General features: G+C 38.4%; 6 protein-coding genes across 13 annotated transcripts; 3 read left to right on the forward strand and 3 right to left on the reverse strand.

Annotated features, from left to right (window-relative positions):
• Positions 1–69,356: 69,356 nt before the first annotated feature.
• On the reverse strand, positions 69,357–169,280 carry PDS5B (PDS5 cohesin associated factor B). Of its 5 annotated transcripts, none has more exons than XM_030952965.1 (35): positions 169,114–169,280; positions 149,016–149,141; positions 145,424–145,627; positions 140,812–140,898; positions 140,616–140,713; positions 139,426–139,552; positions 132,706–132,786; positions 130,808–130,948; positions 123,022–123,137; positions 121,195–121,289; positions 118,767–118,912; positions 117,707–117,858; positions 115,885–115,998; positions 114,297–114,378; positions 111,084–111,132; positions 109,437–109,576; positions 109,246–109,361; positions 108,178–108,283; positions 106,380–106,540; positions 105,631–105,754; positions 104,714–104,872; positions 103,865–103,933; positions 99,004–99,140; positions 94,365–94,488; positions 88,637–88,841; positions 84,390–84,504; positions 83,906–84,038; positions 82,991–83,110; positions 82,602–82,664; positions 80,245–80,390; positions 78,031–78,130; positions 74,244–74,686; positions 74,051–74,152; positions 71,066–71,207; positions 69,357–70,240 (listed from the first exon to the last, which is right to left on the reverse strand). In XM_030952965.1, the coding sequence occupies exons 2-35, from the start codon at positions 149,121–149,123 to the stop codon at positions 70,205–70,207; spliced, it is 4,341 nt and encodes a 1,446-aa protein (XP_030808825.1). In that variant the 5' UTR covers positions 149,124–149,141; positions 169,114–169,280; the 3' UTR covers positions 69,357–70,204. The 5 variants fall into 5 exon arrangements, with proteins under 5 accessions (XP_030808825.1, XP_030808815.1, XP_030808840.1 ...); XM_030952955.1 differs by having other exon boundaries at positions 78,025–78,130; positions 169,114–169,219; XM_030952980.1 differs by lacking the exon at positions 74,051–74,152 and having other exon boundaries at positions 169,114–169,219.
• A 9,605-nt stretch (positions 169,281–178,885) lies between these two features.
• N4BP2L2 (NEDD4 binding protein 2 like 2) lies at positions 178,886–214,141 on the forward strand. The gene is made up of 11 exons (XM_030947115.1): positions 178,886–179,003; positions 180,206–180,290; positions 181,439–182,865; positions 190,076–190,200; positions 190,613–190,701; positions 191,058–191,134; positions 194,434–194,577; positions 207,580–209,351; positions 211,727–211,812; positions 212,405–212,450; positions 213,987–214,141. The coding sequence occupies exons 2-11, from the start codon at positions 180,288–180,290 to the stop codon at positions 214,139–214,141; spliced, it is 3,924 nt and encodes a 1,307-aa protein (XP_030802975.1). The 5' UTR covers positions 178,886–179,003; positions 180,206–180,287.
• A 7,093-nt stretch (positions 214,142–221,234) lies between these two features.
• Positions 221,235–233,894, forward strand: N4BP2L1 (NEDD4 binding protein 2 like 1). Its single transcript, XM_030954488.1, is given in 6 exon segments — positions 221,235–221,361; positions 221,364–221,505; positions 228,503–228,627; positions 229,378–229,466; positions 229,947–230,023; positions 231,814–233,894. Coding segments are annotated over 6 exon segments (783 nt in total). The 3' UTR covers positions 232,037–233,894.
• On the reverse strand, positions 233,182–267,330 carry BRCA2 (BRCA2 DNA repair associated). 4 transcript variants are annotated; one of them, XM_030954457.1, is made up of 28 exons: positions 267,183–267,330; positions 266,650–266,710; positions 266,207–266,310; positions 265,340–265,588; positions 263,331–263,436; positions 262,501–262,553; positions 262,352–262,392; positions 262,142–262,253; positions 260,524–260,579; positions 259,489–259,603; positions 255,623–256,801; positions 250,195–254,967; positions 249,381–249,473; positions 248,392–248,461; positions 247,619–248,040; positions 246,445–246,635; positions 245,687–245,874; positions 245,177–245,347; positions 244,515–244,866; positions 243,659–243,814; positions 241,505–241,649; positions 238,615–238,733; positions 237,362–237,563; positions 236,981–237,147; positions 236,757–236,892; positions 235,860–236,116; positions 235,268–235,411; positions 233,182–233,972 (listed from the first exon to the last, which is right to left on the reverse strand). In XM_030954457.1, coding segments are annotated over exons 2-28 (10,149 nt in total). In that variant the 5' UTR covers positions 266,652–266,710; positions 267,183–267,330; the 3' UTR covers positions 233,182–233,426. The 4 variants fall into 4 exon arrangements, with proteins under 4 accessions (XP_030810317.1, XP_030810308.1, XP_030810326.1 ...); XM_030954448.1 differs by having other exon boundaries at positions 238,615–238,736; XM_030954466.1 differs by lacking the exon at positions 266,650–266,710 and having other exon boundaries at positions 238,615–238,736.
• Positions 267,331–267,611: 281 nt separating this feature from the next.
• ZAR1L (zygote arrest 1 like) lies at positions 267,612–271,115 on the forward strand. The gene is given in 8 exon segments (XM_030947128.1): positions 267,612–267,694; positions 269,112–269,222; positions 269,309–269,603; positions 269,605–269,703; positions 269,706–269,879; positions 270,291–270,383; positions 270,524–270,598; positions 270,972–271,115. Coding segments are annotated over 8 exon segments (1,074 nt in total).
• An 849-nt stretch (positions 271,116–271,964) lies between these two features.
• FRY (FRY microtubule binding protein) lies at positions 271,965–431,324 on the reverse strand. The gene is given in 63 exon segments (XM_030954500.1): positions 271,965–273,426; positions 273,981–274,174; positions 275,649–275,759; positions 279,341–279,358; positions 284,189–284,272; positions 284,728–284,826; positions 286,325–286,474; positions 290,684–290,873; positions 291,736–291,899; positions 295,320–295,481; positions 295,989–296,189; positions 302,262–302,432; positions 303,493–303,567; positions 304,373–304,534; positions 305,230–305,409; positions 306,176–306,316; positions 311,480–311,650; positions 311,740–311,837; positions 313,404–313,808; positions 313,811–314,004; positions 315,691–315,785; positions 316,705–316,892; positions 317,734–317,855; positions 318,438–318,636; positions 320,589–320,774; positions 323,977–324,080; positions 324,643–324,793; positions 327,977–328,059; positions 330,392–330,482; positions 331,249–331,417; positions 334,711–334,857; positions 335,236–335,492; positions 337,215–337,386; positions 337,686–337,785; positions 339,796–339,950; positions 341,157–341,267; positions 342,095–342,255; positions 343,337–343,509; positions 343,712–343,803; positions 346,399–346,456; positions 346,648–346,772; positions 347,530–347,719; positions 348,073–348,332; positions 349,878–349,964; positions 350,844–351,026; positions 352,118–352,373; positions 356,470–356,577; positions 360,749–360,881; positions 361,926–362,097; positions 363,888–363,974; positions 364,916–365,024; positions 365,481–365,584; positions 368,742–368,843; positions 371,298–371,396; positions 371,492–371,584; positions 373,911–374,079; positions 375,639–375,719; positions 375,834–375,913; positions 376,287–376,377; positions 378,261–378,400; positions 385,260–385,313; positions 401,023–401,222; positions 430,561–431,324. Coding segments are annotated over 63 exon segments (9,036 nt in total). The 5' UTR covers positions 430,631–431,324; the 3' UTR covers positions 271,965–273,167.
• Between the last annotated feature and the right edge of the window lie 145,392 nt (positions 431,325–576,716).

Below are 576,716 nucleotides of genomic sequence, written 5' to 3' on the forward strand. Positions count from 1 at the left end.
TATTAACCTCTTCAGCCCAGGGTCACTGAGACTGCAGGGCAGGTTTGCTGTCCATCCTTGTCTGGTTCTTGCTGCACCCTCCACTCCCACCCAAGCTATGCTCAGGGCAGTTGCCCCCATGCCTGAGCTTCACAGCTTGCAGCAGAGGACCCAGATGCAGGAGGTGAGGGAAATGTGAAAAAGGCACAGCAGGCTCAATTTACCTGGATCAGCTTCACACAGCAGCACACATGGGCATGCAAGATAAGCAGTGCAGACCACAGCATTGAAATCATGTTGGCAGCACTAATACAAATAGACTGCCTATCGCCCACACAGACAGCACCATTTGAGGGCAATGCCAATGCTTGCACATTTGAAAGAAATGTGAAACTGCCCTAGTTTCAAGCAAATTCTTTTAGGACAGGTAAGTCAACTTCTCATCAGGCAGGGGCTGCCTGATTTGTTACTCATTTAGGTGACATTTATATTCCAATAATGGTCAGAAAGCCTGACCAGAACTAAGACTAAAATTGTGCAAGCAAAGTCTGGAAGGGTGCCAGCTTAGTTAATGGTTACTCCTGCCCTTCAAAACTTTTATTAATCTTTTTCTTTTTTTTTTTCTTTCTTTTTTTTTTTTCTGGAAGGCAGCAATTCTATTCTTAGCAACATCCCTATTCTATGCATGGTTCCTCACCATGCCACCTGGAATTAATATTTACCTTATTCTTAGCTTCGGTTAAGATGAGCGTCTTCTGGCCAAGTGACCCAAGAGGACCCCAAACATAAAACATTCACTTTTGTTTCTCAGCTTTTCCCTGAAACATAGACATAAAGCCAAAGGGGGCTCTGTGAAATCCACAAGCTAAGAGAGGTGAGTGCCCCCAAGCTGGTCTCAGTCCGCCACAGAAAACTAGCACTTCTGTCATCCTGATACTCAGGATGGCACAGAGGAAAGCAGAGATAGACAGCTGGAGATTTCTGGGCAAGTTAAAGCTATTTTAGCTTTCCTACCAAATAATTCACATTTTCAAAAGATTTCAAGCCAATTGATGGCTCTACATTGGAGTCACAGGGAGAGACTGAGACAGTTAATGGCTTAATCATTGTTAAGATCACCAAAAGTCTTTTGTCCACAGTAGCAAACTGCAAAGAAACAGCTGCTCATCTGCTGAAGCCCACCCCTTTCTGAATATGTCTCCTAATTTGGATGGCAAAAGAAGCTTGAGATAAGGTGGTGCTACTGTCCAAGTATCCCAGGTCAAAGGAGAGGAATGTATCCACAAGTGCAAGGGGTTGAACTGCTAACATTTGATCACCTGCAGTACCCACCTAGGTGCTGTAAGAGACTGGTACTCATGGACCAGAACAGAAGTTTTGTGGACCCTTTCCCTCCACCACTTGATGGATACAGTCTGCAACCACTGAGATCAGAAGAGGAGCAACAGGGCGTCACTGAAATCTACAGAGTGGTGACACCTTTTTCTACTTAATGAAAAGTACTTAATGAAGTGGTGACACCTTTTTCTACTTTCTTCCTTCCCCCCCACCCCCCCGCAGCTTTATCTCCCCCTCATTTACTGTTAAATAAAATCTGTATTATTGACTTGGGCCTATGGTGTCATTTGCACCTTAATTCAGACAGAGGTATCTCTTTAATAATGGATCATAATGGTCACTGCTGTGAGTGACAAGACATTTCTGCAAGAGGACACCCAAAAGGCAGAGTACCACCTGAGTCAGCCACACACTCCAAAAGGTACATGGCCTTGGTTCTTGTATGAAGAGGGGAAATACTCACACAAGAAAAATATCTTCCAAATTTTGAGAAGGGGTGGCTTGGAAGAGGGACCAAGTGGATCACAGGAGTAACATATAATGTGAATGTCACCTTGGGAATCTTCTATAGACCTTCCAGCCAGGACAATGACACCCATGAATTATTCTTTGAGGAACCAAGGAACACTGCCAAGTCAACTGCCCTTGTCCTAATGGGGGACTTATACTTGGCAGAAACTAACTGGCAGCATCACATAGCTGGTACAGCCCAGGCCAGAAGATTCCTAAAATACCTGGATAGCAACTTTATGGAACAGGTCCTAAGGGAAACTAACTCAGAAAGATGTCCTCCTTTATCTGCTTTTCAACAGACTGGATCTCCTGAATGAAGTGGAGATTGGTGGCCGTTTTGGCCACAGTGATCACAAAGCAATGGAATTTAGGTTGGATACTGGAAAAAGGTTCTTCACCCAAAGGCTGATGAGGCACTGGAACAGGGTCCCCAGGGAAGTGGTCACAGCACCAGCCTGACAGAGCTCAATAAGAGTTTGGATGCTCCTTTCAGGTATATGGTGTGACTTGGGGTGTCCTGTGCAGGATCAGGAGTTGGACTCAATGATCCTTGGGGGTTGCTCCCAACTCAGCTCATTCTGTGCTTCTGTGATTCTACATTCAGCTACCTGCAACTTCTGGTTCACTAGTTCCTTTTCAGTTTCAGTCTGTAACATATGAAAACATAGATATTTCTACCTAATAAACCACGACCCAAACTAAAAATACCTTTGTAATATGAAAAGTGAATTGACACAGTGGATGACTGTCACTTCCTAGTGTAAGTGAGGAGAGAAGGGCACAAAACCTAACATGATAAAAATGATAGTATTTTTATTTTCACTTAGCTGTAACTCACATTTGGAGCAACTGAGTGCATTGCCTCCTGAGATATCTGGGGTGAGAAAAATTATGACAAACTGAAGAGATTTAATAGCAACCAAAAACCAGTGAATATAAAAGCATTAAACAGATTCTTACAGTTAATTACTAGTGATCAGGGCAGAAAAATACTTGCACTTCTAAGAAACCAGTAAACACATGAAAAAGAATTCATAATGTTGTCAGATCACATTTAGTTGCTTAGTGACAATTTTATATGACCTGATGTATCACTAAGCAACATACTGCCATTCATCAAAATAAATGTTCCCCATTTTCATGAGTATATATCTTCCTCACACACAACTGTAAATGTGCATACATAAACATGACACAAACATTTTTGTATCAGACGAAAAACAGGACATCTTTTTTTTTCTCTCTGTTTTAAATGAGAAGGACAAATAAAATTGACATCAAGGTTGGTAGCATGTGCCCATGAATCAGTACAAAGGAGTTAATGGCTACAGGGACAGCAAAAATATAGCAAGCTGACATTTAAGAGAGAGCTGTCTTTGTAATTAAACTGCTGATGTGCAAACCTACAACAGAAAAAGTGATCACAGTAATAAGCCCTAAACAAAGACTGAGAATCAGAACAAACACGTCAATACCTACAAGCAGGGAGTACATTAGAAGCGATTGTCACTGCCAGTAATCAGTGCCTGAAAATGCTGAAGTTGTCAAAGGGGCTTTGCTTTTGGTGGCTGGGGTTGCTTATCTGTCTGTTCAGAGCACTCCTGTGTAACAACTTTCCACACTCTAGATGTAGGCAGCTGAACAGACTTAAAGAAAGATAAATTAGTACAAATGTCAGCTAAAATAGCTGAATACCAAAGAAGGAGTCTCAGCTGTGTTTATAAGGGGTTTGAGCTTGGCCCAAAGTCTCTCTGTCTCTAAGGAGATTGGACAGAATATCTGCATTGCTGGAAAGTACCCACTGTGTATAGCAATCTGTGCCCAAAGGGCATGGAGTTATTTATCCTACTTGCTTGAATCATGGTATTAAGAATGATATATGAATTCAAGGTCAAAGTAGCCCACTGCTGCCAGACCATTTTTTTTTACTCCTCTGTTAAAAACCTCTTCTTTATCAGTGTGGTAGATGATTTTAAAACATCATCTCCATGATTTTGCACATTTTAAGTCTCACTCTGTCGAAACGTGTGATGCCTCAGGTTTTAGCTTTTATCTTTTTTAGATTCTGTACTGCTTTAGTGTGTAGTTCTGAGCTTTGTACTAGGGGATAGTATAGTAAGCTCTCGTCACAGAGTAGGGAGGCAAAACAATTCCTTCTCTAGCTGGGGACCAAGGACAAATGATTCAAATCTCAGGCCCAAGAGTATGAACAATGGCGGAATGAAGACATAAAACAAGAAGGATGGGACTTCATAGGCTAAAGCTATAACTGGACAATTAACTCCAATATGCTAACGGACCACAATTTATAAATGTGAGACACCTAGCGACCAGTTGTCAATTTTGTGACCATTTTGGGTTCATCTCGGGTGTAGCCGTGGCTGGTCTCTTGTACTGCCCCAGGTGTACCCATTAAGGCCATCTAATAAATATCTACTTTATTTTTTAACTCCATCTAGCATCTGTTCTAGGTCAGCCTAGAACAAGGCATCACCTCTCCATAACTTTTCACATCAGTTCTCTAAAGAGAGCTCTGGGAAAACACATTAAGAAATAACAGGAGCCTTCGACCTTGTTTTCAAAAGCAGAAGCACCGTCACTACATCTCCCCCCATCCTGGAAATGTGAAGAGTTAACTTCACTGGGGCGTGGGTAAAACCAGCTGTACTCAGTCTGCTCAACTCTGGCCAGTGCTGTCTCTTTTTGCCACCTCCTTTGCTGTTTGGAGAGGTACATCTCTAAGATCATTTTAGGATAAGCTGGTGTTGGAGGTTAGAACAAACCAAGACAGCTGGAACCCCAAAATCTGCAGTTCTGACCACCAAGAAGCTCTGCATAGGAAGAGCCTAAAGCCCCCAATTTAACAAGCACAATGGTGCATATGTAGACCATACTTTGTGCTGCTATCCAAAAAGCAATCAAATATCCTCTCAGCCACCTCTAGAGCTGAATGTGCCTTGTCATTCCTCATGGGAGGCAAAGAGGTTGGCCAGAAAATGCCATGTAGTTGACATGAAAATAAGAGTTTTAAACTAAAGTGTCCTTCATTGCAGTCTCTCCAGCTAATTTTGATCAGGTTGGTGTGAATGACAGAGGAAACCTACTATTATTTTTTCTCCTGACAGTACAAGGGTTCTAAAAATTACATGCCTCTAATCCCTCATTAGCTGGTGTTTTAAATTCCCAGGCTGTGTGCTCAAGGAGAAAGTGACAAGAGAAGAGTCATAATCCCTGTGGCAAGAGCTGTCACCAAACACCTGCTGGGTGATAAATCCACTAGGTTTTTCAACTAGTCTTTTTTTTTGTGCTTAAACTTCAGGGATGCACTCAAAATACATAAAAATAAATGAAAATGACACACAATCTAAAATTCATGGCATGTAGCATGACCTGTTTATACCAGCTGATATGTGATGAGTTCAGTCTTTACAAGACCCTTCACGTCATAGACTAGAAAAAGCGTAGACTGACAAGCTATATATATTCCTAAATTGTTTTTCCATAATTTTCTCAGAAAATGTAGCTTGCAGCACTGCAGCTGGCTTGGAAACTGATCTTCCCCTGTAATGGCCACTAAGATTAAGCTCTGTATGCAGATTTCCAACACATTAAAATGAAACTAATAAACCAGGCATCACATTGAATAACACTCTCAAATTATTTGAGTTCAATATTCAACAGAACCAACTTGAGCTAACAATAGGCAGGCCAATTGCAAATGATTGCATTTTGCAAATGAACAAGGACAGATAAAAAGCAAAGATAACATCATCAAAAACATTTTAGCTGATAATCACTATGTGGTTTGCAGTATTTCATATTGTAGTGCATTTGTCACACATTTCGTAAAAGCCATGATGCCATAAGCAACGTGACACTTACCAGCTGTGCACCTTGTCAGCATGCAAACACAGTGTGGTATAATCCCAGGCTCATGCTGGAAGAAACACTTTGAATCAAAATCCTCTCAATTCAGAGAGAAATTGGTAAGCAGCTTGTGTAAGGTTTTAAGGTATAAGCACAGTAGAGCTGAGGTTGGAAGGAACCTCTGGAGGTCATCCAATCCAACCGCCTTGCTCAAGCAGAGCCACCTGGAGCCAGTTGCCCAGGATCAAATGTGAACAGTAGGCATGCTTCAGTGGAGAACACAAAACATTGCATTCCCAAACATACATTTACCTACCATACAGATACAGGTCAAGTAGTGATGGGGTCAGCTTTCTCAGGCTATGCTATCATCTGCTTTTGACCTTGCTTGTGAGCAGCCAGCCCTTGGGGGAGCAGGGAAAGTTAACCACCTGTATGGGCTGTTGTGCTCCTTCTTCCTTTACATGACAACAAAGATATCAGATATCAGTGACTTCTTTTTTCTTGATAAAAATCACGATCTTATCATCAGGCACTGAGCAATGCAAGTTTTCCCATGGACTACTATCCCACCCACATATCCCCCACCCTTGTTACTGACAGCTTGGATTGGAAACCCCAAACTCAGGGATTTTCAAGGTCAAAGAGGATTTTGCAGCCACTGTGCAAGATGTGGATAACAAATAGATTCAAGCCTTTACACTTCACATGCTACAATTTGAAATATTTTACAGTTATGATAGATGAAGCTTTGCTAACTGGTGCATCATGCCTGTAGAAATCAATGGCAACACCTAATAGTTATAGAGTACCTAGTGTCACAGGGTCTTTAAGCTCTCTAAAAAGCAAAACACAGAAACATAATAGCATTACTAGTGCTCAGGAATAATTTCAGTTTACCCTATGGAGAGTTTTCCTGTCCTCAAATTACTCAGTTATCCCTCTGTAAAAAAATATATAGCTTTATGAATATTACAAATAAACATTTTCATTTCTGCTGTTTCACAGGGTCTCACATCTCCAAGTAGCATGAGGAAACAACACAGACAGATCTGGAAATCTGTTGATACTGACTGCTGTCAATAGGGTAGGCACAACTCTCTGACAAAAAGACAACCAAGTTTCAAGGCATCTCTCCTTGCAGCTTCTAGACTCCTGAAGAATTAATCACAAAAGAAAAACAAGAGTCTCTAGTGAATCGTGTTGTGTGGAAGGCTTACTGCTATATGGTCCATGAATAGTGAATGCATTGGCAAGGAAAAATGTACACTGCCAGTGAGACAGTGCCTGAGAATTTTCCAGCAGGATTACTCCAGCACAAAAATACTATAGATGGTACGAAAATTTTAGTATAGGAAAGGCTCTGAGGGAGATACACACACCCATATATAAAATATATTATATCATTATGGTATTATTGCATTATTAGATTATTCTATATACATTAACACTGTCCATGAGCCATTACATTGAAATCAGAATATTCATGAGGTAGAGTGTTACTGAGTAATTTCCATTCGTAAGTACAGAATGCATAGCAGGGAAATGCATTGAATATATCAACAAGAGCAGTGAGCTACACTAATGCAACTTGGTTTTACCAAATAAACGTCAAAGAGCCAAATATAATGTTGCTCATGAAGCAGTTTTCTCTCCTGGGCTGAATATGTGTCTTTGCTCGAATAGTAGCCTCTGGAGTCCACAGAAATGCTTTGGTGGTTGTCCCACTGAATAGATGACCTTTTTTCAGACTAAAGAGAACTAACAGATGCGCTGATATCAAGTCTAAAGTCACAGATTTGAATGAAAGCTGTAGTTTCCCACAGCTGATAGTTTATTACAATAATTTTGGCTACACAACCAGAAACAGAGCCTTCTTCACAGGTCACTGGAAAATGAGGCTCCTCACAAACCTTTTTCACTCCACTGAGTAAAATGACCACTAAAAAGATGGACTAGGATTCATCTATGCCATGATTATGTCTGAGACAGTCACCCTGTGCTCAGTTTGAAGTCAGTTCTGAGGGACAGGCACTTTCAGAGGATGATTCAGCTGATGTGATTTATGTACCTGCCTCAGGGTGATATTCATTGTGTTCTGCTGTCTGGAGGATGCTTACTTCTATCTTTTGATTCTAAAGCCACTGGCTAAGGTCTATTGCAAGCCTGTTAGGGTAGTAAATACTGTGGTGACCAGCAATGATTGACAGCACGGCTTGCATTTTGTGAAGAGTTACCCCAGTGGCACACTGCAGATTCCCAAAGAACCTTAGTGCTATGCAAAACCTCACATCTGGGCAAGACCAAAATAGTCAGACCCTCTCCCAGCGGGAAAGAAAAGTGTCTCCCATATACCCAAAGTACACTGACAAACAATGTTAATTGATTTGCAGAAAGGTTAAACAGGATATTCTTCCTCAGTAACACCACAGCAGAGGACAAAGGCCAGATCTTTTTGACAAAAAATGTGCCTCTCTAGAAGAAAATGCAAGTTGCTTTACCCAATCCAGAATGATCATCAGCAAATACAAAATGTGAAACCACTAATTAATTACACCACAGTCACTGTGCTGGAGGGATGTAAGGATTAGTGCAGAGCAAGAGCTGGACTTGACTCAGCAATGTCCTTTCTGTAGTGAAAAAGACATCATCATACTCAATTATAAAAACAGAACTGCAGCTTGAAGATGCAGAAGGTCATGGGCACTGTGATTCAGGAGGAGGTGAACAGGCAGAGCACTACGAATCATTACAGGTCTATAAATCATGTCATATAAAGAAAAACGGAATGCAGTGGGATTGCTTAGCCTAAAGAGAAGGCTGAGAGAAATAGAATAAAGCTCTCAAGTATGTAAATGGGTGCTGCAAAGTAAAAAAGAACAATCATTCATCCACAACTGCATTGGGCTGGACAAATTAAAACAAATGGATTTGACTCCCAAAATAAAAAATCCAAGGAACAGCTGAGGGGAAACTATGTAGCAATAAGAATGGTAAAATAGTAAAATACAGGGAAGACTCTAACACCAGAGATTTTTGTATGTCAGACCCAGGCATGGCACCAGCATAGAAGGTCGGAAGAAATAATCACCTGCCTCACAGCTCCTTTACAGGCTTCCCCAGCACTTGGATCCTTGGTCTCAATCACACACTATCAGCATTAAGTAACAGCCTCATCCAGGGCATTTGTTAGATGGCAGCATGGAAAGGGACAGCTTTTCTGAGGAACAGAGATTGTTGTGGGATGTTCATAATATAACAAAAAACTTAGTACATGCATCCTGTGAAAGCACTACCAGCATCACACTGTCCTCTTCCCAGGACTCTGGATTCTGCTGCACTCTGAGCTGCTCCCCCTGCAGACCTCAGGTGACCACTTACTTTGCTATTGGTGAGACTTTCTTTTCAGCTTTTGACTAGTGTAGAAGGATTCAGAGAAATAACCTCCAAAGACACAATGTGTGTAGCGACAGATACTGCAGGTCTGAAGTAATCAGTTCAGAAATAGCTTGCATTACATAAAAAAGGGGAAAAGTTCCACAAAAAGTAACATAAAAATAAACACATTACAAACAGATAGAAAAACACCTCTCAATGGCATTATTTGACACCTCTCCCTTAAAGCGTGGAAGTGCCTTTGAAGTTCAACATTAACTGCATACATTATCACATAGTAAAGGAATGAATAAATAAATGTTTGGGCTTTAAAAAAAAAACAAGCTGGAGATGCATCTCTAGCTGAGAATGTCATTAGTCAGCAACTTCACATCCTCAGCCTCTCCACAACCAGAGCTGCAGGTCAGGGAAGAGAAAATCTTGAGAGCCATCTCCCTCACTAACCACAGCCTGAGAAATTGTCCTTGCCCATTGCAAACAACCTTGTCAACTGTAAGGACCCCAGTAGGGGAAAATGTGCTGGAAAAGCACATGGAAAATTTTTAACTGTTTTGGTAACTCACACTAGCACCTGGAACTAAACAGAGACTAGTCAAGCGCTCTATGAATAACCATGTCTTTAACGGGCCATAAATCAGAGTCTGAAAGACAGGCCTCTGTCTTGAACCCTAGGCTGACACTGTAACCAGTTATCCCCAGCTCCATTTCCTATTCCAGCATGTCTGGACTAGTAGCTTTGCCAGATGGACAATTTCTCTTTCATTTGTTTGGCCCTTTCTTCACCATCAGAAGTGTAAAAATGTGGGCTACCTGTCCTTGCTAAGAGAAAATAAACATGTACTTGCAAATTGCTGTTGCTTTGCACAGAAAAGATGATGAAGGCATTTCTGATGAAGACAGCAGCATTTCTCTAGTTCAGGATGGAGGATTTTACCAATCTTCCATTTTTCAAGCTATGTAATATTTTGACAATCTTTCAAAAAAAAATCTACTCTGATTTTTCTGAGCAAGGTGCCAGGAAGATTGGGTTTGATTTTCATTTAATTTTTTCTTATGTAACCAGTTAAACCCCACACACCATACTTTTATTTAATGCTCCCTTGACATTGGTGTCAATGATTGTGCAAGGTTTAAAGGAGTAGGAGACCTGCTGTAAGCTGTAGTGTTTGACACTAGCCTATTCCCCCAGACTGAGGCAAAATTAACTAATATACTGTTCTTTGACCAAAAAAACACCAAAAAACATAAAAACAAACAAACAAACAAACAAAAACACCAAAACAAAACAAAACCGAAAAAAAAAAACCCAAAGCAAACCAAACCAAAACAACAACAACATAAAAAAAGGCTTAGGAATCTCCTACCCCTTCCCACCTCTGTGCTGCAACTCACTTTCCTCAATACAGCATGGCGTCTGTGGGACCACACTGTAACCACGAAAAGACAGGGGTTAGGGATAAGTCTGCCTGGCAGAAAGTTGCTTCTATTTTTTAATCTGGAGCATTTTCACTGTGGGCTTGATGCACATCCACAGGCCCCTACAGCAGTACAATGGAGCACCTGGCCAGTCCTTCCTGCACAGTCCTTCCTGCAGGTACCAACCACTCTGACCCAAACCCCACCACAGCCCCAGGCACCTGCCCACTCTCCTATCTCAGCTTGGCCAATTCTGAAACAAAGCAGGAAAGCCAAAATTATGTGGAATTGACTAAGCTTTAATTTCTAGGGAAATTTGAAGCCAATCCAGTGAATTATTCAGCATCTTCTATATCAGTAATTTACCACAAGAATAAAAAACCAGAAGCCTGAGAAGCAGAGCTCTGTTGGCTGCAGTGCAAGAGTCATGGCCATCCTGAGTCTCAGGAAGTGCTGAAGAGTATTATCACAAGGGGTTTGAGCTGATGAAACTCCAGGAGCAAACACAGAGACAGAGATGGTTTGGGGCACTGTTATGGTCTTCCTCTCCTGATGCCAACATGAGAACAGAAGCACAAGAGCACATTTGAGGGCAGCCTTAAGCAGTGCCAGCTGCCAGTACAAGGCAGGCAAAGAGGCAGTGTGCTGCAGCCAGGCAGTGTTACACTCCTCATCTTGTCCCTCCTTCCCTTGGGTCTGGGTTGCACCCCTGTCTGAGAGGTCACAAAGGCACCCCATTACTGACTGCTCATGGAACAGAGGAGGAGGAAAGCCCCTGCTCCAGTGCAAGCACCTTGCCTCTTCCCAGCACTACCAATTCCCCAGGCAGCAGAGAGAGGCATATATTTTCTAACTCCAAATGGCATCATCCACCAGCATTTCACACTTACAAGGAATTTTCTCCTGGGTTCTAATTCACAATTTATTTAAAATAAATATATTTTCTCTCTAGAAAATGCGAATGTTTATCAAGATGTACAATTAAAAGTCTTGAATTGTAACAACTGAGGCAATTTCAGAATAATTGATAAAAAGATCTGAAAGCTCCTATCATTTTTCCCTACCATGTCCATCCTGGAACCTGCAGATCAGGCCCCACCTCCCTCAAGCACTGTCAGACTCTTTTTCCCCTGCATTTTGTTCAATTTCATCTTGCTAAACTTGTGTTCCCTGTGGTGTGGCAACACAGACCATGAAAGCACTTCTACATCCCAGAGAATTAAGCTAACCTCTCAAGCAGTGATCTCCACACAGGAATCCAGAGGAAAAAACCCACACCAAAGACCAGACATGAGGCTGAAGTAGAGATTTTTCACCTGTCAGTATGATGGCTGTACCTCTGCTGGCTCCGCAACACAGGGCTGCTCACCTCTGGGTTACTTCACCACTTCATCGTGGCATAGCATACAGCAGGGGATATATTTCTACTATTGCAAAACCAGAACCACTGAGTTACGAAACTGAGACAAGAAAACCATTTAATAGCCTGCCTGATTTTAATGGTGAATCCAAATGCTTAACCAATTATATCCTGGGGTGCATCAGGACCTTGCCAGATATTCCGGGCACGTGATTGTCCTACTCCATTCTGCAGTAGTTGAACCCATCACCAGAAATACTCCAGACTTTCACATCAGTTTGTGCAGAGCCACAGGGGCTCCTTCTGGTTTGTGGATTTATGGCGTGGGATGCCAGTAAGTGATGACTATGGTTCATTCTTGCAAGGTGCTTCAGGTCCTAAATTCCAAAGGAATTCAAAGGATACTGAATGGCTTCTGCTGCTTGCAGGATGCTGCCTTTAACATAAGGCTTTTCAGTCACGTGTCCTGAAGTTAAATAAAGGAAAAATGAAGTAAAAAATTCCAAAAATAATTTTTAACTGGTGTCTGTAATACAGTCTAATAAAATATCCAGTACACTTTCTCTTGGAAATACTATGCAAGTTATACATATGCATCATACAATGTATGTAATTCATACTGAATATTTATATGTTTGTCTGTTTATGTACATATGTTTGTCTGCTTATGTACATACATCTAAAAAGCCCAAAAGTGAGAAAAATGGTCTGCTTCATAATACTGTGAATGTCCTAAAAATTGCAACAACAACAAAAAGGTATATATAGAATGTGCCTAAAGAAAACACAAACTTCAGTAGAACAAGTCCCAGCAAACCCAGCATCTTTGTAAGAAAATAACTGCCATCAAGACTGAACTAAATCCATGAGAAAAATAAACTGCTTCCTCTAAACATCATCACAACTATCACTGACAAGATGCATACTGCTGCAAAAGTCATGGAAGACAAAATCTAAAAAATATTCCAAATTTAGTAAGAGATACTAAGAATATCTAAATTTAAAAAAAAGACATCAAACAACTGCAGACTCTCCATTAGTAACCTACGAACTGGCTGCATCTACTACTGAGAGAGAATACAATTTTTCCTCAAAAATCCTTCTTGACACATGCTGTTTCCATCTTAGTTTCATTGTGAGTTAGATGTTATATTTTATTCTTTGAAAAAAAAGCTTTGTGTCTTGCACCCTCCATAGATACTTCAGCAAGATTCTTCTTGTACCAAACCACAAAAGACTAGAATATGTGTCCAAGAATTTACAATAATTTGAAGACTTGTAGGCTTTAGACAAAGAATACATGGTATTATCACAAACTAATGGCAAGGTGATTTGGAAGTCCTCCCTATTTCTGTGGCTAGGGGGATTCCTAACAACACAGGAATGCAATTTCCACCACCAGTGGAAGAGACATTTCTGAGTGGAAAGTATGCCATACTTGCAATGTCCTGTTTTCTAGTGCCTTCCTCACGAGGCATCTGCTACTAGATCACAGCATGGATTTGCACTACGCTGACCTTGGTTCCTGTCCAACCTGTCAGCTCTTGGACTCTGGTAGCTCTTTGTTCACCTCCTGGCCCTGTGCAACTGCTGCTTTCAGCTGTATTGTGTGGGAAAGTGCATTTCTTTCTGAAAAATTAGCCAGACCTTCATGCTTAATCTGTTGTAATGTCAGCAGCCCCTCCAGGATGGTAAGGAAATTATCTGAATGTAACAGCTAGTGATGCCGCAAGATCAAGCGCTATAAAACATATATTTCTAGAAACATATTACTTTCAAGTGCAGAACATTCAGGCACACCTTAATAGTTTTCCCTTATGTGAAGTGCATGGTCTGAGACTAGGATTCTTTTTTTCCCTGATTGATGCTTTCTTATATGTCTTGCAAGGTCTTGTGCTGCTGCTAGCTATGAAAGCAGTGACTTGAAAGCTGCACAGGAAAAAAAGGAAAGCTTCATTTCCTTTTGTTGCTGAGGCACACTTTGATGTGCATTTGTTTTGTTGGGTGCTTTGGATTTGCTAATAAATCTGGGTGAGCTGGCATTCTCTGTCTCAGTTTGCTTCTTACCTTTTTGTCTTTCAGTTTTTAATATCATGCTAAGCTGATTTACTGTAAAGACATGAACAAACAGGTATGTACGTGCTGATAAAGAACAGACATTTATCCTATGCTAACAGCTCTTCCTCAGATGTTGTGCCCATATGCATGCAAGAACAGAATGCTTGGAAGAAGAGCATCTCATGATGCCCACACCTGAAACACTGGTTGCATATCCAGAGGTCAGGGTGATGGAAGGCTGCTTAAACATGTGTCCTTTTTTCTTGGATGAAACCACTTTTCAACTTAAACATCCTCATGAGGGCATCTTTTACTATACCATGATTTTCAGAACCATTTGGATGGAGTTTTCTTACCTGCCACTAAACTGTAAAAGTATTGGTTGAACAGACATCTTTAAAAGATTAATATATATAAATCAAACTTTGCATCACAGATAGTAGTGTACTCACTTCTAAATGTATAGATAAGTAGTTCATGTTTCATCCACTTTCAGAAGAGCATGAACTATGATGCATGACACCTCTCTTCATTTCTGGGATGTGCTTTCTCTATTGACCTAGGTTGAGCCTACCTAGATATCTCAGTTAAGTCTTTTAAGTTAGAGAAAATGAAACTGGAGTTTTATCTGTCTAGACAGTATAGAAGGATACCCTGACCTCAGATCTAATTGTCTTCAGCTCTTTTTACCAAAGAGGCACTCACTAAAAAGGTAGTGTCTGTGGAGAAATAGTACAGAAATCACAAAGCAAAGGGTACAGTTGGGATGAAGGCTGTTTAAGACTGTGCTTAACATCAATTTAACATATTGTTTATTTCAGTATCTCTTTTTAAATAAGTTAACAAAAGCCTTTATGCATACAAATGAAATTGTGTGATTGAAAGACTAGCCTCAGAAACAACACATAGCAGATTTCTGCAATGTATGAACTCCTATTTCCATAAGAAAACTAATTATTCTGCTGTTGAATTTAAGGATGAAGGTCTATAGAAGTGTCACAATCTTGGTAAGCTTATTGATACCAAGATTGCTATTCTTCAAAGATCAAACAGTGCACCTTCTTCTAAGACAAGTCGGGTGACAGAGGCTCATATATTCCCCTCAACCCCAGCATAGCATATAAACCTCTTCCTCTGTCTTCCTACAGAATTGGCGCTTTTTTACTTTTTTTTTTTTTTTTTTGGTTGGGTTCCACGCCCCTCCCTGCCACAAAAAAAAAAAAATCACTGAATCATCCCACAAGTTTTTGGCTTCCTAGTAATTCACCATAGTAAATTATTCTTCACTTAACAGATTAAGTCATAAATTTGGAGGTATATGGGAATTGTTGATTCTCATTTTAAGGATATATCCTCAACATTTGGAATATAGTATGAAATAAATTTAAATGGTATTTAGCTACTTAATTCTCTTCCTCACTACCCCTTTATAATAACTTGAAATTTTATATAAATTTAATTTTTTTAAATGTCAACCGAGAAGTCTTTGCATAACTTATTATCTTTCACAGTTTGAAAACCAATTTCATATCCCTTCAATGACTTTGTAAAGGTGACATGCCTCAACATTTCTATGTATTTGTGTTAACAAAATAAGATAGAATTCCTGATGATTCTAAAACTCCTTTGGTAGACAAGGAAAAGAGCAATTAAAAAGTTTGATGCTCGTTGCAGAGGGTTGGACTAGATGACATTTAAAGGTCCCTTCCAACACAGGACAGTCTGTTCTACAATTCTATGATGCTATGATGCAAAACTTTCAAGGTAAAATGATGAGTTGCTCACTGAGATGTTTTCATGATGCGAGAAAAGCAGTTGGGTGAAAGTAAATATTAATTATCTTTCTCCAGGTTCATTGTTGCCTTTAAAATAGACATACAATGGATGATTTCTCTTTCAACTGTTTAGTAACAAGCCATGAAAAGCATTTTGACATTTAATTGTTTGAGGAATCATGGACCACAAAAGGAAACACACATTTTTCAGTGAACCCTTTAATTGCTTTCTTGGTTGAAAAAAGTAACTAATCTATTTTGTCAGTAACTCCAGTTTGCACTGTATTATTTTAACTGTGGATGAATCTAAAAAACAGTACTTTTTAATTTTCTGTCATGACCAAGTGATAGCTTGAAGACTTACACATATCCAGAGATATCTGGTGTTCTACAATACAGGTCTCTTGCTTCTGCACCAGTCATAATGTTGTTTCTAGCAGCAAAATATAAATACAATCCCAAATATATCTCAATGGTTTAATTCTTAAAAGTAAAATTATTTTTATAATCTGCATTTATAGAATCATAGGATGGTTTGGGTTGGAAGGGACCTTAGAGATCATCCAGTTCCAACCCTGCTGCCATTGGCAGGGAACCTTACACTAAACCAGTTTAGTCAGAGCCCCATCCAACCTGCACTTGAACATCTCCAGGGATGAGGGGTTCACAACCTCTCTGGGCAACCTGTTCCAGTGCCTCACCATCCTTATAGAAAATAATTTCTTCCTTACATCTAATCTACACCTACCCTCCTTCAGCTGAAGGCCATTCCCCTTTGTCCTATCACTACATGCCCTTGTGAAAAGTCCCTCTCTAACATTTGGAAGGCTTCTATAGGGTAAACCTGAAGCCTTCTCTTCTCCAGGTTGAACAGCCCAGACAGTCTCAGTCTATCTTCAAAGGATAGGTGCTTCAATCCTGTGACCAATGCAGTTTCCCTCCTCTGGACTCATTCCAACAGGTCAACGCCTTCTATTGTTGGGGGACACAAATCTGGATACAGCAATCCAGGAGAGGCCTCACAGAGTAGAAGGGGAGAATTGCCTTCCTTGACCTGCTGGCCACAGTGCTTTTGATGGAGCCCAGCACACAGTCAGCTTTTTGGGGCCGTGAGTGCACACTGCCAGCCCATGTCCAGCTTTTAATTCACAAACACTTCCAAGTCTTTCTCCCCAGTGCTAACCTTGATCCATTCTTCACCCAGCATGTAATTTTGCTTGGGATTACCCTGACCCAGGTGTAGGACTTTGTGCACTTGGCTTTGTTGAGCTTCATGAGGTTCACACAAGCCCATCTCTGGCCTTCTCCAACAATGAGAGGATCCTCATTCTCATACTCCCTGCTATGCAACTTGGATGCTGTGTCTGGAATGCTCACTGGTGAGGCAATAAAGTCATGAGTACCTCAACCTTTGCTATGTTGTGGGTAACTAGGTCTCCCACACCCTTTCTGAGGACTCACAGTTTCAATACTTTTTCTTTTATTGCTGATGAATATTATCCTTATACTCATCCAAATTTACTTCTCCCAGTACTCTGCCTTTGCTTACCAGATCCCTGGCTGTTTAGACAATTTCTCTGTATTCCTCTCAGGCTAACTTTCCCCTGATTTCACCCTCTGTAAGCTACCTCTTTGTAGGGATGCATTGCACTTGAGCCTGATGGAAACTACCCTTGAAAATAATCCAGATCTCTTGGGCCCCTCTTCTCTCCAGGACTCTATCCTATGGCACTGTACCAAGGAGACCCTCAAAGAGACCAAAGTCGTCTTTCATGAAGTCCAGGGTAGTGTTTACAAAATGTTTTTGATCTGGCAGTCCTCCTGTCTTTACTGATTAATGCAAAATCATATTATCATTTATATCTTAAATTGCAAAGCATGGGTTTAGATGCAAGGGGATAGCTTTCCTTTTTGATAGGATTTAATTACAGACCACAATCACAGACCATGCAAAAATATAATTCAAGGGATCAAACATACAAGAACAATAGCTGGACACGAAGTTAGATGATGATCACTTTGACAGCTCTATCCTGCTGTATGTTGAGTGAACAAGCCCCAAGTGTTGTGTCCCACACTGCTATTATTTACTCCCAAGTGATATACATGATGCATCTTCCTCAGCTAAAAAAAGTTAGAGTACTCTGATAGTACTTTTGCTGTAATTTTCACTGTAATTCTTTCAGGTAGACTTTCGTTCTCCTGTAAATTCATCCCACTGTATAATTTTGTGTTTCACAGGCAATAGAACATATATCCATATACAGCCAGAGAAATTTAGGATGCATTATTTGTGCATATCTCACATAAATCACAATGTTTGAGATAAAGTATGTGCAACTTTATTTTAAACAGGATTGCTGTGACGATAATAGCCTTCAGCAAACATAACTCAGAATTCTCTCCAGAGGAACAGCTTGCACTACTTCTCTCAACCATTCCAAAATCTTCATCCTTTTCTGACCAGGCTATTTAATCTTCACACTGCAGACTTCCAGCAAAGTCACAGTGAGTCCCTCACATTCAGCTTGTGAGTTTCTTCCCCTCAGAAACCCCCAGAACTGCAACTCTGTTCTGGCCTGTATGGTAAGCTCCAAGGGAAAACTGCTATCAGTGCATTTCTACCACAGGACTCAGAAGATTTTCCCCTGCAATAGTTTAATGTTCAAAGTGCTCCTCCTGTAAGTACCAACCAGACCATGAAAGTTCACTATTCTTCTTTTTCAAAGTTGCTAAATTTGCATGGAAATCTCCACAGGGCACTGGTGAGGGGTCTACCTGGGAACAATCAGGCCCATTCAGAAAAGGATAATATGCTATTTTACTTAAAAAAACCTTTTCTGTACCTCTAATCCATCTTGCAATAAACTATATAACACTCATGTGCAGCAAGTATTTGCTTGTGCAGCAAGTATTTGCTGGCTACAAAAACCACTCCCATAAGTGGGTTTTTTGTTCTGAATGCAATATACTTTTAGCTATTCATGATTTATATAACATGAATATATGTCTAATAGTCAAACCAGAAACACAAAACCATGTTTATGACTCTTCCTACTTCTGTGAAATTCAATGAAGTCTAAGGACAGCTTATGGAGAGGAAAAAAATTTATATTTTTCTCTTGTTTTTCTTATGACCACAGATCTCTCTAGCCCAAAAACAAGACTTAATCAATATATTATCAGGGCTGTGAAAAGGTTGAGTTGAGTCAATCTGCCTTTTACTTACGCAAAAGATGAAGCGATGACTCATTAAAAAAAGAGAGAAGTAATCACTCTCAGGGACACTTGAAAGAATAAGGAACAGGTTTAAACTAAGGAATATGTAGTCATCCAAGAACTCTGCACATGTTCTACACAGCTCTTACTAAACATCATGTGGGGGAATGCATCAGTCCAGCTGACATTTAGAGAGTGATTCACAAAGAATAGCTCTTCCTTGGGGAGGCTGGTCTCAGGATCACAGCCACATGCCAGTGCTCCATTCTGGGAGAGTTCATAGACATAGTCTTCTACTTTTATGAACTGTATTCTTCATTAGTCTTCTGTTTCAGGACAGCAGGGTCTCAGAGGTAAATTTTGCCTTTGTCCACTTTGTACATTTTGTCTGCCTGAAGCATATATTCTGGGAAATGGGTGCATGTGCTTAGTCTTTGAAATAGGAGCCATCCTTTTCTGGAGTACTTAGATTTTTCATTTATTTCCTTGCTATTAATTTTTAGTGATTAGTTTAATAGCCCTAGTTTAGATTTTACCATAGATACACAGCAGTCAAAACAGACAGGACAATGAAGACAAAGTGGCCTCACTGTGTTTTCTGGAAAAGGGGAGTCCTAATGAGGTTATGAAGGAATTTATTGTCTCTATTTCTGTCATGATTTAGCCACTGTCTGGACCTTTAAACAGGACGGTACTGGATCTGTTTTGAGCTACTTAGCAGTAGAGGCTCAGAGACTTGATTGTTTGCTAAGCACTAGTCCTGAAAGTCCTCCATACCTGTGGACAAGAGGCGTCCCCACTCCAACCAAATGGCTTAAAACATAGACTCAGGGCTTCAGCTGGTACAAAAAAACATTATTTATATATATATATATATGTATTATGGTTTTAACCAAGTTTACAAAACATTACATTGAGGTCCTACAAGAGCACAAAAGATGACATCTAGGCTTTCCATTATTTACCAGCAGTTGTGGCTAACCAGAAAAATCCCAGTAGACTGGACGTTAGCCTAGGTGACACCCCTCTACAAGAAGGATCAGAATGAAGATTTGGAGGACTACAGGTTTTTCAACATGACTGCAGTGCTGGGGAAAGTAATGGAGCGGATAACCTTGAGTACCGTCATGCAACATGTACAGGACAACCAGGGGTCAGCACAGCCAGCATGAGTTTTTGAAAGTCAGATCCTGCTTGACCAACTTCATCTCATTCTGTGACATGTTGACCCACCTAGTCGATGAGGGAAAGGCTGTGGATGTCCTCTGCCTGGACTTCAGAAGAGCTTTTGAAACCATTTCCCATATTGTTCTCATGGAGTGTGTCCAGAGGGCAATGGAGCTGGGGAAGGGTTTGGAGCAAAGGTCATGAGAAGCAACTGAGGGAGTGGGGTTGTTTAGCTTTAGAGAGACCTTATCACTCTCTACAGCTTTCTGAAAGAAGGTTGCCATGAGGTGGGGGTCAGCCTCTTCTCCCAGGTAACAAGAAACTGGACAAGAGGAAATGGCCTCAAGTTGCACCAGGGCAAGTTTAGACTGGATAGTGGGAAAAATTTCATCACCAAAAGGATGTTCATACATTGGAGGCAGGCTGCCTAGGGAAGTGGGGCAATCAGCATGCCTGGAGGTATTTAAAATATGTGCAGATGTGGTACTGAGGCACATGGTTTAGTGGTGGACTTGGCAATGCTGGGATAATGCTTAGACTTGATAATCTTAAAGGTCTTTTCCAACCTAAACAATCCTACGATTCTATGAAAACAGCCATAATAATTAGTTTCAGAGGGAATTGCAAATAGCAGTGACCTTTCTGCATTCAGAGTGCTGTCTTCATGCACAGATCTAAGAGGACAAACAGATCAAATTCAAGTGCCTAAGTCTGAGCAAAATCCCAGCAGGATTTGGCACAGCCCTGCACAGCTGCCAGCTGGAGATGCCTCACTGCTGGGAGTAGGGAGGCAGATACTGTGATGGGACCACAGGAGGGGTCTGCAGGATACAGCAACCATGGGAACACATGGTAGCTTCAGGAGCTCACCCTGAGCCACAGCCATCCCAACATTTATAATACCCAACACCTGTAGCACTAGCTGGGGAAAAGGATTTTTTAAAATACTCATTTAATTGCAAGGAAGAAATTATAGTAATGCAGATGGTCTGTAAAAATCTTAGAAACACAGTAAATTGGTATTAACTATCATAATGAGTTAAGAAATGTACAAAAGTATCCAGATGTTGAGTGAACACTGCACTTTGTCAAAATTTATTCCACTTGTTTAAAAATTCAAAGCCAAAATGAAATTACATGAATCAAATAGGAAAAACCCTCATCTCTTAAGCAAGACACGTATCGCAGCAAAAGTGCTGGTTTAATTGGGGGAGACTGGAAACTGCCTGAAAAATAAAACAGTGTAATTTTACAGGAAGAACGGTGTAAACTACTGCACAGATTTTCTCATATCCAGTGAGTGCTGAGAGGAACTCAAAGAGGCAAAAATCTATCTACATATCAGTATTCAGTTAACATGCTTTTTTACTGTAAATGGGGGCTGCCTTTTTCACTGGCAGCATTGTCATGGCAGAGACTTCACAACTGAATTTTCACAAGCTGGTAGACTACACAATGCCTTGGCATGCATACAGGTTCTTCCAGAGAAAGCATGGAGCTATCCCAACATCCTGCTGTGATTGCAGGGATGGGCCTTTCTCACCTCTACATACCTGTTACAGTTAGGGGAGAGTGAGAAAGAAAATTTGATAAAGAATTCTTTTCCTTTAACAAAATCAATCTGATTTTTTTCACATTTAAGTGATTTTTTTTTAAATATACACACACCCACAAGCCAGCTGCTAGGAGACGAGCTAAGAGACAAGAAGGAATGTGCTTCACACAGGCTTACAGCAGCTGTGGTTCTGCTGGTTTTGAGAGGAAAAATGCACAACTGGGTCATTTTTACCGACGTGTAAGCCTGCAAGTTTCCCTTTTAAAATAGAAAGCAATCAAAATGTGGCCCTTAAAGTTTCAGATGTCCTGAAGCCCACACAAGGTAAATGAAGCCCCAAGGTAAATGAAAAGGAAATAATCCTTCCAATTTGATGGTCAGATTTTACACCTCAATACTCACCAACATGCTTTAATTAACTCTTCCTGAGTCACATAGAAAGAGCAATTCTGGTGAATGTGTGAATATACCAAATACAGAGGCCCTGCACTCTGTGTGAATATACCAAATACAGAGGGTCACTTACACAAACTGGCAGGCACTGAAAGCAAGTCAGTTGGAGCATCTCTTTTTGCCCCTTCATTCCCTGTAGAACATCATGGAGCTTCTAAACTGGAAAGAGGTCACTTCCTCCGGCACTGGTCCTGCCCTTCGAGCACAGTACTAGCATGGCTTGTCCCAGAAATGTTTTGGATACTGGAATTATCAAGGGTATTCAACGAGTACATGATTTATTTTTTTTTTTAATTATGAAGAAGGGAGAGAGATTGTCAGTCTAACCAACCACAAGGATATTCATGGTGACATTGCCCCATCTCTCATCCTGAGAGATCCTGTGTGAGCTGTACCACACTGTCTGAGGACACTTCTTACAGGACAGCTGCACCTCATAGAGCCCTGTTCAACAGTCATGCAAGTGCAATTGCAGTAGAGTTTGATTTTAGGAGTAAATGGCCAGCATTACACAGAAAGCTTGAGGCAATATGGCAGCAGCTCTCTAGCCACAGAGAGAAACAACTTTCCCAGGCATTGTCCCAGAGAAAAGTCTGTGAGAAGATCAGAGAAAAGAACGAGAAACAATTCTTATCTTCACTTGCTACACCTGTTGTTTTAAACATGTAGAAGGTGTTATAGAGATTTGTTTACCAAAGAGAAGCTTCTTAATTAACCAATAGTAATAGTATTTAAATTAGTATACCAGTTAAGTCCAGATGTATCGTAACTGTCTATAAAAGCAATAAAATTCTTAATAAAGATATATAGTATAATAAAGAGATTAATCAACCTTCTGTGAATCATGAAATCAATGCTAATTATTAGCTGGCCAGGGGCCCGATGTTGCAACAACAAGGCAACACCCACGCTGAATTAAGATGGTATCTTCTCTTCTGCACCAGCTGCAGTGACCAGAGCTGAGAGCTGGCAGGAAGAGACTCAAAGAATTGCAGAGCACTTTCAACCACCTAAACACCAAGTGATAAGTATCAGGAACATGTTTATCTACAGCTACCTTATGGAGAAAAACAGAAGGTTTTGACAAACTCCTTGAGGCAACCTGGTAGGGAGGATGAACAAGGAGACAAAGGACGGGGACCTGTGTGAGAGAGACCTGGGGAACACAGGCCAAGATTCCAAGAACTTCTACCTACCACTGTCAATCTCTAGTGCAGCTTGGTTTTAGGTCTGTTTGAGAGTCCAAACCCACAGGCCACGGCTGGCTCCTTGTCTGTGCATGACTTGTGTCATGCATGTTAGAGGCAGTTTCTCAGCTGGCAAAATAAAGCTTACCTGCCAGTATGGGTTTGACTGTATTGTCCTTAAAGCACCATCAAAGCAGATGTGTTAAAGGGCAAAATACAAAGTCTGAAGCACTGTGAATTGTGCAAGTAGAGCAAAGAGCACTGAAGGGGAGCTAAAGACTCTGTTGAACCTGCAATTGACCTGAGGCCATCGGAGAAATGTTCCCTCTTTGAGACAGCTGGATCTTGAGCATCACCGTCACAACCCAGTAGCTGGGCTCAAGGAAAATGAGTTTGACAAGGTAACATTTCCCCTCTAATGTAGCTCTAATCCTGATGCTGGTGATGCTTTTGGTGTTGTGTTTGAACAGGGAAGTTTAGAGGCCAAAAGCAACTTTAGATTATGTTTTCCAGCAGTCCATGCTGGCAGCTTATACTGTCCATTGCACATCCTCATCCATTTCCATTACCCACCTGGGGCAACCAGGTTCACTCATTGCCCCAAGACTGTACACCTCTCAGACTTAATCAAAACTGGTGAATTAGAGTGCATATCCCTTAAAGCTCTCAAACCATCCTGCTCTCTGAACCCCTGTCCTCTTTTCTCCAGAACTCTTCACCTTTTTGAGCCACCCTCTCATGCCAAAGAGGACTCCACAAGCTCTTCTCTTTTAACAAATCAAGTAGTCATTGGCACAGGTTGATATAAGTGGTGTCCTTGCAGAGCAGAGGGGAAGTTAGTTCACTCAGTTGCCACAGCACTCCCCCTGCCCCCCCAACCCCTGGATGTAGCATCTCCAGAGTTTCTTCTTATTTTTATGAAACTTGGAAAGAGTAAGTTCTTCTTCTCCACCTCTCCTCCCATTCTCACTCCTATACAGCGGTGTTTAACCTCTCTCCTTCACAGCACAATCAAGCTCACTGGCTGACATAAGTCTGGTAAAGGGTTACCAAATTGGTCAGGGGACTGGAGCTGAGCACATGCAAGAGGAGGCTGAGAGCTGGGTTTGTTCAGCCTTAAGAGGCTCAACAGAGGAAACAGCCTGAATCATCTCAGGGACAGATGGCGATGGGAAGAGAAGCAATGGACCCAATGAAAATCCAAATTAAACAAATTCCTTCTCTGTAGAAATGTAAAACTTGATTAGAGAAGGTCCAGTATCACCTGATTCTGCTGGATTTATGTTGAGTGAAGGTTGAACTAGATGACCCATTTCTGATTTAAACTATTCTGTGATTTTATTATTTCATCTACCACATCAAAACTGTACCTTGCCAGACTCCATTGGGAATGAGCCTAATATGGAGCAGCAGCAGAACAGGCAATGGGAGATGTAGATGCATTGTAATTGCATTTGCACTGCTGTCAGCACTGGAGCATATCTATACTAAATATGATAAAACAGCAATATAAAGTCCAATTTTTGAGGTTGTGAGGAATCATCAACCATATGAATGGATTTTACTCATCATTGTGGTTCTTGATGTTTTACACAGTTGGGAAAGCATGAGCCTTTAGTAAAGGCCAAGGAAAACTCATCCCTGTCCTGTAACAGTGTCCCAGTAAAGACATCATCTCTCAATAACACTACAATTTGCATTCTCTGGGGCTGTCCTTAAGGTTGACCACAACATTACTGGTGTTTTTTAGCATTTCAGGTTATTAAGACAATAAAAATTTTATAAGTCATACTTTGAAATGCACTGCTTGCTTGTAATTTGTTTACTACCTTTCTATGGCTCATGGTAAGTTTAGAAACTGGATTGGTAAGGTTATTTATGGTTAAAAAAGCCTTCAGGAGTTATACTGATAGTAAAAGAAACCAAACAATATTACTTTTAATCTTAAAAAGCTTTCTATGATTTTTTGATATAAAAAGCCTCTCAAAGAATTGACTGAAAAAATCCACCACAGTGAGATGTTAATGAACATACCATGAAAAGGCTCCAAACGTAAAAAAACTGACACTGGTTTTCTGCATTAATAACCTCAGTTATCTAAATGCAAGATGTTTACTTTCAAGAAAGCTGTACAGTGCCCTGTACACATGGAAGACATTTTTTAATCTGGCACAAGGGAGACCTCAGTAGGTGGAACAGAGTGGGATCCAGGAGAGAAGCAGGCAGTGGTATAGCAGCTGTTTTCAGCCTAATGGGGCACAAGGGCGTGAAAAAGGCACCTGTACCAGGTTGGAAAGCAGAGATCATCTCCAGAGAGGCATTTACTCCTACCTGCTTGGGGTGACACCTGGCTCTGGGAATAGATGCCATTTGTGCATCTTTGGATGCAGTAACCATCATCTGCAATGGACACAAAAAACACAGTCACTTTGTTGTACTGAGCACTGTTGGCAGCACTCAGCTTGTGGAGACTGGCACAAGCCCTTGGTGCTCTGGTTCAGCTGCCTGGGCTTCAGCCCTGCCTCTGTGGGCAGAGCACCACAGCAGCTGCTGCAGATCCTTGGGAGGAGCTGCAAATCCTGCTCTTGTTGGTGACTCTTGTACAACCACATATATCTAAGACAAAACAGGGTTATAGGTTGGTCACCAACACCTATTTATGTCCTTCGCCGCATGGGGTGGTGGTAGGAAAATAGAGAGATGCACAAATTATTTTTAACCCATCCACTGATTTTTTTTTGTGCATGGTGCATTGCTTATTTCCTTTATGAATCACAGCCTGCCCCAGAGACTGATAATTTACCTTTGATTTTTAGGAAAGGGAACCAAGTGAAAATGGCACTGAGCAGAGAACAACAGGCTGTTCATTGAGAGAAAGAGAGGGAACTTAGGAAGAAGACATCTTAATCTTGTAGTGAACACTTTTAAAAAGGAGAAAATAATGTATATTAGCAGGAATAAATTCCACTTATTTCCTCATAATTTCATTAGGAGCTGGCATTTTTACAGGATAAATGTCTTGGGTAGATCCCTATAACACTTCCTTTAATTTGCTTGCATTACATTTCTATTGCTCTGGGTTTCTCATCAACAGACACAGAGTGCTCAGGAAGCAAGACAACACAAAATAATGATTTAGCAGCAACTAATTTGTGTACATACAAATAGAATCATTCCATCAGCTTTAAATTATGAAAAAGAGGTTAGTTAAAAGCTTAGTGAATTAGCTAATAGCTAGCGCTACATGAGTAAGAAAAGCAGAAAAGTTTCTTACATCTAACTTTGTCCCAAACATTCCATCGAACAAAGGCATTTTCTTAATGATTAAAAAGCAAAATTAATGATCCATGTTATTGAGGCAATATAAGCTTCTCAACAGAGACTGTTAATACCTTCCCTGAGTTGCTGGACCCACAGTCTCTCACAGCGCTTGCCAAGCACCAACTGCCACAGGTCCCCTACCACAAATCCATCACACCCTCTGGGAAAAGAACTGCTGCCTCCCACAGTCCTGAACACAATCCTGCTAATGATGTGGGACGCAGAGATGGTGGCTGGGTATGCGGGAAGCCTGCAGGGCAGTTTTGGGAGACCTGGGCAGAGTCCAGCAGGACAAGGGGCTGGCACAGGCACATAGCAGACAGCCCCTGGGGAAAGTACTTGCCATCCCAGTCCTTGGTGCAACAGGCTCCTTCCACAGCTCCCAGTGAGACAAGGCACAGTGCCTAGGATGTTCCTGAGACGCAGTGCTGCCCAGCAGAGAAAGCAAGAGCACTGGCTCTGCCGAGGGCTAATCCTTCACTGTTCTTTCAACAAGGCATTTATTGCCTCCGGAATATGGTTAATTTTGTGAAACTCTTTGAGGCCCTTTGAAAAAAGGGGGTCTGTGAGAACTAGATACTCAGCAATTTCAATCCTATTTAGAAGGGAACAAATCAAGCCCCCCTTCCAGATTCCTCCGGTCAAGGTGTGCCTTGAATACTGATGTGCAGCTTCTCATGCTGGTTTGCTCAAAGGCTTGAGTAAGTGAACAGCGACAGAACAAGGAAGCGCTTTACTCATGAGAGAGAATATGGTGACAAAGTATCATCCTCATGACAGCAGGAGTGTGGCGGCCTTTTAATCTCACTGGCTTTCCCTGAAATGCTGTTGCCTTCTTTTACCTGCAGGCACTTGGCACAGTGAGGAAAAGCATCACGCGGAAGAAAAACACTTGGAATGATATTGCATCTATTCTTCTCACTGAGCTACAAGGACTACATGATCTAGCTGTCCCTGCTAATTTCAGGGGGTTTGGACGAGATGACCTTTAAAGGTCCCTTCCAACCCAAACTATGCCATGATTCTATTTATACAGATTATGACCTTTTCCTAGCACTATTTGCTGCAGTAAAACAGATGGTGCACAGTTTCATTCTGATCCAGCACTTTGACCCATCTTTTTGACATGCCAGAAAAAGAGACTAAAGTGTGGTTCTGAATACGCTAAGAGTTTGAGGCATTGCCACCCTCAGAAAATAAAAGAAAGAGCATTTCCATAAGGATGCATCTTTCAGGTCCCTGTAAGTACAATCAACAAGGGACAATTTTGAAATCCCATTTTTTGAAAATATTCTTTTTCTCCTTTAACTAATTCTTCTGTACAAGTTGGTAATTTGACTGCAAGTGATTTCCAGGATAAACAAAAAATATAATGTGAGAAGCAGCTGAGAAGATATCATTGAATCCCACTGTATTTCTGCTGAAGTCCTATGACTTCTTAGGCACTTTCACATTTATGGCATACTATATTTCCGAGTTCCCCATTACACTTGGTATTCCAAGATCTCTTTGCACAATATACACAGAATAAATGGCAAAAGATTTCTGAGAAAAAGAAATATAATTCAATAATTGTTCAAAAATTGCTGTAACTACAAGATATAAAGATAGATGTGGACAAATATTCAGGACTGTTAGGAGTGAGAGCTAAAATTGGAAGCAAAATTTTTGCTTAAATTTTCCCACATTAGCACTTCCATCCTCCCTACAATACACAAAAGACAGAGGAGGTTCCTAGTGAGACAGTATTGAAGCAACAAATTGCTGCTCTGACATGGTCAAAATAAAATAATATAAAACTATATCTGGCTTCTCTAATTACTGGAATGGAAATTGCTAAGTTCTGAGTGCAGTCTAGAGACTGGTAAAGTGTCCTGCCTACAAACTGTAATTTTGTTGAAAGCACTGTGTTCTTTGGGTAAATCTGCTAGATGAACTTCCTATTTTGGATGACATAGGAAAACCTTTTTTTGCTTTCCCAACAGAATAAAACATGAACAAAGATATAAATGGCCTCTGAGGCACACACCGCCTTAAACTCTAAAAAAGTGGTGTTACCACTACTTGAGAAATTAATTTCACATTTTCAAACAGAGATGTATCTGCCTCTGTATGGACACATTAAATGAGAAATTTATTTTAGAATCAGCTCCATAACTCCACTAACAATTTCAAGGCATGTTGCAAATGTAATTATCTGCAATAGCAAGACTATTTAAGACATGTAACTGCAAATTAGGTTCTCTTCTGGTTCATCATTACAAGAGACTGACAAAGATTAAAATATGACTTGATTTTTATCTACTTTTGCTATTTTTTCACCTGATTTTTCTTGGAAACTATTAATAGGACAGATAATAAAAAGAAAATGTTTTGTTCGCCTCTTCAGTAATAGCCATTGCTAATTTCCATTACAAGTTGTTTTCCTCAGGCTTTAGAAAAAAAGAATCGCAATGACAATAAGCAATTTATTTCTGTGAACAGAAAAACCTTGACTTTATGGCTAATAATAGACAAGTAAATATTTTCCTTTAGCAAGGAAAAATTGAAACATGTCAAAACAATATTAGAGTGAAATCTGACTGTTAACACTGATGAAGAGTGGAGAGTTTTTCCATAATAGAATAGCATCAAATTCTCCAGACATGGGAAAAATGCTGAAGTTGTTGACAGCCACTTGTATACATAGTAAATTAATAAAAGATGTCTTGGCATTAAATATTAATCCAAAACCAGAAAATTAAGGCAAGCATCTTGAAAGCAAGTCAGTAGTGGCTGATGTCTGAGATCATGCACCTGAGATCACAGAGGAAAAGCAGATCTTCTGTTAAAGCATTGTGAAGCAGGAGGACTATGACATAGTTGCCATCATGAAAATGTGGCGGCATGAACTTGTACAACTGGAGTGCTGCAATGGATGGGTAGATCTTTAATCAGACCTGTCTTTTCCTCTGCACATCGCAGGCACAGGCAGCCCTCTCTGCTCTATGTCTCTCATCGTTTGAGAGTTCAATGACACAGACACAGAGGCATCCACTGCCCATGCTCCTATCCCCAGCCTCTCCAGCTCCCACAGGCCAGAGCATGCATGGATTACAAGCAATAGTAGAAGATGAGACAGCTAAAAGTGCTGGAGGGAGCAATTACATCCTACACAATTTAAAGGTAGTTCACTGGTTTGGCTTTTCTTAATATTTGAAGAAAGAGGTGACACCATTTCTCACATCACTTTCTGATGTGTAAGACCTATTCTCTAGTGCATGGTGTGAGGCAAAATAAAGAGGAAAAGCCCAGGTGATGCACAGCCAGCACAGGAACACTGAGATACAATGCCACACAAGAGGATATGCAATATTCAGAGCAGTAATCGAGGCTGTGGATGAGCTGTATCCAGGCCCCTTAGAGAACTATTGTTTACTCTGTACACCCCAGAGCCCATTATGCCAGGCAACAGAAGAAGGATAACCATTACCTTTATTGCTAGAATTGCACGGTAGAAAAATGTCATTAATAAGAGTGAGAGTTTTACCTGTCCATTTCTCCCTGCTGCCTTTCTGTGACTTCTCCACGCCTACTGAAGTTGTCCTCACGCACATACACTGAGCCAACGTGGGAACAAAGCTTATTTTAAACAAAGAGAAAACTGTTACGTATCAAACTTTGAAAAGCTATGCAAGAAAAACTGGAGACACAACCTTACTTTTGCTGGTGGCTTCACCACTGACTTTTTTCTAACTCTCAGCCTATATACTGCTTATGTGTGAGGTTCTATAGTGACATCTGGTTTTAATACAGGGCTTTCCACCACTAAAATTCTTGCTGGTATTGCCAATTCTGTTTTAAAACACAGAGACTGAAGCCTATCTCTGTCCCAGTTATCTGCTTCATTCCTTTCTTGGAGGTTCCCATCCTGCTGCATAGTTTAGCTGCTGCAGGGTGGACAGCATGTATTCCAGCCCCACAGCTGCCTGGGCACCAGCACAGTTTCTGAAACAGCTCCTGTCACATGTAATTTCATTTTACAGACTGGCAGTTTAGATCAGTGCCAATTGTCTCAGTACCTGTGAACTACGGCTGTTGAACAGCTGCTAGACAAGTAGCAGCGGGGAGAATCAGAAGGGATGGGATGGGCTGCCAGGGACAGAATCCACTACAGACATCTCTGCTTAGGATCTCTGTGGGCTAGCTGTCAAGCAGGAATCATGAGGAGCATTGGTCAACAGAGAGCAGCAAATGCTTCACTCAGGTGGATATTGCCAGGAGCCTCACCTCTAGTCACATCTGTGCATGTGGTGGCCCAGAACTGGCCATCAGTCTTCCCAGCAAGGCTATAAGACTGAAAGACTTCCAGTGAGAACAAAAAGAGAGACACAGTCTCTTGTAACAAGCACTGGTTCAAAAGCAGGCTAACATGGTCAACTCAGCTTTCAATTTGAGTATTAGCAATAGCAGTAAGTAGACAGTGACTGTGCTTTAATTATAAGAAAAGCCCAGTAAGTTCTTCTCTCTTTAAATATATCTCCCTACACCACAAACAGCTTTACTTTAACAGAAAGCACATTGGATCCTCAGTGGAAACACAGCAGAGCTTGGACTGTGGGAACACAGCTGCTAAGCAACCTTACCAACATCCTGTCTATTCCTGCAAAGTAGCTGCGAATAATTACTCCTCCATGTAACCCTTGCCTTTCTGTCACAGCTCTTCCACAGCTGTATACTCTGGGAACTGCAAATGGGCCCAAACCAAACGCCCAGAGATAAAATTATTCTCATATTTAAGGAAATCTGGCAGGAAATCCAAGCAGGTGTCTGCTCTCCCTCACTACAACTGGATGATGTGGAGCCCTAAATATAAACAATCAAAACTTTCAAGGCTGTTTTTCTGTTTCAGATTCTGTGGTTCAAGCCAGTCTATACTTGTTTTCTCACTCTGATCTCTACTGACAACAGCAACTTTAAAAACCAACCCATAAACCAAACAATTTTACCAGTCTTTACAAAATACTTTCAAAATATTGATGGAAATGAAGCCATTTACTGCATTCATTGACTATTCTGTCCACTTTTCCTGAATGTTGAGCTAGTGCTACTTTGTAGGAAGAGGAGATTTTATTTCACAACTGAATGAAAGAAACACAACCAACACAATGTTTGGGGGAAAAGAATGAATCACTGCCTTCTTGGCACATCTCCATGTTAACAAAAGAAATGAGCATTGCCCAACTTTACCTTGTTGTCTGGGAGGCTGCCCAGAGATTTACTTCCAAAGGATCCTGGTCTATTTAAACTCCCCAGATTAGGGACTGCACAAATTTTAAAAACCAGAGTTAAACAGAAAGACTAAAGACTGCTGACCATGCTTCAGAAGTACTCAGAAAGCTGTTTGCTTTGGATAGTAAATTTTCAGCACTACAATATTAGCACATAGTAAAGTTACATCCCTGAGAATGCAAAATTTAATCTGTCACTGGGATATTGCATTTGTAATAAATATATCGCCATATTATTGGACTATATAACTAATAGTTATACTATATAACAGTTATAATATATTAATAATATTACGTTACAAAGATTGAAATATCTAATATTGGAGGAATAAATATTTATAAATAAATAAGTGTCTAGAACTGAATCTCCTGTGGCATTATGAGGTAGTTGGGAGATACATTTACTCTGCAGAGTTTTACCCATAGGAAATATTATTCCAGATCTTAGAAATTACAATCTCAAGACAATGATTTTCCATCTTTTCTAAGTATGTTGGTCTGAAAATGTTCCATATATTGCAGTTTAGCCTAGTAGTAACAACTTTGATTGTCCTCCACACATGTCACAGAGCCATTAGAAAGCATCAGCAGAATCCAGAAGCCTAAGTACACATTGAAAACCTCTTTTTCCAAACAGTAAACATCAAAGCATATCTCAGTAAACATCAAAACAGTAAACATCAAAAATATCTCTTGCCTAGGCAACAAGGCAACTGCCTTTGGGAAAGAGAAATAGTCTTGAGACTGAAGAACAGGAACTTTTTGAGAATGAGACACTCTGCTTTCTGACTGCAGGCAGGTCATTTAACTCCTCTCTTATCCTGCATCTGTCCAAGGTCAGCAAGCGGCCTTCGTGCCAAAGCCTTGAGCCATCAACGCAGGATAGAGGAGATTTTTAAAATAAAGAAAAAACACTTGTACTTGGATAGGGCCATGATATTTTACCTTCACCAAAAACTTCTTATCCTTGTTTCTCTTTCTCCCCCACTAGAAATATGGGATATCTCATACATAAAAGCACCACAACCTGATGCCTATAGGCTCAGGAGCACACCCAGAGCAAGGAGGAACAAAAGCACTGCACACACAACAAAAGGAAATCACTGCATTTTCTCCCTCACAACTTACATACGTGTCCCTGCTCCATCAAAAAACATGCACTTATTAAAGACCACCAGCTTGTTAATCTCAGGAATGCCTCAGTCTGTTCAAGAACTGAGAACCAGCTTACATAGAATCATAGATGCATTTAGGGTTGGAGAAGGCCTCTAAGATCATTGAATCCAACAATTAACTCTCTGAATAATTTTAATATTAAAACAATAAACCCATCTTTTTTCCACTTAAGAAGCTAAAAAGCTCTATAACTACTATAGCTTTGGTCTTAGAGCAAGTTTTTTATGTTTTTAATTCTCTCAGGAAAAGGCACATGAATGATATGTTTGTACTACTTGTTCAATTTTCAACGCAGTTTACAAAAATCAATTCATACATGCACTATGCTGCAAGACAGGAAACTACCTGTTTCATCCCATCACTGACATCCAAAAATCAGTACTAGCCAGGTGTTATCTCATCTACGTGCATCTAGGAGGGCTGTGTTACTCTAACAAAACTGATTTTAATAGTCTATTTAAATGTGTCTAATTTTTCCATGTAGAAAAGACACCTCTCCAACTATCTGTCTATATGTACATGGCCATCCAGTAATGAGGAAATGAAATGCATTTTCTTCCTGAACAATGCCACCCCCCCACACAATTCCAGGTGAAGCATGGAGTTGCAGAGAATTCACTGAGTCATTTGGTAACTCTTAAAGCTGAGGGATACAAAGAGCTTGAAATTAATGAAAACACAACTGTTTACCCTAAACAGAACACTCACCTTCTGGGGAGGCAAATGCTCCAAAGTAACCATGTCCACTAGGAGCTTGGCAGCTTTATGCTATGTGAAACTGTCACTCTTTTCTCGTCTTTCTCAAACTTCTTCCTAGCTACTTGCACACAAGCCATGGGGAAGCCCCTGAGATATTCTTGTTGCCTATACATGAAATGTTGAGGTCCACTTAGTCAGACTCTGAGGACATTGTTCCAGCAGTCTTGCTAAATATTTTAATTGGCATGTGTGCACTAAGGCTTTGGCAGTAATCATCAGGGTTGCTTTGAAATTTTGTGTTGCATAAAACTTTTGTTGTGACCTTCATTTGCAATAATCTTAGCATTCAAAAAAAAAAGAATGTTAATGAAAATAGGTTTATGAGGGATTAACATAGCAACAAATATAAAAATGCTGTGTAGTTTAAAAAAAATTACTAAATACTTTTCTTATGACTACTTGAATTAGAATATTTAGTCTAAATTATTTATACTGACCTTCTGAGCAAATCTAGTTCTTAAATTTAAGCTGCACTACTAAATTTAATAGCAACATTATTAACCCAGTGCTTGAAGATGCATGCCTCATATGGCAATACTCTGCTGTTTTAATGATACATTCACTTAGCACATGAAATTTGGGAGTTTTTGTACTAGAGGTGTTACGGTTTTTGGTCCCTTCCTCTTTTTCCATTCCCTTCGTAAGTAATTCCTGGGCCAGGAAGAAGGCACAAAGAAAATCAGCTGTAAGGACATGAGTCATGGCAGAGCAACCCTGTCCCTTTTCTTCTAGGGACAAGGTTCATCCTGCAGGATATTGATTGAGTCACTTTGTTGTGTACTACAGAAATGCTCTGTATGTTGATGTACTGTGGAGGGGATGGGCATTTAGGTAATGGTTTTAGAGTTCTTATCAAATCCATTATTTTGCAATCCACAGTTGTGGAAAACAAAAGTTCTAAGGATTCATAGGAACATTCCAGCTGCATGTGTTGCAGCATACACCACAGCATATGTCCCAGTTGAGACAGCCACTATACACAGAGCATAACCATACAATTTCAGAAAGCTTCAACCCATACAGAATAACACTATACCATATCAGAAGGCTTCAGGTGTCTGCCCATACAGAGGAACTCCACACCACTTCAGAAGGCTGCAAGCATCTACCCATCTTGTTCTTTAGCCCAACCTTTTATAACCTCATGTTAATGCACAGCACCTGTGTGCCCTTTCCTGATTGGTCAGTGCACCTCAGTACGTCATGGCTCATCACCTCCAATGCTGCTCACCTGCCCTGCACAGCTGCAGCCCATTGGGGATGAGGTTCAGCCACAACCCCACTCCCAATTACCACAACCTGTGTACCTACATGCATGCTGTGCAAATGTAAACTTCACCTCTCAGCCTTTACTAGCTATCATCCCATTAGCAAAAGTGTCCATTTAGATCTCATTTTGTTGAGTCTTTTAAACATCTGTCTTTGTGATGTTCAAGCTTTGGTATGGTCCATGTTTGAAGACTGACTCTTACCTCTCCTATTTAAGTTAACTCACTTTGGGTTTTATGATTAAAGGTTAGACCACATGGTGAGGTAGGTGGTAGGGAGAACAACAGGAGGACACTTTTATTTGAAAATAGACTGACTGGTGTAGGAAGTTTATCTTAGGAAAGGATAAACCAGACACAATAAACAGATATGACCCAGTCATGCATCTGTAGTGCTTGCTTTAGGAAGTTCAGCAGTCCCAGCTGATGTATTAGAGAGACATATTAATGCCTTTTCTAGTCTTTCTGGCTGGATGGCCAGATAATTCAGTTATAACAGTACTTGTAAAACTAAACTCAATACAAGTAGTGGTTATTTCAACCCTTTTATTCCCTCCCAGGAGTGCCAAGCAAAGGGAAGAAAATTAAAGGACTGAAAAAGCAAAGCAGCTCTTCTCAAGGCAGGCATACTTTAGAAATACATCCTTAAAAACTTCTTAACAAAATGCCAGAGAGTAAGAGACACAACCAGGTCAAATAGCCGGGGGAAATGTTTGTTTCCACAGTGTATTCTGCAAGCATATTCAAAGTCCCCTGAGACAGAAAAATATCAGGTATTCTCCTTCTAACCCTGCACCACAGAGCAACAGATAGGTTGCTGGTTCTGGCACCTTTCAATGGAAATTCAAAACACTGCAATTTTCCTGTTTACATTACAAAGTTAATTGTAAAATTTATACAGACTGAATGCTAACAGAACAGTTTGCTATGTTTTATAATATCATGCATTTTAATCAAATGATCACCTGCCTATACATTTTCTGCTACTTTTGCTACAATGCCTTGATTTATATCTCTAGGAACTATTTGCCTGCTCTAGATCACAATAACACCAAAAAAACCCCAATTATTTGTGACCATTTTAATATTGCTTACAGTGTTTTTGCTTTCATTAGGTTTGCTAATGTAAACAACTGAAGTAAACCAATTACTCCAAAAGGGATTGTTGCCTTGTTGCACAGATTTTGAGAGTAGTAAAGACAAAGGATGGAAGCAAGAGTTCAGAGTACTCCAAATGAGGGGATGCAATGTTAAAATGCCCGACATTGCTAATAACACAGGGTCTTTACCCAGTTGTGCATTTCAGCTTTGTACAGGGAGGTGCACCTTCCACTGTCCACTTACTTCTAACACTTCAATAAACTATCCCATATTATCACATTCTCCCAGGACAGAGATCCACACTCACAAACTATGGAGTATCTTCTGGAGTCTATTTACAACAGGTAATGTAGCATGACTTAGGGATTTTGTCAGGGGAACATCCTGTCTCTGGACTCATGATGCTTAGGAGGGCTGGCATTAGTCTTGCTGACAAATCTGAAATGGAGTGCAAACCTCCCAGAGGAGGTGCCAGGGGAAGACATGTGCTATCAGTGAAACTGTGCAGGATACAGGCCTTCCTCCGAGATCATCACCCCAAAAGTGGAATGCCAGTTTTACAGCCAGTAAGCTGGGGAGCAGTATTTCATTATGTGGTATTCTGCAGAGAAAATTAGCGAGTAATACACAAATATAAAGAAGGTTTTCCTTTCAAACTTTGACTTAAATATGTCAATGACAGTGACTGAAACTCTGTTTCCTGACTGACCTGAAATTTAACATCAGACTAAACTCTGATCTGCTCTGCCAGATGTGTCAGGATAACATACGGCTCTGCATTGTGCGGGCTAACCCAAGTGAAAACAGGAGGTGGACTAGAGCATTACAAAGCCATGGTGCTATAACAAATACTTTTTAAAATACTTTTTAAGCCATTTACTGGGGTTTAGGCGGTATGTAACTCTGTCACAGAGTTAACTATTAAAAAGGCAACAGTTTTAGGCACTGCCCTGCAATACAAAGCTATAAAACAGGTGAACTTGCCATCTGGAGTGGTATGAGCTGAATACACAGGCACTTGCTGCATTTAAAATGACAGCCCAATCCACAGGAGGAATTACGAGGAGAACAAAACAGACAACTGCTCTTTTGATCACTGCTATGAATTTCCTGGTTCTGTGTGCCCGTGTTTGCCTACTGCCAGGTAAGTGCTGGGTGTGCAGTGTGACGGTTAAAAGGCTGGTGCTATTTTTAGCTGTGTACACACTGCCAGGCAGCAGAAATGTAGGGCAATTCACACCAGCACAGCACAGGCAATTCTTGCCTGAGAGCATGCAGCCCTCTAACTGCTGCTTGAACAGAGAGAGCCACAATCCTGGTCAAGTCCTGGTTTATAACATCTCCATATCAAAATCCAGTGCAAATATATATGCCCTCCAACATAAGCGGCCAAGTGGAATAAAAGTTTTTGTCTGTGGCTCTGTTTAAGCAGGCAAAGGGGTGAAACAGGGACATCATGTGACTCTCAGGGCAGCCTCCCTGCTTTTATGACCTGAAAAACTTAGTTCTGTCCAACCTGTTTTAAATTCTGCATTGGCACTGGCTCTAGGTTCATGCAGAATGCAGAGGCACTCTCAGAAGGCAGGTCAACATCCACCTCAGCCTCCTTGCCTGTGGCCCAGCAGCCAGGCTGAGGGCTCAAGGACACAGGCTCACCAAGGCAACCTGAACAGGGCCCTGAGCCAGCTCTAGAACACTCTGGGCAACAGGCTAACTAAAGGCATTCAATTTATTGACCGTCCATAATACAGGGTCTTTGTACACTTTTCCTTCCCATAAGGATGTTATTGGGCACTGTTGTCATCTCCAGAGACCTCTGGCCTTCTAATAAGTTTTTCCAGTATTTAGGCACAGAGGTTCCAAGGTGCAATGGAGCTGTCATTCTACATGGAGTGGCACGTAGGAGAGTCAGCAGTATTTTTTCTAGGGGTTTTGGGCAATGAAGCAGCTTTTGCTGCTGGGAGAAGAGAAGAAACACAGGTGCAACCACAAGCTGGTCCTTGGAGGTGCCAGATGAGTTTCATGTCAGTGCAGAAGATGGCCTAGAAGGAGGGTAAGCATGATAGCACCAGGAGAGGGAGCTGAGCCCTGCAAAGACAAGGCAATGTTAAAAGAACCATCCGTGCACACTTTGTGTACCTCAACAGGCAAAGAAAGAATTGTTGTTTGGGGTAGAGCTAAAAACAATGTGATGCAGACAGCAAAACAAAAACATCATTAAGGCTGAATATTAGGAAACACCTGAAATGATGAGTAAGTGGCACAGTTAAAAATAAAACAAACAAACAAAAAATCTGTGCCTGGCCTGCTATTTTACCATACTACAAATTCTGATTTAACTGCAGAAATATATGTTAAGTTGAATGGAGTTCCCACAGAGTTATTAACAGAAAGGCTCAGGCTGAGAGAGGTGATGGCTTAGCTACCTCTCAGTAACTGTCTGCAGATTATTTAATGTCTGTAATGTGCTTTAAAGAAGAAAACCACTGAGTGCTTAGAAAATTAGAACAAAAAAAAAATCCCCAACAGTGGCATCTATTAAATTACAAAATAACCTCTCCAGGGAAGCCTCAGAAGTATTGTCACTAAATAAATTTAAAAGTGAACAGCTTGAAATGTGTTTACTATAGGAAAGAGACCTGCATTTTCCCCAAGGAAAAGAGATGAAATGTCCTAAGGCTTCAATAGTCTTTTATCTCCAATTTTTTATTGCTCTTCCCTGATGCACAGGGGAGAGAGATGATTATTTAAAATCTTTTTTTCCCCTCTGGAGCTGTCTGGTGAAATGTGCTGACAGGTACTATCCATCGACCGTGTATTCCAGGTAATTCACAAGGCAGGCAAGCACAGAGGCCCACATTCCTTCACAAAAAGCAAGAGCATTCTGGAGGAGGAGGCAGCTTCTCTTTGAGACCAAGACAAGCTGCCAGCCTTTGCCATTTTCAAGGCAGATCAGAAAAAATGTTACCCACACACACACAGACAGATGCACACAGCAAGAAACAAGCAACAGTTTAGTCAATCCTAGGCTGTCATGGGATGCTCAAAACAAACAGAAGAGGCAGCCTTCTCTTTTTCCTTATGGTCCTACTGCATCTGGCCCATAAAGAAAGAGAAACTCTCTTCCTATCACTGACAAGAACCAGGACAGAAGCTGTTTATATTCCCAATATAAAGGCAGAAGGAGGGGCAGGGATAGGAGAAAGGGAAATGGGAATTTAAAGAGCAAAGTCAGCTTGTGGAAGAAGGGATTCAGACAATGCCACAGCAATAAGAAGCTCAGTTGTTTTGGCTCTGATTTCCCATTATCTCAAAGCTACATTCCTGTCTGGGATGGTTATGGATTGCAGTCCCCATGCTGTGGGCACCTCACCTCACAGTTGTATCTGTATGGAGTGGGCTAGAGGCTCCAATGAGGTTTATTGTAGCCTGCAGGTAAGGGCTGCCTTGAGTGCCCTGTGAGCCCTGAGAGGCACTGTCAAGTTTGGAGCAGGATTCCCAAGTCACAGAGCAGTCACCGTTATGGTGAGTACCAATTACTGGAGGAAGGCCCTTCGATCTTGTGAGGTGAGGCTGAAGTGTGGGCAGCCCTTTGAGGAGATTCAACCCCTGTCCTCCAACAGAACTGTTCTGTGGCTCAGCAAGAATGAGAGGTGACATAGTGGCAGACACTGTCTGAGGGAGGGAGCTAGGATCCAACACAGGAGATGCCATCAAGGGCAGCAGGGAAGATAAAATGCAAATTTTTTTTTATCTTGTACACAGCTTTAATACTTCTATTAAGTTATATTTTCTATCATTACTTGATCACCTGTAGGTTTTTGTAACAAATGGGAAGTACAGCAAAAAATCCAGAAACAATTTAATGCTCTTGCTAAGATAAGCAGAGTATATAAAAGTTTTTTTCAAGAGTACACACATGGATCCTCAGCATAATAGGTTAATACAAAGTTGCCTCTTGTAATCTCTGCTTAGCAGTAAAGGGTTCATATTTTTTCCTCTGCATAAAGCAAGATGTCAGATGTTGTACAGATAATCTTCAGACATGAAGATGTTTGCAGGCCACATAAACCTTCAGGGCAGCAGGACAGAGAAATATAAATTGAAACTCCTCAAATGATGTCCTCATTTCCAGCTACACTCTGTAGGCCAGCACACGGGAGCCAGGTAAGAGTTTATAAACTCAGTTTCCAAAGGCAATCAGACAAGTAGTTCAGAGGCAGGCAGGAACAAAAGACACAGGTCACTTCATGCAAGGGACGTTGGTACAACCAGCCACTACAGAGCTCCTAATAAAATTTTGCCATGCAGCATCAGCAGTACCTAATGAGGATGGATGGCCACTGTCTCACCTTGTTTTTTAATCTTCATGGGCTTTTAAGGTAATTTACCCAATCCCAGAATTTGCAAACAAGTCATATGCTGTTGGTAAATCCAAATCTCCCATCACTGCTTGTCCTACTTTCTGGGCCAAAGTCTCAGTACTGCAGTACAAACTTGCAAACCAAGTATCATAATTCAGGGAAGAAATCTGAGCTGCAGCTCAAAACCCAAGATGCTTACAAGGGGAATATTTGATGTGGAGAAAAAAAAACCTCATATTACAGGATCTTTACAAGTTTGACATCAGACATCAATCCAGAACTCTATTTCTCAAAGTACTCGGGTACTCAAACTGCTTATTTCACAGTGTAACTGTGCAGGATACAGGCTGTATCTTAATGGAAAATTACTTGATAGCCAACAGCTGCGCTATGAGAATCAGAACCAAAGTTTAATTTTGAGATATCTTTACATTGAGAGAAATTTGTCATTAAAATTCATCAAGTGAAAATTTCACTATCAGCAAATTTGACTGATGTACTAGAAAATTTTTCAAAAAGTATATTTAAACTAAACTAGAAAATCAGGATATATTCTAATAAAACCACCAGATTGTTGTAAATGGCATACAATGTTTTTTTAATTAGAGGCTTGTTTTATGATAAGGTATGTTAATATTCATATTTGCTCAGGGAAAATAAAGTCACAGTACATGTGCCAAACCTCATTACAAAAGCATATGATTCGAATCTCATTCTAAAATAGATTTCTAATTTTTCTTTAAAAAAATTATTTCATATTTTTCTAAAATATTTCTAATTCTAAAAATAACAACAAATCTTGTTTTATTGCAAGTTTCTTGTAGCATATCCATGTGACAAGGCAAACCAAAACACAACACACTTTGAATAAAGCCTCATGAAATAACTGAATGAAATACTTACTGTATGAAATGGATGAATCACTAACAAACAACTTCTCAGCTTTTTTCTTAATAACCAGTGATCCATTCACTTTCCTTTCCTTCAAAAACACATGGTGTAAACAACTTTCCCAAATCTTATTGATGTACTGATAGCAAACATCCTGAGTAAAAGATTCATATTTGACTGAAACAGCTAAATCATAGGGATGCCTTTTCAGAATTTTATCACATTGTTTCACTTCCTACAGTTCAAATAAGCATTTTATTTTCTTATAAATTAATGGCTAAAGAAAACACATAGCATTGACTTTAGGGAATTTCTGAGCTATTTCATCCCCACAGCTTTTTGCTTAGATCTCTCAATGTGTGATGATCACATTTTAGGAAGGCATTTGGACGTACTTTGTTCAAAAGTCCTGGCATGGCCAAAAAGACACAACTTAGGAGCAAAGCCAACTGTTACTGTCACTGAATTTTTAACTTGCAATCTTTAACTTGATTTCTTTAACTTGCAATCACACAATATTAATCTTGATCTGTTTATTTCAGAAAAAAAAAAAAAGAGAATACTATTAAGTCTCAATAAACAAAAACTGGAACACAAATCTCATAGTACCTATATGCCTTCTCCACTTTACACTCACTTGCCACTGCCCACCTTGATCCTAAGGTGGCTGGCCTCTCACCATATATAAGATTTGTATATACACTGGATCCTTTCTGTTTCTTACTCCTAAAAGCAGTTTCACCCACTTGTCAGGTCTGCCTTTATTTAACCATTACTCATCGACCATTTATGTGTTGTTTATAGCTCTGGGGGCTCAAGTATCACCCCATGCACTCTACTGACATCTCAGATCTACTCTGCAGTGCATCCAGTAGCTTTCCTTTTGAGACCTGTGCCATGATACCACCTTTATAGTCCTCTACTCCACATTATTTTGCTAGGGCCCTGCATTCTTCATTCCACAAAAAATAACTGCTTGTTAATCTCAGCTAAATTAAAATTATGGTTAAATCACACAAAGCTAAGCAAAAGCAGAACTAATTGTGTAATAGTCACCTGGTTACAGCTGGAAATTTCTGCTCCAGCTAAACAATGTAAAGCAAAATCCCAGACAGGCCAAGACAAGCCCAGACAAAGCCATAAGTCCTAAGGCCTTACAGAGCTCCTGCAGACCCTCTGGGCTGTTACAAACAACAGCAATGTGTGTTACCACGAGTACAGTAAATAGTGAGCTACAAGGCTACACAGAGTTTGGGTGCATGGGAGCCTACAAATGTAGTTCATCCTTGAAAAGCTCAATCACATAGTCACAGTGCCTCACAGTCAGAGAAGGGAACTTGGGTCAACTTTGCAGTCACTTCCATCTCACATGGAAATAACTGACTTCTCCTAACCAACAACGGTATCTATCCTGACCCAGCTAACTGGAGACTCTACCGTTTCCTTCCTACCTTGATGAAAGCCAGTCTGCTTTAGAGAAGGGAAAATCTGTAAGATTTCTTTTGCTGGTTGCTGGCTTTTCCATGTACTTAAGCCCAGGCAAGAGCATACAGGGAAATGTTTCTCTCTCTGCCTGGATGAGCAGGACCTGGCTTAATACTGGGCCATAAATGGGACCATAGACCTAGGAGTCAGTTTAATTGGGTTCTATTCCCAGTTTTTCAGCAGTTCCTCACATGACCTTGGGGAAGTCACTGGTAATTTGTTTCTCCTGCTAAATTGAGGCAGTATTGTCCCTTAAGCCATTATGCCAAAGCAGTTCAACAGCTATAGACAAAATATGCCATTTAAATGTACACTACTATTTTATAATCCACAAAACTCACCTCCAAGCCAATTTTGTCATTTCTGACACAGACCCTTTTAACTTGCACTGAAATGCTGCATCAGGCCTGAATGCCAGATCCCAGTGAACAGTCACCTGAAGCAAGCACTGCATATATGGCTGGATGAGCTGCAAGAAGGAAGCTGCCCTACCTTCTTTGATCCCATTTTCAACTGAAATTCAATCATACTCTGGAAGTGAGCACTGGGATGCTGTGCTTTTTATCAGCATTCTTCTGGGAGAAACCTAGGAAAAAAAAAAAATGAACCAGGAAAAAAACTTATAATACTTCATGCTGTAGCTCTTTTATTTCTCTTCATTTGGTCCTGACCTTGCCAGCTTCAAGTCAGCTTCAAAAAGCTCCTGCTGTGCAGCTCCCTATGACACGCTTAGAGCAACTCCTGTGCCTCAGAAACACGTGCTATTTGTGCTCACTTCACTTATTCTTCCTTTTAGACCAGGCTGAATAGAACTTGGGAGCCAACAAAAATTCAGCTTTGTTTAACTGAAGGTTCAAGGTCACAAACACGTTAAATTTAATGGACTTCCAGGGAGGATTTTCTTAAACCTTTGACTGCCCCTATGCTGACTGATCCCAGCTCCCAATCACACTGTCATTTTATTTTGCCCTAAAACAAAAATGCAGAGATGCCTATATTCACAATTAATCCTCACTGCTCCCTATGGCAAAAACTGTCAAAAGATGCTTAAGTTATCTACCTACTGATATTTGAAAAGCAACTCCTCATTAGGCCTGCAAGTGCAAGTGAAGTCTTGGAGTTACCACAGGGAACAAAACACAACCAGAAAAAAAAAAAAAAACACCTCACAAATTTTTTTTAACATGGTCAGCCTCCCTGCCAGGCTAGTGGAGAGTTATGAACACCGCTCTAAGCACTGAGATACTACCCCGTCCTGTTTTCTGCAATGTACCTCGGTGCTTTATGCTGCTGATGTGCATCCTTCAGGTTGCAGGCAATGTTAAATGTTCATGAACTTTCATTAATTATAAAATTCACAACAACTGCACATTAATTATTTTGTATCTCAGATTTTTACTGATCTTTGCAAAAGGTTGTATACCTTTAGCAATTCTTTACTATACCATTTATGAGAGATTATGTCAACATGTGATTGCTTCTCTTAGTGATTATTCTAGAAGCAGAAATTACTGAGGAGTGTAGTTGTTACATGTGTGGTTTGCATTATAGCTGTATACTAAGAGTTATCTTAATGAAATTATCACCTAAATACTCTGATGCTATTTATCTTCTCCCTCTTCACAATAATTCTTCAACTTATCTTCTGTTTTTAGGGCATTTGTCATCTCAAATTGCTCAAGTTAACAAGTTTAACTTAGGTGCTCCCATAAGGGTCTACCAACTCAGCACAGAGACACTAAAAGCACAAAAAGCCCAAACTGCAACTTTCATTTATTTTGCCCCAAACCAAACAATTCTTGAGGGCTGCTCTCAAATGGAAACAGTGCCATGTGATTCAGATTCTCTCATGTGTTTTTCTTTACTAGAATTTACAGCTTTTTTTTTCAAGGAGTACTTCCACTCCTTTGCTTATGGCAGTTTATGAAGCCAAGCCTGCACAGAGAGAGGGTATTTAATGTTACAGCACAGAGGTTACTCAGCCCATGTAGCCATGTACTCTTATGTGCCTGTTCAGCACTGCACATTTCTAGCACTCTCTCCAGTTTATTTCTAAGTACTCCTACTCAAAGGTCTTCTATAATTAGGCCAAATGCAATCAATTCATAGAGCACCATTGTTTTTCCATGTTTCAAAGGAGTTGTTCAGGGCTGTTACTTACTCTGAATTGATTGAGCATGGGGATTACTTTATCTCCAGGGGAAATGATGATCAGCATTTCCCACCCAGTTCCAGAGCTGTCTTTAACAATTTATCTTAATAACATCTTTGCGTTTTGAGTCAGAAGGAAAGAGATCAAAGCAGAGAACACGGCGGGCATACTCTCAGGATTAAAATTGGCCAGAGGCAATCAGCAGAACAAGTAAACAGCTCTTCAGCAGTCTGAAGAAAAGCCTCATCTAACATGAACATTGTTGTGCCCCTGCAAGCTCTCGCCCAGTTAGCCCTGCTGGCTTGGAAGGTCACATCTGCTGCTCATGTTATTTCTTGGTATCATCCCATCCCTATTGCCCTTTTTCACCCTTGAACTTCATTAATGAATAGCATTACATCAACTCTTTTGGTTCCATAACAAGATAGCAAAGACCTGTATTCCTTAAGGAAATGGGCTGATCTTACAATTACACCATGCTTCACTTTAAAACCCTGAGCCCTGGTGTGCTGAGGAGAACTCCTATGTGTGTCTGAGGTGTAGAGCTCAACCTCCTCAGGATATGATTTGGGGCTTAAAGGGTCAGTGTATTTCAGTGTTTCAACACGATCCCATTTCACTTTGGCAGGAATAGCACACAGAAGGTAGAGGAGCCTGTGTTCTATTTGATACTTGATACATATCACTCGGTACCTTGCCACTCCGATGATCCTTCCTCTGTGTTCTCATCTCTCTGAGAAATGAAATTTCTTTGCCCTAAGTTGGCTTCACATCACATCTTGAACAGAACAACCTAATCAGAAGGAAAATGAGAGAGATTGTACTCCTTGTCTTTCTGCATGGAAGCCTAAAACATAACTCCTACTTCTTTTCTTGACTTTTATACTGAGAAGATAGACTCGATACAAAGGAGCCATCCAAAGTGCTCATTTTAGCTTCCACAGGAGCTTGATTTTTAAAGTGGACTTTATTCCTAGTGAGTTCAGGAGCCACTGCAATCTAGTTTAAAAGTGATAATGATTTTTTTTTTTTTTTTTTTTTTTTAATCAATGGGCATTAGGCCTATCCTGTGCTCTCATCTTGCTCAAAGCCAGAGGTGGACAGAAGCAGCTGATTCTCAAATTTAATTGAGAATCAATGCATACAAATACGAGGTCATGTGTCTGGGACCAGCAGAGACACATTTGCTGTGGAAAAAGGAGTCCAATTCTGCTGAGAAGCACCTCTGAGAGGACATAGGAAGTTCCAGCAAAGCAGTGCCATGGAGCACCGCTGTTACCTATGCAAGAGCACACTGAACACTGTATGTTCAGTGTACACTGAACACTGTATTGTTCACAGCCTCATCACCACTGAACTCAGTATTTGGTGGTGATGAGGCTGTTGCTGACACACTTGAGCCCAGACCCCAGCTTTAAAGTATTGGAGATGTGGGAAATGCATTTGCAGTTTGTGACTGCTGTCAGGTTTGCCAGTCCTCTCATCTCTCCTCTCTTACCCAAGCCTTCTACACAGTGTGGGTGTCTTCTCTGCTGACAGTCATCCTGTGATGCAGCCCTGTACAAGAGAACAGAAGACTCCAGACATCTTTTAAGAGAAAGATGACATTGGGCAGGTGCAGATGTTCTTCTGTTAAATGTTTGTCTGAAAGGCAGAGACCAATTCAACCAGGCCCTTCATAGCTGCTGCTGAGAAAAGAAGAGGAAAGTCGGCCCTAGCCCAAAAGAAATGGGCAATCCTGTCTGCACAGGACTCCCTGGTGAGTGCCGTGCCCCAGAGCTCTGCTGTGGCACATACCTGGATAGAGATAAGCTAAGCTTTACCTGGGAGGCTTTAAATTATAAACTAATCTTCCTCCTGGATCACAGGCTTACTAAAGACTAGAATTTGAGGGGTACTTCATGAAAAGCCTGTTGCAGTGCTGGAAGGCAGCTCACAGAGCACAGGTGTTGGGATGAGGAATGCAGCCCCATGCCATGTACAGGCCTGGGGGCAGCTCCTTTCCAACACCACCTGCCGTCATGGGTGAGCCCAGCACTGACTCTAATGCTTCCTTTATAAAAAATGGGGGGACAAAAAGATATTTTCATTTTTCTTTTATGTAGTACTGCTTGGGAAAAGCTAACTTCTGACCCTAGAGATTTATTCCGCATTCACTTCCATCTTTCTTAAATTCATTGGCAAAATAGGCCAGAAAGGTAGAAAACTAATATAAAAATATTGCCTTCTCCAGAATACTTCTGACAGCTGAAGAAGCAACCAATGTCTGGCCATTGTTTTTTAACCAGCTAAACATCTAGCCATTGTTGGGGTTTATTTTCAACCAGCTAAAACGCCTGTCAGATTTATCACTATGTGCAGGGTTCTGCCAGCCACTGGGCTCTTTGGAGACACCACCAGGCTGACTAGAGCTTCTACAGAACTAGATGATCAGCCCTAATTACGATTTTCTAGGACAAAGTAGCTTTAATCTCCATGCAAAGCATTTGTCAACCCTATTTAACCAGGGAGGAAATTGGGCAGACGAAGTCACGGTAATTAGCTCTTCTCTCTCCCCTTGATATCCTGTTCAAGGGAGTAATTACATAATATGAAAACCATTAGCAACCTTCTCAAGCCATGCCACTGGCACAAATAGAGAAATTGTGCCCTGCTCATGTACTTCATATGGGTGATTTCACTCCTTCGTGTGTCTCACTTCCTGGCAACACTCAGACTGTGGGAGGTACATTAACTTTCAGCTACATCACCAAAATTGAGAAAAAAAACCCCTGCAAACACATAAACGTCCATGTTTACATCTTTCATCATTCCAAAGAGCAGCATTACGTTTTGCTCTGTAGGTCATGGACCATAAGGTGCCTTTCCTAGACATTGGACCATTTTTATGGCTCTTCCTTGGTATCTCAACAACTTCCTTGATATCTCAACAACTTCCTTGATATCTCAACACTGAGGAACATTGTCTTACCAGTGTGTATACAATGGAAGGGTGACTTCCTTGCCAAAATCAGGGAGTGTATTTCTGTGGTGTAAAGCTGAAACTGAGGTTTCAGTCGCAGTGGGAAGGACAATCTGAAGAATGGACAAGCTCTTTCCAAGCCCTGGTTGGGCTGCTCATTTTCTGAAGCATAGTTGCTCATAACATTTTCTTGGGAAACACTGTACTTAATAGGTTTTCTTTCTAGTGTGAAAAGCAGCTCTTGGAAAGTCATATAACTTCTGACATTTTTTCCCCTATGGTATTAAGAGAAAAGAGGAGAAAAAAAAAAAGAGGAGAAAAATATAAAGCCAGTAAACAGGAGGAAAAAAAATAATGAAAAAGGCTTCTACTTTGAAGAGCAACTAGAAGCAATTTACAGCAACAGCTTTTGGGTTTTGATTTATTTTTTTCACGGAAATCATGTGCTTGGATGTTATAATGACAAATAGAGACGTGATATTGTGTATAACTATAATGGGTAACATTTTTGTAGTATAAACTAATTTACCTGCAAATTCCCCTTTGTGTGTGTGTGTATGTGTGTATATATAAATTCTCATTCAAGGTTATGTTTTTCCAATCAGTTGTGAGCATGTTATTTGTCTGAGGAAACACAATGGAAACAAACATCACTCACTCTACAGTACCCCTCCCCTTAACGTTATTAAGGACAGCAGAACAGCTCTAAAAAACAGAGCCATTAACTCTAATGCAATGTGCCAGGTACTGGGTGGTTCGGCAGCTCCAGAGGGGATTTTTAGTCCGAGTTACCCCGCCCGGCGAGGCGCGGCAGCGGGCGGGCCCGGCTCCCTCAGGGCCCGGCGGCCGCGGCCCCTCCCCCGCGCGCGCGGCGGAGCCGCTGGCGCCACCTGCCGGCCGCGCGCGCCGCCCCTCACGGCCCGTCTCGGGCCGAGCCGTGCTCAGGGCCGGCGCCGCGCCCCCGCTTCCTCTTTTCCCTTTCCCTTGAGAATAAAAACAGCGCAGCGGCCTGCAGCCACACGGAGCTGCCGCCTCCCTGGCCAGCGTCGTCGTTGTCTCCTCGGCACCGGCGATGTCCGCTGCGGCCAGCAGCCCCCTGAAAGCAGCCCCAGCAAAGCGCTGTTTTCAGCCACAGAGCAATCCGAGCTGCTTTTATCCAGAGATTTGCTGTTTTACCTCGAATGCACCTTAATCACGTGAAGTTGTCCGTCCATACCCTCAATCCACAGCTTACACTTCTTTCTGGGATTTCCCCCTTTCTCTTCTCCTGACGCTAGTGCTGTGCCCTTTGTCTGCATTCCCCTCACGCAGTGTCCTCACCTTGCCTAAAATCCTGCTGCTCTTCAGGAACCTTCAGCAGCACCAAACCTGCTCTAGACTAACATTAGGCTCTTGAACATTTACCTGACAAAAAAATGCTAAAATGTCCATTTCTAGGAGGTTTTTCATTCAAATTCTGCTTAATTTCCATCCCTATATAGGTCTTTGAATACATTTAGCAGATCCCTTGATCATTTGTAAACATGGGAGGAAAAAACTCAGCTCCAACAAACATTTCTTTAACTAGAGGTCTAGCTAATGGCTGTCCCCACACGCCTTCCCTCTCCTGTCACCTCAGATTACACCAGAAACCCTCATCCGCTACTGCGCGTTTCCCAGTGCCCCATCTCAGAGCACAGAAATGTAAATAATAAATTCCCACTGGAGGTCTCACCCAAGAGAGTAATGGAGCCCCGGTGACAAGTTACTTGTTACAGAACAAAACTGGAGGTGTTGGGTGTTGAACAAAAGAGACAGCGCACACACGTGTTGGGAGATCTAGCACGTTATAGCCCAGGAGATGTGCACACAGGGCATGATCCCTGCAGGGCTCACCTTTGCCAGGGAGCTCTGGCAGGCCATACCCTTCCAGAAAGCAAGAGAGTCTTGGGCTAGGCTGTGGGCCTGGATCTTTTCCCTTCACTTACCTCATGAGTACTGTGAGGTTTCTGCTTATTGCTGAGAGGAATAGGCTAGCTGAAACACCAAAATATATGGCTGGAAAAGTTGGGGCTGTTCAGCCTGCAGAAGAGAAAGTTGCAAGGAGACCTCACAGCAACCTTCCAGTACCTGAAGGGTCCTATAGGGAAGCTGGAGAGGGACTCATCATCAGGAGCTGTAGTGACAGGACAAGGAGTAACGGATACAAACTGAAAGAGGGGAAATTTAAGATAGATATTAGGAAGACTTTTTTTTACTGTGGTGAGACACTGGAACTGGTTGCCCAGAGAAGCTGTGAATGCCCCAACCCTGGCAGTGTTTGAGGCCAGGTTGGCTAAGGCCTTGAGCAACCTGCTGAATTGAGAAGTGTCCCTGCCTATGGCAGGGGCGTTGGAATGGAATGATCTTTAAGGTCCCTTCCAAGCCTTAGAATTCTATAATTCTGTGATTTAAATTTGCATCTATTTGTTTTCATTCCCTCTCTGGATGAAATTACATTTTCACTGGATAATTTTCTTCTATCTATGTGGGCACTAGAACTGTATTTGTGACCTGGAAACATGATTTTTCATCTGGAAATCCAGGCTAGTGTAACAGGGATTTCACTAAAATGAGTACTGTGAGTTTTACATCATCCGTGCTGCCTGAAAGATTAACTATATTGTTCATTCAGGGAGACAGAAAAATACACTAGAATATAACCTAAAGAATAGATGGTTACAACCCAGTATTTCCTTTTCCTCACAGCCCTTCCAGACCCTGCTGTCTCCATGAGCAGACAGTATTATGTCCAAACCTGCTTTCAGAGCCTGAATTCATAGATAATAGATGCACACAAGTTTGTAAAAAATACACCATTAAAAAAAAAAAAGGTGCTTACAAAGAATGTACCCTGATTTTCTTACTGCAAACAGTATACTAAAATGAAAAAAAAAATTGCCTACTAACTTTTCCTGGTGTTAGCCTACTAACCATGGTGTCAGCTATGCCCACAGCCGTGGGCTTTACACAGAGCTAACAGCAAATTATAATTTAGCATGAGATAAATAAGTTCACAGTAGACTTACTGTGGTTACCTGCTGCTACCCTGGTCTCATTAAAACTGACCACTCAAATTTACCTTGGCTCAGGAGGATCTGATTGCTGAGGCCTTTTCTAAAGAAAGAAGAGGGACAAATACAAGATCTACCATTTTGACTGTTCTGCTGCTGCTAAAAGCAGCAAAGAAATTTCTATGTCAATGCTATTTAATTCTACTTGTCAGTAGTATATGTATGAGAAAAGAACAAAGATTCTCATTCAGTCAGAAATTAAAATGTGGAGAGGAAGAAGAAGAAAAAAAACCCTGATCTCTATACCAGTAGCAATCCCTTTTCTTGGAAAAAAAGAAATAGAAGATGTGGACAGGAAAGAAAGGGGAAGTTTCAGGTTCTGCGTAGTTATATGCTTTTCTAACACTGCATTTCCATGCCAGGCAAAGAAGATAAAAAGCCACTAGATTTATATTCTTGGCTGGTCTTTACATTGGTCTGAAGGACTATTTGGCTATACTAACAATGATTTAGAGACAACAACTACGAAGAAGAGTTCAAAGGTGTCCAATTACAATCTAATTCTGCTCTGCTTAAATTAAATATGGAAAGGAATTAGTCCAGCACCTTGCCAAACTCTTTGCTAAGGTAGATCCAGGGGTAGATTCTCGTCCTTCACAAAGGCAACAGACATACATCATTAAAACAGTGCCAGCAATGTGCACAGCAAACAGAGGCTGAATTTGAAGCCTAGTAGCAAAATGGGGGGAGGGGAGGAAAAGGAAGAAATAACTTTATTCCCTTGTTGTTTTGTCATGCAGAAATACAATTTCTAGAGCTCCTTGGTTATCAAGGCTTCCCTGAGCACATCAAAAGATCTTTGTTGACTGCATTTACTGGGTAAGAGGCAGACCAGCGCTGCTGCTCTGCCTGCTACTGAGGACTGAAACAGCCGGTCCGAGCAACGTGGAGCTAGTTCAGAAAGCAGCGTCAGCCTTAACACACAGGACAAACAGTGACACGTTCAGCCCGCTGGAAGACAACCCACATGGCTGTCATGTAAGCTTCAGTGGGTGCTTTGCCAGCAAGGCAAAGGAAACTTTGAACAATTGGAGAGATGCTAAAAGGAAATGTCTGCACTTCTGAATAGCTGCACGCTGGGAATATCACTTCTGGCACACTGGGAATATCACCTCTTTCATGCTGCCCTGCTTTTTCCCAGCTCCCTCTTGTCATGCAAGACAGGATCTATACTGGATCAGTCAGGGTGACTAACAGGAACAGAACAAGGAACAGAAAAGGACATGGACAATGTCCACGGACAATGGATAATGAAGGATCTCTTTTAGAAGCTATGATATGAGGCAGTGAGGTCATGGGCTCATTTTGGAGAGCAGAGAGAGAAGGAAAAGTCCTGGAAAGCAGGGAACCAGAGTCATTGCTATTTACTGAAGATGAAGATTATCTTTTCGGAGAGAGAAGACAAGCATGTCCTCAAGCAGCTATCTTGTCTGGGAAATGACACTGATCATTTTCAAGTTTATTTAACTTACAAAGAGACTGTGAAAAAACACAGAGTATCAGAACAAATTTAAACCATCTGTTTGATCATCTTGCAAACTGTAAACATTGTCTTTGAGAAAATAATCTTTCTTCAGCATAACAATGTACATGGATGGATTTGACTAAAATCTGGATAAAAAAGGAACTTCCAATAAGTCAAATTGAAATTACCCAGAGCACAAGTCAATATTTAAATTATTTTAAGTAATCCTTCTTCTTTCATCAGCTTCTTACAGGAGTATCTAGAAATTTTTGCTCCCTTCAGCTTTCTTCCACACCTCCCTGGGCCCTTATTCTATCGACCAGCATTCAAATTATTTGCCACACTGTTTATCTATTTAAAGCCATTATATGCACATACCCTAACTGGCCCTGTAGTTCCTTTTTTTCCTATACATTCTATAGCATCTACATCTATTCTTTACTGAAAATATACAAGTTTTAAATTACTGCACTGCAATCCAAATTATTATCAGATGATTGGATATTTTTGTCTTGTCTGCATATTGTGCTTTTAAACTGTTTATTATGATCCATAATGCACAGCTCAGAGAAAATGCCTGCCTATAAAGCAGAGGCACCGAACCTGCTTTCTTCTCCTAACTCAAAGCCCCTTATCAGCAATGTCACTGGATTAAAATAACAAAGAGAGCAGTTCCTGTTAACGCCCACTGGCCACACTGATAATTCAGCCTTAGCCTTTTCAAACAGCCTATTTGTTGCTCACAACAATAATATTAATTTCCTAGATTAAAAAAATGATCCAATACATGTACAGCATCAACATGAATATAAAACAACACTTTGGAAACAGCATTAAATCTAATTCATGTTGACAGTCTTGGATTTATGGACACAGAGGTTCAAAGCAGTAGCAGAAACTGCTTTCAGAATGTGCTCATTTATACCCACACATCACACATCAGACCATGCTAATTAAAATATATAAATCTTGAGAAGCAGATAATTTTCAGTGCAGTTACAGCACGGATGGGTCAACTTGGCAGAGACCAGCTGGGGTCTGCAGGCCAGACCCAGGCTGCAGGGGAATGTATCTGCCTGGCCCAGAACCCCTTTCCCCCAGAAGAGATGGGGAACACCTGCTCAGGCAGCGAGTGCAGAGCGATCACCCCAGCACCTCTGCCTGTGCCTGTCCAGAGCCCGACCCAAAGGGGCTCTTGTTCAGGCGAGGAAGGGGTAAGGGGTAGACAAGTCCTCCTGCACCTCTCCCTTGCTTGGGAGTGACCTGCTGCTGCCATCTCAGGACAGCAGCTGTGAGTGGGACACCCCAGGCTGGCCTGCAGCTCCCCAAATCAGGGTACCATGACATGGCTTCTGGGATCCCTCTCACTATATGCCACAGGGTATCCCAGTGTGAGGGTCTGATTCAACCTTAGAGAAACTACCAAAACATTTTGAGCCATTATGACTCTGTCTTTCTGTCACTGATCACAGCATGAAGTTTCCCAGTCTCTCGAAGTCTGATGTGCACATCTGTACCAATGTAAGCAAGAAAAAAGCCAGGATGACATAATCTTTCCTATCTTTCCTAACAGAATCATGGACACGTTCAGGCATTGTTCACAGCAATGTGAAATCTGTGTGTGGGAAGGTTGGCACCTTTTTCATTGCTGATCACATTCAGCTGCTTCCTAAGTCATTCAGGCCTGTTTCTGAAGAACCTTTAGAAATATATATTTACTCAAGAAAACATAAAATTAAGGATATGAAGCTCATTCACATTAAGTACCAACACAACATGGAACAGAGAGAAAGAAGTGTAAACAGATGACGGGCTAAGTGAAACACAAGTTAAAGAATCAAATGTTGCAGGGCTGACCATAAATTTTGAAGAAGCCAACCACAAAAAAACAAGCAATTTGTAAGCACTGGGGATCTCCTGCTAACAGAGTGTCACTACCAGTGAGGTCTTTCCTCTTCAAGTGTTACAAGCCCACACAGTTGGGGTTTTTTGACTGTTTAGTAGCAGACTAACAGAGTATTATGGTCATTCTATATGTGCTGCTAACTAATTATCAGCTACTAAGTTCATCAAATACTATACTGGTCATACAACTGAGAAACGACACCCTTTCCTTAAGTATGAAACAGACCACTGTTCCAGTGAATTACAAATTGATCTTGAATAGTTTTCTCATCCTGCTGTAAACAACAAAAAAAAAAACTGTCTTACTGATTTTGGTGTGTGTAAAGGGTTGGATTGCAAAACTGGTAATTTTTTAATAGCAGAAAAAAATAGAAGCAGTTACCTACAGAAATTCCAGGCTGATAGTCAAGTGGCAAATGCAGCTGTCATGACAGACATTTCTCAAGGCCTAAGTAAACTTTGACATGCAACATTTTATAAAAATTTGCATGTAAGCAAGGTAATAGAGCCACTGAGAAATTTGGGAGTATTTAATGGGTTGAAGGAGGTTAACGAGAATACATGTTAAGGGGAAACTGAACAATTTCAGATGAAGAAATTCTGTCCTGGGTTTGGATAATTAAGTATTGTCTCACCTACAGCTTCTGTCACACTGGGGCCAGTGCGGTGTTCATGACTCTAAGCAAGAGGTCTCAGCTCCCTGAGACAAAGAGCAAACAGCATTTAAAGGAAACAAAGGTTTAAGTAAGTACTGTCCCCTCACCTCATGTTTTCTGCCATTTAAACTTTATTTGGGTAAGGTAAAGGATTGCAGTCCCTGCTGGAAGAATTAAATTTCCCCCATAGCTAGGGAATTTTCTAGATACACTCCACTGACTGTTACCCTTCCTGAGAAAAGCTTTGACATTTTAGTAAATGCTTTAATTAAAACAGCAGTTCAGTGCTCAAAGAAGAAAACTCTGTGGTAGAAATTATAAGAAGAAATGAAGAACCATCACTATACCAAAACTGGGGATGGTGCCAGTCTCCTCATGTAAGAAAGAAACAACAGAACTGGGAAAGTTCAATTATCCTTGCTATCATTTTTTAAATGAAAGACATGGAATGGCTTCCTTATACTCTTCGAGAAACCCCAAACCAGAGCTAACTGAAGCAGTGTCATGAATGACATTAATTAAGAGTGAGCATCATTGAGAATGGTCAAGGGCTGACCATTCAGCATCCTCTGCCACCAGAACTAGGCAAGGAAAGCAGCAGGAACTGGATTCAGAAACACATCATCAGAAGCAGTTCACGCAGTAGCTGCTTGTGCCAGGGAGCACCCTGCATGTGTAGGTTTTGTGGGCTGAAAGGGAAGCTGGACTTGGAAGAGAGATCCATTGAAAGTTATTAAACAGTTAAACCACAACTAGCTCAGGAAATCCTCTGGACTGAAAATAGCTCACAGCAACAGTGATGTCTGGGGGAGTCACTGTATATTTTTATCCTGTTCTTATTCTCCCTTAGATACCCATTTCTGGCCACTCCTGGAGGCAGTCTGTTTCTTTTGTACAGTACAGTTCCCAGGACAGCCACTTTTCCATTCCTTGATCTCAGCCTCTCTCCCCAACGAATTCCAGTCCAGTCATGAACTCCTCTGCTTGACGTGGTTTTGGCTATTCACATCACACACACGGGCATCTCCCACATCCTAAAAGAAACCAGCCATCCTTGCAGGAAGGAAAATTAAAATCCTTGCCAGTAACTATAACATACAGAACACAAGAAAAGGCCCATTGGGTTTGTTTTGGCTTGTTTTTTTCTTCAGTAGATAAGTTCTATGAGGAAGGGACACGCAGACTTATCCCTGAGGAATATCACATTAATGGAAACAGTCCTGGTTACAGAACTGTGTCTGCTTAATAAAATACCCTGTTTACCCATTAATAACACTTGGGAGTCACTAGTGCTATAGGAGAAAACTGGGTGACAAAACAAACCATGTGTTAAATAAAACCTTTTTGCAATAAGGTGGAAGCTGTTCCATTACCCTTTTCTCTCCAGTTCTTGCTGGCAGAACAGCTCTGCAATCAGGCTCTTTAACTTGTCCAGTTCAGGAGGATAAAAAGGAGAGAAGGGAATGCATTGTGTCTGTTCAAGATTTAGGGGCTAAAATTTTGTCTTTCTAGGATAGAAAGGTCAAGGTCCAACCTGCTCTCTCTGCTATAAACAGCCAGGTGCATTGCAGTAGCCAAAACACTGCCATCCCCATTAAAAGAGGAAAAATATGGCAGATGAGGCATGGCCAAGCTACAGATATCCATAGTCTTTAGTCCTCATACAGTGAGATAAATCATCCAGAGTGTCTTCCTTCAACTGCAGCAATAACACTCAGCTCCTGATGTAATTATTCAGGGCTTTGCTCCCATGCCTGGTATTTTCATTGCAGTTACATGGAAAGCAGAGTGTAATACAAACCCACAGCTGGAGGCAGCAAGGAACCTCTGGAGGCTTAAGTACCCCCAGGGACCAGGCTTCAGTTGTCTGAAGTTGTCCACTTCTTGAGAAGGAAGTCTGTATCAGACACTCACAACAATGTCACCCCTTGGCCTGCCTGCTAATCCTGACCCATAAACCTTCAGCTGGCTCCTCCTCCATCCCACAGAGAGCTCAAGGCACCCACACTGCACTCATGTACAGGGCAGCTCCCCCTCTTCATCCTCCTGTTCCAACCTCCTTGAAGAGTTTTGATCCATCCATGGTGGCACTCCAGTCACGTGAGCTACCTCACTAGACCTCTGTGTTCTGAACTGGATCACAGCCCTGCAACTGCATGCAGATCTTCAGTTTCTGCTGTTTGCTCATCATGCTGTATGTCTCAGTGTATCAGCACTTTCGAGAGGCATGCAGTGTTTCAGTTTCCCAGAAAAGGCCACAGAATTTTCCCCATAAAGCTCTGCTTTTCTCAAAATTGGCCCTTTTCAGCCCCTTCTTTTCCCCAATTCTGTTTGTTTGATAACCTAATGAACCTGACAACTTGATGGTAGGTCACTCTTAGTCTCCAAGGTACACTGTTGGTATCCACAAGGAAAAGCACAATCCAAGACCACAGTAGGCCTCTCTAGATAGCAGATTGAGTCAGCAGATAGCTGACAGATCAGTCTCCCATTGCTGGCATTATTTGCTTCCTCCCAGGGCTACCTCCTGAGGTACAGAGATGCACTGGAGGGAGTCTCCAGCCTCTGGTTTGCTGCTGGAATGAATCCCTTCCCTGGGAGCAGATCTGCAGGGGGAGCAGGAGCCGTGCTTCCAGGCCCAGGAAGACACCAGCCTTTGCCATAGTGGGAGTCCTGCTTTCCCACCCAACAGACTGCCTGTACCTCAGGACAGAGGAGCCTTTGGGCGTGTGAGGTCCTGGAGAAGATCTGGTGAATCTTTCTTGCCATCACTGATGATGCACAACCACTTTCATCCTCCCACAGCTCTGCTAATTGTCAACATGGCCCCTCCTAGGTACAAAAGGCCATGTCCCTGGCCCTGATGAGAGGTCCCCAGCATTCCTCAGCCCCAGCCCTGTGGAGCTGGACTCACGCTGAGGCTGCTGATGTCACAGGCCACTGACCCAATGCTTCTGGAGTCTGTGCTCTGTGGCACATCCTCACCATGGCAGGGCATGTGTCTGCTGCTCACAGCGAGGTCCCTGCCTCTGTCCTGCACTGACTGCTGCTATGGGAAGCCATGTTCTCCACCAGGAAGTGCTTCTGGAGGGCTGCCCCTACCTACTGCAAGGGCCTGTGCCTGCATCAGCTGGGAGTCAGCTGAACAGTAGCCCAGAGCCCCTTTCTTCAGGAACAGGCCAGACGCGTTCAAGGTTGCAGCATTCTCACATGCAGCACAGCAGCAGCACACTGATGCTCCTCAAATGTCTCTGAGAGTCCTCTGTCAATCCTAGGAGAAACTTTCAGAACACCCTCAAGATTCCAAAGCATGGTCCAGAAACTGCTGCACAAACTGCTGCACCTGTTCGCTGCCCCAACAGATATGCAATTCCTCAAATCTGTCTCTAGCAACCCAAGTCCGTCTTCAGTGCTGGCAGTCGTTCACTGAGGAATATTCATCTTACCATACCAAAGAATTTAAAATTCTTCAAACAAGCCTGACTATGCTGAAGTAGTTCCTTACTTATCCAGATCAAAAGTCCACCACAGTATCTTAAGATTTGAAAGTACTCAGTGGATTAGGAGAGCCATGAATTAAGCCCATGGCCATACAGGCCCTTGACTTCATGACTTGTAATAATGACAATAATACATACTGTATTAGCATAACAATGCATATGTTCCTGATAATGGTAACTAGAAATCAGCTAGAAGTAAAAATCTGATTTCAAGCTGCCTGCATATTTTGATCTCACATCTAAAAAATTGAGAATAACCAATCTATTCATTTTGTATTTGTTATCTTCTAAGCTATGTTAACACTCACCAGCAGTGATGCTAAATGGCAGGTGGAATATAGTAGAGTGACCTAAATTTGTCAAGTCAGGGAAACTTGTCCTATTTCATAATTCCCACTTCAAAAGCTATGCTGTTACAGGAAAGGGGTCATACAATAATTCAGGCTGAAAGAGACCTCAGAAGGTCTGTAGGCCAAAATCTAGTTCAAAGTAGGGTCAGGCGTGAGGTGAGGCCAAGTTGCTCAGAGCTTTGCAGAGCTGGTTCTTAAAAATCTACATGAGAGCCTATATTCTCCTTGGGCAACCTGATCCCATGTCTTACTGAGCCCATTCTGGTCAGTTTGTCTTTATAAGCTTCTCCTTGCAACCAGCCTTACACCCAGGTTCTGTCTGACTCTGTCTCCCTTCTTCCCACCACGTGTTGCTGTGAAAAGCCTGGGCCCATCATCTCGGTACCTTCTGTGCCAGTGTCAGCAGGCTGCTCTTCTTTGCTCTCCTTCCAGAGCTATGTCTGTGCTCTGGGCCTGACCATTGTGGCAGCTCTCCACCAAACTCACAGGAATTTATCAGGTTCTCAGGGTGCCAGACTTGAGCACAGTATCCAGATGTGGTCTAATAACTAACTACTGGGTAGAGGGGATAATCACCACCTGCTAATCGCCCACTCATTTCGCTCGTATTTATACATCCTACTGTGATGTGTTAAAACCAACTCCCCCAGCTGATTTTCAACAGATCTGCTGCCCAAACTAGTCAGTCCACAGCCTTGCATCGTGGTCAAAGGCTCTTCCTGTGCAGGGGCTTATTCATAGTGGGGCTTATTTCTCATGGGTTCTTATTCAACTTCATGAGGTGGTCCCATTTCCCCAGGATTCTAGGTGTCTGTATGCCAGCATGCTGACTGCCCCCTTCCACGTCCTGTCATCTGGGAACCTGATAAGTGAGCACTCTGCCATCTCCTCCAGGTCACTGATAGAGGCATTAAACACAGCTCATCCCAGGACAGCTCCCAGACAGTTCTTACCAGCCTTGAGCCAGAGTAATCCTTGAACCACTGCTGTCTGAGTCCACTCATACCTCCTAAGCCAAGAACTGGGCTATCTACAGGTGTAAGAGAACAAAAACCCCCCATGTTTTAGTCTGAGCAGCCAGAATATTCATTCCCTGTCTCATCTAATTCAAAAATGGCCTGGATTGAGACGCTTTATGGATTACCACCTGGACCAGCCCAGGATGGAGTTGAGCTTGCAGCTTCTTACCATCCCAGGAATTACATCTTCGTCCACTATTGCATATTTAAATCTTTGACTGGCAAAATAATTTTGACCAATGCCTGTTCTGTATCTGTAACTGCATGTTCCTCCCCTGACCTCTTGCTCCACCTCAGCAGGAAATCATCCAACCCTGCATCCTGACTGGGCAAAGGGCTCCCTTGGATACAAGCTCACTAAGTTGAGAGAATTGATACCCTATTGCCAGAATCTAGACCCATTACCCATTTTCTTTCAGTAACACAAATTTATACTGTTTGCCTTCAGCAGAGAAAGTGTTGTGTGACTTGGTCATCACATGACTGTCCATGCAGTGTTCAATGAACTTACTCCTCTTTGCAGAGGACTGAAATACTTTCGATTTTTTATTTACAGAGACTCTCTCAGTAAGTCACCCAAACACTACCAATATCAAGTTCACTGCATTACTTAAAAAGATCATGTGAATCTCCTCTTTTTTTTTTTCTGTGATATTCTCATAGGGTTTGAAAAGTATATTTACTCCCTTACTCCATTGCATCATTTTTCATTTATGAGTTTTCCTCTTGCAGAGCTCTGGCTCTCAGCCACAGCAGATCTGTGCAAACAGGTACATGTTCCAGTGATGGGGGGGGATGAACCTTTGTTTTCAGGGCCTGTTTTTTATCACTGCTGTTCATCAAAGCCTTGTGGGCCCAGGAACATACAAAAATAGCAAAAAGCACCTGCTGATGACAAAGCAGGCAGAACTTAAGAAAAAAACTGATTAAAACTCCAAAAGATAAACTTGGTTTTCCTTAATTGTATTTGTGTCATTAGACATGACTAACACAAAGGAACAGTATAGAAGTAGAAGGAACATGGCAGAAACATCAAAAGAAACAGAAAGGTATAAAAGATACAAAAATCCCAAATAGATAACAGAGTATGTGCCGATTATTTTATTTTTTTAGTGCATGGCACTTTCCTTCTGAGGAGTTTTCCATGGCTACTGCCAATGTTTCATTGATCTCAGAGGCTGCCTGTTGTGTGAGCAACAGTGAACTCCACTCTCCCATGAGGACTTCTCCCTAGTTTGGTAGCTCTGCCCCTCGTAGTCACTATTTCCACAGCATTCTATACCATATGAGGAAAAGTAAGAACCAGGGTTCAAATAAGAAAAACAACATACTATGCTTAAGTCTTGAAACCTTGTTTTCAAACCTTTTTCAGCACATTAAGAATGTTAATGTGTAAGAGGAAAAATAAAGAGGCACAACTCAACAGGCACTGGAGTTCTTACAAATAAACATTGCCACAGCTGTGCACAGAAGCCAAGACCATGGAACACCTGGGTTTTTCAGCACATACTCCCAATCTGACCTTTCTTACAAATGCACACATAACAAAACTGTTGCATTTAGGTTTCTGCTCTGTAGAAAATTATAATATCAGATGTTTCAGAAGACTAACAGCAAGACTGGCAGAAAGGAAGCAAATACACACATCAGCTACTTTAATAACAACGGTTCCTACATGGTTGTATTTCTCTCTGGCACGTGGGAGAGTTCCCCTTGTCATACACAATGCTGCCATGTTCTGGAGTCTCACTCCTCTCATACTCAGCATTTCAGCACCCCTCAGCTGCAGGAATGTGTCGGCAGCAGATATTAAATGACAGAAAACCCAAGTCGAATGCTCGTGTCTCTCAAAGCTCACTCACTGTGCATACACTAACTAACTAATGCTTTCCTCAAATGAATTGGCCTGCACTCCCATGAAAATGTTACACCCCTTTTAGTGCAGCTGGTAGTTTAGCAGTAGTTGGCTAGTGCCTAGCACAGGACAAGGTTCTCAAAAATCCCACTATGCTGTGTCATGTCAGGGGGCCAGATGACCCCTAAGAGCTCACAGGATGGAATTTGTATGGTGAAATCCAGATTTGCAAGAGCATGGATGAGGCTGCATGCAGGTGTACAGGGAATAACCAGAATACAGTAGATCCTCAATGTTCCAGAAGTCACCTGAGTCCAGGCAGAAGCCACTCTGACCACTCTGACCTCTTAAAAGTATCTCCCAGAAGGCCTGGACACAGACTGCTAGCCTGTTGTACAGTCACTGGCTAGAAATAGCAGAACACCTGGACAGAATGCCTGCAGGGGAAGTGAACAGTTGAAGATGTCCAAAGGTCTGAATTTATGTGGTTAAAAAACCCAAAACAACAAAACATTGAAACGCCTTTTGATATCAAGACCATGACAGACAAATTACACATAAAAGCAAGAGGCTCACAAGAAAACGATTTAAAGATTTGAAGTAATTTCCTGGCAGAGATGAAACTCCCACTCCTTTTAAAATTAACACAACAGAGGAATGGAAAAATGTGGCTGAAAGACTAGAGAAAAGATTGTGAGGTTTAGTATCTCCCTACATCTAGCAGAGGTAATGGCTATCAGGAACATCACATTAACAGGAACATGGAATCAAGACATTCAAACAGGAGATCCACTGTGAGAAGCCCTCCAGCTGTCTCAGTGGAGGGCCCAGAAATTTTAACTGAGGAACACTTAGGCAATTTTTACCTTTATAACAAAATGGGACAATCCAGCTACTTAAACAACTATTTAGAAGTCCTCCTAAGTCTTGAAGTTAGATAGGATGGTGGTCCTAAGCAGGGACATATACAGTATTAAGGACTTGTTTTTCTTGCATAAACAGAAAACAACACAAAACAAAACAATGTTCCAAATTCAATATCAAATAGTAGCACAGAAACTAAGATGACAAAGTCACAAGTTTTGAACATATTAATGAATTAAGCATGGATTTAAAGTGCTCTCATGTTACATCAAATATTTTACTTGAAATAAATATGATAGCACTAAATGACAGCAATTCTGTGTCATGGCCATCTCTCACTTCCTTATTTTGTTTAAATGCGAAAGTTGAAAACAGGTAAAGGATGCTGACCAGATATTAAATAACAGTTATAGAAAGATAAACAATAAAAGTAACTGAACAGCTTCAGATGAAAACAAAATTAATTTTTAGATCCTTACAGTGAATAAATACGATCCCACAGAGAATGACTGTAATATCCCATAGCCCACAGTCACACACTTGTCAAGACAGCACCCAAGTATATAATCATTAAATGTTGCTGAAGTGATACATATTTCCTGAGTAACTTTTCCTGTTCTTTCCATGACTACAAAAAATGGTTTGGCAAAACTTGATCTTCTCTACTGCAATAGTCTTCATTTTCTTTCACAGTCCTACCAAAGACTTGCTTCTTCCCTTGTACCAGGAGCAAGAAAGAGTGAATCTCTCTGTATTATTCCTCCTTTTAACTTTGAAAACAAAGTGGATTTGGAAACACATAGCTGGCTACTTTTTTTTTTATGTTTCAGGGGAAACATTTCACTGGATAACACAGGCCAGATTTTGGAAGACACCTTCCTAATTTTGTTGAAGTACTATTACCTATAACCTTGGAAGGAGCTTGGTTCACCAGATGTTGGGAAAATGACGTAACAAAATGTAGCAGCATTTCAACTACTACTAATTCTCTTGTGAATTGCCAAACCTGTCCAAACCTTTTTCAATACACTCTGCAGTCCAAGGGCTGCTTTTGCTTTACAGCTCAAAGCCTGTGAAACATGCAGCACAACAGCTGCATTTAGAAACAAAGATTATCTCGAGCTGGAAAGAAACCATAAGGATCATCAGCTCAAACTCCCTGCTTCTCACAGGACTACCTAAAAATAAGCTTAATGACCAAGAATGTCACCCATACACTCCTGAACTCTGTCGGGCTTGTTGCTGTGACTGCTTTCCTGAGGAGGCCATTCAGTGACCAAGTATCCACTCAGCAAAGAGCCCGTGTCACAAACAGAAAGATTCAGAAACCTGCCGAGCTGGGGCTCACTGAAGGGAATGAAAAGCAGCAGTGACTGGGCATAGGACTCACACTGTCCTGTAGAAGAGGACATCCATACGTGAAGGAAGGGGAGAATCATCCCAGGCTGCTAACAAAGTACTGATATTAGTAAGGAAGAGCAGATAGTCAGGGTTTCACAAAATGCTGCTGAGAAAAAAGGTCACATTGAAAGATTAAATGTGAGGCGCTGTTGGATACATCATTCCAATGCTTAAACGCTGCTATCTGCAATGTGGACCTGTGCAGGCTGCTGCTATTAGGCAGCTTTGAAAGCTCTTGTTTCCCAATGGCTTATACCTTGACCTCTTCTGCCCCAGTTTTAGTTTAGCACACAAATGAATGCTGCCCTACTTCCTACCTATGGAGGTTAGAATCCTCTTTTGCCAAACGATTCCAAATTCCTTATTAATGACATTTGCCCTCAGCAGTAGCCATTGCCCTCTTTCCACAAACACTCCTGGTATTAGTCTCAATTCTATGCATGTTCTTACACATTTTCCTCCAAATCAGAGAAAGCAACATAGCTTCAGTTCTCCTCTCTTAAATAAATAATGATAATAGCATGATCACCAACTTAGTTTTCCCCATCTCAGCTTTCATCTTGAGTAGAACACTCCTATCATAGATCATCTCGTATCAAAAGACTGCACTCCTACCTCATTTATGTGCTGATTCCCTACTCTGTACTGATCTCTCCAGCACTTTTCAAATCAATAATCCCCAATACCCCACTTATTACTTAACCACACACTTGGCTCCACTGCTGTTTTTTCATCACCAAAACCATAGAGATTATAGCAGAAGATAATTAAACCATCATTTATTAATCTTTTGAAATGGTCATTGAAGGATGAGAGTAAATGCCTTTTGGGGAAAACACAAAGGCAGTTTCTACTGCCTTTCAGTGTCTTGCAGGTCAAAGACTCCAGAAAAATGGCGATGCACATCACGCTCATGTAACATGTTACTGCGTCTATAGGTATGGCTATAAAAAATACCCAACAAAAGCCAACCCCCAAAAACCTCTTTGCTTAAAATGAACACCTTATTATCTTATTAAACAAGGATTAAAAACTCTTCTTCAAAATATCTTTAGTTTACAAGAACTTGATTTTGCTAAATAGAAATATACTACAAAGAACACAGGAACCTGCAAGTTTAAAGTATATCTACCAAAAAAGCCAGCTGTTACAAACCAGACTATTTCAAGGTGCTGTGATCAAGAAGAAAGCTGTTTTACATTATCAGCTTGTCTTCCCAACATAGTAAAGAAAAAGCTTTTTAGGATACACTGTAACAGCAACTGAAGTTACCACTATTGATATTGCTACTAAGTTCTCATGTTCTCTTACACTGCATGTCATAACTTGTGCAATTGTCTTCTACCTATAGAAAAATAATGAAAAACAACAATACTGGCACAGTATTACAGAATATATGATCTGAAGCCATCAGCTCACTGAATCTGTTCAGAACCACTAACAAATCTGTGACCTGAAATTTCTTTTTTAATAACAAAATTACTTCCAAGTAAGCAGGGACAGTGTTCAGCACCACTGCTTTGATTTGCAAAATACTGCATTTCTTTGTGTCTACATATGTGAGGTAGGATACAAGTATGGGAAACACAGCTAGCCAAGTCAAACACCTTATGTTATCCATCCTTCAAAGAACCTGTAATTCCAACACACTGCATCATTACTGATATACCTATTTGCAGGGGTAGAAATCTGTATTTAGAGGCTTTCTTTCTTCTTACGTCGATATGATGCTGCTGTTTCAAAAAGAGTATACAATATAGATCTTCATTACAGAAATGAAAGTGCTACTAAAAACCACATCATGGCTGTACTGAGGTACTAAAAAAATGCAAGCATGAAATGTTTTCCTACTGTACACACTGTACAAGACCATGTTTATCCTGCCCACACAAATACAGAGGCACTTGGGGGCCACTGAAGAGACTGGATCTTTTAGACAGCAGAATCTGATGAATTTTAAAGCAAATTGGGTGGAAGTTTTTTGTCTGTATTTCTTTACCAATTGCCAACATTCAGCTTCTTACTTTTCCATGATCAAAAAAATAGCAGAAGCTGTATTGTACGCAATGAGGGCATCCTGAGGATGTGGGGCAAACCTACTGACACGTCAGGAAGTTTGCTTGTCTGTGGAAAAGAAATCATTTCAGCCAGTTTTAGGATATTACACCTAAGTTAGTAAACATCTTTTGTAAAGGTAACATCCAACAAAGATGCAAAGACTGGAATGGCAACCTGTGAGCGCAACAGGAAAAAAGAATGCATGCAGATTCTTCTACTCCTCCTGATGGATGACTGGTCTTGGTCAAGTGAATTTTATCATTTTGGTCATTACATAACCATCAGAGCAGCAGTATGGCCATCTAGAACTCATCTTAGTCATGTGTGTTTGCAGACATGAGGCCTTGATCAAAACACAGTGGCATACCTGAATGTGTCTCTTTAAAAAAGTATTCGTAAAATATGTACTGCGCCTGCTTGGATGAGGCAGAGATGTACCCATCTCTACATATATTTATATCTATATTCTAATATATATATTCAAACACAGGCAAGTCTGTAAAATTATTCCATCCACAAACTCAGAATTTTGCTTATTGCTGGTGTCCTGTTTTAAGATCTTCGTATCCTCTGTGTGCACAACTGTGAGAATATTCAAACAACATTCTTGATTTGTACTTGTATTTGCACAGGATGACTGCATTTAAGAATTAACTCCACAGACTGACAGGGATAAGTATGAATGATAAGTAAACTTGCAGGATCCAAAACCTACTGTGTGTATTCACAAAAGCAGACTTGGATAATCTGTCAAAACCTACACACGCAAAAAAAAGCAGCAAAACTGCACACACCCCTCTCATGTTTGGTGGTGCCTTTTCTAGAGTATCAGATGACAAATGCTATGCCAGAATAATGTATTTAGGATTCAAGACTTAAGTTTTTTGCAAGTTACTCACAAACTGAGCATATTCATTTTTGGTGAAAATGTCTTTAATATTAGTATATTTTTGTAAACTAATATTTTTGTTCACAGAGATCCAAATGTCAAAACAGCAAGTGTCAAAATATTTGAAAAGGGTTCAATTTTGCTAGAAAATAAAGTCAATTGGCAGAGTCAAGTATAGTTAATACAGAATCCTGATTATCTGAGGTGAAACAAGTATAGTCACATTAGAACCTTCAAACACTTTCATGTTTCCTTCCTATTAGTGGGTCAGCTAGCCCTAAATATTCATTATCTCAGTCTGTGACAGGTAAAAAACCACCATGCTTCTGGAATCAGTGAATTATTTTTAAACACTAGTATAAAGATTAAAATCCCTGTTTGGATTTTGCACATGAACTACAGATCACTGAAAGTTTCCTGTTGCACTGCAGCAAAAAAAGGAAATGTAACAAAATATTTATTTGCTGCACCATACAGCAAGATACTTTGGTAATCTCACAAAAATGTCATACTGGAACTTGTTACAGTGAGTTCAATTTGATCTTTTAATGTAATACAGTACATTTTTATAAACTTAACATTATCATTGCAGAAGAGCATGCTAACTGAATGTTAGCAATTTATCTTTTATACATAATTATAATCTACTGTAGCTATGTACGCAGATCTCAAAATGTTAGTACATAAAATATTCATTTTCTTTATATGAGATGAGAATGAACTTAGAAGAGGTTTGAATACAAGAATGACATATTTGCTGTGCCTATTTCTCAAGAAATAATGATTTACACATTATTACCCAAGAAATCAACATTTAAATTGCAAAATTATAGTTTAAATTTACAATAAACATTATGATCAGTAATGGTGCATCAATATTCCATGAAGTTTAACCTAACCATGTTTATGCACATAAAGCCTCAAGAGTCTGCAGCGGTTTCAGCATTACTTTTTCATATTTTTGTATAAAATTGACTTAAAGGTACATCTTCCATAAATGTTTTCAGTGCAATTCTGTCAAAGAGGAAAATACAAAGCTAGCTTTCAATCATTTTATACCATAAAAAACCCTCAACAACTTGCATTTGCACTGCTGAAGCATAAGTAAGCCAGTCCGTTGTGCCAACTATTTCAAAGTCAATTCAAATCAACCATAACTGCCTTTCTAGTCAGCATTTCCCCCGTATCTATAGGTATAAATGTTGAAAAGCTGAACACTGGAAGAGGGGAAAAATTAAGATGAGGCAGAATAATCTAATTGTTTATAATATTTTTTCCTAGTGGTACCAAAAAAATGAATAATGAAAGAATTCTAAGGGTTGCTTGTTTTATTAGTGATTTTACAGTTTGGAAATCGGTGAATTTCTGGTTTAGTATTATCCTTTCCTATAATCTTTACAGGCAACCTTGCAACAATAACTTATTTATTGATGGATTATGTGAAAATGCTCCATTATTCAATGAAATAAAATTTTCTAAGGTTAGAAATTTATTTTTCATGTGTTGTCAACTGTGGGGAACCAGAGGGAGAACAGCACCTGAAATTATGATGTGTGCTTGGCTAAGCAGAGTATAGTAACTGATATATTTTGGTTCAAAGACAGTTTGTAAACTGTTAAACTGTATACAGGATACTGCTCTATGTATTTTGTTTCTTTTGTTGTTTTTTTTTTTTTTACAGATTATAACAAAAAAAAAACCCAAAAAACAAACCCCCCCCAAAAAAAACCCACAAAAAAACCAAAAAAACCCCAAAAAACATAAACCAACCTCTCTCTATTGTAGCAAAATAAAAATGGAGCTTCATTCAAATCTTGAATACCTTGACCGTAATAACTGACAGCTGGTTATTCAACAAAAAACTTAGCTCTTCATACCAAAAAAATTTGGCTCAAAAAACAAAAACAAAACAGAAAGGTACAATAAACTCTCAATAAAAGGATCTCTCATGAGGCAACCTACCATATACTACTGCTAGATACGAGTTTCAAAAAAAACATTACATCCCATTTTCAGCACATTTTTCATAAACATGCAACTTCACTATAAAATACAAAACACTTGGCTCTCAAGAACAGCTTTATAAAGACACACTGCATCAATAAAATTTCTCTTTGTGATTAACTTTACATTGTAATAAGAACTGTATTTTCACTAATGTTTATATATCAGATTTCATATTATAATGTAGTAATAATTTGCTCTTTGTGAACATCATGTTCAGAAGGAAATATCTATACACATTAACATACTAGACTATTAAAAACTCAGTTACAGAATTTTATTGATACAGTAGATTAATAAAAACTGATAGGGGATGATAAAATGGGTAGGGTATTCAGTACATTATTTAATAACACACTTTTAAAATTAAAGTATTTTAAATCCTTTTTTGAATTTTCAATGCCACTACAAGTCCAGAAAAGTCTGGCATCAATACTGAGGTGTAAAACAAAACTTCTTTCAAAATCTGCATCTCTTGCATTATTCTATCCAATATTGTTCAACTGTAAAAGAAAGTAATTTAGCACCTCTGATGATAGGTAGGTGCCTGAAGGTAAACACTAGGTTATATTCATGAAGGAAACAAAGACTGTTTTTTCTTCTTCTTCTTCTCCTTGACAAATAGTGGCAAAAGAATGTGGCACTATTTGTTCAACTGACTTGTTTTTCACAGTTAAATGTCAACAAGAGTACAAATACGAACACTGACAGATATTGCTTGAGATCAATTTTCAACAAACTCTGTTCTTTTTTTAAATCAATCGATCCAATAAACAGTGGGGTACTGTCAGTTTAAAGCCGCAGATAAAAGCTATACAAGCACTTTATAAGTCAGAAACATTAAAAAAAGAACTATTTACAGTTTTCTTCTTTAGTTCATATGTCTACAAAGCCAGCGCACATTACACTTCACAAAAATCCACAGTTAATGATATCAACATGTGTGTGGCTAAAGCTTGTGACCTAGGGACTGCAAATGCAGGGGCAGTAAAATAGGTTTTGTCTTCTCTTCAGCAACCCCATTTGTGCACTAACAGCTTCATTCAGTCTCAAGCTTTATATTAAAAGCATTCTTCAAAGCTTTCACCTGGAAGGTTGGTAACTACATGCTCACTCATCGTCTTTCCCTTTTGGAAGTTCTGCGACGGACCTATTTGGAGAAAAGATATTTTAAACGTTTTTTACAGAAAAATTTTGAAAAATTCAAGAACAAATACATTTCATAATGGAAAAAATGCTCAGGCTCACTCAATAATGTTTGAGTATCCATATGCAGTGTCATTCATTACTCATTTTGTCACAAGTACAAGTCTCAGTCAATGATCAACTTCATTTACTGAGCCTGCATCCTTAATGGAATTCACAACAATGCCGTTTCCTTTCTCAGGGTTTTCATACCCTCAAATGCTCCAACCATCAGATTTATCCAAAAGTGTGAAGGCATTCTCAGTTTTAGTGTGACTACTAACATTGTCAATGTATTTGTATGAAATAAAGATAAAAGTGAACTCATTTTAACATATGCTGGTAAGAGGAAGAGATCAGTTTAGGATTCTGTTCCAAAACTCCACGCTTATTTTCCAGTACTATTCATTCTGTGTGTCTGTTTTGTATAAAGAAGCTTTATTCATTATTAAAATCTAGATGAGAAGAATTGCAGGAGTTACCTGGAAAATAATTCCCATTAGATGTTACACAATTCTGGCATACAGATAGGAAAGGCTACACAGGACAGAAACTTCAAGATACTTGATAAAAAATTATATTTTCTAAGAAATGCAGCTTCTCTAGGGACACTACAGTGCAGCTCCACTACACAACAGTGGCAGATGAAAACCACCCCATTCATTTTAAAGGAGGATGGTTAAGTTCTAAAAACAAGAAGTCAGTCTAAGAAGAGAGGCTATTGTCTGATCATCAATACACAGAGAACCCCACGAAGACTCACAAAGAAAAGCTCAGGCATTTCTCTTACATTGATTGTGGAAACTTCCTCTTCTTCCATTACTTCTTCCTGGGGAATATCATCACTGACAGGTGAACCACTCTGAAACACATCCATCTCTTCACTGGACTCATTCTCTTTACTGGCTGCTTGTTTGGAACGCCCTGCACGGCTACAATGAGAAGAAAAATAAAGATTAGCTTCACAGCACCCGTACATATGCAGTATGTATGTATAATCTGTATAACAGCGCAAACACAAAACCAGCAGCCTTACCATTTCATGTTATATAATGCTGCTGTCTTCTACACCTGTCTAGTTCATCCATGCACAGAACTGAAGTGAAACTAGGAGGTTGGACAACATCATTTGAAAACAAAATTGTTCCATAATAGAGGCCCAGGAGCACAAAGTTGAACAATTTTGCCTCTACAGACGTGGCAGATTTTTCTCTTCAGTGCCATGACACAGGCCAAAATAGGTTGACACAACACTAACCAGTGGATAGGAAAAGCCAAACAGCCAGAGACTGAATATTGTTTGTTAGTTTTCTCTCTATTCAATTTCATGAACAGATGTACACTACTTCTCCAAGACTTCTTACACAACAAATCTGAATAACTGCATCTATGTTTCTTCAGACCTAGAAGAACCCATATTGCTACCCATGAAATTAACACCTAAAATGCAAATCCTCCAAGCTATCTTAGGGCTAACCAGTGTAACAATACCTTAATCAGGATAATCAAGAACAATCAGTCAACAATATCTTAAATTGTCTATGTTGGCTATGGGATTTGTGCCACAAGCAGAAAGCACCCATTTGCTTAAAATGAGAATTAGCCAATACTCCTTGCCTTTAAAAAAAGTCAACTATAAATGTATCCAAAACTCCACAGTTGCACCCACAATGCAGTAGAACAATTCAGAATCAAATCGCTGAATCATCCCATTTACTGCAGGCGCAGCCTTGGTGCACCCAAAGTTGGTGACGTTTTGGCTGAAATGAAACCAGAAACTCAGTTCCAGGCACACAACAGACAGACTTCAATCTCCAGTGGGGGCACAGATCCAAAACAACCATACTCTGATGCCATCACATCATGAAAGTGGTAGGAATTTTCAATCCTGAGAACCACTAAAATTCAGACAAAATAAAATCTCTCAATTACATAGCAATTAAAGTATTTCCAAACCAACCAACTTGCCATCCCTTAACACAAATTAGCCCAACTCAAGTCCTCCAAGACTGGTAGAAGCAACAGAATTGAAAAGGAAGCAGACACAAAAATAAGTCTGTTCACGTGTGCCAATTGGTAACCCAATTTGCTATCAGAAATAGGTTATACACTACCACCCACAGGATACATTATCACCTCATACATAAAATCCCAAATTCTTATGCCAAATCCACTCCCAAGGAGCACAGAAAGCTTTAAGCATTTGGTATAAATATATTTATCTTGCAGAACACAATGCTGGCTCAGTCTATCAACTTCCTTCCGTGAAAACTGATGTAGATGAGGGAGAAAGGTTTGACTACAATGCACTTTGAAGACTGAGAAATGGCTACTGTCTCACCTTTTTCTTGCAGATTTGGAAAAAGAACAGTCAAAATATGGGTGGTCTGATAAAACAAACAAACACAACCCACTTTTTATTTTTTAAATGAAATCTAGAATAGATCCAACAACTTTGAACCCTGACAGCTGACAGGAACAATGTACATACACGTGAATGAGAGCTATGCTTGTTACTGATTGTGGGTAGTGATATAGTTTACTGTCAGCTTAAAATGGAGTAAATAAACATACCAACTTCACAGAGAAGAGTTATGCCTTTTACTAAATATTGAAATGTTTGACAAACGCCACATAGCACATCACCCAACAATAACTTGTTGGTTTGTCTTCCCTGCATGGCAGTAGCAGTTTCCAGCTCTTGTTCTACTGCACGTGTAGTAGCGACTTCTGGAGTAAGCAGCCAGTGTTGGTCCTGTGTTTCTGGTTACAGAGTAAAGGAGAAGCACAGGTCTGACCTGAGGCAGGGAAACTGGAAAGGTCAGGATGTGTTGCATGCAATATGCCAGATCATGTGATCCAGAGTGAGCCCAGAATTTGAAATGTGGGTACAAGCTTGTTCAGGCAAGGTTCTCCTGTAGGGAAGATCCCTGGTATAAGACAAGTCAGTACACTACACTGCCAGAGGAAGAGCAATGTGATGCTAAGCCCATAAGCCAGAAAGACAACAGAGACATACAACAGCGTCAGACAGTAGATGTCCCCAAGTAGTGTCCCGAGGAATTTATATCAGGTTTTAGAAAAGTAAATATTCTCCATGAGCTGCAGTTTGAGACAAGTGGTCAAATAACCCCTTGTGCACCTCTGCTTACATATTATTATCTGTATATGTACAGAAAAGTACAGATACCTGTATTTTCCTATAGCAGGCACAAAAAAATGAAGCTAGCCAATGACAAGTTTACCTTCATTTGGGAACTTAATGCACTTCAGAATTTTCAGAAGCTACTACCCCTCACTGATCACAACACATCTTTTCCGCATGAAAATTATTTAAGTGGATAGTAAGAAGGCCACAAATTAGAAAGTGAACATTAATTTAAGGAGAATCAGAATAAACTTAATTCTCCACAATTCTGTTTCACCATAGTAACAATTTGATTCTTCCCTGCTATCTGAAACAAACAAGGCCACTTTCCTCTCCCTTAAGTCCTAATAATGCCCTATCTTCAAGGCCTCTGTATGCTTTGACTTTTCTCCTGAAAAAGCAAAGCTACACACATGCTACCTGAGCACATTAAAATTACTTACAGCCTCCTGCTCTGTTGTGAGATGCCCTAGGAGAAGCAGCTAAGGAAAACATTTTAGAAATAACAATAGCAATTTATTCTCTTAACTGTCAACTACAGCATTCTGAAGTATTTTCAGTAAAGGTTTGCTTGGGGGCACAGAGGCATTACTTAATTTTCACTAAACACAGATTTAGAGGACTTACACTTTTTTTTGCTGTGCTGGTGGTGTTTGTGATGACCTTCCTCGTCTTTTCTGTGGCGTAGACTGTGCTGATTCAACTGTACTAGTTTCAGATGGTTCTGCTCTGTTTTGAGGAAGACCCAAATTGCAAAGCATCAAATTATAACTAATGTCCAAAGACAAAAAACACACAGCTTATAAGAAGATGGACTTACCTCTGCTGTGTTCTTTTTGACGTCCTATTTTGCCTGCCTTTTGGTTTTTGTTCAATGTTTTCAGTTTGCCTTTCTTCCTCCTCCTCCTCCTCTTCCACTGCAGCTGCTGGTGGTTGTTTTTTTTTGCTCCTTTTTGATGCCTTTGCCACTGGTTCTTCCTTTGGTGTTGCCCCATTATTTGTTCTGGTAGGGCGTCCTCTTCTCCCTTTCTTTGGTGGACTATTCTGTTCATCTTCACTTTCTATCACATCTTCTTTTAGCCTTTTTTCCTCTTGCCATTGTGTTTCATCAGCTTCTGATACAACTGCAGGTCTCTTCCTTCCCCGTTGACTACCTCTAAGCTTCTGCTCTTGACCCACTTTATTCAGGTCATCTATGCTTAGCTTTTCTTCTGAATCTGTGATAGTGGCTTTCTTCCTTCCTCTAGGCTTCTCCATCTCTGACTGAAAAGGCAAGATTGCACCATTAAATTAAAAAATTAAGCTGCCATATTAAACAGTCACATGTAGAAGCTTCCTCCAACAAGACAGTCTTAAAATTACACAAGTTGTCTCAGATTGTTTACCATATTCATTTCAAAAACATTTGCAAAAATATAAACACACACCTACATATAAAATACCCGACAATGGGGAAAGATTATTTGAAAGGTGAGTAGTTAAAACCCTGAAGTGTGTAAGGCCTTCCTCATTTGTAGTCTCTGTTGTGTCCAACACAGTAGGACAGAACATCCATAACCGCATTTCTATCTAACAGGAAAACAGAAAGAGAAGATGGGAATTGCCAGCTTGTGCCTTCAGCTCTTGTTGTGAGCTGCAGGGTGCTTATGCCTGACTCCTGTGCTGGCACTGGCAAGGCACTAGTACAGTGGGCAAACTGACTTTACAACCGTAGAAGGAAGCACAGGAATTAGTGTTAGCTGCCAAATCACTATTGTCAGAGCTGTACCAACATTTGCTCTGAGCAATAAACAACCCACCCAAGCCTTAAAATAAACAGTTTGGGTCAGAAGGGGCCTCTGAAGATCATCTCATTCCAACCTGCCATCTCAACCATCCTGCCGTGGGCAGGGACGCCTTTACTAGACCAGGTTGTTCAAAGCCCCATCCAACCTGGCCCTGAACATTTCCAATGATGGGCCATCCACAACTCATCTGGGCAACCTGTTCCAATGTCCCACCACCCTCACTGTAAACAATCCCTTTCTTATGTCCAATCTAAACCTCACCTCTTTCAGTTTAAGACTTGTCTTTGTCCCATTACTACAGGACAAGTCAAAAGTATTTCTCCATCTTTCTTACATGCCCCTGTCATATTGGAAGGTCACAATAAGGTCTTCCCAGAGCCTTCTCTGCTTCAAGCTGAACAATCCCAAGTCTCCCAGCCTTTCCTCTTAGCAGAGGTGTTCCAGCCCTCTGATCATTCTTGTGGCATTTCTCTGGACCTGCTCTAACAGCTCCATGTCTGTCTTCCAATGGGGACCTAGAGCTGGACACAGCACTCCAGATGAGGGTCCCAAGAGACATCGAGAATCCCCTCCTTGCCCCCACTGGCCACTCTCCTTTTGATCAGCCCAGGACATGGTTGGCTTTCTGGGCTGTGAGCACACGTGGCTGGCTCATGTCTCATTTCTCATACACAAGTGACCCTGAGAGTCCTTCTCTGCAGGGCTGCTCTCAATCCCTTCATCCCTCAGCCCGTATGGATACTGAGAATTGCCTGAAGCCAGGTGCAGGACCTTACACTTGGAGCTCTTGAACCTCCTGATGTTCCCCTGGGCCCAATCCTCAAACCTGTCAAGGTTCCACTGGATGGCAGCCCTTCCCTCTACATATCAACAAAGGTAGAACGCCTTCTGAATCATAAGGTTTGAAAATATATTAATAGAAACTATTCTTTTTTCTCTCCACGCTCTAGTTCTCTAAAGAGCACAGTAAAGAGCCATAAACAGTGATTTCAATAATCAGCTACTATATTGCCCCAACCAACCCTCAGAAAAATAAAAGCAGAAAACATTACCTATCCACCATTTCATGGGTGACTTTTTCATTTCACATAATGAAATTATCCAAAAGTCCAAATATTTACACTATTTCTGTTTCATACCAATGTTTGTTTCATAGTAACACTACTGTATTTCAACACATTTATTAGTATTTGCCACATTGAAATTTCATCTACATAATCAGAGATACATCATTTAAAACCTAAATGAAGATTTTTTTCCCTGTACATCTGCCTTGTCACATAAGATACAGGTCGGCTTACATATTCATTCATGTCTCCATTTTAACCAAAAACTTTTTTCAAGAAAAGCAGGAAGAAAATCTAGGAAGAATATGAGGGTAAAAAGGAAAAAAAATAACCCTAGAAGAAAATAAGAAAAATGTTTGAACAATGATGACATCTCCTGTCAGCTAATTTCTTCAGTGACATTCTCATTACTCCCCACTTTATTTGCTTTTGCAGATGCACATCTATCACTGCAACTCCTCTGAGCCAGTAAGTAACTGCTGCCAATTTTCAAAGTAAAGTTTGTCCCTGGGGCTAAACAGTGTCTCACAGCCTTAGAACTAAGGTGTTAATCTGTTAATCTAAGGTGTTAATCTAGACAAATATCCTGAAGAGCAATACCTTTAGAACATCAACCTTCTGCTACCCAATGAAAATCCTGCTTCTCAGGTAATCCTTGCTCTAATCTGCTCCCCATCTCCAAAAACCCAAAAATTAGTTCTGAATCCATGATCTTGAGCAACTCACTTACAGATTTGAAGTGGAATGATGCTCTCAAAAGTATCCAAGACACTGACCTATATTTGCTTTATCACTGACCTTTCTCAATAGTTACCAGATCAAACTAATGCTTCTAAACATGGACTGCATGCAGGAGCTGTCTGGACTCTCAGACTTTAGGGTTTACAGAAGAGTTTTGGGGTTTTTTTTGACAAGAGATTCCAGATTTTTCTTATTTAGTTATAAACTGATTTGCTTTTCCCATAGTATATGATAGTTATGTATACTTCAAGACAAACAAAAGTACAGGAATTTTTACTTAACAGTAACTTATGTCCCAAGCAACCCAGAAAAATGCACCAGAATGACATAATGAGAGAGAAGAGAAATGTCAGAGACAGTAAAAAGAAATAAAGCAGCAGTGACATCAGATACAGGACATCTTTAATGCAGCCTAGAAAATCCAATTCTAGCAAATCTGATCTTATTACTTTCTCATGCATATCCCAAATACTACAAAATTTACAGACTGTCAACTGCTATTAAGGCACAAAGAAGTGAAACTTACTAGTGGTAAGGGAAATTCTTATTATTTTATTTGACCTGCTTTTAGAATTACAATACAATTATAATTTTCTTCAGTGGTTTATTTTCCTGTACTCTGATACCGGTATAAATACTGCTTAAGGTAATACTTAGCCTGCTTACAACTTCTTTTACATATTAAAGTACTACATCTGAGTGAGATGTTTTACATCCTCATTAGGAACCTTTCTTATTAATGAAATATATATATATATATATATATAAAGCCAAAGCCTCTGTAAGCTCAGGGACATGATTTCATGGTGGACTTTACTCTTCTGAGTTAACGGCTGGACTTGATGACCTTTAAAGGTCTTTTGCAACCTATATGATTCTATGAGAAACAGAACTTTTTTTCATATCCAACTCTAAACACATTTTCCAGTAGTTTAAAATATAAGCTCAGTTTCAACATATTTTTTAAATTATCTCAAATATCAACACATTAATCTTAACAGCTCACCCTTACAAGATCAGAGTCGTCCCTTTTGTCAGTTTTCTTTCCTGGTAAGGGTGAAGCCAGTGTGAATTCTTCATTTTCACTGTGGTCCATTTCAGTACTGTCAAGCCTAGGATGAATAAACATGTATTTCCCTTATTATTATAATACATTGGCCAATCATTAAAAAAAAAAAAACCAATTTTCATTTAAAAGATCTATTAATAAACCAAGAACAATTTGGCAGAAGTAACCTTTTGCTGTGGGTACTACTATAGATATCAAGTATCACAAGCCACACCATCTAAGTCTCAAGACAAATGTCTGGATCAAAACCACATTCAATTTTCATTTTTTCACCGGGAAAGATAAGCAGCCCTTTTAAACAGAAGAGTGTGAGTTGCAAGAGTAAATCTGTGTTTGCATACAATTGCCTACACTTTCCTATAGCCATCGAAGATTCTCACAGACAGACCAGCCAAAGAACACACATCTTCCTGTGGTGAGGTTTAGGCAATAAAACAGCAGTTCAAATTTCCCTCTGCTTTTTGCAGCAGTAATTTCATTTTTATTTCAGTTTCTGCAAATGTAAGCATGGACAATAATGCCTCCTGCATATGTAAAACACTGAGACCCACAGATAAAAGGTAATGCACAGAAGCCAATACACAAGTCATTTCATTTCATCTGCAGAAGCAAGATTTTTAAATCTTACCAGTGCACGTTTTTTAATGAAAAGAAATATGCTGCATGTGGAAATGAAAAGTGGTATTCAAATACACAAACTCAACTCCCTGGCCTGGGCACTGCATAGTGAGTGAAAGACGTTCTCTCACTCCTACAGGTGTACAATCTGTATTAACTGGGATGTAATGGGAAGCTCAGGTTTTATACATCCTCTCAAAAGATGCAAATCTGTCTGTACATATTCAGACATACTAAACTGGAAATATCATGCATCCTGAATCCTTCCCATCTCTTTTTGTCTTTGGCATCTCCACCCAAAACACTAATCCCTTAAACTTAAGTGAATTGAGAGATCATGAAGATGACAGAACATGTTATGCTGTGAGTGCAGCATTTTTTAAAATTTGATCTCAGATTTGTTTTGCTGGATATAGAGAAGAATCTGGAGTCCTAGAACCTGTCATTAGCCAGTAATACAGTGCAGCATGTGAACCTGCATGACTTGTATGAAATAAGCCTTTCTGCAGACTTTCCAATGGAGAAATATTTATTGTAAAACACTGCACTACATTTAAAATTAATATTATATATTTAATAGTCACAGAAGTACCAAATGAGAAGTCTTAAATTCAAACATAACATTTCCTAAGTCTTGAAAGAATGTGAAACAGTAGAAAGAATACAAATAGCGGAGGCTATACAATCTCTCACTGCCCATGAAAAAAAAAACAAACCAGTGACAATATAACTTTCAGTTAAAAGAAAAAAATGAATGTAAGAAACATAAACTGATGAATAACCTACAAAACTGACACAAAATAAGCCATAATTTTAAAGACAGATAACTAGAAGATGACTTATGTAGCATTACAATGCACTCACTTCTCCATCACAAAACTATCCTAAAATCCAAAAATATTCGTCTGCAAAGTCCAGTAAAGTGCAGGACTTGTGGAGGAAGTCATGCAGGACCACTACAATGGTCTACCAGTTCTCCCTGGGTGGGATGTATTTGTAGCATTACAGCCAGGTTCCCAGGGACTGCAGCTGTGTGTACACACACATACCTGTGTACATACATACGTGGGGGGGGCACACAGCTATCTACCTAAAACACACCCCAAAAAACCCCAATTCTGCCCTCAAAAAATTAAAACATATGAGGCTTTCCTTTTCTCCTTCAGCCAATTCTGGATGTAATTTTGTAATTTGATTCTGGGGTTTGGGGGTTTTTTGTTTTGTTTTTGTGGGGATTTTTTGTTTGGTTTTTTTTTGTTTTGTGATGTTTTGGAGTTTTTTTTGTTTGGTTTTTGTTTGTTTGTTTGTTTTTGGTGGGGTTTTGTTTGGTTGGTTTTTGTTGTTTTTGTTTTTTTAAGAAAATTTATTTCTGGAGTTAGAAAGCCATACTCATGGCTTCAGTTATACCAATGTGGTATGTAAGTTTACTTCAATGTAAGATAAAAGAATTCTGTCTTTTACTTAGAAAACATTATAGAAGTATTCAAAGTTTCCATTACAAATATTTGAAATATCAAAGATCCTTTGTTGTCTACCAACCTCCCTTTGATCCTTCCTGGAGAGCTTGGATTTGAACTGCTGCTGGCATTGCTTACAGTTTCCATTCGTGAAGATTTGGATTGAGACTGCTTGCCTGCTGACGAAAGAGGCTTATTAACTGCTCCAAGAACATTGGCTGCTTTGGGCTGAAACCAAAAATATATTTCCTTTATTTTAAGCTACACGTTCAGATATTGTTAACATGTACTATGCTTAAAATAGTCACAGATTTCACTTTCTGCAATCATTATGTTAATTTTAACACAAAGTGATAAACATTTTCATATGAAGGCTACAACAGACACCAGAAGGAAGCTGAGGGAGCTGCAATCAAATAAGTAGCTGCCATCAAAGCTGGTATTCTTCTCTCTAGCCTTAGATTCTGTCCTCCTCTCATTGGTAGTGCTGTGTGCTCACTGGACCATGCAGTCAGGCACTGCATCACTCTGTGTGCCATTTGCTTTCTGCTGATTTATCTACCTGAACCAGCTCCCTATCTGCATCAGAAAAGCACCTGGCGCAGCAAAGCAGAAATAGCAGCACAAGGGCCCTTTCAGCAAAGGAGACATTGCTGGCAACCACATTAGTCTCAACTGGGTATAAATGAGAATCTCAAAAGCCAACTACCATGGAGAAAATTCTGATATTTCTTGCACAGATTTAAAAATGTTAGGCTTTTATTAATTCAGGATCAGGTTATTAATTTAACTGGATTATCTTTCAGACTTGCCAAATGCCTCCAGCTCATACTAACTTTTGAGAGAGCTGAAAGAGTTCAATTATTCCTAAAGAGAATGCCAAACACCCATGTACAAAAATTTTGAGTTAAAGACCATTCCCTGCATCTCTCATTATCCATCTTCTCCTTCAATATTAGATTCTAACTATGTCTGCAGTTAGTGACAGCTACAAAAAGTTCAACATGCATATCATATCAGCCTTGGGTGTTTCTTTTTTCAGAGCTAGAGACCATGGAGGTTCTGGTTATACTTTTATAGCCAGAGGGAATTTTACAGTTAGAAAGATTCATTCTGCACTGAGCACAAAAAAAAAAGAAATAGCATATGCTTTCCAAAAATAAACCTTGGAGAACTAAATCCAGCTTAACAATTTACTTTTATTAGTTTAGAACTAAATGTTAATCAGTGTATGCTGAAAGAGCTCAAAAGCAAAGAGCATTTCAAATTCACACTGAACTGGACTTCCTGCTGAGGAGGGACTAAGAGGGCATGCACAAAGAGCTCTTCCCTTCCACAGAATCTACACTCAAGGCCTTCCTGCCCTCAGTGCTATCTGTTTATATCCACTCCACTAACATTCACCCAAGCCAGTCTTCCACTCACAAAAAGAAGACTACCCAGACCAACTTTCATTTCATGCTCCTCTTGTGATAGTGAAGAAACTGAAAATTTTTGTGGTCAAATACACCTCTCCTGTTTGTTACAAAGTGTCAAAACAACACAAGAAGAGCTAGAGTACTCAGTGCTAGAAATTTAGAATAATATAAAAGTTAACTTAGGATTCAAAAGAATTTCAATGATGATCTATTCTAATCCATAAATGTTGACTTTCAATTTCTCAAAGAGAAATCTGCTTCTTTCCTAGCTTGCACTCCTCCCTTATTATTAAGTTACTATCTGACAGCTAATGCTTCATTAGCAGAGTTGAGGGTAATGAAGATTTCTTTCTTTCACAAGGTAACAAATTAATGTTCTTTGTCATCTAGAACAGGATGCATTAATCCAGATGAAAACCACAGTTTGTCACTTCCTTTACCAGATATTAATTTTATCCTAAAGAGTACCTGGGTTTAGTTTTAGTGAAGAAAGAACACTGCCATTCAATAGAATGCATATTCTGAAGGAACAAATTAACAGAACTATAGATCAGTCAGCTATCTTGTAAGATACTGTAAAATGGTATTCAGCTTTGCCAAAGATTAATGATGTGATTTTTAAAATTATTTGTTAGAGTTTTCCATAGCTGCCACTTTGTATGCAACACTGTAGTCTTCTGCAGTCTAAAAAGGTTAACCATTTTGTCAACTTGACAAATATTATGGGTTATATTGGGGTGGTTTTGGATCCTCTCCTTCTAAAGGCAACAGGCTTTGCCTATTGTTGCCACCACCCAGTATAGACAGCAGCTGTTTTCCTTTTACCCGTCTCCTTCTCTATACCTAGAAACAATCGGTTCTCTTAAACATAGCGTTTAATTAGTTCCATGCTAGTGTTCTTCAAAAAACAAAACAACCAAAAAACCCACAAAGAAAGCAAACAAAACTGTCACTCCAAAAAAAAAGACAAACCAGAACACAAACACGGCACAAAACCTCAACGCCCCCCTACCATACCTACCTTTCCAGGGGTGAAAAAAGACTTCATTTCCGGAGGAAGATAATTTTTGGTGTTACTGAAATTCTGTAAAAAAAGGAGGTGGGGCCAATTACAGCAATAATCAGCAAACAAGAGGTAAACATTCTGGAGATTGCACTGAAAGACTTAATTTAGATCATTGATGCTTTTGAATTTTTAAACTAGAACAGTAATATGGGAGCAGGGGGGAACAGAAATTGGTGTGTACACATATATATATTTATGAAAATATACACACATACATTTTCAACTACAATGTAAGAGGGAGAAGTCTGGAGTTACAAGAAATATTTAAGAAAAACAACTGTGAATTACAACCAGCAAATATTTAAACAGGCTTATCTCAAGAAAAATTAAATGCCAAAGTGTACCTTGTCAGGTTGAGTAAAATATCTGGCTGGAAGTACAGGGTCTTTAGGGGATTCCAAACTGTATGTTGTACTCTTTGACATAATGATATTCATTGCCACATCACAGACTGTATATAGTTTCTGTAAATAATAAAATTTAAAAACCAGTTCATTGAAAATCTTGACAAAAGCCAGGGTATCTTTCATGCACAGGACCACAAGAAATCACAGTTCAAAAGCAATCATATTAAATATTTAACACTAGCCTGGATCCTAAACAGTGTCTCTCAGGATACTGAAATACAGATGGTAAAAGCAAAAACATTGTGAGTCTAACAGTTGAAGACTGATGGTTTTCATGGTCTTTCTGCACTCAAAAGTAATGCTTGCCATAGTTTCTAAGACAAAATTAATCAAATGAGCACACACATCCCAACCACCCACTACCCAAAACACATTTCTGTGGAAAAAGCAGAAAAGGGACAAAACTGGACATGATGTGATGCTAAAACCACAAAAAAAAGGGTTTGATACATGCACTACACAATACCAGTGATTTCGAATGTATTTTTGTTCCTCTATTAAATTTACACTTTCACTGTAGAAATGAAATAATAAAAAGCACTTTAGTGGATGATTTAAACAGTAAATTTTATAGTTTGTATCTATTTAAAGTTAGTGTTTAGTAATCTTACTGAGACAGAAACAGAAGAACTGAAAACTATTATGACTCCCTTGCAAATGTGCAAGAATTACTGAAGCACAGGAAAATAACTGCTATCTAAACTAAAATAAATATAATCATTACAGTAAGTATCTTTTCATACTTACAATTCTATTGAAAGACATTTTGAAGTTAGTGTATAAGCAAAAAGCAACTCCTTCACATTAGCAGGCCAGAATTAAATGCAATTTCCAATAAAAAGTATCACCTACTTCATTCATTTTTTGATCATCCGGTCCTTGAGCATCCTTAGTCTGTTTGATATTTTCTACCATTTTTCTGATAAAGGCATGACTGTTGTTTTCATTTTTAGCCATTAATATTTCCAGTATGAACCACAGACACCTACAGGAGAAATACAGTATCCCACATGAACCAAAGTACAAAAGAAATTCCTTTATAAAGCACATTTGAGAACATGATTAAGTCCAGCTTTTACTAGTATTATGAATTTGAACCAGTCTAACTCTGAGAAAACAGTTCTTTTGGCAAAAGGAAATGAAGATGAGCAGAAGGTGAAGGGTTTCTCTATAAAATATCACAAAGCGCTAAAAAAGCACCAATACTATTTCTCTCAATACTTTACACAAGTAACTGGCATCATTATGCACACTGGACTGTGTAACAGGGTGCAACAACGAATTAAAATCCCACTTAGCATAACGTTAGAAATAACACTATTAAATGTGGTCTTACTCTTTAATGTCCTTGAGTTGTTCGATGTCCTGGACTTTGACATAATCTGGGTCATGAGCTAGAAGATGGATAGTATAAGGAACAACATACTCGGGTAGAAGTGACAACAGTTTCTCTGAAAAGCAGAAGAAAGATGCATTAAAAAACTACATACCAAGAAGTATGCTTTTCTACCAAAGAGGAGAGGGCAAATCTTGAGGTCAGCATGCATTAAGGTACAAACACATGTGAGCCTATCATTTCTCTATGATGTTTCATTTCATGGCTGATGTGCACATGTTTCAGGTGTGCAACAATTAAGATTTTAAGTATCTCTAACTCAGGGCTGCTTGTTTTCTAGCTACCTTGAGATATACAGCTCCAGTTACCTCCTACTCCCAATCCTTTCCTCAGTTCAAAGCCTGTATTCTGAAGGACTTTGAAAAGCAGACATGAGGATGGATCACAAAATCCATGTTGACTGCAAGATGTGAGACCAGCACAACTACAGGATAAGCTGTGACTATTTCTTTGGACACTGAAGTGTGCAGCCTTGCCGTCAAGAGAACAAAGGTTTTCTGCAGGGATTTTGCAGTCAAATTGACACAATGTCTGTTTCCAGAGGAGTGAGAGGTCACATGAAAGCTGTAACAAAGTAGTAGTGCACTGAGTTTGAAAGGCTCAATCCCATCTAAACAGAGCAGCACAACTCTACTGTGACATTTAAAGCATTCAAAGTATTTTCTAGCATTCTGAGACTTTTGGAATCCTAAGCAGGACCGCAAGGAAGTCTTTCCTCCATCATGACAGTCTGAAGGCCTATCTCCCTTGGGGATTCAAAAAGGAAGGGTTGCTGCCAATGGCCTTCTCAGAGTTATGATCACAAAATACATGTTATGTAAGGTAACAAACTCCCTGACCCAACCAACACCATGCAGCGTGAACTGCAGCACCTCAGAGATCATCTCCCAAGGAGCATGGCCAACAGATGGACAAGTTGTACACCAAAAGTAAAAAAAAAACATTTTTCAGCAAACATCCGCACTGCTGACTTTAGCCTGATGCCTCAGTGAAGCCAGAGAACACACAGCACACCTAAGTTACTAAACCTGCACCCTGTGCAACAGGCAAGACAATGGTCAAAAGAAGGCATCCTGCTATTCCATGTATATTGCTATGGCACAAGCATCTGATCTTTAGTGCTCATGGCAAATGCAATATCATAGTATTGACATGACTTGAATGTACATGTGAAGCGAAGAGGGAAATTCCCAGCTCAGTTTTTGAAAAGTCACATTTTGTGATAGTAAGTGCATGACCAAGTCTGGAAAATCTTCTTTCAGTAAACTTTTGCCTATACCATATTCAGTTATGAATAAGTCCAAACATCTGTAAATCATTATATGCACTAATATTATTTGGAAACTAGTTAAAAATACATTAGAACACTAACAGTTTTACCTCTATTATATGTATTCATATGACATGTGCTTGACAAATATTGTGCACATCAAACAAAATACACCATTATTGCAGATTTTACAAAACTAACAAAGTAACTGCCATGCATACGTCAAGTCTTAACCTATACCCTTCTTAGAGATCTGTATAAATAGGAGTAATGCACAGTCTACATAAGATATATATAATCTATAAAATCACCCAATGTCTTCCTATTTCAAGCCATATTTATGTAATTGAAATCCAGCATACTTTAAAAAGCAGTTTTCAGTGTGTTTCAATTGACACTGCACTATTAACTTTAAAAACATCCTTTTTCTTTTCAAGCACTGTCCTGCATTTTAGCCAGCAGCTGTTCACATTACTAAACAAAAAAAAAAAAAAAAAGATAGCAGGGAAGCAAAAGAATATAATTAAAACTTCAGAACACTAGCAAAATTGGCTTGCCTGAGATATGCCCCAGACAAACCAAACCACTATTATTTGTACTAATTAGCAACTTCAATAGAATGCTAATCAAGAGCTCATAAACTCAGTTTTTCAGTAACTTCCTGCCTTGGACAATTTCTCATATAATTATAACAATAATTCCAACTGGGTCTGGAAAATAAAATGAACTAGTTCCAGACAAAACAGGGAAAGAAAAAGTATTGATACATATTATATTTAACCCTGTCATGACAAAAAACAGTAGGAAAAAAAAATAGAACTTTTATCTAATGAAAGAAGACCCTAGCTGAAAGGTAGGGTGCCTTTCCTACCAGCACACAAAACTACAACGTGCCAAAACCCTTCACAAGAGTCCTTTATGAACTTTTAGGAAGAACACTCGTTTAAAAAAAATTAATCTTTACTCTTGTAGTTCTTCTGCTTACTGACTTTCAAGTAAAAGCCCATCATGGGAACATAAAAATTCCTATGCAAGACACGTCTCTACCCAGATGAAACTAGTAAAAGATACACAATCAAAATAAGTCTCTTCTTGAGTGGCTTCCACTCCGAATAGAATTTAGAGAATTTAAGAGGGCTGAGAATAATTTCTGCCAGCCTATAAAAGGCCAGCCTGGAAGAAAGAGGTGTTTTACTGTCGGGTACCAGTCCTTAGAAAGTTTTCCTCAGGCAGGGGGGAAACAGAAATTTACCATATTTTCAACAAAAGCTGAAATCCCCCCAAAATATCCAAGAGATATCCTCCTCACCTGTATGAAGTTTTTGAGACAAAACGTATCACAAAAGCACACATTTATAGATTCAGACAAATAGGTGGAATAAGGAACGATGCAGATTTCCAGAGGAGGTACTGCCGTCATTACCACCCTGAGTTACCGCATTGTCAGCACAGAGAGTGGCAGAGGGAGACACACATTTAAATATTGTGTTATATCCAGAAATGAGCACTGGCTGAACTGCTGCAATATGGATATTTTAGGATACAAACAGTTCAAGATATTTTATTTGCTGAAAGCTCAGACTGGTAAATCTGAATGGCACGAAGTTAAGATTGTAATTCTCAAAAAATCCTGCAATCTATATTTAATCCAGACTCCCCATTCATTATAACATATGTCGAATCAAAGGCATCATGCAATTATTTCAGCAAGAAAATAATTTATCAGGTGCACTTTGAGGTCCTACAGGATAAAGAAAATCACACACACCTAGGTTCCTCAATTTCTTCCAGAGATTTTTGATAGTAACTTTGCAGCATCTGTTTCAAACACATGATAATTCTTATGCTTTCTGTCTACATACGTAAAAAGAGATTTCAACTTTCAAGAGTAATAGTCTTAAAATTACTTAGAGGTGTTTGTTCTATTTATTTTTTATCTTTTACATGTTATTGAGTGGGAGAAAAGTACCACTTTTTTCTTTAACTCTAATTAATGATACATAAAAGGATCTGTCTGTAGACTTACTCTCTGATCAGTCTAAGGGGACTGTGAAAGACTGACTGATATAACTAATATAAAGTGATTCATAAACATAGAAGGAAGTCAGTTATCTGACAGCATCTCTGAGATGAGATTCACAAAACAGGTCTGGTTTAGGCTAAAAGGATGGAAAAATCCCCTTCACTTCACAAAAGTCAAACCATCAGTAATCTTTCAAAGAAATAAAACTTTCAAAACCTCTCATTCAAAAATGCTATAGCTCTTCATAAAGGCCTACTTTTTCCTATGACCCTGTACCAGCATTGCAATACTGTATGTCTGTAGCTTTAAGTCAAAAAGACTGACTTAATAAAAGAAAAATAGCTGACATGAGTCCATAATAACTTCCAAAGCATTCTCACGATCAACCACTGGCACTGAGAAGAAAGCATTGCATCAACTCATCCTGAAGTGCCAACAAATATAGCCCTTTGCAGGAATAACACAAGATGCTATTCAATACAGCAGTGCAAGGACAGTCTATTTAGTACAGCATTTATGTATTCAAGTTACTTATTAGTAATTGCTGAAGTAAAATTAATCATTGTCACTTCACTTAGAACATTATTAACATTATTAAGTTCAAATAGCACACATAATTGCCTTGGAAAATTACTTCACTTCCAATATATTTAGGCATAAGCATTTGCACATTTTTAACAGAACCCAAAGACCTCAGCAGTGACCTGTTAAAAAAAATCAAAATAAAACCTGGACAAAAGAAAACCTGAAACTTTCAGTTTTCATCAGATACCTCTAAATCAAATCTACAGTCATTCTGTGTATAAAAACAGACAACTACCAATGTTTTCAGTCTACTCACATTTATATTTGAACTACAACACCTGTAGCAAAAAGTGACTTCTATTCTCTTACCACTAACTGCTGCATGTTGCTTCAGATATTCCCTTCTGACATTTATGTTCTTCACAAGGCACTGCCTAGCATGAGCTCTTCTCTCTTTCACAGGATCTTTTGCACACAGTGCACAAATAGCCATATATTCTAGTGGCAGCCGTAGTCTAGAAAGGCCTTTGTGAAGTTTCTGAGCAAATATTTGTCTCACTTGGTAACATTCATCCTATTAAAAAAAAAAAAAAAAAGGCAAAACCAAAAAAGATAACTGTAAACTTTTATTAAAGCAATATAAACTGAAAAACAAAGCACGAAAGCTCAGGTAAATATGCTAAAACCAATTAGACCTTGAAGCCACTGAAACATAGGAATTGCAAGAATTTTTTTAAATACCAAGTCAGAGCAATTTCATTGAATTAATCAGCTGAAGCTTCCTTTAAGCTCAAAAGCAGAGCTAAGGTTCAAAAATTGTGCAGGAAGATATCATACTCAGGACTCAAGGCCTAATTTAGCATAGCAGTAAGGCATGGAGTTACTGAAATTGTTCACAGTTGAGTCACTTGCTTTGTAGAGTCAATGTCAAAGATCTGCACAAAAACATTTTATCCACCAGTAACCACCACCATGTCAATTTTGCTGCTATAATTTCACACATTTTCATCAAGACATTAATATTAAAAACTGAATAAAATTCAACAGAATTACCAGACAAGGTGAAACACCAAAGAGAGTTCCAAGCATTTCCATTATACTGTGGAAACCTATGCACTACAATTGACCATGGAAGAGAATTATCTGTGTTTAACAGCTGCCAAACAACACGAAGTAAAACAATATGAAGGCAGCAAATGTAGTTCTACAGCTTATTAAGCAATGTGTTCCCAAAAAAGGCATGAAGTTTAAATTTTTTTTTGTATGAAAATAACCTAAATATACTATTTAAGACATGACAAACCATTTCCTAACACAGGACAAGGAAGCTTAACAGAAACACGTGTAGAAAAGACTTTGAAGAAAACATACAGAAAAGCTTAAGGTAAACAAGATCACCAAAATAGCTTGGCACATTTAACCTGCCAAAAAAAGGTCAAGAGGAAAGATTTATATCTAAATACAAAGAAAAAATGTTAACAGAAGTAAGCAGCTATTTTAGTCAAATGGCAGCTTTGAAGTCAGAAAGGATTGAAGAGGGTTTTCAGTTATCAGTCAACTGGAAGTGCAGAGCCAAAACCTAGGCACTGGAAACACTGGCTCTGCTAGATTTGCAAATGGCATCTAAAGAGATCACATATAAAAAAAAAAATCTTCCCTCTGCCTCCACCAAAAATGAAATTGAGAAGAAACTTTTTTCAACCAAGCCCCATTTTCTCCTTCCTGTGCTTCAAGCAATATTCCCTCTCTGTGGACTGAAGCCCTGAAACACCTGCTGCAGCCAGAGTTGAAGTAATCCAAGCCCACAAACCCAAACCATGAGACCTGCTCATCATCTCTTTTCTCCTTACAGCAAATCCACTCCTACAGGAGGCTAAGACAGAGCCCTCCTTTCCCTCCCCAGTATCACCTAAGTCTAAAGCCTTTAGGAAGCTCAGAAGAGATGGATGTCTAATTGCTGTCCCAGCAGGGAAACATCTTTGTCTCTGAGGACAAGGGAGGTACAGTTGGTTGCTACTGATGGTATTGTGTGGCCAACTGGAATGACTACAATTCCTTTATCTTTTAATATTGGGAATAACCTTAAATTTGACTCAGTTCTTACACTAAGAAGAAGGAGACAAAACTTAACCAATGTATGCTATTTTTAACAGCATACACAAACTCCATAAATTAAGTTTTATATACCTACACCTCTGAATTTAATGCAAATTCATCAGAAGTTCACCATTTAAAAGCATTAAAAAATACATATTTGCAAAACATCATGTACCACTCAGACACAGCTCTGATTCCTCAATTACACCACCTTGAGTTAACAAAGAAAACTGAAAAAGCTTTGGGATTGTTTTAAACAAATGAAACTTATGCAATCCACAAGACTTATTCTAAATACAATTAAATTGTATTTTCAACAGCAAAGCTTATCAGATCTTAAATCTGATCTTAAACCTTGTTGAACACTGAAGTACTATCCTCAGTTACTTTTCACTGTCTCTCAATATGAAGCTCTGTTGACATCAAAATTTGTTCTGGAGATCACAGAAGTCAGCTGCTGGTAAGCTTGTAAGATTGGCCAAACTTAATATGCAACTTATTTTACAATTACTAAAACCACATGCATTTCATCATAATGCCCCTGTTTACCAGTGCCACTTTCACACAGCAATTAGTGACAAAATTTAATTATGTGTTGTGCACTCCAGCCATTATACATTACAAAAAGGCAGCATCAGACAGAAAAAAAAAGTGCCAGCACAGAACCTCAGCAGAACCTGTGCAACCATCACAAGCCTTAAAAAGTAAGATTTTTCCTGTTGTTTAATCTGTTTTCTGATCTGCCCACTTAGAGAATCTTTGCTGTGAATTAAATAACACAAAACTAGAGTTGGCCTTGATGTCACCTGATTTGTGGCTCGACTTGAAAGTGTTAATAATAAAAAAACTTTCAAAGTATTCAGTATCTACCATCAAGAAATGGATTCTAATACTAACCACTCTAAGCATTAACATATATGTATGCATATGTGCACATGCTGAATCTCCAAAAAAAAAAAAAAACCAGTATCCCTTTTAAGTGAAAAAATCATTAAAGCTATTACAGCTACTCTGCATCTGAGCATCTCCACTGAGAAAAGTGAGAAAGGAAATTGGAGAAGGCCTGAAAAACACCTAGAAAAGTTATTTGTAAGTATTCAAAATCCATTAAGAGCTGCAGTGAAAATGAAAGGCAGAATTCCTGACCTGACAGAGCCTACAATCTAAATTCTAAAAAACAACCTACGAAGTCACAAAAGGCAAAGAAATAACAATAAATGAAGAAGGAAACGTGACAGAAATGATACTACAAAGGAACAGATTCTCCTGGAAGCAATGACAAAGCATATGGATATCCACAGGGAGGGGATTGCAGACACCCAACATGGCTTTACAAAGCACAAATCATGCTTGACTGGTGTAACCTTTTACAATGAAGTGAATGTGCAAATGGCTAAGGGATGAGCAACTGATGTCACCCACCTGGATTTCTATAAGGGCTTTGACACAGTTATACACAACATTGTTGTCTCTGAATTGGAGCAATATGGGTTTCAGAGATGGACTACTCAACTGATAAGAAACTGGCTGGATAGCCATGTCCAAAGGATTGCAGTCAAAAAAAAAAATCAATGTCCAAATGGAGATCAGTTGAGAACAACCCTCAGCAAGCCTGTGGATAACACCAAGCAAAGTGGTGCAGTTTGGAGGGAGGGCTGGCACTGGAGGGAAGAGCTGCCATCCAGAAGAACCTTATTAGGCTTAAGGATGGGCCCAGGGGAACATCAGGAGGTTCAAGAGTCCCAAGCGCAAGGTCCTGCACCTGGCTCCAGGCAATTCTCAGTATCCATACAGGCTGAGGGACAAAAGGATTGAGAGCAGCCCTGCAGAGGACTGGGGTCACTTGTGGATGAAAAACTGGAGATGAGCTCACAGCCCAGAAAGCCAACCATGACCTGGGCTGCATCAGAAGGAGAGTGGCCAGCAGGGTCAGAAAGGGAATTCTCAACATCTACTCTGCTCTCATGGGACCCCCATCTAGAGTGCTGTGTCCTGCTCTGGAGCAATGGTTTTAAACTGAAAAAGGTGAGGTTTAGATTGGACATATGGAAAAGATTTTTTTACCATGAGGGTGGCAGGACACTGGAACAGGTTGCCCAGAGAACTTGTGGACACCCCATCATTCAGGGAGATGTTCAGGGCCAGGCTGGATGGGGCTTTGAGCAACCTGTTCTAGTGGAGCATGTCCCTGACCACAGCAAGGGAGCTTAATGGGATGATCTTTATGGGTTCATTCCAGTCCAAAGTATGCTATAATGCTACAGTAAAATGTGATACTAACTGGTTTATAAATGTTGAGAACCCTATTATGTTCTAATTTGAATTTTATCTCTCAAAATTCCCTTTTGAAAATTCAGGGAAGGTAAGCATTAGACACAAAAAAGGTGACGACACATCTGTTAGAATATCCACAAACAGTTAAGACTGTTATAGCCAGAAGATAAGTGATAGAAGTGAGAGATGGAGGAGGGCAAAGGGCCTGCACTTTAACATACTGAAAAGAGTATCAAAATAACGAAGCAAAATTCTAAGAGGAGCTACAAGGTTTATTTGCAATAAAGATTTGCCACAGGAGGAAAATGACTGAAGGAATGAACAGATTTTGATCACTGGGTTCACAAGAAAACAGAACATGCAAACACTACATTGGCAAGGCTAGTCTGGCATGACATTATCCAGTTTGAGTATCCTTTCCGGAGCAGAGACAGAACTTATTTGTCATTACACCGAGTGCCTATTTTTGTCTCAACTAATTTTGTTCTGAACTGTAAAATCTTTATAACTCATATTGAGACAAGACTAACATTTCTGTTCAGTTTTGGAATAGGAAAGCTGAAAAGTATCAGACTTTGTTTGGGTGTAAAGACCTTCAGTTATTACCACTGAATTCCTCCTTTAGTTTTGCTAGATTTCATCTGCTTAAGTAGTTTAAAGCTTTGTTCCATTTCCCTTGTTTTTCATAGCATTTGGGAACTGACTAAGAGCTCCTTTTCATAGAAACAGAGAAGCTTAAAATTCACATAAACATAGTTAAAACAATATACAAGCCTAATAGGGACTGTCTTACTCTGGTAAAGGAATGATTTTTCTAGCCTAACAGTAACCAACTCCAAGCAACTTTAGAAACTAAAAAAGATACTCTGTATGAAAGTAAACAATATCCACACAGGAGCCATTCTCCATATTTTCTAACATTACATGCCAATTTAAAGTCTTCCAACATTCAAAATGGTTTGCAGATTTTAAAGCTTTAGCTGGACACAGGAATTAAAATCTAAAATGGCGTATTATTATTGCTGCAGAAATCTTCTGGACAAGATTCCTTGCAGAGGATTTCTTGACTTCTGGAAAGCCAGGAGAATACCAGCAGCTACACAAATAACACCAACAGAAGTCCCTTCATGACCACCTTACTCTTGGGGTATGTACAACTTGCCATGCCTACAACCCAGAAATAGAGAGGGTCCCTATATCTCTACTTACCATTTGAAGTTTTTTCCTTACTATGGGCTCACAGGCAGAAGCTAAGGATGAAAATTCCAGCATCTGCTAAGGAATATATCCCTATTTCTTCTAATATTTGAAGGATGCTAACTATTTTTACAGACCTCTGCATTCCAAATATATTCTACCCAAGTATTGAGAAACCAAGATCACTGTTTCACCACAGTTCAATATACTTCGCATCATCTCATTTTTACTTCTAGTAATGTTATAATGCAGCTGGGTTATTACTTAAATACATACTGCATATCTTAGTTTATTAGTATTCTAACATTTGACTACTCTAAGTCAGTATTTCCCCAATGGACAGTCCAGTACTACAGATCTAATTTTCATCCACAAAGTTTTCAGGATTATGAAATGGAGAAATAATTTCATGCCAAGGCTGAATATTTTGCACAAAACCAGATTTGCAGAAATATACATAACATACAGAACAAACAACTATATACTCATACATCTGCTGATAACCCACAACTCCAATAAATTTCCTCACATTTATGGCTAGTGCACACAGCTGGTATTGTTCTAAGGTGATGATTTCATGGTAACAAGGTTCTTGTGCCAACTTCACAATAGCATTCCCTGCAGCCAGCCTCAAGCGAGACATGTCAGGTTTACTGAAAAACAAGCACATGGATTGTGAAGGTTAATTAGTAAAAAAAAATATGTCATTATTTGACTCAGCTAAATCTAATAAGTTTGCATCACTGAACAACAAGTACTTCAAAGGAAAGAAGTTTCTGTGAACTGAGCCACCCCTATGCTAGCAGAAGCAATTTCAAACCCAAAGTAATTTTCATGGCAACACATTTTATAGCCTATTCCCACTTACCATTACCTGGTCCCAACCTGGCAATAAAAATTTTCCATCAAACCTCCTAAAAGTTACACACAGATGTGAAACAATTCTAGCTTTGCATTGAGTGAGGACAGTCCATACTGCCCCTCAGAGACCACATCTAGCAGTAAGATACTTCTGTTCAGCTTGCTGCTCCCCCCTCAGCAGGAGAGTCCTGCCAAAGAAGTAACCAGTCCATTTCTAGTTCCCAGAGTTGCCAAGCTTTCCTAGCTCAAAATTCAGGCTTCAGGCAAAAATCAATTAAGATTAATTAGACACTGTAATACATGACCAAGTGAATTCTATTTTAAGAGAATAGCAAAATGTCTTTTGAATGCAACCACTGAAAATGTTGTATATCAGATGTGTGGCAAATTTTCTACAGCACAGAACTATGACATTCTAAGCTCCAAAAGGTTTTTAATTTTTCTCTTGGTGAGCATTAGTTTAAGAAAAAATGCAAATGGTATTTCAAGAAAATCTCAATTCAAGTTCATATCTAATATCAGTACTTTCAGCAACTGTTAGCATCCTCTGATACTGAAATAGTCCTATTTTATGCTTAGTATACACTAAAATCAAAATCCCACTACAAAAACATGCAAGATTAGACCTAGCTGTTCTACCTAACCACAAATAGAAAAGTTGTACAATCTTGAGTTCTTTTTAATTTTATAAGTCATAAGTTTTATGACTTATAAAATTAAAAAGAAAGACTTGGAAAGGACAGTTGAGACACTATCAATAAAATTCGATATTAAAAAAAATACAAGACTGGTGAATTTAACATGATAAAATCTCAAAGAAGTCAGTTGTTGATTTAAAAGCAATTCAAGAAAGTCATCAATCCTACTACTTCAAAGTGCGAAGGATGAACAAGAGAAGGGATTTGTTGTCCAAATGGGACCTTGCCTTCACCTGACACTCCAGGCTGAACAGTGCTTTGAAGTAAAAAAAAAAACCAAAAAATTCCCTTACAGTGTCACTGAAGGGTAGAGTTGTGTAGACTTCAAGAGGCATAGGGGCAGAGTCACTTTTAGGGCTGATGTGGGCAATAACACCAAGAAGATTACAACATGACTGATGGCCTCAACAGCATCAAAGGCTCCTGAGCCCTGCCACTTTCACTTAATTCAATTATGTTTAGCAAATTATTAAACACTGTCTAAAAGACAAGTTCAAGCCATGAACACTAAAACTGACTCACACAGAATGACCTCATATCAAGTACAGTCTAAAAGGTTATGTTCTGTACTGAATGGACAGTTTTACTCTCTTCAAAGCCTACTCCAAGTCAGAAGGAGCAGTATCAGGTTTGCACAGAAGGGACACAGTAAGCATTGCCAGAAAGAAGATATCCTTATTGCACTCAGTGGGTGAGGAACAAAGGTCAGGAAGTGTCAGCAAGTTCCCTGCAGAACTAACAGGCCTGAAACATCATGTCCTCTGCTTCAGGTTTTGAGAGTAATTGTTAATGTAGGCAGTATGGCTCACACAGAGACAACAGACTAGTCCTTCTACCCATTTGGAGCTTTTTTGAAAAGCAATACTGAGAATTGCAAATAATTATTACATGTCCTGTCAACAGGGCTCTTGCCTCATTCAGCAGTGGATGCACATTCTCCCTAGTCTTCCTTTTGTCACTTATTTACTTAGAGAAGCTCTTCTGGTTGCCTTTGTCACTTCTCACTAGATTTCATCCCAGTTGGGATTTGGCTTTCCTATCTGTATCTCAGATGGTGCTCCCTGTATTCCTGCCAGATTACCCATCTCTACTTCCTCCTTCTGCTTACCTCATACCATAGAATAGTTGGGGCCAGAAGGGATTGTTAAAGCTCATCTAGTCCAACCCCCTGCAATGAGCAGTACTTGCAGGCCTGTCCAACTTGACCTTGAATGTTTCTAGGGATGGGGCAGCTATTACCTCCCTGAGCATCATGTTTCAGTGTTTCATCACCCTTACCACAAAAAAAAATTCTTCTATCTACAGGCTCCTTTAAGTACTGAGAGGTCACAATAAGACCCTTCTTATTGTGGTCACCCCAGGTCACCCCAGACCCTTCTCTTCTCCAGGCTGAACAACTCCAAATCACTCAGCCTTTCCTCATAGAAGTGCTCCAGCCCTCTGATTGTTTTTGAGACCCTTCTCTGAACACACTCCAGCAGGTCCATGTGTTTCCTGTGCTGAGAGCCCCAGAGCGGGATACAGTACTTTGTGTAGGGTCTCACCCTCAGAGTGAGGTAAAGAGGCAGAATCAACCCCCTTGACCTGCTAGCCGTGCTTCTTTTGATGCAGCCCAGGACACAGCTGGTTTTCTGGGATGTAAGCGCACATTGTTGGCTCATGTCCACCCTTTCACCTACCAGTGTCCCCAAGTACTACTCTGCAGGGCTGCTCTCAATCCCTCTTTTTGTGTTCGAATTTTGCCAGGAGCACCTTGCTCATCCAGGTACAGTTTCCTGAAGTATCCATCTGCTTTTCTGCTGTGATCACTCTTGAGTACTGAGGGATGATTTTTGAATACTAGGTAATTAGCTTTCTAAGGCCCCTCTTCCCTCCAGCCCTTATCCAATGGAACCCTACAAGCACATTCTTGTAGAGTCCCAAGACGGTTCTCCTGAATCCCAGTCCAGTCTTGCCTCCTAGCCTCCTCCTTGCCCTCAGGATTTTGAACTTCACCATTTTAGGGTCATTATAGCCAAGGCTGCCTTCAACTTTCACATCCCCAGTAAACCCCTCCTTGCTGGCATGTATGAGGTCCAGTAGAGAGCCTCTCCTCATCAGGTCGTCTACCAGTTGTGTCAAAAAGTTGTCATTGATGCTGCCCTGGATTGTTATGCACTGCCCTTGCAGCAGATATCAGAGAGGCTGAATTTCCTCATGAGGGCCAAACACTGCACACATTATGTTGTTTTCAGCTGTTTCAAGGCCTCATCCACTTCTTCCTGGTCAGGGGTCCCACAGCAGACACTCACCATGATGTTACACAGAGCAATCTGCTCGTCAGTCTTAGCCCATAAGCTCTCCACTGGCTCATCTTCCATTCCCAGGCAGAGCTCCAGGCTCTGGGGTTGAAGGGTTACCTCCACAGCCACATCACATGTCACTGCAGCTTTCTCCCTACCCTGAAAGGATCTCTCCCTAGCCCTCCATTAACTTGATTTTAAAATGGAGAACAGATCACATCATTACATAAAGTTTCTACTTTATATAATTACTTTTTGAGTAGAAAAGGAGTGGGAAAATTAAATTTCTGAAACATGCACAGTAAGGAATCATCACTCCAAGCATGAAAACACACAGGATCTACAGAACTGATCTATTCTCCAACTACTGCATAAGCCAACCATGTGCTCCAAGTAGCTGTGCTGAAAAGCTAAATTACTGCCACTCAACTCCCTGGCAGCTGCCATGAATGGTCACATTACAGAACTTAAAACTATAAAACAATTGTTTACAAAGAACTTTAGGACAGACTACACAGTTGCTACAAATATAATATACTAGACAGCTCTCAGGTTTGCAATTTTGCACACACAATATGGTTCTATCTACATAACTACTGTATAACATTAACTCTACCTGAAAATCAGAACCTTTTTAAACATACTGGCACAACCTACCCATGGCTTTAATGGCTTTTGTAGACATAAATTTTCAATGTTTAGCAAGCAATAGCAGCTGACAACTTGCCACTTTTCCTACCACAGAGGATTAAGAAGACACCCAGAAAAACAAGTGGTCTAACAGTCACCTAAAAGGTAAATTATTTATTGAGATTTAATCCTGTTTACACATTTCCTTCTTGCTTTCACTTTTAGAGACCTCAAGATAGATTAGCCTGTCTCCAAGCAGAAGTGCCTTGTGTACTAAGTATTTCCACCTAGTTTATACAACACACTATTATTCTTTATTAGAAAGCCCACCTATTGGCATTTGGCATACACAGCAATTGGTACACCAGGAACAGCAAGCTGCATAAAAAATTAAAACAAATTTTCAGTGGGAAAGAGGAAGTTGCACAGTTTATTCCTGCAATATGAGTAATAGCCTATTGAAGGGATAAATAAAAGCAAGAATATAAAACCTAAAATTCAGCTGTGTGTACAGTGTTACAAAACCTGAGACTCAGCAAACTTATGTAGAAACCAGCCAAGCTTACTATCACATCTTATGAAATGAAATGTATAAATTGTTAAGCAGTCTAGCAGAGTAGTTTACAAACTACTTCAATTAAAACTCTCCCCTCACCCCATCATCACAGACATGAAAACATCACCATCTGGTACATACCTTATTTTCCCCTGCTCTGTTAAGTCTCCATCACTGTGTAATATTGTTGTTAGCAGTCTCAGAGTAGAAGTACCTGACTTGCTGTGGTTGTTCTTCATTCCTAGCAACCATCGAACCATCATCTTGATGGCCTGAATCTGAAAAAAAAAATTGATACCAAAAATTCAAATCCTATTATAAGCCTCATTTTTAAAATAATCTTTATCTTTAAATTAATCAATCACATGGTATTTTTTCCCAAGTGCTTTTTGCTGCTACAAACATAAGTCTGTCAGGACTGCAAAACATCATTTAAATACTGAAAAAGAACCAGACATACTCTCACTAGACAGCAACTTTTCACTGAAAGTCTCAAGTATGTATTACAGCAAATAAAAATTATACATTTAGTTAAAGTTTGAGCTGCTTCTTCTATAAGCAATCACATATTTTGTCCTTTGAAAACATTTTCTTAATTGAGCTTACATCCATTAAATACTGTGAAATAGGATAAACAGTTAGTTTATACTTACTAAGAAAATGTTACTGGATCAAAAAGCAGAACACATTTTCACCTCTATATATTCCCATAATTCACAGAATATTCTGTGTTGGAAGGGACCCACAAGAACCAACAAGTCCAGTGAATGACCCATACGGTGACTGAACCCACGACCTTGGTGTTTAATTCCTGTGCCCTATACATTCTCTATTTACCTATGCCATACTTGAGTTAAATTTAAGAAATATACTTGAAAAAACATTTAACAGACATCTTGACTATTAGCAATCTGTACTACAACAACTTACCCTGGTAAAGAATGCTTTTTTCACAGCTATTTAAAGAAAAGCCTCAAAGTCAGGAAGGGATAACTTGGTTTTGCCAATGGAAACACCAAGTGTTTTGAGGAAAGCTTCTGCCAGTATGCAGAATCCAGCAACTATCATGAAACACTGAATAATTTCACATTTCTTTAGTGAAAATAAAACATTAATTTGGAGATTTAGTTTGTTTTAGCATTTGAATTCCTTTATCCTTTCATTTTCCTTTCATATGACAGCAGAGATAACAAAGAAAAAAAATTAATATCTTCTTACAGCATAATGAAAATGCTCATCTAAATCACATAGATATCCTTTGGGGGGAAAAAAAGGAAACAAAAAAAAAACCAAAAACCACCACCCAAAAAAGCCCCAAAACCAAAACAAAATACGGAACTTTGAAGATCAAAACCCAAAAGCTTTAGAAAACTTACACTTTTCGTACATGGTAACTTCAAATATTCTCATTAGTGGGAAAAGCAACTCTAGTAACTTTTATACAAACATTCATAATATCAACAAATTTAATTTATCATAGCATAAATGATCTGCTCCTTGCAATGAACTGACCAAAATGGTCTCGTCAGATCTCAGTTCTAGGACTATCACTTCCATGTGAGTTTAGTTTTTAGGACTGTAGTCCACTTGCTCCACCTTATTGGGTAACACCAGTGAGCTGTAGGATGTCTGTCACTCCAGAACTCAAAATGCAAATGGAGTCTGAGGAGCAGAATTTGTCTTGTCCTCATTTTCAAAGGGTCTTCCACTGGAACAGCTCTAAGTATCCACTAGAAGCTTTTAATAACATCAAACCCAATATAATAATTGTAATATAACAATAATGGCATCAGATCTTTTCACAGCTCACAAATTCAGTTTCTTCACATCATAACCAGGACCTGTAACTGTTAGTGCCTCCCATTTGTTGGGAGGATGGAAATATGAGAGCTCTCTTTCATCTTCAAATAAATGACACATTCAGCCAGAGAACAGACACAGCTACCTTGTCCCTTGACCAATTTCAATTTCAATCTTTGCTTCTAGTAATTCCCTCCATAATGTCTTTTCCCCAATTTTATTATCCAAACCTATTCTAGTTTTCTTTCTATGTAGTCAAGTCCTAGTCCCGCCTCCTTCAGAATTTTTGTCTGACCCCACTAGTTTCCCTATTTCTTTGCTGATATTAATGATGGCATGGTGACATTCCAGCAACCATGCAGAATTAAGCATTCCCATGAAAGTAGTATAGGGCATGAGAATTCCCCCAGTCACTACTACAGATTACCCAAAGACTAAGTTAAACATGACATGAGCGTGGACTGCTGTCATGTTTTAAATTCTCCCTTTGCAACCAAACTGTGTAGCTATTAAAGGATAATTCCAGTTGGAAGGAGTGTTAGGATGTCTACAGTTCAATCCCCGGTTCAAAGGAAGGTCAGCTATGAAATCACACCACATTGCTCTCAGTTTTAGGCACTGTGGTGTCAAAAGCCCTCCAAGAATGAAGACTGCACATGCTCTCTTGGCAACCTGCAACTTCTTGCTACCTGTTGCATTGTCAGACTGTTCTCAGGCCTTTCCTTATATTCAGTCTGAAGTTCTTGTTTCAATTAATGTTCCATGAGCCTAGAATTCTCCTCTGAGATGAAAAATTATTTTTACACAACATGAAAAGATAAGAAAGCAAAAATGAGACAGAGCCATATCAAACACAACACAGTCTTCCTACTACATCACCATTATGGCAGCAGCTGGCTAAAACTTTAAAACAGTTTTTTAAAATTAAAAACTTTATATTCCAGTGATATAGAAGGAAAAAAGAAATGTCACTGCTACTACCCAAGTCTCAATCCCTGCATGGTGCACAGTACTCATTACAGGTCACTGCCAAGAGAGAATTGCTTTAGAACTCAAGTGTCCAGTATAGGAATTCCAGTCTAACTCTTATAATCATTAATCCAATTCATAGTTAATACTGTTTCAATTCACAGTTCTTGCTTCAATTCGTGTTCCACGAGTCTAGAATTCTCCGCTGAGATGAAAAATTATTTTACACAACATGAAAAGATAAGAAAGCAAAAATGAGACAGAGCCATATCAAACACAACACTGTCTTCCTACTACATCACCATTATGGCAGCAGCTGGCTAAGGTTTCTACTGCCTGAGGTTTCAGAGGCACAAAGGCTGCAAGTTTGTGCAGTAGTGAAAAATGAAACAAAGCCCACTTCAAGCATAGTTAGAGAAAGAGTACTAAAAACCTTATATTGCAGTGATATGGAAGGAAACAAGATATATCACTGCTACTACACAAGTCTCAACCCCCTGCATGGTGCACAGTACTCACCGCAGTTCACTGCCAAGAGAGACAACTCCTTTAGAACTCAACTGCCTGGCATAGGAATTCCAGTCTAACTCATATAATCATTAATCCAATTCATAGTTAATACTGTACTGAAACATTTCTCTGCAGAGAGCCTTTCACAGAAGGTTTAGCACCCAAAACTAAGGTTATCCTCTGTCAGTCTACATCTGCTGGCTGGACAATACTAAAATGTAGTTTTCAGCAGTCCTTCCCACTTTCATACTCCAACTTGCCAGTTTTTAAATCCCCACTAGATATATAATAATGCTACAAAAGGAAAAAGAGGCTTGAAAAACCAGAGTGAAGAAAAGTACACGATCAAGAGAGAAATCATTTATAAACTAATGGCAATGTCTGGAGTATACATTAAGCTCTGCAGTAGTAATAAAGGATAATTAAATTTGCAAATCAATTTTCACAATAGCCTGTTTTCACCTGCAAATAAACTCTTACAGTTTTCAGGCTTGGCTTCAACTGCAAATTGCCTTAAGAATTTCTGCAGGTTAATTCCCTTCCAAACAGCCAAATGTATGAGAAGTTTTATCAATATAAAAGTACGTTTTAGAGACTTATTACAGCTTCACAAATAGTTTATAATAATTAAGAAAAACAATTAATATTTACTTCAAGTTACATGTATAATCACTCAAGTGAAATCATCTCTATTTAAAATTAGCACATCATTAAATTAAAACAAAGGTGCATTCTTTGAACAATTTTTGGAGTATATTGTGTAACTATGGAGTTGCACAAACATGAAAAATATCCTTTGTGGAGTCAAAAAACTAAAAGCAACAAATCAACTTCAATAAAAGCCAAGCCTTTCCAGCAATGTGTTCTGTACCAAACTGCAAACCAAAGTACTCACTAACCTAGCAGAAAAGAAGGTCTGCTAGGAACTGTTTAACAATTTTGAGAGAAGGCAAATAACTTTTTAAAACAAGAGCCACTCTACTCAGAAGACATTAGAAACTAAACAACTGATATAATATAGAGCATACTATAAAAGACAAGCAATTCATTCTGAAAGAAGTGAAAGCAAAAATCTATCCCTGTTCTGAAGGGCATTTAAAAACCAAATACAGATATAGAATATATTTTCCACATCGTGAGTCTATTTCTAATTCACTGAAAAATTGACTGACAGTATCTCTTACATAGTACAGAAAATGTAATACACTTACTCCAAAATAAGAAAAAGCTTGAGATGACATTTTAAAGTAAAGTAGCAAAACAAACCCCCCACTATTTTAAAGTTACTTTTATCCTAAATCCAGGTTTTTCTCGAATACACACTGCAAACATAGAAAAATAAATAATGTAACAGATTTATTCATTTGAAGAAACTGACAAATCCAAACCCCATTTTTCTTCTTCCAAAACAACACTGAAAGTTTCTTGGAATGGCATAAAAATTCAACAGAAAAAGGAAAGGCTTTTAACAAAATTTCCATAGTATTTAACTCCTACACTGAAGAAACGGGGAAAAAATAATTTTACTTTAAGTAATCCAGCTATCCTCAAAGTCAAATGTCAGAAAACAAAACTACACCTATAAAGAGCTTATATAAAAACTTAATGATGCGTATGTGTAAATTTATGCATAAAATTATAATTTAAAATATGCTCCCAAGAGCAAATTGTTATTTAGTATTATAAACAAAGCAGACAGGAAAACATAGTAAATGCCACTCACTTTAACAAGGGTTTCAGGAGACACTTCTTCATCTGGGACCCAAAGTTTTGTTGTCTTTTTTCCTGGAAGCTAAGCAAAACGTTACATTTGTTACAGTATTGTTACTCTTCAGTGAAACTTGTAACCTCCTCTTTCTGTTTGCTTCTAGAAAGGATACAACAGCACTCTCTGGTCAGCTCTATGCCTCCTTTACCTTACAGAAGTAACCACTGCAGAAGTGAGATACCTCACTATCCAAGCATCAGCAAATTCAAGATTAATAAAGGCACTGGTTGTTGCTGTTACCTGAAAACTATTCCTTTAGTGCATAATAGCCATTGCCATGAAAATAACAGTTTTTCCATATCCAGTAGACTGGAACCTCACACACATTTTACTGTTTTAGACAGTGTATCTTTCCCTAAGCAATTTCAAGCAATGCACAAGTTCATTTTTTGACTTCATAATCACTTTAGAATCAATACAAAATTGTTCAAAAAATTTAAATTCAGTCTTCCATTTAAATAGCGTATTTTAATTTCAAATGTAATATACTTCCTAAAAATTACAACTCACTCAAGATAAGAAACAGAATGAAATCGTAACAATTTTCCCCTTTTTAACGAAGGCCAAATCACAAATGATGTAATGCTGTGCTATGCAGGTCATCACTTTTGTAAGATTCCCAAATCAGCAGAACTCTCCTTTCCTGTACCATGGGTTTTGAAGAGAGTCAAACTACATGAGGAAATCAAAAGACAACTATATACAAAAAGCAGAACCAGCATGTCAAATATTTTCCCAAGCACTTGCTGAGTACGATACTGCAGAAAAAGCATACTCTTCATATAAAGTTTTAAAAATACTCACCCTATCATTCATTAGCAAATCTTTAACAATAAAAGTAGCAACCAAAGATTTCAAAGGGGCAGCAAATTGGTCAGGTGCAAGCATGGCTATATGGCCAATAGTAACCAACGGCGTAATGAGGTGCTCAAAATTGCTTGGATCCAGACTTTTATGCAGTGGCTAAGAAAAAAAGACAACAAATTCAACTATTACTGATATAATCTGTGTCTTACTGAAGGGGTGAGAATGACTTGTCCATATCTATTTCAGAAATACAATTTCAAAAGAACTATTGATTATTTAATTCTAAAGATACATTCACTAACCCATCAAGTCTTTCTCAAGTCAGAGGAAAGGTCAAGATGACAGACAAAATATTTATCACCTCTGGGTAGTTCAAAAAGTGACAGCTCAAGCATGACCATTTAGGAAACAATGGATTTAAAAGCCTACTTTCTTGTAGGAGAACAAGATCTCAAGCTAGCAATTCCAATAATGGACTATGATCCAGCCTTCAAGATAAGAGGCTGAGGGCCACTAATTAAAAAGTACGTTTGCAGTTACAGTTATAAAATTCATTTAGTCTGTACCACAATTCAGTTTTCCTTAATTTCTGCAACCATTTAAATACTTTTGACCATTTTCAACAGGGGTAAGAAGTACCATATGGTTCCTCTTTCTATAAATAGTTCATGGTTCTAGTACACAGCCTAACACTTGGTTTTACTCTACCAGCTCCTAAAACACACAACCTAAAACATGATGAATCATGAGATACAAGAACACCCTCTACTATCACTCTCCAGGCCAAAATCATGTAAGAACAAAAGGAAAGGGGAAAAACATTTCCTAAATCTGCTACAACTTGCAACTACATCCCTTAGTTTACATATGCAATAAAAAAGATCAGTAAAAGTAACTTAAATCTTTAATATTACCTCAAATATCTGTGCAAACTGCGTTTCTTTGCTGGAAAATATTGCATGGATGCAGTGAATAGCATACTTGGCTTGACGAGGGGGTCCCTTTTTAGCTTTATGGTGCAACACTGGAAGCAAAGCACTAAACAGTTGTGTAACAAAACAAATAGACAAACAGACCAAGAGATAAGTAATTTCACAAATTGAAAATTTTCCAAAACATCAAACTAACAAAGAAGTACAGATATACATATAAAAATCACAACACCTCTGCAAAAAGCACTAGTTGCTTTTGTTTGGGTAATTTCTTCCAAAAAAAGAAGAAAAAAAAATTATTACATAACTCTCAAGCAAAAAAAAATCCTAGGTTTTGTTGGTATTATGTGGTAAAATAGGCATTGATATCTGCACAGGTACTAAATGTTCTTTTGGAAATCTTTTGGCCTACATATCACCATTAAATTGCAAGGAATGTTTTTACACTGCATATATATATATAACCTAGGAAAGAATAAGTAATTCTGAAGGGCGACAATATAAATTATAGTGGTATCAGGGACATATCAGCTGTCACTACTTTGGGTATATTCATTTCACTTCCATTCTTCAAAAAGTACTACAATTTAGTTTTTCAAAATGTCTTTTTGGAAGTAATACTTTCTTCCAAAAGAATGCAGGATAATGCTACAGCAGATGAAAGGAAGAGTGAGAACTTCCAAAATCCAGTAGAGTAAAGGTCACTGCTCAGAGTAAGATACACAACTTACGATCGTATGTGAGGAAAGTCTTCTTCAATTTTACTTCCTGTATTTTTGAAAATTTGTAATGCAGCTTCTGCCACTTTTTCATCATCCATTTTCAAGCAAGCAAGGAGAGATTCAAAAGTTTCAGCTGAATGAAATGAGATAGGGTGCGTAAACGAAAGTACCTGCCAAAATATGATGAAAGCCATGTTAACATTTTTTAAAGGTCCACTTATACTAGGACACTTCATCAAGAGTCATTTTCCACTGCCATACTGGAACATTTATAATACTCTCCCTGGTTTTGATTCATGATCCACATTTCTCTTCTTTTATTTAGTAGCTCCTAAAGTTCTGTCTTTATACATGACCTCATTAGATTTAATTTATTTCCCCATCTCAGTTTCTTCTCCTACTATTCTGACCATGTACTTCTCAGTGACTACATCTACATTAGCAAGTACTGGGTTACAGCAGGAGCAGGTCTTAAGAGAAACGCAACTGATGCTAAGGAAGCAATATTCATATTTCAGGAGTTTTACTTCAGAGTATTTTTAGAATTACTAAATCCACTTTCGGCAACGCAACACAACATGCGCTTCTGAAGCCCATCTCAATTTTGTTCCCCTGAAAGGAATCCAGCTTATTTGCCTCCAGACTTCATGTTTGTTTCCTCAAGGGAAGAACTGATTCTGCTCTGAAGTGAAATTCCTATCTCTAAAATAGCAACACAGACATACTCAATAGGGCCTCTACTCCCTCAAGTTTTCCAGATTAACTTATCAGATTCTGTACCTCTCCTTCAGATTCTTGGACTTGGTTGCTTTCAGGTATGACAGGCTTCCCATGTTAAAAAAAATGAAATGAAGAAACCCTCAATTGATCCTCCCTGAAATTTGGTCTTCCCTTCATTTTTAAGTGGCTGTTGATTATTAGCCTTGTTCCACATAATATTCTGACTCATGGCAGAGAAACAATCCTCAAAATCTAGAAATTTCTTTATATGCAGTTTTCTATTTTAACTAAGTTACCTTCCTTCCCACTACATTGCATGGCATTTCCAATGCTGGACTCCTATATTTGTCCTCTCTGTATTATTCTGATGATGTATACACCTCTTTGTTTAGGGCAGTCTTACTCCTCTTCCTTAAATGTGTCATGCCAGTTCATACAAATACGTAAATACTGACTTGGAAGCCTTCATTCAAGCATATACTCCGTCACAAAATGATCTTTCTTACTCAGATGCATTCTTGTGCTACTAGGTATCTGCACTTTTATCTAAATGTTCACACCTGGATAAAGAGATTCACCCTTTCAGGTGAATCTACTCCATCCTTAGTTCACCTAAAATACTCTGAAAACGTCAGTATGGGAGTCCTTTAGATTTTTAGGCCTCTGAAATCAACTCCCACCTGGACTACTTGACAGTCTTTGCTATGTTAGCTCAGTCTCAAGATTACTCATAGCTGAAATAGGTAAAACCCCAACTTCGATGGAACACAGAGGAACCACAGTGCTGCACTGATGTACAACAGCACCATGTCTACAAATTGCTGAATTCATGCTCTAATAACCAAAACTCCACTGCTGCTGTCTCACACGCAACTACTTTTGGCTTACAGAAAAGTTTCTAAACCATTTAAAAAATAACCTTACTGATGTGCCAAGATGAGCATAAAGCACAAAAAACCAAACCAGTTTCTTCCAGGTAGGCACCACATGCTTTTGACTAAAAGCAGTAAGTGCTAATTAAAAATTTATTTTAATTAAGTTGTTTGCCAAGTTTTCCATGCTCACTGGCCACCAGGACTATACTTGCCTTGAGCAATTCAAGACCTGCTCTGATTGCCTGGTCAGTAGGTACACCCTCATCTTCATCATCAGCTGTTCCATCTATAGACTTGTTCACTTGCTTGATAAGGGCACTGAAGAGGAAAACAAAACATGGCCTTGTAGTTACTGCAATTCCACCATGTAGGATTACATCTTAAACTTGTGAAAACAATCTCATTGAAGCAACTTATTTAAAACATAAGCCTACTATAAACCAAATATGTCAACTACACACATAATCTGGTTGCCCTCATCTCCTATCCAAATCAAAGCCTCCGAAGCATTACACTAAAAATATTTATCCATCATGAATTAAGAACTATATACAAATTACTTGGGAAAGATGACCAAAATAAGAAAACAATTTGAGCACTACAAGCAACAAACTCATTAAAAACTATGCTGAGGTTACAACCCACTACAGACTCTTAATAATTAATGGAAAATAACTGTTTATAATAGTTAGTCTCTAACCGAGGGGAGAAATAATAACCATTTAACAATTCTGCTTAGAGCTGATGACAAATTTATAAGACCTATTTTTCTTGACAGTAAGGCTTATGTCAAATACTGCTGTTAGTTAAATAATCATTTCAGCAAAAATAATTTCAGCAATCCCCCCCATAACTTCATTGGCTCACTCTTCTTGAAGTCTTGCTGCCTCATCATCATAACCTTTACTTACTCAGTTACATTACTGTTTATGTCACTATGAGCTAATATTCTGGGTGGAAAGTTTCAGCTCAATACTCTGGACAGAAATTTGTTTTAAAATAAGTCAGCTGGTCACAAACCATACTTCGTCTGTCACCAACACATCCACTTTTATTGACAGGTCATCCCAACTATGCTGAATGACAATGCAATTGTTTCTGTGACTACATTATGGACAAGGACAGAAAAACCCCTACACAAAGTGAAACAGAAGAAAATGCTGCAGGTCATCAAGCCTTAAGCCACATCCACCCAGCCTATTACTGCTTCTGCTTAAAGACAAAGAAACCTCAGTTTCAAACTCTGTGATCTATGGCTGACAACACACACAAAAAAATACCTGATGGATTCAGTATCAATGTGCACAGGAGCAATTCTCTCAAGAAGAAACTTTATCATTTCCAGGAAAGGATTTGTTGGTTGCTTTGGATTGCCCAGCTTCTTTGTTATTTCTCTCTGAAATACAAGTTGTGATTAAATTTCTAATCAATTCTATTCCAAAAATATTCACACTTTAAGAATAATTCTTACCACACATCCTTCAGCCTGTTTGCAAGAACACGTTGGGCTAACAAGCATTTCTAACTGACTTCTTATTTTTTCATCATCTTCTAGAACTTGTGTGAACTTTTTCATGAAATCTTGAGCTTTCCCTGGATCAGGAAGGTTTCCTTTAAATAAAAAAAAAAAGAATCACTATTTATGAATTGTAAATTGCAGAAGTTTGGAACATCATACAAACCACACAAAACCCAACCCAAACAAACCAAAAGAAAAACCACAAAAAACCCAAAACACAAAACACCTCAAAATAAGCAGACATATCTACAAGGACACAAATTTCTACACATTTCCTCTGGCTAATTGCTTTCCTCACCCTTCTCTCATTTTTCAGCAAGTCTAGTTGCTCTTGCTAATAATATTACTAACAGCTGAAGCTGACCTCATACTGTAAATCCTGAACTCCACAACAAAATATACTCTGTATACAGATCACCCAATGCAACAAGTGTGAAAAACATCAAAATGAGTATTTTTGCTAAATTACCCCTTAACTAAACATAAGCTTTACAACAAACATTCAAAAATAAAAAAGAGCATTTAAAATGCATTAAGGAAACATAAGCTTTACAACAGCTTAAAACATCCCAAAAATAAAAAGGCATTTAAAATGCATTTTTTCAACAACATCCTCATTTTATATTTCTGTTTTATATTATAGCAAGGCAATTTATTAGCAAAGGACTAGTCTACTATTTACGATGCTTCATATTTTTTGGTCCAGACAGTGTTAAGAAAAGCTGGTACAGAATGCGGTGTAGCACTAGAGAATGGTTAGTTCAAAAGAAGTTTCTACTGTGATTTTGTTTTGCTGTATCAATTTTTTAAAAAAATAAACCAAGAACTAAAAGTATGAGAAAAAATACAAACTGATGAAAAATAAATTAGTATTATAACCAATGAAGCAGCACAGCTCATTTTTTCCCTCTGTATTTTTTCAAAAATGTGCAGTCTTATGTATTATATTTTTTGCCAGAACAGATGGCATTTTTTTAAAAAAAGGTGGATTTGAAAACAAATTTTCAGAATTGTAAAGCAAGTTTTTCTTCATGCTAGTTTTAATGCTATTGACATTGTGGGCCTGGTGAACAAAAAGTGTTGCTTTTGGGTTGGTGGGTATTTCTTTGTCAATAGTTCAGTTTACACAGAAGTTCTTCAGTTTTTGAAGTGCTTTCTAGTGAAATCCAAACTCTCTTGCATTCCAATGACATTTACAATACTAAAACCTCAGAAGAGAGGTAAGTTAGTACGTAACTTAGTAGTTTAGTTAACATCTATGCATATATACTCTATAATACATGTTAAAATAGATATTAACACCCTAGATCATCTAGACCTTGAATTAGTCCACAATGCAGCCAAAATGCAATGTGATAGGCTTCATGACTGATGTCTCCTTACAGTAAGAGAGTAAATTCTGCTTAGAGTTGCCTTCATTCTTAAAAGCATATTGTTGCATCACATTTATCATGATTTGCTTTAGATTTTATCTGCTGCAAAACATTTTATCTGCTGCAAAACATTTTTTATAAACTTACCCCAAATTATTTTTAAAGCAAGAAAGCAATATAGTCCTACTGTAATTTTTAGACACTGTAAATACTTTTACTGACTTACTTGTTATAACCATCACTTTTGAGAATATAGCTTTACTGCTGGCATCTGTCTGCAAGTCACAAAAGAAAAATGGATTAAGTAAAAATTTTACATTATTTATTTACATTTGAATATTGAATAAGGAAGATTCCAGACAGCATTAACAAGTCAGCATCCATTCTGCTAACACATCAGTGTGTTAGAAATTAAAAACCACCACTGCAGATTCAATGTAGACACAGGAAGTAAAAGGTAGATCATCACAACAGATCAATCACATAAAATACTTTTATTACTTTTCAATCTACCATATAGCTTATGAACAGCATGAATGGGCTATTTCTGCAGTGTGTAGTCTCAGAAAAATACCATCATTTTCAGGGCTCCTAGCTGTCACAGCTGAATTCACATGTTCAGACAAAAAATTTATAAATGACAGAAATCAGATATAATATACAGGATTCAAGTAATGCTGTCAACAGACACAAACTTCCCATATTTAATCTCTTGTGACTCAGGGGAAAACAAAAACTACTGTGGAGTTTCTTTCATCCTGATTGTTCTGGTCTCCTAACACTACCCAAGTCTTCAAGTACTGGCTAAAGCTCCCATCAAAAAACATTGAGCAAACTACTAAAAATTCAGCCAGAAGTCAAATAACCTGAGGCAGAAGTATTAACTTGCAGGAGTATAACTCTATTGAATTTTGACAGATTAAAGAAGTTTAAGAAACATTTCAGAAAATTTGCTGTGGCACTTGATCTACATAATCTTCTTGCATTAATCTGCAGCAAATGAAGATTACTCCAATAGACACAAAACAGCATTCACCCACTTTTCTACATATGAACAGGGAAGGTTATGTATTTTATTTCACTGTACACCACTGCTGAAGGAGAAAACAAGAGGAGTTGTGATTTATGCTTTCACTCTTCAGAAAAGTAACTTGTCTTAAAGGTAAGTTTGATGTCCCTTCTCTCAAGTCAGGAGAAATTATGACCAACAGCAATAAAAATTTCCTTAACATATTTCCAGCCTCCTCAATAGTGCTTTGTCTGAGAAGGCCTTGAAGAGGAAATAAGGAGGATGCTCACAGAGTTTCAGTAAATGACAGAAAGGTAGACTGGGAAGTTCAAAGACTTAGAGTTACAGAATAATGTAGGTTGGCAATAACAACTTTAGGTCACACAGTTGAACTGCCTACTCAAAGCAGGATCAGGTTTTGCTTCAGGCAAACTCCTAGTTGCATTTTAAATATTTACAAGGATGAAGATTTTGCAGTATCTCTGGGCTACCTGTTCCCATATTTGATCACCCTTACAGCAATTTTTTTTTCTTACTACCTAATCAAAGTTTCTTTGTGGTAACATCTGTACGCTATTTCTTGTCCTATTCTCATTTATCGCTGAGAGCTCTCACATTGCCTACACTCGGCACAGGGATAACAACCACAGGAGAACAAATCGACAACTAAGCTATAATGATTACAAGAAGAAATTAGAAGTCAAAAAGCACACAAAAACTCCTTTTCTAAAAGGTTACTATTTGATCTCAGTTTTGCTTCCTGAAAGAAATAAATGTTTACATAGCCCTGAATTGCTAATGAATATTTGTCTCAAGATTAGTACTTGGACTGTATGTGATAGTCAGAGGTGCCATTGCAGGCAGCAAAACAATTTTGCATCAGGGAATTTCACTTAATTTAGTATGTCAATTTACACAAAGTTTTATTTATTTATTCTAGTATTGAGAAATAAAAGCAAACGAACACTTCAAAGAACAGCGTTCGGCTGCCCCTCAGACACCCCTCTTCCCTGTTCTGCTCTATCACAAGCCATCTAAATTCACCCATGTAGTCTTGTTATTCAAGAGAATACCTAAGTGCAGAGAACTAGCATTTAAGAGCAAAAAATAGGATAAAATCCAGATGGACAAACGCAAACATGTCGAAAGCATGCACTGTGTCTTGAATGCAATGCTTATGCTGGCATCAAAACTTTCCTGGTAAATATCCGTATTTGATATTTTACAACTGAAAAAGAACTTCTACAAGTTCTGAAAACAAAAGGAAAAGTTGAAATTTCACTTTCAACTGAAAACTAGAAAATATCATGGAACTAACCCAGGTATTAAATGCATCAATGTGTTTAACCTACACCAAAGAACATTAAACAGTATATGAAAAGCATTTCAAAACAGTCACCAAAATATAACGAAGTATTGTTGTGCTAGCCTTTACTGCACTTAGAATTTAATACATTACAGCATGTTTTCAATGCACTAAGTCAAAATTATTTATTTCACTGCAGTATCTTTTTATTAGCAAGACACTAGCATTTCTAATCAGATATTTTAGATATTCCAACCACACAGCTACCCACTCTTCCTGGTTCAGGCAATTCCAGCAAATGGATAATCATTAAATTTATCTCAGTACAAATCTAGACACACACTGAAAATAAAAATCACACACAGAGGCACATAGAAATTTGAGCATGGCAACATTTTCTACTCTATATTATTTCTGTTAAAAAAGCATCAGATCAAACTTCTAGCATTAAAGCCAAGTTTTAATTATATTTCAAAGCAAATCAAGAATATAGTTTTATAATTCCCCTACCCAAACATGAGTATGAACATAGATGTAACTAAAACAAACGGAAATTCACTTTTAATGCTCAATAAATTCTCATTTTTCCCTTCCGAGCAAAATCTGTAAACAAAAAAATTAAATTGTAGTCTTGCATCTCCAGTACAATATTTAAGAAATTTCTGAGAGGGAAGAGGAATGAATAACCTATTGGGACAAAAATATTCCAATTTCTTCAAAGTTACTAATCACATGTAAGATAACAATTTAAGAGAGTTTATATAGGTACTTATTCTTAATTACTTGATTTGGCAGTCAAAAATAATATGCTGGTTTCACCCTGTTTCAAGAGCCAGAATAGTCCTGGCAAGATGGAACTCAAATACTAAAACAAAGTATTTTAGTATTAAATGACCGGCAAAACATTTTAGAAATTTCTATAATACCCTCTTCAATTTTACAAACACTTTGTATACACATTTCCTTCAGCAAATGTAGTCTAATGGAGTATCAGTTGACTTTCACAGTATTTTCTATCTGCTATTACAAATAAGCTTGAGATAGCAAAAAAAAAAGGGAATTAAAAAACAGTACATTAATTAAAACTGCATATTCACTGGGGAATAAAGATAAGTTGAACTCACTTTGGGTTGTTTTATAAGGTCAACTAAATCCTTTACTTGATGTCGTAGCAGATTTTGACATTTCCACATTTCATTCAATGCTCTAAAAATAGAAAAAAATTAAAAGAATTGTCAAAATTATCTGTCCAAGGAGTAACACAACTGGCCAAAATGAGTCTTTACAGTCTTTTCAATTTTAGACTCAGAAATGTACTTCTCACCTGAACTTTCACTGAGTGACCAAAGGCTAAATATTTCCTAGTAGGATAACATGGAAAATGTACTTGCTCATATTAGACTGAAACAAAGTTTCATTTCAGATGCTTAAGTACACTGCCTTTCAAAGAAGGAGGAAGTAACTAAACTCTGGTCCATTAAGAACCCATTTGTACAAGCCTGAAATGACTCTTCTAAAAACATACCAAGAAGTAGGTTAAAGCAGATGTTTAAGATTTTTATCACCAAAACAATGTTTTTCTTGCAGACAGGAAGTAGCTACTAGATGAATAAATTGTGAAAACTGGACATGATTAAGCTTATAAGAGATGCATGAAAGATACTCAGCAGAATAGAAAATGAACACACTTTCCAGGAATAGTAAACCGTATAAATAGAAGTCACAGCCACATTTACAAAACTTACAGAATCCACAAGTAAAAAAATCATTTCTATATAAATAACTGAACAAGCTATGTCTTTAAAATGAGTACAAGAACTGTAGAATTCAGAAGTTACTTGTTGCCTGAAATAACAAGTAACTTTAAAGGATCCATTATGCATTTTCATTTAGCATACACTAAAAATTACTAGAACAGTAAGGTTTTATTTTTAGTATACTATTAATAATTTTAGTTTGCTATAACTGCCATATCTTTGAACAGGCAATACAAGAAATTAAGGGGATTCAAACATCAGTTTTTGTAGCATTGGATCTTTGGGATCCAATACTACAAAAGGCTTTGGGATCTTTTAAGGCATTCATTCATATCCAAAGCCTTTTCTAGTCTCTTTCACAGGAAAAAAAGACCCTCTAGTTGATTTTCAAGTGACTGAGTACTACTTCATGAAAAGCAAAGTAAAACTATCTAAAATCAATCCAACTGTGAACATTACAGCAGTTTAACAGCTATTAGTCAAATTCACGTGCATGTACACATTTTAAGCTGGAGGAGGCACATAACACAATAATAACAAAGCAGGAAAGACAAACACTTAAGTTCTTCTCAAGACAACTTGGCTGCTGCAACAAGTAGCTTATCAATTAAGAAGTTGCCAGGTAAGATTTAGGGCTGATCTACCATACCTGTGTTATCTCTTTGCAGACATGAAAGGACTGACATGCCCTCAAGCTTCTTTCCAGATCTTTTAACACTATGTTTTTTAGCTGTTTATGGTTGAAATGTACTGCATCTTGTTAGAAAACATCCTGTAAGTTTAGGGGTTTTTCAAAATCTCACTTGAAAAATAGATGCTATTTCTACATTCTGTTTTCTAATAGTTTATAAACTATTTCTATCCACTGACTTAGGCTACTGATAACAATTCAGAGCTACTTTACAATACCATCTTATTAAAAACTATTTTGCAAGCAGTAAAAAGCAGCACATACTTGACAGCATTTGAATCCAGTGTTGCATAAAGGTAATACAAACACTTCATCCGTTCGTTTGTTTCCAAGTTATGAGGGACCATATACTGAGCAAAGATGCGTTCAACAAGTAACCTGAAAGACAGGATTAAGACATTTAAGCTGTGCAGGAAGAACACAGCCTGGAATTGTTGAAACATCAATTCAAAAATTCTCAGCCCTATCTAGACATCAGTTATAGCAAAAAACAAATTGAGATATTCAAAAACCTAAAGCTCAAGTTATTTGACATAATTCAGCATAAATTAAACAGAAATTTTTCATTATATAAAACACAATGTTAATGCTGGCATTAAGAGATTTAACAGATCTCCTAAAATTATCAAAGTCAGATGTATTAATCTAGAAGAAATCAAACCATTCAAGAAAGATACTAATTACCAACCCAATAAGATGTTATCATTTAATTTCATTACAAGTCAGTATTGGGATAAATTCATGAACTGACCCAAATTAATTGCCCTAAAATAATACTGCTACTACTAATAATAATGCTTAAAAAAAAGAAATATCATGTTGATTATATCACACAAAATCATGAAGCCCAGAAGGAGAATTCAGATACCAATTAGAAGGAGTTGACTTCCTTCCACCCTTATCTGGCCCCTTTCCCACAGGCTGAGTTTATCCCATGACTTTTGCTTCTGCAATATAAATGCAGGTATATTCCCAAGGGAGTTATTAAAAGCTTCTGTGTAACATGAAGCTCCTTATTTGAAAAAAAAGAGGAGAGAGAGGTTTGGGCCTGACAGTTACCTAGAAAAGACTGAGAAGAAAATAAAAAAAGAGAAACCAAACCCACATGCTACTCCTAAATACCAAGAAGTCCAAGACTGAGGTCCAATACTGAGATCAGTATGAATAGAATGGAGCAAATCATTAAAAACAATCATGTATATTTATGCTGGAAAAGAAAACAATACTCCTTATACACATTTGGAGCAGGTGATCAAAACCCAAATCCAGCTAGTTTAAAAAGTTTAAGAAACATATCCACAGGTAAGACTGGATTTAACGATCCAGTCAGTCCATTTCCACAGCACCATGAAATAACTACTTCTTTTGAAGGTAACTTTTTGAGGTTTTACATTTTTGGAAAGACTTGTATGGGTTTGCAACACCATTAGTATCCAAACACACTGTGAAGGCTCATTTCCAAAGCCAACCCAATGACCTTGATTAGTCAAGGCAGACTTGTCCCCAAACATGTTACCCATGTGCAACCATCTCTTGTTCAATACCAACAACTGTATACAAGGATACAGCTGGTGTGACAGAGGCACTGCTTTCACCACAAGTCCAGGAGAAGGCCCTAATTCACAGCTTCTCTGCTACAGAAACCTAAATTTCTGCAGTGTGATATAGCTTGCCCATTGTCACTACATATGCTATCTTTAAAACATACAGGAACAACATGCAAATCTAAACCAACATTGTTCAAGCAGGTTTACTTCCTAAATTTTAACATAAAAATTAACACATTATTGATATTTAAATAAAGATCCCCTCTACTGAAGCAGCGGCAAAGTACACCTAAGACTTGTGAAATATTCCGACCTCTCACATCCTTTAGAACCACTTTTGGCCTTAAAATAAGAAATAATAAAGGAGAAGACAACAACACAGGTCAACATTTGGCTGCAGCTATAAAATCAAAATCAAAACATACAGGATTATCAAGATTCTTCCTTCTCATCAGCACTGGAACACAAAGGAAAAACAGATCTTCATAACAAGTTATAACACTTTGACGCTATATCGCCAGCTTTTACAATTAACTTACCGGTCATCAATACTGTTTTGATAATATATATGCAGAAGTTTATCTTTGATCCATGATATCTGTTTTGCAGCTTCCTTTCCTGCTTCTGATTGCAATGAATATTTCTTGTATATCTGTGCCAGTCCCATCATAGCTTCCTTCCTCACTCTCCACTTGACAAAAAGAAATAGCAGCCAGTTTAGCAGTTCAAAACTCAAAACTGAAAAGACTGTAGAGTCTTCTGTTAGGTATTTCCTAATCTACACCAAAATAACATAATTTAATTCACAAAAAAGTTGAACTGAGTTCTTAATGAAACAGTTTCTCATCAGGATGTATGTTGCATCACATTTATTACACTAAACCTGTCAACACCAGTAACTATCATAGAAGTATGCCTCTTGAATTTGGAATTATTACTGATTTAAGCCAACACCCTTTCTCACACTCCATACTCACTATCTGCATTTCTGTTATGGCTGAAACAAGAAAAAGCATGTCACCAAATGAAAAAAAATTAGGCATTAATTTTTAAAGTTCACCATCATCAAACATGTTTACTGTGCTTTAAATTAAGTAGCGAACCTCATAAATTTTACCAAATAATGCAATATATCTAAACTAAAATTCAAGACTATTCAAATTTGAAAGCTACTACCCTGATTTGCAGTCTTTCAATGATCTAATTAAAAGCAGGTAATTTACAATACATGCAATACATTCTGAAATCTGCTTGAAAAATTTTTTAAGAAAAATGCTAGAATGCTTTACAAAGGTTTTCTTTGACTCAAAAGTTTTACTGGACTAGACAACTGGAACAACATTGTTGTGTCACAGCCAATTTAATTATTTAAATCATATCATCTTAAATAAAATACAGCACAATGAAACATGTAGAATTTTAGTCATGGGAAGAAGGTACCTCACTAAATAGATTTCATCAAGGTTTTTTGCTTTATATTGGTTTTCATTTGTAATTTAAAATCAGTATAGCATTTTCTAGAAGTGCTGATTTTAAAGAAGGTGAGTATTACAGCTTAGAAGTATAAAACAGCTATTATCAATGCTAATTATGTCTTACCCGCTTGTCCAGTGTCCTTTCTCTGACGAAATTTAGCAGGTGATCATTGACAAGCAAGAGATCTTTTTTAGCAGCAGTAACTATGGATACTATAACATCATGCCGTATGGCCTCCTCAGGATCATGAGACCTTACTTTCAGATATTCTGGGGGGAAAACATGAGTAAATGTAAGTATACAACTTCAGCTACTTTCCCCACTAGACAGACACAGAACAATTATTTTATTCTGTTTGAAGCATCAGCAGTAAGAAACCAATAATTTTTTCTAAGACCAACTGGAATGTCAGTAAAACTTCATATTTGCTTAGAATATTAAAGATGTATATTACTGGCATTATTGAAATAAGAATTATGTTGCTAGTATTTTTTTAATATTATTTCTTATAGTAGTTACACTATGTATACATTAGCAACTATCATAACCAAGCAGGACTGGAGCTGTAGAGTAGAACAGACAGTGCTTGAGAACTTGCTAACCACACCATATACATTTTAAAGTCTTACATCTGGCTAGAAGCTACTCTCTTCTTGCAGACTCCACGCCCTTTGGCTCCTAGAGCACATTAGTTGCACACCTGCTCACAACTTCTGTATTATCCACAAGGAATCTAGGTTCACCTGCTCCAGGAATACTCAACAGTATGAGCCATGTAAGCATTGTAAGCAGGGACAAATCAAGAGATACTTCAAACTATAATGCTTATTTAGACACATAGTTTATCCATCTTAAACAATTTTTCTAGATTATTCTGGTACACTGCTACTCATTCACTAACACCAATAATCTTACACTATCAACACCTAACTGCTTTTACATGTCAAATTTGTTAGCTACCTATCGTCAATTTAAAAAGCTGACAAATAAAATGGCAAAGTCCATTTATCTTTTTAGCTATATTTTAGGCTATTTTAGAAGCACGAAAGGGTAGGAACACTCTAACAAAAGTTAAGATCGCAGTTCACTGCATACATCAGTGCAACGCTGAGAACTTTAAGAAACTTTGCAAACTCAAACTTTATTTTGAATGAAAGAACCAGAGGTTACTATTCTGTCATGACTATTCAATGACCAGTGAAAATTTTCAAGTCTCATCTGAAACACTGGCCATTAACATTACCAGTAATCAGCCCAAGTGTCAAAAGAATGTATTTCAAAATAATGCTTTGCAGTTATGAAGACTATGAAATTTTAAATCCAAATAAGCCTTTTTTAAAAAACCTATTGTTTCACAGGAACATGAACTAAAACAAATGAAAAACTCTGCCATTACACAAAACAATTCTCGTCTCCAATACCAGTGAGCCACAGAAATTTTTAAACTATTTTGCTTTGATAAGCACTGTGTTGAGAGAGAGGAGGGGCAAGCAAAATTATATTTCCCAGAGGATACCATTAGAGGGGGCACAAAGTCTTTCTGCAATGTAAAAATAAAATAAATTGAAAATACAATTCTGATAATTAAAAATGAAAATATTTTCACCGTTCTATTAAGGAAAGACACAGAACTTTTGGGTTTTTTAAACTGGCTTAATTCAGAATCACAAAATATTCTGAGTTGGGAAGGGATCCACAAGGGTCATCAAGTCCAACCCTTAGGGTCCATATGGGGATCAAACCTATGACCATGGTGTTCCATGCTCCAACTAACTGAGCTAATCTCTGGATAACGCTGTAACTACAGGGTGACTCCAGCCTGTCTCTATTTGTGTCCAATTTGACAAATATTCAGCAAGCAGAAGAGCAATCCCATGCACTTGACAGTCCTTTTAACTCCCTCCTTAGACCAACTAGGCAAAGATATTGACTCAAAAAAACTACATGCAGGAGTCTGATGATCAGGGGAAGATACAGTCTACAAAGCAAACCAACCAATTCTCATTAATTACACATTTTTTTATTAAGACATGGGAAGCAGCAAATACTAAAGGCTTCCATTGATGCCAGTTGCCTTCTTCCTACAGAGCTCCTGAATTCCAGGCTGTGTTTGATCTGAAGGAGGTGGAACTGTGAAGTTGTGGTCAGTTATAAGGACTGTTATGTTTTAGACAGTGACTGTATAAGACTTAAACATTTCAGCTTTGTGGAACTTAAGTCTCCCCTATGCACCCTAATTAATAAACACCAAGAACATTAGGTTAGGCAGGCTGTCTTTACCTGATCCCATGCTTAACTTCAGCAGCAGTTGGGAATGCAATGGGAATGCTACTGTATGAGAGGGAGAGAGATCTCCCTAGAGGAAGCATTCTTTGTGTACAATCCCCTCAGCCTGAGAAGCAACACTGAAGGCAGGGACTTTGACTTAGAACTCCACAATCAATTAGGTTCTGCACAAAATCTGACAGAATTACTTGGGATTACAGCTGGCCTTTTTGACTCTTCCAGAAGTCTTAAAAATGGTATTTTAATGTTATAATGAAACTGATACCTGTTAAGTCCTTTGCCAGATCGGGGTGATTCATAAGGCAGTGACTTGCAAATTTGACACACTCAAGGCGAATAGGTACGTGGATATCATTAAACCTAGTTAGAAACAAGACAAGGCATTACAACAAAAATTCCACTTCTACCAAAGCAATCTGTTAATTTCTACACAATATCAAATACTTCTGAAAATGCTTTTTATGCTTCCCATGCATGGTTACATGCATACAGCATCTCCAGCTTCACAGTATTAAGTACACTGTCTTAGCTTTAAAAAAAATTCTTATATTCATTTGTTGATTCATGTTCTGAACATGAAAAGAATTATCGTCTCCTGGTACACATTAAAAACTCCCAGGCAGACAAAAATTACTAGAAAGATGTATGATATATTTTAATTCCTTTTCTGTAATGCTACACCTAATTAACCACAAGAAATGTATCAGAAACTCAAAATTTTATAAGACTGTGACATTCATCCCCTCCTTGTACTGCATGACAGACAACAAACAAATGCACATTTAGTCTGCTGCAAATTTCTTCTGAGATGGATCATTTAATTGGATTTCCTTTTGGAAGACTGAACTCAATTTAATGCTTGAAAACTAGTATTTTCACATTTTTAATTATTATATAAGTCATTTTATAATAAAACTGTTGATGGAATTAGTTAGATGCAATTAGAAGACAACTCTTCCAAAATTAAATGCATTTTCAAGCTATCCTCAAAATCCTTGGTATGAAACAACTTAAAAATGTAATTTTAGCAACACTGTTGCTTTTGAAATATTTGTTCATCAAAATAGGTATCTTAAATAGATTTTAAGGAATACCTGCTTTAGTAAAAGCTAGTCATGTTTTCAAAAATCAAGAGATTTTTATGAATGCTTCCTTCAATAACACAACTATTATAGCTTTGTGAAAATCTTTAGAATATTATAACTTGGTGAAAATCTTTAGAAGTAGTAAATGCATATATGTGATCCATAACTAGCAGAAAACAGTTATTGTGAACAAACTACACATAATCACACTGTAACACAATGAAGCATTTTCCTTTGGGCCCAATCAGATGTGGTATTTTTGATGACATTTCATGTTTTCAATAGCTAAATATTTTCATGCAAAATACCTTGCTTCAATTAAGTTTCTTCTATTCTTAAAACTAGCATTTCTTTGAGAACTCTGCTTTTGATGATTGAATGCTACATCATAAACGATGGCATTTGCAATAGCTTTTAGAATGTATCCTCTTTTACTCAAATCAAAAATATTTTCTTTATAGTAGCCAAACTTGAGTTTCTCATAATTATAAGCTCAGCTGTATTTTCTATCTCAAACTGGCAGAATATTTCAAAAAACAGAAAACTAAGTATGTTTGCAGCATCATAAATACCACCTATTTTTTAAGGTACTCCTACCATTAAAAAAAATTGAAACTCATACACAAAGACTGTACATAAAAGCCTCAAAAGCAGTTTTAGTATCATCTAATACTAAAAACATCCTTTGATGCTGTTTTAAACTTAATCCATCATTGAATAGCTTCACTTGTGAAGAAATTAAAGTATTCATTTTTCTTGACAATGGCAACAAAGCTAGTTGAAAAAAAAGAGCATTTAAGGTGATGATTTGTAAATGTTCACTCTGCAGAATGACAGATGTGGAAGATATGTGTAAAATCGCTTTAGCATTATCTGCCAGATCTCAGATAAAGCAGCAGGAGGGAATTCAGGCTTAGATGTGTCACTTTAAAAAAAAAACAAATCAAATGCATTTGACTTCATTGAATATACTTCCTCCCTAGACAGGAAACTAAACCAGAATATACCTCCCCAGGTAGCACTGCCAAAGTGGTTTGTTTTGAGATGCCAACTCAGAATCCTTTGCCCCAAACATTTTTGCTAGAAGTTTTACAACCTGCAGACGTTCTTCGTTGTCATTGCTCTGGAAAATGAACAGATTTTTCTTAAAGTTAAAATAAAAACTAGCCCAAAAAACAGAGTTCTGTTTTGTACAGTTTTTATATCAACACACATATTTCTAGAAATTTCACAATACAGATTAATAAACTACTCTTATATACAAATTTCTACCTCGAGGCAAAGATACTTCCTTATTTTTTGAGAAGACAAAATAATAAAGACTGAAAATGAAGAACAATGTTGAAACAAAAAATGCTGTGAACGAAGCCTGGTGAAAAATACATCTTTTTAACACTTACTTACAGTTTACTGATTGTTAGGAAATCTGATATGTGCCTGTACAAGTTCAGACACAACACAAAACTTATAGAAGTCAGTCTAAGCTTGTGTGGTTTACAGTTCTATAGAACAGCGCTTAATTGCTTAATTAAAAATATTCGTCAAAAATAGCAGTTTCCAGGATACAAGTCTCTAGAGAACATCAAATTAAGTATCCAAGATCTGAGATCCACAGGATGTGGTCCTGTATTTGAGCCTATATTCAAAACTGCTGAGGTACAACAGATAGTTTTATATTGAAAATGAGCACTAACAGTGATAGTGGAAATATACTGGAGAAGGCCTTGTTTTATCTTTTGCGTTACCTTCTTTAATTCAACACACAGAATGTGAACCACAATGCATACTTCAGAAATGTATGTTACCATTTGTGCAATTAGCGTGTATTTACTGTTCGTCATATTTTTTTTTCCTTTGCTTATTAAAGAAAAGGGAAAAAACTCAATTTGTGCAACAATTCCTTGAAAATGGGCAGTTAAAATTAATTTACATTAGTTAGGCCAGACTATTGCTTAGGTGATATTACTAATCCCTTATTATTTCCAGTTTTTTTTCTGGTAAAAGTTAAGAACTGTGTAAAGTACTGGGGTTTTTTCCTAGCATCTCTGAATGCTTATTAGTTCAGCATCCCCTTTTGAACATGAACAAGAAATAAGAGCACAATATAGCTGTTGGAATTCTTTTATACGACACCACAGTTTTAGAGACAAACTACTCCTCCTGACTCAATACCATAAAAGGGCTGAAACATTTGCCAGCATGTCCTTAATTCAAAACCCTAAGAACAGTAAAAGCATTTGTAAAATCCTTAAAGTAACAGAGCAAGGGAAGTGAAGGACGCAGTAATTTCTAACAGTGATGTATTACTACATTACAAAAGACTAATTCTTTTGAATACACTTTAGTATTAAGTATTCAAAGCACCAACAGCAAATCCATTAATATGCTTTTTTGCATTTGACTAATTTTTTACCAATTAACATTTACATTGACATTACTGTCACCACCTTCTCTAAATCTGCAATAAAAAAATAGTTTTTTCTTAATGAGTTTTAGCCCATTATACTACAAATACATATTCTGTGGGGCATGATTAAGAAATTGTAATTTCTTTTTTTGGGCAACATTAGTCCAGCCTTCATGACTTACATCCTATCCTCTCTTGCTTAAACAAAACGCTAAAATATTAAGCATCTCTGAATTTTTTTAGGGAACCAACACAGACTCAGAGCAAGACACTCCAGAATGTGGAAGAAGGAGCCAGGTGGAAGAGCTGGAAGCACACTAAACATTCAACTACTTAATTATACAGCTAGAAATATAGAGAAAAAAAATGACAACCAAACAGAACAAAACAAACGCACAAAACAACAAAACCCTAAAATATCCTTAATTAATTAGTTGCAGAAGAAGCTTTTGCTGTATCAGCCACTAATCCAATTATAAGACAACCCACTTGTGTTTCTAGTCCTGTTGTAGAAACAAGAAGTACTTGTGATTATGGACCTTGGTAAAGAATTATTTGGTCCTTTCTGAATTTTTTACCCTGATGTTGGCTTCCCTGAAACACGGTTATATACTCTCCAAAGGGTAACAAAAATAAACCTGTACTTCTTTTTGAATGAATACATTACTGCTACAGCATCTCTCCTTTATTCTACTTTAATCTCCACTCTTTTTTTGAGGATGAAAAAAAGGGCATCAAACTCCAAAAAAATCTCAATCTTTCTCCATTCTATGAGACACTCTGAAGAGTCACATCTTTCACCTCTTAAGTAAATCCAGCACTCTAATAGTGTTCCATCATGACTTGTCAATACAAATTGGCACCAAACATGGATATTTTCAGTTCCCCATACATGGTCCCAGCACACAGGCAGCTGCTCTTTGGCCTAGACATTTGAGTCTGTCAGTAAGAGCAGCTGAAGCCAGTCAGATTGTTACCACAACTGAGTCCAAAAGAATAGGCAGCACTCAGGACCTGGAGAGATTTGGGAATAAGAAGTGGACACGTAACCTGAAACTTTTGAAAATTTTAATTACCATATCCAGGAAGAAAGGCAGCCGTAAAACAAGAAGTCAGCCTTTTATTGATTTTATTCATTACATCATATTGGTTTAGTAAAACAGTAAGATAAAAGCCTAAACCCCACGACAATTATTTCCAAAACAGTCTATTCATGACCTTTCCATTCTCTGAACATTTAAATGTTATTTGCTTTCTGTAACAGAAATTCCTAAAATTCAAGTATGAAGTTCGAAAAAAGTTCCTTTCCTTCAGTTTCTTCTACAAGCTGACCTATACGATAATACATACTTAGCTCTTTCCCAAACCCATAGTGCTTCCGTGTCAGTACTAGATCTCTAAACACATCACCTTAAAATGCCAAGATCAGGCACAAATGATTGACCCTCATAGAAGAGGTTAAATTAAATTAATATAGTGCTCCTTCTCCTGTTAATTCCCCAGACTCCTTTCCATAATCAGGCAAAAAGCAAATTACTAGTAAGATGCAACCATGATTTCACAACAGTTCTCACAGAGCTTAACAGCAGAGTTCTGCCACCTGAGAACACAGGAGCTTTTTATTTACATAAATCTATAGCGCTAGGGCAGGTTGACCCCAGCCAAAAGCCAAACACTCACCCAAGTCCCTTCTCTCCAACAGACAGAGGAAGGGAAGGAAGGTTAAAAGACCCATACATCAAGTGAACAAGAGTTCAGTAGGTAAAGAAAAAGCTATGTGTACAAACAGAGCAAAAAGAGGAATTCATTCACTACCTATCACTGGCAGGGAGATCTCCTGGCAGTTCCTGGGAAGCAGGGTCTCACACAGGGCTCACTTGGGAAGACAAACAGCATGAACACTAATCCTTTCCTCCTCCTTCCCCTGGCCTTTTATTGCTGAGCACACGTCCCCTTTCAACCTTCTGCTCTACTCAGCCTACCTGGGGGGAGGAGGAATGGCACAGGGAGAAAGCCTTTACCTGTGCCTTCACTGTTGTACCAAAATGGCAAGGTGTTTGAACACTAGGTGGCCACATCGTTTACATCTCAAATAGTGAGTAGGTTCAACAGTATCAGAGACACCTAAACATTCTCACAAGTTTCATATTAAGAGTTTTTAACCTCTCTACACATGGTCAAAAATTTACTTGGTCTCTGATGAAAAAGTCCCTGGATTTTACCCCTACTGAAAGAGAAAGTCTACAACCCTAAACCCATGAAGATAAACCAGAAGGCTTCCTGATAGAAAGAGTACAAAAAATTTCATGGAGATGAAGAGCAAGAGATTTGGATCCTGCCAGGTAATGAGTCACAAACTCAAAGATTTTTGTTTAAATCCTCAAACTCCCATCAAGGCACAAATCAACTGGAAGGCAGAGGAGATGGCTCAATGAAGCTCACCTGATGGTTAGGGGAAAACCATCATCACTTCATTTTCAAAGCATGCCACAAAGCCATAGGATCATAGAGTCATAAAGGTTGAAAAACTAAAATCTTTAAGATCCTTGAGCCCAACAGTTAATCAAGCACCATCATGTTTATGAACAAATCATTACAGCCACTTCCCTTCTCAAAACTTCCAGAGATAGTGATTCCACCAATAGGCTTCCCTAAGAAGCCTATTCCAATTCTTGACAAGTCTTTAAGTGAAGAAATTTTTCCTAATACCAAATCTAAGTTTCCCATAGTGCAACTCGAGGCCATTTTCTCCGATTCTGTCACTTATTACCTGGTAGAAGAGACCAACACCCCCCCCCCCCCACTTTGCTACAACCTCCTTTCTGGTTGTTGTAGAGTAAGTGAGAGGATCCTCTCTTTTGTCAAGGATCCTCCTTTTGTCAAGCTTAATGTTTAGAAGCAAAGAAATAAGATATTACATAGAAAGTCTGTTTCATGTACAGAATATGCAACTAGAGATAACATTGCTGATACCAGGAGAAATCCATTCAAATTCATGCAGGACTAGACAGTTTTACACCTGAAACCAAGCTTGCACTTCAGCTTGCAAGTGAGCCAGGATACTTGATATCTTTCTCAGGTAAGTCTGCCATGAGTGTACTTCATCTGGCCAAAATTTGTTTTCACTTACTGCTTTTGAAGCCAACTAAAAAGAAATGCATATTTTCAAAAATATAGAGAAAATTATTCAATTTGTCTTTGTAAAAATACTATGTCCCCTTCTGTGTGTTCAGTGCATGCAAGATGAGATCATTCTGGCACATCTCCACAACTCAGTTGTTCAGACAATCACAGCTTTCCTTCAACACTAGACACAAGAGGAAAGTTTTTCACCATTAGATCAATCAGCCATTGGAATAATCTCCTCAGGGAAATGGTAGATTCCCTGATATAGGACATTTTAAGATCCAGCTAGACAGAGTGCTGGGCCATTTTGTCTAGACTGTGCTTTTGCCAAGAAAATTTTATCCAGATGATCCTTGAGGTTCCTTTCAACCTGGTATTATATGATTCTATGATCATCTGCTAAGGAATAATACAAATCTTCTAAGCAGCAAAGCAGCAATATGAGATCTTGGAAAACACTAAACGTCCCACTACCTCTTAAGCACTACTGGAATATCTGCCTTCTGTAACCACAACTCTGTATTCAAGAGCCATATCAGATAATTTCATAGAACAAAAACTGGATGTTCCAGTGACACTATATATTTCATCTAAATATGCTGTACAAACCTTAACTTAAATACCTAGTAGTCCATGGTAAGCGAGCTCAGAAGGACAAGGCACCTTAACTGGGCATACAGAGACACAGTACTATGTGCCAAATCCAGAAAAGACAAAATCACTGAGTCCAGCTCTGAATGATATGCAGGACTCACTGAAGCTCTTGGCTATTGTATCATTAATTTTAATTGACCTTTATTGAAAAAGACAACTCCCCTCTCCCAGTTTTCAGTATGGACTGTCATGCACGTTTTTTCCTTTACCAGCCACTTAAACCAAGGTTTCATCAAACTTAACAGGGTTACTGCTGTCTAGCTTCTTTTCATTTGAAGCAATAAAAAACTGGCTGTCTTCAACCATAATCGCTCTGAGTTTCATTGAAATCACACTTTATTCTCAACACACTAATGAGCTATTTACCTGGAACTGAATTTTAAAAAATTTTGACACTAGCTGCTGCTGTTCAGAATAAAGCTAAAGCTATTGTTGGAGTGGAAAGTATTTAATCATCACTGTCAGGTTTGCATGTAGAATGAACTTGTGCTGATCTCAGAAAAAACACAGGTTGACCATATTTCAGAGCACTTATCTTCAAAATACTCTTCTCACCACAGAAAGATTTTAAAGACCCCTCAACTCATTTATAACCATAAAATTATTTGGGTTGAAGGAACTTTTACGGACATCCTTCAACCACCCTGATGTGGGCAGGAACACCTTCCACTAGACCAGGTTGCTCAAAGCACCACCCAGCACAGCCTTAAACAGTTCCAGAGGTGAAGCACCCACAAGTTCTCTGGGAAACTGGTTCCAGCATTTCAAACTTTAAACCAGGGGTATCCTATTCCAAAGAGAGGTGCTTTTTTTCTTCTTTAAAACATGGGTCATTTGACAGCCAATGGGAAAAAATAGGCATGTATTATTTTTTCTGGTAGCCTGAAGTATCAAAACACACACATGGAGTAACAAATGATTACAGTGCTTTTGGATAGCTACAAACTATACTAAGTTCAAGAAGCCAACAAGGAATAAGAGTGGTAAGAATGTGGCTATCAGAACCTACATATCTCCTGGAAACATTGTTAAACTTGATCTTGTAGACATCAAACATAAACCACTTACCCTTTAAGGGTTCAAACCACAGTGAGAAAACTGCACTAAGGATGAAGGAGACAGAAAGCAACAAAATACATGTACATCATCTGAAAAGAGCACACTAAACAAAGAATAGAAATGCAAACATGAAAAAAATGTGTTGTAAATTAAGAAGTTCAAAGAAAACATGGAAATGCTTAGGGCTGAAATCAGCTAGCTGAAGAAAGAGACAAGAATTTTTTCCGGCCTGGGTAAAGAGGGAACAAAACAAAACAAATAAATAAAAAGTTGACATTGGCTACTAGACTGATTCCAATAAAATAAGATTCAAGAATTACATCAGTATTGAAAATCATGAAACATGAGTCAATGAAGGAGTAGGACGACAATTGAAGAACATGCAGATTTTACTGGACTTACAGATGGGAAAGGTACTGCAATTATATATTATGGCAGCAGATAAGATCAAATATCCTGAATAACACCTTCAGCTGCAGAAGTACTATTTTTATTGAAGTGAGAATGATAATTGTTTGCTGTCTGTAGGAACAGGAATTAAAGGCTGAAAAAAGGTCTACTTTGAAAACACAGACAGCAAGCAGTAGATTGAACCCTATTTCTCTCAGAAATGTGAACAGAATGACAAAGGCATTAAAAAACCCCCTCATCCAGCAAGTGTAGCATGCCTGCCTAGAAACATTAGGGCAAAGTAATTGGCATGAACAAGCCACTGTGATAATATATATTACCATAAGAAGAGGGCAAAAATGCTACAAACCTAAAATCTGTCCTCTGTGATAAATACATTCACAAACTTACAAGAGGCCCATTGCACATCAGCCCCTCAAGCTTAGTAACAGATCACATACAAACAGAGTAATACTAATCTAATCATCACAGTCCTCACAGAGACACTGTGGAATGACACATAGAATAAAAGTAGTGCAAAATGAAGGGAGAACCAACTCATGTGTTATATCACATTTGTCCAAGTGATGGAGACACTTTGAAAAGGAAGTCAAAAAGAAAAATACCCATTAAAATAGAGCTAGCACCAGCTGTTCTCCAGACACATGAAACAAGCCTGAAAAATCATACGACATTGCAGCAATTGCTACAAGACATACTGATGCATTCCAGCTGTCTTCTTTCATCTGTCACAGAACTACAATTTGGACAAAATTATTAGTATATATATTTGAAATATGAGGTCTTTCACAATAAATAATAAGTAAACCTGGAAATAAAACAGGTCAAGCCCTCAAGTCATCCAAAAAAATGGAGTTATTGCTTGAAATATACAAGCCCTAACTATCTAGCAACCAAATCCCAAATATACACACACACACACACACTCTGCAGGTTAATACACTTCAATTTAAATTACATTTCTGAGGAGCTGTATGGGTTTTCCTCTAAACAATGCAGAGAAGATAATTTTTACATATAGTTATTAGTTCTATTTGCCAAATAATTTGAAGAACTTGTCAGTTACGGAAAAAACCAAAACAATAATGGTCAAAGCATACATGTTTCAAATATATAGAAAGGGTGGAAGTGTTTACCTTAAGTTTGAATTCGAGCTGTGGCAGTACAGAAAGCAAGAGGTGACTGTCAATATTGTATAACTCCAAAATCAAATCAAATACATGCTCTGACAGGTCACTAATTGATGTTTTACCAAGCATGAGGACTTGATTGAAGAACTGGGAAACAAAACAGATTACAAATCAAGAATGAGAGTATACACACACTCTTCTAAATCCTATGCTAAATCCTAAAACATTAAGCCACTTTTAACCTTACATTAACTTCACTTCTAAAAGAAAAAGGATGGAATGTGGCACACACAGATCAGAATTCCATAACAGAAGTCTTAAAATATCATTGTCTTGTATCAAGTATTATACGTAAAGGAAAACACATTAAACAAGATGTTCGCCCCAGCAGGCCTAAAAATAATTCAGGAAACACAACTTTAAAGGAATTTCAGTGCATCATATATTTTTATAGTGGGACTATAGTCAGAGTTATTCCACTATCGAAAACCATAATTTCAAAAGTGTTCTAACATTTAAAGCAAGGCTGAAACAACTGGCTAATTACTACACTACACAGCTGACACATTAAAGAGTTGAAAGTAAAAGCACAGGAGTTGATAACTGATTGTTCCAGAATTTGTATTTACAAGCAACATAATGCAACTGTAAAGCAAATATTTCTTCTTGGTAAATTTGAGGGAAACTTCATACTTCCCACGAAAGAAAATATTTCCACACTATTTTCAACTACATCCTCCCTGATAGGTAAAAGGCAACTAAAGAGGAATATATATATTATGTGCATTTTACTGTAAGTTAAAGACTGTCTTGAAGAACTGTTTTGCTTTTCAGGATACAGAGTTGCCTGAATGTATATAATCCTGGTTAGGAAACTAACTGATACTGTGTTTTTAATGTACCTCAAGAAAGAAAATTTTCAAACCCACAAAATAACTCTCATGAGAAAGAAAGGACTCCACGAGCGTTTTTTCTATGAAGGAAGATTCTTACTGTACAGATTTCCTGAAAGCTCAGAAAACGGCACCCAGTTTGCAATCTAACCTTACAGATGAAGAAAATTAAAAACACATTACCATGCACCAACATCTTCCCAAACACTAGGTTTGGAGTAAGAGTTTTTATTGAGGATTTTTAAAAATCTTAGGAAGCGCTCACTTTCTAAATGTTGCAAGTCTGAAAGTAACAGAAAGCATTTAAGGTTTTCCAGTGTTTTCAAGCTGCTGAAGTTTTGGATAGATGCAGTAAGACTTGCTAAATCCTCAACTGCTTAAAAAATAACAGAGTTATTCTTTTTCCTATTGTGCAGCTCAAGTTAGAGCATACTCCTCTCTAATCTTTACTTCCCCTCATCCATCTTCTATTAGTGTCCATGATGTCTACATTCAACTCTGCTACAACCCTCAATTCACTCAGTTTTCTTCTTTACTATCTATTCTTAGACTGCTTCCTCTTCTACTGCTGTGATAACAGCACTAAAATTCTGCTCTATCTTCAATTCTCTTGACTCTAAATTGTCTTATCTCCTTACTAAAAGACAAATTTTGCTTACCATGTGCTTATGTATTTTTATCAGAACAATATATATAAATACACTTGGTATTCCAGTCACTCTAAGGATTGAATTACAAGGTCTTCCAAGACAGCTGGAAGTAAATTCTCCATTGCATTTCCAAAATCTCAAGTATCAAGTACTTAATAGTTTATATATGGTAAATAATTAGACTCAAAAGGACAGGTTATGCAGTGCTTCATTAATACAATCATTCTCTCAAAGAAAAATGACAACCTGTAAAAAGTTCTTGTTCAGCCCTTTTCATTTTTTCATGCAATTCATTCTTTTTATAACACTGCTCAGTTACAGAAAGTATTGATTTCCACGTTTGTTTGCAGTCCTCACTTACATTAGTAATGTATGGTTCAATTGCTTGAGCCGTCCTCTTTAGTAAAGCCTTTGCCAAATCATAGGCTTGCTTGTTTAAATTCTGGGGGAAAAACAAACAAACAAAAAACTCAGAAGAGTTACAAGCACATGCATTTATCTGAAAACAAACCCAAGAATTTAAAGCCATCATGTACTGATAAATGCATTACAGAAATAGCCCATTCTTTTTATATTTTTAGTAATAAAAATAATATAGTAAAAGCAAAGCTATTCCAAACAAAGATTTGTAGTGTTCACGGATATTACTGAGAAAAATAAAAAAAACTCCAGGCAGATGAGGACTTACTTTTCAGTTGCACATCTAAAACTGTTGCTCAATGAACTCAGTGCCTGCATTTTACTGCTCCTCCTTATCAGTTTCCCCGAAAACCAGTAAAGTGATACAAAGCAACACAAAGGCATTTAGAGTCACCACAGAAGTGAGACTCTGAACAGGAGCACAGAAAATGCAATTCTGCCCTTGCATCAAGCAGCCACCTGTGAATCACCACCACAGCCTCTCCACTACACCATGCAAAGATAGTGTGTCGTCTGAGACAGCAAAGAAAAAAACCCCTAGAATTTCAGTTTATGGGAAAATAAAAACTAAACTAATACAAGAAATTTAAAAAACATAACCCCTCTTCAACATTCCTATCCTTCCATTTGTCTAAATGGGTTATTGCTCTATCATTGTTTTCTCCCTTTCCCTGCACACATTCTCCACGCTCTAGTTGTTACGTCCTTTCTCCAATTTCTATATAACAATTAATTTTCAAAAATTTTCTGGAGAAAATGCAACTCAGCCCTTATGATTAACACACAGAAGAATGAAGAAAAAAGTCTTCAATACACAAGAATATGCAGTATTTTAATTGCTAAAAAAAACTCTAGAAAAATAGTTTCTACAATTTTTATTCGTCTTTGCAATTTAAGAAAACCCAGTATATTCAGTTTATAATTCAACACTAAAAGAGGAGCAGTTTGTGGTTGCTTTTTAAAAATATTTCTCACCATAAAACAAAGAAAATTTCTTGTAGTACAATGAAAAGTAAACACAAGGTGTCATGCTACAACCCAGGGTATTCCTTTACTTGGGTATGCTGAATGAAAGAGGGGATTTGCAAAGATACAGAGAGATGAGTCTGAAATTTAAACAACTCTATAGAACTATAGGCTTCTAAACAGCAGTGGGAACAGATTAACATTTTCTGATAATATAAAACAAAAAAGTCTTTGACTTGCCTACTGATAGAATTAAGTCAGGTGAACTTGAAACACTACAAAGACTCATGCCTGAAGCGTCTGTTTTACTCAAAGCCAATAGAGAAGGTGACTAAAAATTCCAATTCTGCAAAAGTACTTTAATATATAAAATACTTTCATCTTATTACAAAACTGTACAGTTGTTCCATGTCCCAGAAAAGAGAAAACACTGCATGCTGGATTGTTCTTTATGGTCACAATAAAAGTTTAAAAAAAAAAAAAAAGGTATTTCCACTGGAATAATTTGTTTTCTGTTATTCAAAATTGTTATGGTTCAGGAAAGAAAAGGCACAAATAAGGCACAAATGGCTGTAACAGGCAACGTATGCCACTTGTAATTCTTGTTCTGATCCTCCTTGACTTCACAGTTCACCTCCAGCAACACAAAGAAAACCACTTTCACCAGGGTAAGAGGGAACTCTGGATCATGAGCAAGATCTGGTTTAGGATAAAACAAGTCTAAACAGCAGACCTAGCATAAGAGAGTTCCAACAGGCAGAACTGTTCTGATTCATATTAATTACAGTTTCAGCTTGTATCTTTTGCACAGCAGCTCACTTCAAAGCTCAATGCTTCCCAAGATAAATGCTAGAAGTGGCTATTTGCAACCCTGAGTAAGAAGGAAGTGTAATGCAAATATCTATCCAAAAAAGCTCTAAAGAGGAAAGATAATCTAGAGCACAAGCGGCTAAGGAAATTTAGCTATTTTTTCATGCCTCATGTACTTGATTTAATAGTGCCGATAGTCATGACCCACAAATGGGTCCAGAGGCCCCCCTTTCTGAAAATAACAATATCAAATCTGAAAATAACAATATCATTTCTCTTCATTTTCCAGTTTCAGGAAGAAATCAGAAACAAGCAAAAGTGACATTGCTTAGGTGAAATGAAAACAAGAGCAGCCCAGCCTTTACCAAGTAGGTTCAAAGATCTTTTACAGAACTAAACCTTCTGACAAATTCAACAGTCACAAAAATATCTTCAACTTCCTTCTCTTGAAGGAGAAATTCTACAAGGATAACATCTAATTTGACAAATTTCTTCTCTGTTTTTAGATACGCTCTTCTACCATTATTATCTGTACAGTATTTCCATGTGTTTGGAAAGAAAATTGACATGTATTTCAAGACCTTTTAATGATTTAAGAAAGCCCTCATGATGGGGACAATTATCTTAATCAGGATGGCTTTAGGAGCATGTAAGCATCCAGTAGGCCTAAGGTTTTTAGAGTCCTGAACAGGGTAGGAAAAAAGCCATCAGTTGGCAACATTGTTTAAAATAATCATTAGCAATTAGTATATCTTGAAGGAAAAAAAAAACAAAATATTGATTGATAAGCAGAAACCAAAGAACCATCCCTGAGAAGGCAGAACACAAATCTTCTGCAAGAAAACTGAGGTTACACTTAACATCTGAACCAGACTTTTTCCCCCAAAACTTCCAGTTTTGTTTCAGAAAACAATGTTAATAAACAGTGGAGAACATTCACATTTTTTAAAACTTTGGGAGACCTCAAGCAATAATATCTGAATAGAGGCTATCTTGGTCAACCACAAGCTCTCTCCTTTGTCTCAATTTCTACCATGATTTTTAGCCATTTCTTGCTGGTATTTCAAGGTTTTTATACTTTGGGAAAACATTAACAGTTTTGTCAACTCATTTTTCATACCTGCTTTTCTCTAGAATGCCAAACTTCTATTTTTTGACAGAAGAAGCAGTGGCAACCTCTCTGACAGTACGGCACACACATTTTTGTGCTCATATAGACAATATTCTCCAGCAGAGTATGCCACAGAGCCAAAATTATTTGTTCTTGCACAAGGGGGTTGGAAGTGATGGAAATTCATACAAACTTGACTTTTTCTCAATTACTTTTTTCCAGTTACCTCTCAATAACCAATTTAACACAGATCAAAAAAATATGGGAGTGAAATAATTTTTACCCACTCCTTAAAAGAAAAGGCAAGTGCCTTACATTTTATTTACAGGAGATGACTAAGCTAGCATCAATCCAGCCTTTATTTTGTAGTTTTGGGGGGAAAATCAAATGTTAAGTCTGTATCTAGTGCAAATATTCCTGAGAAGCATATTTTTCACATATTATTTACTTGGAATTTGAAAAGCATCTTCAGTTTTATTGTTATTATCAATAGCACAGCAGCAGAATTAGTATCCAAGAGCACCTAACAGAGTTTCAAGAGATTCTCTTGTTCTCCTCAGGAAGGTAAACAGATTAAGGACAGCTGACAAAGAAAAAGCTCAGCTGAGGTGTTGTCAAGATAGATAACACTAAATATTAAGCAAATTCCTAGTAGGGATAGTTAAGAATTTAATTGTCAATGTAACTTTTTCTAAAACATGGGCATGTAAAGCACGTGGGATGTGCAATGTGGGATTCCCTGTAGCAGTCCTGAGGCTGAAAATGGAACACTGGCAAACACCCAAGGAAATCAAGCACAGTTTGCCTTCTAACACACTGCACAAACACAAAATTGATTTCAGGTCTGCCATAAAAGCATTATAATACAAAAAGATCATTAAGGGGGAAAGAAAGCTATTAATTTTTCTTGCCTTTTCATACTAACTACCTCTTCCATTGCTTCTAGGTCTTATCTGGGTTTAGGTCACTTAAATTCATTCCCTCTTAACATAATCCTATCAAAAGAATTTCAGTTGAGTTGTTAGAAGAGAAACTACAAAAGGAAAAACATAATTCAGCATCAAAACTAAGAGTTAAGCACACAGTCAGACAAGTTAAGTTTGCCATTTTATTGGCTTATCTGACAGCTGTACTAATCAAGCAAGCCTGTGCACACTCCAGCATGCCTCTTTTCTGATATTGGTGTCAGCTGCTTTCATTCAGGTTTACATTAGTATGGCTTTTATCCTGACCAAGTGAGATGGATGACAAACTCAAGGGACATAGAGTAGTTTAGAGGAGTTGTCACTACTTCAGTGACTACTAATTATGGTGTACAGACATTTGATAATCTATCATGTGTCCAGTATATGCTCTTTAAGCCTGAGTTTTTGCAGCCATCCTGTGAGCACCATTGCTTTTTACACTTCAGGACCACGGACCATAACTATTTCCCATCTTTGGAAAAATACTGTCTTAGTTTAAGGAGTAACAGTATTGAATTAATCTTTTGTAAACTGCTCAACTAATTATTACATCTCTTAAAAATATTAATGTAATTTTTGCCTAAAGCTGTCCAATGCTGAATTTCAGCCACTGGATAAACATTCTGTTCCCAACACATACTAACAAACCACAGGTTAGATAAATTAGACAGACTGAGATTTGAGGAGCTTAGTCTTGTTTTACCAATACAACTCTTTTCCACCATGCACCCATTCAGTTCACAAGGCCACTAAAAACTCCCACTCATAAATAACCTTCCTTTTGGGCATATTAAAAATACTCCACTTGCCTGTGTCACTTTCTATAGATATAATTGTCTTCAACAATCTCTCAATCTGATTATCTTCAAATTGAGCTAGTAGAAGATCTATGTTCCTTCCACTCTATCAAAGACATTTTTTGGTCCCTAGGAAATCTGGGAATTCCCTACAGACCATTACACCAATGTCTGCCTTTATGCCATTTTTGGTGACCAGTCTGATCATTCAATTTCCCTTTTCCACCACCCACACAGTTGAACAGGGAGGTTAGCCAAGACCCAGTTCTTTTTTATGGTGGACCTTATCCTTGGTCTCCTTCTAGTTCTGTGCTCAAAGGAAGAGCGGAAAAATTCTCAACTCTGAATTTATTACACTTTTCCAACTTGACATCAGTAGCCACAAAGTAGTTAGAGGACCCAAATTTTAAATATTTTTAAATAAAAATTCACCATGTGAAGACTTTGAGATGCAACAGAAAAATATGAGAAGTTCCTTTCCATTAGTATGGAAAAAAATAAATATACTCAGAATACAATCTGACATTAGGTATCTATTTGTTAGAAAGCAGGCTATAAACAAGCATCCTATCCACAGAGAGACTTTGATTAAAAGAAAAGCAGCAGAAAATGCAAACCCCCAAACATATTTCCCATATTAAAATATTCAGTCAGTAATTTTGAATCCACTATGAAACAGAATTGTTTTAGTGCTACAGACATCCTAACAGGATACAAATTCTTCAACTCAAAGACAGTTTATTAAACATGAAACAAAAATAGTACAGTCAAATCAATTTGAACACAGATGACACAATGAAACAATAGATTCTTAATAACTGAGAACTGAGAACACAAACTGAAGTATTTTGCATATTCTTGCTTTTGTATTTTGTATTCCAAAGCTTTACTTTATAAATCTGGACTTTAGCCACACAAATTTCAGTCTAGTCCTGGCACAAAAGTATTAGACTCCTTGAAGAACACAGCTAAAACATATCCAGCGGGGCAAAAAAAAATTACTGACCTATATTAAGCATTTAGTCTTTCACTGTCAGTAAAAAATAATTTATGTGCTACTTATTTACTGAAATTAATGGCTAGTGGTAAAGGCACGCTAGGAGGCATTCCAAAGTATCTCTCTTAATAACCACTTAACCCTACACTTTCTAGAAACTACAGTTTCTAACTGCAGTTAGCACCTTCCTGAACATATTTTAAGAAAAAAAAAGCTACTAGAAGTGTCCAAAATACAGCTAAAGGATACATTTCCTAGATAATCCCCCACAATCTTTTTTTGTCATGCACAACTTACAAGTGAGTAGCCCATGAGATTTCAGTAGGTCACAGCTAAATTCCTGAACTAAGGAGTCAGACTTTCATGCTTTTCAAACATTTAAGTATCACAACACGAGCACAGTTCTGAAGCTTTTCCTTTAGTTCATCTACAGGAGACTTTTTTTTAAACATGACATGATTTGTTAAGGTAAGGTAGCCATTCCTTGGGCTCTTCCTGAACCACCATTTCTGCACATAGTTTTGATTCTATGGCTGCATCAGAAACATAACAATAAGACCAAGCCAACATTTCTGAAATACAACAGAGCCAATTACAAATCAGCAGTCATAACAACCTTTTCCCTCCCACTAGGGCAGCATCTTAGTTTGAACTGTTGATACAGCATTACATGAATTAAAAACTTTCCAAAGGATGTATGTAACTTCTCTATTCCATGCTACCAGCATTGATAGGACATAAAAGAAACCTGTGTTCAAATTCAAATCCACATTCAACCTTTTAGATTACTGATACTTTGCTTATGGAAAGTATACCAGAGCAATGAAACTTGACTGAATTTTCTGTCTATTAAAATTACTTGTTTGCTAAACGAAATCCAGATAATATCAAGACATTTGCTACAGCCATTCTTTCAATTAGATCCACATATCTGAACACATACATCTAAGAAATCATGATTACAAAAAAAAAAAACCAATAGAACAAAACCAAAACATAAGCCATTAAGTCTTACCTTATGTGCTGGCACTAGATTAACTAACACTGTATCCAAAAGTTCCTGTGACACAGTATCTCCCTCACAAATGATAGAGCTCATTAGATCAACCATGTGCATATGTACTTTTTGGTTATGACCGTTGCTGAAATTAAAAACAAGAATTCTCAGTGTAATATCTATGTAAAGTAAAACTTCTGTTCAGAATATTCCCTGTGGTGATGGCAAACAGCAAGGAAGAAAATCAGCAAATCACAAGTTTTCTTAGAAATCAAAATACTTTGATTCCTTGATTATATATACCATCATTTTTAAATGTCATGCTCTCCTCATTCATTACTACAGTAAGACTGTATCTGTCCCTACTACGAAAAGAGTGTATTAGAGCATCCCTCTGCTCTGCCCAGCACTGGCGAGACTTCCTTTGGAGTGCTGTGTCCAGTTCTGGGCTTCCCAGCACAAAAGGGACACACACATCATGGACTAAGTCCAGCAAAGATTCATAAAGATGATTAAGGGCCTGGAGCTGCTCTCAGGGAAAGAGGGGCTGAGAGAGCTGACATCATTTTTTTTAGCCTTGAGAAGAGATGGCTTAGGAAAGAACTTAATGATAAATTTAAATACCCCATGTTGGGAGTTGAGAAGACAGGGCAAGACTGTCTTGACACCACATGCCCAGTGGCGTCCAGTCACAGAACAAAAGGCAGTGGGCACAGGGTGAAATACAAGACATGCCATTCAGACATTTAAAAGGGTGATTGAGCACTAGAAGGGTGCCCAAAGATGGCACAGCCTTTCCATCTTTGGAAATGCCCAAAACCTAACTGGCTACAGTTCTGGGCAATCTGCTCAAGCTGACCTGGTTTGAGCAAAGGGAAAAGACTGGACTACCTCTAGCAGTACGTTCCAGTGTCTGCTACTTTCTGACTCATGTTTTCATAGCAATAACCCTCCAAATTCCTTAGAATTCCACATTACACCATTCAATTTCAAGAACAGAATAAATGCAGTAAGTGGCAACTAAAGCTAATTTTCTTAGGAAAAAAACATGATGAGCAGCGTGTCTTGTTTCATTAAAACAGAAAAAGCTGACAGTTCTGCTACCTTTAGCTAAACTAAATTACAAAACTCATTAATGCTAAAAGTTAGAACTCGCTGACCTCAATCATGCAATAATATAGCATGAAATCTGGGGTGAAAATACTTACTTTATTACTGAAAACAGTGTTCTATACAGCTGTGTAAAAATCTCATTGCTGTCCTCTAATTCAAAGCATATGTTATAAGACTTGACCCAAGCAATGTTCTGTGTTGGAACAGGAAAAAATAAAAGGAGTAGTTAACACAAGATTAAATTGAAAGATTATGTTTAACAATTATTATGAAATAAGTTATGGACCTTACCTCAAGCAAATAAAAGTATCGATTGAACTGGGGGCTTTTTGTATCTTCTAAACCTTTAAGTTGCCTTGTTATGAACATAAATATATCCTGAAAAGAAAGAAGTGCTAGTTATTCAATAAACTGCAATTAAACCTTCAATGTAGAATAATTACCTTTTAAAATGACTTGTATTATTTAGTCACTACAAAATATGCTGAAATGACAGACATTATTTCACTATCAAAAAGATCATCTACAAAAACATCAAGGAAAATGTCAAGGAGTAATTTAAAAATACTTCATATTTCTTTAAAGGGTTGAGAAAGTAACCTTTTCCTAAGGAAACAAATGTTTTTCATTTTCAAAAAAACCACTCGACAAACACAGCTACAACTGTCTGGCTGCAGAAGTCAAGGGATTATTATTCAGCAGGACAATTCATTTAATATTTTTACTTCATATTACAATCAGTTTCAAAAGAAGGAGAAAATAGCAGTAGGGAACTACATCTTTCCTAAGAGATATTATATGTTCACTCTGTATTGTTTGTGCATTTCTCAGTCATCGAGATACTGACACAGATAACACCTCTTGCAAAAACTAATAAACCAAGTTACTCCTGCTTCCTCTATCAACTTTCAGCACCAGAAGACTCCTTCAGAACAAGTCTCACACAGTAAATTGAAGCAGGTTACAAGGAACAAATTGTCAATTATTAACTAAATAGAAACACACAGGAAGGTAACTTTTTAAATTTTTTTTCACATTCAGATAATTAACACCTGGAAATTCACAATTACAACTACATTAAATCAAAATATTTAGAAATAAGTATCACAAGAAACACTCTTCACAGCCTCAACTATATCTATGTTTCATCTAACAACCTAGGTGTAAATCAAATAAATTCCAAAAGGTATAAAGTTGCCATAATAAATACAATAGAGCCTTACGCTTAATCCTGAAAATCTATCCTAGAAATAGCCTATAAGGCATTTCTGTAACACTTTCAAAATCACCATTTCCCCTAAGTCCCCCAAGAATAATACACAGACAAACAACAAGAATATTGTTTCTTTTCTCCCAACACTACAAACACAAAATCCAGCCTTAATCATTAAGCTGAGCACTTACTGTGGATCTAGATAAAATCAATTAGATTACATGTGACATCACCAACTCTTGGCAAAACAGCACAGCAAACACACTGTTCAAAGCTACAGCTACATTCATGTTTTAATTTGGTTTGAAACTGATTTTGAAGAGTTTAGGATGATGAGAAGGATCATTGTCTGGTTCACACTTCAGGATCCTTTACAGAGCACACAATCTAGACTCTTCAGCTAAAATTAAACCAAAAGACACAAAGGACACATCTAATGGTCTCCAACCACTCAGAAGCATTCCGTTCCCATCCAAAAGCTCATCTGAAGAACCCCTGCTTTAAAAATTAGTGCCTGAACACTATTAGGCCATCAGTCCTCACCCAAAAGGAATGCTGTCTTATAGAAAACACTGGAAGGTTCTGTAAAATTTAGAAGACATACAAACTGAGTCTCAGGAAGAATAAGAATGAACTGAAGAAGAAAGGGGGCACATGACAGACTGACCAATGCCAAACATAAAAACTACTTAATCTTAGAACCCATGCTCTGTGTTAATTATTTTATGTTAAACTTTACTTGTAGAGGTAAATCTCAATCAGTTCATTTAACCAGTTCATTTAACTACAGCTCAGTATGCAATACTTATCTACTGAATCTAATTCAAAGATCCTACTAACTTTCCAAAAGAAAGTTCTCATCATTGTGGTGTATATAACTACAGACATTAATGAATAGGATACATGCACAGTAAGTCCAACACCTGAATGCTTCAAACAACAGCATGGTTTGAAAAAGTAAGCATCCTAAACTATTTTTTCCTATTCCTATTTAAAAAAAGCAACACACACTAAACTCAGAAGTACTCACTAATTTTTAACATCTCATGTACTATGACCAAACATTTTTCCATTTTTTAAGCATATTGTTCCCTTTTTTAAGCACACACAACATACTACTTGAACATGCATTTATAAATTGAAAACACAGGCTAAAATAAACTTTGGCTGCAGCCAAAAAATTACAATAATTTCACAACTGGACAATAGGTTTTCACATGAGAGTGCATAAAGCAAGTCTACATTAGAATCCAGACTTCAAAAACAAAAGTTCTCACACTTCAATTTTAGGAATATTTCTTTATTGGTTTCGTGGGGTTTTTTTTTTTTTTTGGTTGGTTGGTTGGGTTTTTTTTGGGGGTTGGTTTTCTTTGTTTTGTGGATTGCTGTCGTGATGCCAATTAACTACATAATGGCTTCAGTAATCATCAGAGTCATGGCTCTCACCAGAGAACACCTTCAGATAACTGGAGTTCTGCTACCATTTTACCCTTTTTAAAATCTACATTTCAGCAGAGACAGGTAGACAGTCCTTCTGTTTAAGTACTTTTCAATTGACACATATAAATAATTAGATTATCTTCCCACCAGAAAATTAGATTTGGGCTCTAGGCTTTACACGGACTGAGGAGGGCTCAAAGTTAGAAGTTTTCTGCAAACCTAACCAGAGCAGCAGAACAAACCTAATCCAGCTCTGTTTTCATTCTACTCATGGCCTTTTTCCATCCCTGTTATCAACTCTCTTTCAATGATCAGCAAGGAATCTAAGATTTACACTGATGATACACATAAAAGAGGAAAACCTGAGATTCTTATCCCTTTCCTCAGCATCCCATTTGCACAATATCTAAGTTACAAAGAGATCCACTGAGTCTGAAGCAAGGGCAAAAACTTAAGATTTAAGTCTTTTCCTCTCAAGAAATTAAGCCTTTTCAGCACTCCTCTTTGCCATTTTTAACTTTGGTGTTACACATACAAGAATAGACTCAGCTGCAGTATGGATTTGATATTAAATACTGGGTAAAAATAGTGCCAAGATATAACCCAAGAGGAAGCATTCTTCCTCTTACCTCTGTCATAAAGTGGAGGGAACTCTTCGACATTTCTATCAGAGCTTGTCCTGCAACCACAAAAGCTGAGTTCAGAAGAAATGGGTTTGCAAGAAACCTACCCCAGCAGCCCTAGGCCAAGGTCACTATTGCTTGGCTTGTCTTTATTTCTCAAAATATGTTTAAAAAACTGCATCAAGAAACTGAATTCTGAAATCCACACAGATTACAGAACTCAATGCTGGCAATGGAAGTCCCTCATCCATTCCAAGTTCTGTCCCAGCAGTGTTTGTAGTATTCTGATACTTCAGGTATGAGATCAGTACTGTAAACCTTCCAATATTGTACACTACGAAATCTGAAGCTTAGCAGCACTTGGTAAATCAACTACTCTAAGGAGGAACTTCGTTAGCCCAACTCAGAAAGATAAATTAAAGTTCTAAGCCTAACAAGCAAATGAAAACATACACTGAAAACTGAAATAGGAATCAGGACACCAGACTTAAATACGGCACAGTAGAGAAAGCTAATACTCATCTCCAGTTGAATGAAGATGGTGCAATCAGTAAGTACAGGAAGTAGATGTTGTATCTCTGATTACACACTAATTCAGAATTAAGAAAACAGAACTAAGAAAAGTCCCTAGATATCTCTCCAATATGTCTATTAACAAAAGACGTACTAGAGCAGTTGGAACTGCACTGTTTCCCTAATTAGGAAGCACTGTTGGCACAACCACTAGAGGAGAAATGGAGTTATTTCCTCTTAAGTGATAATAGATAGACCATCCACCACAACCATCTTTTTACCCTACTGTGGAATAAACAAAGACCAAACCAAACTCAACAAAAAAGACCACACACATTTCTAAATCAGGAAGACAAAAATGCACACATTTTTTTCAGTGTTACTTTCACCTGGCTTTTTGCAGATTTCCCCCAAAACCCAGTTCATCATTGTAGATTCTGACTGCACAAGGGAAACAGTTTGATTCTGAGAGTTGGGAACTAAGTTAGATTTCTACTTTAAAAAGTAAAAGAACCCACAAAATAATATAAAATTTATTTCTTTCTGGAACAAATTAGTCAGATCTGTACTTCCTTTTCAAACCTGACATTTCTCTATCAACCATCTCCATCTAGTGGGATCAGTGATGTTTGTAATTGCAGAATTCCCCAAGTCACATCAAATATCATTTAACTCAGTACAAAAGTACTTTGTCTTTGTTTCAATAGAGCCTTTATCTATAAATATACAAGTACCTGCCTCTTGGTAGTTTAATTGGAGATGCAGGGGTATTTTCCCAAGTGAAGCTATTAGCTATCTCGCAAGAGATTGTGATAAAAGCTATAGATATAATCAATATTTCTAAAGTAAAGTAACCTACAAATCTCCAAAACAGTTCAACAAAATAATTCTTTTCAAAACAAATCCAAAACTCTGCAAGTTATTGGAAGATGTAATATATAGCCCTTTATGTCATGGACAACTGACTTGACCAATCCCATCCCAAAATCAAGTGAAAACCTTGAACTGTTTAGGTTGAACCAGAAATAAAAGGAAGCAAAAAGCAGTGATGACCAATTATATTAATCACTGAGTGTAAAACCCTGGTGTGGAAAAAGAGATTAATTTTATTTACCTTCAGTTTATCCGGTGAAGTGTATGGAGCTTCAGGGGCATAAATTCTGAAAATATCAGCAAGACAACATGCTACCAACAAACGTACATCCTTATCAGGATGTTTGAGGAAAAAATCTGAAGCAAGATGTAAAGCAAGATTTAGGTAGAGCTCCTTTTCTTCTTCAGAATCCTGGTCCATATCCATGAAAGTTTTCACAACCATCTAAATAGACAGACACACATTAGTACATAAAATTAAATACTTTGTGTAACAGAATCCTTACTAAAAGTTACTTTTCTGGTTTTCTGAAACTTCTGTCAGAAGCATTATTAGCTATGCAGTAGTACTTGAGCAATCAGTGTTTTCATTTTTCAGGGCACAGGAAAGACCTGGCCAAGTCCTCTATCAACTGAACCAACACATAGTCTCAGCAGAAATACTGAAAGCCTAGTTGTAGACTTCCCAAATCTTTTTGAGAAACCATATAATCAAGTCTGACAATTGAAGAATTGCAACAGCATTCACTGTTACAGCTTGTTACTGTTACTTAAAAATACACTGATACTTAAAAATTCAGACAATGGCAAAACTTTATTAAAAATATTTGTTTCTCTCTCATCTATTCAACAATGATTTTTTCCTCCTATTCTCTTCCAGTTTCAGGTTTTTGCCTATTACTGCTCTGAGGAAAATTCTATTTATTCCCTGTGCTGTCCAGAAGCAGAGCCTACACTTTCAGCAAACGCATACATAAATCCAGGCAGCTCAGGAGCAAGCATGTTGTCCAATAAGACTAAAATGACCACTAGGATTATAAGGATCCAGTTACTAAAGTCATGGAGGAAAAAAAAGAGTCTGGGACACCAAATATTTAACATGCTGAATAAAACAAATGCAGGAAAAGCTATACTTAGTAACTGTCAGTTGGTGAGAACTCTTATATTTGAAAAACTTTCTGAAGGAGAGAAATTTATTGACAAAACAAATTCCTTATCTGACTCACATAGGCAGAGTTATTTTAAGGAGTTCAGCTCTTGTAAAATTAACAAAATTATACTACAGCCTTAATTACACAATCCTGAGAATTAAAGCCAAAACTCCCATCTACTTCTTCAGTGCAAGAAGAGATGTTATTCAAAGAATAATAATGTAAAGTCCCAGAATCCTCTAACACTGCAAAATACATTACTTTGCTATAGTTTGTTGTTGGGTTGGGTTTTTTTCTCCCTCCAAAAAATTTACTATAACTGGCCACGGAGCAAGAAGCCCAACTCAAAAAAATTCCAAACTTCTGCATAATTAGGATCACAGAAGATGTGAAGTTTTCAAACATATGAGAATCCTTTACAAAAAGGCACAGAAGATCAGCAGCTTAGGCAGACACAACTTCCACTGCAAGAAAAAAAAGTCCTCCCCAGTCAGGCACAAGATGAACCACCTGAAGTGCACTGGTGCCCTCACGCACTAATTAATTTACAAGTCAGAACTCTTTTCATTTCCATGTAAAGTTGTCTTTTTATACTTCTTGCAACAAGTATAGGTTTTTTCTACTTTGGAAATGAACCTTTCATGTTTTTTCCCTGATAACATGAACATCTGTACAAGTCAGGCCAACAAAGATCAGTCATCCTGTCTGCAGAGCAACCCATCACAGTGTTTAAGGAAACACAAATGACAACAAGCTAGTTGTTCTAGAATGGTTTTCCAGGTTCCTGCAAAGGAATAAGTTAGAGGACTCCAGAGCCCGAAATCACACCCAGACCACCACAATTTATACTCCTGGAGCTTCATCTTCCAGATGTGGCACATATTTCTTAACCCATTCAACTTTACATCATTCCACAGAAACAAGCTTTGGAATTTACTTGTATGAAACTGACAGAGAAGTGCATTATTAGACTGTTGGTCTAAAATTAATATTTCATTAGATGATGACTTGGTTCTTGTGTATTAAAAAAAAATGTGGAAAAATGCTTTTCTCACACTGTTCATCATTTCCAAGAGTTTATCACCTTTTTTCTGTCTTCAGTGCTAGTTCACAACTGTCACCATTTAGTTTCTATCTCATTTCCAAATCTATTACAAACTTCAAGAGGGCATCAATTCAAAATGCATCAAATGTCCAACGTAAGTTATGCTAATACAGAAATTCACTCTGCATATTTTCCATTTTATTCTCAGATTTCTCAATAATTTGCATTTATATTAATATATCATTATCAACAAACAGCAGAATGTCTGCTTGTGCACAGAAAAGTGTTTTTCCCTAATAATTGCATGAATTTGGCAGTCAGAGAAATCAAGAGGCTAATAGTTCACTTATTTATCAACTACTGTTCTTTAGCACCTGCAACTGTGTTTATACTGAAGTTCTGTACACTTGTGGTGTAGCATGGAACATCCAACCTCTTATAAAAGAAATACTTCAGGTTTTTCCCTGCCTGAGCACCAATGAATTCACAGCCAGAATAAACAACTAACAAGAAACACAAGACATCTTAGAAGGTCCTCTTATTCTGCAAGACAGATCGAGATGACAGAAGGGACTAGACATTCACAGACAGAAATGAAATTAAACTACAGGAGAAAAAGGATTAGCAAGAACTGTGGTGCTGCATTTCCACAAGCTGAAAAAAAATGCAACTGCTAACAAAGAATTCCTTCTCTTAGGAATCATATGTTAAGTTATAAATGTTGTCTTTTATTCAGTATCATAGAACGCAATACACTCACTGAAGTCCATCAACCAAATCCCAAAGCCTAGACAAGTTACTGGGGGGAAGACAAGAAGCAACCCTCATGTTTTGGGATTTTATTGGTTTTTGTTAATTTACCCATAGTTCCAACTGACTTAAAACTATTTCTTCAGAAAACTCCAAATTAAGCTCTTTCATCTATTAGAATACTTCAGGTTCCCATCCCACATCTGTTCCCTCCTGTTTCACAGGGCAGACCCAAGCTGCAGACACTCCTTCTCCACAATACAGGCCTCCCTTTTAGCGAGAGTACATAGGTAGATACAGAACTGTAGTAACAAAATTAGCCTCCAAATCTGTCCAACTTTCCTGTATGCTTAGGCCAAATAAAATGGTCAAGAAATTCAAGACAGAAATACATCAAAGACTGCAAGTATAGTCAAAGTTTATACACTAAAGTATAACAAAAATTACCTTCATCATGATACAGGCTAAAACAATGAGAATAAAGGTTTTTACAAACAAACCAAAGCGCATGAAGGCATAAAAAGAATGTACTGACAGGTATCCAAATTATTTCCAAAATTATCACCCTTTTAGAGAGGAAAATACTGGAAAACAATGCAAGTACTGACTTAGCATAGTAGCTAAAATAAAATTTAAGTAGCATTTTATATTAAGGCAGCTCATTTCTATTTGTGATTTTTAAATGCATTTAAACCTTTTTTGAACAAGGAATTTCAAGAACATGGTAGAAGAGAAGGCACAAGAGCAAACTATTTTCTCCTTTTATGCATAGAAAAGGTAAATCCCAAAGGGGAAAAAAACCCTTCCAGATATAAAATACATGAATAGGATTATTGAACATCTTTTACAAGAAACTTTAATCTGCAAGCAATTAGTTGCTTACTAACCTTTAGCCTTCTCACCATCTCTTCTTTAGATATTTTATCAGAGATTTCTTTGACTCCTGGAGGATATGTGATTTTTCCATCATTGGCTCTCGTCTTTGAATGAGCCATGATTTCACGGTTTTAAAACTGTGGAAAGAAATTAACAAGACAATGCTGTTTAACTAGTTCATGCTTAACCATAAGTGTCCCATTTTGACAAACAAAATTCAACTAGAAATATACCAACAAACCCATACAAACACAAAAAAAGGCAAAATATTTTGATTGGTTTCAGTAACCTATACTGTGGGAAACAGCAACAGTTTTGATATCCAGGTAGATTGTCCTATGACACAACAAAGCTTTCAAGAAGTGCACATCAGAAGAAAGCTGAAACTCCTCATTTCAGAATGTCACTAATCTTCACACTAACAAGATGCAACCAAGAATCTCACTGTACTGTATGATCTGTTTCCACCTCTTGGTAATAACAGATCCTAGCTAGCAGACATCTGAAGTTGACTCTGTGTTCATTTTTACTCTTTTGGAAAACTCAATTTTCCAAAATGTCTAAACACCAGTGCTGTTAATTGTTACACATCACCAGTTCTAACTCCCCAATACTGCCAGGCAAGCAGTAAATAGAGAATGAAAAACAGAAGTCTTCCCTCTATGCCATTAAAGCCAAGTTTTCAAGTGAAAGACTGCAGATAACCAATGGTATCTTCTTCCTAAATTCCAACTAGGAACACAACTCAGTTACTTGGTTTCTCAGTCTCTTTAAACTGATGCAAATGAAAACTACCATGTAATCCACTCTAAGTTATGCAGAGTTTCATTGCTTTAAAGAAGGAAGCTGAACTGTAATCTTTACTTACATAAAAGCAATCAATACAAAAGACAGTGAAAAAATCTAGATGGCATGTGTGGGAACAATCAGGATCTTAGACAAAGAATGTACCAGGGCAGTTACAAATGAAGAATGGAACAAAAGAAGCAAATTTCTTTGTCATTGTCTTGATATTTTTATTTATTTAGCTAAAAGTATGATCCACTTCTAGCAGTCATGACTGTTCTGAACTGTGAATCCCAAGCATCAGGATTTATATTCTTCAGTTCATATTTAATGAAAACATCCAAAGTCACAGATTTTGCTTCATCTTCACCTAATCTTTTACCAAACAAAAAGTAAACATTGGCTTTTAATTTTTTTTGCAAAGAACACATACAGCACAACAAATTTTATTTTTATAAATAGGGAAAACATGAATAGAATGAACATAATCAGATTTCATTCAACAGGTATGACATGCAATGTACTTCAACAGATACACGAAAGTCAACTCAGTTTCTGCCATCTTCTCTGCACCTACATGCATCCAGCAGTGGAACAGTGCCACATGCTTGCAGTTGCACTAAAAATTGACAATGACAAAGCTGGGAGGAAACAAAGCTTATTGAAGTAAGTTTTTCTGATACTAAAATATGATGCCACTTTTATCCCCGTTATATTTCTTTAACGCATTGCCATGACAAGTCCATGTCAAGTCTAGGACTCCTCAAAAGCACACAGAAATTGTAATGAAGTTCACTCTTCTTGCCATATGACACAGATATTACACTCTACCTTTCAGATGGGATGATGTTATATATTACACCTAAATTCATTTTAACAGCTCATCACAGCAGAAGGGAGCCTTGCTCGCCTGACTATGAGAATGTACAAAAGCATCAGATGCTTTGTTGGACCAATCAAACTCACCAAGTGAAAAAACAAGCCTAATTGTTTTTGAAAAGCGTGTGACAAGCATCAAAGCTAACTCAAGGGAAAGAACAGGAACTAAGGGAACTGGGAAACAAAACTCCATTTTCCAGTGGTGGATAGCTGTCAGATCAGATCAAATGCAGTGGAAACTTGATTAGAACATGATGATGTAGTCCCATTTGGAGCACATTTTGAAATAATTCAAAGACTGAAACTCTTACATTACAGTCAAGTTCAACTGTGCAGCCAACATGTCCAACAGCCATGCAAACAAGCTTTTAAGCTTCAGTGGCATCCAAAGTCTGCATGAAACTGAACATCTGTAGTGTCTTTATGTGGCAAAGTTTTGGTACTGGGGGAGGCTGAAGGCAGAGCCCCTATGGGAAGAGACATGGGGCTGCCCCCATAACAAACAGAGCCAGCTCTGAAATGGACTCACCCCTTGCCAAAGTTGAGCCATCAGTGATGCTGGCAGTGCTTCTGTGATAGTGCATTTAAGAACCGACAAAAAATGCTGCATAGCAGTTACTAGGAAGAAAAGTGTGAAAAACCTGCAGCCACCAAGGTTAGTGAAGAATGAAAACAATCTCCCTGCATTTATCTTGACCCATGAGCATTTTTCTTATTTCCTTCCCTGTTCCATTAAGCAAGAAGAGTGAGAGAGCAGCAGTGTTAGCACCTAACAGCCAGCCAAGGTTACAGACAGGGATGTACACAGCTTATCCCTCTCACAATTACAGAAAAAAATTAACAGGACTTCATTTTCTAGAGAATTAATACACCTATTCTTACAGGGTCAAAAATAATTCTAAAAAGGTTCTAAGAAATAGAACATAAAGGATAAAGAATTATAAAGCTTTATAAACAATTATAAGAATTATAAAGCTTCTAATACTGAGAGAAACAAAAACCATTCAAAATAAACAGCAGAAAACAAAACCTATCGTTCAAAAAAAAAAAAAGAAAATTCAATGCTAAGCAAATTTGTACAACAGTTCTAACTTCAATTACCTAAGTAAAACTTCATTACGTTCCACTGCTAGAAGTTCCTGTTCTTCTGGACTGCCAATAAAACTGTGCATACCTAGCTTTATCAAAATAATCTGTGTTGAACACTTAGTAGAATCTAGGATTTTATTTGGGAGCGGGGGGGAAGGTGTTTTGGTGATTCTAACCAAATGCAAGTCTCTGATTTCACATTAGATACATCAGCTGTTTCAGTGGACTTCTGTCATGGAAGAAGACGACAGTAACAGCAAAGAACAACAGCCTCAAGGCCAGCTCTATGTACAACATGTTGAAAATGAAAATCCATAAGCCAGTGATGTGATATTCAATGACTGAATTTCAAAAAGCTTTTAAAATTCATTTTTATAGATTCAGCGGATTGCAAAAGAAAACAGTCTAAGAAGACAAGCATTTTGAAAGAAGGAAATTCTTTCAAAGCATCTTTGAGATTCAACAGACTCAGCTGACAGTTTCTATTATTTTTTTTATAAATGATATTTTAGAAGTTCTCCACCACGTTTTCAAAAATCCAGTATTATTCCATATACACCATCAGAAGGGAAAGAGCACAAGTCTTACAAGAAGAGGCTGAGGGAGCTGTGTTTTTTTAGCATGGAGGAGACTCAGGTGGGACCTTACTGCTCTCAAAAACTACCTGAAAAAAGGTGTGGTCGTCTGGGGATTGGTCTTTTCTTCCAGGTAATCTATGACAACACAAGAGGAAACGGCCTCAAATGGCACTAGGGAAGGCTTAGATTTGACATTAGGAAAAATTTCTTCACCAGAAGAGTGGCCAGGCATTGAAACAGGCATCCCAGGGAAGTTGTAGAATCACCATCCCTGGCAGTGTTCAAAAGGTACATGGATGTAGCACGTGGGGACATGGTTTAGTGGAGAACACAGTGCTTCTGGGTTAACAGTTGGACTCAATGATCTTAGAGGTCTTTTCCAACCTTAATGATCCTATGAAAAAGGAAAATGTTCACATGGATGCCTTTTTTAAGGCAAGAAAACAATTAAGACCATGAAATGCTTTGCACCATGCAGAATCCCAGCACATAAACTAAACTTTAACATGCACCCGGTTTCTGCTGTTCTGTGAGGATAAAGAAGGGAGATAGATGTCACAAGAAACTTGAACAAATATATAACAAATTCTAGTCATAACAAACAGGAATAAAAGTAATGATTCAATCAGACTTTGGTTTTTTTCAGTTATGTTAAACAGTACTGTAAGCTAAGTCTCCAAAAACTATGAAGAAAATAAACATATTTTAAGCTAATAGAGCATTTAAGACACAAACCCTACTCTTTGTACACATGGAGATGATACAGTAGCACTTAAGATGTCCAGGAACTTCTTGTTTCAACACAGAAGCACCACTGCAATTGTAATTTCTCAAAGACCTAAAGTCAGGAACCAAGAGCCAGTCTTTAGAAGTACATTGAAAAATAGCATGACAAATTAAAAACTAAGTTATAAGGGAGGGGGGGTGGAAGAAACTACTACAGACAAAAGAAAGAAAGATGACAAAACACATACCCTTTGTACAATGACAATAGGAAAACTAAAGCACAGAAAAAACCCCAAAAGCAGAAGTTAATTGGGCAATAGATTAGGATGGATTAAAAAGTCATTCACCTCTTGTGACAAAAATCACAAGATCATATTTAATGTAAAATTATGACTATCAGCCAGACCACAAATGGGAACAATCAATTAATCTGAACAGAGTTAATTAGTAGTAAGTACCATTGCCAAAATTGGTCAAGCTCAAATAAATAAACTACACATGAGTTCTGTACATAATCAGTAGCATCCAAGAGCTACTCAGTTCCAGCTAAGTCTACTGGCCATTATATTACTAAAACATTCATAGATGTTTTCTATATAGTAGATAACTTTATGAATAGCTTAACTTCACATATACTACTTGCTCAATACTTTAAAATACTGACTGTGATTATGCAAATAAAACATGGATTGATATCTTGCATATTCAGTATCTATGCAAATGTACTTCATAGGTCAATAAATATCATTAGAGGATGCTAAATCAGTGATCTAACTGGAGGACTTAAACCACACTCCATTTAATTGTATTTTGTTTGGTTGACAGTTTACATTGCCTATGGTGATTTAATTAACTGTGCTAATCATTAAACAAACTGTGCCTTAACACACATGAAGACATCATGTGTCAACAGTGACTTTCCAGAGACATACACATGTGTTTAAATCCTCATCCTCCAGATAGATTTATAGAAGTCCTACCCAAGTGATGAAGCAAACTTTACCAAATCAACCTTTGATTCCTCGCAAATCTGGCTCCTGCCTTACTATCACTTCCTCTTAAAAATCCAGAATCCAAACATGAGGACTTAGATCTCCACAAACAGTGACCAACTTAGCAAATCCTATCATCATTATTGTTTTTCAGAACTTTCACTGAATATATAATTATCTATATAGTTATTCTTAAGATAATTTTAAAATAATGTATATAAAATCTAAGAAAGTATACATCAAATTTATGTAGGCTAATATATATACTTTTAGATCTACGTTTGCAAGACATTTTTTAATAAGCCAGTGAGAATAACACTTTCTTCACATTCACAAAGGCATTAGAAGCTCAAGTGAATTTAGCAAGTGGTTCACATGGAAAAAAATTTGAATGTGTAAAGAACTAAATATACATTTCCACACTTCATACCATCCCAACGACAAAGTGTAGCAAAAAAAAAAAGGATTGGCAAATATTCATCAACACTTTCTCCACAACCAAGCAGGATGACCAGTGGCCTCTCACTGTCACAGGCCATTCCATCAACAATCCAAAACAGTTTAGAAGACTCAAAAACATTTTCCTAAATTGTCTCATGGGATATTACAAGGAAGCAAAATCTTTTCCATCTCCTAAATTACACTAAAAATTTCACTCCAAAGCTCTATTCCTTTTTCAAAACACAGTTTGTAATTTCTTTTTATTATTTTTATGCATTTTTTATTTCTGCATCCTCAGTGGGTAGCATCCTTGTATGAATCAATATAAACCATGACAAATGCTTGAAGATCACGTTGTTTCAACAACACAGGACGTATGAAAAACATCGTCAAGATGTAATTTCCACAAATGATGTAACAAGATATCATTAAGAGATTACTCAGCAACTTATGGAATTGGAAGAGGCAGGCATATTTCTACTTCATTAGTATTATTAATAAAACACAAATAACATAACAATTTAAGTCATTTACAGAAATTCTTTACATCCTGGTAAATTCCTGCTGGCATACAGCTGATCGACAACAATTGATCAAGGTAAGAAGTGACTTTGGTGTTAGACCCTTGCATTATCCAACTGCCACTAAACTAAACCTATTTCCATAATGTATCTGCTGCCAGGAGTTACAACTTGGCTATAAAAAGCCACTCCAAGCTGAAATTTGGCAAGCTGAAATTAATTTTTTTTTGCTGTTGAATAAAATAGAAAACTTTAGGGCATTGGACCAAAGCTGCTTACGTAAATCCAGGTTATTCTTCATACTGATTCAGATATAATGCCTATACTAACACTTTCCATTCTCTTTTAGAAATGTATCATGTTACACTGTTTACTTAACTATCATTAAATCAAGATACTAGTATTATCCATATCAATAAAATGCCAGTTTCCCATTTCTGTAAGGCAGCATAGTAAGGACTGTTACAGGAAGACTTTACAGAAGCCACTAATTAAATGTCTTCTGGAATGAAGACCCAAATTATAAGGTGAAAGTAACTCTCCGTCCAACAGATGACATAAAAAGTACTGGGTTTCACTACAGAATGCCATTAATGGCAGTCCTTTGACAGTCATACAGAAGTAATAACCTGTTTAAATTAGGAAATACTTTTTTCGAACTTACACCAGAAAATGCAGCAAAGCACAGTAAGTTTCTTTATTAACATATTAACTTTGGAAAATTAAAAGATTCGCAGGTGGTAACTGTGCAAGAAGAAACATCATCAGAATGTAAAGTGGATTTAGAGGATTCAGAAAAGAACAAAGAAGAAAAGATTAACACACAATACCAAAATCAGCACATGCGCACTAAAGGGCCTCAAGCAACTTAAAGAGACTTGCAATCAGCTAGTGAATGATGCCAGGTAAGTCCTCACTTCCACTGATAAGTGTTTTTTCAAACTTCATTAAAGAAAGCCTCCCAAAGATTTAGCAAGTAGAAAGTATTCAGTACCAACTTATCTCAGCACACAGCTCTCTCCAGTGGTGTTGCAGACACTTGCAGCTTCCACAAAATATAAGTGACCCAACTTTAAGTTTCAGCATTTTTCCAGATGTTATTGTTGTCATTTGTCTTTTATTAAAACTGCCTCTTTTTATGCCATTTATGAAACAGCATTTTCACTGAAACACACTCAGATTAAAAAAAAAAAATCAGCAACTATAGAAAAGAATTCACCATTAAACCATTCAACAACCTAAGGAAAAATAAAACTGACTTATTACTGCAAGATCTCTGCTTTCACACTTCTGCTGAAGACTAAGTAAAAGGGACTGTAAGAATTAAAATGGTTTATTTCTGTGTATGGCTGCAGGAAAAGAAATTACAAAGAGATAAAAACTCTTTATCTCTTTGGAAGGTAATAGTAAAAGAATCTGTCAGAGAAAGAAGAGTGTAGGCTGACTAAATATGATTTTAATAAAATAGACATCTGCAATATATTTGTCAGTTAGTCAAGTACTAGGGAAAACATTCCTTAGGTGGTCACATTATTCAAGCATACTACACAAAAATCTTAAGAAAAGATTGAGCAGTCCTCAGAGTGTTCAAATAGAAGTGATTTGGTGATGTACATAACTCAAACAGGGGGGGTCACAGGCAATGTCCATGCCAAAGGAACAAAATGAAGCTTTAAGCTTTTGTACCCATGACTGGGGTGCAAGAAACATTTTTATACTACTAAGTGAACTCCAACAACCACTTAGTGAAGTTGTAAGTAGTAATTAGAGCCCTCAAAACAGGACAGTTCTACCACAGAGATCAGGAAATACAAAAATAAAGATAAAATTGAAGCCAAACTGAGATATCCACTGTAAATAAGTTTAATAAAAAAAAAAATTGCAATTCAGCAGCTAGAATCAAAAAGGAAGTACTGCTGTATAGTAATGACTGTAAAGAAAGTTACGGAAGCATCCTATATAGGATACTGAAGTATCCTGTAAAATCAGCTGAAGACCCATTTTCAGACAAATGACAGGTAAAACTTTCCTGTGACAACTGGTAACAGGTATCTTTAATCAGAAGTTACTGTGTCTACACTTACAAACTCCACATTTTCAAATCAAAGCGATCGCATGGGCACCATCCAAGAATTTATGAACCTCTCTGGACCACAAAGTTATTTAAAGGAATTTAAAAATTAAGGTGCAGTACCCTTCAATTTAAAAAATTTAAATTAATTTAAATTAACTTTAAAAATTAAGGTACACTGCAAGAAAATAAAAGCAGCACTCCCATTACTAATGCAGAGCAAAAAAAAGGTAATAAAACTACCACTAGAGGTGCACTAGTTTGATATCAGTAATATTTTGAGAGTTTAAGAAAAATCTGCACACTGAAGTCAGAATTTCAAAAACAGGGATAAATGTAGCTTCCAGGTTTACCATATTACCCTGGGATAATTTGTTTTATCATAGATGAACCAAACATAATCAACGCTTTCCTTGCACCAGATATCATTTATTATGGAAGCATTAAATTGGAAATCATAGACAGATGATTGCAGAGATGGATGATATTGTCATTCAGTAAAACACTGAAAGTTTAGAGCAACAGAAATGTTTGCAAATATAAAGACTGCATATGAACATCTAAACAAGAATATACACACTAACTCTGAAAAAAAAGTCAGCCGCAAGGGGAAAACAACAGCGGTCTAAAGAGGGGCCAATGCCTAAGTTATAGTCTCATGGTAATTTTTCTACTCAGCATTAATTCTAGGACAAGGTACTTCAAGAACCTCCTCTCCTCAGTGAAGATACTCAAGGACTATCTGGACACAATCCGGTGCAATGTGATCTAGGGCAACCCTGCTTGTGATTGGAGAGCTTGGACCAGGTCCCTTCCAACCTGACCCATTCTGTGAAACAAACAAACAAACCAATGCCCACAAACCCCAAACTCCATCAGCTAACACCGATACTGGCAAGAACTAGCTTGGAATACTTGGAATACCATATGCAGTCACGAGCACCTATCATCCAGATAGTATAAACCAGGAGAAGCACCCATGAAGTCTATTACATGTGCAGCACGTGCACAGAGGTGACAAGAAGAGACTGCCAGGAGGGTGAGTAGAAAAGAGGCAGAAATCACCATAAATCACACAAATACCAGGAGATCCCACTCAAAGAAAATGAATCACATAAGACAAAAGGTCGAAGGTAAATAGCTTAATGAAGAAAAACCGATCACGAGAGGCAGACTTCTAGTTTTTAAACTAAAATTGAAGAATGACTTTCTTGTCAATAACTGAAACAAAATATCCAAATAGAATACTGTACAACTTGATCAATATGCAGAGATTAGCCCCTTGCTTTCATATGGTATGTGTGAAAAGCAGACCATGAACTCCATAAAACCACCTTTTTCCAGAATCAACAGAAACACTGGAAGTTCTTAGGATGATACTCTAAAAGAAGAGAAGAACTGACAACCAGCCTAGGTATCAAAATTCCAGAATATTATGGATGTAATGGTTTATGGTCGTAATATTGACACAGCTGTCTCTTACCAGGGAAGTTACTTTAAGATTTAGTAAGGCAGGAATTATTTGTTTCCTTCCTCCAGCTGCTAGAAAAGAATGGGGGAAAAGAGGCTGGAATTACTATTTTTCTTTACATAAACTATTTCCAAAAAACAGTCATAGAAATCTCAGATACCTTGTGATACATAATTTCAAATGATTAACAGCTGTAGTACTCACACAAGCAGAGGAAAAAAAACATGCAAGAAAATAAGGAGAACATAACAGGAAGCAGGAGACAACTACAACACACAAACATCGGGCACAAATCAAGTTTAACCTCTGTGTTGCCCCTTGGGAGGAAACAAGACTTCGTATTATTTTAGTGTACCATTTATCTGGCTAAAAGTGCCTTATTGAGTCTTACAATGAAACTTTGTTGGTTTTTTGTTTTGGGGTTTTTTGGTACAAATTAAAATTAAACAAATGTCACTCCCAAGGAAAAACACCCAACTCTAAGGATATTAAAAAACCAAAACAAAATACCAAAAATAAATAAAATAAGCAACTAAAATGAAATTTTAAAAAATACTAGTATGCTATCACAGAAGCAAAATAAGATTATGTAAAACTTCACAATGGTCAACCAAGACAAAGTTGCTTTTGTAACAAGTCAGAATTTCTATACCTAAAGAGAGATGCACTTCCATTCCTAACTTTGCATATAATGTTAAAAAAATACAAAATTATATGCTTTACATCCCACTGCAAATTATTTGATACAGAATTACTAAAGATCAAACAAAGAATGCTAGTGGGATGGATTGAACTGTAAGACCTAAAAAAAGCATGGGTATTCAACTGCAAAGTTGGATGTTGTTCTACACAACAGTGCATCCGCTCCTAATCAACAAGAATTATAAACAGACATTTATATTATAACTGCATATAGCAATCTTAGTACCAAAACCACATTCATCTGGGTGTCTTACAAATAGAAGTTGTCTACCCAGACGGCTTCTATCAGTTCAGCTTTCTTCCCAGCTGAAACATTTTATTTTTGCAAAACTGTGACAGAAAAACAGACTGAAAAAAAGAACTGTGTTCCCAAAGACAGAGAAAGAACCCATAACTGATCACAAAGCACAAATTAACACAAATTAAATGAAGACATACTACAATCAGGTGAACTAAGTTCATTATAAGACCACAAGGACCAGCAACAGTTTTGCAATCTAGTCACCTACTGTCATATATGGATCTATCAGTAAGATCACTAAAAAAAAAAAAACAAACTGAAGATTCTTTTAAAACTTAAGTCTTAACTTACCTTTGACCCCTACCTCAAAACTCAACCAACACCTAACTTCTCTGCCAATAATACATTGACTTCTGTAACTTTTTCTAATACAATTATTCATCCCTTACAATTATTTAGCCCTATGGGGTTGAATAGGGTTAAATGTCCACAGAATGGCTGAGGGTGGAACTCTGGAGATTACCTGGTTGAATCTCCCTGCTGAAAAAGGGTCACCTAAAACCAGTTTGCCAAGGAGTGCATCCAGACAGCTTTTGAAGATCTCCCAGGATGGTGACCTTGCAAACATCCAGAGCAGCCTGTGCTGGTTCTTGACCACTGTCATGGTGAAAGCATTCAGAATGAACCTCTTGTTCCAGTGTGTGCAGATTGTCTCTGGATCTATTACTGGGCACCACTGAGTGGAGTCTCTATCTTCTTTGTATCCCACTTTCAGAAATTTAAATACATTAGTACATTTTAGTCCTGTTTTTTTGTATAAACAGGAACATATGTACAGCTATGTCAATTTTCTTGATAGTAAATTTACAAACTCTGGTTTGTTTTCTGTTTAATATTTAGTTATCCTTCAGTTGCAGCTCATCACTTGCAGTAGGACACAAGGAGATGGAACGAAGCTACATCAGAGGAAGTTCAGACTGGACTTTAGGAAAAGGTTCTTCACTGACAGGTGATCAGTCACCCCTATCAGAGTTCAAGAAGTGTCTGGACAACACTCTTAATTATATTATTTAGTTTTAGGGAGTCCTGTGTGGAGCAGGGAGTTGGACTTAATGACCCTTATGAGTTCCTTCCAGCTTGAGAATTTCTACAGTTCTACATTTGCTGCACAATGACAAACAAACTCGTGGCATGCATCACTGTGTGGGCTGTGCTTCCGTCAGGCTCAGATCTGTGCTGATGTGCAGTAAGGACATGGACCACGTTTTACCAGACTGGATCACTGCCTCACAGTACCGTGTAATCCACTCCCCAAGAAGACCTCTCCTCCTACCCAGGAGAGCATTAACAAAAAATCAAATCAAAAACAATGATGAAAAATTGTATACACTCCCCACTGGATTGTGTTCCCTAAATAGCAACCACTAGGACACAAGTAACACCTATAGGAAACAAATGCTTACTCACTTTAAAAGAACAAGGTTTTCAAGTGAAAGGAGGAAGTTTTAAATTATTAATAAAGAAATATAGCTGCTTGCACTATGACTGTAAGCATACAATCATGATACAACAGTTCAGAGAGTTTCTACCTATTACTTAAAGGTACAAGAACTTTTCATGCACACACAAGAACTGCTCATTGCTCTCTCCTTATTCCTGTGAAGTTAGAAGGTTCACATAGCCAAACCAGACTAACAAACACATCTGGTAAATCCTGCTGACAGCTGAATCCATCTCTAATCCACCTATTTGCTTACAGCCAGATGTTGCTGTTTCTTTAGCACAAAAAGCTGGATTTGTTCACACCTCAGCCAGATTCTCAGTTCAAGAGCAGTCTGTCTTAATTAAGACAAAAAGCACAGCTTACCAGAGAAACAGCTGAGATTTGGACACACTTCTACTAAGAGAGACCAACAGGCTCTATCAGACAAAGGGACTAGAAAGTTTAGGGGTTACAGGAAAGGCATTCAACCAAGAAGCAAAGTTAATGAGAAAGGGAAGAAAAAGGGAAAAAAAGGGAAAAAATAGAATCAAAACACACAAAAATTCCTAAACAAACAAAACCCCATTGCCATACATCACAGCTGACATACCCTATCAGCCTTGAGGTTCCTAAAATGCACAATGTACATAAACATCTGAAGGGGGGGGGGCATCAAGAGGATGGAGCCAGGCTCTTCATTGTGGTGCTGAGCAATAGGACAAGAGGCAATGGGCAGAAACTGATGCACAAGATGAAGAAGAAGATGAAGATGAAGAAGAACTCCTTTTCCATAGGGATGACTGAGCACTGAAACAGGCTGCCTAGACAAGTAGTGCAGTCTCCTTCCCCAGAGATATTCAAAGGCCATCAGGACACAGTCCCAAGTAATGTGCTCTCAGGGACACTGTTGGAGCCAGGGGGCTGGACTAGGTGACCTTCAGTGGTCCCTTCCAACCTTTTCTATTCTATGATCCTGTAAAGCCTAAGACATGTTGAAGAAGGTGAGAGAGGAAGTACATTGAACAGCGTAGGGTTGGAAGCCCAAGAGGTCTGAGGACAAACTAGGCAGAGAAGTCACTAAAGAGAGAGCAGAAAGATCAGCTGCAGCTGGCAGGAGGGGAATGCAACCCCAGCAGATCTCAGTCCTTTCCAGAGCATACAGTGTGCAAACACCAGGTTACACTGCCCTTCTACCAATAACAAATACTTGCAAGAATTCACTGAAAAGCTCTCATATCTCACTCCACATAAAGCTGCTAAAAGAAAAAAACTCATTGCTACTAATAGCATTCCATCAATTAGTCATAGATACAAAGCTAAAGGTTACAACCTAAAGATGGACAGAAGCACATCCATACAGTGCATTTGTTTACTACGTTCAATTAAACAGGAATGAAAATACAGAAATAGTTGTAAAATCATTTATAAAGAGTTAAGAAACAGAATTAAAGTTTCTTATACAACATTAAAGAGAATACATACAAAGGAGCTGATATACCTGATCCTTCACTACTTTTTTCCACACCACAGGATTTCTTTTTCATTCAAAGCAAAGAAGCTATTCAACTTTTCTCCTTATAATGTTATGTGTGTCCCTTATTGCATTCTATTTAAGCCACACTCTGAAGAGACTTAATTTCTTACTGGGCTTTTGTAAGGGTTCACGGATGTACTATGTTAGCATGCCATAAAAATTAACTTGTTTTTGCAACACCTTCACTGATTTTTCATAAAAATAAGTATTTGTCTCATTTCATAGATTACTAACCCAAGATACAGACTGAAGTTTGAGAACTAGCAATCAATTTTGCCTATACAGGAATTTAGGAGGAGGAATTTAGGACACAACTTTTAAAAGTATGCCAATTTGTCCAGCACTGCATCTAAAACTAAAGCATCTGTTGAGCCAAGCAGAAGTAGTCCGGGTCTAGAGCCTGTCTCCCAGGAAATCAATGCACTACTAATAAGCTCTTGTGGGAAGTTTGGTTTAAACAGACTTGCCTGGGATCACAAGAAACTGACAGAAGGAATGAATTCCAGTATCCCAAAGTGACATTCAATCATTCAAATTACTAGATATGCTTCTCCCTTCCCACAGTCCCCTGTCAATTCATTTTACATTTTCGAGCTTTTGGAAAATATGTGCTCTGACTTTGATATGTAGTTCTAATTCCTAAATACAGTGGTTTGAAAATACCCCACATTATAACTGAAGACTACCATAACATATACTTAAAAGGACAAAAACTAATTTAAAATGTTTACCATTTTAAAAAAGAATTTGCAATTTTAATATTGTTTTAAAGCTTTTTTGTATGTAATACAGAAGCTTCAGGGGGTAATGGCCCACTACAAAATAAAAAGTTATTTAAATGTGCTTTTATATGTATATAGAAAAATACAGTATGGACAAACTAATGGAGAACTTACTACAGGCAACATTTGTAATTTTGTGGAAAACTTTTTAAGTATTTCACATTCTCAAAGTACAGATCAGCCAGTCATTTTTTAAAAGTGCAGAATATTTATTCCCCAAAATTGTATATGCATCAAAATCTTTTTTCTTAGTTCTTGGAAGCATTTCTGTAACTGAAGGAATTACAAACTGCATGATCCAAGCTGGGCAAATGGAAGACAAAATGCATCTCCTGTTTTTTGTCCCTCTGAAAAACTTCCTCACAACTCTTTTGAAGAGTTTATCATTGGCTTATTTATTCTTTCTTTCATTTTGAAAACCCAGGAAAGCAAAAGTTACAGCCTTATTCTGACCAGTTCATACTCAAAGGAAGAATAGCAAATGTAGACTTTATTTTGTACCATTAATTAAGCGAATTTGTCTCACTTAGACTTTTGAAAAGCACTGGGTGGCACTTGGACTGCCCACATACATAGTCCCTCACACAAGTTTTCACAAAGTGATTACACAAAAAGCTACAGTTACTTCCATACACTTTGTTTCTGTGTTCAGAAACTACACATGATACTACATCCTGAGCTGCCAAGTAACAAAATCAAGAAAATTATCAGAGAAAACATCACACCTAATGGCAAGCTGCCTAGCATTTCTGTACATTTCCCCCAAGAAAAGTCCTTGAAATTTTACATAGGCAGATGCAGAAAAACTAAAAAAAAATTTAAAAAAAAATTTAAAAACCTAAATGTAATTACAAGTTTCCATGAAGCGTCTTCTGCAACAATTCAATTATTTTTTGTTAAAAACAAAAACCTAACATATGCAGTGACAAAGATTTCGTAGAAATCTGATTGCCTTCATTGGAATGTACATCTAAGTAACAAAGCAGTAATAACAGAAATGAACAGTCAAACTCAAGGTGGCCCAAAGATTACATACATGAAGTTTTGATTTTCATTTTTTTCAGGACTTCCTCACAAGCAGTATGTTTCTACTTACTGTGAGTAACTTAGGTTTTTGGTTGGTTGTTTTTTTCCTTTCAGTAGTTTTTTATTGGTTCCCTTTCTTTCTAAGACTTTCAGGATGAAGGGTTTTGACACTGAAACGAGCTACAGTGTGGATATACTGGGATGTCTCAGAGACAGCCAAAGACTGCTTTGGCAGAAGTTGTGGGCAACCACCTTCTCAAGAGTCACCTCCTAAATTATCACACTTTAGCTGAATCAAATACTCTTTAAAAGAGCTACAGACTCCTGTCCCCAGTACAGGAAGGACATCAGGCACCAAATCCAGAGGAGGGTCACAAAGTTGATTAGAGGTATGGACCACCTCTCCTATGAGGAAAGGTTGAGAGCATTGAGATTGTTCAACCTGAAGAAGAGAAGACTTCAGGCTGACCTAATTGTGACCTTCTAGTACATGAAGGGAGCCTACAAGACAGATGGATGGACTTTTCACAAGAGCATGTAGCGACAGGACAGGAGGGATTGGCTCCAAGCTGAGAGTAGGTTTAGGTTAGATATTGAGGAAAAGTCTACTCTGAGGGTAGAGAGACAGTGGAAAAGGCTTCCCACAGAGTTTGTGGATGCCCATCCCTGGAATAGTTTAAGGACAGGGCCCTGAACAACCTGGTCTAGTGGAAGGTTCCCTTGTCCATGGCAGGGCAGTTGAAACTATATAATCTTCAAGGTCCCTTTCAACCCAGGTCATTCTATGTTCTATGAATTTGTAGTTTAGGTGACTACAATGGAAGCAATTAAGACAATAACATTTTTGACTGCTAACTTCATGCCTTTTTTTGTCCATTAAAAAGCATGAAAGCAAAGCATCTCAATTCAACAGCAGAAACATTTACCAGGATTCCTAATTAAGTCAGAGAAAAGTACACACAGTTAGTATAGTCTGGAACTGATCTTTAAAGAACAGGGTCTGAATTAGAAAACCCCAGATGGGGTCCTGATCCCTGGTTACGGTACTCCCATATAAATGGTGACAGACACAAGATGATTAGTACAAACATCCCCATCTGTTCCCAATGAGGTATGGCACTTTTTTATTATTATTTCTTGAAGCATATTAATACCTAAGTTGTTGTGAGCTGAAAAAATAGAACCAAAGATCAGGCAGTACTAAACAAGCAGAATGTTTTTCCAGTGCTTGGGGTTGGATGCAAAAGAGTAAATTCCACAGACAGGGACAAAATAATAGAGGTCTTAATCCTCAGAACCTACTTCAGGGACTTCTTCACATTTTAGAAAAGGTTGAAAAGCAGTATACACTGAGACAGACAGTAACAACCTTTAAAAAGAACAGAGGTGTTAACATCTTGGTTCTTAGAAATGAATATATTACTTGTATTTCATTGAATTGTTTCAAGTTGGATTTGTTACAGCATATATTCACATAAACAGCTTTTTTTATTGTGGAATCCTTAATGTTCCAAAGAGGTTTTGAAACAAACCACTAACTTCCTAAAACAACAAAGTTAATTTTCATTCATATGCTTCACTTTTCATAATTTTTTCTCATTTTTACTTTACAGAACTATATTAAGTTCTGTTCTTAGTAACAGAGCAAAGCAGATTAAAAAACACCTCAGCTTTTCTACAGGACTACATTCAACTGAAGAGGCTACCAATGGAAAAGCAAGAGGTATGTAATTAACATACATGCATGGCCTTGACTTTTAGATGTTCAATTTCTGAGCGAAAGAAAATATTCTCTTTTTTAAAGCATATATTTTACAGTTGTTTAAAAGCCTTGACTCCTTACCAGATCTGTCAGTGCTGTTCAGACCATCCAGAGGGTCTACAGAACTGGAAAATTACCACACTTCGCCACCAAGCACTATCACACTAAGACACTTTTTAAAAGTTTCTTCAGTTTTCCCTTACCACCTAGTTTCAGAACTGACTGAAAGCCTCCAATATTCTCTCAGTCTGTCCAAAGATTATTTCAGGTTGCAGCATTGACATTTTGTGCTAAGACTAAAAACACCATTACTTTAGGTATCTGTTGAAAGAAGAATGATACTGACAAGTATCATATAGTATATTCCACATATCAGAACTACTTTTTGATTCTAAAAATCAACTTCTCTAAAGGCAGTAGGAAAGACATACCTTCCTCTTTCTTGGCATAATATTTGGGGCAAGCAATATAAAGGGATAGGGATATTACAGTGAAACTGATAGGGGAAAATAATGAGTTGCAGTATCACATTTTCCCTCCATCTCCAATTTTGCATACTTTTACTGTTCAGCTTCACATTTTCTAATTTGTTGCTCCCATGAAAATTCTCCTTTGTGCAACAAGTAGTCCTTATCACCTCTCCCAATTCAGGTTTAAAGAAATAAAAACCATTAACACCAAACACTTTTAAATGAAAATCCTTTACTTAACCAGAAGAGTCATACCCATACATACACATACACCCTCTTACTCTTCTCTAAGGCTATAAATTGTGTGACTGAAGAGAGAGGAAAAAGGCATAACCTGAAAGCCTGGTAGACAGCAACATATCCCAAAAGAAAATGTATCTCTCCCAATTTACAGGAGGGAACAGAACCTCCTGTTCTACAGACAAAAATGGATAATGCTTGAGGTTATGCCCATATTTCATTACTGTGCTTTTCCAAATGCTAGCAATGACTGTTGGCTTTTATATGGTTAATTACAGCTTAATAACAACTTAGGTGACTTACTCTTTAGTCCATAAGTAAGCATGTTAGATAAAGTCTAAATTCATTATTTACAAGAGAAAAAAGAAGTTGCATACAACTGCTAAACATATGATTTTTCCATTTTAATTTATCTAGTTGTTTCATCAAAAATTGAACCATAGTTTATCCAGTCTGTATACTAACTAGTAAAGAGGATGCAAGAAACACATAGGCAAATACTCCAGTATATTATCTATATAAAAAATCCCAAACAAAACACCACACCCCTCCCAGACACATCATACCCCCCCCAACCCTACAATAATTAAGTTCAACCTTGCTTCAGACATAGACACAAGATGCCATGCAAGTGCTGAAGTACTAAACTACTTTCTCCAGCAGTGCACCGTTTCAAAGGCTGTGATGAACACGATACACACACCTCTGCTAAACCACCTTACCTGATGGCCTGTCAGTGTCAGTCTTCTTTCAGGTGCGCTGAGCATGGCATACATTCAGCTCTTGCACTTCTTTTTGAGAAGTTACTTTACACAGTATAATATCTAGCATATCTGTACTACATACAAAATGTACCAGGCAAAATTTTTACCACCCGAAAACTGAACTCCACTAGCGTGAAATGGTAAAACCTGAAAGAATGCATGTCATCTTACTTCCTTCCCAAAACGTGATTTGACACTCATTTTCAACTATAAAGCCACTCAAATTTTCAACGCTCCTTCTGCTCCATCCCCAGCGAAGAGAAATCAATTACAGCCAAAGCACCTACCCGGCAAGCACAAAACAAAGACCAACACGAGAACGCTTCAGCAGCTGTGTTAAATGGGAAAACACAACGCCTAACTAAATAATCACAGCTCTCAGAAAGGAACCGCGCAGCAAGCAAGCATAAAAGTCGGAATAAGGCTTGCAAGACAAAATCCAGCTCTGTAGGAACTAGTCTACTGCAGTTTAATTTTCCAGGACTGTTCACCGTCATTAATTGTTGATTTGTTTTAAAGAACAGATAGTGATTTATTTGCAGCAGGATGAAGTTACGGACCTAAATTCCTGACCGGAGGCTCTCAACGTAAACAACACATAACCTATAAATTAACCATTCTCCATCTGGCAATTCAAATGTAAAATTCATAGTTTTCCATCTACCAGGCGGCGGCAACCGCCCCCCCACAGCTCCCCCCCGTCCTCCCTTCTCGACCGCTTTCTAACAGAGCCTGATGCAAAGTAGGAGGGGAAAAGAAAGAGGAGGAAAGGAAGGGGGCAAAAAAAAAAATAAAGCTAAGCCAGCATGAAATAACCGGGCTCGCACACAAGCAGGGACCCAGCACACCGCGGTCCCCGGCAGCTCTTCCCGCTCAGGAGCGCTGCAAAGTGCGGCGCGGAGAGAGCGAAGCGGGCGGGGAGGGGACGGGGATGTCCCCGCGCTCAGCCCGGGCAGCAGGCGCGGGGCGGCGGGAGCCCCGTGCTGCCCCGCGGAGCCAGGACCAGGCCGGCTGCCCGGGGCAGGCAGCGAGGGAGGGGACGCCCGGGGCAGGGAGGAAAGGGACACCCGGGAAGCCGCGATCACTCACTCACTCACTCACTCACTCACTCACTCATAGCCACGGGCGAGCAGCCTCCCCGCCCCCCCTCCCCGCCACTTCGCGCCGCGAGGAGCCACCAGCGCTGGGCGCGACACCGCCCGCCGGGCCACCGGGGCGAGGGGGTGACTCCCGGGCCCCCGCGCACCCCAGCCAAGGTCACCCCATCGCCCTGGGGCGCCGGGCGGGAGGGAGGGAAAATTTAGTATTTGACGGCGGCCACGGAAAAGGGGGGAGGGGAGCAGCCCCGCGGAGGGGCGAGGGGGATGGGAATGGGGAGCTCCACCACGGGCCGGGGGGAGCTCTGCCCTCCCGCTCCCCCTCTACTCCCCGTCCTCCTCCAGCGCTGGCCGCGGAGCTCGGTCCGGGCGGGCTCCCCTCACGCCCCCGGGAAGGGAAAATGGAGCGGGGACGGGGTGGGGGTATCCGCGGCCGAGGTACCGCGCTCCTTACCCCGCCGCAGCCGCCTCGCCTCGCTGGTCGCAGGCGGGTCCGCTCCGCGCTGCCGCCGCTCCGGGCTCGGAGAGGCGCTGCCGCCGCCGCCGCCGCCGCAGCCAATCGCCGCCAGCCCCCTCCCCTTCCGCAGCTCGCCCCGGTCCCCCTGCCGGCTTCAAAATGGCGCCAACTCGTCTCCGGCTGCTCCAATGGAAGCGCCGAGGGGAGAGAGCGCGGCCAGCGCGGGGCAGCAGCGCCCCCTGCCGGCCCGCGTGGGCAGCACCCGCGGCCCGGCCCGGCCCGGCCGGGGCTGAGGGTGGGCCCGGGCCGGCCGCCGCTGATGAGCGTTCTGTGGGCGGCTGGGGCGAGCGCTTCCCCGAAACGACGAATTACTAAAGGATTGTTGTGAAAAAATAAGGAATAAAGTCGTTTAACTGCGGAGAAAGAGCAGAAAAAGTAGCGTAAGTCACTCATCTAGCCCTTTGCTCTTGCTTCAGTGAGTGCAAGAGTTTGGGGGGCGTCCTTACGGGAAAACGCAAACAGAAAAGCAATGTGACTTCTTCTCGCCACTACAGCTAAAAGGCTTCATTTATTGTAGAACCATAGAATAAGTTGAAAAGAACCCATGAGGATTATCCAGTCCAACACCTGGCCCTGCACAGCACCATCCCCAAGAGTCACACCAGGTGCCGAAGAGCACTGCCCAAACTCTTCTTGAACTCTGTCAGGCTTGGTGCTGTGATCACTTCCCTGGGGAACTTGGTCCAGGGCCCAGTCACCCTCTGGAAGAAGAACTTTCTCCTGATGTATCAGGACAGCATGTAAGTGTTCAGAGGATTATGGTCCAAAAAACACAAATCACACAGATCTGCTGAAATATACCCTCGGTTTCGTCCAGCGTGAGAAACACACTTTGACAGACTGTTAGCCAATACATTGTAACTAGTGGTTTAAATCTTTCAGAAGGCCCCCTCAAGCTCTCTGAACTTGCTAGTACATTGTACCGAGCGTGCCTTATTCAGTGCTAAACTACCTCATTGTCTAATGCAGACTACCTCAGCCCAACCAGAACTATTACATATAAATCACTTTTCAGCCCCTGAAACTCCCCTTGTTCATATTTTTTTCACCCAGTGACTTATATTTGGTCCACTCCTTCTAGGAAAAAAGAAAAAGAAAAAAAGTAGAGACATAAAAGAGAGGAAGGTTTGTCTCACAATTTTATATTGGGAAGGATCCTGGACTTGAAGTCAAGATATAACTTTTTGATGCAGGTTGAACAATTTCCCCTCAATTCCCCCATTGCTGTCTATCTGGGCTCACCGAGTACAAAGCCTTATGTTGGGGAACACATCCTTTCCCAATGGAGCACTTGCAGATGTGTGCAGGGATATTTACAAAGCAGCAGAAAACTGAAACACTTTTTGAACTCTTCTAACACTGCTATTGAAATTGCAAAACCCAGCGTATGACTGTGAAAGTACCGGGGCGCTGAGATGCTCCGTTTTTCTGATGGAGCAGGTCACAGTAGCGCCACTTCCAGCGCCTGATCAGGACGCCAGGAGCGGCGGGCGCCCCTCGGAGCGGGACAGGGCGCTGAATAACGGGACCTCCCCCAGGCACGCTCCGCCCTTGTTTCCCGCCTGCACCGAGACCCTTCACGACTTTGGAATCGGCTTTTCAGAGGTGGCTCCTCACTCGTCCTTTTCCCACCCGGCGTCGGTTCCGCAGTGGCCCTGCGGAGGGAGCCCGTCCGCCGCCGCCGCTCGCTCACCCGCCTTGGAAAGTGCCGGGAACCAGCGCTCTGCCTACGGGAGAGGGCAACACGCACCCGCTCCCTTTTCCTTGCGGTCCCACAGTTGCACAGTTCAAGCGGTACCAGCCCTGGGTGTGTCCCGAGGGCAGGCTCAGGTTTCCCCACGAGAAATGTTGCATCTCTCATGGAGCTGGTGACTCTAAGCGGCTAAATTTTAGGGGATTTGCCACCTCCTGGAAGTGTAGGCGAGTTGTTTTACTTACTGAAACTATATACTCGAGAAATATTTAAAATATTTGCGCAAAATAAATATTTTCCTTGCAGTAGGACATATAAGGAATGTCAGCGCCACAGAACTTCCAAGACCAGATCTTTTACACAGAATTATAGAAACATTTAAGGTTGAAGAACACCTTTAAGATCTCTGTGCCCAACCATTGACTCAGCACTGCCGAGTCCACCACTAAACCATGCCCCCAAGTGCCACATTTACATGTCTTCTAAATACCTCTAGGGATGCTGACACCACCACTTCCCTGGACAGCCTGTTCCAGTGCTTGACCACCTTTTCAGTGAAGAAATTTTTCCTAATATTCTAAACCTCCACTGGCACAACTTGAAACCATTTCCACTTCTCCTGATATTTGCTACTTGGAAGAAGAGACTAATTCCCTCTTTACTACAACCTCCTTTCAGCAGTGATAGAGAGCAATAAGAGCCCCACAGCCTCCTTTTGCCCAGACTAAACAACCCCAGCTCCTTCAGTTGCTCCCCCGAAGACTTGTGCTCCAGAATGTGTGTGCTGAAGACAGTTTCCACATCTCAGTGTTTGAGTGACAATGATGAACATAGTCAAAGAACACCCTTACACAGCAGTATTCTTCTCACAGCCTTCTGTCTGTAAAAACATTGTGTGGAAACACAAGACTGCAGTGACAAGGGCCTTTTAGTCCCTACTTTATCAGATTGACAATCTCTCCCCTTGAATCATTTTAGTTATCTTTCTCAATTCATTCTTTAAATTGTTGTGTCCTTGCAGATCAGAACTGTGCACTGTACTCAAGATAGGAGTACACTGAGATTTCCCTCAGAGCAGAAAACTGTCTTCTGTCTTGCTCTCGGTACTATTCCTGCTGACACCTTACATCTCTGTTGTTTAGGGTTTGGGGGTTTTTTTGGTTGCTGTTGCAGTTTCAGTCAAAGATTTCAGAGACCCGACATCAGCAACTTCAAGATTTCATGAACTTAGACTCCAGGTTTGACAGGTAATTCTAGGTTTTACTTTACACTGATCTACTTCTCAAAGCCTATCTTTTTACCCACCCCATTTTGTGAGGCCTTCTGCAGTTCTTTACACCAGCACAGCATCTGATTACCTGAAAGAGTTTAACATCCTGCAAATTTCATTCTGTGTGCATTCCCTTTTCTGGGTCATTAATGAAAATCAAAGATTGTTGCATAAAACAACATAAGTAAGCCCAAACATTTCTGGGAGAGAGATTTGCTGACTTTTCTCCACCCGATAAAGTAACCAAAAGTACTCTGTGCTTTCATCCTTCAACCATATTTCCAACTCAGCATAGGACATTTACTTCAACTCCATGAAAATTTGGTTTGACAACTTTTAGTAAGAAAGCTGCACAAATGCTCTTTAAAAATACATGTTCCCTGGTTTGTCCTTGTCCATGCACCTCCTGACTCACAAACATGCTGGAAGTCTGTGATTGTGTCACTATCTCCCTTCACAGAAACTACACTGGCCCTTTCCCAACACGTTGTCTTTATCCATTGGCCCTGTGATCATATTCTTCTATGGTATTGGCCTTTCAGTGTATGTACAAACGACTGTCAAGGTAATATCAGGTTTGTGAAAATGATACTTTTGTTTCCAGCATAGATACTTCCCTCTGTTTCTCTTTTAATTGTGACCCTAAAACAATTGCACCAAAAGTATTTTACTAGCAAAACAATTCAGATTAAATATATGTAATTTATATATTGAGCCCTTCACACTGGAAGGGGCCTTTGACATGTAGGAGGGAGGCTTTCTACTTGCAGATGTAGTGATTTGTCTCAGAGAAAGAAAAATTTATTCATTTATTGGTGTTCCTCTTCAACTAAATAGCTGATAATATTATGAACATGAGTTAAGTTTGCAACTAATTTTAGTATCTCATATGTCTCTTAAGTAATTTGCAAGGAAGCCACATGGAAACAGTGACTTTAGATGACTGGAATTTTTCGACTCTTACTGTCTGTATGTGTGCTGTTTCCAACATCGTCTCCTTGTAAACAAAAATCAAACAGCTGAATAACACAGTGATGCTCAGAATCTATTACCTTCAATATATGTGCAATATAAATGTTGAAGTTTGAAAGTACTACTTTCATCTTAGTGCTAACAAGTCTAACTCCACCAGAAACACCTATTTGTGCCTGTCTTGTGGCTGTTTTCTAACAGGAAGACAAGAGTCATTAAGCACTATATGGAATTTCACAAAAACAAGCAAACCAAAACAAACAAAAAACCAACAAGAATAAAACTAGAGAGGATATGAGGATGTGATGTTATTCTTCAGGGTGAGGACTGCAGAAAGCCTTCAACTCCACCTACTCATCTGTTTCCTTCATTAAATAGTTAATAGCTATACTGGGACACCATTAAGATTAAATGACCTACTAAAGTAAGTCAGTCTATTAAAGCAAGAAGCATTACCCCCTCACAAAACATGTCCTCGCAAATCAGCTGTAGACATATCTTTATCTCTGACTTCTTCCTAAAGAGGTCATTGCCTAGTTGGAGACCTGCACGGGAAGAGAACAATAAAATGCTTCTTGTTACAGTAGCCACAGAAGCAGAAACATGATTTAGATTTTTAATGTCCTAAAACCGAGTCTCTCTTCATTGCAGTCAAGAAGTGATGGTGCATATTTTGCTACCAAGCAGGCCATCCTTTATGCCTTGACTCAACAAATCAAACCATCTTGCCATCTGATAGGAATAGGTTAAAGAGCATTAATACACAAACCTTTCATCTCCTAAAATAAGTTTGTAATTGGGTTTTTAAAATATTTTTTTTTAATTCTAGTATGACTTAACAGGTGTTTTGTTGCTAAATGTTGTGGAATCGTTTTGCTGACCATATTTGCACAATGTACTCCTACAATTTAGCATAAATATAACCTATGGAAGTCAGCATCTAAAAAATCACAGTAGAAAGGGGAAAAAATTATTCTTCCCTTGGTGCCTTGCAGATAGGTATGACAGTAGTGAACACAGTAGTGAATTAGTATTTTGGGAGCCTGTACCAGTCTTTCTTTCCCTGGTGATTAGCTCAGTTTGTCAGTGAATTAAATTAGTTTCTCCTCTGAGTTACCTAGAATTGATTTAGGTGCTCTCCATCCTTAATTGAGATGTAGAATAGGAGGTAAGAGAGGATAGTACATAACTTGCGTATTGTTAAGCAATGTCATTAGCATAACAAAATGGGAAAAAATTAAGAACTTCCTACTCTAAGTTGTATCTGTAAAGTGAGCATCTCAGTAGTTCAGCTGTAAGAAATCAAATAAAAGTAATTTCAGGTAAAAGCTGAGTGGCTAAAATGAACAAGAATTTGACCAAACCAAGAGGATGTCAATATGGACATAACTAAGCATGTAGCACTAAACTTTCATTGTGTTTGATAACTTCTTTCCTCTTGCTTAAACACCAGTTTATTAAGCATTAAATACTTGAACATATTATCCTCTGTAAAATGCTGGGTATTTTTAAATTGCTATATCTGTTACTTTCTTTCTTCTGCTCACACTTTTTGCTTTTACCATTCCACTGTCTGCCCTCTGTTTAAAGCTGCTTACTTTAATGTCCCATTGAATTTCCGCTCAGTCTCCTTCATTTTCATGTAAATGAGAGATGCTATTTAGAGAGTCCCACAGACTAAGCAGTGACTGGACCTTCACCTTGAGTGTCAGCTTCCTAGAAACTCCCCATGCTCTACTTTGAAAGACATGAATTGTTCTGAATCCTGTTTCCTTGGCTGGCTTTCACAACCCAAAATCTCATCTTTGTTGTGGGCCAGCAGTTGTTATATTGTCTAGAGCACTCTGTCTTAAAAGTTAAATCTCTTCCATTCTTTTAGTTCTGTTTTGCTGTAGCACTTGAGACTTAAATCACAGAACACATATTATGTGTTATATATTATGCCTTACTATCAAGAAAAAGTCTATGTATCATGCAGACGTCAGATAAAAATCATTAAATGAAAGGTTTCAAGAACCTCCAAAATAAACTAACTAGGTGTTACTTTGATTCTTGCCCCACTATTTTTATCTCCAAAAGGATTCATCCAGTACCAGAAGGGAATCAAATAACAATATTTAAATTACAAAGTAGTTATATCATAGTCAAAAGAAATACAAATCTAGCCATGACTTAAACCTCACTTGCTATAATCTGTTGAATATATAAAATAACACTCTTATCTCACATAATCAACAGGCTACCTGGAATTATTTTTTTATTTGCAAAAATATATAACTTTATCAAAACTCAAATTCTTAAGTTAATTTTCAAGTTGAAATTTGAAAATAAAACCCTCCATATTATCTGTGGAAATTAATAAGCAAAAAGCTCTTACTGTATTTTTACCACTTTGATGTGACATTTGAATACCAGAATTCCTCTATGTTATATAAGAGCTTCAGAAAAACAATTTGGCAAGCAACATTCCTGGTTTGTTGAGTAAACCAGTTCTCTTAAAGTTCACCAGAATTTCTCCCTAGAGATAGTTTGATTTAAAAGTCAAATAATTATGCAACAGTATTTCTTAAATCATCTTGAAGCCTCACTTTTTCAAACAAGATTTAGTAAAGTGACAAGACAATCTATGACCCAAGGCCCTTTAGAAAGAGGCATGATTAAATCTAAGTCTGTAACTAGTTCACTTGAACTCAAATAGATGCTATATTTAAGTGTTATTAGAAGAAGAAAGAGCACTCTGCTATGTCAAGTCTGATAACGAGATCACAAGATCTAAATGATTGAGCTATCATTCCATATTAACCCTTAAACACAGAAGTCAATCTCAAGCAGTGCCCGTTGGATAATTTTTTTTCCCTTTTAATAACATATGGAGTCTCATCATTCTGTCTATCTGAAATTTGCCTGATCTTTTCTATTAAAAGGCAAAACACAGGCATTTATTGTTTCACTAACAAATATTTAATTTTCTGTGTTAATACTTTTTATGCCAGCTATCTTCTTTATGCTGAGTTATTATGGAAAGTTCTATCTAAAATGTTTCTGGAAGCAAATTTAATGGAAACCTTTCCACACACCAAAGAATAGTATGATGTTTTTATTAAAAATACCCAGTTCTCAAACAAGAACAAAAGCCACCAGTTTAGAGGAGGCAGGACAGCAATTAGGCAACACCATGGGTGGGAAAGAGTAGCAGAAGCACTTTCTCTGGCAGTAGTTTCATTTTAGTGTGGTTTACCTGTAATTTGAAATTGCACCTGAAAGCTTTTTTTTTTCCTACAGAACCTGAAATCGGGCCCATGCAGAAGAAAGCAGGGCAACAACTTTGTTTGATATCAGAGATGTCTGCATTGCATTTAAGACATCAACTGTATCAGTGAACCATAAAGGAATCAGGATGATCATCCAAATTGGTCAGTTGCCATCTTCCCTTTTTAATGTAGGAAATCAATTGCAAAAACTGCTCTGAGAAAATGCTCCCTTTGCAAGTTCAACACTCAAGTTCCATAATATCAAAACTCTTATTATTTTTTTAAAAAGAACATTACTCACTTCCTATATGCATATAAATTGATGTGATGTGTAAGGTTCAAATCAACTTAAACTTACAAGTCACTTGGACAACTGAATCAAAATCTGATTACATAAGGTGGAAAATTTTCCTTTCACTCTTCTCTTAGATCAGTTAAAGCCTACAATTCATCAACTAATATGAAGGTGATGTAATAAATGTCTAGGAACACAGCAACAGATAATTTTTCATATCTTCTTCACCTCACTCTAAGATTTTTTACCTCTGTGAGACACTTCCACCACAATCATAGATGCATGTTACAGGAAGAGTGGTTCGGGTGACACATAGTAGTGGTGCATGGTAGCACTGAGTATAAACATTTGTAAAAATGAAATTTTAAAATTCAGACTTCTCTGAAAACGAAGAAAAAAACGTCATCTCTTAATGCTTCTTTGTAGATATTTTCACTGTTACAGTGTTCAACCTCTTGGATGCTGCTTTTTCCTACCCTATCAACTTCTCCTAACAATGTTTCCAATGGAACTTTTTTATGATCTAGTGCAGGACAAGGAATATGGGGGAATTACTTGCAGTTTTGTCTCACGCAAGAGACTTCCCACGTAGGAGCTGTTGCAGCTGTAACAGGATCGTCAGGGAAAGTCTATTTCATTATACTCAATGAGGTTGAAAAAATGACATTAGGGTTCTGCCAGTTGTAACATGTGGCTTATTTAATTAGGTACAAGTAATGGGAGAACTCCCCAAATTAAATACATCTGAGACCATTACTACATACGCAACATGAATGCTTGAGAGCTCTGATCTCCAGATATTACCTCCAAAATGTACATGTGCAGCACTCTTGCTCTCTCTTAATGGTTAGCTTGGGTGTTGCACGACTTAGCCTGTGTAGAGAAGCAGGTAATTACTGCTACAGATGAAAAATAGTGGCAAACTGGGAGATTGACTTCACCTGGGAGCTCACTTCTGATCTAGATTAAAATGCTACCAAAGACACATCCATAGCTTCCAAAAAAAACCAAGGCCATCACCTGGCACAGGAAAGGAGACTATGCTTTGGTTGCAGGGTTAACTGGAAGGAATGCCTGGCCAGTGGATTTGACCAGTTCTCTTTCAACCACTTATAGCAAATAAACTAATTTTAGTGACTTTATTATTCATATACTTTAAAACCTACATAATCCATTTAGGTGATGTGAAAGAATAAGCATTGCAGGTATTTAGAATGGGCGTATTGCTTACTGAAGCTCTTGTGTGTGCTAATGAAATTTGGGGAATTACTGTTACAAGACAGGGGTTTTTCAGGAAAAATATGGTTTGCCTTGCGTAGTATCACAAGGTTTGGGGGGGAAAACAGTAGTTAGGTCATATTAAAATTTTATTTTATACATGTGTGGAAAACGCCAATCACTTGTTTTTAAAATTTTAAAAGTTTAATAGTAATAAAATGGTTATAAAAATAGTAATACATTTAGAGTAATAATAATTTGAACAAATTGAATTAGGACAATATGAGACAATAGAGACAAAGAGTTACGGATGTCCGGGTACCTTTTTCTGGGCAGCATGAGCCCGAAAAAGCCCACACGTTAACAAAGGATTAACTCTTAAAAGCAATAGTCTGTTGCATATTTATACACTTCATACATGATGCATAAATTCCATTCAAACACAGGATTCTGTCTGGTCATCGTCGACTTCTTCCTCTGAATCCCAACAGCGCCTTCGAGGCGGGAAGAAGTTCGTTTCTTCTGCTAAGAGGGCAATAAATTCTTTTTCTCTGAAAGATTTAGGTGTCCTGTGGCTGCTATCTCACTGCGAGTCCTTTCTTTAAAAAAAGTATCCTACATAGCATAGTTTCTATTTTAACATTTTTATAACCTAAAACTATATTTAACACACTACTTAAGAGAATTAATACAGCATAACTTTCTTACACAACACATATAATATTCATTTTGATATTTGCGAAAAGCCTATAATAAAATACGCATTTTTCACACATGCAGGAGGGAAAGTTGCAAATCCACATTAAGTATAACACACGTCTAAGAAACTTGGGCGGCTTTTACACTAGTGCCAGTCCTCACCGGAACGCAGCTCACGTTCCGCGACAGAGCGGAATGCCCCCTAAAGCAGCCGTCCCGACGCGCCGCTCAGCCAGCCCCGCAGGAAGGTAAAGCAGGACAAACCCCCCCGGGGCTCTTCCCGCCGGGCAGAGCGCGCGCCGTGGGGGGGAAGGCTCCGCCCCTCGCGGCGCCACGCGCGCGGTGAGGGGGCAGCGGGAGGCGGCGCCATCTTGGGCGTGGGCGGTCGGAGGCGCTGCCTCTGCCGCCGCCGGGAGCCGCGGCCTTGAGGTTCGTGTCCTCCCCCGCGTGTGGCTGAGGTGGCTGCTGCTCGGCCAAGCCGCTTCTTCTCCGCCACCAGCGCTGCTACCACCGACCTGTGCCACCAGCAGGCGGGGAAGGGGCGGTGTGGGGATGGCGGTGTCAGCGCGCAGGAGCCGGCGGCTGCTGAGGTTGTGTGACGTGGGCCCGGCGCTGAGGGAGGTGTTTGTGTGTGGGGGAGAGGAGTGGGCTTTGCACCGTGGGGAAAGGAGGGACGGGGCGGCTGATAGAGCTCCCCGAGCCATGAGGCCGGTGGCCGTGCTTTAGCCTCGGACACGCCGCTGCCAGCCCGGTGTGGGAGCAGCGCCTGCTGCCCCCGGCTGCTGTGCCATGTGAGGGGCGCTGGGCTGTGCGGCCCGTGACCGCCGTACCACCGTGCAAGGAGAGCCAGCCGGTTCACCTGTCTGTAGGTTCTGCCAAATAGGCCTTATTTTTCCTTTTGGGAAAGGTATTATGCAAGTGGACTTCAAGGCCTTGAGTTAGTTAGTTGATTGAATCTTCTGGATGTTTCACAGGTCAGTTAAAGTGGTAAATAAGTCTGGCATCCCTGTGTGCCGGCTCAGGTTCAGTGCTTACAACCAGTTCTTTACAGAAATATTATAGACCTGGACTTGCCCCATTCGCGAGGTGAGAGTATCAGAGAGACTGAATTTTCCTTTTGCATACTTGCTCTGTCCTCGCCAAGGACGCAGGCAGATATGCTTTTGAGTGCAACTTCACTGTCTCCAAGGTTAGCGAGGGACAGTCTGTTAGGGATTAGCAAGAAAGAATATTCCTTTGTGGGACAGTCACAGAGCAGCATTTTCTGTCAGTGGAGGTCTTGTCATACAGCAAATGTTCACAGGTTTGCTATTTTAATTCCCCATCATGAAATGGGGTCTGCTTAAACATCATCCCAGAAGATGAGGACATAGAAGCTAATAGAGTAATTTTTTTACCCCAGTACTGTGGAGGAAGCAGGACATGTTTTTTCTAGATCGGGATAGACTCAGTGCATAGTAGTAATGCCATACTTGCTTTCTAATAGACAAAAATGAAGTGTGAAGAAGTTGGGGGCATGCATACAACACATAAGTCTTGAGAGGAGGAGAGACCATGGTACCAATTCTGAGGAAGAGAGACAGTTGCATGGCTGTGTTTCTTCCCCTTCTAACAGTAATGCTTTCTTCCAGGTACTAAAGTCAAGTGCGGACAGTAACATCTCCTTGGTTTAGCCAGTTTGAGATTGAGAATGGCAGGTTTCTCTTCCTTTGGATGGTAGGTGATAAAGTGCCTAGAGTAACACCTTTTCTTGTGAGTTTTGTAAGTGAACATGTTGGGATAATGGCTACTTACAAATCTTCCCATAATACTACCTACAGATCCTTTTCAGATAAAGAAGAAAATTATTTTCCTATCCAAGATGAATGGTATGTGGCACTTTGTTAATATTTAGTCATGAAAAGTTGAAATGTTTCAGAAAACACTGGAATAAACCTTCCAGTAGGAGAAATGTGTTCTTTTGTGTTTGAAACTGCATTTATTTGGTGGGGAGGAGCTTACTCTTTATTGCATACTGTGTAGTCTTCAAAATCCAAGAAATTCAGACTAATAGATGGATAATGACATGGCATAGTGGTTAGTGCCATCTTGCTTTGTAACAGCTTGTCTCTGAACCTGTCTAGAACTTAGTGGTTTAGTTCGTAGAATGCAGTCTGTTTGGGACAGGGATTTTTTTTGTGCGTATGTGTGTGTTTAATTTTAGAAGACATGCAAGCAAATGCTCTTGGTCCCTAACAAAAGTCCTCAGTAGTTCCAAAACCAGGACCATAGTTACAGATTGCAGCTTTGATTTTACGTCTTACTTGACTTGTTCTAAATTGCAAATGCCACCTGGAACCTGTTTGATTGGTTAACTAAATGAGTTAGTGGACTTCGGTTCATGTGACAGAAAACAATCCTCATGGTAGAAGTATTTGCATTTTGTTGGTCGTATTAGTAATGCTGTGAGGCATCAGTTTGTGCATTTGAAATTGGCATATCCTTATCTTTCAAAGAGATTTCAAACACTTGGCGAAATAACAGCTAGTAGAGAATAGTGGTAACATAGGTCAGAGATTGCTGATGTAATTATTTTTTCAGTCACATTTTAAAAGCATGATTTGTAAATTATTTAAGGCATATCATCAAATGTGACTGCTCGACTGATACAGCACTAACATTTTTTACTAGAGATGAGCAATAAGTAACGTAGCAGTCTAGTTTAAACCATACTTGTGGTAGGTGATGTGTGTTTTTCTGCTGGGTGAGTACATTCTAGTTGAGACCTTGGACAGTGTGATGTCATAGGCCTGAGTAACTTCAGCTTTTTTATACTTTACTTCAAAAATGTGCATGCTGATAACGTATTCATTCTTTTTTCTAAGATGCTTCATGCTGAAAATACAGTAAGGCTCTTGGAGTGTCAGGACGAAATCGGAATTGAGCCATGTTCTAAAAGAATGAAGTCAATAGAAGGGACTTGTGAGAAACTCCCTGATGATGATAACAAAGGTATTCAGAAGAAAGTGGATGTTGAGAGAAAATCAAATGGTTGGATATCTACGTGTGCCTTAGATAACCAAGGGCAACATGAAATGCAGAAGCAGGAGAAAATACCTTCTGGTGCCTTGGGATCCTTGAATGAAGTTCTCCCTGAAAATAATCCAGTGCTTAGTCAGCCATTTGATTTAGAAACTGGGCAGAATATAAATCCTCCTTTTACATCAATGAATTACTCTAAAGTTGAAGAAGAGAAGGACCCTTTTGTTACAAATAATGCTGGTGAAGATAACACTGAAAAAAGCAGTGCATCATTCTCAATAAATAGAAATCAATCAGATGAAGACTTTTTTACAAGCAAAGATTTTATAGGACCTATTTACAAGCCTGCCAAAAGTAACATGCCAGACAAATCTGGCAATTGCAATGAATGTAGGAACACTGGAGGAGATGAGAATGAATTATGTGAAAACAGATGTAAAAGAAAGGAGGCAAAGAAGATGCAGGCTGTTTCTGCCACTGTACCAGAAATAGATGATCAGCTGGATCAGTTCTATAAAGAAATTCACCAGCTGGAAAATGAAAATTTAGATTCTAATGTTCAGGAAAAAGAAACTGAAATTTCTGAGCAACAACACTCTCCATTTAACTCTAGTCAGAGCTCACAAGAAAATTATCAACCTGTACTTTTGGGCAGTTCACACCTATTTTATGACAATGGACAGTGTTCTTTGGGGGAACAGAACAGTCAGAAAACAAACAATGAGCAGCAGTTAGTTGTGGAAACAGGTGGCTGGAAAACTGAAAATACCTTTAATGGCCAAGTAGATACTTGGAACTGCTCAGTGCCTGAATTCAGACCTGCTTGGCAGACTAGAGCATCTTTCAAAAAACCTCAGGGACCTTTTCCTCCTAGATTCAGCCATCAATCCCATTTTCAGATATTTGATCCCCCACCTCGAATCCCAAATGTTCCCTCTCCTCAGAATGGGAGATTTCCTTATGAAAGTTACCATGGAACTGATATCAGCAGTCATGGTCCATTGCTTGATCAAAATACCAACTATTCTGGTCATACTGACATCCATAATACTCAGGTCTTCAGGAATGGGAATAATGATCAGAATGGCCTCCAAAGTAATGGTTTCTGTGAAACCAGAGAAGAGCGTTGGAATGATCCAAAAGCTGACAGTACAGAAGGAATGCACAACTTTTCTTCATTGCAGTTATCCGAAGAAAAATTCAGTTGTTCACAGAAATTGCTTCTAATCTTAAGAGGCCTACCAGGTTCAGGGAAATCCACACTTTCTCGGTAAGTGAAGACTTAAGGTTTGAGAAGTTAATTCAAGTAAAATTTTTTAAGAATTTTAAATATATCTGTAAGCACTAAGGAAACAGTTTGTAAATTACACTCTTAAAATGCAGTAGTTTAAAGCTATCATTTGTACTTAAAGAGTGCAAGTGATCGTAAATATTAAAAAGATTTACTTGGGGGTTTGTCTCCCTCTAAGTTTTGATGACCAGGAGCTCTCTGTGTTAAATTTAAAATGTTGAGCATCCATTAAATTGCATAGTCTTTTATTCTGAAATTTTTGTACTACTATGTGGTAGTCTGCTGCTTTTTTTTTAATTCTTAAATTCCCTAATTTAAAAAAAACCTCCCATCAAGTCTAACAATGTCAATTTGACTGAACCAGAAGTCCTTTTTCATGCCTGTGTAAAAATTTTCGAAGGCCATTAGAAGAATGCTGCTACCCTGAAAATACCTGGTTTTGGTGAACTGAAGAAACTGAGCATTATCTCATTCCCTTTTTTCATAGTATGGTCTGTCAATTACTCTTCCTTGTTTGTGAGCAACGCACAATAAAAACATTTTTTCTTCCAAATGTACTTGAAGTCTGACAGGGTTAAAAACAGGTAATACCTCCAACTTGGATTTTCCCTTTGTGTTTTTTTGGCCTACTTTAAAAAACACAGAAAGGGGACAGAGCACAGATGGTACCTGTATTTAAGTGAAAGTAAGTTTGTCTTGTGTATATAAAAAAAAAAGTTTTTGAAACAGTACTTACTGATTGAGTTTCATCCAGAAACTACATCACAGGATGTCTTCTGTAGTTATCATCTGTTGTATGTGAGGAGTCTGTGGAATAGACTCAGTCATCATGTTCTTATTTGTTTTTTCTAATATAAAGGAGTAACATTCTATTTAACATTCTATTAGTGGATTTTTTCCTGATATTTAGGAGACATATTGCAGCTAGAAATCTCTAAGAGGTATGGTTTTTACATGTTTCAGTTGTTTTTGCGATAATTTTTTTACAGTTACTGATTGCTGTATTTTGCAAGCCTGCATTTTTGAAGCTGCATGTCCCCATTTGGTATTACTGCAATAATTCCTTTAATATGTGAAGGCAACATAAAACATTTTAAAAATAACCCTGTGGAAAAAGCTGCCTCATTCAATTTAGAGATTGGATAAAACTTAATATGAAGATACAAAATATATTTGTTTTCTGGGTTTGGTGTGATAAATTGTCTCTAAATCTTTCTCCAAATATATGACTCATATAATCTGAAAAATTCTAAATATCTTCAGGTTTTTATGAACATGTATTTGTGCTTTTTTCCATCTCTCATTAGTGAGATCAGTTACTAATTTTGTTTAGCAGATGGGAAAATGGGCACTATGAGATCAAGGTTAAGAATAGTTACCAAAAGTGAGTGCAGAATTTGAACAGCATGGGGCTTGTTTTTCAGTGTATTCAATTACATGCAGTTTCATATGTTTAATGCTTGGTTGCAGTTGTTAATTCCCATGAAATCATGGGTCTTGGATATCCTTGGGAAAGAAACATCCCAGAATTAATGGGTGCTGATGGGGAAAATACCTTTATTAATAGTTAAGTCTTAATAAATATGTTTTGAACATGTTCTTCTGTGTAACATCATAGAATTCTGCAGCATAGCCTAGGACAACAATGATGTTATATCTGATGCCATATTAGTACCCACAGGTATCTTTGCAGATATTTGCATTGTTGGCAGCTGCAGACAAACCTTTACTATTTGTGCCAGTAAAATAACTGTGAAGGAAAAGCAGAAAGCTGGCATTGTCTGTGTGGATCAGCACTAGAGGGCAATGAAGTGCATCTTGTGAGTGGGTTTCCCAAGCTGGAAATGACAGCAGAGCCAGTAGCGAGACCTTGGAATATCAGATTTCTGTTTGTGTTTTGCACGGAGTAAGGGTTTTTAAGTACAGACACTTTTCTTCCTGCTTGCAAACTTAACTTGTGTCTGTCTCGAATCTTCCACTGAAGTTTATTTTTGGTTTTGACTCTTCCATTCCAACTAAACAGTTGGGATTATGGACATGTTTTTTAGAAGAGAATAGTGGAGGAGGTCTGTCACCATTGCTGGATCAGGTCAGGTATGTCTTTGTCCGACCTGAGCTTAAAAATGCCTCAGAGATTTCTATGGTCTCACCAAACTTCTCTAGTGCAGTACAAACCACCTAAATAAGGAAGTTGTTCCTAATCTCCAAAATAAAGTTCTGAAGACATAATTTGCATGTCCTGTGTAATAACGTGTTGTTACATGGTAGAATGTGGCTCATGTTCTTTGCAGTTTCCCTTCTGATGAGGGAGAGGTTTATTCACTGTAATAGGTTGACATCAGACCTTTTACTGTCTCCACTGCCGGACTAAACAAGCCCAGCTGCTATTAACCTCTCCGTGGAGGTTGTATGCCTGTAGTCTTCTTGGTAGCCATCTGTTCAGCCCTCCCATGTTTTTCAGCATGTCTTTTGAATTGGGAAGTCCCACACTGGATACAGTATTTCAGAATCGACCACACAAGAGCTGGGTAAAGTGTGGGTGATACCTTCTCAGGTGATCTACTGGCCATGCTTCCTCTACTAAAGCCCAAGTTGTGATTTGCCTCGTCTTTGATGAAGGTACACCATTCACTCATCTCATTTGATGTCCACTGTAATCCTCAGACTCTTTTCAACAGAGCTGTTCAACCACTCACTTTCCTGCCTGTGCTGAGGCTTAGGTTTCATCATTTGTAGAACTTTACTCTTTCTCTGTTGAGCTTCCTGATGTTTTGCTTAGCCCAGTTCTCAGGTTTCTCTGTGGCCTTCTGGATTGATGCATCACTGCTAATCTGGTGTCATCTGCAAGTGCTCTGCCTCATCATCCAGGTTTGTGATGAAGATGCTGAAAAAGTGATCTTACTATATCCTTTATTGTTCTCTGCTTGTTACTGGCTGGGAGATGATGTTGGAAGCTTTGATAATTTCTGAGTATGCTGCATTCATCACTCGGTCCTCATTGACAAATGCACTTGTTTCATCAGAGTAAGCGTTCTGGTCAGTGAAGAATGGCTTGTCTTTTGCAAACCCCACACTGGCTCTTCTTGGTTATCCAAATTTTCTTAACGTGTTTGGAAATAGATTCTGAGGATGCACTCCATTGTTTCCAGGACAGAGCTTAGGTGAGGTTGAGCAGCCATTAGTTCTTTGGGTCTTTATCTTTACTTGCCTTAAATATGGGCATAACATCAGCCATTTCTGGCTCATTGGGGAGCTCTCCTCATCTCATGGATTTATTTCCTGTGTCCACCTGACTTAGACAATCCTAGCCACCGAGACTCATACGAAATCTGTTTCTTAACCATCCATTTCCATTTTTGTATTCCTGTTCATATCCAGTCATGGCTTTTGGTCTGTGCTCACTAATTCCATATCTGCTTCTAAATACTAAGCTGTTTTCTTAGTTCCCTCTTCAGTCTTCATCCCATTTATTCCCAGATTCATTTTCTCCCTGTTTCAGTCAGTGGTATTATCTCCCTCCCAACTTCATTATGCCAATGTCTTCCCTCTGCTTCACTCTGCCTTGGCCCTGTTTCCTAGCTCTACTGCCAGTACCAAGTTGCTTGTTCCAGTGTTTATACCACTATGCTTCCCATGTCCTCCTATTTTAGGCCAATTTTGTTCCTTTTGTTGCCATTTGTGTGTTGGGAGAAATGTGTTCTTATAATGCAATATTGGTCCTGAATCAGCTTCCTACCACTGCCAGATTGCTCTGTTCAGGATTGGGTTCGCTGTGAGAATCATGAGTTCTTTTCACTACTATTTGCTGTGCACATGACATTTTAAAGTTGTATACCTTGGGCAGATTTACAAAAAGTTTTTGCAGGGCAAACAAATGCATGTACTTTGTCCGATTTCACTTCCTCAATCCAAAATTTCTCAGAGAAAAACTTGGCATAACAAAATACTTCTGTTTAAAAAATAAATGCTTTATTTTCTCCTTGATTTTGGAAGAGATTGAGCCTTTAGTTAAAAATGTTAGAAAGCAGTTAGGCTGGACAGATACCCAGCAGTGATAGCTTTAGCCCAAGTAACCAAAGTCTGCTACAATTAGAAGTAGATGATAATGTGATCTTACAGTCCTGGTAAAAGTTACAGGAAAAGAGACTTGTATTTTTAAAATATTTTGCTACTGAAGTTGGCAGCAGTTGCAATTTGCCTTTTCTCCATAAATACTTAAGCATTAACTTGAATGAAAGAGAGCTTAATGAAATTGAAAGAGCACATATTGGTGTCATTTAAGAAGTCTGGTTTTAGTTAAATCCAGTAACATAAAAAGACAGTTGTCTTTTCTGGGGCCGTTTATTCTCAGAGGAAAATCTTCTGGAGGGAAGAGTTAGAGTTAATTTTTATAGTGGGGTGTAGAAGCAGTGGTGTGCTGTTGTTTCTAATTACATATTTATTTATATAACTATGTTTATGTTATAAACAGCGCTTTTAGAGGAGCTCAGTAATGCTGCATATTTTGAAACTATATTTAGTTACTGCCTACTTTTTTTCCTCATCCACAATATAGTAGCTATTTTAAATAGGTGAATTATTTATCTTTGTATTATAAAATCATTTATCAAAGTAGGCTAACCAGGATACATATTTGGGGACTGTTTTAAAAGGATTTGTGTGTGTGCATGTATGTACACATGCATTGGAAAAAATGTGTATTGGTTTGCTGAGTAGTTAATATTTTGGTTTCAACATGAGATTTTTGTATGTCAGGATAATAGCTTCTATTAGATCAGGTAGTATTTCTGGAAAAAGTAGGTGAGCTGCTTTAATTTCAGTGTCCTACTGTGTTCAAAGGTGGTGTTTGCTTGGAGGGAAGGTTTAGGGTGAAAAGGATGTATTCCAGCAGTTGGATAATATGCTACTCATTTCAAGCATGTGCACATACTGACTAACCTGGAATTTGACTCTCATTAGAAATACATTTATCTTTTTTTCTTTTTTCATCTCTTAAAAGCAGAATATCATCTCTGTGGGTTTAGATAGTAGTGATGCTTTCTTTCTATAGATACGCTTTTTGTTCTTTCTGTTCTCTAGTTCATGGGCCTAGGATAAATTTTATTTCCAAACACATGTTAGAGGTAAATGAACTATTCCATATGATGTCTACCAATAATTTTCTGCTTTGAATTTTAAAAGTTTAAATACTAGGAATTTTCTAAGAGGTAATTGTCATGCTTTTAAAATGTTATGTTTTATGATTTAATTTCGCAATTTAGAAAGAGGTTCCAGTCATTATTGTAGTATTTGAAGTTTCAGTTCATAAACTCATGATTCTGTGATAGCTTGTGTGTTGTGTATGGGGTAAGGGCTCAGTTACTCTGGCCTCTTTGGTAACTACTTTGCTTTCTCAAGTTCTGTGGGTTTAGGATTATTGCAAATAGAGTTTACTATATTAAATCTGTTATTTCACTTATATTGGTCCATTAATAGTTGTGGTGTGTTCTGAACTTCAAGGAATACTAACAAACAATTTCAAGAATACACTTTGTTGATGGGTTTGCAAGATTTCTGAACCCTTGTCACTATAATTCTTTATTGTTACTAATGATGTTTGGAAGATACAAGAAGAATTCAATTCAGTGAGTTATTCTCCAGAACATGAGCAAATAGAGTCAGTTCTTAGAAATAAAAATGAAGATCAATGGCTCATTACTGCTGATTTGTCAGTTCATATATTCCTATAGATACCTGATACTCAGGCCCCTAGGAACTGTAGAGGTGTGTCCATCTAGTCAGCCAATAGAGAAATCCCAGATATTATTTGCTATCTTTTATATTAAGGCAGATGGTTCTTTAGGATATGTGTGTATACATTCAGTGCACAAGGAGTGAGTGTGGAAGACGTATCCAGTTTTTCTTGCATTATTAATTGGCTAATGTAGCATACTGTAAATAAGAGAATTGAGCCATGTGTGAAATCACAGCCAAGTAATTTAATGAATAAAAAATTGTTAAATATTTTATACAAGAGAGGAAGAGGGATAAAAAAATTGCTGCTGTGTGTGGTGTACAATTTACTGGTACCATTTGATCTATTTAGAACAAAAATAGATGATTAATCCTTCTGCACTCTTATAAACCAGTGTAATACACACCCTATTGAAAGATCTAGGCTCTAACAAAACCTATAATTTATATAAATATAAATTTATAATATTTATAACAAAACCAGTTATTGATCAGTGTTCAAATAAAGCGGCTGAACTTTAAGTGTATCATGCTCTGCTTTCTCAAATACCTTTGCTATTTGTCCTGAAGCAACCATAACGGGCCTGTTGTTGGTGACAGGTGGCAAAACACAGCAAATTCCTTGTGTAGGAATTACGTTCAAGTGGCTCTTCCTGCAGATGTACATGGGAAAGCTTGGTAACTTAGAACTAGCATATCTTTGTTCCCGTAAGTTATTTGGGATCTGGCCAATTCTTTTTTGTTCCTGCCACCTCAGCAGTAGTGCAGTCCCACATACTGCTAGTGCAGTTTGGCTTTTGTAGCCTGTGGGTATGTTGCCAATTTCTGAGCTGGAATAGTTGCCTAAATTTCCATAAATATCTGAGTGTTGCAGAGGGCTCTGTGGCACTAATGGACTTTTTCTGTTTTCAGATTTAAATATACCATAGAATTAAAAAGAGACAAGGGGTCTCTTAAGAAAGTCCAATCTACACCTATTCTGTAGGCTGGACTTTAAACAGAATTGTACTGTTGTCTCAGTTATATAAGGTTTTCCTTTAAACACCAGTTGCCAAGGACTTTCTGAAACTAGGTTTACATTTGGCAGAACGGGGAGTTCTCATGATCAGATTGCTTTCTAGACATATTTCCAATTGAGGATTGAGATGGAAAGTGTTAGCAAATATTGAATTATTATGACGTACTTACTGCAGTATAGCCATAAAATTAGATGAATACAAACATCCCTTGGGAGTGAAGAAGAAACAACAAATACAGAAATAGTAGAGAGAGGAAATATTGCTTTGATTTGGATTAGAATTATTGGTAATGTATATGGGAGTGCTTTTTATAAATCTGTCTGAAGTTTGCAAGAAGTTCAGAAATAGGTTGCAGTTCAATTTATTTTAGTTATATTTTTTTAATGTGTTGATCTAAAAATTAGAGGTAAATATGTTTTTGTGTTTTCCTTTAACAGTGTTCTGCTTGGTCAGAGTTGTGATGGCATTGTGCTCAGCACCGATGATTATTTTCGTCAGCAGTATGGATACACCTATAATGCTGCTCAGCTTGGTGATGCCCATGAGTGGAACCGGAAGAGAGGTTGGAATGAACAAAAGGCATCCCATTAAGCTGTGTTATATAAAGGAAATAGAAGTGTAGCCTAACATCTATGAGTATTAAGAGTCTATATGAAAAGGAGTATATATATTTTAGCAAAGCATATATAGAAGTATTTCAAGTGGTTTTTATACTTTAATTCATGTATATATACACATTAAATTTCGAACTTCTACAAGGTTCGGAGTTAAATACAGATAACCTTGTTTCTTTGGGCATCAGGTTCTTGTTTCTACTTATTTTCATTCCTCCCCATACCTTTTATTCTTTCTCTCAGAACAGAGTGTTTCAGTCAGAGTAGATTAGTGAAAGGAAATCTGGGGCAGTTTTTTTTGGGTTTTTTTTTTGTTCGAGTTACATGTGGTTTATTAACTTGCACAATTTTTCATTTCAGCAAAGCAAGCAATGGAGCAGGGAAAATCTCCAGTTATAATAGACAACACTAATACTCAAGCCTGGGAAATGAAGCCTTATGTGGAAGTGGTAGGTTTTGTTGCATGGTTGTCACCAGCTTAGACTTAGACTTACCCTCGCTGCGATGGGATAAGTTGATAGGTTTTATCTAGAAACATTTTTACTCACGTTTTTAAAGAGAGAGACTGGTTATTGATAATGATTAGTAATTGGTGTGGCAATGGCGTAGATCAATTCAAGAATTGACTTGATTTAATTTGCTTAGCCTGAAATGAAAGCTAAGACAGGCTGCATGTAAGTGAAATTCGGCACAGTACCACAGCAGAGTATGCTGCTGCATCTGTTTATTATATTTGTCTTCTACTTTTTTCTTATGCTTTATGTGGTCATGGTATACATCACACATATTTCTTTACTTGCTGCAGGCTCTAGAAAAAGGATACAGAGTGGAATTCCATGAGCCAGATACTTGGTGGAAGTTTGATCCTGAAGAACTAGAAAAGTAAGGTTTCTCTTACAGAAAACATGGTACTTTATATATAGAGATAGATAGGCAGATAAATATGAATGCATAAATATATATGCAGTAAGTTATATTTTTTCCAAAATGTTTTCTCAAGTTCTTTACTAGTAGTATGAAATGTATTTTATTTAAATTGGCATTCTGAGATACACCTTTACATGGCATTTTTATGGATAAACAGGTAGACCAGCTCCATCTTGTTGGCCCAAAATGTCAATATTAAAATTTTATTGGACATGTGTAGATGTGACTTGGAGTACTGCTGAACATGGGTCATTGAACTTCTGGGTTCTGAGAGTGCTTGGGAAGCTGCTTATTCTTCTTGGTTAATGTTCTTTTTGTCTAGATATATCTGCTTGAGGAATCTATGAGGTATCAAACTAGCTCAAGGATATTTCTTTGTTTGAAAAGTAGTGTAATATTTTCACAGTTGATGACAGAGTTCTCTTACTGATTTTTGTTTTATATACATCCAGCTGACTTTGCCTCTAATTGTTTCAGCTTTGTAAAGTAGCCCCTACAGTGCATGAAATACGTGCATTTATATATATGTCTAATGCTTATTTTACTGACTTGGACTCTATTGGGTTTATAAATGTTCTAAAGTTTGCACCTTTTGATCGTAAGCTACCATTCACTTGTTTCTAGAGATGTAGAATTCTCTCTCTGTAGAATGATAGTAAGTTTTTCTAGTTTGGCATGCAGCACAGCCAAATTAGGAATCTTAGTCATCAGGCACTTAAAATTTCCATTACACAAAATGGACTAATTTTCCAGGAAAATTCATGTTTCCAGATGATGTTAACAAGCAACAGGATAAACTGTTGTGTTGTTACTGTTGAATTATATTGTTCAATTATTAATTGTAGGAGTAAAGTTTATATCTTTCCCAGAGCAAAACCCTCGAACTGTGAAGTGCTGTTACCAGTTTTTAGAAGATTCCTAGAAATATTATAGCAGTTCTGGTTGCTTTAAATATTTAAACAGAGGCCCATTGCCTGGAAACTTTATTTTTTGTGAATTTAATAAAGGTGGTGATGTAAGTTTTCATTTTGTTCTTTAGTTACTTTGAGAGAGGGCTCCTCAGTTTTGTTTCATCAGCAAGCTTGCTGAGAGTGCAGTGGTGAAGGGTAGTATGAAAGCATTTATTAGTGGCAGAACTTTTATCAATAGGTTTTTTAGCTTTTATCAATAGATTCTATGTTCCTCCATGCAAAACAGTCTTCCTCCCCTATCTGTTAGGAGCTTTTGCTGGTATGTCTGGTTTGGTTCAGATAGATGACTTTATGCTCTCTCAGCATAGCGAAGCTGCCAAAAAATGAGTGAAGACATGCCTGAAGAGGAGATACCAGTATTAAATGACACTATACAGCAAATTGATTTTCTTTTTTAAATCAATTTCTATGCTTGATGCAATTTTGCTGCTGGTGATTTTATTATCCTGCCTTATTTTGCAAGGAGAAGTACTTCGTCTTTTATGAAGCGATTATGCACTAGTGCATTCAATTGTGGATGTGTGCACTTTGTGTCCAGTGCACTTGAGCTGTAATTTTTTTCTAGGAGTACTAAGATAGTGAAATATTGAATATTGATAGGAAAATATTGAATAACTTTCTGCTTCCACCATTTGGCATTAAAAGACTTAGACCTGCTCTTCTCATTTTTTGTCTGTCACAAATGTCAGATGCTTTATAAAATCCACATGTTTCTAGAGGGTTGACTTTTTTCTCTGTCATTACCCTTAGTCATATTTGTGAATAAAATCAAAACTGCTAAGACTCACCAAGTGATTACTTCAACATGCAGCTGCTCCTGGGCTGCTGTAGTGCAATGCAGAAATTAAAAGCATTTAAATGATGAGCCACATGCGATGATCACTCCAGCTTCTGTTGTTGTCCCAGGGAAGAGTGTGAGGGAAATGCTCTGCTTAAGCATTTTCTTCACAGAAAGCAAGCTGATAAAATGCACCTTTAAGGAGCCAATGTAATTTTGAATAGTTGTGTGATCACCAGTTCTGCTTCCATTCTGAATGTGAAATCAGTGTGCTACCTGCCGTGTACTTTGAGCTCTTGTCAATTTGATACTTACTTCTTTATTATAATAATACTCATCAAGTCCTGAGGGGACTAGTGGCGAGGAATCAGTCTTCTAAAATACTTCTGTATGGAATATTGTCTTTCCAGTGTAGCCTGTTCTCTCCTCTGTAGAGCCAATCAAGTTGTTAAGGCCCATACCTCTTCTGTCCCTGGGAGAAAGTACAAAGATGCAGAAATATATTCCCTGTTGGTTTGTTGGGGACAAAATTTAGCGTGGACATTATTTCTTGGCAATAAGAAGTATTGGGTTATGATAAATGCTTGTTTATGCTGTCATAACCTTTTGTTTCTGTTTTATGTCTCTTCTTTTAGATTCATTTCCGTTACAATTCTGTCAATTCTCTGACATTCAGTTTGTGCATGAGGCTTGTGGTTTTTTTCTGGCAGAGACTGAAATTCTCTGCTAACATGGATTTTAAGGTCCTATTCCATAAATACTGAGGAGATTATATTTATATATATATATATATATATATATATATATATATGCTCGCATATAATGTGCTCAGGTTCTTAATAGACCAAGTTCTCCCTTAAAGTAGGTGGTTACTGGGCACTACAAGAATAGGACAGCACCTTTGATACCTTTTCCCTTACATGTGTTTCACCACATTTCTGAATTTACAACAAGTACAAGTTACAACTAGTAGATTAAAGTGTTCTGAGTGTATTGTTCTGGTTCAGAATTAAGGCCACTTCTTATTCTGTAGAGGTTTCTTGATGAGAAAATATTCTGTCATTAAGTCTTGAAACAGTGTAGTTGCGTATTTTATGCTAGTTTGAACATTTCTTTCATAAGGAGTAGTCTCTGCTATTATTAATCTCTACTCATTAGCTAGTATACCCTGTAAAATCTGATGAATTTTAGTAAAATCCTTCTAGGGTAATTCAAGTGCATAGTTATAGTGAATAACATCACATTTGTGTATGGAGAAGAACAACTGTATTGTTTACTGTTTTCAATATATGCAGCTGTGAATTGTTAAACCTTAATGCAAGTTGAATACCTTGAGAATGAGGATATAGTATAAAGAGAACAAGAAGAAAAATTGAGAATTTAGAGGGTTTTTTCTTAGAGACTGTAACATACAATTTTACACATATATATATATATTTACTTAGATATAACTATATATAGCTATAAACATACCAGATAATTTATTGAAATTTTTGTTTTTGTAGGAGGAATAAGCATGGAGTCACTCGTGAGAAGATTGCTCAGATGTTGGAACGATATGAATATCAAATATCCATCCCTATTGTCATGAATTCAGTGGTACCTCCCCACAAAAACACTCAAAGACCACCTCTGCAGAGAAGACATAGGTGGGGAGACAATACAGACTCATGGAGTTCTTTCAGTATTTCCAGTAGCCAGTAACACAGTTGCAGTCAGTTAATAAGAATCTGTTATTTGCCCTTTTAAAACACATCATCACTTCCAATAAAGTAGTGATTTTCTGTGTTTTAAATAGGCCTATTTCAAGACCTATTTTCTTCTGGAGGTTGTTCTTTTTAATGGACTTGCATGTAAATAAAATTGTGCTTTTAATGTTTTTTAAAACTTGAAGTTGTAAGACCTTGGATTTTACTAAAATATTTAATACAGTATGGCATATAGTGGTCTTTCTTTGGAAATCTAAGACAATGATGTCATATATTAGATAACTGTTGAGCAGTTTTTTTAAAGAAGGGGTCATATTAAGGATCTTTTTTAAAAGAGAAGTAAAGCTCAAAAAGAAGAGTTTATTTATGTAATAATGAATTTCAATTATAGTTATTTAGTCTTCTTACCTTTTTGGAGGTTTTTTTGAAATCAGTTATGTTCTGGGCTGTCCTTTAGTTCTATTTGGCATGCATTGCCAATTGGCAAAATTTTGGCATGTGTTTTTTGACTTCAGTTAAGAGGTTTAATTTTTTTGTTGTTGTTTTCTTGGGGTTTTGGGGTTTTTTCCTTTCTTTTTTGGTCTCAGAAGTTCATGTGGCAGGTGAAGCAACATTCTGCCAGTACAGTATTCACCAGTCATGAACTGTGCAACCTGAATTATTTTTTTATTTATTCTCGTCGGTACTATATAAACTGTGATGATGTTGGCACACCACCAACTTCTTTTGTGCTGACTGAAAAAAACTCTGAATTTTATCACTAAACCACTGAAATTTCACAGCTGTGTCTTTCTAAGTCAGTTTCTTTCATTTGTGATAAAAATGAAGTTTTAAAGAATTAGGCTGTTAATTCCCAATCCACAGTTAGGATGAATCAATTCAATATTAATAGTGGATATAATTCTGTAAAACCATCTTGCATTCCTAATTTTGGCATAGCCAATGTAATCTGTTTAGCACATAACAAAGAATGAGCCAGCATGGAGACTAACTTACTGCTCTTTTTCTCTTAAAAAAATTATGAATTTGTAAGTGTTCACTTTGCCTTTTTTCTAACCGCTTGTTGTATTAATAAAATACATTTGTGTTCAGTATTGTTGAAGTAGTTCAATGCAACAGTTTATATTTTCAGGCTTGTAGGATTTTGTACAGATGAGCATTATTGCTACCCTGCTAGCTGAAATAATGTAACTACTCTTGACTTCCTTACAACTGAATGACCAAACATTGACTAGGAAATTTTGTCAAGAACATGAGTATATAATGAAAAGAATTTAGATGGTTATCTACTACTCATTTTGTGTCACAGTATCAGAATTTTGAAAATTGCAAAGCCAGCATATTTTTTTAATTGTAGACAATTTTTTAATAGGCCCTAAAAATTACTTTGTCAGTGAAGTCTGAATACCATGAGAGCTGAAAATCCAGGTATATGATGAAGTATCTTTCTGTGGTTTTCTACACCTATTGTGCAAATTTATGTTTTAATTATTTTAAAACAGAATTTAAAATGTCTCACTAGCACATGCATTGTTAATATATTGAATTATGTGTATGTGTAGAAAAGAGGATTCCCCAACTATATTAATTATCTTCCTTTATTGTCTATTATTTGTATCAAGTATTTACTGTATTTTAGTTTTCATTGTTATTTTTTTCCATGTCTCACAAGAATCATGGATATCATTGTAAATGCTCAGTAATACTTCAATTATGCTGAAGTTTTTATATTTAAACATGAAAGCACATTTCAAGTGTGGGGAAGATAAAAAGGTTTTAGACTTATTTACTCTATTTTACTGTAAGCTATAACACGATAAAATTTATTGAGGCTTATGTAATATTCACACAGTGCTAAGGCATGGCAAAAAAAGAGCTGATTACTGAAGATTTAAATGGGGTTGTTTAGCAGTATTTATTTGAATAGGTAATAATTTGTACTATTCTAAGATGGTGCAGCTTTTCTTGTGATACCTTTTTAATTATCGGTGCATGGGAGTGGTTTTGCTGTGCAAAGCATGCTGATCAATTGGCCTGCAGTTTGAAAAGGACACTTAATGAAGGGAAGCTTTGCAATTCGTGTATCAAACCTTTGTAAATTGCTTCATCTGTACAGCTGTATTCTAAGGTAAGTACAGTGACATGGTAGGTGAAAACTACTGGAATTACTGTCAGTGTAACACTTCTGTTTCATGGTATAATCATATTTTATGAGGATATGACAGTCACGGATGATAGACTTCTATCTCAGAAGTTGATTTTACACTATACTCTTTATAGTTAAAAAATTATGTGAAATACATGTTACAGGTACTGAATTTCTCATGCCCTCAAAACCAAGGAAAATTAGTTATTTGGTCAAAATGTGCAAGAAATGTAAGAACTTGCTGCTTAGCTGGACAGGGGATCTGAAAATTCTTACTGTCTGTACTTTCTGTTCAGTACTTCTGTTGATGATGATATTGTAACTAGAATGAAGGTTTCCCATTGTTCACCTTTTAAATAAATTGCTAGTTCATCACATTTCATGAAATTATAATGTCAGATTGTTTTTTTTTAATTTAACTAATGCATAGAGCCTTATGCTCTAAGTGAAAATCCTAAGTTTTTCCTGCATACTTGAAACTAGTGGGATGTTTGGTAAGTAAATTTAACAGTTAACTTTTCTAAGCTTGAAATTTAAATGAAAATTAATTTGTTGAACATACATAAATTGGTTCATTCTCAAGGCATCAATATAGCAGACCACTTAGCATCAGCTGTATAGGAAAAAGTGCTTCTAGTTTTACTGCTTCATCTAAGCTGCTGTTTCCTGGTTCATTGGTTAATATCCTGAATTACCAAAAGTTTTCATCAGCATTCTTTGGGCGATGTAGTTTTCTTATTTTAATTTCATATAGATAAGAAAAAAATTACCACCCCAAGACCAAACCCTGAAAAACCTGTGTGCTGGTTTTGGGTGGGATAAAGTTAGTTGTTTTCAGAATAGCTCGTCTGGGACTGTGTTTTAGATTTGCCTGGAAGCAGTATTGATAACACAGGGGTGTTTTTGTTACTGCTGAGCGGTGCTTACACAGCATCAAGGCCTTTCTGCTCCTCACAGAGAGTTGGGAGGGGACAAAGCTGGGACAGCTGACCCCGGCTGACCAAAGGGAGATCCCAGACCTTATGGCATCACACCTGGTATATAAAGCTGGAGGAAGAAGGAGTGAGGGGGTTTGGAATGGTGGTGGTTGTCTTCTGAAGTAACAGTTCCATGTGATGGGGCCTGGCTTTCCTGGGAGATGGCTGAACAGCTGCCTGCCTGTGGGAAGTGGTGAATGAATTCCTTGTTTTGTATTGCTTGCATGTGCAGTTTTTGCTTTACCTCTTAAACTGTCTTCATCTCAAACCATGAGTTTTCCCACTTTTATCCTTCTCATCCTCTTCATTCTATCAGGAGAGAGTTGAGTGAGGGGCTGTGTGGGGCTGAGGTGACAGCTGGGGATAAACTGTGACAACCTAGTGTAATACTGCTAATTTTTTGTGATGTTAAATTATCTCCTGTGAGGTATCCTCTCTTCTGTTCTTGTAGCCATACCCTCTTGAGGTTCAATTTAGTTTGCCATGATGCATAACTTTTTAAGCTTTTTGTGTTTAAGAAGAAGGCCTAGATTTCATCTGACATCTGTCTCTTGAAACCTTTTGCAGAGATGGTTGTTTCTCTGCTAATAAATCACTGAAAACAAGGCTTTCTCTAGCTAAGACCCATAACATTTATATTTATTGTTTGTGTGTCTTTCCTGTTGTAATTTAGACTGTTGGTATTTTCTTCTTTTAGCTGAACAGTAAGTTTCATTCTCAGTGAATTAGAAGAATTCTCACATTCATGTGTGGCATGTAGTTTTAACTGCTGCTTTCTAGCAATCATGTTCTCTGGAGGAAATGTTTTTGCTCAGTGCTGGTACATCATGGAGATGAGGTGACTAGGTATATGTTGAGACTTCAAAAGAGCAGACACATGTATTACAATTTCCTGTAAAAAGCATTAAAAAGACAGTGTTGAAATGAAATTGAAAGTAAGCCCTCATTTTAAGTGATCAGATGTTTCATGTGGATCAGATGTAGAAATATTTCCCTTTGGGGTTTCTAGATTGATGCTTGTCTCATTTTAATGTTTATGTTCTTGTCCTTTTGAAATAAGAGCAAGAGCAGAGAATAAAGCTCTCTATTAATATCCTAGGTGAAAATCTTGTACATCAATAAATTTGTTATGGTTTTTTTTTTTCTTTTTATAGGCCAATTGGTTGAAATTAGCTTCAAATCTACTTATTTTGAGATCACAGGAAAAAGAAGTGTGAAAACATAATTGGTCTTATTTTGAAAAAAGGTAACAGTTTATCAAGGTCTAATCATCTCAAATTTGTCTTAATTTATTACTGTAGTAATGAAGAAGCTGCAAATGGTGGTTTTGGGTTGAGGTATGCTGTCAGTGTAATTGTAGATCAAGGATAATAAAAGCATTGAAGTATTTTGTCTGGAATTGGTCTTTGCAGTTTCCTTTAGCTGATAGTGCTGCTGCTTCATTTCTCTGGTAGGCAGGCAGTCCTTGACCATGTCATGTGTACCTTACTGATTTATAGTGTTCTTGTAACAATATCACGTTGTGCCAAGCCAGAATATATCCATGAAAACCCAAAACAAAACAATCAGTTGTACTTGCAGTCTTTTTAATGATGTTAAATTTTTTGTTTTGTTAATCCAATCTAAACTACTGATTTTTAAAAAGGCTGAATTCTCTTGGGTCATATTGTTTAACCTCTTTCTAAATTGCTAACAGACTAAGAAATGCTGCTTTAGTTTACTGAGTAAACATTTGCTTATTTCAAGGGATGTATTGTATCATGTACAAATCAGTCTTAGTCATAGGCCTATAATCCTGTGTGGCTGTTATATTATTCATAATACTTTTAGGGTTTTTTTTTCCTTTATTCATTAGCTTTAGGTCTGGGTAACATCTATTATAGGTTATAATAGTCTATGAGAAATTACTGAACAGTTTATCTCACATCTTGGTCTTAACCATTAATAGTTTCTGAAGGCCCATGAACCTGGCTTAGGAGTGGATGGACTGTATTACTTTCCCCCATTTAACGTTTTTCCTGATAGCCTGCAAGATGGATACAGTGCTTTTCAGGGACTTTGACAACAAAAGTATAGACATGGAATAGTCTGCCCGAAGCAGGTCAGGTCTGTATGTCTGAGCTGCATTTGTGGCTCTTTGCAGGCATTTGCTACATGTGCTAAATGCTCAATGAATATTTAGCATTATCCTTCACTTTATAGAGACTGTGTTTATGGCAGTGCAGCAAAAATTCGTTATGTAGGATTATAAATTGAGTTCTTTGTATGCAATATGTGGATGGCAGAGCATTGTGTTTCATTCTGTTACTGCTTTGTTCCTGCAGTCTATAATGAGTTCTTGAGTCTAATAATTAATACCTAGGTGCCTTTCTTGGTCCTAGGTCTAGGTCCTCTTAGATGAGAAGCAACAGGTGGAGGTTGCAACATGGGCAATTTGTATTGGATAGTGGCTTGTGTAATCTCATCCTTGGAATATTCAAAACTTTTATGGGCAAGGCACTGAGCAATGAGATCATGATAGTGCTTTGAGCAGAGGTTGGACCATGTGATCTCCAGAGGCCCTTTCTGACGGAAGTTATTTGATTATAAATGATGGAGTGAGAGCAGTGTCCAGAATATCAGAAGAGTTAGCCCTTACCTATCAGAGCAGAGTTTTAAGTCACTAATGGAAGTACTGCCTGGTCTCAAGGTTTTGGATGCTGGCTTGATGCTGTTCTTATTCTCAGGTGGATACTGTTTCTGCCTTTAACTAGCAGCAAAACTGGCTGTACCCTTTATTCTGGATATGTTGTTTCATAGCTGTGTTGGCAGAGTTGCTCACAGGTTCCTGACAACACATTTAGCTGCTCTCCCTCAGTGTCCATTTGTTAGCTGTATGGTCTTTCCAGAACTGGAAAATAATAGTATATATTGGTGCTTCTCTGAAGTAATTTTTTATTCTCTGTCCAAAGACAAATTTCTATTGATGCTCACTAAATTACAGAATTGAAAGACAGTTTTCTGCACCTATTCATCCCCAACACTCTAGGAATAATACAGGGCTATTTTAAAAAAACTAGTCATCTTTAAGGGGGTAATTCATCATGTCTTTTGTATATCTCTAGCCCTTTGGTAAAAGATATTTGAAAAGGAAAATGAATAAATACCAAAGTGTAGTATGTGGAAATAGTAAAATTTGGATGCTAGCATGACGAAGTATGGAGATTTGTTGGAAAAGGTGTAATAATGTCCATGGAATTATGCATTTTAACTGACTGCTCTGTGGTTCTCAGTATTTCATAGAGCATTTGAGATGCACAGAATGAGTGCAACAAGTGGAACAGATGTTCTGAATAGCAACATTGTCTGCAGTTACCAGTATTTTAATGTTGCTATAACCTAGGCTAGAGGCTGGTTGCTTAATATTGCTGATACTGTTTTCTTTTACCGTTTTCCTCTTGTAACTCCCCCCTCTCCCTTTTTTGTTTATTCTGTAACTGCCTTTTTCTCATCTGAGTCCTGTGTGTTTTTTAGTGCAGTTGTTGTCTTCATAACTCTGGATCCATCTCCTCCTTCCCTTTTCTTCCCTTCATTATAAACTTGTGTGGAGAGCTATACCTTATTCTCTAACTTTTTAAATGCTTCCAGTCCCTTGCTGATGTAAAAGCTGAGCATATAGAAACCCACCCCCTAAGCTATTTGAATTTTTTTTTTTTGTTCAGTTAAAATCTGTTGTCTTTCATTGAAAGTTCCTAACAGGGAATAGTTTATTACTTATCTCGAGATATTTAAATCTGCTCTCATTATGCCCCTATTGCTTCCTCAGTCTCCCACCCGTATTTTTCTTCAACTTGATTCCGCTTGTGTCTCATCTCAAAATTCATTTTACATTTGTTTTTGGTGTGAATGTGCATTGGTAAGAAAGGTCAGTACTTCCCCCTGTAAATCTAATTTTTACTTTTAAAACCCTTTTGTTGTACTTGCTTATCTTTACATCCTGTTACAATGTCTGTCATCTGTGTTCAGGTGCTAGGATGATGTATCACAGGGTGTGGGTCTTTTTATTTTCTGGTTAAAATATTTATTTATTTATTGGAACAGTAACTTTAGAGTGCATGGCAAGATGATTGATACTGTATTTGCAGTGCATAACATTGTCATTGGTGCCCATCAAGTTCCCTTCAAAGGACTAAATGTGGCCAGATCTTGAAACTGATTCTCTGAGCCTTCATGGGGGAAAGGCTGATGGTGAAACTGCAGGGTTCTTTCTCTGTATTGTAAGTACATCCCCTTAAGGTATAATTAGATCACTTGGAGTGTTTCTTGTTGTCCTTTTTTTTCACCTTAACGTGCTTTTTAACACCAAGTCATACTTAATAGTGCAGAAAAATTCAGTCAAAGAAAAAATGGCACCTCTTCTCCATCTGTTGGCATCCATTAGTCCATCTATTTCTGGGGGAGTTATGTTTCTCTTCTCAGTTTCAAATTGTGTCAGGTGAGATATTTATGGCATCTAGAAGAGGTTGAAACAGCTTGTTTTTCACTTGTTCAGAAAGTAGGTGTTTCATAGTAGGCACAAGTATATTCAGTACATAAACATGTTTTAAACAGTATATTCAGGATTGATTTCTTTAATCTTGATCAACATAGACTATGACTAAGGAGCCAAATTAGGACATTTAAATCATAAGACATTCATTACTTTCGTGAACCAGGCAGGACAAAAATCAGTAAAGTCATCTCACCTGAAATTTCTATGGAGTGAACAGACTGTCATTTGAAACTGAATTGCTGTTATCTCAGGAACGTGGGGGTTTTGGTGGGTGGGTTGTTTGGCTTTTTAACCTTAGAAAGCAAAGTGCTTGCCCTTTGCCATGTATTTGATTAAATGAACAGCTTCTAAAGGCATGCTTTAATCAGACCAATTGCATGCTATTCTCCATGTACTCTCTAGATCAAGGTCTTTTGTGTCTGAACTATAACAGGGCAGCAGTCTGACTGATAATACATTGCACAGAACTGTATATACATCATTCCTGTACAAAGATTGGACCAGCTCTTTGAGCATTGTGATTAGTTTATTTTATAAAGTTACTTAAATCTCACCACCAGTGGCAAAGCTGTTGAGAGACAAAGGAATAATAAATACTGAGTTACTGATTTAATTCAGTTAGTAGGATCTTTACTGATTTGGGGCAGAGAGAATTAATTTGCAACACTAATGTGTAAACATTTCTCGCAAATAATTTGTAGTGAATTTCCTTGCTGTGAGGCAACCTGACATGTTGCTGCTGGAGGTACTCACATGTTCCCACCAACCACTTCTTTGTCTTAGCCAGACACTTTTTTTTCTTTTTTGCTTTGGAGAGTTAAATGAACATAACAACAAAGTATGTACTTCTTTTCTTTTGATGCAGGGTCAAGGCAGGTGAATCCACCTGCAAGGAGAGTGGTAGAGCCAGCAAAAGATCATAGTGGAAGTACAAGGGCATCGTCTGGAGCAAAGCAGGCAAGGGTGACAAAGACTGTTTCTTCAGCAGCAAAGTGCTAAGTTGAATACTCAGATGTCTAATGGAATTTCAGCTTTCAGGAAACCCAGTAATGCTGGCAAGTTTTGTGGTTTTTTCCAGGTGCTTGATCACCTGATAATATAACCCAATTTTCCATTTGGTTTTGCAGAACTAGATCTTTATCACTCATTTCAGTGCTAAAGGCAAGATATGTAACAAAAAGGCTGGTACCTTGGCTTTTTATTTTTTCATTCCAAAATTATAACTTCAATTTTTAGTTGTTTCTGAAGCAAAATTAGGTCACGAGGAATTTAAGAATGTATTTGGACTTACCAGATGGGGAAAGTGAAGTGTATCCCAGTAAATGCCATCTTAGGCAAGTTGCTCTGCTGTAATTTTCATGTTGAAAACACAGTCCAGAGACTTTGGAGATTAATGATGGCATACATTTCTGAAAGATCCTGTACCTCATTGCTAAATGTCATTCAGAATTGGATTTTAAATTTATCTCCATCTTGCCTGATGATTAGGAAACATTTCTTTACTGGTTGTCAAGCACTGAACTGGCTGCCCAGGGAAACGGTGGAGTCACCATCCCTAGGGGTATTTAATGGACATGTAAATGTGGCACCTGGGGACATGGTTTAGTAATGGACCTGACAGTGCTGAGTTAATGGTTGGACTCAATGATCTCAGAGACTTTTTCCAACCTAAATGACTCTATGATTCATTACAGCAGTAACTGCAGGCATTTTTCTATGTCAAGCAGACATCAGATTAGATGCATGCTGGAGGTAAAGTCTGTACAATTGCAAATAAGTAATTCTTTTGGTTTTGCCATTTTTCAGCAAAATGTGACTAATTGCTTTAGATTAATTAGTTAGTATGTTCTACTTCAGTGAAAATGCATTTGTTTCTCCAGTTGAAAGTGTTGTCTGAGCACTGACTCTCAATCAACCTGGTCAGTGCTACTTTGAGAAGTAGGATGCAACCTTAAAGTCACATGTAACAGAGTTATGGCAAGAAGCTTTTAGTATTGACTGAACAGTCAATACTGAGAAATTTAAAAGTGTTACAGAAGGGGAATTCCTATTTCAACAAAGATACCATTATATTTTTTCAGGTCTTTTTATTACTAACCAGGTTTCTAAATACATAATATGTAGCAAAATTTAAATACCAGCTGAAATTGCACCTTTTTTCTTTTCCTTTTGCATGTGTTGTATGCCTTTAATAGCAGCTCACTAGCAAATGTCTCTGTAAAGAAAAGAAGTCTGTCTCCATGCTGGTTCTTGCATTTTCTCAGTGGTTGTGTGCCATATGGTTTTACAGTAAAAGAAACTCTCTAAAGTCATGTAAGGTGGACTAAAAGAGGAGGAACAAAGTTAATCTTATGAAAACTAGTAGACAATTAGCTTAATTGACTGCAAAAACTTTAACATGATGCGGGGTTATACCCCAAGCAGGAAATTTTAGCTAAGCCATCACAGTGCATTAGAATATTTCCTTGCAGTAGTATTTTCTTAGAATAAATTCAAAAACAAAAGTTATCCAGAACCATTAAGTATAATACATTTTATTGTTCTATACTTAATAGTTCATCACTTTCCTTGTTGCTTTAGTCCTTTCTTTAGGAAATTCATATCTTTATAAAACTAATTTCCTTGAACTGTTATAAAACTTCTATATTTCCAAACCACAGGAATTACATAGTTGTATTTATGATGAATGTCACTATTCATGGTTATATCCAGGTGTACTAAATCATCATCCTGGGTCAACATTTGTATTTGTTATTATTTTGACATGCAACAATTTCAATGCAGTAATAGCTGTTAGTTTTTCTGGATCATCCAGGGGATTCTTTTCCCATTATTTGGTGGGTGTGGTTTTTTTCTGTTCTTGCATTCTGAAGTGAATCCCATTCAGTGTGATTTTCCATCCTGATTCAGAATTAATAGTAAGGAGACTAAGAAAATGTGCAGACCTTTAAGACTTTTTCTCTCATTTCTGCAATTCTGATGCAACATCCCAGCCTAAGCGAGTTTCTGTCAGCATTGTCCTGAAAGTGTTGTCAGATGTGTCAGGGGACAGACATCAGAAACATGCTTGCACCAGTATTAGGGAAGTTAATTTCCAGCAGCAGCAGTGCAAATTTACATCTGGGAGAAGTAAGTAATAAGCAAAGTTTAGCTACAATAATATCGAGGCTGGAAAAGTTCATTCCTTTCCTGTGCCAGTGCTGTAATGGATAATTTAGTTGTCGTTTTTGCAGTTGTTCTGGCAGCACAAGGACTTCTAGATACAACAATAAATTCTTCTTGGAACTGGTGCACAGGTCTGATGTTTTATTCCCCACTACATTAAAAACAGTTAAATTTGAGAGATTATTTTCTATTTCACTGGTAAGAGGATTTATGAATCAGAAAACTCCGGAGAATTTCCTTGTCTAAAACCAGTTTCAAGTTATGAATTTTCTTCACCAAAGATGAAAGTTAATGTCAAGATTTAAGATATAATCTTGGATTAGTATATGATTTCTGCATATGTGGGCTATATGTAAGAAAGTAATATCTCCAGCTACCTATTGCAGGTACTTCACTTTAATATAATTTATTTCAATAGACAAATAAGATCTATTCAATCCTAAAACTTTGGCATCCTATGTATCTCTTTCTGGAGAGATAGGAGGAATGTTGCTGATTATGGAGTGTATTGTGAACAGAATTCAACATGGTGTGGACATTCCCATGTAAACCATAGGGCACTGTATCAAAAATACACAGATGTGGAAAAGGGGAAGTCAATTTTCATTACTTGGAGAAAAGCACCATTTGAACTTAAATGCCAACAGTTGAAGAAAATCCCATTTCTTAGTAGGATTTCTTATCTGGATGGTATTATAATGAAATAAATTTCTTGTGCTTTCCGACAAGACCACTATGGAGATCTGTAGTGCCCCTTGCACCGATATCAAGGCACCAAGACTTTTGAATCCTGTTGCAGTCAACAAACTTCATTGCTATGCTGAGAAGGCTGCTGATGTCCTTTGCACTCAGAGAATTAGGAGGGTTTGCTCTGTAGAGTTCAAATTAAGGAAGAACTTAAAAGAGACTAACAGTAGATAAATTTAAGAATCAATAAAAGGTAAAGATAGATTCCCATAGGATTCCCATTAGTTCCCAGTCTGCCTCCTAGTGATCAGCTTTCCCTCTACACCCTTTTATAGTTTGTTTTGTATTGTTTCTCTCAAGAATTTCAGAATACTGTACTTAATAAAGCAGGTAATTTTACATACACATTCCTCAAAATCAACTAATTTTACCCTATAATTCTAGCTGCTGCTTTGCCTTAGCGTATTGTGTGAAGTACCATCGCAAACAAAGACTTTCAGAAAAGTGAAGAATTACAGAAAAGGAACATGTCTTTGGTACAAAGATTTATCAATCACAGCTCTAAAAACTTCATCTCTCTGAACAATTGAAAAGGGAGATGTTAGGTTCCTGGATGGAATCCTAGACTGGGTTTTTCTTACAAGTTTTCATTTCAGGGTTAGTTAGCTGATGGGCCAATGTCAAGATTTCAGAGAAGTCAGGGCTGCTTTCTGTTACATTTGATGAGAAATTCAGACAAAATAAATAAGACTTCTGAAAAGAGCTACGAAATTAACTGTAAACATGTCATTTTTCCTACATCTTATTTTTTCCACAGTGTATTATTTTGTTGGTAATAAAATATGAAATATTTCTTCCAAATATTTATGATTCAACACTTAATATACTGAACAGCAATTATCAGGGTTCCTGTAGTCACTGTAACATTACATTATTTGGATTTTGTTTTGAAATGAGTATGTTTCGAATTTGAGTATTTGATCTTAATGGATGACATTGTCCTCTGCTTTGTACCTTTCAGCTCCACACACAGCATTTACTGAAATTTCAGAATAGCACCAACTTTTTCAGGATCTATTATTCAAACATCATGCTAGAAAGGCATCTAGAAATACAATGTTTGGTCTAACGATGATTTGTGATACTGTTTGTAAAGCAAAGTTATTGAGGTGGCAGCTGGGTTTACTTAAATGGATTTAAGTGTTCAGGATTGTCCTGAATTGTATTGATTAAGCATTTGTTTAACCAATAGAAGGTGTCATCTGAGATATTATCAACTGAAAAATGCAGATATTCTGTGTTTGATCATCATAGTAACGTAAAGTACCTATTCTTCAGATTGATCACCATGAATATGTTATTGCTCTAAGTTAGTGGGGGCTTGGTTTTTTAATTTGTTTGGGGTTTTACATTTGATCTTTTTTGTTTTCACATAGGGAGAAAATTTTAAGCAAGAACCCCGGATTCCTGTTAATAAAAGCAAAGCAGAAGAAAAAGAGAAAAAGAAACAAAACAATGAAAAGCAATCACACAGAAATTACAAAGAAAATGTTATGTGGAGTAGCTCATCATCCAATTCCAGGTGACCATGATGGATCAGAAAGTGAAGAGGATAACTTGGGAGAAGAAAACAAAAAATCAACGTGTACATTCAGCAAAGGCCCAGAGGATCCAGTAAGAGTTTGTGAAGAGCAGCCTAAGAGTAGTGATGAAAGCGTAAAAGAAGCTGTAGGGGTTTCAAGAGAGAGTTTTCTGGTTGCTGTGCCTGAGGTCACAGTGATGTCAAATAGTGCATGGAAAAATGAATTGCCTGTAGAAGGTGACAGTTTGCTTTTAAGAGATGTAAAACCTTTTTGTACTGAAAACCTAACCAAAAATGCATTAGATGAAAAGGAAGCAAAGCAAAGGCAAAAAGACAACCTCTGCAGTTTCCTAGCAATAAGCAATGATAAAAATTCTGTCCAGGAAACAGAAGACATTTCTGAAGACCATGATATGTCATTGTTAAGCACAGAAAACAAACTGGGATCATGCCAAATTACATGTGAACCTGACTTGGAAGCCAAGGGGGTAAGTTTAAACAGTGAAGAAAAAGAAATCTCTCAGTATTGCAGTTCGAATATACTTGATACTGTGCCTGATAACACAGAGGGCAAATGTCCATTAAAAGCAGAAGAAACTACCTCCAATGCTTGGGCTTTTTTTTCAATTAATTTATCTACTGAGGAGTTGCAGATGGGCTTCAATACTCAAGTTTCTCTCTCTCCTTGCTCTGAGGATAAATGTGTAAGTGAACAAAAATCTCAAAAAGTGAGGAAACCTGAACAGACTCACATGAACAGTTCAGCAGAGCTAAACTGCTATCAGTCAAATGAGGGATTGGTAAAGGAAAACCATAGTGAAACAGAAACTGAGGAAGTTGGCAATGTAATAAGCAATGGTCTGTCTGCATCTCCAACTGGTGAAGTGCACTTTGATTCCCTAGTGGAAGCCAGGGCTGCCTTTGTGCAGGGTTCAAGTGAAATAGATATGCCAATAAATGATGCTACACCAACTATACTGAAGAGGAAGAGATACAGGAGAATTGTCAACTTAGCACCAAAGTTTAACCTACCAAGACAGATCTTTGCTCACACAGAGGAAGGGAAGGACATCCCGGTAAGAGAAGATATTCCACAAAACAGTGTTTTAGAAGTCAGGCAAAAATACTTTCTAAGCAAGAACTGTGGAGAAGCACGCGAACAGGACCATGCATTGCAGGAATATTCCTCACCCACTCTGGATGCAGATGCTCTGGTACATAATATTTCTTACATTCATTCAGGACCATGTTCTCCTATATCAAAATATGCCTGCAGGGTTTGTGTAGATTCCAAGACAAAGGAGGAGCAAGCTACAACTCTTCAGCCACAACAGGTAGTTACTAAAAAAGAGGATGAGGGTGAACATGTTTCTTCAGAGGTTACAAATGGCCAACCAGATAATTTGTCTTCTGTTAAAATTGTTTCTGAGTATCTAGAAGATTGTACTACAATCGCAAGCTGCAGTGAAAATGCAAATGGAGCAGATGACTCTGAGCCACCAAAGGCATCACAGCTTGAAGATTATCAAGATGCAGATGTGAAATGCAGTTTCCTGGGACTTCCCTTATCATTAGGATTTGCTTTTCAACTTGTGCAGCTCTTTGGTTCTCCAGGTCTTCCACTGGGTATAATGCTTTTCTTACTACTCCTATGTAAAACAAAAAAAGCCCACAATCCCCTCAAAACCACAAACAAAAACCAAAGCACTCCCTCCAAACCAAAAAACATATGAAAATACTATGGTTAGAAACTCATTTTTATTGCAGTTTTTAGTTAAATATTAATGCTGTTGAAACAAATCACTGCTATTTTGGTGACAGTTTTTAGTTTGTACCTAAAATCCTTAGTCTCTGTTAAAGGGGCTTTTGGTTTGGCCTTGTACTTGCAGTCTTTTTAGTAACAAAAGTAGACTAACTTTAAATCCAAATGCTTCCTGAATTTTAATATATCCTAGTAAGACTTTTCTGTGTTGATTACAGAACTAAATGATGTTTGAATACATCCTACTGAATGAGACTTTACTGTGATGATTATGGAACAAAATGGAAATGTGGTACAAAATGTGTGCACTTATATAAAGGCTGCATGTTTGGTTTTATATTCCAGATAGCAACATTATTTTTTTAATTGAGTTTTCATACATTCTTACGTGGCTTAGATGCTGTTGAAAAACTTTCCCAAAATCTAACTTGGTTTGAAATTCAATATCAGGCTTACAAGATGTCTTCTGAAAGTGAATGTCTTCTTTTTAAGTGTGCCTTATTAATGTGTCCTAGTGTTGTGTACTTGCCTTCCAGAGCTCCAGTTACCTTATTGTTGTACTTTCAGCTTAATACTTTTAAGTTAGCAGGTAAATTACGAGCAATCCTTTAAAGGAATTGAGTGTGCCGGCCACCATTTCCCAGTATACTGCAGGCTAATGTAATCCCACAGAGCTGTAACCAGTGAAAACACGAGAGTTTTGTTTGGAAGTCACCCTAGAACACCTGCTGAAAGAGACATATTCCCTGTGCATAATGTTTTTCAGCTTCTTGGGTCCAAATTTAGTGGAGAAACTGTAACTTTCATTTAGCCAACAAATAGGATTTAAAAACACAGGGCAGCTTTTCAGTATACATTTACATTTGTTTGTTTCAGTAGAATTTAAAGTTAAGCATAAATTTTCATATGAAAATTTTAATCTGACAGCTGAGGAGTAGCTTATGTCATTTTATCTGCTCAAACTGATGTCAGGATTCTTTGTTGTTTTTTAAAAGTCCATGGCAATGCCATCTGCCAGAACAGTGATGCAAATCATAGGAAGCATTACTTGGCTTTATGTCCCTAAAGGGGGACCTAAAGGACTGCTTTACCTAAATCTGGCACCACACACCAAAGCATTTGCCATATAGAGCTGAAATTAAGCAAAGAAGTACTGTTGATGTCCTCAACTGTTGCATATAAAACATTTTTCTTCTCCAAACTTGATGAATCTTCATACTTGTGATCTTAAATTTTATAATGTTAGAGGGTGTTGGCCATGACTTGAAAACAGGCATCTTCCAAGAAAGAAAGAGAATAACCAGGCATTCAGAAACACTCAGTAGCTTAGTGAACCAAATGTCCTTCTCCTCTGATTCAGTAACAGGTGACATTCTCTGGAACTTAGGCGAGTTTCCTTTGGAATAACCTTCAAGAAATACAAATCCACCCTGATATCTCTCTGAAGCTCTGCCAGCTTGTGACTGCTGACTGCTGGGGTTTTCCCACCAGAATTGTGCCTGGCTGGCCACGTTCTCCTTTGTTATTATTATCCTACAATTCCAAAAATTATCCTGATTTTTTTTGGTGGCATACAGTACATTGACAGGCAACTATTTATTGATGCACACATTTGAGTGGTATTATTTTATAACACTTGGAATTGCAGTCAATCTTTATTGGAATTATTTTGGAGGGGAAATTTTTGGTAAATAAATGTCTTTAGTTATTTATAAATGGAAGATTTAATTGTATGTCTTGCTTGTATGGTTCTTATAAGACTAGAATATATTTCAGACAGTTTTCCTATGAAGAACCTCTTTTCAGCTTCTTAAACGGTGTTAGAGTTAAAACGTTTTAGGAAGCGCTCTACTGATAGTGCACAAATTCTAATAATCAAGCTTTTTAAATTTTAATGGCTGTTATTTAAGTTCCATTTCTTTTAATTTATTGGCTGAAAACTTTGTTTTTCTTGCGTGTGCCTATTTTTAGGGGAGTATGTGGGGGAAATGAAAGTATGGTAGGAAAGTCTTTGTCTAAATAAAGAAACGAAACCCAAATCTCCTTCCCTTTCTTTCCCCTCTTGTGCACTGACCTTAGATTCCAGAAATTCCAAGTTCTGATTTTGCTGCTGGCTCATTTAAATATTTTCTTTTAAAAAAGTTATGTAAATAACGCGTGCAAAAATCGTGATTCAGTGATATATTTTGGCTATGAAGAGATCTGAACATTCAACTGCAAAAAATATTTTCTTCTGCAGAATCCTTGTTGCCAGATGATTATATAGTTCCCCTTGACTGGAAAGTTTCAAAGATGATCTATTTACTGTGGAAGACCTCTGTGGAGGTATGAATTTTAGGGGATTTTGGAAGGCTTTCCAATATTTCAGGTGCAAAGGGGAATTTTTCAGTTCTTTGTTAGTAAATTTGCTCTAATATCCACAATGAGGAGGCAGATGGTTTTTGTCCTCCTCTGAGTATTTCTAAAACCAGATCATTGGCATGGTAGGATTCAGGTTTTAAAAGATCAACTTCAGAAGTGTATGCAACTACTAGTTAAAAAAGGGTGAAAAAACTTTGATACCTGTGTCTTGACCTGACCTATGTTCATTAAGTACAAGCTACCATCATTCAGATGTTTTCTGTCTTATAGTTTTCTCTCATCATCTGAGCAGACCTCATCCTCCATCACCTCTGCTAGAGCTGCAGCAGAGAAGTTACTCTGCGTGACTGTGGGCAAATTAATTCTCTTTGTCTAGCTGGGAAGTGTTAACTTATAAATTACTTTTTTTCCTTGTAGAGTAGTGGAAATCAGGAAAATCCTGATTACAATGAACTAGTTGTTATAAAATAAAATAGAGCATGGACTTTGTTCTTGCCCAAAATAACATCTCTTGTCACATACTTTCTTTTTGCTGGACTAATGTTATCTATTTTAGGAAAAGCAGAAACCAAACGGATTGCAGAATGAAGATGGCTTGACTGGTAAGTCTATTCTGTGATACAAAAACTGTATAAAATTCTTCTTTTCAATGGGTTTTTGTTACCAATTAGTGATAACACTCCTCTTTGTGCAAAAGCACGATGATGTGATGAATGAATTTATGCTGCCGTTGATCATGTCCATAGTCGACAGAGCTATGGTTGCTGTCATCACTTAATTTTTCCTCATCTAAGTGCTAAAATTGCCTTATAAAGTTTCCTACATTGAAACATTCCAATAATTAGCTCAAGTTTATCCATTCTAGATCAAAGTCGTGTTTACCATTATATAGTCTTTCTTGAGACTTCATTTCCCTGAAAGGTTGAGTATCTTCAAGTTAATTAAACTTCATTATCACTGAAAGTTGGCAGCATAATAATAGAACCATGGAATTATTTAGGTTGGAAAAGACCTATAAGGTCATTGACCCAACCATTAACCCAGCACTGCCCAAGTCTGTCCCTCAGTGCCACATCTACCCACTTTTTGAACACTTTGGGAAATGATGATTTCACTACTTCCTAGGCACCCTGTTCCAATGCCCAGCCACTCTTTCAGTGAAGAAATTTTTCCTAATATCCAATCTAAACCTCCCCAGTGCAACTTAAGGCCATTTCCTCTTGTCCTGACATTTGTTATCTGGGAAAAGAAACCAATCCCCACCTGGCTACACCCCTCTTTCAGGCAGTTGTAGGGAGCAATAAGGTCCCCCCTAAGTCTTTTCTCCAGGCTAAACAACACCCCCAGCTCCCTCAGCTGCTCCTCATCAGACTTGTGCTCTAGACCCTTCCCCAGCTCCACTGCCTTTCTCTGGACATGCTCCAGCACCCCAGAGTCTTTTGATAGTAAGGGGCCCAAAACTGAACCCAGAACTTGAGGTGTGGCCTCACCAGTGCCGACTACAGGGGGACAATCACTGCCCTGGTCCTGCTGGCCACACTATTGCTGATACAGACCAGGATGCCACTGGCCTTCTTGGCCACCTGGGCACAGCTGGCTCATGTTCAGCTGCTGTCAAACAGCACTTGGGGTCACACACCTGGGCAGTAAGAGATATCAGGGCTCATGTGAAGCTCTGGACTTCTGCATGCATTAATTCCTGGAGTGTGGAAGTTATGAGATAAGGTTGCTCATTGTCTTTTTCTGTGATTTCCATATTAATGCACTACAATTTCACAGGTTCTCTAACAAGTTTAAAAATACACAACAGTAGTTGCTTGAAAGCTGGTAGAATTTGCTGTCTAAAAGAGGAGAGAAGTTTCTCTATTTTAGGAGAAACACTGCCTCTCCAAAAGCAGCCTAAGAGTGGGAATAGACGCATGCATGGGTGTTGTCTTTCACTCTGCACCCCTATGAGAGACAAAACAGAAAGATTTCATTCATTTTATAAGGCTTTTAGGATGCAAAAATCATGAAGATTCTGGTAAAATAAAAGCTTGTTCTAGAAATACTCTTATCTTGACACAACAGAAATGAGAGACTATGTAAGGTAATTTCAGGTGGTTTTGGCTGCAGTTTGTAATTTCTTTATTTTTTAGATGATATTATTAATCTTGAAGATCTAAATAAAAATCCCCAAGACAATAAAGACTCTTCTGAAACACTATCAGACATGGAGCTATGTCAAGATATGATAGAGGAGAACATCATAACCTGCACTGGCTGTCTGGATGCTGCATTTCATCAGTCATGAGTGACTGTCTTAAATTCTGCATGAACAAACAGGTAATCACTCACCTTGTGAATATTTTACTCTTTTATTATATTTAACCAAATATCTTTTTATTATACTTGACCAAACATCTAAAGAATATTGTTTGTTATAATTTTTAAGGTGCATTTAGAATCCTCCAATTTACTTGGGTTTTAACTGAGTTAGGGTTGAGGGTTGTTCAGATTTTGTTTCTTTCAAGCCTGAATGGGGAAAAGAGAAGGCAGTATTTTGTTATTAAAGCCATATGATTTTATTTTTTCTCTGAAATCTAAAACATGTGTGGTGAAGTGAAAGCAGCAGGGTAGGATGCCTAAGAGGCGGAATTTATTCCCATTTTGGTTGCTGTGGCAATCTGTAGTGAGTCATCACAGCTCTACTTTCCTTGTCTTTTCAGCATGGAAAGTAATGCTGGCTCCATTAAGGGTCTAATTATGAAAATAACTCTATGAATAATAAAACAGTATTTCACAAATTATGAAGAAGTGGCAGTTCTGCTTTTCAATGGAGAAACAGTAGCAAGAGGTCACAGGAAGACTGTATATTGAAGTGTTAAATTTTCATAAATGTTTTCATTTGGTGTGACAAAGTGTGCTATCATGTTCTTGCTTGTCTCATGAATTTTTGAACCCTTTGGTAACTTGGCAAAGTTTCTTTGGTTTGTTTATGAGAGATATTCTGGGAAGATTGAGATAAAAAGGAAGGATTATGGGTTCCAGCAGGAAAATGCTAGCTTAACTTCTCTATCATTTGCCGTCAGTTGTTCTTTCCAAAATGGAAAATGGATTAATCTGTAGTTTTTAAACAAATAAACTGAGGTACATGGGAATAGAATAATCTACACCATGAGCAAACTGAGCCAGAAAAAGATTCCATATCCTGAGGCCTAAATTGTTCCTATCCAGACATCTCAGGACTGCTGGAATATCATCCACATGGGGTGTGGTCAGGAGGTCTCTGTCACCTGGTGCCCTGTGTCTGACCTGACCATGCCTCCAGCTGATGGCTGGAACAGGAGTCAAGGAGGTGGGTGTGCACTGTGTTGGAGCTGTTATAAACACAGAAGTTTTCACAGTGGATGTTCATGTCACAGGGGAAGTAGTTGAATAGTTTGGGTTGGAATTGAAACCTCTTGAATGGGGTTTGATTTGGCTATATGTCATTGATGACAAAAATGACATTGCAGGCTGATTAGCTGGTACCAGCCACCAGTGTAGGAAGATGAGGGAGATTTCTGTGAACCATGTGGCCCAGAGAGCACTGGTCTTGCAGGATGCTCTCAGCACAAATCATTAATAACAGCAAGAACATCTGGTAGCAGTATTTTCCTCTTAAATAATCAGATACTATAGTATTGGATAAGCAAATAAAAAATATTTTCACAAAATACTTAGGCCTACCAATTTTTAGAAGCTACTTATTTCTAATATTGCAATATGAACACTCTAGAGGCAGGATTTTGGCTTATGGTCCTGACTGGATGTCTGTGTGGGCTTGTGTCCTAAGCTATTATCCAGAAATGTCCAGGTTATTGATTAAATATTTATATGCTAAAGAAACAGATGTGAAGAGCTATGTTCACTTCCTGGGAGAAAATGGTGAAATATGAAACTTCTTCCTTTTGTGCTTCAAGAAAGGAAAGACACATGCTAGCAGATTATCCTGCCTTTTTGTCTGTACCTTTATCTGGTTGCTGAATCCAACAAACTGGTTCTTTCCCATCAGATTTACTCCCTTTGTCTGTCCGCTCTGCTACTCCCAAAATTGTTTCAGTCTTCCTCTCCTGCTTGTCATGAGCACAGCAGAAATGACCCAGAGCTCCGCATGTTTGTCACCCAGCCACTGTGTGCTGCCAGGAAACCCCAGTTTGTTACGCTGTCTTGCAGTCTAACATTCTACTGTGTCACCTTGTGTTAGTTCTATGGAATATAGAATGAGAGCAATGCAGACTTTGCCACAAAAGAAGACTTCCCATCAGTGTTCAGCTCATAAAAAGGCCTTGCACTGTCTCTGCAGGGCTTGGCCATTGAGATCTATGCTGGAATGGGGAGATACAGCTGGAGTTTTATGTTGGGGGTTTTTGTTTTGCTTTGTTTTAGTTCAGCATCTGAGATGAGGCAGGGAAGGTCCTGAAGGCTGTTGGAGGGAGAGGATGAGACACCAGAGATCAGATGGGTTTAAGCTGCTCTGGAGCTGGGATCTGCCATCTCAGAGCAGGCTGATGCAATGGGTAACTGCTGCCCAAAGTGTGAAGTGCCCTTCCTCCCAACCCTCATCTGCTCCAGATAGCAGCTCCAGGGCTTGCTGGCTGACACGAAGGCTATCATTAATTCACTAACCCCACAGCAAACAAATCAATACTTTCCTGCTGGACTGAGGCATTTAGATAAGCTGCTGTAAGGTCCAGCTCAGTGCCAAGGCTGGGGTGAGGGAGCAGATGAGGTCGTGCTGCTGCAGATACGAGGAGGGGACGTGCAGGGTGTCCTGTCTGGGCAGCAGTCAGCTCTGATATCAGGGGCCATGTATTCTGCAACCAAACCTTCAGGTAGAGGACTCTTTTAAGCTTTTACAAATGTAGGATATTAGAAGAATTAAACCAAGAAAAGTATGTGGAAAGGAAGAAGCATGCCTTAGGGTTTTCAGTTGGCTCATGCTGACGATCAGGCACAGGATACAGGATAACGCAGACCCCACATGAGTATTCCAGTGCTTCCACAATGTCTGCATGCAGGCATTGTAAAAGACAGGTGAGTTTTCCTGATCGATGGTGCCCCTGGCTTTGAGGGATAAGGTTGTCTTGCCTCACCACAAAATAATTCCCCTCTGGTTCCTGATTAAAACAGACTTGCCAAGGGTGATGTCCCAGAGTGGTTGTGAAACCGCTCAAGTGAACAACTGTAAATGTTGAAATAGATTTTATTCCTTCAAATGTCAGGGGGGAAATAAAAACCTAGGAAAATTGAGACATTCCTACCAAAAAGATTTTAAAATCATAGGAAATCAAGAGAAAGCTAATATGATAATTTTGGTCCCTTTAGACTGGAAAGCAAACTGAGCATTACTGGCCAAGTGCAGCTTAATCTGTTAGCCAGATGAACATGCTTCTGTATTCATGTTGTATAAGGATGTTTGTATTCCAGTGGGAGGGTGAACAGTGTTCCTCTGTGAAAACACAGGGTTAATCTCAAGCTTTTGTGAGAGCTCCTTATTGCAGCATTGGCAGCACATCAGTATTTGTTCTGGAGATTAAGCAAGAGTTCCCAGTTTGAGAAATGTTGAGATCAGTGAAAACAGCATTATTTTGGTGCCTAGAAGTTCTCCTTAGACCAGGACTCAGAGATGCCAGTGCAATACAAATGTGTCTGTTCAAGCATTTATCTGCAGGACTACTGCAAAGCAGAAGATGACATGTTTCTTTTTGAAGTACAGCAGTCAGTAACTCTCTGCAGGAATACTTCTTCCACAAGAGCCCTGAAGGCTGTGGTTTTGGTGGGACAAATCTCTTGATACCCTGGTGTTATCCTCCTTTCCCTGGCTGTGCTATTCCAAGCACTTCCCTTTCATGGCTGTGATGCTTCTGAGTGAGGCAGTTCAGCTCTAACATCTAATGTATGAAGACATCCAAAATGTTTTTGGTCTGAAACAAATTGTCCTAGAGCCCATGAGATCAGTAGGACGTGGGCAAAAAAGCAGGAGTGTATAGCTGGGAGAGGCAGGACTGGTTTGGCTAAAATGAAAAAAAATTAATCTGAAGGATACAAAGCAGACTAAAGCAGTCTTCCAGTATTGCTACAGAAAATATCATCCCATGGTCAAACTTCTTCCAGTTGCTACTTTGATATAAAGATAATAGTGAAAAAACTTACCTGTCCTTTGACATTTAACCACTAATATTAAACAAAATGAAGCATGAAAAAGTGCACAGAATTATGACCAGAAAACCTCACCTGCCTTTTAGAGTGCTTACCAGGAAAACCTGGCTCAAAAAATCATTCAAGCAGAGAGTCTAATTACCTAAGGGAATAAGTGCTGCCCACAGCAGTGTTTTTGGAGCTCTCAAGAAAGAGGAACAATTGGGTTGTGCGGGTGCCTCACACTAACTCTGTAACATGAAAGCCTGTGAGGTCCTGAGTGCATGTAACAGCAAAAACAATGCACATTGTAACAAAAAAATTGAGATGTAGCTGTACTATGGTGGTATTCGTTGAACAGCTGTTCATTATACAGTGTTTGTGATGTGTAGAGGAAAAAATATCCACTGTGTTACTCTTCTCCTTATTTTTCAGCTTTCAAGTGGTAAGGTCCTTACTCCCTTTAGTTTTGACATCCAAGTTCTTATCTTCTTCCTTTTCCACTCTCCTTACATTCTTTTATTTTTCCTTTGCTTTTCATTGTCTGCTTCCTCTCCAGTCTTTTTAGCTGTTTAAAAAAGTAACCAACAGCTGAGTATTAGAAACTTTAAAAAACATTGGACAGACTCTTCTCAGTCTGAGGGCTGGATTATCTGTTAAGTCTTTTTGCTGACTGTGCTGTTGTGGAACTTCAGCAGACCTTGTTCTTTTTTTTTATTTCAGAAACTTCTCGCTTTAATTCCACCACGGAAGGACTTCAGTTGGCCACCAAGGATTTTAAAAGTGAGGGATAACCTGGAAGAAAGAAACCACTGTAGATTTTTGGGTATACATCTTTGGCCACGTCCCCCCAACACCGCCCCCCGGTATCAACCTCTCTGACCACGTAATAACAATGAAAATTGAGATAACTTTGTGTATGGCAAAAGGTCATTTTCTGAAGCCATTTGGGATTTACACTTTTTCAGTACATTGTCAAGTGTGGTATAAAGAGATTGAGAGTGGAGACCAGAGGCATCTGTCACTATGGGGTGTGAGCTTCAGGCTGTGATATTTCATTCACTTGTATCAGGATCCAGGATATTGGCACAGAAGCAGGCAGTGATGCTCACCTGCAGGGCATGGTGCTTGTTTTGTGTCTTAGCTGCCTCCTTCTGCCTTCACCCTCTGTCATAATTGCACCCAGTCCCTTTGCAACCTCAGATGGTAAACATCTTCATCTGTCATTCCTATTCACCCAAACAGGGATGCACAACTTCCATTCTTTTCTCCTGAGACCAGGCTTCATGCTTCCCCTCAGACAGACTCATTTAGGAATTTGGGACTATAGAAACAAGAATATTTCACTATGAAACTGATTCAAACATGCTGAAGGAAGGGTGTGTATGGTTTGTGGTAGACTGAGAAGATGTATAACTAGCACTGGTAACCACTGATTTGATGTTTCTGTTAGTGGTGTTGGAAGTATTTATGTATGTAGAGGTAAATCATAATTAATTATAAAGAGCAACCTCTGTCAATTATGAGGCAGGCATAAGGCTGGACACTTCCTTGTTGGGAGAAGGAGTGACAGCCGTCACCTCATTTAACAATAAAAGTGTGAGAAAAGATTAAGGAGAAGCAGGAAAGTTGGTTGTGTCTACTTGTCAGAAATAATATTTCCCACTTATGTAGCTTGCAAATCCAGAATATTTCTCCATTTATTCTTTGATGTCCTCTTCCTCACCTTTCCCTGCATTTGTTTATACATCAGCTGAAGAGCCAGGACTTGACTGAACTCAGGCTGAAGCTCCTCCATGGTCAAATTTGCCGATGTGTCTCCACTTTCTACTTAAATACTGCATCTACATGAAAGCAGTTAACAATGTATGTATTTCTAAATTAATGTTGTACCACTGGCAAAATTTTCTGGCTGCATTGTTTGAATGCATCTCCCATGGACATGTGTGTGTCTTCCTTGGCTGGAAATGTCCTGCTCTCCTACCAGCAGAACATTATATGAAATGTAAAGGGGAGGAGGAAGGGAGTTCATACCCCCCATAACCACAGCTTCAGACTTCTGTGTTGTACTAGTGGCAGCAGAAAAGTTAGTTTGATTTCAGGAAAATGTCACTCAAGGATTAATACTGTCTTCCTGCTTCTATTTATTGAGCGAGAAATCTGAATGCCTCTATTTTCTGTTACTGAATCCTGGCCTTCCAGAATGCTTGAAATAAAAATAGTTTTCAAAAGCTCACAGTACTCTTGTATGGGTAAGTCATGTTTCATCTCTTAGTAGGGTGTTGCCAGTTTAAGTTTACTTAACTCCCCTCCCCAGTATCTATGAATTTCACATCTACTTTCTCTTCTTTCCTGTCACATTTTCCCCACTCGCTTCAGTTAGCATCGGTGTGCCATGTCCCTGAGGAGCTAAGATTTCTCCCTGTGTGTGAACACTCTCTTTAGCACTATTTGGAACCTCAGAACCTAAAGGTCCATCATTGAGGTTTGGTGGTGGTGTCTGCTTGGGGCATACCCGGAGCTGGCTCCTAACCAAGCTGGGCGTGATGCTGTGTGTAGCTCTGAGAAGGGAGGGTGTGATACCACTCCAGCTATTTTTGGTTTAATTGCAAACTGTAATTTCTTTGGCTTCTTTGGTGAGCAAGTTAATGGAAATCGGGTTTTCTTTAGAGGAGAGGAATCTTTTAAAACTTCCTTTACTTTCTCTTATGATAATATGTTCAAAAAATAAAATAATTAGGGTGGTGTAGTGAGCGTGATGCACGGGATCATTTGTTCAGTGCTGGGCAGTTCTTAAGCTACATCCCCTTGGCATCCTTGTTGCTTCTGTGGTTGAAGAGGACTCCGGTAGCTCGTTGCTAGGAAAGGGATGGGCGGCGAAGAAGTCTCCGTGCATACCTGGTGTCCTGTAACCAGCCCCACTTCTCTTTGGGGCTTTGGTGATTCATCCCCTTTCGGCCCTGCCCTTTAGTTCGCAATACAGAGAGGCAGCACCTGGGACTGGAACGCTGTCAGCGCTGCCTTGTGTTTTCCTGCCTTTGAGAATGTGGGGAACAATCTTGACTGTAAATAACTGGAGATGGTATCTCGGGCCAAAGTTCCGAGTCTGCGGCGAGTGCCGTAGCTGAGCGCTTTGGCTGTGCAGCCGCACACGCCCGTCCTTGCCCGTGTCTCCGCTCCCGGCAGCTTTCGGTTTCGCGGTACAAAGTCTGGGCCGCCGGGACATGGAGGGACGCGGGATCCCGCCCGGCCCCCCCCGCGGGGGCCGAGGGCAGCGGGGCCGGGGTCGCGGCGGGGCCCGGGGCCGGGCTGCGGAGCGGCTGCCTCGGGCCCCCGATCCCGGTCCGGCCCCGGCCCCCGCCCCGGCGGGCCCGGCCCCGCGGAGGAGCGGCTGCTGCGGGCCCTGGGGGCGCTGAGCCTGCGGGCCCCGCAGGACGGAGGGAGGCTGGTGCTGCTGCGGGGGCTGCCGGGCGCCGGCAAGAGCACCCTGGCCAGGTAAGCGCGACCCGCACCTCGGCTCCGGGGCAAGCGGGGCAGCGCTGCGGGAGCGGCTGTGCCCGCCCGGCACTCGCTGCAGACCCACCGGGGCAGGGCTGGGGTCGGGGGGAGCGGAGCCCCGAGGGAGCCCCGGCTGATCGCAGCCGCCCGGAGCCCCCCGGCTCCAGGCCCGCTCCAGGCTGCGCTGTCCCCGGCACCTGTGGCCGTGTCTGGGTGTCCTGCCCGTGGGACTGTGCGAGCTCCTGTTCCGAGCCAGCGGTACCTACAGGGATGCTTCTGGTGAGATGGACTAATCACCCCGACCAGGGTTGTGCTTGTTCCTTTTCTCAAAGGTGCCAGATTGGTGGTGGCTTTCTTTTTTCCTTTTGAAATTTAATTTTTTGGTGGTTTGGTTTGTTGGGTTGGGTTGTTTTTTTGGTTTTTGGGGTTTTTTTTGGTGATTTTTTTTTTGTGTGTGTGTTTAATCACAAACATGGTAAAAAACTTCCAAAAAACTTCCTCTCTCCGGTTGAAAATTGGCAACTCTGACTTCTGTTTTTGTAATGTCCTGGACTCCTGGTCACAGCTTTGGCAGTGTATTAAATGAGTAGAGGAGACCATGCTCCAACATCTCCAAGGCTGATAGTAAATAGGTGGAAAAACACAGTGGGGAGTGCTGGGAAGCAGCCCTGCAGTCGGTGTTACCATGGGGGCTGTAGTTTGGTATCACAAAATCTCACAGTCTGGTATCACACAGCTCCCAGTGCCACCCACTCTCTATCAAAAGAGGAACATTCCGTCTTCTTACTCTGCTGGGCTGAGGAACCCGTGCTGGAATCATGGGCTGCCACAGGAAGGGCTCTGCTGTGAGAGGTGTGTGATACACTGGGTTCATCTACAGTTTCCTCTTCTCAGTGGAGCACTTCCCTGTCCCACTGGGCCTTCTGCCTCAGTGCACTTTGGCAAACAAAGTTTTTCTATGAGTTGCCAAATGCTGTGTTTTGCTCACACCCAAAAACCACACCTCTCCCTTAAGAGGCCGTGTAAGTGTGGGCCTGCTCCTTCAGGGGGATTTGGGTCTTCTCATAGCACAGTGAGAACATGAAGGTTTGGGGGCATGTTCTCAGGCAGTGCAAGTAACTGTACTTACCTGAACTTTTCAGGTCAAAACACAGGGTTAATTGTTAATGATACATTTACAAAATCAGTTGTAAGTATTGTTGTAGTAGTCCTGTGAGATGGAGGTTTGAGTATCTTGCTGTTTCTAGCCCCTCTTAATCACATCATTGTGTTTAGCTGTTCAGCAACACACAGATCAAAAGGCAGCATTTAGTACCTCTCCTTAGCCCTGTCCAGCTTGTGAAGGACTGTACCAAGAGAATTCTTTTGCTGTTCTCATACTGCATAGCTTTTGGTATTGGTAAATGCTATGTGCTGTACAAGGGCAAATTTGCAAAAAATGGCTGCAACAAATCTCAGTGCAAGATCCCACTGGAGGAGGAAGGTGGTTGTTTATTTGCAAAAGTACTCTGTAAACTCATTTTATAAATTCAAGTTTATTTTCTCAGATTTTATTCACTCACAATATCACAACTTCATACTTGCAAGCATCAAGATGAAGGTGCTCATGTGGTCTGGCCAGAATCAGAACAGAAAAGGACCATAAGCTGTCCCATCCTCGCTTTCTCTGCTGGGTTGCTCTCAGTTGATGGTGGCAGGGTAGGTTTTGGCCAGGTCTGCTGTGCCATCTCCAGCCAACAGCTCCTATAATGCCATTTTTTTCCCTGTGAATTCTGCTTACTTGGTGCTTTATGAATCTTAAGTGTTTTTTTTCCCCCATTATATTCATTTTCCCATGTCTTCATCATCTGCTACTCTTGGAACAAGGGGAAGGAAGCAGGTGTGGAGAGGCTGATGTGACCTACTGTCCATCCTCCTGCTCTCAGAGCAAGGGTTTTCCTGTGGCAGGTCACAAGTGCTGGGCCTCAGCTGAGTGCTGCCCTTGAGGGGCTGTAAACAGGACCTATCCCAGTTTTATTGCTGTTAATGATCTTGGCTGTCGATGGGTACCATTGTTTTAGCCTTTGCTCTGTTCTTTCTTCTGGTGCTTTCACACATATCTACAGTAATTCTTTCTGCAGATCAGCCAGTATTTCTGTGTTTCTGTCACAAACTCTACATCTTTAGAGTGCCCATGAGTCACAAACCATGAATGTTATCACTGGTGATACAGCAACCCAGTGATAACTCTACTCAAAAGGCCCCTTTTCTATTCATCACACAGTCCTAGGAACAACCTGGGATCCATGGCTTGTTTCCCTGACCTTTCAATGTCACTCAGCAGAGTTTGGATACAGTTTGTAAGCTTTAGTTATGGCACTTTTGTTAAAATTATTTCCATTTCCTCATCCTTGTTGCTCCCAGCTCAGAGCAGCCCTACACTGGCATGGATCAGTTCAGGTCTGGGTTTTGGTTTCTGGTAGAGCAAAGGACCCACGTGTGATATACTGAGTAGTTAAGCCAGGATGAGGAGTTGGTCTGCTCACGACCAAGCTTCAACCCTTTCCAGCAGCTTCACTGTTAAGGATGAGCTTCCCTGAACCACATATTTTAGGTGGCCCCAGCTACCTGCCTTTAACCTTTCACCGAATGTCACGGAAGTGTGAAGGAGAAGGGGCAGCTGGGAGTCACATCTCCATCAGCCCATCAGCCTCCTTCAGGTGTGCTGGACATGCTCTATGAACACATTGTCCTTGACTTCACAGTGCAGGTTTGTGATCACACTGAGGCAGCTGCTAAGAAAAAGATTATCTGAGGTGGAGTGGCAGCTGTACTTCCAAAAATGCCTCCAGAATTTAAGTGAGCCCCATACAAGCTCATACCTGCTTCCCAGTAGCTGCATTTCCAGCTCTTTGGCAGCACATTGCTGTGCTGCACAGCTCAGCTTACACCTGACCCTTTATCCAACAGTTTAACTCAAGCTCTATAGGCTGGGCATGATCGAACTTGTAACTTCTCAGCCACAGCTGCTGATTTATTTCTCAAAATGAGCTTGTTCTTGTACTCCCTTGAGAAGCACAGAACGAGTATTCTTTCAGAACAGGAGGGGGGAAATGCACTGGCACTGAGGCATCACTGCTTGGCACAATCTGTGTCTTCTCCAGTTCTCTCTGCTGCTGTTGCCTGGTTTATCCCAGCACCTCCAGTCCTGGGCCAGCTGTTCCCAGCATTTCCAGCACCCGAGCCTGCTGCAGCACTGCAGCTCTGTCAGGTTAGTGGACTTCAGCTCTTGCAGCTCCTCCTCCACGCAGCATTGCACTGTAAACATTTACCTTTCTGTGAAACCACTTCAGGTGAGTCTCCTGAGTGCCTTGATCAAATAGGACTCGAGCCTGGTGCTTTAGGAGACTGAGCCATGGTTGGACCACCCTGGGGATGAGACACAAAGGCACGGCTGTGCTCTGCCTGCGGCACCTGGCAGCTCAGCCAGGCAAAGCCCTCAGGGCACCTGGAGTTGTTCAAACCCAATAGACAGTGGCAAGCGCTGGGCATTGCCACTCCAGATCTCACAGTCCTGCTTTCCTGCTGGAGCAAAAGGCTTTTAGGCACTTTTGAAATGCCACAGGACCCTTAACGTTTGTAAGAGTGGCCAGAGGAAGTGGTTGTGTGTGGTGCCACTACATACATGTTCTGGTCTCTGATATTCCATTCTGTGGCCTTCTGAACACTGAAAGTGTTTATTCCAATCTGCTATCAGAACTTTATTTATTTTCAAGTTTTCTGATGGAAAAGTATGATAACCAATGGATACAAAATGCATTATCCTCTACCCTTTGCTAAAGAAAGGTTTGCTGCTGTTTCAGAACCTACAGAGGATAAGAAAGTAAGAAGAGAACAAGGGATGTTTCCTCTGCTAAAAATAAACCTCCTTAAACCCTTTTCTCCTCACCCCTTTACAAGGTGGAGGAGGTACCATATCCCCTGCAAGATGAAGACATGCAGTACTGTGCAATTATGTGTCTAAAGCAAATTAATACTGAACTTTTCACAGATGCTGCCTGTCACAATGCAGTGCTTCCAATTCAGTGGATTCTTTAAAAAATGCAAACATAGCTCCTATGTGTCCTTTGATCTTGCAAAGAGATTGCATTTTTCTTTTCCTCCTTAGTAAGCTTTATGCTTACTGTGTAAGTGTGCTTATCTATCAGCAGTGGGTAATTTTCTTTTTACAGGGCAGTTCAAGATTTATTCATAACCATGGTCACAAGCCCTCCCATTTTGCATAGCTGGTTTGTATTTTTCTAAACTACAGGCATTTTAATTGCTTCTAGTGATTAGGAGCATGATGTGATTATGCAGGACCTTTCTTCTAAACTAACCTGAGGTCCTGTGAAGATTGTGGAAGACTCATTTAATAAGGAACACATGAAAGTGTTCTTGGTGCCCTCTGGAATTATAAGGGAGAGAAGAAATTGGAGTTTTGTCAGCTTTGTGGGCGATATAGAAGGGATTTCAGAAAACCGCTGTCAACTTCAGCAACAGTTTGGTTGTTTTGGAAAGCTAAAAGTTAAAACCAGCAAAATAAACAGAAGGTAAACCATCATTTTCCCACTTCATGTTTTCTTATGTTGCTGTTAGCAGGAGCTCATTTGGTGTGAATATAGCAAATGTTACAGTAATTCATAGCTCTCTGCCCATTTTGTCCCTATTTCTCCTCTTTTGAAACACAAGTTTTATCTACTTTAATTATTGATGTGAGGACCATAGACTGAGCTTACAGATATTCACCTACAGTTTACATTGCTTAAGGGTTAATATCAAAGCTCTCAGGGCTGAAAATTCAGAAGATATGTGCTAAGAAAATAGATTTTAAAATTTGCACTGGTTAAGAACATTTTAAAAAGAAATACTGAACAGGAAAAAAAAATAGTCTTGAGATCTTTTATTAATGTGCACATTTTATGTACCTATAGTAGCTAAAGGGAAAACACATATTTTAGCAGTCAGTTTTTTAGGGAAGAAATCATAATGAGTAAAGCAGTGGGAAAGGGGAGTGCTGAATCATTGGGAGACCTGAATATATCAGGTTATCCACAGCAGTAACCAGATAAGCATTAGGTGTTGCTTCGCTTTTCATAATAAGAACTTTTACCTGAGGCCAAAATTAAAGTGACAAAATTTTAGTTTGCTAACAGTTTAAAACATGATTTTTCTTAAATCAGTTTGCCCAGCAGTAATTTTGTGAATAAAACATCCCTTTGGGGCTAGAAGACAAGGACAGGTTGGTGCAGGAAAGATGCATTACAGGGGGTACAGCCCAGTCCTGGCTCCATCAGCACTGAGTCACTGCTGGCTGGGATGGACTCCACCACAGAATAATATTAATTAATCAGTAGATGATAGAAGTTACAACGGTGACAGCAAAGTCAGAAGCTGAGCTTTGTTCAGCTAAATGCACCCTGCAGTCCTAGGGAAGAGCTGCTGCTTGCAGGCAGATTAGGGTACAACTGGTAAGTAAATGGTTGGAGCAGAGCTGGGTGACAGAATTAAGGTTTTTCTGTCTGTGTGCCTGTTCTGCTGCTGATAACCTGGAGACACCTTTTCCCTTGCTCTTGCCCATGTAGATAAGACACTGAGAAATGGTTACTTTGCAACTTGTGGGGATGGAGGGAGAAGTGTTTATTAGGAAAGCTAAAATGAGTCACAGGGGCTGGAGACCATGTGTGGTGTGAGACAGCAGGGCAGCAGCATTCACGTCTGAGAGACACAGGGTTTCTTGATCGACCTTTCTTTTCCCAAGACATTCCAGGCCTTGAGGAGACAGGAAATAGAGGGATGATGCCATGGGCTCTCCCTGACTTTTTGCAGAGACTCTGTCCTCTCCCAACTTTCTCTGATTGAAAAAAAAACAAAAAAAAAAAGACAATTCTGTGTATGGACACAAAAAATTCTGGATTATACAGAAGTGGGAACACAATCATACATTAAGGGTTGGGTTTTTTGGTTGGTGGTTTTTTTTTGTTTTGTTTTGTTTTTGTGGTCTCTAAGGACTGGCAGAGGGATGCTTTATATTTAAACCTCCACACAAGGCAGCACTTCCTTCCAAGAGCCAGTGGCTGCCTGTGAGGTAGCTGGTCAGTGTCCAGCAGGACACACATTTGCTCCCCATGGCATCCCCAGCCTGCAGGAGCACTGCTTGGGGACACACACCCATGTGAGGGGAAGTGGGATTGCCCAATGCCACTCACCACAGCAGTCTGCTTTATGGATCTGCAAATTTGTCTATAAAATATTTTTTATAAACTCAGATTTGTTTAGAAAATTTGTTTAAAAGCTGAAGATATAAAAATTACTCAACTCTACAAGAGTGGGTTTAAATGGAACAGGGACAAGTGATAAGAACCATAAAATTACATAAAAAAACCACAAAATATTGACTTACCATTCAGATATTTATTTGCAAATTAAAATTCTAAATAAGTGCTACCTGGTTTACAGCCAGAAATAACCCCTCAAACCAAACTCATCATTCTCTGGATCATCTTTACTAAATAACAAATCCTTCCTCCTTGTTATCTTCAGAAATCTATGTAGCAAAATTCCCATTGTCAAATTGTCTTCTCACACCAACTTCCATGCCTGGATAAGCAGGTTTGGGCTACTGTTTTTGTTTTGTTTTGTTTTGTTTTTTCCTTCTCTTTACAGTCCTGCTTTCTCAGATAACTCAGAAGGAGACCTGAAAATATTAATAAGATTAAAGACTCAGATGTTGGTAGTCCGGTGTAGATTTCTCTGCTGAATTAAAGAAATCAAGGCCACGCCTTCAAGCTCCATTCCTTTCTTCCTACGTGTCCATCTACTGATTGTAGTACTTCCAGATCCTTTAAATCGGGGTTTTTCAAATGAAGCACTGTGTGTATTTGCAGAGCACTCAAATAGCTCATGGCTTACTGGTCTCTCTTGAAGGGTGTCACCAGGTACTAATCCTTCTTTCATCTTTTATTTTTCCTTGCAGACAGCTGAAACGTGACAACCCCAGTGCTGTAGTACTTAGTACTGATGACTTCTTTATTGAAGATGGTGTCTACGTCTTTGAGCCTGACTTCCTAGAGGAGGCACACAAGTGGAACCAGAAAAGAGGTGACTGAAGTTTATCCAGACTGAAATGCAAAATAATTTTGCATTTCAGGCTGTCTTTAAATTTAGCTCCCAGATTAAAATACCTCAAGGTGGTGTTGTGCACTGTAGTTCATGGGGCGTTGGCTAAAAATACATTTACTACTTCTGATTTGATTTCTTCTGACTTATAAAAGGGAAATTTGTAAATGGAAACATTTTGGAGGGTGGTTAATGTTATTTTAGAGGAGGCACTGCTTCAGGCACCAGCCCAGCAGCTGCTCCCTGCAGTATAGGCACTGCAGCCTTCACCTCTAACTTCTTAGGTGTCTGTCCTGACCAGGAAGGGGGTGGGAATGTAATGATAGACTGGAAGAAAACTTGCAGGCTGAGTTTAAGTTTGAGAATTAAACAACCTAGGTCTTTACTCAATGTACCACGCTTTTGTGGCTGTGCTCTGAAGGAATTTGTAGGGATGGTGATGAGATCTTATACTTTGAGATGATGTAACAGGGATCTCCTGCAAATGACAGTAATTTTTGGCTGTTTTAAGTATTTTCTATAAGAGCTTCAGATCAGCCAGAGCTGCACCACCTCTTCCAGCAGAGCTGCTGGGCACTGGCCTCAGCTCCCATTTGGGTGGTAGCTGCAAACCCAGGTCTGGTGGGGAACCAAGTGTGTGAGCAGTGGGCAAAGAAAGGATGCTGTACGGCTAGCAAGGCCTGGCTCTGTTATTTAATGTATTTTAGCTTTACTTAATGTGTTACATTGCAGCACGCAAAGCAATGAAGAATGGGAAAAGCCCGGTTATTATTGATAACACCAACATCCATGCTTGGGAAATGAAGCCATATGTGATGATGGTAGGGAAGCTCTGATTTATTGCTTTTATATGCCTAGCTATCACATTTACAGGTTGATCTGACTGAAAAGGTTCTTTACATGGCTAAAAATATTTACTTCTGTTTTCTCATAGTTCTCTAATTAGAGTTAAGGATGGATATTGTGATGAAGTAGGGGCAGATGTGCCGATGTAGTTATTTAGTTGATCAGCTTTGTAACTCAGTGAAGGCAAAAGACTTGAAAAGATTAATGGCCTTTGAACCTGCTACTTCTTGGTGATGAGGGCATCATACTCTTCCCCAGTAGTGACATGAATTGACAGTTCCCAAACTATTTGTTGACAAATATATCAAGATATGATTTATAATTGTAGTTCATGACTTGTGAAAACCACACCATACAGAGTCTTTGAAGATGCATTGGTGTCTCTTGTCAGAAGTTCTGGCAGAGGTGGCAATTCTTTTAGTGCAGTTTCATAATGTAATCTTTGTGTCCTTTAGGCACAGGAAAATAGATATGAAGTTACATTCCAAGAACCAGATACACCCTGGAAGTTCAATGTTCATGAGCTGACAAGGTACATAGTTTTCTCTTTGCTGGAACAGACAGCTTCTCTCATTTTGTTGACATGCTCTCAGGTCAGCCTTCTTCCTCTTCATGTGAGGAAGAATGTAGCCTGGTAAATGCCAACAGAAGGATTGTTGTGGGAAATTTCCATTACTGAGTACCTGGTCTGTAGTGAATTCAGCCCTGAAAGAGCCTGAAGTGAGTCAGGCAATAGAAAAGGCAACAAGCCCTGAAGCATGTTTTTGTGCTGTAAGTTTGATGAGGCAGGAGCTCTGATTTTCATTCTGTATTTTGAGCAGCAGTCTCTTTTGTTTGAGCACAAACTCGAATCTAAGCACTATAGCCAATATTGAGACTTCTGTCCTTAAGAATCTAACCATAACAGATGCTGTCCTGCTGCAGCATGGAGGGATGGTACATCCGGTATGGGTAAGAAATGGGGTTCTAGAGGATCTTTGTAAAGATCTTAACACACACACACACACACACACACACGCACATAAAGGATATAAACACTCTGCACAATGTGGTAGGATATAGAGGCAGCTGAATGTGGCTCTAAGAATGTTATATTGACCAGTGACTGCAGGGTTAATGGCTGTAGTCACTGAAAAATTCAGCACAGGCTGACTTCCTAGCCTTTAGCCAGCCTGATGTGAAGTGAGTTACAGGGAGCAGTGCTCTCCCAGCTACCAAATCCAGAAGATAACATATGCTAACTTAGTGCAAGATAACAAGGCATGGGCACTTCATTGCAATGGATGGATTTGTTTTCTACCAGCCAGGAGCTCTAGTCAAAAATTCATGCTGCTCCTGTCTGTGATGGACACAAATGGCAGAGGGCCAAGGCCCAAAGCTCGTGGCTGCAGGGGGAGGCAGGACCTGGCAGGTGATGGCTCAGGCCTGGGGACAGGTGAGGACACCACCAGCCTGAGCTGTCAGCCGGCTCTGGCCTCAGCAGCACCAGCCATTGGTAGGGGAGCACTGCAGGGGCACAGTCTGATCATTTGTTGTAGGCAGAGCTACTCAGTAACTTGTAGTTTGTTTAATTGCATATTTGACCCACATTTACTTTTCACAGCAGCATTGTAAAGATAAGTCACATACACTCACTGGGGCACAAGCTGCACCTTAACAACACTAAATGGCAGCCCCAAAGATACTCGGGGTTTGCCAACTCACAAATTCCTGGTGGTCTTTGGGAAGACAATTCCTGCTAAGTTGTGGAAGAACCATGGCTGGGGCTACTCTGGCTACTCTATCCAGAAAGCCCTGCACGTTTGAGCATTGTGTTCCTTTCCCTCTCAAAGTTTGTCATTTATGAGTCTGCCCTGGAGCCAGAGCCACATCACGTGCGATGTTTCCCTACTTGCTCTCAAAGCACAGCAGTTTGTGACCTCTGTCCTTGCTGCTGCTCGGTGTCTGGGCTGGCTGCAGCCCTTGGCTGCCTATCTTCAGCTATACAGAACATCACTGAGGCCAACAAGCTGTTAGTGCTTAAACAGAGCAACACTTGTATAAAATACCACACAGGTCTTCTGCACTTATTTTGGACATTTGTCAACTCTCTGTGTCCCATCTGCCTCACAAAAAAATAACAGTGTTGTTTTTCAGCAGTCACAATAATATTCCAAAGAAGTAGGTGGAAGTGAACAATAATTTGTTATAAAAGGCCAGAAAGAGATCAGTGGAGACCTGAACCTTTATGCTGAACCTATCAGGGACTCCAGCAAACTGAAGATAGCCCCTCATACACAGGCAGTTAAATACTTGTATTTTCTGTTACTGTTGACTCTACAGAAGAAATATTCATCGCGTCCCTCGGGAAAAGATACAACGGATGAAAGAACAATACGAGCACAACGTCACCTTCCACAGTGTTCTCCAGTCTGAAAAACCAAGCAGGGATGAGGGAAGCTACAGTGGAGCAAGTGCAGCTTATGGGACAGGTCCCCATCCCACCCACCTTCTTGCCTTCCCAAGGGGGAGACGTGGCACAGCACGTACGAATATGACACTTTAACTGAAGATGTGCATTCCTTGGTGTTTTAATTATCAGGGTACAAGAGTCTCTAGTTTTACATGTTTTTCTAAACTGTTTTTTATTCTTCTGTTTTTCTACTAAATTCCTAAATTACTTTTATTTCTTACAAATCTTTAAATGACATTGGACCATGATCTCACAGCTCTACGTGACCACTGTAAGAGCACTGTACCCAGTACAAACTGTACTCTGTCTCATCCCTCTTCCTCCATGAAAATCCATCCAGGCATATGTGAAATGCACTGGACTCTACCACATGGATATTTTTTTCTGCATCACAGTCTGACACTAGCAGTAAACATTCCTAACTTATTTCTGTCTTAAGGCCATTGTGGCCAATTCTTTCCCCACACAATTGGCATTTCTTGCTATTTTAATGCTTTATATCTGACTGTATGAACTTTTTGTCTCTACTACTTGCCTACAGCATTATTGTAACTTTCAGAGGCAAAGTGAATGATGGCAAAAGTAGCTCGACAGATTGTAGCAAGAGCTGATGCTGTTCCCTCTCTCCACTGACTGGATTCATGCTGCTCTTATCTCACTCACAAACAGCTTCTCCAGCCTACAAGCAAAACACTTCAACAAAGCAACCTTAACTCTTCATCTTGCCAAGACATAGGAGTTCACTGATCCCAAGATGGAGAGGCTCCTAAAATGAAACATTAGTGTTAGGCTTGTGCTTGTTAACTCCTAGGTGGGAACAGGGCTCTGAAGCAGCTCTGAACAGCTGAAGCAGAAACACAGACCAAGGAGCTATTTAATTATAACTCTGCATGGCATTTTGCTGTGAATCAAATAATCATAGCTGTTCTTTAAACCTCCCTTAGTGCTATATGGAAAGTCTGAGGAGAAAAGTACAAGAACTGTGCCAGAATAGCAGAGCAACATTTCAGAATTAAAGTGTTCGGTTTGCTGAAAATAAGAGAACTCTTTATTATGCCCTGTGCCACTCTGGACCGCCAAACAACTACTCTGATGTTGCAGAGGGAAACAAAACTGATGGCTTTAGACTGAAACAAAGATCCTGCTGTAATAGAAGAACACAGAATCAATAACTTACAAAATGTCATCAAACCCTCAGCCACACTGATGTTATTGTACAATACATCTTTGTGAGAAGTGTTTACATACTAAACTTCAAACTATTTTGCAAATGAAGTGTTATTTAATAAGCCTGTTTTTGTAATAGAACTTTATTAAATACAACCAAGTTTTAATGTACAAAGTGTAAAAATAATTTGAATTTGAAATATATACAATACTGTACATATGCAGTAGCAGCATTTTTGGGATTTTGGTCTTTGTAGCATTCTGTGGGCTGGTAATGAGCCTTCATGTTCCTTTGAGTTCTTCTGAAGAGCCTCAGCTACTTCAGAACTGCTTTTGATGAGTTATTTGCTTCCCCAGTACACCTGGAACTATTTCTGGATGAAAGATCATCAGATAAAGTAGTAGCAGTTGCATTCCTGTTTTCATTTACAGAATCCATCTTCTTTTCTTCTGGTAAATTATTCATGAGTGCTTGTGTATTAATCATTGCCAGTTCTTCATCAGCAACCAGGTCATTCTCAGGAAGATGAACAGTTTCTCTCACTTTTCTGCAAGGGGTGACAAGGCCAATATTCTGATCTGTCCCTTTACGTGACTTGCCATGCTGTAAACCCAAACTTCGTGGAGGCTGAAATGCTCTTTTAACAGATGGAGAAATTACTGAACATATTGGTGTCAGTGGTGGAGGGGCAGGTATGCAGCTGAGGAAGTCCATAGCTTTTCTCTTTTTGCTGGTTTTGAGATAGTTTTCCTTAATTGTAGCAGGTGAAGGTGTTTTTGCTGACGCTGGTGTGACAAGTTCCATATTTGGTGTGCTAGTTGACAAAGGGCTTGGATGCTTCATTTCAATTCTAGAAGAGATCTGGGTAAAAAGAGAAGTTTTATGTTGAATAGAATGTTCTGTTTCATGAGCTTCCTCAAAGACTTCCACAAAATGGGGGAACCCCTCCCCCCCCAATATAAAACAATACATCATCATTCATATCCCATTTAAGTTTAGTTTGGTATCTCCTGCTGGTGATTAATATTATTATTCCTTCAAGTGCTGATGACTGATAAGTCACTGTTCACCTGTACATTTACATTTTGTTTCTAAGAGCTAAGCAAAATGTATGGGAATTTTTCTATGCCAGATGATAGGAAATCAAAGCACTCATAAGTCTTCTACCGCCTTGGCCATGTTCTCCACACATGGCTGGTTAAATAAGTAAGAAGGAGAAAAAAAATTTGAAAAAAAACCAGAATAGAACATAGACCAAAAAATTTGAAGATAACAATACACGTAAGACAGATGCTGCATAGCAAATATTTCAAGCACAGGCCTGAGAATACACTTAATGTCTCATTTTTAAAAGATGATTAATGTATTTAATAAGCTATACAAATATAAACTAGTTAAGTCTATAAAATATATAAACGAAACCTTTAGAATTAAACATTAGCCCTCCCTTTGAAATAGAAAAGGATGCCTTATAAGTTTAAACTTAGTCCCCAGCAACTGATACCACACCGGGGTGTTTCCACTTCTCTTACAACTCATGGCAGGAAAAATTTTTGTTCTGACTGTGCTCAGTATTCCATGTGAGAAGCAACTCACCACCAGCAGCTTTCATGGGAAACTTAAGTACTATTTAAATCAATTTTTGTCAAGACTGCTAAAACACATTTTCCAGGTGACATCCCTATTAAATCCTAGAAATAGTAAATGCTGTCTATAAAAAGACCAAGAAGTAAATTCTCTCAATAAAGGTGGGAACTGCAGAATGCCTTGAAATAAAAATGTACAGATTGAGATTTTCCCCTTCTGTGACATTCACATTGATAATCTTCACAGTGGGACCAAAGAAGCACTAAATCATCTATAAAGAAAGATGATTCATTTTAGTCACATCAAATTCAAAATACTTAAAGTACATTGTGGAAACACAGGCCACAAGGGGAAGTTTTCATATAGTGTTTGGAGGAAGGATTAATCTATCTCATGGCTCCTCTGGGGAATAATCCTAAACCCACAAACACACAGAGAAAGCTTCTAATCAGCTTGCATTGCCCTGACAAGATTGAAATGGACACAGAAGTGAGACCATTCACCACTTGCTTAAATCCTTACTGCATGTAATGCCAGTATAAACACAGCATTAATTACCAGAATCTTACCAAACTTCTATCCTCTGCACGGCTGCAGGAAGGAGAGGGGCTTTCCAAACCACATCTTTTAGGTAAACTGGGTGTCAGCAAGAGATTTCTTCCTAGCAAATTCATCAGTTTACTTTCTGCATCAGAGCAAAAGGAGGGCACATTCTGTAAGGGAGAACAGAGTTTGCAATGCAGAATATTTGGCTTTCAAACTATGTAAGGGCTATATACACTACATTTAAGACTTTCTTTTTTCATCATTATCCCACTTGAATTTTATTTTATATCAAACCAACAACATAGAAGATTCCTGCACTTTCTGTCCATGGCAGATTCCCTATTGACAGATACAAGATCTTTTGCCACTCAGAAATTCTGTGGCACATCCTAAAGACAATGCTGGATGAGTTGGAAAATAAAAAAAAATTCAAGACATTCAATCCCCCAGGAAAACTGCATTAACATCTTACTCTTATCTCCCAGAAAATTCCCCTTACATTAAGCATTATGTGCATTACTTGTTTTAAAGGTTTATCAATACTAACAGACTTTTTGGTGAAGGATGTAACACAGCAGTAACTAAAAGTAACCATCAACACTTCCGGAGGTTTACCTCTATCACACTTCTCAGTTCATTAACCTTCTCTTGAAGATAGCATTCCTTTGGACTGGCTGAGAATAAAGAAAGATCTCCAGCCAACAGCACGGGAATTTCTGATTTGAATTCAGACTGCCACTGAAGGTTGCTTGCAGAAATGAGTGAGCAGCGGACAACTACATCTTCAATAGCCAAGTGTCTGAGATCTGTCCAGATCTTTACTGCCACTAAATTATAGCTTTCATCAGACAAATATACCACAGTAGTGAAACCTAAAAAGCAGGAAAAAAGTCTGAATTAAACCTTTACATCTCTTTAAGTGATCTGGATCTACTAAAAAAATTCACATACATCTTGAAAGAGCTACATGGCAGCCCATCTGCATGGTGACAGGTATTTCATACTTCTTTCATATTCTACACCAGCTCCCTACTGATTACAGGAAACAATTCAAAGTCTGTGCCTTTAAAAACAATACTCCTATGGAACTTTTCCTTTTTACCCAGAAGGTTATCCACCTCTCCCTCTCCATGAGCTCCATTGCCTGAATTCCACTCTTTCCATGACACTGTACACCAAAGAGGGAGTTCATGTACATGCATGATGGTATTTCAGCAGATGCTCGACACAAATGTGAGAACTTATGCCCATGATTTATGGAAAATATATAAATATTTAAATGTAAGCTGCTTTTGAGCTTAGATCCTGCCTTACTAACTTCCTGAGCTAATAAACAGAGACCGTTTTTCTTCAGAAATATAGATTTATCTGCCAGCATGTCACTGTGATGGCCTGTATTTAGGAGGTTTTCACAGGCCTGAGATGCAGGTACAACACCAAGATAACTCTGACTTTTGAAATAAACTTCAGTGGTTATTCAATGGGAAGACATGAATGTGGTCCATAACGTACCTGTTCTGCTAACAGAAATTACAACACCGACTAAATCCACTTCAGCACATGGTGGCTGAAAAGAAGGATCCAACAAACTGGTGAATTCTAGAGCCTTTCTTGGAAAGAAAATCTGTACCAGCATCTCCTGTGATACCTGATGAAACACAAAACTTCAGTATTTACCACACTTACAGAGTGTGACACATTTTAATGATGCACCTGTATGCACTGAAAGCACTTACTGCTAGCTGTAGGTACTGAGTTTTCTTGGTGGCTGTTAACTGGACATTGGTGGAGTCTGCCCTCCCCCTGGGCTGGGATGCTGACAGCTGGAAGATCCTGTAGCGAGCACCTTCCTTCAGCAAGGAACACACATCGGGCAGCGGGCGCCAGACACTCAGCACTGCTCCTGACAACAGCACAGTAAGCTCAGTCATAATTTGAAGGCTTTTAAACAAAATAAATCTACAACAGTCCCTCCTATCCAAAAGCCTTAAACCAAGAATCAAACTGGAAATATTAACATGTAAACTAAAATACTGTTGGGAAACTCTTCAAATCTACCTATGCTGGCCAGTTACCACATTTAGTTAAAAGTTATTTATAGTTTTTCAAGCACTGACCTTTATGTTTTTCTTGCTTTCTGTAGTCTACCACATATAATCTCCATACTGCAGACACGTCCCTTTTGTAACAACCATTTGCTTCCTGTTCTGCTGACTCTAAAGCCTTCTTGAATTGTTCCTGCATCTGAGTTTGTTTTTTGTCATTCATCAGCTGCCTGTAAGCCTTCAAGGCTTTTAATTGGTCATCACTGAGATATCCCTGCAACCAAGAGAAGATGAACTCAGTATCTTTTTTATTAATCAAAAAACCACAAGATTTTTAGATAGCCTCTTTCTTGAGTGTTTATCTGTTAGAAGCAATTTATTTCCAGCTAATGCACTACTAGGACTTGAAATGAGATATATTAAAACAACAGGAGGCAGCAGTGGTACTTCTGGTACTCAGCTGGTGCTCTCTGGTCTGTGCAGAGATTACACTATACACTATTTCTACCTGACAACTAGTGAGAAGCCTGCTTGAAAGTGTATAAGTAAGGTGAATATTTAATATAACAGGCAGGCTTGCCTGTTTCATATGAAGACATACTAGGAAAAATTTCTGGAAGAATAAAGGAAGAGTTGCACTTCTCCTCAGGCTGCTGTCTCTGAGTTGACACAATGATTTACACTAAAATGCATCAAACACATCACTTTACTGACCAAGCCTTCAAGACTCAGATTTCTGTACATGCAGATCCAGAGACATAGCTACCGTTTCATCAAATATGACAGACAAGGATCCTCACTTGCAAAAGGCAAGGTATGTATTTAATTTTTTAATAACTTGTAGGGACTAATCACCTCTGTCTATATTAGTAAAGGCATAAACACTTAAAAGTTGTTATTTAACTGGGAACAGGCAATGAAGACAACGAAGACAATCTAATTATCCAAACAATTCAATGAACAGCATGCAAGAGTATGTGTATGAAACTCTAGATTGATGAGATGCATTAAGTTTTTGTATATGCAAAACAAAGCAAAGTAATAAAATTACAAGTAGCATTAACTTTTAATTGTGCTATATCCTGGATTTTTATGCCAAGAGAAAATTGCCATCCAAGATAATATTAATCAATTACAACAAGCCTTCATTACTTTTTTTTTCCAAAATTTTTAATATTAATTTATTTAGCAATAAGCATGCTGTAGAAAATATCAAAAGGCAGCAAAACAAAAGAGTAATTTAATGGTCAATTTCAGGAGAAGTTATTAAATTTTAATTTACTCCAAAAGCTTTTCAAAATTAACCCAGTAGTATCTACAGTTACCTCCATATAACCAGGATCAGATGCACTCTGAATTGCTTCATAAAGTTCTGCACCATCTTGCAAATTATGGATTTGCTGTCTTGTGACGATCCGTGATCTTGGTGTTCTACTGGTTCTCTCTGCTGAGAAAAAGCCTTTATGTAGAGCACAACCAATACATTTTAAAATGAAGGAAGAAATAATTATGTAAGAAGCACAGCAGTATTTAGGCCTTGCCAGAATAAAAATACAAAACACATGTATAGGAATTGATATGTATATGTGTGTGTGTGCGCACGCATATCCAGAAAATACAGAAAAAATCTTACTCATTTAAATACAACATAGAATATTATACAAACGTTGGGGTAGCCAGTATCAGTGGCTAGGAGGCTAGTAACTAGTATCACTGGCTAGTATCACTTAGCAGAGGGTGGGAGATTTGATGGGCTGCCAAGAACCTTCATAGATCCTTGACTACATTTCCTTTATGTCCGTCACTTGGTCTTCCTCTCATGCAGCAGAAAAGTCTTAAAGACGCCAAGATGTGGGACAGCACAGGCCTGCACACAAAGCCTCCTCAGGACATCAGCTAAATGCCAAGTTAACTTATATAACCCTCTCCTTATGTAAGTCACTGCTGCCAGAATTTTGATGAATTCCTTCAGCACAACAGACTGCTGTGTACACAAATTCACCAAGCATAAAACAACACATGAGGTGTCATAGCAGTGACATTAAGAATTACAAGGCCATCTCTGATTTCAACTAAGAATTCCATGCTAAAACTACTGTTGGAAATCACTGGCAGAGGTGGACAGTGTCAGCCATTACAGAATTAGAATATATTGAAATGGAAGGGACCTCTGGAGGTCATCTGGTCCACCCCCACTGCTCGAGCAGGAGCACCCTACAGAAGGCTGACCAAGGCTGTCCAGTGAGCCTTTTATTATCTCCAAGGATGGAGATTTCACAGCTTCTCCAGGCAACACTGTCAGTCAACCATCATAGTGAAAAAGTTTCCTGATGTCCAGAGGGAACTTTCTGTGTTCCAGTTTGTGCCCATTTGGCTCTGGACTTGTCACTGGACACCACTGACACAAGCCCAGCTCCATCTTCTCTGCAGTGTCCTTTCAGGTATTTAAGTACACTGATCAGTTGTCCCTCTGAGCCTTCTCCAAGCTCAATGGTCCCAGCTCTCTCAGTTTTTCCTAGGTCAGATGCTCCAATTCCTTAAACACATTCACAGCCCTTGGTTGTAATATCTCCAGTGTGTCCATGTCCCTTTTGTGGTGAGGAGTCCAGAACTGGACATGGCATTCCACATGTGGCCTTACCAGTGCTAAACAGAAGGGAAGGATCACCAAGACCTTCTCAACAATCCTCAACTTGTCCACCAGGACCCCCAGGGCTCTTTCTGCCAAGCTGCTTTCCAGATGAGTGGCCCCCAGCATGTATTGGTGCATGGCACTGGTCCTCCCTAGGTGCAAGATTTGCAACTTGCTTTGTTGAACTTCATGAGGTTCTTGTCAGCTCATTTCTCCAGCTGCCAAAATCCCTCTGGATGGTAGCATAAACCTCTAGTGTATCCATCACTTGTCCTGATTTTCAGCATCTAACCTGCTGTAAGTACATCCCCCATTCTCCAGATCATAAATGAAGTTGTTAAAACAGGACTAGACCCCCCCTGGCACACACCAGGAATTACTGGCCTCCAAAGACACTTTGTGCCACTGATCACCGCCCTCTGGGCCCTACTGTTCACACAGTTTTCAATCCGCCTGCCTGCTCATCCAGCCCATCAGCTTCTCTCCATGGATCCTAAGGGACACAGTGACAAAAGCCTTTCTGAAGTCCAGGTAGGCAATGCACTGCTCTCACCTCAACTGCCCAAGCCAGTGATTTCATCACAGAACGTTGTCAGATTGGTCAAACATGGCTTCCCCTGAGTGAATCTTTGCTGAATACTCTAAATCACATTTTTGTCCCTTTTGTGCCTGTTAACAGCTTCCAGGATTATTTGTCCCATCACCTTCTCAGGGATAAAGGTAAGGCTGACTGGCCTGTAGTTTTCTGGGTGCTCCTTCCTATCTTTTCTGAATACAGCAGACACATTTGCTTTCTTTCAGTCTCCAGACACCTCTACCAATGAACTAATGATCATTCAAAGAGGATCAAAAGCAGCCCCACAGACACCAGTCAGCTCCTTCAGCACTTCTGAGTTAATCCCATCATCAGCTATGGAGTTACATATGTCCAGTTTGCCTGAGTGTTCTCTAACTTGATCTTCTTCCACCAAAGGTATGTCTTCCTTGCTTCAGAATTTCCCCTGGTCTCCATGGCCTGGGATTGCCAACCAAGGACATTAAATAACTCAACATTCTCCATGGCCTGTGTCACCAGAGTCCCTGTCCCACTGAGCAGCTCCACTGACCTCAGTATCCACACAGTTATGTAATTATTCATGAGGAAAGATGCTAGGTCTCAGTGTCTATGTCTACTGAGATACATCCTAGCAGTGCCCATCTCTGGGTGAAATCTTACAGTGTCATGTCCCTGAAGGGAATGAAATTATGAATTCTACAATTTTGTAACATTTCCCTGAGAATCACCTCAAGGATAATTTTTTAGTGGCCTGCCTATGAATATGTTCAAAAGGTGTTTCCTAGATAGCTGCAAAGCCATGAAAATAAGCACATAACCGTTTTGTATCAAAAGGTCGTGACACACAGGAAGCAAAAACCTGAAACAACACAAAACAAAACCAACAACAAGAAAGAAAACAACCCAAAATCCCATCTCTGCTTCTCTATCACCAGAGAAGATTTTTGAAAATTTCTTTTGACGTTTCTGAAAACATCAAAACGTTTTCCTGTTCTTTATAGATGTTCTGAAAGAATTAAAGCTTTACCTTCATGCTTTTCATATTCTGCTTGGATTTTTGCAAACAGAGCTTCCAGTTTCTTTTGCTGATCCTCTGCGTGCTTGGCAGCTTCCCTTTCTTCAGCTCGGCTGTTACGAAAAATGTAAGAACCAGCTGACGTCTTTTCCATCCACTGAAATAAAAAGATTAAAACTAAACCCAGACTTTTTAAAATTATTTTTAACATTATCTAGCTTCTCTTTCACACTCACTGTTAACCAAAAAATGCTTTAAACATGAACAGGCAACAGACCTTAAGTTCTTCCGGTATAACAGATAAAAGGCAAAACCCCACAGCACTGGTTGGTAACTTGTCAAAAACAAGCAGAATAGAGCAGTATCCAAAACCAGATAATTTAACAGCTGAAGACAACATAGCTTCAAGTAGTCAGTATCAATGTTGTAATTTAGATGATGAATGGATCCCACTGGTATATACATTAAAATACAAACCATCAAACTCAATGCTAAAAAATACACCAGACTGCATTCTACTCAACTTGTCTTTCCACATCAGCTGTACTGTCTGTTTTAACACTCTGGGTTAGGTGCTGTAAAAGAACTATGACGTAGTTCTGCAGATGCTCCTAAACCTTTTCTGCCTGAGATGATTCCATAGCCTTGTCCACAATCCTGCCAGAACTGGCTTGCCTGATTTGAAGAGGCCAGTGAGCTAAACAAGGAGATCCACAGCTGCTGAAGGTGGTCCCTTTCCTTCCAATCCCATTTTCTGCACAGTTCTGTCTTCTCCCTTGCATTGGCTCTAGCACATATCTGACCTCAGCAGACTGTGTCAGTTTGGTAATTCAATAGACAGCAGTTCATTGTGTGTTCTTAATATTATTATTAGTTACTTTTTCCTAGTTTAATGAATTAAGCTATCTAAGTAACAGGACCAGGTGAGCTCCAGGTTTAGAACAGAGAAGCAGCAGGAGTGTATAGTGAAAGCAAGGTAAGGAAAGGTTGCAGGACCAACACTTATGAGGCAGTGAATTGTTGAAATAGGTTCTGCCTACCTCATTAATTGCACACCATGTATCTCCTGCATTACTCAGTTTGACACCTTTAATTAAGGCTACTGTGATTCCTATGCTCCTTGACTCTTGAGGTAAAAGGAGACAGACAGCCCAAATCTGCCTATAATTTTGGTATGTTTGAGCAAGAGTCTCAGTGTTTAAAGCAGAAAAAAGTGCATCAATCTCTTGACATAGCCAGATATGAAAAAGCACTTTCCTCCCCAGCCTGGAAACCATTTACTGTGATGCAGTTACAGATTACAGTCCCCTTTCTGAGACCTAAATAAAGGTTTGTTCTACCAGGCAGCTCACATAATTAGTGCTGCAATTTCCTCCATTAAAGTAATGACCTAAATAGCAAAGTAATGATCCAAACCAAATGTTGCTAGTACCTTTGCAGAATTCATTCTACATCCACCAACTATAAAATAATACCTTAGAAAGAAGGCAATGAAAAAACAATCTTAGATATACATGCCAAGTATAACCTGCTCTGAAGAAAGCTAATAAAATATGAAAGTTGTGTCCTGGTTAAACTGCTTACATTAAAAAGATTGATTACTAACAGAAATATTGTTTCTTTTTGTGTCTGGTATTGTTATAAAACCAAGCAGTTGCAGTGAAGTCTGACTGCAGTATTTAAAATGTCTAGATATCAAGTGGTATTTAAAAGATTTTAAATCTATTTTACACCATAATTACACACTGTATTTTCACTAATATAGAACTTACACAATACAGTCAGCTACATGTAAGAAAAAGTAATCCTACAAATGCTTAGAAATATGTAACTTTTTGTTAATATGTTTATAATAAAACAAGCGCACTACTTTTTAGAGTACAGAACTGAAATTCAATTATTTCTGGCTTTTTGAAGCTCAAAGAAAAGCCAACCAAAAGATACTGAACACAAAATCAAATTCTTCTTATACCAGGATACTCGAGTCCTGAAATACTAAATACATGCACAGTGCAAGAACCACTCCTCATTATTTTACACATAATGATATCTTATAAAAAAATTGTTTTCTATATTGTGTCTGATTTGAAGAATGATATAGCAATTCATTAATATAATTGAGATCTCATAGAATGCTGTTAGATGAATAAAATACTTACACCATACCTGAATAGGGTAGGTTCTTTGAATAACCACATCAATACAGCCCACTGCACCGCCCTCACTGTAAAGTGATGCCAAAGGCACAGGGAAAGGTCTGGGATCCCGATGGAATCCCAGCTTGGTGTGCCATCGCACACGGCGAGTGCTGTTTGCTGAGATCTGAGCAAGGGAAATGGTGAATGAGAAACTGGCACTGCTAAGTCAAAGTTATATCCAATACATTTTATCTACAGGAACATCTAATCATATCTATTTTCACACTGACCTCACTAAGAGTATATCACTTGTGCACCTCAGCAGATCACATTTTAATTCCTTTCACATTGAAGAATGTATTTTCAACAGAATCTAAAAATCTGAAAAGTTAAAATTCTCTGGGAAATGAGAATCTATGAGACAAACCATTGCTTTGTACCAGAGTAGCAATTTCAGTATTATGCTGAAACTTCACCCTCTTTAAAGTTAAGGCTCTTTAACTAACCTCAAATAAACCAAGGCCTTCCCCCACCAGTTCACCCTCTCATTGATTTCTCCCCTCCCCCCATTCTTCCTCCAACTTCCACATTGTCTGAGATGGATAAATACTTTTTTGCAACTTGGTGTTTAACCAAAGTAAGGAGCTGGAACTGCCAAAACATAGCAAAACCTGGCAGAATTTTACACTACAAACTTCTCTTCCAACTGTATTGAATAACACCCTTGAAATCATGTCTTACAAATCTGGTTATTAAACTTCAGCAAAGCTCCATCTGTTTGTAAAGCAAATAACTTTTTCTGCTTACAAAATGTGGCTCAAATAAGCAGCATTTATCACATCTCTCAGTCACATCCAATCAAGCTGAACTAATATTTTATTTACCTTTAACATAAGGGAATCTGGGGCTTCCAATGGTGTACATCCATTTTGAGGACCAACAAGTTCTGCTCCATGCACTATGATCTTCTGACCAACAGTCAGCCTTCTTCTATCTAAGAAAGCTTTGAGAGGTGGATCCAGAAGAGCTCTGATCCCATACCAGCCATCAGTAACTTCAATTAAAGCTGCTGCTTTTTTACTTTCCATGTTCTTATTGCTACTGCTAGGAGATACAACTGTGTTCAGTGATATGATTTTGGAAATGCACAGTACAAGTGTTTTACCTGCTGCATCATCTCTTTCCATTATTTTTTTGATCGCTGATCGTTTACTTTTATCAACTTCCAAATCATACCTACAAAAAAGAATTTGTGCTTAGTTACAGCAAACAAAATCCATCTCATTGTTTTTCTTTTAACACAATTGTAGAAAACTGTTGGTTACTCATCTACATGATTAAGCACCACTGTAGCAAAGCCAATGTTTTCTACATTTTTGCAGGTAACACACACTATGTTTTTAATGCTGCTGTGTGTAAGTTTAACAAGACAAGCACTCTGCTAAGTAGTGAACGCAAGGTAGATGTGCTTATTTTGTAATCCTGATGAACCAGAAAGCACACAGTAACACAAATTACAGCTCCCAATATATTGCTATACACATACCTATATTTCAACTGCAACAGGACCATTTCTGGTGTCAAACATCTGTTAGCAAATTCATGTGGGAAAGACACTTCCATGGCTGCCAATTTCCATACAATCCATCTGTAGTGATTGTAAACCCAGGCCTCTGTGATTAGGTTGGGATCCACGCCAGGAGTGTCACAGAGGGCTCTGCAGATAAATTGTTAATAAATTAACCTGAAATCCACTGCAAATTTTAACTTCCCTATTACTTAGACTATTTACACCTTTGAAGAATTTATAGAAATAGTCCAAATTGACTTTGCTTTCTTTAATGGTCAGTGAGAATCAATCACTAGCAACATTAATCTACATAGCAAATTAACAATCCTATCTCTATTTATAACAACAGAGGTGTACTACAAATGCATAGTAAAAAACCAGTAATCAGAGGCTTTAAAATACCACTGTGGTGGATTTATTCTAGGAGACAAGAGAACCGCTATCTAATAAATACCATAGCTATCCCAAGTTCATAAGCAACAGTACCTGTAAAACTCCTTTTTCCCAGCTTTTCCCTCATCTGTAGGTATTAGCCATCCTCCATCAGCAAGCTGCATTCCATTTCCAGCTAATAAATACTCATTACTGAAAAAGTCTTTGATGAGAAACTGGAAAGATTCTGCATTTGTGCTGTTAACTTGTACACACTGTTTAGAAACACCGTATGTGTACAGCTGAAAAAAATCAGATGGAAAAGACAAAATAATGACAATACAGTAAGAATTCAACAAAGAGTTTAAATATCCGATCTTATAAATTCAGATTAAATATTTCTTAAAGGTTGAGACAGCTTTTGTTTGACCTTGCCATTTCATATGTAAACCATGGAGAATGGAGGATTCCCAACAACTATTTTAGCAGAACAGCATCAAAGTGTACTTTGAAAGTGTTTAAAAAAATTCAATAGGTTTTGTACTTCCACAGTACCAAAAGCAAGAGCATTTTTATATAGATTTATCTAAGCTTGTATTTTAACTGTTCTTTTAAACCAACTCTTCATATGCATTTTAAGTGGTGGATTTTTTCCCTGTTTGATTATAACACTAGAGATTTATGACCTTTATTATTTGGAATAGTCTTAAAAACTGGCTATATGATACTTAAGTACTGTAGCAACTGGTGTAACAGCTACTGTAAATACTTACCTAAAACTGAAGAATGTATCTATTCAAAAGCTACTGAGTTTTTATTTGCTAGTCTTGAGAAACAGATGTGAGACAGAAAATAAAAAGATATCAATATACCTCTTCTGTAGAATAAAAGTTAGGAGATTTCTCTTCCACTGCAGTTTTCAGAGGGATTCTACTGCTTGCAGATGTTTTAATGACATAAAGAGTGCCTGGCTGTGAATGAATATTTTGCCTACATTTCTTTTTAATTCTCATTTCCTGCAGATCTCTGGCACAGCGGAGATTTGTCACCATCCTGGCCATAGCTGCAAATTAAAAAAACCCAAAACATCAAAACCTTTTAAAAGCATTATCAAGTAAAGATACACAGTCACACTGTAGAAGATTCAGAGCAGTGTTTTTTCTATGCCACTCTGCAGATTTTTAGAAACTGCAAGTCTAAATATTAAAAGTTTAATGCATTTAGAAAGCAGTGATTACTGAAGACATTTGAATATTTATATAAAATAAATTACACACCCATATTAATTTTATATAAGTCCCTGAACTAAACTTCCATCCACATACTTTTCTCATATGAAGACTGAACTCAATCTTCATAGAAAACTCCAACTGGACAGAAATTAGTTGATGACTACAGAATACATAATCCTGAAATTTTGGCCTGTTACTGCAGGATCTGATTCTGCAAATGTTCATACACCTGTTCAAATATACACAAGTCCTTCTGAAAAAAATCCAGATTATTTGACTGTAAATTATAGAAGTAACCAGAAGAACCAGAGCATTCAAGAGAGCTTAGAAGGCATAAGCCCTCATTCTTAGGTGGAACAGTTGAGCATTCAAAGTCTGCCTCTTTGAAAATGACACAATCAACCACTTATATGGCTAAGTCTACAAGTTAATTAGAGGACAGAAGGAAAACAAGCTTCTGTAAAAGTGAATGAAGTATAGCAAGGCTAGTCTAAGGTTCCGAGATTATTTTATCTATGAGGTATATAAGAAAAATCTAATATCAAATGAAATATAAGTTGTCTTGTTTCTAAGCACTGTGTGAAATATTTTCCTTCTCAGTTAACTTGAGAGATAAACAGGATATGCTCTTTTATAGGAGTGCAATATAAAATATTAGGAAAGTAGCAATTTCCTAATTTTCCTACCAAAATAAAAAAAGCCTTAAAAAGAAGCTTCTTTTATTAAAAAAAAAGTCTGCAAATTAAGTAAAAACCCCTTAAAAATCAACTCTGACAGTTAGTATAATAGTTAAGTGAGTAAAATCTGAAAATACCTAAATTGCCATTTCCTAGGTCAGTGTCTGCTGCATGCTGGATACAAGGCTGTTGATCTTGAGGGCCAGCAGTATTTTGTTCAGCTCTGATCTGATTTAGTTCCATCTCTTTGGTCATACTTTTGCTGATGGGTGAGTCACATCTGCTGCTGCTGCTGCCTTGTTCGCACGCAGAAAATGTCAGCTTGGTTTTGAAGGGTGGAATAAAAGTTTTAGCAGTTTTGCCAGTTTTGTACAAACTTTTTGTTTCTTCACTGTCTTTTGCCAAGGCCTTACAGGGAGTGGAAACCCCTGTAGCACTGTCTGAAGAGTGCCTGAGAGCACAGTGCTGAAAAATGGCAGGTTTAGATTGGAATCCTCTGAAGTCTTGATCTGGCAGGGTAAGGGTAGGATTCTTGACTTCGTGTCGTTCTTTAGTTGACCTACAGAAATGCAAACATTTAAGCATACAGGTTTCATCTTCCTGACAAAAATCTTTGTCAGGAGTTTTGTATTCTTAATTTAGTAATACAAATTCCAATTCTGTATCAATAAAAAGACAAAATTTCAGTCTTTGATATTTAAAAAACAGAATACTTAACTTCTATCTATTGAAAAAAGACACAGTGTAACAGGGTATGGTTTGTTTCTCACTGGTCTACTGCAGCAGCATGTGTTATATGGTAACTTAATATTTATTTTGTCATAAAATGATTAGCCTTTTATAAAGTTAGGTAGTAAATTATTACTATATATTTTAGACAGTTACAAAGAAGAACTCTAAAATTTCTCACCCAAAAGGCTGACAAGTTATGGGTTTTAAAGGCACATGGTACATAAATTTTCTTCTGTCTTTGAAAATGCCTGTAATATAATTAGAAAAAAAGGAGTTTGAAATGGCATATTACATAGATAGATAGAAATTTACAGCACATGCTTTATCTATATTAATGAAAATTAACAGAAATAATTAAATAGAAAAGTCTTCAGAGTGGATTTAAATAGCTTTACTTTTTTCTGCCCCCAAAAATGTTTTTTTAAACATTTTCCCAGAGAGACCTAAGGGATTAGTGCTCACACTGAGCACTCAAGAGTTTGTGTCTGTGAGCCAGCAAGATATTTTTAGATTCCTGAAAGGGAAATATTTATCACATTAACTCTAGGTAGGCTCACCATTCCATTTGGAACTCTTTCAGCAACCTTTATTCTTTTATTTGACATTACAACAAAAAAAGGGCACATTTGTACAAACTCCTCCTTCCACTATTGAAGGACATGCTTATCTTGGAATTATCAACATAACTAAATAATATCTGCCTGAAATGTAAACCCACTTGTGCTATGCCCTTAGGCTGCAAGAAGGAAGTTTCATATGAGAAGTAATTATATAGTAAGTATCTACACAAAGTTAATCAATAAGATATATTCTGTAGATTAATCAATAAAATACATTCTTCCTATTGAGACTAGAATTTGTGAGATTTCAGTTTGTGAGAGAGCAGGTAAATTCCTCCTGAACTGGAAATTAAACCAGAGTTCTTGCAGAAGGAATATATTTAGAATCCATGCAATAAGGCAAATCGTTAATCACATAATTTCAAGTCTGCAGAGACATTACCACAGCAGCTTTCCTGAATTTCCATGACTGCATTGATAAATGCAGTAGTTGAGCAAACTTATATGTTTGGTTATGGAGATATGTTAGGTTATTGGAAATTGAAGAATTTTCAAGATAACAACTGACACTGGATTACTGCTTAGAACACAAGATTACTAAAATTACCATCAGGGGTGCTTTTTGAAGCTTTCAAAGACCTGGGGGAATTCTTTGTTCTGTTAAATTCAAGCAGAAGCTGCCTCTTAATTGGAGGTTCACCTAGAATAAAAACACAGAGTTTTAAAAGTGATGTTCCTTTCAAGTTCAGTTTCTTATCAATGGGGACAACATAACTGTAATTTCTAAATAAAACACTGAAGTCAGAGCAAGCAGAATTAGCAAGTTTTCAGGTCAGTTTTCAGGTTTTCATCTGCCCTTCCACAAGGAGTTTTCAGCTAGCCCAGCTCCCTGAACTGGTCTGGGTGTCTGGGCAAGCATCAAGTACCAACACTTCAGCCCTAGACAGATCAGTTTCAGAAGGCAAGAAACGGCTCTTAGACCAACAACTATTTTTCCTATCAGACTAGTAATCTTGATAAGCAAAACATTGTCCTCATCTACAATGCACAAAAAGGTGAAAATGAAAATACTGCTACTTATTTTTCAATGAAAAAACACTAGATATATACAGAGAGGAAAAAAAGTCTGCTCAGAGAGAAAAGGAGCAGATTTCTTCTGTAAGCTTATGGTAAAACAGTAAATCTGGACACCTTCAAAATTACTAATCACAAATTTAGCTTCTACTGTGCATATTTAAGCCTGGAAAGAGTGGATGAACCACGCTGCAGTAAGAAGAGTTTTTGTCACTGACACCTAGAGAAAGAACTTGAATGTTTCTGTGAGCTAAAAATCAATGTGACATGCAAAAGACCCCCCAAAACCTAAACCAATCCACTGTGCAGAAATATGGAGTTGAACATACATAAGATAAAACACCTACCAAGTGAGTTGTTTTCTTCAAAGTGCCTCTTCCCAAAGGTCTTCTTTTGGAAGTTTTTATCCAGTCTGCCACTGAAGGTCTGTGCAGCATTAATTTGCACTCCAGAACTGGAAAAACTGTCTTCCATAAAAGCTCTTGCACTTTCTTCAGCCTCTACTTCCAAGTAATTTTTTGGACTTTGGAGATTAGTATTAATTTCTGCTTTAGCAGTAGCACTGCATGAAATTGCTTCAGACTCTGGTTTTAACCACAGATTCAGCTGGCCTTTTCCAAAAGATTCAGTTTGCTCTTGCTGAAAGTTATTTTTAAATGATGCCAACTGTTTGTTTTTCTGATTGTATGGTGTGGGCTTAGGCATTTTGACATGGTGAGTGCTTGGAAAATACTTTGTTTCCTGAGGGCAGATGTTTTTAAAGTCAGAGTCTTGATTGCAGCTTTTTTCAGTTTTGAATTCTGAGATCACCTTATCTGTTGAAGATTTTACACATTCACCACTGTCTTTAATTGAACTAAGCTGATCTGTAGTACAAAGCCCACTACTCAAAAAGTAATCAGATTCTTCTAAAATTGCCTTTGCTTTTTGATAGGCATCTTTAGAAACTTTTACCTGCTTTCCACTAGCAGTGCTGAAGCCAAAAGCAGAATCTGAAATCAATTCGGGGCTGGTATTTTCTTCCCCTTTTGATGACACTACCTGCATTTTCCTAGGAAGTACTTCAGTGTGCATTTTAGACTTTTCAACATCTTCTTCAACTAAAAATGCTTCTTGTACATGTGGTGAATGATTACCTTCCATTTCAGAAAAGAGCTGTCTAGCTTTCCTGAGTGACTCTTCTGAAAGCTGTACAGGCTTTCCACCTGCTGTACTAAAAAATCCAAAATTGCTTGTAGAAGCATCTGATGGCTTTATCTGCTTATTTGGAACAAAGTGCCCTAAAAGTTTAATATTCTGCTCAAAGGATTGCTTCTGCGAATTTGAAGCAGACTTTGCATCTACAGATGTGTTTCTTTCTTGGTAACTGTCTTCATCAGTACTTGCATTTACTTCAATAAATTGGGATGTGGCTGAATTAATCTCTTCACTTGTTGCAGCATTTAAAAATTGAGCAGAATTAGGACACTCAGTGTGAAGGACTACAGATGAATTTCTAGCAATTTCTGTTTGATTCTTTCTTGAGTTAGGCTCAATTTCATATTGCACAGCCTCACTGCAGTCTTGAAACATTTGTCTGACACTTGCTAATGCACTTTCTGAAACAGATACAGCTTTCCCTTTTGCTGTGCTAAACATGGTTTGTTTCAGATCACCCCTTTGCTTTGCAGCCCTAAGTGTTGTTTCTTTTAACCTGTTAAAACTAGTTTCCTCATCAAAAAGACTGACTTGTGACTGATTTTGGCAAGTACTGGCTATGGTGTCTGTGAAGCAATTTTTATCAGCAGCAGGTTCATTTAAATGTTCTAAGTTGAATTCCTTACTGTCATCATTCATGTAAAAGCAGCTTTTTGCATCTAAAAGGAGTGACTGATCAGCTTTATTGTTGCCCTCCTCAACAAATAAAGTATTTTTTGTATCTCTAGGCACACAGTTGTCTTCAAGGTCATGTGGTACGTTTATTAAATGCAGAGAAGCTGCAGAGTGCACAGGAAAATCCTCTATATTTCCTGAATCATCCCTTTTTCTTGGTGAGCAGTCCAACTTTTTCTCTGCCAGGAATTTTCCATCTTCAGACAAATGAGCATCACTTTCCTGTCCTTTAAGGGATTCCAATTCTGGCTTTCCAGGTCTGACATCAGCTTTCTTATGCGCATGTGAAGTTACCAAACTCCCTTCACAAGCTTCACCTAGATCAACAAATGTATCTCCTTCAGCAGGATCAAGAGTTGCAGCATGTTTAATAGGACTGCTCTCTATTGCCTGATTAAACTGATCTCCAAGCTCTTCAGCAACAAGCTTTTCATTAAAATTGAGTTTTTCTGAGTCACACTGAGCAACGTTTTCAATACATAAATCGCAGTCTTTAACACAGTTCTTGCCACATTCCCTTTTCTTGATGAGATTCTCAAAATTGTCATTATGTTCCTTTCCTACATCAACATCTGCAAAAAACTGTTCCGCTTTAGCCAAAAATCCATCAGCAATTGCTATTTTCTTGCCACTAGCAGTATGAAAACCAGTCAGATAACTTCCTTCCACTTCATTTTCCCCCACGTTTACCTCTTGTTCAAGAGGTATTTGATAATGATGGTAAGAACTGATTTTTATTCTTCTTTCATTCACTAGCAGGTCCTTATCGTGAGTGGTGTCTTCTGCCATATTTTTACAATTTGTTTTTAATTTATCAGCGTTCTCTAAAACATTTACATCTCCTTCTCCGCACTGTACACTGAACAAGGGCAGAGAATGATCCAAAGCTGCATCAGGAATGGATATATCACCACCAGGAGCCAGGAGTTTTGGTGACAAACATTCATCTTCCTTTCTGTCTTCTCCTTTCTGCTTAGGAGACTGGTTTTCCATTTCATATGACGTATTTAAACTGTGTTCTTCTACAATTGTAACAGCATCTTCTAGACATGTTACATCTAATGAGTGGTCTTGCAAATTGCCTTCATCATCTCCTCGAGTTAAAATTTGTTTGGAAGTTTTATAATTCTGCTTATGATTTTTAGTGGCTAACAGGCTGTTGATATTGTTAATACTACTGAAGCTAACATTTTCAGTATTATTTGCTGATATTTTTGCCTTGTTTTCCATATTTTCCTTGAATGCTGTACTAGTATTTTCATCATTTTTATTCTGTGCATGGTAGGAAATGGAACCTGTGTGGGAAACAGCATTATTGCTTTTGAAATCTGAAACATGAGCAGTTCTTTCTTTGCTTTCTTTTGTCAGGTATCTCGAAAAATGACTGTTAGAAGACATAGATCCTTTTGAATTGCGACATCCTGTACCAGTTTCAGAAGATTTGAACAAATAGTTATCGTCATCCAAGTCTCTGAAGAGCTCTGCAGACCTACTCAAAGCTGCTTTTGAAATATTTATTTTTTTACCTCCAGCTGAAGTAAAGCCTATGAAATTAGAAAAGCTGTCCTGCTTAGCTATGGGAAAGCTCTCATCAGATCTTCTACTTTCATTTATGTCTAAGTTAGTAAAAGTAACCTTTTTATCATTTTCGTGGAAAACCACTGCATTTTCTTTTTCATTTTTCACTAATTCAGTGTCTTCATTTGTGTCTTCCTCCTGAGTACAATACTTGTCATTTTTTACTTGATTTTCCGATTTAAAAGTGCTACAAGCCCCCACATCTTTGCTTGTTTCAGAAATATTTTCTACATTCTTTGTTCCATTTGTTTCTACAGCTCCTAATTGTTGTAAGCTGTGACTTTGTATTGTGTTACTTTGCTTTCTAAACTGTGTAAATTCAAACTGACTACCTGTTTCTTCCAAGATACTGGAAAGTTCAGCAATTTCAGCTTCTTGGCTTGCTGTCAAGGTTTGACTTGCTTCTTGCAAGGCTTGTGGAGTTCTAGAAAAGCTTTTACACAAGCCAACTTTATGTGGAGTAAACTGTGTATGCCTGAGCTCAAGAAAACTTGCCTGCGAATCTGAAGAATCAGATAAATTACTGCCCAGCTTGCTTTTTGAATCTGAGAATAGCAAATTTTCCTTTTGAACTTGACGTGAAAAGTTTCTGACTCTTTCCATGGAAGAAGCTTCAAAGCATTCATTTTCAATATCTTTGAACAGCATTCTGCCTTTTGCTATACTGGCTTCAGAGAATTTAATCTGCTTATTAGAAGCAGTCTGAAAGCCACTGAAGCCCAGATTCAAACTGCATGCATTAAGTGTCACTGATGATTCCCCTTTACACTTTAGGTTCTTGTTTGGCATTTTGCTGGAATACATTGGTGCTACTTGCTTATCTTCTGCAGAAATGACTTCATTTAAAGAATTATTATCTACACAATCTAATAATTCTTGAGAAATGTCTACAGCTACATTACTGAATGCAGCTGCTTGAGGGATTTTGCTGTTTTCAGCTGGCTTTGGGTCTTCATTGTTGGCTACATCCTCTGAAAAGGCAGCTGCATCTGTTTTCTCCCCTTGTTTTAATACAGTACTGTCATTTTCTGAGCACTTTATTCCCAGGGGTCTGGGTACTTCTCTACAGTCAACTCCTGACCTCTGGTCTGCAGAATGCTTTTTACTGGGTGATAATTTATTGCAACAGTCACTACTGACTCCAGTTATACCAAAGTTGATTTGACACAATGTATTATGGGAACTGCTGTTTGTCACAGATGTAGAGTCACTGTGAATATCAACCAAGAGTTCCTTGTCCCTAGGAGAAGACCCAAGCTCTTTCAGGCTCTGAGGTACAGAAGATGTATCATTCACCTTAGCACCCATGTCCTTATCTTCTTCACCTTTCCCTAAAGCACAGCTTTTGGGGAGAAATTTGGAACATTTTCTTGCCATTAGGCATGCTGAAGTCAGAACATTACGTTTTATATTTGAAAGAATCTCATTATTTGAAGAATTTTTTGTGTCTTCCTCCAGCGTATTAGATACTTCCAAGCATTTTATTGATGCAGCAGGTTGATCCTCTCCTGCATTTTCCCCCAAGTCTCTCAGGTCTTGTTGTTTCAGCCTATCACTGAAGGAATTATCAGATGACTTATCCATTATATCCATTTTTAAAGTAGAAATGCTGAAGTTCTTTGTCCTCGTATTTGATTCCAAAAGCTTTTCCTCAGCAGGAAGAAAGTGGTCTACAAGACAACACATTACAGAGAAAAATTTGAATAAATTTATTCAAACAAACGTAGATTCAGATTTTCATAACATTTTGGCTGATAAGATCATTCCTACACAACCTCAACAGCAGAAGCCAAAGTATCACTTTTGTTCTCAAATGCAAACACCTTGACCAGGCTGGAGGTCTGTTTAACCTAATTATATTCTAACAGCCAGAAACAAGAGATGTGGCTGCAGTTAATGCTACCAGGTAAAAAACAAGAAATAAATTTTTAGCTGTAATGAAATTTCAAAAGATGGGCTTCAACTCCTTGTGTCTCAACATAAGGATTTGTTTAAAATTTAAAGTACTTCAACTCCTAATATAAAGTAATTCTTCTAGTAAAAGCAGCACTGAAAAAGATAACTAAGCTTGTCAATTACAATAATGGCTCAGGTGGAAGTTTCTATTCCAGAAACTAACCTGTTAGGAAAAGTAATCACAAAATTACTTGAAAATGATGCTATCCTTATCACTTTTAAAGGACCAATCCCATATGTTGATTCCCAACTGCCCAGCTACTTTTCCACAAACACAAGATTTTACATGATTTCATCTGAAACATTTACATGAAAGGCTCATAATAAATAATGAATCCTCCACAAATGATGAAAAGCTTAATAATGTACCTTGTTCAACATCACTGGCCACCAGACAGCCTCTAAATTTGTATGAATCAGATTCCAAATGTGGCAATGCAGAATGAGTAGGTGATTCAGAGGTTACTTCTTTTTGTATTTTTTCTTCTTGATACAGTAAAGTATTATTTAGTCTATAAATAAATTTCTTGGACTTCTTTCTCAGACTGGGTAACATCTTCAGGTTTTTAAAACCAGGCTTTGTAAGAGTATTTTCACTATTTATTAAATGGAGGTCATCACAGTTATCTGGAGATTTGGCACTACACGTAAGTGGGTGAACATCAGTTATGACAGATTTGGAAGCTGCTTTTAAATGTGTGGAAAGCTTGTCACTGTGGACTACAGAACACTCTGTGACATTTGCATGTTCCATTAAAAAAGAATTACAGTTTAAGCAGCTCATTTTGGAAACCTCAGCCGCACATCCTTTTACTAACTCTGGATCTTGAACACTCAATGACGCAGATTTTACTGGAGTTGTTTCTGATGTTGGGTTGTTTTCAGTGTTTTTCATTTGACAGCATTTTTCTGACAAATCCACACTCAACAGCTTTTGTGCTTTTAACAAGCCTGAAGAGTTCACTACAGATGTTTCCACAGCATCATCCTTGGCCATTAGTAATAACTTTTCTTCTAAATTTTCCTCCCTACGCAAGTCGGAGGGTGGAGAGCTACATACAGACATCTCCAGGTGAGTTTCGTCAAGACCAGACAAGTTCAGCTGAGACCACTGGCTTGATGGAGAGTGCACACCTTCTTTCACAGGCCTCTCATTCCCAAAGGACTTGTGTGTTCTATAATCATGCACATCTCCTGCATTCCTAAGAGACTCAAATTCCTTTTCATGTCCTATTAAACAGCCATCTTTACCATCTCCTGTATCTTCACTGGTGTTTTGGAGTAAAGAACCGTTCACTCGAGTACAGTGGCTGTTTTCAGTCCAGCTATTTGTTTTGACTTCCTGTGAAATGCCATTCTTTCTTCCATTAGGCTGCTGAGAGAGAACATCCCCCTTTTGTTGTGTTTTATCTGGATTTATCTCATATTTCTCTACTGCATCCAGAGCATGTGGCATCAGCAGAAGAGTTCCACTGGATTCAGCTGGCATGTTGAGTGTGTCCTCAAAGCTATCCATCTCACCCAGTAAGCCATCTAACACCTCTGACTCTAGAGTTTAGAGAAGATGGAGAGAGGAAAAGAAGTAAGAAAATAAGCTTTAGGAAATAACTTGGGAACAGTATTGGTAAATAGAGCTTTCAGTTTTATAGTCATTACCTTTACTCAGGAGTGAGTTGGTAAAGAAAAATGTAAGCAGGAGGCAAAGGAAATACATGTAAATGCCCTGGCCTCCTGAGCTCTGTAGTGGCTAAGGCTGCCAAGATGAAACCTGGCTGTCTCAAAAGAGTATTTTTTTCCCTCTACAGACAGAGAGTAAGAAATTTGACAATATATTGATTTTTTTCTTCCAAAATTTATACCCGATGATAGGTACCAGACAGGTTAAGAAGCTGTCAATTTACTGTTATATAAAGATTAATTATTAAATTGTCTTCTGCTATGACATAAAATAGTACAGTATCTAGAAAGATTTAGAAATAGTCTGAGTCTTTTAATTGATTAGGAAGGTTTTAAGTAGTTCCATGATTGGCATAAATATTAGAAAAATAATGAGAATTTTTTGTGTTTAGAAATAACATGCAATGGGGGAAAAATAACCCAAACTCGACTATGTAGAACTTATACGTGCCAAATAAAAAAATTACCTTCTCAAATGTATGAAATGAGACTCACTTATCAGAACATTCCACATTCCAAACCAGGTTTCATTTACAGACTGCTTTTTAAAACTTTTTCATATCACAGAAATCATAATAAATACCTAGAAAACAGTCCTCTGATTTCCTTAGGCCCATAACCAATAGCTTAACTTTTTCCATTAGCTTTTTTTAGGCATAATTTTTTAACTTGTCTCTGTAACTTTCCCTACTAGAACTTTTAAACAGTGTAATATCCAAAAGATTTTCCATTTGGAAGTCCATAGAAGATTTCCCAGTACTTGGTCACACACAACCAATTATTTGCAATACATCCACTATAGGTTCCTGCTGATGTTGTAGGCATAGAAAGTTACTCATTCTCTTTACTTCCTATTTTTTGCCTGAGAGGTAAATGAGATGTCAAAAAGAAGAAACTCTTAACTCTACAGATTGAGGTAGGTCATCTTCCTTTACTAAAGCAGGTTCCTCTGAAGCAACTTCTGTGACCATATCCTTTCATCTTGTGATAAGTTGTCAGTACAGCTTTCTACATGGACACAGCTTATTTGTTTTTACTTAAACAGACATTACTTTTTAGGATTAAAGAAAACAAGGACTAACTGAAAGACTGCACAGATACTGTCTGTACACTGAATAATTTCATGCCAGGGAAAAACAAAAATCAAGGAAATTAATTCTGACTTCTAAACTTACTGGAGGGTGATATTATTTGATGATTTGATATATTATGATCTTATTTTCTTTAACTGAAACAAAATGTATACTTAATAAAACTTATTGTAATTTATGACACTATTCCAGAGAAAACAAACATCTGAAAGCTACAAATGTGGACCTGTCCTTTTTATACATGGCATCTTCAAATGCCAAATTACCAAAAAGGGAAGACGTAGGAAAAGGGAAACACTTGCAAGTTATTTTCAACTCTAAAACAAATGGTCTTCTTCTCCCTCTTATTTTTCTCAGACATTAACTTATCTTGTCTACTGGAGTATGCAATGTAATAGGACCTACTGGAACACAGACCAAGACCAATTAATTTGTGCCTAATTTCTAAAAGTATTTTGCTGATTACAGATTATTTTAATACATTTACTACCAAACACATTCTTTTCAGCACATTTGGACCTACAGTATAAAAACAGCAGGCCTATATCACTCTGTAAGCAACAATGCTTCCTGATGCTAGCATTCTCAGCTCTCCTTATCAAATTCTAAACTGATTCTTTTAAAATTCTTACATGTACCACCAAACCTTATTTTTAGGGCAGGTCATTCAATTCTGATAAGAAGACATAAAATCCTAAGGATATAGTGTCCTGTCTAGCCAGCAAGAATCCCTACAGCACCCTTTTACACTCATGCATGCGGCACAAATTTCTGGTCATAATCTCCCCTTCTGCCATAATTTCTCAACTAAAATCAAAAAACCTCCCACTGAAATTTACGCTTTCACTTGTTCACTGATGTGATCTAAAAACATGAAATGAAAGTATTTTTCCCTTGTTTTCCGTATTTTCTGCATTCAATTAAAGAAATCAGAAACACTTTTTCTCCAAAAGGATTTGTCACATTTTGAACTACCTATTTTGAACAGGTGAAGTGAATGAAAAACGGATACAGCAAGAACAAAAAACAAGCTCACCACAGAATAGTGAGTGCTGGGATGAAACTTCATGATAAAGTTAAGCCTGTTCAATAACTAGAAGCAGTAGAGTAGTCTTGCTCCCCCTTGAGCCTGTACCATTTTTCTGTCTCTGCTCTCCCACAGTCTCACCTCTCCAGCTGCAGTGAGCACACTTCACAGTACTAATCTGGTTGGCAGATATGCCACTTTGTCCAGTGGCATCATAACCTGACATTCATGGCTTAACCAGGACACTAATTTAATTCACTGACTCAACAGACACTCCCCTTTTTAAGACTAGATTAATTTTACAAATTAGAATAAATTTAGGGACTCAGAGTACACAGCTGGCAAACAAACCAGCCACAGAACAGCCCAAAACACAGAATGTACTTTTATCCCCAGTCTTGCTTCACTGAATACTTATTAGGTAAAGCATCAATGCATACCCAAATCTTTGATGTCATCTTCAGCATTTAGCTTTACTGTCTCTGGTACAGACAGCATACTTGCATCACTTATCCCAGGACATTTATCATGCTTGGAAAAACAGTTGTGCAAAATCTGTAAACCAAAGACAAAAGCTGTGATATTATGTACCAGTTAGCGTCACTTTACCTGTGAAGGACAGAACTCTAAACATTTACTGCAGTACCTGACTCCATCTCTCAAAATGAAAGGTAACATTTTCACAGGTATACGTGAAAAACAAATAAGCAGATAATCCCAATTTTTGATGCAAATCAGGTTCCATTTTAAAGTCACCTTCTGGGCAGTGAATGGGTTCAGCAGTTTACTGTAATCCTCTCAAAAAGGGAACAAAGGAGATATGAGGAAGGACAAAGACATTTTGCCTATTTTCACTTGTAATGGTTTGTTAAATGTGAAGTTTCAGGTCATTAAGGATCAAACTTAAATTTGTAATTGAATCCTTTTAGTGTCATCCTTGGTTTTCAGTCTCAATAGTCATTCAGCTTTTATATACACAGTGTCAAATTCCAATTATGCAAGAACTTTCACTACCACTATCAAAGGACTGAAATTAATACTCAATTTCAACCCTTGATTGTAGAGGTTGAGAGCAACAAGTTATTCCTAAAGAATAACTTCCAAAAATCTGATGGAAGTGGGAAAAAAAAGACAAATCTTCAGATAAGTAACATAATTCCTAGGTTTGATTCCTCTCCAAATAATACTGAGTGCTGCTGAAGCCAAGTGGTCTGGGGAGTTGGGGTTGCTTTGGTTTTTTTTTTTAATAAGCACAGCAAAAAATATTCCTCAGAGAGAGTTATTTGTGAGAACACAATCTGCAACCATGTATTTCAAATTTAGTCTTGTGAGCAGTAACTTTTTAAAAAAGAGTCAGATAGGAGAGCTTAAAATGAAAATGACAGAATTTTTTATTCTTGGCTCAAGGAATGTAAACATGTAATGGAATAGCTTAATTGAAATTGAAGAACAACACAGCTCATGAAACTACTTACTGTATCAGCCCTTCCATCCTGTCGCTTTGCTTCAGAAACAGAATCATTCTCTCTAGCTTTAGAAGGAGACAGACAAGTCAATTTATTTTCTCCTGAGTAATCTGCTGAGTGTGTTCAAATACAGCTGTGTTTTGGGAGGATTTTCATTGGATTATTTTAAATTCCACTCAAATCTGTAAATAAACTACTAAAAACTAAAAGTTCTGATTGAAGAGTCATACAGTGGAAGGACAGTGTACAAAGGCAGTTTTGAACCAGCACAAACCACCACAAATCACAGGTTATGGTTTCTGCTATGTTTCCAGTTACCACCTTGAAACAGCACTGCCACTCCCCTTTCAAGCAGTTATTCATGGCACTCCTCCCCATTTTCTTCTGTCCAAAGATCTGGATGAGATCTTCAAGCCTTTCAGGAATTTCGGGTTTTTTCCCACTTCCTCCCAAAACAGCAGTACTACCTTCACTTTTGTTACAAAAGGAGAAAGTGAACCTTCTTTTTAAAATGCCTGAAGAGCGTATATTAAAATGTTTCATAGACACAACACCTAGGTTCTGTGTAGCAGCTCCTTCTTTTCACAGGTGTCAGAAGGCAGAGAGTATAATATCACTATTATAAAATATTAAGCTTATCCCAGACACGGAAGAATGAGAGCTCAAACCACAGCTCATCTCCCAGAACATCATCATTAAGATATGGATACTTCCCCCAGCCCTTCTTTTCAGTTCACACCTTTCTGGACCAAAGAACACCCAAAATGGCACAACTCAATAGCCTTGTGAATAGTACCACCCCTTACATCCCAAAAGTAATTCCCAATCCTAGGATTCATTCTTAATATGCCTTATAGGCACTGTACAGTGGTAATTTAACAACATGAAAAAGAGCAATATCAGAAGCTAAGGAAACACATCCAGGTCGTCCCATTTTCTCATTAATTTTCATCAACAAATCATACAAACTTCATTTTGTTTATCATATGCTAATGGAATCTCACTTTCATCAACGCCTTGGGTTGAGGCCTGATGTTTATCATCACTGTTAGTTACTACTGAAGCAATTATCACCTACTCATTCTCATTCACAGCTCTGCTGACACAGCTGTTTGTGCAGCTGTGCAGTAAATGAGCTCCAGGAATTGCCCCATCCCAGGAAATATGAACTCAGGAGCTCAGGTCGTAAATTGGATGAGTATCCCAGTCCATCTCACTGGATTGATTCTGATGGCAGGCACAGTGAGAGTGGTTAAAATGCTGAACACAACACTGCTGCTGGGAGGTTAACTCAGCAGGCCACATTCTCACACTTCATAAACAAACCCATTTAACTTAGCCCAACAGTTCCTAGTTAAGTGACAGGGCAAAGCAAACATATCTTATCCTCTTTCTATGCTTTGCTACGTTATTTCTAAATTTATATGCCCTAACCCCTCAGACAAAGGAAGAAAACTTCTGAAAAGTTTTCTGTGTAGGGCTGCATTATCTAAAGGCACCCACTAATAATCACTGTAAAAATTTTGTCTTTTTTTAGTTAAAAAACCAAACAGTTCATACTGAGTGAACTTCCAGCGTCAAAACTGGAAGTTTTAAACCCTTAGCAATTGCTCATTTTAAGAAATACCTATTATCACAGTTTCACCAAGGGTAGGAGGTGTGGCTAAAGAACTTGACCAGGACATATCTGGATCCACTTCTGCTCCCAGACTTTCAGAAATACATTTTGGAGTTCTGACCTAGAAATACATTTAACAATCATATATATAATTTCTACGCCAAATTCTAAATGTACAACTCAGGAAAAAGAAATAAAATGCATGAATAAAATCTGTACCTCCAAAAGTTTTGGTGTGTAAAACAAGCTTCCATATGGACCTGAAAAACATTATGTAAAAAGGACATTATTAAACAGTAACTAAAAAATATGGATTTTTATCTAGAGATGTAAAATATTTTGTAGAACCAGAAAGTGAAGATACAAACCAGGGATATTATTTCTCTGAGGTGTTCTGTAAGTATTCCTTAAAATAGTTGGACTGCAAAAGAAAATTAAAGCCATAATATTAATTTCATGTCTCAATTAAAATAACTGAATATTTTAAACATTACATATATTACCGTCTCCATTATTTCTTTTCTTTGCATCGTGGTTACTTCCCTGATTAGATAAAACACAGATTCCTCCAAACCATCAGTCAATATTTTAAACGTTACCATAAGTCTACTATAAACTGTAAGATATTTCTTTCAGGAAATAATTTAATTTTCAGTGATGATTTGTCTGACAAGTAATAAATTCCAATGTAACCATGCATTTTATAATAGGCTGTATGAAACTAGGGAAATTGGCTTAACTGACTACAATTAAATAACTATTTTAACTCTTATAATCAACACAAATAATTTGATAAAATTTATCTGAAATACAGACATGAAGTCTGTAAAAATCAAGGCTATTATTAAAAAAATCTCAGTAAATATTACAAATAGCTTTACTACTTGAGAAGCACATGATACATACTACTCTTTCTTTGGATGTTTGGACTTGGAAAGCTGAAAAAATGTTAAAAATTTTTGTATTCCAGCTGTGAAAGAGTAGAAGAATAGGAAGAATGATCACCTGAAAGCAAGGACATTTTTGAATTTAGCTAGTGTTTTATTTTCAACTCACTTAGCAACCTACAAGTATCATAAACATATCAGACATACAAGATTATTCACTGCTCCTAAAGTTCAACAGTCTGGTGGGTTAAATGTTGCTTTTTTCTTAAGGCCCAGATTATTTTCCGTTTGTGTTGACATATTTAGCATACCTAGCAGTGAGGCAGTTGTGGAAGGTACCAGGAGGAGAAGTAAGCATTTCATTTTCTTGGTCTATTTTTCTTCTTGTGTTACTTGGGCTTATCAAATTCTCTCTATCTACAACATAGAATACAATAATCAGCACAACTTTGCAGAACTCCCGGTAACAGTTTCAATTTTGAAGTTTAAAGCTAAGCTTTCAAAAAACCCAAACAAAACCAAATCAAAACAACAACAACAAAAAACTCCAAAACAAAACAAAAAAACCCACAACCCAATCCTAATTTCTATTCCAGTATTTTAAATATGTTCAAATTTTATATCCAACCAATGCTACATATTTTTCAAATGCACAGCCAAGAAGACCCCTCATTATGTCACTTTATTGACTTGGTATTAATCAAGTCATATATTCCATTCCATTTCAGTTTTAATGTACTGCATTGTGCCTTGTCATTGCACAAGTTATTCTTAGCAAAAATACAATACGTGCAAACACAGGTTTGTGCAGCTTCCCCTCAAATTTACTAAGTCATACACTTATTGATTCAATTAAGCAGCAAAAAGCAAAAATTATTTGCAGAACTGTTGTTGGAGTCACTGTCACTGTCAGCAGCATCCATTTATTTGCAAAGCATCTCCAGGCAAAAGACAGTGTTCCCACTAAAGCAGCAGAATCTTATGAACAGTGAGACCCTTACAAGGACAATCAACTACTAACAGGAATTTCTATTCTGAAGTTTCCAAACAACCTTAGTATCAGAAATTACACTTTAGTTTGTGCATTTCTCTCTGCTTCTGAGTTCCTGAGTTCATATGCACAGCGCAGGTGCATCCCAATACCATACCAAGGTATGAAATCCATCAGCTCCCATCCAGGCTCTTGTTTTCACAAGAGCCATTTGGCTCTAACCAAGAAAATAGAATATTTCAGGCAGTCACATGTGAACTTTGCACATATGCAGACCAAAATGGACCATTCTGAAATAAACAATTATAGGGTTCCTTCCTTTGCCATATATGAAACTGCCAAATGAAATTCCTGAAACCAAGAATTCCCTAGGGACTTCACACTGTAAAATAGAAATAGCTACATTTAGAAGAAACATGTTCTCAGCAGAAGTTGAGTAGAAACAAAGAGAGTTACAATATTCCATGGAAGTAGTGTTATAAAGTATACTTGAATTGCATCATAGCTCTAACCCTTCACAGAATTTGCACAGGATCTAAGAACAATTCTGGTAATAAAAGGGAGTCTTGTGTTTGCCTGTAACCTGGTTAGAAAAGCTCATCAGAAGGACACAGACACAGCAGATGTACCAAGCACATACTTGAGGAATGGGGTTAAATACTCTTCCAAAGAAGAGATTCTTACAGACAGTGTTGCATACATTCTCCATAGAAAAGGTTCTTCTTGATGTCCAAGGAGGGGGAGTACATCGGAAAGGAGCAGAGTGACATGTACTTCCATGATGTACTTGGGATTTGGAAATAATGTATAAGAAGTACCTCACAAAATTCCTTTTTTTTTCCAAATGGAAAAATGTAGTTTTTTCTATAATTTACAATCTTAGTAACTCAAAGAGATGGTGCTTCTGAAACTTTCCAAGAAATGTTAAGGAGTGCCCTACAGATTGCCTCACACTTCGTCATGATAAGGATAGCTTCAAATGAAGCTTTCCCTTTAAAAGCTTCAAAACTTCTGCATAAAAATATTAGACTGCTAAAAAAAAATTCACTTTGATTTGCAGTCAACAGGTTATAATGAGTTCATATTCCCTCATATTAACAGCACTTAGAATGTTTGGACCATAAGAGTATAATTTATACAGGGAATTTTCCTTATATATTACCAGTTTATCACAACCTGAACCCACTATTAAGATTAATTCTGCATTTTTATAGATAATCTTCAGAAGACTACTAAAATAAGCTTTTATTCCCACAGATCCTGCAGTAGCATTATCTATGACATTAATGATCATCAGCTGCAACAGAAGGTTAAAAAAAAGTTACTTACTTGCTCCTATTTTTTTCTGATCTGGCTCTTTTTCAGGAGAAGAAGGTGGCAATATTGCATTTTGTTCTTTAAAGAGCAGTGGGGTTGATGCCAGCTGACTGTATGTAGAGGGTTTTGTCCTTGGAGTTTTAAAAGCTGTTTGATCAAGCCAGCCAGAGGGCCCATCAACCTCTCCAAAGGATTTGGGCTCATATGGGGGTGCTTCTGCGCTGAGTTCTTCAAACCAATTAAGACTGATGGGCCCTAAATCTATGAAGGAAAACATACAGAAAACCACATGAAAAGGAAAAAGGTTCCTCTAAGGAGGATGTGAAAACACGCCAGGCATTTAAATGCTAACAGCAAAACACATCGCTCCTTCCACTGCCATACTTCTGGTTTGCTCGTTTCTAGATGGCTTTGGACTCTGATAACCACAAAATATAACGGTATTTCTGCCCAAATTCTAAGACCATTAACAAAATAACCAAAGGACCAGAAAAATATCCAGTTTGTTTAAAATCACAAGTATACTCTGGCTTTTAGTTTCTCTTGTTTTGCTCAGAGTGGCAAGGTAAACAGGCTCCTTTTAAAATTACTAACTACCACAGGTGTGTCCCGAAAAAGACTAAGCCTGGTCTACATGTTGGCAAGTATAGAGGTGATAACTCCAAAAAAGCAAGTACAAAAAGTAACTAAGCATATATCATGAAAAAAAACTACAAACAAAAATTTGAAGAAATCTAGGATTTAGGAAATACAGGTTTGGGGCAAGAACAGCAGCTAACAACTTACATAAAGCTTTCCTGTGAAACACAAAGCAAATATCTACAAAATATTGGTGCCCAGAAAGCAATCTTAATAAGAAATACTTTAGATAAGCTGTACCTGATTCATTGCAATGTGCCTTAAATATTTCAAAGAAAGTTGGTCTTTCCACAGGTTCGCAAGCCATTTTCTTATCCATTAAATTACCAGAACAGTTGAAAAGCCTGAGAAGAAATAAAATACTTTTGATACATTGCTGTTTGAATATCTTAGGCTGGCTTTCCTGCATTTTGTGGTGTGCCACAGCCCAGCCTGTTTTGCTTTGACTGTGATGTGAGCATTCAAACACCACAATGATGAACATGGTGGGAAAACAACAGACAAGAGCACAGGGAATTACACCACAGATAATGAAAACACTCAGCAAACACACGACACGATGGAAGGGGCAGAACACTTCTGAGGTATTTTAAACACAAATCAAAACCCCACATTCACTACGTGTTAGGATGGAATATGTACTATCATATATATACTCTCACAACCACACTCATACAACTTACATGTCAAGAGTTTGATTCAAAGTTGATTTCAAGTGGAGCAGACATTGCCAGCTTCACAGTTCTATTAAAAAATACGTATAATAAGCCCATAGTGAGACCTCACTGTTTAACATATCTATGCCTTCCACAGCAAATCCCGTTTCCCACACACTGCCTTAGCAAAACCACAGGAAAAACGGGCGCTTTAAAACAGGGTACGGGCTGCATTAGGACAGAACACCGAGGAACTTAACACTGCCTCAGAAGTGCATTTTAAAAACTGCGATCTGACCAGTCCACGCTGCTTTCCGTGAGGCGAAGCTCCTCCCGGGCAATGACCGTGCATGGAGCGCGGCCTGCGCAGCCCCGCCGGGTCACCGCGGGGTCACCGGGGACAGGCCCAAATCCCCTCTTCCCCTCACCGAGCCACACCCGGCGACTGCGGACCCCCGGCGGGCTGTGAGGAGAGGGAGGGACGCCCGAGGGGCGGCAGTGACACCCCCAAAACACAGCGCAGTCCCAGGGCAGGGCCGAGGCACACGCGGGGCCGTTACCTGCCGGCGGCGCCTCGGGCGGGGCGGCGGCCGCAGCATCGCCTCACGCAGGGAAGCGGGGCGGGCGGGGCGGGCAGGGAAGGACGGCAGGGGATGAGGGGCACCGCAGACCCCCGGCCCGACCGCCCCTTTCGAAGCTTGGCGCCAACGCAGCGCCGCGCCTGCGCAGCGGGAGCATCCGCCGCTCCCGCCCTCCGCCTCAGCCACCTCCCGGCAAGGAGGCGGCGAAGCGGCGCCGCCTCGGCCGCGCCGGCCTGCCCTGCACGGGGCCCGGCATTGCGGCCGACAACAGGTGGTGCCCGCCGTATGGGCTGTCCCGCGGCGGCTGGCTCCGCACAGAGCAGAAAGGGTGCGTGCCCTGAGGCGGGATGGCCGCCAGCAGCTTGGCGTGTGGAGGCGAGGGGATGAGGTACCGCATCCACGGCTGACATGGCCCGCGTTGCTGGGCAACAGCTGCCAACACCAACCCCTCGGGAAAAGGCTCTGGAAGGCTCCCAGCGGCAGGGCCGTGGGCAAGTGAACTGTGCAAGCCCCAGACTCTGCTTCTCAGGTGGCTTTGTAGGCCTTGACACATGAAATGGTTGTTGACGTTCCAATAAAGAGAATGTTACTATCCTCCACATACAAGTCCATTCCCGCTTTGTCTCTTCATTAAATTCTTGGCTTTGGCGATGGAACAACTTCAAGATGTGTGGAACACTCTCTCCACCACCAACTTTGAGTTTACCCATCTTCATTTTAGTGGGATGTTCATCTGTTACTGTGCCATAAAGGGCTTTCTTCCCACCTCTCCACAACAGTCCTTACGTTTCAGTTTTATCACATCACCTGCTTAGTCATCTGCCACTTTCATCAGTTTCTTGTCCTATGAGAATTTTCCATATCCCTTGTCCTTTCAAGGAACTTTAACTTCTAACCCTGCAGTGTCCTGGGAAGCTGCAGTAACTTTCTTCCCAAAGCATTTTAGAGGAACTCAAACTGTTGGTTTAAATGATGGCATGTAGTTTCCAATTTGATTTCCATCCCCATTCCTAAAGCACCTTAAAAACTTACTTTTTTTGCAGCTACACTGCAATCATTACATTTTAACTTGGCTATATCAATACCCTATTGTTGCTTTGATACTGACAGTGCTTTGAAAACCCAAGCACAACATGGAGCCTTGAGACATTTTTCTTTTAATTATGATGAATGTGTTTCCTGAATCTTAACCTCTTTGTGCCCTGTAAAAATGCTGTTTCTTACTCGTTTATCTCAGACCCTTGAAAGTGTCAGATACACTGTGAACGTTTAAAGACATCATCCCTATCAGGTCTTCTCTAGCCTCTTTCTTGCTGGCCCAGTGAATTTTATAAAGCAATGCATTTATAAAGATGGTAAGGAGTCATACAAAGAAAGGATTTCACATCACTGCGGTTCCAGGGACTTAAGGGTTACATACACAGTTTGGATGATTTAATTACATTATTTCAACTGTACTACCATAAAATTGAACAGATGTAAGTGTGAAAGAAGGACTATAAGTCTATATGCTTTTATTACCTGCTTGTATTATTAACACTTATTTCATATACAGATATTAAGCCACTGCTTTCCCTTACTTCAGTTTGTATACAGGAGTATATTCCATCTTTTCCTAAAGCGGTTCAGTAGATAGGAAAAGTTCCAGGTAGATAATCCCCAAGTAATGGAAGAATGGGGATGCTCTGACCTTTTAATACTGGTAAAGACTTCTTTCCAGAAATGTAATTGCCTGAATTCTTTGCTCACTCTCCGGGGGACACTTATTGTGACTTTGTTAGTTTCCCAAAGCCCCTTTTCCTTCTTTTAAGACCATGAGCAGAAGGGACTATGAGCAAGCAGGCTTCTCTTCACTACGCAGGCCGTGGTTTTCCCAGCTGTGGCTGAATGACATCTCTCCATCATTAGACTCCGGCAGAGAAGGAAGGCAGGTAGGCAGGCCAGCCTTCCCTTGCCATCAGCCCACCTCCCTCAGCTGCCCCCACTTTCCCCATCAATTAGCAACCATTAGCTCCCCAGGTCAGATAAAAGCAGGGCAGACACACAGGTAGGGCTGACCCTTCAGCGGCGATAACCATGGACAGCTTCGTCTGTTCCCCCTTCAGCACGTACCAGAACTTGAGGAGCAGCCCCGCGCGCTGCCGCGGCTGGGACACTGCGGCCAAGCAGCCCAGCTGGAAGCAGAGCAAGAGCAGTACCATCAGCCCCTTCCTCGGGGGGCCCTTCACGCCGCTGCCCTCCGACTACCTGGACAGCTACCGGCGGGCGCAGCTCCAGGCGCTGCTGTCGCAGGTGGGCCCCGCGCTGGCGCCGCGGCCGCGGCGGACCAGCACGAAGGAGGCGGCGGTGCAGGTGAGCCTGCGGGCCGACGTGGCCGTGCAGTGCTCGCTGGGGCCCCGCAACGCTGCCGCCGCCCGCGCCTTCAGCCCGCGCCGGCCTGCGCGCCCGGGCCGCCTTCGCCATCTACTCACCCGCGCCCGACCGCCGCCTCTTCGCGCGCCGCCCGACGCCGCGCCGCTCCCGGAGAAGACAGAGCCGGCCGAGGAGACCCCGACGGCGGACGGTGGCGAGGAGCAGCAGGAGGGCCCGGCGGGGGCCGCGCTGCCGCCGCGCCAGGAGCCGGTGGGGACGCGGCGGGAGGAGACCGCGGCTCCCAGGCAGAGAGCTGCCTTCCAGGTGCGCCGGGACGGGGCGGGGGGCGAACCCTCGAGCAGGGAGGCCAGAAATCCCCTCATGAACGGCACGGTGGTTCTTGTCCTGCCCCGGGCCGGCTCTGTCTCATCTAGAGCAGAAGAGCCTCCAGCCTGTGAAAACCCACACGTGTGGATCAAAGCATGGCAGAATGGTTTGGGTTGGAAGGGACCTTAAAGATCATCCAGTTGCAACCTCCCTTCCATGGGCAGGGATGCCACCTGCTAGACCCTGTTGCTCAGAGCCCCATTCAATATGGCTTCAAATATTTCCCATATGGCTTCCTGGGCAATCTTTTTCAGTGTCTCAGCATCCTTGGGGAGTAGTAGTATTGAGGGAGCTGGGCTGGGTGCTCTCGGGCTGCTGGAGGATGCTCAGTGAACTCTGTCTCTGCAGTTCTTGGAGCAGAAGTATGGCTATTTCCACTGCAAAGACTGCAAGACCAGATGGGAGAGTGCTTACGTGTGGTGCATTTCTGGAAGCAACAAGGTAGTTAACAAGTAATCTTTTTTCTCCTGAGACTTGTAAGAATGGCATAAAATCTGACAAATCAGATGTTTTGGCACAAACTTAGGTACCTGTACACCTTGAAGAAGTCTCTATACTAACAGAACTTGCCTTTTTTTCAGGTGTACTTCAAGCAGCTCTGTCGCAAATGCCAAAAAGGCTTCAATCCCTATCGAGTGGAAACAATCCAGTGCCAGGTAAGTTAACTGTAATACGCTAATTCTATTGTTGAATTTGATGTTGACTTTATCTGGAAGAAAACTTGATTTCACCAAAATGCTAGGAAATGTTATTTGGGAAATGTGTATTGGGGTAGGCCTCCCTCCTCCCATGGATAGTTTACCTAAACAGTTTTGATATAGTATTATGGCTCACTACATGTATGGTAGGGTTTTGTGCTGCTATGTGAGAAAGCTCTTAGCACCTGAAATCCACAGGGCTTTTAACCACAGGAGTTCTTAAGTATATCAGCCCCAATGTGTTGCTCTTATTAAGGAAAACCAAATGTTAGTCTAACATGAAGTGCATCCTCTTTGATCTACTACTACTAACATGTCTTTGTTTCTTAAGATCTGTTCCAAGACTCGTTGCTCTTGCCCTCAGAGGAAGAGACATATTGATCTCAAGAGACCTCATCGCCAAGAGCTCTGTGGCCGCTGCAAAGGCAAAAGGCTGTCCTGTGATAGCACTTACAGCTTCAAATACGTTGTCTGATCCATGTGCCCTCTTCTCTTTTGTGCTTTGCACTTTGCCTTTTGCAATGTTTTGACTCAAGGCTTTTGACCTGGCATTGGATGATGGATTAAGACTTCGGTATTATTGTAAAATATAATAACTTAAAAGTATGTAATTTCACTGAATGTATGCTGTAAATAAAAGTTCAAAAAAAGTTTGCACTAGTTTGATACCCCTTAGTTTCAGCCTCCTTGGTTGAAAGAGGAAAGCTTATCTGTAAGGAAGCAACCCATTTGATTTCCTAAAGATAGCAGACTTTGTTTTGAAGTCTTCAGGGAATGCTAAGATTCAGGCTACAATAGCAAGTTTTTTCTTCAGTCACTCAAACTGAACTATGGTGGAAGATGCAAATATTCTGGAGGGTGAAGTCTGGTGTAAATGCAAATGTGTCTTCCCCCTGCCTCTGTCAAATATATATATATATAAACCACGGCTGCTTGGTAATCAAAGACTATCTGCCAGAACAAGACTATGGCTGTAAAATAGGTGGGAAAGGGGGTGTAAGCTGCCCACATTTGAAATGAGGAGGGGAAAAACCTTTTGATGGCAGCATCTGTGACAGCGTAAAAAACACTCTTTAGGGTAGAAGGAAGTTCAGAGGCTTTCACAGTCAGTAGAAGACCAATGAAACTATTTTTGCTGTTGTAGTCTTCCACACTGAGTTGTGAGGATTTTTTGTCAGGCTGTAGTTACATTTCTCACTCTTTTCTATGAATGGTTCCAGCATAAACCAGGAGATGGGTATTTTTTGGGGGGCTGCTGATCATGGATACCATGTGCAACAGTACTGATGCAGACAAGAACACAATTTTCACAACAAGCACATACTGTGTTGTGACTATATGTGACTTTTATACTTTAGTTAAATGGATGTACTGATCCAAATTTCGAAGTTACTTCACAAAAACAGTTAAGTGTATTTACAGTGTGAATAAGTTACATAGTTGTTAGAATAAAAGTGTCTCAGATGTGCAACAGATTTACATGCATACATTTAACACTGGACAGCAGTTAAATGTAAGAAAAAACCCATATAGTCATGACTTTTATATATACATTACAAATAAAATAAGACCTCTCTTTGAAGAAACTTAACATGAGAACTTGCATTTCACATTAATATTTTTACTTTTTATACTCAAAATTTATATTAAATAAAAATATGCATGCTTAACAGTTCAAAAGATTTGACTCTGTGATGGGACTTTCTCCTACAAAATGGCAAGTTAAATTAGATCAACCATCCTTTAATAGTATAAATATATTCATAAAAGCAAACCTCTAGTAAAAAGCAGCCAAGGTCCTTAATAAAAAAAAAAAAGAAAAATCTATCAAGACCTTTCATGATCCTTGGGGGGTCCTAAGAACAGACCTCTACAATATGATCCAGTACCTTCAGAGACAGTAGCCTAGTAACATTAGGAAATGTACTTCATAGCAGCTCATTGTTTTAAGATACAGTAATCATATTCAAATTACAGTGTACATTAAATTATAGTCTGTTTACAGTTTGTTTCATATACACAGGCTCTCAGCTTTTGACCAACAAGTTTGTGAGATTCCGTGGCCAGCTTCATTCTGCCCATCTTTCACTCAACTAAATAAGAAAAAAAAAAGGAAAAAATGTACAAGGTTTGTTTTTTTAACAAAAAATACTATTTTGTGAAGGAAACATTGCACTTTTGCCAACCAAAAATTAATTTGCTATAAAGGAAGTATTGTTCAGTGTAGTAGGCTTTGGTATGCAATGGAAGTCACTTCTTCAGTAGTGAGTTGCAGTTACTCAGTGAAATGCTAACTGGTTTTTGTGCAACACAGAACAAAGGATGTTGTCCCAGGTACTCTATGCTACCTCTGTCCTTACAGTATTGCTATGTATTTGAAGTTCAGCCCATCGCTTTTTAGAAGAAATCCTAAATGTAACAAGAGTGAGTACAGTTTGACCAAACCTTTGTAAGGCTGAGAAGACATCGAGCCACCTCACTCCCACAGGACAGCACTCCCAGCTTGAAAGGGGACCCAAGGGTCCTGTCAGAGACTTGTGCCGGAAACGCTGGAGTCTGGAAGAAACGTATTGATGACCCGGTAGCTCTGAGCTCTGCGGATCATGTCGCGGATCTCGATGTTCAGTTCCATTAACTTGGTGCAGATTTCAGTCAGGCTCTGGTTGGAGCCCACCAGTGCATAGGTGCCCGTCTGACCCAGGGTTTGGTGGCGGAAGTAAATATTCAGTAGTGTCTGGACTTCATCATCAGAGGTGCTTCCAAAGATATCATTGGGCCACAAAATCCTGCAATGAAACAGAAAAAGAGCAAGCATTTCATTGTGGGTTTATTAGCAGAAAGCAGAGCTATGTGACAGCGATCTCTAAAAGAAGAATGAACTTGCACGTGCTTATAAGCCTAAAGCAACTCACCGTTTTACACCACTCATTTTTTACTCATATTCTGGTACCAGGCACTGAATACACATAAAAGTGCAATTTCCATGATCTTAAAAAATGGTTAAGAAAACTCATTCAAATAGGTGTAACTGAAACTGGGCTGAATGTTAGCTCATGCCAATGACATGCACCTGTAAGGAATTAACTCAATAAAGATGCTTAAGAGCCTCACAGGACTTTTGATCTACAGAATGGAATTAAACATCTTAATTGTTGCAAGCATATGTTTGATAGTTACTTGTGGCACGCTCTCCAAAAGCCAGTATCAATGCCCCCGTGTTCCTTGTTGAAACAATAATTAATTATGCTGATCCTGTGCATTATGTTTCATTAGGAAGATAATAAATGCATACTTTTCTGATAACATGAAAGTCTAATATGAGCCATGTAGCAAAACTTGCCTGCATTCTCTTATTTGTCTGACAGCTTTAACAAGTTCATTGTTTTTCAAACACTCCAGCATGGACTGAATAGCTGCTTCAGTAGAGTTGAATGTGGGCTCAGATTCTGTTGTCAGAGGCTCAGCTGCAAGTGCAGCAGTAGCATCCTTCAGATTTTTCTTCAGCTCACTCAGTTCTCTTGACATATTTAACAGCTGTTCCAAGGAGAAAAATGAGAGATGGGTATTTTCATTCTCCATAAGCCCCACATGGAGTAGATACTTCAAGTTTGTCCTTACTGCTATATTGGATGTAGACATTATGGAAAAGACCCCAATTTAATACAAGGACATTTCTTGATCTCTGTACAATATAGAGAAAAAGCAAACTACAGGTTTTGTTGTTTTTTTTTTTACCTTTGTGCATCCTTTAACATTATGCCGTAGTTTTGGCTTGCTAAAATGCAGCAGCATATCTGAACAAGCTTTTATTTTTCACCCTTACTTTTTTCACATCATAGTGGAAGAACTGAAGAAAGCATGTACTTCTCCTAGCAAGATGTTGATATTTATTTACAAAACACATGCAGCATCTGACATAATTAACAGATGGACAAGCAATGTATAACCCTTTCTCAGGCTGAAAAGTTAATATGGCACAAGATTCATAAATAATTAGTTAATAATTTTCAAGGATCTACTTTTTCATGCTCCTACATGCTAAAAATAACCACTGTCACATGAACTGACAATGGAATTTCCTTTAAGTAATAGCTTATGGATCCAGCAAAATATGCAAATGTCATAGTGAAATAGCTATTCTTTGTACAATTGTTTCCCAGTTCCACAGGCTACATTATTTATAACAATTTAACACAGTCGTAACTGTGAAATACACTCATAGAAATCAATTATAAGGAATACAAAATATTTTTAAAACTTACACTGCTCTAGTAGTAGTAGTAGAAGATGCCTATTGTCCTGTCTTGTCTTAAAAGTGAACAGCCCAGTCACAATGTGAGCCAGCCTTCACAACATACAATTTATTGTATCCTTAAGATACAATAAATATTCAAACGCTTTTTACTCCGACAGCACATCTGATAAAACAATTTCTGTTTATAGGCCTTATCTAAACTACTAGCATATGTCATAAAATACATGTAAGAGCTTCAAATTTTATTTTACAAAGCAGAGTACAACAACTTCTTCTCCACAATAGTTTAAAATATATACATTTTTCTCCATACCAGGAGAAAAATACACATGGAATGGTAAGTTAAATCTTTTCTTAAATGATAATCATTCAGCTTAAAGTGATCACCTCAAATATGTTTCAAAGTATTACGTATTTTAAGCAACTGCTGAACATAAACTTGATTAACAGTACTGTTCTTGTGAAATTGTTTTACAGTAAGACTCATGGATTTATCTTGAAACAAAAAGCTGTTTGGGCCAAAAGTGAGAGTGTGTCGTGTCAAAATATTTAAATAAAAAGGTTTGTAAACATTACATTATTAAAAATACAGGACATTAAGGTATTTAGTTGATTATAGTCAATTTATAGTCTGCAGATTTATAGTCAGTGTGAAATAGTGGGATCCTTGTTGTTAAGTCTTGAGAAAGGAAAAATAAGAACATGAAAATAAAACGGAATTTTCAGTATAGGACTTTGTAGTTTGTTACATACCTCTGGCATGGAACTCACTTCGTGCACTTGTCCAATAAGTTTACAGTAGGACTGAAAAAGCAACAGCAGCTGGAAGTGCAGTTTATATAATCTCTGACAGAGTTCCAATTGCTAAGGAAAGATTTGTAGGAGAGGAAATAATTAATAAATATTAGTGAGTTTAGATAATTTTTAATAACTAGCAAAACACATAGAGATAGTTTGTTCTCAAAAACATTATTTTATTGAAGTATGATCATACACTATTTCAGAAAATAAGTAATGATTTTTCTTCTGCAGCTAAGTCATACATAACATTGAAAATAAAATTATGACAGCTAGGTCTCGTGTAGCACATGTCAGCATCAGCCTCAAAATATTCTGTTTTTGTTACCTTCACTGTCTCCAGTTTGCAGCTGGAAAGCAGAAAGAGAATACAGGAAGTGAATTCTCTGCATAGAACATGAAACTCCCGAATTTCAGATAAGGTCAAAGACCTCTTCCAAGGGATGGAAATCTAAGACAGAAGCCATGAAAAAGCAGTCCAAGATGGTTAAAGCTCCTGCCTGCTCCTCTGAGAAGAGAGAAACAGAGGTGATAAATTCATCTAGGAATGAGAAGAAGGAAATGCCAGCCCTGGAAGTTAAAACACTGCTCATGGATTTTCCACCATCTTAAAGAAATTATACAATAGATGGATGGAGTTTAAGGCATAAGAGGGTATTTGGCTTCTATGAAGTATTGTCCCAGATGAAGTAGATATTGCTCTTTGAATATTCACTTGTTTCTTCCAGTGTAAGTGCAGCATGACATAAAAGATGTCAGACCTTGAAATAATGGGTGATGGGCATGTCTGCCAGAGAGGTCAAGTTAATATGCTCATGGCTCCTGATATTCTTGTGTCTAACAGGAGGGCAATCTCTTAGTTCCACAGCTGGATCATGGTGAAGAAGGGAGGGACATTTAATATTCAGCTAATTATATAAAAAGTGAAAATCCTGCAATTGCAAGTCCTGACCTTGTGCTGACCCTTTGGCAGGAAAGCCTTACAGACTTCCAACCGTATTTGATTTGCCTACGGTAACAGACACCGTGACCAGGGGTGGGCTCAGTGATATTTCCATCTGTTTGGAGGAACTAAAGCAGAGCTTCATGCCAAAATTGGCAGAAAAGAAGAAGCTATTAATGTTTTCTTCTTTAAAGCACTTCATACATGCTTCGTTACCAGCACATGCTGCAGCTCTTTGCTGAATTTGGGACTGTGCAAATGTCAGCACAAACACTAATAGAAAGTACTTTAAGTACATTATAAATGTCAATTTGACGGAAGTGTTTTATTTACATATGGTTCAACATTTAAGTGCCACATTTTTTAATAATAAGCCAAAATTAGAACCACAGTTTAGTGTTCCAGTTCCCCAGATTTCTGTACCAGCCTCACAAGGCTGAGGGGCTAAGGTCAAAAGCAAATTTCATCTTTTTTCATCAGGGTGAGGTTGACACCAACTATCCATCAGAACAAACAGCCAAGGGCACTGCCAAAATGAGGCAGAGCTAGTCTCCTTCTAAAGAGGGTTTGTGGAGGCAAGTGGGAGCAGGAGGATAGTGCCAAGCCAGAAGGTGTCAGCCTAGCAGGGTTTGTCCTGCTGAAGGCCAGGCACATGGGGCTGCTCACACCTCAGCATCAGCAGAGCAGCAGAGCTCAGCACTGTAGATTTGCCCGCTCTGAGCCATTCTGGATCTGGTATCTGTGTCGTTATGTTTAATGCCTATTACTGGAGGGCAGCACTGGAGTGCTCCTGTCCCAAATGGAAAGGAGGAATTTCAGCAAGGAGAAGGCCTTCAGCAAGTTTGCAGATGACACAGAAGCATGGGATGCCGTCCAGGGAGACATGGACTTAAGAAGCGGGCCCATGAGAACCTCATGAGGTTCAACAAGTCCAAGTGCAAGGGGCTGCACCTGCGCTGGGGCAATCCCAGACCAGAGCACAGACTGGGAGAGGAACTCATTGAGAGCAGCCCTGTGGAGTTCTCCTGGATGAAGAGGTGAACATGAGCTAGCAGTGTGTGCCCACAGCCCAGAAGGCAAACCACATCCTGAGTAGCATCAGGAGCACCTTTCCTGTGAAGACAGGATGAGAGGGTTTAGCCTGGAGAAGAGAAGGCTCCAGGAAGTTCTTATAATAACCTTCCAACTTAGAGGGGCACATAAAAAACATGGAGAGCAACTTTTTACAAAGGCAGATCATGGCAGGACAAGGGGCAATAGCTTTAAACAAAAAAGGAGAGAGATTTAGAGTAGATGTTAGGAAGAATTTCTTTATATGAAGGGTAGGGAGGCACTGGAACAGGTTGTCTAGAGAAGTTGTGTATATAAGTGTTCAAGACACCCCTGTAAGTGTTCAAGACCAGTCTGGATGAGGTTTTCAGCAACCTGGTCTAGTGAAAGCTGTCCCTGTTTATGGCAGGGGGATTGGAACTATATGATCTTTAAGGTGTTTTCCAACTCAAACCGTTCTATGATCCCACCAGACTGGATATGACAGCAAAGACCCACAAATGCAGAAAGAAGGCCCAGCAGATCTGTGGTAAGGAGCAGGTGTGCTAGGGCAGAACTGACTTGTGGACAGGGACAAAGCCTATCAGAACAAAGAGGCAGGGCATGAGGAACACTGCCAGTGAAATAAACCTGCCCAGGGGCCATCCTCTGTAACCAAGGGCACAGAGTACTGGCAAATCTGCGATCCTGTGGCTAACCATTCTCTTCCCAAAATAAAGACTGATTGTTTAGATACAGCCTCCTGGAGATGGCTTAGGCTTCTGTCTTCTCTCAAACCATGCTCAGGCATGTCAGGGGCTGGCTGGTGGCCTGCCAGGGAAGGTGTTGATCGCTCACCCGAGCAAGTGCCAGCCCAGGGACACTTGTTTCCTCCCTGGTCCTGTTCAGCTCCCAAGTAGGGACACAGCCTGAGGTTCCCCAGCAGGGATCAAATTCTCTCTATTCAAATTTTGGAGACCTAGCAACACTACATAGCAGTTACATACACATATAGTTGGAGCTGTCAAGGAGTTAATAATTAATTGAAAACAAGCATAGCATCATTAAAAAACCCATCTCATGATAGCTTGTAACACTGGATTTTTTTTAGTCCTTGAAGAACAATAATTCAGTTTTACCCTTGTGGCTGTTAACCTGAATGAAAACAAACTAAGGTCAAACTAATGGTTCTAGCTTGATTGACTTAGTATTTAGTTACTGTATCAAGAAACTCAATTTTTGTTCTTCCTGAGTAAGTATTAGAAACCAATAGTGGTGAAACTGTTTATCAACATATACACAAAAGCCATTTGAAATGTAACTTCCAACTATAAATTGTAGTTTTTCACTAGGAAAAATGGAAAATTATTAATTTTAAAATAACAAAAAATGTTTCCTGACCCAGCATATTACAACCATTCAAAAGCTTGATTTGTAAAAATGTATGTAAATGACCATTTGAAACAGCATATGAAAGTGTCAAAATTTTGGCACAGTATTTTTTGATGTCACAAAACACATGTTAGTAAATAATTTTAGTCACCGCATTTAGAACCACGTCTTGTATAGGAAAATTATAACAAAAAAGAAAACATGCTTAGAAGTAAAACAGTAGAATTGGGGTGTATTATTCCATCCACAGATGGACAAAAAATATCAAAGAACTTCAACTTACTGCAAGAGATTCCATTTGCTACACAGCAAGCATGGCACAGGAGAAAAGGAAAGGAAAGAAAGTATAGTGTCAGTGTAATGCATGCAATAGGAAGCACAGCCCATCTGTATAGCATAACTTATCAGCAGTATTAGCAATGCTTGCCTCAACCTGATAATTGGTTGGAATATCACATTCAACATGCACAGCATTCTTAATAAAATCAAGCTTTAATTCTAATGATAAATTCCAGTCTAAATATCCTCAGTTAGAGCTTCAGATTTATTAGTTTAGATTTATCCTACCCAGCAGCTCAAGAACTTACAGTGAAATAGTGTTAGAAAACTCTCAAAATAATACTTTTATTTAAATTTGCCTTTTTCTTATTAAGAAAAGCTCATATTGCAAAGTACTAAAAAAATTAGGAATGATTTTCAAGTGATGAATAAAACTGAACTTTGCTACTTCTAAATATTTTCTTGTTTAAAAATACTTCTATTTTTTTACAAATAGATCTAATGAAATTGCAGGATAAGTTTTATGGCTGCTGGGCTTATTACTTGGCACGTTACAATGGAAATGTTTTGCATATAACTTTCAAATTATGACTATCACAAAGAAAAAAAAAGTGTGGAAAATGCCAATTTTGTTTAACTACATGGCAATGCCACAAGTTGAGCCTTGTATCCCTTCCTCTCACCACTAATGATTCACTGGTTTATAATTCTGAAGCTATTAAAATGTCAGTGCAAGTCCTGTTCCAATAACAATAAAAATTCTAATTGACTTACATTAGCATTTCAAAGATTAGGGGACTAAGTGCTCTCTTTGAAACAGAAATGTTCCTCTTTTCTTTGCTAAGAATATTTGCACTCTGTATTCACTTAATGCAGCTTTTCTTATTTTACAAATATTACAATCTCATTACATTTTACATGAAGGAAATCATCATGTAAATGCTGTAAGTAACAAACACAACCACATCTGCCCAGTTACAGCCTGATGTCAGTGCATATGCACACAGTGTTAATAAGCATATGGAATTCTTATTAAAATTATTTACTTTACCTCAATACAAAGGCAGAAATACAGAAATGTGAAATAATATTAACTTTGATGAGCCTAACAGAGCATTTCAGTCTGTTTTCTTTACACTGGCCTTACTATTAAGATATATATATGAAAAGTGTTGCCCCAAACCCTGCACTGCTTTTCTATAAAACCATGACAAACTAAGTTTTAAGCTCTTGTGATACTTTCTTTTTTTTTTTTTTTGTCCTTTAACGTTGCTTGAATAGTTTCTTCTTCTATTTAGTACTCTTCAAAAAAAAAAAACAACTTTTTAGCTTGACTTCCATGCAGTTCACATAAATGAAGCTTTATAAAGCTAAATTCAAGATAAGAAGAAGACAAGAGCAGACAGATCACTGTGTTCCAGTAAACTCACAGGTGTGCTGGCTTGTGTTTTTTCAAATCTTGTCTCAAGCTACTCTGAAGTTTAGCATGCCACCAAGTTTCACTTAGACTTTCAAAAATACTGGAATCCATATATAATTTCTAATTTGCCATGGAATTTACTTTAAAGAAGGGGGAAGAGGGAGGCGGAAGCAGCAAATAAGTGAATTCCATGGTCTTTTTTGCCAGAAAACACTGTCTCCTCTGTACTGCTTCCAAAACCAGGGCAAGCCAAAAAAAAGGGGGTGAGGAAGGGGTTTCACATTACATGAAAAACTTCCTTCTTCACTAGAAGAAAATATACTGGATACAAAATTTCTCTGAGCTACTGATGCTCGGCTCCATATTGCTCTCCAATATGATGATTGTAACTTCCTCCCTCTTTCAGCATAAAATGAATATTCTTTGGAAGTTCAAAAGAGATTATTTACTGGCTTAAGTGATATTTCTTTTTTTCTGCAGCAGCAAGGGCTCAGGTGGAATGATCATAGCCTTCAGACTTTTCAATTTCTTGTTTGATTCTTAGAGTAAGGGAAGTGTTTTAGATTAGTTGACAGACACTACACAGTCAGTAGTTTTGGCAGCTGAAAATACCAAATGTTTAGAGTACTTGCATCATTTGCCCAATTCTTTAAGCAGCCACTAAATGTAGCATCTAAGAAGGACACAATGGCATGTGCAGTTATCTTTTGTCTATAAATTGCCTCCTGTGTCATTGAGACTCTGTTGCTCAAAGTAGCATCAAAGCTTACAAGTCACACACATCCAGATAATGTAATTTGTTGCAATGATAAGGCAGGGGAAAGACATGAAGCTTTTACCCAATTTCAGAAAAGTTGCTAGTTCTAGCAGCTGACCTGGACAACTTCTATTTCAAGCCTCTTTAATGTCAGAAGAAGCAATTTTTGCCTTTGCCCATTTTCAGTAATAGTAACAATAGTCAACAAATCATGTGCAATTATTTTGAAATAAGATCTGATTAGAGAAACTGTGCCAAATTTGTTACCAGCATCAGGAGGCATTTGTGACACGACTATTTGTGACAAGGCTGAATTTGGTCTCACATCTGTCTCATCTGTAAAGGGGTCTGTTTTCCCCTCAAGCTTTTTACCAGGTAAGGAGTCCTAAGAATCTATCATCTCTGCCTTTTGTAGAGCAAGCTGTTGCTTTTTGTTCCTTACCATTAATTATGAACCTTTTCCAGGAGTAGCCCAGTTTTGTGCTTGGCTAAACAATTTTTTTTTGGACAGAAGTTTTCAGTAGGATTTCAGGTCCTAGACTATCCTCAATGAGTTTGCGTCTGGGCAGGTTCCCTTGTGACTACTGCTGTAAGACAGACTTTCCCCCCTGCAATTATTAGATTCTTTAGCCTTTCATGTTGAGGGAGAAGTGGAGAGGAAAGATAAGAAAACAAATACTTGCCAGTCTAGGAGTAATTTTTCCTTGTCCCTTCCTAATTGCATTTCCTCAGTTTCCCTGGCCTTTTCCTCCCATTACACTTTCATTGAATAAACATATTGTTCCTTTGGGAAAAGCTGCTTCAATTGAGGTGAATGAGTAGGGGAAGAAAAGAAATATGCCTGTTCATCCTATCAACTTCCAAGGAGTAATGCATTTTGGCCTGAATGAATAATGCTGGGGAGAAACCAGGGACTACTAAAAGAATAAGAAACCTTCTTTTCAGTCGTCTGATAAGGAGTGTAAATACCAACCCTGGCTTCACAAAACACACATTTAATTCCAAAACAGAGAACACCTAGTTAGAAAAACCCACACAGGTTGGTCTAACATGGTATCTACTGACTTTTAGATGTGTTTAGGCCAGCAGATATGAGTTCAGGTTATTCCTTCTCCTTAGCATTATTTCTTTACTTTTTCAAAAATGAAACAATGCAATTGATCAGCAAGATGTGTCATTCTCCATCCCATTCCATCCATTTCCAAAAGAGAGATGAAGAGGATAAAGTAAGCTGTCTACAGCAAGGTATGTAACACCACAGTCTGAAGTCACTGTTCCGGGTGTCTGTACATCAGAGGGAACGGAATGCCCACGCACATCCCAGCAGTGCCATATACTCCACCTCCCTCTTGCAGGAGAGGCAGAGGTATGTGTTACAGGTGTCTTTTTTTGACTTCAGAATAGCTCCTTGCAGACCATCACAATTACAGAAGAGACAGTATCTCCTTTAAATGCACTGGAAAGTGCCTAACTTTTGCGTGTGCCAGTGCTAGGTGGGGGAAGATTGAACAATTTTCCCACCGCCTGTGATTGCAGCCAGAGCATTTATTAGAAAATCAGATTTGCTAATAAGGTCAAGGAAGCCAAAATGCAGGGGTGGCAAGGATTTGGGATTCTTGGAAAATGACATATAAAAACAAAAATCAAGGGAGTTCAAAGACAAGAAGACAAATACATAGAGATAGGAAAGATAGGTTAAGATAGAGACAGAAGAAAATAAAGTGACTTGGAGGAGAAGACAGACAAACTGAAACCAACTTAAGATTAAAACAAGGTATTTGAAAAAATGGTTACAACAGGCAAGTCTGTGTTCTGAATATGTAACTATTATCTTTTATAAGTGAAAATACATGGGAAGAGGAAACATCACTTTTTTTCTATATGCTGTTTGCTTGCTTCCCAATTTTGGCTAATTCTGTCCAGCCCCCTCTTTTTCCCATCCCTCTGCTGTCTTTCTTCCAAAGGGCAACAGCCCAACAAAATAACATTCCTTAACTCATTATATATCACCAAGTTATCATCTGTTTCCTATACTTAGTATATCAAATAGCAGTATTAACTGCTGATGGTATTGATATCTGAAAATACAATTCCTTAAATGGAATAAAGAAACATAAACAACAAATCAATACACATGTACATTTGGTATGAAATTTTTGTTAGAAATTGATAAAGAGATATTTTTCCTTAGCTCTAAATAATTATCTACAGCATAAATATTTTTGCTGGCCATTTTACAGTCATTGTTTTTTAACTACTGATCCAAGTGTATTTCAACAAGGCAATTTTTGCTGTTGGGCAGAAGGAGAATATAACAGCTGAAGATAAAATGGGAGTAACATGGAAGGAGAGTACAGCAGGAATGATTTTCAGAGACACTGTGAAAAACTGCTGCTGCAATGTCTTTCTAAAAGGGAGAGCACAGGGTTAGGGTCAGCTCTGCTTCTTTGTCTAGAGTAGGACAGCAGAAGTACCTCCTGTGAATACTTCTCATTTCCTGTGGCCAGGACTGAGGCAACAACAATAGCTTCAAGCCTGAAGTGTGAAAACTGGATCATGCCCAAGCCCAGCAGAGAATCAAGGAGGAAGTAGAGCAGGCTCTTGTGGGTTCAAGAACAAGGCACATCACACATATGTCACTTTATGGGAGAGAAATAATACTGGCCATTCATTACCTTCTCTTCAGAGTCCCCTGGCTGGCAAGTAATAACTCCATCTTGTGAGCCCCCAGCAAACGTTGCTTTGCAGTTTGCAAGCCACTGTTTTCAGAAAGAAATGAAAGAAAATATTAATAAGATCCATGGTTTGATTCAAAGAAAGATAAGCAGTATTTTAGTTTCACAGCACATCATGTAAATAAAAATTTCCAATTGCATTTTTTTATTACCATAAACGACGACAATTTGCTTTGACTGTAATTTAAAAAGTGTAGCCTTGATTTCTATTAGTATTTCAATGGCATGAACTAAGAAAATTATTAATGAATAAATAGGAGAGAGACCAGGGATATTAAAGATACTATTGTTTCTAATATTAAGGGATAAAATAGCTACTTTTTAGTTCTGGTTCATATGTCCAGGAAGAAACATTCAATAAATCCAGTGTCTGGAACATGTTTTTCTACTGAATGTTAGTTTAAACAGGTGTGAGTGGATGTGCAGTTTCCTGACATAGCCTAAATATACAGACAAGCCAAGAGCATAATTGAGCATACCGAGAGTGTTGCCTCTTTCCTGTTGTTGTATGTATCCAGGTATTCCTGCAGCTCTAGAACACTGAATTTCAGCTTTTCAAGAAGGCCACAAGAGAGCAGCTAGAGAAATGAAATCAAAGGGTCTGTAAATGCCACTATAAAAGAATGGAAATACTGGTAGACAGTATAGGAAAGATATTGCAAAAGAATGCCTAGATTTACATATACTAATACTGAAAACTATTTACATTTATGGAAAAATCTACATAACTAGCATACTATACTGAAAAATGAAACAGTAAAAGTTGCACCTATGATAACGTGGAATTGAAACTGTTCTGTGTTTAATGACTTAGCAGAGGACTTCTCTAAAATGGAACAACACATAAAGCTTAACCAGTTTCTCTCCACAGCTCTCTGATGATGTAAGGCACAGCTCTTCCATGGTCACAGCAGCGGGCTCAAGACTACACTTGGCCTGTTTCTACCTCTAGACTTCACTGTGGGATGTCACACTGTCCTGATGCTGCTGGATAAACACAAGCCAGAATGAAGACAATGGGAGGGGCCATCTCATTAATTCCCTAATATATATTTGTATAGAATTATAGAATAATTGAGGTTGAAAAAGACTTCCGAGATCAAGTCTAACCTTTGACAAATACCATCATGCCCACTAAACCATACCACAAAGTACCACATCATCTTGCTTTTTAAACACTTCTAGGGACAGTGACTCTACTGCTTCCCTGGGCATCCTGTTCCAATACTTAACACTCTTCCAGTGAATAAACTTTTCCTAATATCTAACCTGAACCTCCTCTGGCACAATCTGATGCCATTCCCTCTTGTCCTGTTGCTGGTTGCCAGGGAGAAAAGGCTGCCTACCACCCTGGCTACACCCTCCTTTCAGGCAGTTGTAGGGAGCAATAAGGTCTCCCCTGAGCCTCCTTTTCTCCAGGCTAAACACCCCCAGCTCCCTCAGCTGCTCCTCACAGGATTTGTGCTCCAGACCCTTCCCCAGCTCCACTTCCCTTCTGTGGACACACTCCAGCCCCTCAGTGTCCTTCTTATAGTGAGGGCCCAGAACTGAACACAGGATTTGAGGTGTTGAATACAGGGGGACAATCACTGCCCTGATCCTGCTGGCCACATCATTGCTGATGCAGGCCAGGATGCCATTGGCTTTCTTGGCCACCTGGGCACAGCTGGCTCATCTTCAGCCAGCATCATCCTCATATCACAGTTGACTCAAATGAAATCATCACATGTATTAGCATCTTTCAAACTGAACTATGTAAAAAATAGCCGCTTCTTTTTCATTTGTGGAGCCAACTGGGTCCAGCAGGCATCTGTTTTATGTTGGGGTTTGGCACACAGGTTCAACACATCATAACTATTCCATGAGTCTATGATTTTCTACTGCCCATCTGTCACTACTTACTTAATAAAATAATACAGAAAATGAATGGAAATATGGTTCCCAACAAGAAATAAAAAATGTGAGATAGGAGGACAATTCCTTTTTGGCATATCTGTTCAGGAGTTCAAAAGCGAAACAGCCAGTAAAATAACACACAGCAATGAAGTATGTGCCTTTTGAAAGGAATATACTCACTGTTTCTGCATCTACAAAGAGGGTGGGACATTCTGAACATGATGTTAACATCTGAGAAGACCTCACAAACTTGGAGCCTATTCCTCTCAAGTTGTCTCCCAAGTAACTAGCTGCATCACAGGTTAGGAAGCAGAATCTTTTCTGAATATTCTGGAAAGCAAAATACAGTTTATTACATTATTTACTCAAGTAAGAGCTTCTTTCCTTTGTAAACAAATGGGATGGTTGTTTCTCTTTGCATAACAAAGTGCAAAAGAGACCATCTCTCCGTGGAGAACTGAATGTCTGCTCTAGGACACTGAATAAAAGTTATTGTGCTGGAGACAGTGTACAGCTGGGCAGCTGTGAAACTAATTACAGAGTTCATCATAACCTACTGCTGAAAGACATTCTTTCCTGTAAAGACAAATCAATCTTTATAAGCCTTTTAGACACAGGTAGCTTTTTTTTCTTGTCTCTACAGGGTTAACAGAGTTGATCAGCACATTACTTTTTCTGCCCATTCCGGGCATTGTTTTGTTAATATTCCTGTCAAGTGGCTAATCACATAATATAATGGACATACTAAGGCCAAACAGCAGCATGGAAAAATCAGAAAAAACCTTTTGTTTTCCCCTGTGGGAAGAACCTTCTTACTAAAACTTTACTGCTGCTTGGGAAGATTCCAGAAATATTGCACTGCATCCGGGAATTATTATTCTCAGCAGATTTTTTTAATGTTTTGAGTCCTAAACCAGTCTAGTCCTCCAGAAACATTCTAGTGCTTTTCAGTTATTAATATATAAAGTGAATAATTAATAAAAATAATATATTAAACATGCACTGACTGAAACAATGATTTTGATAAATATCCATCAGTTTTCACTGCCCAAATATATCTCACTAAGGCCTAGTGCTCAGCAGTTAGGAACAACATGAGAATATTTTTAAAAATAAATGCTTGCAACATTTTTATATGATTAATTCCAAGTTACCAAAGGCATTTCTCTGAGGAATGTAGGTTAGGACCTGTACCATAAGTATGCCTCACTGGAGAGAAGCACTTCCCAAATGCCAGTCTGGATGACAGACATAGAAGCATTGCCTGTTACTGCTGCTGCACTGGTGCATGGGAGTTAAGTACCTAAAATCATGTGAGTTTAATTCAGACTTCATTGATAATGGAAGTTGTTGGATTGAATGATTTTCTTTAAATGTTAACTAGGGCCTCACACTGTACATAGACTATACATGATCAATGATTTATAAAATGGACAGAGTTCCTATACCAATCAATTTCGTAATTATTTATTTGTGAATCTCTCTCAAAAGTATCTCAACTGCCCATCTGAGCACAGTTAGGACAAGGCAGACTGATACTGGTCTTGCTGTTTCCACCATCTTGCTTCAACACAGAAACAAAGTGCTACATACCTCACAAAGAGCATGGCACAGATTCTCTGCTGCACTGAGTCTCTTAGAGGCAAGGGTTATCACTAATTACCAGCAAACCGGATAAATTACTACTTTTATAAGCAACTAGCAGAATCATCTGAATTACAGGGTGAAAACTGGAGATTTACTACTCTGATGTCTTCTGGAAAGAAAGATTTAGCCAAATCTTCATGAGACTGTTGCTAATAACTCTCCTGGCAAAGCAAAGAGATCTAGATTTGATCTTAAACAACAAAAAAGACCTAGCTGAGAACAAAGAAGTGGAAGGAAATTTAAAATGACAGATTATGAAAGAGAATCCAAGACACATTGGTTGAAAAGGACCTCTGGAGAACATCTGATACAACCTTTAACTCCAAGTGGGACTATTGCTAACCCCAGATTGTGTCAGACTTGCTTTTAACTAGCTGAGTCTTAAAATCTCCAAGGTCAGAGCTTCCTCAAGGTTTTGGGTAATCTGTTTAGTAGCTGCAGTGCCCTCCTGGGGAACAACAGAGTTTGTAAATCTGAGACAGTGAAGGAGACAGATTATAGAAAAAGTAACAGATATTCTTCCTCTACTTCCCTTTTCAACTATTCATGAAAGCAACAATCAATCTATAGCTAAGATGATAATGGTCTTGAAGAGTGTTTTAAATTATTAAGAGTGAAACAGTGAGAGACTGTACTTTGCTATGTATAATACTTCACGGAATATATTTATTTTGTGATTACATGGTCTAACAGTTCTATAAGAAATTCTCATCTCAGCTATGTCCTTCTGGGTACAGACTACAGGGGCTGAAATCTATCAAGCAAGGCCTGAATGCAGTATATATTTTATAAAATAGGATTACTGTGAATAGTAATGCCAGCTGTCAGCATATTGTGAATAAATATATATCTGTATATAGTCACTGTTCTTTGTGTCCATGTAAATATTAAAAAATATTCTCAGAAAGTTTTCTTCTTAACCTCAGATTTCCTCTCCTGGGAAGAGAACTTTACATAACAAAAGATCTTGATTGTGGAAGGTACTTGCTTGATCTGAAATCTACTTGTTTTGCATCTGTCTGGTCTGCTGAAAGACATTTAATTTGAGGGAATACAAAGAGGCAGCAGTAAAGATAATCCAGAGATCTCTGACTTCTGACTCGTTTACAGGAAAAGCACTTCAATAATGTCAGGAATTTTAAACAAGTTTAGTGTGTTGTGGGCAAACATCCAAGATACCATTAACTTGACACAGGACTGAAATGTAGGTGCCCTGGAAAATGCACTTCTTTCACTTCAGCAAGTATTTAGTTGACAAGCTCCTCCAAACAAGGATTTTGTTTCACAGTCAAGTATTTTGGCAGTACTTTGCATTGCAAGCTTAGCACATACAGGACTTGTTTCTGAAATTTCCTGTTAATGAGGGTCAAAAGTCAAAGTTGGCAGATGAGTACTGAAGTTTAATAGTTCAAACAAAATACAATTCCAGACAAGCTGGGATCTTACGAAAAAGAGAAGGGAAAATAATACTCCTATATTTTAACACTGAAAAGAAGAACAAAGTTATTTTTATACACTAAAAATATGGCAGTTACTCCAGCTAAAAATTGTGACTTGCTGATATTATTAACACCTTTTTCTTTCTCCTCCAGTATCAACTGGAGAAAATGAGGAGGGTATTTTCTGAATACAGGGCATGCACAACAGCAAATGAAATGTGTACATTACTAGGATTTGGACTCAAACAGGTACTTTACAAGTAATGTTTAGGTCTTTTATTACACTGCATTATTTATTTAATCTTCAGAACCATGGCACCTGTTCCTTTTCACCTCTTCAAAGAGGAGAATCAAGGACAAATAAGTCTCTAAACACTCAGACAGGGCTATTAACCTCTAGGACTGAGGTTAAGACAGAAAAGCTGACATCATGAATAAAAACATTCAAGTCAGCACTGTTTTTTTGGTTTTTTTTCTTCCAAATGGTTATGTATCAGTGTTTAAAAGAATGCCTATAAGACACCCATATTTAGAGTGGCATAATGTTTAATGGAGGACAATGTGCAGGTAGATAAGACATTCAACTCCAGTGGAGCACAGAGGAAACATGATGAAGAGATTCTTACTATAGATTGCTTCTTTCATATCAGGTTAGTCTTAGGTGTGCTAAAAGATCTTGAAACTGTGTATTTATTAGCAGGGTACCCCTTGATAATAAAACGTTGTGTACTCTGAGATCACAGGTACTTAAACTCTGCAGAAAGTTACCTGGCTACTGCTTTCACTGGAGATGTTTATGCTGGAGCATGCTAAACATCCTGCAGCTGCAGGAGAAACAAAAAAGGCTTTAAAACTAATTACAGGTAACATCAGGCAATCATTTCTTAGAACAACTTGTACATTTGACTCCTTCTTATCTCTTTGCAAGATTCTTATCTTTGCAAGCATATAGTTTTAGAAAGGAGAAACGTATTTCTAGTCTTCAATTTCTGGAATTTATATTACACGATGGCAGCTGGGCATTTCTATTCAGATGAGTAGGTACAAATCATTGAATTATGCTGGCATTTACATGGACACACTCAGATTTCAAGAGTTTGAGATAAAAGAACAGATTAACAATAGTTTAAGATTAAAAAGGTTATTTCCTTGTCTCTTGCAGTTACTGCTCCTGCAGTCTGTTTTAAAGTACTGAAGAAAACACTCTATAAAGTGGATCTGAATTTTGCAATATGACCTCCAAACCTGCAAGTATGAGATACATAATATTTTCATGACAAAACTGGTCACAGAAGACAATGCTGAAAATGAAAATGTAGTACAGCAGTAATTCTGCAGTATGTAAAATTACAAGGGTTATATATCTAGTAGTTCATTACTGGGGCTGCTACCAAGAAACACTAATTGCCACACATAAAAATTATGATTTTGCATCTCAAACTTATTTTCTCACCTTAAACAGGGAAGAGAACACATGAAATGTATAAACTGCACAGGAGCCATCGGAGTCACACATGAGCTGGTTGATATGACTGCGCCAGGCTTCTTCTGCATCATCACATGCTGCTGGCTGAAATGCAGCAAGGATGGCGGAAAAAAATGGGGAGGGAGGAGGGGAGGCATTTCGATCAACATCTCCAAAACTGAAGGAGGAAACAGAAAAAGGTGGTGAAAGGAGAATACCAAGAAGGTGGCAGATAAAACACACTATAGCAGAGAGATGAAATCACAGGACCAATTACAGCACCTTCCTAAAAATATTCATGAATTTTCAAATTACTTCTGAAGGCTGACAAGATGTTTGCTACAATGAGAAAAACCTCCAAATCAGATTCCCTATCTTCAGGCCGTTATCATCTATCTTCCTCCATCCCAGAGGAAGATTTGTTTTCTTGTACCATTATTTCACAGAAGAAGGCTGAAACTTCACAGGAGAATAAAGCTCTCTCTCCCTCCACCTCCCCAGGCTAACTGCAGTCTAACTCAGCATCCAATATCTGAAAGAGCTCCAGATGGCATGTAAAAAAATCTTAAAGCCTTTTTATAACATATACTGGGGTCCAGCCACACTCATAAGCAGCCTTAAGAGCATATAGCTGGGATTTTTAACAATACTGAGACTTTCTTTCATGAGAAATCAGAAGGATGGATACGCATCTGATCTGTTGAACAGTTACCGAAGTAATATCTGCAAATCTTTAAAAATCCTCATTTTTATTTTAATTAAGCATATTATATACATAATTCCTTGCCGCATAGATGTACATAAATATTGCATCTTATTTTTCCTAGAATGAAAAGCTTGGTTTTGTTTTGCTTTTTTTTTGTTTTTTTCAGTTGTGGGATAATATGCAGGTAATTAGGGCATTGTCTTCTCATTGCTCCAAACTCATGAGAATTTTATAACTCCTGTGGCTAAAAAAACCATTCCATTAACTACCACCTTGCAATCATTTTGTTGTACATTGTAAAAGAACTTGTGTGAGTAATAGTGCATCAAAGTACCTAGCAAGAGCAAATTGTTCCAGCCTGTCAGCTTTCTCTTCAGTTTCTGTCATATCCAGACTAAGGCTATCACTGCATTCAAATGCTCCAGGGAGTTCATTTGTAGATCCTGAAAGGTCATCCTCATGGACTGCTATATCTTGTTCTTCAGGTACAGCTTCAGCCTAGGGGAGTGAAGGATGATGTCTTAGAAAACAGCAAATTAGTAAGTTAATTCCTCTAATAAATAGAAAGTATTTAATGAAAAAACCCACCTGACAACATGTTAAACTGCACAGATAAAAAGCCACAGATTATAAATGACATGAATCAACTTACACTTCTTCAAAAATACTGTACTTGCTCAACTTTCTGTCTTGGATAAATATTATTTTTAAGGCATTTTTTCAACTTGTCTAGAAAAGAATTTCAGATTCCAATGCATGTGGCAACACAGTAAGGAAGTAATTTTTCAGAAAAACAATAGGGTTGTTGTTACTGTCAGTCTGTCCTTGTCTCTTAACACTTTATAGTGTCCAAGACTGTATTAAAGCCTCTCAGAATATATTGGAAACAGTTACTGTCTGGAAGACTCCATGCATGTTTAGAACTGGGAATTAATTTTAGCATGTCATTTACATTCAAGAGGAATCCAAGCATTCTAACAGGCCCTTTAAAGGATTATGCTAAATCTCCTTCCTTTTTCATCTATCAGCACCTAAAGGTCATGATTTCTTTTTGAAACGTTCCAATTTCTCTTGCATTTTTAGTCTGAACAAGTTTTGTTTCAGGTTTAATCTTTTGGCTTTTGTCTGCTTCATCCATAGCACCCAAAGCACTTCCTGTAGGGATGACTGCAGTGGATTGCTCAAACCTTTGTGTACATATGCCCATGTGCATGCACATACTTGTGTTGGGAATGAATAGGGAGGGACATCTGTGGCAAGTGGAATTAAATGAGAAAAGTGGCTCTCTGCAGTTTATCAAGTCTGCTTGGATCCTACAGATTAATTATGAGGATTTGTATTTGTAAAAATTAAACAAGACTTGCAACAGAGGGGACAGGATCAGAAATTAAGTAGAATAATCTTTTGGTTTGCTTTGTTTTCTAAGCAAAAGAGGTAGAAATATTCCTGAGTTTGGGGTGAATGAAATGAATCAGAGCCCGAACTATCCTGAAAACAGAAATACAATCTATATGGCTGAATTATGGTGCTAGGAACCAAAGCACCTGGCAAGAAGTGTAAATATTTCATGCTTATTCAAGAAATAATTAGTAGTAACAAGTTTCATATATTAAATATTGGCTTGAAATAACCACTGCGTTTTCTTCACTGCAATGACAGAGTCTGTAGGAGGAAAACACATTTTGATGGGATAGAGCAAGGGAGGAAGGAAGAGGAAGCAAACACTTCCCATCCACTCGAGTCTAAAATTATGCCCCAAAAGCAAAATAGAAAAATGAACTTTGGATATTAATGGAGGATTGTAGTACACTTCCAGAAATATGTGAGTTTAGGTAACTGGAAAAATACATAATTATAGCATCCTGTGAATTTTTGTAACCCTCATAAAATTATCCCACTATCTTTAATAGAAAGTAAGTTTAACTAATTAAGTGCTGTTAACAATAATATGTGGATTTTGGCATTGAAACATCTAGGAAGAGGCTACATAATCAGTCTGTTTCTCTCAATTGCTGTATCTATTTAAAGGTTGAGATATTTTTGGTTTTGCTTATGATGCAACAACTAAACATTTTGGAAATCGCTGAAGAGGTAAAAAAAAATTTCCTTTGCATTGATGACCCCTCATCAGCTCTCTCTCAAAAGAAGAATTCAGAGGAAAAGAGAAACAGTAAAGAGCTCGTATTTTGTGTTATGAAATTAAGTAAAAATTATTTAGCTGTAAGTTTCAAGTTTTCTGACTAAAAACTGGATAACTTCTTCTTTACATTGACTCCAGATTATTTTGAGTAAAAATACAGAAGCATGCACATTAGGAGAAAATACTTTTGAGGCAACCCCCCAGTAGGGCATTATGTGCTGACCAATTCAATCATCTTTGTGACAATTGTAACCTGGGCTATATTTTACACCAATATCAAATCTCTACCAGGACTAGCTGAATTTGCCTGTCAATTCCACAATAAATTGCTCTGATTTTACATTCTTCACTTACTTATTCCAAAGCTTTTCATTTTTGATGAATATTGGCACGTGGGACATTAAAGAGATTTTGAAAGTAAAGATTCCAAACTCACAGACATACACTGTACTCCTAAGCTGTGATTTTCAGTTCTTTCTTTCAGTACACACCAACCACTACTGCAGCTGGATGCATGAGATCAGCTGCAGTTCCCACCTGCAAATGTGTCTGTTCTGACTGCTGCTTCCTGAACTGAAATTCTGCCAACTTCTGCTGTTTATGGTTGTTATGTGGTTACTTGTCTACCAACAGTTGTTTTGACAAATGATAATGAGTTTACCTTCTCCACAGCCACTGTTTGGAGAGGTTCTCCTCCTCTCCTATCCTTACAAACACTTCCCTCCTCCCGTCCTTTCTTCCTACTGCAGCGGTTTCTGACACAAACAATTTGTTCAATATTCAGCACAATTCCAACCTCCTTTTCTATGACCTCTTCTGTAGAAGTTTCCATTCCTTCTGAAACATGCAGTGCTAGCAGTATCAATTTTTTTGTGTGGCTGCATTTGGAGGGGGCAAGGGCAAGAAGGAAAGCCAAGGATTACAGAAGATATATTCTTCCTCTGCCCCAGTCTCATACACTGCTCTTTCTGCAGAAGTCACTCAATTTAGATATGACAGAGAAGCTTTACTGACAGAAGCCAACAGTATCATCAAGCCACTAATTCACATAGCCTGCCCAAAACCAGATTATATTTCTGCAGAGACACTGAAAGGAGTAGGTTCACCTCATCTCTCACAAGCAAGTACAGTTGAACAGAAAATTAAAGAAACCATCCCCATATTGATAATGATTTACCAACCTTGCTTTGTCTTCTTCTTCTGATACAGTTCTCTGAAATACAATCTGCTGAATATGGTTGTTGTATCCTTCCAAATCCTGCTTCCCCACCCCCAGGATGGTTTAATATTGTGGTCATGAATTTAAAATTTCTGCGTGTCTGCCAAAAGGCAAGTACTGAATCCAGGGCACACAACTGTACAATAGGGCCCCACATAGAAAAATATTTCAGAGAATACACCCATACACCCACCACATGAGCTGGCATATTGTTCTTTAATTCAGCATGAAGAACAAAAGAATATTGCCTTGGAATTGTAACTTGTAGCCAGTTCATGAACTTGTCTTCTGATGAGCTTGTACTATTTTGGTGCATATGTAGTGCAACATATTTAAGAAACAATAAATAAAAATCTCTTAAAGAAGAAAGCTTAAGTAGAAAGGAAATGGTAGCAAGTGAAGTAGTGCATGAATGTATTGTACTATGCCACTAGGCAGAGGAAGCCAGAATGTACTTGATTTCACAGATCAAACTCTTTCTGAAGTGTAAGCAAAAGAAATTGTAACAGTGTTACATAAAATACAGTCCAGTTGGAAAAGAAAGAAAAAATGTACTCACCTTGGGTCCTTCAGACACCTGGAGATTATTCATACTAGGCAAAGACACATCAAAGCTGGATGTTCCCATGTTAAAATGATGAGGGTCTGCTGAGTTTGTGTCACATGATGTAGAAAGTGACTCAATATGATTTGCATCCTCAGATGGGGAAAGATTTATAATCTGTTTAAAAGACAACAAAAACACAAAAGAAGTGAGTATGCAGCTACCCTACCACATGCTGCTTTCATGGACATGCAAAGCAGAGAGTGTCTTACAGTGCACTGACAGTGGCTCTCTTAGTTTGTATATAGACAGAATCCTTTCAATATTTATGTCATAAAATTTTTATTAAAAGCACCACAGAAGTGAACAATGAAAATCTGAAACCACTTAGATCTTCTAAACCTGGAGTCTTGTTCTATTTCTTTAAGCATTAAATACATCAGAAATATTTACTATTGGCCAATTGTGAAAAATTGTCCCATAGTAAAAAAAGGCAAATAATAAGATCTGATGATTCATGTGTTTCAAACTTCGCATTAAAATTCTTGTTTACCTTTGCAAATAAGGGAAAATGCACCCACCAATTTTAGCTCATAAGATTGCACCTGGGCAGAGGAAACCAAAAGCCCAGCTGATTTAAGCCCACCATCCTACCTTTTCCTAAATTTCAACTTTGCAACTTACTAGGTCTGAGTTCTCCAGGATTTGGCTGGTGGTCAGGTCCTCCTCCTCTGATGACTCATCTGAGTCCTCATGGTTCATTTTGTTCAGGCTGGGTGTGCTCCCTGAGAGTTGGTTCTCTTCCATCAGCTGCATGTCACACTTGTCCAGGCTGTCCAGGGACCGTCTGCGCACTCCCCAGTTGAAGTTGTCCATGCTCTCACCCTGAAATCAGACAGAGGGTCAGCTTGCTTGGTATAAAAATAATCATATGCTAAAGTTAGCTCCAGAAATATTTTTATGTAAAAATATAGTAAAAACTTGAAATAAGCATTATCTCGCTTGTTCACCTGGAGATAAGAGCAGAAGCATGGAAATGGCAGTTAAATGAACACTCAGTTTTTTCAGTATTAGATATTTTTCATGCATTTGCTAATTTAAGAATTTGTTTTGGTAAGTCCACATATACACACACTCCTTGATACCAGTAGAGCAGTGATATGCAAAGGAAAAGTTTGAAAGCAATTTTAAAGGATTTTTTTATGTTTAAAAGTATTAGAAGCACAGATCATACCAATGGTTCAATTGCAAAACTTATGTTAAAGATTTTAGATTCTTTGCTTGATATATACAACCATAATGGTGAGTAGATTTGAACAAACCCTTGCTTTACACAAAAAATATAACACCTTAAGCAGCACAACTTTTAAACTTTTATTCTAGGCCCACATTGCTTATTATTGAATCTACTTGAATTATTTGAAACGATATTTTGGGAATAGCCTGATAAGTATTGCCTGTGATCTCACATTTTAAAAAGGACACAGTCAAATGGACCAAACATTTAATATTTATCAGACTTCCTGTTCTGATCCCACACACAGCCACATAAAGCTGAGTGCATTAAGCAAACAGTGTAACCATTTGCTTAATGGTTAGGCTGCTGAACTGATAAAAAGATCACTTGATTTCTTTCATGTATAAAAATGACCATTAGTTTTCCACCCCTTTTCCATTTATTCACTGTATATATTTTCCAGTAGAATGTATGCCTTTTCCCTGATTGCAATAATCTCTTGCTCCATTCCTAAGTCTAGCCAGGCTCCTCTCTGGCAAATGCAGGACCACATCCCCAACTGCTCCTGCCATGGACCTCCAGAGGCAAAAGGGGCCTTACACAGCAAGAAAGGTTCCTCCAGAAGTATTTAGATGCAGTTTTGGGTACTTAGGTGAAAGCCCTCAATTCTGCATCAACATGGGAAGGAAATTTATAGAGAAAAATGTTTCCTTTTAAGGTTCAGGGCTGCCTGTTTTAAACAAGACTCTGTAAGTTGCAATGCTCTTAAACAAGCAAGTCAATTGGTGAAAATTCAAGCTGACAGTGATACTTAAATATTAATTTGAAAAAAAATATAGTTCTGCCTAAAAAGTAATATTATTATCAAATAACTGATTATGATTATTTCCTGGGTTTATATGGATCAAAATTATGATCAGTGCAGTGACTGAGAAAGAGGTCTCAGTTCAGTAGGGCCCCTTAAGCAGAGCTGTGATTTTAAACACTTGAGTGATGCGCTTTTGGGACTACTCAGACATTTACTGAATGGGGACCAAACTGCATAACGTGCAATGAATTAAATTGCAATCTGTTGACTGTTACCTTAACTTTAACACACCTGCACAAATTGATCTTATTTTGCATCATTACCATTTAATGCAATGGACTGTGGAATTTGAACAGGAGGGAAAGTTCAGTTTCATGACATTAAGCTCACTGTTTCATGAATAAATATGATGCAAATAGAAACAAATATTTTTAAGGAAAAAGACAACCCTTGCAATTCCAAGAACATTTACAACTGAGGAATGCACTATAACAAAGAGAAAATTAAGATGAAATTGTTATGAAGCCTGACACATTATTGGAAGAACCCTGTGTTTTCATCCTGGGACTGGTATTACGTGGTAGTTTTGTGTGGAAAGAGAACAGAACACATCTGACTTAAGGAGTCAGACTCTTTAAAGCATAAAAATGACTGTTTGGTTCCAAGCCATTTATTTTAACAAATTCTTTGGTTCTCCATCCTCCCCCTCAAACGCTGGAGGACACATGCACCAATTAGACATCCTCCACAAACACATCAATTACTGAACTAACAAATGACAAAATGACATAAATAAGCAAGCAAGCAAAGATGACTGTCATCACACCCTTATTCTCATGATGCCTAGTAAAGCTATCAGTAAATTTAGCAGCCCATGTCTGTGGGAATATTTCTTGTTGCAGTTTTATTCTGCAATGCCAGCAAAAAGAAGAAAAATAAAAGGAACACTTCCAGGTCATGCAGTTAGAAGGGGTAGTGAATTAAAAGTGAGGGAAAGGGGTGACACAGATGAAACACTATAACTCAAATACCCATAGCATTTGCATTAGTGTAAGTTTGCTACAGGGGCGTTACATCGGTGAGGGAAGACTCAGAGCCTTCAATAGGAAGGAACAGCAAGCTTCGTTTATTCATCAGAGCATCAGACTTTTATACAGTAACGAATAAGCTAATCCATATTCTGTAACTTAAGGAACCTATTGGTTATTCTGTAAATGTTAGGTCCACCTTGTGTTTACATACTTTAAAAGTTAAACTTTCTTCTTCTCAGGCTGTTTTCAGCCACTATATCTCTGCTCAAGGGCACAGCGGCCTTGCCATAATCATAACCCGTTAGCAGAGCTCATTATTTTCCTAGCTTCAGACACCTGGACCAAGTCTGTGACTGGTCACGTACTATTCCTCAACACAGGGGCACCCAGAACCATACTGAATTTAAACAAGAGGTCAGCACATGTCTATGAAAATTGAGTTGTTTTTGTAGTCTATTTAGTAATCTTTCTTCCACAGTTAACAAGAAGAACAAAGATTTATTTGAGAGGCTGTTCATTTTTATCTACAGCAGGAGCAAAGCCATCTCCCATCTGAAAAGTCACCAGTGGTACACATCAAGTCAGAGGAAAACAGTCACATTCTAAGTGTGTCTGGCCAGCAGGGAGCAGGTACCACACAGAACTTCCTACAGTCACCACCCTCTGGTAAAGGAGCAGATGTGCCCTTGCAGCTACCTCAAACTTTACAACAGCCCAGGGGAAAGGAGAGATGGAAGGGAAAGTAGTCCTGCGTGGGGGAGAGCAGTAAAGCTCCTCCAAAGAGGCAGTAAGAATCATGCAAAACTTCTTTCACACAAGTTTTCATCCTTACTGTGTTGACAAAGTATGCAAAGTTAATGGAAACACTCAAGTATTGTAGGGCATAGGCAGAAGCTTTGTGGAACTACCTAGCAAGGCACTATCTCCTTATGGAAGTATCTCTTATAGCACAGGCATTTTGAGACAAAGATTTTGGGGGTTGTGTTTGCATAATAACTGATACACAAGTTATCAGAAACAGATATGCAAAATTCTGTGGTTGCTGATTTCTGTATTATTTGTACAACTCATTAAATTCTCAATCATTTCAGTTCTCTCTATGCATGGACAAACTTAAAATTTAGGTCCCAAACTGGCAATGACTGATGTGTCTTTTCAGTTTTCCTCACAGGGTAAATGATCCAGCAAAGTTGGTAGGACCATACAGCTGTATTAAGCTAGGCTGTAGAAATTAATTTATTTATTCAATTAAACTGAGTCTGATAGCAATAATATAAACTGTCTTAAGAGGTCTCAGATATCAGCTTTAGGAAGATGCTAACAGGAGACAATATGCCACAATAGAAAAAGTAGAAATTATATACAATTAGCCCCTAATAACCAATGGCCCAAACTCTATAGATAATCAAGTTTCTACACATTTATCATGCACAAAAATATCAAAAGGAGAAAGGGCTCAGTTTGAAAAACACTGATACCAGAATCAAGTTATTTTAAAATTTGTGAAGACTGTTGAACACGTCAAAAACAAACTTAAAATTAAGCAGAATTTTTGAAAAAGACCTCCAAAGTATTTCTAATACAAGACAAAAAATGAAGCACCTGTCAGAAATGCAAGCACACACACACACACTCACCTCCACACACACTGAAGGGGGGAGGCAACAGCAAAACTATGATGTTATTCTACAATATAAATTTTCAAAAAGGCATAACATATGCTGGCACATCTGAGTTCAAGTAGCATTCTTACCTGAAGTTCCTGGGTAGCAGATATAACAGACAGAAAAACAAATAGAAAGAAGCTATGTAAAATCACTGCATCAAAGACATTATAGACAGACATTTGCCTACAATTTTAACAAATATTATCACAGAAACTTCAACTCTTCCTTTTAAGTCTGAAAATAACTATTTCTTGCTTTCACATCTGTAGGAAATTTAAAACAAATATACCTTGTTGTCTGGGGATGATCCAAGCATCACTGGCCGGTTAAAATCATATGCACTTTTTTGAAGGACTGATGTTGCTCTTGCTAGCTTTAGTTTTCTGATACTGTTTTTTCATTTTTATGAATATACCACACTCAGATATGATGTAAATGTTACAGTTTCAACTCAGTCACTAGAGAAGCAGCCTTTTACACTAGGTCTAAGTTTATTTTTAAAACAGTAGTAAGCCAAATCTGAACTTTGGAATGCAATTCATGGCAATTAAAAAACCACTAAGTGAAACTCAATGTTTCTAATTTTACTTCACATAAAACTAGAGAAGCTTGATATCTGTTTCATGACCAACTTAAGCCTGTAAAGATATCAATTAATTTAGGCCTCAGTCTTGAAGCTGGCCACATGTATAAAAAAAATCTTTGTAGAGTCACAGGCCATGAAAGTAAATTTATTTTGAAAGGAATTGTTGTGCACAATTATTTATACTCTCTATATAATTTTAACTGGTGAAGAGAAAGAAGAAATTCCTGAATTTCAGTGGACAAAGAATTATCAAGTGATTTTCAGTCAAAATTGCAGTCCTACATCCTTGTAATATCTTGAAAGCTTTTAAGACACAGAAATTACTGCAGTCAGTGTATTTTTGCCAGACAACATAGCATTATTGTTTTATCATTCATCCTTGTTTGGAACCTTGAAGCTCTTTCAATATTTGTCTAATGTATTTTCAACCATTCCTGCCAACTACCCTTTCAGGGTTTTTTTTTTTCCTTCTTTTTTTTTTTTTTTTTGGGGGTTTGTTTTTTTTTTGGGGGGTTGTTTTTTTTTTTCCTTAGCAAAGTCATGGGCATCTGTGAGCCAAGACTACTAATTTTGATACAGAAATTCCTGCCTTGGAAAAATAAGGACTTTGGGATATTTTTTTTCTCCATTCCTTCATCCTTTCTCTTCATTGGAAAAAAAATTCAGATGCACGTGAGTTCACATCTGAGTGTTCTGTTTACCTTAAAATTATTTTCCTACTGTAATGCAAATAGGTAGAAAAATGAATATTTCTTCCTGTACACATGTTCTTCTCAGGGCTACGAGTGATGACTGAGAGAATTCATGTTAAAAACAAGTCCACAATTAATTCTTAATTAAGACATCTGAGTCTTAAGTCCTTCAAAAGAAACTAACAATTTCTGAACTTTTAAACAGCAACAAAATTGTTATACTTGTTTGGCAACAGATATTAATTTTTGGTTTTTCCTATCAAATAGAAAGAAATACCCCAAGTTTGATATTAGCAAGGTTAAAGGGTGTAGCCCCCCAAAATTTATCAGTTTTTCCCTTTAGCAGCTTGAGTTCGAGGTGAGCTGACAGCCTTCACCTGTCAAGACTTGATCTGGGTGCTGAGGATTTTGTTTACCTCCTGCATGAAATGATGAAATCACAGACAGCTCAGCAGAGTGGAAGGTACAGCTCTAAGTGATTTCATCGGCAGTTGCAGGAATAACAGCAGCCTGAAGGCCTGAATTAATGTCTCAGAGGGTTCCGTATGAACCAACAGATTTGGAACAATTTCATTTTATACGTTTTTACCCAGTAAATATATATATTTTCTTAACAATTTAGATCTTTACAAATTGTATTTAAAATAAGTTCACTTAAAAGTAAGTTCACCAAAAAGGTACTAGAACAGAGGCTTTATTTTCCACTACCAGTTTTGCAGTGTTTCCTGAAGTAGATTCAGAAAGGAAGGGTGTGGTAGTCTTTTTACTGTTACGCTACTGAAATAAACACTAAGTCAAGATCATAAATAATCTGAACTTAAAAGTACATTTATAGCTACACAGTTAAAGTTTTATGTTACAAGAAGAGAAGTGTTTAGCAGAAGGAGCATAAAAGTGTTTTAATAAAAAAGCTGTTTCAGAGAAAATATACTGTACCTCCCCATCTTCCAGCTCAACATCTAGGAAATCAAAGTCCCTAAAGACTCTGAACTGCTGTTCACTGTTTGAATCATCCATGTTCTCCTGCTCCCTTGCTCCGTCTTCTGAAGAGACCAAGCTCGTCTGGTGCTCAATCAGATCCAAATCACCACAGGAAGAAAAAATCACCTACAATTCAAAGGATTTCTTTTGTTACAAACTGTTCCCTCTGGTTGTTTCTTCCTAAAAGCTGTAATTGGTTATTCAGAAGACTGTATTTCCAGTACACACCTAATTCCTTCACTGAGTATTTTTAGAACACTCTTTATTATTTATGTTGGACAGGTGCCTTCAGATTAAACTTGTACAAAGAAACAACTTCATACTGTGGGAACACATCCAAGAATATTACAGCTACCTCCTAAAGGCTGCAGATTGATGTTGCCTGGATGTTTGTATACATATATAGGAACAAAATTCAAAGAACTTAGCAGAGAAAATACTGTCAAGGGGATGATACAGTAAATTAATTTAAAAAAACCCTCCAGTTAACAAGTTGTTAAAAAATATGTCAAGATTAGAAAATACAACAAGCTGTAGTTTTTTCTTTCCTACAGATACAAGTATACTTGTATCTGTAATTTAGTTGCACAAATTAAACAGTTCCTGTCTTGCAGAAACAAAGGACCTGTTCTCCTTTAGAGAAGTGACATATACCATGTTCAAAAACATTCAGAAGATTTTATTTTTTCTGTAGAAAATATTTAATAAGTATTTTAAGAGCTTCCTACTCCGGGTGATCAATCACCCCTTTCCTGGCACCAGATAACACTAATTTTTAAAGAGTAACATCAGAACTAGTGTCTAATGGAAAAATCAGACACACACACCCTTTCCCCTCCCATTTTATTTCTGTAATATAATTTTTTTACTTTATAAAGGCTCCGAATTGTTAATACAGAGGTTGTTACTCTCTACCCACTGAGATGGCATAAGTAAAAACTACAACATCAGAGATTCTCACAGGAAAACCACACACAGCTCCCAAAGTAAATCTTCTTTAAGTGAAAGGGCCATCCACTCCCTGATCCACATGCTGAGAAACACAGCCTGGGCCAGTACGAAGGATAGTGACAGCAGTGGCTTCAAACCTATGCAAATCTGGTCAGCAACTCTGGGAAACACAGTTTTTCACTTTCAACGCTTAGGACGCAATGAAACAAAAACTGGTCAATACAAGGCTACTTACTGAAGGGTTTTTACTCAGCCCAACTTCCTGACCACACAGGGAAAGGACATGCACCAGCTTTTCCTTTGTCCTTTTCTAGAAAACAAGATGTTTCTCAAGTGAGCATTTTTTAACCACACATTCTCCCTGTGGTTAGAAGCATACATTAGCAATTTTTAATTAGGAGGAACTAAACAAAGAATTAGTCATTAAATGCTCAAAGGATTGCTTTCAGAGCAACTATGCATCAAGGAAACATAAAAATAGCTGTTAATGATTTTGCTGTTTATTATATTTAAATTAGTCTATAAATTCCATTGAATATATTAAGAAAACATTGGCTCATATGTATCACTTCAAAAAGACAGTTCAGAAACTTAAAATTAAGCACATGCATAATTTTTTTTTTCAGAATTGGGCCTGAGTCACTGCTGTATAACCTAATATATTAAAAAAGAGAAAAGAGCAAAAAATAATTTTACTCTGCATGGCTTTATTTTGACTGGCAGATAAACAAAATCATTAAGGTAATCAAATATCACTCCTAAGAAAATTATTATTTTTATTGAATTTCCCAAGAAAACTTTTAAAGTTGCACAAGCTATCTACCCTTGCTAAAATCTGAACTCATGTGTCGTGTTTACTTAAATCTGACCTAGACTTAAGAGGTCTGAAAGAGATGCATTTCCTGCAAGTTGAAAGAAAAACAGCTTTGGGATAGAAGATGGACATAACTCAGTCCATTTTTGAGTCCAAGAAAGACAGGACACAGGGTCAGATGCTGTGCTGCCACTGCCCCCAGGCTGCACAGGGCACAGAGGGCACAAGCATTTAAGGACCCAAGCATGTGTTAATTCAGCTGCTCTGACTGCAACTTGCTAATGAATAGTGGGTTACCTACCTGAGAGTACTGGGGTCTCTTCCAGCTCACAGGAACAAGGACATTGGAGTTAGATCCTGATGAGGTTGAAGAAGTGCTTCTGGTGACAGCCATTGCCCTGGGTTTGCCATCTCGCCCAGAAGAGCTCTGCAGCTCATCGTATCTTCTCCCAATAATTGGAGTCTTAAACAGAGAGGAATTATTCAGTAGCACCCTGCTTCTGAACTTAGAAGAGCCATATTGCTTCAGTTGGAGGAAAAGATTATTTTGAAGATCATAGACAGGGATAAAACAAGGAGTACAGCAAATTTCACATCACTTGCTAGGTTTCTTATTTTCCACTGTGGATGTCTGAGTAGCAACTGCCATACTTAGTAAACAGAGCTTAAGTTCATGGATAGATAATACTCAAAGCAACTGCCACACAAGTTCTTGATATAAGAACCAGCAAAAACCAAAGAAAGCTTATGAAGTTAATTTCAAATCTGCACTTCTTGCATATTTTTAATTTTTTTTTCCTAAGAGTGCTGAACACTTTGGCCCTTTTCCAACAGGTATTGAAATGCTTTCTTGGATTGACAATAGAATACTCAGCATTTTTCAGAACTATACTGACAGGAAAGCAAATAGTACCATATGCCTTTTTATGCTTGCATTTCCTTTTAAACTCAACAGCTCACTATTATCTGTATGAAATAATCTATAATCCTGCAAACAGTTCTGCAGCTTCTTAACAATAAAGTTACTAGGACCCATTAAAATCACTAGGACCATTTAGTTCTATAAAGTTACAAGGGTTTGAAGGATAAAGACTGCTGTAAGAGAGTCCAGTGAGAAGACAGAATGAAGGTGTTAAGAAACAAAACTACAAAAAATACCTCTGAAATATCAAAATGAAACTCCAAAGTCTTCCCTGGTAGCTCCTTGGAGGCACTGTTCCATACTCGATGTATTTCCATTTTTGAAAGATCACTATGCTGATAGGAAGGTAGAACTAAACTGGCAGAACGAGAAACTACCAATTTCAGGATATTCAAGGCTTCTCTCCAGTGAATGCTCTAGAAATAATATATTTATTCAGCAAACAGAAAGTGAGATTCACACACATTCAAGATTATTTACATTTTACAGTCATATTTTTTACCACATAATTAAAATCTAAAATTGGAATATCTGTATTCTTTGTCTCTCTTGGCCAGTGACAAGGCATCTGTGTAACTGCAGAATAATTTCAACATCAGAGACCAAGACTTGCCTAAGATGTCACTGTTAGGGACCTGGCCCACAAGCTGGGAGACCTGTGGATAAAGCCAACTTGGCAGAGGATTTAAAATCTCCTACCTGAATGTCTTAATCAGCATGAATAAATATAAGGGCCATAGCAGGATCCCCATTTAACAAAAAAGGTGACTTGACATGGGTTTTTACCTCTGTGAATTCCTAGTATTTTCTATTCCTAGTATGCCCACGTATTTTTCACTTGTCAAGAATTAGGTACAGAGGTCTCTGAAGAGAAGTGCTTAAGCCACATTTTCTTTGTGCTAGTAATTAAAGAATGGTCACTCAGGCTCTAAGCGGTATCAAGGTTGCTCCAAGGCTGAAGCCCAACCTTCAGTGGGCTTCACACAGTGAAGACACAGCCAGGCATCTTCTCTGGGGGTGCACAGGCCATGAGACATCAGGATGTTTACAAACTTTGTACCACACCAGACACTTGCAGCCCTCCCCTGCTAATCCAGTCTTAAATTCTTACATAGAAAATCAACTTAGAAGAGTAAATGCTGCTAAGTTCCTACAGTAATATAGAAATGATATGGTATTTACCTGTACATATTTTTCAATGGTTTTTAGCACTTCCATGTTAAACTGCTTCACAGGAATAGCAGACAGGTCCATATAACTAAGAAGACTGTAGATCATCTGTAAGAGGGACTGTTGCATACTAGGAAGGCCCTTTTCTAGTAGCTTTTAAAAGAAAAGTGAATATAACAAAATTTTGAGACATTTCTTAAGTAAAAAGCTACTATTTTCACAACCAGCAATTGTACTCTTCATCTCTCTTCACCCACTGATTTTGCAATGCCATTTTACAATAATTTCACAACTGATGATGCCACAGGCATGAAGAAAAAAGAGCTTAAGTTGGGAGACAAATGCCAGCCTGTTATATTTTATATATGCCTGCCCTAACTTATCCAGAAAACACATTCAGCAGCTGAGTAAATTGGTAGGTAAAATTTATACTGTAATTGGGTAAGCACATCCAATAAAAACAGGGGAGGATCTTTTTATGTCTACATTTGCTGGAAGTCAGTGAGAAAAAAGAAAACTTGCTGAAGAAACAAAGCTACTACTATTCAGACATCAATAAATATTTATCAAATATATTTCACTCCCAGTGCTTGCTGGCTGTAAGTGCCAAAGAAACATTTTCTGTTTAGGAGGAGGTAGAGTCCCTGGCCCCTATTACTGTAGAGAGTAATACAAAGAAGGGCTTGATTTAAATCCTGGAATTTTCAGACACCTGAGTGTAGATCCTGAATACCATAATGAACCTTGGAAATGCTCATACATATGTGTGACAGTAATTCCAGAGGCATACAGATAGCCATGAATTGTTTGTATATGTGTGAAATATCTCAGTTGAGAATTTCCCGGCAGGCAGCATGTTCTTTCACTGGTGACAGGCACTGTCCCACCCCACAAATTTCAGAGGTAATCAAATGTTTTTGCTGGAGGTTATCAGAGCCTCAATACTAGACACCATCCTCCCAATTCAGGCTACCAAAAAAGTTCTAGCACTGGCTATTTGAGTTATTGGATTCTAGAAAAAAATTGCTTATAAAGACTCTAAGCTGCCTCCTGCCTTCCATCAGAGAAAAATTTCAATTCTTATCCAAGTGGACTTTAGTAATTGTTACATATCCTTCTAAGGATATAGAAGGATAAGGTTCCTGTTTTTATTGAATGAGAATGTTTCATGCCAGTGCAAATGGAACTTATTTTATCCCACTAAATATCTTCTGATTTCTTTCATCAGCAAAAGTGGGTAGCAATTAGTGATTCATAAAACAAAGCGAGCAAATTCCATTAACAGCACAATAAAGGAAACTCATTATACTTATCTATTCCTCTACAAATAGACAGGAAGAATTTTTAAATTAAAAGTTTGGCAACCTACTTCAGCTCTTAGACACTGTCAGCCCCTCAAATACCTCTACTGAAAATGTGCTCAGCGATTCTTTTTCAAAACAGGGTTACCGAAGGGTTTTTATACCTTCAATTAGGATCTTGCAATGGAAAGTTTGATTCCTTGTTTGCAAATAGTTTATGTGATGCATGCAGCACATCAGCCATTTCAGTGCAGGATTAGAAGAAAATATCTGGATGACAGAAAGATTTTTTTTTGTTCTCTGACAGAGGTTGCTGCATCAGACAATCCCTTTTGGGACAGAAAAAGGAATTCTTGGAAAATAATGGGAATTTTGTCTCAAATGGTGTTTAAAAAGCTGGTATAAGAACATTATCTCTGAAAGTTTGCCATTTCCACTACAGTTTGTACAAATTTGTTGTCAAAAGTATTTGTTGACTGAAACAGCTCTTGGCCCCTAAACCTGACCTATTTGTGGACTGTGTCAGTTCTCACATGCTTAGATGAATTTATGTGGCAGTTGGCAGCCCAAGTGTGTCCTTACATACATAATGAATTTGCAATAAGAAAGAGTATTTCTGTTTAGAAAAAGAATAGCAGCCTTAACATGCCTTTGGTGCAATATGAATTCTGAAGTAACAAAAATAGAAGGAAGATGGAGCAGTGGTAACCGATTACTCGGATAAGAGAATTCCAGGACAAAGACTTTTCACTGCATTTGTAGAAAGAAATACAACTGTTCTCAGAATTACTTTTTTTTGGACTCTTGTACATATGACCTGGTTTGAAGAAGTGTGGATTCCTCTCTTGTTCTGTGTGGTAACTATTGGGGTCTTATCTGGGCTCAGGAATCCACACTGCATTAGCAACATTTGCCCTCTTCCTGAAGCAACAGCTACCCTAGAACGAAGTGGAGAAGAGAGCCTTCTCCTTCAAGGGCTGCCTGGGCTGCTGGGGTGCTACCACAGGACACAGTTCCCTTTGTCGCCCCTAGTCTGGCAGGGGCTGTGAAGAGATACCCAGCTCTGAGGCAATGCCACGCAGTCCAACAAACGTTTTGAGGAAATACAGAGGGCACTTCAAAAGCCATGTCTGAGAGACAAGCCATTACTCAGATTAATGCCTTATCTAGGGCATGCTTCCCTTTGCAATACAGATGGTTTAGTTTCTACTGATTCTTTGTTTTAGAACAGGTTATAAATGCTTATGTTTTTACCACCATCTAACAAGGAGAAGGTGGAAAAATCTACCATAAGCATATTACTATGCACTATGGATTCTTGTCCTTTCTTCTCTATTAATAGCATTAGCTATTAAGTTTGAACATGATCCTGGATTTAAGGAGTCACCAGTTTAACATGCCAATTCAGATATGCTCCTAGAATAAGTGTGCTGCCATGATTAAAGTTTAAATTTCAAAAACTAATCTGAAAAAATCTAGCATAAAACCAAAGTAAGCTTTCAGTAATATGTTTGTATGCTGATCTGATTTTGGTTGTGGAGGTTGAGAGCTCTATTGCACTACTGAATAGTGATTTTTCCTCATCTGTGGATTGAGACCTCCCAGTAGTTTTCTAGAAGAAATTGCAATTTTTCATGAATGGAGAATATGTAAAACTAAGTAAGGAGCGCTACTTGTCACTGTGAGATTTGCATAATAACAGAGCTCAAATATTTTATTTTGTACTGGAATCATACTCCTTGATCACAAGCAATGACTTGCCATTGAATAGGTTAAATACAAAATTTTATCTGAATGGCAATAATTGAAACTTCTACTTTGTGTGAGAGCATTTGTTTTCATAGTCTTAATTTAAGTACTTAAATTAAGTACAGTGTCTCCTTCTGAAGCTACACCTGTGTTTGAAAGGGTCACTCTTGCAATACAATTTCCTTTGCTATTCTTAAACACTGTCTCACAATTTCCCTCTGTCCCAGGCCTTGGGGACTGAACCATGAATGTCAAAGCTCAAGGCTGTGTATGGCTTTAACATCCAAGTGCAGGTTGCCCAGTGAGGCTGTTAACCTATTTGGCTTTACCAATTGCCACTGTATCCCACAGCTGGTTTATAGAAGACAGGAGCACATTGTTTATCCTGGCCTGGGGATTAACTAAGAAGAGCAAACATTCTGAAAGCTGGGAAAAAAAAATTCAAGGCCACAGCAGGCTGAATAAGATGGTTTCTTGTCTTTTGCTACACCACCAGACTGGCAGCTACTCTATGCCCATATAAATATTCTCCAGACATGACTCAACAGAGCTGTGCTCAAGGTAAATACAGAGAAAGGAAGCCAGTGCTTACAACTCTGTCATCCTGCTGCTGCTGGTGCTATGTGAGGAATGTGTCTTAATTACAGTAAAAAGCCTGCCTGGCTTGCTGTGGATACAGTAGGTGGTGCCAATCTACAGCAAGGGGAAGCCATGCAGAAAAGAGTCTCCACATGCATGTCTCAACCCATTTCAAGGGGAGCAGGATCAGGAGCAATAGCCTTTGTGGAGGTGGTGCAGTACTAGTGACTGTACAGAGAGCACTGAGGGGAAAACAGAGGGGCAACTGCTTTCTGAAGGCTGGGAAAGCGAAGGAGAAAGAATTTGAACACTTACAGCATTTCTTTATTACAAATATATTTTTAATAGCATTTTTTTATTAGAAATACAAGCTTCCACTGTGAAGAAGACACTTGACTCTGGAGGGTTCAATGTCATGAAGAGCTCTTCATTTGAAGAGCTGGTAGCTCTCTAGAGTAATAGCACTTGAAAAGAGACTGAAAAACCTCAAGGTCCTGTTTAAGGTTCCTACAGGAACCCTCAATGGCTTTCACCATCACTAAAGACCACATGTAATTGATTACTTGGAGCCTCCATGTGCAAGCAAGGTGAGGAAGCAGCTTGACATAGCAGAGCCTAGCTTGTTCTGGAGCCTTAAGTGAACATGGGAGCAGCACCTGGCTTTTCAGGCTCTTGCAAATTTGTGACTACAGAAATGCCTGAGGGTTTTTAATAGATCCTTTGACAGATGCTAGTTAATTTATGTAGAGAGGTGGGTGTCAACCCCTTCTCCAGAGTACCAACTGATAGTATAAGAGGAAATGGTCTCAGGCCAGGGAAGGTTTAGATTAACTGCTCAGAAAAATTCCTTCATGAAAACAGTTTCCCAGGATTGGAACAAGCTGCCCAGGAAAAGGGTGGACTCACCATCCCTGGAGATACTTAAAAGATGTGTAAATGTGGCAGTGAGGGAAATAGTTTAGTGGTGGACTTGGCAGCGTTAGATTTGGTGACTTTTGATGATCTCAAAGGTCTTTTCCAGCCTAAAAATGATTTTGTGATTATGTGAATGCAGAACTGTCTTCTCCCTGGATGAGAGGGGACACTGAAGGCAACTCAGCAGGGAAGGGATAAATCTGAGAACCCTGTAATAAAATGTTGTCCTGAAAGTCATCTGACAATGCGGGGGGGGGGGGGAATATCAAGCAGCTTTGTGCTAAAGAGCAGAACTGAATCTTGGAGCCCCAGTAACAACACTGCATCAGCACTACACTCCATAGGTGAAAATGAACATGGGAAAACCTTTGCAGCAAGATGATCCCATTCAGTGTTAGAGGAATGCATACAGATTTTTATCAAGAACCACACCCTTATATCAGATGGTATCTTACTATGCTGGAAAACCCATAGTGGAGTTAGTCTTCTGAATTTCCTCAATGGGATCTAAATAAATGTCCAGTTTCCTCTCACTTTCACAGTGGAAAATCCAACTGGCTGATGAAGGAATCTTTAAGATGTATCAGCTTTTGTTTTAGTGTTAAATATTGTATTTTTTAAATAATTCTGGTTTTTTCTGCCAAATTCTGCTTTTATTTTTTAATTATAAATAACAGATGCAGAGCTCCCAGTAATTTGCTGGCACATTTCATCTCTTTGGGCTGCTGGGCAACAGAAGAGTTAGAACAGTGAAAAGTTTTTGAAAACTTACCTCAGCCAGATATGTAACCATACTCAAAGTAATATCAGCAAATGCTTCGTGAAGGTAACGGCAAACCACATTTACCCAGGTAGCACAGTCCCTTGTATAGCTGTGTGTTTTATAAAGGGTCATGACATGTGCAAGATTTGATAGCTTGGGATTCTTCTCCTCCAAACAAACCTAATTAAATATAAACATCAAAAAACATGATCAAGGCAACTGCATTTACAGGGTTTGAGGATGTACAAAACAGCAAATGATTTTGATACCTGAGCAATCCGTTCGGCTATATCTTTACAAAACTGGTTTGGGCTGTCAAAATGCTGAATTAAATGGGGCAGGAGACACAAAACATTCAGTGGAAATCCTAGAATAAGAAAATACAGAATAAAATATAAAATATATATTCTGGACAGCAAGAGCCACAGTGATCTTTAAATTGGTGTTTCATGGAAGGTCACAGTTTCAATATAACATTAGCCATAAACTCACACAGACCCTGTCTAGTTGGTCATACCACTGGCCACACCACATTTGTCTTAAAGGGGCCTTAATTTGAAAATCCAGTATGTCATTTAGGCAACAATACTTTTGTAAAGCATGAGCTTATTTCTGCGAACACTACTGCCCATTTCTCTAAGAGATAATTTTTATCTTTTCCACTTAACTGGCTTAAGTGGACAGTCTTAACCAGTGGCATTTTCACTGCAGCTACTAAAACACAAAAAGAAATTCAGTGAGCATTGATTAATAAACAACTGTTCTGGTCAGCTGCCAAGCACAGCTTCCACTGTTTTACACTGTTCAAGGTAATAAAAATGCACCAAGTTCCAAGTGCTGTAATTAGCTTAAGTGCTGTCTGGAACTGGGATTCAGATCTTCTGCACCAACTCATAGCTCAAAGTGGCTGATGAAATACCTGCAGCAGCTGTAACAGAGAGCTGTAACAAAAGCTTCTCTAGTTCAGATGGGAGTTCAGAAGTCAACTAATTGTATTTGGACACAATCTGCTTTTTGAAAAGAAAGAATTTGTTCTATGAAAATAATTTTCTAACTGTTCATTCCTTCTCATTACACATGATTAAACAAGTTGCTGAAATTAGCATTGTGGTTTCCCTACTTTTCCTTTGTATTCAGGGAAAAGGAAAGACACCTCCAGATGGTACTGCCACAGCAATTCAATATGTGAATTGCCCAACCAAAGCCTGGAACACAGGCACACACAGGTGCTTAGACATGGGCAGGCTGTTCATGGCAGTCATTCCTTTACGCTGTGTCTAGGCTTGCTATGACTTAATTGTCAAGCCTGGACATTTGTCTTAGTATCTGTGTTTCAGACCAAAGAGAGGAGTAAAAATCTGAAACAATGCAGAAAACTCTCCTCAAGAAATATAATTAAGAAGTGGCCACAACCTCAGCTAAATAACGGGGTATCTTATTTCCCTATAACCCAGGTCTCTCTCCTCACTCACTACTGTGCTATTGTATTTTATCTGAAATGTACAAGAGTTTTTGATATCTATATTTTTAGAAAAAATAACATGAAACACTAATTTAAAATCAAGCAGTTTGACATAGTCTGAAAACAATTATACAGAAAAACTGATGAAAGTAGGTAATAGAAATTTTGACAGTATCTTCTTACATGTTTGCTTTGTCACCAGTCAGAAACTTTATATGATGCTAAAAACCAAAAAATTGAATGCTAAATAAGACATGATTTCTCTCCTCCAAAACCTTATGCAATGGATTAACTTTCTAGAACCAATTCATTATTTCTATGAAATTCCAAAAAACCCTCACCCAGCTCAAAGCAAAAGTACATTATGCTATATTCAAAGAGAAAGAAAAATTGCTATTTTTGGTGAATGAGGTCTGTCACCAAATGCCAATGCAACAGAAACTGAAAGAGAGGAAACCATAAGGGTTTTACCTATAGCTTGAGAGGAATCCACCATGGATATTCGAGACACTGGTGTCAGCAAACTAAAGAGCTGGAGTGTGAGGTCAGTGGTAGTAAGGGAAGTGAATCCTTTCAGGAGTAGCTGCTGAAGTCCTGAGAAGTCTGCCCATTTCAGCTGCCCTTGCAGCTTCTCTAGCTTCTCCCTGTTTTCAGCTTTATCTAGTGGCAAATGAGCCAGGAGTTTATTCAGCAATCTCAGTGCCATTAGGTACTCAAACTCAAAATCTGATTCCATCAAAGCCACAGCAACCCAGAATATGGTGGCCAGTAGGTTGGTTGGATTGTTAATATGGGATGGATCGGTGAGACTGTCCTTTAGAGAGGATGAACTTCTGGTTTTGAGGACAGGCCTTGCTGGGTGCATGCTTGAATTCTGTCTAGTGTGGCACTGCGTGGGGGGTCCGACGACTTGTCCACATCTCCAAACTTTTTGGGTACAGAGAAGCTCCTCTGGTGTCGACTTCGTTCAGCAGTGGCTGTGTTGCCACCTGCAGGATTCATGTTCAGCTGCCCCGTGCTCTTCCGGTTTGCGGTCAGTTTGGAGTTTGATGATAAATCTGGTGAAGATGAACTGAAACCAAGATTTAAAACATCCATTACACTGTGTGAATGCATAGCTTGAAAGAGCACATATTAGATGCAAGCTAAGTATTTTTCAGACTGTAAATAAATATTTAAATGGGAGAAATAGAACGTCAAACCATCTATTGCAGCCTGCCTTCTTTTTTCCAGAAGACAGAGTCAGGCTCACAGACTTGACAGAGATGAGATTCACATGGCACTGCACCAAACCAGAGCAGGATAGCCTACAGTCTACATAGGCAAGAATGACATGGGGATGAGAAATACAGAGCTGTGGAGTGACTTATGCCAATTCCCAATGGGACAGTGGCAGAACTGAAAACAACTTTGGCCTTTAAAATGCCCTCATCCATGGAGCAAGCCCTGAACTTGGCACAGCTGGCAGGAAATGCACAACTGCTTGCTGGGTAACTGTGGGCAGAAAAATCTTAAGCAGAACCACAAATATACCCCATTATCCTCAAGAAACCTGTCATGTGGTTGCCCAGGCTCTTACCAATATAGCTCCTTCTGAAAATTTGTTGTCATTGCATCCTATCCTGCCTGTATCCTAAGATCTCTTCAAGATGTTTGCAGAAAGTGTAGGTGCTTCAATTTCAATGACTAATGCATCCTCATGGACTACCATGTGATGATCCAGACAATACCTATCAATTATGTGCACAGAGGAACTTGCTGTGTTGATACACAAAAGGGAAGTTTGTTCTGGAGAACAGTTAATTCCTGACTCTGATCCTATTCCTACCTCATACCCTATGAGTCTCTACTGTCTATAGTACTTGAAGAGAATCTTATCCTGGAATCAAGTGTCAGGGTAAAGTATATTACATCCCACTTCTTTCTGGAGTGTTTCCTACTCTTTGTTCCATCTTGCTCTTTGCTGAAATGTGCACTACAGAAAGATAAACAGCTCTTAGTTTAGGAAGCAGAAGTGTATTTATCCCTCTCTACTCTGTTCCAAGGCACTCCATGGGCTCTGCCATGGCACAGCACTCTGCCTGCTAGCTTCAGAAATGACAGCCCTGGTATTTTTACGCTGCATGTAAAGCATGGCAACTTACAGATATTTAAAAAAAAATTATTTACCTATTCTGTTGCTACTATTAGGAGTCAGATAGACATTCATCTCCCTCAGTACTATCAACAGCCATGTTACAGAGGGAGCCTGTGACTTCCCTCCATGCACAAAGGCCTACTTTCAGGCCAAGGGTTTCATAAAGATGGTCAACATGTCAAGCAAGATCCATGTCTACACAAAAATTCGCCCTAGTTTTACTGAGAAGAAACCATGATCATTTATTCCTGGGAAATACTTGACCTGAGAATGACATGCTGTATGAAACCAGCACTACAGAATCCGTGTTCCTTCCCAGATACATTTTCAGGTTTATGACACAAAGGTGCAAAAATACAATATTTTTAAAGGATGTCAAAGTAGGTTATAGCAAAGTGGCAGCAAGGTAGACTTTACAACACATTGTAAAGTTTTATTAGTTCTATCAACATTATTTCAACTATGGCAAAATTTGGCTGAAATGTGCTCATAGTCTGATTCTCAGAAGGTTACAAATGAGGTCAGTCTTATCAAAATTATTTTTTGCTGTTAGACTGCAGAGCTGCACACTTAATGTCATAAAACATTGAAAAGAATACAGTTAGAAGAACAGATTCTTACCGTGATAACACCGTCAAAAGATCACTGTTCTTCAAACAGTCAGAGAGATTGTCCACTGCAGCTTCCAAAGTAAGTAGTGCCTCCATTACATACCCCTACCAATGCAGGAGGTTAAGCATTTTAACAAAGACATTCCAAGAAGTAACATTTAAAAAATCTTCAGTTCATAAAAGGAACAGGCACCTACTGAAAATCTTTAATTTCTCCTGAAAAAAGCCTCAGCATTCATATCAAAGCCACTGCCCTGAACATTAAAATGTCCCTACAAGTATGTTTTATTTTCTGCCTCTGAATGATCTACGAAGGCACGCAAGAAGGGCACATATCTCATCAAGGGATTGGTAATGACACACTGAACCTCTGACTTGCAGGTCACTGATTTAAATTCTACACAAGCAGTTGTGACAGAGTATTACTGTCATCTTGTGGCAGTTTCATTACCTAAATAAAATATGGAGGTGATGTCAGTCTATTTCTTACTGAGAGCCAGTATTTCTCTTTATTAAGTCTTGAATCTTGCTATAAATAGTCTCTGATTGTAAAATTTCAGTCTGTTAACTAAACAGAGTGAACATCATAGTGCTGTGAAAGGTCTGTATCAAATTAAGTCAGCGTAAGCTTTGTATTATTATGGATGGTGCAGATTTCTTTACTCCTAAACATGCTAACTTCTAAGGAATGAGTTGGTGTCTACTTCACGTCATGAGATTACATCACCAGACAGATGACGGATTCCTTTAACCCAAATTAATGAAGTTGAAAAGGAAAAAAACGGTCATCATAAATATTTCATTTTGAGTGACAATTACTAAAATTTTCTAGTTATTCTCTTTAGAGCTATGTAAGATTGTAACAGCCTGATGAAGGCTTAGCTGAGATACATATGATTTCAGCAAATTCAGAAGTTTTCTACTCTTCATCACATGACTCCAGAATATATTGTTAAAATGGTAATTTCAAATTAAGTATGCATTGAATCAACAGTTCTAAGAAGCATTGTTTACATATGCATACCTGAATCTCATCTCCATGCTCTCCAATAACTTCCACCAATCTTGACAGGAGGTCAGACAATGCGTGTGCAGAAAGGGGCTGCTTTAGGGCCCTAAATATCTGGAAAGAGCGACCAGCATAATGTCTGGAAGAACTTGAAAGAGCTGTTTGTAAAGCAACTTCACTCAGATGCTGCTCCAAATGAAAACCTAAGCAAAAGAACAGAATGTTAATTTTTTCTCTCTTTTTTTATTACAGACTTTACTGTGGGTCATAAACAGGCTGAACCTACTCTGTGAGGAGGATATACTCATTAGTGTATGTTGCAGACACTGAGAAATGGAGGTGCACAAACATCTGTGCTTTGGAGAATTTTACATTTGTTTTCCACAGAATGCAAGAAAATTAACTGAACTAACTGAAAAAAAAATTGGAGTATTAAATTGATAATCTGACTTTTTTTTTTTTTACAATTCCTGGACAAACTTTCAAGCCATCCAGAATTGTTGCTGGCAGCAACAGTAACTTCTGAAAACTCCCAAACCTGAAGTCAAATTGAATTAGGAGTCTTTCTGTTAGCTTCAGAAGGCTTTGGATAAGATCTTTAATATAAATACTGATGCTGCATTCTGCTTTGATCTTGGAAATTATTTAATTAGTGACTGTGCTGGTTTTCAACATGCAATCAGCACATTCCCTATGTTCTAAAAGCCATAATAAATGAAAAATAAACTTTTATTGCCAGAAGAAATTTAACAAAGTATATTTACTTAGAAGCTGTGATGTATTTTACTAACAGGACACAGAGGAGATTTTATCTGGCAGAATCAATCAAAAGGCTTTCTACCAACAGCTTTGAAGAAATATTCACTCAGGAACAGTTTAATCTAACATGATTGTTTTAAAGCAATTCTTTCATTTGTCATACATCCTTGTTAAGACATATTTACTGTGCTTCTGCATAAGCAGATGTACTAAGTCACAGGACAAACTTTAAGTGTGACCATGAGGGGAATATTTTTTTAGTTATGAAAAGAAAATATTTACTACCTGACTTGGAATCTTTAAATACAGATACAACATGGCGCAGAAAATTAGTGAGCTGTTCAGCACTCTTGGTGTTCTGATTTTTGGGAGTGATATCTTCATGGCACCAAAGTGGACCAAATGCCCTTAAAGAAATACATAACAAAGTGCAAAATTTCTTTGAGTTATCTGAAATAAATGTAATCAGTTAAAATATATAATCTATACAGGTACTTAGATATTTACAGGTCCATGACCTGGGAAACATGCAACCAAACATAATTTAAAATAAAAGTAAATAAATATTCCTATGCTGTATTTTGAAATATAAGCTATGCTGTGTAGAGAGCAGCATAAACAAATCCCTGTTTTTCAATTTAACATCATGCATAGAATCTGCTGGCTGTAGCTGGTAGTTAATATTAGTTTCACTATGCAATTTGCACTTTATATCTAATTTTATAATAATGAAATGGGCTTCTTCTATTAGTTCATTTCTGAACATAAAACTATCGGTCAATTAAACATTTTATTTCAGTCAAGTAAGATTTTTTTTTCTGTTTATTTCTGACCCTGTAGTGTTTTTCAGTACCTACGTACTACTGTAAGTATCAATAAAAGAGAAATGGGGTCTGTAATTACTATTAGAGCTCAGTCATTTTCCTTTAAATTGCTTCATAAAAGTGTGAATTTCGAGTACAAACGTATCCTCTGCTTATCTGCATTACCTGGTTGTCAGAAACTCAATTAATTTGTTTGCTTTCTCATCTGATTCAGCAGCAGTGTCCACATCCTCAACTTCTTGTGTAATCTGTGGGAGATTTCCACTGCTGCCTCCCAGGCTGATGCTGGAGGAGGTGGAGCTGGAGCTCAAGCCGGAGTCTGGCACTGGAGAGGACTGGTATTCCCGCAGAAAGTCAAAGCCACCTGCCAGCCAAAGGGGAGGAGATAAAGATGGAATGCACTGTTGGGCCAGCTTTGCAGATGGAAGTGTCTGCCAAGCAGCTCTTTTCAGAGTCAGCAGCAGAAACCTTCCACTGGGAAACATGGGGAAAACCTGCAGAACACAACCCTCAAATACTGATGGGAGTGAAAATGCTACTTTGTTTCTAAATGTGTAGAAGGCAGAATAAAATGAAAACTATCCAAGTCAAGATTTCTGTTTTTACTGCACAAGGACAACAGTACTTGGAAAACAAATATTCCAGGAATATTCTTTACATTCAGAAGTAGGACTTTTTAAAAGTGAATTTAGAAGTTGGCAAAGTGCATGCAAAGTTCACTTCTCTGGGCTAGTCTGATATGGAAAAAAACTGCTGGGTGGAATTTTTAGAACGATTATGCTGTCCTAATTTTACAAATGTAATGGAAATCAAGACACAAGTGTGGCTTCTTTGAACAGCTTTAGTAACTGTACCCACTGGACTCATCACACAAAATATTTTCAGCATTAGGATGAAACACCTGACTAAGAGTTCTGCTAGATCAAAAGCTTGCCACAGTTTCAGAGCTAAGATTAGAAACCAAGACCTGTTTTCTTAAGGTTAGACTTCTAGTCATGTTTAGGCTGTACCTAAAACAGAAAAAAAATGTCCTTTTGAGAAAAATGGGAGCAGAACAAAATCCATTGCAAATCAGAAGACTCTTAATTTAGTTGCCTGACACTACATGGAACAAACCTGAGCTGAAGTATTTTCAGTTAGGATTCTTTGCTACAGCTACTCACCCACACTCTCACTCTTTTTATTAGCTTCTCAAAAACCAGTCAAAATATCAAGTCTTGATAACTTCTTGAAATCCAGAGGGCCAGAATCAGGGTACCAATTACATTTTTTAGGCACAAGAATGAAAACAGTTTTTCATTTTGGCAGAAAAGCAGTAATATAATTTTAATGGAAGAATTTTATTCTGTATTTAATAATTCATACATGTGCACTGGGAAAGAAACCCACCCAACTCCAGACAGGAAATTATTGTGAGATAACTTTTCACAGAAGTTATTCAGAATGAAATATCTTTGGCCAAAATAGTTCATCAATCTAGAATACCTATCCCCTCTGCTCATTACTTTAAAATAATTTTGTTGTGTCTCAGAAAAAATAGTAATAAGTTATCATGTAATATTTTTTATAAAGCCAAATTACTTATTACTTCCTAAATAACCATGGAAATAGCACTGATATGAGAATGTTTACTTTTCATTTTTCACTGTATGGTAAAGTTCCTCACCCTCTTACCGACAACTAATCCTTCACCCACAACTCTTTATCGGTTCTGTGATTCCTTCAAAATGGAACAGAACACTTGCTTTTAGTAATGTTATATGACAGCAGTAAATCTAACTAGCAGCTTCTATAAATTGGTTCCAACCAACTCCTTAAAAACAGGTAAATTGCTAGAATAATAGAACATTGACCTCAGCAGAGGTCTGAAGTAAGACTCCAAATGTAGAAAGAGATTTCAGGACAGGAATGCAATGTATCAGTGATATAAAGGAGGGTGTGTATCATGTGAAACTTAATTTAATAATGGAAAATCTGAGCTGCACATTCTTGCTCTCTTCCTGTGTCGGAATTATTTATGTATTTCTTTTAAGGGTGAGGAATGATTGTCCTCATTTAAAGTAGTTCTGGATCCCTGAGGGGGGAATCAGGAAGTTATTAGCCCCATTAATTTTAAAATACTACATTACATATTTTTGCCTTACATTAGATAACTTTTTCAATATCATGAAAAGTCGTCTAATAATAAATTGCATGCATCCCTAGGGTAGTTCACATGGAATTAGTATTAATGGGAACTGTTCATATTTGCCACTTTATTACTTTGACTTATCAAAACCTGACAGTATGATACAGTGTTCTTCTTTTCTTCATTACCTGTGTAAAGATATTCAGGTAAGTATGCTGGTTGTACTGTCAGAGTCTTGGTCTCATTCATCTCTCTGGTCTGAAGAAGCACAGATGCAATGGCTTGATAGTTGTTATTGCAAGACAATGCAATCAAAAGGTGAAGCAGTAACTTTTTACTGTGTTCAAAGACCTCTGGGCGGTAATGGTCAAGACCTAAAAAGAAAAGGTTACAGCAATCTCTGAATATGAAGTAATAATAAACAAGTTCACATTCCAGAAATAGCAAAAATTCCTAGGCAGTTCATGATAACAGTGCAAATAAACAAAAGATGTAGTATTTCCAGACATAGTTACCAGTGCTGTCACTTAAATGTACGTGTATATTTAGTTTCCAGACTGAAGTCCCACACGTGAGGTACAACGAATGAGTGGCAATACAGCTTTATGCATTGTCTCACTGCAGTTAATTTGTCAGGTCTGAAAAACCTTTAAAGATGAGGTATTCTTCATGGTGGTTGTAATTACATTGCTTACCACAGTATCTGACTTTCTAGCACATTTTTAGAATGAGTGCAAACTATAAGAGGCAGGTACAGATTTATTAAAAAGGGAACTGACAGACAAATCACTTGAAAAAGAACTTCAACTACCAGTGAGCAGCATGAGACATTAGCCCCTAACTCAGGATGCAGAACTCAAACTGAAGGTCTGATTGGTTTACACTACTGTCATCTGTAAGATTTTAAAACAGCCAGAATAGTTCAGTTACAAATACAAATAGTTCAAATTACAAATACAAGGGAAACAGATATTTCTGCACTCTGTTTTAGTGTATCGCATTTCAATTCTCTTTTAGTACCCTGCAGTATATTCAAACATACTTTCTTCTGTTTAAGAGTAGTTTCAGTTCTGAAAAAGTTAACTTTTTTTTTTCTTCAACTCCTCTCTTCTCAGGATACATCCCTCTTCAAAAAAGCAGCTACTTCATTACTCTGTGTGGCAGCAGCCAATAGATCTTTCAAGTCAGGCATTTTCTAATATACTCTAGTCATGCTGGTTCTCGTTTGGCCTGCAATAATGAAGCTGCTCATACTGCCATAGCCTGAACACTGTGTCTTTGGCTCCTAAGGGCAACTCTCTGAAGGTCCCATGACCCTTGGTCTTACTCATCTCCCAATAGCCTCCTCCAAAAGAACTGTGGCCATCCTGCCCACCTCTATTTCAGCCTAAGGTTTCTGCTCCTATTCATATTTCTCCATCTACTTCCACCTGCCAGGAAATAATGAACCCATCCTATCTGGTTTCAACATACATTTCAAAGGATAGAAAAAGGTCTTTTAGTTGAAAATAAGTTCTATATTGGCAACAGTGGTAGCTGAAATCCTATTAAACCCCAAGTTGTATAAAAGTATTGGCACAGATCTGCCAACTGGGAAATGAGAAGGACAGTTCAGTCTTTGTGCTTGGCCAGGGCTGGTCCCTTCTTTAACCTGTAAGAGTTCCAAGGAGGCTAAGCTTCTGTGACAGGGACACATTTCCATGGGAAAGGAGTCTAGTGTTCAACTATTTTCACACTAGTTGCAAAAGAGATTTTAAACAGCAGTGATTTTCATGCACTAGAGATAGGCAAGTTCAAACCAGCAGTCTGCCTGCCTGCTTCACCAACAGTACTCCAAACCATTCAATACTCTATTAAACACACAGACATTGCAAAATTCTTTCATTTTAGTATTTTCTTACTTCTTCGAATAAATTAAAGGATACCAGCTCTCCAGCTAGCCAACATACTAGTTTCTGATCTGCTTTTCAGTCAGATGCATCTGCCTGCTCACATTCCAACAGGTCAGCACGACTTAATTTTTAATTACATTCATACCTTTGGATGATATGTGGCATAACTTTCTTACAACATCACAAGAGCTCTACTGCAGAATAGAAGAAACTTCCACAGGAGGTAAAATAGCTCTAGAGAAACAGACCTTGAAGCCTAAAAGCTGTGATCTCACCACTGAACCAGTTACATTTAGTTACCAGTTACATTTAATTTTGATTTCACATTTCAGAATTGATAGTTTTTAGCCAAGGGATTGTCTCACATGGTATTACTAAATTTCTATTTATTCCTAATTAAAAATCTGTAATGTTGAACACTTACTGCACAAAAAACTAAAGGTATTTTTCTAATTGATTACCAGTATCATAACTCTGTTTCTTCATATGTTTATTTGCATGGCTCCTTGATGGCTCCTTAAAGCCATCCTCACTGTAAATGTCACATTGCTGTACTATTTCTTAAGTTCTTCATTTATTCTTGTGACGATTTCTAAGTACCAGTTTTCTCACACTTGTTAAAAATCATAGTAAAGACATTGTTCGATCAGTTAATGGTTATTTGATTTGTGAAATCAATGTACTGATATACAAAACCCTATTTCACCAAAAAAATTTAAACAGAACAGTTGGTAACAGAGTAGCAGGAAAGGAGAACAAGCATCTTCTTCAACATACACTTCATTTTACCACTGTGCTGTAACATCCCAATTTAATCTCTTTTTGCCTGCTGATCAGCAGACTCTTCCCAGACTGACTGTGAATACTTAATGGTAACTATGGTGACTGAATGAGAAGTGAACTGTGATCTCAGCTATAATAAATTATTTCACAACCGCCTGTGTTTATTTGTGAACACTATTATTTATCAACCATGGAAGCTGGGGAATGGCTTTATAATGCTGAATACCCTTGTGTGCTAAAAAATTAGGCCACTCACTTTTGGTAATGTTGAATGGCAGGACAAGGAAGGTAACAGCCTTCAGATGAACTGTGCTACAGTCAGGAACAGACAGAGCCGTAGGGAAAAAGCAGTGCCTCAGTGCCCAGGTACATAAGGGAACACTCTGATGATAAAGTATTCCATCAGCAGTGAAATTAATGAAGCTTTTCTTTCCAGTGGTCTGTGTCCTACCTCCACTACCTCTGCAGTACAGCTATCCTGGCTCTCTTACAGACTATTTTTGCAAAGGCAAGAAACAGCACAGGTGTGTGTAGTCCAGGTCCAAGGTATTTGTAGACTGTCATCATTAACCAAGCTGGACAAAGGCATGAGTTTCACCTCCTTTTCTTGCAAGGGCCATGCCATACATTTTTATAGAGATATTTTAGATATTTTTATAATTATCTTCAAATTTCTACACACCTGCAACATCTCTCAAATTTGGCTGAAATTGGCCAAAATATTAAAAAACGTTGAAGTTTTGAGACTAATTTACAGGCTGCAACTGCCTTGGGGTTTTTCTTTTAGGGTGGAGAGAGGAAATAATAAAACATGTAAGAAACACAGCACCACAGCTTCAGCAAAACTAAAGTAAAAGGAGGGAGTACATTTATACTTTCTTTCTTGTTCTATTGGTCTTACCTAAAAAGAGAGCATGTAGCAATAAAGGGAGGTGAAGAGCCCAATCTTCTCTCACACTGTGATCCACTACCATCTCAGTCATGAAGATAACAGCAATATTGCACCTGGAAGTTGAATCACAACATCAGTTTCAAAGCTCTTGGAAACAGGAAAGCACAAACACGATGCTTATTTCTGAAGAAATACACAATCTATAAATTTTCAGATTTGTGGCATTTCTTCTCAATACAATTAATGCTGAAGCACTTTACTTACAGTATCAAGCAAACAAGTACCCACTACTGAAAAAAACCCCTTTATTATTGTCAATACAAATTATGTAAAATTGGAACTTCAGAATATGCATAGCCTAGTTAGAATAAAAGATCAAAGTGCTATGAATAATAGGCACAGAGGACTGGGAAAAAGAAATTTTCCTTTTCTGTTTCAGTTGTTTCATCAGTCTTATTCTTATCAGTGATGTCCTACACTGTAAATAGGCTTTCTGGTAGAAATCTGGTAGAATTGTGAGCTTTCACTGCATGTGGATTTTTGCACTGGAAATCAGCAGAAATTGACGGTATGATTTTCAGGTGTTCTGAATGGTGGGACAGTTGGATTGGTGTTGATCAACTACTAAGAGGAAGCATCTCACTGTCTGAAATGTCAGAATGAGAAACTGCTCACCTATGAAGGGGTCCCCGGGGTGTGATGGTTTCAGGGAGATAGTCCACGAGTGGTGCCCAACATCCTCCATTGTAAGGCATGGGCAGGGGATGTGGCTGTTTGGTTTCAACAATATTCAATAACCAGCTTGTATATGGAGAAACGGGATCATCTGCATGAAAAAGCATTCAAAAAAAGTGCATAAAACTCAAGTCTGATTACCTGTTTTTGCAAAATACTACAGGAAATTTTATGCTGACTATATGAGTTCAGCTGTTTGGAACAATGTGATAAGATGCCATGAGGTTTGCAAATTCCTGTGTTCAATAACAAGTGATGCATTTTTAATCCCTCTTTCATGCTGCTGGAAATTAAAGAGATTCCAGGCAGACAGCACTGAATGGTAGGAGCGGCAGCTGAATCCCTGCTGTCACTTAGTAGTGCTGGATTCAGATCACAAAGCACCTAGCAACAGACTTTCTCTTCAAAAATGAGGGAAAAGTTCAGCCAACAAAGCTGCTGTCAGAAGCCATCTGCAGCAAGGAGCAGAGTACCAGTGACACATTCTTGCAACTCCTCACCACTGCCCTGCTGAGTGATGCTACAAAGGCAGAAGTTAAATGTCCTGAATTAGCAAGGAGGCATAAGGAATGCAAAAAACATCTTCAGGGTAATTTTCTTTCAACAGGGATGAATTATATCTTGGATTTCTCAAAGATGGATTTAATTTTGCTTTATTGTGACAGCTGCTGTTTGTTAATGAGTGTTAGAGTTTTGTCTCCCACCTGTTTATCTGCAATGATATGGGTCAAGTCAGTTATTTCCACCACTTACTCTCTTGTCTCAGCTGCACAGTTTTGTTCATCTCTCCTGTATTTTGATCCCTCTCATTCCTCTCAATTTTCTCACTGTTCACTTTTTATTTCTGAGGTCTGGCAGTCTGTGATACACTGCCATGGAAAGTATCCTTTCTTGGTCTGTTTTTGACATACATTCAAACATTGCCCTTTATGAATTTTTAATGAGTGTTATTTTTTGTTCAGCTCCTTCTTTTTCTGTTTTTGTTTGGTTTTTTGTTTCTTTTTTATTATGTTTTCATTTTGTTAGGCTTTTGTATTTTAGGTAAGCTTGAAACTCAGCATTTTCCTTTTCTTTCTTTTTTTTTAACAGCATGTATCTGATGCTTGTCAGCTTTCCCACGGGAAACAAAACTGTTTTGATGCCTACAAAAGTATCGGAGCTAGATTTTTCTAATGCGCATCACTTCTTAGTTTTAGAAAAACTTCTTCAGATTTCCAGATCTTCAGGACACTTTCAATGCAGTAGCTGCTTCTCCAATTATTTCTAAAATGCCAACTTTATAAATCCCATTCTCAAGTGTCAGTCTTTCAAGAAACACTTTATATCTTTATGATTACTATTTAGATTCTCTGGAGGATCATTGATCAGTTACAGATAAGAATAAAATGACTTAATAACGTAGCAAAGTATGGTATTTTCACATATTCTTAACCAAAATTAACCACATAATGTTTGTCAAATGCTTTTCACAGAAAAAGCACTGCACAGGAACTACTTATTTCTACCAATTTAAGTGTTTCAGAGAAAAGTGCTTCACGAAGGTCACACTGAGACCTAGATCCTCACTTCTGTTTTCACAGTTTATGCACAGACTAAGAAAAAAAAGAAAAGAAGCACCTCGAAGGTAAACATACAATCCTTGCCTGAACAAAAACGTTTGTGTGTTGCAGAGTGGTGTGCTGTATTTATATCCTCAGCAATACATGAATATTAAAGTAGATTGGAGAGAGGGGAGAAGCCATACCACAAAATCCTTTGCAGCCTGGGCTGCCTGTCTGAGGGAGTAAGTTGGAAGTTGCATTATGTTTCTTGTAGAACGACAAGAGACATAAAAATTCCTTTCTCTTATTAGAATTCTATATAAATGTCAATAGCTAAGTAAAACACATTTTATTTTCCTTCTAGGTATTCAGATATTTGCTAAAGGAACCCCTGTGAAAAGTACACTTTGCATAAATATTCACAGTAGTACAAAACTTGCAGGTATAGGCAGGAAAAAACATTCAGGCACTGGCTGGAGGAGGCATTCCAAAAGAGCAAAGAAAATTTCAGTATTTTTTAACTTTTTATCACTCAAGCTTTTGTCAAAACCAGGTATTTGTGAAGGCTGTTCTGATAACATAAACACTATTCTGTCTTGAAAGATTGTTCATGCAGACCAGATTAGCACCAGTGCTTCAGTTAACATCTGGTGAAGTATTTTAAGTAGCTGCAGAACTGGAAAGCCATAAAAATTCAAGACAAGTGTACTAAACCCCACTAAGTTTAAGATGTTGCACACCTTCTTATGTACTTAAACATTGGAGTTTGTACATAACACAATATTTTGTCAATACTGTGCTTCGTAATTATGAATAATAGTTGTTGGTGTAAATTATCCTATTGTATTGTATTTTACAGTCTTTGCATATTTTGCAGAAGAGTATCACCAAAAATTACTTACTAAAAATTATATAAAGTCTTTACTTCTTATGTCAAAATAATATTTCAAAATGATGTCTGCAATACCAACCCAAGACATGATGGCCAAAATAGTACTTGACCTGGCTTTAATAAGCCAGTAATCAAAGTCAATAACAAGATCTTGCCTTTTTTACATTTGTTTCACACCTAGCCAAAATCTGTAAATTGAATTCATTCCAGAAATGAAGTCAAACCATCCAGCTCTTCAGTTTTGCACTATTGTACAATAGTTAACTGGTTTTCTTTGGAATCTCTGCTGAGCACCAGTGTCCATTTACAGCCTATTTAGCAGAAATACATAAAGAACAAGAAGCATGCTCAGGAGCCCCATCTCCCCTCTAACACATGTTTGCACAATGCAGCTCAAAACTGGTTGCAGAGAGCACATAAAAGCTAATGAGGAGATAAGACTTCATATTTGGAAACTCCTGAGCCTCTTTTCATGCTCATATAACAGCACTTGATTTGGAGGGATATACTGCCAAATGGCACAACTCAAAGTGCTTGCTCTAATGCTCTTACAAGTCTTTTGCCTTGCCATGTATGAAAGGCCCAACATGTTACTCTCTGGAGGATTCTCTGCTGCTGCTTTCTGTGAAGTTCTCTGGCCTTCAGATGGGTTTGACTGAACCCAGCTTAAATGAAGTAAATTAATTAAATGAGATATGGAGGGGAAACAAGGACACTCCCTGCATGGCAATGCTACATTACTGTTTATAGACAACTTAAACTGAGAGGTTCCACTGGTCATTACAATGTTCTCCTCTCCAACCAAAACACCAGAAATTTTATGAAATTGAATGTAACTTACTTTTATCATCATCATAAGATCCTCCAGAGCTATTACTGTACCTCGATTCTAGTCGGGTATGTGCTCTGATGACATTACTGAACCTTCAAATACAAGAAAAAAAATCTTCATTAAAAACACAGACTGCCATTAAACATCTGGACTTTATGTTTACCAAAAAAAAAAAAAAAAGGCATTTCCTTAAGCATTCACTTTTACACAGGAGTAGACAGCAAATGAATGTAATGCTGATTCTTTCCACATTTTTGCAGCCAGTTTCTGAGAAGTTCTACCAGTGTGCTCCTGTGTCATGAGCCTTTAAAATTTAGCCAAGGGGAACTCTCATGCTGCAAATGTGTGATTATTCTTTTTTCAGCACGGTGCTAGTAATGCCAAGGTTGTGGGTTCAATATGGGCCATTCACTTCAGAGTTGGGACTCCATGATCCTTGTGGGTCACTTCCAGCTCAGAATATTTTCTGATTCTGTGACTGACTGGAAAGTCTAAAGCCAAGCCTGCACAGGTACCAAGCAGGAAAAACTACAGCAGATCACCCTTCAAGAGAAGAATCCAGCAAATGCCAGAGCAGACCTAATAGAAAAGTTAAGGGACATGAGAGCCACAGCAAACTGCTCACAGTTGTCCTCAAATCTTAGATTCATGCTAAGCTGACTTTTTCTGATGATCTCCTTTGACTTCCTCCACCTTGTGTTCCCAGGGTAATCAGGCCTGAAGTGGAATGAGAGGAGCCACACTGACAGCTCACACACTAGTGATGATCTAAAAACATCACCATTCCTGCAGAGCTAGGAAACTAATTACAATTACCATGGATCAAACAAGACAAGACTGAAGATTTTCTAGACAAAATTCAATTCAATGTCTTACTAATGTTCACACACCTCAGTGCAGGGTATTTCACTATACATCAACATATTACATGGTTTCCAAAGCATGTGTCTCATAAGCATGCAATAAATTCCTTGTGCAGTCGACAAAAATGCATTGTCAGCCATCCAATACACAGTATGCTATGACCCTCATTATTTCATATGTCCTGGCATATAAAGTCAGTATTAATGGACATTCTAAGATTGACACACTGGTTTTGAAGTGCAGATGCAACTTGCAGCCAGCTTCAGTAACATAAATGCCAGCAATGATGTCAGGCAAATTATTTTTCATTATCTTCTGAGGTGTCTTTCAGCAGGATCCTGACTACCAGTATCAGAACTTTGTATTTTTACTTTCATTTTTGTCATAAAGTCTCTGACAGATCTGAATTCTAAAAACCTTTTTGGAGTCACGTTTAAAACTTATATAAGACAAGAAATCCTGACTTGAACTACTATAAGAGACATTTGCTCAACTTGGCTGTAAATCAACTGAATAAAAATTTATCTTAAAGCTATGCAGCCATAAACATTCATGTAAAGAATTATAAAAAAATCAGGGGAAAAATTGTTTTATTATCCTTTTAAGTACATTTCTAGTCCAAATGTTGAAAAACACCACTTAGAGTCAAATCTGTTTTACTATCAATTTGAAACTCAGCATTGAGTGCCATTTTCTACTTACATTTAAATTAGCAGACACATCTAACTAACCTGACAAAATGCTACTCTAGTTTGTAATGGGAGAGAGCAAGTAATTAAAAAGTTTTAAAGTACAGAAAAGTTTGCTCACATAATTATCTCAGCACCTCTAAGCCCTGAACCTTAGGGAAGGAGCACTGGACTACTGAAGTGATACTGGTGACTATCAGTGACTAATGTAATACTAATACACTGACAAATGCTACTGTAAATTGTCCAAAGTTCTCTTGCAAAACTAAGAGTGTTTTCGTGAGAGAAGCAATCTGTATGTCTGTGCTCTAGGATCTGATGGCCCTTAGGCTTTGCATTTACTCATCTGTCATTTGTCAGTATGTACCATAAGTAGCAGAAGTCTAAACTGAATATATAATTTATAAGCAAGTTATTTTCCATAGCTGTCCTCTATAAAACATTTCATCTAGACAAAGGAGGTGTCCTTGAAATCAATTATATAAATCTGCAAACTAAATTTTACTCACTTTCCATGAAATCAAATGGTGTGATCAAATCTGATTTTTCATAAAAATTTTAGTAGTCATTATTTGAGGCACATTCCTAATTTTTTCTTTCATCTTTGTGGATAATTCCTACAAAACTATGACCTCCTTAGCACAATTCATTAAATGCGGATTTAACAGTTCTTCCTTTACCATTAAACAAGAGTAGGGAACTAGAATAATGAGAATAGCTTTTTTTTTTTTTTTTAATCATACATACTGGGATAATGCCACTCAATCAAACTGAGCACCAGAGCTCCTCACAGTACAATGCAGAACTTTGTCCAACATCTCAGCCTAGGAAAACACATATATTTTGGCGGAAAAAATCCCAAGCCACAAACCTTTCATCATTCTCTTTCACCACTCTGTTCTCCTCTGCATCAGGAAAACTATCTTGGCCAGCTACAACAGTGTTACTGCTGGAGGTGGTTCCTGTAAATGAGATGTGAATAAGATGTTAGATGGAGCAGACAGCACCTGCAAAGCAATAAAAGCCCGTAACTCACAGGGGATTTTTAGCAGCTTCAATCAAAGTGACCATCCTGCAAGTACTTGCACATGGGAATGAATGAACACTGTTACTTCTACAGACAGGACCTGCTTCCATGACTGGATGGTGTTAAGTTCACATGCTTTGAGAAGTAGATTAACAGAATTATGGTCTTCTACTCCTTAAACTAAGCTCATGCTCGAGAGACATAGTCTGCTGTTTTTCAAGGATTTGGCAAACCATGTACAATGTTAAATGTGGGGTTGGTTCTTAAGTATATTTGCCTACTGCAGCTTGGAAAATGGCATTAGGCCTTTCAAAACAGAACTGCCACACCCTGGAGGCTCTCACTTTTCAGGAAACTCTGCTTGATGTATCTGCTGTGCTCACTGCACTGATGACAATTTCTTGCTCTGAGTAAAACAGCCACTAGAGAGTGGAGTTTTCTGAAGAGTGGCAGAATTCTGAACAGCATCAAATATTAGTAATATGCTATTAAAATAGTTAAGATAATTAATCACATGTTAACAAAGCATATACATCATTAGTAATGAAAAAGAATTGTAATTTAGACATGCAACAAGGCCCTGAAACTTGTACTTTATGTACACGGGTCTGAAGGGATGCAAAAGTAAGAGATTGTTTTTTGCAAAGAGATGAAGACTCAAAAGACCAGGAGAGCATAAAGCAAACACATTCAGGACATACCAGAAGCTGCAGCTGAGGCTTTGTTACTGGCAGCAAAACGGTAAAATGGAGGATTATCACAATGTTGGACGATGGGGTTCACTGGGTCGGTTTGCTGCAGCTCAAAAAGGAGTTCTTCCATCGTCTGAATAGTGTTATTGCGACACAGATATATTGCAACCTTCTTTATCTGTTGAAGAAAGTAACAGTTGTTAAACTCTGACCAAAGTGAATTTCCAAAGGAATCAATGACTACACTGCAGTACTGAAATGATCTCGAAAGTAAGTGTTATTCCTGGACGGACACCACAACCACATGCAGTTCATACAGAAATAGAACTTCTCACTTTGACATCAAGATCATTTCCCCAGCAGACTGACTCTATGCTTTAATTACTTCAAAGTTTTTGCTTACTATTCACAATGAATTGTTTATGTATATAACCATATAACATGCACATCTACTAAACTGTAGCTGTGGCCACAAAGAGTAAGCCAGGCTTTGAGTTGCTACTCATATCTGTTAGAAAAGCAAATGGAAAAAAGGCAGAGCAATTACATATACAGACTTAATGTATCCTGATTTGAAAAATTTGAGAATATATTTTATAGAAACTGGAAATTTCTATAAATCTTTTAAGAAGATCTCAAGCCTGCACTGCAGCAATGAGGACTGTTGAGATACTGGGACCAAATTCGGCTGTATTCTTGAGGAAAAAAACCCTGATCACTATTAAAGGCAGAGACTCTCTCCAGCTCAAAACCACTTGATTCATAAACTGGTAGAGCTGGGAGACCATATGGGGAATATCTCTCTGTGCTTGCCTGCTTGTTTTTAAAGATGTCCCTAAACAAGTTCTTATAAGGGAGCTAATATATTAGACTGAACAGCCTGTTGGCCCCACCAAGTATTGCTGTTCTTATACTCTTAAATACTTCCATTAAAATAACTTCCTTACTGCTTCTCTTTCCTTTTTTTTTTTCCTCAGAGAAAATGCACATATGCAAAGTCTCTTTTACTCTACTGTGCTAAAAATTTCCCAGGGACTTTCCAGAGACAAATCCATCTCCTTCCCGAGGCTCATTTCTGGTTGGGGTCACAGTGCCACTTTCAGCTTCTCTCACCACTGCAGGGGTCACGTTCCCAACACGAATTTTTGCTGAAGAGGTTTCTGAACTGTAAATACTCCAAGAAATCTTTCACTACATAATGTGAAAGAATGGACAGCTCAGCAATTTGTACTGGGGCGCTGGGAAAAAATGCTTAAAGGAAACATAAGAGACAAAGCAATTAATTTAGATGATAAAAAAAAAAATTAAAAATGTGAGTCACGCATGCTTTTGGCTTGGACCCACACAGGGAGAACAGATGGCCAAAGGCACAAAGCAGCTGGTGACTGCCTCGGGGCACAGTGGGTCCTAAAGGAGATGGGTAAACTGGCAATCTTGCAGCTCTGCTCTTTTAAGCCCAGCTGACCTGGGACACTGCTGATAAACTGTCCAAATGATCTTTATTTGCTAACGTGTATCTGTTATCTACATGATAATGGAAGACACATGTTTATGGTATCAGCAGTCTTGTGTAGTTAGCAGAGTTAGGTAGGATTTCTTATCTCTAAACTCCAGGGCATTAGCAAAACACTGAGCAGATGCTTGTGATAAGACCAGTGTATTTTCCTACTCCAGACAAAGCTATCAGCAAAGGAGTGACTCATAAGCACAGTCAGGCTTCCTACTGTGAAGCTAAAAACTTTTTCAGATTTTGCAAAATCTGAAAATCAGACTTTTAACTCAACATTACAAAACACAGACTAACTGGGTGGTAAAACACAGGGGAGCCTTGTCAGCTGCTGCTGCCACCAGTCATGAGAAGCCTGGGTGGGAGACAGAAAAGTCCCACAGGCAAAATAGGAGATGCTGAGCAGATGAAGCTGGAGATGTCAGAACAGATTGCTCTCTTTGTGAAATAAGAGGACTGTACTGTCCTGGAGGAAGATTGGACTGTGAAAGCCAAGGCTCTGAGGCAAAAAAAAAGAATTTGAAGAAAGAAGTGCACTGGGTGGGGGAGGGGGTTTGAGGAAAGGCTGCTCAGAGCTGCGGCGTGGCAAGAGTTATGGAAAAAGGAGGTGCTGAAAGCTTTGGCTTGGCAAGTATCTGGATGGCGGATAAGGTTTGTGAAGGGCTCCTGGGCAAGAGGTGACAGGGTTATCAGGCTTTTCCAGTCAGGCTACATTAGGAGTCAGCACAGGACAACTCCTTCCTCTCAGAAAACTGCCCCTGTTCCTTCTGTAAGCTGTCAGAAATGAGGGTAAAACAGCCCTCAATTTCTGTCTTATCTCTAACAGGTAATTTCCACTTGTTTTCTGCCAACACAGATGGGACCACCTTAATCCCAAATCCGTCACAGATTGTAGGATGAGGCAGGTTGGAAAGAAGATGGGAAGTCTCTCATCTAACCTCCTGCTGAAAGCATGGTCAACACTGAATGGAAAGCCTCTGTAACAATTGAGGGAAAGATCTTATTTCAGATCAACGCCTTTGTTTTCCTCTCATATAAACCTTGAGCTTTTTCTTACACCAATTCCACTTTCAATTTTTTTTACTTTTGACTAGCTAGGCATATATATACATTGATTTGAGAATATAGAACAGTACACCCTACAAATGAAACAAATGGGATGCCTATGCTACAACATCAACAACATTTTGAGGATTTTTATGGGCTTCTTATAGCAGTCATTATAAACACCTTGGGCAAACTAGTATTTCAGCAGGTGAAGTGTGTTTATGAGGCTTTTTAGATAAATTTCAGATTTATTTCAGGGAAATAAATGGAAAGAGGCTAACTAATAAAAAAACATATCGTAATAGGGCTGGAAAATTCACTAAATTTAGATTCTGTTTCACTCAGCAACTGAGCAATAAGAAACATGGGAATGGAAGTAGCCTGTTTTTCTCAGACAGCCCTGATTTTATTTTAACTTGAATAATAACAATATCCAGCACAGTTTGAGTTGCACATTGCAGCAACTGTTAGATAATTTATGACAGTCATGCAGAGGCAGAAGCTGATATGGTTAGCTTATAAAGGTTAACTATCTTCTGTCTCTTGAGATGGCTCATGGAAAGCTCTAGTCTGCTAAAGAAAAGGATGTAGCATTTTCTGGCAATTTATGGCCAGTCTCTGTTATTGTCTCCATTCACAGACATGTAAGGTTTCTCTTTGCTTAAGAGAAACCCACCTCTCACTTGCAATGGGGTGTGCTCTGCTGCTGCAGGCTGAGATTTGAACTATTCAATTTCTTTTTTTAATTTCAGTTTCTTGGCACTTTTATTTCTGCCATTAAATTTTGTACAGTGTGTTGGGGAGTATGTTGGTATTTCTTGTTTTTGATACAAAATTAATTTTCTGCAGGTAATAGCTGTTTCCTTCGTTACAACCTGTGTAATCAGCAGTAAATAAAATGAAATGCAAAGACTTACATAGGGTAAAAGGATGGTATCACTGCTAACACCACACAAACTAATGAGGAACTGCAGAGTTATCCTAAGGTTGTTACTCCATTTTTCATTGTTGGCCAAAGCATTCCAGACATTTTCCATCTCTGGTCCAGGAATTTCATCTCCATACTGCAAAGAATCATAGGCATACATTCCTTGAAATATGCAGGCTTCCAAACCAAAGCATGTTCTTTTAGAACATTTTCTCACGCAAAAAAAATCCCAGTGAAATGCTGTAAAAAGTTACAAAACAGTATTTTAAATAGCTACCTGACAGATTTCAGAGCATTAACTCCATTTAAAACTATTTAGGTTCTGATCCACAGAAGGACTTAAATCATAAGAGAACATAAAAGTCTTGAGGACTGCTAATTCAAAAAGTAATCCTAAAATTAAATGGGTTTTGTTTGATTGGTACAGACTGTTCCAGTGTAAAATTTCTGGTACTGGAGGGAAGAAACAAAAGTTTTACAGGTTAGTTTCTTTGTTTGATTTGTTTTTTTTTACCTTGGCTGTCATATACATGAGATTATTAAGAACCAGGGAGGTGGCCTCAGGTGAGCCCCAGCCATTGCCTTTTAGTCCACTTGTGACTGCTATTTCCCCCTCCTTGTCCTTCAGTTCATCTTCTGGAGTGGTAGGGCTTGAGCCAGGGAGGAGCAGCCTGTTGTCTACCAGTTCAATATTATGAAGCCAGGGTAGCAGATAGGTAAGCATGATCTGTCTTCCATTTGGATGCGTTGTTGGAAATCGCTGGCTTACCTCTAAAACAGGAAGAGTTGAAAATGACAGCATATTAATTTATGATCTAAACCCTAAATACACTGTTTAAATCACATTTCTGACATTTGTTAAACTACCTGATGGTTTTTACTTTGCACACCACAAGCATAAAAAACATGTTCTTGAATTTCCTGAAGAGAAACATGGAATTACTTCAGTAATAGCAAGTAATTGGTCATGTCTTCTGTCTAAAATAACTAACTCAGTCTGGGCTTAGAAACAGAAGGTCACCCCTAGTGACTGTGCCATGTTATATAATAAGTAAGGTGGATGTCAATAAAGAGGAAAAAGGATCATTCAGTTACTGGTGGTTACTCTAGAATTCCAAGACCTTCTGGAGAATATACAAAAGTGTTCTGCAGATTACAAATGCCTCACTGGCCTCCAGGTTACTAAGCTATATTTTAAATAATAAGGCACTTATTACACTGAGTTTACAAAATTTTTTTTGCATATATTGGGATCCTACTTCCTGTGGGAATGTCTATGAAATTCATAGCTGGCTGTCAGTTCAGGAATACTTGTATACAGCACTTTATATAGTTCATAAAAAAACCCCCTGGCACTGTAAGGCAAAGGGATTGGAAAATCTGGGATAAGAAATACAGCTCCCTGCCAAAGCAAGCCACATTATCTCTCTGTACCAGAACTCTTCTGTAAAATCAGTACAGCAAACATTTCCTTTTTTTACTCACTCCCTGGTTTTTAAAAATTGTGAAGACACACACTGTTCTCTCCTCCTAATGATTCTAGATGTACAGAAAGGATGTCTCACTTGGACTGTATCTGGTATATCTGAGATTTTTTTAAATGACACAGTCGTTACAGCAACATGAGTAACAGAGATAATGAACACCATTTGCTTAATGACAAATGAGCCATCAGAATTTCCCTACACCAGTTATTTATAACTCATGGTATCTTGGGCACTGAGAAATGTAAGGATGATGTATTGTTCCTTTACCCTCCCTCCAGCCCCTACAGACTGAGTAAAAACAACAGAAAAGGATTTTAAGAGCCAGTAAAAATTCCCATGATTACAGACATTAGCATTCTGTTATTTAAAAACTAGAGCAACACATAAGATTGATTAAACCAGATAGATATGTCTCAAAATATAATTGTTCCCAGGAATAGCCTCACAGTGGGCATATTCTGATTGGTGCTCCTGCAGGTCTCATTCTTTAACATTTTTCTCAGTAATCTTGAAAATATATATTTCTGGTAAAATTTAAAAAAGTGCTGAGACATGCAGATGTGGCAAGTAACAAAAGGTAGAGATCACTCAGAGTAATTTGAATCATTGGTAGAACTAGACACAGGCAATCAATCTACCCAAAGTTAAAGTCATGTTTATATAAAATGAAGAAATATATCCTCACAAGTATGATCTTTGTAAGTCCATGTGTAAGAAGAATCACATGAGAACCCATCACAGCAGAGTTTGCCAATGTCATTTTAACTCACTCAGGACACTCATAATTTCAAAGTTACCCCAAGGTCAGAGTCCCCAAAGAGGGTTTCTGTACTTTGTGTGAGTACCTCTAGGAAATATATATTGGACTCCTAAATCTGATTTGACCTGAACCAGAATAAAACCAGGTCAAACTAAATTTATAAACAGAACTGTGGTTCAAAATGGTAGCAGTCTGGCACTTGTAAAAAAATGTAAAGGAGATAATAAGTCAAATAAATACAGGTACCTGAAAAAAGTGGAAGGGTAAGTTCAGGATACATCCTTGCTAGTTCATATGAAAGAAGGGCAAGTGAGACACTGTAAAGAGGTGGCAATGGACCATGTGTCCCATACAAGATACTGCCTGGTCTTTGCTCAGCTACCTTTTTTGAATAAACAAAAAGCTTTGATTCAAGGATCTATAAAAGAAAAAAGAAAAAAAAAGGAATGTGACAATAAAAATTTATTAAATCAGGAAATATCAGCATTTGAAGTTTAGCTATCAGAGAAAGCGCTATATGTTTCAGAGTATATGCTCCAAATATGAAAGACATGATAACATTCATTTTTACATAAATATTCTTATAAGTTTTCATAGCCAAGACAAAACTGATTGTTTATTTTCAAAACAAAACTAATGCACAAATAACAGTACTTCATAAGAAGTTCACCAAAAAAGTCTCCAAGGGCAGGAGGAAAAAAATTAGCTGATACGTGCCTGCATAAGTTGCATGGAAATTTCATAAATCTCTCTGTTGGTGTCAGATGCCTTGAACAGCACCAAATTTAAAAGCGTCACGATATCAAAAGGATAGTTCCTAGAAGAATAAACAGAACATTTTTGTGAATGCTGGCGAGGAATGCAGATTATATTCACTCTGATTTACTCTGTAATATGGTCTAAAGAGAATGCTATCTTTCCTTTTTCTCTTCTACCACCAGAATATGTGAAAGGGGGCTCTTCTGAATAAACACTGCTTGATCAAAGGACCATCTGGTGAATGGGAAGAAAGAAGGGATTATTTATAATTACCTTGGACCAATGCTTAGGAATGCACTGAGTTACTCACAATGAGAAATGGAATACCTGTGTCTATGACTGTCAAATCATTTTAATTTATAGCATAAACTGTTTACAGGACAGGCTGACACCCATGAAAGAAAATGGGGAGCATGAAAATTTCCAGGGATAAAGAATTTCTTAAGCCAAGATGCAATTAAAATAGTCCCTTTGGACAAAGGACACTATCTCTGATACGAACATTCTGAGGTATTAGACAATTCTATGAAAATTGCTTTCAAAGAGTAAACACTAAGAACAGCTTCAAAAAGTCTGCTATCTATAAAGTCAACGTCAATTTTAAGGTTAAACATATCAAAGTGTTAATGAGAATATTGTTAGAGGAGTAAATCCCACGTCACAATATTTGGATTTGCACTAAATAGGTTTCTGTTTTCTCACGATGATTTGTAAATGCACTGATTGAATTGTGAGCCATCAATTTATCACCCTAGATGTCAGCTACAGTGCTCCTGGGTGGCTGCAGGAAGCCTATTTGGACTTTTTAACATGGCAGATACATGTGTGGCATGGGACACTCTTGGTAAGTCCGCACACTAGCTGCAAGCCAAGTTCTGTAATTGGCTCTTTGCCTTTCCTTAAAAAACAAATACAGAAAGAAAAGAAATGAAGGGAAGTGGCTTCTTTGTAAAAGGTTGGATGGACATCATCAATTGCTGCTCATTTTACAGGCAGTTTAAGCAGTAGTTTCCTGATATATTTTGATAGATGATAGAGGAAAAACTATTAACAGCTTTCAAATATTAATAAAAATTCCCAGCTTGCTAGAAACAGGACTTTCTATTCAAAACAAATCACAAAGATCATACTCTCAATTTTTACTGTAAGAATGAAAAAGAATAGTTTTTAGATCACAGTGGTACAAGTAACCCAATTTGAGGAAAAAAGACTGTCTGAAACTGCAATGTTTCTGTGTTCATTAAAATAAAAATCCTGTTAACATCACTGAATTTACAAACACCAAATTCCATTCATAGTCTAGTTGTTCCTGTGAGAAAAAAACAGTTTTGCAGGAAAACGATGAAATTTGTGACTTATTTTGATTTTCCAAATCCCAATTATTTCTCTATTGAGTATTTCTCTATGCTGGTCAGACATCTTGCCAAATTATTTTTTTGAAGAGTACATTTTCACATTTATTTTAATAAAATGCAACTTACTGCATTGTCTAATTTCTCTATAAATTTTGTCTTTGAAAATAAAAAAAGGGATAGAGTTTTATGAAGGCCTGACACAAAGGCAGTATTTGTACTCATTTCTTCATGTAGCTTGTGCTTGCTCAGCATTAGCAGTAATGATGATACCAGCTGACAGGAAAGGAACTAAACAAATCAAATGAAAGCCAGTTTAGAAAAAGAACATGACTTTCAAGATAATGACAAGTCAAAATAATGACTTCAAGCTATTGACATTGAAAACATTTTTCCTTTTATAAATTAAATTAAAAACCATGCCAAATCTCTTGAAACTGGATTTATGACCTACATTCAAATAAAACTGTTGTAGATTTGCTTTTATCTTTCTGAGCAAAATAGCATCAAAATAGCATCAGATTTCAAATATACCTACAGTAAGAACATTCTACCAAACGCATCACTTTGTTTTCAGAATCATGAAAATCAAGTGATACAATCTCAAGAACTGTTTGAGAATATATGTGTGTGACCAACAGCTCCTAACAATACAGTGAGCAGAGCCTCCAGTTTTCTTTACATTTGAAAGTGTAGATTAATAAATCAATTAATACCTGCTTCCACACACAGTTGCAATGGCTTTGAAGCACCCAGAGGCAAGCTGGTATGATCCTGTGTAGCATCGATCTATTGCCCAGTTGAAGAGATTGATTTGATCAGGATTCAGCTCTAGCAACAGGACTACAACTTCACAGCCAAGCTGGTGAACCTGAGCAAATGTCAAAATATGATTGATGAGGTCAGATATGTTCATTCTCTAAAATTCTCAGAGTGACACAGACAAAACAGGGTGAAAAATGGAAAATTCAAGTATGTAAGAAGAAATCAGAACATTTGTAATTAATTTATTTTAGGGACAGCAGAGTTGGAATGTGACTCAGGTTTCAATACTCATCACTTGAAAAAATGGTACGTACAAAGACTACATAAATGAAATAAATTTTCCAAAATTTGGCACAACAAAAAAAAAAAGCAGAATTTTTGGAAAACCTAAGATACTTGATAAGTGTTCTTGGGCAACTTCCTTTTATATCAATTAACTGACTTGTTAACTATTTCCTACTTCATGTGAATGTCACAGAACGACAAATGTTCACATTTATCCTTCTTTTGACTAACACAGAAGCAAGGTAGACAAAGAAAAATACCTTTTACAAGACTGAAAACTTGTATGTTTAATCCAACTACATCAAGCAATCTAACAACTCTCCCTACAGACTGTGAATCCCTTAATCCTGGTACCACCACTGCTACAAACACATCACAACTAAGGCTTGGACTTCTTGTTCTTTTAGTACAGGATAGTGCTGGCACGCCAAACACCAATGCCTATTAATATTCTGTCACCAAGTGTAGGTGACTGCTTGTAGAGACTGCATATCACTTGCATATATCTTTATAGCTCTGTCCCTACCAACATTCCAAAATCCCATGTAATTTCTGAAGGATTTTCTCTGCAGCTATTCATTCTTTCTTTAAATTGCTCAACCTTTTTTTTTTTTACCTAATCAATTACCATTCCCACAGCCTCTTTCCTCTAGCTGCATCACATGCATTTATTTACATTCTGCTATTTACCTTTCCTTAGCAGAGTTATATGTGCTGGTATGAGAGTTTTAAGAAGAACAGCAGGACAAAGTGCAAGATATCAAAAGGGCAAGGGAGAGTTGTCTCACGCTCTCCACTAGATATAATCACCAGTCTGCTCCTCCTCAAAGAGGCATTCGAGTCAGCTACAAACACAGAACTGTGACTATGTAGGTACAAAGTCAAACCCCATCTTCACAGAAATGGAAAATGGCAAGAATAATCCATAACATGTTCTTTAAGAAGAAAGAAAACACTTAATAAACTCTTTACTCACTCAGTACAGTGAGTGACTGCTCATCAGTGTGGCATTTTGGTCAGTACTTACACGTAAGTCTTGACAAGCCAGAATGTTATCGAGCCATTTGTAAAGATATCCATCGGGGGAAAGACCAACATTATCAAACACAGGTCCACAGCAGAGCACAGCCGACATGGCCTGGAAGCACATGGAACTTCAGTCACACAGAAAGTAACACCTCAAACCTTTCAGAATTATTTCAGTCCCAGATAACAGGACTGCCACTTGCTTTCTGCTTGGAGGGAGCTATGGTGAAACTGGTAACAGCTGACTGACTGGTAGAATTCAATAATTATTTTGCTACAGATTTTACTGGATTCCAGATCATGCTCAAAGCATTTTGGGGAAGAGTACTATCTTCAAGATCTATTTTGTCATTTTACGCAGTATTCACAAACCAAGCTGCAAAAGCAATTAAAATACACTCCGATGTTTCAGTAGTATGCTACTGCAAAAATTAAAACTGTCTGACAGCAAGTGGTGCAGCTTATATAAGTACATACGCTATTATTTTCCCAGCTTACTCATGCAGGGGAGTGCAACTAGTTTTGCCACAGAAGTACATTATTGCTGAGCATGTCTCCAGGCAAGCGTGGGAGGCATTCCTGAGTTGTACATTGGTACAGATTCAGTATCCTGAGGTACTGCATCTGAACTACACCTAATTTCAGAGTCTAACAGCTCCTTGCTGAATCTGCTAACCCATTAATGAACAGCTAAGTAAAACTTCAAATTGCACTCTGGTTTTTAAAATAATTATCCTTGAAGAGTGTCAACAAAGAAAAAAAAAAGAAATCCAGTGCTATATTCTATGATACCACTGTACATTTACATATCAGCATACAAGTTTGCATCAAGTATGCCAATTCAAATTTCTTTGAAGTAAAAGGAAATAGACCCCACAACAACTCGTATTTTCACTGAAAAAACTGCTGTTACTGCTTTGTATAGTGAAACTTTAGTACCTTTAATGCACAATACTGATATCTTGTAATCTGGTGATTTCTGTCACTGTAACGGTCCAGTGGTGTGAACATAATACTGAAAGGTCCTGCCCATTGACTGAATAAGATGAACAGGTGATGCCTCAAGCTCTGCTGAGGGAAGAGAAATCTCCTGTGGTGAACTAAGTGAACAGAAATAGAAATAGAAATAGTTGTGATTTGTTAATATTAAATACATATTAATGTGGCACAATGATGACATGATTTTCAAATTTCTACAAAAAGAGAGGGGATTTTATATGTTCAGCATACACTTACTCCAAAGTACCTAAGCTCCTTTAAAAAAATCCAACCAAGTGAGTAAGGTGCATCTTATTTCTAAAACCCTTCAGTTTTGAATTAATGTATAGTTATACAAACATGTACATTTGATTGTAGAAAAAAAGCATTTAAGGATCTAATTATAAAATCAGCATTTTTTACTGCCTTCTGCATTCCTTTCATGGCAAATATTTACTTGGTTTTTCCTATTCTTTAAGTTTGAGCCTATACAATATATGTGTCTCACTCTAATACAGTAATGGGTAGGGACAATAAATAAAAGAAACTTGGTGGCTCTTTGTTTATGACAAATATGTGGTATATATTCTGAACAGCAGAATTACCTGAGCAAATGAAAAAAAGCCTCAGACCTCGTCTTCCAGTAATTACATTCAGGCCTTTAAAGGAGAGGCTTTTTTTTGGTTTTTTTTTGCTAATGTAATTATGTTATATTTCTGAAGTGATATTGCAATATATAAAAAGCATGAAATCAACTGGATAAATCTTTGTGATACAGTTGGACTCAAGTAACATGGGATACTGTCTCAACACCTCGGGCAAGGTTTTCACTGCATTTAATATTGCACATTGTCTGCACGTACTTGTATTTTTTAAGGTCTGTGAGTTTATGAAGAGTCTGGCAATCAAGTTAGGTGGGAGAAAATAATAAGAAGAAAACTGGAGCCCCTGGAGATCACAGACAATTTCTTTGCTAGGCTTTTAAAGAGGTGATTCTTAGACATGACTATTACAAGCTTCGTCAAGCTTTATTGGTATTTTTATTTCAATCTTAGTAGACTTCTGAACACTTTCTTTTTCTACATTCCACTTTACATTCAATAATATGAAAATTCAAAAGCAGGGAAAAAAGCACAGACAAAAAAAAAGAAAAAAAAATTACTTTTCCAATATTTATATTAAATGCATAATTTAGCTCCATACCTGGAACACACTGTATCAAGTTGGCAATCATTGCACTGAAATGTGCTCTCATATCCTTAAGGATCTCAACTTCTTTATCATTTTCAGCCTCCAAAAGCATGCGAGTCAGATCAACATACTCTAAGAACAAGGCTCCAAGGGCTAGTGTATCTCTTTCTAAGGCTCCATTTGTACTAGCATAAAGGAAAGTTGCACATTAATATAGAATAACAGAGTAGTTATGCTACAGTTTTCTGCAGAAATGCATGCAAATCTCTCTCATATCTGATAGACCACACAATTCTTCAAAGAACATACTGACATAATCTCAGTGTGGCAAACACTGAAAATTGTTTCATGTAAAAAACCAGTATTTATGAAGAGTGATAGTCCTACCTGTCACTTATAACACCCGCATCAGCAAGGAGTTCAAAAATTCGCAGTAGCTGCAGTCTTAGTAGATCTCGTCGTTCTCGACGTTTCTTGTTCTTGGAATTTAAAATAACAACCATGTTTATATGCATAGGTGCACACATTAAAAATACTAGCTTCAGAAATGCCAGTATCACAGTGAGATTTAAGAATTCCAGTTCAAGAATTTTCTTCACAAAGGAACCCAAATACTTTTGGAGATTGCACTATATCGTTGTGCTTATACATCAACAAGGAACTGAATATGATCAAATTTTTGTCTTTGTAAGTATTCTTGGAAAAAATATTAACAATTGCCTTAGTACTTATTGAAAATGTGGAAATGAAATAATGAAATACTGGATAAAAATAACTAATATTCAAGGTTCCTGTAGCAAAAACCCATGTTATCTTCAGGTAAAACGGATAGTAATTTTAGTTTAATGTCATTTAGTTTGGTTACTGAGGCACTTATAGTGCAGAATGTATATCCAGACCTAAGGAAGGTACCTTAGTGATTGGCCATTCCTGAACTTGGCAATGCTGCAGCACACCATCACTCACATTCAAGTGAGGTCCGAGCAGACACCACTCCAGCCCAGTACTGGGTGTGTTGACTGCAGGAGTTTTGCCCACAGTAATGAATCCCTCCCACAGAACAGGACTGCATGGTTGTTAACTGGCTCATTGTATCTCTCTGTCTTCCAGAAAGCTGTCCTTTCTGTCTTTCTTTCCTGGAAAGACGTGAATGCAACAAGGCCTGTTCTATGCTGAAAGGCTAAATTGACTTGTTTGTATTCTGCATCAACCCTAAGCAAGAAAAACATGAGAAGGTAAAAAAGCTGTGTTGCACTCAAAGAAACAGGAAAAGCTCAGAGAAAATGCAGATTTTGCTCTTCAAAACTGAGCAATACTAAAATCAAAGGCTTATCTCTTCTAGGACTCTGGCTCTTTCCATGGCCAGCAGTAGATGTGTGGGAAAACAAAATGATGCTTTGTCTGGTATTCTGACCCAGAATTGGCAGAATTGCAGCATCCCAGCCAAAGGTTTTATCCCAGTTATTATGCCATTTGACTTGAGCCCTGTTTTTCTCCTGTTACACCTTTAAGGCTCCAGGAAGCACATGTAGAGAAAAAAGCAGTTTTAATACAGTATTTACCAGACACAGCTGCCTCCTGCAGCAGTGTCAGAGGTGATCTGGCAAAGCTCCGTGCCAGCACCCACAGGGCGGATCTTGTGTAATGTCCATTTTGGTTTATCCCTGCAGCTCTTGGCCATGCTGGGAATTCTCCTCCTAGTCACAGCATATGTTCAAGGACATTGTTTCTGGTGTGTTGGACACCTGCCTACTGACATGGAGGCCTGCCATGATCCCTACAGCTACACAGCCCATACAGTCACTCCTGGGTTTCCAGGTGGCACTGCTTTGCAGGAAGGCGTCCCATTTATTCATATCAGGGAGAATACAGGAATTAAAATCACAGTCTCTTGTTCTCATACTCCTCTAGTGACAATTCCATGTGCTAAATTTGCTCTTGCTGCATACAGTAAACTTCTGAACTCTTGCAATTCCTTTCCTGAGGGTACACTGGATATGCATGTCTCCAGAAAAGGATTTTCAAGTCTAAGTTGTCTTAAATGGTGCACAGGTAAAATGCAGAGGCAAGTGTCTGCACTAAGATGTATTACTCCACTTCTGCCCAGTATCAAAACAAGTGACCTTCAAATCAGCGACTTCATAGGGATGGAGCCACACAACAGAATCGAGGCGTGAAGCAATGCAGAATGGAAATGATTGTGGCTATTTACCAGACACAGAATTATTAAGAACTGTCCATGAGCCATCTCAGATTTCTATCTTGGAGCCAGATGGAATGGTCCAAAACTGAGTCAAGGAGGGACAACTGAGCAGAACTTGAGTCCAGTACTGAAGCTCTCCCTATGGCTTTTCAGTTTAGCTGCATAGACACATCCTGCTATGACACTGATACTTATGAGGCTACAGATTTTACCACCAGAGGTTTTTAAGAACACAGAATTCTCTCTTGTGTGGGTTGGAAGATCTGTTGGGAACCCTTCCAGCGCTACTTTCTCATCTAACTAAAGAGAGTACTATAATGAAGGTGAAAACTCTGATGAATTTGTCAGTTAACTGAACGTATTTGGAATGAATCCTGTGCCATGTGATCCAGGATGACCCTGCCTGAGCAGGGAGGTCGGACCACTTCGGTCTTTTCCAGTCATGCTGTGATTCTGTGACTCCATGAAGTTGAAATAGGTGACCCTGACTGCCCTGAAAATAAAAGCACATCTAAACACTGCTACAAAATGTGCTTGTAGCCCAGCTGTGTTAAAGCTTTTTTTTTTTCAGATACTTAAAGTGAATTTCCCATATAAGCAATTTCTGTATCAGGAGGTTCCATATTGGATGGGAAATTTTTCCTCAGAATGGAATTCTATATTGTACATTTCAGATCACTGATAGAATTTAAATTAAACTAGGCTTAAATTGAATTATTTTAAATTATGCAATTAATAAAATTCTTGCAAATGGAATTAATTTTCTAGTTAGTACAAAAGAATATATTTGTATTTCAAACAGACAGAATTATTATTTTTAAAATAATTTTTCATTAAAAAAAAATTAGTACATTTGATTTTTGCAACTAACCTCTGGTCTTCTTTCTAGGGCTTCTTTCATTAGTGGGTGGAGTTCTTCCACTAATTCCCTAAATCAAAAAAACATAAATACTTCTAAACAAAATCTAATGTCATTTGAAAAGCATAAATATTTTATCCAACATATAAAAACAGAGATCTAAAATGCAAGTAAAATTTTAAATATATATTTAAGTTACAACAAAAATAAAACACTTGTATTATAGGCAAATAACTGAGAATATGACAAGTGGAGAAGTACCTGAAAACAAGGGAATTTGTTCTTCCAAATCCTAATACAAGTGATTCTGTTATTTCTATGCTTTCAAGTCTCATCAAAGGAACTAGTTGCTTTAGTAAGACTCCAACAGATGGAGTTCCAATAGCCTAAAATATATTAAAATATTGTTGAATTTGTCAGGATATCAATATTAAGTAAACACAATTTATTATTTTTTACAAACAAACATTGTCTGAGAATCAATACATATTTTAAAAACATGCTGGAATGATTTTACTATTATAGATATCTATCCACCAGTCTAACTGGATGCTTGCTACCAGATAATCATCTCAATAATACCTAACAATAAATACATCTGGGAAATCTCTTTGCTTTAGTACAGATTATTGCAATTTACTTTATTTGTTGCTTCATTAAAATATTCCAGTAATTGCATTTGTGGAGCTACTGCTCCTCTCAGGTTGCTACTACTTGGAAGTGTATTTTATATATTATTGCTTCTGACAGGCATATATCCAACAGGAATACAATTTGCATTTGGAAATCTGCTTTGTTTCCTAATGTTTTAAATTTATGAATTGGAGTGCTCTACAAAGAAATAAAGGGGATGACAAACCAAAGTTAACTTCAAAACACATGTTCAGACGTTCTATATTTTGAATGCACATCACCCAGAATGCAAAAAAAAAGCAATATATTGAAAACAACATGGCTCTTGCCAAATATTTATCAACACATCATATCATACAGATGTTTTAATTGTTAATTATGTGTGTTATGTAGTTTCCATATATCAAAATATTCCCTAACTGAAATATTTTCATCAGGATACGGTTTTGTATGTAGATGCAGCTTAAAATTCTCCTAAAGGAATAGTTTACTTGTAACAGGTTGCATCACCTTATTGTCGTAGTTCATGGTTCCATCAGGAGTGGTAGCCATGATCTCTGGTGTTGAAGCACGCAGGTGTCCTGGGCTCATAATACTGGGCTTTGCTACTCCAAAACACAGAATAAGGTAGTTTCTCCACAAAGTAACATAGTTGTCCCCACTGCTTGCTGTGCTTGTTTTCTTTGCATTAACAGGAATACTAGAATTTAAAAATTAATCATAATTCTTAAAACGATCTTCCAGTCTTGATTATAAGTACCAAAGTCTTAATTACAGTATTTTAAAACATTTTAAGAGGGAATAAATCATGCTCTGTATCTACCAGCTGCAATTCAACATGGCATGACACACAGGAAAAATCAACGAAGGTAGAAAATGGGAGTTTTCCACCTTATAAGTTGCAATTATGAAACTCAAACCTGTGTGGCACCAATTTCTGTGTGACACCTTGCAGGATGTGTGGACTGATACTCAAACACGAGACCAAAGCAAGGTTTACATTAACATCACAGAGCTCATACAAAAGAAAGTGAAATGCAGATTGCCACTTACTTTGGATCCACAAGAGGCATTATCAGCTGTAGCCTCGTGAAGGCGTATGGCCAAGCATAGCTGAGTGCTGTAGGACAGTGCTTTGGGAGATTCTCCTGCCTAAGAAAACTGAAGAGGCAGAGAACCCACGGGTCTTTAACGGACTGTGCAAAAATCCAGACGTGGGAAGGACTTTTCACATCGTAATGGCTATTCACTAGGACAGCATTCCACTCCACCAGCCACTGCAAATCCACGCTGTGTGTTAACGGGATTGTTGTCTGTGGAGAGAAAAGATAAATTAACACTCTTTGGTGTGCTAGTCAGAAACCAGGCACAGAGGCAACACATTTGCTTTGCTTTATTATTAATGAACAGAATGAAAGCACAAAATTCAAACCTTGGCCTCTAAAAACTGCAACACCCAAACCCAGGTGCTGCTATTTCAGACAAATTTCCTAATTCCTGTATTATGAAGTCAGAATGTCTCTTTCTTGTTCAGTTTCTGTTTCCAGATGCACAGGGGCCCAACCTCCCCACTAGTTTAATGTCCCCTTCTGTGCTGGTTTTGGCTGGGGTAGAGTTTATTTTCTTCATAGTGACTGGTATGGGGCTGTGTTTTGATTTATGCTGAGCACAGGGCTGATAACACAGAGATGTTTTTGTTATTGCTGAGCAGGACATGCACAGAGCCAAGGCCTTTTCTGCTTCTTGTACAGCCACATTGGTGAGGATGATGGGGGATCTTGGGAGGCTGGGAGGAGACACAGGCAGGACAGGTGACCCCACCTTACCAAAGGGAGATTCCAGACCATATGACATCATTCTCAGTGTATAAAGTGGGGGAAGAAGAAGGAAGAGGGACGTTTGGAGTGAAGACATTTGGCTTCTCAAGTCACTGCTACACGTGATGGGGCCCTGCTCTCCTGGAAATGGCTGAACACCTGCCTGCCCATGGGAACTGGTGAATTAATTGCTTGTTTTGCTTTGCTTGTGTGCATGGCTTGTGCTTTCCCAGTAAAACAGTCTGTATGTCAACCCCCAAGTTCTCCAGCTTTGACCCTTCTGATTCTCTCCTGGATCCCACTGGGGGGAAGTGAGTGAGCAGTTGTGTGAGGCTTGACTACTGGCTGGAGTTACTTTTTTAAGCACACAATATGTGGCTCAAACCTACAACCCTGGAAAGGGCACTCAATGTGGACAGGAACATTTGTTACTTTAAACTCAATTAGGTGGAAAACTGTCCCAAACTGATTGTTCCTGCCCTCTGGAAATGAGCCTCTCACTAATCACTAGGACAGCATGCAAAATCAGTTGCCTTATGTATCAGTTCTTCTACTGACAGTTTTTTATTTAAAATGCTCAATCTCTGCTTCCTCTGATGCATGTCAGACACATCAGACCCCTGAGAGAGCAAAAGGAGAGATTCACCCCTGCTGTGAATTACTCTGGAGCTTATGCTACAGAGAACACAGAATTCCACTCAGGTATGCAGACAGGGCCACTTCCTGAGGACACAAGGGAGCTAAAGCTGATTCCCTTCTCAAACACATGATAGCAGTGAGTGCCTCCAGCATTAGGTGGTGCTAGCGATAAGACTTTCTCAACTGTTCTTTTTTTCTGTATGCAGTATCTTCCATATTCATAGTACCATCACTTTCATGGAACAGATTGTCTGGGACATTGTGGAGCCTTGGAGCTCTTGGGTAGATGGCTGGAGCCTTAAAGGTGTATGATTTCTTTAATTTTTAGCAGTATTATTTTTAGTATTTCATGTCTAATATTTGTTACGCAAACACGAGCAGTAACAGTAAAGTAGTACTTACTGAATCTGAAACAGCCACATGAATAAAGCTTTCAAGAATAGAAGAACTCAACTGATCCATGACATCAATCATAGGTCTGTCATCATCCTGAATAACACAGAGAACACAAGTTTACTGCTCTCCTGACCAAATTATTTCCCTTCTTATGTTTCTGGGATATGCAACAGAAACATCTGAAAATTATGACATGATTCTGAAGCATCTAAAAATATTCATTGTTAACTATGGGTACATTTTGTCTTTTCCAAATTAATCTCGGAACTAGGTCCAAGCTGTGGTTTGAAATGAAGTTAATTTGTGGCTATAGCTCACTGCTTAGTGAACAAAAGCCCATATCAGAAAATCCCAAAAGACTCTGGATAGCTAGTATCAAAAGACTGAAAAATTAGCTTACTGTTTATTGAAGCATTCCTTCGCCATGAAAACACATATTTGTGTTCTTAGGCATTTAGATGGCTCGATGAGCTGTGACCACCAGTACACAACATGACTCTCCATATTTCTGTACCCATAAAAAAGACTTAGAGGTCTTTACTATAGAAGGAAAATATATGTTAATGATCTTAAAGGTGTCTTATGCTGTGGGTTTTTTCACCCACAATGGTATGGCACAGGAATGGGTTTTAATTCCAATATAAATTTATAATCTTGACAATACAAAAATGGCCCATGCAGTAGAAAAGGTTTTTACATTCACATCATTCCAAGAGAAAATAGAAGTTGCTGTACATTTCCCTTCATATTCTTACATAGGGCATTTGCCATTCATGTTACCTTGTTGAGTCAACAGAAAGGTTTGCAGTGTTAAGGCAAATAGAAACAGTAAGCTGAGATCAAATGTTTTTTTATAAACTAACTGCATACCTGCTACACTGCAGCAATTACGTTAAAAGCAACTGTAATAGCAGATTTGAGCTTCATCTTCGGGAAATTTTAACTCAAAGTTTCAGAAGAGAAAAATCCTACCTCTGCCTGGCCAAGGGCCAAGAATAAGGAACGAATTTCTCGGAGGATTAAAACAGCCAATTTCCGCGTCGCCACCTGGAAACTGCACAGCAAAACCAGTGCAAAGCCTTCGACTGCATGCAGGACGTTGGAATAGGGGCTCCTTTCAGACTGCATCCTGTGGCTGGATCCGTTTGGTATCAACTGTAGAACAGTGCAAGGGGGGGGGGGAAATGGAGAGGTGGTGTTTGCTAACCAGTTCTCCAAGAAATATCCATTAACTAGGACATATAAAGAGTCAAAATGCAGAGGCCACATACATGCCAGACTGGGAAACTTGACATATTCTCTCAAAAAATGAAATTTCATTGATTTTTTGTTCCACAAAAGCAATGTATGAGCAGAGTCCTTTGAACAAATCCTTTCTTATTATTTTCAATTAACCTACCCACTTTTTCTCACCCTCCACTAAAAAATGAATGAATGAATCAGTCAGATGGTGAACACCACACTTTTTCTACTCCAGATAGCATGTCCTCTGGTCCTTCTTTGGTCCTGTAGCAGCCAACACCTTAGGCAGGTGGCCTCTAGAACCCAACCCCACTAGTAAAGTGTAACAATATTTAATGAAAAGTATGTGAGAACTCTCTTTTCTACATTTGTATGTGCTCCTGTTATCACCTATTAATTAATGGTCCTCTGTGATATGAAACACACATCTTGTTTGCCCAAAGGAAAACATACTCCGTGTGATTAGTCTAGAAGACTAGAAGCCTAAAAATCAGTTCTCATAATGAAAATATCTGTGGGACAGTGCAGATGGGAGAAGCAGGAGAAAAGCTGTTCAGTTCCCAGAAATGTTTGTAACACATGGAGACAGCAGGCTACGGTAACAATCAGGTTTTTTGATGTTTCTGAATCAACCAAGGGAAAAGAAGATGCACTTCACTCTTCACAGCATTCCCACTAGCATTATCAATCTGTTTCAGCCCTGGGAAAATGTCCTTCTGCCACATCTACATACACATATTTCCCTTTATATGCTTTTGTTGATGTGCATATTTCAGTTTGACATGCATTCTCTTATGTTGCTCAACAACAACATCTGCTGTATTACACAAGGACATGGCTGTCCTCAAAAGACACGTGAACTAATTACCTAAAAAAAAATTTTCCATAGTGAATTCTTCTCAGGTGAGTAAATACAAAACACACAAACCACAGCAGTATCAAGGAACATAATTTCTGCTTTCAATTAGTAAAAATGTTAGGACACAGATCTCTTGATTCCATACCTCTGCAGATCTGGTTTTGGCCTGCTCAGAAGCTTTTCCTGGAGTGTGTATGACAAGCTTCCATTGCGTAAGCAACTGTAGCAGCAACTTCAGTGAAGTATCAAGAAGGGTATGATGCATATCATTCACTTCACGTAGCAGAAAATTAGTGAAACCAAAGAGTACATCCTCCCGCCAGTCAACAAAGTCAACAAGTAGGCCCTGGAGAGAATTCTGTGCAATGTGTCGAAGTTCATCATCCATATGGATGGACAGCCTGTAAGTAAAAGTAAATGTCAGATAATAAAAGATATGAGGAATGTTTGTCACTACATGAAAGTGATGGAAAATTCCCGCTGACAATGGTGGACGATGCTATCATGGTTTCATTATTGCTGACCACAATAAACATCCTTGATCTGTTTTTTATATTGTAATTCTTGCTACAGCAGAAGATATTCATGGATCAAAAAGAAGTGTGCTCCCCTCCTAAAACAGGGTATCTCTAAAGTACATAATTTGGCAACTTTTCTCAAACTCAGTATATTTTTTATTTATTCATAACTCAGTGACTTCCATGTAGGTATGATAATAAAAGGCTTAGAAATAAATACATAATTTCAGAATTCATGCATTTATTTTTTAACATGAAATATAAAAATAAAAGAGTCACAACAGGTCAGCTAACAGTTAAAACAAATCTTTAGCCAAGATGCAAATCTTGACAATTAATGAAAGCAAATCTTCAAAAGAATTAAAATTAGGCCTTTGAATTAAAAATTGCTTTATGTTTTAAATAACTTAGGATGAGGAAGTGCAGAAAACAGCCTCAAGACTTTCTATACTTTTAGAAACACACTGAACACCCTCAAAGTCTTTCTGAAAGATAGTGACATTTCAGATCCCATTTTCAAATTTTATTTTCTTCTTTATTTGCATCATGTTGAAGTCCTCAACATAAAAAAAATTACACTTTCTTTTGACACAGAAATCATCAAACCAATTCTGTGTTAGAAGTTGGCAGAATAAAGTAAATTCAGATTAGTGTGTTCTGCAATTTTTGGTTCATTGCCTTTTATGATGTATTTTGTTTTAATTACCCATGAGACTGTAATTTTCTGTAGTGTGTTAGAACTCATTTTCAAAGTATTTTATCTACATTTAATCTACACAGTTGAAAAGAAGGACTCATTATAATGAAATGGACAGAAAGCTAGGAGAAAAAACCCCAAAATAGCAAATGGAGTGGAACCAAAGTCCATTCAGTTGGAAGCGTATGATGAGATGTGGTTCATAAAAAATCTGGTTCATTATAGCTGCCTAATTTGGAGGCAGGGGACATTTTATTTAAGCGAAAAGAAAACAACTGCCATGAAAATTCACCCCTGGTGAGTATGACTCCAAAAATAACTGTTATGCTTTAATAAGCATGTGACTTTCTATATTTATTTAGAAACACAGTATTTTGTTGGGATAAGAAACAATCATTTTTGTCTCCCTTTTGAAATGCCAAAACCAGATAAACAAGCAAAACCTTCCGAGACCACAATTAAGTCACCCATGAAATGACATTCACAATGACACAAAGCAATAACAGAGAAGAGGATACAAAAGACATCTCCTAAGCCCAAGTTACTGCCCAGTGGCACTATCTAACAAAATGAAATTCAAATTGAGCTTAAGAATGCATCTCTGTACTACCACTGTATGACAGGCAGCGCAGGAAGCAAGTACAAGTTTGTTTGCACTTTAGTCAGTTAAATTTAAGACCTGCTAGGGAATTTGTAATGAATGGTTGCAGTGGGCAGAGAAAGGGCAAAAGGTACAGTGTATACTTGACATCTGCTTCATGGTTTATAATTTGAATGCAGCTGTCCTGAAAAAAAAGTCTAGCTGCTGACTTACAGACTCCTTCTGAAAACCATCAAAAGACAGATCTGTTTTGAGCATGAAAAACTCAAACCAAACTGTGAATACAAGAACCAATTAACTCAAAGACGTAACTTTATCTCTTGTGAAAAGAAAATATTTAACAGCTTTCCATCTCAACAGCACAGGCTCCTGGAAATCCCTGGCAGAACAGCTTCTAGGGCTCTTTTAAAAACCAGGGAGAAACTGAAATCTTACCTCTTCTTAGTTTCTTATCCCTGTATTGAGTCTAGTTTCTGACCCAGAACACACAGTATTGTAATGCAGTGTTCTCTAGAACTGCAGATGCTTACCTTCTGGGCCTACACTTTCAAATTGGGAGAAGTAGTCAGTCTGGTCTCAAATAAACAGTATTTTTATGGGACAGTATACAGAATGTAGAAACAGCTCTGGTGCTGATGCATTCTGGTGATTAACATGAAGTCTTGGCCAGGTATTAATTCTTTAAACAGTTAATTACTTTCTTCCCTGAAGGTATATTTTTGAAGACAGTTTTCAGTTCATGCTTTCCTAGGCTAAATAGACTTAATTTTTTCAATTAATTTATCTTTTTTCCCCTTGTTCTCTGGTCAGTCTAGTCTCTTCTTCAACTACAGTGTCCCAGCTTGCATGTTGTTCTCCAAATCAGGCATCCTTGATATTGATTAGACCAGAAGAAATTTTTGAAAACCTTCTAGACCTATACATGTGAATAAGGTTTGTCTTTTCATAGGAACATCACTTCTTTGTATCTGTTCAGTTTGTGATCCTGCTTTGCAATACTGAGACCCTACCCAGTTGTTTCAACACTATTCTATATGTCTTCTGAACCATAAACTGCTTGTTAATTGCTTTCCAACCTATTATGTACCTACCTATTTTACCTAATTTGTGATCCCCTTGCTCATACTCAGGAATATGACTTAAAACACTGCCAATGTCTAAAGAATGCTGTAGCATGACTACACGTAGGAGAGGAGAACAGATTTCCAAAGTTTGCCTTCTTGGGGAAAGGCGGAGCATGTAATTGCTTCTGAAGTTGCTCTAGAGAAGCTTCCCTCAGCTCCTCTTGACATCTCACTTCTTTTCACATTCAGAGTCAGATAACTCAGCAAACCTATGGCTTGCACTGTCCCCGCAGGGCAATTACCCAAGAAATACTTAAAATCACAGCTGACCTTTTCTGAATGAAGTTTGATGACTGAATAAAGGTAGACCAGTGGTTATATTGACAGTTGTGAGACTTAAGGAGGGTAGCATTAATTTATAAAGCAATGCACACTGGTGTCCAAATTTTCTTAAGAGTAGTGGCAGGTCTGACCTGGACAATCCTGTGATTGAAGAACTGTGACCTGAATAGATACGTGCTTTATACCAGCTCAGTTAAGGCCATTAATCAGGATAGAACTCTAGTTAAAAGATTGGATTAAAGGAAAACATGTCCTTTTAAATTTACCTTAAGCAGAATTGATGCAACTGTTTAATAAGGTATCTGTATAATTTAATAATGCAATGATTTAAAACAACCCATAGGTGATTTATAGCAGACAACGTGCACACAAGGAAATCAAACTGGCCATGCACTACAGCACACTTACTGCTGGCTGATAATCTGGCTTGTTTGGCTGTCTGCACTCTCCACTACTACCGGAATCAATTGTTTTAGCACATCACTGGGAGTTAGTTGTTCATAGAACAGAAAAAACTGGTTTTGTATCTAGGCTTCTGGTTCCCACATCTGCCAGTCTCACATCTGTGATGTCTGAAGAGCAAGAACAGGGTGGCTTTGCCACAGTTACCTGAGAGCAATATGCTGCAAAGCCATCTTGGTTCAATTTAATATCATAATCCACTTACATAAAGAACACAAGCTGAAACCTTGGTCCTGGATACTTGAACTGAAATATAACAGACTTGTCTGTATTGACTGGCACCTTTTATCACAATTATTTGCCACAAGTCCTGAAACCTAAGTGGTGTAGAAGCCATGTGGTAGACTACCTTGTTGAGTGAAGTCTACTCAGACAAATTAAATGGAGAGATATAATATTTTTAAACTGGTATTTTTTTAATTTTATGCTAATAATAATGTAAAAAGGTTTTTGTAATATACTACGTCTAGCACATTCTATTTTAACAAAGAGACGTGGGAATCATAAACCAAAACTAAACCGGTATCTCCTTGTTTTTTCACTACACAGAAAAGATGCTTTCTCCTGTTAATCAGACTGCTGTGATAGTTAGAAAACAGTAACATGTTGTGACTTTCTTGAACAACAGCGAATATCATGTAACCTACATACTGAGGGAATGAGTTCTGGAGGACATACCAACATTTTATTAAAATTATGAACCATAATAAAACCACAAAAACTGTAAAAAAGGTGCTAGGACATCTCTGTCTAATTCTGTGGCTCAGCTTTTCACACTGTTCCCCTGGAGCAGTCAATGTTTGTACAGCTTACCTTGCCAGCAAGTCGATCAACTCAAGTTTTGACATTCCATCAGGAAGTAATCGAGGAATAGCAGCAACACATGTTCTGAACAGATCAATTTTTGGTTTTCTTTCACCACTGAAAAATTAAAAGAGAATTTTGACTAAACTTAAGAAGGAACTGTGTTAAATGATCCACATCTAAAGTGCCAGGGGCCTACGGAAAACATCAGGATGGACAGCTAGGCACTATAATGAAGTAAGAAGGAAACATGAATACATTTTTCCATTGAATAAATGGTTTTGATGTTGACATTTTTCATGCATCATATCTACACATTACTTGGAAAATCAGTTATTAATGATTCATTTGCTTCTCTCTGAGAGGAACTGGCATATACATAAAAAAGGAGGTAAACTGTAGGAAGATTCCTCCGTCAAGATCAGCATTTATATGATGCAAGCTTTGGATGAGGCAATCAGGAAAGAGCTGGGGTGTTCTCCATCATAGTGGAGCTGTATTTCACCAGCTGTATAAAGAAAATAGTGGATGTATAACAAGTGCAAATAACACAACTGAAGATACAGAGATTTGTCCCCAACAGAGGACAAGCCTATGGAAAACCATAATGATACTTTTTAATACTGAAAAAGTGTGTAATTTAGAGGTAGGTATGGTCTGAGAGTTTCTGTTGATCACTGCCAGAGATAACAGCATTTTGGCAACTCTTATCAGCTAGAACATGTTTTAGCAGCCCTAAGGCTGTTCTAATCTGTGGAATGGCACAACTGTTCCCTAACAGCCTGCGAAAATCATTAAGCACAAAGTTCAGCGTGAACCAAACACTAGGTTGGAAGTCCATGAATCTTCTAAAAGTAGCTCAAGTTTCAGCTGTTGATTATTTTCAAAACAGATGCAGTTGTTTTCTGACTTGTTTTCAACATTTTTGCTAAGTCTGTAGATTAAATAAGTCCTTCAGATAGACCCCAAAGGGTGGATTTTTTTATTTGCTCATTTTTATCTCAATCATCTATTATCTATGATGGGTGTAGAGGAAATTACCAAAGCATAACAGCATTTCAAACTGTGCAGTTTTTCCCACAATATTATTGATTATTAGCCTGCAATATGATTTGGACGGATCAAAAAAGTAAGGTCCTATTTAGAGACTATATTATAAACATGCAGAGAAAGATTATTCCTCTTTTAATATGCTTCCAATAGAAAGAGAAAAGAATGAGGGGGAGAAAAAGAGACATTGTAAGCTATGTAACACCACACTGAAATGGAGTGACAAAACAAAAAATGAACTTAGTTTTCCTGCACCCTGGTCCATTGCCCCGGTTACAACATTACTCTGTCTCTCCACGCAACAGAGGACATTGCATTTGGGTATCTTACTTTTGTGTTCAGTCACAGAGAAAGCCTGGATGCAATGCAGGTTGAAAGAAGATTTTCTGTACTCATTATTTCAGTGAGTTACACTGAGAACAGTTCAGTGCATACAGAAAAGGCATAAACTGATATTAGACTTATTTAATTCTAAGATTAAAGACAGTTTTGTAGTGATTACCATACTGTCTCTTAACACCCTCCTTATCAGCTTGGATATATATTACATTAATAAAATGTTGATGTATTTCTAATTAACTGTCTTAATGGTACAGTTGGGAGAAACTATATTCATGATTAATTACCTCTGTCTCACTATGTCTGTATTCTAACAGATAGAACTTGAAAGGTGTCAGCAGCTGAATGGAAAAGGAGTAAAATACAACAACTCACTGAGAATTATAAACAAATCCCTTTCACCTATTATCACTAAAGCAAATAATAGTAGCTGGATTAATAACTAGTGCAAGATCTTATATTTTTAAAGTTGTAAACATTAAAGTGCCATTGGGAATTTTATGTGCAGGCAAACCAAGTCTTCCTTGATGACTTGAAATAGAAAAGGAACTTTGCAGAGTTTCCTTATGCTCAGACCCTAGCAAGGGCAAAGTTTGTGCATTTCAAATGGAGACTTGTAAAATAATAGTTTGAGAGGAAACTCTTCTGAAGCCAAATGAGTAATAATTTATAAATATAAAATCTGTGGGTGTTCTGTGGCTTATCAGCTGCTCAGAAGAGTAGCAGGAGAAGATCCAAACCTCAGGCTCAAGTTCCCAACTTACCATCTGAGCTACCAGGCACAGCACGCGAGGGAGGCAAGGGGAGCCTTTGAAGTACTTGCAAGGACAGGTTTGTATTTTAGAAAAATGCATGCCCTATTCTAAGTAAATGTTGGAAAGTAATTATAGCCAGTATTGAAATTCATACCCCAGCGCCGGATGCAAAGGACGTTTCTTACTCGGGATTTTAATAGGACTCTCCATACTGGCAATTATTACTTCAACAATAAATGCTTAAAGGATCAGTAATTAAATATTGTCTAGAAACAAGCACTGCCAAAGAAAATTCCAGAATCTGCAATGTAATGTCTGCTCACTGCCTAGCTTCTTCCCTCAGATTCTTATATTTTTTGTTAATAAAAATACCACTGTGGTATTCATTTTATACAGTTTACACATAAACTTTATGTAACTATGACAAAAGCAGTAACTTCAAAACGTACATAAATACAGTGTGATATCGACCAACAAAAGCCCATAAGAATTCAAAATAAATATGTAACTCCAGTGAAGCATACAGTTCTGTAAACAAAAGGGAAGCAATTACATAAAAACAATGTTGGTTTTTCCACATATCCACAATGCACTTTCTGAAAGGATCATTTTCAACCCTGATAGTAACAGCTACTGATGTTTTTTGTGAGTTCACATGATTTTAGATCAACCGATAATTAAGCATCCCAGATATTTTTTCCCTTGAAAGAACAAGTTAAAATGTGTTATAATGTCGTTTGCCTTTCAAGTGTATGTATTAAATTAGAGCTCATTTGGATATAAAATACAACAAAAAAGGCAGTAACTTACATGTCTAAATGTTCCAATCTTCATGTTTATGACAAAAATTACTACCAAATCTTAAGACATCCTAAAATTTAAAACTCTTTTGAGTCTATTTGTTCACCGACTCTAAAAAATAAACAAAATTTTGGCGATGCTGAAAAACCACCCAAAGGATATTTATAGCAAAGATTAAGTACACTTATCTTAGTGCCCAAGGTTTCACTGAGCAATTATCTCTAGGGAATAAAATGTGAGTTTCAAAACTTGCTTTCCTTACCACAAAAGCTTGAATACCCAAAATGGTTACGAAAACTGGGGGTGAAAACTGAACAGGACACAGGGTAGGACTACAAGAAAAAAATGAAATATTATTGGATAGTAATAATAGCTATGAATATAAAAAAAGTAAGACAATGCTGGCGACACAGTTTACAGTCCCACCTAGAGGCACTGCAACAAATAAGGGCAGAGGAACAAAAACATGAAGATTGTCTCAGTTGTACCAGGGAGTCAGTCTATCACTCATAGTACTCCTAGCAAGTTGACTTTTTTGGGCAGTAAATGAAAAAAAACCTCAAAGAGAGCAGTGTCCTTTTCATTACATCTCAAACTTTTTCCCAGGGGTTGTTTCTCTTCTAGAATAATGATCATGTCTACTGCTCTAACAGGAAAGATATGCAAGGTCTCCTTACAGCTGAGACTTCTACAATCTGTGCTCTGCATATATTGGATGATGTCTGTGTCTCTAACCTCTACTTAATGTTCACCTCACCAGAACTCTCTCCACGAAACTTCCCTCACTAATAATTCTGGGTGAAAGTGAAAAATGGTGCTGTTCAACACAGCTTGAAGCACACTGGTTTGATTCTGTTCCAGTGGGATACTGCTTAAATCCAAGCCTTATCAAAAGATTACTTGTGTTTTTAATTAAGATTTGATTTTGATTACAGGCAAGAAAAGCAAAGGGAATTTTTGAATATTATTAATAATAGGGATTTACAGAATTTGTTGCATTCATTTTGAAGTTCAGCGATGCAAATATACCCTGAGACAATGTTGTGAGCAGAGGCTGCCAGGTTTTCTACTTTAGCATTCTACTTCTACCATCTAAACAACCATAAGATTCAGATTCACACATGATTTTACCTACATAAAGAACATCTTCAGTTCCAAACACTGCAGCATTCAAAGAAGCACAATTGACTTGTCATGAACATTTTTTCAAAGTATATACTAATTAAGCTAAATGTTCCTGTTTCTTGCTGTTTCTCTGATGACTCATGATAGACAGAAATAGAGAAAAAGTTCCAAAATTACATCTGCATGTTTCATGGGAATTAGTGTTCCTTAGCACTCACGTAATCATGTCTTCAGGTTCTTTGTTAAGCATCTGTATGTTGGTAAGCATCATGCACCGACCCACTTCCTTGTCCAGGTGTCTGAGTATGTTGTCCACAGCTTTTCTTACTTGAGAATAATATAATGACATACCTGCAAAAATATGTGGTTTTGTATAATTTGGGATATTTATATATATATATACATATATTCTGAAAAATAAAGTTGCTTACTCATGCTGTGGTGCATGAAGTAAGAAAATGCTTTCCTCATAAGATAGCATATTCCACTACTAATGATACCCCGATCCAAAACCAGAATATGTTGCCTGCTGCAAAAGGAGCACTTATGTATTATACATGGAAACTGGAATACTGGATCATAAAATCGCAATGAAATGGCTAATACAAGAATTTAATAGTGCAAACATTTGTTATCAAATACTATCTTGAAATCCTTCAAATGCTTTAAATACTTCAGTAGCAGTGGGCCTTACACTGCTTATTTTCTTGATATTACTACAATGATCTAGCACAGTACAACACAGGTCTTTGCCACTGGTGTAGACTTCATTTCATTCACACAACTTTAGGGACTTAATGAAGTGTGAAGGGGAGCAACATATTTTTTTTTTTTTTGCCAACAAAACCAAGCACCTTCAGGGCATGATAGAGAGGCTCTTCTACAGCACAGGATTCTTGCTCTACATTGAAGCCCAAGACAGCAGTGCTGTTAACTTAGGTGCATCACTACAACATTATTTTACATTTAAAAGTTTTGCCATTTTGAAAGTTTAAGATACTGCAATTAAAATGAGGCTACCAATGGCATCTTTGATGGTTTTCAGAACTGGTCCATCTTTGAGCACAGGCACTGTTTCTAATAGGATGAATATCCATGAATAAACATAGCTATCAGCACTGAAAGATTAAAGACTACCTGTGTCTTTAACCTCTCTCAGAATACAGGGCTGCTACCTCTTGTGAAGCACAACAGAGGACTTTTCAGAATAACCTATAAAAAGTGGCATTTGTCAAACTGAACCACACATTTCACTAGAACACACAATAAATTAAATACTTACAATACAAAAATAAATCAAATACTTAATAAAAATAAACTGTTCTGCTCAAGTGCTGAAAACATGTTCACATCCATTCTCACACAAGTTTCTGAATCGTCCATTCTCTTACTGACCTATCATTTTAGCTTCCTCTTCTGTAAGAGTTTTGCTCAAATATGTTTTCTTCACTCTGAGAGTGTTTCCCGAGGGAAGGACAGCTCCAGTCACTGGCATTGGTGGTTCACCATCTTTTTGCTGCAAGCTATCAGCAATTACCAAGAAAGCTCTCAGGCCAATATTCATTCTCTGTGAAGTTTAGAAGATGGATGAGTTCCATAATCAAATAATCATATTCTACTCATATTCTTCATTCGCTTTGAAATGTTGAGAATGTACTTGCTGGCATTTTTTTCTGTATCTTCACTAGATTAACTAGTCTGATATATTTCACAAAAACTGCCCATGAAATAAATAGTGAATTCTTATCTCCACTGTGAGCAGTGCTCTCCCCTCTCAGAATTTTAAGTATTTGCATTAGCACATTATCTTTTTATCTTCAGGATAAAACACCTGGATGTGATCTGTAGTGTAGCAATGCATCTTAAATGGACCTTCAGTTAAACATAAATGACCTACATCTGTTATGAAAAAAAAGATCAATAACTGTCTTGAAAGGCCCCAGGGTTAATCATACCGAGAGAAAAGTCTGGAATGATGCTCAATGCCAAAACTACAATGTGAAAATATCAGGAAGCTGAATCTAAGTGATCTGAATGCCTTCTGGGAACGCACCAGAGGAAAACTTGCAAGCTTTGCATTGCAGTGACTGAAATACTAGAATGTTTTCAATTTCTCTGGAATGTGTTCCAAAAACTAAGAGGCTGTCCTACAGACAGTCTCCCAGAGATACATTTACACAGATTATAGGGATTTTTTTTTCAAAAAGCTAAAGCCCATGTACATAAAAAAGTGGCACTATAATGTCTTTATATTCAGACTTACAATGCTGTTGAGATACAGTAAAACTTCAGATGTTGATTCAACAAGAAGCTAAGGACTATGTCCACCCCCTCTCAGCTGGGCTAACACAAAATGTCCTTTGTAGGACCTTCGCCAGTCAATGCTGCAGGTGGCTGACCCAGAGCATGGTGAGGACTGCCCGCTCAAAAATTCTGTTTCATTCTTTTTTACTCTGCTACAGAAAGATGAAAGCTGTGTTCAAAGTAAAGCTTGCCTTTCATTTTTCCTGCTTTTGACAGTAGAAAGTTTAATCTACTTTTCCACATTTTTCTAGCAAATATAATTTGTGCAAGTCAATCACTCTATTTTAACATCTTAGTGAACGGATACAACAGTTTAACTCTGCAAGATTAATACAGACATGTTTTATGAGAGAATCACAAATTATTTTGTATTTTTTCTTAATTTTCAAAGGAAAATATTTTCAAAATTTGAATGAATTGTATATTCTGAAGACAATTTATTATTCTCTTAGTACTTATTTATATTTAGATTTTTAAAAAAAGTTTTCCAAATTTCTGATTGTTTTCTCTAGATAAAACACTAGGAAGCTGACTCATGATACCAACACCAGTGGAGTTTTGCTGGTCAGAGTTTTCATTTTAGAAATATAAATTTTTATTAGAATGTTTTATTAAAGTGTTTTCTTTCTCAAGCTTTCTTGCATTATGTACTCAGTAAAACTATTTTGAAAAACATTGACATTGTTACAGAAAATTATTGTTCTATTAAAATAAAGTTTATGGCGTTGCATGTAACAACAGCAGATGTACTGCTGCTAAGGACATACTGCAACCAATAGTTTTATTTATATTTTTCTTTTTGTTTTATGAATTTGCACAAGTTCACATCTGATATTATTCACTGAGAAAACATCAGAAAGGCATAAACAATGTGACATTTTACAGTTAGAAATTCACAGATGTATTTTACCAATAAATCAGATTCAATATTTTGCCTGAAAACAGGACAAAGGTGAAAGCGTGCTTAGAATGTAACCAGGAAGTAAATGTAGCACAAAAAAAAAAAAAAAAAAAAAAAAGAGAGAAGTAAAAAAGCACAGATGTACATCATACCTCAGGGTTGAGACTGAAAGCTTTTGCTGGTTTTCCAACACAAAGGAAGTCAAAGATAATTTCTTTCATTGCAAAATCTAAACGTTCCTAAAATAGCAAAAATACTGCGAATCAGTAAGCTGCTCACTTCTATTAGTTATTTTCATTAAGGCTACAGAATGCTGAAAACCAGTTTAACCAGGGTTTATTTAAATATATGGAAAAACTGATTTTTCAGAAGTATGTAGAACATATTATCAGATCTAAGCTTTTAACAATGCTTTATGTTGACAAAATCCCAAATGTATAGCATTCAAATAGAAAATGATCCATTTTGGAAATAAAGCTTTTAATTATTTCATTTAAACTGCAGTAATTATGGCACTAACACAGTATTTTACATAAAAAGAGCTTGTTCACAGATGGCATAGTTAAGGGAAGATTTAAAGCATCTGTTTGCTTCATTGCTATTCAGAGATTTTAAGTATGTGCTTAAGTGCTTAGCTCAATGGGAAAATTTTCTGAATTTAAGTCATAAAAGAGATGAAACTTCCACTACTGCAGGTTAGTCTATTTTAGCAGTTCCCATTTGAACTGATGAAAACTACATGTGTCAGCTCCATGCTGAACTTGGTTGACATCTGACTTACTGCTTCGAAAGCAGTGCAACTTACTGTCCTATACACCAGGGATGATTCAGCATCAGGATGAAACATGGCCTATTATTTTCAACTTTATTGACAATCAAAATGTGTCAACAAATGCATTTTTTGACTTGCTGGAAATTTCAAAAACTGGCAAAAATTACATGTGAGTGAAGTGAACACATTTTAATCTATTTTCAATGGAATGAGGTTAATCAAAACCTGTTGTTCAAAAGAAGTTTGCCCCAGCTCAGAGTATAATAATTTCATAATTCCCTGCATGAAAGATAATGTCAGCAGAGTGGTAAAAAATTCACTCATTAGAAGTTTACTTATTTGTTAATTTGTTATTGGGAAAATAAATTGTTCATTATATGGAAAGATGTACTCATGGCTCTCCCATACCTGTGCAATAAACTGTATTATCTTCACAAAGATGTTTAGAGGCATATCTCTTGGCACAACACCACGGGACCCTTTTGGGAAAAGGGTTGTGACAATAGTAATAAGTCGACTGCAAAAGAAAAATGAACATTAGACATTTTTGGACCTTGCAGATCTTCATGACACTCCATCTAGAAAGACCAGAAAAAACTTCCTTTGAAGTAAAAATGTAATGGGGTGTCTTATTCTGATCCATTGCTACAAATTCAGTGTAATTATTTTATTTCATTACTACATTACAAGTAAATTAACCAGTCAATGGCCACTACCAAAGTATTTTTAACTTATACTGAACAAGGAGTTACTTCTAATTTTTCCAAAAGCAGAAACACTTTATACAGCAATTTTCATAGGTGACAGAATAACTGACAATGCCACAAGAGGGAATATTTTGCTGTGTACAGTTGAATTTCTTATTTTGCAACAACAATAGGTACAGTTTGAAGGAATTCAGGAGAACTATAAAACCTCTTCACTTGCAACATCCACTCTACAATGGATTTTCATTACAAATAAAGCACTTTACCTTTGGGTAGCTGTGTTGCTTTCACATTTAATTCTGATCATGTAAACCCACAGTAGTCTGTACAGAGATTCCAGTGCAACTCGAGCCATTTTTGGGTCCTTATTCTATAGAAACATATCACATAAGAAAAACTTCAGGTACAAATTAGCAAGGAAGTTTTACACTTAATGGATGACAATGTTCAGCATTTTGATAATGAAGCTACAAAAAAGTAGAGCCTCACAACTGCTCAGAGCTCCATTCCTGTAGATGTAGGATGCTCATGCATCCAACCTGCTTCTGTTACTACTAAAGTTGTTGAAAAACCCAAGTATCAAGTTAGTTAAATTAGATACACGTTACAATTTAAAATCTCTGTTTGAAAACCCCCAAAATTTGACTATGAAAAGAAAAACTATTCAGTAGATTACATAAATTCAAAAGTTGTTGCCCTATGGTGGAGGCTTGGTACAAAGAACAGATAAAAGAATGTACCACACATACTCAAAAGTGAAAGGACAAAAATCAGTGGATGCTTAGGCAGGCCTAATTAACATGGCATCTGCGATCAGCTGGACTGAATTGGTTTATCTGTCTGGATGGCTGTTTATTTTTAGAAACTAGTACAGGATTGTCTTTGGGTCTGCTCAGTCATACGCAGTTTTCTGTTTCTGTGGCAGTTGTAAGAAACAAGTAAGTGCAGTCCAATCAGATGGTCTCCCACATGTTGAGCCATCTGCTGGGTTAAACTTTGCAGGAGTCCAGTACACTTTGACCTGAGATAAGGTTTGCCTGGCCTACAGGGCAAATCTCCACAGCAAAAATCTGAGATATTTTTGGCAGACAAATGTTGAGCTACAGATCAAAGACTGCGGTTTGATCAAAGAAACTGCAACTGATGCCATCAGAAATTCCTGAATGTGTATAGGTCTGGGTCCTGCAAAATGACAGGAAGACAATTTGCCAGCAATATGGGAGATGACTTCAACTTTCAACGCGGCATCTACCACAAGCTTAGGAATGGAAACACTGTTTTTGGGCCCCAATTTCCATCAAACTCCTTGACAACAGATTTTATGCAATAAGGTTTTATATGGACAGAAAACTGAATAAATTTTTTCATTTATTATAGCAGTATACAATGGTTGTCACATATGTTTAGAATAAGTAGTAAAAGGAATGCCAAAGTTTGCTTGGCATATCTCTGCAGGATTTTAAAATAATAAAATCAGTTACAATCAATTTGTTTATTAACCTTTAATTTGTTTATTAACCTGTTTACTTCCAATACATTTTTCATCAGGTATAATCATGTCAGTCCTTGTACAATTCAGATCCAAGAATTTTACTTCTTCAACAGTGATGAAGTACGTTTATCAGAATTTATTCTTATTCCAAGGCTTTCAAGAAAACAGCAGGCTGTGGCTAACTGAGTTAAGGTAACAAGAGGCTGTGTAGCAGAGGAGGAAGCTATCTGTTAACAAGTGTCTAAATAGCCCAGTGATGAGGTACTTAGCTGTGAAGGCCATTGAGAAAGAGGGAGGAGAAGAGGGCTGAGACCAGTATCCTTGGAGTTTTCAAAAAATAGTAGACCAGTTTTTTGTCAGATCAGTAAGCTGTATGGCAGAAACAGGATTAAGAAGAATGTGATAAAAAGCCCAAGATACATCCAGGGACATTAAGGACATGTCCATGAGCAAGATTTGTCCAAGCTCATGGTGTTGATGTGCACAACTCTCCCTCTACTGGATGGATTTCCAGCTTTTCCTCCAGCTGTGTGAGTTTGGCTTGGGTTTTGAGGTGCCCACCTGTCTGGTGAAAAGATTGTTTCAATGGCTGGGGCATCTCTTTCTCTGTACTGGGATGGAGTGGCCAATCACTTTTTTATTTTAGCCACATATTCAGCTACCTTACTCTCTCCCCAAACTAAAGATTGAATTAGTGTCACAACATTAATCTGAGAGCCCTATAAATTAAACCATATATCAATGAATTACAGGTTGCAAGATAAATTCCAATTTTATTTTCACTCAGTGAGATAGGACTAACTTTTCTTATAATTTCTCTGATGGTTTCAAATAATTGATCAGGATCTCCTTAATTTTCAGAAAAATATATATATCCATCTGGCTTTGCCTTTTCTGAAGCTTGTACAATTGCATAAAACCCCATAAAATTAGTTTCAATACCAACAAGGTTATTTTCTGAATCTCTTTGCAAGTATGATTTTAATGCATCCTCACTGAATGTTAGGTATTCAAGTACTGGCAGAAAGAAATCTTTGGGCGGACTGAACATTCTGAAGAGCTATTGTAACAGTAGGATCCACATGAAGAGAGCCAATACAAATTGGTTCACTAAAACAGAGAGGAAGTATGGCCAGAAAGCAACAGCAAAAAAGGATGTAATATGTACCTTTTTGATAAGCTTGAGAACTCAACTTTTGGAGAACAGATATTTGCCTCTGAGCTGAGAAAGTGGCTGAAATGTGAAGGTTGTGTGAATTTTGAAGTCTGCTGTTAGCAGAAGCCTCCTAACCACTGGTTCATTGAGACACAGTAGGGAGGCCCTTCATTTGCTCTAATCACTTCACTGTGTTTCTTTTACTGCCCTTTTCAGGTGGGCACAGGACCATCCTTTCACAGGGCTGCAGTTTTAGCATGGCATGGGACACAAGTTATTGCAAAAGTAAAAGGCATGTGGAGGACCAGCAATGATAACTAGCACTACATGCAGCCTGGGAACCACAGCAGACTGCAGTGGAAAATTAACCTTAAACCTCAAAGATCTAACATATGGCAAGAGAATAAGAAGGGCTACATGGAGGAAAAAACTTCAAACAGTTCAGGGTTTTTGTAATGCAAACACTTAACACAAATGAAACAAGCAATGGAATCAGTGTCCTACAAATAGTTCCATTTTGAAAAAGCAATAACAAGCTCTTTGTTTTCAATGCTTATGTGAAAAAAGCAAGTTACTACTAGCTCAGTTTTGGTATGTCACTCAACCTATTAACTTCCATTAGCAATTTTTTCTGTTTCACAGGTGTTTGACTCAGTCTTGGTTCGAGTTAGAGGAACAGTAGAAATTCAAACTAGGCCCAAGAATACTTTTTTGCTATTGAAAAAACCTGTACAGCTAAAGAACTTGTGCTGTCAGGAATAAAGTTGTGTATGGAATCAGATAATAGCAATAACTCAGCACATTTACCTAAAAAGGCTATGCAACAGATCAACAGCGCATACTGAACTCTGAACACAATATTAAAACCGAGATACTAACCTTGAGATTGGAAAGGCAGTTGTTGAGGAAAATATGCCATCTGTTTAAAAAGAACTGCTTCTGACTGACACAAAGCAGGCATGTTACCAAGGGGTACAAAGCCTAAACAGGAAATGTATGTCGATAAAGTGTTATTTACATGGTTACACAACACAAAACTAACTTAAGAGAGCTACTCTAAACTTGAAGTTCTAACCCCTCCATTTTGTGCAACACAAGTCAGCCAACATAAACACATTAGTAAGCAGTAGTATTTAAAAGGAGCCTTCTCTAAAGCTGTTACAGATACCTTTCAAGGATGATCTAAAACTAACCACATGTGTACTCACAGCAGTGTAAGATAGGGCACAATTTTACAGACTCCCAGGGCTAAGTTCTGCCAGTTTACTGAGAAATAAAAGCATGGAAATAACTAAACTTTATTATTATAACAACAGAACCCACAGAAATTGTTGGAACTTGTGAGTCAGATGACTATTACCCCTCAAAATCTGCAGTCACAATATTTACCGGAAGACACATGAAAGAATTGTGTTAAAATACAGGGAATGCCTGGATCTGCTGGGAGTTACAGCTTGTGAAGTGTAAAAAAAAAAAGGAAGCAAAGCAGAACACAGAAGTTGAAATACCGTAACCCAGCCTCTTTGTCAACATTTACTTTAACACTTGTAAACGATACACTAAAAAATAAGCTAAAATTAACCTAATGATTTGGAACCTGACTCTGCTATTTCAAGAAGACTAAGGTTTTGGTTGTAATGTTAATAAATCCAGCCAGGACATAAAAGGTGTTAGTAAAAAATAAGGTTCACTTTAAGATGAATTATTTAAAAAATTATCTCTAAATTCTAACTTCAGTCACAGCTCAAAGTACAAACACATTCTAAATCTCAGTTTCTGTTTCACTAAGACATAACATAAACTGTCCATATCTAGGCTAATTTCTTGAGCAAATGGCAAATGTACATGAATTTTAATTTTTATAATCTTCATCTCCAAAATACATATGGGACAGGATAAATGAAATCTTCTCACATTAGACTTTCTTACTATACAGTTGAGTATTTGATTGGATCACAGAGGTTAGTACATTCCAAGAGTGTTACAGCCCATCCTAAGGAAGATCCCTGGGAGGGAAGATAAACCATCTCCTGGAATTTCCTAATTCTCTCCATTCACTACCAAGAGAACCTTAATGACTAGCTCATAAGAGGTACTTTTAGACAGAAAATGAAGCAAGATGACTTCCCCCATCCTGTCTGTACAGTGAGCGCATGGATTCACCAAACACTGATCTTGGTCAAGTTCAGACTTTAAGGAGTGTGCTTTCTTCCTGGAAGTCTGGAAATATGCACTGCAGCTATTTCTGTCAACTGTTTGCCTTTCCCCTCCTCCTCCTCCTCGCAATGTTTGTATTTCTAATCACACCCTCACAAGAATCTATTCTATTTTGTCATTTTTAACTATGTAGCCTCCAGTGTGCTACGTGTAGACAAGCAATCAAATGCAAAGGCCCAGCTGTGCAATCCTTTCTCAAGAATGTAGTATTGACTTTGGCAAGTATGGCCACAGTTTGGGAAGTTCTATTTAATGTAAAAACTGTACAAAAAAGCTCTACCCTGCTGCAGTTCCAACAATGTTTTATTAACTCAATAGAGTGGAACAGAGCCACACGAACGCAAGCAGAGTGAAATCAGAAATCCATCTCAAGCCTCCCACTAATTCAAACTGGATGAGGAGTGCACCCCAGGGAATGCTCTGACTGTCCCCTGGGAATGCTGTAACAGGCAGAGAGCTCCAGCACACTCCTGCAGTCCTCCCAGCAGTTTCGCTAGTGCCAGTGACCAGCATTTGCCGAAAGAACTGGAAACAGGGAAGTCTTTTTGACTTTCCCCTACAATGAGGGAGGATAAATGACAAACTTTCTTTACTTAAAAGGTCCAAGACTTCAAAATGGATTAGCTAATGCCACACTGCTGACAGGCGCTGACCCAGTTGGAGAGACAGACTGCTTAAGGCAGCCAGCATCAAACTGACTCAGATCCTCATTTAATTCAGATCAACCCATGATTCCAAAAATACACTGCAGTGCCACTGTTCATCTCACATGAAAAAAAATGAAATAGGGAGCTACACAGTAGCCAAGTCATGGATTTAAAAGGGTATGTGTTATAAATTTTTTCCTTCCTACAATGTATTATTTAAGCCCAGTGAAAGAGCTGTTCCCACATGCCTCATTTGTTCTCGCTTGACAAGAAGTGAACTCTATTATTTCTCCTCTTCTCCTAATGTTTACACATAACAACTCTGAGAAAACCTAATCATTTAATAATCACAGAACCAGAAGCTGACAACATACTTGATTCAGACTAATATAGATTGTATTATCAGTAAAATAAATACAGTTATTTTCTGGAAACACAATAATCTTCCCTGCAAATAGAAATGAATTGGTTATAGCCACATGCAAATAAAACATTTTGCAATTTCCCAAGAGCCTTGCTCAGAAATATTTGTGACAATAAATTTTAACCTCTGCTTCTTAGAGTTACTAACCAATGAGTGTTTCTTTCGTGATGAAAGTTCAAGCGTTGTATCATACAGGCTTTCAACAAAGTTCCTCAGACAGGGGACATTCACTTCATTTTTAACAGCCTGAAATAAAATTTCATGTCAGTAAAAAAACGATTTCACAAGCTGTTTAATCTAATTTTAAAAAAATATGCAAACAACATCAAAAATAAACTTACAGCAGCTACAGGGACAAGAATTTCAACAAACAGTCCTGCCAGTGCATGCTTGATATCTTTGTCTTTAACTTCAAGGAAATAATGTGCACATTCCTGAATTAAAAAAAAAATACAAGAAACATAAATTGCATATCAGCTGGAATAAAGACCTCTGAATGTTTGCTGAATGTGAATCACATGTCAGTGACTATTTTTATCCTGCAAATCCCACTGAAAACATTTGCCTCTTAACTTCTAAATCTGCATTTTGCAGTAAGCAGAAAGCAGGACACAAGTCAAGATCAAGGAGCTGTTACTCTAATCCAGAAAGTCTCCACTGACTCCAGCTGTGCCTGGTGGTGTTTTGGACTCAAAATTGAGTTGGACTCAGAGGCTGACCTCATGCCCTGTGTGTATCTTCAAGGGCAAAACGAATAGTCAACAGGGAATGCTTCACACAATGCTTTGAGAGGCCAAAAAATGAATGTAATTCTCTGGTTAAGACACACAGGGCAATGAACAATGTTATTGTAAATATTTTTGGATGAATTTCATTGCTAGGATTCGTTGCATATTGAGGATCAATATGGAATTTGCTATGTGAGGACAATTTCCAGCCTGCATCTGGGGATTAAGAAAAAAATAAAAACAGACTTTGTCCTAAACATGCAGTGAACTACTCTCCAGACAGCTGTGTTGCTCGGGAAGTGAGGGAGGGGAGATAAGCATCCACCCACTTGTGTGTACAACTTCTCTGAGGATGACAAATCCTATTGCCCCAGTTACTTTTTCTCTGGGTTCAAGGCCCAAACAGCCCCTGACTGTAGGAGGAAGGTCCCCACTGACCATTTTTCCTTCACAGTCATGCAGAGCAGTTTAAACCTCAGATCGTGCATACTTTTTTTCCTGTGTGCTAACAGGATTATACAACACATGGCTTCAGTCAGTCCAGCCAGCCTCCCTGAGGTGCTTCTGCTCTCTTTGGGGGAAGACAGGCTCTTCTGGAGCTCACTTCTGAAATTAGCTCACCCTTTGAAAGCATCTCTCTACTACAGCAGCACTGTGTGACAGAGGTTTTAGGTGAAACACTGCATGGAGATACTCAAACAGACAAACTGTGCAAAGAGTTGAAATGTACTTCACCAAACTGAGCAATGAGGTTTTCCCACATGCACAAGTGCATCTTATGATGCAGAGTAGTAAATGTAAGAATTCATTTAGTACTTAGAGATTGTAGCAGGGGAAGGCAGAGATCCAAATTTCAGTTTTACTGCATAGGATTTTTACCACAGATTTTAATAGTAGTGAACACTGGATAAAGCTGAGCCAGAACCCCATTCACTCATCAAGTCAAGTGCATTGAACTCACATTACTTTGGCATTTTGCCAGCTCTTCATAACTTAAACTAAGTTGACACATGCTAGTATGTGTCTACATAATTAAGAGTAAGGTAGGAAAAAAGATTACCTGTTTCTGTGTTGTTAAATAAGTCTTAAATATGCAATTAAGTATGGTTTAGATTATATTGTAAAGCTGAAATAGAATGTGCTTTCTGTTCAGGACTTAAAAGAAAAAGCTCAGTATGTCTGTATGCCTGAATATTTGTATTCCAATGCCAAATCCTTACTTGTGGACATCTAACATTGGGTTTTTTTCCCCTCCATTTACACCATGGATACACTAAACTTTACATGGAGGTTTATATAAAATATTTATTTTACTGGATGAGTGGGTGCAAAGCATGTAACCATGTGAGTGATCCCAAGAAAAAGCAGGAGAATAGAAAGATTAAGCTAAAGAAACCTGCTGGTGGGAACAAAACCAATTGTACATTACCAGCAAGAACTCTGAATCATGAAGTAATTTCTTGCCTTTGACAAAATTATGTAATCTATTAATCTAAAGCATTCATTGTAGTCAAACTATGTTCTGTACTAGTGACTTTTAAACCAGGAGGGTACAGAATGCACTCTACAGCAAGCAGGAGGAAGGTGTGGTAGAAGGAGACAACACGTCCAAAGGAAACTCCATCCAGCTTTTGCCTCAATTCTGCATCTCTTCCTCAGTGTTTTCCTCCATTAGAAGTTTCTCTCTTTTCTGGCAACTGTGTGAATACTAGAAGATTCACTTTGGAAGCAGTGAGCAGCTAGGGAGACACAGCTAGGCATGGACACAGGGCAAGGGACAGCTGTGGGACAGTGGGGTGGAAGGGCTGGGGTCTACAGACAAAACCTCTTCTAGCTGGAGGGTGAGCCTAGGGACTAGAAGTATATGACTGATGAAAAGCTGGTAGGGGGTTCAGAACAAGCAGAAAGTAGCTGCATGTAGGTTTATGAGGAAATGACATTTGGAAAATCTCCTAGAATATTACATGGAAAATAAAGGTTGGCCCATTCAGAAAGGTCTGGGAAACAACAGCTATGTAATTAAGAATTTTACCTGCATAAACTGAAGAGAAGCTTCAAAGTCCTCCACAGGATACATCTTAATGCGAAAGAACTTCATTCCCATTATAAGACTGATGATGCTTTGAACTACATACGGGCTCTGTTCTTTATGCCGCAACTCTTTTAGCTCTGCCATAAATTTCTTCTTTACAGCAGGAAATCTATGAATTCAGATTGGTTAGTTTCAAAAAGTTCAAAATCAATATTTGAAATGTATTGTAAGGTATACAGATTGGGAAAAACCTAAAGAAGATAAAACTTAGGTTGTATAAAAGTACCATTTCGCTCAGTATTTTAATAGATTTTTTTTTTGTTTAGCTTTCTTTCCCTTCTAATAATCTGAGAAAAGGAAGCATACAGTATGATCTTAGTCCCTTTAGATAACCACATCTTTCAAATCATTTTATTACCATGCACCTCTTTTACATAAGAGCTAACAATATCATTTGAATAACCCCTTCAAATATTTTTTTCAAAAATCCATGATGGAAGATAGCTATCTTGCAAGTACACGTAATATTTTCAAAATAAAATGTTTATACTATAACCCTGAAAATTCATACAGGCAGTTTGTCCCTTCAGTTTTTTTTCCCTAATAGCCATTACAGTAACACTTAAGCATTAACAACTACAATAACTTGGGGTAGAGGGCTCTGTGATCATTTTTGGTCTCCCCCACGAATCTACTGAAGGTGTCTTTGGAGACACATTGTCCATAAAAATTACATATGGAAAGAGCATCCAACAGGACCTCCTGACCTTTTTGAGTCAAAATGGAAAGATTCTAATTGTTGTGGTGGGTGTAGCATGTAACAACCTCTTGTTATCCACTTTGATAGACAACCCAAGTGAATTGAAAGAAACAGGTTAGCAGGAAGAGGCCCGTCATTTACAGAAACATCTTAGCAAGGCCCTTCAGAACTTTGACAATCAACCTGAAGTTTTGGATCCAGATGCAACTTCTCCTTTTGCATTTGATCCAGCCAATTTAGAGGCCCAGGTAAGACCTGAGCTGAATTTATATGATTTCCAGAATCTCAAGCTGTTTTACCCACATCAAGCCAAACTGACTGATTTTGTAGAGCTGAGACTCGCCCTCAGCAACACCTAAGTGTCAGGAGACAGCATTTCATCAGGGCAGTAAAATTCATCCTCTGCTTAGTTAGTGGTTTAAGTGTACAACGAGATGCTCTATTGGGTACATGAGATCCTGAGTTTGACTGTTTCCAGATTCAAAATTTAAGATCTGACCCACAAAATGTTTTATGTCATCTGTTCTAAGAAGGACGAAGGTTTCAGAAGCAGATGCATTAAGTTCTGAGCTGAAATAGCTGCAGAGAGCCTTAACACTGTTGCTATGCAGGAGGATAGACATTTATAGGTTTGGCCAGCTAAAGAAAAAATAGCATCTACAAAAAAGCTAGCTAAAACAGCTCTCTTCAGCCCTTTGGGCTTTCTACAGACGTCATTGCTGAGATAGGAAAAATAATGCTGCCGCAGTTGAGTTGAATTTATTCAGAATCACTGGACTAGATGCAGAAAGCCTGTGATTCCCTAGAGGCTTATGTTCTAGAACATCTGGATAAATAGAAGGCCATTGAACTGAAATAACTTATTCCTACAGAATACTTAAGAAAGTGAGAAAATCAGAATATTCACATGCTAAGCAAGCAAACTTTGTCATATTTATGAAGGAAATAAGATACTGAATTTTTCTTACTTTGCTTGAGCTAGAACACCTATTACTTCTGCATACAAATCTGCAACAATGTGCATATTCCCAGTGTTAGGACCAAGGTACCTAGCAAGACACAAGAAAGAATTCTCAGCTGAGAAAACATACTGTTTAAATCACAACTATTACAAAAATAACAAAGTATTATTTTATAGAATTTTTACATGAAAAAAGCCTTACCCTTCTTTGTACTTAAAGTGCTTGAAAGCCAAGTTAATAACATCATTTACCAAACTGTCTATTACAGGATGAAGTGGAATCTGAAAACATAAAATAAAATATAACAAATACACATGTACTAGTATTACTGAGGGATATCATCCATTCAGAAATATATCAGTTAAAACAGCATGTAGCTAACAGAATAGCCAAAATGAGACAGCCATTCTATGTTTATTTAGTTTTGAAGAGAAATACTTTAGCTCCAAAGATTTGGCAAAGTAAGGTCAGTATGAGCACAGAATGCTATGTATCATACACATGCAAGAAAGACAGCAATGAAGAAGCATGCAGGATGTATTTCATGATTTTATTATAATCTTAAAGATGCGAACAGAAAGAAGAATCCCAAAAATCACTTGCATTGCTAATTTCCATTATTTATTAGTTAATGGACAATTTGAGAACTCCTACCTGTTTCAAAACTTCTATTAATACTAAAGAAAAAATAAAATCAATAGCCAGATCTCTTCTCTCCATTAAATAGTCCCTCTGCTGCTCATCACTGCAAAATCAAACCAAGAAACACAATATTTCGGACAAGTGTTATAATTCATATTATATGCCTTCTTCAATTACATAAATACAGACAACAGGGAATTATGTTCTACCTTTTAAACTGCAGTCTAGCATTTCAGAAAGTAATATACTGTTATGGTCTTAAAATCTGAGATAAGCAGACCAAATCTGTTACTGTGAAGTTCTTTCAAATGCTTATATATCACCTATCCATTTCCTCCTTCTTTTTCTTCCAGTTAAAGATCCACAGCAATAAAAAACAAAACCAAGGAAACTTGTGGATTCTGTATTCTAACAAACTGATTTAATTTAAAATTTCTTGCTGATCACACCATTTAGACCATTCTTAATTACATTTTGGAAGCAAATGTAACTTTGTGCTATCAAATTCATATTTAGACTTATCATGAATTTTGACAAATGCCTTAAAAGTACCAGTGGAGAATTCACAACCAATTTGTATTATCTCTTAAAAAAGTTCCAGTGTTAATTTTTTAACTTTGGCAACACTTGTCAAACTTTTCAAACACATTTCTTGTACAGAACAACACAGAGGAATAAAAGTCTGAGGTGAATAGCTTCCAATAGAAATACCAAAAAAATACCCATTTGAATCAACTGATTAAAGTTTCAAAGATAACATGAAATATATAGTACTTTTTTGTAAAATTAAACATTAAAGAAACAGTTCTGCAGTCCATTTGAAGCATTTAACATGATTCCAGTGAGATTTTTGTGCAAATTTGGCACAATTCCTATAAACATTTAGAGTTTTAGTCATTTCAATTGTACTTGTGTGTTTGTAATAAAACAGCCATTTGAGAGTATAACTTGATCAGTGTTGAAGTAAGTTATTTGCATTTTGGTTTCCTTTGGTTTTACATTAACTGGAGAAATGACTCGTTATACATTCCTTCTGTAACACCACCCATTGACAGAGTGGTCTTGTTTCACTGCTAAACTGACTTTCAACGAAATTTTGGGTGGAGTTCCTGAAGACAGCTATTTATGAGCAGGTAGTCGTGGAACAAGTTGGGAGAAAGACGCAACTCAAGGTAAGGATTCATCTCACCCAAAAGCAGACATCTAATTAATGAACTGCATCTTCATACTGCCCACTTCTACTGCCATAAAGAGTCTAATTCAGCTTCATTTCTATCTTGGTATCTAAAACTAGCCCCCGCCCCCTTGTTCCAGCAACTACTGCCTTTTGTAGTTACTGGATTATAATATAATCCCAATGTGAAGAATTCCTTAGCATTTCTGAACATCAGTGTTAATTTTCCTGCTGTTTCATTGAGGTGTGTAAATGTAGTACTGAAGTATTCAGAAAAATTAAAAGTTTGAAGAACACACCTGAACCACACTGCCAGACCTCAATATAACCAAGATTACTTTGCTGCCTTACCACTGAGGAATTACTGACATCATTATTTTTGCGTGCTTGTTACTTTTAAGAGGTATGCTGCTAAAACTCCCTGACTGGTTCTCAGTTTTCAGATTGAGTGTACGTATATGCGTATTTTTTTATGTGTAAGCAGAACGCTATATAAGAAAAATTCTTCCAAGTGGCACAGAATTATTGCTCGATCAGTTGAGTAAACACAGTTTATACAAACTGGTATTTAAATATGAAAGCTTCCAAAATATCTGCAAGGCAATTGCAACAGCACTGTTATGTTTGAACTATGAGGAGCATAACGTGAAAGACATAATTATTCCATCCACCAAGAAGCCAAGAGAAGAGTTCCAGGAACAAGCAGAAAAATGACACAATTATCAAGCAACTGTTACCTCACAAAAGATGATGGGTGAACTGTAACACACTTAACCTTAGAATTTATCAATTACACATATTCAAAAACATACCTTTTGGATTTAGTGCTTGTTCTTGGTCTGTACTCATGAGATTCATCTTCTATGCCATTCTGCCTTTTATACCAATCAAACAAAGTGCGCAGGATAGAGGGTAGACAATATTCTGAAAGTGAGCTCATTGAGCTTATAACCTATCGGGAAAACACAACGAAACAACAAATAAAATGCTGTTCAGGTTTTCTCTCTTCCTGAAAAAGAGTACTAATTCAATGGTTCTTTCTTGTTTATATCCATTTTTTGAGAACTATGTACAAGCAGTGACTTAATATTCTGCATTTCCTGTCTTTAAAAGATGTGTAGACATGGCACGTAGGAACATGGTTTAGTGTTTAGACTTGACAGTGTTGGGTTTGTGGTTGAACTTGATAATATCAAAAGTCTTTTCCAACCTAAATGAATCTATGATTCTATAAAACATAAACAGAAATGCAACAGAAATGCAAGAGTGTATGTTGACAGAGTCTTTCTATTGATGATATTAAAACGCATTAAAATAGTGTTTAACGTCTTTCAACGTACCAGAAAATCCTCTAGTTTTTCAAGGAGGTTATTTTGATTTTTTACACAATGTTGATTTGAGTTCAAACTGATTGTAAGAAAAGAAAAAGTAATGAATTAGAGGTACTGTCTCCAGGGGTTATATATGACTGTTGGATGCCCCCCTTGCAACTCCGAATATATTGAGAAATACTACAACTTTTGCAATAATTTTAATCAACTGACCGTGCAGATGGATGTATCTTACTCATAGGCTCCCACACCTGAAAACTTAGGAAAAAACCTGAAAACTTCTCTTTTATATATAGGAAAATGTTTAGAGTTTCTTGTGTCATTGTGGGCACAAATAAACAAAACATAGTTTAGAATTATTTCTTAAAGATTGCTGATTAAACAGCTCTAGTGGCATACTGGATAAGAAGATTACTGCTCACTCAGTATTAACTGTGTCACCAATTACAGAAATGTTACTGAGCACGTTGGCCTGAACTGTGACTTAAACATTCTACTACATGAAACCATAAAGCTAGAAAACATGAAAAGATCAGCAACAAGCAGGGTGAACCTCCCCCCACCCCCCAATTATTATACAAGAGGATAATACATGTATTGCAACTGAACGCTCACAGGTACAGCATTTGTGCACATTCTAAGAAAATAAAAAACCAACTATTTAAAATAGGGAAGAAATTAGTGATCTGGAGATTTTTGACCACCTTAAGATCATGCAGGGCTTGATCCTGCAAAGTGCTGAGTATCAGGAGTGAAGAGCTGAAGTGTGCACTACATGCTAAGTACACTGATCATGTAATTAACTGTCAGGTTTATCCACCTGCTTAAACTTAAACCAGCATGTTTCAATGCTTGTGGAAAAACAATAGAGTTTAATGTCTCATGTAACACCAAACTTGTGTGAATGCTGTGACTCAGACCAGAGCAAAACTGGCAGAGCAAGCATTCCCAAATATTACTATAGCCTTAACTGAGAACTTTTGCGGATGACACTTAGTCTAGATGAGTAACTCTGAATCTCTTTTGTAGTTTTTCAGCCTCAGGATTTAACTAATTCACAGTGCCATTGTGGATTAAAGTCAATGAGACGCTTTGAGAATGAAGTATTATTATTCAGGTATTATGGACTAAAATTAAACATGCTGCATTAGAAAGATATAACAACTGCCCCTGCTAAATTAAAAGTTTCCATGAAAGTAATATTTTTGGAAAACTTTCAATCTAGTCTGCAATAGATTTGATTACCTGAAATATGAAACAAGTTGCTGTGGAAGACATCATGAAGCAACTGCTTGCAGCAGTGACAGGAGGCCTTTCATAAAGAATTACTATAGGACTTCAGGCTCAATTATACCAAAGCCTTCTAGTGTTAAGCCTTCAGATAAATACTCAGAAAAAGTCACCTGGTGTTGGGGCAAACTATACACTACCTTCTCACTTCTCTACTGTTTTTACAAAACTTTTTACGAAGCTAGCACAACACTGCTTGTTAATGACGAAATACAATGAAAATGTGTTTCCTAGGGAAGACTAGAAAAGAACCATAAAATCATAGAATCACAGAATGGTTTGGGTTGGAAGGGACCTCAAAGGTTTTCTCGTTCCAACCTCCCTAACATTGGCTGGGACACCTTCCACTAGACCAGGGTGATCAAAGCCTCAACCAACTGGCTTTGAACACTTCCAGGGATGGGGCATCTACACCTTCTCTGGACAACCTGCTCCAGCCTCACAGTAAAAAATAATATCCTCCTTCTAGTTAGTAAAAAATTACCCTTTTTTAGCTTAAAACCCTCAGCCTTTGTCCTGTGTCCACAGGCCCTACTAAAAAGTTTGTCCTCAAATAGACCTAAATATCTTTTCAGAAATCACAGTAGCTAACTATAAATGAAAAGTTGTTTCAATCAGATCTTCCTGCATGTTCAGTGACATACTTACCACAGCTGATCTCTAAATCCCACCTAAACAATTTCACCAGAAAAAGTCAAAGTGATCCCTGTTAAATCTTCTCATGCCATACTTTCTCTGCTGAATTTACAGTATCTGTCTTCATTTGGGATAAAAGGTCAATATAGCTTTTTATTTTTTCCTTCTTTTTTTTTTTTTAATCTGTCATTGCACTTTTAAGACAGGAAGGAAGGGTGGACTGGGAAAAGACCTGGCTCTCAGGGAACAGGAAGGGAGGGAAGTCTAGCCAGCATGCCGGTTACTCAACCCTTTCATTTACTGGAAGTAAGTCCAGGAGTGAGATGAATTCCAGCTCTGTGCTGCTCCTGAAAGGGAGTGCACAGATGTACAAATATGTCCTTGTTGGACAAATGATCATATTCTTCCATCATAAATGAACTACCTACTGTATAGCTTAAGGATAAGAAAGCTGCACAAGCAGGGAGCTGTTTGAAACCTGTGTTCAAAGAGCATTAAATATACTTTATGTAAATGCTTAATATTTATTTTGGATTAAAATCCAAGAGTAAATTTAATGAAATTCTGCTCAGACAGCTCACTACAATTTATATACTTTCATAAAAGTCTTGATATATTATCAAAATCCAAATACACGAAAGGTTTCCACTAACAGCAAATTGATATGATTATTTTTTTATTTATAATGAATTTATATGTGCTTTAACACCAAATATATTCAAAACGGCACCCAATTTCCAGCAGTATCATTAATTTTTTGGCATTCTTTTTCTATACCACATATATCAATCAATATATATGTTGAATGGGCATTTTATTGCCATTTTAATAAGCAGAATTGCAGTACTTCATTTTTGCACAGTCTTGGTTTACTTCTTGTGACTCTATTTTTTGCAGAGTGTCTGCATATTTTATCTTCAAATTATTGTTGCGCAGATTCTAAATAATGGACAAGCACAAGTAAGGTTTTACACTTTCTATCAATGCTGCTGAATGCATTTGTGATTGTGGAGATCTCCTTTCATTCACATCTTTGTTCTCAGCTTTCGCTAACTACATCTAAAAATAATATTGGATAAGAATCATTATCAGCACATCATTAATCATGTTTAGGCTGTTTATGAAAAAGGACACTTTATCATAGTGTGCTGCTTAGTGCCTTATTTATTTATTGCATTTTCCACTCTTTTATAATTGTTATTCTTTATTTTAGTTTCCTTTCTGTACCACGGCTAGTTTTATTTTTGTTTTCCTCTCCTAAAAGTATATAAAAGATTAAATGTTTTTGCTTTCCAATTTGCAGTCACCAAAGTAGTGCACTTCAAAGAAGAGAGCAGTAAAACTGTAACAAGAATAAGCTTTTGTGCAGTTTATGCTGAAACTTCTGCAACAGGCTCCTCCGACAGATAGCTTCATATGAAAACTAAGCCTTCCTGTTAAATTTTCACTTTCATGGCCAAAACATTACATTCATTTTGTGTTTTTATATGGAAAGCAGTCTGTAGCTCAGTTCAAGACTACACAGTGCCCTTCTTCTGCCTCCAGTGTTGTCAGTTCATGGAACATTTATACACTGTGGTAAGAACAAACACTACATTAGTAGAGGCTGAGAAAAGAGTAATAAAAATGTTTCCTTAGGTGAGGATCACCCTCTTGGAGAATTATGGGCTTTTGCTAGCTTTTGATCTTTTCATGTACTGCAACTTTATGGTTTCCTGTAATAGGAAGTTTAAGTCATAGTTCACTAGTACAATGTTTAATAACATCTCTGTAACTGGGGACACACAGCATGCTAATACTGGAGTTGTAATGCTCTTTGTCAGTAGGCAGCTACAGTTGCCTAATCAAGGACTTTCAAAACATGATTTCAAATATACTATGAAAATATTTAAAACCATATGAAAAAATCTACATAATTTCCCGTATATATTTTCTTTATACACATGCACACCTAGAAAGGAAAACACAGTCAGCGTAAGGAATGCAGTTTGTTGGCCAATGGTGAGGCATTCGGCAAGTTGGGATAAGTATCATCATTTCATATATTGCTCAAGATCCTATTATTTTTTTGAGGAGGGTGATGCAATTGGCAGCCAGACATGCTGTCTGCCTAACAGGAGACACTGACTACACCTGCGTGGAGAGACACAGCCCTGGCCCAGTCAGGTTTCCAGACATTGGATCCATCACCACCATCACAGCCAGTGTTCCTAAAATGGTGTCTAAGAATAGGCAGGAAAAATTGCTGGTTCTCAGGGAGACAGAACTATTCAGGGGTAATAGGCAATGCTTTCATAGCCATCTCAAATGGTTTGGGGGTTTCAGTGTTAAACTTGACGCTGGTTACTTTGGGTAGCTAAAGTGCCATTCTGCCATTAACATTGTTGTTAAGTTACTTTTTGGGCTTTTTTTTTCCACCTCTGAAGCTGGCTTGCAAAAAAGCAAGTTTTAAATCAGGTCATGCCTTATTTTTGTTGTTTTTTAATTTACCCTTAGAAGACTGAGCTCAGACATTTTAAATTAACTAGTGACATACTCACTTCAGCATTACTTACCAATTTCACTTAAACTGAATACAGATAATTTTGATAATGTCAAAAGAAATAAAATTAGATTCCTTTGACAGCCTGTCACTTAAATGCCCTAAAACTGAAAATAAAACTGATTAGACACTCCTTGAAGAAGTTTGCTCATAGGGATTGTCCTTCTTTTCCCTCTTCATTTCTGTATTAAAAATATCAGGAATGTCATGGCTGGCATTTTTTGGTTTTGCTAGACAACTGGGTTTCAGAAATAAACACCGAAGCTTTCTGCACCCTAACTGGAAAAGGGAAGTAAGGGATTACCAACCTGGTCTTCCCTCATCCCATAAATGCTTTAAATTTTTGAGTTAACTTCAAAAATAAAACCTGAGTGGTTTCACTTAAAAGCACATGCCTTCTTACTTGGGTTGTGGTATCACATCACATCAAGATCTTCAGAGCTTCCCAGGCAGACCACACCTTCATTTTATTATCCATACTTTCACGACAACTTTATAATACTGACATGTTATCATTTGTAAAACAGCTTATAATGCAATGTACTCCAATAATCTAGCGAGTGAAACATGCCAGGTAAAAAAAGACTTTTTGCTCTGTCTTCCTGTCTCTACTCTAGCTCAGTTCTACCAAATCTGTATTGTGCACTACAAAATTTTGAATGCAAACTCTCTGAATACAATTAAAACCATTCTATGATTGTATGCATTTAGCTGAACTAAATTCATTTTAGTAAGTATGAACCATGTTTTTGAAAATGGGCTCGTAAGCCAGGTTCAGGCCCCGTCTGCTGATCACAGGCCTGCATCAATCCCACAAGCACCAGAACATCTCAAAATGAAAATGCTATTTAAGTAGAAAAAAATGTGAAAGCTGAAAAGGGAAACATAGCCATCAACCTGGTATGAGGCTGACAAATTCTGAAAATTTCAGCTTAAATAGTTTGTTTTAAAAATTTCAAGCACCTGAAAGCAGGCTTTCTGACAAGACATCTAAGTCAATCTCACCACTATACTTTTCTACCAACTCTGCATATAGGTAGGACTTCAGATATATGGATAGAAAGATATATGAATGTCATAATATAATAAAATTCACCTTGGTGTTTGATCTGCATCTGTTTTTTTTTTTCCCTCCTGTATTCAGAGTAAATTGCTACAGCAGTAAACACACAGTTGTTTCACTCTAGGAAGCTTTTGCTGTTCTCATTAAATGATCTTGACTTAATTACTCAATTTTCTGTCTATTTACTAATTACTAGGAGAAGTATCAGTCTTCCAATTCCTCCTTTTAAAGGGCCAAAATTTGCTAAACCATAAATATTTAATCAAATGACGGCCACCCATTATGAGTTTGTTTAATGCACTGCAGGAACAGTATCACAAGGTTTGCATCTGGATGGCTTAATTTGTTTTACTTTCCCATTTGAGTGTAACATTCTTCCCACAGGAAGGAAAATAATATGTATATAAAATTAATCCTGACAATTGAACTTATATTTAATTTTAAACACAACAGGTTGGCTCAGCCTATTTGAAGGGCAGCTCACACATAAGTCATGCTGAGTCACAGCTACAGAGGCAAACCAAACCAATGAGACTGATGGCAACAACCATGATTTTACAGGCCCTCACATTAACTATAAAAGAAACCTCATAAAAGAAAGATTGGGAGCCACACACCTGTTTCAAAAATGACATGATTTGAAAAGATACAAATTTTGCTTCAAGATCCCCATCGGGGGAAACAGACAAGAAACCATGTATGTGCCCAATACACTATAAAAAGAACAAGTTCTATGGCAGAAAAATATTGACCTTGGAAACAGAGGAAAAATTCTTCCAATTTATATCCAAGAATGGTTAGGCAAGCATTTATCATTTATCTACCCAAAGAACATAACGAAATTTTACTTCTGCAGTATGCAACAACAGTAAAAGGACTCTAGAATGCCTTCTAATGCACTCCTCTTTTAGCCTGAGGAATGGAAATCATGTAATTTCAAGTGTCTTACTTGATCAAATTGGGGATCTTCTCCTCGTTGTAGAGATTTGGTCAGTGGCTTCTCCTGAAAGAAAATATATTAAATATGCATTACTTAAGATCAATACTATCATATTCTACTATTATTTTTCTGTTAGATTTTTTACTCACATAATGTGCCTCCTGATCTGATCCTGGAGATACCAGGACAGGTGCTGCATATGCAAAGGAGGCCTCTGCATATGTATCAGCCAACACTGACAGACTGTCTTGAGTGATTTTAATGTCTTTTCATGAAAGAGAAGGATTGGCCATTCATTACATCTGAGTTTGTGCTCACACCAATGATAAATTCTTACAACATCCTAAAAAGCACCTCATGTTTCCTCTAATACATAACCAAGGGGTTCTATTTAGGAGAAAAGGAGACTCAGAGATGACCTCATCGCTCTCCACAGCTCCCTGAAAGGTGGCTGTAGTCAGGTGCTGGTCAGTCTCTTTCACCAGGCAGTGACAGAACCAGAGGACACAGTCTCAAGCTGTGCCAAGGGAAATATAGATTGGATATTAGGAAAAAGTTTTTTATGGAAAGATGATAAAGTACTGGAATGGTCTGCCCGGGCAGGTGGTGGAGTCACCATCCCTGGATGCGTTTAAAAAAAGACTGGATGCGGCACTTGGTGCCATGGTTTAGCTGAGGTGTTAGGGCATGGGTTAGATTTGATGATCTTGAAGATCTCTTCCAACCTTCTGATTCTGTGATTCTGTTACATGATGTCCCTTCTTGTTATACAACTACCGGGCAATACAAACATGACCATAGAAATAATGCATCACACAGAGCATACTGAAAGAAAGGTGGTCTTAGAAGAATCAAAGACCATAGAGTTCATTTTTAAGGAAGACAGTTGTGGGGAAAATTATTACAGAAAGAATTAAAAAAGGTAATTTCAGAATGGAAGCAAATTTTCAGGTCATATTCTCAGAGTAACTGGAAAAGCCGAGAACTGTCCAACTCAGAAAAACCATGTGTGAACATTATTCACCTGCATGGCTTCTTTGTCAAGCAGGCTGAACTACTGAGACATGGAGAAGTACACAGGCCAATATTCTAGATGCATGCAACAGTACACAAAACATGAATCTCCTACGCCACAATGAAAATAAACAACACATGAGGGCAGATGACATTCTGAAAAACACATCACTTGTCACCATCACAGTTCTGCTGTGAATTACACTACTGTTTCTGGTGTCTACAATGTGCCAGTGCCTTATTCTTCTATAAATCATGACTCTTTCTTCTCCTACAGCTGCAAGACTGGGACTCTCCCACCAGCTCAGAATGAGATTTTGTGTTCAGCTTTCAACAAACTATTACACTCATCAGCATCTGTTAACGTAGCAGGCAAAATACCATCCCTGCCAGGGAATAATAGATATAAAATAAAGAAATCTGTAAAGCTGATGAGATAAGGAAATGGAGAGACTTGAGCTGGACCAAAGATTTCTATTATTTCATGTTTCTTTCAGAAGCAAATGTTGCCCGGTATAATCTGCTGACTGATTTTGAAATTAATTATGCTGATCCACTTGTAATGCCAGCTGGCAAGGAGGCCAACTGTGGGGTGACTGCAGTATCCCCTGACTACCTAGCAAATACAAAAATCAACAAAATGTTTTCTACTGAGTCACTGATTTACCCAGAAAAGCCATCAATATTTTTCATTGTTTTCTCCAATATCTCAAGTGAATCCTCCAGGTTACATTACGGGCACAACAGTTATTAATTACAACTTTATGACAGATTATTGGTGGTGAATATCTGCATAAAAAAACCCTGTAACCCTGAGAAAACACAGGATACCACCCCACCCACAGTCCTCCTCCTCCTCCTCAATCAGTAAGTCAGCTCTACCCTGCCTAGTTGTGTCTCAAAGGAGGACACAACTTCTTCTGTCTCTTGCTTTTCACTGAAAAGGACAGCAGATAAACTTTCAAAAGTAGTGCTTAACTTATTTGAAAGGAAAAGGATTCTTGTTTTCATGGGTCCTGGACAAACCAGCATACTAAGAATTTACTGCTGTTTAGGAAAAAAAAAAATCAACACTCCCTTTTTTTGTCTTCTTAATTAAGAAATTTCTGATCCTGTTCAGAAGACTTGTGTTACCATAGATAAACGCCTATTTCAACAAAAAGGACTTCAGCATGCAGAAGCTTTGTGTTTCCATGACCAACACTGCAGTACTTGGCTTTCAGAGAGCAGAGTTTCAGGCAGAAATGATGTGTGGGATTCCTCATCACATACCATCTCTAAACAAGACAAACCACACTCTGGGAACCTGAGATAGAAACTGCAATCCAGAAAATGTCCTCATCACCTGTAACCTCTCTGGAGAAGCACATACACCTCCCCGATATTTGAGTTTCTGATGATGACATTCCCCAGGGGATGCAGCCCTGAGTTAAAGAAGATGACTCCATGTGGCAATGCAATACAAGCCATCGTGTGCCCTCCTACAGGTGCTACACCAGGGCTTCCCCAGCCGTGGCGCACTGACCTAAAGAGACCATTCACAGGCCATGCAGCAGCCTTGGTCACAGCAGAAGACAGCTGGGATGGAGAACTGCCAAAAGCCAGGAAGGCCTCTGCTGCCATAACTTCTCAGTATCTGTGGTTTAGGGCTTCAGTTGAGGCATTTTTCCTCCCTTCATCCCATCCTGCACCTACTGCTGCTCCTGCTGTTCCCTTCCCCTCACACTTTTGCCAGGCAGCAGCTGCTGCTGCAGCTCTCTCTGCCTCTTCATCATGCCCCCGTTTGGGCGGCTGCTGCTGCTGCTGCTGCTGCTTCTCCCTTGACTCCTTCCTAGGACACTTCTGCCACTGGTGCTGCCTGCTGCCACTGCCTCAGGACCCAACCTGACCCCATGGAGACAAGAGTCTTTGCACACACCTTCCCACTTCTGGGAGTGGGGTGCCCACACCAGAGTCACTCATTGTATCCCTGCAGCAAATGGCAACAGCCATATAAGATTGTATAAGGGGTTTGGAAGTTTGGGAGAACTGAGCATATAACTTATTACTACTTACTACTAATGCTGAGTGCTGAACAGATAAAGAACTGAATAAAGAAAGATGAAGGGCCAGAAAGAAATGTGTTTGGGGTTTAGTTGTCTAAGCACTCCTAAAACATAAAAGCATGAATGCATTCGTGATAAGAGCAACAACTGACCGTGTCAGGGAGACATTACTGAGCAAATTCAAAGGCAACTCAATTATATGCAGGTACTTCAAGTGTCCTTTGAAAACAGCAATTTTTCTTTATGCAGTAGATAATTTCTTTTCATCTACTGTAAACAACTTGCCTATTCTATTTCCTTAGTTCCAATATCCTTACAAATCTCACCTTTTCATTTTACGTAGTATTTTCAACAGTGTTGCTATGGCAGATACTACATAAAATAAATTTATACTCATGGTAGGTGTCTTTACTGCATACCACAGTTCAGACTTGCAAAGAAAGATTAAAATGAGTAATAATATGAAACTGTCTCTAGGCAAGAGATTTAACCTGGAGATACACTTAATTAGTTTTCAAAAAATCCTTTCTAGCCTCATGGTACAATTTTACTTCAATTTATTTTCTTGCCCACCCTACTCAGGAATGGCAAAGAGGCCTTTTTAAAATATAAGTTGACTTATTTAAGTCTCTGTCGATATACTATATTTTACAAAAATGTCTTCCAAATCTTAGATGAATAGTTTGGCTGAATTTGGAGCCAAAGCCTACAACAACAAAATATGAATAAAGAAAGTTTTGATTAATATGGAAGGCCCATAGCTTACTGAACTATGAAAAAACATTAGAAAATTTCAGAAGAATGGATTCTCAATAGTAGCATTTCAACTTTTAATCACTAAACTAAACATCCTTATTATTTCTTGTTTGAAGTGCTGCCTTCAGTTCTGTACTCTATATTTGTTCACGCTGGTTACTCCCATGATATAAACATGTTAGAGATAAATAGTAAAGGAATTTAATATTTGAAACCATTGTTTCTCAATAAAAACATCTAAATGGTTTGTGTCACCAATGCCTACAAAACAAAATGCTCAACTAAAACTTAACTTCCTTCCTCTCTCTCATTGCTCTTGGGAAAACACAAATAGAACATAATAAAACAGAATATATTAACTATGCAGTAGGAAATATATATTTTATCATATTTGCATGCATCAACTAAATATAATATTTACAAATTACCTAAAAAACAACATATCATTCAAACTCTCTGTTCACACACAAAAACATTTCTCCAAAGACTGTCAGTGACTTTTAATGGTTAATACATTAAGGCTGTTTCAGGGCTGCTACACAAATATAATTGGGTAAATTTACACAGGAATAGCCACCTGTCACAGAACTGAGTGTTCAGGGAAACATAAAAACAAAAGGATGTTGTAGTGCCTATTAAGCTTCACTATGCCACCATGTTATAATGACATATAATGCCTCTTAAAGCTATTTCTAATCTCAGCAACCATTAGGCCTGTTTTTCCTACTGAACTGTGACAGGCTACTGTGTTACTGATTGAGATAAACCCCTTTTTTTTTTTTCTTCCTAAAAGCATGGTGAAAGGATATTTTAACACAAATTTTAACTTTTGCACTGCACACTAAAAAAGCAGCCAGATATACTCTACTGAGAACTCTGCTGGGGTGGAAGACCCACCAAACAGAAAGAAGAATGCACCTTTCCACATAAAATGGAGTAGACATAGAACACATTCAACTACTACAGTTACAACATATGTAAAATGCATGTAAGAACAATCTTCAGAGCCCAAAAATCCCCAAGTGTGATTCTTTCTTCTTATGATGAATCAACCCATCGGCCCCCTCTCCCCCAGATGAACATCTCTGTCTTATACACCTTTCAGCTGGAAAGAGAATAGGTGTTTGTAGGAAAGGGTCTGCTCTCAAACAGGTCCATTTTTTTTTTACTTTGATTATTTTGTGCATACAAAACCAGGAAAAGGCATCACTATCAGTCCTGTACTCATGTGATGGGTAACCCATGTCCTCTACTCCAGCCGTGTGCTCCTGCCTTCTGCTCCCAGAAGGGATCTGTGCTGATCCTGCACTGAGCAGGTCCATGAAGCTGAACTTGCGAGTATTTACTTCTATTTGGCCCTTTCAAAATTGGATATGGAACAGTCTGGGGTCACACACAAAAAGCTCTTGTACAGAAAATAGCTCTGAACTTCTCAGAAAGCGATTTTTTCACTTATATACCTTTTTACTATTTGGAAATTGCCACCACCACTCCAAGGAGTTTAATTAATTTATACCTAAGCAATTAAGAGAGCCAAGCTTTTTGACTGAAAAGGATAATCTGTTTACTCTGATAGCCTCCCAACTATCTCCCACCTGCGAGTTCAATGAAACAGGCAAATTAGTGTCCAGTTTTCATTAACCATTCTTTGCAAGTCAGCAGGTCCTCATGCATAAACATATAAACTGCCTGTTCAGTGGATGACAACAGAATCTTTGACTTCTCTTAGCATCAATTAGCTGCTAGACTCTTCTTTTAAGAAACTGTCAGTGACCATGGTACACAGAGAGTAAAATAAAGGAGATTTCCCTCATTAACCTTTGAAATTCTAAGCATACAGCAACTGGAAATTTTAAAGACAAACATAATAAAGAAGATACAATAATACAGCTTCAAGGAAACATGAGAACTTTGCATAAGACAAAATTACAGATGCACAAAATGTTAACAAAAACTGTGATGGACTTCATTTAACTGTTGAAAATTGAGTCAAAAAGCAATACTAATTGTGCATGGTACTTCATGTGGTGGAAATAAGCATATTTCAAGTGGCCATGAAATATATGCAAAAATACGCTACATCAAAAAAAAATTATTTAACAAGCTCAAGTCAAAAACCTACTTGTAATTACAGTTAATGAACAAAAATAATGAAAGGTGCATGTTTAAAAGACAAACTCAGTATTACTGAGTCTATTCTTTCTTCACGTAATTGCTTTGGGGTTTTTTTTTGCAATAGCTCTTCTGTTTTGTTCATGTGGAAAAGGATGTGCCTGTACCGCTGAATATAAAAATTCAGGAAAACATCAGTTCAGCTTCAAATACAGGTACTCACTCCCTGGCTTTGACTCTTTGGCATCGCCGTCATGCACTGTTCTAATTGGATGATAGACTATGTCATCACATCGGGTATTGCAGGATAATTTTTGTCTGATTACCACATTCTCTGCAAAAGGCATCTTTTACCTGGACTGTCTACCAAGAAAACTAAAACGTGGACACATACATTTTGGTCATGTAAATGTTTAGTCTGAAGTAACTGATATGTCAGAAAAATAATGGCCATACAGGCCAAAAAATTACCAAATTGATTTTCAGAAGTGATTTTCTACAGAAATAAATTTCAAGCGTCCTGAAGAAAGAAGCAAACCCAGTGAACTAGAGATTGCTATTTCATGCAAAGTACAAAAATTTGCACTGTTACTTTCCCAGGATAACATAGAATGTAAAAAAAAAAAAACAAACAACTCCCAACAAACAAAATTGATTTTCTTTCACTAGCCTTTAGCAAGCAACTCAAGAACTCTACCATTCTTATCTGAACAGTATAAAAATTCCCAGATATTCCCTTAACTCAGTGTTGACAATAAACAGTTGCAAACTTTAAACAAAAGTTAAATGCCGTTGCAAATATGCAGGTAACAGCAAAAAACCTCCCAGGAAATGAAATTAAATGAAACCAAACCAAGCCAAAAAATCCCCAAACAAACAAACAAACAAACAAAAAAAAAACAGCCCCAAAAAACCAGCAACCCAAACAAAAAAAAACCCAAACCAACAAATCCAAACAACAGATCTACTACTCTCAGCATTTCTATTTTCTATTGCAAAGTAAGATGCTTTGTCACAGGCAGGAAGTAAAACTTTTTTTACTGCAACATTTTCTTTTTTATATATATATAAGAATAAAAATATTTTCTTATCTATATATAAAAGAAAAAATATTTTCTTCTATATATATAAAAGAATAAAAAATTCTTAATTTCTTTTACTACAATATTTTAAGCCCAAAAAAGCTGGAAACTACTTGTGGACCAGCTCTGAAAGAAATCTTTTAAAGACATGCTTTTGTGAAACCTTAAAGAAATATTTCAAATACATGCTTTTGTGAAACCTGTAAGCTGAAAATAGTACTAATGATAACTCAACTGAGATTTGAGGTACACTCTAGCACAAGTGAGAATGGAAATTTTCAGGGTTGTTTGTTTTCAGAACTCGTTTTAATACTCTTCAAAATTGTAACTTAATGAACACATCAAAATCCTCTGTGTATTAGGATCCTCCTGGTTAGTATTACAACACTGTCCTTGGTTTTCCTGGTTTTATTTATTGCAATACTACAGTGTACAGAAAGAGGTAGATTTTATAATGTGTAAGTATGATAAATTTAAAAAGACCATCTGGAGACAAAGTGTGGGCACTTAATGTTGACACCATAATTCCATCACACCCTTGTGTGATTCTAACCTAAAAAATTCCAATATAAGAAGATAAAATTTTGTTGATTGGAACCTAATTTGCTAGGGTAAGGGTTGTATAAGGCCTCAGTCATGAGTGGTGTCATAGGATGCAGTATGAGAATCCAAGATCTTTCATTTATGAGCCTGTCGGACTGGAATAAGCACAATACTCTAAAAAATGTTTGATGTGGTGATTTCTATGTAACAATAAGAACAATAGATGATGGATATCAAAACTTCCAAGTACCTTTGCATGAAACTGCTATTCAAGGTATCGTTTCAACTGTTTATTATGGTTTATTAAGGGTTTTCAGCTATGTGACCTGGCTCAGCAAGGCCCCTGACAGGGAGGGGGCAGGGCTGTGGCAGCAGGAGACTGCTGTGGCTGTTGTGGCAGGGATTAATGGCTCCAAAACCTGGGAATGGGTCCTGGCCTGTGGGCAGGTGTGGGAGAGACTCAGAGGAGGCCATTAAGGCTTATTAGTGCCTTAGGGCCCTGACCACTGGTTACCCACTCAGAATAATGTGACCTAATTTAATAAAGCCTATAGGAAGCCTTTATCAGTTGAGTTGAATAAATTTAGGCTTGTAATTGCAGGGCTTCTCCAAGCGCAGCAGGGATCTCTGCAAACAGGAATCACATTCTCTCATCAAGACCCAGACAGCCAGGGGTAATAGAGGACAGCAAATGACCCTGGCCATGGTCTGCTGTCTGATGTCCACTACTGCTTTAACATCAGGTAGATACTTATTGTCACCAACTGTGCACCTGTTTTCACAGAACAGAAAAAGAGATGAGGAAAGTGTATTTCTAAAGTGAACTTGAGAATTACTGCCAGTAGTTTTCTTTAAAATTCTGTTACTTGGACCTTTTTTGGTTATGTGTTTATTTCAAAGGCTGTAACTGTACCGTATCAGAGGTGTCCCAAGATGATTAGATCTGAAGCCTTTTCCTACTGGTTACTGGTACTGATTTGACAGACTTTCAAGGAGGATGCCAGATGCCCTTGCAGAGCTAATGTAAGCCTTCACTGTTCTTTTGCTACAAGTCTGTTGGCCCCAAAATCCGTAGCTTCCACACGTATTGGAAGCTAATGCTCAGCCAATGAAACAAGACCTTAATGGGTGGATCTCCAGTTTGGGAAGATAGTTATGTGAAGTATTTCAAGTTTTCTCATATTTGGCATGCCACCACATATGCAGGGTCAAATATGGTATAATTCAAGCTGTCTGATGTATAAACTGTGCCATGCCAGATTCAGGCCCAGAAGAGAGCGCATAAATTAGGCAATACCTCAATGACTTCATATGTGACTCTGAAAGCATGCAAAGGATGAAGCTGTTGTGAAGCTATGGGAAGGTACCTCTTTAATGAACTGCTACTTATCTGCCAACAATGCTACTGAAGTGCACACTTGATTTTCTTCTGTCCTTCATGATGACAGACTTCAGTGATAAGATTGGCCTGAAATGACTGTAGTAGAACTTCCCATTTTCTGGAGAGTGGCAATAGCCATATCCTTAAATGACACCATAATGTGATTAAGGGCATGTGGTAGGTTCTCTGCTATATTTGCAAGCATTGGCCAACATGTGACGCAGTGTGACAGCCTCAGTGACCTTGGACTGTCTGTCTTGCAATGTTAAATTCTCATAGTGATTTGAACCATCGTATGTACCATTCACTATCCTCCAACTGTATCCATGCAGTAATGAGACCGAGGGACAGCAAGCATCCTGAAGAGTCCTGCCATGGGAATGAGCTCTGCTCATGTCTCAAGGAGCATTCTGCATGCACACTCAGCCATGAAAACCCCGAGAGCACTGAGAAAGTGCCCATTGACACCGTCTGACTCTGAAATGTATGAATGTTCTATGGACCTGTATCTAAGTGCAAATGACAATGCCAACGGCTATGCAAAAACGTGTCTGTTTCCTTCTCTGCTCGCTAAATGGCATAAAATTTTCCCCTCAGTCTCATATGGATGTTGGAATCAGACTATACTGGATGCTCTCTCTGTTCTCCTGCACTCCCTACAATTATTTCTGAAACCTTACATTTGTCTCTCCCTCTATCTCTTTTTCCCCCAGCTGCATCCTTCATATTCTTTTTCCCTCAACTTCTGTGTTTCAGTACTGCAGTGTGTCTCCCTGAACTACACCGAAGATAGCTGATCTATGATCATTGCTTCAATCATGCAAATCTTTCCAGGTCTTTCTGGAAGATAATTGTGCTGAGGTTCAAGATTACCCACCCTAGCTCCATACTGTTCAGCGCCTGGCTTCTGCTACAGGTCTCAGCCTGAGATACATACTGAGATTACTGGAGGGAGATATTATATCTGTGGTAGTAAGTGGAAAGGAAAGTGAAGAATCTTTATGCCATTGGACTTGTCTTTGTTATATTTGATTGCTCTCCATCTTTTGTACAAAAGGCCAATCTTTCCCATGATTTTCTGTTTTCATTCATCCTTTGAGTTCCTGAGTAGAGCCTGCTTATTTCATGGAAGAGATCTCCCAGGCTTAGCTGCCTTTCCTTCTGCTGGAGAAAAGAGCACACTGATCTGGCCCAGCTTGGGCTTCTTTATCACCAGCGGACTGGACTATATTTGGAAAGCCAGTGAACTCCCAAGGAAAACTGATTAGTGAAGAAGGGAAGAGTGATGACTGAACCATTGTTCGGCTTAATTGATTTCTTGAAACAGAGCAGTTAGCTGCTGGAAAGTCTGAGTAAAAGGAAACAGAACTGAAGAGACAGTCCACACAGAAATTAAACTCAGAATCATAGAATCATTGAGTGATTTGGGTTGGAAGGACCTTAAAGAATATCAAACTCCAACCCTCCTGGCATGGGCAGGGACACCTCCCACTAGATCAGATTGCTCTATTTTGGTCTTGAATACTTCCAGGGACTGGGCACTTAAAGCTTCTCTGGGCAATGAGAAATCCTTAGGTATGGCTAGAAGTTGAATAAAATACTGAGACCAACTACCAGTCTAAAAAGTTGATCCAGGATCCAGTCAATGACTTGCAGGAAAGGAACTCTGCTGAGCTGACACTTTCTAGGAGAATTAGGAGACAGACCCCTCCTGAGGGGAATGACTGTTCTCGGTCCTCCAGACTGTCCTACAACTGACTGACACAGATTTGCACATTCAATCAACACATCCACTGAAACAGATCCGTGGGGCTCCATGCAATGAAAAGATCATACATGTTCAGGTTACATATTGAGTACCTAAAGTAATATGCTGTGCAGATACTTTCACTTTCTTATGAGGAGGTGAGAGAACGGTCCCCAGCAGAGAATAAGAAAGTGAGGCAGAATTTCATAAAGAAGCATCTTAAGTACTTCAGCAACAATTCTTGAAAGAATAATTAAGAAGAATAATTAAGAATAATTATTCTTAATGATCTACACATTATTTGTTGCAACTAAGTCTAAAGAAGCTAGTATAATAATATTTATTTCTATAATTTAAATGCTAAATAAATAATACAATAGAAATAAAGAATTATGAGACATTAGATACTGAGGTATGGTATTATGAATTATGAGGTTCTTAGAGCTGGGATTGACTGCCACATGCTTTACAAAGTTTTGACTAACACAAACACTCATGGAATAAAAGAATTAGATTAATGATCAGCGGCATAATCCCTCAGTGACACAGAGTGGATAGGGACAGATGACAATGGGAAGGCAGCATGCTTGTACCATTTATAAAGGAAAGGCCCTAGATATGTTTTGTATGAGAAAAGAGAACAGAATTTTCAATATATAGTTGCATAAAGGTATTAAAATAAAATTGTGCAATTGTCAATTTGTCTGGGCATACATATCCTGAGTCAATAGCTAGAACAGAGCAAGGCAGCTTGCCTTTCCTCTTTTCCAGGAAATTACTTGTTCCTTACAGTAACTACTATCTATTCCCTGTGAATAAACAGGGGGCCAAAGTCCTTGTACGTGCCAAACTATTAATGAGGACTTCAAATGTAAAATGTGTGTAGCTGTAATGTGTCTCATTACAGGTGACAACGAGGGAGTTGTCACCTGGTGTGATGCAGCTGGAGTTTTAGTCCATGTAAACCAGAAAATTCTACATTACAGCTGTGGGATAAAACTACTTGGTGTTATCATAGCCTAGCCCAGTCTTCAGAAAACAAAAACCTACTTCCTTTTCTCCCAAGTCTGTTCCTAGCATATTCTTCTCCTGCCTAGAGAAAGTGAAGCCTAGACTGAAGCTAATCAGAAATGAGTCCCATTACACATATTGGTTGGTCAGTCTCTGCAATTTGCATTATCCCTCATTTTTTTCAAGGTCTTCTGAACCATCTGCTAGGTTAGTATCACCAGCTGTGTCTTGAAACAGATCTCTATTTTAATGTCTTCAAGCTCCTAAGGAAATGGGAGTAATAAAGACACTAGTATCAGCCACATCACTCCTTTCAGGGTTTTTCCTAATGGTGAGATGAAACCTGCCTAAGTTTCATGCAGAATACATGAATATGCTTATAGTCCCAATCCTGTAATGAGTAAATTCTGCTTTTGAGTTCAGTATTCAGAGAGATCCTGAATTTAGACAAGCTCAGTAAAAGAAGATGCTTGCAGGAGAAAAGCATAATGAAAGTTTACCAACAGCTAAATTAACCATTAACAACTGTCAATGCCTGTAGCTCCCTATGTTTTATCAATGTCTACAGCTGTGTGTAAGTACTGCTGAAAGCCGTATTTAAAGATTAGCCTGCTCTGTATGCACAGGATGAATTATTACCCAAAGTGATAATCAACAGTCCTAAAAAAGGAAACTGTTTTCTGAGTTTTCTCCTTACAGAGCTATGATACATATTCTTTCATTTGAACTGGCAAGAATATTTCCCTGGCTTCCTCTTTCTAGCTTCATTTCAAGGTCACCACTGCTTGAAAGAAAATCAGCAGTAATAAAATATCAGATTGTGTTTGTAAGTGAAGCAATGCAGGGAAGATTTAAAATAAAAATTGATAAAAATTAAATATTAATTAAATCAGCTGTGAAAAAAGGTCTGTGGAATAAAATCTTACTATTTGTTAAAAATAAGAACAATTACCTACAGAAAAGAACCAGGAAATTAATAAATATTATCAAGAAAATATTATTTACATTTCATTTATGGGAATTTTATTTTTTAAACTGGACAATCCACTTTAATCAAGTCTGATGTCAAATACTTTTAATTTGAAATAATATAACTTGACAATCTGGGTACAGCAGTTATTCATTAAAAATTAGCCACATGATTGTGAACTTTTAATTACTGAATTGTTTTGTTATACATTAAAGATCCTAAAAAGAGGAAAAAATGAACTGAAATTCTGAATAAAATATTCTGCAGACAAAGTTAAAGAATGTCAAATCCGGAAACAAAAATTTTCCATTTTAAGTTGTTAGAGACTTAGCAGTGGATACCTGACATTATATTCATGTCTAGAAAACAGATTAACTGGGGAGTGTGTTTTTTATGATGATCACTGCCAGATCCAGTAACCAAAATGTCAAATGATACTTGGTTGCCAGCAAGGGCAGCAGGATGAGTGGGTGACACTGCTCGCTGCTTTCTCTCCCACTGGAACACTGCTATTCCAGACGAGACTTCATGGGGCTGCAGGAAGGGGTGGGGTTTGCTGTGCCCTTCACTGACACCCTAAAAAATAGCAAAGCTTTCTAGTGCCTTTCTAGCATCTGCAACTCATGGTGTGACACAAACATGGTTTTCCAACACAGTTGCCAGAACACTGCAATTTACACTACAGCTGTGTGTGCACAACAAAAGAAAGAGACTGATATATCACATGGGCATATGGAACCCAAAGAAACTGAGAGAAAAATTCATAAAAACAACAGTAATGATAATCAGAAAGTATAAGCAGGCAGAATATGCGTACCAAAAGAATGATCCAGGTAAAAAAGGTATCAATAAATATTTAATTTAACCATAGTAACTTCAGAGCTTCAATGTGAGTTAGACTTGGTGATAAAAGAGATGCAAAGGCAACAATATTATAAACAGATCATTTTATCTTCTCTAGAAGATATCCTAAATATTCATCACTCATTATAAAATTAAACTGTCATATCTTGTAATGACTTGGAGAAATCAAACTAGAAATATCTCAGTGTTGAGCACTGTGCATGTTTGACTTCCTTTGAAGTACATTTGAGTTCAATTAGAACATAAACTTCAAAGAGTTCACCATCTGACTACCTATTGTGAAAAAAGGCCAAAAGGTAGCTTTTCACCACTATTTATAAACTTCGTCTCCCAAACCCCTGGGACCTCCTGGTCACAGTTCTAATCAGTAGATTAAAATGTGGGAACAAAGCTGCTAAACATCCAGCAGCTACCTCACCAAAAGGGTAGACTTATATTCTGAGCTATTATTTGAGAATAATTTTTGCCATTTTCCCTTGTCACTTCTTTCATTACAACCTAATTATTTCAAGATCATTTTGACTGAATGCCTACAGAATCCTGCTTACTCATTGGTCACAGCCAACCTCAAACAGCAGCATGCCATGGCTTGTAAGTTTTATTAGTACTAATGAGATGTGAGTATGTAATTGCATTATTGTTAGTGTCTCATGGTCAGACCCCTGTAAAAAATACATTCTGAAAATGGTGACAGGAAGGTGACATTCCAGTCTCTTGTAATATTTCCACATTCTACACTGACTTTACCAAATAAAATTCCATTGAATAACTTCTAGAATAAGATCAACATTCAGATAATAATAGTTTCTCAAAGTGAAAAAACCAACATATTACCACACAGCAACTGATCTTAACACAAGGTGAAATGGGAATAAATCCATGCCTGAAATCTTACATGAAAATGCAGACGTTCATGTTTAAGAGTAACAAAGGTGCTGCAAGGAAATTATGTCCTCAGTACTGGTCTTAGTGCTGCTTTCCTGATCTTGTCAAGTAATTTTATACACGGTTTGTTTTAAAATTTTAAAGACATTCTCTGGGCATTACATGAAGACTGGATGGTAATAAATAGCTGCTGGGATTTTATTTTTTAAAAGGACCTACACTATGACTGTCAGTTTATTCTACTTCTCCTGATTTGGAGGGAACACATCAAAGAAGAAAAAAATGGGGTTTTGTCATAATATTCTTTACTGTAAGCTTTTTTTGGTGTTATTTCCAAATTACATAAGATAGCTCTGTCATCTTGCATCTAGCTAATGTTTCAGAAGAAAGCCTGGTAAATCTTTCCAAGCATCAAATGCTTCTGAATCTAAATCAAAGCTAAACAGATGCCATCAGAATAAAGAAAATTTTAATTTTGCCTTCAAAATATCATGAAAATGGGGAACTGAACTAAGTATTCTACATTGGACTTTATAACAAAAACATTCTAGGATTTTATTAAAATTCCTTGATAGTACAGAAGTAGAGATTTCTGGTTATTTTTAGGTCTTGGTGTTTTTTTACCTCATCAGAAGTAAAATGTAAGTTATATAAATATTCTTCCTTAACCAAAATAGCAAGAATGTATATAAAATGTAATCTCAAATTAAATGAGCAGCGTCCTGGAAGTTCAGTTACATAAGACAAATTGCAAGAGACATACTTGCGTGTTAAATTTGCCTAAAAATACAAATAACAATGGCTCTCTCACTGTGCAAGACCTTGTAATGTAACTTCTTGCTCAAGTGCTGCATGCTTTTTCATATCTGGAAAATAGGTGCTATAGTCCTCTGCTAGATTATGAAATCTACTACTGTCAGAACTAAAAGTGGTAGCCATTTTCATGTTCTAGCTGAAAACCTGTAATGTTCAGAAATACTGCTTTTATCATATTTCAGCATTTTCTAATCTATTTTGACTCAAGTGACTGCTCTCCCAGCTGTGAAATCTATGCTGGCTGACACCCCTTCTGCCTCTCAATCCTATTAGGGTGTGCCCACACTGCAAACAGAAATTAAATATCAATTCCTTTTCATGTCACCCCTATGGCATATCTTGCATACTTCTGCCCTCTCCCACAACATTCTACTTGCCATAGCAGCAGATCTTACAGTTTGGGAAACACTATCAAACTCCAACGCAGATTGCAAGCAAAATATTCTTCATTGCACAGCAAGCAAGCCTGCTATTAAAACAAATTCAAAGCACAGGATATAAATATATATATATATAAAAATATACACGGAGTTTCTTTTTACTCACAAGAGGTTCTGCCATGATGATGCGAATCTTGCGTTCGGCCAGGGTAGTGAAGTTAACAAACAAGCTCTTCAGGACATATTCCCCAGGTTTGCTGTCTGGGTCAATGCTGATGGGCAGCATGGCTGGGGGTCCTCTTTCTCTCTGTGTACCAGAAACAGGAGGGACAGGTGGCTTGATATATCCGTTACCAACTGGAGAAGCTGAAATGTAGAAAATACACATGTACTTCTGGGTAATTCAACATGGTTTAACTGCCACAGAGCACCTCAACAGCTCACTACACTGTCAAAGCAAAACTGGAGACTGGCTGCTAATCAGAGAAATACACAACACGTCAATATAACTTCCATGGTACCATAGGTGAAATACACATTATCTAACTGGAAGAAGAAAACAAAGATGAAATATTTTATATAAAAATTGAGAGGCGTTTATTATGCAGTGCATACTCAGTCTTCTTTTTTTTTTTCCCCACAGTAAGACTTGCTGATACCTATCTGAAAAAATCCTCATTTTTTTATCTTTTGCATTCAAGTCAGACCTGTAACTCAGCTGTCAACTAACAAAAATTTATTCTTTATTGCTATTCAAACTGGTTTAGCCTCGAGTCTGGTCTTTTGACTATGGTGAGTTGTAAAGGATCTTATTCTCCTGTAATCTATACTGAGGTCAGTTAAGAATGATTCAAAAAACAACATACATGTTACCAGTATAAATCTTACATGAAGAGCCAGAGATGGAATGTTTTCCATGATCAAAAAGTATTAATTATGCATTAGCTGTCCTGAAAATACCAAACCCTACAGTTCCATCTGGCCCTTTTGAGATTACACCCGGCGTATTTTGCTCAGATTTGTGCTCTCCCATACAAGAATGACACTGCCATTCTGAAACAAGGTCAAGAGAGGACCACAAAGATATTCAGGAGCTTGCTAGGCTAGTAAAGGCTGAGAGCACTGGACAAATTCAACCTTGAGAAGAGAATCTTAGTGAACTCTTTAGCTACCTAATGGAGTATAGCAAAGATGCCAAGGAGCTAGATTCTTCTTTGAGCCGAGAATGACAGGACAAGAGGCAAGAGACACTAGTTTGAATGTGATAAGTTTCTATTAGATATATGGAAATAATTTCCACCGAGAGGACGTGATCAAGCACTGATGCATATTGTCCAGAGATACAGCAGAAACTCCACTTTCGGAGACACCTGAAAGTTGACCAGACAAGATCCTGAGAAACCTTCCCTAGGTTTCTCAGGAGGTGGTAAGCAGGCAGGGGTAGGACTAATCATCCACCGGGGATACCTTCCAATCTAAATTACCCTGTGACTGAATTCCCCATAATGAGTATCAAGATATTGTATACTAGACTGAGCTCTACTTGCTGTTTTTCTGTGAATGAAGGAAAATTAAAAGGAAGCACTGCAAATGTTACCATTCTACACATAAAATTTACAACCCAAAATCCTCAGGGCTCCGCTCTTACTGGCAATAAAAGTCATGTTTGGTGCTCAGGCAGACACTGGGAGCACTCTCTCTGTTTTGCCAGAGACTTTTAAAGTAGCAAATTAAGTAACACTGGCAAGACCAGCCATTATCCACTCTGAATGTAAAAAAAGTGTCACAATGCCCACGAGTTCTACTGGTGATTGGGACAGAGACGCTTTAAGGCAATACAAACCATGGAAATATTGTGAACTAAAACCATTACAGCACTTCCCCATAGCACTGCACTCCAGAGGGTTACATTTGCATCCAAGTTGCAAAGAATGAAAGAGAGAAAGAAGAATGAACTACAATGATGGTTGCCTCATATCTAATACCTTTAGTATCACGTTTCCTTTGAGGTACAAAATTGTACGTGTTACTAAAATTGATTGTAATTAGTAGTGACATATGATTGTTTTAATGATAGATTACATTTTTGACCTTTCCTACGGACTTTAACACTATTTTAATAGTGTTAGGCAAATTTAATGGAGCATTAACTTTTGCTGAACAAAAATGAAAAAAAAAAAAGAAGAAACTTTATGGTTTCAGAGTTTTTAAATAAGAACCCAAAATTACACTGAAAAATAAAAAAAGCATTCCCTAGAGAAAAGAGAACGTGTTTTCCTTTAGAAAAATCAGTTTAGAAGTTCCTATATGACTATAATAGAAGACAGAAATGCTTCTCTTCATGTAGCTATTATTCTGCAAGCGTAACACATCTATACTTTTATTTTCTTCACTGAAAATAACCCCTCACTGATGAGGTACAGCATCACTCTTCAGCACAGCAGCAGCACTTCTCCCACTGTGACAGATGTTTCCTGCTAGATTCGTTTCCTGCAAAGTTTCACTTGATTTTTTGAGGGCAAAAGCATTATCATAGAATCTTCCTGGCATTATGACTGTGCAAAAAACAAAGCGCATAAAACTCCTACATTTATACTACACAAAACTTGTTCTAAAAATAACACTGTTGTTCTCAATAATAATCTACTTCAAAGTACTGAATAAAGCGCCACCAGAGAAGAGTGTAAGTGCTACTGCTCCTCTGTCATCACCCAGGCTCTCTTAAAACTTAAAACTGAAGGCAGTGGGATGCAAAGGCAGAAGGCTCTCTTAAAACTTAAACCTGATGTGGGATGAAAAGGATCAGATGCAAATTTTTATGGACTATCAAATACACCAGGCAATGGAAATTTCTCCACAAATAGCTTCAGGATGGAGTCAGACAACATTTTTACAATCAGGAATACATTTGCCAAATGTGCGGTTTCGACCGGCTCACATCTACCCATGAAATCAGCTCGGTCTCCAAGTGCTCGGTCAGGAGAATTCTTTGGCGAGCAGTGAAACCAATTTTCTTAAGGATGTGTGTCCTTAGTGCGGCGCAAGCCCCGTCCCTGGCCGGGCTGGCAGGCCGAGCTGCCCGCGCCGCTCCCAGCTCGGTGCCCGGGCCGGGCGGGCTGCTCGCCAGCGCGGCCCCTGCCAAGCACAACACCCCGCGCTGGGGCCAGGCAGCCGGCCCAGGCTGCCTCTCGGAGGAATCTGACCGAACACAAACTTGCCTTCTGTTCCTCGGCAATTCTGCTGCAAACCTGGCTGCTAAGCTCAGGGCATCGGGGAGATTCAAGGGAGGCAGGCAGGCGGGGCGGTGTGTGAGAGCAGGCACGCTGCACATCCCGGCCAAACCTTAGCCATGCTACCTGGGAGCTGCCACCCTAATCTTCCATCAGCGGAGCATTCAGCCAGAGTTCTGAGACTGGAATTTAAATCCACATAGCCATTGTTAGTAGGAAGCCTGTGAAAAATGCGTATTTTATGATTGGCTTTTCGCAAATATTAAAATGAATATTATATGTGTTGTGTTAGAAAGTAATGCTGTATTAATTCTCTTAAGTAGTGTGTTAAATGTAGATTTAGGTTATAAAAAATGTTAAAATAGAAACTATGCTATGTAGGATACTTTTTTTAAGGAAAGGACTCGCAGCGAGATAGCAGCCACAGGACACCTAAATCTTTCAGACAAAAAGAATTTATTGCCCTCTTAGCAGAAGAAACGAACTTCTTCCTGCCTCGAAGGAGCTGTTGGGATTCAGAGGAAGAAGTTGACGATGAGCAGACAGAATCCTGTGTTTGAATGGAATTTATGCATCATGTATGAAGTGTATGAATATGCAACAGGCTATTGCTTTTAAGGGTTAATCCTCTGTTAACGTGTGTCCTTTTTCGGGCTCATGCTGCCCAGAAAAAGGTACCCGGATGTCCATAACTCTTTGTCTCTATTCTCTCATATTGTCCTAATTCAATTTGTCCAAATTATTATAACTCTAATTGTATTACTATTTTTATAACCATTTTATTACTATTAAACTTTTAGAATTTTAAAAACAAGTGATTGGCGTTTTTCACAAAGCCTTTTAACAATGATTCAGTTAGGTTTGTGACACAGGTGGATTTAATTTTTTTTCCCAGACATCTAACTAAAAAATCACTTATTTGCACACTGTAATAGAAGAATGCAATTATTTGTGAGATTTGCCATGCACCAAGAATTTTAATTATAGTTCTTCTCAGAAATAAAGAACTTCACAACCTTTCCCCAAATACAGAAAAAACACCTCCTGGGGGCTAACATCTATCATTACTACAGCAATTACAGCAGTTTAGAGAAATGACTGACATATGACATTGATTTAGTTCAAGTTTTTAAAAGACCATTTTGTAGCTGTTAACTCCATTTAAGCATCTTTAGTGTGAAAGCTAACATTGCCAACACTCTGAGGGTCTGGAGTTGATCATGAGTTGGTCATGAACTATTATATATAGGTTTGGCTTTCTAAGGCATCTTTTCAGCGTCATTAACTCCAGCATTTGCATATGCTTGATATTTGCATTGAAAAAATCTGGCCCAGTGACAAGACTATCACTGATATCTATACTGATAACGTATGAGCTTTAACAGAATATAGCTTTTATGCCTAGACCGAGAGCCCTATAAAACTCACTTTAAAAAGTTGCCTCTGAGACATAAAATTAGAAATCAAGGACTCAAAGAAGCAGCTGCATTACTGGTTGGTTCCTTTATGTTGACACATTATAATGTGAGCCTTAGAAGTAGCAGTAAAAAGGATGGGCTCAGTTTCGCCATCTACCCCAGTGAAACACTGCCCCAAAGAAATTAAATAAATTTAAATAAATTAAATAAATAAATAATTTAAATAAATTAAATACATAATTTTAACATGAGAAATCACCATGTAGAGTTTGCGTGGGTGCATGCTGAAGATACATGGAAGGAGGTGGGTGGAAGGAAGGAGTTATACTCAATTTGAGATACTGATTTCCTTAACAAATGTCATTTTTACTGCCTGATCTCAAAATAATAAATTTTATACAAAGAGAACTACCAGAACAGATCACAGAAGCATTTAGTTTGAATGTCTACATATTGCAGGATATTGGTCACCATATAAGCACTGTATTAAGCTAAATCCTTGACTTAGAGGAAAGTAGCTCATCCCCCAGGAGAATGAATGGTGATGCAGATGGAGGATACCATGGTAACCCTGATGCTCAAGGACTCTGCAGTAGCAGAGAATGTACAAATCAAGTTTAGAAAGTTGTATACATATTTAAAGCTCCTATCCTACAAAAATCTGTAACAAAGTTTAACCATGCTTGATCAACTATGAAATGTCTGTACCATTTGTAGGTGTAATTCTGTCTGAAGCACTGTTTCTTATTTCCAACACAGTCTCTTATTTCTCTAGTAAATGTGCAATAAGCTGTATTTCAAACTGTACTCTTATCCTACAGAGCATTTTCATTTACTGCAGGCTATAAGCACATAATTTTCTCAATTTTATGTATTTTCAAAAAATGAAAGACAAGGAATAAATATGGAAATATTAGTGTAATATCACACATGGTTGTCATCACAACCGTATACTATTGAGACAGAAAGGCCTCCTGACATAAAGTCACTGCTAGATTTTTCCATGTATTGATCATTTCCCTGATCAGAAAAACAGCTGTAAAAAAGCACAGTAGTTTTCGTGCAATGGTCAAAAGCTGATACTGGGGATAAGTACCAAATGAAATTATCATAAGAGAGTCCCTGCTATGATCTGCCCTATTTTACTTAGAGCTGTAAGAGGAATCAAAACCACTGAATGATCATAATGCACAAGCCAAGAATCTGTGCTACATTGGCTATAACTTCAGCCATACAGTTACTGAATTTTCAGTATCTTTAAGCAGAAAAGCAGAGGTTACATTTTTTTAGTAAACTGTGTCAAATTTGCACTTTAGCAGCAATGAACAAACTAATAAGACAAACACAAACATCAACTTGCAGTATTTTCATACCTACCGAGTCCCTTTATAAAGCTGATCACGCTGGATTTTCTCCAACATGCTACTGTAATATCCATGAGCCTGTGAATACCTGAAATGTTGCACTCCTTCAGTTAGAAAAGTTAGAATCCTTTTCTAACTAAAATAGAAAAATAAATTAGTTGTTTCATAATCCTGTTTCACACTTCCTCACTGCTTGTGAGGAAGACATTTCCTTCAGTTTCTTGTTATCGTTTCTTAATAGACAAATGCTGAATGCAATGTCTGAGCTAGAGCAGGCCTGCAGATCAGCTCAGCCTTTCCATAACCAAAGGGGTAATTTTTAGCTTCAGCATATGATGATGACCACTCACAGAGTGGCTGCACGTCTATATTTATCCACAAGTACATACTATGCTGACAGATTAGTGAAACTACTTCAGGCACTCCAAGAACATGAGACAGGATAATGGAGTTCGACAAAAACAAACCACACACATCAAACACATGTATTATCATACAATCCAAGCTGAAAGCAATTAGTATAGAAATGCAAAGCACAGTGACAACACAGGATGGGTTTTGTTTTGTAACTAGTCTTTAGGCCAAAAGTACATACAGTCTAAATTACTTTCGATAAAGCCAACCCAGTATCTCTTCTTTTCCCATGCCAAGAATCAGTGAGAAATCACATATCCTTAAGAATAACAGTACATCTGATGCAGTAACTCTTGAGAAAATTTGCTTGGTTTTAAAACAGCAATTATAATATAAAAAAGAAAACACATTATTAAATAAAGCACGAAGAATTTAATTTACAAGGATATGGTCAATGTGCCACAAAAGGTTGCTTTTTCAGCTTTTGAAGGAGAACATTCTCAATTAATTCAAGCTTGATAGACAGAGAATAAAAAAAAGGAAACTTTTGCTGAAAGAATCAAACAAAAGGTCTAGCAGATCCATTTTTAACTTAGTGAAATAAATTGTAAGATTCCCAAGGAAAATGTTATTCCAGTGTATTAGTAAGATGTACTAATAGCACAAATAGCACGATTTTAATGTAAGCATTATTTTCATAATTAATTTGCATGTGTTCAGTTCTGGGCCACTCACTTTAGGAAAAATGTTGAGATTCTTGAATGTGTCCACAGGAGGACAACAAGGCTGGTGAACTTAGAATACAAGCCCTGCTGAAGGAGCTGGGGGTGTTTAGCCTGGAAAAAAGAAGACTCAGAGGTGACCTTATCACTCTACTGCTACCTGAAAGGTGGCTGTAGTCAGGTGGGGGTTGTGTCTATTCTCCCAGACAACTGACAGAATGAGAGGGCACAGCCTGAAGCTGTGCCAAGGGAAATGAAGGTTGGATGTTAGAAAGAAATTCTTCACTGAAAGAGTGACTGGGCAATGGAATTGTTGGCCCAGGGAGGTGCTGGAGTCACTGTTCCCAGACGTGTTTAAAAAAGGACTGGACATGGGATTTAGTGCCATGGTTTAGCTGATGAGGAGGTGTTAGATCATAGGCTGGACTAGATGATCTTAAAGGTCTTTTCCAACCTAGTTCATTCTGTGATCCTGTGAAATCTCGGTAAACATGTATTTGAAAACTCCAGACTCTAAAGACTGTCTAAAACTGTTCATGCAACTATTGGAGAAGACAATCAGTCATTTCGTGCAGCTATCTTGACACAAGAACATGACGTAAACCTATCCCAACTCATCCTGACTTTCATAAGTCTATTTAATCCAAATAGAGGATTCTTTAGGAAGAGCTTCTTTGGTTGACCAATTAGATAGATGGCCTGCAATGCACCAAAGATAAAACCTAAACAATTACATGCAAAACAAAAGTCTGGAAATCCTTATGCCAGAGGAAATACTATCTAGTCTAGAAGACAAAATAGAGAAGAGACAGTAGGGTCAGTGGGGAAAAGTACAACAGAAGTTCAAGATACTGGAGCAAAGCAGTTCATTTAGAAAACAAGTCCAAAGGGAACAGATTTGGGAGGATATCCAATAAAGTGTTGAGATGACCTCAGCTCTCCAAAATGGGTATCTTCAAATACTTGATTATTCTGAAACTATAAGGGAGAAAAGGCTAATTTATACATTTCAGATTCCTTAAATTTCTTTAAAGAGACATGCCTCAGGAGATTAAGTTGTGTAAATTGGCATGGGGAAGAGAAAGGAAGACAGTATCTTCCATGATAAAGGCACTCCAGGACTTGGTTACCAATTTACCCAAGATAAGACCAATATTTTAAATTATTTCTGTCTGAATACTTAGTGAAAAAATGTTGTTGCCAGGTTTAGATATATTTATTCCACTCTTTTCACAGTACTTGTAGAGCTACAAAAGACAGTTCCAAATACTGTAGACTTGGTTTGGCAAATCTCGTCCAAACTTCCTATTCCTTTTACTGTAATAGGAAAATACAAATTTCATGTGAACTCAAGGAACAGCAAGGACAGAAAACAGCAGACAAATTAATTAGTACATTCACTAAAAAGTGGCAGAATTATGAATAAATTGTAAGCCTTGGTCAACCCAACTACTTTACCCAAGGAAAAGGAGACTTGAACATTCTGTGCGTGTGTGTGTGCATGTGTGCACATACTTTCCATTCTTGAATGTATTTTCAGTATCTTATAAAAAAACAAGCCTAAAACAGACCATGTGGTATTCTCAGTGAGACTGAACATTTTGGGACATAAGGCAAATTTCTTGTCACAAACTCATTCAGCCCTCCCCTTAATCCAAAGGTGGATAATGATTTGCAGAATGGAGCCTAAGAACACGTCCCAGATTTGGTATTTTTTTAACAATCAGATCCAATCTTCTGCAGGATAGAAACAAAACCGAGAAATAAATATATGGTCACTCAGTAGGCCTTATGGATGCTGAAACAGCACTTGTGTGGAATGCTCTTCTCTGCACATCTACAAAGAGTTCATATGTTCATTCCACTCAGAGATGCTTATGAAGCAGTCATTTTCTGTGATGGACCCCACCAGGAAATAATCAGTTTAATACAAATATCTTTGCTCTAACTCAGGGAAACATTAGAACAGCCCTTACATGACTGTAACATATAGACAGGTCTTATTTGAGACTGATGTGGTGAAATGCCTGTTAACTTTGAAGCCGAAGGTTCTTGTTTAATCTAGAGCCCTGGAAAGAATAAAACTGTTTGTTTGGCTTTACTAGCCAAACTAGCAATCTTCTGGCCTTCACATCCCAGCTGGTGGCAGAAAAGTGTTAAGCTTTGTAATCCTCAGAGGAGTAATGCAATTCTCTGAAAGGGAGGGGTAATTGATGTGAGAGCCTGTAGAGGAAAGCAGTAAGTGGAACACATTTTCTCCCCTTGCATATGCAGAGGATTCAAGAACGATAACTGCCAAAACAAATAAACAAACAGGAAATCCTGTCATATGTGTCCATCGACTTTTTAAAGGCCTTTTCACTGACTTGGCTAAGCATCGTGCAAGACAGAGACTTTCTCTCTCTTTCTCCTAACTGTCAGGTCAGGGGTTGAGCAGCATAACAGTGTTCCCTAGGTTCTTATCTCAGATCCTTGCATGACATGTGAGTGAGGCAGGAAAGCAATTCTCCTTCCCTCTCATTCTCTTTACTCACTTACTTTTTGCTCCTTTTTCTCTAAATCATTATTTTCTGGTTTACATATATCACTGTGCTGAAGATATGTGGGAATATATGCACATAACATAAAGATTTTAAGTGCACCAATTCTAGAAATTGCTTGGTTTCTTATGAGATTAAAGACTGAAAGTGCTAAATGACATGGAAAATCTTGTGGAAAATCTACAATTTTCACATTTGAGTGTTCTATTTAGGAGTGACTCTCACTAAAGGAAATATCTTTGTTGCCTCTGATGTGATCCAAATCAAACCAAAATACTTCTCAGTTTCTGTGTTTTATATGGTAATGACATGCCACCTCTTTGAAGGCTGATTTGAGATTAACAATATACTTTCAAAAGATTTCAAAATCTTAGTATCTTTTCTACATAGCTTCACAAGGTTTTTTTTTACCTTTCCAGTTATTCCAAAAGAAAAAACTCCAAAAAAGGATGAAAAGATATTTTCAGAAGAGCAATTGTTGTGTTTTTTCCTAAAAAAAAATTAAAACAAAGACAAGGTTTATTTCTGAAACTATATCAGGATTTCTTTGGGCTCAAATAGAGCTTAAAAATAATTTGATTTTGAATAAAGACATTCGTACTCTTCTTATACATTTTTTCAGGTACTGGGGCAAAAAGGCTAAGCTCCTCTTTGGTTTTGTTGGATCAGAAAATAGGTTCCTATAAGATTTTTAGACAGACATTTTGTTGCATTTGCTTTCCTTTTCAGAGACAGGGAGATGAACATATTCCTGTAATTTTGTGGTTGATGGGTGTTAGCAGAAGAATTATTTTTAGGGAATTTGGAAAAGGGCCGAGGAAGTACAAGAGTCCAAAAGAGAAGGAATTGTTACTTCCAGAAGTGGGACTGACTAGCAAGCAGGGAGGATGTGACCAATATCTGCCTTCCCTAATGTGCTGATTTTGGATGGGGTAGAGTTAATTTTCTCCACAGTAGTTGGTGTGGGGCTGTGTTATGGATTTGTGCTGGAAACAGCACTGATAACCCAGGGATTTTCCAGTTACTGCTGAGCAGGGCTTACACAGAGCCACAGGGCTTCACTGCTTCTCAGCCCACCAGTGAATGGGCTCGGGGTGCACATGGAGTTGGGAAGGGACACGGTGGGGACAGCTGACCCCAGCTGACCAACAGGATATCCCAGACCACGGGGTGTCATGCTCAGCTTGTAAAGCTGGGGGAAAAGGAGGAAGAAGGGTCATTAAGAGTTACCATGTCTTTCTTCCCAATCTACTGTAAGCTGTAATGGAGAGCCAGCTTTCCTGGGGATGGCTGAACACCTGCCTGCACACAGGAGTGAGCAAGTGGCCTTGTGGTGCTTAGTTGCCAGCTGGGTTTAAACCATGACATCTATACACTTTCTGTTTGGGACAATATACTTTTTCTTTTCTACTTAAATGTTCTGCAATACAACTGTAAGTCTGGATAAGATGGAATTTTGAACATATATTTAAACAGTTTGTTTATTACCAGAGAAGAGACATTAAATGCTTGCATCTCAGGCCTATTCCAATTTCAACAGCTACCTCAGATGTCAGAACTGGAACCGTCCCTGAATTTTTGCTGTGTGTTCACACTTGCTCTTCCAAACTATTGACATGTTGGATCATGCTGTAAAAACTCCTTCCACTGGAATGGAAACAGCATATTGCTGGATGATGTGGATGATGTGTCTTCTGTGCAATGTACATATGTGTATGAAAACCTGAGTGTGTTGTGATGCACTTGCACAAACAAGCAGTACTTTATTACCAATGCATAAAAAGAAACAGCTTCTAGTTCTCCTGACATAACACTGTTCAACTAACTAAGAGTTGGTTTTGTACAGCTTTATTTCATGCCATATTATAGATGTCATGTCTAGTTATGTTTCAAAGTATGGTACTACAAAGGAAAATCTTTAAAACTGTACTTGCTTTCTTGCATCTTCTGGTGTACTTGATCTACTATATGGGTGCCTTTTAGGGAAAGTTATGAATTTAGCCACCTACCAGACAAATATCAAACTTAATCTAGCCGTCCAGGCTCTGGGTAAATTGAGACCGACGTTTCTAGGTGATCCATTAAATCCTTCTTAGATTCTTATCTTAAGACAGAATAAATCACTTTCCAGGGGTGCCTATAACTGATTCGGTGATTACTGAAAGAGAACTGACAACAAAGATACCCAAACTTAATAGTGATGACTCTCACTCAAATCTGTAGACTCTTCAAGAGCACCTTGTATGGATTAAACTGCACTGTGGTGCATTTTAGCTGCTGCTGGCTCAAATTCTTGCCCTTGCTCATGTGGGTGGAAAATGGCTCAACACCAGCAGTAAACCAAGCCACAAGCTGGATCTGTGGACTGGCAAGTGAAACTATCCCAAACCAAGAAGACTTTCACGAAATTTTGTGAAGCTTATTGTGATGACACCACAGGAGGGATTTCTCTGAAAAAAGACTAACATGAGAGAGATATCAATTCATGTTTCCTCTCCAGTGGAACACACAAAGTAACATCTACACAAAGAAAAATGAAGGAAAAAATTTTGCAGCCAAAATCTGGATTAATATTCATTATCAATCCCCTACACTATGTCTGATTGAATCACTAATGTCATTACTTAATACTGACAGCAGCAGCACACTCACAACATTGTCTATCTTCCATATGCAATGCTATCTGGTCTCTTTGCTTACAGACATCTTTTATTAGCCACAGACCATTATGATGCTATTGTATCTACTAACCCTTCATTACATTACATTAACAATTCTTTGAAAGTGGGTTCATTTGCTTCTCAGCCACTAACCTAAGTTCAAATGCGCAAATGCAAATGTTTGCTGCTTTAGTAGACTGCGGCTCCGGGATACAAATACTTTTTGTGGTGACTGAAATACAAGATAATGTATTTTACCATCCACATGAGCTCAGTGAAGGTTTCTGGAAGTTTGGCTTGAGTGCAGCTGCCCACTGAGAAACTTCCACTTGAAGAGATAAGTGGAGTGCATGGAATTTAGCTGCTGTCCAAGGGACCTTCTGCATGACCTGTCAGTTGCAAATACTCGATACAACATGGACAGGACATTGCTCTCATGCTGGTCAGTGGGCCATGACAGAAAACTCCATCCATGCATTGAAATATCTAAATGTTTTGGAATGCCAGAAATATGTTACTAAATTTGGAGAGGAACAGGCACCTATAGAGATGAACTCTGTGTAATTTAATTACAAAAATAAAGAAAGAATCCTAGAGTTCACATTGGATTTTTCAAATAAACAGCTTAAATCCTGCAAAAACAGAGCAATTCATTAGAGAAACCAAAGAGCCTGATCAAATCTGAAAAAAATAAAAATATGCTTTTTATAGTATATTCAAAGGGAAATTCAGTAATCCTGAGGGCTGGGACAAAACTAATGTTGTATCAGATTTTCTCAAGTGTCAGCAAGAGCAATCCAGGCAACAACAGCAGAGCTGGCCTGATACTTATCCTGGAGTAGCTGCATTTGATTAATGAAGAAGCAAAGTATGATAATACAAGGCCATAATCATAGGTTCATGGAAAGTAAATTTTATTAAATTAACCACATCTTTTTATGAGATTATAAATTTGGTTAGCAAGGCTGAAAGTGTAGTCTTACATTTTTGCTTGGCAATTGGACTGGTATTTTACCAAACTGTAAAATCGACATTCACAACCAATATAGATTAAAAGATAGGTAACATCTATGAATTAAAGAAGAATCATACTGTAATGAATGTACTTCTAGTGGAGGTACAGAGACCAGTTCTTGGTTCTGTCCTATTTATCATTACTGGTAATGACATGAAAGAAAAACTTTTCTACAAAGTTTACAGGCAAAACACCAATTAAGGGTGACAGAAAAAATAGCAGAAAAAGGCCCTTCTACTCTGTTTGAATAGCATTTGAAACTTTAATACAAGCAAATAATACATGAGATACTAATTCTAACCTATGGAGGATTGCATAGCCAGAAACCAGGCCACACAGACAGAAGGCAGCTTTCTCCTCCTGGGAAACACTGGTGATGAAAAAAGGCCTGAGACCAGAATGACTAATGTATTGGAAACAGGCTGCTATTCTTGTGACCTGAAGAGCTATGGAGAGCCTTTTCAAGCAGTATGAAAAAAAGCAAAAGCAGGAAAGCCCTACTGCTTCATTGTCAGTGGCTCTGCAGCCACTGCTGGATGCTCAGTCCTGTTCTGGTGTCTGCAGCTTGAGAAAAGACACTGGTGAACTAAGGAACATTTGGGAAAGATGAAAAATAACTCATGACTGCAAAAGTTGCCTTGAAGTTTAGTTTAGTTTGACCATGAAAAAGTTATACCATCATATCTAATGGCAGAAATTTGCACTTATTGCTCCTACAATGGCACATACTTGCAAAAGGTATTCCATGGAACCTCTTACCCCCAAAGGTCTTTTTTAGACAGCACAGGCACTCAGGCACATCCAAAGTGTGATTCATTACAGTAAACATGTCTAAAGCGGCTCAACTGTACCCCTGAACCTCTTCACTGCTATCAGGAAAACCAGGCTTGATTGTGTAAGATGTAAAATATGCCTGACTAAGGATGCCTGAAAGTTGGGTGAGATGATTTCCATGCCCATTAAGCATGAATATCAGGAATAGAAATTTGCTAAGAGACAGATTTTTGTTCAGCAACATCCAATGTCTAGAATTTTCAAGTAGACAAATGCATTAGAGAAGTTAAACATAAAGGAAGGAAAATTAACTGTCAGAATGCTATTAAGTCTGGTGCTGATTATTCCATTACTGGGAATTTTAAATTAAGATTTTTTTTTTAAGATGTGCTTTGTCTCAAACAGAAATTAATTCAGAGAAGCTATAAAGCCTGTTCTATGTGCAGCACAGATTGGATGACACAATGTTTTTTCTGGTTGTATAATTTATGACTTGTTGAATATATTAGTAGAAAACATAGTTCTGAGAACAATCTCTCATTGGCAAAGCTAGGATACAGATGTTGTAAGAAGGATTCTACTTTCTCTAATCATGATAATACCAAGAAGCAGAAGGCTGAAATCGTACCTGTACTTGATTTCTCTTTGTACATCCAGGTACAAATAGAAATTGTATAATCAGAGTATCAAAGTTGTGGCTCCTAAAGGGGCAGGAGAGCTCAGAAGAAAACCACACATTTCTAGCACTAAGCAAACAGGCCTGAATTGCTCTGTTAGAAACCTCTGATTCTCACTGCAGAAACACAGTAAAACCAGAAGAATACTGACCCAAAGATGCACAAATGGTTTTGCTCATAGGTATGTAATCAGAGAGCTCAAAGTGAAGAGTGCAGGCAATTTTGCCAACTCTCTTCCATGACTTGTGATCTTACCATAAATTCCATTAGTTACAAGCATCAGATGTTGTTAGGGGACATCGCCTCTCATCAAAAACAATGACAAGCTATATTAGCATAATGGGTTATTATTCCCAGATCCATGTGATCAGTACTCCATGGCAACCCAATGATAATGAATGCCTTTGTCAGGAAGAAAGCATGTACAAAAGTATATAAAGCATGAACCTCAGCCACCTGAAATGGTACAGAAAGCTGGTAACACATTAAGAATTTAAACACCAGCACTGACATTTCTTTCTGTATACACAAAGGAATTTTCCCCATGTTGTCAGCCAATCATTGCCTTTGTGGGGACATGGCACTTCCAGGACATTTTTGCTAAGGGCTTACCAATTAGGAAGTTGAATGCTTAAAATCAGCCTGTGGAACAGGAGCCATAAAAACTTACCCAAATGATAAATCACTTGAATAAATCTGGGTAAAATTTGCTGGGCAATTTACTGGGTAAAGCATCATCTCAGAACAGGATCCACAACAGCCAACACTGCCTTAGATATATCCCCACAGTGACCTCACATTGTTGGGCCTTTCAAATGTTCAAAGCAGAAGAGAGAAGCAGCTCCTCTCCTTTTCAGTTTGTCTGTAATTGCTTTTTATGTAACAGCCTAATGGCTAAAAAATTCACCCAGAATGTGATAGTTTGGGGTTAAATGCTTAATTAAACTTCAAGGTTTTGAAATATCATCTTTGACCTTTAAAAAAAATTCATCTAGAATAACTAATACAGTAATTTTAAAATTAAGTTTAGGGTGGTTTTGTTTTGTTTTGTTTTATTGAACTCAATCTAGTTCCAATTCCACTGATGTAAAAAATTAAATACTCTCTAGTTTCCCTTGAAGCCCTTAGGACAATAATCAGCTTTCTGAAAATGCTATTCAGTATATCTTACTTAAATTATGAATGCAGATACTTATTAGATTTTCAGGACACCATGCCAGTTCTTCAACAGTTTACAGAAAATCATAACTATCATTTGAATCCATAATGCATATGATTGCATGATTCAAAACAGAAAAAAGAAATTGAAAAAGATTGCCATTGAGCACACTGATCACTTGTGTTTAATGACATTTCATGTTCACTGGTCACTTGTGTTTAGGAAGTTTAATGACTGAAGATAATTTTCTGTATTAATGAGAAAGACACAATTTGTTATTTATATTTACACACACACACATACATATAACAGCAAGGTAGGGATTTGAACCTTCTAGCCACATGTTTAGAGCTCTGCTCATTATAAAGCAGGCAAACACATCCAACCCAATAAATGTAAACAATACCAACTTGAAAGGTCTTTTCTGGACTTAATATTATAAAAATGAAAATTTTTTAACAAAAAGTCATGCCCCAAGGATATTGTCATAATACAAACAGAATTTTTAAAATGCATGACATCTCAGTCAGGCTTTAGGGAAGTTTACCAATTCGGTTGAAATTTGTTAAGTAAGTGTGCTAGCTGTGCAAGAGGTTCTGAAAATTATACACCTCTTTGTACTTAATTGAGAAAAATGCTTGATTAAAGTCAGTGGTAGCAAGTTTGAAAAAACTTGCTCATTACCTTGCAGGGGTAGATCCCTTTATGCAACTAGGAAATTACTGCTGAAATTAGCAACAGAATTTATGGTGATCTAGAAACAATGGTATTAATATTAGGCAGATAGTCCTTCTAAGTATCTATTAATATCAAAGCACATGATACATTTAAATAAATATCTAACTTGCCAGCAGTGTGATGCTACCATTTTACTCCTTAAAGGACTACTGCTTGTCCTCAAATAAATGAAAAACCCTTACTTGTAAATGCCATTCTCAGAGCTCCACTGTAGCAGTAATTCACCTGGAATTCCCACTTTGGGCAAAACAGAGCTGGGAATTGCCCCAGGAGCAGCTATGCATGTTCATGGACCTTCTGTCACTGCAGCTGCAGTGAGAAATCCTGTTCCTCCCCTTCCAATGAAGAGCTGGCCCTTACACTGCAGTTTAAGCATGTAGCCAGTCTTGCTTTTTAATGTTTTAAAAGCAAAATTTATCTTAAAAGACATTTGCAGATTCACATGGTAAAGAAGTTTCCAGATTTTTACTCTAAATAATCCCTTATTTCACTTGCTAATTTTTTTTCTCTTTCTCATTACTAATACTTAGATACTTCAATGTGTATACATATACCTAAATGTCACAACATGCTATTAATCTTCTTTCAAATCCCTGATGAGATAAAGTAAAGCCGCGAGTCCATCCCTGCAGTACACAACTGCTTAGCTCAATCTAATGTGATAACAAACCATCCACAAGGATACTTTTTTAATATCTACAGTGCCTCATGCCAGTTTTTAACACATTGCTTATAAAACTATTATGTTTGAATATATGCTGAGTGACACTCAAATACTCCCTAATGCCCAAACACACAGTTTGTTTCCTCATTCAGCTGAGAACTGTCAAAAGTGCCCAGATCTGTCTGACATTCTCCCCTGGGAGATGCTACTATGGACTAGTTTTTATTATTAGGTTAGACATTATCTCCTGTATTGGAGAAGTCCATTAGGAAGTTACCTGTTACTGTATTACAAGTAATAATAAATGGAATAATAAGCTGAGAGGACATTTCTTTGTACATCTTTGTACATCTGTGTACACTGTGCTGCATTACCTCATTGGACCCAGGCTTTCAGAAGTGAGGTAATATAGAGGATGTATGATTAACCTGATGCCAAATGAACCAACTGTTGACCCAGTTACCTTAACAGCACGCACAAGGCACTTGCTGTTCTCCTCACCTGATAACATTTAACACTATGTCCACCCAAGCACTGAGGCAAAGGATGGCATACCCTGGGCTGGAAGGTTGTGCTATAAAGCAAGGATGTAGGATGGAAATCAGGTCTCCTGCACTGCATTCTGCTCTTGGGAGGGGATTTCTCTGTCTCTCACCTCCCCCATCTCCCCAGCTGCTCTATTCTTACTCCATTTCTACAATCTGGTGTCTCCTCGTGGCTGCGTCTTCCCCACTTCAGGCTCCCTATTCCAGTTCCGGACTCCCGTTAACTGTTCCCCCATCTAAACACTGCTCACCCTTCCAGCCCTCTTAACCCCATCCCATTCCTCCTCCCATCCCTATCCCTTCACCCACCCCTCTCCAGCATCCCCTTGGTTCCATCTCATACCAGGCACTCTCAATTTCCACTCCCACCACCTAGGAAGTATCAGTTCCTCTACTTCTGATTCCTTCCCCATGATTCCCTGTCTCTTCTCCTTTCATTCCCACAGGCTCTTTGCTGGGCTTTTATTGCAGATTCACCCCCCTGTGCCCTCAATTTCTTTGTGCAGTCACCGCACAGAGGCAGTTGGCTGTAAGGTCTCTGTCCCCCACCCATTCCCAACAAGATAATTTTTAACATGTACAAACAACAGGGTTTATTTTGCATTTTCTCATTATTAGAGAAGGTAGAGCCATTTCAGCAGAAAATTCTAAAATTCACCTTCAGGGACATTAAGTTTAGAAGTGCTTTAGCCCAAATTGCAGAGCTCAGGAAAAGAGGGGATTTACATTAAAAAGTAGGCAGAGCAATATACACACAATCATTAATTTTGTTTAATTTTTTAAAAATAATATTCCAACCTCTTTATGTAAACAACTTTTAAAAGTTCATTAAAACAGTAATTCAAATTATTTCAGTCATTTCAGTTGCTATGGAGGTCTGCAGGTCCCTATAACACTCACTTCTACCTGTCCTATCCCTTACTGATTGAATACATGACAGACAAATGAATAAAAACAATCAATATTTTTAACTTCACAAGCCCTTTGAAAATATTTTCATCTTCCATTACATATTTCTTAAAGATTCACTGTCACCAAGGATGCACTGACACTTTGCTTAATTTACTACAAACCTTGATGACTTCTGTATTTCAAAAAGTGATACATTTCAACTTCTGATTGCCAGAGAATCAGAAATTCTCTTGATCAAACACTCATACCAGTAAAAAATATATACACTGTTCTGTCCCATTTTCCTGCCTATGAACAATAGAACAAAAATCAAAATAACCACCTAGCTTTGGTTCAGATGGCACACAGATAAAGGGTGGGGTGAAGTAATTTGTTTCAAACATCTGCCTTCATAGAAAAAGAAATATAGCTAAGTAATTTTCTCCTCATTTAAGACATCAGTAGCAACAAATATGCATGCTGTGGAATTTTAAAACAAGCCAATGACATTTCCATATGAAAATTGCTACTTACTGTCAATTAAAAATCTCATTATATCTATTAACTGGCTGAGTCATGATTTACGTGTCACTTTGCTACCAGGAGTGTGAAGGAAAAAAGGTTCTTCCAGTACAAAAATAGAAGACAGGGCTTCATTTCCAGATCTAACACAGAACATGTGTTTCTCAGTTAATTTCTCTGTTTTGATTTGCCCAGGAATAGCAATAAAGCAATCCTTCATATTCAGGTAATAATGCTGGAAGAATTTCAATCTGTAAAGCTTCCAGATGGGAAGCACTGTATGAATATTATTATAATGGAGACCGTTGCAACCAAGTTACTTGCAGTGGTTTCCCTGCACTTTCCCTGAATTAATGAATGTCAATTTGCATCTGGTGAATGTAGTTTAAAATAGGCAACAAGGAGTTTTGTGTGCAATCCTCTCAGAGGTGTGACTGAAGCTGGTTTCACAGCTGGGGTATTTATGAAGGCTGTCAGAGCAAGGATTTCCCTGCATCTAAGAAGGCAGGAGGCTCATGCAGCCATTTTTCAACATCTGAGATTCCCTCTTCACAGTCAAACAGCCTCAATTTGCAAATTCATGGAAACTTCAGTATCTTTAAGAATTATACCCTACTCTGAATTGTTCTGAATGTGGTTAACCTGTCCAAAAAAAGGCAGGCAGGCAGGCAGGCAGACAGACTAAGTTTTGCTTCCGCAGGAAAGCTATCTAAAACAATTCCAGTTACCAGGGAATGACTGCTTTCAGCACTTGGTATCTCAGTAATGTGCAAAGAATAAACCTCATTATGAAAACATACAACAATGCATTGCTGTGAGTATATGCAGAAACCCACTCTGCAAACTTCTCAAGGGAGAACTTCGACAAAAACTCTATCCAGGTAACCTTCTGACTAAAAAAACCAAATGACTCCACGCATTTAAAGGCATTCATAAATAATAATCAGAAATGCAGCAAGAAAGATAACACTATATATTGTATTCAACAAAACTTGTCCAAGGGAAACAGCATCAAAACAAACCACTTTAGAAATGGACATCCTTGGAAATTTAATTTACTCCACATACAAGTTGAGACTCTGCAAAGTTACAGAGAGAGAGGAGATAGCCTGAAATCAGGAAAAAATGTTACCATAATGACCACGCAATTATGGGAGAATTCTTTCGAACCAGTATCTGTCAGACTTTTTTGCTGAGCCACATACTAGTTAAGAATTCAAGGGAAGATAAATTAGTCTCCTAAAGTCAAGCTTTTCAAAATAAAGTTAAAACCATCTGCAACTTCATGATTATAAATAAAAGCAACATCTGATGCATTCTGTTGATCATCTCTTGTCTGATACTAGTCCATCTAACGTCTTCACATTTTGGCCATACACAAACTGATTTCTCACCCCCTCACTGACTAGTGAAAAACCACAGCAGTCTCTCAACTCATATGCATTAGCACTACATGGTGATGACTGCAAATTTCTGAAACAACAGAAAGTATCCAGGATAAAGACTGTACAGCATGTCTCTCAAAAGGGCCTCCCTTTTTTTTTAAATGTGTGAAACTTCTCTCCTAAGGCTCCAATCACCTAATTAAGCTCTTTATCAGCAATGTATTCCCCTAGAGAAACACGACACTGTCACTATAGTGATCCCACAGTATTTACAAAACAGCACTTGGATTTCTCTTCAAACCAGTGTCCTGAAAAAAGCCCCAAAATCTCTCTTCTGAGACATGACAAAGATGAATCTCTCAGGCACCTCTAACACCAGTTGCATCAGTGATCTTATATTATGCACAAACATCAATATTTTGGGGAGTGTCTCTATATTTGTGATCTCTCTTTCACACAGATAAGGAAGCAAGTGGATTCAGCAACTAAGTGGAACTACTGCTACTTGGCTGAGAGCAAACTAGGAAGTCAGTGTTTCTCAGATGTGTTTCATTCAGTGGCTTGTTTTAGCAAGCTCTGCTGTCTGCTGTGAAAAGAAAAACTCTGCCATCCCTCAGTTTTGAATGTGACTATAATTGGCAATCTACAGAAGACCATAAATATGTAAGGAATTGCCAGGCTCCTCTGTAGTTCCTGCAAAGAAGAGAGTCTGGGCTTCTGAACTCTAAACTTGAACAAGTTCCACGTTTCCCCCTTTGAGATGTGCCATATCAAGGGGAACTCCAGAACCTGGCAGACAGAGGCCAGAGAGACCATCTTGCTGAAGAAAGAGGCAGAAGTGTCACTCAGTACTTCGATCCACTATCACTAAATTCCCTGCCTCATTCAGCAGTGGGTCCATGTTGTCCATGTTCAGCCTTTTACCACTAAGGAAGCAAGAGTAACTCTCCTTCTTGACTTTGATATTCCTTGCAAAGCCCACCTCCAGTTGCATTTTGAATTTCCAAGCACTGTCCCTGCATGCTCGGGCAATGTCTATAAATTCCTTCTTTGCAGCCAAATCACACTTCTGCCTCACATATATCACCTTTTTCATGGTGGAGCTCAGCCAAGAGGTCTCTGATAAGCCAGGCCAGTCGCCTCATACTCCTGCTTGTTTCCTTAAGCATCCATTCTTGTTCTTGGAAGATGCTGACCTCAAAGACCTGTCAGCTTTCCTAAGTTTCTTTGCCTTTTAGATGTCCTTCATGAGACCCCCACTATAGTTTCTGAAATCTCAAAAACTGAAATCTACTCTCCTTAAGTCCAGAGTCTGTACACAGCTACCCTTTCTCCACTCTTCTCAGGATTTGGAGCTCCAGTCAGGTCTTCCATGTTAATGGGTAACAGGCCCAGTTGCACTTCACCCATTTGGTATATTGCAATTCAAGAAGTTACTTCCAACACTTTCAAGAAATCTTGACTACTTGCAACCTACTATTTCGCACTTGCAGCACACATCAGGAAGTTCAAGTCTCTCATGTGAACCAACATCAACAATTCATGAACTTCCTGAAGTTGTTCAAAATTGTTTCTACACTTCCTCACCCTGATCAATGCCCTGTGACATATTCCCACCATCACCCTGTAACACTCCAAGTCATCTGTTCTAATCCTGACCCACAAACTCTCCAGCACACTGTCACACATCCATCCCATAGAAGAGCTCCAAATCCGTAAGGAGTTCCTTCACAAAGGCAGCAACTTCCACTCCTTATTTCTGTGCAGGTGCTCCCTCAAGAGCTTCTAAGCATCCATCCATCATGGCATTCCAACAGTGTGAGCTGTTAACACTCAGCTTGTTGCTGCTGTGACATTGTGACTCGTGACTGCATGTAGCACTTGACTTCTCCCTTAGTGTTTTCCAGAAGGCATGTATTTGTATACACACATTTAAGGTATGCATACAATATATAAAAGGCTGTCTCTCCATCCTTTTCTACAGTTTAATATGTTTCTCTTATTCTCTTTGCCTTACATCCTTTGCTTTCCACCCCTGTTCACTGTCACCTAACTGAACTGTGGGCCATAATCCCCCCTCCACTGACACCCCTAGTTTCCAGCTGTCAGCAGGATGATGAGACAGTCAGCAGATGTTTTCTCCTGCTTTGTTATACTACTGAATATCCTTCTATTTGCATTCTTAAAAATATAAAATGTTCAAGAACTTAAAATATCTCGCTGATAGAGCTATTGCCAAGTTTGAGTATTATGTTTAGTATTCCTTTTAGCTAGTGCAATGGACAAAGGATTCAGAAGAAAGAAAATTTGAGGAGAAGCAATTTTCTTTCTGTGGACACTTGATTCTAATCTAGTTTAGGTAACTGCAGTGACTGAAAAATTACCGACTTACAAATAACTCAGCTACTTATCTCTGTGAAATTGTTCTGCACTCCAAATTTATCATGGAAACAATGGCAACAACTTCACTGCTGATGCTCTGAAAAGAGGGATGCAAAAGCTAGACTTGTCTCCTTCCTGGAGAAGGATCTATTATTTATAAGCAGGCATAGGTACAGGAGTCACCATTAAAGTAAAGATGATTTACCATACAGTTCCAGCAGCCTAATAGCAGGAATCAGCCAAAACTGCCTCCCACTCCTAGTAGTGTACCCTCATCCCCTTTCTCATGCTGACACCAGCATCTACACCATTTTAGAAAGTTTAGCTTTCAGGATATTAACTTTGTGGGTAATTAGGGTGGCAGAGAAGGGGTAGGAGCATGGCGAGAGGAGTAAGATGCTGGGATGAGACTGTCCCTCCCTATCACAGCTACTGCAAAGCCATATGTGCCATTCATAGTTTCAACTCCCTCAGGAATTCAGTCTCTAGGGCTACCAACTCACAGCAAGGGTCTGTAGTTTCTGACTGTTTAGAAACTTAGGAATGAAAATAGAAAACAAAGTTGATAAGCACATGCCACTGTAATTCTGTAGGCGTAGAGCCTGCTTCCTACTGACTCCAAGTCAATACACAGAAAAGAGTTAAACTGTTAATGCAATGAGTGTATCAAAAGTGGAGAAAATAGAAAAGGATTGTGAAGTAGCAATTTAATATAACATATTAATATAATAACTTATATTCTCCAGTATTAAATTTTAAACACTATTGTACATTTAATACTCTTAAGATATCCTGTTTATCACTTTTCTTATACCTATATATACTCCCTTTCTCATATTAATAGCTTTTATATTTATATAGATGTATAAAAATAAAAGCTACCACAGCTTATTCAACATTATGTTATATGAATAGAGGAAACAGAATAATTGTTAGTTTTTTCCCTAATCCTTTTGATAACTAGCAATACTAGAAAAAACCCAAGCTGCTGGTATTTTGATAACATCAAGGATATCACAAATTAATCACTCACAGTGAATACATATAGTATAAAAGAATAGTTTTGTTTTCACCACAAGTAAAATAATTAGAACCTTCATGGAATATCTACCAGTAACTAACAAAGTCTACTTTCCAGATCACCTTATATTTTGGTGTTTTGAAGTTATACCACAAAAACTTATGTACTACATTGCAGTCAAAGCATTTGTAGATTTTTATTGCAGTAATTCAAACTTTTTAATGACAAGGAAACTCATTCTACAAATCAACTGAACCTTGCAATAAGGCGTTTATGATTTTCTCATACTTTTTCTCCCTCCAAGTATGGTAGAAATGCTTCTGGAATGTCCTCAACAGAGTAGCAAACATCAAAATAAAAAAAAATCTTTTTTAAAAGAGTTCTCATGGTTCCAAAGTAATAAAACTTTCACTTTCCCTTACTTCTGAGAAGAACCATGTCAAAATGCAAGTTCTAAAATGGGTCAGAACACAAAGAGCCTAAACATTGTGGTTTACTACATTTCCCTTCGGATCACACCAAATACAAAGAAAGTTCCTGGGAGATAACAGTCACCATTATCAAGCAAGACACTTCACTGCTGACAGTCACAGACTACTTAGAGCTGAAGAATCCACTATGCACCCTCCCTTCAGGCTCAATGGACAGAGCAATCAATCCCCTTCACCTAGCCCAACAGCTTGAATTAGTGGCATCCCTAGTCCCAGGCAGACTCAGATGCCAAGACACAGCAGATGCTAAACCTTTGTGCCCAGGGCTCCCCAGAGGCAGTGGCTGCGCAAGGGCCAGCTCTCTGCAGGTGTGTCAGGGTGAGACCTCAGGAGCCAGCAGGACACACAGGTCCCAGTTCCTCCATCTGCTCACTGCAGCCACTGGCCCTGTCTCTTCCCCAGATGTTTCAGGCAAGAACTGCCCCTCTCCATTCAAAGTGAGCCTGCAGCACATCAGCTTCTGGAATCAGGTTATTTGGGGCTGCAAGAGTACAGATGCCAGAGCAAGAGAGGGGGGAAGGCTCTCCTTGTTCAGTGAATGTGTTTGCCTAAGTGGGCAGTAGGAAACAGGAAGGAGCCTCTTCCCTTGATTGTTATCTTGCTATAAATCTCTGATAGCCTTAGACAGGCTGTGTTTCAGGGTAGAAAAGGGAACCTACCAAAACAGCTGTTATCACACTTACGCACATTAAAATCTCACTAGAAGATCAAACAAATGCATCACAGACTTGGACATAACAAAGACTTTCAGTTAAGAAAGTGTCTGTGGCTTTCCCTTTTCTCTTGCTCGTCGACACAGGACTTCATAACACTCTCTCTAAAAAAAGGCTGAGTTTTATCAGCCTTTTGTATGACATTCATTTAATGAAATGTTCCTTACTATTTTATTTTCCTGACATGGTAGAAATATATCTTCAAGAGCAGGACAGAACATGGCTGACCACATGGCAGCTAGCAACCCCCCAGGCTTCACATCAGCCACTGGGAAGTCTCTGCTGCCTGATGCTCTTTTGACCACAGAACTTGTTTGGATGCTAGCCCTGTGTTCAGCTCGGTGTGTGACCAGCAAGCTGTGGAGGAACCAGAGATCCCACTGGGAGTGCTGTGGGATGCGAGTTGAAGTGGGTGTCTGGGTGGTCCCAGGCCTGGGCTGTCCCTGATGTTACCAGCACTTGTAAAGAAGAAGTAGCTTTTGACAGCTGCCACGGGGACTGGGCACACAGGGGCACAGAGAAAGAGCACATGGTGCAGTAGGAGGACTGAGCAGTGGGCTTTGGACAGCACAGAGGGGAAGAGGATGATGGCATGAGGATTTTGATGTGGATGTTGGCTGCTGCGGAAGAAGGCAAAGAAGTCTGGCCATAGGAAAGAGACCTGAAGACCTGATACTAGAAAAGTCCTTAAGCTGAGTCTGCATTAAACACAAGTCTGCAGAAAACCCCGTCTATTCAAACAAGCATTGCAATCCTCAAAATCAGGCTCTGCAGATAACTCTGTTCTATGAGAAGTGCCAAATATAATATCCCCTATGCAGAATATGCAATTTCACTTTGTTACACAGAAAGAAACCTTGAAACCTATCTCTAGTAACTGTGAGACAAAGAAGGGCAGCTTCTACAAGCCCACACAGGAGCTGGCTTGTGAGAGCACAAGTGAGCCATCTACCTGTGCCATTTAGATCCTTCTACAGAGTCCTTTCCTCCAATAAACTTAATTGCTGATCAGATCTAGGAACTGCAAAAAGCAGAATTTATTATAGACTTTTCTGCAGTTTATAATGATGGTACTTGAGGTTCTTGTAGCTACATTTCAAAATTTCTGTTCAGATTTTTTTTTAAACTGTGACTTTGAAAAAGACATTTGGAAATTAAATTCAGAATAAATCTATCTTATTCATTCAAAAAAGTAAAAAAAAAAAATTAAGGAAAGATCAGCCTTCAAATTCTTAACATTTGTATTAATGTTTTATGCCTTGAATAAATGTCTATTTATAAATGTCTATTTATAAAAATGTATTTTGCAATATTTCCACAACAAATCTGAGGAAAAGACTCTTAATTGTTCTAGTTTTGGTAAGCCCTATTTTATTCTTGTCAGCTTATTGACCTCAGTGGGCCAAGTAAACATCACTCATCTTGTGCAGGCATAGCTATTTTAGCGGTACTTTCAAAAAGGAAGTAATGCAAATGATTAATGCAATTGTTGACTAATGCAGCACTGATGAAAAACACTCGAATATTTACGAAAATATAAAGACACATGAGATGGATAAAAAGGCCCCTTACATTATTCTTATTTTCCAACCAGAGAATCCCTGTTCTGATTCCATCTCCAACACAATACAGGAATATTTTCCAGACAGCACGACGTGCACAGTATCTTATGGACACATGCAGAGCAAAAGTCTGTCTTGGGAACTGCACAAAGGAGTATTTTGAGATCTCTCAGTTTGATGGGATGGTTTGAAGGCCAGACTGTGACGTGGCTTTTTTTATCCCCCAGGAAGCAGGGCGCAGGCTCTCTGAGAACACCCCAGGGACTGTATCAGACTGTGTCATCCTGACTGCAACAGTTAAAGTGAACTGACCCCATGGTCCATAAACTACCTGCCTCCTTAGCTGGATGATGAACACGCAAATGCAAGCAGCAGGCCTGGTGAACACCTCAGCAAGTGCTGTGTGACACTGAACTGAAATCCTGCCTGGCATGTCAAGAAGGCTAGTTTGTTAAACTCCTTAGATAGCAAAATCAGGGGAAAGTGTCATTCCAAGTAGAATAACAGAGTATATTTCATGGTATGGGCAACAGACATGGATGGCAATCTGCTAGAAAACGTTAATGTTCTGTGTAAGCCAAAACACAAATCAATGGAAAGACCTGGTTTTGGTGGGACTAAAAAGCCTGGGAAAGATAAATGCTGTTTAAACTGATGTTCTGAAGTGTCAGTTTGCAGAAACATAAATGGACAGCACCTCTACACTGTTAACACTGCAGCAAAATATACACTGTAGGAACCAAAGTTATTTTTAAAACTGTCTGTTAGACCTCTTGCTGCTATGTAAATGCCACATCATAATTCATGGCTTACTTCTGGTCTTGGGTGTGCAGACACAGCACCTATTCTCAGAGAAACATGCTCCCATGCATGCATGTGCAGGCTTCCCAGCAGTTTCTCAAGCAAGGGAAGTGTTTTCCTCTGCTCCACCCATCACATAGCAGAGCTGAAGAAAGCCCTAGGTTTTTTTTTTTAAACTCCCTACTGTCTTCTTATCAAACAGTTTGTTTTTCAGCTAGAAAGGACACATTCAGATTTATGAACATACCAGATTTATGAACATACCCTTCCAGTACAAAAGCAAAAAAACCTCCAATTGACAACAAGTTTAAGGCAACCTGGGTTCATTTACTCTATTTCCTCTGTTTCTTCAGATACAGTAGAAGGGGTGTTTATTCACTAAAAGAATGTCAGAAATATCAATTATTCATATACTGTTTCCATTTCCCTAAACTAGAATTTAAGGACTTCTAATTTCAGACTAGAAACACCTTTTCTATATTGAAATACTTAAGAGTGTACTTCAAGATAAAGGAAAAAGAAAAAAACAACACTTTATATTTAATTCTATAATGTAGTTGGTTTCATATTCTTAAGTGCTGGTTTTACTTCAAGTTACAGTAGGCTATTACAAAATTAATGCCAGAACTGATTTGATTTCTGCACCATAAACTGCCTTGTTTTTCTTCTGTCATAAGCTGTGCCTAGCTTGTTATAAAATATGTGCTGTCACAATACACACTTATGTTCTCAGTATTAGATTAATATTAGTCCAAGAAGGTAACTGAATCATAAAATTCACTCCTAGTCCTTGTGGGATCACTCATTTGAACGAATATGCACTAAATATTTTTGTAGGAGGGCAGATAAGCAATGCTGTTTAGGTAATACTCTTATTCCCTGGTGGCTTCACACTTGTGGCAGAAAAACAGATTCAAACAAGCACTACAGTGTTACTGAGGTTACAAATGACCTGGAAAAATACAGTTTCTATGGATATCATTTAATGAATACAAGACTTGCATGTCACACATCTAACATAGTGTTTTGTTTATTTCTTTGCAGGTATAAGGTACTCTCCTTGTATCGAGTAGATCTTGCAATTCTTTTCTACCACAGAATTTTTAAATGCTAGACTTTTATGCAGACATTATTAAATTATAGACAGCAGGATGATCAGAACCTTATTTCACACGTAGCCAAGCTGGATTTTCCAGAGACATTGTGTTCTATCTTTTAAAACCAGTTAAATATGGAGATTTAGCACTGTTAATAAAAGCTTCTATAGAGGAGGAATATACTGTTCATGTACTTTAACTTAAAAAGCAAATTTCTGCCAGTGTTATCTCATCACCTTACCTCATCTGAATATATTTGCAAGCACTAAATTTTATTCAGACATCTTCATTACATAATATTGCTAAATCGTCTATAGAGTAATTGATTAAAAAAGCAATGGAAATCAGGAACAGCAGTACTAAAAAGACTAAGGCAGACTAAAATGCTATTTGTTTACATTCTGCAAAACCCAGCCTGGATCAGATAAACAGATGGATTCTTTCTGGCTAGAAATATTCCATAAGATTCTCAAATTAAGCATAGAGGGTAGGAAGTGCAGCTATAAGCAATTGATGTTTTGCTTCCTATCACATCAAAATTACTTTTAGACCTGAAGTAGAATAATTATATTTTGTCCTCAGTGCACAATTAATAAAAATCAACTTCTGAGCAATGACACACCCTTGTGATTAAACATCATTTAAAAAAAATATTTAGATAAAGTCTGAACAAATCAAACAAACATGTAGGCAGGAAATGTTGTTTGGAATGCACTCCCTGCAATGTACTGTTAGACCCAGAAAGCAGCCTAATTCAGAATTCAATCAAGTAAAATCTAGTATAATCTCATTACAGCCCTTGCAGTTAATGAAACCTATTTAAATCTCTGACATTTTGATTTTTAGAGCTGAAAAAAAGCAAGAATTACTTGGTTTACACAAGACAAACATACAGAAAGGTAAAATTCTATCCTTTAGGTTGCCCTTGCTATTTACCAAGCAACGTATAATATGAAAAGATTACTCTTCTGCTACTCACTATTGCTCCAGGATTTCAGTAAATATTTGATACTGATTTCAAAGAAGCCTGAATCCTGCTGGCTAGCCATGTCTGCTGCATACAAAGAGGCTTCTATAATTCTGAGCAGCTGAAGTGGCAGGTACTATGTATGTAGATGTGACTGTCACCAGTCAGTGATGTAAACGAGGGGTCAGAGGAGGAAATGAAGTCTCCGCAGATCCACTTCTTCCGTTCATGGTAGGTAAGCTCATTAAAAAAAAAAATTAAAAAAGCCTCAACAACAACAACAACACACCATGAGATTTTTGTCCTTTGCTCTTCCTTCGGGGCTTGTTCTTAATTCTAGCTGAAGAGTATTTTATTCCCTCGCCCCCTCAGCACTCAGTATTTTCATTTACTCCATTCCACAACCGGGCAGATTTCTCCTGGTCGGTGAAAGCACACGCAGCAGCTCAGCACTTGTTCCATAGGCACAGTTAGAGGGTCTTCCCGAAGGGTGTCTGAGCCGTGCTCTTGGTAACGCGCAGCCTGCCTGTCTGTGGCTGTTTTCCCATCAGAGGCTGTCAGCCCGAGCGTGTGCGCCTCCTCTCGCAAACCGAGTGTCAACTTGAAGCCCCAGTGAAAGCGTCTCTTCTGCAGCTGCAGGGATCTCACACGTACTGCTCAGCTTTAGGGGGAAAGAAAGCAGCCTCTAATGAACATCCCCTGCCTGCTCTGGTCAGCTGCTCTCCTTCCGCCGGCTTCCAAGAAGAGCCCGCTGAACTACAACACAACTGCATCATGCTGCAGTAAAGCAGAGCTGCACCCATAGATCTGATTGCAGTGACGTTGGGAGGGAAAAAAGGCTCTCCCTCAGCCCAGTTGCACAAGAGGAGCACTTCCAGAGCACTGAACCCACGGCATGCAGACTGGCTGCTTCTGCTTTTCTTTCACTGCTGCAGAAAAACGTGTTGTCATTTTTTTCTTGACACTTTTTCCACCTCCCCCCCCAACAAAGATGAGAGACAGCAAGCTGAATTCATAACGTCAAATAAGCGAGAGAGCTCACTGCTTTGTATTCACCTCTGAAAGAGCCACAGAAAACTCAGTTTGATATCATTTTTATCTTGAATAATGGTTTCTAAAAAGGAACTGAATTCACATAAGAAAAAAGAGGCAGAAGCAATTCACTGCTTTTTAATCTCTCTGTATTTTCTACAAAATACTTAATTGCTAGGTACAATTTCCATATTCCTAAGGTTTTATTTCATATAACCACACTACATCACTATGCATATTTTAATGGTAATGAAGAAAAATAAGAATCAGTTTCCAAAATACTTTTTTGTTTCACATATTCTTGGTATCACCCTTCCAGATACTATTTCCTCGGAATAAGAGTACTTTTTTTTCCCCTCATTTAGTGAAATAAATTTCCTGCAGCATTTCATAATTATAGTATCTGAGACAAAATAGAGCTTGTCTGCTGCTGATTCTTCTAAAAACTTTGTCAGCAATTATATTCGCACATTACTTTTAGTTTCAGTATGTGGAATATTTGATGTTTGGATTGGAAACTGACGAACACAATGGTCACTGAGACCAAGCTCTTGTGGTTCTCACTGAAAATATGCTAAATGTCTTCTGCAAACATACCTCATCTACAGATAAGGTTTTGTGTCCTCACTAATGATAGGCTGTTGTTTAAACTCACTTTGTAAACCTTCTTTCAGTTCCTAAATGAGCTTCACTCAAAACCCGTTTACACCCTTTCATGGACATGAACAACCAGAAATGTTCAGAGTATCTCACGTTTGACCTCACTAGCCATGCCAATGAAAGCTGATTAGCTCTTCCTCTGTATGCTGTTAATTATCATCCCATTGCTGTCACTCTTCATCCTCAGTTTATATTGAGACCTTGCTGTCCCGTTTGTACCTCCTTCCCTACCCTGCCACTGACCCCCAAAGCCTCCTCTTTGTGACATCCTGTTTTAGCCAGCACAATCCAGCCTTTTACAATTAAATTTAACACCGAATAAGGGAAGTTCCAAAATCTAGGAGACTGATGACTTTCCACCATCCCACTAATTGATTTTTCATCAGACACAATGGCAACTAGGTTTGGAAGTCCTTATTCACCCTCACAAATACTGCATTAATTCCTATGTTCAAGGATTTAAGTAATAATTTCCCCTGTGGTGCTATATCACATGCTTTTCTGGAGATGACAGATAAATTAATTTCATTGCAACTCTCTTGCTGAAAATAAAAACAGGACGTTAATTTGCAAGTAGTTGTATTTCCTAAATCCATATTAGATTTTATCCAATTTTAAATTAAATCCACACCTTTAAACATAATCTCTCACCAGTTTTTTTCCGTCTTGAGTATCAAGAAGCCTCTCTGTTGATGCAGACAGTTTTCCTCCCAACAAATCTGTGGTTTATATTTACAGGGCAGAATCTCTCTTTTGATATGCTCAACAAAAATGTTATTACCCAAGCTGCAACGTCACATGCCTGCTCTTCACTGAGTGAATAAATGGGAAGTCAACTGGTTTTTGTAATGTGAATTTGAAGATCATTGAGGGGTTTTTTAACACCTCACAAATGATTTTTTGTTCTGTTTGTATTACTCCTCCTACTTCTGTTTTTCTACAAGAGAAAATGAAAACTAAAGGCAAAAGCATTCATGTAGTTAGTGGTCAAATCTTGTTCTTACTCCATCTCTCAACGTCACTGGATACTGGACTCTTTAAAATCAATGTCCTTGTTTTGAAGTTGTAAGGGAGTAAGGATGTTTAACCATTTGCTTTTTATTCCTTCACCTAGTCTTACTCAGCTCATCTTCTGTGCTGCTGCTGTCAGGAGAATACCAGCTGCCATGGCTGACCTATCGACTCCATGGGATGCTCCTGAGGGTCCCAAGTGTCCCTCACAAGCAGAATGAAAAGTTCAAGGTTTTGTTTCTTGGTTGGTTTTGGTGCTTTCAAGTAAAAGAAATTTCAGATATCCCACATGGGCACTTTTCTTAACTGTCACTATCCAGCTCCTTTTTATTTCTCAAGTTTGTATTTTCAGATCTTCAGATCTATCCTTGCTAATTTTGAGTCAACTTGTATGAACAGGATCCAGTAACGTTCCTGCCACTTGATCTTCACCAGTTATCAAGTCTAATCAATCTAACAATCTTTTCTTGACTCTGTGATCATTTGGTGAAGAAATAAATGGGCTACTGCATCCAAGGACACCTGGATTCAACTACTATAGGAAGAGCTTGCATTTGGCATGTTAAACTATCACGTAATGCCTAGTTGCACTTCCTTGTGGGGTAACATTAAAAAGGCTACAGCTACGTTCAGCTTCTGTCTAGGAGTGGCAGATCCCCAGCACCTTTTTTACTGACTTTCTCCAAAGTGATATGAAGCCAAAGTAATCCAATTTCATGTATAGTAGGTCCTTTTTAAGCATTGCATCACAACGTAATTGCAGAATCTCACTGCTCTCACCATTTACTAGTCTTTCTGAAGAACATGTCCACCTATTGTGTGTTCCCACTGACAGCATGATGCTGTACTAAAATACTGAAAAGCTTAATGGATACATTGAGACAAAGCATATTAAGGAAAAATGCCACCATTCTTAGAGTCTATATTTTTGGCATCATATGAATGAGTTCATACAGATTGATAATTGTTAAGATTTACTTCAGGTTTGATACTCCTCCATTATTGGTTCTGCTTTCAAAAGTATCACCCATAACATAAATGACTCAGAATTTAACTTTTAACAGCTTCTTTAAAATTAAAAGTATAATCAATTAAAATCTTGCTAATTTCTATCATTAGTCATAAAATATTTTTTAAAAATTTAAATGCCAAATTAAGTTTAAATATTTGCCAGTCTGAATTTGCAAGTAAGACATCTTCCATATATAATGATTTTACTCATATTTTAGAAACACTCCTAAAACAGGAATAACACACTGAAATGGCAGAAACATCAGCACTCTAATTTAGTGTTCTGCACTTATTTTTGGTAGGCTCACAAGACTAAGAAATTTTGAAGTTACATAACTTCCACTTTCATTTTTGTTGGCTTTGCAATATTTACAATTTAATTATATATTCCAGGCTGTGAAAGGCAGACAGGCATGAGCATACAAAATCTGTCCATGAAAGTAAATTGTCTGATGAGGGCTGTTACAGACTTACAAATTTACAGGTACAGTGGCCTCCTTCTTTATGACGTTACTACATGAGAATTGACAATAACAGTTGCTTTTTTTTTGCATCATATGAAACCACAGATTCAAAATGTAAGGCTTTGCATGTACCTGCCATGATGAACTACCTGCTGATTACCATAAGCAATATTTAAACTAAACGTTTGTTAAACTAAATGTAACACACATTCCACATTTGTGAGCACTGAGCACCTTCTGTTCTCCCACTGCTTTCTGAGCTCAGAGAAAACAAATATCCAGGAACCTTGGTTACCTGGCTAGTACCCTTCTCAGTCTGAACAGATTTGGAGCTGTGGAGTTTCCATGCCCCAACTTTGGGGGAAAAGAAGCTGGGAGAAACTGTACATCAGCATGGTCAGACGTGTCCTTGTGAGCAGCTATTGTCACTGCAAAACATCTGAAAAATAGACTTCCAAAGCTTTCACTCAGTAAAGGGACAAGAATAACAAAACCACATACTGCTGGAGGTATTCACAATATCTATCTTGAGGCATCCAGCTCAGATGCCTACACTGGGAGGTGAGTGCCTTCAGCATGACACAATAGTTCAGAGAGTTCCAGTAAAGAACGCAATTATTTGCTCAAAGCAGCCTGTTTCTCCTCACTGTATACACATGATACTTAGGGTAACTACTTTTGTAAGCTAGATTTTTAGATTCTTAATATTTAGTAGCATAGGTACCAATTTTGTTTACAGTTTTAGTGACTGCTGTTTATTACAGTCATTCAGGCAGTTCAGTCCTCTGTGTTTTCAGCAATGCTTGCAGGAGTCCTTAAAAAAGCACATGGAGATTTGAATATAGCACAGTCTTGCACAATCTTCAGGGGCTCATTTTAGCTTGGTATGAAAAGGCCTATGTGGATTTTGCAATACTGACTCCTCAGAATCTGAGGCTAAATGCAAAGAGTAGCCAACAGTAGATGACAACAGTAACAAAGCAAATATAGATTCAAATTTTGTCTTCCAAGCAGAGGTGTGGACACATCTCAAAGCCTAAAGTAGGTCTACTGAACTACTGAAGGCTTTAACATGCTTTATTATGATTATGATTATGATCATAATTTTCTAAGGCTTGCAATACCTTTTCCTTCTTATTTTGATTTAAATACTAAGCCCTTTTAGCCAAATAATACTGTATGTTGAATTACATCTGTGTCTCTGATTTCCATGGAATCAGATTAGATTCACACAGATAGAGTCTGTATAAAAGTTAGGGTGTCTGGAGTTCTTCACCTCAGGAATAAGTAAGGGCTGCTTATCAGGGTCCTCATGGTTTTGATACAGTCTAGTCCTCTTGGGCAAAATAAAGCAACCCTACAAAGAGTGATTCCCAGACTCATTTGATTCCAGTGCAGAACACACCTAACAGAGGAAAACAAGCAGGATATCGTCATGTCCTGGGATAGGCTGCATTGCATTCATGCTTTCACATTCCCTCCTCTGGGAACCTCTTTCTGCCCTGCTCTTGAAAGACTGTGCCAGCTTTCAGATGGATGCTGGTCATAGCTCAATGATATTCCAGCGCCTAAATTTAGGTGTCTAGCACAATTATAGATACCCTAAGGTATGGGAACTATTCACAGACACTGGCAGATATGACATAACACATACATTAGATCCACAGCTTTACTAATGTCCTCTGCTGAATCAAAGATCAAAATTGTAGTATCTAAACCAACCAAATTTAACGTACTATGGTGTCCCATGTATTAACAAGGCAAAACAAACATCTTGCTATGATCCAAGTTAAAAGTACAGAGTGACAGAGAGAACTCCACAAAATAAGATTTCATAAAGGAAATCTCATTTAATGTGATAATCTCTAAGTAAAGTAATAGAAATCCTTCTTAGTTTATGTCTCATTAGTTTTGCTGCACCATTTTGTTTTGCCTCCTGTTTGTAAGTGACTGTTCAGCTATTGCCACCTAGTGATGGGAAGCAAAACAGGCAGAAACAAGAGGACGGTAAATAATGCACGAGGAATGCTTGTTTACATCACAAACTGCATCAAAATGGAAGACAGCAGCATTGAAATGAAGCACATGTTTGTATTTCCGAAGCAAGGGCATCAGGCAACTTGGGTACAGTTATAGACAATATTTAAATAGAAACTGATTGAATGGCATTTAATAGAATAAAACAACATATTTTCATAGATACATCATAGAGTCACACACCACCCAGCTCTCATCCTCAGCTTGTTCAGTGAATTCATTAGAGTAATTAAATAGGTTGTAAGGAGTTTGTGCCTAATCTATAAATGACAAACGATAACTAGGCATTTTGCAGAGGATGAATTGGTGAATGTTGGAATTATGCCTTCAAGATTCAAAGTACTATTATTCTTCCCTTGAATTTTCTTTGGAGCTGTCAAACTGACATGTCCTCTTAGGACTCTGTCATTCACCTCTGAATTTCTCCCTAGATGAACAGTGTCTGGAAGCATGAGCCAGCCAGGAGCAAATTTTGTTTGCCCAGACTTACCATACATGTGCTACAAATATCTTGAAAGCCATTAGGAAATCTGCACCACTGCCACTGGGGCACAGACTCAGGCAACACTGATGCAGGAAATACTGCTGTGCATGTTAAAATGCAGCCTGTGTCCCACAAGCACAGACCACAGGCATCAGCAGGCAAAAAGAATATCTTTACATTATTTTCTTCCTGCTCTTTACCTGAAGTTTCCAGGAACCATCCCTAAACAAGCTTTTTACCATTGCTGAAATCCTATAAAATTCTTCCCTTCTCAGTTTTGAAACAAACCCTTACCTGCATTTTAGAGACAGGTTATATATCATACTCCCCAAACATCCTAGCTGAGATGTCAGAACTTCCTTACAGCAGGAAGTTTCCAAACCACTCCTGAAGGTGACTCTCCTTCTGTTTCAGAGATGAGATGAAGTAACTGAACCCCACCCACACACTCACAGTATAATCTGTATTTGCTAATTTACTTGTAAGAGATTGGTACCAAGTCTAGGACAGAGGGAATCCAGACTTTGTGGCTGTCCCTCTTTTTCTCAAGTTATTACACATATTTCCTCATTACACAATGCATAGACTGAATCCTCAAATACTGCAGAATTTAGGGCCATAATAAGTCATAAACTCCCTGTTCCACGTCCCTTCTGTCACACAGTCGTACATCTTCTACCCTCCAGGAAACTCTGTGGGAGGGCAGAGAGGTGAAAGCCAGAAGGGGAAGGGCTGGACCATGCCCATTGCTAGATGTTCACAGAGTCATGGAATGGTTTTGGTTGGATGGGACCTTTCAACCCCCACCATGGGCAGGGACACTTTCCATTACATGGCATTTTTCTAAACAACCTGTTTGTTCCTACAGGGTCTCTAGGGATGGCTCACAATTACTGCACGTTGCTGCAGCTGAGATCATGAGAGTTCTCAGCCTTGTTTCTCCTCATTCTTCTTCTCAGACACACCCTGGGATTTCAAGCACAGCTTTCCCCCTGCTCTGCCAGGGCGTGTGTACCCACTCGGAATGGTGACCTGATGCCAAAACTAAGGCACCCCTGACCAAACAAACTATATCACACCTTAGTTTTGTCTCCCTTGTAGAAAAACATGTTCAAAATATCCATTTTCTACCTGTAACATGTTGCACGTGTATAATGTTTTCATTGATTATCTAATTAGAAGGTGGAATTTTCAGTGCAGTAGCTCCAATTTGTTCTCTAATACTAACCCATCCCTCAGACAGATCTTATCTCAATGCACTTCCTGCATGTGATTTTTTACACAGATGTTTTCTTGAATCTCAAATACATTTACATATATATATTTTCTTTTTCTTAATTCTGCCAGAGCAGATTCTAAAGTTTTATCCTGACTTTAAATAAGATGGTGCAGTGACAGGCTACTTGCTTACTTGTTCTTTTTTTTAAACTTTTCTTTCCATTCTCTCATTCTGTCTTCAATTATTAACACTTCTTCCTTTCTGGCTGACCTATTTGATACTCACACCTCAATGTTTACATTATTCTGCAGAAAGGTATCCTTCTGCTTATGGCCCTCTGCTCCACTAGAAACATCAAGCTTAGAAGATAAATCAGTTATCTTACTTCTCTCAAAAAATGAGAACAAAAATGTTGGACGGATTTCAACCAGCTTCCATTGACTATAGATCAAGATGAGATGGACATGGGATCAGATTGTACTACATTTGCTGCCTCTTACACCTTCCTATCAGGTATCAGGCTCTGCCCGCTGTCAGAGAGAGGGTCAGACCAGCCAGGCTTCAGGTCTGAGCTGGCACACATGCCTCTGTAATGCAAACACCTCCAGTCTCCTCAGGTGTGCCTTATGCATACAGTGTCCATTCTGAATGATTAAAAAAATGCTACCTCTTGCAGCAGCTGCCTTAGAATTATGTGGCTGCAACTGGAAAACTGAGCACCATCAGATTTAGCTGGCCAGTTTTTCAAATGATGAAGTATCACTCCCATCAATTTTCCTTCCTTTATGTGTACTTCCTTGACATGTACCACCACAAACAAGACTGTAGGACTCAGGCCCCTGCTATGAGTGAAGTGCTTGGCATAGCTGAGGCCTGGCTCATTACAGTGTGAGGTTTTTTCTCATTTTACTCAGAGGTGCAAATAGAAAGCTCAGGTTCAGGGAGTTCAGATCAGTGCTAGCTCCATTAGACCAAAGACCTAATGACTAAGCTAGATAACATCAACAAATTTAAAAAATTTTGTTTCAAGATGGGAAGAACTAACACATCAAAAATCAGGATTACCCCAGAAGTCATGCCAGGTGGTAGACCAAAAAATAAAATTGTTCTTGCCCTGACTGTAGGTTATAAATAGGACATGCACATACACTTCTTAGCTCACTTGATACCTTTAATAGCTAGGCTGTCACCATGCCCTTCATCCTTTTGAAAATATTTCTGGATATCCAAAGTAAACATAGATAGCTGTCAGCAAAAATCTTCATGACTCAAACCACTGGCTACTTTACAGCAGCTTCACATAAATGACTACAATGCTGTGAGGTACTGTCAGGAAAAATCAGGCCATATGATTTTACAGTGAAATTCCTGTTTCTCATTACATGCATACCTTTCAGTTACGTCTGCCTTAGTGCTCTCCCATTATTATTCAAAAATATTTTCTCCATTCTTTCAAGAATTGATGTCATTAAACCATCTCAATCCTAAACAGTTGTTGAAGGGAATATGTCTTGTTTTATGTAGTTTTGAATTCACTTTTCGCATAACCCTCCTAGGCAAGCACTGATGAGACACAGAGTCTGGAATTTACTATGTAACACTCTTAACTTACACAACAGTGTGTTTAGATGCTGGCTAGATAGGAGACAACAATTTGGATTAAAAAAAATCTCACTGATCTTACATAAGAATGCTTGTTCTGACTTGCAAAATATTTTCTGTAATATTTTTTGACGTACTGGGAAGCAAGACTTTTTTTTTTTAATTAGAACATTATCTGTAAGTATGGATTGTTTTACCTTTTGGAGTAATCTGTGCCAGGAGAGATGTCAATTTGAGAGGTAGAATCTTTCTTTCCTGTTTTTTTTCTCCCCCTGAACATAGCACTTTTTAACCGATGAGCACTTGTTCAAGGGCTCTCCCTTGCTGTGGTGAAGGTTTTGCGACAGCAACGCTTCAATCTGGGCACAGGCAATTGAAGAGCTCCAGCATTATCCAACTTGCTGCTGTTCTGTAGAAGCACAAGTGTCCTCAGAGAGGCCAAGTTAAATATATGTGCAGCCTTTGTAACTGGGTCTTTTATATCCTTCAGAGTCCATCCCTTCCTTCTAAACCAAAAAATGTCTTGGGTCTCCCAGAGAGAGACCCAGAGAGACCCCTTTTCCCTTATGCAGGAAAAAGGTAAATTATCTTTTTCCTGTTTAAGAGGGTTATGTTTAAGAGGGTTAGGTTTCTTGCATGCTACATTTGAATGGAAACTGCAATTTAGCAATAAAATCTACAAAACAAAATATACCATCTGCTTTTTACTAACTAAAAGAAAAACAAAGTACTTTAGGCTCAGTACACAAGGAAGCAAGCACAAAAAGATGCCACATTTAAAATTCAACAGTTTCCTAGAAAAGGCAGTAGTAATTATAGTTGCTTTAAATACACTTAAAATGATTAATGATTTTGAGTCACCACAGCCTAAATTTTCAAAGGCATTTAGCTTCTGAAACATCTAACAGTTGCTTTGTATATTATGAAGTGTCTAATCTGGATAAGTATCTAACTCCCATGTACTTGTTTGTCCACTGCATCATTAAAGGCTTTGAAAATCTAAACTCATTTTTTTAAAACTTATTAAAATTAGCAGATCTTATTCTCTTGCTTTATTTTTTTTTTTGCCAGATCAGAAGAGGAGAATAGTTCTTTCTTTTTCATCTTTGATTTGGCTTCTCAGCTGTGAAGTGAGATCTAAAATATAGAGTATATAACTGAAAACAATCCACTGAGACATAATACTTTCATTTGTATATGGCGCTTAGATCTGGAAAAAATCCAGTTAACTTTTACAGCAACCTAATTCAAAAGGGAACGGTGATCATAAAAAAATAACAACTGGGATTCACCTGCTTTGAAATCTTTCAGTGTAGCTGGAGGCAGTGCTGGGTGTGGAACCTGAGCTCGTGCTCAGTTGGATCCCAGCGCTCAGTGACACCATATCCTCTCCACTCTCACCAGGCTGCAGTGCACGAACCTTGCCTGAACTCCTCCACAGATCAAGGGAGGTCATCGCCAGCTACTGACTAATTCAGTGAACTAAAAACGTAGCATCAGCACAGGCAGAACCTTTCTAAAATGGAAACTTCTCCAAGAACAGGAGGATACTTCCCCCCCATCTGATAATATGACAGATTTCACCCAGAGTGTGTTTTCTTGTTTGACTAAGCTAACCCGAGATTGTGCTACTATTCAAAGAGCTGTGAAATTCTTTCATTCCCTCCCTTTCTCCCATAATTTCCATCAGGTCTCCTTGTGCTGGCATTAGTAAGGAGCAGAAGTTTGAGGTGTGCAGAGTAGCAGGTGTGTCTTGGGGCTACAGTTTTATCTTAATTACCTTCAGTTCAAATAAGGTTATGAGTATCTCCAATGGTCAACGCAATGAGGCTGATGGGTGTTCAGGTGGAAGAAAGAAGCAAAGGAAAATGATACTTTTAAATTGGAAAAAAAACCCCAAACCCCAACCTTTTTAAAAAATCAGAGACACACGTGTCATAGGTATTACGTGGTTAAACAGCTTTCCCAACTGCTCATATGCATTTACAAACACCTATAAGAGGCACTTCTACCTATAAGAGGTACTGCTTTTTATAGTAACAACATTCTTCCAAGCCACTTTTCCAGCTGAGCCTTTATTAAACTTTGGCTGTCACAGGAACAGATACATTTTAGCTCTAATTGCAAGAAGCATGGTCAGAAAATGAGCTTGAAGATTTAAAAAAACAGAATGGACAGTGATAATCGGTCTTTATAGGACAATAACTCTATTAAAGCTATTGCATCTGTTCCTTCTAGACCTCTGCTGTGAGAAAGGAGCAATGCTAAAATGCTCATGGAAGTTACTTCCACTATTCCTTCTGCAAGTATCAGGAGTGGAGGAAAGCAAGAGAGCTAAGAAAAGAAGGGTGTCTGCAACTCCTGCAACAATGGTCCTCATTTTAAAGCTGCACACCATGAAGTAGGCCTATAGGATTGTTCGACAGTTTTTCCATTTATCTTCCACATAAAGAAACAACAAAAAAAGTAGATTCTATTTTCTGGAAATATTTGGTGAGAAAGGTTGTCAGTGAACAGAATAATGAGGAAATGCCTAAACAATTATAATAATCTTGGAAAGCAGAGTAAGAAAATTGGTAAGATTTTCAGTAATACAGAGTGAAACCAAGTACTTGTAGAAGTAGTAGGGGAAATACTGAATAAAACTGTGTTAAAATTGTATTAACTTGACTTCTCCTTTCATTGAGCTTTATGAGATTCCTGTTAAACAGTACTGGCTCCAGTATCAGCCCCTGGGCTACGCTGCTAGTGACTGATCTGTGAGCCTTCATGCTGCCAATCCCCACCCAGTCAGCCTGGCAGCTCAGCCTTCCACTTGCCTCACTGTTCACCCATCAAGCTTGTGCTTCGTCATTGTGTCTATGATGATGGTCAAGGAGATACTGCCAAAAGCCCTTCCAAAGCTGAAACAAACAGTGTCCTTTGATCGTCCACCAAGTTGGCTATCTATTGTTTTAGAAGGCTGCTGAGCTTATAAAGCATCATTTCTCCTTCATACAAACATACTGACTGCTGCCAGTCATCTACTTTTCTTATGTTTGGAAATGGATTGGATGGGGATTATTTGCCCCATCACTTTCCCAGGGATTATGATGAGGATTACCAGCCAGCAGCTCCCAGATCCTCTTTCTTGCCCTTCCTGGAGAAAGGAGTCACATTTGGTCTCTTTCAGTTATCAGGTACCTCCCCCAGCAGCCATGAGCTTTCAAAAACTATCAGGACTGGTTGGACCATGATGCCAGCCAGCTTCCTCAGCACTGGGGCTGCATCCTGTCAGGACATCCTGTCCCATGGATGTCCAGCTTGTTTCAAATGTTCCCTAACCTGTTATCCCAGTACCAAGGGTAAAGCCTTAGTCCAGGCCTTCCCACTGGTCTCTGGGCCCTGGGATTCCCAAAGACTCCTGAAAGTAAAGACTGAGGCAAAGGCAGCCTTGACTACCCTGGCCTTTTCCATCACCATCACTGTCCTTGTTGATGGGTGAAGTTTACACAGTCACTGACACCTATTTTAGGATGGGCTTTCAAGTGGGAAGAATAAATATATAACAATAGGCTATGCAGAAGCATTCTTAACCCTGAAATGAGATAAAGAACAAACTGTGACACTACCCTTACTTAAGAGTCCAACAACATTTAGTATGACAAATCTACACTTAAATTACATTATTACTAGCTTCTAAAGGGAGAACTGCTGATTTTCTAGCTCCAGAACAGATTTAAAATTGGACTTGTTTTGTTTATCCTCAATTCACTGGGCAGAAAATTACATTTCAGACCCTGAAATTCCATCTTGTGAGCTTAATTTAGTCTCTGGTATTCTGCTTTTCTTGTCATCCTTCTTTCACCCTGGCACTTTTGTGTAATTGTAAAACCTCTGATGCAGATCAGACTTTTTGCTAGAGAACAGAGCCTCAGCAACTAGTGGAAATGTAATACTTGAATGATTTTCTATAGAGGAGTCAGTAACTGTCCATGATAAAGCTAAACAAGTCTGATCAGAAGCACTTTATCGTGACTCACCGAACAAACTGGTGCTGAGTTTTAATGGCCTCTATGGTAATTAAAGTTATGTCTTGCTGGACAGACTGCAGGCCCATGAATGCCATGCCTACATGAACCCCTGGGGCTGTTCTCTTGCCATGGTGCCATGGAGCAGTCTGCAATTGTACAGCAAAACATCAACTAAATTCTGGTGGCAAATCCAGCTCTCTCTTGATTCCTCAGCTCTTGCCAACTTCTGAACTGGGTCTGAGAATTGCTAGGAGAGTTATTCAGGCAAAATGCAGAAGAAATGGAACAACTTTGCTAGAGAGAGATTTCCCTGACTTACATAAGAAGAACAGGAGAGGATAGGCCAGCAAGAGACTGCCTACTTCAAAGATCCTAAACGAAGTAGGAAATACAGGACAAATGAGATTACAGTGAGAAAGATGGCACTTGTGAACTGTCCCTCCCCTTACCAAAACACAGACTTAAGATTAGGCTTAAAAATTAATGTGCCAGCATTATTGTTTGCAGCATAAACTACCCCACAAAAGTTTTACTCTGCTAGCAGATAATTCACAACAAATTGAGCATACAGATAAGCATAGAGATAATCTCTAACACATTCTGCAACTAAGGCATGTTCCCATTATAGCCAACATGAAACAGTAACTCCAAAGACACAGAGCAAAATCCCACAGAAAGTCATGTCAATACCCTCAGGCAGTTCTAAACCAACTAAATAAATAAAAAGCCCACTACACAACAGGTCCTTGTAAGAGGAGCCACAGGATTGTCTCACACACAATATACATTGCATAACTATAGACATATTTTTCCTTGAAACAGAAATATCTTCCACTAATAGGTGGAAAAGATTTATTTTAATAAATTTTAAGTACAGCTTAAAACATGATTAAAAAGCATGAACAGACATTTCCTGGGTCTTTGAAAATGTATCTAAATACAATACTGCATTTTAGCTTTGCCTAGCAGCTACACATTAGTATATCCAGAGCACAGGAATTTAAATTGATATCATATAGTGAAGAACTGCCATTTCAATTTCCCAAAAACCCCAAATATAATAAAGAATGTCCTGAGCTACTCATGTCAGGTTCCTAACTTGAGATGCAATCCCCAAAATTCATAAAGAACCACATTCCAAAATAACCATTCTTAATTAATAACAATAAAGAAAATTAATATGAGAGCTATGTTCTTTACAAAAATCTAAGTACATGAACTCAGCATCTATCTGCTTACAGCTGATTTACCAGAAGTACCATTAAGGATTTCATCCTTAAGGGCATCTTTTATCATGAGAAACAGTAAAAAAAGAAATCTTCGAATTCACTTTAGTTGTGTTCTAAGATTTTTCATTAAGTAGTCTTGTGTAATTAAGATGAATAATACTTTCTACACCAACCTTCAGGCACAACAGTCTAGCACCTAGATTAATAAAATACTGATTTTTTAAATTACTCCAGGAAATTTAGCAAGTACTTTCAGAAAATCCAAAACTTCTTGTTGTTGTAGTTCAACTTCAGGTACAGTAAGACAGCAAAAAAATTAAAATCAAGAAAACAATGAAAATTTTTATTTCAGAGATTCCAAGATTATCAGGATTTAACTTGGATACAGTATTCTCCAAGTAAATGTGTAAAGTATAAATAGCTGAAAGTTAGTTACCTGCCAAATGCACCCAACAAGTGCACAGAAGTATCTAAAATTAAACAAGCTCAATTGAAGTATATTTTGAGTGATTTGTATGCAGTCCACAGACCCACCAGATTACCAAGAGAACATGCTTCAATGTCATTATCTACACTTGCTTGTATGAAGAATGCTCTTCAGGAGGGGAAAAGAGTATCAGTGAGAAGGCTAAATCAAAACCATTATGACAACCTTTAAGTCTGATTCTTTTAAAACATTTTACTTGGTTGATAAGTTTTTCATTACTGCATATGCACTGCTGTAAGTCTTTAAAAATAATGTTTGCCTTCCATGTATTAAAATATGCATTTCACAACTCTATGAAAAAAATTGTTGTCAATCTTTCCAATCCATTAGCACAAAAATGTATCTCTGTGGGCCAGAGATGGGCATATCCTTATGGTGTTTCCATGGTTCACAGTGCATCTTAATCAGATAAAGAGAATAAACAGTTCTATTGCCTCTTGATGGCCAAAGAAATATTTACTTAGAAAGAAGTAAAAAGATGTCAACAAACATTCATAGATTTACTGCACATGAAATGTAGCTAAGGCCACTACCATTTGATATAAGGAGCGACTGACTTATTCTCAAATATTTTAAAATATTTTTGTCTGTTTCCTATTTTGCTAGCATTTCTTAGGATTCTGCCTTCTATTTTAAAATACAATATGTTTTATATTGATTATATATGTTTTATATTTCTTTGGAGATACAACCAGTGTTGAATATTAGTTCAATGCTTCTTCTTGAAAACCCTATAAACATACAAAAACCCCAAAACTGTTATATTTTCCAGAAGGTGAGCATTTGGCACAAGTTTTGAGATTTTTCCTCTACACTTTAATCATTACCCCTAGAAAGGAGACAGCAGAGAGCCCAAGGGTAAAACTGGCAAACCATGTTACTAAACCAGGTTCTTTTTTGACGTGCTACTTCTAAGGCAGCACACACAGAAATCTGTGATGAAATCAGGATGCAAGTGCTGTAACTGCTTCACAAGGTCTTTCAGCACAAATGAAGTCTACAAATCCTTAGACATTTAAGATTTGAGGTAAATTACTGTGTAATACAATGGGATTCATTCCCTTGAACACTGGAGCCTTTGCTTTCAAGAAGTCTTAACATCTCCAACAACTGACGGTGGCAATTTAAATCTAGGAGACAACTAGACAGTTTTTAAAACAAACGAACAATACATCAAAACACAAAAATTCAAGCCATAATAGCAGAAGAAGCCTTCCTTATCTTAACGTCACTTTCCTCCCTAACTTCTCTCTCATTTCCATATTCAAGTTACTCTCCAATGGACATAGAGAAACTCATCTAAATCCTAAATATAACTTAAAGATGAGGCAGCATTTTCATCACTTGCTTACAAGAACATTTGGAAATCATTTTCCCCACTCCATAAAATGCCAGAGAACCCAAGAAGAAAACAAGTCTGATAACATACATCTGTTACATCAGACTTCATGAGAAATCCAGAGCTTTTCTCTGAATCATCAGCCCATCCTTCCTAAAGAAAATGTCACTTTAATACAAATATGCACAAACTAAAATGCTGAAGAGTACCTTTAGTAATATATATATAAATATGCATGAGACCACAAAAATGCAAAAGGCCAGACCAAAGCAAGATATTATCAGTACTATAATTTCTGGTAATGAAGCAGTGGCCCCTCACCCACATCGACGAGTAGACACACAACCAGCAATGCACCAATGGCATATCTGAGCATAAGGCTCAATAAAAACCAGTAAGGCAGAACTAATGCCAGCTTACAATATGAACAGCAAATAACAAAAAATGCTACTCCTCCCTCCTCCTGCATTTTCAGTCAGCAGAAGGTCTTGGTAACAGTATTAGTGGGAAACCAATCCAATGTTTTCAAGTCAGGCAGGAAGGAGAAAAACTTTGGGACAAGTCACACTCGTCTTCCCTTCCTTCTGCTGGATGACACTTGTAAAGTGCAGCACCAACACAGGCCAATCTCCCAAATGTCAATAGGGGTACCATAAGTGAACAGCAATAATCATATGCAGATCACAAGCATACATTATTGCCATGCAGTACAATTTATTCACAGAGGAGGCAGGATATTCAAATCTTCACCAAATTAAAATACTGAACACAGATCATTATTACTCATTTGAATCAAGACACATACTGTACCCATGACTTTAAGCATCCTTATTAAAAGTAATTAGATTTTGGCAAGTCTTTCCCAATTAACACAGCCAGTCAAAAGTAAAAAGTAAGTCATATGTACGGCTGTCTTAGCTGCATGACTCATGGGAAATGAAATAATTTATTCATGTCATTGTTAAACAACTTTTAAGAATTTGTCATATGTATAAAACCTTTTCTTTCTTTCATTATTTTTCATTATTATAATTTACATGCAAATATGGCGTCAAATCAACTTACTTATTTTAGAAAGTGACTTTGCTAGACTGTATGCTGGTTTGAACTCCAGAAATGCTTTGAGAGAGTACCTCAAGACTTCTAACTGCGACAATATTTTCACTGGAAAAAAAAAAGGCAATGAATTTGTTAAAAAATACTAGCTATTCAGTTTAAAATCACAGACTAGCAAGCTACATTCTTTCTTTGAGTAGCTCTGTAAAGTACTGTTAACCAGCGACCTTCATTACATTAACTCACAGCAATACCACGCTGCTTGTACCAAAGCAGTTGATCATGTGCTGTCCCACAGAACACACAGAGCTAATTTTGGCTGGGAAGACAACACCTGAAGGCATGCCTGGTCCTGGGAGAGGCAGAAAATCCCAGGTATTTTTCTCACCTTCCGTTCTTCAAAACTGACACATCAGTGAGCAAGCATCATTCAACAATAACACGGACTACCTACATGACCAAGGGATGAAGGAGAAGGAAAAAAAGACTACAAGATACTAATAACAGTATTATAAGTAGATTTTTAATGGTGTTTAGTTTAAAAAAACAACATCCCTAGCTCACAAATGGCTTCCAAGCAGAACTTGACCATTACATCTTTTTTTAGCACTTTGACCTTTGCGATTGCTGTCTTATTCCATTTTCAATAGAAAATTAATATTCCCAGCCAAAATCTCATGTCTTTTCCATGCATAAAGAGAAAACTCAAACATCAGCAACCTTCTGTCAAAAAGATATAGGAGTAAAACCTCACCCTTCACTTCCCTAGATGAAAATAAAAAAATGCAGACTAATTTTCTTCATGCAGTTGTGCTTTTAAAATAAGTCAGCATACACATTTAAGGATGTTTAACTAATCCATTTCAATTTTATGCTGCTTCAGTTAGTTCAATTTACTTTTCCTAGGTAGCTCTGCCAAGACCTGGTCTCCTACGATCCCTTCATTGCCCACTCTGTTTTTATACAATTCTTTCCTCTCTCTTTAACAAGTGAGGGGTTTGTCTCCAGGTTAAGACAAGACACTGTTCATTTTTGCATGGTCCTCCCAGAGTGAGGTTCAGTCATGGCCATGAGAGTATGCTGAACTGAGAGCATATCAGCAGATCTGTACAAACTCCACTAATTAAGGTGATAGACCTCTCTCTTGGCAATAAATGGCTCTGTAATGTTGACTATGCTCCCCTGTGCCTGTTTGTTTTTTTTTTAAAGCATAACCATGTAATAGTAAAAATCAAAATTTATATATAAATAGCAGTTGATATTAACCGAGTCCTGAAGTATACAGCAGCTCTAAACTTTTCAGATTTAAAGAACAAGAAGAAATAAGGTGCTTTGTAACAGAAGAAAAAGGTATCTCTGTGCAGTGTATCCCTTGGGCAATGCCATGGTTTCTCAGCACACAGTTTCTGTCTCTCCCTTGCCATAATGGGGATGAACACAACAACCCAGTGATGCCATTGGTTAGATAGTCCTGCCTAGGCATCCATGAATGACTAACTTCATGATGGCAGGACAGACAGACAATTCACTTTTCTCAGGTTTCAGCTTTCATGTTTAAAGAGAGAGCTTCTAGCTATCACAGTTAAGAAAAAATTGTAAAAGAAGCCTATTGCATGCAAGACCCCTCCCTGAATTTGTACCAAGACTGCAACAAGAGTCCCAATGGATGGACTGATGTATTTCCTTGCAGCTCAATGCCTTGGTGTGTCTATTCACTACTGAATGAGTAAAGCTCTGTAAAACAGAATAAAAGAGAACAAGTCCATGACTTCAGGCTCAATTGCAATAATGTCCTAAATGCAAGATCAGCTAACACTGTTACCTAGCAGAGGTACAGGGATTAGAAGGATGTGGAAGAGTCAGAAGGATGTGGATGTGGAATATGATACAGATTTAAAATACTTATTTTAATAGGTGATTAGGCTGAAACACGGAAGTAGGAATTACCACATTCTTCAAATTCTACATTCATCCAAAAGACTGCAGAGCAAGCCTGTCTATTTATTTATTTTTATTTACATTTAATAGCTATCTGTCTGTCTGTCTATCTATCTATCTGTTGAAGGTTGGACAGGGCCTTGAGCAGCCTGATAATAGTGAAACATCTCCTTGCTCACAGTAGAGTGGCTGTACTACATGGATTTTAGAAGCCCCTTCCAACCCAGACCATTCCCTGATTCTATTATACAGCTCTTTTTCCACTCTAACCTACTTTTACAGTGTGAAAGACAATGGTCTAGAGGGCTTCAAGTGTACTTGGTTAACCTGTTTCCAAAAGCAAATCAAGTAAAGCTTCTCCCATGTATACTGCTGACCTACCAAATGAAAGGCTACACCCATCTTTCCATCATGCTCCATCAGTTGCTTATAGGAATCAATTTGCATTACCTTTGAGTTAAGTGCCCTTGAGTGTACAGTAACACATCTGCAGTGGATTTCATAAGCATAATGGCAGTGTTCCAGACACCCAAACAGCACTGAAGTGCTCATGCCTGACACAGCACAAAGAATGGAGTACTACTGCTAATGTGGTCATTTGGGAGGGTGGAAAAAGAGCTGAGAGAAAGAACTGCATTAAAAAAAAATCACAGAATAAAGGTGAAATCTCCGTAAGCACAACAGAGTATGGGTTTGAACACCAAACACAAGGCCAAAAACATATTTAATATGTTTTTTTCCCTAACAAAAATGTTGATGCACAGGAAAAAAAACTGAAAAATTACAGGAGAAAAAACCCACAAACACAGAGTAATTAAGAAGTAGAAAACGTAAGTAAAACATAAAAAGTGGCAACTGAGCTAAAGATAAGATTCAAAGTCAGGTAAGATACAGAGGGTCTATCCTATCCAAAAGAATGTGATTTAAGAGTCACCAACAGACCACATCACACCTTAGGAAGAGACAGTTCAGGCACTTGGAAGCCCAGGAGCCCTGGGCATGTCTGAGTCATCTGACTTCAGATCTGCTAAGACTTTTTTGGTTTTTTTAATGCTAGAGAAGTAGAATAGGAAGGAGGAAAAAAAGCTTTATTTCCTGAGGTGTTGAAATATTACAACTGCCTTAACTAAGGTTCAATAGAGGATCTAAATCCCACACAAACAATGCTGCCCTGTGTTGTCTTATGACATTGTACTCCCACTGCATCACTGGTGTTTCAGCTGTTGAAAAGGTACCTGTGTAAGCTTAGCTATCATAAGGAATATAATATTAATATTTAAATAATTTTATATACTTGACAACTCTTCAAATATCTGTATGATTGTACTAATTACCTCAGAAATGTGAAAATCCTGATTTTCATGTGGAAAGGGAGACACTTAAATCTAAAGAAGTTTTGTTTCTATAGAGGTTTTCATTTCCTCTGATCGCCTCACAGAAACATGTTTTCAGTTTCATCAGGGATGAGCTGGTATTGATTTTCCCCCCTAGAACCTTTTAAGTGCTCCTCGTAAAGATGACCTGATTGTTTTCCAACAAATCCTTTGTCCTCATAATAATCTGTTGCCTATTTTTAGGCACATTTAAAATTATTTAAAAGCACAACACAAAAAATTTTCCAGATTGCCATTAGCTTGACTGAAATCCACTCACACCTTGTTCCTGCTTCTTAACAACTAGGGAGTTAAACTAAATTATTAACTCCTGACATTACAGGCTCCAATTCAAACCAGGAATTTAAAGCATGCATTTGATTATTTAGTGATGTTTATTTCTGGCTACAGACTCAAAAAATCTGCTAGACTGAAGAACTCTCCACACCACTCTCCTCCAGAAAAGCAATGACATACAGCATTAGAGCAGCAAGAGAGATTCTTACATTGCAGCTGTTGTCTGTATTACTTGTAAGTGGGGTTAAGTAAAATGCAGTTTAAAGCTCTGGAGAAACAACTGGGTTTCTTTAAATGCTAAGTATTAAAAAAAAATCCCTCAAGCAAGCAACATGCAATCAAAAACATGAAGGCTGTCTTTTTCGTTCCATCATTTAAAACCTAATGGCTGACATAATTTAATATAAATTGCACTTGATTAAATCTATCCATGACAACTGTCTTAGGTTTTAAAACAGAATAAGCTCTGACTGTAATCCAGTGCTGAATCCTTCAGTTACCAAAAAGGTTAAAAGACACTGCACTAACATACTATTGAAATAGCATTTCCTACCTGAAAATATAGAAGGTCTTTTCTTAGAGCGCCTTGGGTGTATAGGGTCTATATTCCTAATATTTTTTTGAAACTTTCCTTTAAAATCATTTTCTAGCAGGATGTCTGGTGGCAGGCTCCTCCGTCTTGTTGATTTATAACGAGTCTGATGGGGATTAAGTTTACTCTTAGTCCTGGAGCACAAGCTGCTGTCATCCAGTGCCATGATGGAGCATGAACGCCGCCCCAGCGCAAAGGCAGCCCGCACACCCAGAAGTGTCAGTGGTTACAGAGCCAGCAATCTCAGATGTTCTCATGCTCAACTCACCCGTTGGGGAAGTTGAGCAGGTTGAGAGGCGTGTGCTGGGACAGGTGTAGTGTTACTGCATCGCCCCTCCTTGCAGCAGGGAAAGAGTGCAGGGAGGAGGCAGGCTCAAATAATTCATTTGAAACTTTTGAGGTAATTAGGAAGTTCAGCAAATCTGAGCTCAGCAGCACAATCTCTGCAAAGTGGAAAATATAATTTAATATGGGGCACTGTCTAGGGCTAGTATGGTTTATATTATACCCACAGCATTTCTCAGGTCAGTTCATTAATAGTTCATTAACTTGGCAAGTTAAACAGGTGCTGCTTAACCTTAGAAAAGAAAACAGTGTGAGAGAACAACAAACAAACAAACCCATACCCAAAACTCAACCCACAAACAAACAAAAATAACACACACAAAACAAACAAGCAATAACAAAACAACACCCAAACAAACCATAAAACTCTAGATGCCAGCCTAGAGACCTGTTGGGTGAAAGGCACTACTCAAACAGTACGTTTGGGTTTTCAGTCCTGTCATTTCACAAACTTCCATTTTGAAAGTTGATAAACAGTCCAAATCACAAAGGGTTTTATGGTCACAACTGTCAGTTTGGGGTTTCTTTCCTCACCAAGCAATAATGTTATTTCCTACTGAAGAAATCAAAGATGTGATAGTGTGACACCTACTTCTCTCTCTATGGAACTGCTGACTAGTAAAAATAAGACATTTAAATACATGTATGACAGAGATGGTCTATAAATTCTCCATTTAAATAAAACTCCAGGCACTTTTCTTGTTTTGTTCCAGTTAATCCAATGAAATCTTTTGAGCCCCCAAAGGGAGCTTCCTTTCTCAAATGTTCAGAAGGAAGACAAATTGAAACATTTTCTATGAACCCGCTAATTTTCTTAGTGAATTCTACCATAAATGAGGCAAAATGAATTAGTAAATTAAATCTTCTGATGCATTTTAACATGCATTTTGCTGTTAAATAAACAGCACTTAATATGGTGAAGTGAGTAAGAAGAGTGGTAATTCAGAGGGAGAGTAAATAATGTTTCAACTGTGGGTATGTAAGAAAAAGTGATTTTAACACCTGAAGACAGAACTTGATTTCTTTAATTTTTTAAAAACAATTAAACCACAAATGCTTTAATTGCCTTCCTAAAGATATAGTACACTGTTAAGACTGGTGTAATGATCACAAGGTTGGCTGTTCCAAACACAGCTTTTGTGCAAAGTTCATTACAACCTTCTGTAGTTTTATGGCTGAAAAAAGTAAATGGTTCATCTACATGCTTTTGGAAGAGTGAAAATTTTACAGATATATATATATATATAGTGTGTAGCTTTTAAAAATATTTTATTGAGGATGCAAATAATCTGTTAGATTCTGTCTTGTTCCTCTGGGAAAATTACATTGCATTGAGCTGAAAGTTGAAATTATGAATGGAAGGATCCAATCTTGAATACACCGGACTCAGAAATCATACCCTGCATTCAGAACAAACTGATCATTTAAACCAAATGAACATTAAATGTGGATAGCAAATGGACTATTTCTGATCTTGCTGAATATTCTAGGGATCATGAGAGCTCTTTTTACATGTGGAAATAAGCTTTTGAAAATTCCACTGGATTCCAAAAGAGGTTAGGTGGTGAGAATTAGGTTATAACCAAAGGGAATTGTGTGTCTAAATTGCTCAGTTACATTTTAAAAAATTCTCTACACACTGGTTTTCATGATTAGAGACCAAAATACTTAAATCATGTCATTCAAACCTGTGTATCTCATCCTGGTTTTCCCAGTTAATTAAAAAACCCACAAAAAATAGGTCCAAGAAGTTTGCCTTACTTCCCCTTCTCTTATAACTCCATTTTTTTGTCAGCTTTGGCTGAACCAGCATAAAAACATTTAGTCCATTCCTAATAGCCCAACTAAAGCAAAGTAAATTCATCTAATGCTTTTCAAAACAACAAAAGAAAATGCTTAAAGGTGAGCAAATAAATATACTTGAACCAGGTGTGAAGACTGAGAAATAAAAAATGCAGGAATTAACTTTTGAGGAGCTATAAAAAGAAATTTGAAGGAAGCTTTAAATAAAATTTCAATATCTTCAGCAAGTGATCTAAGCTCTAGGCTTCAAGATATGAAAACAGCTCTGAACTTTTCCAGCTTAAAAAACTCTAACACATATAAATAATTAAATATTCATTAGGAGAGTGACTTGAGTGTCCCATATTCTCACTGAGTGATACAATTGCTGCACCATACAATCTTACCTTCTCCAGCCCAATGAATATTCATGCCAAGTGGAACATTTCCAACAGAAATTTGGACACTGGCTGCTAGGACACTCAAATTTGTGTAGTGGTCATACTCTTTCAGATGGTGAAAATCTGTCAAGGGTACAAACCCCTGATCCAGTCGGAGTACACCAGAATCTATGAAAAGGTTAATCCAGAGGGGCTTTCAAATTGCCTTTTATAGGATCTACTCTAGAACACATTCTTGAAAATGCATTCAGAACTTAAAATCAAAAAAAAGCAAACACTTGTTCTGAAAACTGAAAATCTTGAACAGGTAAAGCAAAGTAATATGCAGTGGTAAAACAGAAACTGGTAATTCTAGTGGCGTCTGAAAGTTGTTGAGAATGAGATGCCTAAGTGTCACTTTAGTAGCTTAACTCTATTACATATCCTGTCAAAGGATAAATAATACACAAGTCCTTCAGAAGAGATTACTACAACAAAGTAATCACTGTGTTACATTCAGAACTGAATCATGAAAGTGCTCAAATTATGAAAAACAAGTACCAGCAATCATAATTTGGCTACATTTTCAGGCTGGCAAAGGTTTATAAAGCTTCAGATTTCTCTGGTAGGTTTGGTGTATTTCAGTACTTGCTTATGATTTTAAAAGGTCAGTATAATAACCATTTGGTTTATCCATTACAACCAAAGGCTAAATCAGAACATCTTACCCCTTGCTTCCAGCAAATTACCCATTTGTAGGGTCTGCAGTTTCTATTACTAGTTATTTTGACTGAAGTTTGGTAAGTAAGTGCTGAGGGTAATTATATTTGATTTCTGTTTGCATGGTACCCTGTACTGCGGAAATAAAGATTGGAAGCTATAAAATTAGCCTGGTCCAAAAAATAATTTAAAAAATTCTCACTGGGGAAATTATCATTAGCTTTTTAAAAATAATACAGCAGCAAATCCTATTATATTTCATGTGCAGTAATCCAGTTGTTATTATGACTGCATTAGAGCTGCCATCCCCCTTTTCAGCTAAGGAAATATTTGGCTTATCAACAGCAGAAGCAAGAAAAGGTTTTTCTATAAAGTGTTCTCAGTGTGTCCCCTCATGCAGCCTGGCTCAGAAAATCTGTATTATGGAAAAGGAAAACCAACTCTGCAATGAGTTCCTGTCTGGCTTGGTAATGTAACTTCTGTATCAGTGTACATGGATCCATGGTCCTTCCCACCACGCCCCACACACCAGAACACAATGGTACCTCAGGGGAGGTCAAGGCCTCTAAGCCAGGAGGCTTAGAGGTTAGAGGAACTGCAAAGGCATGAAGGGAAAGTTTGAGCTTTACTAACATTTTAAACCAGCACAGTTTAATCAACCAAACCTCATCCTTCTTGCCTGTGGCCCAGGGAGCTTTCCCCCTTGTTGCACTCATTTTGTGATGTTGCACAGCAAACTATGGCACAAACCGAGGTTACCTTTTGTTTATTTTTTGTAGTCATGCTGTCACAAAGGACAGAAAGACAAATATGAATTATTTCTTTTAGTGACTGTGCCAGGTTAGAAAATTTTAAGTGTTACCCTTTAAAATATTTGTAAAAATAAAGTTTTAAAGGCAATGCTAGGCTACATAATTAATGAGTGCATTTTACAGGTGTCAGACATTTAAAGAAATGAAGTTGTTACAAATCAAGTTGAATATTCCTGGGTACCTGCTTGCCAAGGAGACTGCTAAAAAGCACACACCACTTTAGTAAACCAATCTTGTTCTTTTCATTCCCTGTAAGCACTTATTACCCAGGTGTCACACCCTGTACATAGCAGAACAGTCCCAGACCCCAAAAGTTATCTATGCCACAAAGTCACTAACTTTTTTTGTCTTGCATTTCAAATAGAAAAGCTAAACAACAAAGGAAGAGAAAAAAGGGTATCAAAAATAAGGAATGAGGAAAATATACAGCTGTTCAAATGCTCCAACTGTTGCTCAAAAAGTATTTGTGTAATTTTCTGGAATATCCTGGTTGTCTTAATCCATAGGATATGAACATCTGACAAGTTCCCTGATTGAATTAGCCTATTTCTTCCGGTTTAATGCTGTTAGAAGCAGAGTCTGGACTAGGTACAGCCTTAGCATCCAAAAAAATCTCTCTTCAGTCAAGCATCATTTTTTGGAAGTGAGTATAAGAGGAAAAGGTCAGCAAATTAATGCTGATTGTGGTCACAGTCTTAAAGAAAGCAAAGACATCACTTTGGGTTCACATTAATTTCTACCCTGTAGCAAACACTGGCTCACAGAATTGTGCTAATAGGACTCAGCTGCCAGGCTACACCTGACCTTCGAGAAGCTAAATAAGAGTATTAGATGTTCATTACATCACACACTATATTTATGGTTATAACTTGTGGTAGATAACTTAATATTGAATTATAGTCACAGAAAAGACAAGTAGGCTTTCAGCCCAGATGATTCTTCAAATTATCAAATACTAACAGATAAAACATGAATAAGAGAACAGAGCTTTTACAGAGTTGCTTTCTATGCTGGAATGTTGGCTTGAATAGATAAATATTGATAAGAGATTTGGCCGAGTATTTCAAATGCATTGCCCTTCAGCTGAAAGAAGATAAGCACCTTTAATTTGAAGTCATATTCTTGCCTGCTAACAACAAACGGAATATATAGTTAAAGCTGTAATCTGATTCTTAAGATACTATTAGTCTTTTACTGTTGGCTCTATAATGTGCACGTCCCCTATTAAAACAGAAACCTGATTTAAATCACAGCATTTCATAGACAGAACAATTCATAGCCAAATGTCCATTTGTAATAATTTCACTTCACATTGATGTTCCCAGTACACTATGGCTGTTGCAGCCTTATTTTCATGAGGATTCAAAAGTCAATCCTTCTCCAAACCCAGGAAAGAGGCATTTTCTGGCAGGATAGAGTGAAGAGGCAGAGCACAAGCACCCAGCTAGCTGACAGGATTCCTTGCAGATGGCTTCAGAGCTGTCAGCACACGTGGCTTTGCCCAAGTGGCAGCAGCTGGACATCTTCCAAAGATCAAATGCTGAGGGTGGAACTTGCCAGAATCTGCACAATGGTAACACTTGCAATCACAAAAGCATGCTTGATATTATTCCACTGCAACTTGGGACATTAAGCCTATGCTCTGGGTACAGTGGTAAGAGAAAGACCTGAGGCTCTGAGGGAATTTTACTCAGTATGAGGTAGCATTAGTCCTGAATAAACATGGCAGATGGTTTTCCTCTTGCCTTCTATGTTGAAAGTGAATGCTGTGAGCAAACTATGCATATGAAGGTTACAGATTTCAGAGACAATTTTCTATTTAAAACCACTTCTAAGTGTTCAGTATTCTACATGAAATAAATTTTGTTAGCCCATATGTGTGAGATTATAACAGCATTTCAGCTTCTGTAAAAAAAAAAGTGTTACAGATATAGAGGAAAAAAAATCACCACGTATGGAACTTGAAAGTACTTCTTAGAGAGGATCACCATCTCAAGTGCAAGAGCAATTAATGTGAAAATGAAGGCACTCTACCTAAGGCCAGAGCTTTACAAACACCAGAACACATCCCAAACAACTCTAAATGTCTGACTGATGCACAACTCCAAACTGAATTTCACCTTTTGCTACAGGAGTCAGCAGTATACAAGAATCTCTGTGACGCTGCTACAGCATCATAAAGCAAAATGTGTAAATGATCTTTAAAACCTCCAGTTACAGAAACAAAAATCCCACAGCTGAACATTTATCCATTTTTAATTGTACAATATTAAACTCCAGTACTTTTCTTGTAAATACTTATTTTGCATTTGAACAGTATTAATACAGACCTCTTACTGCACCTAACACTGCAATACAGTAGGATATATCAGTTATAATATAACTATAACATAAATATAATATAACAGGATGTCAGTTATAATACAAGCATTTTTTGTGCACCAGCTTACTCCCTCTCTCTGCATGCCTTTCTTCTCCCCTTTTCCTTCTCCCATTTGCAGTAAGCAAATCATTCTCTGAGCAAAATGAGAATGGCTGAGGGAAAGTTTCTCTACACCAGTTCATAAATGTGGATTTAGAAGCAAACTGGAGCTTCTCCAACACTGTCACAGAAAGAAAAAACAAGGAAAGGAGCAGCTACCTGAATAGTACATGCAAATTTCACACAGCCCCCCAACAACTGCCATCCTTAGAGACAAAAAGAATGACAATCAGCATGTGATTGTCAATGTGAGAAGGATCATGAAATGGGAAGGATGTGAGGAAAGTCAGGGTCTCCACACCACAGGAAGCAGTGGCCAATGGCAAGTAACTGACACTCACAGTGCTGCCACAGAGCAACAGTGAGCACTGCTTGGCAAGCACAAGCAGGGCCTGACCCCTAAAGCAAGCTTCATGGTGAGTGAAAAATTCCAAGTGCTTAAAGACTGAAAAAGGGAGAAAAATCCACAAAACATGAAAAGAAGAATAAGAAATGCTGTACAGATTTACTTGAAGTCAGAGATATTTTCAGGTATTCTTTCATCCATCACTGTTTGCTAGAGACGTTTGAAAACCTAACTAGTTGAAGAGCATCACCATTTTAAACAATTACATTAAAACTCCCAATTTTCCTGATTATTTTCCTCCGACTTCTTGAAGAATCAGCTGCATGATAAGATGGCTTCCAAATAATGCCTGAAATATTATTCCTAGACAGGACTGGAAAAATATTATATTCTATTACCCTGCCACAAATATGACTCAATTTACATAGCCTGTAGGACAGTGCTAGATTTAAGACAGTGTGCCTGTGCATTTTATATATAAATATATAGATATTTAACATGTCTAGTAAAACCTTACATAGGTATATTGATTATTCAATTTCTCCGTTAACATTCATATTAAGACCCAGTGGACACAGTTTCAATTAATACAAACAGAAAAACATTTTAAAATTTGGATGGGGTTATTTGAGACTCTGTACAGGCCTGAGATAAATACAATTTAGACTAATTGGAGAATTAATTTGCAAGAATAACAGTGAATGCATTCAAAACAGTATTAGCAGAAGAGGGTAGTTGTGTCCCCTTCACAAATACAGTCAAATGCGTCCCCCACCTAAATACAGTCAAAATGATAAGAGAGATCATGCGCTGAGCAGATGCTCCCTTAGGGGTTGTGCTGCTCAAGGTGCTGCAGTGGCCCAAGGTTTTCCAGATAAACACCAAATACACAGATACACATACTATTGCACATCGTGGAAATCAGACACAAAGATTGCTCTTGCAACAACACCACAGAAAAGGAGAGTTATTTTTCTGAATGTCAGCTGTGCAAATGTTAAATTTTAAACTAAGACAGCACAACCCTATTTTGAGTAGTAACCCAAATGAAAACAACTGAGAAAAACACAGCATTAGTGTAAAATGAAACGTGCAATAACCTAGTTCAAGTCAGACACTCCCTGCAGCAAGTACGGATTTTGAGACAACTCAAAACTCAGTTTGCCCACTGACTATGATGATTTAATCCACACAAGTATCAGGTCTGTCAAGAAAAGGAAACACCCTTCACTCCTTAACGTCTTCTACCGTTATCTTGATGCAGGGTTCTAGAAACAGGGGATTTATTTCACCTAAAGTTAATTAAGGAGCTTAGTTAGAGACAAAAAAAGCTTGCCAAGAAAGATAAACCCTGAAACACTCCCAAAAATTAGTGAGACTCCCACTGAACTTTTCCAGTAATTCATTCCACAGTCCAGGGAGGTGCATGATACACCACCATCTTCATGCTTCTTCCGAGTTCAGCTCCAGGCTTTTTAACCCTGAAATAAAGATGGGTGGCCAAACATCAAGAAGTAATATATCTTTCAGCTGGGCTGCTGGCTAATCAGTTAAGGCCTTTTAGACTCAGGAAGACAATCCTGAAATTAATCCAGATTCAAAGATACTCAAACATATAGTTTGCATAAACAATAATTTTCTGACATTTCAGATTAGTTTCAAGAGGAAATTGAAGAACTAATGTCTGTGATAGCATAGAACACCACAATTTGGCTTATTTCTGGGAAGTCAAGTTGTTACCAGTCTCTAGAACAGGCAAACACATTCTTGAAGCCTCCTGCAATTATGCAAACTTCCAATTAAAAAGTCCTAATACTGTAGAAACTAACTGTTTTCAGGGAGACATGTATCAGTAAAGGAAGTCCTTCAACCAGTTTATGTTAAGAGTCAGTACCCTTACCGGTAGTTAAGGACTACTGTCATGTTAGCACTATAAATTTAGCCAAGTGACTCTGCATTGAGAACATATCACAGGTATGGAAGTGAAAAAGTACCAGAGCAAGGGGCAGACATGGCACTTTGTACTGCTGGTCAAAATTTCTATCTTTCTTAGGTGGAGAGAATTATTTGGGGGCTATCTTCCCAAGTCTTGACTCCAAAGAGCAAGTATTAGGGGGAAAGCTCTTTTAACATAGTGTGCAAATGTAACAAATAATTTTGGGGAGGGTGAAAAATAATAATAAGGGCACCTAAAGAACCTGAGATTCCCTTGGTTCCTACACAGATTGGAAGCACATGGAGAAATGGGTGAAGTTCAGATCACACTTCAGCAGAAATGAGATTTCCAGATATGTTTCTCTAGTCTAACAAGCAGGACACATCTTGCATGGGGAAGAATACAGCACAGGAATACAAAAACCAAGAGCTCAGTGTAAACAAGGGTCTGACCAATCATGGGATTATCCCTCCTTCTATGGCAGAAGATGCTACAACTCATCTATTTCAATGTTGATATTTCCTTCTTTTGAGAAAAATTTTGTTTGTATGAAGCTAGTTCAGCTTCAACATTCAGATGCCTTTATTTATTAGGCTGAGAAATTCCTTGCTTTGAGATGGTTTTTTAAAACACAAGAATGTGTAGATGATGATTAACTCATTACGCAAAAATTCTGTTCTATAAATTTACACAACTGACCTCATGAAGCCTCACAATAATAAAAGTTTTTCCTTTCTTTTTTTTCTTCTCCAGACCTTCAAAAATTCCACAGGCCTCTTTTTTTTAACTCTCTCCCTTATTTATACCTCTTCATTAAGTCATAATATTAAGGCACTGGATACAGTATTTTGGTAGCACCATATTGTATTATCACACTAGCAGCTAAGCTGAAGAAACTTCTTAAATTGCCCCTTGGCTTTCCTTCAAGTTACTACCCTGAAGAGTTTTGTATTTGCAACCTATCTATACCCAGTTACCTTCCATGTAACAGCATTAAGAACATGTTTTGTTCTACCATGAGCACTTCACTGGGCAATTCACATATGACTATCAGGATGTAATACTGATCTAACTTGATTATTGACTAATACCTCATCAATTTTAGACTCCCAGAAAAATAGCAGAACTGCTGAGGATACTTACCAAGTGAAAATTTTACATCTTCCAAATGTTGAAAAACAATATGAAAAAGCTATGAAACTGTAGAATTCTTAACTCTCCCATATAGCCAAAAGTCATATCAATTATCAACCATAAGTGAAGACTTGAAAGATGGGGTTTTTTTAAAACTACTGTATATAGTCTTTAAGGTATACATGGTAAATTTAAATAAAAGAAGTAGCAATTCAGATGTCTTAGAAACATACAACATATCCACAGCTAGCTTAAGGAGGCCATAATACTTTCCAGAGAAGTAAGATGCCTGTCAGTCACAGGAAGATTCAGATCTACCACTCATGATATTCTGAGGCCTCATTTACACTGTCTTGCCTTTCCCTGCAGAACATCAGGATACTGTGGTATATACAAAGAAAGGAGAGACTGCATTTCCCCCACCTAGCTGCACATATTCAAAGATTAAGTTGCCGAAGTCTAAACCCCATCTGTAGTTAACAGAGAGACAGGGATGCACCTCTGCAAGGCAGAATTTGTCTCCTCTGCCTGAGGAGAGTGGAAATTTTCTTTCCTCCTTAACTGCAGCCTTTTACTGAGACTTACAGATGCTCACCCTTTGAATTCTCACATGGGTTAGATGAGAGGAATGCCACACCAAGACCTTCTGTACTACAGTAATTGTAAGTGAAGTACAATACACTAAGACAGAATTTTCTTCCACCAGCAGAGCTGCTCTCTCCTGGGGAAAGCTCAGAAGTGAGCAGAGTTGCTAAGACTGATAAATTTTTTCTGCCCTAAGCAGAGGACGGAGCAGGGCTTCATCTCTCATGAATTGTTTTCTCCTAATTTGTTCATACAAATCCAAAGCTTTATGTATCATTATTTTAGTTGGGAATGGCAAACTAACGAGCAGAACTTTTTTTGATGGTCAGAGTGCCGTATAAAGAGATGCATGGAGTGAAAGTAAACAATTCAAAGGGATTTTATCTTCCAATGTCTAAGACGAAACTGCAAAAAAATAGAATATGAGATTATTACAGCATTTTTCACTGCAATTTTGGATTATTCTGTTTAGGTATCAAAATTATTTGAAATTGGAAACTGAAAACTTTCTATCTTATGATGTAACTCTAAATAATGGCACCACTAGGTTGAAAATATCCTCCTGTCAAATCCTTTTAAGAAGGGTGTCTAGCAGCAGATTTCTGCTGCTAGTAGTTCGAAATTGTACCAAAATTGGCAATCTTGATTTGCTATTGTACCTCAGCCCCCACATTATCAATGTGTGTGTGTGTGCATATCTGTGTGAAAGTACGTACAAAAATACGCTGAAAAATAAATCCAAGTCTGCAGCCTAAGCGAAAATTTTTCAGCTTGCTTTCTGGAAACACAGAAAGTAGGTCAGCACATATTCCAAAATAGCACATCAGCACTGAAAGAAAAAGTAGTATATCTGTACCTTTGGACTTTTAAGCTCATCTCTCTGTTGGGGGAAATGGAGGATAAAACCTTTTTTCTTATTCTACTATATGTATGAGAAAAAATTGCTTACACTTAAAAAAGCCCCCAAATAAGCCACCTGCATGAGTGAAATGTTGTCTGTTTTAATCAAAGCAAAACAACATTGAGTGGAACCATTTAAGCTCTATCTAAATAAAACCAAGGGAAACGCCAGGATGTTTAAAATGTGTTTAAAATGTTGTACTGGATATGTATCACATCCTGTTCCTTGCACATCTTGTTCCTTGTATCAAAAACCTATTTGGTAAAATATTTACTTAGGAAAGAACAGCATACTGTCTGTAATTTTGCAGTTCATCTTGTGAGGATTTTTTGGGTTTTTTTTCAGTATTTGCTGTTGCAATAAGAATTGCTGCCTATTTGTGATATCTTTGATGCTAGACACACTCTTAAAGAAAAATACTTTCTTTTACTTATTCTCCACTCACTCCCATTTTTAAAAAACTAAAAAGCTAAAGCAAAAACCAAATTACTTAAGCATTCAGACATCTTATAGCTATAGAGATTCTTAAGAATTCTTCTGGAATTGATATTGACAAACTCCTTTTCCTGAACTATGACTGTTCCATAACATGGAAGGAAAACCAAAATCCACTCTCAGGCAATATTAAATAATGCTTATCAGCTCTAAAATATCACCTGATTCAGGTCAGTATCAATACTGTTGGCTTCAACATGATGCATGATGCTGATAGGTTTCCCAGAACAGATTTCAAGTTAGAGCACTGATATATCTAATTAGGAAAAAAATATATTGCCTCCCTCAAATTCCAAGTGTCAGTCTTCATTTGGATCTCTGCACTAGATTAAAATGAATGCTTGAGAGGTACTGAGCATTGGTAGCATGACCTTTTAAGTTCAGTGATTTCTATGCAACCAGCAGGAATGCCTAGAAATAACAAAACAAATCTATTTTTAGTTCTTCATTCTCTGGGGCTTTTTCTCTTGCTTTTTTTTTAAACTACTGCTATGTTTGTGTTCCATCTCAATTCTTGGGCACTTAGCTCTAATTTATTTTCTTGTATCATTCAGACCTGTTTAAATATCTCATTCTCCAGTTTGTGAAGTATTATAACCCATGTATATATGTACATCATTTAGGCAGTTAGAGAATTGGATCTTCCACAGGGCCAGGCCTTCCAAGAACGGAATTTAAAATGGAGAACAACTTCCTAAACCGACAGCTGCTGGGATCTGCACTTTTCTTTCACTCAGTAAACTGATGCTTGCTATCAGAACTTAAGTAAAAATCAGGAACTTCCTAGGTGACACAGGCTTCACAAATAATTGAGTGAAGAAATTATGGAGTTTTAAAAACTCTGATAAATGAAGCCAAAGTAGTAAAAAAAAAAAAAAGTTTGAACTTTTATGTCCTGTGAGGTCTCTACCTTGCACAATTATCAAACTCTAGCATAACAAACAAAGTGCATAATTAAACATGATTAATTGCATTCCTAGATTACTGCCAGATAGCTTGTCACATGCCTTGCTGGGTCTAAATGCACAGTTTTCATTTGTTACTTCTAAAAGCCAAAGGCACAGAGCTAATTGAGTTAAATCTACAGCTCAACAGATATACTATTAAAATATCATCAGATCAAATAAAAAAAATTGCATAAATTTACAGTGAAGTATTACAATAAATAAGGGAAAATAAGGCAGTTGTATTTATGAGTAGCAACAGATATTATCTCCCTTCTCTCTAGCACTCTTGTTGAGGCCAGCACTGTCATCCTCCAAAACCTGAGAGATCTATGGGAAGATAATAGGTCACACATTCATCAGACTTCAGTACTAATTTTTTTGACATGCAACCAGTGTGATTAAAAAAACAACACTGCTCTAGTTAAATGGAACTAAACCAGCTCCTCAGTTTCCTGGGAGTTTTTCTTAACTGTAGAAGAAATTTCACAATAGCTCATAATGTCATTTGGTCTCATCTCCCTTTAGAAAATAAAAGCCCACAAATACGTTTGCATATTCACATAGTTCCTTCTCTGAGTTCAAGGACACTTACAAGACACCTGCTAATATGCCAAATTTCTATTCATTGGAGTGGGCAGCCTGCTGCCATAAGATACCATTTCCACCCAGAAGCCATCAGCTTAATTGCTGAGAGGGGGTATCTTCTCAAACTGCTTCATGAAGGAGAAACATAAGTATAACCAGTTCTTTTACAGTAAAACAGGTAAACTAATCCTGAAGTGGTCATATCTAGTATTTTCTGAGCCTGCTTAAACCTGGAGGTCTTAGAATTACAGTTGCAAGGTAGTCTAGGAAACCACTCCTGCATTTCCCAGTTTACCAGCCTGTTCTTCCAACAGCTGTACTTTTCCAGACCAGAGTCACCAGGCACTCCTTCCCTCCTGGCTCACATTGTGCAATGATACGTGCTCAGTCTCATGCCTGGAGCACTGGGGATCCTGCTCTGCACTCCTGGGGCTGCTCTGCTCTACAAGAGGTAGATATCTCCCTTACACCCTTCAGAGACTGTCATGGGAATTTCCTATTGTTCCAACGATGCACCAGGTTGAAACTGGACATGCTGCTGTGAAGATGTGTCCTAAGCCCCACCTCTAGCCAAAGCAAATTTACAGCCTTGGCCAAATAGAGCTCTTTTCATGTCAGCTGTAAGATACACATCACTGGTGTACAGAACAGCTTATCTCTAGGCAATGAAAATAACTATCTTCACAGTGATCATAAAGGTCCAGACCACGTATCACACATTTACAGATCTCTGTGCTCTACAGCATAAATGCATCCTTTTACTTGCTTTAGATTTGCACTGTCTTGGATAAAAACCACACTACATCAAAATAGAATAAGCACCAAATAATAAATGGCTTTACAATAATTGTCCCAATGTACTGAAAACCATAATCCAAAAATCTAGGAAAACTGAAACAGAAATATCTGCATTTAAGCAATCAACAAATAAAACAACATAACTAGTCCATTGAATAGGTTATGACCCTGTCAAGAGTCTTTACAGTACTGTTCTTTAAAAGCAAAAGAAAATATTTCACCCACCACTGGAGTAGAATTGGGAGCGCTACAGAAGCCAGCACTCCAGGAGAAATTCTGCTTACAAGGTCATCTGATGTGGCTTATAGCCAATTACACAGCAAAATTAATTGTCTCCAAAAAAATCTTATTTTTATGAGAGAAGGACTAAATACAGCCTAACAGTAGTTTAAAACCAATAGAACCTTCCTTTTGGTAGGAAAAGAAAGGCTTTGTTTGTTCAAGAGGACACTGATGTACTCATGTTGCTGTATATTTTTCCCCTGGCTCCTTGGTATATAAATGCATGGCAGCAATTGCAGCTATTTTATATCCTTTAATTAGTACATGTGCAAAATGCTTGTTCATCTATTTTCCAGCAATGCATCAGCATTTACAAAACCAAATATAGCCAACTCTTTGCTATAAGGAATTTCAGCCCCAGGAAGGCTTTAACTGAACACTTGGACTGTATCAGATTTGTTAAAAGCCACAAGTTTCTTCAGCTCGTGGTGCTGGCTTGCCAGTTTTCAACATTAAGACAAAGATTCTACAAATATCTGTAGTAAAGTATACACAGTCTTATGTCACATGTGATGATCTTAATATAGCTTTGTAATTCATTTTTGAGATCAGGCCATGAGAACCCAAAACTTGTCATTGCCAAATATTTAAATTTATGCTCACAATCTTTTTTCGGTAAGAACCACATATACATGAGCTTCCAAATAATAATCTGCATGTTTTATATTCTTCACACCTATGCAAAAGACTTCTAACTATTTACTAAAAATTTTAGAATAGTTGCCAAATCTATTCAATAAAGAAATGCATTAATATCTAGAATTTATTATCAGTCTTACCAGAAAAATCTCATGTAAATCCATTATGACAACATAATTAATGCAAAGTCTTACCTTTCCCTGAAGCAACAGTTTCCAGCAGTGATCTTTCTTAATGCTTTAATTCTGCAATGTAATTTTCATAAATTGTTTTCTGGTTCAGGCAGAGATGGGTTAACTGCGAGCAATCTGGATGCTATCTTGCTTGCTTCCTGGAGATCACTGTTTTGCTTTGTGAGCCATCACAACTACCTAGGAAAAATAACAGTCAACCCTCAGTCACCTGGATAATGTGAAATATTACTGCTCCCAGATTAAACAAAAGGTTTAAAACAAATCCATGTCTTAAAACATGATGTTAAGATTTGTATTTATCTACCAAACATTTCATAACAGATGCTGTTAAAAGAACTATTGCATGCTTTCTTACCAGGATTCATGTTCTTGGATAGAGACATAAAACAAGAGAGAAAAATTTATATACAAATGTAATAAATTTTTAAAATTACAACTTGTCTCTTTACACTGACATATGAACTATAAACTAGACTTAAAACTAGACCTTTTTTTTTGGTAATTTTTGGTCAGAAGCTATAAGCAACAGCAAAAACTGAGTTATGTGGTAATTCCTTACGCAGAAGCAAACAGAATGGTGCCTATGGGCAAAAAAAAGTGCTGGAAGTAGGAATGCACTTTGGTATCTATTTGGGTATAACTGCAAGTTCCCTATTACAACAGGAAACATTATATTCCTGTTTGGTGCTAAGACACGCATCTGGCTGCCAAAAGGCTCTGATGTTGAGACTACCACCTGCAAAACCACTGGCAGCAGATGCAGATACCACACTTCAGAGGGAGAGCACTATCCCATGATGGCTATGCCCAGAGGCCCATCATGCTGAATTACCAAGTCCAAGCTGAATCTTGTTACTGTGAAAGCACTTCGAATATTCTCTGTGAGCTCAAGGGGTGATGACGCCATGTACATCTGTGACATGAGGAAGACACCTTGTTTGCTAATTTGAACATGAAGTGCAGTTACACAGGGCCTTGTCCAACCAAAGCACTGAATACCTCCAAGGACAGAGACACACTTCTCTGGACAGCCACAGTGCTGTCAGAGCAGCCTCTTGAACAGTGTATCTCCACCTGAATACTCCAGATCCATGGCAGCAAATAGGACAGTCCATCTCCCCTTCGACTTGTTCAGCTCCATGAAATGTTTGACAGAGCATGTAATTAAAAGATCTACTGAGCTGATATTAACAAATGATAATGAGTAGTCACCTATCTCATAAGGGGGTGTTTTACAACCTGTCTCCTCTCCCACCCTTCCCCTGACAACAGGAACCACCCTTGCCACTTCAGCATGCATTATTAAAGGAGTTATACATTCTGATTTCTCTGTTTGGTGCCTTTATCCTTCTGGATAGCCCTTTGCAGCTGAATGTGTATAAAAAGACAATAATACCTCTGTCCACACTTAAAGTAGCACTACTGTAAGTCTGAATAATTCTCTTCTATCATGTTTATCAGGTTTCCTGAACGTTAAGAGTATCTAACTGTGGCATCTGAGTAAAGCCATTGAGAGAGATAGGGCAGTCCTGCTCAGAGAGATAGGGAGATACCTGCTCCTTCAAAATTTCTGCAGATTTGAGTATTTTTTTCTAAGTAAGTTACACTCCAGATGCATATTAAAGATAAGGCTCCATTGTTTAGATGCTTTTTGGCGTTGTAATGTAAGAAATGACAGACAGTAGATCTGAAAGGTTACTGAAACCACCCTATTTTCATCCCCTGTGAGATGCTGTCAGAGACATACAAGAATTTTGGACAAAAATGGGTTATCAAGTTTTAAAATCATAAAAGGAAATCCCAATGACATGGAATACTTCAGGTTGTCATTGTCAGTACAAGAGAGCAGATTTAGGCATCATACATCACATCTCTGCAGTAAGGAGAGACTGCATGTTAGAAGCAATCACCTACTTTTGTATATCCCTGTCACAAAATGCACTTTTCAGTCTCTGGTAACCTGAAGCCATTATCCTGTGCTCTGGGAGAGGAGGATGGTCTGGAGAAGGAGGAAGAGCTTTCCTTACCAGACTCAGTGTAATTACTGACTTTCATGGACACTACTTCAAAGAACAGGGACAACCTGAAACAAGCAGTCTCAAGCCAAACATTCCAACCCTTTGCAGACACACCACCTTTTTAGTCCAGTATACAAAGGGCACAGTCTCCTCTACAAACTGAGGAAAACCAGACCCTGAACAAGGACAAAAATGAGGAACCTGAAATAAAGTACAGTATGGAAATAATTCATTTAACTGTGAAGTGTTGCACAATGATTCATCATATGCTAGCTAACTTTTTATTGATTCTCTTTGAACAATTCCATTGTAAGTATGCTATTTCTACCCAGGTATTATTTACATCAAACCATGACTTTCATAGATCTGTGGTTTGCTACATCAGCCTCATTATATAATATAAATACAATAATATATGTACACAAGTCACAGAAATAATTGATACTTCCAGTGTGCCCGACTTTTTCTTCTGAAAAGGAGAATTTTTATTTGTGTCTTTTTTAGTAGTAAAGAAAATTTTGAAATGCCCTAAGTAGGTACACATTGCTCTTGTAAATATTATTGCTAAACGTGCATTCCTGAAATAATCTTCATAACATGTAATAATCTTTAGAAGTATCAAAATTATGATACTAAATTATTTAATACAAAAAATGTACTAACTTGATAGCTGTACAGTAAGACATGCCAAATAAGAGTTTTGTCAAAATGTGCCTTGTTTTCCAGAAATAACAAAAATGAGTGAAGGTAAGAGCTGCATCACTCCAGCACCCTCTGTTGGCCCTCAGGCAGCATGGTATCTTGTGCACTCTTAATAAAGTCAGTTGTTGGACCCTGAAGCTATGACGAAGGTTCCTTTACAGAAAAAGATACATGAAAAGCAAACAGAAACCTACTATGCAACCCAGTCATATCCATAAAATCTTCAGGTCTACACCACAACACAGTTTAATATCAGATTGCTCAGTATTGCTGGATCTGTCATGCATTAGCCCATCTTTGCAGATATTTATAGTTGATCTAACTTCAAGGGCAAAATGTTCTTTGCAAGCCCTGTGTGTGTCCGAAATTTCTGACAAACACCAATAATAAATGGCACCTTGCATGCAGCTCTGACCAATAGAAACAACAGCTCTACAGAAAGAACAACTCTTTTTATGGAACATTATTCACCGTAGCTACTGAGAATGAGCAACGCTTATATTATGCAGAATATCATCCACAAAATAAAGTGCTCCAATCAGGTCTCATCAAGCACACAGAATAAAGTCCAGATGCCAGATACAAGGTGATCTAAATATAAACTCCCTACACTGTGCACAGCCAGATGGTGTAATTTCCAGAAGCAAAGGCCCTTAGCCCAGCGAGCCTGGCAGCTGCTTCGCAAAGCCGGCTCAAAGCTTTGCAAAGGCAGATGTGAAGTTGCATTGGGGAGCAGAGAGGAAGAGGAAGGAGGAAGCAGGAGGGCTGAGATGGAGAAGCGGTGTGCTCCCATGGAGCTGGGGGGAGTATGGGTGGTAAGAGCCACTTCTGAGAAAAACCACCCAGGGTGGTTTTTCTGGTCCCTCAGTGTGTGAGAACAGGGGAAAGCAGCCTATGCCTGGCTGTGCAGCAAGAGGCAAAGACCTGCTGCCTGGTCATCTCATAGTCCTTGAACCACCACTGAAGAAGAGCCACAAGCAAAGGGGAGGCAGGACACCAGCAGATCTTATGGAGCTGTCTGTCTGCTTCCACCAGCCGAGCGGCTGAGTAACTGCCTACCTTCTCACCCTTCGGCTAAGCCAACACTGGCCAGAACCCAAAAAAACAACAAAAGAGCTTTTCTTCACTGATCTTAATGACAGGGGAAAATTTATTCTCCTGTCTCCAGGGAAAAAAATGTCATCAGCTATTGCAAACCTGCTCCTTTCACTGCCTCTTAACTTCGCACCCTTAACCTCTCCACAGTTCTGTATCTCCTTAGTTTTGTTTTCACAGCATCCTGTCTGCTCACCTGAAATTCATACCCACTGTCTGACCACCCTTCCAGGCTCTCTTCTCTGCTTCTTTTCTTTCCCATGTGCAGCTTCACATGATTATCTCCTAATATTTCAATGTTTATCAACTTTAGGATGGTGCTAATAAACAATGTTTGATAACAATCTCCAGAACATGCAGAAATGCATACAAACGTTTTACCAAACAAATCTGTGGTACTATTTGTCAGAAAGTATTACTACCCTATTTCAAATATTTACACACATGCTTCTACTTTGGGTAATTTGTATTATACCACTTAACTGGGATGGAGAAATCAGTTTGATTTGGAATGTCAAGATCTGAATTATTAGAGTCAAATATTTATTGCACAGAACAAGCTAGAAACTACCTCACAAAATCTGTGCAGTTCATTTGAGGTCACTGACTAACCAGTCCAAGAAGCCAGAGGTGGACCCAAACTGAATCCACATCCCCAAACCTCAAAACTGAAAGAAAAACCACAATAGAGCACTTGCATTTTTCCATTTTCAGGAGTTACTATTCTCACAGTTATTTTCAGCCATTTATATTCTTGCTTTATAGTAGTTTCTGCTGGTAGATTCCTTTCTCTTTATCTATTCTGTTATTTTAAAACAAATTCAGTGCTTCATTTTTTCCATGTTTAAAAGGTCTGGATCCAAACAGTAAATGGTAGGAGTTACTTCCTTTAGGATTTGGCCGTCATTAGGTAGCTGACTAGGGCTGCAGTAGCCTGTTCAGGAACAGGTTACTTATGCAACCACGCTCCTCTGCTTAGCAACCCCAAGGGTGGGGTCCAAAACAGCAACTGCACCAGCCACATTTTGCAACTAAACGTGGAAGAGAAAAAAGAAAAGTTTTAAACTCTCATGACTATTTCATAAGAGAGACAGGAATGAGAAGTGCAAGGGGAAATAGCATTTTTCTTAATGAGAAATATAACTTTCTAAGAAAAGAAGGCAACAAAAAACAGAAGAAGGAATCAAAAGCAGCTAAACTATTTCTCACTCAGAGTGGTAATTGCTTCTGAGATCATAATATGATAATGATTCTTAAGTGAAATAATTCATGCAGAGAACACATTAATCCCTGCAAAAGATCATGTAAATACTTTGCTATTCTTGCATTAATCTTCTCTTTCCACTGAATGCTGAAAAAAATCTTCACTTACAATAAAATGCTTCACTTACAATAAAATTTAAAAAAATATTCCTGGTTAAATAGCTGAACATGTTGAATGCTTACAGAGATAGGTTCAGTACTAGTATCTTTGTGTCAAGATGTTAAATTTTTAAAAGTGAAGGCAAACATTAAAGATACTGTTGACAATTTTAGGAACAAAATTAACTATGAATTTAATTTACTAAGTTTGTGCTGGTTAACAATAGGCATAATTACAGGATTTAATACATTATTTTGAAGATTTATAAATAAACATTCTGTGAAAGAATCAATGAAACCAGTACTTCAAACAGCAGTGTATGAAGAAAACCCAAAATTAAAAAGCCCACAAAACTACCCAAAACTATTTGGGTAAACAAAATAGTACCACTTTTGTGTTCATAAAAAATTGTTCCAGTTAATGATTTTCCCAGCCTCCACAAATTCAGTCTTTCTCTATTTGGCCAGGAACTGATTATGTACCACAGAGACAATAAGCTTAGCTGGAGATGTTGACCACTTGTATTCATACAGAAGTTACATTTTTCATTTTTTAAAGCATTTAATACAGAAGGGAGAAGCACATCTTCTGAGCAGCAGGGATGCATTTGGCCAGCCTATGGAGTGCAATGCCACACCAGGAACATCTGTGCTTGCTTCAGAGCAGCTACACAACCCCTTTGGTCTGGGGGCTGGAAGGAGCAGAGCTCTACCACTTGCCCACATCAACCCAAATAGCTGTTCTTCTGAGTGTTTGGTTTGGCCTGGCAGGCCCAGGCAGCCTGCAGCTCTGAATTGGTGCAAAAAGCTCAGAAAAGCAGCGTGAGCATTTCTACTGGTCCAGCTCACACTGCACATGCAGCTCCAGCAGTTGTGCTTTCCCCCCATGCTCTCACAGACAGCTGACACTGCTCTGCATTTATACTCCAGCTCTCACCCCAACACACCGTGTCTTACACAGGAGCCTTCTCAGGTAACCATGTTGCTTCACACGGTAAGTAAATGCTTATTTAGTAAGAACTACTCATTTAGTAAATACACTAAATGAAGAGTTGAGATGCATCATTCATGCTGTGAAACAGATTGATAAACACACCAGCAGGAAGGCACAACTCTCTGATGTGTTATTACACAGTCTCTAGAGCTCAACTTGGCAGACTGTTTCTTACCAATTATACATAAGATAATGTGCTTCTGTAACATTGACCTAATTAGTGACAAACCTTACTAATAGACTGTATACCTGTATGACCTGATTACTATTAGCAAAGGCACTTTGCTATAAAGCAAACTGTGGTCCTAGAGACATTTACTTAATTCACTGACAGAAAAGAAGATAGAGTGATAAAAAATAAACACCTCAGCTATGAAAAATTGCTAAGTGAAGGCTAGGATCACTGCCAGCAGGGTGGCAGTACCTGGATTATTGTCCCCCACTGTGGTCACTGACAGCTCCAAGCCAGCTCTCTGGAGAGCTCCACAGTGGTGAATACTTTGAGAGTTAGCAACAATAAATGCCATCCCATTCTAGTTTTAAACTCTCATGACTATTTCATAAGAGAACATTCAAAACCCAACAGCTCTAGATACATTTCCCCTCAAAACTGTCAATCTTGAATAACTTGCATTTATCAAGGAGTTCAGAAGTGAAAAGGACTAAATCAGACAGTATTCTAAAAGGGTACTAATGTCTATGGTAGAGGATTAAACCAACCACAAAGAAACAACCCAAAAACCAAAAACAAAACCAACCCAACCCTCCTTCTATTTCACATTAACTTTCATTGGGAGAACTTGAGCACAGCCAACACAAGAGAGCTAGTGGAACAGAGAAGAATGTAGGATGACAGAATCTGATTTTCCAGCATCAGGACTGATTTCCTCCTGGGGAAAGGGATCACATAACCCATGGCCTCATTGGGACTCAAAGCAATAAAAAGAAAGCACTTAATTGCTCAAAAGGTAAATAATTTTCTACATGTGACTAAAAGGCTTCCTACTGCAAGCATCTACAATGGTGCATCAGGTGTTGGTTTGGTGACTACAGCAAGAGTGAAGGTCCATTTGAGTAAAAAAGTGAAAAATAATCCCCTTATTAAAAAAAGTCAGATTTTTGATTGGAGACAAAAATCTAATCTTTTACTAGTCTTTGATGTGGCTGGCAGCAATAGTATTCAGATAGGAACTACTACTTTTGTTTGGCTAGTTTTAATTAAATTCAATCTCCAAATGGCATTTCATTAAATAACTTTCCTTTTTCTGAACTTCCTCCCCACACTGTTTTAATTAATCAGATATGGAAGCAACTTCAGTGACCCAGACAATGGGTCATGCAACTTTCAGTAAATAAACTCTGGATGAAACTCTTACACAGTCTGTACAACATCCTGAGCAAGATTAAGACCTGAACTTTTTCAGCTTTACTTGGAAGCACAAGCATGAAGAACAACTTGCAAGATGGGTACCAAAAAGTGTAGAACAGAAACCTATTTTACAAAGACCCTTTCATGATCTGCAAATATTTTGTCAGTGGCTAAGTAGTTTTAGGAAAGAAACAAAACACCCACTTCAGCCAGTACTTTCACTTCATGTCATAAAATTAGCCATCTCTTTAGTTGAATTTCCTTTATCTAACTAATAGGCAAATTCTTTAGTACAACATTACTTTTTTCTTTTTCCATCTCAAGTAACTCTTTAGCATTTTAGATATAGAAGAGTAGAAATTGAATAATAAATATAAATAACATCCAAACAAGGCCTCCCCTTGACTTAGAATTGATGTATCCACCTGTTATGTCTTTACACTTAAAGTACACTCCTTCAGAGTGAATAATTAAGAAAGACTAACAAAAATAGCATGTAAGTCACTTTTAGTTGTAATACCAATCAGTTTACAGCCCACTTACTTATGTAAATACTTAAAGCCAAAAACAAGACAAAAAGAGAAATACAAAACCAAACTCCAGGTGCCTAGACTTGATAATACGAGTGCTCTAAATAATACTTTTAGTGAGTGCACTTTCTAGATGTCATGCCGATAGCAATCTCAAAAATGAAATCAAGAATCAGAATTGTAAAGATTTCCAAAACAATAGATAAATTAAAAAGAGACATTCACTTGTAAAATTCTTTTTTAAATACTTCATTTAGAAAAACTAAACAATTCAGAAAGTATCTGTAAGGATGCCTTCATATTTGCAATCAGTACTTTTTGTTTTGGTTGTACAATAAACCACTATTAATCATGCTTCAGAACTAAGCAGGCGATACCTTATTTGAAACTTGCACCAACAAAACAAGATGAACATGTATCTTGACTAAACAACCTTTCTTCAAAATTATTAATGGTGAGTCCTTAATGTGTTGCTCCTCTCCATCGTGCTCAGAAGATCCAGACCTGTTTGTCTCTGACAGTGAAGCCTCTGATAAATGTCTACCACTCTATCATAAAAAGAGAAAACTACATCATACAGTTCCACGTTTTGAGAGAGAAACTTGAGAATATCTTGAGTGATTTGCAATACTCAGTACTATCTGCTTTTCTGAAAAATAACCCAAACCAAACCAAACAACCCCTTATAATGAAATAATGGAAACAAATATTAACAAATGCATGCAACTTCTGTGATAATGTTCACCTGTATGCAAATCACAGACAGGAACATATACAGAATTCATTTATCAATGCTTAGCAACCTATATGGGAAACAAGGCAAAGGAAAAAATTATATGGAGATATCTAATAGAAAAACAGCAAGTACCAGGTAGCAGAAATACAGGCCTAACCCTTCACCCATCTATTTAAAAGAGGATACCCTCTTTGCCTTTTTGGAGGTGTGCACATAAAAACAGACAGACTGCAATGCTGCCACTTTCTCAAGATATTACTTTGAAACTTCTGAAGATCTAATTAAGGAAAATAACTGTGTCTGTGGCATTTATGGAATTGCACAGATTTCCTTCATTGTGTGTAATTTTGAAATGTAATTTTAACTGACCAGTAGATCTCAAAAGCCAGCCCACATCAGCTCCATTCAGCAGAGCCTCACAGGACAGTGTGGGACTGATCACACAAGGTGCACCTCTGCTGCCAACACTGTGATCCCAGCTCGGTGCAGCACACGAGGAACTGCCGACTGCAATATCCAGAGGGGAACCTTTGCAGCCCTCAGACTTTCATTTCAAAGGGATGAACAGGAACATAAGGACCAGATAACAGCTGCAATTCACTGAAGAGTCTCCCATTAATGATGGGGCCATGCTAAAAGATAAGTGCTTTTTATTTTTGAGGATAATTACAGTTCTTAGCTTTTGATCTGTATAATTTTTGTTTCCATTTTAATTGGCAAGCTACAACTCCCTTCTTGCAAAAGTAGCGTTCACCAGTCTGTTCTCAAAGGTGTATTTATCAAGTTCACATTCCCCAATGACATGTTTATCTGAGACCTTCAACATACTGGAAAATCCTATCTTTTTTTTTGCAATTAATAAGGATGTTTTCAAATATCAAATATAACATTGACTGAAGAATGCAGAGGGAAACACAACCATTCTATATCAAAATCTTTTTGAAGAGGACCTCACAATGTATTATTATTACATCTACAGGGATTGCTGCTTCAGATACAAAGCCTTGTTCCTTTTCTGTATAAACCCGTTTTTAAAGCATTGTGCAGGCAAGTGTGCATACAAGTACAAAAAGCAGACAATTTGGAATAGTTTCTTCTAAACAGACCATGGTTGGTCTGTATAAAACATTCAATATATAAAAAACCAATGTACTTTATTCAGTTCTGGGACAGGCAACAAAACTTTAGTCTGAAACCCCAATCTTTAAATACATTTGTCTGAGGAAAATAAGAATATTTAGGCATACTGCAAACCAGCTGACAAAAAAACTGGTGATCACTTTTATATGTATGAAGTACCTCAATGATCCTCAATCCATACTATGTTTAAGAAATTCAAAACCTCTCCCTTTCCTTTTAGCTTTTATGTCTTGATTCCTTTGTAGTCATTAGTGCCAGTTTGTCTATTGTTCAACAGAAAAAAGCACAGGAAGCATGTGCAGCGTCACAAGTTAATGAAAGAAGTCAAGTGCCGCACATGTAATACACATTCAAATGTTTTGTTATGTGCTCTATGCTACTCCTTACTTATTCTAGGCAGTAAATGAATTAAAATTGAACCTGATACTGACATTTGCCATAATTCTTTAGAGTATCTCTCAATTCTATCCTTTGACCATTGCCATCACTATTTCACAGTAACTACTGAACTAGTTTTTGTATATTGCTACAACCTTCTTAAAACTTAACCAGAGATGAACCGAACTTGTAACTTACACTAGCGAACATGCAGATGTTTCCTTTAATGAGTACTATAAAATGCCCTGCAAACTTGAGGCATCAAAAAAGTGAAAAAAAAAATCATACAGTATTTATACAGGGATTAATCCATACTGGTCATTCTTTTTCCCCCTAAGTAATTTCTTTCAGCTTGCAAGCAGAGAAAACAAAACCCTCAGCCTTAGGATTGTTCTACACAAGCCAACTTCATATATTTTATTTATTTTAAGGGGGTACATAACAAGGAAAAATAGCTCTTGCTACTGAGATTTCTAAAAAGGAATTTATGAGAAGTAATGTTTGCTACAGGGAAGACAGACTGTATTTAGAACTATTGTGTATGCTTACTGATTTCCGTCATACAATTATAAAACTAAATCACACATTCATTAAGCAAAACTTTATAAAGGCATGATGCCTACAGTTCTTTGCTCAAGCAGATCTACAAGTTTATCCCACAAAAATGATTTCCATTATTGTACTCAGATACCTTTGCAACAGCAGTCAAATTTTTATCTGTTTTGAAAAGGTTTGTTTTTAACCTTTATCAGGACTTAAAACTACTGTTCCTTAATTCAAGATGGTCTGGGATATCTTACTAAATTACTTCTGAACTAAAGTTTTAAAAATTATATGACTAAACCCAGAAGGAGATAAGGACATAGGCAGAAGATTACAGCTTATCTTACTGAATTTTATGATAAACATTCTTATTTATTTGTCTTCTGTGTTAAAGAAATATAGTAATACATGCAGGCTGGCCAAATATATCCCACACTAACAGCTTTCCATTTTGGAACTTTTTGGCTTACACCTGAATTTTCAATCTTAACACAGCAGTAACTGTATATTTGTGTTCTCTTCCACACATAAGCCATTGGTGCTTTACCTAGAAGTTCATGCAAAAATCTGTCTGTCTGTGCTAATGTGTTTCTCTGAGCTTTTTTAAAGTAAAAAGCATGCATGAACATCAAAGTACAAGCTGCAAATGATCATTTCTAATCTTAGACATGCATCAATTATTCACTAGCTTGTTCTGCTTGTGCTTTATCATACAGACTTCACCATGGCAACTCTGTTCTTCCCTTCCCAGCCTTAATCAGTGAATCTGTAAACTAATATTAGACCGAGCTGCTGGATTACTCAATATTCTACTTATTACACCATGAATGTAGACATGTCTTTCTTATTACATCATGAACCCTACACAGCTTCCAAGATATCAATAAATTTTCATTGTTCCAATATTGAAATGGTAGCTGTCTAAGAACCAGCCAATTCCTCTCTTACTGCTAAATATAAATATGTAGCTTTGAAATACCACTAGCAAAATTCAGAATGGATTTTAATGTCTAAGTGCAATAACTCTTCTGTGGTCTTTTCACAAACTGGGAAATGGCTGACCTTCCAAACCCTATAAATTTTTAAGTCACCCTTCAGTCTTAGAACTATTCCACTTATTTTCAGGCAGTACCTTAATTTAAATATGTCATATCTGGCAGTCTTCTTGGTATAATCTCAATGACACAATTCCAATGTTTTCTTTCTGTTCCTTTATGCTTTCCAGCATTATTAAACATATATGTACACATAAAAATGCATCTTTTTCTAGCTCATTTGGGCCCAAATATTTTGTCCCTTTCAGTGATTTTCTTCTAATTTCTCTCTTTTTTTGTCTAATTAGCTTTTTCTTCACCCATTTCCCCTGTGTTTCTCCAACACTCTTGATATTGTTAATTCTCACCCTCTTTTAGCTGTTCCAACACACAATCATGCTTCCTTTCCCCTCCAGACTGTTAAAATTGTTCATGTAGCTCATTAATCTAGAAGAGACATCCTTAATGCTTTAGTGCTGCAAGGTTTCTCCCCTCACCTTGGAAAGCAGAACAGCCAACATTTCTTGTTTCCCAACTCTTTTCACAAAGGTGTTCAACTTGTGATACCTCTGCTGGGGTCTCTAGGGAGTACTGATTAAAGTCATGCTTTTGAGCACCTCATTATCATCCTGGCAGCAATTTCTAAGGCTTTTATAATATATAAAAATCTTAATGTGTCTCTAATATGCAAAAATCTAACTACAGTATTAACAGCACAGAAAACTGTGATATACACAGAGAGTTCGTGTCCCTTCCTAGTAAGTCCTAATATTGTTCCCATATTGCTCTTGGTTAAAATGATGAACTGTGTGATATTTCCCTTACATATTCCTTATCTTCACCACAGTTAAAAGGAAGTTGCTTCACGACTGTCTGGCAAAGGGAGCTGTTCGCTGGCTGATGCTGGATAATGTCAAGACTGCTCTGCTCTTTTTTTGGGGAAGTGTGGGACTACACTCCGTGTCACCTTCAAGTGCTGGCAGCCTCCCTTTGGTTTCAGTTGAGATGAAGTTAATTATCTTCTTAGTAGCTGGTACAGTGTATTTTGAATTCAGTATGAGAATAACGTTAACAATGCTGTGATGTTTTGGTTGTTGCTACGTAGTGCTCACCCTAAGTCAAGGACTTTTCATTTTCCCATACTTTGCCAGTGAGCAGGTGCACAAAAAGCTGGGACAAAGCATGACTGGGACAGCTGATTCAAACTGGCTAAAGAGATATCCCATACCATAAAACATCATGGTGAGTATATAAACTGGGGGACTCGGCTGTGGGGGGAAGACTCAAAATACCACTGAAAAATGCATGTAGTTGGGATTTTTGAAATACTTTTTCCTGTGCATCAGCAGCAAGGTCACCACACCTCCATATTTTAAGCCAGTCAGTGATACACACATTCCCAAGGCAGTTAACCGTAACGCTTCGTATGCGAATATAAACCACTACATTGCACATCTTTCAGAGCAGAAGCTGCTCCACCAGCAACAGAGGGCCCCAGGATTACACTTACAGTTCAGCTCAGCTTATACACACTAAATTTCTCCTGCTTCAGCTTCCTTACTCCTGCACAAACACTAAGTCTCTAATTTCAATGATCTCCTCAGAACTTGCCAAGGAACTGGAAGATCCTGACCACACAAAAGGCAAAACCTGGGCTCTTGACTCAATCTCCTCATTCATACACTGGATAGCAGGTGCACCAAATGGCATTAGGAGCCATTTCTTACCATGCGATTTGCACTATTTACAACCATGGATTATAACCCCAGTAACGAAGCACAGTACTCTCAGATCACAACACAATTTGACTACAAGACTTTGAAGAGATCATCTCACAGACAGCCAAACTCACTAAGCAAACAGGTCACACAAACCTAAGACAATAAGGTTTCAGAACTTGAACTTCAAATTATTTAACTGTTGTAACTTCAATCCAAAAGGAGAAATGTACAACCCTACCTACACAAATTATACTTCCTAGTTAAATTATAATGGTAAAGTTACAATTCATGCAAATAACCTGGATTTTTAATAAAAGCCTAACTACAGGAGCTGATAATATTGAAGAATTTTTACTAGAAGTACTGAAAGTTATCAGCATCCTCAAATGAGACCTTATTGTTAAGCTCAGGATGAAACTTAAGAGTTTATTTAAAAATATGGAAAATACTTCTTTAGAGAAGAAAATGTTTATTTCAAGAAACAGCAAATAAACTAAACTGCTATTTGAAAATCTTGCCTTGAACAAACTTGGCCATTTTAACATTGTTATGTAAAAAATGCTATGCTTGTTATCTTTCACTCTGACCACCAACTAAGTCTCAATAATCACTTTGTTTAAGCAGTAAAATTTATATGATGAATATTAAACAAGACTATGGTGGAAAGTGTTCTTTTCCTATTTAACGTAGTTTTCCATCTGACCAGCAGCAAAATCCAGAGGACTTTCTGAATCATACATAGCCCAATGATGGAGACTTAGTATGGGGATTTTTAAATTTAAATTATAGAGCAATATTCCACAGCTGATATTCAAAAGTGTGAGGCTATATAAGGCGAGCTAGAGTGGATTTATTTTCAATCTTTAAAAAAAAATTATTAACAACACACCCACCACAATCTGCACTATACACACTAATTAGAACTTAATTGAGTTTTCAGATCTTCTAGAAAATAAAAGGCCAGACAGTTAATGGATGCAGTACATTCTGGTTATGACTGATAGGTTTAAGTGCAAATTAAATAAAAATAAAATAGTTCCAACTTAATTAAAAATAGCAACACTATCTATTCAAAGATAGATATGACTACACTCCAAATTTTAAGATGATTTTTATTTGAAAGATTACTTGTCATGATAACTGGACCCAGCCCAAATTGCTATTAAAGCCTAATGCACTCAATGATGTTGAGTGGGATTGATCCTTCCAGCAGCAGTGAGGATACAGACAAATTTAAAAGAGTTACAGTACAGCAGTCCACATCTTAAAAGTTCATTAAATTATGCTCCTTGCCTCCTTAAGAGCATCAAATGCCATAAAATTTCTGACCTTAGAATTTTTCCTCAAGACAGTTCAGAGGACACATGTCAGCATTTATTAAGATATTGTAGCTCTGGGATACTGTAACAGATTTATGTCTCTTATATGGCATTAGGGTCTTGATTTAGTTTCACACACACACAAGTGCTGCTTGAGATGCTGCAGGTGTCAGCTGGGGAGGATACAGATCTCACATGGGTAAAATTAGTTACCCCTTCATGGCCTTGCTTGGGACAAACAAAACTAAGAGACAGATCCTGAAATCTGTTCCCCACCCCCCCAAATACTGAAGAAATTTGATTATGCTTCAGGAAACAACAATGATTACTTTAAAGCATTTAAGCTGGTAAATAAACAGACAGTGAGAGAGAAAAAGAAAAGGAATTCTAACAGATCAGTCTTAGTTCATTTAGCTATATCTTGTGAAAAATCTTGTGTAAAATTTAAGGAGACTCGCTACAGAACTGCATTACACAATATCATGACCTAGTTGGTCACCAGAATGCCTATGATTAGCAACTTCAGCTTCTGAGTTTAACTGACATCCCTACATATAAAAGAAAAAGTATTTACACGGAGATGTCAGAGCCTTTTCAGGTATGAAATGGAGATCACAACCTAGTAACATGAAATACAGAAGGTCCCCAAATCTACTTTTAACTTCCATGGATTTATGCACAGCTGGGGGAGATGAACAAATGAACTGCAATGACTCTTGCCCTCTTTGACAGTTACATAAACTAAGCTGGTCGGTTCATTGAAAGTAGGCACACTGAAAGCATGAAGTCACTCAAGTTATGCCAGGACAGAAAGCATGGACTGAAATAGTTGATCTATCAGTAATATCCACAGTGGCTTTTTAGTTTGGGCACTATCTACATACAACTTACTATATGAGGAGAGTTCATGAAATACATCAAAGATAACGGGCTGTATATCAGATTGGGCAAAAAAATCAATTTGTTCCAATGATCGGTTATTAGCACGCAGGCACAACGCACAGACTGTTCCAATATGACCATAATGGTGTTTCACTTTGTGGATTTTCTTGCCGTGGCATCATTAAGTTATATCTGATTTAGCAAAAATTTTAAGCCATCAGAATTTCTTCTATTAAAGAAGCTCCTGTGGTGCTGAGGAACACCTGAGCACACTCACTCTTCAACTTTATTAAACTTTATTAAAAAACCCCCAACCAAACAACAGAAAAAAAATTGCATTGTCAGTCTACATGCAAAATGCCAGCAATGATGGGCCAAATATCATTGTACAGAGGGCAAATGTAGTATCAAGCAAGAACACTTGACAGGTCAACACAGATTCAGTCCAGGTGCTTGTATGGGTGGTTTAGCAGGCAAAAAGGATGTTTTTCCTGCAGCTACCACACTGTAGGAAGAGCATCCTTTGGTTCACTGCTCCTTTGTCCTCAGAGCAGCCCACCTGTGTCCAGTGATGTGCTTCTGCTTTGATCATGAGCAGGTCTAGAGACTGGAAACCCACCAGCAGCACTGACAGCTTTGATGGTAATGCCAGTCACTTCCACCTACCTGGATCTTTGATGTTATGAGCAGCCCCATTTCAACAGTAATTGTAGGAACCACTAAAGAGTGACAAAACAGCATCATTAACTTTTTTTTTTAATCCTGAAAAATGCAAGAATGATTGACTTGAAGTAAAACTGGATCCCTCACAAATACATGCTACAAAACATATCTAAGAATAGTTCAAAAGGGCATATGCTGGAATTAAATAAATAAATGAATACTTTCTCTGCTAGTTTGTATAGAGAGATCTTCAAACACAAGATCTGTGTCTGCTACTAGAAAAAATACTTGTGTGCGCTGGGAGGAATGTGTTAAAAAGCCAAAGACTGGTGAGGAGGACTGCAAATCACTCAAATGACCTTGCAGCTGGAATAGTCCTTGATAAACCTGTGTGAACTGCAGGCCAGTGATTCTCCAGCATTGGACCAAAACTTAACAGTGCCTGCCTCTCCACTTGTGTGCCTCTGCCTGGGTATTGCTGGGGGATCCCCCAGTTAATGAAGTAATAGAAATAAATTTATTCTTTGTGTTCGAGCTGCAAATTTGCGGTTGTTGTGCTGCCTGTCAGTGTCAGCTCACACAGGTGGTATCCTGCCCAGAGACCCAGCAGGAAGAGACTCTAAGAGGTCATGGTGGTTATTCCTCAGAGGTTTGAAATGAAGCTGGTATTTGCTCCAGCTAGGCTGTAGCTCCAGCTCTGGTATCTGCTTTGTACTACAGAGTGATGTTTGGTGCCTGGAATTATGAAGATCCCCCAGCCCAAAACAAGCACAACTCTGCACTCCTCTCAATTTAGTCATTACTTCCCATGGGCATGTGACACAGGTTATTGAGATGTTCTTTTGCTAAATGAAGGCTTATAAGAAAACATTGAAGGATGCTTTAAAAACAGAGACGTGGGTTTGTCACTCCTCTCTGTCTAGAGAATCCTGCAGTGCGGAAGCTCAAAGAAAGAACACTTTGTCCACCCCTGCCCTCAAAAATTTAACTCTAAGCTTCCTTAATCACAGAGTTCCCCCTGAAAGGAACACAGGAGCTATCAAAATAGCTCATGCAAGTGCTACATCTAATCCAGCACGCTGTCTGTTCATTAGCCTGTGGCAGATGGTTTGACAGAAGGTGCAAGAAATTCGTCAGCGGACAGTTCTGGATTGGGAAAGTGTCTCTTTAGTTGCTCCAACTAGTTTGCTTGTATTTTGAAGTTCAAGGATTTAGAGAAGAAAGGACTTCAAGAATACTTAAATGCATATATTACATTTAAGCATGTAATCTTTTGTTGTAGAAATAATAGAATCTTCTCACTGCTCAGATATTTTTGTCAGTTAATTACATAAAATAATGACACAGCATCTAAAAAGAAGTTCTTGCATACTTGACCTTTTTTTTTATTTTATTACACAGACTTTAGCCTTTCATCAGAAAGGATAGAGAGAACACACAATTCCGTTTCCTCATCAAGGCTAGTATCCTGCATATAGTTCTAATGGGAAAAGTTTAAAAGTGCCAATCTTCTCAATCTTGCTTTATAGGGAAGTTTTTCCAAAGTCTATTTATCACTGCTGACAATCTCCAACTTCTACTCTCTTTCTTGACTGCAAATGGCTTCACATAAACAGAGATCTCCATGTCTTTGCTCATAACTGGTTGGGTCAGGAAAAAAATAATTGCAGGGCCTGGCTTTTCTATCAATCCATCAACACAGAGGGATATTTAGTCTAATGTCCCAATGATGTATATGTTTTTATTTTATTCCCTTAGTCAACAAAGTAGAACCTAATATATGTCAACACTGAATTTCACACAACAAACATTCACAAACTTGTTCAGAATCTTCTGTAATTTTTGCTAGGCAAAGTAACCTGCCATCTTCAAGGATATCAATATTAACTTTTCACCCAGCACAGTATCACAGTACTCAATCAATAGGTAGCAGTTTAACTATTGCCTTTTGCACTCTTTTTCAAACACAGCTTTTATTAAGAGAACAAAATACTAATTTACACTTTTAACCTACTCTAACTACTACTGTAATAATAACATAAACTGGATGCAAAGAACTACCTGCCACAGCAATGCTAAAATATGGCTTATATGGCATATTAAGGATATAGCTATTCATCCCCATCTCCCAAAGGGGAAAAGAAACAACAAACCACCTATGTGATTTATGCAAATCTATGAAAATAACAAGAAACCAGCTTGGCCATTTCCTCCTTTCCCTCACTTTTCAATAGTGGCAGAAATGAGAAGAAGAGTAATAACATTACAGAATGCTTCAGATATCATGTGAACAGGGCTCCTTCTCAGGTGGATTCACTGGCCTGAGGACCATCAGACTTTGATCAGTCACAAATTGTTCTACAGTCCCAGAGGCAGCACTGTGGATCCTCCCAAGGGATGGGGAAGATAATCAGATTGTTTAAAGAATGGAGACTCATTTGTGAATAGTGGGACTGTAGATCCTGTTACTATATACCTCACAGCTAGGTATTAGCATGTGAACTACTAGACCAGAATTATTAACAGAAGAAAGACTCCACAGCAATACTTACAATGCAGAAGAAAGAAAGTAGTGATAGGAAAAGGATAGCATGGAAATCACTCTAAAGACAATGCAAAATAGCCAGTTACAGCAACATTCACTTTCCACACTGTTTCTCTCTACTGACAACTTTGACTGTATGAACTAAGGAAATTTTAGTCTTTTCCATTTTAGTTTTTTCCATAGTCTTTTATAATAAATGTATTAAAAATCCCACTCTCACTCTTTAAATATGCTTATAAATTTAAGTTGCAAATTCACTAAAAAAAATCAGTGGAAAGCTGGCAAAAGTTAATCATGCCATCATATTAAATACCTGTATTTATAAAGAACTTTGCACACTGTGCAATCTGTCAGAGATAAGAATATGTTCTTGACTGTTCCTTTTGGCCTCTTTTTTGTGTAAATTGCATTAGCATTTGCAGCTGAAACCCAGTGCAGAATTCAAATGAAAACAGTCTTGCTTCCCCATCCCCCCTAAAACAGAGAGAAAGTAAGAAGAAAAGAACCCCCCAGACCATAGCTTTTGGGCTCTGAAGTTGTATTTAATTAAAATACAAAAATAGGAACCTTAAGCAATGCAACTGGGCACAACAAGAATTCAAGCTGGTTTGTTGCCAGTTGACACTATTAAAAAAAGCTCAGAACCAAATCTAACCCATAGCTATGCCCCTGTGGGATATATGCCTTCCTCTGGACCTTATTTCCTGCTCAACGATCTGCAGCCACTACCTCAGGCGAATATCCACATAGTTTCCTCCAAGGACTCATTAATAATTTAGAACAACTTGTTCTAAATACCATCACTAAGAATTTGGTATTTCCATAAACCTATATACAGCTTTAGCACCCTAAAATTTTTTTACCAGAGAACAAAAGGCAGTACAAGAAGTGCCATCCTGAGCACCAAACCAACTCTTTATACTGATCACCACTCAGCTTGTCCTTGGATCTGCATTCATGCCCTGTACAACAAACTGCTCCAGGCTGAGCTCAGCTGAGCAACGTGTCCAGGTCCAGACCCACGGACACAGCGGTACAGACGCAGCTGCCGAGGTCTGACTTCTGCTGGGGGCAGACCCATTCCTCTCCATCTCCCAAACTCCAGCAGCACTGCACCTTCTGATTTGCTCCCTCCTTCCTCCTCCTCGTTACACCTCACAAGCTGCTCCAGTTGGATCACAGCTTCCTTGATGGTAAGTGACCTTCTCTCCCCCTTTCAGAAGCATTCAGTCTGACCCAAGACAACACTCAGGGCTAAATATACAGGCAGCTGTTCTCTCATCCTTTTATGATAGCACAGCAGCAGTGTTCTCCAACAAGACACACTATGTGTACAAAGCATGAAAACAAATTGTGTATTTTTACCTTCCAAGATGACATTAGTAAGCATTTTAGGAACTGCAAGAGCAAAATAAAATACTCATTTTATTTTGCTCTTGCACCTGCCTAATGAGACTACTGTAAATGGCCATAGTTGTTTTACTTGCCATGCTTAGACTGGGGAAAAAATACCACTGCAGCATTATTAAGCCTATGTGGTGACAGAAAGGCCTCATTGTGTAAGCCTTCCAGTATTGCTCCTAAACAGGGAATACGGAATTCTCACATGGTTCTGACACTGCTCATCCAGACTTACGAAGTATTTTACTTTATCGTTTTATGAGACAAACTTTGAGAAGTGAAGATTCAGACCTAGATGATGTACAGCTAGCAAATTAGTCACAGCTAACTAATTGTCACAGCTAAATCGTGCAATGAAATCTAAGAAGCTATTCAAAAAGTCAGCTTGACATGAGTCTAAGAATATTGCAGATCCTTTTGAAGAATGTATTCAAATTAGTATATTCAGAGGTATATGCTCTGCTTTTAGTGGGACACCAATGATTTTCAAAAGGCTTTACTGGCCCTCATTTTTTTTCCCTAGAAATGGTAATTTCTTCCCCTTGATTCTTTATTATGCTCTTCATTCATTCCATCTCCATCCATTCTCGCCCTTCCAATGCCTTCCTATCAACCTATTAAGTTTCCTTAAATCAAAAATGACATTTACTTTTGCAATCTTTGCTTTTATTTTATCTCCCTCTTCAGGATTTTACTTCTCACCTCCTGTTTTTACAGTAAGACAACTCCTGAGAATGTACAGCATGTCAATACCGAAAGCACACTTCAGAGTCCTGCAAGGTTTAACTGGGATTGATCATTATTGACTGAAAGCAGTTTTCTATTCTTCTTTCTGAATTAAAGAAGCAAGATATTGATTTTAATTTGTTATGGGACGACTTCCTATTTGCGTGGTATGGACTAATTTCAAGATGACTTCTCTAATATGACTTCCAGAACAAGATTGGTAAATGACATTGCAACAGACCAGAACTGAAATAACACATCATAAAAAAAAAACCTGAGACAAACATTGTGTTGGAGTATGTGACTCCGCAAGTATTTCTAGCAGGAGCCTTGTATTTACAGTATATGTTAAAGCTACTCTTCTTTACAGGTGACCCAATCCTACATGTGACTCTGCACTCCTTGTACAAACTCTTTAAGCCATTCAGGATATTAAGTTGAGGGGAATCAAGGATATTAAGTAAAATAAATACTCATCAAAATGTCTTGCTTGAATGAATTGTAGCTATTACTGCTAACAAAATATCCATGAAATCTTATAATTTACAGAAGGAAAAATGTGGGTCTGACAGTTATTAAAAAGAAGTCAGTATTTTTAGAAGTGTCCTATTGACACTAAGCATTATAAGAAATATTATCTGGTTTCAGCATACATTTAAAACACAAATAATTTTCTTTTTGGGGACATATCTCTTTAAGGAGAGCATCAGAATCCCAAGTGCTGCAGAATAATTAAAATACAGATTTCAGGTCTGCTTTGCTAAAGCTAAGAAGCTTATGTGATCATGAGGTCTGTGAACATCTCTCTCTTCCCCTCCCTATAGTTTTGAACCACTTGGCAGATATTACTGATTTTTGACAGGATAGCAACCTCTAAGGTGGTTAAATTGCTACATGCTTTACAGAAACAGATGGCCAAGTGAAGAACCAGCTTCTGACAAACAGCTCCAATAGATTCCCTGAATGAGATGAAGGCTGGAGTATGGATTTACATCATATTACACATTAGCAGAGTCCACATGGAGAGAAACCTTACCATGCCTTCAACATAATAAAAACACTGATCATAACCATCAGAGGAACCATAAAAAACAAATTTATAACAAAATGAGCTTTACTAACTCCAGACTTCACAGGAGGGCACACTTGCTCTTAATGGTGATCATGTTTAATAAGGAGACAGAAGAAATAGGCAAATATAATATGAAAGATCTGAATCATGTTATTTTCATTTTCAATCTTCTAATAAAGGTTGTCTAATGAAACTATTAATAGCCAAAACAATCCCTCTCTCAGAACAATCATTGCTACAAATATCCCTAACAAGCAATGCATACAACTTTTTATGTATAAGATGAAGAATTTTCAGACACTGAAAATGTTCATTCAGTAATAACCAAGTTGACAGTACATCTATAGATTAACCAGATCCATTAAATAATTTCTGAACAAATGCTAAGCACACAGCTTTCCTTCTAACCCATTTCAAATCTCATCATGCTGTGGGGAAAAAGGAAAAAAAATGAGACTGATGAGACTGATGAATTCTGTGAAGTCTGTTAAAATTGCCTTTATCACTGACTTAGGAATAGCCTAGGCAGCTATGGTACAATTACAAACAATTATGTTACTTGTTGTCTGTCATTTCACCCTCAATGCCAACATTAACTACAGCATCATTTGGGGTATTTCATCACACACACAGAGGTTAAAGTCATGCTTTGCCCAGCAACACTAAACTTGTCAGTCTTGACAAGTAAGCCTGTTTCTACCATAGGAGAAATTTAGCTTGCTTTCTGAAAGCACTAGTTCGTATTTTCCTTATGCCAAGTACACAAGTATGCAGTACTTTTTCTGAAGAACAGTATCATCTACTAAAGATATTTGTGCTTTTGCGTGGAATCAGATTTTTAGTAAAGACATCTGAAACAAAATATTAAGGATGTAGCAGCTGATTTCATCAAGTTAAAAAAACCAAACCCAAATGTCACTGCATTGTTTTTATACAGCTTGTCAGGTACACATAAAATGATCACAGTCAAAGTCCCATGGTGAATGAATAGAGGTGTTTTGTTTCCAAATAAAGCCTTCCAGAAGGTGAGACAAAGTTTCTTTTTCAGGGATCTGCTGTGCAAAGAGCCTATCTTTGAAAACGAATTTCTATCTAAATAAGAATACACCTATTATTTAACTTAGAAGACAGCAATATCCTATAGCACTGCTGAATGTCTTCCACTCCCTTACAAGTGGAGTGGCCCGAGAAGTTCCAATCTTACCCCAGCAAGGTGCTCCAGTTTGGAATCCCATGCCAAATTTGTATGCTCTGTCATGGCCTGGTGTGAAGGTCTTGCAATTGCGCTCCAAGACAAACCACGTATTATGATGCAAAAGAATAAAATAAATCCACATCCTAACAATCACTCATTTATGATGACGACTGACACTTGTATTTGAACTCCTTTCAAAGCACTCTAATTAAGTGAAGCATGAAGCATGGGCTAATATTTAATAGACCTTAGTAATACTATGTGTAATATCACATCTTGTTCCAGCTCATTTAAAAATATGTTAAGAGGTTTATAAGAATCTTTTTTCTGAAGTACAAATTTCCAAGAAGTAAGTCTGAAGTATGACAGTAAACACCTACTACATTTCTAACTCTCCTTTTAGACATTTGCCTAAAGCATTTAAGATCATTCCTTGGTTGACGTGGAGAATACAACAAAAAGTCAATGAAAGCTATGATTTTTATCAGTGTATTTTGGGAAATGAACTTCAATTACTAGGGACAGAAATCCAGGCTTTAAATTTAGTTCTCACCTCCTGTGCCTGTAGCCACCAGAAATTCTCCCACCGTTTCCCCAGCCTGACACTGCCATCTATAGCAGTCTCGTGCTTGCAGCAGTGATGCCAGCACTGATGAGAACAGAATGTGTGGTTGTGTTGCAAACACAAAGCATTTTGTAAAAAACAGGTTTGGATCGTACATGAGTACAAATATTAGTGAACAATGACTTAAACAGGTGGAGTTTTCATGGGATTAACACTGCAGCCTACTGACTTCTAGTCTAGGAAAGGTAACTCTCAAGCAGGAGCAACAGCACTCCTTTCAGGGCCAGTTGGGTGTATCTGTGCAAATAAAGGATTTCTTTATGGAAAAAAGAAATGTAAAGCCACACATCATACACAGAAGGTGAGGGAACACTGATTTGGAACAGCATTATCTGCAATTTCAATCAAAGTTCAAACATGTAAGTCCTCAAACATAGTGTGGAGCCTGTCAGGAGCTTGTGGTACGAACTGCAGAATTTCACAATTTCAAAACCCTCCATGGAGCTTCATGTGAAATCTATAAAGTTCAAAAAAGTAAAAAAAAAATCCTAATCAGCAACAAAATGAAATTTATACTTAGACTCACAGGTATTCACTGAGTAATACTGACTGGTGCCATTCCACTACACAATGGCAAGTTCATAAATAAATACTCATACAGCACATAACCTAGTCTTACCAGAAACCATTAACACCAAAAAACAGAAGCAATTGCTTCAGTACTCAGAAGCAATTGCTTTGAATAAATGAGAGATGATAAGCTCATTCAAGATGATATGATACTGCAATTAAGCAATCTTCAGGAAGAACGGACTGTACTATAACAAGGCTTCTTTAATCCGAGTTCTAAGTCAAGCCCAGAGCTCAGGAGACTCAAGTTAGTACGTATCAGAGTAATTTCAGGCTTTTTTGTAGATGCTCTTTATATTTAAAATACCTGAAAACTCACTAGGACAGCTGATGGAACACAAACGTCCCAAGTTTTCCAAGTCCAAAATAAAAGACCTAATTAACAAGTACAGGCATGGTCTCTACGTCAATTCCACAAGAGAAGTTGAAAGATACACACCCCCTGCAACTGGGCAGGTTTCACATCCAGACGAGTGTTGTCACCACTACAGTTCAAACTATAAACTTTGTGGGCAAAACCTCTTTTTTCCAATGTCACATTATCCCCAGTCAATCTGGTGGAAAACATTAAATTAATTTGGCCTGAGTCTACAAACAATCTGGCAAAAGCAAGAAAATAGAACACCAGCATAAAATACTTGCCCCCCAAATTAGCCACAGATCTAGACTGGTTACTTATATCAGCAACAAGTATGTCCAAAATTATCATAATTATGCATAATAACATCTGAAGAGGCTATTAAACATTATTCAGATTTTAAGCCAATTCCAAACTACAAAGCATCATATTCACCTTGAGCAGGGGATGCAAATTACCTCCCATTTGTTCTCACAATTCCCTCTGAAGCATATTTTATTAGTCATTGTCACAGACCCCAGGTTTAATTTAGCACAGCCGTTCCAACATTCAGTCCTCCAGGCCACAAAACTGAAAGTCTATGAGCTGCATTATGAAATTCTGTCCTATAACAATAAAGTTAAAGCCACTGACAGCCCTTCTGTACGCACTACAATAAGCAAACCATTTGTGAGTCTAACAAGAGCATTCCCAGTTTTATGTGGTTGACCAAATTCAAACTGAAATTTATTACATGAATCACTGCTATCCTGATGATCACCTCTTCCAAGACTTTGATCTTAACAGTCCAAGATATACTGTTTTTCCAACTATGAAAATCACCCTCAAATACTGTCAAATAAAATACAGCCTTTATATCCTGAAAAGGTTTGATTTTGTGGAAATGTAATATGTCATTTATTTATTTATTTTACCATAATTACAGGCTAGCAGGAGATTAATACAGACTGGGAAAAGCATAAACAGACTATGGAGTCCACATTTGAAATAGAAAATAGCATTTTAAAAGACCTAAAATAAATTTTAAATGGTAAAATTTAAAATCTTGAATACATAATCTAAAGTTTAGTAAGCTTGCAGAAGAGATTTATAAATGTCAAGGGCATCTAAGTCTCACACAATCATTACATGACTAAATAAAATAATATAAAACAACACCACAAAAAACTTGATCCATAGACTTGATTTCTTCCTGACTGGAAGCTCACTACAATTAATACAAGTCAATGAATGGACCCGTCAGGTGTTCCCATCATTACAAAAAGGCAGCTGCTATCTGGAAACATAAGTTAAATTATTTATCAAATGATTCTAAACATCATCAAATTCAGTGCAGCCAGTCATTCAAACGGCTTCTAATAAATTATTTGATACGGCTCTAATGGAAAGCATGAGTTACTCAGAAGCATTTGCTATTAACAGCACCATATTAATGTTTGGATATTCTACCCAGACATGTCCAGAAGTGACACACTACAAATCACATTACAAATATATTCCCCTGCTTTTGAGGTATTATCAGCAACATCCAAGAATTTACACAAATTAAGAAACAGGTAATTTTGACAGCCTTATGCCATGGTGGAGAACATGCAGATTTTTATTCTGCACAGCACAGAAGCGTTTTTTATTTTCCTGCTGGACAAAAAAAAAATTATGCCCACATAATTTACCACATCAACAGCATCATAAATGTCAACCAACTCCAGAGCATTAAACAATGCCTATATAGTACAAAGGCAACTTCTCAGTAATAACAGGTTGTACTGTATTGTTCATGGCACATCCCTTCCCAAGGAAAATTATTTCAAGACTAAAGCCAAAAAGCTTTCCTTCTATTAAAATGAGTGGATTCTCTGTCATTCTAAGAGATTATATATGACACTGTTGATAGTGAAAGTACTCTAGCAATAGTTGGGAGCAAGCAATCTCAATTTCAGGTTAAGGAACACAAGGCCAGCGGACAGAGATGGATACATTAATTGAGACATTTATTTAAGAAAAGCACCGACAAATTGTCTTCATCAAGTGTTTATGCATTTCAAATTAATATACTAATCTGCTATTAATCACATTCAAATAAATAAGAAGTGTTAAGCAAACGATTGTGATTAATAAATTTCCAATGTATAAGACTAAAATCTAGCTATTACACTTAAAATGATGTCATGAAACAATCAGTTCTTTGGTTCAAAACACTAGCATGGCTTCTTCTAGTGTCTAAAACTACAGATGTACATGAAATGTACATGGGTGATTACCCATGGATGGATGTGAGGTGCACAGTGGCAGGATAAGAAGAAACACAAACAAATTGCAACACAGGAAATTGCCAATAGATTAAGAAAAAGAAAATCACTACAAAGATGGTCAAACACTGGCACCACCATAATCACAGAGACTGCATAACCTCCATTCCTGTAAATACTCAAAACTCACATGGACAAAGTCTGAGAAACATTACCCAACTGGACTTGCTTTGAGTGCAGAGACAGAACTAGGTGACATCCAGAGGTCCTTTGCAATTTAAAATACTCTACAAATCAGTGTTTTCTTTTTTCCTAAAGTTCCTTTCCCTACTGGAGGTGTACTTTTCCATTTTCATATATGCTTCATTTTACACAAGTCTCCCAATTATTTGTAGTGGCTTCAAAATAAAAATCAGAAATGTTTTGCGAGCAATCATGATGAGGTCATTGACAGAAATGATGCAATATTACACATTTGGTGCAATAAGACCCATTTATTTTATGGTAGTTCCATCACCAGAGTCTACTGAGATACAGTAGCTAAAACAAAAGCAAAAGATTCATTTACAAAGTAATAAACAGCTCTGATCTTGCAAGCTGTTATCACTCCATCAGCCTGCATCACCCACAAGCTGCGGGCGTTTGCAGATGAGTGAGAGGACAGAAAAAGAAGGAAACGACAGATCAAAAAAAGCTTGAGTGACCCTACAGGAAGTATTGCATGAATCAGGTGTGCACGTACATCAGACCTCGCGTCTCACACCGAAGACACACTGCAGAGGACAACGCCATGAGTACCTTTGTTCACACGCTTCAGGGGTGACCTTAATGAAGCCATAGTAAAAGCATCCCGGTGCACCTGTGGATATTAACCGGCCCACAGTTGCCGACACCACTGAAACATTTTTTTCTCTCTAAAGAAGAAAAGGCTTAAGAAAAAAACCAATCCCACCACGAGGCCTCCAGAACCAGTTTATTTCCCACTCCTTAAATAAGAACCATGCTATTTTTAAGACGCATTGTGATGGGAAGCACATCTAAAAATAAGTTTGCTGGCGCACAGCGGGCCAGTGTCGCTCCCCACGCCCGTCCCCGGCAGGGCAGCCTGCCCGGCCCGCGCTCCGCTGGGCCGCCTCGGGCGGGGAGGGGGCCGGAGCTGCAGGTGGGGACGCGGCTTTGTCTGCGATCGGGCGCTAAGCGACGGCGGCATCAAGGCGGGCATCCGCCGGCTGGCGACTGGGCTCCGAGGAGCAGGCGGAGGGGAAGGGGGAGCCCCCACCTCACCGGCATCCCCGAAACTTTCCTCCGAGCCGCCGCGAGGGAAGAGCCGCCGCTGCCGCCGCCGCGAGCCCCCGGAGCGGAGCCGGGGACCGCCCGGTGTCCCCGCCTCTCTCCCGGTCCGCCGGGCGCGGCCGAGCGCCGCCTCCCCGCTCCGGCCGCCCGCCCGCCATCCGCCGGGACGTGCCCGCCGCCCGCTGCCCTCCCCCGCGCCGCCGCCCGCTCACTCACCCGCGCCCGGCGAGCGCAGCCACCGGCGCCTCCTGCCCCCGCTCCCTCCCTCCTGTCAAGTTGAGCCCGGCCTCCCTCCGCCCGAGCTCCCTCCGCCCGGCCCCTCCTTCGCCACCGGGAGCCGCCGCCGCCGCCGCCTCGGCCCTCCCCCCGGCGGAGCCGGGCACCGCCCCGCCCTCACCTGGTCCTGCCGCCGCCGCCGCCGCCGCGGGGAGCGGGGGAAGATGGGGACAGCGGAGGCGGCTCCGGGCAGTCCCAGCCAGCGGCGAGATCGCGCCGCCCCGCCCGGAGCTCCCTGGGCTCCTCCCCGCCGGGACGCCCCGAGAGGCGAGGGGGGCGGTGGGCCGGGCTGTGCCGTGCCGTGCCGTGCCGGGCTGTGCCGTGCCGGGAGCGGGCGGGCATGGCAGGCGCGGCCGCCTTCTCCCCTCGGCGAGGCACGGAGCGACCTGGGCGTCGCGGCAGGAAAGCTAGGCAGCTTTCCTGGGAGAGCCGGCCGGGATCACGCCGCACTCTCGGGAGGAGGTGGCAGGAGCCCGGCGGCGGGGCTGTGGAGCCCGGCTGGCAGCACCGGGAGCGGCTGCAGGCCGGGCGGGTTCCCTCTGTGTCACACGATCCCAGCGCCGCTCCCCGCAGCAAGTGTGCTGGGTCGGATAACCACGCTAGTGAGGAGAGATGCTCGGTGTGCGAAATAGAAAAGGGGGTGTAAAATGGGGAGTTCCAGGGAAGCGGCAGTGCTGGTAGTACCTGACAGCTAGGAGGTCTTAATCTGAAGTCCTGGATGGGGTTGCGGGTCTAAAATAAGGCGGAAAGGGTTGAGTGAAGTCCAAAAAACCAGAGAAGCTGCCGTGAGTGCTCTGCGCTCTGATCGGGAGGAGCTGGAACGCGGTGCCGCTGCTGAGAGGCATCCCGAGGAGAGCAGCGCTCCATTATCTGCTCGCCGAGGGGCTGCTGAAGGATGGGGTTTTAAGTCTGCGGTCTCGGGTAACTTAAAAGGTAACAGTATGTGTGAAAGGAGTCAGCCAGGAAGGATTTAAACCCATTCATGTTGCTTTAGATTATTTGTAATAATACCAGGAATTGAGGTAGGAACACGGACAGATATGAGAGGATTGTTATAAAGGTGAATGTGTTTGCTTGGGAAATAAAAATTTGTCAGCTGTTAATACTAATATATATATAAAGTTCTACTCAGCTTTAGGCAGAGGGGCTTGTAAAAGCAGGTTGGTGTCTTTTTCCTACCAGGAACACACTGTTGCTTAAGCAGTGTAGCTGATGAGGCCTGGTTGCCTAGGGAGGGATGTTCATTCTCCCTGTTAATTTCCACTGTGTCCTCTGGATCTCACCCTCTTGGCGAAGTCACCTGTAGTTTTTTCCTCCTGCCTGTATGCCCAGCTGACATCCATGTGCAGTGCCACCAGTCAAGAGATGTGTCATTACTCTTTCCAAATTCATAAGACACTCAAGTAAAACTGTGAAATTAGCGGTGACATTAGTCAAGAGACTAATTAGGCTGTCTCTTCTACTTCTTGAATTCTCATGAAATTTCAGAAAATGTAGTGTCTTTTGAGATTTGTATCCAAATCTCCACTTGACTTGTCAAACTGGCAAAGGCTTCAAAATCTGTGAGGGGCATGCAGTGACAGACAAAAGGACGGAATAATGAAATTGTAATATAAACCTCACATTACTTAGGGTGGATTCCAGGTGACAACTGGACCACATATAACTCATGTTATTTTGTTGTCTATAATAAAGCATATTTATATTACAGTTAGACACCTCTGTGGGAGCTAAATTACTGTGAATCTCAGTAATTATAAATGGTAATTTTTTATCCAACAAAGATGTATCTAGCAGGGTGTCGCAGGCTGGTGAAAGATTAGGTGTTGTCTCTATATCATCCATACACCATCTGTGCTGTGCATTACTGCCAGGCAGCACAGAGCCATTAGGGGAGAGTGGGGTAACAACTCTGCCTGCCTTTTAGTGCTCTCGGCATTCTGCAGAGCAGCCTCTTAAATGTTCTGGGTTGATGTCAGAGCGTTCAAAGTGAGGAGGCAACAGACAGTGTTTTCTACACCTCACTGCTTCAGCCTTCCCTAAAATCTCATCTTTGGCGTTCTGTAGGAAAACTGCATATAAATACTTTTACCTGAGAATCAGTATTCCCCTTACTGTGTGTTCACATTTTCCATTCCCTTTTCCCAATTAAACAGCTTTGCTGTATTCCTCATTGTGTTCCTTTACTCTGCACATGATGTCACTTGTTTGTCTTCATCTGGAGGCATCTCATCTCCCCAGGCATGTCTGGGGGATTATATTATAAGAAAAACCAGAATCTTCATTTTGGATTTTTGACTTTTATAACAATTCATTAGAAAAGGAAGGGCACTCTGAGGAGAAACAGCAAAAACACTGTAATTATCTTGAGCACCTATAATGTCTTTTCAGGCTGTGCCATCTTATAGGTTGAGACTAAGCTCTCGGAAAACATCTTGGAATTTTGTAGGGGTGTAAAGTTTCAGGAGAAGCCCAATTAAATCTCTACACAGAGCTTTCAAAAACCACTGGGAAACAAGAATTTAAAGGTTATACAGTAACCTAATTTAAAGGTTACACAATATTCATCTCCTAGAGGGCAATAAATTAAATCTTGGCTGATTCCCTAGAGTACACTAACCAATGCAACTGAGCCACTATGGGGTTGATGGTGATTGTGAATGCTGGACAAAATTTCTAACATTCAAGGGAAAAAGAGGATCAGAGTGATAATTGTGATTTAGAATGACTGGATGAGCCCCTTTCTCTTCGGGTCAGCTAGATTTTGTAATTACATTTAATTAGGATATCTCTTAAAGCCACGGGTTAGAGAAAATCTGATTTTCTCATGTTTGTAGAAAACAGTTTTGAGAACTGTAGAAGGAAATTCTATCCCATCTGTCCTTTTGGATGTAGAAAGAGGGAGCTATGACAGCATAATGCTATATTTTTATGTTACTCTTTGAAATACTTGACTTTATTAAAAAGCAAAACCCATGATACCCTACATCACTGTGTCCTGTATTTGACAAATACCAGAAGCTGACAAAAATAGGAAATAGGTTGTGGTGTGTTTGACAGTGAATGGAAAGGGCCAGCATTAATTTTGTGTCACTCGAGTACCCCCCACCCCCATGAAAACCAGGAAGGAAGATGATGGTGAAGATATTATGAGTGGTATACTGGGAAAAATTATTGGGTTGCTGAAGGAGGAAGCCAGGGTATGAAGTGGAAAATTGAAGGACATTATAGAGGAGACAGGCTGATGTGAAGGAAGTATTGAGCTAGAATTTGTGCAAGAAAAGTCACTGCGTGGATGAGGAAGGAAATGGAGTGTATCTGAACTCTTTTGGCCTTATGTTCTATGATTGGTCTAATAACAGTGGCAGTTCTTCATCATAGTAAATAACAGTACTTAAGTCCCTTGCAAGCAAATTAGAATACCTCTGTTACTACAAGGATGCTGAAAGCTGAATTTCCAGCCTGAAGTGATTACTCACAAGATGTGCATTCATGCTGGCTTCAGGGCTGAGACCTGGTCTGTCATTTAATGAACTGGCCTGCACACTTGTAAAGATCATGTGATTTGTGTGGAAGATCTCTAAAGCTCAGTATATTTTAGAGTAGGAAGCTGGATTTTTAAAAATTTGACCTGTGCATCATTTGGCCTTAAAGATGCCTATTTTGATGTCTTAACAAATATTTGGAAGCTACTCATAACAGAAATTTTATAGCACGACTTCTATTGAGAAGGAGTTTTCTCTCACTGACAGAGAATGATACGAAAGAGCAGTTTGGATTAATTTGGTTTCTTCATTTCTCAGTTTCCAAGGAAACATGCTTGAAATTAATGTCTGGAAAAATAATTTGGGGTTGCAAATGGTAATTTATTGTTTGATTATATTAATAACAAATAGTTTTCCTAATTTGGGCATTTTGACACACTTGAGAGCAGAATATTGTCACACTGTATTTTGGAAGAGAAGGCAACTCTCAGAGGAGCTAACACAGCTTTATTTACCCAAATTTTCCACTTCTCATTTCTTCAATTAATGGCCTATCAACAATGAAGGACTAGAGAATTTTTCAGAAAATTTCAAATTAACATATTCAAATTATTTGGTATGATGGCAAGACAGGGCACCTTTCTGCTTGACTCTTGCTTGCTTTTTCAAAATGTACCAAGAATGAGTGTTCTTCAGCTGCTGCATTACATTTACTTACACTTTGGTAGCACTCAAAGATCAACTATTTGCTCAGTTGTGACAAGTTCTGTTAAACGTGATTTTTCAAATTCCTAAGATACCACATGCTACATTAGCAGAGATTAAAGAGGAAGTTGTTAGTACTAAGAGCTGACAGTTCCTTTTTTTCCTGATATTGAAAACTGTTTTAAAGTAAATTGTGAATATCCACAATGATATAATTTTGTACTAATCAGAGCTCATCCATTTTTGAAATTTTGATGCAAGAAAATCCTGTTTCCATTCACTGAAGGCCAGGATCATGGGAATACATAGAAATTACATTCTTAAATAGTCTCAGTTGTTTCCAGTGCCTGGAATTGATCATACCTTTTAAAAGTTTGCATTTCTTAGCAGAGTCTTTTGTCCAAGAGAGCCTTATTCCAGCAATGAGATTTCAGGCAGGACTGGCAGCTTCTGACTTGTGAGATGTGTGAACTGACCTCTGCCAGTTTCTGTTGGTTGGGCTGAGGTGGTAGACTGAATGGGAGGTGATGGTGGAGCTACTTTGGCATCTGTCAGAAGTGACAAGGGGAGTAAGTTAGATAACTGCAGAACACCAATTCAAAACATGCCAGATGCAGATTCATCCTTGGGGAATAATGGAGGAAATGCATTTTGAAAACAGTTTTCATTTCTTCATGGAGTGAGGCACCATCTTGATGTACTCATGTTCACCATCCTTCAGATACTTACACACTGTTCAGATGTCTTCCTCAAACTGTTTGCTGTGCACTTGAATCTAATTGTACTGATTTTTCTGGCAGGAGAACCAAAAGGTAGAAATTGGTTGCCGAAGTCTGAATAAATAAAACTGTAATTGCTTGTCCCCTCTAAAGGACTCTAGCATTCGGTGCAGTTTTCAGTGGCTGCTTGCCTCTGTCATTTTTACCAGTGCAAAGAGGGATGCAAAAAGATGATGATTTATAACACTTTGCACAAGTGACTTTTCTAATAGTACAATTTGATTTAAAGCAATTTTGAATAGGGTCACAGGTGATTGGAAATAAACCTTAATGAAGCATTAATAGTTGCTTAACAGGAATTACAATACTAGACCAAGCACAGAAATTATTTTCCCCATGCTATAACATTTGACAAAGCACCCAGAAGATGTTACCCACTAAATATGCACTACAGCAGCTTCATCTGCATGCTGCTTCCCTGATCTGCACTGGTGAATGACATAGCTGTGACTTGAATAAGACATATGGGAATTGAACTTCAGTCTGCTTGGCTGGATTTGTGTGTAGCAGCATGACCAAAATAATGGCCCACAAATCCAGTGTGTTTCCACTTGTTAAGATTCTGGAGACTTCTCATTTTAGAAGCAAGACTTCTCATGCTCACCTGGAGACTGTGAAGAGTGTTAATAAGCCTACCATGTGTTAACACATGGGCTGTTTGAAATTCTAGAAAAAAATACTGTCTCTGACTGTTATTATATCTCAAATCAAACGTTCTGTCTCAGTAGCATGTGGTCTGGATGGATATTATTGCATAATATCAAATAACCAGTAAGAGGCTTTTCTCACTTAGATTTCACAGCAAATAGTGATTGTTTTTCATAGCTGTTACATCAGTGGGAAAAAAGCTTCTTCAGAATGGGAGGTGAGACCTTCTTAATGAATGAAAAATCTTAATAGAAAGTACAGGACTGAGGTGATATGATGAAGCTACTTGAGGAAGAGTGATTGAAAATATGTATGTGTGTGTTGCTTATATAAAACTATATGTGTGTGCCGCCCTTTGCTGCCTGAAACATCATCACATTTCCAGGAACTCTAGAAAGGAAATAGGGTATAATTAGACCTTGCTTTCATGTCTGTGCTTAGAATTCAGGTGACTTAGGCAGGTGTCCCTTGGCTTACTTTTTTTTTCAAATTTATTATGAATGATGAAACTGATTTACCCGTAGGCTAAATAGCGAAGCAACAAGCAGGAGAGGCATTTCACCTGAGGGCAAAACACTTGTCCCAATAAATCAGTTGGACAAAGAGGTGGAAGTTGGAAAGGTAGCATGAAGTGGACAGGCTTCAGCCTTAGCCCCTGATGGCTTTGGAATGTGTTGGTTGCATTTATCGAGGGCATGTGTGCCTACACAGCCCTGTGTCTTTTCAGCCTTCTTCTCACACCTCGCTCATGGTAAGCTGTAACACAGAGCTCCAGATCACCAGATTTTGCTTTGCACTTAGGAGTCCTCTGGGCTGGAAGGGGGGTGAAGGTCTAATACAGTCTGCTTCAGCAGCTGTAGTAGCTTTTGTTTCTCATTTATCTGGGTTAAAATCAGTTTTACAATCTGCTATGTCGTCCTGCCTCCTGTTCCTCTACATCCCTCTGGTGTAAAGGATTTACCCCCTTATACAGCATCTTTCAGTATCAAACAGAAAACAGTGAATCTCATTTTTACTAAGTGTGAACTGGTGATTGTAACTGCGAGGATGAAGCAGTAAGAATCAACAAGCACTTTTTTAACTTTTATGAACAGTTAAAGATGGGCCGAAGTGCATATGCTTCTTTAGAAATGTCAGAAATTTCCACTTCTTCCTTAGACCCAGATGTGCAGCAGAAGTTTCTAGGCTGTCCTTCTGATGGCATTAATTCTATACCTGAAGTTACCATACATTGCACAGGGCTATAATAATCTCCTGCTCTCTATTGCTTGTGCTCATTTCATGTAAGTGCTTAGTGTGTCACGTCCTAAATTAAAACTGGCTATTATCAAAGGCTCTGTTTTCTTATGCAATGCAATCTTTGTTAGAGGTGTCATAGTTTTTAGGGCTATTAACAGAAAATACAAACCTGAAAACTCCTGAGTTTGCATAGATAAAAATTGCCTCTTGGAAGCTGTGTCTTCATTAGAGAATATAATTATGAATACTGATAAAAATATATACTACAATACATATTTGCTTTCAAACAGATCTTTTTTCCAAGGATCTTGTTTAAATACTCATTTTAATTGTGATATAAGAAAAGAATGCTTGAATTTAAAAACAGTTTTGTGTTTAAAAAGTCATTAGTAATGGCTTCCAGACCTACAGATGAAGACTAATGTGAAGGAAGGATAAAATTATTTTTTTAGTATTTTCATATTAAATATATCTCTTATATTCTTAATGCTTTGTAAGCTCTTTGTTAGCACCATGTTGTTTACCATCTTGTCTATGTCCCCAAAACTGATTTAAACAAGTGGTACTAGAAGATCCCAGGAAATCAGAGCAGAGGAGTTTTATACCCCCAAAGAAGACTACAAACTTCCTTGTATGTATGAAGCACTGGAGACTCATTCAGTATATGATCTCAGCGCTTTTTGGATATTTCTGGTCTGGGACAACATTTCTCTTATGCTCAGTGGAGCTGATTTTAGAGAGCTGAGGGCCAATTTTACACTAGTCAGCAAAAGGAGAGTGTTTCTTTATTTATCTGCTTTCTTATCCAAGGTGCAGAACTGATTCATAGAGGGGGAATGGTGGCAGAAATGTGAGAGATGTCTCAGTTAAAACACTTTTGTCATCATGAGCCGCACTTTTGGGTCTGTGTCCTTTTTGGATTTCATAGTCTCACAGCTCCTACTTCATCCTATACATCTGGGAAACTCTATCTCATCAAGGATCACCTAGCATTGAAAAGTGAAGCTGAGGGACTCCTTCCCTTTTAATAAGTGTTTTGTAACAGAAGTGTCAGAGAACATTTGTCTGATGTGGCAAAGAGCACTTTACTCTGATGTAATCCTCTCAGTGGCTGTCAGAGTGAAATAAGAGTTGGATTCTGAGTGGCTATATATGGTGAATTTTAAGATTTATGGCATCAATGCTTTTCCCTATCACAATAAATACTGATAAGTGCAGCATTCAATAACTCTTTTGCATTCAAATTGTGTATAGTTTCATCTATATATGCCATTTTTTAAAAATTTAAGTTTAGTTTCCTCTCATCTCTTAATTTTTTTCTTACTTCAAATGCCTCCAGTGATTTAAGTTTAATACTGTTTGTGTTGAAAAGCAAGACATTCCTGGGTAGCTGGATCTTTTCTGGGCAGCAGAGTCATGTGGAGAGGGATCAGATGTAGCAAAGCTACCTTGAACCCTGGAGGTCCACAGGGATGTCACGCTGCAGTCACAGCTCTGCTTCCCTTTGAATAGGTACAGTGTGAACTCTCCTTGTTCAGCCAACTGCTGCTGATTGATGTAAAAACATTAAAGCTTTACAGGCTGTGTCTGAAGTCTTGTTTTATTGCTTATGCCACTTCCTTAGCAAATAAATTCCCTGCCTAGTAGGGCTTGGATAACCCTTGGCCATGCTCCCAAAGCAAGGGGAAATGCCGGATCCTAAAATTGTGGCTGGTGTCAGTTTTGGTGGCACGATTCCTTGGTTATTCTATGCATCTGTCACTGCAGAATGACAGATGGTGCTTTGTCCAGTGCCTGGAGCTGTTTGAAGTGCCCAGATCTTCTCTTTTCCTTTTCTCAGTTTCATGGGTATTGTCACATAGGGACCACCAGGGTCATTGTGGGTGCTGAGAGACTGCAGCAGGAGCAGCTCGTTACCTGGAATTTTATGAGGCCATCACAGGATATGATGGGGGAAATACGAGTTAGGACCAAGGTCAGCAGTGACTTGTAATTGATGCCACAAACCCTGGGGGCATTTTTTAAATGCCAAAGGGTCTCTGAAGGAGTATATGGTAGATTTGCTCCAGGCAGTCAGTGTGGAGGCTCTTGTAACAGAGGTGTGGGCCCTGAGAGTGTATAAGAGACATTAATTGTTAAGTGGAAATAAAATCCAAGGACAGCTGTTACCTTTAATAGTGCTATCAATAAGGGCAAAAATATCTCTAGTAAAAGTGAACTCCTCTCTTGAGATACCTTTTCCCTTGCAGTGAAAGTCTCCCACATGTTAGAGAAGTGATTAAAGAGCTAAAGAGCTGCCATGAACATTTTGTTAATTCCTTTGTGCTGTGCTGCTTGGTGAACCTTTACAAACGAGATTATTTACTCTCCAGTTCCTCCATTGTCATTCCCTTGCCCCTTTCTCTGTGTGGTAGCAGAAACAAAGCAAAAGTAACTAAAATGTCAGCTTCTGAAAGGCATCATTTCATTCAGTTACACAATGTTATTATCAGTTCACACAGAACAGAGCTGAAAAATAATACAGGAATAAAACACAGATAGAGAGAAGACAGCAAATGGCAGGGAGCATTGAAAAAATGTTTAACCTTGAAAGAGTAGAACATCTTCCTTTTTCACACTGAACTCTTTAGTTTTCTGTCTTGACTTGCAGTGAGGTTATAAAATAGTACCATTACAGACATTACAATTACACTGTGCTTCAGGAAGTGGAGGGCTGGTTGCAATCCCTAAAACTCTGGGTTAAGGTGCAGAGAAAATTGCCAGAACATTTTTGGGTGTTCCTAGCTTTTTCAGGGAGGGAGGACTGTCTTGTAGGAAATACTTGCACTACTTTCACCTTTGCTTTTATTAATGACTTTCAAATTATAAATTAAGGCATTAAATAAAAAATTATTTTTCAACTAGTGTGCACAACCAGCATTGCAGCATTTTATCTCACACGTGATGGGTATTTTGGTCCTTGCTTTTGGTACATTTTTAGGCTGCAGAATGAGTAACGCTGAAATACTACTCATACCAATGAAGAAATCATCTTGTTTGACTTTTCAGAAAGTGTTGATATTATGGATTTCTAATGAATGGAATAATAAGAGAGAGCAGCTCAAGCCATGAATATGTTTTGGTGTAGCCTTGTTTTTAGAATTAAGAGACTCTCTTTTGATAAATAATGTAAGGCATCTATGTGTTTGAATGCAGAGACAGTTCTACATTCAGTCCACCATCACCAACATCTATCATACTGAAGTACTTTTTATAGATTTATGCAAAAAGGAAGGTGTCTAACTTTACTTTCTGTTCCATTATTCATGTGTTGACCTGAGATTACCTTTGTTGATATTGCAGTGTGCCTCCTGAACAACCTTTATTCAGAGCAGAAAAACCAAGTGTTTTTATCCTGGGCAAACAATGAATAATGCACAGTATTTTAGAACTATCCTAAGGGCACATATTTATTGTAAAACACTAAACACTGAAAATGCTGAATAATACGGATTTCTGCAACAGTTTGAAAGTCCCTGTTTTAAAATACATCATCCTCATCAGCCAGTTCTGTCTGATCAATTTTATCTTGTATTTCAAGTAGGAAGATAACATAAAAGAAGATTACCTTTCAAAAGATCTGTCTGAGTTAGATTATCTCCTATTAGGATTTCTAAGGCTGAAGTGTTTGTTGCTCAGTTGTTTGCTGATAAAAGGTACAAGGGAATGTTCTCTGCTGCTATCAGGCTGATAATGACCTTAAAAAACTTCCCTGCATTGCAGACGATTGAACTGCACTTGGGATTTTCAGTGTTCACCTTCCGTTCCTGCCCCTGTGTTTCCTTAGTCATTGATTACATACTAGCTCTGAGGGACAAGAAACTATTTTATTCATTGTGTTCTGTCAAAAAATTATGTTGTAAAGCAAACTTTAGGTTTTTTAATATTTGCTTGTTAAGGAGATCCCAGTAACAACAGAGAAAAAATGTTCAGCGCAGCACAAAAGCAATTCTCCTTTCAGTTCTTCATGGTGGGCAATTATCTGAACAATATTTGTCCAGGCACAGCTGTTTGTTCTGATCTTCTTTTCTTTTCTTTTAATTCAAAATTAAGCAAATAGCCATGGAAATAATTATAAAGAATTACAGACATTAGAGGCAAAAAAGCCCCACAAATTTTTTCAACTCCTCAGATATTTTATATGCTAAGAAACTTTGCTGTGTCAAATAAGGGGACACTTCTGAGACTGAAAAAAAGAAAATGTCACTTTCTGTGATTGGAAGGTCAAGAAAGAGGATCTGGGGAACCTCAGATCAGTCAGCTTCCCGTTGGAACTTGGAAAGGTGACAGATCAAATAATCCTGTAAACCATTTCCAAACATATACAGAGGACAAATAGATGACTGGGAGCAGTCAGCGTGTTTTTAACTTGATAGCCTTCTTGAGTGACTTGACTGCTTTGGTGGATGAAGAGTGAGCAGTGGATGCTGTGTATCTCAACTTAAGAAAGTATTTTGACACTGTCTCCCAAAAGGTCCCATAGAAAATCTGATGAAATATGAGCTAGATAAATGAACAGTAAGGTGGACTGAAAACTGAGCTGCTCAGAGGTTGAGAGGCAAACAGGCCAGCTTGGAGGCCAGTCATTAGTGAAGTAATCCAGGGGATGGTACTGGATCCAGCACTGTCTAGTGTCTTCAACAGTGACCTCGACAATGGGACAGTTTCCAGAAGACACAAAACACTGAGGAGAAGGCACCAGTTGGTTGTGTTGCCATTCAGGGGGACTTTAACAGGCTGGAGAGATGGGCTAACAAGGACTTCACATGGTTCAGTAAAGGAAAAAGCCAATCCCTTCCTCTGTATGGAGGAATCTGCCATGTACCGGTACACACTGGGGACCCACCCACTGGAAGGCAGCTCTGAAGGATTTGAGAGTCCTTGTGGAGGGCTAACAGGTTCATAGCCAGCAATGTGCCTTTGCAGTAAAAAACAGCAAAGCTTCCTGGGCTGAGGTAGGAAGAGTGTTTCCACAAGGTCAAGAGACATGGTCATTCATCTCTGCTCAGCCCTGGAGAAGCACATCTGGAGTGCTGGGTCCGTATCAGGGCTCCCCAGGAGAGGACAGATGTACATGATGAGGTGTGCCTAAGGAAGATGTCCATGAAGATCCTTCAGGGCCAGAAGCACCTGACATGCAGGAGGAGGATGTGAGAGCTGGGACAGCTCATCCTGGAGAAGGCTCAGTGAGGATCTTAACAATGTGTTTCAATTCCTGTTGGGGAGGAGCAAAGAAGAGAGAGACAGACTTTTCTTTGTCATGCTCAATGCCAGGACAGGAACACAAATTTAAATGCAGGAAATTCTGTTTAAGTGTAAGCAAAATAAAAACCCTTTACTTTTTGGTTGTCAAACCCTGGAAGAGGCAACCCAGAGATGTTGTGACATCTTCATTCTTGAAATATACTCAAAACCAAGATGGACATGATCCTGGAAGACCTGCTAGTTGCTCCAACTTGAGTTCATATTTTGGATTAGATCTCCAGTGGTGCCTTCCAACCTCAATTTCTCTTTGGTTCTGTGATTCTGTAATCTCTATTTGCATAATTTTTCCTTTATTGCTTTTTAACAATCTCTCTTGCATTTTTTGCAACTTATCAGAGGAGGATGGGGCCATCAGGATGTACAAATTAAAGCAAAAAAATAGCAGTTTTTAAAAGATCAAATAGCTTTTAAGAATGTACCATATCACTTTGGTGTTTGAGATATTTTAGTCAGAAAAAGGATAGGTTTTTTTTCTTTCATAGTCATAGGCAGTTCTGTTACTACACATGGAAACCCAAAAAATACAGAATTGAATTAATTTGTTTATTTTAATAAATGTCATACTTTAAATATTAATCTGTTAGAGCAGATTGAAAATTAATGTGGAAAAGTGTCCTTCTGTCATTATAAATGAAATCTGGGTGGGCAGACAAGGCTGGATAAAGCTCAATTTCTACTTTATCCCAAAGTTCAAGAGGACGTGAGTTTTAAGTGAGGATTTTGTCAAGGAGAGGAAAAGATGGCAGACTGTGTCTACATTATCCTAGGGAAGTGCCTAGAGTGGAGTAGTCAATACCAGTTTTCCATCTCATCCTCAGTCTTTAGCCAGTGCAATGCACATGGTTTGTTACTGAGGTGCAGCAGTTTGTATGTCAGGAGAAGCTGCACGGGAGGAAATTGCCTCTTCAAGGCAGGCACGTGAAGTCTGGATGATGGCTAGCTGCCTGAACATCTGTTTGCAGAGGCAACACATATTTTAGGTGGCACAGCAGCCTCGCTGGGGTGCTGGCCTTCAACTTTTGCCCCAGTATGTCATCACCCCTCTGCAGTACCAACAGTGGGACTGCTTTGCTCCTCCCCTGGCATTCCCATCCATTGTGCTAGTGTGGTTGTGTGCAGAGTCCTGGTGTGTCTGAGGCAGGACATTTCCTATAGCACCTCCAACAGCCAGACCTAACTTCACCTGCACAGATACAGGCAGAGAAACCACTGATACAAACATCAAGCTGCTGTAGCTCCTCTGCCCCTGGACTCCTGCTCTGCTGTCACCAGGCACATGCTGAACCCAGGAGGCTCCAGGGAATGTGCAGGACAAGTAGGACAGTGTCTACCGAATTAAGGCATGCAGTGAGTTGGTCAGTACTGGAAAGTAGGTCGACCGTGTCACTATCTGAGAGAATCTTTTGGTACCTAAATGGAAATACGGATACCTTGAGGCAGAATCCCATGCTGAAGTCTGTGCTGTGAAGATTCAAAACTTCACAGTTGGGCTCATTCCACAGTAAAATGACCTTATTATTCACTTCCTGCTTTCATGGTGGTTCAAATATATCCATCATATTTTGGAGGCTGGGTGGGCCTGAAGCACACGCTCAGTCTCACCATCTCAGCTCTGAAATGTTAACTCTTCAGGCTCCTCATTTTCAGTGATTTTCCCACACACTCGTTTTTTCTCCGTTTCTGGATCTTCCTCATTGTTCCAAACCCCTTTGATGACACTTCAGAATGATTTATGAACTAGAGCTTCTTATCTTTATGAAATATTGAAACAAATTAAAAGTTTGCTGAAAGCTTTGCTTTATTCTCTCTCTGAGAGATTGATTCTTCTGGTTATAACAGGTCAGCAACTCATATGCAATAAAGTCAATATATAGCTAAGGTGGTTGTGAAAACATAGGTAATAACAGGGCCTTGTTCCTTCTTACAAGTGCCTCAGTGCCATAAATACTCCCCATAAGCATGTGCTTGCCCATGCTGCCCAGATGCCTATGCTTCATAAAACCTGGTGCAATGAAAACTGAATTGGCTGCTTTCAAGGGTTGTTCTGAGAGCTTCATTATTTAATTCTTCTTTCAGTCTGGGCTCTGTTGCTTACACAGGAAGTTTCACTTGAATTTTAGTGCCTTAAAATATAGTAAAAACACTGCTCAGGTCTTGCAGTCCTGAGTAGTGACTTTATATGTACAAAGAGACATTCACCTCTCTGCAGAGCTCATATATTACTTAAATCCTACAAGATTAATTTAGATTTACACATTGCTTAGACTGTTCTGGCTTTCTCCCACCAAAGACTTCCAGCCTTGGGAGAAACACCTCGCCACAAAGATGTATCCTGAAATAGGTGGTACAGACCAAATGAGTCAAAGATCCTTTCCCTTAATCGATATATATATTAGGTGGAGATTAGATAAACTGACTCTCTGAGGGAGGGGGGTGAATAGTAGACATGTATTTGCTGTCTTTGTCAATTTCTGAATGTATACAAGGTCAAATATTTTGAGCAATGCTTACTCTTCACCAATGGTTAACTAGAATTCCTCTGGCAGAATTGATTTGGTCTAAACTGAATCTTCAACAAAGGAAGTCACACACACAGAGCATTGTTTGGAATTTCCACCTGGAATGAGGAGAGGATTTCAATGAAAAATGCACAATTCCAGCAGATGGCATCAGTGAATACTATTGAAAAAATATTGATTGTCAACTGCAACATTCCTGTGTATGTGATTCCTTAACTCTGATGCCTGCAGAGCTTTTTTTTGAATGGAACAAAATAAAACATGCTAACCTATGAAAACATAATGACGATGGAGGCTAGCCAGGTCACACCTGTGGGGAAAGAAGATTCAGAACAAAGAGCATTGAAATAGTCTTTCCTTTCTTCCCTTTCTTCTGACCACTTTTCATTATTTTCCATTATTTTGTTATAATTTTAATGTATCTGTAGTGTATAGATACCAATTTTATGTTAGAAACAGCTCCTCGATATTCTCTGCTGTTACACTGCCTGGTTATATATCATATATTGTGTGTTCCCATCTGTTACGCAGCAAGATGTGAATAAGTTGTAAGAAGTTACTATAGAAACACAATTAATGCACACCATGGGTGGGCTTGTGATTCCACAGAGATCTGGTCTTCCAACCAGAAATGCTGCAGTAAACCTGAAGCAGAAACCACCTGCAGATCTCTTCTGTAGTATGAAAAACCATCGTATTTCCCAGCATCGTGACAAACTGATTGAGGTATGCATTCATTTCAGACTGGTGTCCTTGGTTCTGTATTAATATCTGTCCCAAAGTACTGATGGAAGAACGTGGGCAGCACAAACTGCACAACTCAGATTTTAATCACTTTGTGCTGTGTTTCAGAGCAAGGCTTTTACTGTTCACCAAGTGGCAATGCTGTGGAGTGGAGAACTGCAACAAGTAGCTGAGAGCCATTGAAAGAGCCATTTATGTCAAGATCCCAGCACCTGTGTCTTGAGTTTGTGTGGCAAGGATTTAGCAGTGGGAGGGTGACGGGGGTACCTTGTGTGAGAAGCTGCCAGAAGCTTCCTTCATGTCTGACAGAGCCAATATCAGCCAGCTCCAAGATGGACCTGACACTCATCAAGGCTGAGCCCATCAGCAACAGTGGTAGCAATTCTGGGATAACAGTATTTAAGGAGTGGGGGGGAGAATGGAAGAACAACAGCAGAGAGAAGAATTAAAATATGCAAAACAGCCCTGCAGACACCAAAGTCAGTGAAAAAGGAGGGGGAGGAGGTGCTCCAGGTGCCAGAACAGCAGCAGTGTTCCCTTGCAGCCCGTGTTGAAGCAACTGACCCTGTAGCCCATGAAGGTCCATTGTGGAGCAGATATCCATTGCAGCCCCTGGAATATCTCATGCCACAGCAGGTGGATGCCCAGAGGAGACTCTGACCCTGTGGAAAGCCTATGTTGGAGCAGGCTCTTAGCAGAGACCTGTGGCCCTGTGGAGAGAAGAGCCCATGCTGGAGCAGGTTTTGCTGGCAGGACTTGGGATCTCACAGGGGACCCTTGCTGGAGCAGCCTGTTCCTGAAGGATTGCACTGCATGGAAGGGAACCATGCTGGAACAATTTGTGAAGAGCTGCAGCCCATGGGAAGGACCCATGGAAGGCTGCCTTCTGTGGGAGGAACCATATGCTGGAGCAGAGGAGAGTGTGAGGAGTCCTCACCCTGAGGAGGAAGGAGCAGTTAGACAACATGTGATGAACTGAGCACAGCCTCCATTCTCTGTCCCCCTGAGGGGAGGAGGGGAGGAGGAGGGAGAGAACATTGAGAAAGTTGAGCCTGGAAAGGAGGGGTCGGGGAAATGTGTTTTTAAGATTTGGGTTTACTTCTTGTTATCCTGCTCTGGTTTGATTTGCAATAAATTCAGGTAATTTCCCCAAATCAAACCTGTTTTGCCCGTGACAGTAATGGCTGTCTGGTGTCACTCTGCCCAGCTGAGAGGGGGAGTGATAAAGCAGCTTTGATATGTGTCTAGCCCACCAAACCTAGAAAAAGGCTCTTGCTTAGAAATACAGTTTGGAACAAACAATCCATCAGTCCATACAGATATAAGAATCACTGCTGTCTGCTGCTTTCCAGGATGGATTTTACTGAAGGGAAAGACAAACACAAAATACATATCCAGTGTCAAATATGTCAACAACAGGACTAATATGTCTGTTGATAGCATGCAATGAACCCCATGATATGGCATGGTAAACTTTTCATCTACAATTTTATTTTTATGCTGTCCACAGTATTTAATATCAAAAACTCTAATAAAGAACAAATATACTTCCATTAGACAATCAGCAGCTATTTAAGAAATCGATTTTACAGTTTACTGAAAAAGAGCAATGAGATACTCCATCAATAATATACTTACATGTTTAGCTAAACCTGGCGTAGCACAAAAAATAATTTAACCCTTTGTTTGTGGCATCAGAATTCAATTGCTATGGGGCTAGAAACCTCCTTATTTCAAATGAGAGAGTGAAAATTGGTGTTAGGATATAAGAGTGGAAGTGTTGCCAAATGGGTCTTCTGTGACCATGCGATGATCCGGGGTCAAGTTCCCTGGCTCTGGCCAGCAGAATATTGGATCACTGCAACATTTGGCACACAGGCAGCCAGACCTGGAGAGAGCTGCAACAGTGTCTGGGCACTGCTCAGGTTAGAGATACTGCAGTGGCAGCATTCCAGCCAGAAACAAGCTGGAAGGATCTCAGGCAGAGTGTGTGAGACCTGGCAGGCCTATGGCACTATACAATATATTCATGGCACTATATAATAAATACACAGGAGACCTCTGATTTCTTGCTTGGATTCAGCTCTTCATATCTATAAGCAATGAATTAATTTTACCTCTCTTTGGTCATTTGCAAAGCTGAAGATCTGAGCCAGTCATGCCTTGTCTGTCTTTATAGCCAATGTAGTCAACAGATGGCTTTGGGACGTGACTCACTAGGCCTCTTTGGATATCTTCTTCAGAATTAGGTAAATTGTACAACTCATTGACTACAAAGAGAGAGCAAAGTGACCATTTCATAGACATTCGCATTGTAAACCCCTGAAGTCATGCAAGATAAAATCTTTCCTATGTGAAGTTAACAAGCAGAGAGCAGAGTTTACAGGTTTGACTAATTTGAGCAAAGACAGGGGAAGTAATAATAGGTTTCATATGCTTTTAAAGGGTTAATTGCCCTGCAACAGTGTCACACTATTGCACCATAAGCTTGCAAGGAAGTAGGATTAAGCCACAGCAAGTATGAATTTGGACCCCCAATTCTATTGGCTCCATTATTCTTTATTTGGGAACAACTGCTGGACAGGATGTGGTGCAATCCTTGGGAAATATCACATTTTGAAATATACCATTCAAAATAACAGAAGCACTTATTAGTTCCTGTGCCAAAATAAAAAGGAGATAGACTAGACTAGACTAGAAGAGATTACTTCAGTTGGAAGGGACATAGGGCAATCAGAGATGAAATTTTAAGAAAATAGTTCCTAGTGCATATAAAGGGCATGTTATGAGATATTAAATCAAAGGAGGCTTCACTTAAGCATTTGGTGGCAGCTTATGTCCTTTCAGTCCCTGATAACAATCCTGCTGGTAGTGGCCACAGTCACCAGTGGTTTCCTTCAGGTCACTCCACTATGCAGTAGTCAGAGCTGGCATGTGTTTTTGTTTTCACAAACATTATGAGGATGTTTATGTGGTCTTACTGATTGTATTCACCATCTGCTGGTAAGTAAGTGGAGAGTAGATGATTTGAGTTTTATTTTTCAAGATGTAGGAAAGAGTGGAGTGTAGTATGAGTTCTTTAGCAATAAAGTAAGGAAGAAGGTGGTTGAAAAAGTCAGTTGAAGAAGATGCTTACATTATTGGAATAGAATAAGCAAATATAAGTATTTTAGGATTATTATAGACTAAAGGACCAAAATCAGAAGGAAAAGTTAAGCCTAAAGATTTCTCATCAAGAAGAACAATTCAACCATTTAGAGAGGCAAGAAGTATTTGAGTATTTATCCTGGCTGGCCTGAATTGTGAAAGCATGACACTCCCAAAGCCCACAGCTCAGGGGTTGTAGTTCAGAGTCACCTGGTGTTACTGGCCTGTAGCTGTGACATATTGTGAAGGAAAAGAACATGCTTTATGGCAGCTAATTAAGATGACTATTCAGCACACATCCTATCTTCTCTATGAACATAGATGGTTTTTATTCCTGTCCAAAAATATAATCACTTTTCTGTTTCTTAACTCACTTCCCCTTTTGGGAACATATGAATGAAGTATTCTACTTCTGCCTGCTAAGCTTAAGGCTAAGTAACTCCCAAGCAAGCAAACATGTTTATTTATTCCACTTCAGCCAGAAAAAAAAAAAAGTAATGTGATATGAAATGAGGGAGCAAAATGAAGATCTGTGTAAAACAGTGGAATATTTTGTCTATTTTTTCAGAAATTAACATGGAAAAGGAACACCCTGGGATGGTTTTGGACATTTATATATACACCCATCCACTTAATTAACTCCTTTTATTTTGCATATATACATGTACAAGAGGTTCCTCCTAGGTTGAAAAATTCTTCCATTTGCACCTAGAAGCTCAGTAATTTCCAGGTATCTGTAAAATATATAAATGTCATGATTTGCAAATAAAGTATATGAAATGGGGGATTTTGTAGTTAGCAAATTTTTAATTATGCAAACAAGCCTTTTTTAGATGATAGGTATTAAAAAACTAACTTCTGGAAAAATTCCTGGCTATATTGAGTAGAAATGATCCTATGATTGTTTACCACACTGAGCTTTTTTACTGGAAGATTGTGTTGCAGGGAGGTACATTTAGCCTGAATTTCCTTTATGGTTATGCCATTCTGAAATGATGCAATATCCATTAAGGGAAGCACAAGAAGTGATTGCACTGGATTTTGTCTCTTTCCCTGGGTGCTAAGCTCAGCTGCTCACAGCAGAGTGATTTAAAATCTTGTTGTTATAAACCTTGGCCAGAGGGCCTTCTGACTAACAAAGGAGTCAGAACGGAAAGCATGAATAAGCCCAGAACAGGCAGAGATAAAAGGCAGCTTCGGCTATCAGAATCAGAAGAGAGGAAGGCTTAAGACAAGAAAGCAAGGTTTGTATAACATTACAAACATGCAAACAAAACCAGCAATGGCACTGAGAGCCTTAAAAGTGTTCAACTTTATAAAAAACCTAATGGTGATGCTGCCGTGAAAGAACACTTTGTGTACTGAGTATATTCAGTTAGCATTTCCTGAAGTGTCTGAAAGACAAGCTTCATTCTGCATCATCCCACTCGACCTTCAGTCTGCAAATTCAGTGTCAGGAGTGCATGTGCTGGAGGATTAGCAAAGCCAGCAAGGTCAGAAACAGTGACAGAACTTCCATCTTTTGCATAATTTGTCTATATTGAAAAAAAAAAAAAAAAGCAGCCACGGAAACAGTTTATTTGGTTAGCTGTGATCCAAAAACAGAGGAGAAACTGCTGACATACTCAAAGCCAAGGGTAGATACCTGACAGAGGGAAAAATGGTGACAGAAGCCTGTGAGTGAGTCCATTGCAGGAGACACTGCAGATACTGGCATATCTTTACTGCATTGTATAAATTTCACCTCATCTGCTGGACAATAGCATTTCAAGAGATTTGGTACAATATCTGCACAGATGATATTTCAGGGAAAGATGCATGAATTATTGGAAGAGTGACAGGAACTGAATTCCTGTCAATGAGGCTCTAGGAACATGAAAACAAACTCTATGATATTCTATGATTCAGTTGGTATAACTTGGAATTGGTTCAGAGCAATGGCAAGAGAGTGTGTAAAAAACATTATTTGATCATGTTTTAGAAAAGGGAAACATCACAACTGAACCAAAAAGAAAAATAACCAAGACAGGTGATCCACTTGGATAAAAGGCACTTGGGTTGTGTCACTTTGAGATGACTTTGATGAAAGGAGAGAAACAATGATTTCTGCATTTCTGAAGAGTATGAGACAGAGCTGCAGGGATCCTCTTGACAGATGTGGCAATGTGTGTGGAGCATCTATCCAGGTCTTACAACCAATACAAACAGTGTTATTGCTGTGGCTGTATCAAGGCTGCCCTGGGATGTGGTTGATGCCCCATCCCTGGAAAAGTTCAAGGTCAGGTTGGGCAGGACTCTGAGCAAGCTGATCTAGTTGAAGATGTCCCTGCTTATTGCAGGAATTGGTCTAGATGAGCATTAAAGTTTCCTTCTATCCCAAACCATCCTACAATTCTATGAATAAGACAGAGGAGTGCTCATGTCTGTTATAGGAAAAGATGAAATCCTGAGTTATGAACTCCAGGGCCTTGGTGCTAGGGCAGACATCCCTTTGATACCTAATCCAGGATCACAGATTCCTGTATTTCCATAGAACCTAGTAGATGTTCCTGCCTCAGCTATTCCCTGCTCTATTGTCTGTTTCACTTCTAGAAAGACCCAGGGGAGATTCTTTTTGACACGATTTTCAGATTTTATTTGAGGATTTGGTTTGGTTTTTGTCCTGACCTGAGCCAGCAGACATTTTCCCCCCCCAAGATTTTTAACTTTAAACTTTTGTTTTTTTGGATTATATACTGTCTATCCCAAGAAATGAAATGCCTGTCATCCTGTCAGCAGTGCTTCTGGAAAAAATGAATGATTACTGAATCACTTTGTTCTGGTTAATTCTAGCCCAGTTAGATTTTGGGGGTGACATTATGTCTGTCTTACATTCTTTGTTTCTGCGCTGCATATTCTCGCCTGGAAATGTAGATCAGGCAATCATTTTGACAGGCAGGCAGGTGGTACTGTTACATTGGCAGTACCAAATCTGTCACATTAATGTGCTCTCAGATTGAAATAGCTACACTTTCCCTCACTGGTTGAAGTTTGTATGGCAGTAGAGCACGTCTCCCTCTATGGCTTAAAACAATGTCCTGTCTTGTTCCTGCGTTGTCTTATGGACTAGAATACTGATATTTGATGCATTTAATGCTCTGACTAATAACAGAACTGAGAGCTGTAAGGCAACTTCACAAAGAATCTAAAAGGAAATCGTTCTGGTCCAGTTACTGCATAATTGACACAGTTATCCATCAAAAAAGAGTTGAAGTGTCCTGGAAACACCCATTTGAGGTGCCCATGTAGAGCTGTCTGATAAGACACAAGACCTGCAAGGGGCCTGTGGCCTTATGGATTAGCAGGGGACAGTCCAGAGGTGTGGATGCCTATGGACATCTCCAATGGCACCAGACTCCTGTACATGAGCAGCTGGATCAGGCAGAGGTGAACACAGCCACAGGGATCTGTAGAAAGGCTACAACCTGGACTACCATTTGAGTTGCTGTGTGGCTCTCCAGACTAACACTCCATCAGGAATTTTCTGACATGTCCTGTGGTAACTGAGGCATCCATCTGGGCAGGCAGACACGACACGGGAACCATGAGACCAAAGATTTTCTGGAATGGGAAAGGTGTAGGGATGTCATATAGCACTAGACACCTGACCTGTGTTGCCCTTTCTGTAATGACACATGGATTGCCTGGCTGTCCTTGGGCACACAGAGGGCTCTGCAGGAAGGAACTGAGTATTGCCCTGTGTTGGCTTCCTCACAGTGCTTTTACTGGGTAGCAGAAGAGAAAAATACCAAACAATGAGTTGCAGAAAAGCTGTTCCGATTAATCATTCAGATTAATTCAGTATCTTTTCCTTTTCCTTGACAAAAAATAGTGTGAATTTAAAAATAACATTTAGTTCTTCTTTTGGACAGCTTTTTAAGAAAAAGCCATACGGCAGAGTGACATTTTTTAAAAAAGATGGTTTAGGCTTGTTTTTCAGCCTTTAATCCACTTAAATTATGAGATGGACTTTTAAATGAAGGTGATTCTTTGCAAATTAAAGTGGAAATAATCAATATTAAGAATTCAAGCTTTGTTTGTAAACAAATGCTTCGTTAAAAACCAAAATGTGGCTGAATCCTCAGCCTCAAGAAGTGAATGTTTTATAAACTACCCCAAAAAATACTTTCTAGATATTCTAAATTATTTGTCGCCATTTATCGATGTCCTTGCGTGCCCCAGTGCTCTGTCTGTACTTGTGTAATTTGTTCTTGATTTATGTGTTTTGCTTGCTCCTCGGCTTATAATTTGTGAATAGCAGTAAAACTGAGTGAACTGTGTAACTGTAATTTTGTAATCTAGCCTGCCACCTTAGTGTGTTGAAGGAAGAGAAATTAGAAGTTCATTCAGCATTTTACCGAATGGCAATCTATACTTCACACACCTTTAGAAATTGATTAGTATTTCTCGTGGGAAAAAAGGATTTATTTTAATGTACTATGCTAGTAAATATTTCAGGTTTTACTTACAAAAAGTACTTATTTCAGGAAAAAGACATGGCAAATTAGTACATTTTCACATTCAGGCGGGATTCTCATTTATAATGCACAGCTTTTGTAAATACTTCATATCTTTGAACAAATAACATGGGTGAGTCTGTAATCATGTTGCTGGAGAGATCCCTTTGAGAGAGCAAAAGCAGTCAGGTTTGCCCTTAGTATTGCACCCATCCCTTTCAACACACCAACTTCAGGTACTGTAAGTACTGAGATTTTCTCCTTATAGATGAGGAAGCATGCTATCTTAAAATTTTAATAGCAGCAAAATTAGCTTTTACTATCACTACAGTTCATCCAATACTTCCTTTCTCTGATTTTATCCATAAGTCACTTTGAAGCCAGTTGGTACAGGCACTGATGTTTGGCGATTGCTAAACACAGATCATTTCAGCTCTGATTCATCATAACTAATTCAGCTGAGGTATCTGATTTGGGAACCTGGTTGCCTGAGGGTCTCTCTATAATTTATGAACCTAATAATCGCTGAGAGGTGAGATGAATCAAAGGCTAATTACATAGATGTGAAGCTTTCACATTTAATATAGGTAGAACAAGGAAAAACAAAGCAAAAAAAAAAAATTTAAACTCCCAAAGTAAATGCACCTCTGAAGACCGGTATTAGTGAATGACTTTTCATTATGCCAGCAAATCAGTGTCTTCAACAAATAACATCAGTTCCTTCCACTCTCCTGCCACAGCCAGTAGCAGCTGGTTTCAATCACTCATGTCACTGCAGTCACTGACAGCTCCCCCTCTCCTTCAAGCTTTCCCTTCTCTTTTCAGCTTCTACGTTTTCTTCAGCTGTTTTATGTTCTTGCCTCAGCCCATCACAGCAGATAATGAGGTAACCAGAGCCCAGATGCAGCACGACTGCTTTGTATGCAGATGAGCCTAATGCATGCACGCTTCTTCCTGGGGTTGGTGAAGGTCTCAGATCTTACAGTAGGTGTCTGAGCTCCCCAGAGAGACCTCTCCCCTGGGAGAGGTTCACCTCCAAAGCAAAGCACAGAGATGCTGCCCTAGCAATCCTTCTATGGACTCCACAGTGACCATGGGTATCCTCAGTGTGTGGGAGCAGAAGCAAATGGAAAATGTCCTAATTGGCTCCATGGGACCCAGGTGAAGATGGGCTCTCATATGCCCGGAAGGGAAGGATCCTGAGAGTCACCAGGAGAGGGGGATGCTTTGTTTTTCAGCCCATACACCTATGCCTGTTGTAAACCACACAAAATAAGTTTCCCCTCTCCCCTAAGGCCTGCTGTAGTTCCCTTTTGCCTTCCCACTTTCTGTCCTTCTGCCTTTGATTCTGCATGGCCTCCTGCCTCACCTCTGGAGTAGAGGTGCAGTACTCTCACAGATTACAGGCACAGAAGAGCCCACGCTCTGTGATTTAAAAATAGATTTCAGAAAGCTCATAATTCCCCCAAATCTTTTAATGACAAAAGGTATTTGCAAGTAGCAAGTGAATTTGCTTTCCAAGAAGAAACCTGTAAAATAAAATATGTATTAGAGTGAGTACCTAATGATTCAATTTATTATTGAGTGTTAATTTCATGCTTCAGTATTGCTGCTTGGTGCTTTTTGCCCTAGTTTTCTTAGAAATTACACAGGACCTGGTTTATTTTTTCAAGCTGCAGCAAGATGTGTTACTGTAGTCACTGCAAAAGAAAACTACACAAGACTAAGTAGTTGTTTAAGTAAAATTTTCCTTAGTTTTAATTAAAACAAGCAAATTGCAAAGCAAAAGAGAAATATGGATTTTTTGTTGTTGTTGTTGAAGTCTCTGTGATTTCTTATTCTCAGAAATGCTACATGTACAAATCTAGCATGTTTTGCTTTTTCTCTCACTGTGATTGATACAGCCCCAATTCCTGTTCCTCACTGGTAAGATACCACATGAGTAACACCAATAAACATTTTGCATTTCTTAAGCTATAGAATATCTGTTCGTGTTCATGATCATCCTTTTCTTGTCCTGTGTGTTATATGAGAGATAGCTGAATATACCTATATAAAAACTCTTACCCTACGCAAGATATTTAATTATTTATATTTTAGTTAATATAACCAATATATTTTATTTTCAGTTTAATGTTTTGCTTGGGGGGGAAAGCCCATTCTGAAAGAGGAATGGATTCAACAAGAGAAAATATCTGTATGCTGAGATACAGGCATACAACATTATTTCTGCTTCATGATCAGATTGCAAGTCCCAGGATTTAGTGGAGTTTAAAAAGCACCCTGGTGCTCATGATCTTATCACAAGGCAAAAAGAATACAGTAGGCCTGTTTCTTATTCAGTTTGTTGGAACAAGTGATTGTGACAATTGCCAAAAGGTGTCATGTGACTGCACATACAATAATGCAATTAATTGTAAAGAATGCCTCCTTGACAATAGCACAGCTGTCCTGATGAGGCTTTACATATCCAGACAAATCCTATGTTAGGACTGAGAGTCACACATATTCAAAAGGGTTTTGTTGCCTTATTTGAATACATCTTATTTCTTACAGTACAGTGAGCACATCACATTCCAGGAAGGTGAGATTAGTTAAGGCATTAATGTGATTGCCTCAACATCCCTGAAAAACAATAAGGAAAGTGGTTTTGTTCGTGTGTTGTGTAATAGTTTTGCAGGAGGGAGCTTAAGGTCTGCGCTAGTCTTCTTTTATTCTGACTTTCCGTTATCTATTTATTCAAAAAATAGCCTAAATTTATTACTTAGTTTTGAATATGAATGTAAATACCAAATAAAGCCTATTATATCCTTTATTTAGTGTTATTTTGTCTCTATTTATGGCTTAACTCACCAGTCATCTCAGCAATAATAGGCTGATATATTGGCATTTCTGATGTGTAATCTGTGTACCACTATAAATAGAGACCTCTAGGTGGAGACTTTACATTGCAGTGTATATTTGTATATTCTAGATTATACTTAGGATAAACACACATTCACAGAAACTGATTTAATTTTTCTTGGGAAATTAAAGTGAAGGGAGAATTTTGCTAAACTCATGACAGTCATGAGAACAAGCAGCTCTAAAGGTTTATGCTGGCAAAGGACTGATATTTTTTAGACAGCCAGTTGAAACCCTTTGAGGTTCAAGTTTGGCAAGGTTATACATTTTTTAAAATGTCACACCTTTAAAAGTGGCTTGGTCTAATGGAATAAGCAGATTATAGATTTTTGTCTTCACAGGAAGAAATATATTCATTTATCAAATAAAGCTTTTGCACTATTTATTTATATCCAGTCAATAAGAGATATTTGACTACAGATCTTCTTAAGAAAAATCTCAAGTGTATTGTTTATCATTGATCATCATAAATTAAATTATGGTTAGAAAACAGGATGTTTTATACTTGATAACACAATATGTAAGTGTAAGAAATCTGCAAATGTAAACTTTTGAGGGAACCCAAGATTAGATTTTGTTACATTGCTTTGAAATTTAAAGTAAGTTTTACAGAAACTGCGCAAGACAAGGATTTTTTAAATTGCCAGTAGCAAGACATAGCACAAATAGTGGTATTTGATAGTAGCTCATGAATGTATTTTATTTACAGGCAATTGATTCATTGATTGACAATAAAATACACTAAATTGAACAGCTCAAAAAAACCCCATGTTTATTAAATAATTGACATTTCAGTATGATTACTGTAGGTTTTCCATACATGCTGAGACCTTCTTTTCCCTGCTGTGGGTTCCTATGAGAGCTAGGAAAGCTGGAAATGTACTTCAGCTCCTGCTCCTTCCATTGCTTCAGTGCTTGTTCTGTGGAGTCTGGACCAAAGGCTGCTGGTGCCAGCTCTGATGCCTGCAGCTGTCTGCCTTAAGCTTGGCTGAGTCAATGCATCAGTAAAGACGCAAAGTTGTTGATTTTCTTTGTCCTGAGCCAAAAGACTAGCAGCAAAACCTTAATTTTCTACTAGAAAATCAAGTAATGTAATTCCCTGGATACTGTCAAAAACAGGTTTTATGAGAAATCAAGACTGTACTTTTGAGGTTGCTGGTTTCCTTGGTGGGAGCAATGGGAAATGCTAACATCTCCCTCCCACACTCTGTTAGCTCTGCCATATATTTAATTTTCTGTTTCAGTCATAACAGTGATATCTGCATGGGAAATTATCCAAGTACTAAATGCTATTTCAGTTTTCTAAAAGGAGATGCTAGGTTTCTGCTGGTTGCATCCAAGGATTTCCAGTTTAGACCATGAGATCCCAGTAGGCCTTTTGAGAAAGGAGATATAGTAAATATATAAATAATTCTAACCAATTTTGCAACTTAGGGAATGTTCTTTAGTTTTAAAAGAAATGTAGTAAGGATACTCCTAGCATGGAAGAGACCCATAAGAAACCCAGATCCCAGTTTTGATCCTGATGAGGTGGTTAACATGGAGGATTGACAAGTATGATTCTTTTATGAAGATGTTTGACGGTCTTAAAGAAAGAAAATATCATGGAGGAAAAATAAAAAGATGGTTTAATGGTGAACACGGTGCTGGTGCTGGGCTGATGGTTGGACTTAAAGATCTTAACAGTCTTATCCAACTGTGATGCTTCTATGGTTTTGTGAAAAGTTACTTGGATATTGATCAATATCAATATGAAAATATGCAAGAATAATACATGCCCCTCTCTGAAAAAAACCCAAAAAAACAAAAAAAAACCCCCAACCCACCCCCCTCCCTCCCCCCAAAAAAACCAAACCAAAACCAAAACCAAAAAACCTGGTAAATAATGTAGTGAGGAGTCCAAAACTGAACGCAGGATTCAAGGTGCAGCCTTGTGCACTCACCTGTGCTGAATACAGGGGAAATGTCATTTGCAGACATAACTTCACCGACTGTTCCTTTCTTTTTGAATCAATGGCATAAGAATATGCACTGCTGGTGATGCAGAAACAGACACATCACAGGTGATGAATGGAGCTTTCACAGGTAGAGAGAAAATGAGCACTCACAGCCATTTCAATTTGTGTAGATCTCCAAGTAACCCAGGTTTAAAACTAGCGAGACATTTCTGCCTGAGACACCTGTTGACAAAATCATATAACATAGAAAACAGGAAGACACCACACAGATTGGAGAAAAAAGAAAAGAACTAGTGGTCTGTGGCATGATTGACTACACAGAATGATGAAAAACACTACAAGGCAACATCAGTGACAGCAAAATTGCAATGCGCATTAGAAATATGCAATGAACATTAGAAATTTGGCCATATGGTTTCATATTTGTTTTAATTCCTGTTGTACTGTTGTGAAAACAACCCTGTGATTCTCTGGTCTGATCTGGGAGATCTGGGAATACACTGGGAATGACATCAGGTTTATCTGGGGGGTTGCTTAAGCAATCCCCTTTCTTACTGCAAAATCCAGCTCATTTGTGTCAGATGTCTGGAGATGGCATTTGAGCACAGGGTGTTTGAGGCCTTATTCTCTGTCACTGACAGCAGTTGCTAGTCCTGGCTCTCATCTTCCTCAAAGGTTGCATCATCTTCCACAGGACAATCCTGGAAAGGGAACAGTGTTCAAAACAATATAAAGGAAGATCTTCTTACACTCCAAGTCATGTTTTCAAGTGCCAGTGGTGGGACCTGAGTACTTATCAAGAAAAAGTTTCATGACAGTTTCACAGCTTGGTTTCATGACAAAATGAGGTGTTTCTTACTAGACAGAATTATTCTCTCTTTAGCTATTTTTCTGTGGCACGGAGCAGGACTAGATCTCTGTGTATTGCATACAAAACTGCCTGCACCTGTGCACATCTGGCACATCTGACCAATATGATCAAAACATGAATTTCAAAGGCAAATGCTGCTCTATGTTGTTAAAAAGGTGATCACAAAAGTAACTGTATGTTGATTTTGTTCAATGTGTGTATTCCAGGACTCATTTAATAATGTAAGAAACTCATATAATAAGTAAAGAAACTTCCAAGACACTCACATGTTCTTTACCTTTGTACACTTGCTAAAAACTTTACCTGGGAAAAAATGGATCTGGTTGTGTATGAGTGACCTAAAGGTAGTTGGTACCTATGTTAAAATTAGATTTTAACTACTCGGTGTTGCAACAGTCAAAAATCAGACTTTACAGCTGAGTGAGCTGACACAGGGTCAGAGACAGGAAAGGGCTTTAGGCACATTGGATTTACATATGCCAGGTGTAGTACATTGGGTGACTCACCTCACCTGTGAAGCCTGGGTAACCTCAGCTTCCTTGTCATCTGTCCTTATTGTTTAAATTCTGAGATGAAGTTTGAGTGGCCTCCTGTGACTGGAGATGCCGGGAAATGACAGGCATCTGTTTGGAAGTAAATGTATTCAACTATTTTGAACAAACTAGCTGAAGGCCAGGGAGCTTCATTGCTGAGCTTTAACTATTTTCCTTTGGTGAGCCAGACAAGTCTTCAAGAATGTCATATTAACAAGTATTCGGCCATACAAAAATTTTGACAACTTTTAGGACTGAACTGACAAAATTAAACAGGGACCTGTCAGTTATCATTAAGAAGAAATAATCCTGAAATTCCTGGTTTGTTAACTTCAGCAATATTTGGTGGGTGCTCTTTACTCCACTGCTGGCTGCACAACCAGTGATCTTCAGTGAGCGGCCCGGGGCTGTTGGGCTTTAAGCAGTAGGAATGACAAACCCCAGGAGCATCCAGCTCACCTAATGGTAAACCTCTACACTTCAAAAGGCACATCTCAGCTCACACCCCAAGCTCTCTTTGGAGCAGAGACATAAACATGTTCTGTGTGCAATCCTTATGATCTGTGTTAGTTGGCTGGTTTACCCTGCTGACACATATATTTCGTCAGAAGAGCTCCACACTGAAGTGAGCCTTGCAGCAAAATGCTCACAGCATTCATTATGTGCTAGTAAATCACCTAATAAATATCTATAGTAGCTCAACCTTTTCTGCAGTCATGCAATGCAGAGGGTGTTCAGGCATCTCTGTGCTTGTAAAACAGCTTTAGGCTGGAGACGAAAGGGAACTCTACTCACAGGTACTTGAAGCAAGTGGAACTGAACAAACAGTTCTGCTTCCATGCAGCTCCAACTTTCTGGGCATTAGAGGAGGCCTGGGAAAAGGAATTCTTGAGGAAATGTTTTACACATGACTCACCAAATTTGTCTGACCACATGGAAAGTCATTTTGGGACCTCTTTTTTAGAAAGGGATTGGACACCTAGGTGCAACACCCCCAAATTACCTTAGTAAGGTTCTTCCATCAGTAAGGCTATAAAACACTGATGCTGCACTTCCTAGGACTACAGTGATTTACATTCTTCAAAAGAAATGTAAGTAACACTTAAATCAAGTCTAATATCCTACTATCCATGTGCTACAATAAGGGTAACTGAAACAAAACAGGTATTTGACAAATGTATAAATTTATATGTGCGTACAAATCACAGAACCATAGAATATCCTGAGTTGGAAGGGACTTGCAGAGAGGGAAAAGGTCAAATTTGTCATCAAGTCCAACTCTTAAGCAAATATTCCACACCAGTGTTGAACCTGCAGCCTTGGCATTATTAGCTCCATGCTCTGACCTACTGAGCTCATGACATCTGAGAAACTGCCAACAGAACAATTTCCACTAGAGAATGTAGAGATGTTTAAGTCACTCCACTTCTCTGACAAATTAGTGCAGACCAGAGGGAAAACAGCATCTAAACTTGCCTCTTTCTTGCCAAGACACTTTCCTTGCTTTCTTGGATTTAAGGAAAGGGCTTTTGCAGGGCCCCAGCCTGGCAGCCCATCTGAAGAGCTGTCCCAGTGCTGTAATAACTTGACCAAGCTAAGGGTTTTGGGTTTATGAATCCTAATAAATAGGCAGGAAGAAATATTTTAGAAGGGATCAACATGAAACACTTCAAGATTTTTTAAAAAACGTTTCATAGAGAATTCTTTCTTTTTTCTTTTGCTCCAGGGTGCTGCAAAAACAACACCCACATTCCAAAAGTTTCCAAGAATGTAATTACCATTTTCCTGCAATTTTATAAAGCTGCAACCTGGTGCTAACAACTGAGTTCACCACTGCATTACAATGCTGCACTTTGATATGCCTGCAAAAAGATGTGGGAAAGTAAAGAAGTTCCCTGAGTGCATCTAAAATTCCAGATGTCTCTATAATTTTAGTAAATAAATGTACCCAATGAAGATCCCTAGAAGTGCAAAATAGTTTAAGGGCGTTAATAAGGACATTCAGATTAAGCTGGAATTCTGATAAATCAAGATAATTAGACTTTCCCTGAACCATATCAAAGATACATTCCCATCCACTTTATTTCCTATAAAAAAGTAGTAATATTTTCCAGTGGTAAATCGTCTATCAGATTTTAATGAAAACCAGAATATGAATGCTGATTTGTCTGTGGGATACCTGTGTTTTCTTATACAGGATGCAAATTTTTTATTGTCTTTTCTGCTGATTGTGAGCAGCAATTATAAAATCAAATTAAGAACTCTCACATAAATTGATTGTCAGAAGTCTCGTAGACTATAAGCAGGGCAGTGAGATAGACAAATAGAGAAATCTAATGTTGATGCAAAATATTATTAGAATATGGGTTTATAAAAAGAACTGAAAGCTAAAATAGAATGATTAATGTAGTCAGATTCTCATACTGTGGTACATGGTATATCATGGAGAGTTATAGATTTTTTATGGTGAACATCTCTTCATGATAATAGAAATGTTCTAGGACAAGACTAAAAGTCAAAAACTGATAGTAAAAACTGGAAAGTTTGCATCAATTTCAGTAATGAATATGTTTGGTGATCTCGAATTTCAGGCAAAACCATAGAAGATGATGAGAACAGATCATGACTGGACCAGGTAAATGTAGAGTCAATTGAACAAGTCGAGATTTGACAGAAAGTAAGAGAATTTTTTTTAATGGATTGGGAGAAGGTAGGAATGTTTCTTACATATGGACACAATCAGTCTTTGAGGAATTCCTGCTAGGACACCACAGTGCAGTGTGGCACTTGGTCTGTGGGTGAACTATAAACAGGGAAGGTGCAATGTGGAAAGTCATAAACACAAACTAGCGCATCCAAAGATAGAAGCTGAGGGGTGATGGTAAAGAAACAGGAGAGGCACAGAAGGATGATTTGAAATACCCGGGACAAGAAAAGGAAATGAAAGAGATGTAAGAACTTCACCGTAAGGCAGACAGGGAGAGAAGGTAAAAAAGAGGAGATGACAGTGAATTTGACACATTATCTTCTGACCCGACATTCTTCAGAGTCACAGATGTCAAATGTGATGTAGAGGGCATCATACTCCAAAACAGGAATCCTTTACCAGCCAGCACTGCTCTCATTGATCTGACTTCCTCATTGCTGTTTGGACTGAGAGTCACCATGGAGATCAATGAAACACCAAGCACATATGTGCATATGCACAGGTACCAACCTGTGTGTACATCTGAGAAACTTCAAATTATTGAAATCATCATAGAATATGAATCTTTACTGGTAGGAAGTCCCACTGATCATAAGTACCCCTACCTGTGTGTGAGAGCTCATACATCCACTCTAAAGGATTCGGCACACTGATATACCCTGATTACCCACTGTCCACAGCAGAGGATAATGTAACAGGGACTCTGTAAGCTGGAGTTTATCTGAGGCATGCTTTTAAGACACCTTGTCAGTTTTCTTTGCATGGCGTAATTTCCTCATTCTTAAAGAGAATATTCAATTATGTTGAAAGCCCCAGACTTGTCAGGCTTGTGCATCATCTGCTGACTATTTATGATAGGAGTGTGTATTAGCTGGAGAGCTCATCTCACAAACACATTTTGTTTCTTGTACTTAACAGATGTTGGAATGCTCACCACAGTTCTCTTTGTCTGCCCCATTCCCACAGTCATTTATGCTATCAAGTGAAATGCCCATGGGAGTCATGTTGTATGGAAAATAACCCTTTTGGCAGACACTTCCAACAGAAATGCTTTCCATCAGCTGGGATTCTGAGAAAACATGGGAAGACATTTCCTCTATAGCTGATTAAGTTTCAAATTAGAAAGGCCTGATAAAACTACAAGTGCCACATTTGAATACTTAATTTTTTACTTCAAAATGCATTGTGTGTCATTATAATTCAGCCTCTTGCATTACAGTGTCAGCCACAAATGGCTTACCACCACTTTTAAGAAGAGATAGCTTAAAATTTCTTTTTGGTCTTTTTCCGCTCTTTCCCATCATCTGCAGAGCACTGGGCTGACCAGAATATCAAAGCACTTTCCTGGTATTTTGACTCTTTGGAGGTGCAAGCATTAAGCAGCAGCATGCTGTGGCATGGCTGGAGATGGACAGGGATGTGATACCTGGGGAAAATGTAAGTCTCATGGCTGGGGGAAATGAAATGTAAGTCTCATGTGAAGAGTGAAAGTCCAGCTGAAGCATGTGGAAAACCACTTGCAGCTCTGAAGGCAGCTGGGCAACAGAGAAGTGTTCACTTACACATCAGAGACAACTACACAGAACACTTACTGCACACAATTACAGTAAAATATTTGAACAATTGGCAAGTGAAATCATAGTACAAATCTGCAGAGTTGGACTCAGTTTTATATTTACAGTCTTGTAAATCACTAATTTAAACAAGATGTTCAAAGCCAGAAAATAGCTTTTATTTCTTCTTTTGGTGCACATCACAAATTACTGGTTTTCTGTAGAACATTTGCAGGAAATCTGCTCTATCGTTTCATTACATGTATGGAGCATATGTTCACTTGTAAAACACTTCTTCCCTTTCAAAAAGAATACAGGAACCAAGAAAAAACAATGAAAGAATGATAAAACTGGAATAAAAAGCAAACCAGACAAAACAGGAAAGTTCTTTGTATCATACAGAGCTGATTCTATTTTTACTCATTAGCCATGTCTTTCAAAAGAGAAGTTCTAATTTGAAAAAGTAAATTTTATTATAATCTTAGTTGAAGAGATAGAAATGTCTATGAACTCAGCTTGCAGAGACATTTTGACTGTAGACACTTGAGATTCCAATGGAATATAGACAAAATTTACGTGAAATATATGGGATAAAATTATGAAAAGGAATGACAGAAACAAAGTGAAGTAATCCAGTTCCTATGAGATCAATGGGAAGAATCAACAAGGATGGAAAGAACAAAAAATTCAGCTAAATGATGATCTTTGAAAAGTAAATTTTAGTTTTATCTAAATACGTCCTCATAACATTGCTCAATGCAAAGAACTATGTTTCTATTTGAGAAACATAGTTGATTCCTAGCCCAGGCTTGAGTTCCCCATTCAATTAGTTTTGGATACTTCAAGATACTTTTGTGAGATTTTTTTCTAACAATCTCGTGCTATAAAACTTGAAGATGGATGACAAGATTAAGACTAGCTATACTGAAGACTTCTGTAGGGATCCACTAGGTAGACAGAAATAGGTAGTTTAGACTGGTTAAGCTATAGATCTTTGTATATCAATATTTTAACAATTAGACTCGGATAGTTTGCTGTTCTCATTGAAGTTCTTATAGTAGTGCTGATATTTTTAGTTCTAATGCATTTTTTCATGTATTGAATCTTGCACAAAGGTTGGGCTGGAAAAGCTTTCTCTCTGTATTTGTTCAAGTACAGAAAAAGCCTTTCTTTAAAGTTCACGTAGATGTTCAGTATAGCCTGACAGTCCCTTTTAAAGAGCTGAGTGTGTCCATGACCTCTAGAGAGAAGCAAAGATGTAACAGAATACATGTGGTGTAGCAGGGCTCAAAATGAGCCCTGAATCTCTCTTCCCTTTCAGTATTCAGTTAATTGCTCTGGCAGACAAGAAACCAGCTATTATTGAAACAGAAAGGGCTTGCTCTTTTAGTTTTTCTCTTTGAGTCTCTAAATTAATTTTAACTTGTCTTAATTTGCTTTTTTTCTCAAGCATAGTGCATTTACTGCTCTGAAGGCTGCACCTGTTCCTGACACACTTTCCAGTAACCCTGACGCACTTTCCAGTAATGCTGACACACAAACAACAGTGTCATCTGCTCAGTATCCATTCTCATCAATGCCTGCAGTATTATGTGGTGCAGGTCCACAAGACTCATGATTTACTACTCCATGAGCAGCACTTTGGCTGATGAATAGATACAGATAAAGCAAAATCTTCCCTTTCAAAGCAATAATGCCCTAAAGGCAGTCCTTTCTTCACCTTGTGATAAAATTCAGTCTTCAGATTTCTGCCTATGATGAAGTTGCACCTTCTCTTCTTACTACTACATTTCCCCTATTTCCCACAATAAATTTCTGAAGGGCAAAAATCTACCAAACCATTGCATGCATTAAATTCATGCAACATGTGCACAGCTCTCAAGCATGTCATCATTATTCAGTGCTTTACTGAAATAAGTCTATAAATTGATTGCAAATGTGGTAGTGCAAACAAGGAATGTTGGCTCCTTTAGTGAGTGACTGTGATTACAAGAACAGTTTTGTTTAAAGCAGAAAAACCAAAAGATTGTCTGCAAATATCCAATTTGTGCGAAAGCTCTCCATTGCAATAAGACAGATCCAGAGATTTCAGCACTGGTTAAAATTGGTTTATTGAAAGCCTCCAGTTGAATCAATACTGCTTGAAGCTATTGTAACACATAATTGTGGCACATTTCAGATGATAACAGAATATTTTTTGATCCTATTATTACTGCTCCCAGGTCACTGTGAGACAGTTTGCTTTACTTAGCTTCAAAATCACTCAAATAATACTGACTGAGAGCTCAGTGGAAGCACAGCTGTTGTTCGCCCTTCATAAGAAGGAAGAGATGAAAAGAAAGAAAACAAAACAACCAAGTCAAATGAATCATAAGCCCTTAGAATTAGTAAAAAATATTTGGAAAATGGTAAAAGAAATCTTTTCATTTCTGGATCCTGTTTCAATAAAGACACACACTAAAACATAGACAACATTATTTACCCATGGACAGATCTAAATATTCCTAACCATTTTTTTCCCTCATGTGTTTTTCTAGCTGTGAAAAGAAAGACTTGGTCTTATATCAGATTTTCCATGGAAAACCCCCCAACTGAATAGTTTCCAAGTACAGGATGAAGAGATATTTGATGAACCGCAAGAATTATTGTAATAAAATTTTGAAAATTCTGTGTATTATCAACATGAAACATCCACGCCTGAGGAGTGGAGCAGGATTAAAGCAACAGTGCAATTTAGATAACATCCAGTTTTGTAATTTATAAAATCTATTAAAAAATGACATTGTCATAGGGTTTTTGCATAAGTATAAAATGTACTTGCTTTAGGGTTCCTGCATTTACTGTAATGACAGATTCTTCATCGACAGTGTTCCACAGAAAAACAACTTCCTTGGATGCTCTTTTTGAAATAAATGAGTGGTTTTCCAGCTTATTCTTTTCCCTGGTTAAAAAATGACTCACACTATAATTCATGCTCAGTAGTTGTACAACACTTAAATAGGATTGATTGTGTCATTTTTAATAGCTGGGGGATTTTTATTGTCATTGGTACTCTTATTAAGGACTGGCCTGTAAATCCCTTCCTGACACTGAGAAGCAGCTACTCTGGAGGTCCTATGGCTCCTGTGAACAGTAGTTTACCATAAAAAGAAAAGGCTTAAAAGTCTGGATTTAAATATTTTATCCATAAATTTGTTACTAAGAATTTCTAGGCAGTGACACAAAAAGTCTGAAACTGCTGTTAAAGATACCTTTTCTCTCAGCTACATCAGAAGATCTTTTGGGGCTTATCAAGTCAGACTGATAAGACTTGTTCAGATGTTGATGTTTCACTCACTGATGTTTCAGACACAGTTTGTCCAACTACATCAATTACATAGTTACATCAAGTTTGAAGAAAGTTATACAAGTTTGAAGAACCTTCTTTCTGCTCAGGAGGGTTCGAGTTTTGTTTCTCCAACATGCTCAGGGTGCTCTATGGTCGCTTTTCACAGGTCTGAGGAGAAGTATGTGAGGTTCATCTGGCTAGAAGTCTTTGTGTCTCAGTGGCTTGCTGGGGAGAGTTTTTTGGGGAATAAATGCAAAAGAAGGGCGCTGGTTGTGGCCAGCCATTAGAGGGCAGTGAAACACCATCTTTACATCCAGGCGCTGCTCGCTCGCACGAAGGGCACTTCATGAAGGTTAACCAGCCCTTCGAATACCAACAGGATTTGTAACCGAGTGATGCTGTCCACTCTTTTGGGGTGGATTCGCATATCTGTTCTAGAAATGGTAGAGTACACACTTATTGAATCCTAAACAGCCTGTAATCAGTACCCATTTTATGCTACAGGTGTTCTCCACACAAACACGCTGCATGTGTGAGTTTCCCAGACATAGCTGTGTCCTATGACATTCCCAAGGCTGCTGTACTGAACATGTTCATTTGTAGACACATTTAAAAATAGGAAGAAAGTCAGGAGCTGATCAAGCATTCCCTTTCTCTTCCTATATCTGTACCACTTAGAACTCAGTTATGTGTTCCCCCATCCACGCAGGAAAAATCTCTCTGATTTTTCATATCTCCTTCCCCACAGTTTTTCTTTGTACTTGTGGTTATTTCAGGCTTTTGAGCAGGAACTCGTTCTGCACTGCCTTGGAATGCCGAAATATCTTCAATTCAGAATGCCTCTGGAGCAGTCTGAACTGGTCTGGTTTGGCTAAAGGGAACAGAGATCTTATCATTAAACTGAGATAATTCATGACAAAATTTGTTCAAGCCTTACTGTCAATTATTGATAGGCAGCATATGTAAAAAGAAATTTGGAAGAATGGTAAAGTGAATGTTTTTTTCTAACAGTTGAAAATAAATAAAAATACATCTAACAGTGTATAAATAGGAAGAAAAATAAGATATACTTTGCTAATAAATTATTTCCAACTTTTGTTTCTTCTAGTCAAAACTGTAGTAATGAAAGCAATATGTAAATTTGTCTAATGAAAAAGTAAGTCATTATATGGTTTTTATTAACTACATTGCTTTATTCCAAATGTTGAAAGCATAATAAACTTTATGTTAAAATAAAAACTTTTCATGGGTAGAGTTTCAATAACAAAACACAATGAGTTTAACATAGCTATTTTTAAGTGAAATTCAGTATATTAAACCATGGCATATTTCACTAGTTTCTAACAGGGTGTCTACAGAACAAATGAATACATTTTCAATAGCTTATCTTCTGTTTAAAGCAGAAAAACCATAGGCTGGCAATTTTGAAAATTTCTTGATAGCAAAATGTTTTCTATTTCAGCGTCTTATTTGGATAATATTATAACCAGTCCTTTGTGCATTGTTAGGAAAAAAAAAAAAAGGGAATTTTACACAAGATGAGAAATTACCATTCATGAGCTAACTACAGTGAGGACTATTTATTCATGCCTTTGTAATGCTTCAGGAATTACTAAGAATGAGAAAAATGTTTATTATTGTAAAATAAATTGTTCAGGAACTGGAAAGGCTTAATTCTAGAAATTTTGAGTCAATGAAAAACTGTAACTTTTGCTTGTATATGATTATACACAGTGTTTCAATGGGAAAGAACTTTTCTCATAGAAGCAATATTTTAGGCAATATTTTATGAGATTAAAAGTGCTCTATTAAATGTTTAGCTCTAATGTGCTTATACTGAAAGGATTTTCCTCACCAAAATACCACAATTTTTGTTCCGATATAGAAATACTTATGAAAACTCAATTGTTAAACTAAATACTTTTTTAAAAATCTAAAATGTAGGAAACGTGTTATGACACTGGTGTGAATATTGCTGTTTACAACAGTGATTTATTATAAGTACTTTTAATAAGAGCATCAGTTTATTCTGTATATGTCCTTTTGATTAATTTAATATCAGCAAAATTTACACTGACCTTGGACTATTCTGCCATTTTATGATATCAAATTTCCTCGTGTGCTGTGAACACTTTTTTCCATAAAGTTATGTGTTTTAAAATATTGTAAAGGAAAACTCCTTACTGATTCCGTACTTTAGATGAAATACTTGATAATTCTTTAATGGAAGAGAAGTTGCTGACTGTGTCCCAAAAGGTTAAAATAATTAAGAAAGAAGCAATCTTACATTGGATTTCTAACAAAGGAACAAAATTTCTAACAAAATTGCTGACAGTCTGAAGTCAGTAAGATTAGAAGACAATAATATCTTTGCGGCCATTGAGCAGTGCTCAGGGTCTGGTCAACTTTGTATCTGCTCTCATAAAGAAATCTCCAGTTCAGGTTGGTGTGGCATTGAGGATGTTCATAGCCTGCTGCTTCCCACTTCTAAAGGAGAAATCTGTCACTCATTAGGTTGTTGACAAGTGTTTAAAGCATTTGAACAGATCTGTCTGACTTTGGGATTACTACTGCTCTCATCTGAGAAAGACTGTAAGAGATTTAATGTTACTGGATCTATGAGTGATTTCCGACAAGGTAATTTTGCATTATTGGAGAGATTACTTTTATGAAAATCGTAAGTTGCTTTGTAAAGTTGATGAAAATTTCCAGTTTGCTATTTGTGTATTGCAGTTGGGATTACAAAGATGTCTGCTTGATTTTTCAGATTCAATGCCATCTAAGTAAAAATATCCAAATATTTAAACAGGCAATCAAACACCGCATGGAGTTGGCCTGCTGAAGTCAGGTTGCTTAATTGTGTCCCAGAGTCATTTGTGAAATTACCATTTCTCAAAGAAAAATCATTACCCCTTTGTCCTAATTGTTATTCTGGAAATTTAGTGTTTTTCTGCCCCATGCTGCGGCAGTCTTAGGTATGTCCCTCTCTAAATAAAATGCTTTTTCCCCAGAAAAGAGGATAACAAAGACATTCAGAAGATCTTTAGCTACACCAAGATCTTTATCTGCAATGCCCTGGATTGGAAAAGCAGATGTAAAAATTGAAGGAATTAAAGGCTCAGCTCAGGCTGTGAAGAACAGGAATCCTGTCCTTCACCGAGAGTGCCAACAAAGACAGTGCTCTGGCCAGGGCGCCAGGCAGAGTGGGACAGAGGTGAGCTCACCTGCAAGAGAGAAAGAGCAAAAGCAAGGTGCAGGGAGGACAGCGGCCCAAAGGCAGTGTGTTGCTCTGGCAGGAGTTGTTGATGAGCAGCAGGCAGTGAACTCTTTGTGGACAATGGGCTGTGATGTGCCCCTAAAAGTGCAGGAGAGTGCTCAGGACAGTGCTCAGGTGGATGCGAGCAGATGCTGAGGAGGAACCTTGGTAAAAAGGAAGATAGGGTATCTGCTGTGGATGTCGAACATTTCATACTGAATTCATGAAGCAAACATGAGATTCCTTTTGAGGAAATAAAGCTCCAATATTCATTTTTTTAAAACTTAAAATGGAAACTTATAACTTTCAGTCAGTCCCCTAACATTTTGCCATCCATCTATCCTGTGATTTTTTTAATGTTGCTGGATTGGGGTCACTGCTGTTTCTTATCAGGCTATGAAGAATAGTTATGTTTCTAATTCTGTTTGTTGCCTGATTAAAACTTGTCATCAGGAAAGTGACTGAACTCTCCAGGGGGAGAAATTTTTTCTATTTCTGCTTCAATCTTTTAAAGACAGAAAACAGATGTTCCTTTCATTGTCTACTGTCAAGTAGCTCTGAACAAGAAAAGCATCTGTGCTATAGGCAGGACTGTAGAGCCTACAGTAGTGTAGATGTGGACAGGAGGTTTTCCTGTGCAGGGTTTCAAGGTTACCAGAGGCAGTTAATTTTGTTCTCCTTTTTTGCTCCTTTACTCTGTTTTCTCATTGTGTTTTCTCACATAATAAGAGGTGTTCTTTGGATATGACTAGAACTGGTTCAAGGTTTGAAAGAGAAAGTATCAAAAATGTTGCTTTGCAACTGTGACTTTTGTTCTCAAATTTTTATCAGCTACACATTATTTCACCATTACTCCCTCCAACACTTTCAACAAGCTAGCAGACTTTGCAGGCAGTGCCTCATTGTTTTTTTCCCAGACAACTCTAACCTCTCAGAAGAAAACATGTTTTACCTGTATTTAAAATCATATCTCTTAATATTCACACAATGGAGTTTTTTGAGTCAATGAGGGCACTTTCAGGTCAGCACTCCTTGCAAAAGACATTCCAGAGTGCTGTCATCAGGTACTTTTCTTGCTCAGATAGTACAAGACTGGCCTGAGGCATTCTGTGACATTATGTTTCTTCAGTGTCTTGGTTTACCATTTTAATAATTCTTTCCATGCGCAGAGAAGAGGGACTTGTTTTCATGCTTCTCCATAGCCTGAGTAATTTCCCCTTTAAAATGGTTTGTTTGCTCCATTCAGCTGTAGCTGCATTTATATAGTATATATTGTTTGAAACACAAAATATAGCAGTATTTTAAGTAGAAGGGAAAGTAGAATAAAACTGTGCTGAAAATGATACATATATGGGTGCTTTCTGGGAAAAAAAATTAATTTTCAATCATTGTTTTCAGGAGCTTTGTGTGGGGAACACTTCTTTTTTTCTGAGATGTTGAGGATACACTCAAAGAACTTCCTACCAGCCACAAAAGGACAGATTACCAAGCAACTATTTCCACGAAAGTTAATACAAACTTCTAGAGGAAGCCTTTGTGACATCAGGCAAGGGAACAAGTTAACCTTGTTACAAGCCCCTGACTCCCTGAATGCTGAAGTAGGTAACTTCTTTGATTGCTTTTGGTTTTGAGGGTTTTGAAACCTCAGTTTCAAACCAGGTATTTAATGAAAATAATAAGAAAAAATCCAAACTGTTTTTGCCTTCAGATAAAAATGAAAGAAGCAGGTTATAAAAGCGAGCTTATTGCTTGGTCAAGATGCATGTTCATTTTTGGTGTATCCAAGCAAGCTGTAAGAGACATGAAGAGACATTGCAAGAGACATTGTCATAGAAAACTGAAGTCTCTGATGAGACTGTTGCTGATTTACATGCTGCATTTAATCTCAATACAAATATTCCAGCCTCAGCTGCTGCTTGACCCCTTAACTAGAATTCCCATGTGCAATGGACCCTGTGACTACAACTCCTGCAATTCCAAATATTAGCATCAGTGTTTGAAGCTGCATTTTAGTGTATCCCTATTTCAGGAAAAATGCTGGAGACCTGTTCCTCCTGTCTTCTGCAGTTGCTGATTTCCTTCCTTCCTTCCTTCCTTCCTTCCTTCCTTCCTTCCTTCCTTCCTTCCTTCCTTCCTTCCTTCCTTCCTTCCTTCCTTCCTTCCTTCCTTCCTTCCTTCCTTCCTTCCTTCCTTCCTTCCTTCCTTCCTTCCTTCCTTCCTTCCTTCCTTCCTCCCTCCCTCCCTCCTCCCTCCCTGCACTCTGTACAAAGGCAATTCTCTGGAATTCACGTACATGGCTGTGCACGGATCAGTGCCTCACAGCTGCCAGGAGTTCTCTGTCTGGGCTGAGGCTTTCAGGCCAGCCAGGGCTGTGGGATGTGGGCAGCCAGAGCTGCTTGGCTGTTAATGGATGCCTGAACTTTCCCTCCACTTCCTTCAGGGCAAGGCATCTCCTTGGACGGGCTCCTGGGTCTCAAGTAGGAGGTCTCACAGCTGCACCCTCGGTGGGTTGCAGGGCATCAGCTGGAGGAGACAGCTTGTTGTTGGGAGTGAAACACAAATCCCAAGCAAGCTCCTTTTAAACTTCTGGTTAATGAATCCAATCAAACTAAATTTGAATGCTGGCCTTTTAATTGTCTAGCTTTAATGCATCTGTGTGTCTGAAAATGCACAAAATGCCATCAAAAACAAGAGGCAGACGTACAGAGGCTTCGTGATGCTCCCAACCTGGATTTCCAATACCAAGTATAGATCTTTGCAACAATGTTTGTGACAGGCATATCCATAAAAATTCATCGGAATTGCAGGAAAATAGAGCTTGAGGAATTAGAGCTGTCACCTAGCCTGAAAGGAGGAATGGAAGTTTTTTGTGATGAATGACTCCCATGTCTGTTGGCAGCCTCTCCTCGCCGTCCCCAGTGAGGCTGCAGAGCTGCTGCCTTGCACAAGTCCTGCTTTAGCTGATTTCCTGTGCCTGGTCATGCAGCACATGAGAGGTCTGGGCTGATGTTGCAGGTGACAGAGGTCTTTATGTTCAAAATAATACTGTTAGCCTTAGAGACGCTAAGATAGGGAGCAAAACTGTAAATTAATTTGAAACACTCAGAGGCTCCCAGTAGATGTTTAATTTTTTAATTGGATGCTGTGCTGCCAGGATGCTAAGTGAAGGTGAGGTTTGTCCTTAAGGCCAAAGAGTTACTCTACAAGAGTAGCTTTCTGCTGGTTTAGCTTTTTTCATTAGCTCACTGCTCATCTGCCCAGCACCAGAGAAGCAAGAGAGGTGGTGGAACATGAAGCCAGGAACAGGTAGGGGTAGACAGGACTGTTCCCATCAGAAGTCACTGTAAGGTCTCTCTCTGCTCTGGAGATCAAGGTCTATGCCTTTTTTGGTGCATTATTCTGTGCAAAAGGCATGCAAGAAGTCAGAAGAAACCCACAAAGAATCAGAGAATAGGATGAGCCCAGTGCTGCACTGCTTACAGAAAATCAAAAACTACTGAGCTAACATTAGTTACAGTGAATTCCAACACAAATATAAGACAAATAGTGTTCGCTGCTTGGGGAAAAATGAGCTTATATCTTTTGACTCAATTGCTTTGACAAAAGTTGCTCTTTTTTTCCTCACAATTGCTGAGTTCAGATTAAAAACATGCAATAGGAACCACAGTAATGCTTTTCCAAATATTGTGTAAGCTGTTTGGTTTACTGCCAAGAAGGCATGTAATGAAAATTAAAAATAGAGTGATTATTAAAAAAACCCTTCTCTGCATATATTATTGCTGACATTTGTTGAAATAAGAAGATACATGAAAAATTATTTATAGATTTTGTGAGATACAACAGGAAATAAAATAAAATCAGAATGACACATGGGGGAATATTTTTATGGAATATGGTAATAAATGAAAACATTTGTGACATTAACTGAAAAATAAGAGATATTCAAAGAATTATTGAAGGATTTAGCACAATAGAACCATATGCTTAGGTTTAAAATGTAATTGTCCGCAAATTTAATACATTTAAATGTTTTAAAAATATCTTCATCTGGAAACAAACCAAATTTTAGAGAAACTACATAGCTCACAAAGACACCAGACACTTCAAAATTACAATAAGCTGTCAGTATAAAATATTTTTATATTCTGTGGTGATGAGAGTAGTTTATTTTTAAGAATTAGAAAGAAACTCTTTGGAACAAGAATTTTCTTTGGTAGCAGCACCTGGTGGGCAGGATTTTTTAAATTAGATGTTACCCTCATCTTTGGAGTTTAAGATTTATTTGGGGATTTGACTGCAGCAGCATCAGCTGGTTCACATAGTTTTTCTGGAATTTTAATAAGAAGAGCGAGAAAATGAATCAATTCCTGAAAAAGATGAAATAAAGATGAAACACTGCAAGAAGAAAACTGAATTAACAATTAAAATTTAATAAACAGACCAGATTAATTACCAAATTCAAAAGACAGATAATCAAGAGAAACTTTGGGGTTGACTCAGGTGAGGGTTGTATTATTTTGCTTTTAGATTTCAATTTCTTCTACCTACATACCTACCCAGAACTCTAGCTGATATATTGTATTTATATCCCAGAAGAAAGATGCTGGTATGTGTTGAACTTTACAGAATATAAGAACTTATACTGCTCTTAGGTATTTTTCTATGAAATTTTTCTGGTTCTTTTCAAGGAAGCACAGATTTATGAAGGCCTTAAATGGCAATGCTTTAACATTATGCCAGAAATTATATAGTACAGGACTTAATATGTAAGTCATGTCCTTTCAGAGTGAGATGCACCTATAATTAATGCTTTATATGAGCTTTATGGAAATTTGGACTCCTTCAGATGACAATTCACAGCTTCTAATACATTGAGCTCACTAATTAGAACCCAAAATCAATGTGATTATCACAAGGCTTCTAAAAAGAGAGACAGAGAAGAGAAGATTTCAGGTCCTGAGCCTTCTAGTGTGTGGGTACCTTATTTCAGATGCATGATAGTAAGTTTTGCTTCTCTGCATGTAGAAAATCAAAGTCTGCTTGGCAGTGAAAGGAAAGGAAGGAGAGAGAAGTATCAGGGACATTTATCTAATGCTTGGGACTATCAGTGGTGTTGTCATCATGGTCCTCATAAGTTTGTGCTGCAAGAGGCATTGGATAAAGTATATAAATAATCCTGAAAAAAAAAAAAAAGAAAAAAAAAGGTTCATTTGCTTTCAAATGAGCACGCAATTCACCTGTGCTTCAAGATTGGTGTTCCTTCTACCCAAAAACTAGCAAAAATCCACTGCTCTGACCCAAATTGAGAGTGCTCCACCCAGCAAAGTCTACCCCTCAAGTGTTAAGATGAGAAAGAGAAGGTTCAAGAGGAGATGTGACTGAAATTCCCTGCAAAGAAGGAATGAATGAGACACAAAGGAGACTGGGAAGTGCGAAGGTAGGCACTGCCCTTGCAAGGTGGGCAGTTGCTTACTGGGTAAGTGGCTTCATTGCACATTACATTCTTGTAATATTAGTTTTATTTTTATGTTCCCTTTTCTCAGTATCAGCCAAGTTACAGTGAATGTAAGGAATAGTTACTTGTTTTGACATGAAGTACCTTGAGACTGTGTGTCTGACTTGAAAATAAATAAATTCATAGATGAGATCTTTCAGCTCTTTGGAGGACCTAAGAGCCAAGTCTGTCAAGCTGGGCAGTTCATCAAGAATATCCTGTGTCAGACCTTTAGTCTGACTTTTAGAAACATAACTAATAAAGCTCAGCCCTAAACCCCTCACATGTAAATTATCCTCTGGTCCTTCTGTTAATTTTTTCTTTACGGCCTAGGAAATGAGCCCAGGAGGTAACTTGTAGCTGCTCTGTTTTGACAGACGCAAGATGTGTGTTCCAGTGAAAAGGTTATCAGCAGGGGTTTGTTAGGTGGTTTGGCAGGGAAGGCTGTCACAATTCCCTACTCCAGCAAGTCTTTCACTATTTTCAAAGTTGTTGAACATCAGAAAAGTGGTAATTAAAATCACTATATCTAAAATCTTCTGCTTGTCATTCCTTTCAGGAAAACACTTTCTGTATTCATCTATCATTTTGTTTTCCTAACTGCACAAGTTTTGGACAAATATTTACCTAGCAAGCAAATAATTAAACATGACTTTTATTTTATGACTGGATTTGATGGCAGTTAAAAATTGACCATTGATGGACACTTAAATTCCTTTGAATGGGTCAGTTTGCCAGCCTAAATTCTCTTTGTATCTTCATGTGTGCTCATGTAAAGCACATATTGCACTTTCTGCTTACATTAAAAATCTCAAAAGTTTCATGATTTCTTTCTCGTCCATTCTGAACTAGTGTAGTAATTTGATTAATTGCTAAAAGTCTGGTGGCACTTTGGAGTGCTGTCCTTTTTGGCTTAAGAATGCCATTCATTAGAGTGAACAAGGCTACTATTTTTTTTTTATATCTAAACTCAGTCAGCTTTTACAAAGAAATCCCTCATTGCACATCTCAAAATATATTAAACTGGTTAAAAGATGGTCTCAAAAGCTTCCAAGTAACAACCCAAATAGATAAAGAAAGGCAGCCATTAGGTTTTGTCCTTTAGAAATTGCTCAAATTTCATTGCCAGTACAATGACTTGCAACACTTCTATGGGAGCTTTCTCATGGTGCAGCAGGACAACATACACATGCAACCCTTTTCAGTATAGACTCTGTAGGTCATACTTCTTGTAGTAAAAAGGATGATAAGAATAATAACAGAAAAGGAAAAAGATTACCTTTGGCAAATAAAAGTGAATCCCCAAATAGTATTTATTTATGACAGCAAAGTCAGGAGGTAAATGAGCTCCCTGCTTTTGTAGTATTTCTATTTTACTTCTTGCCCCATCCTTGCTCCGTGGTGGAGCAAAATCTGACTTCTGCTGCTAGAAAAAAAAATGAACATTTTGTTTAAAAAAATGCTAGGCCATTGTGGGGTATTTTTCTGCTTAAACACTTATTTGTCTTGGTCTGTGGTGGTACAGCTGTCAGCTATACTTCCTTCTGGTCTCCTGCTTTTGTTTGATGAAGAGGTTCACTCAGTTCAAGAACTAGATGGCCTATAGAAAAAAGAACACAGAACTTTAATAACACACTGAATCACTTAAATACTGAAAGCACACTGAGCAGAAAGCACACTGAATTTCTAGGAGGAGGATATATTACCTTTCCAAAAGAAGTCCAGGATCAAATCCAGTTTCCTGTGCAGAATTTGGGGTAATGCAGCAGAAACAGGAAACCATCTACTTTAACATTTCTGCTTCAATTAGTAGATGCCCACCAAGTTCCTGCAATCAGTATCTGTTTCCCACCAGCCTATTTGTGTCAGATCTCATGGAGCTTATGTGGGAGCAGACTGCAAGAGTAGAGCCCTGGAGGCTCCTGCAGGCATCATGCTTAGCTCAAACCTCCACCGTGGGTTTTTCTTCACAGTGCCTCAGACTGAATTCCTGGCTGTACTTCCATAAAATTTTGGAAATTTCTGTTACTTGAATGTGTCAGTTGCACAAGAAATATCAATACATATGTTTTGAGTCATTAATGGTTACAGACATGTGGGTGACTGCGTGGTTCTGTAATTCCATAGCCAAACTTAAGAGACTGAGAAACATTAATAGATGTAATTGCCATCTTAGTTAAGTTTTATAGTCTTTCTCCCCTAAATTATGGTAAAAATTACTGGAAAGATTTTGAAACCTGTTAGGAGAAATTATGAAAAGCATGTTAGAAGAATCTAAGTGCCTTAGTGTAAAAAAGGAGATATCTAAAGACAATTATGCAAGTTAATATTTGAGACTATAGCATTTTTAGAGCCAGTGTGAATGTGCGTGGTCAAGAACAAAGGTATGAACAAAGGTTCATACCTTTTCAATAAAAATACATTCTAAACTGTTATTTTCTTCCTCAGTTGACTCATATACTTAGGATGACTCTCAGTTCAGTTCATTGCAGCTCACCCTCAAATCCCAAAGCTGCATTGTTCAACGAGTATTCTCATAAAATAGAGACAGAAAAAAAGAGTGCACAGTGATTTATCAGGGACATCAAAATATAGCACATTTTGTGGATATAATATCAGACTAGACACTCTATCAAGCTGTCCCCAATGCCTATAGCATGATCTCTATATTTCAACAATCCTGAAAGAAAAATTGACTAATTTCCCAGCATAAAGTTATCTTCCATCCAAAGTGGTGTTGCGCTGGAGGAATATGACATGCTCATAAAACAAGACAAGTAATAAAATTGTTTTCTGAAAGGTACCTAAGTTTAAATGCAGAAGAGAAGGCCACCACCACCCAGCTCACTGCACAGTTGTTTGCACGTGACTCAGCACTGCATGTATGCGCCTTGTGTGCACTTCATCCATCCAGTGAAATGTAAATGTAAACCTTAATCCATGATTGTAAAGTTTTAACAAACAAAATATGGTTATAAAGCACCTGGCAGGTGAGGAGCCATGAATCTCTCATGGCAGAGATAAGTGACTGGGAATGGCAAGAAGAAAGAGAGAGGGAGGAGAGAAACTACAGCAAGCATTGTAAAACAGTAACGTGCTTGTAGCCTTTAGGATCAACTAAGACCTCATTCTACTAATGCCAGGGGTACTGTGAAAATGCTCTGGCTTTGGAAATTAATGACAGAGATGTTAAAAATGCTAATAAAAATATTCTCCATGTTTGAACTGAGCCATTGGAATTATGTTGGCAGAATTAAATAGCACAGTATTAGAAATAGATTCACCTTTTAAATAGTAAAAGTATTTTCATGCTGAATATGTAAACTAGGTCAGCTCTCATTTAAATTTGGTATTACTGAGAAAAGGACGCCAAAGGGAATGTGATTTATCACTAGATCCATCTGGCAGATCATAGCAAAAAGCTAGTGTTTTAATTACCATTGCTTTGTCAAATCATAAAAATCACAGAAATGTGTAGTGAAAGGGACCTAAAATGAAACTTTTATATGCTCTAGTAATCAAGTAAGATTACATCTCTTCTGAGAGATACTTGGCTGAATCACAATCATCCAGGGCTGGAGATTTTACTATCTTTCTTAGAGCATGTTAAAGCCTCTTAGCACTTTCTATTATGTTAGCCTTAAAAAAGGAAGGTTTTTCTCTCATATCTGCCTGATATCTCCATTTCTGAAAATTAAGCTAATTATTTTTTCTTCTAGCTTTAGTAGACATGGAAAACAGCCACAACACTCCTTTATTAATGCAACCTATACCAAAAAAATCCTTCTGCAGCTGCCAGACACACCTTTGAGAGATTTCCTCACAGTCAATGGAGACCCCCTATAACAGCCAGAATAGGATATTGCAGAGCTGTTCTACATTTGAATATTGGAGTGTTCCAGTGGCAGGATCAGGGAGGCTGGAGGTGGAGAGAGGCAATGATCCTGCATTGCTGCCTTTCCTATCCTCAACCTGCCCCTTCACATCCAGCTCTGGGAGCTGATTTCAGCTGAGACACATGAATGAAAGGTGAGGACTTCTCCCCTTCTTCTCTGTCCTGAGGCTACACAGAGTCCTGAGGGAAGGGGACAGAAGAACTAAGGAACATTAATTAGGTGGCCTTGAGAATTCACTGTGATTTCAAAGTCTGGCTGAACTGAACAGGGCAAGATTCTTCTATCACAGCTCTTACAGTTTGGGTCAGGATGGAAATTTGTGAGAGGTCAAGTGATTGCCGTGGTGTAATTCAGAGGTGACAACTCAGAAATTTAAGTTCTGTGTCCTGAGGTGAACTGAGCTTTTCAGGTAAACAACTAGTCCAGTAGGGACTCCTACTAGTAGGGAGGGATGTATTTTAGTAAAGGAGGAAAGAGTTTTTTAAAATACATTTTAACTCTCCATATGCATTTGAACTGCTTGCACAAAGAAATTAGATAGGGTCTTTTGATGTTGTTAAAACATACTTATCTAGAGTGAGATTTGTGTGCAGTATTAACACATATTACTGTGAGGCTGCACCATGGCAGACCAGAGTGGGAGAATCCCCTCCCCTGACCTGGAGGAGATGCTCTGCCTGATGCACCTGAGGACATTTTACTCAGTTCCTTGCCATTTCTCTTAAGGCACTTTTCTGCCTCTGTTATAAACTTTCTGTCTTTAGTTTATCTTATTACTGTTTTCAATTCTTCCCAGATAAGGAAATAAATCCCATCCCTCTGCATCCTCTCACGAGAAAACAAAACACACCCCAAAACCCCTGTAGCTAGGGTTTTTCATCATTGTAGCTTACTTTAAAACCTGCCTTTCCTACATGACTCATTCATTCCAGTGTTTACTGGAGAAGGGTGTTTTTTAGTAAATGGATAAAAAGTAGACAATATTTTTGTATCACAGATTTAGAAAACTAGGAGAGGTAGTTATGGGTGGGAATCTTGTACCTACTCTGGGGAATAATATAATATTCTGTCCTACAACACTATTTTACCTTATTATTTTGAAGAATTGTCTTTATTGGTTTTGTGAAATGCTTTGAGATCCAGGGGGAAGTCTTATGTAAGAACTCAGCCCCAAAAGATGCCAAAAATGCTTTGGCCAGTAAAACACTTGAAGAGGTATTTAACTCAAAGTGCATAGGAATACCCTGGGGCATAAATATCTTAAAGCTAAATACATGCTTCTGTGCTTCGTTGGATCAAAACCACAGCTCTCAAATCCTTGCAGGACTGAGGCCTTGTGCTTTTTGTTTTTATAGAGTATTTGCTTACTGAGTTTTATAAATCTAAGTATTTCACTCATCTCAAATACAGTGGTAGAGAATGTTTCCAAGGCTGTATTGCCCTATCCTGCACCATTTGAGGCCAGCAGAAAGACTTATTTTGATAAGAATAAGACCAAATCTTCATGGTTTCATAGATTCCTGTGGAAATTCTGTTCATCTATCAGATAGATAATAAATGTACTGAAAGTGAATAGTAAATGATCAAAGTCTGTGTCCTAAAGTTATGTACAAATAATAATTCTTGGTGCTTACAAAAAGCATCCAGAAATGTCCTGTGCATTTCATAAATGCAAGACAGAGGGGAACACTTCCCTCAAGGCATTTCCCACCTGTCTGCATGGCAGTGCACCAGGGGAGCATCACGTGTAAGCAGGGCTGTGGGAAGGGAAGGGGAAGATGAGCTGGGAATATACCCACACCTTCGGGGCACAGCATGAGCCCTGCAGAAACACTGCAAACAGCCTCTCTCACTGCAGAAAGAAGGAGTTAACAGCCTGCCACTTTGGATAAAAGAGTTTGCCTTCCTTTCTCACTACTTCTCAAAGATGAGAAGGTAGACAGTATAATAAAAGGCAATAGTTACAAGAGGCAATTAGAAAGTAAAGAGGAAGGTAAACTTAGGAGGCATAAAGAATCAGGCTATGGATTTCTTGCTCATCTTAGAAAAGCAGAAATAAGAAAACCAAGAAAGTTCTCTGGTAGGCTTTCCTACTAGGCTGTGACCAGAGTTCAAGGATATGCCTGCACTTACCCCACACAGAATGCCAGAGCTGTCTTAGTAAATCATGTCAGCACTGTTATAACAAAGTCTGAGGGTTATTTTTAGTACAATGTTAACTATTGCAACTACCCGGATGTACTGTGAGAATGTGCCAATGAACTTCTCAGTCATATCATCAGTACTTAGCCAACAGTTATATTGGATAGTGTTTGTGAACTCCAAATCCACCTTTTACAAGCATTCAGGGTTTTTTTTTTTTCTTTGAGGGTTGATTGGTTGCTTTTTGGGGTTTTTAAAATAATTTTCTTTTGTAAGATCAACGTTGTGGAAAATTACTGGTATTTTCTGCTAGTGATGGTTGTTTCTGCCCTACAAAATAAAAGCTGCAGAACCATAGGCAAGATCAAAAATCACAAAACACAAATAACTGAGAAGAAACTCTATCAAAAGAGCAGAAAAGATACAAAAAGTACATGAGACACGTAATTTTCCTTAAACAAAAAAGTAGCAAGAAAGTAAGTGTTCATTAAATATTGAGAAAACCTGTTTTTATCAAAATCTGTTAAAGTAGCAACAGACTAAGTTGCTCCTAAGCCCTACTATTCTCAATATAGTTCAGTACTCAAAGGAAATGGAGGTAAACCATGGCAAGATTTTTTTTTCCTAAAGTGCATAACTCTACAACAAGGTTATGGCTATAAATAGTTTAGGTAGTAATTATTTCCAACATTCAAACTGATAATAATTTACCATTCTACTGAAAAATGAACAGGAACATGCTTCTTGAATAGACATACCTGTCAAAGATCTTTTTTTATGTCACAGTGACTGCTGCAGCCACTGTGTTCTCTGTTGGTAACAACCCCATATTTTATTGTATTAGTTCCTAAAATTCTGGAAGATGGAATTGTTTTATTATAAAAGACACAAAGCAATGATATAATTTCTTAAATTTTTTCTACTAACCTCCTCTTTAAAACCTAGTCTATGGTTTACTTGTTTATGTTTTGATATATTTTAGGTCTTGCTTTACTCTTCTTTATAAATTCATACAGTACCCCACTGTACACATATCATCTTTGACGTTCAAAGAAAACTATTAGCACTTAAAAGAGCTTTGGATCTATCAAACCTGAAATTTAAGTCCATGTGAAAAGTTCTTATGAAGGTAACGGTCAGGTGATAGAAAAGAGAAGAAATATGGACATTTTAAAATCTATTCACAGTAAGTAAATAATTAACTGCACCTTTTTTATATAAGGAGCTGAAATTTTTTCTCTCTTCTTCATTATTTTGCAGTTTGTGTATATTGTTAGTAATTTATATTTTTTTAAATGACTATGAGTAAACTGCAGGGATACTTCCTCTCTTGGATATCCATGAAACAAATTATTCTATTTGTGGTCTTTCTGTTTTGCACGGCTTTGAACACAAGAATGTGCTGTATCTTATTCCAATTAGATTTTCTTCAAATTTCAATGATAACAAGTTATCAGTATTTTGTTTTTGCCAACAGAATACATCAATGAGCAAATGCCAGGAGCAAGGCAAGTATGATAAATTACTGCAGCGATCAATACCATTATGATTCATTGCACGAAAGGTCCCATACTGCCCCTGTTGTTTTATTGCTTTGTGAAGCATTTGCTGCGTGCTATGAACCAGATCCTGATGACAATTACACCATTAACAAATCTTTTGCTAGTTTAGAGGATTTTACACCCTCTCTTTAATGAGACAAATATGAATGATTGCAAGTTAATTTAACAAACAGCACCACACCTTCCAAACTTCCACTGGTTTTCTCTTGTCTGGGAGCACAGGCTGCAGCAATGGCTGGGGGATCTGGACCACCTATGCTGGTGGTGGCCAATGCCACCACCCAGAGGGAGCTGCTGAAGGGAGAGGCTGCTGTGCAGACCTCAGGCTGCAGAAGTGCCAAGACCTGTCTCCTGGGGCAGGGACAGTCAGCAGACCTGCCTGGGAAAGGTGTGCTCCATGGAGGACCTCCTGCTGCAGGTGGCTGAGCTGCAGGACAAGGTGAGAGGGCTGCATAATGCCAGGGAGACTGAGAAAGAGTTGGAGAGCTGGGCACAAGCACAGCCTCGGTCAAACAGCCTAAAACTCCCCAACAGCACACACAGAAGGGAGGGAGGGGGCCAGTAACACAGAAGAATGGAAGATTGCAAGAGTGAGAACATACAAGAGGAAAAGGGTTCCCCCAAAACCTGACAGGCCCTTTCAGAACCACCTCACTGGCTTGCAGGCAAATAAGGGAAGATTTTTCACATCAGGAGAGAGGGGACCAGGGGACCTACAAGAGAACTGGAGAGGACCTTTCTTGAAGGTGAGTTGTGGCAGGATGAAGGGGAGTGGCTTTAAACTGAAAGAGGGAGGTGTAGATTAGGTATTAGGAGGAAACACTTTATTGTCAGAGTGGTGAGGAACTGGAACAGGTTGCCCAGAGAAGTTGTGGATACCCCATCCACAGAAGGGTTCAAGGCCAGATTGGATGGGGCTTTGAGCAGCCAGGTCTAGTGGAAGATGTTGCTGTCCTTTGGAGTGGTGCTGGAACTAGATAATCTCTGAGGTTCCTTCCAACCTGAGTCCTATAAGCCTGTGATTCTGTGTAATATTTTATTCTTGGTCTGAGTCTCATAAAAAAAAATTAAGTCTTTACTCCTAACAATCTTCCTTGTAAAGCTGTATGCCTGTCATGGTGCCTTGCAGTGAAGAGGATGAAATGGTGGCAAGTAACAATCCTGCACCCAGACTTGTGGGGATTGCAAAATTCCTGTGGTTTTGTTAGACAATGTGACTACAAAGTGCAAGTGAGAGTACAAAGTGAAAAAAAGAAGGCATAATAAAGTCAGATTTCCAATGTGTAGATCATAAAGTCCAAAGAAAGATGGCTGTGACTTGTCTGGCTGGAGTTTTCCGTTCTACGTCTTCTGAGAGTAAATCTTGGCTATTTACAATCAGCCTCAGGTAACTGTGGAAGTAAAACCATGAATGCACTGAAAGGTAATACAGATTTATAGCAGCATAATAATTTTTTTGAAGCAGAGATTCATTCTCTCTTTTGTTTATCAGAAATATAACATAACCTCCCCTTACAGTAATAATACTCTTTTGAGAGCCGAATGAATATCTGAGGTTTTACAATCCAATCTGCTACATAGTTTAGGAATTCAAATTAATGGAAACTGAACCCTCTAAGAAATTTAGCATCTGTGTCAGATTCTATTCTACCCCAAACGAGCTAAGAAATGGAACAGCACACATGAATATATATTTCCTATATGGTTAAGCTTGTTGAGAAATGGTGCATATGCCAAGTAGGATGAAATTTTATAATTAATTATTTATATAACTAATTATAAATTTATGTATTTATTATAATTATTTCATGGGCACGTAATGGAAAGCTGAATCAATGCACAAATGGGATTATGAGCACAGAATTTTGAAATACCTGAGGCAGGCAGGGACAATGAAAATTTACACATGCAGTAGGTCACATTTTCCTGGCAGAAATATCTACAGAAAGGCTATTCTTTCTGATGGAAAACTTCAATGAGCTCCCACTTTCCTACAGAAAATTCTCTTATGTAAAACTTTTACTAACTCTTTGATGTTATTTCACATTGCAGCATGACATGGTGTTACAGCAATTGTTGCATTCCAAGTCACGTACCCAAAATACAGACAGGCACAATTGATATCTCCTTAGCAGTGCTTGATTATACTTCTAAAAATATTATTTTAATCATCTTAAGATTATTAAAAAGAAATACCTCACTGCAACTTTGCCAGCACAACTTTTTGAGGGCAGGCTCATAAATGTTACAGTCAGAAGGCCACTGAAATTCAAATAAAAAGGGATTAAGTTTAAGGATATGCAAAATATGATGTTGAGGTTTTGGTTCAAGCCCACATATAAATTAAATGAAAATTCTTATGGTTAAACATTGATTTATAAGCCTTTTAAGTGTTTCTTTTAAGGCTGTTTAACTTGTACCATGACTCGAAAGCACTTCCGTCTCAAAAGCTCCTAATTTAAAATACATGTTTAATAACTATTGACGTCAAATTGTTACATTTTGCAACCAGTTAGGTACTTTTCCAGCCACTAAATCATTTTAGAGGTCCTGTCACTTTAGTAATGAGAATCTATTGCACCATGTCTTGGTCACTGTCTGTTGCATGTCTCAGGAACAGAGAAAATTGATCTTTCTGAAGTTGTCTGGAGTCCCGCCATTGTGGGATGCTGGCAGCAAGTGTTGCTGACTAAGCTTATGTAGATTGGGCAGTTCCTCTGAGTGGAGTAGTAGTAATTGAGAGGTAGTAGAGAACAGGTTGAGAATGGAGGGAACTATTTTGTTCACCAGAAAGGTCTCTCAGCAGCCCTGCTGGTCACACACCCCTGCCCCGCTTAGCACCAGTCACCCTGCAGGTTTTGGATCAGTGGCATGTCTTGTGTGCTTCACCCTCACTGCTGCTCCTTGCTCTTCTGTTTTACATCGTATCTACTGTCTTTACTGTCTGTTATTCTACAAAAGGTCTTCTACAGCTTTGTGGTAACTCAGATGGGAAAGTAGCAAGCTGCTGCAGAGATGTAAAGGAAATATTTTTCTGGATATTCTCCAAACAATCTTAGCATTACTCCCCAAATAAACAGACTGTGGCAGACTTAGATGCCTCACACTGAAATTACACTGAAATTATCAGAGCTGGCCAGGGAAAAGCTCCCTAATTTGTAGTTTACCAGCAGTTTCCAAATGTTTTCACAGTCATATCCCAACTAGTGACTAATTCTCAGCATCTTGTCCCAAAAAAACTATAAAAGAAAATTTTTAGAAGAGCTGAGGTGGTACAATACCTCCTTCTGAAAATAGTAATTTACACTTCTTTTAACTATATTTGCAATATCTTCTGGGAGACACTAATAGATTTTTACTTCTTTGTTCATTTTAGTCATATTGCTTCTCCTACCCAGTGGCAATAAATAAATAAATGAGCCAAGCTAGGATTTACAATCATGTCTTTCACTTGTGGTTGCATGGGGCTGACACTGACTAGCTAAGGAACATGAGGCTTCCAGGTGTCCAGCAAAACCAGATTTCTGGTTTGTCCAAATTTTGACAATATGACTGGGAATTTAGAAGGTCTCTAGCTTCCTAGGACAGGATTTTCATGGAAACAGAGGACTGGTTCTGACAAACAAGTTTGACATGTGGATGCAAGAAGATAGAGCTTTTCCTTTTATTCTTTCTGTGGACATTTATTTTCTGAAGAGTCTTGGTTTTCTTGCAAATTTGTCGTGAGAGACGGAAAACTTGAAAAAGTTAATGTCTCAAACACTTGGCAGAGGAGCAAAAGAACTTAACAATGCCAATGAGATGACTGGATGCAATCAGAAAAGAGGGTCTTTTGGAAGAAAGATAGCACTTTTCCATCTTTCTTATCTTGGGTACCTACCTAAAAAAACAACAAAATATACCTGAGTCTCTCACAGGGAAGAGGTGTGCCAAAACCACCAGAGATCCTCTGAGCCCTTTTTAAAAAGTTTAAAAAGACAAAATTCACATCCATGGGAACAAGTATAAATAATTCAACTCAGAGGGACTGTGTGTGCACCCACCATCTGATGGACCTGGACCAGACATGACATGGGAACCAACTCTCCTCTCCTCTCCTCTCCTCTCCTCTCCTCTCCTCTCCTCTCCTCTCCTCTCCTCTCCTCTCCTCTCCTCTCCTCTCCTCTCCTCTCTCCTCTCCTCTCCTCTCTCTCCTCTCCTCTCCTCTCCTCTCCTCTCCTCTCCTCTCCTCTCCTCTCCTCTCCTCTCCTCTCCTCTCCTCTCCCTCTCTCCTCTCCTCTCTCTCTCTCTCCTCTCCTCTCCTCTCTCCTCTCCTCTCCTCTCCTCTCCCTCTCTCCTCTCCTCTCTCCTCTCCTCCTCTCCTCTCCTCTCCTCTCCTCTCCTCTCATGAATTTAAGGCAGAAATACTGCAGTGTTTCTATGATTGGTAAACCATATATTATTCCTATGATTGGTAAAGCAAAATTCAGATTTAGCAAAAATTCTTCACGTCACATCAAACTAAAGGCTGCTGAAAAAACACAGAATCAAAAAAAAATTACAAACTGAAATGGCAACATGCTTGGTCTGGATGTTTTATCTGTTTTTGATTTTTCAAATTAAACTGTATTTTATGCATTCCCCTATCTGAGAGGCAAAGCTGATGACAGGATGCCTTCCAAAGCATTAGAAGATAAAGGATTGTTAAAAAAGAAATAATAAACTCTTTGTAAAGGCCTCAGGTTTCTTGAACTTTTGGTGAAACAGAAAAATTGCAAGGACTTTCAGGAACTGCATGATTTTTAGTGTGCAATTACCAGTGGAGTGGCAGTTCAGAAATTGCATATGATGCTCCACTTATGGTTCTTCTGCTGCTCTGGGTGACAGCAGCTGGAAGAGCTGTGTGTTGCTCAGGCATGATTAGGTGACAGCCGTGCATGGAGCTCTTAACTGAAAACGTGGTAAACCTCTGAGTTCCTTGCTTCAGCTTATTGAAGATAGCAACATTCACATGGGTTCAAAGAGATAATAATTTCATGGAAGGGTGAACTAGTGGTTTCCTGACTACACAGAAACCACGTCAGCCTGAGGAGGTCTCTGGAGCTGAAAACAGTTGGAAGCCTGGAGCATATTAGAAAGCAATATTGTTCTCATTGTTTGTTCAGACACTTACCAAAAATCGTATTTTTTGAGTACACAGTTGTTTGCAACACATATCTGCATTTCTTATCTCTTTCATATCGTAGTTGATATCCTAGCAGCAGGGGATTTTGCCATTTTAACAAAGTTTGTGATTTCACGAATGTTAAAACAAGGCAAAACAGTGAGATTTGTCTTCTGCCAGAACCCTAGAATACACTGTGCTGGGGGAAGTGCTGGTAATTATTTCTGAGCAAAAGGATATTGCCTAAATAGTGTTTCAAAGTAATGCCAGTCAAACTGAAAACAATGCAGGTCTTCAGTTTTTACTTCTAAGTCTCAAAAATATTAATAGTATTCTCACACATACACACACACACACACGCATGCGCGCACAAATTAGAGTAATCACATTCTTGAGTGATAAGGTAATTACAAGAGTTATGATGCAAATAGCTGCTCCCCTCGTAGTGAAAATTTCAAATGAAATTTCACAGTCTAAAAGTGTTGAAAAGCTGTTGAAAGCCTTAGAAATTAAGGTAGTAAAGGGGAGGTATTTATGCCTGTCAGAAAACCGAAAGCAAGGTTTATCTCAAAATGGCAAAAATATCCTGGCAAATAGAGATAATAACAGTAAATTATCAGCAGGGAGAACAGCAACCATTTCATAAACTCAGTGCCCTGGTTTTGTGTGCAGCATATCTGCTGCCTCTGTGAATTCATGCAGTTTACTTCAAAAAATCAAGAACGAAAGATTAATTCTTGTCTCTATCTGGCACATCAAGCAGCTGAATACACTTCAGATTTAGAAAGACTTTTCACATTAAAAGTGACTTTAAAATTTAGAGGAAAATGTTTTTGGTGTTCTTTAGGACTGTAAAGCATTCAATTCTGAAAGTGAGATAGTAACAGAATACATAATTTATATATATATATATATATATATATAGCCATTTAGTCAACTTCCAACTTTCATGTTGAAATCTACATGAAACCATAATGAAAAATTAATTTTACTTCTTCTGTAGACTCCAAAATGAAATGATATATAGACAGACATCAAGGTGCTATGTTCAAAAGAGTAACTAAATTACTATTTAAAAACCAATCTCAGTATGATATACTTAAATATATTTTTAGCATAGGAACTGCTGTAGAGTGACATTTCATAGGTTCAAATGAAATACGTTGTCCTCTGACACTGCCTTTTATTGCAAGGGCTTTTTGAATGTATGTTTGTTACTTTAATGTCAAATCGAAGAAAAATTGTAATGCATACTAAACATTCATAAATATACATGGATTCTGGCTTTTCAATTTTGATAGAGGCTGCAGGATCCAGTGGACCTGAGGACCCAGGGACTTTCTCTCACTGCCAGTTGATTCCTGCAGCTCTGCCTCCCCAGCTATGGCCAGTAGTGACCTGAGTAGGTTGTTGGAGTTTCCATTTGTCAGTCATCCTCTCATTCTCACTGGGCCTTTGGGATTACAGCATTTAGCCTTTAATCAGGTCACAAATTAAAATAAAAAACAATTCTGACTCCTTCTAAGCCTATTTTGACAAACTTAAGGCTCTAGAACAAGAAATGTAGCTCCATAAGTGAACATTCTGGGAAGATCAATCAGAGTCCTAGGAAATCTGAACTCCTTGGATGCAATGTCTCTTTTAGGTGTGAATCCTCTGTGGACTCCAGGCAGTGGAGTAGCTCTCAGGGTGTAAAGGGAGCGCCAGGTTTCAGCTCTATCTGCCATCCACACATGTGAGGTCAGGTAGATGCAACCTGCAAAACTGCATGTCTGATTATGAAATGCTTCTTTCTGTAAAAGACAATTGTTGCTCGTATCTTTCCAAATACTGCTTCTAGCCCACTTTTATTATTTCATTTATTATAATTATTATATTGCAATGGAAGCAAAATTGTGATTAATTTCATTGCATTGCTTTTCCACTTGTTGCTTTTCAACCCAGCTTTCAAATGAATCACACAGAACATAAGAAATCGAAAATCTGCCATTTTTCTTTGCCTCCCAATGCACACAATTTTCAGAGCTGCTGAAAATCTGATAGCATTATAATATGTTTGTTTTTTTTTTTTAGAGGGAGAAGGAAAGGAAAACAACTGTGGAAACATCAATATGTATTAAGGGAAACCTCATTATTTGTTGTTCCTAGCTGATCCTAGTGTTCCTGGTCACGGTGCTCCTTAGGGCAGCTTGAATCTTCCACAGCTGCTCCTGGCAACACTCAACACTCAGCCACGTCAGCTTCTTCTTACCAGCAATGAAAGTGAGCAGTGAAAGCTTTAAAAATAATTGGAATGAGTTGGAAAGTATAAGTAAATGGAGGGATAAAAATTAGATAATGGAAATGAAAGAAAAGTTCAGTTGTTATCACACACAGTCTTTACTGCTGCGAACACCACTTTCCTGATAGCAGATATTCATGTTCATCAAACAGTAACCAAACAGGATAAAACTCATTATCAATCAGATCCACAACCTCATCATATCATGACATGATATAATAGTCTTTCAGAAAAGGAATAAAATATGAATAGTCTTTTTTTCCCAAGCATATAATTTTCTGAACTCTCTTTATGGGGATTGCTAATGTCTTTGATGTTACTCTTTCCATTACATCTCCTTTCAAGCTTCAGAAATATTTAATGCATGAATACCAGAGAATCTGTTCAGGAAATGGTTTTATTAAATAAATATGCTTTTACTAACTTCATAGTGATTTCATGTTCACTTTCTGTAGGTACACTTATACCAAAATTTTATGGCAAAACTCTTTTTGAGTCACTTGAAAATCAGTTCAAACTGTCCACAAAAAGGACTTGAAATGAAAAGGTAGGCTGAGTAAGGATTAGGTTGGTGACATAACCAAGGTCAACCAAGAAGTTTGGTTGACCAGCAGGACTTGCAAGGTGTGGATCTGGTTCTTGTTGCTGTCAAGACTCTGCCACCACCAGGAATTCATTCTTGACAAAGTCCCTGAAAGCCTAAACCATGCTGGAGATAAACTGCCCATTTCAAATACAAGTCTGCACATTGACAGGCAGCCAAAGGCATATTGAGCATCAGGGAAAGTGACTCTAAACTTTGCAAATCCACAGTGAAGGTGGAAATATCAATTTAGAGACATTACTGTAAAAATGGTGGTCAGGCTTATCACAGTGGGAAAACACAATGTAGAACTATAGATATGAGAAAATACCAAAGCTAAAGCTAACCTGGTTCCCCCCGTGGCAGCCAGTCCATGCATAGGTGACTCTAGCATGGACTGACCCAGATGTGCTACCCACTTTTTTCTCCAGCCAAGCCAGCACTTCAGTTACCTCCCACTCCACTCCACAAATTTGAAACCAATTTGTAGCCATTCCAAATGATTATAGCAAATTTTCCAGCTGGCAACTTCAATAATAAACAGAATAAGCTATTTGATTTACTGCACTCAGTTTTAGATTTGCCGTAGATGCTTAAATCTCAATTGGACAGCTGTTTCTACACACGCCCAGTTTGAAGGAATGGAAGTGGCAGGTGGCAGTAGCAGTAATTCCTGCTTCCATCAGGCTTCCTGCAACTCTAGGTGGTTTTGATTAATGCCTGTGCTTATCACTTTCTATCCAAGATGACTCATATATCAGAGCAATCTGATTGTGAGAATGAGTAAACAACCATTCCCTTCACCATACAGATCATTCCTAGACACCTCTAAATTCAGAAATGGGGAAAATAAGTCATTTTAAGGACAAGAACATTGGGTTCTTTGTGAGTTTTATGTACGCTGCTTGTCCCACACTTGGTGTTTATTCTTCCTCAGGGGCAATTCCCAGAAGCAGGCTCTTCAAGGAGATCTTCTTATTCCATAATAAAAATTCTGAGAAGACAGACATTTCCCTCCGCCTCCAGATCACATATCCTCATTACAGAATGTACCACTGGAAAAATTATTACTTCATCTGCAATGGCTGCTGTAATTGGAAGCAGGGTGTATGTCCCTTAAATAAAGTGCTGCAATAATTCAGTCCATTATTAAAAAATGTGTTATATGACATTGTCAGGAAGAGACCTGAAAATGGAATGGAGAACCTATCAAGATTCAAAGGATAATCTTTTAGATCTATTAATTTTAAATCAGTGCTTTTTACAAAAAATACTCTTTTTTCCTTGGCTCTACCCTTCACATCCTCTGTTTCTCAGATGTATTTATCACAAGATTTTGACAGAATGTTTGGAGAATCTGATCTAAAAATTCTTCAGTGGAAGATTCTCATAGCTTGAAGGCTTTCTGCCAGCCAGTAATCCCTATTATGTTCTGAAGATTCCCATGGTTTCCTCCAGCATCTGCCTCCAGAAATAACAATCCCTTTAGCTAGAGAATTTTGAAAACCAGTAAGCTTTTGTAAGTGGATACAGCCAACTACTTTAATTTTAAATAAAATTTCTTGCTTTGCAAGGAATATCCCAAATTAATACATTATTGAAACAAAAATAGGATTCACTGTCATGACACTAACACTACAAGCTCACTGTGATTTTACTGGTGTAATTTGAACCTGGGATCAAAGGTTTATATTATTCATCTTGGTTGACACCAATTCCTTTTTCTAGTATAGAGTGAGACTTTCTAACTCAAAGGAAATGCATTAGAAAAGGTAGCTATCTTTAGCCAATTCTACCCACGATCCCCTAAGAAGAGCTTCTTTGTGAAAACAGTTTCATGAGCTGCTCATGAAATTTTCTTCTCTTCAGAAATATGTGTAGTGAGGCTGCAAGACATGCCCATTGTGTCTTGGGCTTTTATGTTCAGGAGATCTTTTCAATATTCTGGTCCTAAAGGCTTTGTGCATGAATGAATGTTTAAGGGTGATGTTCAATCCACTGGCTGAATTGCCTAAATTTCTGATGCAAAAATGTCTTGCACAAACTTCCTGATGAAAAACAGAATAAAATCAATTGCGTTATACCCGCTCATCAGCTGTACTTTGTACAATATTCATTTATATTGAGTGTATAATACTTGAAACTACTGTCACCAAGGGCAAAACTACTGTCACCAAGGGCAAAGCCATTCTCCTGTAGCACAGCCAATAAGGGCAGACTTTTTCAGACTCCATCATCTTGCACAAGCTTACTAGAACAAACAATAAATCAGGTATCCACTTGTACATAAAAATCAAGTTTTCTTCTTGGTTGTTCTAACAGATTTTCTTCCACCTCTGGATGCCAAGCCGAAATTTATAGATTTCCATGAAGATAATTAAAATATATTCTTACTTCAACTTAGCACTTGCTTTTACAGGAAGCCTTCCACCTTCAGAAAGTTGGCGGAAAATAATATCTTACACTCATAGTAAATTAATTACAATGTACTTAAAATAATATAAAAAGATATTACATATTATATACAGATAAATTAACACTAATGGCACACAAAAAATTCTCACTGTATTTTGAAACAAAGGAAGGCATTAAAAATATTATGTTCCAACTTTTTCTTCTGTTTACTTTATATTGCTTCAGCAGAAATTATTTCATGTGGTGCCAGGAGAGGTTTATACTGGACATTAGGAAAAGTTTCTTCACTGAATAAGTGGGCAGGCATTGGAAGACGCTGCCCGGGGAAGTATTGGAGTCATCACCTCTGGAGGTAGTTAAAAGATGTGTAGATGTGGCACTGGGGACATGGCTTGGTGGTGGACTTGGCAATGCTGTGTTAATATTTGGACTTGATGATCTTAGAAGACTTTTCCAACTTAAACTGTTCTATGATTCAGTGTTTTCTGATTATTTTCCTAATAATTATTTTTGGATATGTGGATTATTCTGTAAGTATAAAGTTTGCATTAAAAAGTTGTAAACAGTGTGGAAAAAAGTATTTTGAAATTTATATTTGAATGTAACTTATCTAAATCAAAAATGAGGTCAAAATTTAATACTTTTTCATTAAAAAGAAATCAAAATGGTACATTCTGACTTTTAAAATGTCGTTGAAATGCATGTTGAAAAAAGAGTAAAACCAGTTTATGTAAAAAAGGAAATTTTATAGGAAAACTGCTCTAGGAATTTCTTCAATCTCTTGTTCCAACTACAAAACACATTTTTAAATTGCTTTGAGTTAATGGAAAAAAAGCAATACATGTATATATAAATATACATGTATACATACATATACATGACGTATATATATATACATCTGCGTATATATATAAAAAATATACATGTATACATACATATACTTAACGTGTATATATATATATATATATATATATATATATATACACATGTGCATATATATACACATATACATACATATATATATCTACATGTTTATCAGCCAGCATAAGAGACTAAACACAACTCTCCTCTGGGAGTGGGATAAATGAAAGAATACTTTGTGATAGATAAAAGTGACTACCTGAAAAATGGAAACAAAATACTGCTTTTCACTAATAACTAAAGGATCCCATCACAAGTTGCCTGGAACATCCCTAAATTAGATTTTGTTGCCTCAGTCCCACACACAAACTCAGCAGTAATCAATCTTCTGTGATCCTAAAATCAATAGTTACTCCTACAAATAGCACAGAAGGTCCCATGACAGCTGAGGCTGGGCTGCAGCCATGCCTGTTGTGCATGAAAAACCGAGCAGAACAAAGAAAGAGAAAGAAAGGAGATCAGGAGTGGTTTGTGCGCTCTGCATCTTGCCCTAGTAACTAAAACCTTATGGTCAAATATTGTTACTCTTATTTTCCAACGTGTCATAATATTGTCAGTTACACAAGGCATTGCCAGGGTAATGTTGTTCTCTCTGGTTTATGATATATGATTATAAATGGAAAACACAAGACTGGCCCATGAAAGCCCCAAGAGGTCATGCTGCAGGCTGCAGCACAGTAAACCTCATCTTCTCAGGAAATACATGAGGTACCTCGGTGAGTGCATTATACAAATAAATTGATATTTGACATTTCTGCAACTGAACTGTAAAAGCTTATGTAGTGGGACATTATTAACCACATAAAGGATATTTGTTGGGGTGTTTTCCTGTGCTCAGTCTAGTCAGTAGATTTGGCAGATATCCTCATTTCCTCCTCATTGCGTTCTTCTCCTAGTGGCAAATTCAATCTGCTCTGTGGCACCAGAGTTGCCATGTGCTACTGGCATATCATTTCATGCCAGTGCATCCTTTGAGACAACAGCAGGATGCCCACAAGGAGAACATGGACTCAGGATACCCCATGCCCCCAGCAGCCTTTTGCTGAGCCTCTGCAAAGGCAGGGACACAGCTGGGTCACCCTCAGCACAGCAGAGCGATGCAGACTGGCTGTGTGCTAATAAATAATGTCCACAGCCACTTTTACAGGAATATTAAGCTGCACTTTCAATTGTCTGGCTCACTTTCTCCATCACCTCTCCCAGCACAAGAAATTTACTTGAGATTCTTGCTATCACATCCACCATTTCTGAAGCCAGTTGTTGGCACAAACTGGATTTATGCCCTTCCTTGTGAAGCTGATTTTTAGTCTGTCCTCAGATTTCTCTTTCCATAGCTTTCTTCTGACCATTCACCCTGACTTTATCATCATACTCCAGATGTATTCCACTAAAAAACCAAATCTTAAGCATTTAGGCAGGGACCATGCCTGGAATGTTTTCAAGCTGCCCCTCTCTCCCCATACTGGTGACCCTATAGCTTTTGTTTTCCTCTTTTAATTGCTATGGCTCAAAAAGCACTTTCTATTCAATGTAACTTAAAAAAAATTTTAAAGTAATTGCAGGCTGTAATTTATCTTGCCTTTTGGCAGTTCTCGCCTTATGCCAATGCTCCCTGACCTCTGACATTGAAGGTGATTTAAGTTAATTTATGGTTAGTTTGCTATAAAGCAGCCTGGAGTGCTCACACAAATTTAATGTTTTCAGCTCTGGAGAAAATGGCTTCCAGGTGACAATAGCCAATTGAACCACTTCTGGTAGGGCTGTGTGAACATGATTTTTAACATCAGGTGGTGTTTAACAACTTAGTAAATCAGAGGGGTAACTTAAGGCTGACACCCCACAAAAATAGATGGGAAGCAGTAATTTATCTAAATGCAGTGCCCGCTCTCTAAGAGTCCAAACATTGAAGCAAAGAAAATTAGAACTCAAACTATCTGGTGACATTGGTAAATACTCATTATCTGCATTTCTGACACAGAGTTATTTTTCTTCCTCTGTTATCATACAGTGAATGCTGGAGGAAGCTGCAGCAACAAAAAAGACAGAAGGACATATTCTGCTCATTTAATTAAAAATTAACAAAAGAGTTTGGTTTTATCAATGTCAAAACAAACACACTAACGCCTGAAGGAAAAGTCCTGCATTTATCATTGATGAAAAAAGAGAGATACAAGGAAAAAATATAGGACTTTAAGAGTGGCTAGCTAGTCTAATTACAATTTAAAAAGTGGTGTTAAATAATTTCTATTTTTATTTATAAACCCCTCTGAGCAGCTGAATTATTTATATGCTGTACTACTGCAGAATGTTATTCAGCCATTTCGCTCAGATGAAAATAAAACCCATGCTACACTCTTACATCCCAAATCTGAACACTGTGACAGCTGTCTAACATTTCTAGCAGATTTTTAGGCATGTTCATGTAATAAAGAACATCTCTAGCAACTGCAGCTAGACAAATATCTGTAAGAAAATATTCTCTCAAACAAAAGACCTCTTATCTGTGTTTCTTTCTAGTGCTTCTTCAACCAAATCTTCTGTGTATATGGGGTTCCAGTTGCACTGCTTCTCCCCAGCTTGTGAATCACTGTAAATGGCTGATTTTCAAGATTTATTAGGCATCAGGAAGGACAAAATAAGAAAAATTAAAGCTTTCATTTGCACAATTGTAGCAGGGGGCTTCCCATGTTTTTCTGATAAAGACAGGGTACCTCGACATTGTGATGCCTTCACTTATCAATTTTTACAGCATCCTTTTGTATATTTAGTTATCTTTATACATGCAAAAAATGTTCTTTTTTTCCCCTTTTTTTCTTTCTGCCCAGGATAGTTTGAGGTAGTTTTTCCTCAATTCAGCAGTTAAGCAGCTGTTTCATCAATCTCCAGCAAGATGTCCCCCTGCACAGTCCTTCCTCTCCCCTGCAGGAGCAGGCACTTCGCAGCTCAGGAGGAAAATTGATACTGCATGTGTTATTTTAGGGACATTTGACATCACATCCTGACATGGCCTTCTGCAAAGAAAATTGTTCTGCATAGTTTATTTTATTACTTTCTGGGATTACTAGTGTATTTTGCACTAGAAAGCTCAGTCTGTAGTTCAGAAAATGTTAAAATCAGCATGGTTTTTGCAGGTATTTCTCCACATTTTCAAAAGGTCTGAGTTATTTCAATTTGATATTTTCTCCTTTTATGCACATATGAACAGAGCTTGAGCTCTGACACTGAGTGTTTACTTCCACAATGCTACAGCGTCTGTAAAGGTAAACCCTAAAGAGGTTTGAAGACATGGGATGTAATAGACAAAAATTACCTAGTAGGCAGATGTTCAGAAAGACTTGGCATGATTGAAACGGCATGCTTAGAAATTATTTTTAACATCACCATTCTTTGTGGCTATGAAAATGGCAAAACAAATTTGTCAAAGTCTGAGCAAGAGCACTGCAGGGCAGCACCATGGGTGCACACCCAGTTTCAACCTGAGAAAAAGTCAAGATTGGGCTCTTATCTGAAGCAGCTGAGAGAAGGCAGAGAAGAGCCCAAGCTGAGCACTAAACTGCTGAGAGTGATGCCTGAAAGGAAGACCAGAGCCTTATTTTCAACAAGCGCCTGGAAAATGCATTTAACTATGGCGGGAAGCAGTGACAGACACGGTCATGGAATCTGTGTTCCTAATGGTGTTCCTTGGAGCAGCCATGGCAACAGAAGGGGCTGGCAGCCTTCAAAGAGGGTTGAATGTCCAGGGAACACTGAGGGAGGCAACCAGCAGACCAAGGGCATGGCAGGAGAGAAGCAGCACTGAAGGCAGTGGGGAAACCACTCTTTCAAGATGAGCAGTGCCCCTCATCCCACCTTTCTGTGGATAGGGGATGAGAAACTTGTTCAGTTCATTCACAAAGTCCTGGACAACTTCCCCTATAGCAGCCTCAACTATAGATCTCCTGAGTCACTGATTTCCAGCTGTCCTGGGAGCCCTAGTCTATTGCGTCTACTCTGTTACCCAGGGGAACTATTGTGTTAAGAAGTTTTGATGATCTGCTTGAGCAACATAGATATACTCCTTTGTTAAATTCTGCTCTAGGTGAAATAACAGAATAAATGGAAACCAAGCAGAAAAGAGACAAAGAATGACTCCTGTAATCCCAGTTCTTTCCTACCTTCCTCCTTTGCTACTCACTTATTCAGAGGCAGACTGAATGCTGAGCTTTTCTGTGTTCAAAATTTAGTAACCTGACATTGTAAATGCCTCTCATTTTTCAAGACTCAACCAGCAGACATTGTACTGAGAAATGAAAGGACCTCCTTAGACCAGCCAGGCATGCAGAGGGATCAAGGTCTTGAATGTGGACAGAACTCGACATTTGTTCAGGTCAAAAATACAAATAACATTGGAACCTTCATTTCAAGGAGGTGATAAATGCTTGTTAGATCAGAGCTGCTGCTGTTGACTGTAGGTGAATACTACACAATGAGGTGAATACTCACCTCAAAGAGAATAGAATATGAACTTAGCCTGCAAAGATCAAGAAGTGCTCTTTGGAATTCAGAAAGTATGAGCATAAAACATTAAAAATGTTTTTAATGTGTAAAAAACATTAAAAATTGAGTTAAATCAGGTCTTTCAGTGGAAATTTAAATAAAATGAGGGGGTTTTGATCATGAAAAACAAAGAAGAAATTTATGGGTTGCTCTATAGTGAGGTAAGGTTTATGGGAAATCCTGGACTGGACAAAGAGAAGGGTGTGCCCTGTCCCACCTGGGCACTCAGGAGCCAAAGCAGCCACTCTGTGGAGCAGACTCTTTCAGCTCCACAGGTGTTACTGATAGAATCATAGAACACTTTGGGTTGGAAAGAACCTTACAGATCAAGTGCTTCCAATGCCCCTGCCATGGACAGGGACACCTTCCATTAGACCAGGCTGCTCAAAGCGCCACCCAGCCTGGCCTTGAACACTTACAGGGATGGGGCATCCACAACTTCTCTAGGCAACCTGAACCAAGACTTCACCACACTCACAGTAAAGAATTTCTTCCCAACATCTGATCTAAATCTGCTCTCTTTCAGTTTAAAGCCACCCCTGCTTCCTGTCACTACATGCCCTTGTAAAAATGTCTAGATATCTGGTTCACAACTGCAGTTATAAATATATTTAATTTCAGAAACTGGTCAGTGTTTGAGGAAATAAATAAATGTAAGTGGTTTTTGTTTCAACCTTATTTAGATCCATAACCTTTCAATGTTTCCATGAAGCAGGTGTGAAGGGACAGCTCACTGACCCACATTCCTGAAGAGGAATCTGCTCCAGGTTGAGGAAGATGGTCTCATTTCTTGCAGCCATGTCCCTCCTGCTCCAGACAGAAGGCTCCAAAGACCAAAGGATGGTAGGATGAGGCACAAATGAATCAGCAATGCTGCTGTAGACCTTGCTTCTCAGGAGCATAAGGGAATCAAATTGTTGTAGGTAGGCTTAACTTTTCTTCAGGAGACCATTGGGTAAAATTGGAAGGCTAAGAAGATTTTAAGCACAGAGACCCTGTTTTAGGTTTTGAAGTGGTCCTTCCTGTCCCTTCATGGTTTTGAGAATTAATGTACCTGAAAACTGTTTTGATTTTTGCAGTTTTACCTGCTGGGTTCATATAGATGTAGCATTAGCTTTACCTTGCTCCTACAAGCTTGCATTTGCTTCAGGACTCAGAATTACACCAGATGCAAACACAAACTTGCTCTTAAATGTAGTCATGTGGCTTTTTTACACAATAACCACACTTGTACAAGCAGGATGTTGTTGTTTGGATCAATCCTGTCTTGACACAGTGATGTGGCACATATCATGCAGGAAAACTGTCCTGGCTAGTAGCCACACTAAGCTCTTTTTCCAGCTCAAGTTTTCATCAGCTCATGGAGTCCACAAAGCTGTTGAAAGACCCTGCTGAAATGAGAGAGATTCAATTAAAACTAACATATAGTACTGAAAGGGTTGTTTTTCATGAGTGCTCAATTCCTTTGCTTTGAGAGAAAAGGTTTGTGTTTCCTGAGGAGAGATGCAGAACAGCTTTTAACAGCAGTGAAATCCTGTATGAGCCAAACTTTTGCCACAAGCCTGTTAATGGGATGGAGGGAATGGAAGGGAATTGTGCTGAGGCTGTTTGTGTTTGGCAAACCCAGCCAAGAGCAGCAAAGCATGAAAGGCGAGGATTAAATTGGAAGTACAGATGCTGGGGGCCTGGGGAGAAGGGTGGTGATTCTGTGCATCACTCCTAAGGTCCTCCATGGCCCCCCTGGGGTAGTTACAATGGTAGCACCAAAGCAGACAAGAATGGGGAAAAAGTGGCAGTTTTAGACCGGCTGAGGAATAGATGCTTTCTAGAGAATAAAAAAAGCTAATGGGAAAAAGCATTGACGTAATTCCGAAAGTGTATTTTATTTATGACATTGAGTAACAAACACAGTACCATTAATAGAATTAATTTAATTGAATCTTTTAATTAAGAAGAGTAATGGACATTAATTACAAAAGGTAAATGGCAGGGCTTTTATTTGGAGGCCTGAAGTAATTCTTAAGAGCTGAGACCTGGTTTATGTATGTTTAGATTTATATGTAGAAATGGGGAGTCACCTTTGACTTGACACTGGAATATGTCACTCTGGGGTTTAAATGACATTATTGTGCTCACAACAAAAGAATAACTCAGACTCATGTTAAAGGTAACTCGGGCAAAGGGTTTTATGCGCTTCAAGAGGGTCAGCAAATTCAGTTGGATTAGCCAAAAAATGGAGTGAACAGTTTATAAATTATCCCTTAGTAATGCTGTACATCAAGTTTCCCGACTCTTTGTATGATACAGGAGATGCATCAACCATCAGAGCGTGAGTCAGCTTCTCCTCTCACTAATGGAATGTGTTGGGGTGTAGAAGGGTTCTGGGGGAGAGTACATTTTGTGCCTGGGATATATTTTAAGATCTATACCAGGTAATATTGCAAATGACAATTAGTGGTTTTGAAAGATGAAAGGTGAAAGTGGAGGGAGGTTAGAGATTGGATATAATAGCTTATTTATGCAAAGCCAGAAATAGTTGGTGAACATAATCAAATCATTTTAGAATATTGCTCATATATTAATTTTCTGAAATAAAATAATTCTTTACAGCAGTTTTGGTAAAAGAGAATCAAATGCAAGTGATGGAAAGTTGTGCAGAAAAGGATGTAACTTATGATTTCTAAGACTTGGATCTATAGGATTCCTTTTATAACTCTTGAGTCTGTTCTAGCTGGCACTATGCCTTTATAACATAGCTGCTGGAAGTGTTTTTACTGAGACTACTTAAAAAAGAGTATGCTCTTCATGACGTGTTCAATGACATTTCCCCTTTGGTCAATCAGGAGCAAGTGTTAATTCTTTTGATTAGTACATAGCCAAGATACTCTGTGAAAGTGAGCTAATTTCAGTCCTACTTCACATGAAACATTTTTCTTTATCTGAACTCTAGTTGAAGAACCCCAGGCCAAATTCTCACTCTGGCAGGTTAAATAAAAACTAAAGAAAAACCCAGAAAAGAACCAATTTAATAAACTTGTAGGAACATTTTGGATCTGATATTGTTTAAGGTATGGTCTTCAGAGGTGTTCAGCATCTATTTGCAGCTCCCCTAACCTCTTGAAAGCTGCAAGTAATGGCTTTGCCCCAGGACCATTGGAGTTAGCAAGACTTAACATGGTTATTGGCCTGCTCTTTCTGGCAAGAAATAGGAAGTATTTTCCTTTCTTATGTTAAAATTCTTGCTTTCAAGCAGTGACTCATGATTTCACTTATCTTTCAATAAATCTCTTGTGAGACTGTTTTTCTATGGTCAAAGCCCTGTGGATCTCATGCCTGTTGGAAGAGCTCTGCAGTAAGTGATATCATACACTTAGGATGGGAGGAAAAAAAAGAAAAACAACAAATGGTGTCCCACAGCTGTGATCCCACCAAGTAAATCAGGCACACTGGAAACAGATTTGCTGGATTGTGTGAGGGGCTACAGGGACTCCTGGAAAATTACACTGTCTCCACTCCTGGCTCCCTGCCTCTGCCACTTCTCCAAGTCACTAGTCACTCGCACCCCACAAAAAGCAGGTTCTGCTTCATTTTTACATTTCTTCTATCTGTGTCTTCATGTCTTATTTTAACCTAGCCACAGTGTAAATTTTCCACTCATTATTTCTCTCTCTTTTTCTTCTCCTGACTTGTCTCCACACATTTCTGTATTTCTTCTTGCTGAGAAAACTCTGCCAAATTCCTCAGACAAAGGGAAAATATGCCCAGGGCTCTTGTCCTGATGTTTCTTTCTGTATCACTCAACTTCCTTTCTTTCTCTGTGATGTTGTTTCACAAAGAAATGTAATAATGGGATTAAGACATGACAAAAAAAGTGAAGAACACAGGGCTGGAGCAGCTGAGTGTGTCCATCTCATTTTTTCCAGACAGGCCCTGTGAAAAGGGTACCATCAGTCCCTTTGCTATCTGCAAAGGGAGGGCAGCCAGCCTTTTTCCCTTCACCCCAAGGTAGGAAAAGTGCTAAACACTCTGAAACAGCAGCATGGTCTCACTTTGTCAAAGGCTGAAGCCCTGCTATATGCTTCTATCTGTGTAAGACTGCAGGTTTAGGCAAATAAACATATTTTCCCTGACATGGCCTATCCATTTTGATCAATTCATAGGATGCTAATTTGAATAACTGAGCACAAGGATGATTAGCAATCATGTCAGTGATAGTACATTTATTCAAATTAAGTCAAATGTGAGTAATCTCTGGATGGTTTGGTTGTTTTTGGTTTTTTAGCCAGCAGAGAGGAGAATAATTTAGCAGCTAATTTTAGACTTCTCTGAAAGAGAAAAACAAATTCTAGAGGCTATTCCTGCTTTACATGTTAAGAAGATCCTGTGCTTCCAGGAATAATACTTTAATATGATTCAGAAAACTCATTTTCTCATTTTGCTGCCTAGTTATGGAAGAAAAGGTTTTGATTCAGTTGTCTCCTAGCTTCTTTTTCCTCCCACTCACCCTGTGGGTGGGATGTCTGCCCTCCACACCAGGGGTGAGGCGCCTGCTTGTTGCACTTGAGTTTACAGCCACTTAGTTCTCTGGATGTGGAAGTTGATTGAGTTGATTTATAGCCCTTAGTGAGGATTTTTTGGGTAAAACTACAGCTTCTCACTAATGAAATTCCTGCACATGAACTCTTGCAGGACTCTCACAAGCAATTTTACTGCACATGTTTTACTGCTCCTTGGCAAAGGGGTGCAGCACACACAGGCAGAGAGGTGCAGCAGCTGGATGCCAAGCATCCAAAGGTTGATGGATGGACTCCAGCTAGGGTGCTTTCCAACCAGCCTTTAGTTTCTTTGGGACTGTGTGATGGTGATCTCCCTCTTCTCAAATGAAGAGGTGCCTTTGTGCACCTGGCCTTTGTACTGTCCACCTCCATCCAGGTGCACAGCTTGTCCTGGGTTTGGTGTGCCCTGCTGGCCCCGGTGTCTGCATGCAGCAGCCAGCACCAGCTTGTAGTGGGGCAGTTCTGCATGGTTTGGAGGCCTCATATGTGGCAATAAACCCTGGTCCCTCGTGCACTTCCCAAGGGAGGGTGCACACAGCAGTCAGTGCCCACCTTGCACATGAGTCTGTGCTCCCCTGAAGGTTTCTCTTCTTCCTTGAAACCCTTCCCTGTCAGATCCATTTGCTTTGCTGGCGGCTTGGGAGGGACAGGGCTTCCCAGGGCTCTGGCTGGGTTGTTGCTGCTGTCTGTATGCCCAGGGCACAAGACAAAACTGCTCTGTGTCTCAGGAGCAACTGGGACTAAAGACACACTTTTACCATCCTGCCTGCCCCCTGAGTCTGATCTCTGCCCTGAAAGCCACCTCCTGCCCCATGGAGATCCTTCCTGAGGCACCAGGAATAGGGTGGGTCTGGGGTGGGCTGCCCTCAAGCTTTGCTGAGCCTTGAGGCAGAAACAAGACAGGCATCATCTCCACTTAAAGTAATCAATTCTTTTGTGCATGTGCTAAGGATTACTCCAGGAATCAAACAAAACAACATTAGTTAATTAACATTTGTTAATTTGAAACATTCTATAGCAAGTAAGTTAGAATCTAGTGAGTCCTGATTCCTTTATCATGTGAAGGTGTAATATTATAGTAAGATGAAAACTACAAAATAAAACAATCCTATTTTAGGTGATGTTTCCAAGCAGAGATTTTTTTCAAAGATTTCTACCCATCTTGTCCCTGATGAAAACCCCCACGTGCCACTGGTTCTGGTACCAGGACAGTGGGACATAAGCAGGCTGAGAAGAGTGTTCAACATTGCTCAGATTTGGATGAAGGACAGCATATCTTCATCAGGACTGCCTCTGCCTGGTGCTCCCTTGCTGGGCTCACTTTGCCTTGAGGAAACAAACACCAGCTTTGCAGATCTTGGATAGCTTTGGAGTCTTTTCCTTGATTTTCCTCCAAGGGTAATAGAGTCAAACTCTCTCTATTAATTGCTTTAAGAGAGATCCACATCTTCAAAGGAAGCCCATAAAACATGCAAACAGACATGCATTATTTAGAGACAGCTGCTGCAGTAATGACTGTATGCAAAGAATAACAGAACCACAAACCCTAGGCACTGTATCTTCACAGAAGTCTCTGTGGATGTAACCCTAAGACCCTGTTAGTCTAATGGGACTAAGTACATACAATGGTTTTATTATTTTGCAGTTCAAAACTCAGTTTCCCCCCTTACCTCCCTCTGTTTGGACCAGCCCTGGGAATTTTTTCGCTGGGAGACAGACTGATGCATATTTAGATCAACAAATTTTTCTGAGTGCTTGAGAAAACTCTCACCACATGGACTGAGTCCCAGACAATGGACAATGACAATTTTGGACAGATTTGGCCAAACAATGGAAAAGCACGTTATCAGTGATGGCTTGCACTAATGAATTCTACCTCCCTAGAATCAGGCCATATGTGATATCGATTCATTCAGTCACGGGGTTTCCCACTGCAGACATAATGATAATGCAGAGGCAGCAAGCTGAGTGGCTCTCAGCAGCATATCAGGGCAAAACACACAGCAGACACATACCGGCAAGAGGCACAAGATTGGAAAAAAAGCACTAGGCAAAGCTCTAGAAGTACCACTGACATGATCCTGATGAAAGCTCCAAAGGGGAGCTCTTTGTGTGCTGTTTTAGAAAAGCAAAAATCTGTTCAGCTCTCCATGCCCAAGGCACTGCTATTTGGGTAATTGCTCACTGACAACCAGTGACCATTTCTGTTGCATTTTCAGAGGGAAATTGGAGACCGAGCCATCACTCCAATGAGCAGGAGAAGGGCTGATCCCTGTAGGGGTCTTGAGAGAGACTATTTCCTGCATGACCATGTACAAGCTCTGAAGTACAGTTCCAGTGGCCCCAGGCACCAGCATTTATCACACTGATAGACACAAGGCATCACTTCTCACTATGAAACCACAGAAGTTACATGTTCTTCTGTAACTGAGCACTGAGCAAAACTCAGTGACCTTTAGAGGTTTGGATTCACTCCAGTCACTCTGCACTGCAAAGGTGAGAGAGGATGTTGCATGGACACTCCTCCATGGGCTGCTCTGCCAAACCATACTGAGCTGAGTCCAGAAGATCCAGACTGCAGCAAATGCTGCTCTTAAACCCATGTTTCTCATCCCATTCCAGGGCAAAACTTGGGATGTATAATTTTGAGCAATATCAGAATGGACCACTTCAGCATTTACAGAATCAGAGTACCTGGTTTTGGCACAATTAATTGATCTTGTTGCTGAGTTCATTTGATAATTTGCAGGTCAGAGTTGGTTGATTGCATTATTGATCTTTGTGAGCAAAAGAATGGAACAAATTCAGGGTGCTGTGACCTCCAAACACACTCAGTGGGACAAACCATTTTCTATAAACCCATGAGAAGAAAAAAAAGGGAAAATAAGTCAGGACTCCCTGAATGCTGCAAAGTTCAGACAATTCACGGCAGTTCACAGAATATTGTGACTTGCTTCAAATCTGTGGGGGGGTGGGGTGGGGGGGAACGAAATATTCCCCAGGAAAACACTGGGGGTTTCCTAATAATTCTTTTTTCTTTAAAATGCCTTTCTAATCAAAGTTTACTAGTCAACTCTAATTCTGAATTTAAAAAAAGGTATAATAAGAAAATTAGTTTTTCAAAATCTTCATAATAAGGTAGGAAAAGTTTTTCAACAACAGAAACATAAGTAAATGCATGCCTATTTTCAAATTATTAATTTTATATTGATATAAGAACAGCAACTCTGTTGCTTCCTTTGATGTAACATCATCTTCCCCCTTAGGACAAGATAAATGGACAGAAATGAATGGGAGCTGTGAGCTGCTAATGTATCACTTAATTTCCAGCAGGACCTTATACAAGGATTTAACCTTGCAGGACTCTGTAGAGCTGGGTGAAACTTTTCAGTGAAAATCGCCAAAAATTCCTTGCTTTTCTTGAAACTTACAAGAAACCTGAGGAGCTGTTGTGAGATCCACTTTCTTCCCATAAAGCATAAGAGGGACTGCATAACATTGAGCTTGAACAGCATTCAGAGAAAAAAAAAGAACTCCAAAGCTACCAGGCCATAGGTACACTGCTCTCTGTTACTTGATAAAAGGCTTGTTTCAGAATAATTCCAAGGTTTTCACTAATCCGCTTGCAAAGACACCCATAGGCACAAAGGAGGTCTCAAGATGACTTCCTCAAGGGGTTCTGACCCTGTGCCCATTCCCATTATCCCAGTGTGGGCAGAAGGTGGCTATACAAGTACAGCATTCACAGAAATGTCCATTTAGGCAGAGGCTTAGCTTGCACGGCCTCTAAGAGATGAACTGAAGAGACAGTACCTTTCCCTTTGAACCCAAATCTGAGCCCCACGGATGGATTGGAGCTTGTTACATTTGTGGTGGATCCCTCCCCAGCACCTTCTCAAAGGAAATCATCCTGTGAGCCTGATTTTAGTCTGCCACAGGCCATAGGGCAGTCAGGGTGCTGGCCATGGCGAACAGCCTTACATGAATGCTGTGAGACCAGACCATGGGCAGCACTGCCTCACACACTGCTGAGCATGCAGCTCCCATTCATCTTCCTTTTTTCCTTGGCTTTGAAGGCAAACAATTCGCCTCAGCTTTGAATCTTGAGTGTAAATTTTATTTTCCTTAGCCCTGTAAAATATTTTAATCTAGCCCTTTCCAAGTGCCAGATATAGCCAGAATTACCACTAATGGGTTACAACACATTAAGCTTTATGACTTGGTGACTGGCACTGTTTATATCACAGAGGTTTTCATTTATGTACATTCTGGTTGTCTCGATTCCCAAACCACAAATTTACTAGCTAAGAAGGGCTGTCAGAGCTGATGTAGAGAGCAGTATTGAAACTACATTTGTCAGCCAAAAGAAATCTGTGATAGAAAGTGTCTCTGGGGGTTTAATAAAAAAAGGGTTATCAACAAGCTTTTTTTGCAGGAGTTGTGCAATTACCCAGCTCATGTATATGTAGACAAATGTACAGGTGTACCAAAGAAGTCCTGAGGACTCATCTATCATATAGAAATAAGATTTAATGCAACCAAATGTATAGGTTTCTGAAGCTACAGATTATTCCACAGTCCAGAAAAATAAGGTAAAATAAAAAGGAGACCCACATGTCACTAAAGGTTATTTGGTTTTGTGCATCTAGATTTGTAGGGGGGCAGTAGAATGTAATCTTACCCCTCCAGGAGTTGCAGCTGGGATCAATTACCAGAGATTAAGAACACCTGTAACTAATGAGAACAAGTGCCATAAAAGGGTGTAGCAAGAAGAGGAGTCAGATGGCTGCTGCAAGGATCTGGAGGAGCCACTGCTCAAAGGAGCTGTTCCATGAGAAGCATTAAGAAGGTATGAAGCTTAGAAGCTGTGGGATCCTTGCAGCTTAATGATAATAGAACTGTTGCCGTGCACTGTTCTAATATATAAGGCAACATAGATTTAGGTGTCTGTGGCTTTGCTTTCAAAGGTACTGCAATCCAGGACTTTCCATGGACTTATAGACATGAAACTGTAGTACCAATTGACATCTACAGCTATCCCATCTCACCAGACACAAAGTAACTTGCCTGAGGTCATGCAGGGTTTTGCAAAAAAACCCCTAAAACTTATGTGATTCACATTTTCATCACCTCTGTGGATTTTCATCACCTTTGCCAGGAGTGCAGCATGGACCAATGCTCTGGAAGGAGGAGATTAAATACCCCAGAGCAATAGGCACATGCAGGAAAATTTGCTACAGGCCTTGAAAATCAGCAGAGAAGGCATTTTATGGAATGAGCCAAAGCAAGAAGGATATAGGCACTGTCTGGAAATCGGAAAGTGGAGAGGAGAATAAATCTTTATGGGTGACCACATTTAGAAACCTTGACCAATGAAAAACCAACATCGGGGCCTGGTTTTGAATGAAATTTTGCTGAGAATCAAAACTAAATCATCACAAAAAAGGGATTTCAGTGGACATGATGAAATACAACTGAGGCAGTTGTACATCAGTCCTTGAATACTTGAGCTTATGTAAAATTTTTATAATATTCAAGCATGATTTAGAGTAAAGATCCATATTTATCTATAAAGTAACATTTTGGTTTATAAATGTCAAGGAAAGCCATGCACTCCAAGACATGAAGAGAACTGGTTTTAGTTTTTAAAAATTCAACAAATTGGTCCCTCCTGATGTTGCTTTTTTTTTTCCTGGATCTCCTTTCCTTTTCACTGCAAATGTTACAGCTCCTCCTGCCCCTAATGCACGTATCCTTTCTGTTCCCTGCTTTTCATGACCACACAGCCCTGCAGAGTCCATGTGTGCCATGCACCCCTTCCCAAGGACTCTGCCATGTCTCCTTCCAGCAAGGTCCCATCTCACCCCCCTCACCCTTCCCCAGATTGTGCAGCCAAGCCTCCAGCCAGGCACTGGGCTCTCACTCTGCAGCACATTGCACCAGACAGTAACTGGGTCCTTTCAGCCTTAAAGCCTATGGCCAAATACAGTGATACCCATAGGGAGAAGGCACCTGAAGACAGGAATTTCATGTGCCTTTGAGTACCCAAAGCTGCTGCTGTGGCACCAGGATAAGCCAGGCTGATGCAGGCTCAAGCCTGAGCAGGATGACCAGGGAGCTGTACAGTCCTTTTGGCATTCAGGAGTGAAGACACTTGGTGCACTGAGCAGGAGACTTAGACATAGCAGAAAGAAAAACAGCCTCATTTCCTGGGAAAAGTATGTTGAAAGGAATCACACTGGCCATGGAGAACTTTTCTTCCAGTTCTGAAGGGAAATTGTACCACTGCATGTTCGCAGGTACTGGGTGCAGAGGAATTAATTAAAGACAAAATAGCAACTGTTTATTGGTCTTTAAAAGCCTGCAGAGCTCCCCCTTTTTCTGGGTTTGTACAGCACTGAGTTCTGCCTCCTCCTGTAATGCTCTTCAGCTTTGAGTGTGTTCACCATGAGACAAAATC

The sequence above is a fragment of the Camarhynchus parvulus genome, chromosome 1, assembly GCF_901933205.1.
Source record: "Camarhynchus parvulus chromosome 1, STF_HiC, whole genome shotgun sequence".
Classification (NCBI taxonomy): Eukaryota; Metazoa; Chordata; class Aves; order Passeriformes; family Thraupidae; genus Camarhynchus; species Camarhynchus parvulus.

Excerpts from the sequence above, each read along its gene's own strand:
- N4BP2L2 (XM_030947115.1), top strand. Across the intron at positions 190,201-190,612 it reads TGAGTGGAACCGGAAGAGAG|CAAAGCAAGCAATGGAGCAG; the intron begins GTTGGAATGAAC and ends TTTTCATTTCAG. Across the intron at positions 190,702-191,057 it reads TGAAGCCTTATGTGGAAGTG|GCTCTAGAAAAAGGATACAG; the intron begins GTAGGTTTTGTT and ends TACTTGCTGCAG.
- BRCA2 (XM_030954448.1), bottom strand. Across the intron at positions 246,636-247,618 it reads CCTAGGAAATGGCAATTTAG|CTATGGCCAGGATGGTGACA; the intron begins GTATTTTCAGAT and ends TTTAATTTGCAG. Across the intron at positions 245,348-245,686 it reads GGGAAAAAGGAGTTTTACAG|AGCCCTCTGTGACACTCCTG; the intron begins GTACTGTTGCTT and ends ATTTATCTGCAG.
- PDS5B (XM_030952955.1), bottom strand. The coding sequence starts at position 149,123 with ATGGCTCATTCAAAGACGAGAGCCAATGATGGAAAAATCACATATCCT. Across the intron at positions 123,138-130,807 it reads AGCTCGAATTCAAACTTAAG|AGCAATGACAACGAAGAACG; the intron begins GTAAACACTTCC and ends TTCATTTTCCAG. Across the intron at positions 114,379-115,884 it reads CTGGATTCAAATGCTGTCAA|AGCATTGAATGAAATGTGGA; the intron begins GTATGTGCTGCT and ends TTCTATTTTTAG.